Source organism: Saccopteryx bilineata, chromosome 6 (assembly GCF_036850765.1).
Source record: "Saccopteryx bilineata isolate mSacBil1 chromosome 6, mSacBil1_pri_phased_curated, whole genome shotgun sequence".
NCBI lineage: Eukaryota > Metazoa > Chordata > Mammalia > Chiroptera > Emballonuridae > Saccopteryx > Saccopteryx bilineata.
In genome coordinates, this window is record NC_089495.1 from 179475470 (window position 1) to 179912159 (window position 436690).

At 41.6% G+C, this 436690-nt stretch overlaps 2 protein-coding genes and 2 non-coding genes across 13 annotated transcripts; 1 reads left to right on the plus strand and 3 right to left on the minus strand.

Annotated features, from left to right (window-relative positions):
• Window positions 1-5698: 5698 nt before the first annotated feature.
• LAMP5 (lysosomal associated membrane protein family member 5) lies at window positions 5699-19400 on the minus strand. Its single transcript, XM_066235332.1, has 6 exons — window positions 18801-19400; window positions 18098-18270; window positions 17598-17729; window positions 17374-17479; window positions 15917-16105; window positions 5699-6566 (listed from the first exon to the last, which is right to left on the minus strand). Exons 1-6 carry the CDS (start codon window positions 18862-18864, stop codon window positions 6388-6390), a joined length of 843 nt encoding a protein of 280 aa, XP_066091429.1. The 5' UTR covers window positions 18865-19400; the 3' UTR covers window positions 5699-6387.
• A 28853-nt stretch (window positions 19401-48253) lies between these two features.
• Window positions 48254-436086, minus strand: PLCB4 (phospholipase C beta 4). Of its 10 annotated transcripts, none has more exons than XM_066234673.1 (40): window positions 435776-436086; window positions 404441-404494; window positions 284440-284511; window positions 180973-181071; window positions 155555-155635; window positions 154694-154753; window positions 153303-153446; window positions 131164-131243; window positions 130292-130345; window positions 123093-123174; window positions 121665-121765; window positions 120976-121033; window positions 113737-113845; window positions 109320-109530; window positions 108219-108312; window positions 105305-105384; window positions 104639-104723; window positions 101330-101420; window positions 99133-99228; window positions 94230-94330; window positions 92234-92269; window positions 89299-89440; window positions 88608-88692; window positions 88136-88260; window positions 84568-84619; window positions 83816-83918; window positions 81613-81777; window positions 77730-77934; window positions 76876-76964; window positions 75651-75801; window positions 72282-72331; window positions 72077-72142; window positions 64966-65081; window positions 63238-63313; window positions 61204-61379; window positions 56857-56958; window positions 56283-56340; window positions 55574-55660; window positions 51928-51964; window positions 48254-49784 (listed from the first exon to the last, which is right to left on the minus strand). In XM_066234673.1, the coding sequence occupies exons 4-40, from the start codon at window positions 181054-181056 to the stop codon at window positions 49696-49698; spliced, it is 3621 nt and encodes a 1206-aa protein (XP_066090770.1). In that variant the 5' UTR covers window positions 181057-181071; window positions 284440-284511; window positions 404441-404494; window positions 435776-436086; the 3' UTR covers window positions 48254-49695. The 10 variants fall into 10 exon arrangements, with proteins under 10 accessions (XP_066090770.1, XP_066090771.1, XP_066090772.1 ...); XM_066234674.1 differs by lacking the exon at window positions 435776-436086 and adding an exon at window positions 435500-435623; XM_066234675.1 differs by lacking the exon at window positions 404441-404494.
• On the minus strand, window positions 245277-245380 carry LOC136309770 (U6 spliceosomal RNA). Its single transcript, XR_010726416.1, has one exon. It is a non-coding gene; the product is annotated as a U6 spliceosomal RNA (small nuclear RNA).
• LOC136309774 (U6 spliceosomal RNA) lies at window positions 351128-351231 on the plus strand. The gene has a single exon (XR_010726418.1). It is a non-coding gene; the product is annotated as a U6 spliceosomal RNA (small nuclear RNA).
• Window positions 436087-436690: the final 604 nt, after the last annotated feature.

The window sequence follows — 436690 nt, forward strand, 5'->3', positions numbered from 1 at the left end:
GCGCGTTTACAATGAAGCACCACCACATAGGAATAACATTACTCAGTGGGATAAGCAGTTGAAGGAAACCGGCAGTTTGGTGGAGAAACCCCGTTCTGGTAGGCCATCAGTCAGTGACGAGTCTGTAGAGGCTACACAGGATAGCTACCTAAGAAGCCCTAAAACATCTGTGCGTGAGCCCACATCGAACTGCACTGAATAGGTATGAAACTGGGAGAGTTTTCCTTTTATTTGGTGCAGATTTCACATTTCTATTATCTTTTGTTGCTTTCCTGTGACCGCTCAAAAGTGCACCATGACTTTACAGATGCACTGTATTTCATCAAAGAAACAACAATGAGATTCCAGGCAGAGGAAAGAGATTTGGTCTGAAGTATGCACCGATCGTACCAGCAGGAGCAGTGCTGTGAAAGTGACATGACACCGTACAGATTCGAATTGTGCAGTAAGTTCAGTCACCTTGAGCCTTGAAATGTGTATATTCTGAGTTGTACTTCCAAGGCACATAATACCTTCATGCGAGTTCTGCAGAAAAAATAACCTAAGACTGAGACTTTAGCACAAATCATTTATTTGGGAGAGAATTCCAAGAGGCTTACTCAATACGGCAGAGTGGAGAAGGGAGACAAAGAGGAGAGAAAAAGATTGTTTTAAGGAATGGGTTACCACTATGGGCCACTGGGGCTTGATCCCCCAGGAGACCTTCTGGGAGAGACACTCCAGAATTGCCCCTTTGGTGGGGGGAGATGCTGGTATTTACCCCCTCTCCCATCCCTCATTGGCTGAGAGTTGCTCTGACAGCTGCAACGCCCACAACTTGCACCTGCCCCGTCCATGGCAGTCTGTCCCAACTAATAAAGAGGTGAGGCACAGGAAGCCTGGGGCACACACAGAAACTGTCACAAGTGGCTTTCAGGAAAGGTTGAGAGAATGTGGGTGGAACCCTGACCACATCTCCTACAAAAATAGAGCTAAAGAAGGACAAAACAAGGACTTGAGACAAGGACAGTTGCTGATTTCTGCATCAAAATACACAGCTTTCAAAGCAAAGGTGCGCCTTACTTACCTGGAAGGATTTGGTTGGGGAGCAAATGCTTTGATAATTATACCTGATCATTGTCAACATTTCAAAAAATATAAAGCTAGAAAGAACTTCAAGGTCTTATATGACCCACCTTACTGAACTAACGGAGGGTCCCAGCATTGATCGTAATACCTGAACAGATCCCATATGCACGCACGCACACACATTCACACACATGCACACACACACAGAGATTTCAGTTCCTTGGGGCAGGGATGATTACCTATTTTGTTCACTGATGTGCCCCCAGCACCCATAGGGTCTAGAAAATGTGTGATCAGTGCTAATAAATACTTATCATCTTATTGGTCATATGAGCCTTTGTCCTTCCCCCACAGACAGCCCGATAAGTTTGGTCACTTTAAATAACTACTGAAGTAGCCATTAGCCCCGAGTTCTTAGTCCAATTTCACATGCTGGACGCTCTTGCCTGACTATGGACTTCTTCTCAGAAAAAAAAAATAGTTTTAAACATGTAAAGTAAAACACATCGACTTACAAAGGAAGTCAATGAAAGTACAGTTATCATATTTTTAATTTTATGGTATTAAAACATTAAATAACAAAATCTTGTGAAAGTCTACCATAATATCAAAGTAGAATATAACTGACTTTTTGAGATAGCTTCAACAAGTGTAATGTGGGGATTTATCCTGATGACAAATACGCAGTCACTTCTGATACTACACGTCTTGGTGCCCGTGTTCATAATTGAGGGAGATGCTACTTTTCATATGAGGTTAGTGTAAGGTATTTTTCCCCGCTGAGGAAGAAGGAAGGGGCGTAGCCACGAAGTGTGGATAAGCAAAAGCTTTACTGAGTACAGTGCATCCCGCCCGGCGAGGTTCCCTGGCCCCGAGAACAGAGGCCAGGGAAGTCGCATAAGGTGACCCGCATGGGAGATATTTAAAGGGTCCCCTCTAGTGTGGTTGAGCTAATATGACGTGGTGAAATCTCACTGGCTGACGGACAGTCGCTCTTTTCCCAGGGATGCCTGGGAAGTTTCTTTTGGTATGCATGGATGTGGGCGGCTCCAGCCAAAGTTCCTGGGTCTGGGTTTCTCACGTGACCTTCCCCCATTGCTGACCACCCTACAGTTAGTAAAAACCTAAGGTGTAATTTTTTTTTCCCATCCGAGTTCACGGACTCCCCCACTTAGTGGGCTAGGGCTGTGGGGAAATCCCTGCACAGAAACACATTCTGAATTCAAAATTAGCTGACATGGCAAATGGATATCTGGTTTAACACCCCTGCATTGGTCCCTTTGGGTCTTCCTTGAACTTGTACGGCAGGTAAAATTGGAATAGTCATGTTAAGAATTATGCTAGGAAAATGTCACTCATAATAGCTTTTATGGAACATGTTCAGTGTGCCATGCAATGTGCTAGGGACTTAAATGCGTTGCCACAAATCTGCAAATAACTTTGCAAGGATGGGCGAGCAAGCTCTATTTTCAGATGAGAAAAAGAGCACTCAGACCCAATAATTTGGCTAATGTTGCAGGTAGGCTTATAACAAAGAACTTTTTAACTAGTTTTCATACTGCTACATAAAACGAACCTGGAGAATGTGGTAAAACTACAGACTCTAGGGTCTCACCACAGAGACTCGTCATTCAGTCTGGGTTGATGTTCTAGAACAAATGTTGTTGTTTTTTCAGTGGCCCCAGAGTGATTCAGATGCACTTTGACACACACTGCCACACAGCTGTGTCTGCCTGGTTCTGGAGTGTTTGCTCCAGGGAAGTGTTTATACGTCAAGCCAGCCTGGACCGCCCCGCAGTAAAACACTCCAGCGCATGCGCACAGCATGCTGACTCAATCAAAGGCTGCAGCCAATCCTACCATCTTTCTTCCCACTTCTCCACCTTTCTAGGCTGTCTCCCACACCCGCACAGCTTTGCCAGGTCTTTGTTCACAGGAAGATTAGGCAGTTGGTTACATGAGAGTGGTCAGAGTGTAGAGGGCTTTCTCAGACTGGAGAACAAAGTCTCCCCTGCCCCCTTAGAAAGCTTCACTGGGAGCTATTTCCCAAGAACTGGGAACCCTGCAAAGAACCGCATTCAGAATTTAAATCAAACTCACAATCCCTCCCCGCCCCCGCTCCCCCCCCCCCACTCCTCCAACCAGGCAGAAATCTGCATATAGTTCACCCAGCCAGTCTTTCCCCACCTGGCAGGCCAGCAACCAGACCCTACGTCCTTTTGGGCCGAGGCATTTGTGTTTAAATCTCCAGTAGAAACGAAAAAATAACGATTAAGAGGGTAATAGAGCGTTTGTGGTTGGTTTGTTTTCGCTCATCTCTGAGTTTGGGGAGCAATGCAGATAAATGAGCCACCACCACAGCTAGTCCCTGGTACAGGGGCAGCTGTGAAAGGCCAAACGATGGCCATGGCCATGGAAGGAGCCCAGGGCGGCGTCAGTCCCTCTGGCCTCTTGGCTTTCCTGCCCAGAGACCACTGCCGCTGCCCCCAACAGCCGGCTGTCCTTAATTGTGTTAAGTTGATCAGAAAGATAAAGGTATGGCTGAGACACAGCGTGTGAGGTTCCAGGAGATGAGGCTGAGCTGGAGACCTACTTTAAGGACAGCTAGCTAGAAAAGGGTGATGAAACCAATAACAATGGTAATAAGGCTTCTTACGTATACTGTGTATCGCAGGTGGAAAAATCAGTCTTGAGTTTAAGGATTAAGAAATTTAGATCCTAGAAAGATTTAATTCATCGGCTTAGACACAGGGATGTGGCCACATGACAACATTTTGAAAAGAGCCAGAGCTCGATGGTCTTTTCAGGATGACCTGTGTGTGTTTGTTTTCTGGTTAGTTCTGCCTCTACAGACTCTTTAAGTTCCCAATTCTGTGTAGACCCAACAGTTGGCCTGAACCTAGCAGGGCTCAGAAACTGAAATAACTGAATGAATGACAATACCAGAACTAACAGAGTCCTATATATTGTGAGAGAAATTTTTTTAAAAAACCCACAGATTTACTGTTGTGAAAGTATAATAAATTAAGCTGGTTTTTTTTTCCTGAAGGGGCCAAAGAAAGCAAGGTTAACTTATTGACCCATCAAAGTGTCCATTTCTCCCCAAACCCTTGGATGGCTCTAATAAATAATGAAGCTTGTAAAAAAAAATACATGAGATGCTAAAAAGGAAAGGGTTTGAGGGAAGGGGGGTTAGATGACCACAGGTGATAAAGGAATGGAGTAAACTGTAGGGAGATGTCCAAAGACACCAAAGGCATCCCCTTCTCCCTGTGGGCTATGCGGCTGTTAGGAGAAAATGAGGGTATTTCCTCACTGGTACCAGACAGACACTGAAGAAAGTTCATTCAGGGGGAAAGACTGATGTTGAAAGAACAACAAACAAATAGGTAACAGAACAGCAACTGGCTGATACATATCAGGATCTGCTGGGATATTGAACTTCTAGGATACAGTACTGTCACTGTCATCAGTTGAAGACTGGGGGAGACGTGGTCATGCTGCCTCTCACATGGAGGAGATTGTATGGAGGGGGGAGGATTCCACCTTAACACCAGAGAACTGGATTTCCTCTTCCCCCACTCAAATCTTCTAAGAAATGATTATTTAGAAAGGGAGGGGCTCTGGCCGGTTGGCTCAGTGGTAGAGCGTCGGCCTGGTGTGCAGGAGTCCCTGGTTCAATTCCCAGCCAGGGCACACAGGAGAAGCACCCATCTGCTTCTCATCGCCCCCTGGTGGGCATGCCGAGTGGATCCCAGTCGGGCGCATGTGGGAGTCTATCTGACTGCCTCCCCATTTCCAACTTCAGAAAAAAAATTTTTTAAATAAAAAAAAAAAGAAAGGGAGGGAAATTCAATGTACATTTCTCTAGGAAGTTTCAATAAATTATGTGTTACTTCGAAGAAAAATCATCTAGGCTATTATGTTCCATCCAGCTTTTTAATCCAAAGGGAAATACCAAGCTCAAGACCTAGAAGCATCAGACGCAAGGTAAGACCAATTGGTCCAATGGTGCCATCATCCAAACTACTTATATTTGCCAAAATAAATTTGTGGGGTGTTTTCACCTGGAAAAGCCAACTTCCCCATCCATGCCTCCCTGCCCTTTCTTCACTTTTTCTCCTGCAGAAATGAAAATTCTGTCTTCCTCATCCTCCTCTCTCCTCTGGATGTCAAAGGAACCATTTTAGGTTTGTTTCCTTGCTTCAAAAAAGCAACCAAGCCCTGGCCGGTTGGCTCAGTGGTAGAGCGTCGGCCTGGTGTGCAGAAGTCCCGGGTTTGATTCCCAGCCAGGGCACACAGGAGAGGCACCCATCTGCTTCTCCACCCCTCCCCCTCTCCTTCCTCTCTGTCTCTCTCTTCCCCTCCCGCAGCCAAGGCTCCATTGGAGCAAAAGATGGCCTGGGCGCTGGAGATGGCTCCTTGGCCTCTGCCCCAGGCGCTAGAGTGGCTCTGGTCGCGACAGAGTGACCCCCCAGAGGGGCAGAGCATCGCCCCTGGTGGGCATGCCGGGTGGATCCCGGTCAGGCGCATGCGGGAGTCTGTCTGACTGCCTCCCCGTTTCCAGCTTCAGAAAAATACAAAAAAAAAAAAAAAAAAAGCAGCCAAACTTGAGAGTATAGCACGTTTTAATTCATTTTGAAAAACAAACTCGCGTGGGTTGACTGATTCTTCAGGTCCCCTTGCTTGGACCTGACACAGTATGAAGTCCAAACAGCTCTGCATAGTTACATTAAACAGGTTCTTGTGCTGCGAAGTCACTGGGTGCAGGTAGCAGCAAAACATTCCCAAGACAATCACTAGACATGCAGAATGCCAGCCAGAAGCATGGATCACTTTCAGGGGTCTTGCCGCAGGGAGCATGAGGTTGTGTTTTGTGTGCATTGACAATTGTGTGGGGAAAGCCAGCTGTGTTCAAGGGAGCAAAACACCCCCTATTCCTCTGAACCCAAAGAAGTGTCTTCCCAAAAGTAGTGTCTCTCCAATCTGTAAAGTTTGGGGCCAGACACCTCTCTGAGTTATATGTGTTGCTCCTTTGAAGAGTCAAAGCCAAGCCCCCATAAGCATGAGAGCTGGCTGGACCCCTCTATTCCCATTCCCCAGCATACAGGGAAGAGCTGCCATTCGCCCCATGGATCCAAAAGAATCCCTCCATCCCTGGGTTTAAGCATGAACGCCGGCCAAGCAAGCCGTGGATACCCAGGACTGCTGGATTGTAGCTATGTTGGTGTATCCCAGGTATAAGGTGGTAAAGTGCTGTGTTGCTGTACCTGATCCAGCTGGGGGAGAGGGGCATGGGGGCCGCCTGCCTAATGGCCCCTAGCCCATGTGTTTATATTGGGACCGGTCCCTCGGGATCTGCACCTGGCTGGCTGTCATCTTGTGGTGGATGTGGTAAAGCGCCAGTGTTACCACAATGATGAGGCCCAAGATGAGCCCCAAAATCAGGGGCAAGGTTTCCTCCAACTGCTCCCGCTCATCCACTGGGCACTTATGCTCTGAAATGGGAAAGAAGAGGAGAGGCAGTGAGCTCCTGTCCAAAGGCACTAAATCATAAGTCCTCCTACCAAACCAAAAGGGAAATGAAGACGAAAATCTCCCTCAAGGAACTTTTGTGAAGACATGTTTTTGTTTTTTTGTTTTTCTACAGAAACAATATTTCCCCAACCAGCTCTAAGAATGAATCATGATGTTTTTGCATGATGTAAAATAAAAATACACCAAATAATAGGTCAACGTTCAGTTATCAGATTTCTGGCAGATGTAAACAAAATATCCAGATACATTTTTTTCAACTTTCAGAGCACCAGCATTAGACACAACCGCCACTCTCATTTTTATTGTTGGTTTAATTTTATAACTTTTTATTGAAGTCTAATGTACACACAGATAATTGCATATAAATATTCAACTTTAAAAAGTCTGAAAATATCAAGTGTTGACAATGATATGAAGCAATTGAAACTCTCATATATCATTGGTGGAAAATGGTATAAACACCATATAAAACCATTTTGTGGTTTCTAATTAAGGCAAAAAAAAAACACTCCTACCTGGTGTTCCATACAATGGAATATTAATCAGCAATAAAAAGGAATGAACTATGGGTATACATAACAAAATGGATAAATCTCAAAAATATGTTAAGTCAAAATTGTCAGGCACAAAAGAGTACATATTGTATGTTGCCATTTACATGGTATTCAAGAACAGGTAAAACTAAGTCTATGGTGATTAAAATAATAAAAGTGCTCATATCTGGGAAACAGGACATGAGGGAACTTTCAGGTGTGATGGAAATACCTAGATCTAGGTAAGGGTTACATGGTTGCAAGTATAGGTCAAAACACATTGGACTATATATTTTACAATTGTACATTTTAATATATGTAAATATACTAAAATTTTTAAATTGCAGAGCTTAATGAATTTTCACAAATGTACACCCATGTAACCAGCACCTAAATAAAATAAAATGTTACCAGTACATTGGGTTGATTCAATTCAATTTTTACTCTTCTAAAATTCAAAAAAGTTTAATAGCCCTATGTCTCCATTTTCACATAGAACCAAAAAAAATTTTTTAGTTGATTTTAGAGAGAGAGAGAGAGAGAGAAAGGGACAGAAAGAAAGAGAGAGAGAAACACGGGTTTGTTGCTCCATTAATCCATGCATTCATTGGTTGATTTCTGTATGTGTTCTGACCAGGGACTGAACCCACAACCTTGGTGCATGGGGACAATGCTCTAACCAACTGAGCTGCACAGCCAGGGCAGAAAACACATTTTGGGAAACCTGGTGGCCAGATACTTTGTAGAGCAGGGCAGAAGTGCATTCCTAGAAGCCAGTACTCATTTCCCCAGACCCCTTTCCTACTTGGGGGTAACCAGCAGCCTTTCCCCAAATAGGAGCCACGACTGGATAAAACAGGCGTTAATCATCCCCTCATAAAGACCAGTTGTTAAATCAAGATGACCCAGTGAACCTTTACAGAGCAGCTGCTGTGTGCCGGGTGCTCCAGAATCCCCACTGACTCCTCTTTCCTCTCAACGTAGCTGAGACCCACAGAAGGGAACGGAAGGCCTGTGCCACCGGAGACTTTTCTTTAATAAAAATAATCTGGAATATTGCAGGCAACTAGGAAGCTTTTGTAAAAGCTCATACTTAACATGGCTGTTTCCTAAATTAACTTTCAGTTCTAAGCACAGAGATGAGCTCATTTAATCTCCCATAACAATCTTATGCGGTAAACTCCATTATACCCATTTCAGACATAAGGTAACCAAGGCTGAGAGAACCAAGGAAATTGCCCAGGGATAAATGATGCCCCTATCTGAACCTAAACAGCCTAGCTCTACAGCACGGGTAGTCAACCTCTTTATACCTACCGCCCACTTCTGTATCTCTGTTAGTAGTAAAATTTTCTAACCGCCCACCGGTTCCACAGTAATGGTGATTTATAAAGTAGGGAAGTAACTTTACTTTATAAAATTTATAAAGTAGAGTTACAGCAAGTTAAAGCATATTATAATAATTACTTACCAAGTACTTTATGTTGGATTTTCACTAAGTTTGGCAGAATAAATCTTTATAAAATAATTTACTATAGTTAAATCTATCTTTTTATTTATACTTTGGTTGCTCCAATCTTTATAAAACAATTTACTATAGTTAAATCTATCTTTTTATTTATACTTTGGTTGCTCCGCTACTGCCCACCATGAAAGCTGGAACACCCACTAGAGGGCAGTAGGGACCAGGTTGACTACCACTGCTCTATAGCATAGTCTGGGCAGTACTTAGCAGACGTGAGCTAGGGTGAAAGTTAGGGTCAGGTCCATAGCAGACCTGGGCTGCCAGCGTTCAAAGCTCCTCAATCACCAGATGGGAAAGAAAGAGGGCTCCAGGCTTTGTGGATCTGCATACTGGCCATGGAGGGGCATTCAGTATTTCTGAAAATTCAGTGAGCTGGATACTTATTACAAAGAAGTGTGAGGATATTTTCGAGGGTGATGGATATGTTGATATTTCTGACTTGTAGTGATGGCTTCATGGATGTAGTTCTAAGTTAATATATATCAAATCATACATTAAAATACATACAGTTTATTGTATTTCAAGTATACCAGATAAAACTGTTTGAAATAAGTATGTAAACAGATACATATAAACATTTCCCAACTGGAAAACAAATTTAGTTTTTTTAAAAAGATATTTTGGTAAATGTTAAGGATCTATTAGCACTGAATTGGGCCTTTTTATTACAACCAGAAGACTTGAAAAGAATAAGTAGGGGACTTTTCATTTTTTACTCTTTGATTCAATTCTAATCAGTTCTACATTTTGAGTATCAGCCTATGGCCAAATACACCATTTTGCCAGGGAAAAGATTTGCTGGTGTTACAAGGTGCACCCGGGACAGCGGGCCTAGAACTCCACAGTCAGAAGCCTGGTAGTTCTCCCCCTGAGCCGGCATTGCCTCTTTGATGAGAACGATGAATAGAAATGGAGTCTACTTGGGTAAGGATTTTGTTAACAACAAAGGTTATTTAATTGTCTCAGCACAATAATAATGTTAACATAGATTGTGGGATTTTCTCAATTTCCAATGTGCTAGCTGCTAACTTATACCTTGATATTCACAGCAAACCTCCTTTAATGAACCTGAGTTTATATTAATGAGGTGATTTGGGAAAGCACCTAGGTCCCTTAAGGATGGGGGCTGGTTGCCAGGGGAACCAACCCTGTGGTTAAAGGGTTGGGACTTTCAGACCCTCCCTCTGGTTTTGGGGAGGGGAGTAGGCCTAGAGATTAAGTTCAGTCAACAATGGCCAATGATGTAATCAGTCATGCTTCTGTAATGAAGCCTCTGTAAAAAACCAGAGGACAGAGTTCAGAGAGCTTCTGCTTGGAGAACACATGGATACACAAAAAGAATTATGTAAAAGAACAGCATGCTAGCGCTAGCGAAGGGCATGAAAGCTCCTTCTTTTTTTCTTTTTTTTGTATTTTCTGAAATGAGAAGCCGGGGGGTAGAGAGACAGACTCCTGCATGCGCCCAACTGGGATCCAGACAGCATGCCCACTAGTGGGCGATGCTCTGCCCATCTGGGGCTTTGCTCTGTTGCAACCCTTCTAGCACCTGATGCAGAAGCCATGGTGCCATCCTCAGTGCCCAGGCCAACTTGACTCCAATGGAGCCTTGGCTGCGGGAGGGGAAGAGACAGATAGAAAGAAAGGAGAGGGGGAGGGGTGGAGAAGCAGACGGGCGCTTCTGTGTGCCCTGGTTGGGAGTCGAACCCGGGACTTCCACATGCTGGCTCTACCACTGAGCCAGCTGGCCAAGGCCATGGACGCTCCTTTTTATAATAAATGGGTGAGCTAATGCGTAAAATGTTTCTCTGAGTTCTTCTCTGAGTTCTATGGGCCACTCTAGCAAATTAATTGAACCTGAGGAGAGGGTTGTGGAAACCTCCAATATAGAGTAAGTTGGTCAGATTGTTGTCTGAAGGGGGGGGGTTAGCCTTGTAGAACTGAGTTCTTAACCTGCAGGGTCCGAAGGTATCTCCAGATAGATGATGTCAGAATTGAGTTGAATTGTAGGATGCCCAGCTAGTAGAAAATTGCTTGGTGGTTGGGGAAAAAACACTACACATCAGATTGGTGTCAGAATGTAGTACCAGAAGTATGATCCTTAAACGGATGGGGAACTCAAATTGTTCTACCCATAATTCTGGATCAAATACAGATCAGGTGGCATCTCCCAATCATGCTGTTAGCAGCAATGACAAAAGGCTCTTGAGTTCCAGGGACCCGACAACCATTCTAAAGTTGCCTCCTGCGTCCACATGCTGGTTATAGTTGCTCAGCAGAGTAGCTGAGGCTCTGAGAGGCTCAGAGCACAGGATCTGAAACCCAAAGATGGGTTCTGGTCCCGGCTCTGGCAGACAGCAGGAGTGCAGCTTCACCAATAATTTCACTTTTCTGAGCCTCCCTTTCTCCACTGTAAACAGGGATGTCAGCACCTTCTTCACAGGTTGGTTGGTTTTTCCTCCTTGAGGATTAAAAAGGGACCAGCCTATAGATATGACTTAAATGCCTGCTAAACCCGAATCTTTAATAAAGGAGAGCAGAGGCACCCTTCCTACTCTGTTCTGTTTCTTCTGTCATTATGCATAAGAGTTGCCTTTAGTTCAAGCCGTTACAATACTTTGGCTCATTTGTTCCCTCCCAGTGCCATATCCCCCAGCCCGTTACAGACAGAAATCTCCTGGGGCCCTCAAAGGAACACACAGGGAATTAACTGTGGGAGGACAAGTTAAATCCACCCCAGCTGAGCGGTAGATGCCACACAAAGTGTATTTGTTATGGAAACGAGCCAACCTGGTCTCTGTGTATTGGCCCCCGGGTGGTTTACTTCTTCACTGAGGACTGAGACCCATTAGTTGGAAAACCCGCTGGCGCCAAACTCAAATTTTTATACATCCAATTATTTTAAAAACAAGCAGATTTTTAGCCATTTAAAGCCTGCCTGCTTTGCATAATAAACCCCAACCAACAGCTGTCACCCATTGATAAGAGAGGGCCTTGTAGTTAGTTATAAGGCCTGGAGCCTCTTTGCTATCCCTCAAGGGCTCTGGGACCCAGAGACTCCTCACTGCACTGCCAGTGACAGACATCACCTAGGGACATAAACCACCTCATCAATCCTCCTCCACCTCTTCCTCCTCCAGGGGGTCGCTGTCCTTTTTCCCCTCTGGATGGTGGCCCATGCTGTGAGGGGCTTCCCTTCTCATGCAACTCTGTCCCAACACCACTGAGTAACGTGTGTATGTTTCTGCTTCTCCTGGTCATAACTTTTTCTTGATCAGCTCAACACCCCCCCCATACCCCATACACACACACACACACACACACACACACACATTATTCCACAGACCACGCGCTTCACCCGGGAGCTTGTAGAAATGGAGCGCCTTGAGCCCTGCCCCCAGACCTACCGAACCAGACCCTGCATGTGAACAAGATCAGCACAGCTGTGCACACTGCAGCAGGAGGTGTGTGCGCCACTGCAGTTGGAGATGTGCTGGGGATTCGTGTAGCAACCGAGCTCAATGCTCTTAAGGGATTTGTGTGATGAAGATGTTAACCCCCATCTGGGCTGAGAGGAGACCCTGTGAGTGTCCGCTAACCTACTTCATGGGCCCTTCCTTGTTTTTCTCAGTCTAAGGCAGGGGTCCCCAAACTACGGCCCGCAGGCGCATGCGGCCCCCTGAGGCCATTTATCCGGCCCCCACTGTACTTCCAGAAGGGGCACCTCTTTCATTGGTGGTCAGTGAGAGGAGCATAGTTCCCATTAAAATACTGGTCAGTTTGTTGATTTAAATTTACTCGTTCTTTATTTTAAATATTGTATTTGTTCCCGTTTTGTTCTTTTACTTTAAAATAAGATATGTGCAATGTGTACAGGGATTTGTTCATATTTTTTTTATAGTCTGGCCCTCCAACAGTCTGAGGGACAGTGAACTGGCCCCCTGTGTAAAAAGTTTGGGGACCCCTGGTCTAAGGAGTAGGCAGGTATGAAACTGCCGGTTGCCAGATATGACCCCTTACATTGGTCATAGATTCTTCATTAGAAACACTGATGCTGTGGATCCTGCACTCACATGACCAACTGCATGTACACGCCACTGCAGTGAGCATACAGACATATGACCAGATACACCCCCCCACCCACACACACACATACATGCAAGCTCGCTCCCAGCACACTCACACACTCATCTGCAACATATCCAGGGCCTCCTGGGCGTCTCTTCTGGAGAATGGGGGCCAAAAGAAATCTTTCAAATTCCACCAAATCAAATAAAATGATCTCTTATGAAACACAGTTGGGGTCAGGTGCTGAGTGGCTCAGACAGGAGGAGACAGGAACAAAGCAGTCCTAGCACACAAAGGCACATCGATCCAGTGAGTGACTCTGAATGGGGCTCGCCTCCTCCCCAGAGCTGCCAGGCTTAAACCCCGGGGCCCCAAACAGAAGGGAACATCCTAATTACTACCCAGAAGAGCCTGGGTGAGGCAGGTGCACTTTGCTTGGGCTCAATATATCTGCATTTAGGAGGTTACATATGCTTACAAGCTCTTTAAGTTTATCGTACCCGTCTATGACCCGGGAGTGGATTAAGAAGCTGCTTTTTAAACAAAAGATGTCATGAAGTCCGTTTCATTAATTTCAGCAGTTTTTAGGAAAGGGACTCTGGTCCTTATACAGAATCATTTACTCTTACAACGTACACAATTCTAAACATCTGTGAGATTTGACTTCTCAGTCCATCGACAACTAAGTGTAAGGAACAACTCAGCAATAATGCACAGTGGGTTAGGGCAAGGTGATGGTAAGAAATTAGTAAAAGCAGCATCCACAAGCCAGTAGTACCAAGAAATAAACAAGTGCTTGAGAGCAGCTGACCAGCAGGGGAAAATAAAAAAACAAAAACAGAAAAGCACTAGAGACTATTGAAAAGACCCATATAAACTAAAAGCATCTATTGTAGAGACCTTGGAAACTGATGCTACACCACCCACTATTTTCATAATAAAGTCCAGGTGCCGGACCTATGGTGGCACAGTGAATAAAGTGTGGACCTGGAATACTGAAGTCATTGATTTTGAAACCCTGGGCTTGCCCTGTCAGGGTTCCTATGAGTTGATGCTGCAAGGTTGATGCTTCCCTCTTCTCTCACCTCATTTATCTCTCTCTCTCTCTCTCTCTCTCTCTCTCCTTTCTCTAATAAATCAATAAATAAAGTCTTTTAAAAATTTCTGGTCATCAATAATCACAAATCCAATTACATTTGTTATACTTAATATTTTCCATTTAAGACACTATTGCATGTATAAATACTTCTGTAATTAAACAGATTTTTTTTAAATGTTAAGGTCTTGACACTTGGAGTATAGTTTTAATTAAAAAAAAACAACATATTAACATGAAATAGCTCATCCTTCCACCAGAAGAGTTAAGTGTGGTATTGCTTTACTAAATCAATTTAATTCTGATGTGCCTGGTATTGAAGCATTTAGAAGTCTCTATTAATTGAACCCACAGCTTCAGAATATTAATTCAGCCAGTGTTAACTGGGCCTCTGCAATGTGCCAAGCACTGCATTTGGGGTTAAGAATACCAAGATGAGGCCCTGGCCAGTTGGCTCAGTGGTAGAGCGTCAGCCTGGCGTGCTGAAGTCCCGGGTTTGATTCCCAGCCAGGGCACACAGGAGAAGCGCCCATCTGCTTCTCCACCCCTCCCCCTCTCCTTCCTCTCTGTCTCTCTCTTTCCCTTCCCGCAGCCAAGGCTCCACTGGAGCAAAGATGGCCCGGGCGCTGAGGATGGCCCTGTGGCCTCTGCCTCAGGCGCTAGAGTGGCTCTGGTCTCAACAGAGCGACGCCCCGGATGGGCAGAGCATCGCCCCCTGGTGGGCGTGCCGGGTGGATCCCAGTTGGGCGCATGCGGGAGTCTGTCTGACTGCCTCCCCGTTTCCAGCTTCAGAAAAAATACAGAAGAAGAAGAAGAAGAAGAAGAAGAAGAAGAAGAAGAAGAAGAAGAAGAAGAAGAAGAAGAAGAAGAAAGAATACCAAGATGATAAAGAAGCTGACCCTTATCTCTAGGACCTGGGAGTTCTCCAATGCCTTCTGAATGATCACTGGTGGGGGTATCTAGTCAGTACAGTTTCAGTGGGAGGGACATTTCACATAAGCTGGACCTCTTTGGAAATGTCAGTTATTGTGTGTGACACAGATGGGATCTCTCTAATATCTTGCACGTTGAAATAGTTGCGTTCACCTGGAGAGCCCGAGCCCAAAGGGGGGCATTCATAAAGCAATGAGAATCTTCCCCCTCCCATCTTATAACCACAATGAAGCAACAGAATATGCAACTATCTTTAACAACCCTCTCAGACAAGACTGAGGAAACAAATAAACTGAAGAATTCACTTACCCTACATTTGCACAGTGTAAATTGTTGCTAGCCTTTGGCAAATTGCAGGAAGGTGGACTCCCTTTATGCCCTACCTTTACTGGGAGGCAGAGAATGAAGAGAATGTGGATGCCCTGAACACACCTGAGCCCCATTCAGGGGCCAGCACAGACTGAGAAGAGGCATTCTCTTCACAACCCAGAGGGAGCAGATCCCACGCCTCCCTGGAGCCTTATGGGTATGCCTCCCACAGGGCGAGTGCTGGATAGAGGCAGGCCTTCTTAATTCTTTCTGTGATCTTCACTGACCCGCACACACACACCTATTGCATTCCAGCCACACAAAAACTTGGACTCACAGTGACAAACCCTATAGTTGGAGGTATCTGAGAGAACATGGGGAAATTGGGGCCCATGGAAGCAAAGGCCCTTCTCCACAGTCTGTGGCTTTCTAGGTACCTAACTGACATTTTAGCTGCTTTTTTATTGGAAGATTTGCACAAAAAATTATATACTCTTTTCCAACCTGACTTTTTTTTTTACCTCTCTCCCTATCAAGGTTCCTCTTTTGGCAAAGGAAGTGAGGAAGAGAAAGACGAAGAAGTGAAAGAAGGGAAGAAAGAATGAGGTGAAGGAAGAAAGGAGAGAGTGAAGAAAGAAGACAGAGCCATTGAAGAAAGTTGATAAGATTCAGTTTACTGCCTTTAGTCTCTGAAAGAGATTACGGAGGAAGGTAGTGTCATATCAGCCTAAAGGAACTTCCAGTGGCAGCAGCCTGGGACCCTGGCAGGTCCCCTCCCACATCCATCCTGGAACCAGCCTTCCCTTCCCTCCTCCCTTTTGCCTCCCACCCACACTCCCACCAGCCTACCTTCACTGAAGACAAAATCAGAGATGATATCAAAAGGCTGGATGTGGACCGCGGACAGGATCATGGTGACCGTCTTCTGCGGATCACTGGAGGGTAGTGAAATGGTTTGCTGTGCTTGACACTCATAGGACTTTCCAGCCGGGGTGACCAAGGCAGAGAGGCGATGGGAGTTGGCCGTGTGCTTCCCAGCTGCAGGGGAGACCCAAAGCAATAGTTGGGCCCCATCACTGGCAGAACACTCTTTGTTCTCAACCTTTCCAGCCAGAGCGGAAGCATTGGCTCTTTTGCCTCTCAGCTCCGGACCTCCCTCCAACCCTCTGGGTGGCAAGGCAGGGTCACTTTGCCAAGTCTGGGGCTCTGGCTATGGCATCAGGGGTTGTCCAAGGACAAATACACCCATTCCTTCATGAGCAAGAGTTCCTTAAACATTAATTTGGAATTTGGGGATATTTTGGAATAAGACATTTTCCTCAACAAAGCATGTCTGATTTCTGGTGCCCTGGGCAGATGCCCGGGCACATATATGTGGCTTGGAAGCCTGCCTCCTCTTCCTCTTTACTGGCTTATATTTTTGACACCCCCCTTCCTTTTATTTGGAGGGTCTAATTTCAGCAGGCAAATGCTTGAATGTGAATTTTGATGAAGAGAAGAAAATGTTTTTAGGGAGTTTTTTTATGATAAAAGGGGTGAAAAGGGAAAGATGACATATATTCTATCATGTGTTCAATAAAAATCTTTCCCCAACTCAGGTGCTCAGGAGATTGAAGGCCTCATTATAAGTACATGAGCCAATTTTCAAAATAAATAAATGTAAGTGTGCTCTTGGACAGGGCCTGCGAAGGCAAACACTGTTATTTGGGGAATGGACGTCCCTCTGGCCATGATATTTTGGGAGAATCTGTGTGAGTTGTTGGAATGCTGGGCAGAAAAGCAAATAAATTAGGCCTCGGTTCAGACTGGACTCTGGGGCGACCGCAGCCCATGACTGAAGATGGCGCCGGATTCCTGCTGCCATGGGCGGAAAGACATCAAATCCTGACCATAAAGGAAAGTCGCACCGCCCCCTTCAAGTTTGAGCGCCTTAGAAGAAAAACCAGGGTGTAAAAAATATATATGCAGCTGCGTCCTTCCCTGTGCCCCTAAAGGACACATCACAAGCGGTGATCCTGAAGTAGCCAGGGAAGTCGGGCCCTCACGAGAGACGTCTCCTCCGACATCAGGCGACGGGTGTCCAGCTGTTTCCCGGCCTGGATGCAGAAGCGTCTACACATCCTGAGGTCCAGAGGATGTCCTGGCGCCTCCTCCGCCTTGGAGAACAAGCCAAGGCGGACCTGGCCTGGGAGCGCAGGGCCGGGATTGGTTCCCGGGTTCCCTGGGGGGTCCGGCCTCCAGCCTGCGCTCCGGCAATGTCCGAGCTTTCCCAGGCTCCCTCCCCGCCCCTGCTGACCTCTACTCACCACTGACCGCGTCTTTAAAATGGGTCTTCTCGGAGGAGTCGTAAACGAACTGGACCTTGCTCAGCCTCCACGTCGCCTCGGGGCCCTTGGACGTGTTGTGACTTTCCTGCAGAGCGGGGGAAGGCCCGCCATCAACCGCCCCTGCGGCTTCTGGGTGGAGACACCGAGCAGCGGTCCCTGCGCACCACCTCCCGGGAGTCTGCGCCCCTTCGGCTCCGAGTTACCTTGACAAACAGCATTTTGAGCGAGTACGCGCGATCCACCCAGAACACCTGCAGCTCCGACTCGTTGTGGCCACAGTGGCCCTTCACCTCGGCTCCCCGGGTCAGTGAGATGTCAGCCTGTTCCGTGATCAGCTGGGAACACAGACGCCCCGCACCCCCTCAGCGCTCCCGGCCCCGGTGGGGGGCTGTCAAGGGCGGCGCCTCCATACTCCGCGGTACACGCCTAGGCGCTCCTTTGCGCGCGGGCTCCCAGGTCCGGGAACATGCGGTTAGATGCTCTACGTGCAGACCCCGCCGTTAGGGAAGCGGAGAGAGAGGGGGGTTACTTTCAAAGCAGGCAGGAAGAGCAGAAGGCATGACAAGCCGGAACCCCCATGCAGCATTCGGGAGCAGCCTGCGGGGGCTCAGGGGGGCGACCCAGGTCTTCACAGAGCCTCGAGGGTGGGTGCCCTTCGCCCCTGGAGCCCTGGGAGCAAGCCGGGAGGGAGCAGTTTCCTTACATCGACATAATTGCTGGCCCACACATCATAAGGGACAATAAATTTGGCTGCAAACTCTGCCATGAGACATGTCGTCCCATTTTCCCGCACCACAAATATATCTTTTTCAGGGTTAGTGGAAAGGCCTGAGAGATTTTCCACTTCTTGTTCTGCCATGATTCGAGCCATTGTATCTGCGGGCGGGGGAAAAAGTCCTATCGGTTCCGGGCTCAGTGAGCCCTTGCCTTTCGGGCAAATGGGTAGAGATCTGGTCTGCGGGCTCTGGGGTGACAAACTTCCCTGCCGACCGCTGTGCGCTCTGCGAGTCATTTCTCTAACCTAGCGCTAACAAATTCAACTCCGTTGCTGTTCGTTTATAATTTAAAAAAAAAATTAAACACTTAAGCCTTTTCTAATTTATAACCCGACTGGCTTTTTTCTTTATTTTTGGATTTTAAGCCAAATCTTTCTTGCCAATGCTCTGACCCCACGAAGCAGGTCCGCATAGGACTCTGTCTGAGATATGGCACACAGGTGTGTGGCTCTCTGGGGAATTCCTCGCCACCAGCAGGAAGGCCCTCGCCTCCCCCCCCCCACCCACCCCAAAAGAGAAGAAACCCTCAAAATGTTAAGGGCCACATCTTAAGCTACTGACTTTACTATGCCGGCTCTATTCTCTATTCTAAGTGCACTCTGCCCTCGCGGTCGCTGAAACGTTACTCACGGAGCAGCATTAGGAGAACTCGAAGTCTATTTAAGCTGAAAACGGCTCTTCCTCGGAGATCCATGCTTGCTTGCTGTGCAGCAAATGAGGCCAGATGTGTTGCTGCAGAAGCCGTCCGAGAGGGAATCCCTTAAAGTCGCCGCTGGAGTGAGCTGGGGTGAGCGAGGGGCGGGGGCGCGGAGAGGGAGGTGGGAGGGAGCGCGTGTTCTTTGAGCGCTGGCGAGGACTTGGTGCCGGGTGCCGCACCGACCAATGCAGGCTGAACACTAGTCTGCTCACTGCAGAGGAATGGACCGCGCGGCGAGGGAGCTGTCCACGGCTGCGAGTGCTGAAAGTAATAGGTTGTGTTGCAGGAGTGATTGTGGCTTGGATTGTGCAGAGGGCCAATGAGATTTTGGAGGGGCTAAAATTCTACCTGAGTCTGTTCCCTGTTCAGCATTTGCATCCGCTGAGATGATTCTGTCCTGAGAAACTTAATGGACTTAGTCGATATCCCTACCAAGAACAGTTATTAGGTGGTGCAGATACCACAATCACATCACTGGAGTCATGGCTTCTGAAAATGCATCTGTCTCTTGAGAGAAAATGGTACAGCACAAATTGTTGCTGCTTTGGGGGTGGAGGAGTAGGCAGGAACAGAGAAGGAAAATGCTATGGCAACAGTTTCCTGCATTGGAAGACATCCCCTTCTCTCCCCTGCTCACAATGAGCTCATGGATTTGAAGTTAAATTGACGCCTCCTCAAACGAGGCCATCAGTCAATGCAGTATACCCACTGGGGCTTACTTTCCATAAGTTCTACTCTCTGGCTGCATGAGGACTCTGACTCTAGTGTCACGTACCTCCCCTCACTCAACTCTGCCAAGAGAAATGTACATGAACCTGAAGTTTGTGGGGGTTATCTAGGGATTCTTAGAACAATAATGTTGCATATTTATGTAAAGACACACACACACACACATACAGTGAGAATACTCTTCAGCCTCTAGTGGGACAGAAAAACAAATACTATTGAGCTAATTCCTATATTTTTATTGTTGGTTTTATTTCCCCTCCATATATTAGAATCAGAATACAGCTATTTCAGCAATAGACATGCCATCCTCATCAATGGCAGTGATCTCCACACACTTTATTTCTTAAAGGATTTCATTATGTGAATGATCAGTAATAAAAGGTTATAAAGCAATGTCATATTAAGGGGCAAATTGCAAAGCATTTTAATGTGCATTGTCAAATTTGATGCTTCGACAACCTTAGAAGGCAAGCAAGGGAAGATATATTTTATGTGGTTGTACATACCCCAACACTAAGGCTCAGAGAAACAGAATGACCTACCTAAATGTCACATGGTCAGTTAGAATTAAAATAGAAAAATCACATGCTTTAACTTTGTAGGGATCTTTCTCATTTTTATATAATACTTTGACTCAAATATGTACTGTATTTTTATTTTCATAAAAATCTCTATTCAGTGACTAAATAACCAGCTAAAATCTAAAATCTTTATTATTACTTTACTTTCCTGAAATATATAGAATGATATTTTAAGTGCAATAATATTTTGACATAACATTTGTTCCCTAGTGTCTATATAATTATTCTTTCAAACCTATTCTTCTATTAATAATTAGATACATAGTTTTACATCTTTATTTTTATCTTTGTATTTTGATATTTTATCCAAACATTTTTCAAGAACTTTACATAAATAATTATATATCAAAAATTTAAGGAATAATTATGATTGATATAAAATCATTTATTATCAGTTTAGAGTGCAAATTATAAAATTTTTATGCCTTACAATTTGCCATGTTAATAATTATTTTCCTGTAGTGCTATATAAACTAGAAAAAAATGAGATGTATAATGAAGACTTTATATTCTTTCTACCTCTCTGCCTCTCGTCCTCCAGGACTTTAATGAGAAAAGAAACAACTAGATTTCAATTCAGGATTAATTTATTATTGTACAGATTGTAGTGTTCTTCATTTAAAAAATGGGATAATAGTTCAGGGGATGGCTGGATAAGCCAAGTGAGCCATTGAACATAAGTCATTGAAAACAGAAGATAAATCTGTTTAGTCCAATAACATTAACTGAATACCATCTACCTGCACTATGCTTTGTCCTTTGGAAACCCATAGATAAACAAAGACCATTATACAAATAGAAGAGATATCTGAAAACTATTATGACAGTTTCTTGTGCTGCATTATTGCAGAGATCCTCATTTTATAAATTGTTAAAAGATCAATTGAATTAATTAATGCTTATCTGCTTTAAAAGTAGAATATTAGATGGGAAGTTGAATCGGTCACTAATGTTAAATGACTGTAGTGGTTTTATAAATCAGATGGTGATTTCCTTGAAAATGGTTTCCTTCATACCTGGTATAAATGACCGTTTTGTTGGTACAGAGAGTACTTGAAAGAATTAAAAGAAAAAAAGAAAGCATCTTTAACACTTTCTTCCTGGGAGAATCATCATCAAAACATAATTAATTTAAAGACCTTTTAGGTGTCTAATTTAAACCATTGCCTACAAATACCCATTAATTAATTCATTTTATCCCCAGTAATTCTTATGTTGCAATAGGAGTTGAATCATTATACCTTCAATTTTCACCTATATCAGTCAATTAAATTTCTAATCGTTCTTAAAAAGAAAAGAAAAGAAAAGAAAAACTTCAGTTATTTAAAATTACCAAAGATGTGATAAAGGAGAAAACCTACCATTATGTTATATTTTAAAATAGTAACAAAGTTTTCCAGAATTCGCTCTACTCTTCATTTCTGGAGTAGGAAAGAAAGTAGAAGAAACTGATACAAACAGGCACACTAGGGTGGATGAAGGCTGTGCCAGTTTTCATCATTGCTGCTGATGGTCAATACAAAATGCCAGGGGTAAGTCTGACCAAGCATGTTGACTTTGGAATCTCATCTAGATCTTCTAAGACCTTTGATTCTCTTCAATTCATGTACTTAAACTTACTTTACTTATTGAATTAGCCTTGTTGAGTCGCATACCATTTGGTGATTGCAGCTTTATGTAAGTGGGGAAGTCCCTGTGTGTGCAGATCTTCAAATTTGGGGGTGAAGCTAAGAAAATACATAAAGATGTGGGGTTGACTGACTCAACGTGTGCATAGATGTTTAGGGAAAGAAAATGTAAGACAGCCATCGCTGGCCGGGGGTGTGGAATTGACCAAAGAAGGCCTCTTGGAGAAGGTGAGTTTTGAAAGAAGTGCACATACTGTCCCAGTGTGAAAGACAAAGAAGGACAATGCAGACTATCAGTGCAAAGATCTAACTCCTTATCCTTCTATATTTATCAATCTTCAATAAAAAAGAAAATGGGCCCCCAAACTCATAATGCTTTATAGAATACATAAACCCTATTTAAGTAATTTGTTTGATAACTTACTCACATATGGCACCTGCAAAATAATGGCATATGTAAAATTATCCTAAATAAAATGAAAACTTTAAACTGTTAGGTATATCTCTTGCTACTTGATTGCACAAGCAATAGACTCATATTTGTAGAATCAAGAAAGAAAATTACAAAAATTGGGAAACAGTGCTAATTAGAAAACATATTTATGAGCTCTAAGAGGACAAAGCTAGGCTTTGTTGCAGCTTTTGATATTTCAGTCCACAAAGAAATATAAAAACTGCACGCTGACTCTGGCTGTCCCATAACCAGCAGCAAGCCCACGCATGCACACGCACAGAGGGAGAGAGAGAGAATAAATATGGATGAATGTGAGCACACACGTGGATCACAGAAGCAGGAGTACTTTAACTATACTGGACAAGGTGCGCACAGCTATTGGGAAAAATTAGTTACTTAGGAAAATATTTTCTTTGTGTTCAGCTCATCACTGAACAATTATTTCATTTAATTTAATCAGTACCTTAGAATACCTTTGAAACCCTTTCTAGGATAGAAATCCTTTTGAGAATAGGAACTGAAAAGTAGTAAATGTACATAATAATATTTTGTGCATAAATTGCCAAATCCTAGAAAATTCTTAAAGAATCAAACAGCTGATGGCAAAGAGCTAAAATATTTAGAAGGAATGCAAAAACTGAATTTGGGCCTTCAATGCACTCAGCTCACATACCCCTGTTGAGATTTCTCTCATCTTTTTATATGCCTGGCCTCTCCTCCACCCACTTGTACAAAAAAGAGTTGTTCCTACAATGAGGGCAACAGCAGCATAGACAAGAATCCGGAAAAGAGCCCTTTCATTGGCAAAATGTTTTTATTCTGAATTCCTAGAAAATGTCCTTTCATGAGTTCATTTAGAATACATGCCTTCACATGCTGCAATGCGGCACACAGAGTTCACATAACAAACCCTGAATAAGCAGATGGTGACGCCAGGCCATCTATTCCTGAGAAGGTCAATACTAACTAAATAAGTTATTCTTCTCTTTAGAACTACGTATTAATTGACTGTTCTTCGAAGTTAGTCAGCTTCTGTGTGTAGATTCTTAGGCCAAGGAATACCACCTACTGTGTTTTCTTAGCAGTGAGGAAAAGCTTAACGCAGGGCGGAAGACCTTTCTGTAAAAGAAAAGAGCCAATTGAGAATTAAAAAAAAAAAATTCTTTAAGAAGTATTTTTTTCTAAGAAATAACTATCTCAATGGGCCTAACGTGAGAGAGGCTATATAGCTCATTTAACAATAGTTGGCTGCCTGAATTCTGAGATGATAAAATTCCTTACAATTTTCTTATGATGTGTTACAGGGGTCCCTCGTTCCCAGTGAACTACTTTCTAAATGGTCTAGTTGAAGTCATCCACATATTCACTTGAAGATACAGTATGTTGGAACTAAGGAAAATTGTATGAACTACCCTTAGTGGGAGGGTGAGAGGGACAGCCCTTTGTTTGGCTTTCAAAGGAAGCTTTGCTGCCTCACAGCTGGAGTCCTGAAATGCCCAGGGGTGTTCTGATGTTGTAGGTACCGCCGGTTTCTATGACTGTGTGAAAACATTGCCGGATGCCCCGGGAACCAAGAACAGGCCAGGGGAGAGAATGTTCGGTACTGGAGAGGCGGCTGGAACCGTCATCCAGGAAGCAGCATGTTGGTGACGCCTTTATTTTTCCACTAGCGACCATTTCTGGGAGGAGTGGCTTCAACATGCCTTTCCGAAAGGAGCCTTCCAGGACTAAATGTCATACCAGGAGTGACCTTCTTTGGGAAGTGATCTGAGCAATTTCTTTAGAAAAAAAAAAAAAAAATGCTACACTCTCCACGTGCAAGAAGTATGCGCTGGTCAGGACACACGGACCGTGGCCAGCGGCGTTACGTTGGGTGGCACCTTGGCAGGTGGGTCTGGCTGCACGTTGCACAGGGCCTGGAGCTCTGCTGGGCGCTCGGGCTGCGGACTCCAGATGTGCACGTTTCTACCTGCGCGAAGGGAGCTGCGCTCTACCGCCGGCGCCCAGCTGCCTGCACCTTGAGCTCGCGACGACCTCAGCCTGGGAAGCCGTCCCTGCCCAGCACCCAGGACGCTCTCTCTGCCATTCGCGCAGCTTCTTCGATTCGGAGAGAAAACCCTTGCCCAGCTGCAAAGAGTAGGTCCACGCCGACTCCAAAACCGGGAAAGGGGGATCAATCCCGAGGGTGCTGGGGTTGAGCAAGTTCCGGCCACGGCGACAGGGGGTTTCGAGGACTAGAAATAGGAGGATGAAAGCTCTTGGCAGAGACTTTCTTTGGAGCTTCTACCCCAGGAAGTCTCGGCAAACCCTGCTTTGGGGCGGGGAGGGTGGGCCGTGAGATGCCGGCCGTCTGCGGACCTCGGGCCTCTCCGGACCCTCCCCCATCCTAAGACAAGTCCGGAGACGAGGAAGGAGAGGTGCAGAGTGTTAAACAGAGGAGACCTGGTTACAGCGGCGTCGCTTCTCGCCTCTTTCCTTTTTCCTTCCTAAACCGCTGGTGCTACATCTGCACGGGGGGAAATACCCCCGAAATGTCCCAGCCGCTCAGTTTTCCGAACCAAAGACGGATGCTGCGCTCCGGGCCCTGGGCTAAGCCAGGTCCTCGCCGCAGGTGGGTCCTGGGACAACTCCGGGATCCGCGCGAGGTTTTCCAAACCAGGAGTGGATTCGACAGAGGCTGAGACGGCCGGAGGCTCAAAGGTGCGCCGACAGCTCCGCGCGCGCTGCCGGGAGGAAGCGGCCCCTGCGGGCGGGGTCGGCGAGGGGAGAAGGTGCCCGGCTCTCTCGGGGCCTCTGCTAAGGTCCCTGGGCACCAGGCGAAGCTCTGGCAGAGAAGCGAAGTGGGACTGAAGCCCACCTGGGGCTTTCTGGTCAGCAAGAGGCCCAGGGCTTGTGGAAGTTCAGGTGTTGTGTTTATTTTTAATCTGGAAGGGGGAGGGGGACGGGTGAGGAGAGCATCGTCTACCCTAAGTCTCAGCTGTAAGTAAACCCCAGTCTTCTACCTTAATGGGGGTCTCCAGCGACAAACCGTGGACCCACTTCTCAGCGGCAAGTCTGGGTCCGCAGAGGCTGAGCCCCGGCCTCGCTTACACCGCCGCCCCTTCCGCGGAGCCCGCCTGGGCTGCACCGCCGCCCCTTCCGCGGAGCCCGCTTGGGCTGCACCGCCGCCTCTTCCGCGGAGCCCGCCTGGGCTGCACCGCCGCCCTTTCCGCGGAGCCCGCCTGGGCTGCCTCCCTGGGCTGCACCGCCGCCCCTTCCGCGGAGCCCGCCTGGGCTGCTTCCCTGGGCTGCCAGCGGGGGCCTGTCCCCGCCCCATCTCTCCTCTACAGACAGGGCCGGATAAGAACTCCAGGAGGACTCCCACTTGAAAACGCCGTGGAGACCCTCCCAACACTGTCTTCAAAATAAAAATAAAAATAGCACAACATCTCAAAAGAAGGAAACGAAAGCACGGCGTTCACATCTGTTTTCCTCGGCGCCTCCTTGGCTATTTTTAACTCAAAGCAAATCTGCGGGTAGCCCAGCCTCGCCTCCGGGTCCCCGCCCCCGAGGGCTGTCCGCCAGGGGTGTCCGGACACCCAGCAGCCCGGTGGCCCGCGTGCGCAGCGCGAGGTCCAAACCTACTTCTTCCCCAGAGGTTCTTTCTGTTTTCAATTCTTTCCGGGCCCTTTCTTCTTTCTTTCCTTCCAGTGGTCAGCCCACAGTCGGGTCTATGGAGGTTGTAGCCACCGCCTCGCCCGCAGTTTCTGGACTCACAACCCAAGTGAAATAGGCCTTGAAGCCCGGATCAGCGAGGCCACTGCAGGCAACGCTGCAGACCCGTGTCACCCAGAGGTCGGGAGCCGCGGGGGCCGCCGCTGCGCCTTACTCCCGGGTGACTTTGTGGAGAAGCACAGCCTGCGGACGCCTCCGGCTGGCAGTTGGGGCCAGCTGACGGGCCAGCTGATGGATCGTCTCATTTCCCGACTTGATGGGCCGGAACCTGGGATGGCGGGGCGCCCGGGTGGGAGAGAGGGTGGGAGGCTCCGGGCGCTGAATTTCGGTTTGGGGGCGGGGTGGCGGCAGTGCGGTACACCTGTCTCACAGAAATACTAGGAATACCCCACCTTCCCGCGTTTTCTGTTCTGGCACCGCGCCGCGTCTCCACCCGCGTCCGGGACGACCGCGGGGCTATCCGTGCGGCGGCGGCCCCGAGGGGCTCCAGGTGCCACCTCTTCTCCTCGGGGCCTCGGCGTCCGTCCTCACGGCTCTGCAGACCGTCTTTCTCCGGGGAGGCTGCGGAGGACAGGATTCAGCCTCCATGCGCCTTCAAAGAGCCCTGGGTGGAGGTAGGGGGCGTGCAAGCCGCAGTGCGGGGACAAAAGTGCGTCTCCGTTATGGGTCCATCTAAGGTCCGGTTCTCGTGGCGAACAGGGAACATTAGAGGACGTCAGCGGCCCTGGAGTTGAGAGTCCGAATCACGCTGAAGGGTGTTGTAGACAGGTGGGTGGGAAACGCACCTTGAAACTCTTTGCATCCTGGCTGCCCAACCCTCTAACGTGGGCAAGAAGGACGCGCGGTGAAGCAGCTTGTCCCTGTCCTGGCAGTCACGCGGGAGTGGAAGGGGTAGAGGAGCCCAGGAAGAAACGGGGGTTGTGCTTAGGTGAGGGCGGACCACAGACTCGAGAAGGAAGGGGTCACTGTGGTTCTTCCTTCTGGACCGTAACTGGGAGTTTTATTCTTTCAGCTTCCTGAAGTTTTTCTGCAGGTCTCAGGAACTGTAACTCCAACTCTGTCCCCAGCGTTCATCCTTGGCTGGGCCTTGGAGGACGCTAAGGGAATCAGGGGTGTGATCTCACGAAATCCGCAATCTTTGCACCTGCGCAAAGTACCCTAACCCCTTCTCCCACCCACATCCTAGTTGCTGAATGCTCTCTTGGGAGCCAAAAAATGTCACATGAGTCAGAGTATCTAGACAAAGCACAGCTCAAAGATCAGTGTGGTCTTTGGATCAGTAGCATAATTTTCACCTGGAGTCTATTGAATCTCAGGCCACACCCAGCCCTACTGAATCAGAACCTGCATTTAAAAATGGTTATCCAGGGCCCTGGCCAGTTAACTCAGTGGTAGAGAATTGGCCTGGCGTGCAGGAGTCCTGGGTTCGATTCCCGGCCAGGGCACACAGGAAAAGCACCCATCTGCTTCTCCATCCCTCCCCCTCTCCTTCCTCTCTGTCTCTCTCTTCCTCTCCTGCAGCCAAGGCTCCATTGGAGCAAAGTTGGCCCGGGCGCTGAGGATGGCTCCATGGCCTCTGCCTCAGGCACTAGAATGGCTCTGGTTGCAACAGAGCATCGCCCCTGGCTGGGCATGCTGGGTGGATCCCGGTCGGGCGCATGCGGGGGTCTGTCTGACTGCCTCCCCGTTTCCAGCTTCAGAAAAATACAATAAATAAATAAATAAATAAATAAATAAATAAATAAATAAATAAATAAATAAATAAAATGGTTATCCAGGCCCTGGTCCATTAGCTCAGTAGTAGAGTGTTGGCCTGGCGTGTGGAAGTCCTGGGTTTGATTCCCAGATAGGGCACACAGTAGAAGCACCCATCTTCTTCTCCACCCTCCTTCCTCTCTATCTTCTCTCTCTTCCCCTCCTGCAGCCAAGGCTCCATGGGAGCAAAGTTGCCCAGGCACTGAGGGTGGCTCCATGGTATCCACCTCAGGTGCTAGAATGGCTCCAGTTGCAAAAGAGCCAGATGGGCAGAGCATCGCCCCCTAGTGAGCTTGCTCGGTGGATTTTGGTGGGGCACATGTGAGAGTCTGTCTCTCTGCCTCCCTGCTTCTCACTTTGGAAGGAAAAATTAATATTAACAACAAAAATGGGTTATCCAGGGGAGTTATGTACCTCTATGTTGGAGAAGCCCTGGCCCAATTTATAGAGCCTGAGTTTAGACCAGGGGTCGGGAATCTTTTTGGCTGAGAGAGCCATGAATGCCACATATTTAAAAATGTAATTCTGTGAGAGCCATACAATGACCTGTGTACATTATGCATTATCCAATAAAAATTTGGTGTTGTCCCGGAGGACAGCTGTGATTGGCTCCAGCCACCCGCAACCATGAACATGAGCAGTAGGGAATGAATGGATTATAATACATGAGAATGTTTTATATTTTTAAGTTATTATTATTATTTTTAAATTTGGATTTTATTTTCCTTTTATTTTATTTATTTTTTACAGGGACAGATAGAGGGATAGATAGGGACAGACAGACAGGAACAAAGAGAGATGAGAAGCATCAATCATCAGTTTTTCGTTGCCACACCTTAGTTGTTCATTAATTACTTTCTCATATGTGCCTTGACCGCGGGCCTTCAGCAGACCGAGTAACCCCTTGCTTGAGCCAGCGACCTTGGGTCCAAGCTGGTGAGCTTTGCTCAAGCCAGATGAGCCAGCGCTCAAGTTGGCAACCCCAGGGTCTCGAACATGGGTCCTTCCGCATCCCAGTCCGACGCTCTATCCACTGTGCCACCACCCGGTCAGGCACGTTATAATTATTATTATTTTTTATTAAAGATTTGTCTATGAGCCAGATGCAGCCATCAAAAGAGCCACATCTGGCTCGCGAGCCATAGGTTCCCGACCCCTGGTTTAGACACTGCCTACGAGTCCCCACTGTGCGTTTCCCAGTCTCATCATCATCTGTCAAATGGAAGTTGTTTCCGAGGTCCTAGAGGAATTCTTAACACCTCTGGACCCATTTCAGACCAATGATATTAGAATCTCTAGTTGGTGGAGCCCAGGCAGCAGTACATTTTTTAACTGTTCACAGGAGATTCTAACAGCAGCCAGGTTACCTAGTGGAAAAATACCCATTTTACAGATTAGCTCAGATACAACCTAAGCTTTATGCAAGAGAGTAAGTATAATGGTTAAGGCCTCCGGTCTCTGCAGTCAGATTCCTTCTGGCTTCAGCAAGTGTGGCCTTGACCAGCTAATTAACCTTGCTGGCTCAGTTTCCTTATCTGTAAAATAAAGTTGGTAATGATATCTATCACGGAGGGTGTGGTGCAGATTTAACATCAAATATTTAGAATAAAATTTAATAAATGTTAAATTATAAAGTCAAGTCCCTCAATCTTTCCTTTTAAAGCCCAACAGAGACCATTTCCTATCTCCCTACCTTCCAGCCTGGCCAGGTTCCAGGGCGTAGCAGCTCGATTTTACTTCAGTATTCACATTTTTTAAAAGATGTCATAGGTGAAAACCAAGATTTTAAATCACTTAGCAGTTTAGTAAACCAGTCCTCTGAGAAAGTTGATTTTGCTATTTCCGAAAGTTGTATTCCCAGTCCGTTAGTTTTAGAAGTGTGAGTGAAGTGGGCTTCCAGCTCTGAGTCCCACCAAGACAGTCGATGAATAAAACCCCTGGACGGCCCTGGCCGGTTGGCTCAGCGGTAGAGCGTCGGCCTGGCGTGTGGGGGACCCGGGTTCGATTCCTGGCTAGGGCACATAGGAGAAGCGCCCATTTGCTTCTCCACCTCCCCTTCCTCTCTGTCTCCCTCTTCCCCTCCAGCAGCCGAGGCTCCATTGGAGCAAAGATGGCCCGGGCGCTGGGGATGGCTCCTTGGCCTCTGCCCCAGGCGCTGGAGTGGCTCTGGTCGCGGCAGAGCATCGCCCCCTGGTGGGCAGAGCGTTGCACCTGGTGGACGTGCCGGGTGGATCCCGGTCGGGTGCATGCGGGAGTTTGTCTGTCTCTCCCCGTTTCCAGCTTCAGAAAAATAATAATAATAAAAAAAACCCAAAACCCTGGACGGCTTATTAAAAGGCAGATGGTAGGGCCCTACCCAGAGAACCTGATTCTGTAGGGCTTGGGAGTATGGTGGGGGGTTAACCGATTGCATATCTACAACTTCTCAGGTAGTCCTCTTGCTTCTGCTCAGAGGAGATCATATTTTGAGAACCCTAATGCCAAATGAGTGGCCTTCCTTCCTACAAATCTCAGCAGCAGCACTCTCCAATAGAAATACAGTGCAAACCACAATTATAACTTTAAATATTTTGGTAGCCACATTTTTTTCATATTTATTGATTTTCATGGAAATATATTTGATATGTAACATTATGTAAATGTAAGATGTACAAGATGTTGATTAGATACATTTATATATTGTGTTATGATCGCCATTGTAGTGATAATTTAGCACCTCTGTTATGTCACATAATTATTTCTTTCTGTGTGGTGGGAATAATTAAAATCTAGTCTCTTAGCAAGTTCAGTGGTTATAATGCAATATTGTTTGCTCTATATATTGTGCATTTGATTTCCAGGACTTAGTTACCTCCTCATTGCAAGCTCATACCCTTAAATAACATCTCTCCTATTCCCCCAGCTCCTGGTCCCTTATAACTATCATTTTACTCTCTGTTTTTATGAGTTCAGTAGCCACATTTTAAAAGGTAACATAAACGGGTAAAATGAACTTTAATAGCATATTTAACCTAATATAGCCAAAATATTCACGTTTCACCTTCTAATCAATAAAACATAGTGATAGACTCTTATACATTTTGTATTACATGTAATGTATTTTGTATTTTTGTAGCCGGTCTTTGAAATCTGATATTTCTAATCTGGAATGGTCACATTTCAAGTGCACAAGAACCACAAATGTCTGGTGACATCTGCAGCAAGCAATGCCGGTCTAGAGAATTCCTTCAACTGATAAGAAGTCGATGTTGATTTCATTGTTCCCTTGGAAACTGTCCAGTGATGCACACAAATGAGCCTTTTTTTAAGGGACTTCTTAGGGCATTCATTCTGTTAGGTCTTGAGAGCATTTTTATTTTCCAGAATCACCCATGAAAAGACAAGTTTCTCAAAAAAAGTAAAGCTTCAAGCTTTATTTATTATTATTATTATTATTATTATTATTATTTTCTTAAATGAGAAATGAGAAGGCAGAGAGACAGTCTCTTACATGCACCCTGTCTGGGATCCACCTGGCAAGCCCACTATGTGGGATGTTCTGCCCATCTCGGACTGTTGCTCGGTTGCTCGGCAACCGAGCTATTTTAGTGCCTGAGGCCATGGAGCCATCCTCAGTGCCCAGGGTCAACTTACTCCAACCAACCCATGGCTGCAGGAGGAGAAGAGAGAAACAGAGAGAGAAGGGGAGAGGGGAAGGGGAGGAGAATCAGATGGTCGCTTCTCCTTTGTGCCCTGACCGGTAATCGAACCCAGGACATCCACACACTGGGCGAATGCTCTACCACTGAACCAACCAGCCAGGGTTTCAAATAGCTTTGCTTTTTATATGGCCTTTGTTTGTGTGTACATGGGAGGCAGAGGGTGAAGAGTGAGGTAGGCACAAAGAGGTAGGAGGAGTATGTCAGTCATCTGGCAAGCTGTGAGGCATGTGGCCTTTCGGTTACTACGTGATAATCAGTCTGCTTCATATTTTTAAAGGCTGTTTAGTAGATATCTCTTGCTTTTCTTCTTCGCTCCTGGCCCACATATTTAGCTTCCCTGTTTCCTGGGAAGAAACACTGTGTCCACCTCTCTGAGTACATGGAATTCTGGCAATGTTATCTGCCATTGACTCCTGATTTAGGGATCTATATCTGACCTTCTGAGGGAGGATGAGGTGTTTCCCAGGGCTTGTAAAGAACATATTCTTCTTCTTCACTGGATTTGGCTAAGAAGATTTAAGGTCTGGAGTTGCTCGAAGGTTTGAAGATGATGACTTGAGCTTTTGCCACCAGGAAAAAGGCTTTCTCTGGAGGAAGGGAGGATCAGCTCATCTCTCCTAAATGGGGGTGGGGTGTCATTTTATGGGTTCGTAGCTATCACCAGTTGGAGCAGACTGGCAGTTTATGTTTGTTGGACAGCTGTCTTAGCATTCAAGCCCTTTGATACATTATTATTTTAATAATAACATGTGAACAAAGTTATGTTGGACATTGCAAACCCATTTGAGTTCCCAACCAAACACAGACATACAAGTGACATTAGCCAATACCAAATGGAACAGCAGAACTGGTCAGCTGTTCTCCCCTTGAACCTCCTGGGAAATAATACATTGTTGCTGCTATCAGCACTGAGTTATGGAATGGATTGTGATGTAACAATAGGTAACTGAAACAGCAGGGCCAGATCATGTGACCTTCCTGGCTCAGGAAAGGAGTCTTGCTTTTATTTTTAGATTAGAGGGAAGCATTAGAGGATTTTAAGCACAGGACTTACATGATACAATTTATGCTCTAAGAGAGTCTGTCTGCTACCATGGGGAAAAGGGTGATAGTGGCTCAGGAGTAGATAGAAATGAAACCAGGAGCTTATCACAGCTGTCACAGCGAGACATGACAGTGGCTACAGCCAGGGCGATTTCCCAGTCACATTTAGAAGTGGTTCTATGCCAGAAATATTTTGGAAGAAGAGCCTGTAATACTTACTTATAGGTTAGATCAAGAGACTGAAAGAAAAAGTAATGAAAGGTTATTTGTAGAATTTTAACTTGAGGCTGGAAAGATGGTAATCACATTGATAACTGAAATATGAAGGAACAGGTGAGAAAAAAAAAGCTCAACCTAACCCAAAAATTCTGTTTGGATGATTTAAGTTTGCAGTACCTCTTCTGTATCCAACAGCAGCCTTAAGTGAAGATCAGAGGGGAGGAATTGCTGGACATACAAATTTGTGAGTCTGATTCCTAAGGATGCTTCTCTCTAAGGTCGTGTTGCTTTGCCCTGTCTCTTAGTGCTGGGTCCACTTTCTCATAGAAATGCAAATTCTTAGTGAACCCAAATATTAGCATTTCACACCGAGAAATAAATTTAAAAAAGCATCTTGTCCTTGAGATAGCCTCATGGATGTCCTGGCACCGGGCACACACATGCACCGGGATGATTAATGGGCAAGATTGTTCATGACCTACTTATGGGCTGTCTCTTCCGTTACAAACTGTTGGAAATCTGGAAGCTTGGCTGGATTCCATTTTCACTGGAAACACTACCATAATTGTATTTTTTTTTAAGCCAACCAAATTAAAAAAAAAGGACACCACTCTCATATCTCTAGAGGTTCTGTTGTTACAAAAATATAGCATGGATTATGGCCTCTGTGTGCCCTATGTTTTCTGTCCTATTTATTCAGTTATTAGAGATGGCAAATAAAGATCCAGAAATGATTAGCTCTCGCTGGTTTTAGTGATCAGCTTTAATCACTCAAGAGCAACTGACTATAAGTTATTCGTGCCTTCGGTTGTTGGTGACTACCTTTCTCGTTCCATAGCTGTTGTACCAGAGGCTAGGCAGTCAAAGAGAAAAGAGGGAGCAAAACCTTCTTCATCTATTTTTTTCCTGATTGGTTAATTCACTAAGCAAATGTCAAGACTCATCTTTTGGCCTGACATTGTGGAGTTTGCTAACAGAGAAGACATTGCACATACACTCTGATGGCTGGGAGGACAATTTATTAATTTTTATCAAAATTAGCTGAATTGGAATCTCTTCCCCTGATCCTGCTAGTACCCAAGGTCGAGGCAAAGGAAGCCCGCTCTTCCCTCCTGGGTCCCTGCAGCCCTGGGGCGTGGTCTTATTCATGCTTCTTGCTTCAAGCACCTGTGGCTTCTTCCCAAGGGTTTGTTTGGTTTTTTTTCAGCCACAGGAGCTTGTGCAGCATTTGTGAGTTACTACAGCTGAGGAATTACTGCCCTTAATAGCAACCCTTGCCAAGGAGAGTAGGAAGTTGGGTGCTAAATACCCATTTGATTTCACCCTATGACAGTTTGGAGATGAGTGCTATATTGTCCCCCAGAAACCCTACAGGACTGAGCCCCAGTTGCCCATAGCAGTCACATCCCCCATAAGTATACCTTTATTGTCCTACCCCCCAAATCCTTTCTGATATTTCTCGGATTCACCTACTAGATAACATACTAATCTGAGGGTCTGCTCTTTTGGAGAACACACATTGGGATGTCCAACACAACTTACCTCTCTTCTTCCCCTTCTTCTGTATTATTCAATAACACTGTGAGTCCCTGGGGAGTGCGGGAGCCCCTCACCTCTCAGTCACAGAGATCACTGCTGCTATAGTCCTAGCCAGCATGGGCTGGGCTCTCCGTCTATGGCAGCCCTGTACTCCTCCTATACAGGCCTATACACACTCAGGCAGTCTTCCCATCTGAGCCTCTCCTGCTGCTCAGACTCACCCAAAGCCTGTTCTTTCTTTCTTTTCTTTTTTTTTAGGAGAGAGGAGGGGAGATAGTGAGGCAGACTCCCGCAAGTGCCCTGACTGGGATCCATCTGGCAACCCCACCTAGGGCCGATGCTTAAGTACCGAAATATTTTTAGCACCTGAGGTTGATGCCCTCAGGCCAACCAAGCTATCCTCAGTGCCCAGGGGCCATGCTTGAACCAATTGAGCCACTGGCTGTGGGAGGAAAAGGGGGAGGGGGAAGGGGAGAGAAGTTGATGGTCACTTCTCCTTTGTGCCCTGACCAGAAATTGAACCTGGGACATCCAGATGCTGCCTCGACACTCTATCCACTGAGCCACAGGCTCGGGCTCCAAGCCTATGTCTTTGAGGACCCTTTATTGTGTTTCCTCTCCCAAAGCTGGAGAGCTGGCTTCTTACTGCTTGGTTCCTCAGCTTGGGGTACAGCTTCTCCTTCCCTTTTGTTTACTCAGCTTTAGTGGTAGACATCAAAGGCCAGCAGACTTTCTCTGTAAAGGGCAAGATAGTAAATATTTTTGACTTCATGGGCCATTGAGTCTCTGTCACAACTATTTAACCCTGCTGTTGTAACATGAAAACAACCATAAGTCACACACAAATGGATGAGTGTTGCTGTGTTCCGGTACAACTTCATAGACACTGAAATTTAGATGTTATATGATTTTATAAGTCAATGAAGTTTTCTTTAATTTTTTTTCCCCTAATGGCTCAGCAATGTGAAACTATTCATAACTCATGCACTATACCAAAAAAGATGGCAGATCAGATTTGGCCCAGGAGCTATAATTTGCAGATTCCTAGACATTTCAAAGCAAAGACCTGTTTAGATTTTCTTATGCTGCTGAACTCCTTTTTGATTGGTATTATTTAAAGAAAGTCTAATTGGTGTTAGGAATGTGTTGGATTTACAAGTTCAGATGTATTGTCTACAGACAAACCCTTCCAGGGCAAGGATGCTATCCCTCTGCACTTCCCCACTACGCCTCACGTGGTAGCACACAGAAATGAATGCATAATAGCACCAAAAGCAAAAGCTTATCATTTGTTCTTTACTGTGGTATTAGCTGTGCTGTGAGACTCCCTCAATCACTTCCTCATTTGAAGAAATGATAAAACCCACACCAATAGGTTGCCGTGACAATTAAAGGCATTGTGATTGTGGCATTGCTTTGTTAAATGTAGTTATAAAATGTCAGTGGTATTGTGATTATGGTTTTCAGGTGTAAGATCTGATGATCTCTGTCACGGGATGCTGGTTTTGTAGAGAAGAGAAATTTGGAAACTAGTATATAATGGGTTCTATTCTTTAATCTTGTGCTGTATGGCTTTGTGACTTCGGCCTCAACAATTTCTTTATCTATATAATGGCGATAATGTTCTAATGTTCTCAAGTTGCTTGTCACATGGGGATAAAATAAGAGAGAATTGTAAATGCTATCAACATGTAAAATTGAACTATAACACTAAGGATCTGTACTAGGAGTGTGTGTGTGTGCGTGCACACATGCATGTGCAGTTTGGCAGAAATCTAGCTGCCCTCTAATATTCATGCCTCCTTGTGTACCTACCCTATCTAATCTCTTCCTCTTGAATGTGAGCAGGTCTGTGAGGATGATAAATTTCACTTCCTTGGTTAAGTTACATCACATTACAAAGTTGAAGGAATTTTGAAGATAAAGGTAAGAAACCAGCTGACTGTGAGTCAATCAAAATGGAGATTACCCAGGGTGAGTCTGACCTAATCAAGTGAACCCCTAACAAAACTGGTCCCTTTCTCAAAGCAGAGGGATAAAGCAAAGAAATTCTGCTATTGACCTTGAACCAGTAAGCTGCCATGTTGTGAAGGAGGCTCATAGGGCTGTGTGACAAAGAACTGTAGGCAGTGTGCAGGAGGTATGGAATACTGCTGACCAATAGGTGGCAAGGAAGTGGGGACCTGAGTCCTACAGTGGCAACTGAATTCGGCAAACAACCACTTGAATTTGCAAGAGATTCTGAGCCACAGTGGAAAATGCAGCCCAAATGAGTGTGTGTGTGTGTGTATATATATATAAAAATATATATGTATGTATATATATATACATATATATATATATATGACATTATTTATTCATTTCAGAGGGCAGGAAGAGCAGGAAGCATCAACTCCCATATGTGCCTTGACAAGGCAAGCCCAGGGTTTCAGACTGGTGACCTCAGCGTTCCAGGTCGACACTTGATTCACTGCGCCACCACAGGTCAGCCTAGACTTCTTATCTATAGAACTGTGAGGTAATAAATGGTTTTGCAATAAGTTTGTGGTAATTTTTAATAGGAGGCTAAAATAAAGTGAACTTAGGGTGTAAATAGGGTGATAAAAGAGAGCAGGTAAAAATCTGAGTAAAAGGTAAAAGATACTAGAATTAATTGCTAACTGATATGGTCCAGGTCATAAATTCTATATTCCATTCTGAAAAGGGCAGAATGAGAGAGGTTGTGGTAGGTTGAGAGCTCCATGGATGAGAGTCCTGAGGTCTGCCTTCCAGGCACAGAAGGAAGAAGAGGAGAAGTTCCCTTGGAGAAGGTGAGACTGGAGCATGGAAAGTTCATACTTCCACACACTGTGAAGTCATAAGGCAAAGAAAGGAGAGTGTTTCAAGAATTAGCCAATGGTTGACTGTGAACCCTGCTGCTGAGAGCTTCAAATGAGCATGTGGAAGTGACCACTGGGTTTGGTAGGGGAAAGTCATTCATATCTTGAGTAGTGTCATTGGGCATGATGGGAGTTTTAAAAGTAAGTTTACCTTCACGCTTATGGTCAACTGACATTCAACACGAGGGCCATGACAGTTCAATGGGGGAGAAGAATAGTCTTTTCAACAAATGATGCTGGGGCAGCTAGAGATCTATACACAAAAGAACGAAGATTGATCCTTATCACACATCATACAGAAAAATGAATTCAAGATGGATGGAGGACCTAAACAGAAGAACTAAAACTATAAAACTCTTAAAAGAAAAACAGGCATAAATTATAGTGACCTTGGATGAAGCAATGGTGTTTTTGCTATGACACCAAAAGTATAAGCAACAACAACAAAAAGATAAATTTGACTTCCTCAAAATTGAAAACTTTTATGCTTCAAAGGACACCAACCAGAAAGTGAAAAGACAACTCACAAACTAGGAAAATTTTTTTGCACATCATATAATTGATAAGAAACTAGTATTTAAAACGTATAAAGAATTTCTACTATTCAGTAGTAGAAAGACAAATAGCCCAATTTAGAAGAAGGCAAATGCTCCAAATAGATATTTCTCCAAGATAGACAAAGGACTAATAAGCATATGAAAAAGTGCTTAATATCATTAATATTACGAAAATACAAATCAAAACCATAACGAGATGCCATTGTATATATACTAGGGTTGCTATGATAAAAAAGACAGGTAATGACATGATGGCAAAGATTTAAAGAAATCAGGATCCTCATACACTGCTGGCAAAATAATCCAGCCATTTTGGGCACCAATCTGGAACTTCCTCAATGGTTACACATAGAATTACCATATGATGCAGCAATTCTACTACTGGGCATATACCCAAGAGAAATGCAAACATACGTCCATACAAGAACTTAAATACATACATGAATGTTCACAGCAACATCATTTATAACAGCTCCAAGTTAGAAACAGCCAAATGTCTTTCAACTGATAAATGGATATATAACATGTGCTATCTTCCTTTAAAGCTTGATATACTGACAAAAGTTACAGTTTGCTCCTCTGAAGATGTCTAATGACTATTACTAAACATATCATCGAAATGAACTTTGGTAATCAATCATTAATGACATATTGACCTAATACACTTCTTTTTTCAAAAATTTAAAATTATATATTTATATACCATGCAAAATAAATGAAATTATAGGATTTAAACGTTTTTAAAAGGGATTTAAAGTGGAATTCTAAGTCCAAATGGTAACAGACACAGCCACGAATGATCTTTAAGAATACCATTCACTCAACACTTAGGATATCCTCAGGACTGTATGCTCTCCGCATTCAAAATCTCACTTAGTTCCCACAGCAGCCCTCTGAGGTAGGCAGCATTGTGGCCATTCTACGGATGTAGGCTCAAATCCAGTGAGGTTCAGTAGCATGCCTGAAGTCCACAGCTAGTAAATACTGGAGTTAGGATTTAAATCCTGGTCAGTGTGATGCCTCAATGATCTCTAAAGTTCAAAGTTCTGTCTCTGTCAGCTGATTGCAGTTTTACTTATTTCCACTTGGCTTTACAATGTTAATTTTGCAGCGAAATCTCTTGAAACTACTTATGTTTAATTTATTTGAGTTTCTTTTCCATCTGACAGCTCCCTCTTTCCCTAAGTGGGTCTTTTTTACTCTTTTCCCTGGCTGTGTTGTTTCCCTTGTCAGGGTCTTGGTCCTGGTTGCTCTTGAACTTGTTTATTTTTTAATGGATATGAACTACAACTCATGAATTATGCTTTTTTTAAAATTTATTTATTCATTTTTAGAGAGGAGAGAGAGACAGAGAGGAGAGAGAGAGAGACAGAGAGAGAAAGGGGGGAGGAGCAGGAAGCATCAACTCCCATATGTGCCTTGACCAGGCAAGCCCAGGGTTTCGAACTGGCGACCTCAGCATTTCCAGGTCGACGCTTTATCCACTGTGCCACCACAGGTCAGGCTCTTGAACTTGTTTAAATCATTTGCCATTGCTAACTGGCAGAGTTGACATGGAGAAAGCTGGAAAGGGAGGAGTAAGAGGTGCTTTGGCTCAAACTCTGCCCCCCAGCCCCCTACTCAGCACAGGCTTTCTTGTTCTTTCTATGGGAGGTGTGGGGTAGCCGCCGCATGGAGGAGAAAACCCTTCTGATCTAATTTTATGTTGTAAATCCTTCTAGATAATTATGCCTCTTAAGTATTCCCACTTAGCAGCAGGCTTCAGAAGTAAGCATTGTTATTTTGGCATAATTTCTTTTGATTTTCTGAATGTAATATGGTCTTTCTTGCAAACTAAGTTATATTTTAATTTTTCTCAATTTATTTTATACCATAAGCATATATTTATTTTTCTATATACAGTGGTACCTTGAGATATGAACAGACCAACATACAATTTTTTTTTTAAAGATACGAGCTGCGACTTGGTCCATATTTTTGTTTGAGATCCGAGCGAAATTCTGAGATACAAGTTGTGATTCGGGAAGCTGCCACTAGTTGGCGTGTTGGTGCATGGGTCCAGTATTGGCAGTTTGATATATGAGTTGACTGACTTATGAGCTTGGTTACAGAACGAATTAAATTCATATCTCAAGTTACCACTGTATTTTTAAAACACAGTTTTGAGATGCACACATGTAACAAAGTACACAAATGTGAAGTGTAGAGAGATATCAATGTTCTTTTTTATTTTATTTATTCATTTTTTGAGGGAGGAGAGAGAGAGGGAGAGAGAGAGACGGGGGAAGGAGCAGGAAGCATCAACTTCCATATGTGCCTTGACCAGATAAACCCAATGTTTCGAACTGGCGACCTCAGCATTCCAGGTCGAAGCTTTATCCACTGCACCACCACAGGTCTGGCCAAGATATCCGTGTTTAAATATGTAAACACCCATGTAACCACCACCCACCTCAAGTCATACACTTGAGTGTCTTGAGACATAGAAGTTCTCAAAATCTTTGATTTTAGAAGTTTCAAAATATTTATGAATTCAATAAAAAATAAGAAGAAACCCAGATCGTGTTAACATTTAAATAATATATTATTAAAATTGCATATTTTCATTAAAAATAACTATATTTCAGCCCTGGCCAAGGTTGTGGGTTTGATTCCTGGTCAAGGTACATACAAGAAACAGCCAATGAATGCATAAATAAGTGGAACAACAAATGAATGTTTCTTTCTCTCTCTTTCTCTCTCCATCTTTAAAAAAATTAATTACAAAAATATTTTAAAACACATTTACTAGAAATTATTATTATTTTTTAAGTGAGAGGAGGGGAGATAGATAGACTCCCTCATGCACATCGACTGGAATCTACCCGGCAACCCCCATCTGGGACTGATGCTCAACTGAGCTATCCTCAGTGCCCAGGTCTGATGTTTGGACCAATTGAGCCACTGGCTGTGGGAAGGGAAGAGAGAGAGAAATGGGAGAGGGAGGGGAAGAAAAGCAGATGGTTACTTCTCATGTGTGCCCTGACTGGGGATTAAACCCAGGATGTCAGCATGCCAGGCCAATGCTCTATCCACTGACTCAACCAGCCAGGGCAAAATTATTTTATGTTGTTCCAAATCTCTTTAATGTCTGGCTTCATAGAAATCACCTGAATTCTGATATATTTTTCTTCATTCAGTCTGCTGTGATGTTATTTTTTTTTTAAGTATATGAAGAAACTCTGACTTCCCATAGAGACAAGAGGACCTCACAGAGCTCTGAAAGGCTCTTGGGTACACATTGGTTCACAAAGGGGTCCTTGGTATATATCAGGGGTAGTCAACCTGGTCCCTACAACCCACTAGTGGGTGTTCCAGCTTTCACGGTGGGCGATAGCGAAGCAACCGAAGTATAAATAAAAAGATAGATCTAACTATAGTAAGTTGTTTTATAAAGATTTATTCTGCCAAACTTAGCGAAAATCCGACATAAAGTACTTGGTAAATAATTATTATTATATGCTTTAACTTGCTGTAACTCTGCTTTATAAATTTTATAAAGTTACTTTCCTATTTTATAAATCACCATTACCGTGTAACCGGTGGGCGGTTAGAAGATTTTACTACTAACAGAGATACAAAAGTGGGCGGTAGGTATGAAAAGGTTGACTACCCCTTGGTGTACATTTTGAGAACTGGTTCTGTAGACCATTCCCATTACACCACACTTTCCCACAGAGAGCAATATTATTCCGTCCCCATCCTTCAAGGTTAGCACGGCCTTCCTTGAACTCCATATACTTACATGGATTCAGAAAGTAAATGCTTTTGTGCATTCCACTGTGTGGATGTACCATTTTTCTGAGCTGTTTTCTTACTGGTGTACATTGAATTGTTCCCAGTTTTCTATTGTTGTGAATGGAAAACATATTTTTATTTTTGGTGAAAACCTGTACTCCTTTCTCTTGGAGTGGAATTGTTGGTCAGATGAGCAAGCAGATGCTTAGCTTAATAGACTTTCAAGCCATAGAAAATATGTTTACTTGTTTAATTTTATTTCAGCATATATTGTTTAGAGTAAATCCAACATTTCTTCTAGCAATATTCAATATATGTCTATTTTCTCTTTTTCTTTTTTCTTTTTCTTTTTCCTTTTTCTTTCTGAAGTTGGAAACGGGGAGGCAGTCAGACAGACTCCAGCATGTGCCCGACCAGGATCCACCTGGCATGCCCACCAGGGGGCGATGCTCTGCCCATCTGGAGCGTTGCTCTGTTGCAACCAGAGCCATTCTAGCGCCTGAGGCAGAGGCCCCAGAGCCATCCTCAGTGCCCGGGCCAACTTTGCTCCAATGGAGCCTTAGCTGCGGGAGGGGAAGAGAGAGACAGAGAGGGAGGAGAGGGGGAGGGGTGGAGAAGCAGGTGGGTGCTTCTCCCGTGTGCCCTGGCCCTGAATCGAACCCGGGAGTCCTGCATGCCAGGCCGACGCTCTACCACTTATTTTCTCTTTTTAAAATGTAGCTTTAAAATCAATGTAACTTCTCAGTACTATATAGAAGAAGAAATCCTTTTTCCTTTAATTCATGTGATCGGATGAAGAGATGCAATATACAAATTCCTGACTGACCTGCCTTCCATTTTCCTGGCAACCTTAGTCCTAGACCCATAACTCAAACAGAGCAATCTCCAAGGCTGTGAGTACATTTTGAGAATATTAAATATAGAGAGTGCTTGAAAAGAGTACATAAGAATTTTGATGGAATACTATAACATTTCCTCATTCAAATGTTATGACATCAAAGTTTAGAAATGACAAAGCTTCAAATTATACCCCCCCCCCCGTATGTTTTAGGTTCATTTTGATTCTCCTAAAACTTTTGGTGTGAGTGATTGGATATACAATATTAAACTGGCCTCCTTTGAAACTATTTTCCAATTAGATCTTGGTGGAAACTCAAACATTTCCAGGATGAAGCATCTTGGAGACTGTCCCTTTTCCCAAATTTACTAGGAAGTAATGTGGATAATTATTAATAGCATCATTTATAGAGATAAGTGCAGCCACTTAATTTTCTTAGAACATAAAAGCCATAATGCTACTATTTTTAACCATTCCCCTGCTTCCTCCTTTAGTATTTTTCCATTATTCTAACCTATGAAGCAGAACGCTTTTCATGAAATATTAAAGACAATGCTTCATAAAAATTCATACCAGAGGCACTACCCAGGATTTATTGTGACATTAAAGATGAAATTATCAAAGTTTGTGCTTGGGATTCTGTTAAATGCCAAGCATAAAGGAAAAGAAAAAAAAACAACAACATGATCTTCCGATAGATTATGAAGGAGAAGCTATTGAGGGCCTGGGATGAAGTGTCCGTAGACAACCTCGACACGAAAATAGTATAGGACATTCACTCATCACTCTTCATAATTACACTTGGTGTTGTTGGGTCCATGCTGAGACCAGCTCGGCAATGGGTGTGCACGAAAGGAAGGCACTGCAGGACTTAAGAAAAACACACAAGACACAATATGAAGAAAAGATGGGTTACAGGCGACTTTCAGCCTCTAGGACTGAGAGCCCAGATCTCTGCAGCCTCACCATATTTATTTGTTTCTGTAATCATCAAGCAATTTAGCAGAGTCTGGATTAAATTAGCAGAGCATGGGTCCAGGTGCAGAGAAGGATGATTAATACCTTTCTTGTATGCAGGAAATGGCTATAGAGATCAGCTGTTTCCTTTAAACAATCTTATCAGTGCTTGCCGGGGCAGCATTCTGCCCCCACAGGACTTGGCGTTCCAAAGTCCACACCAAAGACTTGTCTCAGCGCGGCATCCTAATCTCCGGCCGTTTTCCTACAGGTCCACATTGTTAAATGCTTATAGTTACACTGTTTTTGAAGAGATGTTAACAATAAAAATAGAGAATTGTTTTGCTCAAAATCAAGAAATCATAAGCAAGATTATCTTTAGCCTTTCATTCAGGTTTTCAAAGACATTGCCTGCCTACTAGGCTGCTGTGACAAATTCTTCATTCTACCTCACAGGTAGTAATTAATATAGTTATTTGATAATAGTTTACTGTCTGTTCTTTGCAAAGCAAATGAATAAAACCTGAACGGAAATTAGTCTGGGCTGGGAAAGTCATATGCTTTAATAGTTTTTGTTGGAGGTTCTAGCAGGGGAGCGCAGCTAATTGTTTACCCGTGACTGAAGAACGGTCCTCTCCTCTGTCGGGGAAGGTCGTCTTTTTCCACTGAGCTCACAGCTTCGGGATGGATGCACATGGAGCGGTGAGGGAGGAAGGGGACTCCCGCCTAGCCAGCCAGATCAGCTGAATCAACCCTGGCGATCAGTGGGGTAACATATGTCGCAGCCAGATCGTCCTCACATCCTTAAAGAGTTTTTAAAGTATTAATAGATAAATTCAGAAGGGCAAATTATTTCTTGCTTGGGGGGGGGTGGGGGGAACTACTGGAGATGGCATTTTGGAGATTGATTTTTAAGGACTGATGGAATATCATGATGTTATATGGCTAGACAAGGCGGGTGTGTGAAAACAGAATATGAGGCATTCAGACTGGCTATGGAAGTGGGCAAACTGGGACCCAAACTGAATGCTGGTATCAGTCATTTCAATATTATAGAAATCAGAAGTCATCATTTATGAGCAGAGTGGCAATCTGATCAGAGCTTTCATTTGGGGGAGATTAGTCTATTGTGTAGAAGAGATTCTAAAGACAAAAAATTCAATACGAAGTTACTAAAAGTTTTGGGTGTTGAGTAATGAGAGCATTTGTATTGAAGGAGAGGGGAGCTTTTAAGGGAGGGAAGAATTTATAGGTTTATCAACAGATGGGGTGTGGGAGCCAATGAGGTGGAGCAGGTACAAACTGGCCCTGCAGGTTTTAGCACCATTACGGATTATTAAAATAAACAGGGAGGACAGACGGAGGGTCTCTACTTTTGATTAATCACATCCAATATGCATATGGGCCATCTGTGTAACTTTAAAAATCTACTAGTAAGAACAATGCTTTGGAGAAGTAAGGTCAAGTCTAAAGTAACGGATTTGAGAATTATATACAGGGAAGTAGAAATGGAAGTCATGTGATTGAATGAAACAACTAGGGGAAAATACACATAGAGAAGATTCTTTGAGTAGATGGATTCTTTGAGTAGAAAGATAAATTTCTTTCTCCTTTTGAATTGCTTTCCAAGAAGCTCATTGCTAAATATTAAACCCAATTGCAGAATTGTCTCTCAGATTAGATTCTCTGACTTAATGTTTCCCTTGTACTCTATCTTTAAAACTTGTCCCCTCTCCCTGCGCTTAAGGCTTGGGGTTTCAGTAGCTTGTATAATATTTCACATTTTAATAGCTCTGACATTGAGATGTGTCTTATAATCACTGGATGGTGTGTCCCCATTTTCATTGGCAGCATGTCTGCATTCTTTTTTTTTTTTTTTTTTTAATTTTTTTTTTTTATTTATTCACTTTTTTTTTTAGAGAGGAGAGAGAGACAGAGAGAGAGAAGGGGGAGGAGCTGGAAGCATCAACTCCCATACGTACCTTGACCAGGCAAGCCCAGGGCTTTGAACCGGCAACCTCAGTGTTTCCAGGTTGACGCTTTACCCACTGCACCACCACAGGTCAGGCAGCATTCTTTATGTTATATAAAATAATGGTGCATATTATAATCAGTGGTCTTAGATTTGATGAAATATGGTACTTCCAGTTTGGTTTCTCTATTTGGTAATCTGTTTTGTTTTGTTCTTCCCCATAAAGTCTTTTATTTTCCCAAAAGGGGAAAAACAATCTACTCAGGAATAGAGAATAATAGTCTTATATGGGCGTTTTAACTGGTCACAAATGGACAGTTGAATACATTTTCTGGACTTGATGGGAGGCAGAAAGGTAACAATGGAAACTCAAGTAACCTGACTCCCAAACTGGGAGGAAACATCCTGGGGGCTGGAGGAGCAAAATATAGGAGAAACCCAGATAGGGGTGGGGCCCAGCCAGCAGTGGGATTGAGCCAGTTCACACCGGTTCGGCAGAACGAATACCTCATTTTTTGTGGAGTTCAGCGGATCGGTTGTTAGTTCTCTCTAAGGTGGGCTCCTGGGGAGCCGCCCAGTGTGGAAATCACAAATTTACATTCCTTACTCTTTCTTAACCTTCATCTGCACAACAGTGTGTTCTAAGCACCCGTAGTACTGTTCATTCTGTCCATAGGTGAAAAAAATTTGACGGAACTATGCTTGTAATATTTATTTACCCATCTCATAAAACTCATAATACCTTTGATGAAATACTACATTTTAATTTTCTCACATTTGTTACTTCATTAAACAAACATATAACACAGGGGTCGAGAACCTATGGCTCACGAGCCAGATGTGGCTCTTTTGATGGCTGCATCTGGCTCGTAGACAAATCTTTAATAAAAAAATGTTAAAAATATAAAACATTCTCATGTATTACAATCCATTCATTTCCTACTGCTCATGTTCATGGTTGCAGGTGACTAGAGCCAATCACAGCTGTCCTCCGGGATAACACCAAATTTTTATTGGATAATGCGTCACGTACACGGGTTGTTGTATGGCTCTCACAGAATTACATTTTAAAATATGTGACATTCATGGCTCTCTCAGCCAAAAAGTTTCCGGACCCCTGATATAAAGAGAAAAAGTGCCAAACAAGCAGGGGGTGATGATTTGTATTGGTTTTTGTCAGGTATTATTTAATAGTTTTTCATTAATATTTTAACACTTTCTTATAACATAGTCTAGTTTTTGTGTACCTCTTTTATTGTTCTTATTTAAGTATTAAATGCATGAAATAATAAACTACCTTTTGGTATATCATTTTTTTATACTTAAAATGGTCATTAGGGCAGAGAACCGGTTGTTAAATTATTTGAATCCCACGACTGGTCCCAGCACAAAGCAGGCTGCTTCTTGCTTCTTGGGGTGTAGCTCTTGAAAGTTACAAGCCTCCTGTGGAAACCTTTGTAGCTTTGGAACAACATGGCACTAGTAGCTGACAAGTGGCCAATGGAAGTGTTTAAAATTGGACCTGAGTTACCATCTCTGTCTTCTCCATGGCCCACAAAGATCCAGAAGTTCCTGCATGTCCCGGAAGAATGCTGGAATACATTGAGCCCAGTGTGAACACTTGGCTAAGTGGATACCTTAAGGCTGGAAGGGCCCACTTTACAGGGCACTGAGGACCATCCAATAACGGTGATACCAGATGCTCCTCCTCACTGCTGGGGGACACACATGGGCTTCCCCTCACAGCCAGCCGCCCTCTGAAGAAGGAAGCAGAAAGACCTCCTGAATGGGAAGGGAACTCTGACAGGGGAATTGAATTTGAAGTAATTGAATATGCTTCTGAAGTAAAGTGGTTTTAAGCTGGAAGAGACTGTTACTTTTAATTGGCAAGATCTTTTTTCCTTCATAAGCAAGGATCCAGGGTTTGAATACAATATTAACTTATAAGAGAAAATAAAACACCTCTTTTTGTGGTATTTTAATCCTATTACAATGGCATCTTTCCGGGGGAGGTAAGGTGTCTGATTCTAAAAGTAACCTGGGGTAAAGAAAAAATAGCTCTGGCCTGACCAGGCTGTAGTGCAGTGGATACAGAGTCGGACTGGGACGCAGATGACCCAGGTTTGAAACCTCGAGGTCACCAGCTTGAGTACAGGCTCATCCAGCTTGAGCACAGGGTCACTGGCTTGAGTGTGGGATCATAGAAGTGACCCTATGGTTTTTAGCTTGAGCCCAAAGGTCGCTGGCTTGAGTCCTAAGGTCGCTGGCTTGAAGCCTAAGGTCAGTGGCTTGAGCCCAAGGTTGCTGGCTTGAGCAAGGGGCTACTTGTTCTGCTGTAGCCCCTTGGTCAATGCACATATGAGAAAGCAATCAATGATCAAGCAATCAACAAGCAACTAAGATGCTGCATCAAAGAATTCATGCTTTTCATCTCTTTCCCTTCCTGTCTGTCCCTATTTGTACCTCTCTCTGACTCTCTGTCTTTAAAAAAAGAAAAAGAAAAAAATGGTTCCGGATATAACACTGAAATATAAATATTTATGGTGGTGCAGGAGGATGAAAATCCAGAGAAGAAATAATGGGAAGACAAGGAGTAGCTATCAGAAGCAGAGAATAGAACGGTGAGCTCACCTGAGCTCTGGGGAGAAGCCATCGGGTTTGATGAGGAGGAACCATTCAGAATCTTTGAAGATTGGCAATTCAAATGTGGAGCTATTTTAAAAACCATATTTTCATGGGATGCTAGTGCTGGAAGATATGCCGTCTAACTCCACTGTCTTACAGACAAGGCCATTTGGAGCCAGAGAAATTTCATGGATGCCAATTTAAATTGTAAATACAAGAAAAAAAGAAACAAGTACTTTTATATCTGGGAATCAACCCAATCCACCTGTTTTGTGTTATTTGGTGAAAAAAAAAATATTTTGGAGGCAAGAATAACCCTCTTTTGAAAGCAATGAAGTAATGATCTCTCTAATAATGGATGAAAAAGGCAAAGAGTTCACTAGAAACATCCTTGGAGGAAAATAAGCTGACAGGTGCTGTGTTTTAACTTTTTATTAGAGAAGTTGGAAGTTTAATTTCATTACTGATGGTTAGCATAATTTTCTCTGCTTTGTTCAGAGGGACATACAGAATCAATTTGTACAAGCATATACAACAATTTAGTCGGTGTTCTGTGTCTGAAAATCAGTAACCTGATTAGTTCTAGACTACCGGCTTTCCACGCGCTCCTCTGAGCTTTGGCGGTCTGGCTCAATTCCCCGAGGAACACGTCTTCATGCGCTGTCGGCAACACCCCTACCACAGGCTTCAAGACCATGCAGATTAACACTGTAGCAAATCGTTTTGATATTTTAACAGACATAAAAAGGTTATTTCCTGATATGAAATTCTGAAAATCTGCACAAATATTTTTTGTGTAAAATTAAATTAGTTATGTATTTTTTTTTCCTGAAACTAGAAGTTGAAGTATCAAGAATGCCCACATAATTCATATACACATATATATATAGACTTTTTTCATTGTTAGGCTAAAAGTCTTGAAAGTCGAATTATATTCTGTGCCATACATTTGTCTAACCAGCATGGATTTGGCATTAGGTTAACTGTGTCTGAACGGATTAGTCTAAATTGGTGCTTGTGTATCATGCAAACTTAGTTCTAGTATTCCTGTTTACTAACCTTGTTGTGTGGCCATAGTTAGATGATTTTGCTCTATAACAGTGTGAATTAGGAGTATAAATACTTTATACATGGTCACATTTACAAACGTTTGCCAATACCACTTCACAACCTTGAAGGAGTAATAGCGAATTAGAAGATCCAGAATTGGCGGAAGCAATTCCTAGAAAGCAAACTTTCTTAAATGTGCCTCACAGAGTTCTCCTTTGAGCACTGATGAGCTTTGGCACAGGTACACTGTTCTATTTTTCTATTGTTCTAATAATTTCCACAATTTTTTTTTACAGGAAATTAGCTTCTTATGGCATGGTAGAGACATGGCACTTACTGATGAGGTAACTTAGATGTAGGAAAATTTTGCAACATTGTTTGTCTAGCCAATCACCACTTCTGCTGATGAATTTGTCCACAGAGTATTTTTTTCCCTAGTGCATGCACTTGCTGTTAAATTGCTAATGCACTATTTTTGCTGCAGCTCAAACATGTCCTAATGTATCACGAAGCAGAGTTGTGAACACCAAGCTCATTTACCTGTGATGGTTATTGTATAGCAAACATGTTTAAGTTGTATTATCTGTGGGTAAACTCTGCCTTACTGGAATGATCATTTCTGTGGGTTTGCAGCTACTTTGGGTTGGCCAAGGAAATTCAATATGTGACATGGAAGTATATAAGTCTCTGGTTTCGGGGAACATTGTGTCTATACGTAAAGGAGACAAACACAAAAGATGACTTTCTTCCATGGACTCTGTGTTCAGAAGTTTGGGAGGGAGCTTTCGATGCTGTGTGGTTCTGCTGCTTTAGTTCGCATTCTGGAGTTTCATACTACTGTTGCCGGTCTGCGGTCCATCTCGGCTTCCAATTTCACCATCTTCTGCATCTCCTTCGCCTGTAACATCAGAAACATGGCCTTACGTGTTGAAATCCTCTCCTAAAGGCATGTCACATCCCTAGCGCCCCTCTCCTGTTCTATCTGATGCTGTCACTATGTCCTTGCTACTCAAAGAGTGGTCCACATACCAGCATCATCAGCATTGCCTGAGATGTTGTGAGGAAGGCAGAATCATAGATTCTACCCCAGCTCTACTGAGTCAGCATCTGCATTTAATAAAAGCCCTAGGAAATTTTTTTATGTATGTTAAAGTTTGGGAAGAATTGGTCTACACAGTGCCAGGAGAACCATTTGAAAAGAGGCTGAGCCAGTCCCTTGATAGTTAGAACTATGTCACATCAAAATGTTTGTTTGACTTAGTTTCTACAGGTTGACATGTTGACTTGACCTTGTGCAATTTATTTGATCATGTTTAGAATAAGTATGGATTATGTACAATTTATTCACCAAATAGCTTGAAATGTAATTAAAAGTAATTACCCCAGAATCAAATCGATGGAGAAGTTTAGGTGGGAGAATATCACATTGGTTTGGTTGGAGTATCCTGCAAACAGGATGTTCCAGGAATATTTGGGTCCCTAGAATTCTATTGTCCAAAAACTATCCCTACAGCTCTCATTTCTCTGGGGTAAATTATTTTTTTACTGGCCACCCCAGGAAGTAGGCTCTGATGAGCTCATCTCATGAATTAAGACGGTCACTAAGACAACCAGCTGGTTTGGGAGGTAGAAAGAAGTCAAATGGAGGCCAAGTTGTGGTGACAAATAATTGCTTGGTAGTATGGTGAAAACACTTGGTTCATTTCAACTTTTACTTTCCTTCTAGATACTTTTGCCCAATTCAATGTATGTATCTTTGGAGGAATAAAGCACTCTTCTTTTAGTGACAATCCACTTCAAAATAAAAGGCTTTTAAGAATAGAATCATGGATATATAAAGATATAACTCAGAGAAGGATCTGAAGTTCTTGATGTTACTATTCATATCTACTTAGATAGTACAACTAAACAGAAGGTCAATAGCAAGGTTTGGTCAACTCAACAGATCATACTATGAGTATCTAAATGTCCTAAAGTCCTGTTACAAAATTAGTTTAACCCATGAACCACACAGTTATTCTCTTATTTTTATTTTTACATTGTAGATTTAAAGTTCATTTTGGTGAGGATGAATATAATAACACCAAAGAATTATATCTTTCTGCTTACATTTGGGATGGATGGTTTCCTCTACCCAGATAGTTTTTATGCCTGAAGTGTAAAAGCACTCTAATAGAGAAATGAAGAAATGGAGAAAAATATATAAACATGAAACTATGAAAACGGTATTCATAAAAAATGACAGTGAAACATTATCAGTACCAAAAATTAAATATATTTTATGTTCAGTAAGTGCTAATAAAGAATTCCCTATGCTTCTCCCTCTTTAGCATTTAAAGACAAAATTGAACACAGTCGATAAGGAAGAATCATAGGACATTAAAATATTATTCCAAGAGTCAAGTTCTTGTATGAGCAGGGTGACCATTTATTCTCATTTGCCAGGGATAGTTCCAATCTGGTTTTGCCTATAGTCCTGGCACTTATGAACAGCACCCCCTTTTATTCTCAAAACTGTCCCGATTCAAACAATAAGTTATATGGTCACTTTACTTATGAAGGGTGATTAAGGTCCTTGGCAGGCTGGATCTAGCAGAAAACATGACAAGCATCCTGCACACAGACCACAACCCTCTGTCATTAAAAAACACCAATGGACTTTTAGTGGGGTGTTTTAAAAATTAACTGCAGTGCTTGTGAAAGATCTGGCTCTGTGACCCAGCTTTAGCTGTGGTCAGTCCAAATGACCATGGTTCATCACTGCTTTTGATGCCTGGGCACATCTTCATTAACATGACTTTTACTCCAGGTCTGCGATTGGAAATGCTGCTAAGACTTGATTAGAAATAACTATTTGGGCATTTCAGTTTCAAAATTGCATCAGAAATCCAAGAATGAAAAAATCAAGCTTTCAGATCCAAACCCCCGAAAGAGTGATTTGCTTATGACCAGACGTGAATCACAGACGAAGAACTACCCCAAGAGTGCTGACGTAGTTGAGAAGGAAAACAATGTCTTGCTTATCAGAGCTTCCGTCCTACCTTGAGTTTGGGACACTGCATGACAGGATTTCAAAAGCTGTTTGTACAAAAATAGTAATGTCAAAATTGAGTCATACATACAAAACAAAGAAAATAAATGAATACTCAAATGAATCTGAGAAATGAATGCAAAAAACCATATAAAGCAAAGCAAAAAAGCTAAGAATAAAACATGTATATAACCGTCAGTGACAGAATTTCCCTGAGTTGATCAAACAGAGAAAAAGAACAACAAGAACGACAAAACAACCAATGCCTGTGAGCTCAGACTGCACCTCTCTCTGTGGCGGTGAGGGGGAACCCTCCCTTTGACAAGATCCCTCACCTCTCCTTATTCAATGACAGGATTGAGAGCAGACACCAACTCTTACAACTTGCGTGTGAGAGTACTGGAGCTGTTAACATTTGAAATGCTACAGGTCAAGATGGGAATGAGATCCTGAGTGGCTGGGAGGTCTTTGGGAATTGTCAATAGAAATGTGAAGTTTTAAATGACTCATGGAATGACCAAGTAGGCAAGGCCTTTAGGTGGGTTAAAAAAGACCCACCCATTAAGATGCAGAATCAGGACTGTAATATATTAAAACTTGAGTTGTTTCTGCCAGCGCCCTCAACACTGGTCCAGCTACTTAAGTAGACCCATTCCATGCTTTACTTTGGTGGGACTGGGAAGATTCATAGGAGCAGGTATACAGAAAAGCAGTGAGAAACCTAAAAGGGAGTCTCTGGCCTGTTGGCTCAGTGGTAGAGCATTGGCCCAGCACGTGGAAGTCCTGGGTTCTATTCCTGATCAGGGCACACAGGAGAAGCGACCATCTGCTTCTTGACCCCTCCCTACCCCTCTCTCTCTCTCTCTCTCTCTCCTCCTCCCATAGCCGTGGCTTGAATGGTTTTTAAAAAGTTGGCCCCAGGTGTTGAGAATGGCTCTATGGTCTTGCCTCAGGCACTAAAATAGCTCAGTTGGCGAGCAACAGAGCAGCAGCCCAGACAGGCAGAGCATTGCCTGGCAGGTGGCTTGCTGGTGGATCCTGGTTGGTCTGGGTACATGCGGGAGTCTGTCTCTGCCTCCTGGCCTCTCACTTAATAATAATTTAAAAAAGGAGATATTATGGGAGAATGTTACAATAAATTTGTCTTTGGCTTTGAAACAGAAAAGTCAGGGCTTAACAACAGTTTGGGAGATTATTATAAAAGTTTGGCATTGTCTGGAGACAGGACACTGTTTTCTGACAATGACATATTTAATTGATTATAAAAGGAGCTCTTCTACATAGTTCTAGACCTTGTCTTATGAGGGAAAAAACAGTCACTGTTTGTACCTTTTGCACTGTGCCTATGATAGCATAGTAACACACTGTAACTGAGCAACTAAATTGAGGGGAAAATATACCTGTGTATATACTAGAAAGATCTGATTGAGTTATAGAATAGGCCATATTTGCAAAGCAAAACTTAACACAGAAATTCAAGTCCAAATTCCACATCTGTCAGAAGCATCAATATATCTTCTTTGCATTAAATTTAATTAAATCTCCATTAAACCTCAAGCCTTCTCATGTTCTGTGATCTCCTAAGCTCCTGACTCAAAGTCTCAGTTGTGGGTGGTAGACATTATTTATGACGCATTAAAAGGCATTATACGGATTTTTGGGACAAAAAGCCACTATCTTCCCAATATGTCTAACCAATGCAGCTTCTACTAATACAATTTTTAATGCCAGAACTCTGCTGTGGTTTGAATTATTCATGTATTAGGATAAAAGCTCCAAGTTTTATTTTTTATTACGTGCTTTAACTCTGAAACTAAAAACACTAGGTAACTGTATTCCCTAGCTCTGAAAAACACCACTATTACAGTGATGAGTAATTTTTAGCACATTTACATTCTTTAGTCAAACTTGTTGCTAAGCAACCCAATAATTTCCAAGTAGTTTCTTAATTTAGTGAACTGAAACATAATTGTGCCTTACCTTCATTGTGCCTTCTTCTCAGGCACCCTTATCCCCACCTAGCCCTGACTAACTAAAGTGGATTCTAATGTTTTGGAGATGGTGGCTTAACCCTTCTTTATAGTCCCATTTACTCCCTACGAATACTTTGAGAAGTGCTCTCAGAGCAAAAACAAACTAGGTCAGGGGTTCTCAACCTGTGGGTCGCGACCCCAGCAGGGTCGCCTAAAGCCATCGGAAAATACATAATGCATATCAGGTATTTACATTCCGAATCATAACTGTAGCAAAATTACAGTTATGAAGTAGCCACCAAAATTATTTTTTGGTTTGGGGTCACCGCAACATGAGGAACTGTATTGCGGGGTCACGGCATTAGAAAGGTTGAGAACCACTGAACTAGGTGAATGGTACCAGAACGTGAGGTAACCAATGAGTTGCTAAAATGACTTGAACCCAGGGGAAGATAAACATAGAGTGTCCCCTTGGGGATCTGTGTGCTGTCCGCGGATATCAGCACTTAGCTGCAAAGGAAACATGGACCATAACTCAGAAGTGTGTTCATGAATAAATCACCTGTCCCCAAAAAGGAAAGACTTTGCAACCAGAAGATGGATTTACTTGCTACTCAACTTCAATTCCAGAAAGAAAAAAAAAGATTTTATAGTTTTGTTTTACTTTCTCAAAGGTACTTTTTAGCATAATTCCTATTTAAGATTTCTTCAATGGGAGCCATTCACTTTGAAAAAAAAAACACACACACACTGGAAATAGGATTGCTTTAAAGATGGGAGGAAACAGGAAAGCTCAAGGTAGTGAAAGTCCTTTCATCAAAACTCCCTTATTTTTTCTAAACGGGGGGGGGGGGGGGTAAATTATCTAGAAATGAGAACTTCCAAACCAGGTACCCTTTAAGAGTGAAGTTTGAGCTGAGCTAGACAGAAAAGTCCACTGCTACTGAGGGTCATTTTGCCATGTAAGCTAAAGGGGTCACCGTCCAGTCGAAATGAGACTGGACAGCTGATGGGCTGGAGCCCGTCGGGATGGAGCTCACCTCCACTGCGCTTAAAGTAAACGTACATTTATCCTGGTGGATGCCTGATAGCCTAACTGAACAGTTGGATTTCAGTTCACTTTTTATTTGTGTGTGCTTCTCCATTTAGTGTTCTGCCTTGCCGGAAAAAAGCTCCAAGAACGTGGCATCCACTCCTGTCCAGTGGTTTGTAGAATCACGGTGGCACACCCCTTCCAGTCCTACTTATAAGCGTAAGGAAGGCTTTAAAACTTCATTTTTAGGTTGATGTTAATAATGGGTGGTTTCTGTCATTGGCTCTTACACATAACATCACTCGCCTCTGTGTTTGCAAACTGTAAAGTTCTAAATGAAAAATAATTTGTAACCTCTCTTTTCCCCTCCTCTCAATAACGTCAGGCTTAGAATCTCCGTAATCTATTCAAATGATGACTTTTGATTCTTTTTCTTTCCTCACAGCCACATTCCTCTTCCACTTCAAAAGAGAATACTTTCTGCTCTTGCTGGGTGAGATGGGGAACATACAGTAAGAGGCACCAACTTTCTCTAGCCCCCTCTCCACGCGACTGTTTATTCAGCAGAGGGGTCACCACAGGATGTGTGGTATTTGCTTGCCAAAGCTGTCTGTCTGTCTATGTCCTCTTATACATTGCAGGTGACATACCTGTTCATTCTGTTTCTCTAGGAATTCTAGGTGTTCGAGCTGGACTTTTTTCAACTGATCCATTTCTTTGGACTGTTTCATTGCGAGCTGCAACAACAACAACAACAACAAAAAAACTCAAACTTTGCGTTGTCATCTTAAAAATTAAGAATGAGGAATGATTAGTAAATTTACAATTTAAGTACAAGCTATAATGATTTTTAAAAAGATAAAGTTTAGACTTATAATTCTTACTAGGAAAATCTCTCTTGATAAAATCTTAGAAAATAACATTTTACTAGCCCTGGCCGGGTAGCTCTGTTGGTTAGAGTGTCATCCCGATATGCCAAGGTTGCGGGTTTGATCCCTGGTCGGGGTACAAATAAGAATCAACCAATGAATGCATAAATAAGTGAAACAAGAAATTGATGTTTCCCTCTTTCTTTCTTATCCTCTCTCAAATCAATCAATAAATTAAAATAAAAACTTTTAAAAAGTCATATTTAGAAAATAATATTATACTTACGCATTTTCTACATAAAATGGTTCCACATAATTACCTTAAATATTTCAGGGAGCAATTATTTTAGCTTTCAAGGTAACAGAAAAGCTAGAATGTTTAATGTACAGAAAAATCATATTAAGCAAATTAGTTAGAAGTCTGATATTTAAGCATGAGGTGTTTATAGTTTTCTTAGGAAGCGTGCCAAGAAAATTATAAAATACTTACTCTCTTTCTTTCTTCCAGAAACTTTTTAGTGTTGCTGCTGTTCAACTCCCTGACTCGCCTAAAATGAATAAGTACAAATAATAGTTGATATCACATCGAATAGAATTAGCAACGTTAAATAAGAAAGAGTTATATTCCGCTTAACTATCTGGGGAGAATCATCACTTTCTTTTCCTAATTTTTATTGTGGAATTTTGAAATACGAAATGAACAGAGAAAAATATAAAAAGAACAACCATGTCCCTGTCATTCAGATTAGTCAATATTAATGTTTTATCCTCTTTCCATTTCTTAACTGAATTGTTTTTTGCTGTTGAATTGTACGAGTTCCTAATATATTTTGGATAATAACCCCTTATCTGATATATGGATTACAAATATTTTGTCCCATTCTCCTTTATTTTGGTGATCGTTTCTTTTGCTACCTTTAATAGCAGTTATAACAGAAGTCTTAGCCGAAACTCACAAGGGTTTTAATATCTCCGATGTGTGTCTGTGTGTAGAGACACACATACATGTTATGCTTATGTCCTCAAGCCAATGCTATATTCTCACACAGAGCATTCTCACTTACCTTTCCCGTTCTGCTTTGTTCTTGATAGATTTATCTTGGCTGATGGCTTTGCTATTTTCCATAGAAATCTTAGCCTGGTGTGCTCTCATTTCCTTGCTTTCCCTATGTATTAAAATAGACAGGGAGAGGAGGGGATGGGGGTTAGTGTTTAATGGGTACAGAGGTTCAGCTGGAGAAGACGAAAAAGTTCTGGAGGTGAATGGTGGTCAAGGCTGCACAACCATGTGAATGTACTTAATTTAATGCTACATACTTAAACATGGTTAACATGGTAAGTTTTATGTTATAGGCCTTTCACTATAATAGAAAAATTAAAAAACAAAAATAGTCCACATATGCCAAGAAATTATAAAATACTTACTCTCTTTCCTTCTTCCAGAAACTTTTTAGTGTTGCTGCTGTTCAACCTGTAAGACCAGGTTCACTTTTTTTTTTTAGTTACTGAGCTCTTAGAGTTGTTTTGCATCCTGAGAAAAGGGGGAAAGAGCCCCAACTCACGAGCATGCTTCTCTGTGAGGGCAGGGTGACCCAGTTCTCAAGCACCAGCGAGGGATGGGGAAGAAGAGACATTATGTTTGTTCATAACACAAGGACTTTCCAGCTTTGCCCCATGAACTTGGTGATCAAGAGGCTGGGAGGACAGAGAGAGAATGTTCCCATCCTCACAAGTGACCTTCCAGTTTTCTGACAGCCCGGGGGAATGAAGGGAACAACATGGTTTCAAGTAAGCACAGAAAGTAGGAAAAAAAGGATGTCTACAGGTCACTGTGTATGCAAATGCATGTGTGTGCAAGACAAAGACTCAGCTCCAGATTATTTATGTATATATTAAAGGCATATTATTTAGAATACAAAAGTGGACATTATAAACAAAGCATTTCAGTTCTGGAATCTATGAACAGCTCATTGAAACACTGCCTGGGAACTAGTCACCAGCATTGTTTGTTCATTAAAAGGAATGGAAAATAACCAAAGTGTCCAACAAAGGATGAATGAAGATGATGTGTTGTGTTTATATCACACACACACACACACACACATATATGTGTACATATACAGAATGGATAGATAAAATGAAATACTAGTCAGCCATGAAAAGTGAAATGTTGCCATTAGCAAAAACATGGATGAATCTTGAGTGTATTATGCTAAGTGAAATAAATGAGAAGGAAAAGGACAAACACCACATGATTTCACTCATATGTGGACTATAAAGAAACAAGTAACAAAGAAAATAACAAAACAAGCTCACAGATACAGACAATAGAATGGTGGTGACCAGAAGAAAGGGCGGTAGGTGGAGGGTGAATTGGACAAAGGAGGCAAGTGTATGGTAACCGAAGGAAACCAGACTTCGTGTGGAGCACCTAAAACGGTGTCCAGATGTTGAACTATAATCTACATAATGTTATTAACCAATGTTATCTCAATCAATGTAGTTTTTTAAAAAAAGGGAAAAATGGGATGGACAATGCTGTACCAGGTTCTTTTAGAGGGCCACAGGGACAGGAACATGTACATAAACTACTGGGCCCCAGGAAATGGCTCTCATAGTTTTCCATACTTGTTAGTAAACTGACCATTTCTTTATTTCTTCAGTCAGCACTTACCAATAACCAAATGCTGCTGGCAAGTGTTAAGAAGGCCAGATGGTAAGAAAGAAACACAAGCACGGGGTACTTGAGGACAAGCTTAACTGTGGCTGTTGCTTTGAGGAATGCCCCTGCCATTGATTTATCTGTTAAGGTAAATTAGGTAGAGATGGTCTCCTCAAATGACTTCCAAAGTAGTGTAAGAATTAGTTTATTTTATTTCTTTCTTTTGAACGATGCCTACTGTTTTGTAGGCTACAAAAATAATTTTTAGCTAAATACAGAGAAGATTAGAAAAGAGTGGCTTATTCTGTGAAGTGTCTTTGAATAAGGGTAGACGCCTAACATCAGGTAGTGCAGCAATGAATGGTTCAGGGCAAGCTGAACAACAGACCTTTCTGTACAATGACTGAAGAGTATTTCTCAGGGACAAAGAGAAAAGAAAACGTCTAATCCTATACAATGAAAGAGAAGAGGCCCTGGCTGGTTGGCTCAGCAGTAGAGCGTCGGCCTGGCGTGCGGGGGACCCGGGTTTGATTCCCGGCCAGGGCACATAGGAGAAGCGCCCATTTGCTTCTCCACCCCCTCCCCCTCCTTCCTCTCTGTCTCTCTCTTCCCCTCCCGCAGCCAAGGCTCCATTGGAGCAAAGATGGCCTGGGCGCTGGGGATGGCTCCTTGGCCTCTGCCCCAGGCGCTAGAGTGGCTCTGGTTGCGGCAGAGCGACGCCCCGGAGGGGCAGAGCATTGCCCCCTGGTGGGCAGAGCGTCGCCCCTGGTGGGCGTGCCGGGTGGATCCCGGACGGCGCATGCGGGAGTCTGTCTGACTGTCTCTCCCTGTTTCCAGCTTCAGAAAAATACAAAAAAAAAAAAAAAAGAGAAGAGAGTGGACCCTTGAACAACACAAGAAATAAGGGTGCCAACCTCCTGCAAAATCCACATATAATTTTTGACTCCCCCAAACTTAACTACTAATAGTCTACTGTTGAGCGAAAGCCTTACTCATGACATAAACAGTCCATTGACACATAGTCTGCATGTTATATGTATTATAGACTGTATTCTTGCAATCAAGTGAGCTTGAGAAAAGAAAATGTTATTAAGAAAATTATGACCCTGGCTGGTTGGCTCAGTGGTAGAGCATCGACTTGGGGTGCAGAAGTCCCCAATTTGATTCCCAGATAGGGTATACAGGAGAAGCAACCATCTGCTTCTCCACCTCTCCTCTTTTCCTTTCTCTCTCTCTCTCTCTTCCCCTCCCACAGCCATGGCTTGATTGGTGTGAGCACGTTGGTCAGGGCTCAGGCAGGAATCTGTCTTTGTATCTCCCCTCCTCCTCTCACTTAAAAAAACCCCAGAAAATCATAAGAAAGAAAAAAAAAAACCCACAAGCCCGTAGATAAGTGGATCCATGCAGTTCAAACCCATATTGTTTTAAGGGTCAACTGTATTGTAAAATTTGTAGCATATAGAACATTAACCCTCAGGTCCTTATTTAGTTGTCTCGAATGAGAATTGGAAACACTGGCAAAAACACTAATGTCCTTATGGCTGTATCTATCCATCCAAAACAAGGTGGGGAATTTGGGATTGTGACCAGATAATTTATACAGTTGGCATTTTAAAAGCATCTTGTTTTATTTGGTTGTACAATGCCTCTATTTTCTACTCTCGTGTGGGTATCACAAGGCCTTCCTGTGGCACAAAGTGGGCACTGAGGAAGAAGCCAGTGGAACTGCAACAAAACTGTGATCAAAAGAAGTCACTGACATAAGTGTTCTCCTTGGTGTGTGTGTAGGGGGGAGGAGTTCAGCTCATCATCTGCAGGTAGTTTCCATGTAATATTTAATTTGATGAAACAGGGAGAGACCAAAATAAATGGATACTTGTTTGAGGTTTCTTGATCAGACCTGTCTTTCTAAAACTCATAGACGTCCTAATAATGCCAAGACAAGGCCTCTCCATTTTTAGCCATGATGTGATCAAAACTGATCACTCTAGGAACTTCACTGCTTAATCTTTTTTTTTTTTTTTAAGTGATAGGAAGGGATATAGTGAGACAGACTCCCACATGCACCCTGACTGAGAACCACCTGGCAACCCTTGTCTGGGACCGATGTTCTAATCAACCAAGCTATTTTTAGTGCCTGAGGCTAACATGTGGGCACCACTCTAGCTATCCTCAGTGCTCAGGGGCCATGCTCAAACCAATCGAGCCACTGGCTGCAGGAGGGTAACAGGGAGAGAAGGGGGAGAGTGGGATGGGGGGAGAAGCAGAAAATCACTTCTTCTGTGTGCTCCATACTAGGCTGACACTCTATCCACTGAGCCACCCACCGGCCAGAGCCACACTGCTTGATCTTTACCATCTTTTGTTTCTTGGCTTCCTAAGGAGCTCTAGGTCATTTTTTCAAAGACCCCTCTGAAGGCAGCAGAGCTCTTGGGGGCTGGATGCTCTTTGTCCTGTGACACTTTTCAATACGGATTTCACACAACTTGCCATTTCACTCAGCATTACATGTTAGTGTTACTATATTGACAACACGTGTAAGCCTTTGGACGGCAGGGACCATTTCTTATAGTTCATCTTGTTCACATCAATCATACGATAGGGCCTATACCTATTACATGCCAAATTGATTTTACTTACTATCTCAGCTCATATGTGCACAATTCGTGTTGTTGTTGTTGTTTAAGTTAAATTTATTATCATTATTCTTTAATTAGGAGCTCAGTTTGGAGGCGGCAAACTGTCCTACCTGTCGTGGGACAGTTTCAGCTGCTGGGTCTGCTGCTCGTGGGCGCTGATCAGGAGCTTTGTCAGCAGCTCGCACTGCTGGCTGAGGTGCAGGTCCCGGACCTCCTGCTCCTCGGCGCTGTGCGTGTTGATCATCTCTGACCACTCCTTTGTGTGCTGAGCCACAATCTCCTTGACCTACGTAGGAAAGAGGGGACGGTGCCACCTGGAGTTCTCACATTTCAGGCATGAAGAGCAAGCACGATATTATTCATGCATTTTAGGACCCAGCCCCCCAATTGACTCAGTAAATCAGTGGACACCTATGATCTGCAAAGAAATACACTAATCAATGGGAATCAGGAAGTCATAGCTTATTTTTCTTAAATCAATAACATTGGCTCTAAATATTTAATGATGAGCCATTATTTCACTGCCTAACCTTGCTGATACTCCTTTACCAATGCTATCAGCATTTCCTTCATCAACTCTTGTTTTTCCAGTTTGACTCCCACAGGCCAAGCTCTGACATGAGGAGTGGGTTCTCTTATTCCTGGAACATGACTTACTGTGTCAACCCTGCCGATGTGCTATCAGTGCTCTTTGCAAAGTGTTTTTACATTTCCTCTCATCAGGAGTTAGTCTAGTTCTCCACTTCCTTGACTCTGGCCGAACTCATGGCTTGCATTGGTCATGAGCCGCTAACAAATGCCATCAAGCAGAGGCTTGGGAAGTGCTTGCCCTTTTGCTTGATCTGGAACCGCAGGGCTGTGACTAAGCCTGGGCCAGCCTGCTGGAAGATAGGAGGTCATGTAGGAAAAAGCAACCAGCAGTCAGCTGACCTGGAGGTATCTGAGTGAGGCCACCAATCCAGCTCACTGCAGTAGACACATGAGCGAGCCTCGCTGAAATCAGTGGAAAAAAAACAAACCAGTTGAGCACAGCCCAAATTCCGGACCCACTGAATTGTGAGCTAATAAAAGGCAAAGCCACTACATTTTGGCATGGCTTATGATGCAGCAAAAGCTCACTGATAGTGGCCAATGTGTCTGCTTTCTTATTTATGCAAAACATCTAAAAATCATGGGATGCTGCACAGGCATTAATTCTCAAACATTCCAGTTAAAAAAAGAGAAAGAGATAATGGGGAACAACTCTCAAAGATAGATGGTTCACTGCCTCTGTAGACTTCATAGCAGAACAGATACAAAATATACTGCTCACAAAAATTAGAGGATATTTCAAAATGAACATGAAGCTGTAAGATATCCCCTAATTCAGCGGTTCTCAACCTGTGGGTCGTGACCCACAGGTTGAGAACCGCTGCCCTAATTTTTGTGAGCAGTATACTAGCACCAAGGAGAACTTTAGCTCAACTAGTGTGGCTCCTTGTATATAACAGGTCACTGGCCTGGATGACAGAGATGCATGTGAGCGTATAGTGTTGGCTAGTTTGACCAAGAGCTATCAATGGGAACTTTCCTTATAAGTTTTATTTTTTTCCCCTTTTCTCATTATTATCACTGGGAGAATTACCTGTACTTATGTTCTTAACTGAAACTTACATTCACTTTGGCAAATGTCCACAAACTTAATTCAGGTCTCCCGAACACCTACTTTCTTGTGTCTTTGAGGAAATTATTAGGCATATCTTTTAGAATATCAACTTTAGATTTCTTTCTTATCACAAATTTCCATTGTGGAGTTAGGATGGAGTACCAGAGTTGCTCAATCTCCTAGTTGGGTGGTTTTCTGTTATATGTTTAATGTTACATCTATAGGGAAGCATATTCTGTATTTTACAGTGTATTCATTTATTGTTTCACTTGATGTCTCTGAGGCAGAAAACAAATACTGTTAGCATATTTCTACAGATAAAGGAAAAGATGTTACATGAACAGGCTTTTCTCTAAGCCAGTAAGTCTGATGCCTGAACCCTTTCCCCGTCTCAGACTAGCCCCAGGCTAATGTTGTTTCTGATTTATACTAGGTGTCTTTGAAAAAATTACAAAGTGTCTTCTGCAAGTTACTGCTGTAAAAAGAAGCGTTTTCTTACCTTAGATTTGTGATCTGATGTCAGTGTTTGAATTTTAATTTCTGTTTCTTTTTTCATTTCAAGACAATTACTTCCCCTGAAAATGGAAAATTGCAAATGCATGCCAGACGTTAGATATCATCCCATTCCCATGGGCCTTTGCTACAAAGCTTTCTGATGAAAACAGTTTGTTCATCAGACATGGGATGCCATGGCTTATTGGGCAACATCAATTTTTTTAGTAACAGATGCATACCTTACAAAATTCTGTATTCTGATTACTCAATTCAACCACTACACAAAGAGACACTTCAGACCTAACAATTATTTCATTGTTAAGGGTCTGTTGTCAGAGTTTCCATTTTGGTTCCTGCTTTTATTTATTCGATGAAATAGTATTTGGGATCAAAATTGGAAAATAGGTCGTCAGTCTTGAAGTGAATTGTTAATTCTTCCATTTTGGTTATAAAGCCAGATTTCTGTCTTTGACACATGCCAGTAAAGGAGAAAATAGCATTTCTTGGCATCATAGGGTGATCTGTACTTCTTATTCTATTGTGATTAGAAAATATATACCAGCAAATTGCCCAGCACCCATTACTGCTTATTTCAGTGATTCTGTTTCCTTTTTTGGGATCTCCATATCATTGCTAAAAGCAGAACAAGTTCTGAGTTTCTGTCTTCAGCATGTATGCTCTGGTTTCCTGTGGCCTAAGTCAGAATGCTCCATTGTACTGCTCATGCAGACCATCTCTGAGAGAAGCATTATTTTAAAAAATGGTAGGTATCTCATCAAATCCATTACTTTGCAATGCCTGGCACTGAGTACATTCCCTTCTTGCCTGTTATTCAGTGAGCTTGCAGCATTAGAGAAATGTTCCCCTGCCTCATTCTACAGACAAAATCTTTCCCAGTGATGTGATGTTTGGTTTTATTCAACAGTTTTCTCTATGGCACAAGCTAAGAACTTTTTAAATATTAAAAATGAAAAATTGCACTTTTTTTGAGTGCATCAACCTTATTATTTTCTGAATAGACAAAATGATTTCTGTCATTTCAAATGTTCCCGGCTTTAGCTTGTCCTACCTTCTCCCCCCACCACTCCCGTCCACCTCCAAGATGCTAAATAAAAATGACATGAAAGAGGCCCTGGCCGGTTGGCTCAGCGGTAGAGCATTGGCCTGGCGTGCGGGGGACCCGGGTTCGATTCCCGGCCAGGGCACATAGGAGAGGCGCCCATTTGCTTCTCCACCCCCCCTCCTTCCTCTCTGTCTCTTCCCCTCCCGCAGCCAAGGCTCCATTGGAACAAAGATGGCCCAGACGCTGGGGATGGCTCCTTGGCCTCTGCCCCAGGTGCTAGAGTGGCTCTGGTCACAGCAGAGTGACGCCCCGGAGGGGCAGAGCATCGCCCCCTGGTGGGCAGAGCATTGCCCCTGGTGGGCGTGCCGGGTGGATCCCGGTCGGGCGCATGCGGGAGTCTGTCTGACTGTCTCTCCCCGTTAACAGCTTCAGAAAAAAAAAAAGACATAAAAGATAGTTATTCTGCCATCAACCCAAAGCTGTAGAACATGAATAGAGCTCCTCCTGTCGACTTTAATAATTCCTTTCAGCTGAAGGAGTCTCTTATTTTCTAGGAATAATATTTAAGATGAAAACAAAGTTTAGGACTAAGTTCTTTCTTGGCCTAAACAGGCAGCTAAAGTATGAGAAAAGACAAAATCTAAAAAGGCAAAAGCCTTCCAGTATTACCCCTTCTTCTTCATTGCCTTCTCTAGGATTTTCTCATGCGTGGACTTCTCTTTGTCATACTGGGCCACGATTTTGTCAACTTGCGTGCAGTGTAGCTTCTGCATGGTACTGTGCTCCTGAATAAGAAGAATATGCAGTTACAAGCTGGACCCTCAGCGTTGCTGATCCACTGTACGCTATGTGTGCCAGGCAGTATTTTCACCAGCTTTCCCAGAGTATCGGTTTGGAACTTTAAGTAGTGACTGAATCTGGGAACTAGAACTTCCAATGTCCTTTCCGACATATGAGTTTTTGTACAGGCGTATCTCCAACAAGGAAGTCTCTAGCCTCAGCCTAATGAACATGTCCACCTCAAAAGACAGCCCTGCCCACCCCTGGGAGCATGGGTCACCCCAAAGTCCTTTCTTCTGCACATATACATCTGCATAGAATTTCCAACCATTCCTTTTTGTTCTGTGTCTGCGATAATCTATTGCCCCTTTCCCACACTGGTCCTCAAATACCCAAGTTTAGCTGGCATATTTCTTTTTTAAAAGAAATTATTATCTACTAAAGTATAGCTAACATACAATACCGTATTAGTTTCAGGTGTACAATATAGTGATTTGACATTTACCTACCTTGTGAAATGATCATCATGATAAATCTAGTAACCAGATGTCACCATACAAAGTTATTATGGTATTATTGACTGTTTTAGCTGCCATATTTCTTCTCTTTTATACGCTAAAATAACTATTCATCACGTGATATGGCTTCTAAACATCTGGCACGTTTTGGAAGGTCTTGAGTACCAACGAGAACTGCCAATGCAGTTGTAACTATCAACTGATTGGGAGTCTCTGTCACTTGCCATTTTCTAAATGCCATCAGCAGCATTCCTAAAGGTGACAGATTGTTCAAGAGCTGTGGTGTTCAGCCTGACAGATACTTAAAACTGTTTCCCATCTGCTTCATTTAATCACTGAAGTTGGGGTTGCAGTGATATAAAAATAAGTATTTCTCTATAAACATTCTCTCCTCCTGATAATTTGCCCACAGCCAGTGACTTATCTGAAATCAGATTTCCTTCGTTGCTTAGCCCCCAAACATAGAGGAAATCATTATAATCAGTCATATCCAACTCTAAATGATAGTTGATGTTATACACTGGTCTTACTCTTCAGATACTTAGAGAAATGGTACGGTATTTGAGACGGAAATGGATAGATGTTGTTCAGGTTTTACAGCCATGCTCATGGTCATATTTCCTTCTGTTTACTTTTTATTTATTTATTTTAAGTGAGTGACTTAATTTAAAAAATAATTTGCTTCCTAAGGTAGGCTCAACTAAGCAAATCGAATTCATGAACATCTTGAAAAGATTTCATAAACTATAAATGCAGAAAGGAATTCTTTTTTTAAGTGAGAGGAGGGGAGATAGTGAGACAGACTCCCACATGCACTCTGACTGGGATTCACCTGGCAATCCCCATCTGGGGCCGATGCTTGAATCAACTGAGTTATACTCAGCACCTGAGGCCAATGCTCAAACCAATCAAGCCAATGGCTTTGATAAGGGAAAAAAGAGAGAAGGAGGAGATGGAGGAGAAGAGAAGCAGATGGCTGGTTCTCATGGGAATCGAACCCGGTATATAGGCCAACACTCTATCCACTGAGCCAATCGGCCAGGGCCCTGAAAAAAAATTTAACTTTACCAAGATTTTCTTAATTTCCCAGCTTGCCTGACCTACGGTGGCACAATGGATAAAGTGTTGACCTGGAATGCTGAATCTCTGGTTCAAAACTCTGGGCTTGCCTGGTCAAGGCGCATACAAGAAGCAACTACTATGAGTTGATACTCCCTGCTCTTCTCTATCCCCCTTTCTCTCTCTCTCTGTCTCTCTCTGTCTCTCTCTCTCTCTTTCTCTCTCCTATCTCTAAAAATCAATAAATAAGACCTTAATTTGTAGTTGGAACAGCAAGTAAATCTAGCCATATTACCAATGTGTGTGTACGTCTGTGTTAAAACACATTTCAGCCAGGGTTCCTGCAACAATACACTGGATTAAGGACTTGAGTACTTCCGTCTTAAATCCTGGGACAAATCCCATGTCCTCTCAGTCTGCTCATTTTGTAATTGGGAGAGTGACACCTACTTCATACAGTTGTTAGGATTGAAAGTAAATATAATATAAATCATATTTTAAATGCCCGTTATACCTTATTCAAAATATTATTTATATTATTCAATATTCATGATGATATTCAGAGTGACTTGAGATAAGAGACAGCAACCAGAATAATTAAATCAATAAATCTTTCTTTAGGCTTAACTGCTCCCCTGGGAAATTTACACTTGACATAGCCTTATTTAAATGGATAACTACTCTTAGGTCGTCATGGAAAAACAAAACACTAAACCCTGCTAAAATGTCCTACACTTAGTCTCTTTTCAGTGATTTAGAAGTCATCCTGCCTGTTTAGCACAGGTGTTCATTTTCCTGGGCAAATAAATAAGAGACTCTATGTAAGGCTAGATGAAAATATTTGAGGTGCCACATTCCCATGTCTCCTGCAAATACTATCAAAAGGAGGGTGAAGGCTCTGGCTGGTTGGTTCAGTGGTAGAGCGTCAGCCTGGCATGTAGGAGTCCCGGGTTCGATTCCCAGCCAGGGCACACAGGAGAAGCGCCCATCTGTTTCTCTACCCCTCCCCCTCTCCTTCCTCTCTGTCTCTCTCTTCCCCTCCCACAGCCAAGGCTCCATTGGATCAAAGTTGGCCCGGGCACTGAGGATGGCTCCATGGTCTCTGCCTCAGGCACTAGAATAGCTCTGGTTGCAACAGAGCAACGCCCCAGATGGGCAGAGCATCACCCCCTGGTGGGAATGCTGGGTGGATCCCGGGCGGGCACATGCGGGGGTCTGTCTGACTGCCTCTCCATTTCCAACTTCAGAAAAATACAAAAAAAAAAAAAAAAAAAAAAAAGGAGGGTAAAGACTGTGTCTTTATTTTTTATTTATTTATTTTTTTTAATTTATTTTTTTCCATTTTTCTGAAGCTGGAAACAGGGAGAGACAGTCAGACAGACTCCCCCATGTGCCCGACCGGGATCCACCCGGCACGCCCACCAGGGGCGACGCTCTGCCCACCAGGGGGCGATGCTCTGCCCATCCTGGGCGTCGCCATGTTGCGACCAGAGCCACTCTAGCGCCTGAGGGAGAGGCCACAGAGCCATCCCCAGCACCCGGGCCATCTTTGCTCCAATGGAGCCTTGGCTGCGGGAGGGGAAGAAAGAGACAGAGAGGAAAGTGCGGCGGAGGGGTGGAGAAGCAAATGGGCGCTTCTCCTGTGTGCCCTGGCCGGGAATCGAACCCGGGTCCTCCACACGCTAGGCCGACGCTCTACTGCTGAGCCAACCGGCCAGGGCCTAAGACTGTGTCTTTAAATATTATAGTGCAGCAAAGAAAAAAGAGAAGCTATGAATCTTAAAAGTAAGCTGACACTGTCTTATTTATTTTTATTGATTTTAGTGAGAGGAAAAGAGAGAGAGAGAGAAGAACATCAATCTGCTCCTGTTTGTGCCCTAACCGGGATTGAACCGGCAACCTCTGTGCTTCGGTACAATGTTCTAACCCACTGAGCTATCCAGCCAGGACAAACACGTTCTGTTTCTTAAGCAAATATTCTGGGAAACCTATTAAACCAATTAGATATGAGGAACAGGACTGTTTGTACCATAACAGGTGTTGATGATGGACTGAAGCTTGTATGATTTGTTCTACAGGGCAGGACAAATTTTTTATGTTTGGGGCACAAAACACATTCTTGTGATGAATGTGACTGTTGGTGCGAATGATCACACTACAGGTGATGCTGAGAAATCGGAGTAAATCACGTTTGCTCAGCATGTCACTCTGAGATTACTGGTAAACTATTTTTTAAAAAAATGTTTATTACTTTTTAAAATTTATTTTAAAGAGAGGAAGGAAGAGAGTGAGAGAGAAAGACAAGAATATCAATTTGTTTCTGTGTGTGCCCGGACTGGGGCTCAAACCCACAACCTCTGTGCTATAGAACAAGCTCTAACCAAACGAGCTATCCAGCCAGGGTGGTAAACTGCCTCTAAGAGTGGCAGAGCTGTAGATCTCTTATTGAAGTCTTGCCGTGAATAAGAGATAAGTTTAACAACAGTATTGGTGTTATCAGCTAAACTGCTCGCAGAATAAAGAGCAAATTTTCCATTAGTAGTTTACTGACTTGCCAAATTTGACTCATGTGCCTACAACCAGCCAAACGTGCAGTAACAGCCATTGCATGAGTGAACCCAGCTGATGCCAGAAGAATCACCCAGCTGAGCCCAGCCCAAACCGCTGACCCACCAAAGTGTGAGCTCAATAAACGGCTGTTGTTTTAAGTCAACATTCACATATATCTTTCATCTTAGAAGTTGTTTCACAAGAAACAGTGGAAAATATTAGGAAAATATTATAGACTGCAAAATTATAGAACATTTATAGCCAGGAAATTCTAAATTATTTGAAAATAAAAGCCTTTGGACAGATAAAATAGAGAAAGGCACTTTAGTTATAACAGCATTAACTAGTTTTATATTACTCTGGGCAAAGAACTCAGCTCTCTGAAATTCATGTTATTCGTGTCTAAAATGTAGATAAATTATTTACATTTCAGGAATAATATGAGGATTTCAGAATACACACAACATGTGACACAAATAGCATTAACTAGATGTTAGCATTTTAGTAGTAGTAGTTTTCTACAAAAAAATTACAGAATTCAGAATTCATAAACTCCACAAGCTATATTATACAAAGCAATCTGAATAAGTGTGGTCTCCCTCTGTGTTTAATGTAGGAAAAGGAATCATTCATAAACTGGTAATCTCACACTTGCAGCCTAAACATCTGTAGTACATGCAGATATTTAAAATAAATCATGAAATGTATTCTCCTGCCCAGACATGCTTTCGAAAAGTATTCTAAAAAGCAACAGGCAAACAATGCATATTTTACTATGGCGATTTATCTCTGTTACCTGACCTAAGGAACTTTAAAGGCTTCCTAAAAAAAAAAAAAAAAAAAAAAAAGAAAAGAAAAAAGAAATCTGTTTAGGTAGGGTTTGAGACTTAGTCTTTTAGGTTTTGCTTTTATTATAACGTGGGGCTCCAAGAAGCTGAAAATTTTTTTCTGCAAAGGAAAGCAACTTGGATTCTTGTATTCATCTGGGATTTACTGGTTATTAAATAACATGAATATTTCCTGCCAAGAGCAGGAAGAAAATGGAAGAAATGAAGCACAGTGGCATCAGAAGTGGGGAGGAAGAGCTATTAAAGCCACCCCTGAATTATCTCACAGAAAAGGAATTTTTCTTTTCTATTTTTTGTGTGTGACAGAGACAGAGCGAGAGAGAGACAGGGATAGATAGGGACAGACAGACAGAAGGGAGAGAGATGAGAAGCATCAATTCTTCGTTGCGACACCTTAGTTGTTCATTGTTGCTTTCTCATATGTGCCTTGACCGTGGGGCTACAGCAGACTGAGTGACCCCTTGCTCAAGCCAGTGACCTTGGGTCCAAGCTGGTGAGCCTTGCTCAAACCAGATGAGCCCATGCTCGCCCATGCTCAAGTCGGCGACCTCGGGGTTTCGAACCTGGGTCCTCTGTGTCCCAGTCCGACACTCTATCTACTGCTCCACCATCTGGTCAGGTCAGAAAAGTAATTTTTCAACTGAACTGCTCACAGGAGCACACTGTTAAAGCAATGAGAGAGTTCCAGGCTATGCTCCTTACATCTGAATACTCGGAGTGATTCAGAGTTCCATCATGCAAATCCAGCTTTGCGGGAATAGCCTTGGTTTGAAGCTTGGGTCAGAATATTAAGAAGTGGGAATGCAGGATTAGTTTAAGAGAACTCAGAGATCCTTTTAAGAAATTAAGTTTCTCTTGCTCTCATTGCCTTTAACGGAACAGCACGCACTATCCTTCCAGTGACAGCAGCTGAGAAGCATCGTAGGAAGAAAGGAGGTATTCCGTGTCCTGTCTCTCTCCACGGGCAGAGACCGGACAGCAGGAAGATGCTGTGACGTTTTTCAGCCCAGGCCACCTCCTGCTGCTCTCTTCCGCTTGCAACTCACTCTTACAATTTCTCCCATCATTGTCAAAAGAACTCTTTTTAGGGGTAGAAATAAAAATTAACTATATTTCAAGAGTAAGCAACCAAGCATAATTTACCTAATAGGGGAAAAGCAAGAAGGGCTTTCTTTCTGGGGATCCCTGGGTGGGAAGGTCAGAGCCTGCCGGCATCTCCCTCCAGGCACTGTGTGTGGCAAACTATGTGCCAGTGACCCAGGAAATTCTGGTACTCAGAAACAGAGACTGTGAGCTGGTCTTCAATAGGTAGGCTGTAGCTTGCTAGTATAGATAGAGCCATTTTATTAAAGGATTTTTTTTTTGGACTTTTCTGAAGTGAGAAGCAGGGAAGTGGAGAGACAGACTCCCACATGTGCCCAACCAGGATCCACCCAGGGTGCCCACCAGGGGGCGATGCTCTGCCCATCTGGGGTATTGTTCCTTTGCAACCGGAGCCATTCTAGCACCTGAGGCGGAGGCCAGGGAGCCATCCTCAGCACCCGGGTCAACTTTGCTCCAATGGAGCCTTGGCTGTGGGAGAGGAAGACAGAGGTAGAGAGAAAAGAGAGGGGGAAGGGTGGAGAAGCAGATGGGCACTTCTTCTGTGTGCCCTGGCCGGGAATCAAACCTAGAACTTCCACACACTGGGCCAGCGCTCTACCACTGAGCCAACCGGCCAGGGCCTAAAGCATTTTTAAATGGGTAAAGCTTGTTATGCCTTTGAAATAACTGTCAGAAAGGCAGATTACAAATCAGTGACAACAGATTCCAAAGGGATTCTGTGTTTTAATTTTATTTCTAATCAGTTAAAATATAAGTACTGCTGTCCAGCGGGCTGGCAGTAGTTCCTACGTAGTTTTTGGCTGTGAAGAATTCGTTGTTTCATAACACAAAATAATAGCTTTAGCTTTTCATCAGAAAGATAAAACAAACAAACAGGCAGACAAAACTACTCAAAAAATTTGTACACACAAAACACGGTACCTTTGCATGTTTCTTTTTTAAAGAATTTAGCTCCTTCTGTTGTTTCTTTAAATGCTTCAAGTAAGCCTGTGGAAGAAACAAGCAAGACCCAAAATAAGGTTTTTGTAGCCACAATGATTACACTTTGGGGAAACAAAAATATATATATTGGTTTTGCCAATATGTATAATATAAGAGTACTTGGGAAATGACTAAGCAATTTTACCTTCATCTGCTTTAAATCTTCTATTCTCACTTGAGGGATAAGTTCAATACCTGAAAAGAAAAAGATTAGACATGGTGTATATTAAAAGTTAGGAGAGAAAGACTGATAATAGAAAATTCAGTTCTGAAATCTCATCTAAAGACTTTGGAAGAATAATTAACTAGATGTGTAACTGGAATGCTTATTGTCTTAGGTTGGGTTTCTTAAGGGTGGAGCCTGTGACTAGGATTTGAGTTCACATCATTGAGGGAAGGCTCTTAGGAGAAAGTCCTGAGGGGGTGCGAAGCAGGGGAGCAGAGGAGGAAGAGGGGGGTATAAACAGCTGAGATGCAGGCTCAGCCAGATTCTCCAGGGAGCCCATTGATATAACCAGCCCTCCAGACTTCTTCCACCTTCTGGTAAGGAGACTGGACTTTTGCAACTCCGTTTAGTCTGTTGAGGCCTTCAGAAGGTTTACAAAACCTTCTAGGCATTTCCAGGGAAGAGGATTCCCATGGTCTGAGGCCAGTTCTGAAGGAGGAAAGTATAGTTGTGATCAGCTACCAGCCAATACTCCCGGCAGCTGGGGGAATGGGATGTCGACCCCATAAAGGAAATCTGACCAAGCCCAACGGTATGTATTATAGTTACTTTGATCTTGGTATTTCAAGGCATATCATATGAGTCAACTAACTCCTAACTCTATCCCAACTTCATCATCAAAGACCCAAACATTTTTTCTAGCTTCTTTTACCAGATTTAATTGCAGCATGTAAGCAAAAATGCTCTTGAGCACGGTAAAACTTTTAACATACAGGAAATAATGAAATCAAACTGCTGTATATCAGGATGCTGTCTGGAGGACCTGGCGTAATATACAAATTCATCCAGCTGAGTGATGCTAGGCCAGGGTTGTCATGGCAACCACAGTTGTAGAAGAATCCCAAAGCATGTTTCATTTGGTTTCCGATTTTCATCTTAGGCAAACAAAATAAATGCCCACTCTGTGCCATAACTGATTTCCATTAGAACCCCAAAGGCTGGGTGTGAGATATTCAGGAAAGAGAGGCTTCACATCCCAAGCTCTTCTTCCCTGTTTTGTCCATTTTAACGAGATGTGCGCGTCATGCGTGAGGGTGGCAGGGCTGGAAAAGGAGACTCATGGCTGAGGGAACTCAGCCTTGAGATCTGTAACATTTTACGATGGGGGAGTCAAGAGAACATGAGATTGCTCTCTGTTCTCTTACATCTGGCGTCCTGAGCTAACTCCCTGGTATACTGTGGATAGGAGAGGCAGTGTAGTGCAGGGGAGAGAACCATGAAGGCTAAAGCTCCCTAACTTTGGGGTCTCCTTTTGCTCGTCTGTAGGACATGCAGGATTGAGGGCATACAAGGTCCTCCAGAAATCTAACAAATCTCCAGAGTTGGACCCAATTGGACGAGACATTGTTTTATTTTGATTCAACTATATCTTGATTAACAGGATCCTATGAAAACATAAACTTCTCTCACCTGCTTTTTATTTTCTTTCATTTTCTTGAGAAAGATATAGCAACTTGTAAAGATCTTAGTTCCTAGAAATGATTGTTAGAATAAACACGCACTCTATGGAACAGGAATTAGTACGTGCACAGTTCCATCTGGAGCAGCGTGTCTCACAGAACCTGACGATGCAGCCCCTGACCCCTTAGACCAGGGGTCCCCAAACTTTTTACACAGGGGGCCAGTTCACTGTCCCTCAGACTGTTGGAGGGCCAGACTATAAAAAAAATATGAACAAATCCCTGTGCACATTGCACATATCTTATTTTAAAGTAAAAAAAACAAAACGGGAACAAATACAATATTTAAAATAAAGAACGAGTAAATTTAAATCAACAAACTGACCAGTATTTCAATGGGAACTATGCTCCTCTCACTGACCACCAATGAAAGAGGTGCCCCTCTGGAAGTGCGGTGGGGGCCGGATAAATGGCCTCAGGGGGCCGCATGTAGCCTGCGGGCTGTAGTTTGGGGACCCCTGCCTTAGACCCTCCAGTCTGGTACCACAGCACACACATTGTAACAGTCTCAGGCTTGGGTCTCCTTAAGCTCTTCTTTACCCACCTCTATTGCTTATCTTCTTCTAATTTGTTTTACAAAGCTCAATGCACAGTTTCCTGGTAAATTACTATGCTGCTTTGGTTCAGGAAAGCCTATAGCTTCTCACCTTAAACTGCATGTTTGAAGTATTTAATGAACAGTATGGAATGGGCACCATCCAATATCAGAATGGAGGTTTGGTCACTAAAAATGGAAGTCAGCCAGTTAGGTTTTTCTTTTTTTTTTTCTTTCTTTTTTTTTTTTAGCGAGAGAAAGAGGGAGGGAGGTAGAGAGAGAGAGATAGGAAGGGAAAGAGATGCAAGCATCAACTCATAGTTGTGGCACCTTAGTTGTTCATTGACTGCTTTCTCATATATGCCTTGACTGGGGGGCTACAGCTGAGCTAGTGACCCCTTGCTCAAGCCAGCAACCTTGGGCTCAAGACATTGACCTTGGACTTCAAGCCAGCGATCTTTGGGCTCAAGCCAGGGACTATGGGGTCATGTCTATGATCCCATGCTCAAGCCAATGACTCCACACTCAAGCTAGTGAGCCTGCTCTCAAGCCAGATGAGCCCATTTTCAAGATGGAGATCTCAGGATTTTGAACCTGGGTCCTCAGTATCCCAGGCTGACATTCTATCCACTGCACCACCACCTGGTCAGGCAGCCATTTAGTTGGCTTTCCACATCCCAGCTGAATATTAGCACACAGGATACGTAATTCTTTTGTATGACACCTCTTATGATCTTTTGTTTCATCCGCAGGTAACCATAAAGAGTTGGCCTTCAAATGCCCATCTGATAATTTAAAAATTAGATAATCCTGGATGTTAAATATCTACAGGGGGAAGACACTGTCAATAAGGGAGTTCATTTTTATTTGTTTTGTAAGTTTTGGAATTTAGATATGTCTAAACAGTTATAATTTTGTTGGTTTATAAACCAGCTGGCTGTCCATATAAGTATCTATCGTGGGGTGTGAGAAGAGAGTGGAGGCGTTAGTGAAATTCACTGTGTGAAAGTGCTTCCCAGAAGGGACACTGAATTTAAACATTTCCTCTCTGGATATTGTACTCAGTATAACTAAGGTGCGGGAAACCCAGCAGATGAAACACAAATGTTGGCTCTCTACTAAACGATCAGGGAAATTAAGCAGTTTGCCTAAACTGCAAAACATGCCACTCTGGAGTTTTATGGGGCAATTAAAACGGGCAGAATGAACAATTCTAAATACCCTCATAAAAGACTATTTTAAAAGAGTCTAAAATTGCCAGAACACCCGAGCAGCCCAACAAGCTGCCTTTACCTTTCTTGGCTTCCACGCCGGACCCCAGGGTGGCCGTGGTGGTTGGTCTGAGCTCAGAGCTGCTCTGCGGAGTCACATTGGTCTTGGCAGTGTTGCCCTTTCCTTTCTTGTCGTTCTTAGAAGTGTCACTGGGCACATCAGCTATGTCACTCTGCAATGGAAATGTTTACATTAGCCCAAAGGAGTGCCACCTCAAATTCAACTGTCTTGTAAATTCTCCGACTGAATCCAATCTGCACTACACTACTCCTCTTCTCCCTGCAACTCTCCTCATGGATGGATCTTTGCCTGGAAGAACGGAAAAGTATCTGGTGACCTCGGGCTTGAGGCACGGGACGAAGCCAAGGAAAGAGGTCCAATTCTGTTACAGGCAGAGCTGACCTTCTCTTTTGGTAGTTACTGGAGAGATTGTTGCTTTTACTCCAAACTGAGGAGTGTGACTAAAGGGAGCTTTAAAAACAAAGAAACAAACAATACAATTGTGCACAGAAATGGGAGAAGGTTGGATGTAAGGCTGGCAAACAATAAAAAAAAATAATAAATGTCAATTTCATTAATTTACTGACTTGAGTTGGCTGGCATTTCAGGGTATCGCAAAAGCATCTCATATTTTAACAATAGATTTTTAAAATCTCATATTTAATGGAGAAAGGGTCCCCAGATGTGAGTTAAGCCACGTTAAATAACTGATTCTTTTAGATGGTGGTCATATTTTATTAAATATGCTACCTTCTCATTGATCCTTAAAACTATTTTGTTGAATTGATAAATTCAGTTTCAAAAACTTTCTTTGAACTTATTATATTAATTTACTACTTGGCCTTGCTCATATAATCACTGACAACTAAACTCTCCGCACTTGGTTGTCTTTTTTTTGTGTGTGTGACAAAGAGAAAGAGAGAGACAGAAAGAGGGACAGATAGGGACAGACAGGAAGGGAGAGAGATGAGAAGCATCAATTCTTCATTGTGGCACCTTAGTTGTTCATTGTTTTCTCATATGTGCCCTGACCAGGGGGCTACAGCAGACTGAGTGACCCCTTGCTCAAGCCAGCGACCTTGGGCTCAAGCCGGTGAGCCTTGCTCAAACCAGATGAGCCTGCACTCAAGCTGGAGACCCCAGCACTCAAGCTGGGTCCTCTGCATCCCAGTCCGAGGCTCTATCCACTGCACAACCGCCTGGTCAGGCACCACTTGGCTGTCTTTAATTGACTATTGCTACTTACGGTTTCAATGCCCATAGCTCTCATTTGGTCTGCTCTTTTTTCTGTAATTGAAAGAAACTTCTTTGGATCTGACAAAGCATCCACAATATCTGAGGAATAAAAAAGAACAATGAGCTGTTAATTCTGTTTTTCTAAAAATATCTAAGAAAGGCAGCTAACACGCCATTCAGAATCCTGGACCTAACATTTTTATAAACATTGCCATGCTTTCTTTATCTATCCTTCTAAAAGGATAGATTAGAACAGTGGTAGTCAACCTGGTTTCTACCACCCACAAGTGGGCATTCCAGCTTTCATGGTGGGCAGTAGCGAAGCAACCAAAGTATAAATAACAAGATAGATTTAACTATAGTAAGTTGTTTTATCTTTATAAAACAACTTGGTTTGGTTTATTCTGCCAAACTTAACGAAAATCCAACATAAAATACTTGGTAATTATTATTATATGCTTTAACTTGCTATAACTCTGCTTTATAAATTTTATAAAGTAAAGTTATTTCCCTACTTTATAAATCACCATTACTGTGGAACCGGTGGGCGGTTAGAAAATTTTACTACTAACAGATACAAAAGTGGGCAGTACGTATAAAAAGGTTGACTACCCCTGGATTAGAAGAAAGAATCTTTCTTTCTCTCTCTGCTTAAATATTTGAAGACAAATTCCAGACAACATAGCATTTCATTCCTAATTACTTCTCTATGCATCTCTATGCATTTCATTCCTAATTACTTCTCTATGAAAAAGATGTGTAACCATGCCAGTACTGTGTCCAATCAAATTGGCATCTCTCTTTTAAATGCTACCTTTTTTTTTCACATCAAAATATCATTCTGTTCCCAAATGTTTAACTTACCTCCAAATCCATCAGGCACGTATGTCTTAAGAACAATATTGCAGAAAATTGTGGGCAGTGATAACGGTTTATTCCCCTCGTTTCGAAGGGAAATGTGTCGATAGCCGGCTTGGAGGCCATCCAGTGGCAGAAGCCTTTGGCCAATGAGCTTGTTGTTGTCATCGTAAACTGCTATTCTCAAGACTGCCAGGTCAGGGAGGATCACCTGCAAACAGAGACCGGTACTCTTCACTGAGTTTTGGAAAGCAGCTCCCCAGGACCACGGCTGTAGCAATACGGCTCACAGCCACATTGCTCTTCAATGCTCCTTTAGGGTTGAAAATAGGCTCATGATCAATTATTCTTAAAGTATACTGTACTTTAAGCTACTGTGCTGAAGCCATTAAGAAAGGCAATTAAGCCTGACCAGGCGGTGACGCAGTGGATAGAGCGTCAGACTGGGATGTGGAAGACCCAGGTTCGAGATCCCGAGGTCGCCAGCTTGAGCGTGGGCTCATCTGGTTTGAGCAAAAATTCACCAGCGTGGACCCAATGTCGCTGGCTCTAGCAAGGGGTTACTCGGTCTGCTGAAGGCCCGCGGTCAAGGCACATATGAGAAAGCAATCAATGAACAACTAAGGTGTTGCAACAAAAAACTAATGATTGATGCTTCTCATCTCCCCATTCCTGTCTGTCTGTCCCTGTCTATTCCTCACTCTGACTCTCTCTCTGTCTCTGTAAAAAAAAAAAAAAAAAAAAAAAGGCAATTAATTGGACAGGTTTCCTGGAAATCATCTGATTGAAAATTTCAGATGGAATGGATGTGAAAAGTCACAAACCCTACCCCCCCACCCGTGAAATGAATAAGCAAAAAGAGACTGAGAAATAAAGTGATTTTCTTTACTCTCAGAGACAATCAGTGACAGTTGGGCACAGCAGTTTGGGCTCTTGACTTCTAATGTTGTGGTCTGTCTGTTACCTGGGCTCCTTCTGGTATCTAATTCCACCTGTTTTGAAATATGTAAAATGTATCTTTGTAGAAATCTTTATGTATGAAAGATAATTAATGTATAATTTTGGATTCTCCCTTTTTCTTGCACTCCTCAATTTTTAACATATTTTGAGATATTAAAATAGAGTAAATGGGACAGCTAGAAACATTAACATATAACCAAGACACTCTTGCCATTCCCAAACTGATTAAATGGACATATAACCTGAGCTCAGAGAGCAGAAACCCTATTCAGATATAAAATAGCAACATGACAAAGGAAAATCCAATGTTTGTAATGTTGTTAACCAGGAGTGCCTTTTCATTGGCTGAGAGCAATTCAGGGCATCCTGGCTGATTTGAGTACCGTGTCTAAAGCTAGGTGATATATTGATTGCCCATTTATGCCTAGAGGCTATAATTTAATTCCAACTTCAATAAGACGAAAAGGCAAAAAGCTGAAATTCAGCCAACTTCAGTCACGCATGCTATTGTGCCTCATGTGTTGAATAGAGGTTCATTACCTTGTGGGGTTACTGCAAAGAACAAACACAATAACAATAAAAAAGGAAACAACTAAAGTGCCTGATACCCATGAAACAATTTAATTTCTGAAGAACAGAGAAGGATCTGGAATTGGCATTTGTTTTGGGGGCCACTAATGTTACATATAAATATCAAGTTCAGTATTTCCTTACTCATAAAAACAAAGAACTTCTGCACTTAAAGGTTTGAATTTCTAGAAATGTGTGTCAGGATTAGCTATGATGACAAAGAAGACTGGCCAAATGCACAACAGATTTATCTATAACAAACTAAAAAAACCAGGGAAGAGAGAAAGAAAAATTACATGTGGGTATATATAACTTATATAACTGATGGCAGCAGTAGAGCAGGTGACCATGTAGGGGTTTGCATGATAATGGTACTGACGTCACAGTGTGAACTGAAGTTTCAAAAGAACCTGTTTCATTGTCCCTACATTGCTCTTCCTTACACGGCTTCCTTAGACCAGTTAGTCTGTTCTGAAGTGAATAACCCCTATTTGTTAAGATGAGAAGCCGATTATCTGTGTTGCATGAAACACAAAAGGAGCAGAATCACCTGCAAAATCTGTGCCTAAGGAAGAAACCAGAATCCATTTTGGTCAGGATAACAGAAAAAGAAAGAAAAACAGACATTCTCAGAGACAACAGGGCCAACAAATAATTTTTTTCAATACATTTTTTTTTTTTTTGTATTTTTCTAAAGCTAGAAATGGGGAGAGATAGTCAGACAGACTCCAGCATGTGCCCGACCAGGATCCACCCGGCACGCCCACCAGGGGGCGATGCTCTGCCCACCAGGGGGCGATGCTCTGCCCCTCCGGGGCGTTGTTCTGCCGCGACCAGAGCCACTCTAGCGCCTGGGGCAGAGGCCAAGGAGCCATCCCCAGCACCCGGGCCATCTTTGCTCCAATGGAGCCTCGGCTGCTGGAGGGGAAGAGAGAGACAGAGAGGAAGGAGAGGGGTAGGGGTGGAGAAGCAGATGGGTGCTTCGCCTGTGTGCCCTGGCCGGGAATCGAACCTGGGACTTCTACATGCCAGGCCGACGCTCTACCACTGAGCCAACCAGCCAGGGCCTCAATACATTTTCAATTGACAAAAGAGAAATTAAATAAAAAATAATTACAAGATTAAAAACTGAATCATATGAAAGAATGATTGTGATTGTTATTTTTTTTTTTTTTGTGGCAAAGACAGAGAGAGTCAGAGAGAGGGACAGATAAGGACAGACAGGAAGGGAGAGATGAGAAACATCAGTTCCTTGTTGCGGCTTCTTAGTTGTTCATTGATTGATTTCTCATATGTGCCTTGACCATGGGGCTACAACAGACCGAGTGATCCCTTGCTCAAGCCAGCGACCTTGGGTCCAAGCTGGTGAGCCTTGCTCAAACCAGATGAACCTGTGCTCAAGCTGACGACATTGGAGTCTCAAACCTGGGTTCTCTGCATCCCAGTCTGATGCTCTATCCACTGCGCCACCACCTGGTCAGGCCGATTGTGATTGTTCTTAGGATCAAATTATAGTATTGGAAGAAAAAAAATCCAAAATACCAAATATAGCACATGAAGCACAGAACCTGCAGGCAGCAACAGGTATCACATGTTCAGGGGCACAGGACAAGCCAACTGACTCATTTGAAGATGTTGATTGGACTTGATTATGGTGAAATATTCTCCCTACCCTCTTGGCTGAAAGGAACAGTGTCAGTTACCAGCTGCTGCTAGGGCAGATGTGTAATGGTGTCTATTAGCAAGGATACATTCTAAGTAGATTGCACACCTGGGGCTCTGGCATTGTCAATGAGGAAAGAGAACCAAAAGATGAACAAGGACAAACAGAAACAATAATCATATAACAGCTACAGCACGTACGCCATTAGAAGAGGGGGAAAAGAAGATATTTTGGGTTGAACAACTGTCCCTTATATCAGTGGTCACCAACTTTTTTTTGGGCCATGGACCGGTTTAATGTGAGAAAATATTTTCACGGACCTTTAGGGAGGGACGGATAAATGCACAAAATAAAATCATGCGACAGGCATAAAAACTGGGGTATTTTTAAATATTGATATATAAATAATTGTCGAACTTATGAGACAAGCATCAAGAGTGAGTCTTAGACGAATGTAACAGAGGGAATCTGGTCATTTTTAAAAAATAAAACATCGTTCAGACTTAAATATAAATAAAATGGAAATAATGTAAGTTATTTATTCTTTCTCTGCGGACCGGTACCAAATGGCCCACAGACTGGTACCGGTCCGCAACCCAGGGGTTGGGCACCACTGCCTTATATCATGCAGTGTCTATGCAAGAAAACATGGCTCCCAATAAGCAGAGCGAATCTGACACACTGAGAATGTCCTACCTTCCGAAATACGAAAGATTCTTCATTGTAAACTGGATTGAGTCCATTGTTCATCACCATGCGCGTTCGGAATTCCTTACGTATGGTGTCAGTGGGCAGCCCGTACATATCCACTTCGACGTATGTGCCGATTTTCTTATCTGATAAGAACTGACCTGATATGACCTGCAGCAATAGGACACGAGACAGGGTCGGTGTGATCATCAGTAGCAAAGAATAATCGGGAAGGAAGAATTTCTCTGTTCGTTCTTTGAAGTTTTAATTATCTATGGAAATAATGGCTTCACTTATTATACAAAAACATTATTGAGCAACTACTGTATTAAAAAAAAACTCTTTTAGGCAGAGGTTCTACCCTCAAGAACTGTCTAGAAAAAGAATAAGGGAAATATACACGAGTCATATAATAAAGTGCCGGGTTCAGATATGCCCCCAGATCACTTCACAGCCCCGAAATTCTGCCATCCCATACTTCTACTGAATTCTTCTTAAAGTCTTGAAAAGACACACACAGAAAGAATAGTAATGCTAAAATTTGCCTGTTATTTTTTACTGATACATTTAAATTTTATTTATTTATTGGTTTAGAGAGAGAAAAACAATGTGTTGTTCTGCTTATTCATGCATTCATTGGTTAATTCCTGTGTTGACTCCTGTATGTGCCCTGACCATGGATGGAACCTAAAGCCTTGGTGTATGGGGATGATGCTCTAACTCAGCCAGCTGGCCAGGGCTCCTTCAGTAAATTAACACGTCAACTATGTGTTATATATTTGTAAGGATCAGCATTAAATTCTACCTATATAAAGCTATGGAAAGACTATTTTTCATTTACTTTTCAAATGACTAATAGCCATTTGTCAGGTTTTTTTCATATATCTACTAACTAATAATTTTAAAACAGTTTTTTTTAGGTTTACTGGACATACAATAAACTTACCTATTCAAAGAACACAATGAAATTAGTGTTGACATATGAGCACATCTGTGAATCTTTGACCACAATTAAGACAATGAACATTTCCATCACCCCTAAAGTTTCTTTGAACCCTTTTGTCATCTCTCCCTCCCTCTCTCTGTCCACTGGAAACCACTGATTCACTTTTTGTCACTCTATCTTAGTTTGCATTTTCTAGGATTCTGTATAAATGAATACATATAGCGGGCATTTTTTCATTAATAAATTTTATTTTTTAGAGCAGTTTCACATTCAGTTTAGCAAAATTGAGCAGAAAAGGACAGACTGTTTCATATACCTCCTGTCTCGACACATACAATCTCCTGCATCATGGACATCTGTCACCAGAGTGGTACATTTGTTTCATCAATAAACCTATAATGACACATTATCACCTAAAGTCCACAGTTTACACATTAGACTTCATTCTTGGTGCTGTATGTTCTGCAGATTTGATCAAATGTAAAATGACATGCCCTAACATTCTAGTATCACATGGAACAGTTTCACTGCCCTATAATCTTCTGTGGTTTACCTATTCCTCTCTGCTCTGCCCTCAACACAGGACAGCCACTGATCTTTATACTGTCTCCATCATTTCCCTTGTTCCAGGATGTCATATAGTTGAAATCATACAGTATGTAGCCTTTACTGATTGGCTTCTCTCACTTTGGTAACATGCATTTGTTTCCTGCATGTTTCATGACTCAATAGCTCATTTCCTTTTAGCACTGATGAATATTCTATTGTCTGGATGGACCACAGCTTATTTATTCATTCACCTACTGAAGGTTATCTTGGTTGCTTCCACATTTTGGCAATGATGAGTCAAGTTGCGCAAACATTCCTGTGTAAGTTTTTGTGTAGACATAGTCTTCGATTCATTTGGGTAAATACCAAGGAGCGTGGCTGCTAAACCGTATGGTAAGAGTATATTTAGCTTTGTAAGAAACCACCAAACCGCCTTCCAAAGTTTTGGATTCCATTTTGCATTCTCACCAGCAATGAATGAGAGTTTCTCTCGCTCCATGTTCTCTAGTAGGTATTTTTTTTGACCTGGTGTTTTTGACTAAAAGTAGCTAGTAATTTACTAGTGAAAAAAGGGAGAAATATTAAGTCAAAGTTGAGAGCAACATGTGGATCTTGCCCCCTTGATATTAAACATTTTAATTGTGATTTCTTAAGACTTTTGCAGGATCATCTGCCTACACATTTATGCCATTCTGTGAAGAGCGGGGGACTGACCTGCACTGAGCAGGTGGCTGCAATCACGCCGTCAACAGGAGTCTCTGAGAAAGGATCAAATGTTCGATCGGGTCGTCTCATGAAATCTGGTTTGAGAAGGTACCTGGTTGGACAAAAGCACAGAAGAAATTTATTTTATTAGTCACTTTTACAAAGGCTATACCACAAACTCCCCAAGACACTAAATATGTTCTTTTCTTCATCTCTAACTTAGGAGATAGGCTTTTAGGCAGAGGACCCTAAAGATGGAAGAGAATAACCCTGCCCTATGGATAATCCCAAAGAGGAGAAGGGAAGAAGGAAAGAGGGGTGAGGGAGGCAGGAGAGCATAAAGGAGGGATAAAGAATTGGTGATGGAGGGAGACTTGAGGCGGTGAACGCATGCTGCAGTGTACAGATGATGTATATGGAATAGCACACCTGAAACCTATATTTCACTAACCAATGTCACCCAACTGAAAAAGAAAAAAAGCCCTCCATATTAAATTTAAAATGAGAATATTAAACTTTAGAATGTGTATAATAAACTACTTAACTTGTGCCTAAACATCTTTTTTAAATAATCTATAAAACTGGAGACGAAGAGTGTATATTTGTAAATATAATGTATCCAGAAATTTTATCTATTCTTATCTTCTCCCACAAATCCTACTTAAATTCATCAGCCCTTAATTAAAAATGACACGGTTTCATTATGGCTGTAGTACGGAGTGCTGGAACACAGTGACAACAGTTTAAATCATATTACTCACCCGCAGGATCCATTATACTCAAATTTTCCCTGATTCAATTGCATCGCTAAATCTGTCAAGAGACAAAAATAATTTAGCATCTCGTCTCCTCGGACAAAGAAGATCCTGACGGTGTGATTTAAACAATGGAAATCAGACACCGATCTTAGGTTGAAAGTTCTTTTTTATAACACAAGGTACTACTGTGTCTGTTTAAGCACACAACTCTCTTCAATGATGAAATGACCGTGTGTGTAATTTAAATGAAACATAAAATGTGTTTTCATAAAGCTCATGCTAGCATTGCTTTAAATTTGGATTCACTATATGAATTTAATTAGCGTTGAGAGTACAGATGTCCAACCTGATATATAGCTGGAGAGGATATGCCTTATGACCCCAGAGGAAGGTGTCCCTGAAGATAACAATGAGTTAAATGAGAATATAAAACTCCATTAAAAAATAAACTAGGGCCTGACCAGGCGGTGGCGTAGTGGATAGAGCATCGGACTGGGATGCAGGAGACCCAGGTTCGAGACCCTGAGGTTGCCAGCTTGAGCGCGGGCTCATCTGGTTTGAGCAAAAGCCCACCAGCTTGAACCCAAGGTTGCTGGCTCCAGCAAGGGGCTCCTCAGTCTGCTGAAGGCCCGCGGTCAAGGCACGTATGAGAGAGCAATCAATGAACAACTAAGGTGTTGCAATGAGCAATGAAAAACTAATAATTGATGCTTCACATCTCTCTCCGTTCCTGTCTGTCTGTCCCTGTCCATCCCTCTCTCTGACTCACTCTCTGTCTCTGTAAAAAAAAAAAAAAAAAAACAAAAAAAAAACAACAAAAAAAACCTAGGTAAGAATCATGTAAAAATTAGTTACTTAAGCCCTGACTGGATGGAGCTTCGTCTCGGCATGCCTAGGTCTCAGGTTCAATCCCCGTCAGCGCACATATAAGAAGCAACCAAGGCCCTGGCCCTGTGGTAGAGCGTCAGCCTGGCGTGCAGGAGTCCCGGGTTCGATTCCCGGCCAGGGCACACAGGAGAAGCACCCATCTGCTTCTCCACCCCTCCCCCTCTCCTTCCTCTCTGTCTCTCTCTTCCCCTCCTACAGCAAGGCTCCATTGGAGCAAAGATGGCCCGGGCGCTGGGGATGGCTCCTTGGCCTCTGCCCCAGGCGCTGGAGTGGCTCTGGTCGCAACAGAGCGACGCCCCGGAGGGGCAGAGCATCGCCCCCTGGTGGGCAGAGTGTCGCCCCCTGGTGGGCATGCTGGGTGGATCCCAGTCGTTTGCATGCGGGAGTCTGTCGGACTGTCTCTCCCCGTTTCCAGCTTCAGAAAAATACGAAAAAACAAAAAACAAAAAAGAAGCAACCAAATAGTACACAACTAAATGAAACAGCTAAGTGGAACAAAGAGTTGATGCTTCTCTCTCTCTCTCTCTCTCTCTCTCTCTCTCTCTCTCTCTCCCTTCCCTCCTCTCTTTCACTTTATCTTCCTTTGTCTCTCTGTCTTAAATCAATGGAAAGTTTTTTTTAAGAAATCAGTGATTTAAAGAGAATTCTTCTATGTGGTCTCTATGGGCAGGGCCTGGCTTAGGACTTTTCTCTTGCAAGCACACACAATCTTCATTCTTTTTTTTTCATCAGCAAAAGAAATGGGTCTGCTGGTGGATATTTTTCTTCTTAAAAGTGTGTTGGTTATACCTAACATTACAGAATAATACAGAAGCTGATCTACTGAATAAACTGCTTGAGGATCATTTAATCCAAGAAGTGGACTGACTGATAACTGAGACTACAACTTGACCTCGTTCAAAATTATTGCCTGACCAGGTGGTGATGCAGTGAACAGAGCATCGTCCTTGGACACTGAGGACCCAGGTTTGAAACCCCAAGGTCGCTGGCTTGAGCACAGGCTTACCAGCTTGAGTGCGGGGTCACTAGCTTGAGCGTGGGATCATAGACATGACCCCATGATCACTGACTTGAACCCAAAGATTGCTGGCTTGAGCCCAAGGTTGCTGGCTTGAGTACGGTGTCACTGGCTCAACTGGAAGCCCCCAGTCAAGGCACAAGTGAGAAAGCAATCAATGAACAACTAAGGTGCCACGGTGAAGAATTGATGCTTCTCATCTCTCTCCCTTCCTGTCTGTCTGTCTCTGTATCTCTCGTAAAAAAAAAAAATTATTTTGTCTCTGCTAGGAACACTCTGGTATCATACTGGCACCAGGTCATAGTTTCATATAGCAAGGACTAAGGGGCATGCTGTGTAGAAATTTGACTCCAAATTTTGGTCACTGAAGAGGCTCTACCAGCAGGTAAAAAATATAGTCAGGTCACATTCATGCCAAAAGGATGCAAGTCAAAGGACCTCTCAATCACTCCAGAGATTAAAGAACAAGGTAGAGAAAGATTCTCAAAGTATGGCAGATGGATTAGAGAATGAAAATGCCCCCAAATTCAGAATCATGGGAGGCACCCTGATATAACAAAGAACTTAACAAGAAAGCATTGATTTGTTTTGATTTTACCAATATGAAGGACCATGCTGTGGAATTAACCATAGAAACTGAACAGGTTCTGTGGCATGTTCCTCACCTGTTTTAGGTAAGCATCTAGAGCAGTGGTCCCCAACCTTTTTTGGGCCATGGACCGACCGGTTTAATGTCAGAAAATATTTTCACGGACCGGCCTTTAGGGTGGGACGGATAAATGTATCACGTGACCGAGACAAGCGTCAAGAGTGAGTCTTAGATGGATGTAACAGAGGGAATCTGGTCATTTTTTAAAAATAAAACATCGTTCAGACTTAAATATAAATAAAACAGAAATAATGTAAGTTATTTATTCTTTCTCTGCAGACCGGTACCAAATGGCCCATGGACCAGTACCGGTCCACAGCCCAGGGGTTGGGGACCACTGATCTAGAGCCCATTACTTTTCTACCTCTAATTTTAAAATTGTGATCCTAGGCTCTTATGCAAACCTCAAAAAAAAAAATTAACATTTGTTTATGTGTGTATAAAAGTTTACTCCTCTCCTTCCAGGGATGGTGGGTAAATCATATGTGAAAACTTGCCTTTGAATACACTTTGGAGGACCAAGTTATACGTTATACCTCTAAGAACATATAACTCCCTGCCCCATACTGTTCTGCACCTTTAAGGTGAGGTACAGTCGTGTCACTGACATCTGCTGAACATTAGCAGTAGGGAGGGACTTTCCAAAGGAAAAATGAATCTTCGTTACTCTACAAAGATACTCAATTTCTTGGTATTCAATTCAATTTTTAGAGATGATGATACGTTTGATCCAAAAGGAAGAAAAATTAGAAATATTTTGGAACAGGGGAAAATGCTTAGCAAGGTAATCATGGCTTTCCAAAAGGAAATCCGATTTAAACCAAACTCCTATCATTGTTTGGTTGCTCTACTTTTAGTTTTTTTTTTATTTTTCACCATTGCATTAACTCGACATACTGTTTTGCCATATGTCTGTTTTCTTTAAAAAGTGCCCACAGCCAAGTGATGGCAACTGTTGATACCATTCTGTGCAACCGTTCCCACGGAATTTGAGGTCACTGGACATCAGTTCCTACCTGGGGTTTGATAGTTGAGTGAAACCATCTGGCAGCCAGCGTTCCAGAAAATCTGAGGCATGTAATTACTGGAATCCACTCGGCCTCCCTTGGGGTAAATGCGACTCATTTGCCGTTTGTTATAACTGTGTAACTTATTAAGGAAAACGGGAAAAAAAAGAAAAAAAAAAAAGAAAAGCTGATTCTGGCAGCAATCGATAACCAACGAAGGGCTGAAAGAACAAGGTCCAGACCAGTAATGACAAACAGTGGACGACAAAGAGAAAACTTCACATTTATAAATGAGAAAAACCACACTTTGCTGCATGGACTATGAAAACAATTCACATTTGGGCAGAATGTCACAGCCGCTGTGGTCTTTCAGACATATTATTTTATTAGTTCTACAACCACAATTACGTTTTAGCCTTTATCTATTTTAGAGATGCCTGTCAAACCCAAAGCACACCAACCACTCATTCTGTAAGGATACTTCACAAATTCAATCGCGTGAGTCTTCAAGTAGCCGAGACCGACCGACTCATTAAAAGAAGACATGTTATAATGAATATTGCGTTCTGTAAAGAAAAGCAAAGATGCACTCAGAAACCTTGCCATCAAACCCTCACAGAAAGACAAGCAGTCAATATAATTAACCCTGAATTATGGGACTTTGCAAGCAGATGTTCCATTATCTTATTGGTAGCGCCTACTTACATTACTGTCCTGTGGGTGGGGACAGTTGACTTAAAAAGGAAAAAGTGTGATAAATTAAATTTGGAGTCATTAAGCAAATTATGTGCATACAGTTGCCACACAGCGCCACCTTTGAAATATGTATAGTTGATGGGGATGATGATGATAGCTTTTTCATCCAGGAAATAGTTAGAAAAAAATATTTTTTGGAGACTAGCTTTTGATGAAAAGAGGCCTTACATCTAATGTGAGGCTAGCCTCGGAGTGTTAATAAGCACGGTCTCTCAGAGCCACCTTGTGGATGATATAGGGAATGACATCACAAAGGCCGCCACATGCCAAGGACATGTGTGTGGTTTGGGAAACAAAAACAAGTTGAGGTGGAACACTTCCCATAACCAGAAAAGGAAGTGGCAACAAGGCAGCTCATCAGTATATCAACAGCAAAGCAAACGAAAAAAGCAATAGCATTTAACTTTGGGTGTTACCTTCAGCCACATTGAAACCTTGAAACTTGACAGGCTGTGCGTAGTTGATCATTGTGGACAGGTACGGATGGATGTTAGTGGTGGCACCTACATACTTATAAGATGCCATCCATGCTTGCTCATCTTCCACAGTAACCAGGCCCTACAAGCACAGCAAAGGGGATATCCATGTTGGTGACTTCAGCAAGGCTCACGATACATGCTACAGACTTCCTCACTAAAGATAACTGACACACACACATTGAAAATAAAGGCCATTTCTTTGCTCAGTCATGCTAAGGGATTTTTTTTTTTTTTGTATTTTTCTGAAGCTGGAAACGGGGAGGTAGTCACACAGACTCTCGCATGCGCCCTACCGGGATCCACCCGGAACGCCCACCAGGGGTGATGCTCTGCCCATTTGGGGCATCGCTTTGTTGTGACCAGAGCCAGTCTAGTGCCTGAGGCAGAGGCCACAGAGCCATCCCCAGTGCCCGGGCCATCCTTGCTCCAATGGAGCCTCGGCTACGGGAGGGGAAGAGAGAAACAGAGAGGAAGGAGAGGGGGAGGGAGGGAGAAGCAGATGGGCGCCTCTCCTGTGTGCCCTGGCCGGGAATCGAACCCGGGACTTCCGCACGCCAGGCCGACGTTCTACCGCTGCTAAAGGATCATTTTAAAAGTTAATGTCTATTTTAGCTCCAAATAACCCAAAACATATCATACATACATTTTTAGGACATTTTGTAGACTTTTGAAGAACTTTAAAATACTCAAGAAACTATATTGAGGTTCATAGCTATACTATGAAATACACATAGCAGGTATTGATCATTCTTATTTTCAGGATTGGAGGCACAAAGTCCAAACGCTGACTCTCTAACTTCAGTGGTCATCAGAATCACCTGGAGGGCTTATTAAAACACATACGCTCTTGGGCCCCACCCTCCGAGTCTCTGATGAAATGAATCTTGGTTGAGGCCCAAGAATTTGCATCTCTAACTAGCTTCCAAGTGATAATGATATAGCTCCTCTGTGGTCCACACTACACTTAACACTGGCCTAGGATTTAAGCCATATTCATAAATAGTTTATGGCATTTTTTTAAAAAGCTTATTTTAAAAATAATCTGATAACTGACTACATAGGACATTGTCCTATTGAAATACTGAAATTATATTATTTTTGCATAGAGAAAAAGAATTAGTTCATTTCTTGGTAAATCAGAAGAAAACCAGCAAAATCAACAGCAACAAAAACAATGCCTTCAAAAGTGACCAACATTTTGTTGAGAACTTAAAAAGCTAAGTTTCCTGCATAGATTGTTACAGGTAGATAAACTGCTTAGTTACGTGAATCAATTCATTAGTTGAAAAATGGTTAGACCGTTTGCCTTATCTGATAACTTGACATTCTAAATCATCAAACTGATTTCACAAAAGTCTGAGATAAGTATCAAATAGTATAACTTACTGGTGTTTTTTAAAAATCATATTTTCATATGTCCCAACCCCCCAAATAGGGCAGAGGCCATTTCCGATTCTTTTCTTGTATATTTAATGATAATAAGTAACACCACTGGGCTGAATTCCTGTGTACATGGTCATTACTGTCAGCAATCACGTGTCATAAGAATTAAGAGTGCTACCCATTGACCACGTGGGAAGACTGAGGCCTTAGGAATGAAATAACTCAATCACAGCTAATTAATAAAAATCAGTTACCAAAAGCCAACCTGTCCTTTGTTTACGCCAATACCTTATGAAACTCTGGTGGAAGAGAATTTCACAAACATCTTGGGAAAGGATTCAGATCAGGCTTACCCATAATTATTCCAAACTTAATATTTACACAGTAAGAAGATAGGGTCTTACTCCAAATAAAGTAGGAACCCACAAATAGCAAGACAGTATTTTCTGAAGCTCTGAAATGTGGGAATCAAATTATAACACAAATTTCTGTGTATGTCTTCCCTTAGTCTCACTACCGTATAAACCATATGCATTTGCTAAGTAAGACCAGTTTGAGATCATGAGGAACTTTGAAGAGGATAAAAAAAATCTAAAAATGAGACTTCACTTACAATAAAGTCAATATCTAATAACGTCAAACAAACTCCTAGAGCCTGACCAGGCAGTGGCGCAGTGGATAGAGCGTCGAACTGGAATGCTGAGGACCCAGGTTCAAGACCTCAAGGTCGCCAGTTTGAGCACGAGCTCATCTGGTTTGAGCAAAGCTCACCAGATTGGACCCACGGTCACTGGCTCGAGCAAGGGGTTACTCGGTTTGCTGAAGGCCCGCGGTCAAGGCACATATGAGAAAGCAATCAATGAACAACTAAGATGTTGCAACGAAAAACTGATGATTGATGCTTCTCATCTCTCTCTGTTCCTGTCTGTCTGTCCCTATCTATCCATCTTTCTGACTCTCTCTGTCTCTATTACAAAAATAAATAAATAAATAACAAAACCTCCTAGAATGTGTACAAAGCAAAATTAACAAGCTCTCAGAAAGCCAGAATAGTCAGAATCAAGATTGCCTTCCTATTTCACTACAATATGAATTTCCCGACCAATTATTAGGTCATTTGTGTTTTCAAATTCAGTCTGATGATCATGTACTCCTACTCTAGAAATGAAATCTCTAATCCCAGTTAAGAAGATGTCGAACTGCACTAAACACTTATTTTTAGAAAAATCATCTTATTCACCTGCTCTAATTTTGTGATTTTAATGGGATTTAATCATTCCACCACTGTGATTAACTCTTCCTTTTAAAGACTTTTAAGATTAGATGCATCAAGCATATAAATATTATACCCATAATCAGTAAGCCTGACATTCCATGGGGTAGGGGGAAGATGGAGTAACAATGCTTAGAATATAATGTTGAATATTAGAGGACCAAATGTGGTGTCTTATGTAATAAGACAAAAGGCACACCGAAATTATCTTCTTACCTTTTTGTTGTTTTCATGTTCAAGGTCATCAGAAACCTAAATGAAAGAAAGAAGATAATTTGTTTACTTTTCTAAAGAGCAAAATTCCAAATCTGGTAGCCATGCATATGTACCTAATTAAATAAATATAGCTAAATGGTTATTCTACTTATCTGTTAAGATAGGAATCTATTAATGACATAAAGCCATGGACAAAAGCAAGTACTAAAAAGATACTGTTTCACAGACCAGAAAAGCTCATTTTAATGATATCTCCTTCCTTTGTTGACAGTTTTCACCTATTTAGATCCTTCCTAATGGTAATTTAATTAGTGATTTAGTCACAGGGCTTAGGAAATAATCAGTGTGGTTACCTCCCCTGATAGTCAAGGGCAGCAGGCATGAATTGTCACTCTTTAGCAACTCAACACTGGTGTCCGGATATTGATAAAGACTTCAGTAGTAGCAGCAGCATAGAAGTAAGCACTGAATGTTAGTAGGTAACCAGTAGTTGTAATTTTCTATCAGAAAGGTAGGGTATAATAGCAGTATTCCTTTGGCTTTGCTCATCAGACAGATACTCTCCCATTTTCCTGTGACTAAATGTATCCATCAACTTCTTGCATTTCCATCCACTGCCTCCTGTAATTAAGTGTTCCTGCTCCAATCCAAGACCACACCTGCACATCACCATGATGCCATCCACTCCTACCTTCTCAAGGAAGGTGGCTGGCACAGGCAGCATCGCCTCTCTCTCCTGCAGAACTTCATCCCTTCCTCTCTACTTGCACCATTTCCAGGTTTGCAAATGCACTCCAGACTCATTCATCTTAAAAATAACACCCCCTTCACTCCTCAGGCAACCTTTAACCATCAGCCCATTTCTTACCCTGCTTTCTAGCAAAACTACTCAAAAGTATCTTCTCTCATTTACATCTGTCTGCTCCAGTGACCCCCATGACTCCATTGAAATTCTCGTGTCCAGGTTGCCAATGTTACCAATCCAGTGAACACTCTCAAGTCTTCTTACTCACTCAATAGAATCATCAAAAATCAACCACTTTGCCAGGTGCTAGAGGGTTGGGGAGCTGTTAGCTGTTAGTTTGTTGGTCAAAGGACACAAACTTCCAGTTAATAAAAGGAATGAGTTCCAAGGATTGTATATACAGCAATGACAATAGTTGACCGAACTGGATTATATACTGGAAAGGTGCTATGAGAGCAGATCTTAAATGTTCTCACCACACTCTGCCTTTCTCCTAACACTGTTTTCTTGGCTTCTTTGGTCTCATTGCCTTATTTCCCTCCTACGTTTCTAGCTATCCCTTGCTCTTCTTTTCTGGTGCCTCTCCCATGAGTCAGCCTTTAAACAGGGCTCCACCTGGGCCTTTTTTCTACCTCTTCCCATGGGTCATCTCATTGATGGCCATGATCGGGGCCATTTTCCTGGTGATTTTAACAGGCTAACCTTTGCCACTAGCAAGCTGCTGTTTTCTCCCCATTCACCTAGAACAGCGACTTTCAACCAATGCAATATTTAGTCAGGGGCATGACCTCTTTTCCCTTAGGTTGTCAAATAAAAAAGTGACAACAGCCAACACAACAATAGCTGTCTGGTGTGAATGAATCAAAACTATACCTACTTTTTTTTGTCAGATCAGCAAAAAAACATATTTTTTAAGTGTGCCACAGAATTTTAGTAATTAGTTTTGTGTGCTGCGAGACGAAAAAGGTTGAAAATTGCTGACCCAGAATAATGCAACAAATGATAATATTTAAAGAACACTGTCCAAATGAGTAGGGGTCAACACTGTGGATGACTAATGAGTAATTTAAACATCTTTCCTAACTTAATAATGTGAGTGTCTCGAGATCAGATATTAATGTGGTCACTTAATTTAGAAGAGGAATTATAGGCTACTTCAGTCTTTTGCGGTGGTTACATTTCTAAAATTTCATAGGTAGTAGCTGCTGCCTCTCGAGAGCCATGCAACAGAGGGGACACCAGGACTCGGACCTTCTTGACACTGTTTGCAACAACTTCCTTGTGACCCAAGTCATCAGCAGAAAGTTCATTTCCAAATTTGTATTCAGGGTGAGCTTCTTCCTCTTGTTCAGCTGCATGAAAGACAAAAGAAAAACCCATGAAAACAAATGACTGCCAGGCAGGCAGACCTTCTCCAGAACCTTGGGGGAACAGAAGCCCTTTTAGAGGAGAAGGAAGCCGAAAGGAAATGGGAACATTGAAATATGCAAACCTGAAGCCTATCTTGTTATTTATTTTTCCTCCTGCACCTAACATGGTGTTTGACATGTTATTGATGCTTACTAGATTTTTCGTAAGGGAATGATGATTTCCATTTCAGTATAATAACCCTAAAAATTAAAGCTTCAATACCTACGACATACCTGTAACTTAAAGGTATATATTTTGATCTTCCACGAGACCTAGAGAAAACAAGACAATACAAGCAAAGGAACATACATTTGATAATTTTGATAAAGGAGACTAAAATGTCCACAAGTCATTATGGGATGGAAAACAGAAGAGCTAGGAAGGATGGTGCTGGTTCTGTAATCCGTTTGTCAAACCTGGCTTAGGTAGGTTTACAGGGCTCTGAAGTCACTTCCTGGGCTCATGCTGGGGGAGGAGCTAGAAGTGGGTGCTAAATAAAGCAGGGGCACAGGAACACAGTCCCGCTGTACAAAGAGACCCAGAAACACTCGCTCCAGGAAAGTGACAAGAACGCTAGTATCCACCCAAGTCCACAGGTGGAAAAAGAGTCATTCATTAGAAAATGAGCCACTTGCTCTGTGAGATCTGGATTCCCAGGATCCCCAGTAAAGAATTTGCCTAAAAACTAGCCAGGATCCTTGAGAAATCCTTATTGTAAAAAAAAAAAAAAAAAAAAAAAAAAAAAAAAAAAAAAAAAGTGAAATAATGTCTGAGTTTGGACTCCCAAGGGAGGTGAGGAGACCCATAAAAATTAGAGCTATTTTTCAAAAGCACATTTATAATGTGCAAAGGGAAAGGCAAGGACAATAGTAAATGTAAGACTATTTCTCTGATTCTAAAATGCACCCCCCCCCATTTTAATATAACTGACATTGAAATGTATCTTTCCATTGATGGTATTTTTAAATTAATTGGAAACTTTTTTCTTTCTCAGTTAAAAATAAAACAGAGGTGTCTTTCAACTGATGTTACATTGGATTCGGAATTTGAGAGCCTGCTAATAGCCAGGTGCTATTTCAGGCACAGGATGAAAGTGAGTGAGAGACACAGACACCCTCCTCTTCTAGGCCTCATGCAATGATAAGGGGATATTCCAGAGGCAGATGACTAAAAAGAAAACAGACAAAACAAATCCAGTAGGTCATATAGGCTTGGGAAGGAAAAAGAATTGGCGGAGCTGGAACAGGTCTTACTCTAGGGCCGTATCTTCACTTTACGGGTGAGGGAATAGATTCAGAGATATGAGCTGACTTGTGAGGTCACAGAGTAAGTAAGATATGGACTAGATTTCTCCAGATTCTTAGTACAATGCTCTTAACGTGACACTGGGTTTCCATGACTCACAGTCTATATCAAAGATTTTGAAACTTCGTTTATGATCACTCTTAAATTGCCATTGTGTATCTCTTCTGTCTAACTACTTGAATGTGGAGGTATGTTCCATACAAGTGGTAGAGCCTTAATTACTATATAAGAGTTGTACAAGAAATGTTATCATCTCTTGGGTGTGTAAATATGCACAGACACACATACTGATTCTGATATTCTCCATTGCTCGTGTGTCTTTCTGAATCTAACTCCAACTAATGAACGGGCAGGTGGTTGGACAGACTGAGAGACTTTTCTATTTTCTATAGCCTCCAGGCACCCTGTCCTCTTGACCTGTGCTTGGTTTCTTCCTGCCTGCTGTGGCAAAGTGTTTAAATCAGAGATTGTAGTCATTTATGTATAGCAGGTTCATACTGTGATGCCAGGGTAATTACAGCCAATGGGTAGACTAGAATTTTAGCTAAGTATGAGCTAACTACAGCTAAAAATCAAACATATAACCGGTATAGCAGAAACTTCTATGCCCTTTAAGAGAAATTCAAGTGGATCATTCTGTCTTCTCAGCTACTTTCCTATATCTATACTGTCCCTCATTATTACTTATTAAAATTTAATAAAAATCTCAAGTATATTTTGAATAACATGGGAACCACTAAAAGCATATTATTTTGTCTATAAGAATAACAAACATATTCATAAAAGTGGGAAAGTACCCTTAAGGATAAGTGGAATCACATTGACCCCCATTTTAGATTAATGTGTGTGTTCAGAAAAATGTAACATTTTTGACTTTCATTAGTTATAGTCTTTCTCCTCTAAAATTTGTTAACAACTATTTTGCATATTTGTGTTTTCTTCATGTTCTTGAATATTAAAAGGGTAGTACTGTAAGGTACAAAAGGGGTTAAGGCAATTCTAGGATTGAATCTTAGTCCCACTGCTTACCAGCTGTGGGATCATGTGCAAAATATGTTACCATTCTCAGTTTCAGTTTCCTCATTTGAAAAATGAGGGTAATAATACCTATTTCATCAGGTTGAATAAAGATCAGATGAGGCAATGATGCAAACATTTGATCTAAAGTTAGTATAGGGATGATATTTATTTTTTTTCTTATTAATTTATTCCATTATTCTGCAGCTTGTTTTACTGGATTATAGTATCTAGCTAGTAATCTTTCCTATTTTTGATTACCACCTATGAAACATAAGTCACTATTTTTACTTACTATTCATCTTTGCAAGTTTTAGAAGTGTTTCACTGAACTTCTGAATATATTCCTTTTAATATTTTAGTTTTATTATTGGCAAAAACTGTGAAGGAAAACAGTAGGCATTGTGGCAGACTATTTTCCAAAGACAACTACAATCATATCTGCTTCCCCACCTGCTTTTGTACAGCATCATCTTGCCTGTCACCCACCTCTGGGAGCCTGGGGTCGAGGGCCACTAAGTCTGATCTGAAGCACAGTACAGAGAGGAAGTGATGATGTACCGGTTCCAGGCAGAGCTCTTCAATTAATTTAGCAGCTTCAGCTTTCCGTTTCTTGGAACAAAACCTGGCCACCATGCTGTGAGAAGCCCCAACCACATGGAGAGGCCACGTGGGGGTGCTCTGGTCAGTAGGCCCAGCTGAGCTCCCAGCAGAGACAACCGCCAACCACAGGAGTGAGCCATCTTAGACAAACGGCCCAACAGCGCCTTCAGAGGACTCAAGCCCCAGATGTCGTCCGCTGGCAACCGCATGAGAAACCTTAGGGAGTACCACCACCCTGAGCCCAGATGCCTCACAGACCTGGCCAAAAGAAGAGCGCTGTTTTAAGCATCTGAACTTCGGGGTGATGTGTTGCACAGTAATAGCTAAGCCTAACAGGCATTGATTAAATAATGTATCTTTGGCCTTCTAGACCTCTCCTGCCATATAAAATATATAAAAAGTGAGTCATAGGCCCTGGCCGGTTGGCTCAGTGGTAGAGCGTCGGCCTGGTGTGCAGAAGTCCCGGGTTCGATTCCCGGCCAGGACACACAGGAGAAGTGCCCATCTGCTTCTCCATCCCTCCCCCTCTCCTGCCTCTCTGTGTCTCTCTTCCCCTCCTGCAGCGAGGTTCCATTGGAGCAAAGATGGCCTGGGCGCTGGGGATGGCTCCTTGGCCTCTGCCCCAGGCACTGGAGTGGCTCTGGTCGCAACAGAGCGACACCCTGGAGGGGCAGAGCATCGTCGCCCCCTGGTGGGCAGAGCGTCGCCCCCTGGTGGGCGTGCTGGGTGGATCCCGGTCGGGCGCATGTGGGAGTCTGTCTGACTGTCTCTCCCCGCTTCCAGCTTCAGAAAAATACAAAAAAAAAAAAAAAGTGAGTCATTATGATGCTTCTCTGGGAGTGAAGTTGAACCCACTGTTTGCACATGTGAGATAAACCGTTGTTATGAAGTCTGTTCCATAATTAGAAGCCTTTTTAAAGTGTTTGCAAGTAAGAGTTGTTCATTCTCACAGTTTTCGAGTGTTTACCTATAATATCAAACTTTCCTAAAGCGGACTCTTGTATTTCAGAGGTTTCTGTAACAAATGAGGAGAGTTTCTACAAGTATTCCTAAATTATTTAGCCCAAAGCCACTGTCTAATGAAAAGGCATACAGTGCAAGTCAAACTATTTTGTTAATCAGTTCTCATGCTCCATAATGAGCAAATAACTTCCTAAAAACATTCCACACCTCTCAAAAGACCCATTTAAAACCAAACATCCTGGTTGTGGTGATATGCCAAAACAAAACAGAAGTTAACAGCAAATACTCAAACATTTTAAACAAGGCTGCCTTTGTTAAAATTATCTACCTAAGTAGATCTAGTGAGCTGGTTACCCGAATGAATTCGAACTTAACATTTCGATACAGTGCTGGCTTTGAGTGTCCAGCCCATTCTGTGAGTGCATATAAACCCATCTTGACCCTGAGGGTCTTCACTCACCTCCCTTCCTTTCAACTTGCCTTACTACTATTGTCACCAATAAACCGAAGTTCATGTTTTTGTTTATAGGAAGGATCTGCAAAGTATTCTTCTTACTCCAACCCCTGCCCTGTATATAAAGTGCTTTACGGATTCTCTGCTGTGGTTTGCTGCTGAATAGCTGAATGCATACTAAGAAGGGAGATGACTAAGTCATTAAAATCTAGTGCCCAGGAAAGCTGCCATACTATTTGGAAAAATACCAAAAGGTTAAGTCTGGTGCATGAATACACACCTGACTATTAAGAATGAAAACATCACATTATACAAATGGGTCTGCTGAAACGAATTCATTATTTTTAAAAATTTAAAAAAGTATTTTTGTGACATGTAAATTAAAGATAAAAGAAAACTTACCACTTTCTATTTCCTCCTCGTTGTAATCCTCTAAGATGTTAACTGGAGCAGCAGATTCTCCGGCCTCCATCATGCTTTTCAAAGCTTCGAGTTGTTCTAGAAGGAGGAGGGGGCAGATGTCAAACCACTTACAAAACCTGGGCTTTAAGATCTACACTGAGCCCTGGCTGGTTGGCTCAGTGGTAGAGCGTCGGCCCGGCGTGCAGTAGTCCTGGGTTCAATTCTCAGCCAGGGCACACAGGAGAGGTGCCCATCTGCTTCTCCGCCCCTCCCCCTCTCCTTCCTCTCTGTCTCTCTCTTCCCCTCCTGTAGCCAAGGCTCCATTGGAGCAAGGTTGGCCCGGGCGCTGAGGATGGCTCCATGGCCTCTGCCTCAAGTGCTAGAATGGCTCTGGTCACAACAGAGCAATGCCCCAGATGGGCAGAGCATCGCCCCCTGGTGGGCATGCCGGGTGGATCCCGGTTGGGCGCATGCGGGAGTCTGTCTGACTGCCTCCCCGTTTCCAACTTCAGAAAAAAAAAAAAAAAAAAAAAAAAAAAAGATCCACACTGAGAAGGAGGTAAAATGAGAAAGGAGATGTGCTGTCCAGGCTGCCAGGGGCTACATTCCCAACCATACTGTCTCACCTCATCCTGCTGGTTGACCTAAAGGAATAGGCAATAATCACATTATCTATGCGTGAGGAAGTATCCCTGAAACATATGAACTGCCCAAATTTCTAGTCAGAGGTTAGAACGCAGGACTCAGTTGTTGTAAAGGATTGATTTTAAGTCTTGATAACAAAAGCCCATGCTTGGAGGGTAATTCAGGTGAAGTGACAGAAAAGAAACAGGAACACTGAGGACTAACCAAACTTCATGAGAAAGTATTTGCAACTGCCGTACCCAGGGCTATTACTCCCATATACCTATAATAAAACCTGTATAAGTCAGTACGATAAAGACAATTCTAAAAATGGAAAAAGGGGAAATCATAAATACTGGTTAAAAAACTAGTTATCAAAGGCCTACAAATAAAAAATTAAAGTATTGTTTTCTTCTATTATTGGGCATGCATACTATAAAAATGGCAACAGCCAGTGTTAGGAATGTTGCTGGGAAACAGGCAGTCTCGTATATTACAGTGAGAGTGTAAGCTGGCACAACTCTTCTGAAAGACAGTATAACAAGGTATCACAGTATGAAAGGTGTGGGGGCTCTGACCAACCAACTCTAACTGTACCAATGGATTCCAAGGAGAAGGCCACGCAACATACAAAATGAATATTCAGGCATGTTTGTCATCGTTACTGTTTCCATAGTGATGAACATCTATCACCTTGGGACTGGTTAAGTTACCCCATATTCCACAATGCATTCTATACTGTGTTTCATACCTTAGAATTACAGTTAGTAAAGAATTAAACTTGTATACTTCATTGGTTGAATTCAAAATAATTTTAAACATTACTACATTTAGCATGATCCCAGTTTTGTTAAAATGTATGCCTGTGTCAAATATGCATGTATGTATGTGTCTACAGTACATGCGTCTTTGTGTAAAGTAGATAATTTGTTGTTTTTTATTAGTTTCCAATATGTTTTTGTTGTCTTCATTTTCCAATGGCATTATAACTTTTGTAATAAAAATAAACTATAGTTAATATAGTTAAAAACTTTAATTTAGAATACCTAGGAAAAAACACAATGCAGTCATAAAATAGTCGATGTTACTAATTTATTGAACTAAGAGAAAAATATTTTCAAAGAAAATGTGCTAGGAAAATACAGGGAAAAGCATGTTTGTAAAATAATTTCTCAGTTTCTCTCTGTACATACACTCACGCACACACACCGTTGCTCACACTTGCACATTTACCCAGGATCCCTAGATATGTAAGTCACATGAGCAAACTGCAAGAAAGACTTTTCAAGAGGCATTTTGAGTATATAAAATGATAAAATATCAGTTCCTTACACAGTATTTTGATAAATTCCAAAATGCCTCTTCTACTTTCTTCTCCAATTTATATGAACATGTTGCTCCCACTGCAGAAACTAAACTTAAATGAAATGTGGCAAGTTTGCTCTGAAAAGTATCTGTAATATCCTCTCCTCCCAAATCAGTGGTTTGAAAATATATTGCATTCTAGACAGCTGAATTGTTGAAGCACACAATGTATGCCTATATTCATCCCAGATGCATGTAATTAACTTACTTTGTTCAACTTCAGGTTTCAGTCGTTTATTTTTGATGAGTATTTTTCTTTTCAGGTCATTGGGAGATGGCAAGGGCCTTCCTGGTTCGAGCTAAAAAGAAACAGAAAATGCTGAATTAAGGGTGGGTTGTGCTGCTCCATTCTCATATCCATCATCCCCAAATGAGTGTGGAGGCCTGTGAGTTCTACCATCCACGTCCACTAGATGGCAGTCAGAACAGTTTTATGATTTCTTTCCCCAGTCCAAATTAGCCCACTATATCCAACTTTGCCTTAGACCACTGTGGCAAACTTGGCATTCACACAGCCTCCAGGGTATGCAGAGCTGTTCTACCTTCCCCACTGGTACAATCTGGGGTGTTGGGGGAGGAGCTCCTGCCCAACTTCAGGCTTTGTCCCTTTTGCACATTTGATAAAGTACAAAGAATCATTGTCAGCTCAGGTTAGAATCTGTTTTCCCAACTACAAGTCTCTCCTGGTCCCCCAAGTGCTGGGCTGCACAGCAAACCTGTCTGCTCAGTCTGATCCAACCTTAACACTGTGGACTGTGGACTGTGGTTCTGTCAGTTCAATAAGGGAAACAAGAAGGGAAGGGTTTTAATTGCTGAAATCTGACCTTCACTGTGGTTTCATTTGCTTGGATTTATGTCTGCAATGATCTCTAATCCATAGAACTGTGCTATGTCTAGTCAATCCATTCCCCATTCCCCCATCCATCCATCTACATACCCACCTACCCACCGACCCATCCACCCATCACCCCATCCAGCCTTCCAGACATCCGTTTATTTTCCAAACTAACTTTTATACTATTTATTACGTGCAAGGCACTATGCATTCCTATGTCTTGTGTTTTCTCAAATGAAACAGTTTGCTGAAGTTCTTTTTTTAATTTATTTTTATTTTATTTTATTTATTCATTTTAGAGAGGAGAGAGAGGGGGAGAGAGAGAGACAGAGAGAGAGGAGAGAGAGATAGGGGGGAGGAGCTGGAAGCATCAACTCCCATATGTGCCTTGACCAGGCAAGCCCAGGGTTTTGAACCGGCGACCTCAGCATTTCCAGGTCGACGCTTTATCCACTGCGCCACCACAGGTCAGGCCAGAAGTTCTGATTCCTTTGGGAAGCCTGTTGTAAACTGGGCCCTTCCCCAGTAATCTCCGTTGCATCTGGATATCTTCAAGAAAGAGTCCACATATTATAGGCGAGCTTCCTATTTTAGTTATGTTTTTACATCTGTGTGCTGTGTATTATGCCCCGCCCTCCGCCCCACCTCTGGCCCAGCCTACGATGGACAGCTCTTCAGTTCAGGGAGTGGGTCTTACTCCCACTTATGTCACCTATGCTTCTCATAACACCTCTCACGTATGTGCCCATTACTTCACAAAGAACACAGTGGTCATTTCAAAGAAGTGAGCACCTTAGCCCTTAGCCCAACCAAAAAATAAAATAAAGTAAATATAACATAAAATAAAATAGACAGAGGGCCTAAATAGAAAAGAAAAAAAAAATCAGGGACATTTCTTAGTTTGGGTTCTCTTTGAATTAGCTTGGGACAAGGATTAACGCACAGGTAGTTTATTTGGGAAGCGTGAAGGCAACAAGGAAGCGGTAAAAAGAAGACGGGCTGCCAATCAACGGTGCGTTATCAGGCAAGTTATCACTCTGGGCTACCGGGGGTCGGTCCTGCTGGGGAACCCTGGGCGACGATGGGGAACATGGGCTGAGAGTCATCCCTCCTGAAGGGTGAGGGGCATGGGGGGTGTTAATCCTCTGGCACTTCTGGCCCAGCTTCCACCCGAGGGCAGAGCAGGCTGCGGCGGCTGGGGGTGGGGCACAGGCGCTGGCAGTCAGCTGAGTCAGGACAGTACAGAGAAACAGGAAGCGATTAGGGGACGTGCACAGGGTGCCCGCAGCTGTGGCCTCAGTGAACTGGACAGCCCCAGGGGGTGGGTGCAAAGGATGTGACTATCCTTGTCCCCTATATTTTTTTCAGCTTCCATAAATCACTTCTGAAAAAACTCATTGTTCAACCACTCGATATGTTCAAAAGTCACATGACACACCTTCCTTCCTGTCAGTCACTGTAATGTTTCTACTGTCACCTTATGACACCATGTTGGGGCTCACTGGTTGCTTGTCAATAGTGGGGCAACATTTTACTACTGTACATTGTTTTATACTTTAATTCTGTTATCTGTCTTGCAACTCAAAAGATCTGTGACAGGTGGTCTTAACCACTTGGGGTTATGGAGCTTTGTAAAAATGTGATGAACTCTGGAATGTCTGTATAAAAAATTATATGCAACTACAACAAGTTCACAGATCCTAAAGAACCTACTGATGGTCACAGGTTAACAGTTCCTCATGAGATGAAGGAATTAATAGGTCTAAAAATGAAACAGCCTGACCAGGCGGTGGCACAGTGGAAAGAGCATCAGACTAGGATGCGGAGGACCCAGGTTCGAGACCCCGAGGTCACCAGCTTGAGTGCGGGCTCATCTGGTTTGAGCAAGAGCTCACCAGCTTGGACCCAAGGTTGCTGGCTTGAGCAAGGGGTTACTCGATCTGCTGAAAGCCCACGGTCAAGGCACATATGAGAAAGCAATCAATGAACAACTAAGGTGTTGCAACAAAAAACTGATAATTGATGCTTCTCATCTCTCTCTGTTCCTGTCTGTCTGTCCCTATCTATTCCTCTCTCTGACTCTGTAAAAAATTAATTAATTAAATAAAAATGAAACAAAAATGTACATATGACATTCCCCAAGTGTTTATTTTGGAGTTGAGAACTTAAACTTTAGGCTCCTATGACTTCAATCGGTGGACTTCCCACAGCAATAGGGTCCTGTGGCTGCTGAGCCCTGGGTGCACATTTGATTGATCTGAAGAGCTTCTAAAAAACATCATGTACAGGCTTGACCTTGGATTAATGAAATCAGAATCTCTGAGTGGGGCCCTGGCGAAGGTATTTTTAACAGTTCCCACAGGTGGTCCTAACATGTTACTAAAGTTGATAATGACCATGGAGTCTAGACTCTTGGTCAGTGGGTACTTTATGGAATTTAAGACAGAGATCTCAGAAACCAAAAGACCCCCAAATCTCCTGAATTAAATTGAACCACATGTTTATTTTAATGTCTCTCTCTACACATTCCTCTGAAGCACAATAGAAGTTTTTTGTACCAACAAATTTAAATAAACATGAAGATCTTTAGCATTAGTGCTCCAGGACTACTTGACCCCCTTAGAAATAAATTTCAAAACAAATCCATTCATGTGAGAAATATGGTTAGCTAAAAATACATACTGGATGTGATTCAAGTGCTTGTTTCAACAGGAGATCCCCAAATAAGTCTTCACAATATTTGGACATCTTGTACTGTTGATATTTGCTGGAAAGAAAGAACTGGCATTTGTAAATTCAAACATCCATTAACCATCCAAGAAGAACCACTGATTCCTAGGCAATTAAAAACTCCGACTCTATAAAACACACAGTTGCACCCTTGATGTCAATGTAAGCTATACTGTTACATACCACAAACTTTAACCAGTGTCTTTTAAAAAAGAAGTAGTTTCTGCCCCCACACTAAGAGCTGGAAAACAGAATAAATAATGTCTTTCAAGTTCATGAAGTCTGATTTAAAATACATTGCCAAATCTTCCAACTCAACGTAACTTAGGCAGTCTCCTCATCTGCTCTTTGGTTTAGAGAGAGCGTCTCTAGAGCACATCAAGATGACTTAGGGTTTTTGTTGTTGTAGTAGGAAGTGGGGAGAAGTAGTGGATTGCAGTTTTCTTCTTATCTTTATAAATATTAATTTTGCAGAAGACTATGTGTTGCATAAAGCCAACTATGCGTTGCATAAGACCAAACAAACTATTGGGTTATTTTAAAAGATACGGAGCAGGAGTGGGGAATGGGCAGTAGGAAATAACCAGAAGAGACTCGGAGTAGGATGAATCATTATACCTGCAGTGATTTTCAAAGGAGAGAATTACAGGATATTCAGATGTGACAAATGCAGTTTCCTTGATGGCTTGAATAACATCCTTTAAAGATAAAAGAGTGTTAATCAGAGAGAAGAGGAGAAAAATATTTAAAGCACCTGAAACCAATCAGACGCTATTAATTTGAGCTTTTCAGAAAGTCAAGTCTGACAATTCTGATCTGAAGAACCCGTTTACCGTGATACCAATACAGGCTGCACTCCCTGCAGACAGCTAATGGTTAATGATAACATTTTTCACTGCCATCTTTTATTTCTCTAAAATTATGGAGCTATTATTCATTGACAAGGTGGTTCACCTACACGGCAGGCTAGTTCCCTGCTCAACAATCTGCTTGGACAGGGTCGGAGTTCACCTTCTGGTGGAGCAGGGGAGCTTTCCACACCGTGGTTCCCATGACAGACCATGGCTCTGCCCCTCCCACCTGGAGGACAAACACGCGGGTAACAGCCTACAGATGGCTGGCAGCTTTATTGACCCTTCTCTGCATCTGGGAACCAGTCTTTGGCTACATTTCATTAATCTGATGAAGACTCCTATGAACTGAAGTGACATTGACAGTTTCCCTTGTTTCGCTTCAGCCTGGTGAAGGGGGACACCAGGGAAGAGGGTCTCCCTGGTGAAGCAGGTAAAACGGGGAGGTGCTCAGGGTGTCCCTCTCTGAACTGAAAGCGTGCTCACATGAAACTACTTTTCAGCGAGCTAAGCGTGTCCGCACCATGATCTCTCATAACAGACAGCCGACCTCGCTCTCTGCTTAGCTTTGGAAAGCATGGCTACAAACCCATGCTTCTAAAACCAGAAAATCGTATTTGATTCAAATTCCCAACTTTGTTAACCACAGCGCAGTTTCATCATTCAGTTAGCTGGGAAAATATTTTGTAATAGTTTTCTAGGGAAGTCTATTTGAAATAATAAATCCTAGCCCTGGCTGGTTGGCTCAGCGGTAGAGCGTCGGCCTGGCGTGCAGGAGTCCCGGGTTCCCGGCCAGGGCACACAGGAGAAGCACCCATCTGCTTCTCCACCCCTCCCCCTCTCCTTCCTCTCTGTCTCTCTCTTCCCCTCCTGTAGCCGAGGCTCCATTGGAGCAAAGATGGCCCGGGCGCTGGGGATGGCTCTGTGGCCTCTGCCTCAGGCGCTAGAATGGCTCTGGATGCAACAGAGCGACACCCCAGAGGGGCAGAACATCGCCCCCTGGTGGGCATGCCGGTGGATCCTGGTCGGGTGCATGCGGGAGTCTGTCTGACTGCCTCCCCGTTTCCAGCTTCAGAAAAATGAAAAAAAAAAAGAAAAAGAAATGATAAATCCCTAGATTAGGTAATCTTGGAGTATTTTATTGAGCACCCTTATGGCCAACATGGACCTTTAGTTATTTTTGCTTGAAGATTCTTCCCAGGTAAACTGTCCACTTGAGCTGACCAAAGATTCTTTCCTTGAGGACAATCTTGGCTCTGTCCATGGGTTCTTCTTTGCTCACCATCAAGCGGAGGGGGGAAGGTCTTCCTTTTCAGCTAAGCTTCCTCACTAGGCTCCTAACTTCTTAAACCAGGACATCAACCCTTCATGTCAGTTTGGCTGGTGGGGCAGACTCATTGCTTCCCACCTGAACATGCTCTTGGTACTTTTCAGGGAGCATCATGTTGAATCATTACTGCTCAAAACTCACCAACATCTTGGCTGAGAGAAATGATAGACATGGAGTGTTTTGGGTACAGAACCTGGGTGTGTTTTTAAAAACACCTCTGGTGACCTTCCACGTGGAGGCAGGGCTGCAAACTGCTACTCCAGTGTTGCAATCACTATTCCAAGTTACCGACAGAGACCCAGGTACCAGACATACTGGTCAATCACATAATTTCATTTTTGACTTGTCTTTTGACAGGATATCATTGGAATACACTGAGGAACTTTCTAAGAAACCCACCTTCAAATTGTATATAGAGATCACCAAAAGGCCATTAATGAGGTGCCTATTGGTTAAACTATAGACTTCCCATCTATGGGAACTGCTTTTCTGGATCAACCGCTCTCGTCTGCATTTTACGAATCCTGTGAATCATCCTGTTTTTCTCCTTGCACTGAATGCTAAAGAGTTTGAAGCCCAATGTGGAGTATGGTTTGGCAGTTTACAGAACTTCCTGACAAGCATTCATAAACTCTGATCTCTCTATCGTATTTCTAACCGTTATAGGCATTACTGATAATCTTTTACTTTCTGAATTTTATTTATCTTTTCATGACACTTTGAAGTCCTTCTGGAATAATGCAAAATCAGTAAGTAGAAAGAAAGAAAGAATGAAGAAAGAGAGGGAGGGAGGGAGGGAGAGAGGGAGGGAGGGAGGGAGGGAGGAAGGAAAGAAGGAAGGAAGGAAGGAAGGAAGGAAGGAAGGAAGGAAGGAAGGAAGGAAGGAAGGAAGGAAGGAAAGAAGGAAGGAAGGAAGGGAGAGAGAGGGAGGAAGGTAGGGGGAAGGAAAAAAAAGGAAGGAAAAGAAGGAGGGAGGGAGGGAGGGAGGGAGGGAGGAAGGAAGGAAGGAAGGAAGGAGGGAGGGAAGGAAGGAAGGAAGGAAGGAAGGAAGGAAGGAAGGAAGGAAGGAAGGAAGGAAGGAAGGGCAAATAAAATAAAAGACTTTAAAGTAGGCAAGACTGGTAGACTCTACCAGAGAAACCACATTATTGGCATCGTCAGCATTTGAAAGCAGGGAAAGAGGCATGAAGGAGAGACTAAGTGAAGAAACATTTTTATTGTTTCAACTCAGAAAGAAAAGAAAGGAATCGGAAGGTAAAATGCTTGAGAAAAATGAATAATTTGTTTTTTCCTCACCACCTTTATCTATAAGAAACAGGAAAGGCTATGACTCAGTAATTTTAAAACTTACCTTAAAAAGGATATCTGTACACATCGCTTTTCCATGAGTTATTATTGGTTCTTGATCTTCCCCTTTTCCATCCCAACAGTCAAGTTCGACACATCTAGGAACACAGTGAAATTTCAATGTTGGATTCTTCCAATAAAATAGTGTGTGTAGAAATGAAAAGAAAGGATACTAAAATAAGGGTTTTTTTCTTTCTAAAAGTATAAAATGGAATGAATAAGTGACACGATTACTCCATGGGATATGCAGGTTAAAATCACATTATTCCCTTTATCAGTTTGGTGTCATCCAAATGCCACTGTCAGATTAAAAGACACTTCAGAGATACAACAACTGGTGTGGTTCTGGATGAAATTCTAGTTGTGACAAAGATACAGTAAACAACAACTTGAGGACAACTGGAGAAATTTGAATATGGGCTGCATTTTATATGATGTTAAAGAATAATTTTTAAATTTTATTAGGCAGGATGATGTTACTTTGGCCATAAAAGAAAATGCTCTCCTTATTTCAGCAATTCACATCCAAGTATTCAGAGATAGAAATACTGATGTAGTTAATTTTCTTAAAATATTTTCATATTCAAAAAAATAGCAGGTGAAGAAAATAAGATATTAGTTATTGATAACCAAGGAAAAAAATCATAATGTAACTACACTTCTTATTTTTCACTTTTAGAATTTTTGTTATATTTTAAGCCTCAAATATTTGCCAATTTCTGTCAAAGGAAAAACAATTGTCAAGAATCTGTTCTCACAGAATGAAATTTTAGAACTTTTGACATTAAAGCTACATTAGCAAGTGCCTTCATGACCAATCAGAAACAGCACAACTTCTTAAAATAAACATTTTGGAAGGTAATTTTGAAAGAATGTTTTAAATTGACAGTGGGAAATATCTTTTGACCTGCAGGAGGACTCCAGACCTTTGTGGAACAGCTATCATCCTTCCTTTTTCAAGGTTAAATGAGTATCATTATCCATTTAAGAGAAAGACCAATGCCCACTTCACTTTGAGTACCACTTCCATTGTTTTAGAAAAAAGGAAAAAGGCGTCATACAAAAATAACAGTAACAACAACAACGGCTCTCTTGAGTTCCTGACCTGCACCCAGCCAGGAGAACCTGTCTGTACATTTCTACTGAAGACTTCCCACCAAATTGCCGGCCGGTGAGATAGGTATTGTGGGAAGAACTGATGAAGTAGTGAGCCAGAGGATGGTCCATTTCCTGGTAAAGTTCTAAACGATCGAGGAAGACAGGGGCATTTTCATCTGACATCAGATATCTGCAAAATCCGTCACTTGATATAAGGCCTAGGAAAAAGAATAATATCTGAGCAGACTCGTGGTTTTGTTAGATACACATCTCATGCCTTACTCATGGAAGTTGAAGCACCTTAAATAGGAGTAAAATGTCTTCACAGCCTCTTTCCCAAGAGCCTTCATTATTCAGAACTTGAACAAAATAGCAGAGTTGCACATTATACATAACCTAATGCATAAGACAGGGAGGTCACATCCTGCTGTCATGCCCATGATGGCAGAGCACACAGCTCCCTCAGTTTAGAAGCCCTGTACCAGGAGCTGTGTTGACCAAGGGTCAAGGAGACCTTGGTCTAATTCTGCCTCTGTCAATCACTCCTTCAGCTCCTGAGTCTCAGCTTCCTCTTCTGTCAAACAGGGGAAGTACTGGGTGAAACCTGCTTTTCAGGACTGTCAGGAATGGCAAATGACACCATTCATAAGATGCGCTCTTAAAAAACTGGAATGCATTCAACTATCAGGCATTACTGTTCTTGCCAGATCAGAAAAGGGGTCAGTGGCCTCTCTGGATTTAAATAATTCAATTTTCCCATCTTATGTAAAAGGCAGGATATGAAACTGGTACAAAGAGTTTGCAATTGTCATAGAAGTGTGACTGCAAGGGCCACTGTTCTTTTCTGTCACACCTTTCTGACATGGGGACAGGACCCACAGTAACTGCTGAAACGACAATTAATATTTCTGCATCTTCTCCTATCCAATCAATCACTGACAGCTTCAGGGTTTTTTTGCTTTGTTTTTACTTATGCATTTGCAAGTTATAAACTGATGTCAAGTTTATAAAAAAGTACAGATGATAGCACAATAAATAACCACGGACTTACACCACAGCTGTGTCAGATCTTAACATTCGACCATATTTATTATTTTCTTTAAAGAAATACAATTATGGGTGCCTTTGTAGTGCCCTGAGAGCCCACCCTCCATTCCATTCAATTCCACTTTCCTACTTCAATGTAGACAATCGCTATTCTTGTCTACGGCCATACCACCCTGAACGCGCCTGATCTCGTCTGATCTCGGAAGCTAAGCAGGGTTGGGCCTGGCTAGTACTTGGATGGGAGACAGTCGTTATTCTAGCTTTTGTGTTTACCATCCCTCAAATGGTTTTGTAACTTTACTACATCTGCATTTATCCAAGCATTATGTAGTTGTACATATTTAAACATTTATATAAAAGCTATCCCACTTTTGCATTTGTAACTTGCTAGTTTTACTCTACATTTTCTTGGGACTTGTCCAGTTAATATAAGTAGCTCTTGTTCATTTATGCTTCACTGAATAGTGTATAGTATGTACAGTAGAAGGTATAGTGGTCCATATATAAATATATCACAACTGTCCATTATTCAGTTGATGAATATTTAGGTCATTTCTAATTGTAATTAAAAACACTGCAATACATACTGTGCCTCTGCTTCCTGGGCATGTATATTTATTCTAAGAGTAAGTACTATTTTGAGGCATTGGGGTAGATGCAGTGATAGAAGAACCAGACAAGCCCCACCTTCATGAAACCCATATCATATGGGCAAGAGAAGAAATAAACTAACAAATAAATATAAGTATAATAAATTGTCAAGAAAGGGCTGGAAGAAAAAACTAAGCAGGGAATGAAAGTGATCAAGAATGACCAAGGCACTGTGTTATATTTAGATATGTGGCCAAAAAAAATCTGTTCTGAGGAGGTAACATTTATACATGGGAAGCAAGCCACGTGCTCACCCAGAGGAACCCCATGCCAGGTAGAAGAGTCAGTAAGTATAAAGACCTTTGCAGGAGGGTATTCTGATGGGAAGAGTCGATGGAAATGAAGTTGGAGGGGCAGCCAAAGGTTCCATCAGTTGGCCTTAGTCTTCCCTTAGTGCCTTGGATTTAATTTTAAATGTGCTTAATAGCCTTCGGAATAACACGATCAGATTTGGTTTTCAAAGGTTTACTCTGGCCATTACGTAGAGCATAAATTGTAGGCATTAAGTAGAATGGAGACAACTAGTAAAAGGTCAACTGGCATTGTCCAGGGAGAGAGGACATAGGCTCAGAAAGGCTGGTGAAGGTGGAGATGATGTGAAACGATTTATTTAGAATCTATTTTATGTACAGATCTTGCAGGTTTTGCTGATGAATATGAAAGAACAAATCACATTGAGAATAATTCCACGAGTGTTGGGTGGAAGAGCAGGGTAAATATGGCACCAATTTCTAGGCTGGGAAAGGAACAGGTTTGTGGGTGAGGAAAAACAAAACATGGTATATACGTACATTTGAAATGCCATTCAATATTCAAATGCAGAGTTCTACTACAGGTCTGTAGAGGTTAGGAGAAAAGAGTTTAACTAAAAAGTCATGTGTGCGCAGAAGAAACTTTAAACCATTAATCTGGATGAACTCTTTAACCGAGTAAGTGTAAATGGAGCAGAGATCCAAAGACTGAACTTGGGCCACTCAGAGTTGGGAAACAGAGAAATTCCATAGGGAACATAGATAGAAATAAAAAGGCTGAGCTGTTAGAGGTCTATTTTCTACTGTACTAACTATTGCCAAAATATTTATCAAGGTGGTTGTTTATACCAACATATGCCCCCACAAGAAATTTATAAGAATACTTTCTGTACTATATTCTCACCATAATTAATAATGACACAGGTTAAAATTTCCATCATCAGTGAAATGGTGAAACTTTGATTTTTAGATGTGTCAATGATAATCTCATAGACATTTAGGACCAAGCAGGACTTTAGAAATAATCAATGATATGCCTTTATCAGAACATCTATCACACTGCCAAGGAACTGCTGAGTCTTTCTTTTCAACAGATCACAACCACCTGATTCAGTTTTGAATCCCCAACATTCAATATGGTGCTTGGCACCTAGTCAACCCTTAACAAACTCTAAAAATGAAGGAAGGGAGAGAAAAACTAGTTGAATGACTACATGAACCCAACTATCCTATAAGCAGGGAAACTGAAGTTGGTCCAGGAATATAACTCCCTGCTCAAGGTCACACAGTGACAGAGTAGCAACAAGAGTCAAATCATAGTGAAAAATGCTTGGTTTTCTGCCAATACCAATCTCCCTTTCACTTTCGTCACATGCAGGGTAGAATAAATTATGATACTGAAGATGTTGATAGAAAGGTAAGGAAGGAAGCAGTCATGCTGAAAATAGATATTTGAGGCCATAGCAGAGAGTGAAAATGCAGGACTATACCCAAGAGAAAACTCTACTGGACTTAGAATAATATCAGGGGTGAAATCACATGTCCTGGTGGGCCAGGCATGCGTATAGACAGGTTCTATGAGGGTCCAGAGAATGTATAGACCTTTCAGACACATTCACTGAGGTACAAAATAAAAAGGACCCTATTTTAAAGAGAAAGGAACCACAGCCATGATACTCATGGGCTCAAGGGACAGACAGGACCCAAACCTAGATCTCTGTTCTCTCTCCACTGAGACAAAGCCAGAGGCACTAGCTCAGGTATCTCAAGGCACTCCCTGTCCAGTTATACAAGCATCCTCCTCTCATCATTTGTCGGTGCTTCCCTCCGCTATGGGACCAATTCTAAGTTTCCTCTCCAAGCCTTTCCTTGGTCAAATATCGAAATGGACAACACATTGTTTCCGAAGTTTTACTGAAAAGAGAAAAAGGTTCAAAACCCCCACAGAATTGCTAAATTGATTCCTAATTTCATTGCAATTGCATTTATCTTCCATACCAGAGGTCAAATGATGGGTGAGAGGGTTCATCAAACAATGTATAATGTGTACTAGTTTTAGAAAAATAGAAGGGAGAAGAAGAAGGTGTACATTTTTATAGAAAATGGAATTCTTTTCATAGGTTGTAAACAGAAATTGTATTTGGCATTTTTGCCTGTTAAGCATTATGCAATACAAGCATCAGACAATATATGAAAGTATGTGGGGGAAAACCGCTATAATGTGTTTAATAATACAACTTTGACCTTTTAATTCAGGCAGCATGGAGAAGTTTTGATGTAACATAAAATATATACCAATGTAGAGCCCCGCCTCCCCCCCCTCAAAAAAGAAAAAGTCAGTTACCAATCCTTGCTTCTAGGGAGTTCCAAGGCATTTAAAGATATTTTTAACTAAAAATCCTGAGAACTTTAAAAATTGTATATATTCTTGCTTTTTTTTTTGGTAAAGAAAAAAATTGCTTTCACTTTTATTACCTTTTTTCTTCAAGTCTTCATCAGGCTCATACATCTCAATGATCTGCATTGCCCTTTTAACATCATAAAATGGGAATAAAATTTCATTCAGTCGTGGATCTCGTTGATGCTATGATGAGAAAACAACTCCATTTAGGTTGCCATTGCTCGCCTTTCTGGTGTTACACACGACTCAAGCATGTAAACTCTAAAACAAGGCCTAGCTATAATAACATATATATAGTTACAAAGATAGGATTTCATGTCTTACTGTCTTCCTCCCTAAAACATACTTCAAAAAACTCCAAATTTGGAAGTATTTGGTTGGTTGCCCTCACTGAGCAAGAGAGGGAGAACACAGAATATATTTTGTTTTTCTTTCAAAAATGGAAGGATATGTAATATAGTGTGTGTGTCAAGTATATTGTCTTCTCATTTCCAGACCACAGGTAAGATATTTGGCATGAATGTCCAAAAAATGAGGTCAAAAATTTTTTAAAGAAAAAAACAAATGAAAGCAAAATAAAAATAACCCAAAATAGTTCAAATATACTACTTTAAGTGCCAAAACAAAGACACTACAAAAATCCTCTAAGACAGGCAAATATCATCTCATTTCAATTTCAATTTTCTTAAATGAGTAAAAGATTTCTTGGGCACTCTGCAAACTTTGTTTTCTTGAGTAAATATTTCTTAATATGGATAAATTTTAATAATGAAAATTAATCAGCACAAAAATATTTACAAGCCAGAAACAATATAAAAATCTGCACTTAAATTTTAGTAGCTCAGAAAGTCTATAAAATGTAACTCAGTGTGCCCTGAAAAAACTCCCTGTGCAGAGAGTATGTACATGACTAAGGTACTCAGAAGGGTGGTGATGACATGCTTGTCTAATCGACACTTAGATGCTCATGGTACTACATGAGGCATCAGGAGCAATGTTATTCCTACAGTCTGCCACTCCAATTTCAGAGCAGTGATAAACAACTTCAAATTACTAACCTACTCAGCTATAACCCTTTGTGTGTCTGTGTGTGTCTGTATAGACCTGGAGGCAGTGGGTCCATGAACTTTTCTTATTGTTCACTGTGGATTAGAGGACCAAACACTGTGACCAGGGTCATCCGTCAAATAAACAAAGCAAACATCAATGGAATAATGGCAGATAAGCAGATGCGAGCAATACCTGGTCAATAGGTAAGAACTTTGGCAACAACTCTTTACCCAAATATATACACAGACTTTGGAAAAACACTATTGAAAATGTATTGAAGAAACAATGGTTAAAAGTTCATATGGATTTCCCTTCCCCATTTATTTTGAAATGATCATTTGAAAAGTGGGTTCCACAGAATGAATGCCTTTGGTCAACAGAATGTTTGATGTAATTTCCTAAAGCACTTGCGGCCTCGCCCGTTCTGGTCCTCCCACCTCCCCACCGAATTGAGTGTTCATTCAAAAGGAATGTCTTTCCTGTCAGTTTCTCCCAATGAAGCATGCTTCTGCTGTCATCTAAGCATTTCCAGCTCACCACAGCCCACATCCATGCACATGCTAGAGTAGAAACCATTATATTCATAACAGGCCTGGAGACCATAAAGAACAAAAGTTATGGGGTATGCAGAGAGAGTGTGATGTGAACCATGGAATGCCAGGCGAGTGAAGGCATGCGACATCTGGTTTAAGAAATGGATGCCACCATGCAGCTTTAGAGCTCACTATTCCAGGAAATAACAAGCACCATCCCTTTGCTGAGGTTACGTTGTTTTAAAAACAAACTAACCGATGAACAATAGCCTCTTTCTAGGCTCATTCATTCTCTCATCTGTCTCTGTAAATAACCTCACAGAAGAAGATGGCTGTGGGATTCTTTTATAGACCCCACCACAGTTATGTGCATGGCTGGCCACTGTATTTCCCTTCCTTATTAAAATTAAGTCTTTTGACTTGAAGATCTGCTCACTGGTAAATAAATAATCTGGACTCATGGAGATGATGGGGGCAAATCCATATGAATTAAAAAGTGAGAGGAAGCAGAGATTCAGCTAAAAAGGAAAGAAGAGATAAAGTTAGGCAAAGGAGGAGAGGGAAGCCAGACACTTTTATGTGCTTTTTACATACCCGTGTGTGTGTATCTAACTTGGTTTCCAACAGTGTGCTCTGAGATTGGCAACAATGGCACCACCCTCAGCTGGGAGCTTGTCAGAAATGTTCATTCTCAGGCCCCACCCCAGTCCTACCAAATCTGATTCTCTTGTGTAGGACCCATGAATCCTGTTTTTAACAAGCCTCCCAGTAATTCTGATGGGCTCCAATTTGAGAAGCACTGTTCTAACATGTAAAGGTATGCCTTTTAAACTATTGAAATACCATTTTTTAAAAAAGTACCTAAGTCTTACAAGGATAGGGAAATGCTAAATGTTTCAGATGTCCTCCCAATTAAACCCTATTAAAATTTTGCCTCATGGTACGATATTCACTAGAACATCCTGCCTATCAGAAGCAACAGCCAAGAAAACCGAGCCCTTAGATGATGTATCATAATCCCTTCTGCTTCACTCGTAGTAATTGAGCATGAAGAACAGAACACGGGGAATTGCATCTGTTTTTGCATATGCTCCACCAGGTAACAAAATCTTTTGCTTTCCCTAAATTTGTTATGTTTCAAAAACGTGAGCTACGTGGTTAGATAGCTCAGCTGGTTAGGGTATCTCCCCACTACGCCAAAAGTTGTGGGTTTGATCCTCGGTCAGGGCACATACAAGTATCAACTGACAAATGCAAGAATAAGTGGAACAACAAAAACAACAAATTGATGTTTACCTCTCTCTTTCTCATTTCCTCGAACATCAGTAAAATTAACAACAACAACAAAAAAAAAACACAAAAAGGAAATACGGCACAATCTGGACAATCCAAAAGCAGGGGAACAAATGCTAAAATTTGTGTTCAAGTCATAAAATTATAAGTTTTAGGTGAAAAAACAAAGAGGAGGAAGATCATTTCCAGGCAATCTCAGAGTAAAAGAGTTGCAGAGAATTCTGCGCAGACATAAGCACGGTGAGGCGCGTGCTTCCCAGCTCGGAGGGACTGGCCGTTGGTTTTCAGCTGGGGCTCGGGAAGCAGGATATCCAGGATGTTCATCCCATGATGCCCGGAGCTTTTTAACACGAGATCCTAAACAGGTTCCCAAAAACAGGTCTCACAGTGGTGCCCAAGTGAATGAGCAGTCATGGACATTGCTCCATTACGAGTCCTTACTCTTCTTACGGAGAAAAGGCACTGACTGGCTTCAATCCAAACAGCAACTGGGAGAGATGGATGTGGACATAAGTAATATTCACAACGGATAGAAAGAAGTTAAAGGAATCACTGGCAAGGGGAGGTTTACTCATAAGACTTAATAAGCCTTTTTCTTTCTTTGCCTATGCATTAAAGGGTACAGGTGTAAATGAAATAAGAGATATCGGGTCCTTTCTTACAGTCTTTCAACTAAAAAATAAATAGAAAAGAAATTTTAAAAATCAGGTTTAGCCCTAATTCATTGATGTAATAGGTGTAATGCAGGGGGGAAGATGGCCAACAACAAGAAAACAAAGCTAGTTCCTTATTATGATGGAGCTAGAAGAGCATTCTCTTCTGTCTTATTTTGATATTTCTCTCTGGCTCTGTCTGCATTCCTCAGTTCTGCAGACCCCTAGTTGTTATCATCTTCCTACGATGTCACATAAAAGATGAAGGTAAAACTAAAATCAATTTAGCTTCTCATTAGGAACAGGAAAAGAGAGGTGAAACAAATGGAGATTGTAATTAGCGCTGCCACATCCAGAGAGCCAAGCGGACTGCAGTGTCCAACCATGACAGCAGGGCGGCCATGAGGCAGCTCATAATTAGTGCCTTCTCCAGCTCTCATAGATGCTTACTTGCTATTTTCATAATATAGACAAAGAAAGTCTCCCTCAGTCTACTGGAAGAGAATAAGTAAGAAACATGGTTGTGGCAAAATATTAGATCTCAATGGTGGATTTGCATGACTAAATTCATCATGGCAAGTAACAGAAGATGGAAGCTGCTCTCATATTCTTCCCATTCACTACTAGCATTCCGAGAAGGGACCCAGGTAATTCACTAGGACAGTGTTTCCCAAAATGTGCCTGCGGACAAATCACCTGGGGATCTTGTTAAACGCAGACTGCAACTCGGCAGAACTGAGTGGGCCCCGAGAGTCTGCATCTCTAACAAGCTCCCAGAGGATGCCTAGCTGCAGGTGCACGACCACACGGTGAGAAGCAATCAACAAGGAGGTCCCAAGAAGCAGATGAGGAGCAGGTCTGAAGCTATCGGGAAAAGCTAGTAAGTGCAGATGACATGGACAGGCAGGAGGTGGTACAAACCCTACACAGCAACCAAGGAAGTAAATGGACGGCTGTCTCTCCTCCTTTCCTTCTGGTTTCCTGGAGATACAGAGCAATACACTGAACAGAAAATTAAAACAAAACAAAAAGAGTAAGGAGATTTACAAGCTGAAAGGTGGTGAAAAGCAGGATAGATTTTTTTTAATAAAATGGAACCTTCTCCCCAATCTAATTGGTTAATTTTGATGTACTTGTGTCTATTGATTTTTGCTTTCTTGATCGTGTTTTCGGTTACCTTTCTAAATTCTCTTATTTATTCAAAGAGTTTTTTCATTTGATAGTTTTTAATATTCAGGGTGTGCAATCATCCTCTGCAAATAATGAGAGGAGGGCCTTGTCCTTCTGTTTTCACGGGACTCATTTATTTTTCCTTGTCTTATTGCGTAATCCGGAGCTCCCTAACACATTGTCAAATTCTGGCTCGGTGAGACTGTGGCTAAAGCATTTTGGAAGTGTTTAGGTCTAGGTTTTTGGACCCATAGATCTTTTCATTCCAAAGTCTGTTCCAAAAGAGACAGCCTTCTGGAGTGGACAGTGTCTCCTGTCATTAAGGGTTTTGAAGACGCTTTGCCAAAAGGATGAGGGGGCAACTCAAAATAGAGGGTGCAAGGAGCTGGCAGAATGTTCCTTAAGTTTGACAAAGCTTCTGAAGAAGAATTCAGATTTCTGTCTCGTTCTTCCAATCAAGTTCATGAGGATAGAAAAGGAAGAAGAGATTCTGGACGGGCACTTGGATGAAAAATAAAGGCTGTATAGTTTCTTAGACTGTCTTGGCATCCTTATGACCTAAAGAAACCAACAAGAAATCACACTGATTCTATCAGTCCCATCCCCAAATTAGAGGTACTTTCTTATTATTAATAAAAAGTCAATCAGAAGAAAACATAAATGACAAGTAAGAGCTACTGACTACTGGAATAGTGATAAGTAACAGCTTACCAAATAATAAGTATTTAAGAAAGAATTCAGATGGCAGAGCAAGACAGTATAGGCAGTCACATCTTTAAAAATGGAATGTTATGTACCTAGACTTACAAGAATGACAAAAATAACTCCTGAGTAGGTCTACAAAAACAACCCATACAGGGAAGGCATGAAAGAAGAGCCCATCAACACAGCACCTACCTTCAGACTTCAGAACTATTTCTTTATTTGCAGAATGAAATGAAAATTGTAATGGACGGCTGGGTGCTAGCTTCACCCTAGTGCCCACAAGAGGCCTTTTGCTAGGAAGTGCCAAACTGTTATTGTGGTAGCTTTTCCCCCTCTCCCCTACAGTGCCCATCTCACCAACACTTCTTTATTTTTATTTAGAAAATTAATTTTAACAGGGTGACATTGATCAACAAGTGTGCATGGATTTCAGGGAAACATCCCAACTTAAGATGATCAAAAAACCCAAAGTGTGTGAAGAAGGTGAGGGAAACAGAACAACTTTGTATTTTTTTAAAGCAGAGGAGGGGGAAGGGGTTAAGGAGACAAAGAAAGGCGATTGAACCAGTGAGCAATGGCGGCATAAGAATGTGGATAATATCTGGGTAAAGAATATGAAGACAGTCCTCAAATGACCAGAAACTAATGGTGTGCAAAAACTTAAACTGTTTTCGAGTAAATTAAATACTGTATTGTGCTGAAAGGCTTATTTAAAATGGGAGGCATCTGTGCGGGTCTATGGAGTGCCTTCTCTTTCCTGCCTCACTGCTTCCAGGTGCTGAAAACTGTGGCTTCTAACGTGCAGCCCTGCAAATGAAAAGTCACTGAGCCCTGGCAGAGCAAGAACAGCAAAGTCTCTTTGCAAAGAAGTGGCTTGCCTCTGCAAACTGGCAAATCACAGTCTGCCTGTGCTCTCTTTTTGAAACAACATATCTCAGATACTTCATGTCTGGCTGGAAACTTCCTTTTCTCACATTTTCTCTTTATATGATATAACGGTTAACATAAATGGCTTTGAAACAAACAAACAAAAAAAACACTGTCCACTTCTCACTTAGATTCTTCTTATTCATGTGTTGGGAAAAAAAATTTAATTTGTTTTTATGGATTTAGCAAGAGTTTCAGGGGGTTTCACTGAAGACAAAACACTTTTCTTTGTACATGTCAAGAAAAAAGAAGTTAATCCGAGTTGGAATAAAAGTTGCAACCTTTACTTGTTCTCAAATACAAATTTTTATTTTTTTATTTTCTTTAAGCAAATTCTGCCAACCAGTTTTGGTTGTTAAGTGAATCATGTTCTAAAATCGGCTCTGAGAATGTTATAAAAATAAAAAGTAAAAAATTTAACCTGCAATCCAGTTGACCTAATATGTACTCTATTTTCACCCAGGAAATGTAGTTGTGCTTGTTGTCAAAATATTCTATTTGAACCTCCAAATTTTTCTTACATGCAATCCATTCAAAGACAAAACTACAGCTTTCCAATCCATGCAAAGATATGAGAAAAAGTTAGCAATGGAGAATCCAACTATCTACTGTGGTAAACTCAATCCACTCTCTTTCTATTTAATGAGGTCAAGAGAAATAAAAAATAAGTACCTTAAATATCATCTTGCAAAAACATACACATTTAATGAAATAAAAAAAGTCACACATACACACACAGAACCAGAGCTACACATCACAGCAAGAAACCAACGCAAAAGCAGTGTGCAAAGCCGACGTGTAGGAAGTGCGTGAACACACAGGGGCAAGCAGCTGATTTTTGCACCTGGTAAAGCCATAATGGAAAGATCAGCAGGTCAAAAGCGAAGCGAAGGAGGGTGCGGGACGCGGGCATGCAATGAGGACCGGAGGGGGCAAGCCACTGCACACAGACGATATGGAGTTAATGTATGAAAAAGCTTACTTCATTTAGAAAGCTCACTAATTGGTCTACCGTTAAATAATCAGTTTTGTCTCCATTGCTGAAAAGAAATTTATTAGAAAAAGTAAGTTTTTGTAGTTGATGCTACAGTAGGCACGATTTACATGTTGACATTGGTGGATGATCATTCTAAACTTATTTCCTAGCCCTGAAGTAATGGTGCGTTCTTAACATGGCCAGACTGTAAGAAGAAAAGAAAAAAAAAAAAAGAATAAAACCCAATAACAAAAAAGACCCTCCCACTAGCTCAGAGAAAATATCTGCAATTCGTTTTCAGCATGACATTGTTTACACAACAACATGTAAGTCATCCATTTGAGGTAACTGGATGAATGAACTTTTCAACAACAAAATAACATTCCAAATCGAATCTAGTTAGTTCACATAATGGGTTAATACCTAAAGGAGCAGGTTAAAATTGTAGGGAGTTAGTAAAGCCAATGCAAAGGGGAAAATAAAAAGTTCCAGGTGCTGCCACTAACTTATGTAAAAGCTTCTCAAAAAAAATAGTGAACTTTTACCCGGATCAACTCAGGGGTGAAAATGTAACCCTGACTAGATAGTCCTAGATACTGTCAACTTACAATAAAATACTATGACAATAAAAGTCTATAAAATCTAAAAGGACAAGGATAACATTGACAGGAGACTTTCTCATCAACAGAACTTACATTTTTTTAAAAAGATCTTCTATATCTGTCCGAGGACAAATCTTTTGTGTCAGTTCATAGAACTTCTCGTAAGTAAATGCTGCAGGCTCGATCTCATCATTCTGCAAAGAATAAAAATGTGTCATAAATCATGGAACGTATTTTCTCCTTGAAGGCAAAGGATCCACAGGGTTATAAAGCAAAGGGATGGTCCCGTGGGACCCCAGGGCCTCCATGTCTGAGTCCTGCTCACAGGAACCCCAGGCCCACTTCCAGCCTCGTCAGGCCATCTGCTGGAATGCAGCACATGGAAATGAGCATCTCCCGGTACCAGGAGACCAGCCATCTTTGTATCTTCAAACCTCGGTACAGCTGGGCTGCTCTGGGATACACCCCATAGGCCCAACAGAAAACGACATTTCTTTCCTCTTTCTCTCCTTGTGGAAGAGCACGTACCTGCCTAAAGGGCACACGATCAATCAAGCCAAAGTTTACTTTCGCGGATGCTCTGAACTTGCACAAGGCTCGGGACAACCCTAAAGGATTTTACTTCTCATACTGAAATTGTTATTTCAAATAGGATGTGTGAAAGCTTTGTCACAGTCAGTAAATTAATTTCAGTTATTTTAAATCTGAAGGGCCATGAACACAAACGGTGTGTGCGGGAAGAGGAGCTTCATAAAACAAGCGCCCAGCCGTCCTGAAGACCTGAATTTATTAGGCAATTATTCATGCTGACATTGTGCCTGGGAGGCCAGGGTGACAGCCTTCGCTGGAATAAGCTTTCCATAAACTGTGTAAAAGAGTCGTTTCCTTTTCTTAATAAAGTTGACAAAAACATTTTGAAGTAGAGTATCTGAATTTGAAAATACTGAAGTTAAAATGCCCGGACCACAAAAGCAAGAATAGAAGGAAAATGAAGAGTAAAGTAACTGTATTCTCTGTGTCTGGATCTAATTCTCAGTCTCATTGAGATTGGTTTAATTAGATACATAATCTGGCTTATTCCATAGGAAAACATAAATAAAGAAAATGGTTTTAGGAACACATTATTAAATAAATAAATACGTTATGCTAAGTGAAAATAAGTCAGAGAAAGACACATACCGTGTTATTTCACTTTAGATGTGGCATCTAAAAACAAACAAACAAAAAACCCCACACAAAACAGAAACAGACTGGAGGTTCCCAGATGGAAGGAAGGATAGGAGGACAGGCGGAAAAGGAGAAGGGACCCAGAAGTACAAATTGGTAAATGCACAACAGACAAGTACAGCACAGGGGCCAGAGTCAGTAATATCGCAACACCTGTGTATGGTGTCAAATGCGTACATTTATGGGGGGCATCGCCTTGTAAGTTATATGACTGCCTAAACATTACGCTGCCCACCTGAAACAGAACAGTGAATGTCAACTGTAACTGAAAAATAAAATAAAATAAATGAATACCTTTCCACTGGGAAGACCTAACTCCTTGAGTGCTTGAAAGATCACCTTTTCTGTTTTCCCCGACGCGAAGGTTCTAGTAATACTAGAGCAGAAAAGAAAGGGGAAAACAATCAAGTTGTTGTTAATTCTGTTTTCTCTGATGCATAACTCCAAGTAACATCAGGGATGGTGGAATGAAGGCAGAAAGAACAGGAGAATAAAATGACTTCTCGCTTCTAGGTATGCTTTACTTCCCAAACTAGCTCTTGCAAGGTCCCTGTGGCCACCTGCTTATTGTGCTAGCGAGACTATTTGATTCTAAGACAGGCCACCCCCCTGAATGTCTGTGAACACCAGAGGCGCTGGGGGATATACACTTTTGGGTGAAAAGAGTGATACATTTTGACGCTACCAAATTACTCTGGAAGACGGAATGTGGCCCATGGAGGTTAGCTGTAGAAGTGAGCCTCATGTCGACCATATCTAGGTTTGGGGAAAACAAGTGGGTCCCTTTGAACTCAGCCCAGGCCTGTGAATGCCCTTTCCCTGGGTAATGCTCACCACAACTGACAGGCATTATCAGACATATTTTGTTTATTTGTTTTTTGAGCTAAGCACACTTGAGCTACTCTGAAATATCATCTGCCTCAAGGACTGAGGCGTTTATTATGAAAGTGACAGGTGCAGGGGAGAGGGAAGGCAGGGGAACAATTATTCAGTGTTTTGACAGAATCTTGGCACTACCCTTGGACTGGGAATTTTTGAATAATGGTGCGGCCTTTTAACTTGCTTGGTGTGCATTCAGACTAGTAAAATGGATACCAACTCAATGAGCATATTTCCTAATGATGATAAAAGTAGAAAAAAAAGAGACTCCTGATAATCAGTACATGAATTGAGGAGAGAACTTGGTACCTTGGAATCCACACCTGGCTCTGAGCCATGCCTTGGCTACCCAAAGAGCCCTCAGTCACTCCTTGATTGGTAATTTGTCACCATAATATCTTTAACTGTAAATCACTAGTCCAGCTCCACTTAAGTGAGAGCTTACTGTCATCAGTGAAGCTAGGCTTCAGAATGTCTTCCCAGTGAGCACAGAGAGTCTGCAACAGCGCCTCCCTAACCCCATCCTTGTCATGCACATGCACTCCACCATTCACATTAACTAGAAGGCAAGCCCCAAATGGAAGCAGGACTACTAGTTAATCTTGATGAGTGGGCGAAAGCACCACTTTAGCGCCAGACTATAAGTTCCCGAAATAGATGGGGAAGAACTGACTTGAAGTAAATGAACTGCTCTGTGTTCATTCAACGCTTTATTGTTTCATACTTGGTCCAAGAATACTTCAAGAGGTATATTTTCAAGAGTACTTGAGACAGTTGTATTCAAATGTCAGGAGGCCTATGAATTCTAGCAAATCTACAGTCATGGGAGGGCATCTGCTTGACATCAAGTAAAATGACTTCTAGTGTAGAGGGCGCTATTTCCACATTTTCCCACTTCTCTAGAGTTCAATTTAACTGACTTTTATAATACAGAGAGAGAGAGTAGCTATTCAGTGCATATTTTTCTTTAAAGTATGTGTTAATGGCAGAGCTACAGGCCTCCAGCAGGATTTGGGATATCTGGCACCTGTACTCGGGAGGAAACACCATATAACAATCTCAAGGTATCTCAGCTGCGTTGAGCTTCTAGGTTTGAATAGGTCTGGCAAAGGAGATGGAAACTTACTGGCATGATCATGAATGCAGCAGCAGGTGGAGGGCTGAGCCTTTCTGATAAAACAGAATCTGGGTGTCTGGTAGGGGGTAAAGCAGGGAGGAAGGGAAGAGGATATAGAAACAGAATTGTTTTGGCTAGAATTTGGTGAAGCACCAAAAAATAGGAAGTAGAAAAAGAACATCTCACAGGATTAGGAAGGCTCAAGCGTTTGTGTGAGAGAGAAAGTAGGGTGTCTAGTCCACACGGGAATCTGTTAGTGAGGGCAAAGTCAGAGCCCAATAACATGACTGCCCGGAAGATAATAAAGGCAAGTGGCATTCTGGCCCAAAGGGCTCAATTGTAGGCCCATCTTTTCATGAGAGGACTTGGGCAGGCCAATCTCGCTCACCTCATTCCATAAAAGTGCCTGAACCAGGATGGAAAGAGGGAGAAAGGAAGGGAATAGACCACTGCCCTGAAGCAGTGCCTTTATTCCTTTTGCTTCGGGAAGCTTTTCGAATCATTCTTGGGCCTTAAAATGGATTTGCTCAGGGTTGAGGGAGTTGTGGACTGAAGGTGAATTCTATGAGTTTCCAGTTGCATCAGAGGTGCAGCAGATGCCATTTAACCGGAGTCCTGAGAGGAACACACTGATGACAGACCAGGGACACTTTAGACACATCATTGTGGGTATTTCATAGAAATGTATTTATAAAGGACTGTGAATTATTATTATCTTTTTTATCAAGAGAGAGAGCGAGAGAGAGAGAGAGAGAGATACAGAGGAAAACAGGAAGGGAAAGAGTTAAGAAACATCAATTCTTTGTTGCGGCACCTTAGTTGTTCATTAATTGCTTTCTCATATGTGCCTTGAATGGGGTGCTCCAGCTGAGCCAGTGACCCCTTGCTCAAGTCAGCAATTTTGGACTCATGCTAGTGATCTTTGGGCTCAAGCCACTGACCATGGGGTCATGTCTATGATCCCACACTCAAGCCAGCGACCTCAGGGTTTCGAACCTTGGTCCTCCGCATCCCAGCCCAATACTCTATCCACTGTGCCACCACCTGACCAGGCTAAAGAACTGTGATTTAGTCAACTCTACATATAGCCTCCTGCCCAAAGAGTATAGCTTAGTGCGTCACAGCTAACAGATGCTCAATGAGATTTTATTGAATCAAAATAAACCACCTTCCCCAAAAGAAATGCTATAAAAGTAAATACCCTTAAGTTGAGCACAGACTTATTATTGTTCTGGTTAAGGTCCACATTCCATGGGACCTTTTAGGTGACAAGAACACCAATAATCTTAAACAGTATTGGAATCTTACTCCTTGCTTGCCCTCAAAGGATCTACAATCTATCCAACATTTTTTTGTGTGTGTATGTGAGAGAGAGAGATAGAGAGAGAGGGACAGATAGGAACAGAAAGACAGGAAGGGAGAGAGATAAGAAGTATCAATTCTTCATTGCAGCTCCATAGTTGTTCACTGATGGTTTTCTCATATGTGCCTTGACCGGAGGGCTACAGCAGAGCAAGTGACCCCTTGCCCAAGCCAGTGACCTTGGGCTCAAACCACTGACCATGGGGTCGTGTCTATGATCCCACACTCAAGCCACGACCTTGGAGTTTCAAACCTGTGTCCCAGTCCAACACTCTATCCACTGTGCCACTGCCTGGTCAGACTGTCCAACAGTTTTAACACCATGTTCTGAAATAGTCATAGTCAGGGAAGACTCATGAAGTGAAGCGCTAGCAGAACCAGACCATCCTAGTGGGCAGGCTGGTCCTTTGGGACATGGGTGGATTATGTAGAAGTTGGGTTGCCATGACCATACTGGAAGTTTTTGCCTTCTTTAAAACAACAACTGTCCCTTCCAGATTTCTTCTAGCCACAGTCCACAATTATTGTCTGGCTCAATTTCCCAACTCTAGACACTGGTTCCAACTGCAGGTTACAAAGAATGGGAGATGGCAAAGATTAAAGAGTGACCCATCCAAACCTTTGGTCTGAGTGAGAAGATAAATTGAGTATAAGTGTGTAAGTTTCAGAGAAAGGCAGACTGCATCAGGTCACGTGCATGGATGAAAGAAGAGAAGAGAGAGACAAGGGGAAAGACTGTCTTCACTCACCATTCCTGAAACTTCCTGGGTATTAAATTTTGATTAATGCTGAAGAGCAGGGGCCATTCCCAAGCTACGCAGTAACTATGAAGTCAGATCCCTTGTAACATTGTGCACATGCACTAATATACTAATAGTTTCCATTTTAAAAGCTTCAGTATGATAGTGATGAAATGACATTTTAAAAGTGTTTACTCTTAATATCCATGAAAACATTCAGAACAATTTCCACCTAGCCCTTGGCAGTGCATCCACCAGAAGATTTATCCGCTATTTTCTGGCATAGTATCAATTCTCCATCCTCTCTAACAAACTGCCCCCTGATTGCAGATGTCTTGTGTCAAACACCTGTTAATACTGGCAGGCACCAAAGATTTCATGTCCAAGAGAGCTACGGAAGATGACAAAATATCTAGGTCATTTCTCAGGAAAAAAAAAAAAAAGGTAATAATTTTGCATGTGAACATGCAAGGTAAAGATCCTCAGAAATAGAAATAGCTTCCGAGATTATATAATAGAGATGTGATTAGTCGGATAGATGCAAACGAAACCGGAACTGCTAGTTCATAGGGATCTAATCACAATTTATGTCTTTTATACTTTGTCCAGTTCCTGACCCTTATCTGGGAAGAGAAAGCAGGAGAGTGAGATATGTAAAACACGATCCAACTTAACGTCTCTTTTCTTTGCACGACTATCTGTGGTCTCTAAGTTTGGACTTATTACTTCAATATTAATTTTACATAAAATGGCTGTACATTTGCAAAGAGCTGTAGGATGCTGGGACACATTAACATAATTGTCCTGCGAATGATCAACAGAACAAAGGACCAGTGTAAAGCCATCAATCAAGGATGCTAAACTGTAAAGAAGGCATAAAATCGACTTGCTAGTAAATTATTAAATAAATAAAAAGCAGAGAATCCTACCTATAGATTTATAAAGACCACAATAAATGCTTAAGGTATACAGCCCTGTAAGCCATCAAGAAAAGGTTAAGTGAGCCCTGGCCGGTTGGCTCAGCGGTAGAGCGTCGGCCTAGCGTGCGGAGGACCCGGGTTCGATTCCCGGCCAGGGCACACAGGAGAAGCGCCCATTTGCTTCTCCACCCCTCCGCCGCGCTTTCCTCTCTGTCTCTCTCTTCCCCTCCCGCAGCCAAGGCTCCATTGGAGCAAAGATGGCCCGGGCGCTGGGGATGGCTCTGTGGCCTCTGCCTCACGCGCTAGAGTGGCTCTGGTCGCAATATGGCGACACCCAGGATGGGCAGAGCATCGCCCCCTGGTGGGCAGAGCATCGCCCCTGGTGGGCGTGCCGGGTGGATCCCGGTCGGGCGCATGCGGGAGTCTGTCTGACTGTCTCTCCCCGTTTCCAGCTTCAGAAAAATGAAAAAACAAAACAAAAAAAAAAAAAAGAAAAGGTTAAGTGCCTGACCAATGATGGCGCAGTGGATAAAGTGTCAACCTGGAAACACTGAGGTTGCCGGTTCAAAACCCTGAGCTTGCCTGGTCAAGGCACATATGGGAGTTGATACTTCAGGCTCTTCCCCCTTCTCTTTTTTTCTCTTTCTCTCTCTCTCTCTCCCATCTCTGAAATGAATAAATAAAATCAAAAAGAAAAAAAAAAAAGAAAAGGTTAAGTAAAAAGAAAACTGTCTATGGTCCATTATGATTTGTATGCTTTTCATTTTCTCATCGATATTTCAGTTGTGTTCATGGGTACTTTAGTTCATGACTGCTATAATACATGGAATGAAGAAAAGCGATGACCTTTTGCACAACTCTGTTAAATCAGAAAAAACAATGCCGAGGGAGCATGAAGATGCTCTTCTAGGGATGCAGAATGGAACTTTTGACACAGACGAAGTGGCTGGGCAGAGAGGGAGACCGAGTAGGGTCAGCTGCGGCCAAGCGGGACCAGCACGCCACTGCTGAGCTACGTCTAAATCGAATCCTGTGCAGGTGGCCACTACCCTGTATTCTGGGTGTTATCTGGGTTGATTTTATTTATTCAGTTATCTGTTGTGTGCTGGTGGGCTGCTTTGCTAAAGTGTTGTCCAGAGATGACGTGAACATGAACCCGAGTCTGGGAGATTCCTGGAAGAGTAGGTTGGTATCTGAGAAACTTGCTTTTGATTAAGAGTTCAGGGCTTAGGTTCATGAAACCAAACACAGTCCTGGCCTCATGTGGACAGCAGCAGCAGCAGACGTTCTGGGCAGCAGTCCAACCTCTGGAGTTTCCACAAAGTGCTTACACAAATGTCAAGCAAAATGATACTAGAGAGTTTGGTAGAGAATTCCCGTCGCTACTATCGTGAGAGCTTGCAACTGTACCCACAGACTATTAGCAAACGCTGAGACCAGGGAGGGAGTGGAGAGGCAGAAATGAAGGAAGCGCGAGGACTCGGAGGAAAAACACATGGAGGATGTATCTGGTTCATGCTCTTCTCACTCTTGATTCCACCCAGGCTTCACTGACATTTTTCTCCTTGTCACCATTATTACCTTGGGCAAGGTGAGGAATCGACAGCTCTGAAGAGTGGGACAGGCCACCTAGGGAGCACGTGGCAAGAAGGCCCGGAGCCACCTGCGCTGGGCTCCAGAGGATCAGCCATGCCTAGAATGAGATGCCTTGTCCCGGGGCACCACCCTTCCTGAGACAGGCCCTACCTTTCCATTGCAAGTGCACGATTAAGCCTTCTTTAATTTTAGCCAATGGTTGCTGAGGACACATAAGTAAAAGGCATTTAAATCTTAAAAACCCACCTATTGGAAGGTTTTAAAAACTAATGCTATATTCTCAGATATTCTTTTTTTTTTTTTCCTTTTTCCGAAGCCAGAAACGGGGAGGCAGTCAGACAGACTCCCGCATGCGCCCGACCGGGATCCACCCGGCGCGCCCACCAGGGGGGGATGCTCTGCCCATCTGGGGCGTCGCTCTGTTGCAATCAGAGCCATTCTAGTGCCTGAGACAGAGGCCACAGAGCCATCCCCAGTGCCCGGGCCAACTTTGCTCCAATGGAGCCTTGGCTGTGGGAGGGGAAGAGAGAGACAGAGAGGAAGAAGAGGGGGAGAGGTGTAGAAGCAGATGGGCGCTTCTCCTGTGTGCCCTGGCCGGGAATTGAACCCAGGACTCCCGCACGCCAGGCCGACGCTCTACCACTGAGCCAACCGGCCAGGGCCTTCTCAGATATTCTTTAACTTATCAAAGTAGAGTAGATGCTGCCATCTATGCTGAGAGAAAAAAATGCAACTTTATGTCCATAAATGATCTTTACATGTGATGAAGTGATTGAAGCTAGGCTTCCAGAATGCTTCTGTGGAGGGCTCTCTCTCTCTTCACTCTGGTGTCACGAGTGTGGACACAGGGAAAAGAACACACAGGAATGAGAGACGTACCTCCTAACCGGGATTTTACCAGTGGTGTTGGTCATAAATGCCAATTTCATCCAGCTGGAAAACAAGAGGAACAACATCGTTTTTCTGTCAGGGTAAAAAACACTTTACAAGATCATTCATTCAGCAAAGATTTACTTAGTCTGAAAACCAGAGACAATTATACGCTGTCAGATAAATTTACAGCTGTTGGCTTTATCAAATAAAAATACGGGACTTCCAGTTAAATTTGAATTTCAGATAAACAACAAATAATTTTTCACTCAGATATGCATAGGGTGTACTTATAAACATGATTTATTAAGATCTACCACTTTGTACCCCTCCGGATTTCGGATACAGGGGGTTGGGGTAAGGCCTGCTTTCTGAATTGCAAGAGTACATTTGGACCCCAGATTGTGTGCTGAATGGTCCGTGGGGCCGGTGGTCTGTCTTTTACCCTCGCAAAGGTGGCTTTTGCAAGTGCATCCCTTGGCCACACCCCCATTTCTCAGTCTCAAGCCACAGAGGCTCCGGCTACACCAGCACCCAATTATAGCCCCAGACATGGGGAGTTATTTATCAACAGATGTAGTCTGGGGACACAAAAAGCAGTGCTCGTTACCCAGAAGGCACTTGGGAGCTTGAGGTTCCAGCATCTTCCTGCCCTCAACCGTTCCTTTCACAGAGTTTTTGGGCTGTGGGTCTACCACAAATGCCCTGCCAGGTAACATGAACAGCATAGGTGCGTAGTGGTCAGCTTGCTCTCCTAGGTCAGGAGCATGGAGGGGAAGGCAAGCCAGACATCACCTGGCCGCTTACTAAGCCTCATTTTCTCCTCTGGAACCTTGGCTTGATAACAGGCAAGAACAAAGGGGAAAGCCAGTGAAACTCACTGTTTCTTGAGGCATGTCATCGGACTGACGTTGTTGGCTCTGAAATTGTGTATGATTGATCTCAGGCCATCTACCCATTGCTGAAAGAGAGAGGGGAAAAAAAGTGTTATTAGTGAGTAAATCTGCTGGAGCTACTCCAGGTTTGGATTAGATAGCCTTATCCACTGTGTATAATAACAACACAAACTCTTCTTTTATCCCCTTCCTGCCATACATTTTGTGTGCTCACTTTTAATTCTTTAATAAGCAGCTTTCACTCTTTCCAGGAAGATAAATGTGGCATCCATGGTGTCATTAAACACTGGGTTGTCACGAAGAAATGCTGCCCGCTGATTGATTTGCTAAGCCGTCCATCTGCAGCCTGTTTAAATTGAAGCCCCTCTTCAATCACTGGCAATCTTAATAATTCCTAACCAACATGATACAAGACGAGATGACACATTGAGTTATTCCCATCCTAAACCATGAATGCCTTAGGGGCTACATCACTGTTATTGTGTGATACTATTTCATTCTAAAAGTTTGGCACATACCTTACCTGTCTGTGTTTTTCAGCACAGCCTTAAAAAGTAAAACAAGCACTGATTGCCAGGGTACCCAGAGGAAGCAGCGATGTGCTGGCACAGATTCTGCATAAGGACTTGGACCTCAGCTCTAGTTCCTAACATCACCCCATGGACCTACAAGGAAAAGTGAGGGAAGATTGTGCAGGGCAGTATTTGGGTCCCTGCAGGGCATTTTAATAGAAAAGGCTGGCCTGTGAATTAAGGCCAACTCTGCCCTTGGGTCCAACAATTGTGCCAGTGAAGGCCAATCTGAGATGCTAAAATAAAGAATCACGCTCTTGGCAAAATGACTTCATCATTGCAAAGGCTAGAGGTGATGACTGAGTTATATACAGTAAGTGTGTGTGTGTGTGTGTGTGTGTGTGCGCGCGCGCGCGCGCGTGCATGTGTGCTTTTAATTTTAATTGTAGTAAAATATATGTAACATAAAATTGATCATTTCTACCATTTTTTTCTGAATCCTCCCTTTTTAAAATTAATTTTAATCAGGTGACATTAATAAGTGAAAAACTCAGTGGCATTAGTGATGTACACACTGTTGTACGACCATCACCACCTCCTCTCTCTAGAACTCTTCATCCTGCAAAACAACAACTCTCTGTTTTTTTTCTCCCCCGAGCCCTGGCAACCACCATTTGACATTCTGTGAATTTGCCTCATGACACATATGAATTCGCCTCATATAAGTGGAATCATATAGGATCTCTTTCTGTGACTAGATTCTTCCTTCCTTCCTTCCTTCCTTCCTTCCTTCCTTCCTTCCTTCCTTTTATTTATTTATTTATTTAAAAACTTTATTTATTCCTTTTAAGGAGGAGAGAGAGAGAGAGAGAAGGGGAGAGGAGCAAGAAGCATCAACTTTCATATGTGCCTTGATGAGGCAAGCCCAGGGTTTCGAACCAGCAACCTCAGCATTCTAGGTGGATGGTTTATCCACTGCGCCACCACAGGCCAAGTCTTTCTTTCTTTTAAATGACAGTAAGGGAGATACAGAGAGAGACTACCACATATGCCCCAACCAGGATCCACCTGGCAACGCCTGTCTGGGGCCAATGCTTTGCCCATCTGGGGCCATGCTCGCAACCAAGTAACTTTTAGCGCCTGAGGCAAAGGCTCCACAAGCCATCCTTAGCAACCAGGCGATGCACCCTGAATCAATTGAGCCATGGATGTGGGAGGGGAAAAGAGAGAAGAGAGGGAGGGGGTGTGTGAAAAAGCAGATGGTTGCTTTTCCTATGTGCCCTGACTGGGAATCAAACCCGGAACTTCTGCATGCCGGGTTAATGCTCTACCACTGGGCTAACCAACCAGGGCTGTGACTGGCTTATTTCACTTAGCATGATGTCCCCAAGATTCATCCATGCAGCATGTGCCAGAATTTCCTTCCTTTTAAAGGCTGAATATTGTTCCATGGTATGTCTATACATACCACACTTGTTTATTCATCCACCTGTCAACGGGCACATGGGTTGCATGCACATTGACCAACATGGGTTGTCTCTGCAAATGCTGTTGCTGTGGGTGTGAACATAGGTGTACAAAGCTCTCCTTAAGTTCTTGCTTTCAGTTATTTTGGCTACATACCCAGCCATGGGCTTTCTGGATCAGACGGCAACTTTATAAGTTTTTGAGGAATCACCCAGCTGTTTTCCGTGGTGGCCGCACCATTTTACAGCCCCACCCACAGTGCACAGAGGCTCTAGTTTCTCCGCATCCTCACTAACGCTTGTCACTTGGCTCTGTGTTTGTTTCTCTGATAGCAGCTATCTTGACAGACGTGCACCTAACAGAGTTTCTGCTTTCCTCTTTGTGTGCCAGTCATCCCTAACCGCTTTCTGATGGAGGACTGAGAGCAGGAAGGGGAAAATTTCCTTTTGTAACTCAAAAAGGCCATTTTCTGACGACTGCAAATAGCACTCAAAGCCTCAGCCAGCATGGGAAGCGAAGTCAGGATCGCGAGGGATGAGGAAGGAATGAAATAGTAACATAAAAGAAATGCCTCAATTATTTTCATCACCAGACTTCCCTTCCTCTGTCAGGCTAAATACGGGACCTTAACTCCCTGGGGTGATCAGATATCCTGTTACTGGCCAGACAAACCACAGGCTCACACAGAGTTTCCCAAGAGGAGACAGAAAAAGCACAAATAATTTGTTTGGCATTCACTGGGAAGCATTTTCTTAACCTGAAGGCTTTGCTACGTGTTCCAAAACACAAAACAAAGTCCGTGGTTTCCTAGGGCAGAAAAACGCAGTTTCTGGGCTATGTACACCGGCTTTTTCTGATTGTGCTAAGTTAGTTGTTCCTAGAAATAGATGACAGAGATGCTGGGCTTTGAGGGGGTTTCAACAACTTCCATCCATCTTTTGAAAACATGGTGCTGGTGAAGAATCTTGTGTATTGGGATGGGAAGGTCCTTGAGAAGTGAGCTCAGAGGTCATTACTGCAGTGACAGCACCCATGTGCTGGTTAATAGGAAACGCCCGCCGCGGGGACCCTCACAAGTCCTAACATGTGCTGGGAGGGAGGCTACTGCTCAGCTCCCTCTGTGATGCTGAAAGTGAGGTCACAGCGCGGCTGGCTCAGGGCGAGAGGCAGCAAGAACACTGTGGTCTGCCCTTCAATCGGGGGCATTTTCACTCAATAGCCGATCATATGTCTCCCTCCATGACGTGGGAGAGTCCGATCAGACCTTTCCTTCCCGCTATTATCTTTCAGGTAATGTACACTTAGCATAATAAGGCCAAGTGGCGGCAGAAAATGTGCCAAGCACTTTGCTTTCCTTTGTTTTGTTGTTAACATAAAGTAGATGAAATGCCAGCAGGTGTCAGCAGAGCCTGAGAGTTTAGTTGAAAAGTTGTGCCGGGGTAAAGGAGACGTGTTATCAACTTCTTTGAGTGCTTCCAGATTAATAGAAGAAAACCACATGACGCAGATACATTGGCTCCTTGGTGACACTCTTATAAGAGGATTCATACTACAGTGGGTGCCTGTCCTCTGGTGTGCCACCCCTAGTGGGCACGTGCAGCTGGATTCGGGGGACCAGCCCACAGCAACGAACCCGTTCAGATGTTTAATCGGCAGTTTCCACGCTTGTCATTGTTCCTGTTTTCTCGTTTTAATCTTTTCCAACTTTGTTTCAGTTAATTTAAAGCTTACTTCAGCCCTTCTAAGGAGAAGGGAGAAAGAAAGGTCTTTCAAAGGACTCTTGGGGGCTTGTGCTGGGTCACATGCATGTCAAGGAGGAAGGAACAGGACCTGTTTCCAATTCTCTCCCGGGAACCTTTGACCTCTCCTCTCAGACCCCTTAACCTCCTCTTCATCATGCAAGTAGTGTCCACTTTCCAGGCAAATGGCTGGACCTCAGACTGACCTATGCCCTCTGCCCTCAGAACATTAGGACTGTTGTAGATAGAAAGAATCCCTTTCCCACTTAAAAAAAAAATGTATGCAGAGAGATAACAACAAAACTAAGCTATTAAATATATGCATTTATATAAATCTCACGTTTTTCTTTTAAAACCATTTGTTAGGTTTTTTAAGGTTAGAAAAGCAATATATAAATACCTTTGTAAAATACGTAAAGCAAAAAAGCATAAAGCAAAAGTAAACATCACCCCAAATACCATTATAATAAATCCTCACTTTATATGGTGTGTAGATCCTGTGTTATAAAACATCGCATAATGGAAAGTTTTTTCATAGGCTAAATGATACAAACAACAGATAAGTTCCTACAGCATCTCATCAATTTTATAACGTGACAACATTGAACAAAAGGTCCTGTCACTCAAGATCCTGCTGTAGAGATACTAAGAGATAGCCACTGACAATATTTTACTATTCCTCCTTCCAGCCTTATTCTGCGCAGAGATTTGTCCTTTTAAAATAACTATTATTATTATTATCATTATACAGTCAGCACCACTTCAGGCAGGGGTGTTCCTTCAAACTCAATCTTATCTCTAGCTTTTATTCCAGAACCATTCTTTTCAGTCTCTAGTCAAAAAAGCATATTGTCAAAGCAAAAATAACACGGACCCTGTGGCATTCTCCAAGTTTGCTGCTATTTTCTCCAAAGGAAGAGTCGGTAGCGTCCTCCCTAACCTTTCAGTGTCTGGCTCTTTGTTTTCTTTTTCTTTGCAGGCGTAACTAAGTCTGCTCAAAAGTTAACTAGAGACTTGCTACTTGAGGGACCCAGCAGCATCAGAATCACCTGCAGATGATTAAAATGCAAATTCTCAGGTTCCACCTATTAACTCTGTCTCCAGGGTCTGTGTACAGAAATCTGTGTTTAATTGAGCTTTCAAAGCGATTCTTTTGCAAACTCCGTTTTTAAAGTAGCTCTGTTCTAAATCCCAGTCAGAGGGATGGCTCTTAGACCAACAGTATCAACATTAGGAAGTAGTTGGTTAGAAATGCAGAATCTCAGGTCTCATCCCAGACCCACTGAATGAGAACGTGCATTTAATACGATCGCTGGTGACTCGTGGGCACATTTTGTTCGAGAAGCACGGGTCTAGTTGAGGGAACGTCTTCTTCCATTGCCCACCTAGGAAGATTGGGATTTGGTTTCTAAGGGAGGTGAGGGTTTCCTACAGTGCCCTCATTTGGAATATGCAACTTCTATAAGGACCCCCAGTTCTTTTTTTTTTTTTTTTCCCAAAGCTGGAAACGGGGAGGCAGTCAGACAGACTCCCGCATGCGCCTGACCGGGATCCACCCGGCATGCCCACCAGGGGGCGATGCTCTGCCCCTCTGGGGCGTCGCTCTGTTGCATCCAGAGCCATTCTAGCGCCTGAGGCAGAGGCCACAGAGCCATCCTCAGCGCCAGGGCCATCTTTGCTCCAATGGAGCCTTGGCTGCGGGAGGGGTTAGAGAGAGACAGAGAGGAAGGAGAGGGGGAGGGATGGAGAAGCAGATGGGTGCTTCTCCTGTGTGCTCTGGCCGGGAATCAAACCTGGGACTCCTACACGCCAGGCCGACGCTCTACCACTGAGCCAACCAGCCAGGGCAAGGACCCCCAGTTCTTATTCACTCTTGTTTTTTGTCATATCTCTCCCCACCTGAGCTGAAAAGAATCTGCATTCACTAGAATGGGGAGTCTGACCTGCACATTTAGGGGACTGAAGTTCAATTGCTTGTATGCGGAAACAAGAGGAGGCAAGATACTGCAGATAGTAACTTTCACCTTCTTTGTTTGAGCTGTGAAAATAAGGAATGAATGGGGCCATCTGAAATATTTAGAATATGAGAACTTTTTGGTAGATGGAACTCATAAACCTTGATCCATTCAGGTTTTGTTGTTGTTTAAACGTGGATAGGAACAAGTCAGGACATATTTCAATTGGCTATCTTTAAGGTGCCTAATTTCTCTAAAAAATAACTAGTTTTCATCTGCTCAAACAACACAAGCCAGGAATTTATATACTGTAATTTGAAATACAGCTTTTGAGCCCTTTGTACTGAGCTCTGGTAAGATGGAAGGACATTCAAGAAGGGAAGTAAAAACCTATTTCCATGCACTTGAGACAAACTACAAAACTTTCAAGTAAGATTTCTAGTGTCTAACATTGCAATAAGACAAGATTCTTTATAAAGTGATTAGAATGTAAAATTGCAACATTTCACAAATCTCCAGGTGAATAATATTGAGTGGAGTAACTACATCTTTACAGTAAACTAGAAACTTTGTTTTAGGAAGGCATTGAGCTTTTACACTAAAACTGTGAGCATTTGCCACTAAATATAGGCAGTTGCCATTAAATGTGGCTCAGGTTTCAGAGTAAAGACACTGTAGGTAGAACCCAAGATATTTTCTCTTATGAGTCTATATAAGCAAGGTAAATGAAATCATTTCAGTTCAGTTAAGATAAGGTATTAGCTGACATTAAGTTGTCAATATTTAACTTTGCAGGCAGGCCAAGAGGAAGACATTTCCAGCTTGTGCACTGTTAGAAGGACACTGTGGCTAGTACTCAAAGACTAGATTAGTAGTTCCCAGAGCCTGTTGTATATCAGAATTGCCTACGGAGTTTTTATGAGATATTTCAGAAGCCTGGACGCTACCCTTGGCGATTCCCATTAAAAATCTGAGTGTGGTTGGACTATCAATCTATATTTTAGACACCAAAGGTAATTCCAATGTGGATCTACAACTAAGGACCTCTGAACTAGACTCCATACACTAAATTTAGTTTACCCCAGTATTTTTTGAACTTTAATGTACATTTGGCTCACTCGGAGATTTTGTTAAAGTAGAGATTCAGATACAGTAGGTTTGGTGTCTGCATTGAAGATTCTGCATTTTCTATAAGCTCCCAAGAGATGCCACGTAGGCCTTTGGGCTTGTTTTCTGTGCCCTGTTCATGCAACGACAGCAGGGTTTGTATGCTCTGACTAGACAAATGCACATGTTGAATACCACTATGAAGTCCACCAATGGAAAAGCAGTTTTCTTTATGCCAGCTCTTTTCAGGTGGTTCCCTGCATCAGCAGCATAAGCATCACACAGGAATATATGAGAAATGCCAGTGCTCAGGCCCCACCCCATACCTACACAATCAGACAGTAGGGGGTGGGGCTCAGCCATCTGCCGTGGAACAGGCCCTCCAGGTAAGTAACTGCACTCACTGAATTATGCTCGAATCAGAGCATCTGGCACTAATCAGAGATAAAGATAATTGAAGAGTGTATGGAGGTGGCCACTGGAGAAAAGATTTGTCTGGTTTTGTTTTTAATCAATTTTCTTGAGGTATAATTTATATATAATGAGCGGGCAATGGGCTTTTGAGTCAAGCTTTTCACATGCTAACTAACCACCCTTAGGGTGAGTACTACCCATTGATACACTTCAAATTTTAAATTTTCATTCCCTTGTTTTGGATTAAAAGTCACACACACACACACACACACACACACACCTTTGTACATGCTAACATTTTAAAAGAAAGTTACAAGCATTATAAAAGCAATACAGGCAGCCATTGGGAGGCTGATTAAAATGAAGTTCCATAGCCACTGAAAATCCAGGATCTCAGGCAGCAGGAGATGGCCTTGGGAGCCTTTAGAGGTAATAGTTCCCCTGCTTCCAAGAGAGGTAAGTGACAATCAGTACAGGCCCGGCCTTCTCAGAAGAATAATTACCAGATAATTTGGTATAGACACAGAACAGGTCCATTACCCAGAAATAAAGTACACGATCAGAACACTACTTGGCCCACCAAAGTGTCCAGTGATCAGACCTGCGCACGGTGGATGGAGCCCACACAACAGCAGGAGTAACTAGAGGCTGAAGGTCAGTGTTCCTGAGGTCCTGGTCCCCATGGCATTCAACCCAAGGTCTGAGGCAGGGTCCATGATAATAAAACCTCACAGGTAGAAGCAGGAGGGTGAGTAGACAGGCTGGTAATTTAGGCAGAACTTGACAAAAAAAACAGTAACAGTCTACTCTTTCACTGTGCTCATCTAGGATGCTAAGTCCATTCCAAAATTAAATGGGAGCAGATCTAGCAATGTTGGTTTGCACACCACAGACCAATTTTTTACATGATGTGAAAGAGAAAATATAAAACAACTGTTCTTATTCATTTCAACTACCTGCTGTTGACTCTACCTAGGAGAGAGAGAAGTGCAGGGTAGAATGTACTAAGTGTCAATCTCACAAGATATCGATGTCAGTGGTGGCAGACTCCCTCTTGGCATGGGACAGAAGGCAAACAGGCAGAGACAACAACAGCTTTGACAGTGAGGACGAATCAAGCAAAGAAACCTGGACCTTACCGGAACCACTACCCCAAAAGAGAAGAATGCAAGGTAAGATGGCGAAGAATTTCATACATAATAAAGGAGCTAAGCCTGCAATCTTAGACAAATCCAGCTGGGAAACACAAGATGAAAGCTTTAATTAAGGAGCTATGATAATGACCAAGAGCAAACTATGAAAACTGGTGGCCAAAAATGATGAGGATTTTGCCAAAAGAAAGAAAGAGAGAAAGAAAGAGAAAACAGTCCAGAGATAAGCCAGTAGTAATCTTAAAAGCTCTGGGGAAATCAATAACAATTCTCATAAACTTTTCAAATCCAAAAGAGAGAAACAAGGGCTTTTTTTTTTTTTTTCTCTTGACAGAGTCTGAGAGTCTTTCAGAAAATACCAAATTTTAATCTGCTGTTCTCTGTCCACAGAGTCAAGTTAAAGAAGGTTAGAGAAGGAATGTATTAAGCGTCATCTGATTCTTAAATTACCTTCAGAGCATGGCAAATGAGTATCTGGGCAGGGAATCAGCTGCCATATATGAGTATGTGGGGCTGTGTTTCAAAGATAGATTTGGATGGGCCTGGGTAATATTTATACTTTTCTAGTCAAAATTAGTTTAGTCACTCACAGATAGTCAAAACAAACTGTCTGCCTGGCTGGTTATCTTGACAGCAGTGGGTAGTTAGGTCAAAAAAGGACCTCTAAATCGTCACAAGAAAGGGGAGGACACTGTGCTGTTCTTGGTCATCACTCAGAAGTTGGAGTGTCACATTCCCGTTCCAGGTCAGTTTCTGTTCGCTACCATTCCTAAGAGACAGTTTTTGTGTTGCCTAAGCCAGATTCTGCAGCTCCTCTGTAACCTTGTCAGAAATAACCACATCTCAGTCCAGATATCCACTCCAATAAGTACACTGTTGAAGGAAATCAGGATAGGCTGCCCAAATAGATGCCACTTTGGCACAAGGATTATTTTGAACTGAAGGCATCTGAATTCTTGAAATCCCTTATCTGTATAAGAGCAAAATCTTCCCAAAGAAGTCAGTTATCTTCAATCCCCCGCCTCCAGGACCAACTTCAATCTTCTTCTGGAAGATGAAAGGTTGGCACTGCACCCAAATGGAAAATACCACAAAATTATTATATCTCTGATCGCTTTTCCTAAGGGCCCGTTAATCTTCCCTAAAACTTATTTGCTCTTCTATAATTGGCTTTTCTCACCTCTCTTTCCCCTGTGAAGAAGCTACACGAACTCTCAAACCTCACTGATTCTTTGGTGATATACTACTTTCTGTGATGCCCCTGCGCATGGAAAATTAAAAGTCAATAGATGAAATTAATAGAAAATAATAAAGTTCTATGCCTTTTCTCTTGTGAATTTGTCTGTTGACAGTTTATATCACAGGCCCAGCTGAAGAAACTATATACACATGTGTACATTCAGAATACACTTATGCTTCTGTTCACTCATGCCTACTGACTTCAAATAAATAGCATGTGATGTTTTCAGCGCCTCCAAGTTCACAAAGCAGATCTGTTTCCTTCAAACTCCAGAAATCACTCCAAAAGAAAATGAGGTATTTGGTTTATTTTATGTAACACTTATTTGGCACCCATTGGAGAACTCCAAAATAACTGAAGAACTTTGAGGTTTTTTTTTTGAGAAAACCAAGAGCATCAGACCATGCCCATCAGAAACACCAGATTTGTGAGTACAGTTTGGGCCTCATCTATCAAATCTGCAAAATCTTGGTGAGTACAAGATGAATGGACAGCTGATGAATTGAAAGGTGTTCATCAAGTTGTTTCCTAGGCTGGTGCCTGTGTTAATAATTCCTGAGGTCACAATCCTTCTGACAATGCAGGCAAATTAAGTCGTGACAAAATGGATAGCATTTCAACATGCAGACAAATGCTACCTGCTGAGGCTCTGTGACAGATATAATCAATCAAGGGGACAGCTCTCACCTAGGCAGCATCAAGCTGCTGTTTAGTCCGGACATCAAATAATATGTAATCCCATCCAGTGTTTATCAACTGTCAGTCTGCAGAAATTTCATGCTGGTCCGCGAAAGAGTTAACCACCCTGATGTTGTATGAAGATTATACACCCGATGAACTTAGTTGAATTTGTTTATGCTCATTTGATTTCTGTCTTAGCGGTGCCCGAAATAATTCTCCTACTTTCACTGGTAGCCTGAGTGTTAAAAGGTTGAAAACTACTTCCATAAACTAAATAGAATGTAATATAAGAGGTACTAAAAAAAATCGAAATCACTGGGTTTGTTTCACTATCTAACTTCCTATCCTTTATGGAATAGTCCCACCACGCTCCTGCGGCTCCCCAAGGAAGGGGAGGAAAAGGGAGAGAAGAAATACAGCAGCAGGAAAACAATAAAAAGAATATTTACAGAAATGATGAATAAATGAATGCCTAGAGTCCACTGTTTCAATACTTCTAGAAAAATACTGGGCCGAAGAACGCCTCTGTGGTGCCATTTGCTGACTTTTGCCTGTAAAACAGTCATTCTAAAAGATTTTCATTTGTTCCCCTTCAACAGGCCAAAATAAAAATGAAGAAAAGCTTGGGAAATAGCTGATTAGCCTTCCCCTAGTTGAGACTGACAAGAGAATAGTGACATTTCTCAGACTGCTACACCATAGTGACACCTCCCCGACAAGTCTTTCTCATGCTTACGTGACCAGGAAATCCCCTGTAAATGCGGACATTTTTGAGAAATCCATTTTGCCAACCAGCTATTTGGGAAGTTCTGCTCTGCCCAAGTACTAAACCTCCCACAGTTACCTTAAGGAGTATAGTCAAGTCATGCAATGTTAGAAGTGGAAGCGACTGTCCCCCAACCCAAGAGCTGACAGAATTCATGATCCAGGGTTCAAAACACCTGCTCTGCCACTTCCTGGCTGTGTGACCTTGGACAAGCTACTCAACCTCTCTGGGCCTACTTCTTCCTCTGTAAAATGAAGAGAATTATTTCTATCTCACAGAATTGTTGTGAGAATTAAATGAGACAATACATGTCAAGCATTTTGAACAGGGTCTGGTACTGAGTATAAACTAAAAAAACTTCACACAGCTGTTCTTGTTATCATAGTTATTAGGTGTCAGCAAACTTTTTCTGTAAAGGGCCATGTAATAAATATTTCGGGCTTTGGAGACCACATGTGGTCCTCCGTTGTACAGTGTTTGTATCTTGTTTTGTTTTTGCATCCCTTTAAAATGTAAAAGCCGTTCCCAGCTCAGTGGTCAGACAGAATCAGGCTGAGGGCTGGGTGCTCCACGGGCTGCAGTGTGCCAGCCCTGGTTATAAGATTATTACATTATCTGCTCCAGATCCTAGTGCTCAGAAGTAACAGCCTCATCTCAGGCCAGGTATCCTCCTGGCCTCCTCACGGATCCCCTTTTTATATTATAACCCAAAGATTAGAAGACACACAAATACGGGCAAGCCTACATCACGCCAACATTATGTTCACAATGGCAATTTTTGCTAGCAGTATAAACTGGAACTTGTAAATGGAGAAGCAATTTAAAGCTAGTGACATGTTTCTCTCCCAGGGGCCAAAAGGTGAAACCCAAACTTCATATTATGCTTCTGGTGCAATTAGAGTAACTCATTTTGCATTCCCTTGGTGGAGCCATTTGATAACACTTGCAATTAGGGCAAAATGAGCTGCTCACGGCTGAGCCTAGAGCCTAGAGTCTCTTCTTAGGAAACCTGTCAAGTTCATGAAAAATCATGATAAGAGAGGCCCCAGCAATGAAATATGCCCTGGGTGAAGATCCCAGCACTGAGAACAGAAGTGCCCAGGAGGCTGGAAGTTTTCTAAAGAAGCATGAGCTGGTAATACCAAGGAAATCAATCTCAAAGACTGTGGGGATTTATAATTACATTGAGCCCCAGAAAAAGAAAAAACAACTTACAGACCGTAAAAAACAAGGAAATGCGTATGATAAAAAATTTTAAATTACAAAACAGTATATTAAGCTCTATAAAGAGTGTAAGCCCAACTCCGTGTAAAAGACAACTGTGTGTTGCATTAAAAAGACACATTAAGGGTTTTGGGGTTGGTGGGAGATTAATGGGCAAAGGGCGTCCATTAGGGGGATTATAGGCACAGGTGGTGACTGTGTAACAATGTGATTTACCAAATGGCACTGAATTGTTCTCTTTACAATGGTTAATTTCATGTTATGTGAAATGCACTTCAATTTTGAAAGAACACACAGAAGTACCTCATAGAAAAAGCACAGCCATTACCAACAGTTTAGCAGCCTCAGGCCCACCTTCCGATAGTAGGAACATTGGCTGTAAGTAGTGGACGCTGCCCCTTCCCAACGTTCATGGCAACTTACGTGGGAGGGACAGTCAATGCACTGAAGGCTCCACATCCCCTAATGTCTTCGCTGGGAACTTTTTCATTATTCACATCATCTCCCTGGCTCTTGCCGGCACCTGAGTTTGTTACCTCTGGTCTAAAGGGAACTACAGCGTTTGCTGATACAGAGGTAAAGAGATCATTTTAGAATTCTGAGAGTGCCACCATGGAGGGGACACTGAAGTGCTGGATTCTGCGGCAGAGGGTGTGGCAAGAGCAGGCTGAGATTGCAGAAAGCGAGAGAGAGAGGAGAGGAGGTTGTGGGAGGCACGGAGACCAGTTAACCCACCCCACAGGCACACTGATGGACGCAGCCCGCACGAGGCAGACTTTGATGGTCTCTACAGTCAGCCCAGAAATCAGACGGACAAACCTCATTATCATTATCTCATTATCTGGCAGAAAAGCAGGTAGGTGGGCCGGGGCATCTAAAGCAGCTTACGGACACACTCCCCCTCGCATGCTCTGAGTCTCGGCCCTGTCCTTAAGAAATATAGTGTTTTACTGCCATTCACTGATTTCACTCGAATTCAGACTTTTCTAAAGAACAAAACAAAATGAAACAAGAACATACCCATTTTCAGACTTGGAAATATTAAAAAAAATAATAATAATAACACCCATACACCACCCCAGACATGAGCCTCCAAAAAATGGAGGCGATGTGGGGATGAACTTTAACCAATTAGTATAGAGTAAGGTGTGGGTGACAGGTAGGCAATTCAGATGCACAGTTAAGCTATTCAACTTCTGCCAGAGAAGCAGGATAGAAACACCTGTTATTGAGGGCTGTGGTTCTCAGACTCGGTGTGTGTCAGAATCACCTGCTGGCCCCGTTAAACCTGGGTTACTAATTCTGCTGGGCTGAGGCAGGCCTGAGAATCTGAATCTCTAATGCAGTTCCCAGGTACTGCTGGAGCTGCTGGGCTGGGGGCCACACTTTGAGAAGCATGAGCATATATAACACAATTAAAACTGGATTTCAAGCATTAGCATTTGAAAAGGGGGTGCTTGGAAACACACATATTTCTAGGGTCATGAGACCATGCTTTTAAAGTGTGCCTTTTGTGTTTTTACTTAGTGAATCCTAATCAATGGCCAGGCTGGTAAATAGATGTCTATCTGTATGCTGCAGTCAATCAATTTGCTACAAGTTTGTTTGGGTTCAAAATTGTTGTGATTTTGGGACTAAATCCATTTGTATACTATGCCAAAGAGATTCAAGTTTCACCCAGCATCAGAATGACCTGGGTGAATAACCTGCTAGTTAAAACAGATTATTGAGCTCTGCCTCTGTAAATTCATATTTATTAGGCTCCATCCCCAGAATGTCAGGTGCATTAGGCTTCACTCTCCTTTCAGATTCTTCAAAAGTTCCAGCAGAGAAAATTGGCATTTTCACAAAGTTCCTGGTGAGGCCTTTGGTGTGATTCCTTTCAGTAGCTCCATGCTTGACTATGGAATTAGTTGAGGGGAGGGAGGCTGTGCAGTGTGTTAGCAAAACCAATAGGAGGTACTGACTAAATAGCAAACTTGATTTTTCTTCAACAAAACAAAAACTACATTCTTTCTGCAAGAATCGTTACAGTAAAAAAAAAAAAAAAAAAAAAAAAGAATCGTTACAGTAAGCCTTCCACTTAACATAATTCAAGTTCAGCAAAGTGATTTTGACATTCAACCCAAGTTACTACAGTAAGATTTCATTACCGTAATAAACTACCTGACTTTATCTTTGTTGTATACAGAAAAAACACACAACATTTTGGTAATTTAATTTCTATAGTAGTTATGCATTTATGTGATGACTTACTTGGTTACAAAGGATAATTATGGAGTTTGCCAAATATTTGCAATGTGCATAAAGTATAATGTGGAGTCTGGAAATCATCTAAACCCAATTCAAATATTTGCATTTTGATCCTCATAATGGCAGCTTGTTTTTGTAATCAAAGGAAAATTCAACTTAGTATAAAATAACAGACTATTTGTAGATGCTTTAAATAAGCATTGCATCTCAATCTTATGTACAGTGGCTCTGTGATTCTAGTCTGCTGTGCAGTGCCAGCTGCAAGTTCCTGAAAGACATCTGAACTCCCTTCAGCACACAGGGATCAAAATTCTCAGTGGGAGTTGCATTCTAAGACAGAAAAAATACCCGAGAGAAACTGAGTTGCAAGGATGTGGAGAAAAGGAAACCCTCATGCACTGTTGGTGGGAATGCAGACTGGTGCAGGCACTCTGGAAAGTAGTATGGAGTTACCTCAAAAAATTAAATATGGAACTGACTTATGACCCAGCAATTCCACTCCTGGGAATTTATCCACAGAAAAATGAAACACTACTTCAGAAGAATGTATGCAGCCTTAATACAATATTTATTGTAGTGTTATTTACAATAGCCAAGATTTGGAGGCAGCCCAAGTGCCCATCAGTAGATGAGTGGATTAGAAAGCACACAATGGAATACTACTTGCCGCAAAAATTAAAAAAAAGGGGGGGGGGAACAAAATCTTACCTTTTGCGACAGCATGGATTGACCCGCAGAGTTATGTGCTAAGTGAAATAAGCCAGTCAGAAAAAGACAAGTGTCATATGATTTCACTCATGGACTGGAATCCAATGACCAAAATAAACTAACAAATAAAATACATAGAAACAGACTCATAGATACAGAGAACAGAATGGCCACTGTGAGAGGGGATAACGTTTCAGGGGGCTGAGTAAACAAGGTAGAGGGATTAAGACTGCATGAGGGAAAGGGGGTGGGGAAGTAGAAGAGGGTAGCGGGGGATAGACGGTGATGGAAGGAGACTTGACTTGGGGCGAAGAACACACAATGCAGGGTACAGATGAAGTACTATAGAACTGTGCACCTGAAACCTGTATAATTTTATTAACCAATTGTCAGATTGGTTGGCAATGGGGGAAAGTCACGCGAGGAACCAGGCCTGGGAACTTTGGCCGGAGCTGCCCACACCCATGTGCGCCCAAAGAAACTTCCCAGGAGTCCTTTGGAAAAGAGCGACCGACCGTCTGTCAGCCAATGAAATTTTGCCACGTCATATCAACTCTACCACCCTAACGACCCTTTAAATTTCCCCCACACGGATCCCCCCCATGCAACTTCTCTGGCCCCTGTCCCTCAGGTCAGAGAACATCAAACGGGAAGCGCTCTGAATAAAGCTTTTATTATTCCACAATTCGTGGCTATGCCCTTCCTTCTTCGTTGGTGGGGAGAAATACCTTACACCAATGTCACTCCAATAAAGTCATTTTTTTTTTAAAGAAACTGACTTGCTTTTTTAACTAAAGAAAGTTATGTTCAGTCTTATTTATCTAGCTTATGGTGACAGTAGGCAAAAAGATGAGCATGATTCGAGGATAAAAAAGCTTCATTACAATTTAGAAAAAAAGGTGGAAAAAGTCTTTTTCATGTGGCTGCTTTAGCCACATGACATACAAGATACAACTATACCCACAGGCACAATGTGTTTGAGGAAAAAAGTGCCAGCAATTTGTTAGCAGGCCCTTTTAACAGGATTTTTAAGGAGAGGAAATGAGAGCTAAATTTCCTAACTGAAGTGTCAGGAAGAATTCAGGTAAGCAGAAAATAATGATCTAAATTGGAAAGAGGCCACAGCACCTGCGTTAAAACCTTCAGTCTTGTCATAGCTTTTTAGCAACAGTCCCATTATATCCTGAAAAGTGACTCTAAAAATAACACCTTGAAATCCCAGACCTTTTTAACAATCACTAAATCACATTTTCTCATTCCTCTTGTCCAAAGATCACTTTCTTAGCTTTTCTTAGAGCTCAGCTGTAAAAACACTGGAGGTACACAGCAGGAGGGGCTATACATTTTCATCACGCAGGTTAGAATTTATAGATATAGTCAACACAAAGACCTCAATAAAACATATATTGGGCACTTAATACATGTTGGGCACTGACCATGCTTGATGATGTGGATGCAGCAGTTAAAAAAATATCGCCCTCATGTGGTGGAAAAAAGAAAACAAATGAGTATATGGTACCTAAACCACAATCAGAGCCACACAGAGAAATAAAGCAGGGTCAGGAGTTAGGAAGTAGTGGGGGTGTGGGCGTGAGGTATGGGGCTCCCACTAAGGGGATGTTCCAGCAAAGACCTGAGAAAAGGTGAGGGAAAAACACTGTCTGTAACTGGGGAAAGAGTATGTTCCAGGCAAAAGGAACAGCACATGCAAACTCCCTGAGGCTTGAAGGAAACACAAGGAGGTAAAGGGGAGACAAAAGACAGAAAGAGGAAAGGAAAAAAGGATCAATTCTTGCAGGGTTTTGAGCAGTGGAGTGCTAAGATCTGAATTACATTTTAATAACATCTCTCCAGCTGCTTATTTTGGGACTAGACTTAAAGGGTCAAGGCCAAAGCAGAGAAACCAGTTAGGAGAGGAATGATATTGGCCCCGATCATGCTGCAGTCATGGTGGTTTTGAAAAACAGCTAGATTCTAGATTCAGGAGTATTTGTTAAGGGACCCATGCAGAATGTGCAAGAAAGGTCTTTGCAACTTGAAAATATTGTGGGTGAAGGGTGAAATGTTTGGATTTGGACCTAAGTTTATGACACCATTAGAGATGTATTTCACAGGGGAGAAAGGCCCACAAAACACAGCTCAATCTTCTAAAGAAGTGAAGAAGTACAGTGACAAGGCAATCTTATTATTCTTTAAGCAGAGAGGGCAACTGGGAAAAATAGAAGCTTAGCTACCAAGATGTCATTTACACTGGTGTCATCTTTTACCAGAAAAAAAAAGCACAATTATATTTTCATAGCCATGGTTACTGGAAAAGATCTTGTATGTATGTATGTATGTATGTATATACGTATATATGTACTTATTTATTTTTAGTAGACAGAGAGAAAGAGAGAGAAAGCCAGAGACAGAGAGAGGAATAGATAAGGACACACAGACAGAAAGAGAGAGAGATGAGAAGCATCAATTCTTTGTTTGAGTCACTTTTAGTTGTTCGTTGCTTGTTTTCTCCTATGTGCCTTGACCGTGGGGCTACAGCTAAGCCAGTTGCCCCTTGTTCAAGCCAGCAACCTTGGGTTCAACCAGCATCCTTGGGCTCAAGCCAGCATCCATGAGTCATGTCTCTAATCCCACACTCAAGCTGGTGAGCCTGTGCTCAAACCAGCGACCTTGGGGTTTTGAGCCTGGGTTCTCTGTGTCCCAGGCCATTGCTCTCTCTATCCACTTCACCACTGCCTAGTCAGGCAATATCTTGTATTTGTTTGAAACCTCAACTCGAAGAGGCCAAGATTTTATGTTAAAAAATATTGACTTTTACAACACCCACTTGAAATAAGGAAAAAATATTAGAGAACCTCTTTGAAAAGTAGAAGCATAAAGAATGTAAATAGTTTGTGCAGAATCAGGAACAATTTCTCCCTATAAGCACTGGTACTTCACAGGGAGTCCACAAAGTTGAAAGTTGGTCCATTGGTTTGGATTACATGTTTGGCTAAGTGAGTTTTTTTCCAAATAGTCAGACTGTGTCATAAGAGCCTGGGAATTAAGAACAGACTCAAGAATCTCTTAGGATACTCTTAAGAGACTTCTGTACTAGATACTGTCTTAACTTATATCTCACTGGTCAGACCAAGACTCATCCAATGTTCATAAAACTAGCAAAACAACCTAAGCGCTGAACTCCCAGTTAGTAAGCTACCCGCTAATATGTTGTGAATGCCTTTGCTTTCACCTTGTACGCTCACCACGAATTACTCACATTTGTTTCCAAACTGCTTTATACTCATCGTAATACAAAATCATATGAACCAATGCAGTATGCTTGTGAAAAGAAAATGATTGTCGTTTCTCTAGATGAATATTTTTGGAAAGATTTCTTTAAAGCAAAGTTGCCAAAATATCTTTTCTTAAACTCTATGTGAACAAAACAACCAAACAATGAGGTAAATAAGTCTTACTCTTTCTCTACTTCCATTGCTTCTGAGTGTCTCAGTTCTACTTTCAAAAAACCAGACTGGACATTTGCCACAATGCATTATGGGTGAGGTACGGACAAGAAAACGCCTGGACTCCTATCAGCTGACCCACACTGAATGGAAACAAGTCAGCCCCAACATTAAAAGACTGACAATTAAACAAGAAAACAATTAAACCGCAATATATGTATGTTTCAAGTTAAAATGTATTTAAGGTATGTATGTGTTATTTTAAAAAAGGATGATTTGCTTTAACTGACCTTTATGACAAGCTGACCAGGGATACAGTCAGCTGAGAGGGTTGTCAGCCTATTCTATGGCATCATGATTTGAGGCTCCTAAGCTGGAATCACAAGAGAGTGGCACCAAAAGTGGTCTTTACTGTGTCACACACAGCATTCTGGGTTCTCTGAGAGATTGCTACATTTCTCACTCTACCTGTTTTATTTTTGTTTATTTATTTATTTGTCATGTGACCTGATTTAAAGTGTGAACCTCGCCATCTTTTTGACCTGAAGTAATAATATCCATATGTATTTTGTATAAATCCTGTCACTCAGATGGGTAATGTGCTTTGTCAGGGATGATAGCACATGTACAGGAACAGGGACAGACCGGCAGTGATGGCGAAGATGCTGTCTGTGTGGGAGCCTGGAAGTGTGAGGACCTGGATTAGTAGTTATGCTAAGTTATATATTCAGTAAGTGGGCAAGATTATCCACATACATGCGTACTTAATGAAAAAAATTATATTCTAATCAACTCCAAGTGTTGATCAACCAACAGCACATACTCTGGTCATATGGACTGTCTAGTTTAAATAGTGAGATTTATATTGCTATGTAATACTACTAATGAAATATAAAATTCGTAGTAACAGTTCCTAGAAACTGGAACAATAAGAGCAAGTTTAGAGAGTGTTGAGTTTGAATTGAAAATCCAATAGAGAATTATTTTGTAGCTTTACTTGTTTGGCTAGCTAGCTGATCTTAAATCTCAGGGGAAATGATACTAGAAAAAAATTCATATTTTTAAGTATACTGCTCACAAAAATTAGGGAATATGCTCAAAATGAATACAAAGTGATAAAACATCCCCTAATTTTTTTGTGAGCAGTATATATAACCCCCTATCTCAAACATACACATATGCGCTCCCCACTCACGAATACAGATTTCAGAGCATGGTTCTTAAACAAACTGGACCATGACTGACTGCTGAAGTCATAGAAGGGAAAATAGTTAAGAGATTTCCTGAATGGAGCCGTCTTCCCAGAACTGTACTTGTTCAGGGCCTGGAGAGTGTAGCAGCACAAGGAAATCAGACGGCTATTCTGTGACCCTGGGATCATAACAGCTAACACCCATCGAGGCTTTCAATGAGAATGGCTGTGCTGAAGCACTTCCATTGTGATAACTCATGTAATCCTCAGGACAGTTCTAAGAGCAGACATTTTGGTATTATTCCCACTTTACAGACCAAGAAAATGAGGCACAGAGGCAAACTGTGTGCCAAAGTCACACGGCTGAAGAGAGCAAGCAAGGATTTGAGCCAAGATAGCCTGGTCCCAAAGCCCAGAGTTCTAAGCTCATAGCTAAGTCATACTGTTTCTTGTGATATGATAAGTTGACAAAAGCAAGGAAACAGGTCAACAGAAGTGTCGTTTCACAAAATTTTAGGTGGCTAAATATCTGTCTCTGATTAACAAGCCTTTTTGTCATATAGATGGTCAGCATGGACTTGAGGACTAAATGTTGCTATGGCAAATAACTAATAAAAAAGCAGGAACAGTGTTTGTTTAGATCAGCAGGGTTCCAGAACCCATTCAAACCAGGCATTGATCTGAGCAAAATAATCACAGAACTTGAAGGCACTGCAAAGTCTATTCTCCCAAAGCGAAGTGACCTAGAACAACAGCACAAAGCCAACAAAACCCTCACAAGGACAGAAGCAGAGGCTCCCAGGTCACCTGGAATAGCCATTGTTGTCTCCAAAGCCAAGAGGCCAGGAGCTTTTCAGAATTCACTGCACTGATGAGTCACCTCAGGTTCTTGTTAAAAATGAAGATTCCGGATCAGTGGGTCTGGTGGGCCTGTGACTGTAACGTGGAAGGAGCTCCCAGGTGAAGCTTCTGCTGCTGGACTGTGGACTACACCTTGAGTGAGGGCAGAAGAGCCTGTATCGTCTCGGAATCTGCAGAACTCAACTCTGCCGCCAGTTAACTCTGGGTACAGGGTTAAGTCTTCTCATTTCCATTTCTAGCTCTCGATGATTTTCATATTTCTAATGATGGCCTTTGTCATTCAACCCTGAACTATGTTTCTACCTGTAATATTAATGGGAAAATGAAACACTTCCTGTATCCCCCCCCCCCATCTAGGTCTCTGTAATGGGATAGCAAAGGGTCAGGCCTCTTTACACATATCATAGAAAGACAGTGGGAACTTTGTTCAGAGGTCAAACTACCCTGAAAATGAAGTGACTTGCAGAAAAATAATTTAAATCTGAAGCTTTCTACTTCATTGGCCAAAATGTCTTCGAGAGACTTACTTACCCAAGCCATGCTATGCTGGCTATGATGTTGAAAGATGAATCATAACTTATAAGGGTGAGCTGGGGTATCTTAATTAACAATCTGCACTGTCCACCATGGTAGCCACTAGCCACATGTAGCTACTGAGCACTAGAAATGTAGCTAATCAATAACTTATAAGGGTGAGCTGGGGTATCTTAACTAACAATCTGTACTGTCCACCATGGTAGCCACTAGCCACATGTAGCTACTGAGCACTAGAAATGTAGCTAATCTAAACTGCAAACTCATATCAGATTTCAAAGACTCAGTATAAACAGAAGATATGTCATTAGTAAATTTTACATCGATTTCTTGTTAAAATGATAATAAGTTTGGATATACTGGGTTAAATAAATCATTTCATTGACATTAACTTCACTGCTCCTTTTTACTTTTCTGATGTAGCTGCTAGATAAATTTAAATGTCATCTGTTGCCTGCATTACAGTTCTACTAGGCAGTGCTGATCTGGCCCCTGGCAACATACACTATGGTTCTCAGACCACGGCATCCACATCAACTGGGAGCTCGTTACATAGGGAGACTTTTGTCTGCCTCAGACTTACTGAATCGAAATATGCATTAAAAAGAAATCCCCGGTGATTCCCATGTGTGTCCAAGCTTGGAAGGTGCTGGGCTAGTTGTACCCGCAGAAGGTATTTGATGTAAATGAACAGCGTGCTCAAGGAGTATTTGTGCTTTGCTGAATTTTCTACACAAAGATTCCAGCAAGGCAATGGAAATCTTTTTAAAAATTTAAATTATTATACAATTAAAATATATATCAAAATGATACATGGAAAATTACATGTACCACACGCGGATGTGTGGGGAGAGAGCTGCTTAAATGAGGCTACCTTGGTTACTTCAGGGTTTTCGGCCACCATGTAAGTGAAGCTGATGTTCACCAGATCGGTTCCACTGCAGACACACAACACCCGCCCTTCCAGGTCATTTTCTGATTTTCCGACAGCTTCAAGAGCTGCCAGGATCTTGGGATCCTGTAGAGAGGTATAAAATGGGGGAAAATATGTCAGATCGCAGAGCACGGGGGAAACATGGCAACAAGAAACCACACTTGACAAAATGTGTGTGTGTGTGTGTGTGTGTGTGTGTGTGTAAGGGCAAAAGTTTTCTTTCTATTTAAATTGTCAGCTGTCTAAGCATTCTTCTAAAACTTGTTGAGGTAGAAGCCACAACAGCACACAACTCATGTGGTAAGAATAGCACTATAATGGTTTTGATTTAGAAAACCGGGTGTGAGGGTCTTTCTTTATGAAGGCCCTGGAATACGGCAACAAGCGAAAAGACTCTGACTGGCACTTGATTGTGACTCTCGCCAGAGGACAGTCACTGAGGTTTCATACACATCTGCATGGCCTTGCGACACCAGCAACCACAGTGGTTAAAAAATGAGATTGTTTTTCAAGTAGCCTGGACACAAAGAGTGAGTGTGTTCATGTCCCGAAACCATGACATCCGTGTTTGCAAAGAAGACAGTGTAAGTTTACCCTAATTAGCAAATAAAATCGTGTCTTTGTCCTTGAGAAGAACTCAGGAGGCAAAGCCAACGTAGTTATGCAGAAAATTTAACTGACACAAAAGAGGACAGTTTTAAAAAAAAGAAATAAAAATATATTTGGAACATAATTTTGTTTTAAATATCTAAAAACCCACAGGGCTATTATGGAGAAGTGAATAAACACTGTGCTAGAATATTCTAGAAAAAAAATCTTTTTTTTTAATTCCTAGCAGCACTATGCAAACAACTTGTTATTCAAACAAATCAGCCACTGTGAAGAAGGCTGATTTATGTGCTCTGTCATTTTTTTTTCTTTCAGAGGCAAACCGAGCCTTCAAGGTGAGCCAATGTCTGCATGTACAGGTGCACAAATATGGAAGTGCTGAAGCCATTTAAATTCCCACATCAACCACAAACCAGCGGCGACTCCCTCACTGCTTGCTAAAAAAAAAGGGTGAGGGAACTTGCACGTAATCACTGAGTTCAGGGAACTGTTTTTTGGATGCTGGTATCTTTGCATTCAAGGATGAACAATATTTTTACTATAACTAAACATCATGGAATCCAAATCACTCAGCAGTTAAAGATGAGTAGATTCATGGACTGTGTCTGCTCTTCATTCCCAGCTGATGATTTGGGGACAGTGATAGAGTAAACAGTATTCAGGACACCGTTTCCGATCTCAGTAAATCTGTGTTTAGAACGGCGAACACCAATCACAAGTACCTTTGGTGCGGCTCCCAACCGAATACTGTTGATGAGGGAGCATTCTAGCACTTGTCCTTCCTGGAAAGAGAGAATATAATATTGCAGTGAGCCTAAATTCTGCCAGACTTGTGGCACAAACAATACACTTAAACACTTGTGACGATTAAGGCACTGATCATCAAAGAGGAAGTGCAAAGCACCACCAACAATAATAATTTGTACTGATCGGAAATAACCAAGACCTCATACATTCCATTCCATATACAGATGAATACATATGAATGCAACTCTGAATAGTTGTTTATAAAATGCTGTTACTTTTTTATATAGGATGTTAATGTATGCGTATCATTGAATAATGGGTGTACATGAAATATAAAGTGGGAATAATGCGAACTTATTTATAACTTCAATTCTACTTTTCTTAAATTCAGCTCAAAGTTTTATTGAATGTGTACACTGTGCCACGCATTGAGTTAAGCCCTGCGATACAACCAGATGAACATGCTCTCTCTACAGCTTTAAGGTTTTAGCTTGAACAGCTCTTTTTCTGGGAAACCTTCCTAATTCCCAAGATTAAATCAAACATTTCTTTCTTAAGCTTTGTAGCAACCTGATCTTTCCTTTCACAACACTCAATGACTTGTACCTTTTATTAAATGTCAGACTTTCTTTCTAGACTGCACTCTATGAGGGCTAGGATAATGTCCCCAATAACCACTGTACCCCCAATGCCTGGCACTGGGAGCCCATTTCTAAAGCTCTTGAATGAATGAGTAAGCATAAGTCCATGCCCTAAAACTTGTCTAACCATTGAGAAATAAAGTGATTTAACCCAAACAGCAGAAAAGCAAAACTTTTGCTATTCCTGGGCCATACCTTTCCTTCACTTTTCCAGGTCAGAAAGAACCCAAATTCATCCACTTTGAAGAGGCAGTTGGGTTCAAACACAAAGGATTCCTGTTAAAGAGAAATGTGTTAATCAGCATGACTCACACCATGTTCAATCTAATAAGAATGCAAGTATCTTTTACCCTCTAACCACGGGAAAATGAGAAATCACCCTTTTGTATCCTGAATCGGATGACCACATTTCTTATTATATATATTATGGGATGTTTCCATTTAGAAAACTTTTCTCATTCACATTTGCATGGAGATGAAATTTTATGCAGCATCCTCCTCTCGAGTAGCTTTAGGAACAAAACATACTCAGGATCTGAAGGTCACACAGAAGAAAGTTTCCCTAAGACCTTGGAAGAGGAGCTCTCAGAAGGAAGAACACACTGCCCGTACCTAACACAATGCCAACAATCAGGAGAAAATATTTTTGAAATTTATTATTATTTTGTTTATAATCCAGTATTCAGTTGTCTACTTAGACAACTGCCGAGATTTTTGCTTTTATTGCTTTTATCCCCAACCTCATCCAGGGTTCCGTAAACCAGGATGTGAGCACGTGAGCAGCACTGGGAGCTGCTCCACGTGGTCCGCACACCAGCAGCATCACCATCACCTGGGACCTTGACTGACCTGTAGAACCTAAGACTCCGGCTCAGAGGGAATGAATCAATCTCCGGAGTGGGGCTCAGAAGTCTGTTCTAATAAATCCTGCAGGGGATTCTGATCCACAATAAAGTTTGAGGACCACTGCTATAGACTTTGACACCAGAAACCTGGTGAATTCTACAAAATCAAAATTTAAATCAAGAACGAATGTGATATGAAAAGCAATCAATGAAGAAGTGAAGTGTTGCAACTACCAGTTGATGCTTCTCATCTTTCTCCCCCCCCCAACTCTGTCACACGCTAAAAGAGAGAGAGAGAGAGAGAGAGAGAGAAAGAAAGAAAAAAGGAAGCTAGCCTAAAGCAAGGGTGTCAGAGCAGCTATGTTGTACTTGCTAAAGGATCCCTGCAAGAAAATACCATTGTGCTTAAGAACACCAGGAAAATTCTATGTCAATGAGAGGAAAGGGGTGTCCAGGGAATGAACCTTGATGCCATCCACCTTCTGGCTGGATTACTCCAAGCCTAGGCACCCATGTGTCAACCAATCCACACAGTTTTCTCATGATCTAAAAAACATGTCCTGCATTATTACAACTCCAGGAATAAGAAACCTGTCTGGCAAACACAGATCAAGGCAGTCACTTAAATCTAAGATTTTTAGACGAGATCGGGTGTGTTCAGGGTGGTATGGCCGTAGACAATCTAAGATTTTTAAAGGCAGTTCAGACTCTTAGCTCCACCTCTTTAAACGGTATCTTTCTAAATTCCAGGGAAGCAGCAACATGCATCAAGGGAAACCCCATGTCAAGACTCTGGGCCACCACAGAGTGACAGAATTTACAGTCCTAGAAGCCATAAGCAAAACTATTCTTCCCACACATTTGGGATATTTTCTGACAGATGAAGAATTAGCATACATATGTCAACTCCGTTCCAGGCATGCACTGGGCACTGAGGTCATAACAATGAATACTGCAAAGGAAGGGGAATGGTATGCCCTTCATCTTTTGAATCCAAACCCAGTTCTGACGTTCATTATTATTTACCTTCTTCTAGGAAGATCCTTTCTAAATCTCAGAATCCTTGTCCTATAAATGGAAGTATTGATACCTGCCTTTCAGGCTTGTTGTGAGAATTGAATGAAACGGCAAATATACTTGGAAGAAAGACAGTTATATTTCAGCAAGGGGTAGCAAATAAATAACACTATGAAATTGCCAACATGTGATTTTTTGGACCCATACAATGGCTCTTTTGGATGGTTCAATGTCTTAGGAAAAGCTTGATCTAGAAGTTGACCATTTAGATGAGTCTTAGGGAATGAGTAGAAGTTATCCAGGTGAAGTAGGAGGCCAGGCAGAGGGACAGTATTTGTAAAGACATGCAGGTTTGTTCTGACGCTGAGGAATTCTAAGGAGTTGGTGTGGTTAGAACACCTCAGGGGAGCAACAGGGGACAAGACTGTGCATATATCTGCAGCTAAACCAGGAGGGTGTTGAATATGCTGGCAAAGGTATTAATCTTGACCCAGAGGGCCATAGGAAGTCTTATTGCTAATTGAGAAATGAGAACTACCATTTATTAAACTATGAGAATTAACACATTTTAGAATACTACCCAAGCAACATCCTGTCAGCGCACAGTGTTTGAAAGTCAGTGCACAATGCCCTAACGTGGTATTGATGGAGTAGGCCCATACTGAGTCAGCTGCCATCAGTATTAATCTACTTCCACCCTATCTAATGCCAAATGATGATTTGAGTGCTCCATGAAATACACACAATGAATAAGAATGGTTTTCCAATTTACTTCGAGGTGGAACTCTCAGTTCGTTGGCCACCTTCACCACAATAATGCTATTTTTCTTTCTTCTTCTTTCAGAGCTTATCATCACCACCTTGAAATTTTGATTCTTAATGTCCCATTCTTGGTTCATGTCATCTGATCCTTCTAGCCCCTAGCTTGGCAGTCCTCATTCTGTATCTTCCTTCTTTGCAACTTCCCGTTCATTAACCCTGCGGTCCCTGACTTATCCATCAGACTCTCTTTCACTTCTGTCCTTGTCTAGCTTATTTCCAAGATTCAATATTACAATTTCTTTCCCACAGACACCCTCAACTCCCCTGTCTCATTTCTGTTTCTTGACTAAAAGAACTAAGAGTCTATCTTATCCATATTTTATCACTGAACTTGATAAAGAAAATCACAAAACTGGATTGTCTGATTTTAAATTCAAGATTACAGCATAGGGAATAGAAATCAGTAATATTGTATTCAATAATAACTATGTATGGTGCCAAGGGAATCCTAGACTTATCAGGGGTATCACTTTATAAGTTATATGACTATCTCATCACTATGCCATACACCTGAAGTGAATATAATTTTGAATGTCAAGTGTAATAAAATATACAAAATTAATTAATTAAAAAATAAATTCAAGAATATAAGCTTCAAATGGATAGTCAACAGTGACTTTCCACCTTTTAACACTTTCTGAAAAGGCTCTCCACTCTTTAAAAGGACTATTTCATTGCTTCTTCTCAAACCCCTTTACTCCCAGCCAATTACTGAGTAAAGGAAACCTATCTGATGAGAACCTTTCTCCTTCTTCCCTCCAAATGAAAGAATGCTTTCTCCCATCAAAGGTTAATCCCCCCCCCACTTCTGCTCCCGATTCAGTCCTCTTCCAGATTCCAACCTCTTTCACCTACACAAGGACTTTGGTCATTTATCACCACCCAACACGCATCATTATTTTTTCTCTCTATGAGATCATTCCTGTCAGCACATAAATAGATTCAAGTAGTTCCCACTTCCTCCTTCATTTAAGTACCTCATTTAAGTGTCTCCACTACCTCTCTTCTATACTGTCTTTGACCCATTCTCCCTGCCTTCCATTCCTATCACCCTCTAAAACTTCTCTGCCCAAGTTCACCAGGACTGTCATGAGGCCAAAGGAAGTGCACACTTTCCTTTTCTTACCTGATTTGATCTCTAAGTGGTGACTCTTCGCTCCTTGGAACAGTTCAGTCTAGCTATCCTGTCTGTGTTCCATTCCTTTAATCCCTTTTCCTTCTCTAGCCAACACCTACATGGTCCTGGGAATCCTCTTTTCCACTGTGCCCCTAGATCTCATGTAACCCGTGGCTATTTGTTGATGACTCCCCAATTTATAATAGCAGCCAAGTCTTCTCCAGGTTCCAGATTCAGAAATTTAACTCTCTACTGGACATCTCTACTCAGATATTCAGAAGAAGTATGTTCATAACTGAATTCTTTATTCCCCACTCTCTCTCTCAAAGACTATTACAAGACTTGCTTAGCTCAATAAACATCACTAGTATCTACCCACTTAATAAAACTGAGTCATTCCTGACTTTCCTTCATCCCTCCCTCACACTTCCATTAACAAGTCTATGTCTGTAGTATTTTTCATATACATAAATATTTTATTCCATCTTCACCATCACCATCTTGGTGCAAACCATCATCATTTTTTTCTCCCACATACTGATCTTCTCACTTCTACTTTTTCTTTCCAAAGCAGCCAGACTGATTCTTTAAACTGTTAATCATTTCATTAAAATCATTCAATGAATGAATTCCCATCATGTTTAGGATAAAATCCCAACTCCTTGCCATGACCTAGAAGGTTCTTCACAACGTAGGTCCTAGAGAACTTAAGCCGCTTTTTCATCTTTGTTCACGACAACCATCAGAACCCTTCTCCTTGAACTTCTCAAGCTCTTTCTAGCCTCAGGGCCTTTGCCTTTGCAGTTCATTGGGTCCAGAAGCCTCTTCTCACTGCCGTTAGCATGAGCTGGCTCCTCTTCACTGTACAGCCCTCACTGCAATTATCCTCTCTTCCAAGCGGCTGTCCTGGACCTTCTTAATAGGTTTCTCATTTTATTCTCTATTACCCTGATTATTTCTTTTCTTGTACTGAACAGTCTAATTACTTACTTCCTTTGTTTATTGGTTAATCACCTGGCTCCTACACCAGAGCATACTTCTTGAGGGCACAGTCCTTCAAACTTTCTTGCACACGTCTGTGCTTCAAGCACCCAGCATATCAAAGGCACACTAAAACTAAATTCATGCACTAAGGAATGAAATGAACATATTTTTTTTGGAAAAACATTTTTATTGCAGGCCAGTATATAAAACATAAACAAGGAGTTACTCAAGTTGCGGGGGTGTATCAGGGCCAGAACCTATCAGGGTCAGTCCCTGGAGGCCCGCCAGAGACAGCCGTACGAATTCATGAGTAATCTGTTGAGGCTGTCTGCCCAGAGAAAGGAGCACCTGCTTCGGCTTCTCACGAGCTCATCTCAGAGGTTGGGCCTGGCTTTGAGGCACCTGCTGGGAATGCCTGTTAGGCTGGGAGCACTGTTTGAATGCCACCTCAAAGAAATCATTTTTGAAATGTGATAAGAACTTTGGGCAAGGAGAAGAAAAATACGGCGAAATAGGAAAATAAGGACAGAGTGAAATAAGCTTTCAGAAATGCTTGTCATAGGTCCTGTGCAAAGTGAAAATAGGATGCCAGTCTGGTTCTGGCCTTTCTAGTAAACAAAAAGCAAAACAGGAACGAATTTCATTTACCAGGTGCCCATATAATTCATCGATGGAACGTATCAGATGTTAGGAGAGGCAATGACCAGAACAGAAATCCTCCAGTGAGACCTCTCCCAAGATTTGCACAATTCTAAATACAAGGTTTCCAACAAAGACTACAGTGACCTTGTCAAGTGTGACTGGCAAAGTCTGGGACCAAATGTACTCCAACTACCCATGAAAACCAGAGAGCAAATTTGAGGGTGGGTAGCTATCAGCTAGAAGAAACTGAAACACAGCATAGTGAGGTTTCTCTCCATCCCCACGAACAAACAGAGGACCTGAGTCTTAGCTAAGTAAAGGCACACAATCTAGTGTCTTTTTTTTAATCTGACAGTAGTTCTTAATTTCACACGAACACTTGTTGCCCAGAACTTGGGCTGTGGCCCCAGGAACAGACGTGGCAGGGCAGGGGACAGTGCAGAAGGGACCTGGGCCCTTTCTCCTGTGCAAGTCTGTCTTTTCTCTGGTTAACAAAAGGTGACGGAATCTGCTCGCAAGGAAACACCCCTGAACAGAACTTCTTCCAGGGGGCTGGGAATTTCATGTCTCAGATGCTTTAGCTGAAATTCATCACAGTCACACTTTAGAGCTCAGGACAAGTAAACTCATCCAGCCCAACCCAGCTCTTTCCTCCGGCCAGTGGGACAAAGGAGCTGAAAGGGACAGAAACGCCTTTGGTGAAACTAGGGACTAGCTAGGGGGGCAGGGGGCATTTTGTTTGAGAGGCTAGAAAAGTCACTGTTGCTGGAATCACTGCCTCTAGAATCCCAGCTTGAAGGGACGTGGGCCACTAAGGCATCAGGAGACACAGGCTGTATCAACGTTATTCAGTGTCACAACCCACCTTTCAAAGAACTGAGTTACTTTCACAATAAAGATCATCAATCTTTTCCCTTTGTTTCATTTTTTAAAACTTTTTTGGTTCAGTAAAATTTAATCCCATTTCTCCTTAGTGGGAATGGCAGAGAACCTGGCAGCAGTCACACCTGAAGGAGGCCTTGCTGTTCTTGTCGCTGAATGGCAGTAACTGTCACCAGGCATCTTACCTCAGAAGTAAAGAATAGCATCAACATTCCGAGTGGCCTGGCTTGGAAGAGTCGATAAAAGATATGGAAAAGTAGTGAGAAAAAGGCACGGCTCTCCTGACTTTTCATGCTGTATTTAAACTAGAACCTGAACGTAGGCCTGACGGTGCATGTTATTAACATGTCCTCTGACATAGCCTTGGCTCTGTGAGGATGTGGGCTGCTCTGGGAGGACCTGGATTGTGGGGGAGGATCTGGGTTGGGGGAGGATCTGGGTTGGAGGAGGATCTGGATTTGGGGGGAGGATCTAGATGGGGGGAGGATCTAGATGGGGGAGGATCTAGATTGGGGGAGGATCTGGATTGGGGGGATCTGGACTGGGGGAGGATCTGGATTGGGGGAGGATCTGGGTTGGGGAGGATCTGGATTGGAGGAGGATCTGGGTTTGGGGGAGGATCTAGATTGGGGGAGAATCTGGATTGGGGGAGGATCTGGATTGGGGGGATCTGGATTGGGGGAGGATCTGGGTTTGGGGGGAGGATCTGGGTTGGGGGAGGATCTGGATTGGGGGGATCTGGACTGAGGGAGGATCTGGATTGGGGGAGGATATGGATTGGGGGAGGATCTGGATTGGGGGAGGATCTGGATTCGGGGGATCTGGACTGGGGGAAGATCTGGATTGGGGAGGATCTGGACTGGGGGAGGATCTGGATTGGGGGGATCTGGACTGGGGGAGGATCTGGATTGGGGGAGGATCTGGGTTGGGGGGAGGATCTGGATTGGGGAGGATCTGGATTCAGGGGATCTGGATTGGGGGGATCTGGACTGGGGGAGGATCTGGATTGGGGGAGGATCTGGGTTGGGGGGAGGATCTGGATTGGGGGAGGATCTGGATTGGGGAGGATCTGGATTGGGGGAGGATCTGGATTCAGGGGATCTGGACTGAGGGAGGAACTGGATTGGGGGAGGATCTGGATTGGGGAGGATCTGGATTGGGGGAGGATCTGGATTGGAGGAGGATCTGGATTGGGGGAGGATCTGGGTTGGGGGGAGGATCTGGATTGGGGAGGATCTGGATTGGGGGAGGATCTGGATTGGAGGAGGATCTGGATTGGGGGAGGATCTGGGTTGGGGGGAGGATCTGGATTGGGGAGGATCTGGATTCGGGGGATCTGGACTGGGGGAGGATCTGGACTGGGGGAGGGTCTGGATTGGGGGAGGATCTGGATTCGGAGGATCTGGACTGGGGGAGGATCTGGACTGGGGGAGGATCTGGACTGGGGGAGGATCTGGATTCGGGGGATCTGGACTGGGGGAGGATCTGGACTGGGGCTCAAATGAGCCGCCTAAGAGAGTCAAACTCTGTTTCCGATGGCTTGCTTTCTGGTCATCAATAGTTATGACTTCCCACCTTCTCTTTTAGTTCCAGACAAAAAACATAAATCATTGGAACTTAATTTTTAAAGTCTGCCAGTGTGAGATGCCACATTCTCGTCTCTGTTGCTCTCTGTCTCTCTCTCCCCCAGAAGCACCTGGATATTCTGAGGCTGAACCTGGATGCTCTGATTCTGAGAGGACCCTGTGTCTCAGCAGAACACTGGGACTCTTGCCATAGAACACTGACTCTTGCCATAGAACACTGACTCCTGTCATAGAACACTGACTCTTGCCATAGAACACTGACTCTTGCCATAGAACACTTGAAATTATTTTAAGACATCTGGCCCCTACCTCTCATCTTGCAGAAGGAAGAACACAGTCAACAAAATATGCCATTAGGAGGAGTTGGTGGCCACTCAAAGTAACTTTCTTGGGCAGGAAAACTCATGTTAGTGAAACCAGTTGCCTTAGCAACTAAAATAAGCAAAAATTAATGAAGACCAGCTTACTCAGAGCCCGGGAGGAAAATACATGTTTTTGTAATAAATATTTACAATAAATATTAAGAATATATGTCACCTTCTCACCCTTCCCTTTCCTACACCATCCCCTGAGCAAACTTGAGTCAGGCTCCTCTGAACATTCTTCGCAACGAGGCCTGCACTTTTGGACTTTGGTGCCTGTTTTTGCAATGACCAATGTTAGCAAGGATCCTGCTCAATGTATTTCACCAGAAACCCCCATCCTCAATGATCTGATCACCCTGATACCTGCTCGGGTTCCACCACCCCCCAGGTTGGGTTAGCCTAAATCGCCCCTTATTCCTGACATTTCCTTTTAGTAATTTTCCATCCACGGACACTCACCTATTCCTTGGCTATAAATCCCCTTTTCTTGTTGCATTCAGAGTTGAGCTTAAACTCTCGCCCTTTCTGTAAAACCCTACTGTAGCAGTCTCCTGGGTACAGACCTACCATTTTTTGAACAAGTGTTATAAACAACTTTTTCTTGAATGCCTCTTTTCCCCAAATTCTAAGAACAACAGGAGATGTGCTTTGCAGAGGTGCCTGAAACGTGGCAAGTCAGGTAAGTTCCTCTTCTCAGTAAAGCACTTCTAAGAAAAACCCAATTAGTACCAGAATAACAATTAGCACTGAGCCAGTGATTAGATATATGGTGACACAGAAGACACATATCTGAAGAGGCAGGTTAAGGAAAGACTCTTTTATTTATTTTTTAAAAATTATTTATTTATTTATTTATTTATTTATTTATTTATTTATTTATTCATTTGAGAGAGAGAGAGAGAGGAGCAGGAAACTTCAACTCCCATATGTGCCTTGACCGGGCCAGCCCAGGGTTTTGAACCGGCAACCTCAGCATTCCAGGTTGACGCTTTATCCACTACGCCATCACAGGTCAGGCCAGAAAGACTCTTTTAAATTAAACTCCTGCTATATGGAGATGACAGACCATGTTGAACAAAGTCACTAAAAAGAAAAGAGTCACCAATGACTTCCACGAACATTCCCTCTGATATATGCATTCTCCACTTAAATTCAGGTTTTAAAAATGTTTTTCTTTATACTAGCAACGTCATACGTCATTCCCTTCTCACTTTTGTTTTTTTTTTATTTTAAATAATTTATATTTAAGCCTGAAAGATTCACAGTTCCTACTGGCTCTGGGGGTGAATTCTGGCTTTATTCCTTTTTACTGTGTCTGAAAAAAGTGCCAAAATAACTAAAACATGCACACAAAGACCGCTGCTAGCTTCTAGAGAATTCTGCAGTGAGTGCAGAGTTGGCTTCAGAAACTTGCAGTCCCAAAGATGTAGCATTGAATGATCCTACAAGGGAGGGGATTGAGTGGTGAGGGGAGGCGGGTTGGAGAGGGTGGCTACGTCAGTTGGGTCATCGTGGAACAGACACCAAAGGGACTTGGAAGTGTAAGAGATTCGTTCTGTGAGAAAGGGGAGAGGAACCAGGAGCAGGAGAGACAGCCTTCAAATATGAGGCAGGACGGACACCCGTGGAAGGAGAACAGGTAAGAAGCAGGGCTGAGTAAGAAGGATCTCTGGCTACAGGCATCTCTGCCAGGTGGATATGTGTCACAGAGCAAGGCCCACTCACCAGAGGAGCCCTATGGGGGGCAGGAAAGGACCCGCTCCAGCATCTCTGCCGTGGTTCTCATTGGCTGGGGACCTCGGCACAAACATTACAGGGGTGCTGGAGACGCCACAGCTGGAGGCTGTCCACTGGCCACACTCCAGTGGCAGACTGCTCTAGGAAGATTTAAGTGGCACAACTCCATGGCTGCAACAGATGGGATCTCTCATTAACTCTTCTCCAGATCCCAAATAAGGACTTCCAGTTCCAGTTCTTTGGGGTCCTTAAAGTTTCTTGCAAATTAGGAACCACTTAAATAAAAAATTTGAGTCTGAGATCCATAACTAAGGACTTGCTGGCTCATTGTCTCTACTGAGTGATGCACTGAAGCATGAATTCCTTGCTAGGGATAGATAACACAGTACATAAAAACACAGTTTCCACTCTCCTGGCTTTTATTCTGGGGGTGGGGGATTGACAAGGAACAAAAAACAGGTAATATATCAGGAACTGATAAGTATGAAAATAAATTTTTAAAAGGGTAAAGGGAATGTGTGAATGGATATGTGCACACATAATTATTATTATTTTTTGTTACAAAGACAGAGAAAGGGACAGACAGGAACAGACAGGCAGGAAGGGAGAGAGAGATGAGAAGCATCAATTCTTTGTTGTGGCTCCTTAATCTCCTTAGTTGTTCATTGATTACTTTCTCATATGTGCCTTGACTGGGGAGCTACAGCACAGCAAATAACCTCTTGCTCAAGCCAGTGACCTTGGGCGCAAGGCAGTGGCCTTGGGCTTCAAGCCAAGACCTTGGGCTCAAGCCAGCGACCATGGTATCATGTCTATGATTCCATGTTCAAGCCAGTGACCCCATGCTCAAGCTAGTGAGCCTACGCTCAAGCGGGATGAGCCCACGCTCAAGCCTGCGACCTTAGGGCTTTGAACCTGGGTTCCTTGCATCCCAGTCCGATGCTGTATACACTGTGTCACTATGGTCATGAAGGCTTCTTAGATGATGTGACTTTGAGCAGAACTGGAATGAAATGAGGAAGTGAAACATGTGGGGAAAAGCAGTCCTGAGAGGAAACTGCATATGCAAAGGCCCTAAGGTTGGAGTGTGTCTGGTATTTTCAGGGAACACTGATGGGAAAGTGAAGTGAAAAGTCACATACGGAACTTGTAAGGGGGACAGATGAACTTGGAAATTAGTTGCAAAGAGGTAGAAAGCCTATGAAGGTTTAAACAAAGAGAGGGATATACTCAAACTTATATTCTAAAAAAAATCCACCTTACTGATCCCTCAAAATGCCCTGAAAATTATCACCCCAATTTTTCAGACTAGGACTCAGTGGCTTAATGTTTAATGAGTTTGAGACTTCATAATCCTGTCTTTTGAGTAGCAACGCCAAAACTGAACCTATTTTGACTTCACCCTAACACCATGCCCTTAACCAGCTATGTGTATTTCAAACTCTTCCAGAAAAAGCTCTCTGGAAAAGATTTTACTCAAAGTACCTCTTAGCACAGAAACCATTTCTTTATTTGCAAACAATATCCTGGCAACTTGGCTTTGGAGAGCAAAAACTAGGCTTCTCTTTGCATCTCCCAAAGTTAAGAGAGCACCTGCTCTTTTAGGTACTGGAAAGAAGAAAGTCCACAGTAGAAGAACAGCCCCAGGGGACATCTTTGGTAGGAACAGCATGTCATCCTCCATACCTGGGAAGCTATACAGGCTCAGCCCATACACTTTATTCCATGTCTTGAACAAGGCATCATTGCAGAGCAATTTCTTACCATTTATGGCTTTAAGAGCAAGTAGTTTAAAAACCATGTGTTTCCAATTAATTCTTCAGAATCAATATTAAGTATTTAAAAGAAAAGCTTCCCTGCTAAGGATATTTTATGTCTATTTCCACTGATTGAAAGAAAGTGTTATATTCCTTTTATATAGTTTTTATTGAATGATAGATTTTTTCTGAAGTGGGGGCAGACAGGGACAGACAGGCTGGAAGGGAAAGAGATGAGAAGCATCAATTCTTTGTTGTGGCATTTTAGTTGTTCATTGACTGCTTTCTCATATGTGCCTTGACTGGGGGGCTACAGCACACAGAGTGACCATGGACTTAGGCCAGCGACCTTGGGCTCAGACCAGTGACCTTGGGCTTCAAGCCAGCGACCTTTGAGCTCAAGCCAGCAACCATGGGGTCATGTCTACGACCTCACACTCAAGCTAAGGACCCTGTGCTCAAGCTGGTGAGATGGTGCTCAAGCCAGTGACCTTGGGGTTTCAAACCTGGGTCCTCAGCATCTCAGGCTGACACTCTATCCACTGTGCCCCTGCCTGTTCAGGATGACTAATTAATCTTTAAAGAGAGAAAGAGGAAGGGGAGGAGAGAGAGAGAGAAACATCGATTTGTTGTTCCTTTTATTTATGTGTTCAGTGGTTGATTCTTGTATGTGCCCTGAAAAGGGATTGAACCTACAATCTTGTTGTGTCAGGAAGATGCTCTAACCAATTGAGCTACTCAGCCGGGGCAGTCTTTTCTGTTTGTTTTTTGTTTGTTTTGTTTTGTTTTGTTTTTTTGAATAAAGGCTGAAAAGTCCCAGTTAATACCTTTCTATCCTTAAAGGCTGATTTGTATTGATCATAAAGGAGAGGTATTAGTGTTCTGGGGGACATTTATTTTCTCTTAGGGGAAAACAGGTGAAAAAAAATTCTTTCATTCCTTACATCCCTACCAGACTCAAATTAAGAACTCCTGGGTGTAATAGAATAATAATTATGGTTTAGAACACATAATGCAGATGGGTTACTAAAAAGAGCTAAGCAGATCTTTAAACAGTTCTAGCTTCCATTACTAAACTTTAGGGAAAAAAATTAAACTTAATATATATTGTACATCATACATATTTCTCTAAAAATGTTTCTTTGTGTAGGGGAAGAAAATTTTTTCCTTGACCCTTTTAGGGTCCCTGGTTGGGTCTAAAAATTAAACTGACAAACAGATTAGCAAAAGAATAGCAAATCAATTTATTTAAAGTAAGTTTTACTTGACACAGAAGCCTTCAAAAGAAAACAAAGACCCAAAGAAACATTTAGACCTGAGTATTTTTATGTGACGTTTGATGAAGAGTGGACAGGCATGGAGGAATATGACAGGTCTAGAAGTAGGAGGTAAGTGCAATAAACTTGAGGGTGTTTAGCAAGACCTGCTTGTTCAGATTCTTCTCAAGGTCCCTTTGTCTTTGGAGAGAAGGATGCTCTTTCCTCCAGGTGTGTGTGTGTGGGGGGGGGCATCTCTACCACAAGGCTTTTATGACCCATTTCAGGGAAGAAGGGCATGGGGGAGGAAGGTCAGAGGGACCTTCCTGCTTCTGCTGTTTTCTCATTCTCCTTCAATTTAAAATATTCAATCTGCCCAGGTGCCATATTTGGGGGTAGAGTGACCTGAACCCCGTCATTCCTACAGGGCAGCCGTTCTGACTCATAACACATGTGGCTGTGATCTGTGTATGTTCTCCTCCTCAGTACATCAGTTGTAGAGATGCCCCACCGATTACTACACGTTGGATAGTTGGCAATGCCTTAAGTGATCTCTTTTTTTTTTTTTTTTTGTATTTTTCTGAAGCTGGAAACGGGGAAACAGTCAGACAGACTCCTGCATGCGCCCGACCGGGATCCACCTGGCACGCCCACCAGGGGGCGATGCTCTGCCCATCTGGGGCGTCGCTCTGTCGCTACCAGAGCCACTCTAAAGCCTGGGGCAGAGGGCAAGGAGCCATCCCCAGCGCCCGGGCCATCTTTCTGCTCTAATGGAGCCTCGGCTGAGGGAGGGGAAGAGAGAGACAGAGAGGAAGGGGGGGTAGAGAAACAGATGGGCGCTTCTCCTGTGTGCCCTGGCCGGGAATCGAACCCGGGACTTCTGCACGCCAGTCCGACGCTCTACCACTGAGCCAACCGGCCAGGGCAAGTGATCTCATTTTAAGCACTTTAGGGTCTCAAGCGATGACTGATGCCAAATGTTTAGCACTATGCCTGGCACATTAAGATTAAGTAGCTTAAAGAGAGCAATAAAATCCAGTACGTTCAACTCCTCCTGAAAAAGAAGTCTCTTTTACCAACCAGCTCTTTCCTCCTGTTATCTGCATTGCCTGTTTGGGCAAGATTAGCTATGAAAACCTTTAAATGGATTTAATAATTTTTTTTTCTTTTCAGGAAGCCTAAAACTCCTCACCTTTCCCTATGCACAGTGCTTCTCAAACTTGAACTGTATTATCAGAATCACACAGAGAGTTCTTTTATTTTCTTATTTTTATTAATTTTTAATGCAGTGATATTGATAAATCAGGGTACATATGTTCCAAGAAAACATCTCCAGATTATTTTGACATTTGATTATGCTGCATACCCCTCACCCAAAGTCAAATTGTCCTCTGTCACCTTCTATCTGATTTTCTTTGTGCCCCTCCCCTCCCCCTACCCCCTCCCTCTCCTTCCTCGCCCCTTCCCCACCCCTCCACCCCACCCCTTGTTACCATCACATTCTTGTCCATGTCTCTGAGTCTCATTTTTATGTACCATCTATGTATGGATTCATGTAGTTCTTAGTTTTTTCTGATTTACTTATTTCACTCCATACACAGAGGGTTCTTAACACAAGCATTGCTGAGCTCACAGCTAGAGTTCTGGTTCAGCAGGTTTGGGGTGGGGCCTGATGACTGCATTTCTAGCAAGTTCTCAAGTGCTGCTAACAGTGTGGGGTCAGGGACCACATTCCGAGAACCACTGCAGGCCAGCTAGGATGAACTCTTTCTGCTCAGCTAGGCATTCTACCATTTCAAGTCCTGGTTTTGCAATCTGAAAAAATAAGACTAAAACGACCTACCTAACAAGAGTTGTTACAGGCTTTAAAGAAACAACATTTATATAGTATTTACTTGTCAGACCATTTGTACAGTACCCAGCCTTAGGGTGGCAGGTATTTCTGCTGTAAGCACTACAAAGCACCCTCTCTAAAAACAACCGGAACCGTTAACAATGAAAATATCTCCTCATCATTTTTAGGAACAGGGAATTCACTCTTATTAAGTTGAGTTTAAAGAAATGCAGTCTTATTACTCAAGAAGGGGCGGCAAAATGATTCACTTAAAAATGTGCTGTATTAATACTGCATTCAACTGTTCATTTGTTCACGCTTGAATAAACTCTGTTAATTCAACGGCTAGACCACATGCATCAGTGGAGTGCATTCCTGAAAGAATTGTGCAAACAGAATGAAGCCAGGATGTCCTCTGGGCCTCGTCACCATCAGCCTGAGACCCGCAACACTGCACTCAGCAACCCTAGTTAAAAGGACGCCCTGGCCAAGCACTCCTGGGCACCTGCAGCCACAGACACGGCGCGAAGGAGCTGATATTGGGCATTTCCCTGTTCACACGTCAGGTTGAAAGGAAACAGTAAGAAACTAGCACTGTCATTTTAGCCACTGAGTTGTAGCTCAGTTTTTTAGCATAGTACAGTAAGTAATATTACAGAGAGCTAGGCTGCTCCTTAGCTAGTTCCTTAGATTTTAAGTTTACTAACTCAATCTCTACACACTTTCTTTCTGTTGTGTGTAGTTTTGTTTGGCTCCCTCAAGCCAACTCAAATTTCCATTTCTAGGAGGCGTCTCACGTCTCGCCATGAATAAGCAGTCCTTCCTGTACCCTTGGATAGCATCCGTCTCGGTGTAAGAGTTTTCCACTAGACGGATTCAGACACTATTTCATGGGTGAAATGCTTCCATTCCTCTAAAAAATAGAGCTATCTCCTACCCTTGTGAAGAAATGAAGAAAGGCCAATTCAGAGAAACTTCAGAGTGGGAAAAATATATAAAAATGAGAAGATAAGCAAAAATAAACAGACAAAAAGTGGACCATCTTAGAAAAGAAAGACAAGAACAATCACTTATGCAGCAAAAGCTGATACAATTCTAAAGTAAATGGGGGGGGGGAGGATGACTAAACTAAAAATAAAATAATACATTCATAAGAGAAAACAATGAACTAAAAACAATTACCTAAAAATGAAAGTATTATCCTTATCACCATCAATACCAATTTGTTACCCATTTTTAAAAATAGCATTATTTGTCTTCTAAGCTAGTTGTGTGCAGACAAAATCAAACTGGCCCCTGGTTTTGAAAATAAAATTTTATTGGAACAGTCCATTCATTTATTTATGGATTACCTATGTTCTATGATTGACTTTGTGCTAAAATGATAAAGTTGAATAGTTGAGAAAGAGACTCTGTGGGTCACAGAGCCTAAAGTATTTAATATCTGGTCTTCTGCAGAAAAAGTATGATGACCCCTGCTCTAAGTCTTTCCAACATCAGATGATCAATGACATAAAAAATGCCTATGACAACCGTGGTTGATTGCAAAGAGGGCCACAATCTTCCATTCCTACTCTTATCTACACTCTCAATGTGACTTTCCATCTCCTCCCATTAAGAAATGAAGTGTATGTCCCTATTCCTGAGTCTGGGCTGGCCTTGTGACTAGCATGCTTTAACCTGGAGAAGGCAGCAGGAAGTTGGGTGTGCCTAACAGATTTGAGCCCCGCCTGCTCACAGGAAGATGACAGAGCAGCTGGGGTGGAGACGGGACCTTCCCGCGAAGGCCATCCTAAATCAGCCTCCAGTTGGCCCCGCAAACTTGAGTGTGCTCTAGGAATCTATGTAGTAGAGCCCAGGCTATCCTGAACCTCTGATAATCAACCTCTCACTCCGACTGAAGGCAGAGAATGAAAATTGGGAGAAATGAAAAGCCATTTAGTGGCAGAAACTTTAGGAGTCTATTATTAGTGCTAAGAGTTGAGTAATAACAGCTTTTTAAGGTTTCCAACAGTGTTTGTTGAGGGACTGGCTGAGCACTTTACAGAACAAATGAGGTCTCAGCCATGGTGGAACCCTTGCTGTGAAGACACATTCACACACACTGAGTGTCTCATACATTCTTACAAGGAGCCTCGGGCACAGGCATATTGTCCCCATTGGAGGTGAAAGGGACGCCATCTCAGACAAGAGAAAAGACTAGCTCAAGGTCGTAATTCATAAATCTCAGCTCAAGACTCAAACCATAGTCTTTTGTCTTCAGGTCAACTTACTTTCTGAAGCTTGCCAAATGATACAGAACTTTCCTTAAATCCCAAAAGCTCAGATGACAATGGGCTCTAAGCTTCAGCGGCTGGAGAGTATTGATACCATCACCAGCACCGTTGTTTTAAAGGCTGGTCGGAGAAAGGAACAGGCCTGAGTGTTTTTGCACAAACTTGCTTTGGTGCTAGCTCTTGCAACTTGGGGTTGTTTCTGTGTTCAGGGCACTAAGTGCCCAGGTACCTAGTCACAGCTTTCTTAATATGTGAGGAAGAGTCACATGGCTATGATGACAAGAAAGGTAATTGAAGGCAGACAGGTGAGAAATCATATGATCCTTAGGTGAAAAAATACTGTTCAGACCCACCCACTTTAAAATCTGCTTTTTTTTAGCACAGAGATGTTAAGAAATTGTCTACGAAGAAATAGCCATCAAGAGGAAGGAATATGACTCCAGCTCACCCTCCTTAAATCCTTAGTGTCTCCAGCCACACTCTTGTATTCTCTGCATGCACAGCCCACACCCCCAGAAACTGCTCTCCACACAGCTACGAATGTAACTACCTCCAAATGTAAATCAGATCTGTCAGCCCCTGCTGAAAAACAATCAGAAAGAAAAATCCAAACTCCTTGTTCTGGTTCAACACCACTGGCTCTCACACTTGAGTGTGCAGTTGGCGTTCTTTGAAGGGCTTATTGACAGAGATTGCTGGGTCCACCCCCAGAGTTTCCGATTCATCCATGAGAATTTGCATTTCTAAGAAGGTTTCAAGTGATGCTGAGAGGCTGGTTTGGGGAACACACTTGGAAACTGCTTGCTGCTCTACATGGCGAGGCGTCTGCCTACTTCTCAGATCCCTGTTCTTAACCTGCGCCCACACAGGATGCCCGCTGCAACCAGGCTGCCCTGGGAGTGGAAGACAGAGAAAGGAGGAAAAGGCATCTATTTGCTCATCCTTTTGGATAGTTTGATATAATTTGAAATTATATTATTTTTGGTAGTTTTACACTTTAAATAGCAGACACAAGCCTCTATTTCATGCACCACCCACGATATCAACATTACCTCCCACTAAGAATATTAACCCTCTGGTCTTTTCTTCAGGTCCTCTAGCCCCTCATATTTTCTAACATCTGTCTGTGCCCCCTTTTTTCCCCCAGAAAGTTAATAATTCTTCATTTGATTTTGTCAAGAATAATTAAATGTTTTTCCTACCTTGAGGATGATTCTAAAAGCTGAGAGGCAAATATTATCATTATGATGACTATGTAAGTATCCTTCACCGTAAATACAAGCAATATGCTACCATTTTACCTTCTACTTTCTGAGCCCGATACCCTGACCCTGTAGGAACAACTCAGTTTCAATTATCCAAAACTTGGGAACCAGATAAGAAGTTGGTTATAGATTCTTTCAACGTTATACAAGAGCACTATCTAGAAACCAGCCCCAGAATGTCTTCTTTGTGTTTTCTTTTCTTTTTCTATTTTTTTTTAATGTGGCATGAATTAATCCTGCAATATTGATAAATAGGAGTCCAGTGTTCTCCTCTGTAATTACTATGGATGATATCCTAGGTGGATCATTCCTAGAACATATTTGCTGATGTTCTGCTTTCACTTTCCACACCTCAGGTGAAGCATTCTACCAACAGTGTTGGCAGGGCTGCCACGTCTGCATTTGTAGGAAAGAGAAAATACACTTAGTTTTAAGATACATGTACACGAAGAAATCTAAGGAGCACTTTATCTTGGAGTGTGGAGTAGATGGTGATGAGGTCACTGGGCTTTGTAATGAGATTCAAGTCTTGGTAAGCACTCACCAGAGAAATGACTTTGGGCAAGCTATTGAACTACTGTATAATAGTAGCTACCGCTTGGTGAGTTCCTAAGCATATATGCATGTACACTCTGATTTTCTCTAATCGGTACAATAAGCTTTCAGAGTAGCTGTTACAACTTTTGTTTTGCAGTAAAAGAATGACTTACTTTTATAGAAGATTGTACCTTTGTTTAACTTACTATTGACTATTGTTTCGGGCATGGGTTCTTTGAAGTTAGGTAGATGAGTAGCAGCTGTTTTTTGTTCTATAGAGATGCATCTGATTGTGTCTGGTAGAAAGAACAGCCAGAGAGGTTATGGTATTTTTGCCCATAGAGCAGTACCAGTAACCGGTTCTGTAGCTACTCGGTACTTAATTCAGCTTTTCTCTCCTGACTGCATTAAAACCCTCTTCCTCTAACATGTTTAGAACTAACTTTATCATCATGCTGGTGTCCTCAGTGAGGAGTTAAATACATCTTTAAGTCAAAATACTTTTTCTCTGAGGGTTGTGTTGTCAGTTTTTTGGAAATAATATTTGAAACATTTCTTGCTTCACTGCTGAGCCGCCTGGGATATGTAGGCTGCCTGGGCCTTCTGGACTTTTACTTCATGGCCCAACCTTGGACTTCAGAGCCACCTGGGAAATTCAGCCTGGCCTCTGGGCCTGACTGTAGGTTTGTGCTCCTCCTGCACAGTGATGTTCCTCTAGATTTGAGAATTGCCATCCTTGTTTCTGGTTTCCTGGAGACATTTGCATACACCAACTGGCTCCATTTGTGTGCACACGGGGGAGGAAGTAGGCTGGGAGAGGGCGGTGGCAGGTGGGAGGGGCGAAAGCAAGGATTTACCAGAAAAAGGCAGACCATATGGGCAGCTTGCCTCAGATGCATTACAGTCCCATGGGTGAGAAAAAGCGGTGGCCCAAGTTGGGATCTGTGGTGTGGGGATGGCGGGGCCAGTGCTGGCAAAGATGAGTCACCCATAAAACATTTACTCCCCTGGTCTTGCTGATGACTTTGTTGGTTCCAACAAAGTGAACTGAAAGTTGTTACTTTTTGATGGAGAAGGAGGACGGTATTAAAAAATATGGTTGTATGCTACTTTGAGCTGATGGTCTAGAATTGTGCTGTCCAAGATGATGGCCACCAGCCACATGTAGCTATGTAAGTTTTAATTAAAATTAAACCAAAATAAGAACTCAGGGCCTCAGTCCTGCCAGCCACATTGAAGGGCTGAATAACCACACGGAGTAATGGTCAGCACAGAGGCAGACCATGTCCATCACTGCTCTCTGTTATGGGGATCACTTTTCTTTAGGAGAGCAGCATCCGTTTTGTTGTTGTTGTTTTTTAAGAGAGAGAGAGAGCACGTGAGTGCATGAGCAAAAGAGAAAAAGAGAAAGGGAAAGAGATGAGGAGCATCAACTCATAGTTGCATCACTTTAGTTGCTCATTGATTGCTTTTCATATGTGCCTTGACTGGGGGTGCTCTTGCTCAAGCCAGCGACCTTAGGCTTCAAGTCAGCAACTTTAAGCTTCAAGTCAGTGACCTTTGGGCTCAGGCCAGCAACCCTGAGCTCAAGCCAGTGACCACAGGGTTTTGAACCTGGGATCTCAGTGTCCTAGGTTGACACTCTTTTGAAATTGTTTGTTTTAACTACATACTTTCTCTTCAAGATTATGCAAAAGGGAAGGAGGTCTCAGGAGTCCGGATAGGAGAATTTGAGGTGAAAAGGAGCCAAACTGCTCAGGATAACAAGGGACTAAAATTTTCCATTTTTCCTTGTTGGCTTGAAAAGGAGAATTTTTAAAAAAAAATATTTGAGAAGAGGCATATGGACAAGAGGAAAAGGGTAAATTGGAAAAAGACTATAGGGGAGAGGTTAAAAATGAAAAGCAAGAAGAACATTCAGATTCATTTTGGTGGGAGGTGGGGCAAAAGACAACAGACAAGGAGACCTCCATGGCACGGCTGACATTTCCAGCGTGATCTCAGATATTTCATCTAAATGTGTCCTGGTGTGTGCAGCAGTTCTCTGCCACCACCCAATCCTTAGTAAAAGTCTATTTCACACGATGTCCCTGTCCTGGGACTTGATAACATAATGCGTTAGGAAGAGAAATAAACTAGAATTGGGAGCAGAGGGTAAGAAGGCACTGGAGATATGACTAATCACCAAGAGAGTGTAAGCACCTAGGAATTCCAGGAAAGACTGGGAGGGCCCTGAGCAGCCAGGGGACGGGGTCTTTAGCCCTACCCTGCCTTTTAAATATTTTATTTATTGATTTTAGAGAGAACAGAGAAAGAGAGACAGAAGGGAGGAGGAGTGAGAAGCATCAACTCATAGTTGTTTCTTGTCTGTGCCCTGACCAGGCAAGCTCAAGGTTTGAACCAGTGACCTCAGCATTCTAGCTTGACATTTTATCCATTCTGCCACCACAGGTCAGGCTTCAGCCCTTTTAATATGGACATGAAAGGAAAGTCTAGACCAGCTGAGTTAGAGACATTTGGGTAGCATGTGTTTTAAGAAGCACTGCTGTTTCTGTCTTCTGCAATAGAAAAATCTCTATTTAAATAATTTCATAACAAGCTTTGCTTAGGAACAAAATATATTTTGCATTTAAGTAACTTCCGAGTCTAGTAATGTCAGGTTAAAAATACAGATTTAGAAGAGGCAGGGGAATACGATCAAAGGCTACATGCAGATTATGTTCTGCAGTTTCTGAAATTTTGGGCTACTTCAAAAAAATCCCTCAGTAAATGCAGAAGTGATAAAATAATCCTTAAATGCAGGTGCATCGATTACACTTATTCGCAAGATGATACATAATTTTAAATCTGTGGTTACTAAACATTTAAATATTTTTTTTTCCTGACCTAGAGTGCTCATCCACGTCTCTGCCTTCTTTAAATCCATCAGTGGGACCTAATTTAATGTTTCACTGATTCTTTTTTTTTTTTTTCTTTTTTTTTAAATTTTCTGAAGCTGGAAACGGGGAGAGACAGTCAGACAGACTCCCGCATGCGCCCGACCGGGATCCACCTGGCACGCCCACCAGGGGCGACGCTCTGCCCCCCCGGGGCGTCGCTCTGTCGAGACCAGAGCCACTCTAGCGCCTGGGGCAGAGGCCAAGGAGCCATCCCCAGCGCCCGGGCCATCCCCTCTCCAATGGAGCCTTGGCTGTGGGAGGGGAAGAGAGAGACAGAGAGGAAGGAGGGGGTGGGGGTGGAGAAGCAAATGGGCGCCTCCCCTATGTGCCCTGGCCGGGAATCGAACCTTGGTCCCCGCACACCAGGCCGACGCTCCACCGCTGAACCAACTGGCCAGGGCCTGTTTCACTGATTCTTTAGGCCCTTACGATAGTTGTCATATGGTGTTAAGGGCCTTCATGACCCTTCACTGGTGGTCCCTTTGCTATGCCCCCTTAGGGAGGGTCGGGTTGTGTTCTGTCTAATTCGTGTTCTTCCCACTTGCTGTCAGCTGTTATTTCTCACTGTTGTTCACGTACAAATCATAGAAGCAACCCTTTTCTGCTTATCTATTGTTGCCTTGTATCTTAATGACCATGGAGTCAAAGAACTGAATGTTAGAGCACTGGGAAATAAAAATAAAAACTGGCTGCCATCCACTTGAAAGATGATTTGGCTTTCTGGTTTGATGTGTTGTTATAAAGAGATGTATTTACTTTATCATGTTCAATTTTATTTTTAAATCCTAGTAAATAGCACTTAAGAAAGTTGAAAGATTAGATAGAGATGTATTTAATACTTCTTCATAATTTCTCTCCTCCTGGTTTTACCTCATTTTCAGAGGATGTTATCAAAAAAGAAAAAAAGGCCCTGGCCGGTTGGCTCAGTGGTAGAGAGTCGGCCTGGCGTGCCGGAGTCCCGGGTTCGATTCCCACCCAGGGCACATAGGAGAAGCACCCAGCTGCTTCTCCACCCCTCCCCCTCTCCTTCCTCTCTGTCTCTCTCTTCCCCTCCAGCAGCCAAGGCTCCATTGGAGCAAAGTTTGCCCAGGTGCTGAGGATGGCTCTGTGGCCTCTGCCTCAGGCACTAGAATGGCTCTGATTGTGGCAGAGCGATGCCCCAGATGGGCAGAGCATCAACCCCTGGTGGGCATGCCGGGTGGATCCTGGTTGGGCGCATGAAGGAGTCTGTCTGACTGCCTCCCCATTTCCAACCTCAGAAAAAAAAAAAAAAGAAAAAGCAAATGCCTTCAGAAGCACAAGTAATCAGTATTCTCTAAATGTAAGCAGGTGTTGATGATTAATAACCAAAGAAAATCATCATGAGAAATAAAAAGTGATTCCATGATGATGAACTTTTGAGTTCATCAAATCACATTTTACTTTATCAGAAAAGCACTTTTATAGGATAGTAGTAGAGATACTCAAGCAGTGATTGCATTTAATCACTTCACTTCTCTGAGTAACTGGAAGCCACATAGTATTTTTTAATTATCTTAGTTTTCCAGAACCTGGGAAACTGCCTTAGAAACCACCAATCTTTTGGGAGACTCTAGCGGATTCAGGGAGAGATTTCTCGAAACAGCTCACAAAAATGAAGTGCAATGGCCATCCTCTTGGTAACACTGGTACTCAAACTAGACCTGGCTTACCAGGGACAAGATTTAGAAATGTGCCTAAGCTAATCCTTGGCCCTCTTTGCCAAGCTATGTAGAGATAAAAGCAGTCAACTGCAATAAACGGTTGTGTGTATTAGGGTTGAACTATAGCAGATTGTTGATACGCATAATTTTTAGTTTAAAAGATAAAAATGTCACATGGTTTACCCTAATATTTTGAATCTGTTGAAGTACAGATATTCACATGGGTCCCAAGGATTATCAAGTTCTCTCACCATTTCAATTATCAAGAAAATGAAGAAATAAACAATAATATAACTAGATTGAGTTAGAATCAATTGTGATCCCTTTTGATTCTAGACCTATACAGTGAGTTTAGCAGTGGTAGGCATTCTGTTTGTCCCCAGAGAAAGATAAAATATGGTCTCTGACAACAAGAAAATCAGAGTACAGTAGGAGAGACAAAAACATTAAATAAACAAGAATGCAGTATAATATGTGCAAAGGTAGGTTAGCAGTGGCACAAAGTAGCTATCAATTCTTATTGAATGTGTCCAGGAAGATACCAAAGAGGTGTCAAATTTCCATCTGGGTTCTGAAGGATGAGTAGGAGTTCACTGGTAAAACAAGGAGGACAAGCTTATTTCGAAAAGAGAGAGCAGCATATACAAAGCATGTAACAGAATAGTTTACTGGGAGAATTGTCACTGGATTTTTATCTCTAAAGCAGAGTGTGTATAGGAAATTGGTAGAAAGTGAGGTTGTAGAAATAAGTTGAGCCAAATTATATAAAGCCTTGTATTTCATTCTAACCAATTTCTTTTATCCTACAATAGGGACTTGGGAAAGCATTTTAAGTAGAGAAAGAACAGGCTTTGAGATACATTTTCAAAAGGGTACTCTATGATCACAATGATGAAAAAAGGGGAAAAAAAGAAAAACAAATAGAAAAAAGACTAAAGGAAAACTGCCAAAGAATGAACAGTGGTTGTATTCAGGTGGTGGAATATCATTTTCTGTTTCTTCTTATAGCAGAATGCAATCAACTATTCTTTCTAAGAAGCAGTAAAGTTTCAGTCACATAAACAGCTGTCCCTCCCCTTTAATTCGATAGAAGAAATAGAGGCCACATTGGGGCTCATGCTTGCCTCTCTCCATTTTGCTTATTTAACAAAGCAACTATGGTATAAATCTAAGAGTATGATACACATTTGTGAAAAACCAAGTTAACAAGGGCTGAGTCACATCAACCCACAGACCTTATGCAAAAGCCTGGCAATTTGACCTTCTGGGAGGGCGACCACATACTTCCAATTGAGTTTGAAAGGCATATACTTTCAATTGAGTTTGAAAGGAACCAACTCTGACTCGAAAGGCAGTCTTAACAAGTTTTACATTTCTCTTGGCCTTAGAGGCAACAGTTTCTGCACACACCCATTTCCAATCACCTCAGATTCAATCACGAGCTAAGAAACACAAGGCATTTACAATGCTAATAAGATTTCAACCCACCTACTTCAACTTTCTGAACAGATTGGTGGCCCTCTACACCCCTGCTCTATAAAAACCGTGGTGCCACTTGCCACCTTGCAGGAATAATAAGTGACAGAAGCAGAGGCATGCAAAGCTTAGGTCAAACTGTTCTGTATAAATGACTAGCACAAAGCCCAATCACTATTACATTTATAACAAATAGAAAGTTTTATGTAGAAAGCCTGCCAAAAGCACTTCATTAAGCAAAAACTGTTACTACATGAAACCCATCTTTAAAATGAAGATAATAATAGCAATGACCTAATAAGGTTGTTGTGAGGAATTAAAGAATACACATAAAATGCTTTAGAAGGTTGTCTGGCACACAGTGAGTTCTCAATAATTTATAGTATCATTAACATTACATCTGGCGCATGCTAAGTGCTCAATAAATATAGTATCATTATCATTATTTTATCTCATAACTTGCCTCTTTCCAACTATTCCAACTTATAAATCTCAAAGATATTCTTACTTCTGTCAGACTATTTACTTACTATTGTAATTAAAATAAAATAATTAAAAATGTTTTGAGAGAAAAGATTAATAGCACCTCTTTACCTCTTCATATCTGTCAAAAATTGCTCCTTCTTGCAAAAAGGAAGGGACTTCCTTCTGCCAGTTAAATTCATAAGGTTTGGCCATGATTATATTCAAGACCTGAAAATGAAAAAGATTATCTCATTAGTATATAAATTTAAAAACAAGTGAAGAACAAAGGTTAATAATCACTTTATATTTATGTGTTCACAAAAGCTTGTCTTCATACACAAGGAATAAGTCCATATATTGTCTTTTTTCTTTCTTTTTCCCTTTCTCTGACCCCTAACTTCTCTTTTCCTTGTTTCTAAACCTGGAGAAATAATATCATTAAAAATATCAGAGTTAATTATTTGTGTAGCTTTCCCTCCCTCTTCAAATCATATAAAATAATAAGACACATATCAGATGGTGTTAGATAAAAGAAAGAAACCACATACCTAAACCTATATATAGGACAGGGCTGCTGCGAAGCCAGCACTATGGGCTGGAAGGTGCTTACAGAATCAGGTGGGAGTAGCTGGGATATTTTAATCACCCTTAGTCCTCTCTTGAGTCCTCTGTCAACTCCTCCTCAGAAGAGTGACACAGAATGCTTGCTTTCTAGCAAAGACTGAGATTAGACTTAGAAAGAGAGCCCGGAAATTGTTCAGGGTGGCTGTATGTACCTAGGAAAAGCTGGGTGTTCTTTCTATCCACCTTCCCTAGCTTCATGCACTGTGGTGCACCTTCAACAGCTGTAAGCTGACCACTTTAATGACAAAGAATCGCCAAGCACTTAAGCAATGCCAAGAACACAGGGGTCACACACCAAACACAGTTAAGTAAAAGAACTTAAACCCAATGAAACAGATTTAACAAGACAAATAGCTTTGGCTTAAGGATGGCTGATATCCTCAGAGGGAGGAGAAAGGGCATTCTATTCCCAAAACATAATTAACTACAGATTCCAGAAATTTTCAAAAAAGATTGTTGAAATCAAACTGTTAATGTAAGCAGGTAGCTAGCTAGGAATGGGGTCAGAGAGCAAAGGGTGTTGGGTATTATATTTTATGAAACTTGGAAAGTTTGCTTCAACTTGGACAGCCTGCTTCAGTAAGAAACTTCAGCATTCCATTTAGCTTAATTTGCTAAAAGGTTATAACACTCATAGGCTAATTAGTCCATTGTGTCCTCAGAGTCTATTTTGCCTCAGTTCACCTAAGGTTTGGGAGAAATCTCTCCCAGGCATTGCTGGAGAAGGGGAGGTGCTTCTGGGCTTCCACTTCAAGGCATGCCCAATGGAAGCCAGAATGGAAACCAGAATGGCAGCCATAGAGGCTTGAAAGTCTAGCCCACAAGAAGGATCTGAGTGGTTAGTGGAAGGAACCAACACAAGCCTGCAAAATTTTAAAGAAACTGATTAAAGGAAAACTAGTCCTTTCCAGTCTAACAATACCAACAGAGGCCGAGCAGAGGTCTGACCCTTTTTTACTGTTTTGCTCTTTTTCAATCTTCTTTCTACCTTTCTGCTTGGGAACGCGCTACCTATTTGCAACCATGCTGCGTGGGCTGCCAGCCTCCCTGTCTCCCAAGTGCAGGCTTTAAGCAGCACCCGGACTGGACTGCGCTTTGATGCGGGCTATACCAGGGAGCAGCATCTATGGACTTTGTGGTGTTTTTTTTTTTGTTAATCTTATTTTTACTAATTTTAATGCAGTGACATTGATAAGTCAGGGTACATATGTTCCGAGAAAACATCTCCAGATTATTTTGACCTTTGATTATGCTGCATACCCCTCACCCAAAGTCAAATCATCCTCCGTCACCTTCTATCTGGTTTTCTTTGTGCCCCTACCCTCCCCCCACCCCTCCCTCTCCTTCCTCACCCCCTCCCCACCCCTCCACCCCACTCCCTGTTACCATCACATTCTTGTTCATGTCTCTGAGTCTCATTTTTATGTCCCATCTATGCATGGGTTCATATAGTTCTTAGTTTTTTCTGATTTACTTATTTCACTCCATATAAAGTTATCAAGGTCCATCCATGTTTTGGTTTTTATATTGGGTTTAATGGAGATAAGACTGGACTTTATTCTTGGCGGGACAGATGGAGAAGAGACATCTTTTATTTCATTCCTGAATAAATCTTGCTACAACAGCCTAGGTTTCACCAAATATGGGTTTTATAAAGTGCTTTTTATGTGACACTGTACAAGAACCCCACTACCACTTGCATCTAAACTGGAATCAAAACTTTTAATAAAACTGTAAAGATTTTTTTTTTTTATTTCTCTGAAGCTGGAAATGGGGAGGCAGTCAGACAGACTCCCACATGCACCCGACCGGGATCCACCCGGCACGCCCACCCGAGGGCGATGCTCTGCCCATCTGGGGCGTCACTCTATTGCGACCAGAACCACTCTAGGGCCTGAGGCAGAAGCCATGGAGCCGTCCCCAGCACCTGGGCCATCTTTGCTCCAGTGGAGCCTTGGCTGCGAGAGGGGAAGAGAGAGACAGAGAGGAAGGAGGGGGGGTGGAGAAGCAGATGGGCACTTCTCCTGTGTGCCCTGGCCTGGAATCGAACCCGGGACTTCCGCACACCAGACCGATGCTCTACCACTGAGCCAACCAGCCAGGGCCAAGATTTTTTAAATACAAAACATTTATTAAAATGTAGTGAATTTGAAAGAATTATAAAGTATATTAAAATATGAATAAAAATGACTGGATGTAGTCAAGCCAAGGAATTCTCAAAGAATGCAGAACAAACTGAAACAGAAAGTATGACTGAAAAATGGTGAAATGGAAAATGGACACAGAAGGTTTAATGACTATATATTTATACACCTAATTATGATTGGGCCATAAAAAAAATCTCAGCATTTTTCTAAAGGCAGAAATTACGATTACCGTCTTATTGACCAAAACCAGGCCAACTTATAAATTAAGGACAGAAAGTGCACAAATTCTGTACACACACAAAAAAACCCCATAAATTTGTAGTTCTAAGTAATTCTTGAGTTAACAAACCAGCCAAAGCAGCAATTATAAACTTTTTAGAAAGAAATAATGAAACATTAAACATCAAAACCTGGATATGTAACTTGCAGCAATATATAGTAAAAGAATAACAGCAAAAATTGTTTTCTGAATATTTATGTATAAAATTTGGCAAGTGTTGGGAAAAAGAAGATGGAGAGAGATGGGGAGGAGGAGGAGAAGGAAGCATAAATGCAACAGTTACAATGAAAACTGGGCTCTAATAACAAAGAGGGAAGGGTGAAAACTGTAAAGGAATACTAGGTATAACTTTAATTAAAATATTTGAAAACCTTAATAACTTGGAAGGTTTTCAAAGTTAAAGAAAAATTGGCTCAAAACAAAAAAAATGAGCAGAATCCTTAAGCAAACCAAAGACCTAAGAAGCAACTGAAAAAAAAAAATGGTAAAAGATTAGGCCATATGATTTTACAGGACAGTTTTACCAAATATTCAAGGAAAAGATAAATCCTATGTACCTACATTTCTTCAGGAGATATATATTATATATCTATATATAAAAGTAAAGCTATTACCCAAATCATTTCACAAGTCCCATTATCAGATCCTGACAACAACATCTTAAGGGGGTTAATAAGAAACCAATCAACCTTAGAACTCATTATCACTTAGAGAGAGAAAAATTCTAGCTAAAATATGAACAAATCTATTCCAGAAAGTTATTAAAACAATAATTCAAAATGCTTTAACACTGAAAACAAATCAATGTGATTCACTACCTAATGAGATTAAGGAGAAAAGTCTAGTATATACATACCCTGGTGCATGTTACAAGATAAGGTACACCTAAATGTGAAAGGTCTCTAGCACATAACATTAAGTGAAAACAGGAAGCCACAGGAATGATATGAATAATGAACAGTGTGATAATATTTACCTAAATACACAGCTATAGAATGATACGAACAGTGTAATACCATTTATGTAAATACACACACACAAGAGAAACCTATATATTTCACTAGGTACATACAGGTATATATAGATAAATCATTTAAAACGTTGGAAAGAATCTTTCAAATTTATGACCCTGCTTACTTCTAGGGAGGAAATAAGGATTGGAGCTGAAAATCAATGTATCTTTAGTATTATCTTTGTGCTGGACATTGTGATTATGGGAATATATTCTTGGATTATGTGTGTGCATGCAAATAAATTGCAAATATAAAAAAATGTTGAAATCATACAGATAGGTGGATAAATGATTCTTTAGTCCCCCAAGTTTTAAAGTGGATGAAGTATATATATCAGAATAGATCAGGCCACATTTCAAAGTGCTTTCTCACAATGGCCACCACTGCAGTTTGAGGAAGAACTTCTTCATCACTCATTACTGACCAGGCTACAAGCTGGTGAAAGCATGAAGGGCGCTCCAACCAGGCCAGCTAAGGTAGAAGCAGCTCTCCATTAATCAGCACCGAGGCCTCGTAGGTAAAGCCAAGAAGATGAGTCAGAGGCAGAGAGTGGGAGAAGGCAGAGGTGCCTTTTCCCAGTCCATCCATGTGTAGGTAGGTCCATGTCTCTCTGTCTCCCACTAGGACTGTAACTGGGTCTCTCTTCCTATTTTTCTGTATCTCTGGTCTTCTCAGTTTGTCTTTATTTGTGTCTTTCCATGTCATTTCTTAGTATCTGTCTGAGAAACACACACACACACACACACACACACACACACACACACATACACAGCCTCTTCATGCAATGATGTGCATTCGTGCCTTTCATGCCAGAAAAAGAGATCTGAAGATAAAAACAGACCTGCAGAGTCCCTCCTGTTGTCATGGGTGTGTTGTTCAGAATAACCAACTACCGGGACTCAATTGTAAACATGAAAGACAGATGAAAAAACAATATGGCAGCCTCCCTAGCTGACCGGACTATGGAGAAGAACGGGCACAGCATCTCTCCTGAAGACCTTTATTGGTTCTCAGCCTTGCCAACTGTGCCTTTCAATAATTCCCTTTGGTTTTACTTTAAAGGGAATGGCAGGCAACAAGAGACTGCTGATATAAAAAAAGGTTCATATCAAAAATGAAAATGAAGAGAAAGCTTCTATCAACTTGCATCAGCTTTCATTGGTTTAACTCCGGATTCTTTCAGCGAAAGAACACTCAGCATAAGTACTCAGTACATGGTGTTTCTCAGACTTCACTGCTGTCCTTACTACTAAAATATTCATCTCTACTTTGGGTACCAATCGCATCATCATGGTGTCATTATGTGAAGGACTTTGGTGGGGGCTAATGGAAAAAGGAGGATCATTTTGACTTTAATCTCTTAACCGTCAGCAGTGGAGGTGGGAGCTCTTTTTATTGCTTATCTTCTCAGAGCTTTTGGGGTTCTGAACAAGGTAAGAGGCATTTCTGCAAAGCATCATTGGGGTATCTTGTATTTTTCTAATTATAAACAGAGAGCTGTTTCTTGTAGTGTCCGGAAATACTTCCTAAGGCCTGTTGTAAGAGACAGTGGCTGGGTTATTTTATACAGATGGTAAAACTATGACCTGCAAGTTAAAGTGGGAACAAACTAAGGTACACACTGTAGTCCAACTGACTCCAGAGAAAGTTAAAGAAACGGTGACTTCTTTTACAAAGTATGAAGAGGGGCACTGTTCACTCTACAACTACACTCCTTTCTGCAATGATCTCAAAGCCCAACCTACAGGTAATAAAAAACCATTTTCCTGGGCCATGTCAAAGGTTCCTCTTCTCAAATTCTCTGGCTTGCCTTGTAAGGCCTCACATACAAGATACTTCAAGGTTCAACTGCCTCCTCCAGCTCCTGGAGAACATTACTTCACCCTACAGAGCCCACAAGAAAGGAGCCTTCTTCTTCGGGAACGTGGAAAGAAAAGGAGAATTTACACAAAGAAGGGGATATATACCTCAGCGCCCTTTCCAGAGTAAACCCTTTGAGCAGCTATTGGAAGGAGGCCAGTGAACTTTTCAATAGCTGTATTGTTTTTAAGTTCTTATGCAACTTGAATGGATTAGCTATTGCACTGGCTGCAGAGGGGGAAAATCCTTGGACTATGGAGCTCGGGAAGGAGGGGACAAAAAAAGAGGGGGGCTCTTAGAAGGCCTTGTTTCACAGCAATGGCCAAAGGCTGCTTCTAAAGAAGGTGACAGAAACCTGAAGGAGTTATTAAGCAGGATGATGACAAGGGAGCTCAGGTAGGCTTTTGGGGACCAAATATTCAAGTAGGACATGCACGTCATCCATAAAGAAGGCCTTCCATTTGTCACACATTTATCCACTCGGGTGGCACGAACCAAGGAAGAGCAGCCCTTTGTTCATTGGCCTGCTCTGTCATGCATCTTCCAATCTGTTGGGCAGTCCTTAAGATTTAGCAGACCACCTATCCTTGATATGCTGGTTCAAGTACTGAGTCAACTCTGCCTCATGGGCCTATCTTTGGCAAAAGTATTTTGTTTCTGGACATATGCTTCATGTTCTAGTAGAACTGATGGTGGCAAGTTAATGAAATCAAGTACATTTAAGGTCCTGAGTAAGATAGGCTGAATAATGCCCCCCCCCACCCACCCAGAGACAGGCATATCCATATCTCTTAAATCTCTGAGTGCTGCCTTACATGGCAAAGAAGAAATTTGGAGAAGTGATTAAGTAAAGGGTCTTGAAATGAGGATATTATCTTGAATTATCCTCATGGGCCCTAAATGTCATCACAAATGTCCTTTAAATGGGAGACAGAGGGAGATTTGACATAGACTGATGAGGAAGAGGTAATCTGCCACTGAAGCAAAGATTGAAGTGATGCGGCCACAAGTTCTGGGGTACTGGCAGCAATCCAAAAGCTGGAAGAGACAAACAGTGGATTCTTCCATGTGTCAACCACATGACAAAAACAGTTTCCATAAAGAACTTATCTCTTCCCCATCTAACCATACAAATGCCATTAAACCAAATAACCCAGGACCTGATATGACCCCATGATAAGAACAGCCAAAGTTGTTTTCCAAAACACACAGTGTTGAGATAAAATTTCCACTGAGGAAAAGACAATTAGTTGATTCTATAAAGCAGATTTCAATGTCTTGCTCTTCAATCTTTAAATAAAATGTCTTATATTTCTAAAACCAGATGGACAGCTAGATCAGATCATCCAGTGTTTTTAAATAAATGTCTTTACTTAAAGTAAAAATCTAATTTGACACCGATCTATTGCACCATTAATGGCAGTTTTCTCCACTGGCTAAAAAATACTTCCATTTTTATCAAGCCATTAAATAATCTTTTCAAAAATATATAAAAGTTGTAAGATTACGGAAGTGATAATAGGCAACGCAATTGAGGACTGGGGTAAGAGCATTCTTGTAGAGCTAGGTAGAAAATAACTGCATAACATTTCTATAGCCTTGAAATATTCATACCTTTTGATCTAGTTATTCTACTAGTAGAATTTATTCTAAGGAAATGCACAGAAAATCTATGTATAGTAGTTCAAAGATACTCATTGTTGTGCTATTTATGGTAGAAAAATATTGTCTTTATATGAGAATCACTAAGCAATTGGTTAAATACACTACAGCATTTAAATAGTCTGTGACCATTAAAAATGTTTTCAACAAAGTTATTTTCTTAACAATAGCAAATTTAGAAGAATTTCTAAAAATATTAACAACTCTTGTCAAGCAAACACAATGCTCTGAATATATTATTAAGCAAATAAAGCACTATATGCAAGAATGATCCAAACATTTACATGCTATATACATACTTCTTTTACTAAGGTGATCAATTGTCCTCCTTTAGGGAGGATAGTCCTTCTTTTGTAAGTTCTGTCCTTCCTCGAAAAGTGTCTTCCTACATGTCCTCCTTTTTGATACTGGAAGACTAATCTGTAAATGTCTGTATTTGATAGATGCAGAGTAGATCCATTGCGTGTGATGTGACTTATTTGTATCTAAATGAGTACTTTTTTCTTATAATTATTATTAAAAATTAATAGGCATGTAAGCATAATTACAATATAAAATATTACAAATGTTTTTATTATGCATTTATCATATTATAGTATATTATTGTTGCAATGAATAAAATGTTTCTTTTATTAACAATATTGTTTTCTTCCATTTATTTTTGTCCTCCTTTTCATTGTAAAAAAGTTGGTCACCTTATTCTTATACACATGCATGTGCACGCATACACACAGATTTTTTTTTTTTCCTGAAGCTGGAAACGGGGAGAGACAGCCAGACAGACTCCTGCATGCGCCCGACCGGGATCCACCCGGCACGCCCACCAGGGGCGACGCTCTGCCCACCAGGGGGCGATGCTCTGCCCCTCTGGGGCGTCGCTCTGCTGTGACCAGAGCCACTCTAGTGCCTGGGGCAGAGGCCAAGGAGCCATCCCCAGCGCCCGAGCCATCTTTGCTCCAATGGAGCCTTGGCTGCGGGAGGGGAAGAGAGAGACAGAGAGGAAGGAGGGGGGGTGGAGAAGCAAATGGGCGCTTCTCCTATGTGCCCTGGCCAGGAATCGAACCCGGGTCCCCCGCACGCCAGGCCAATGCTCTACCACCGAGCCAACCAGCCAGGGCCCACACACATTTTTTAACAGGGGAAAAAGACTAGCAAAACATATACCAAAATATAAGCAATAGTTAATCTTGGTGACAGAATTTTAGGTGATTTTTATTTTCTTTAACATGTTCTGAATTTTAAAATATTCAGTGATTTTACTTTTTATATTCAAGAAAAATGTTCTCTTAAGAGAAGATGACATGAGCCTGACCTGTGGTGGCGCAGTGGGTGGGGCATCGACCTGGAACGCTGAGGTCGCCGGTTCGAGGCCCTGGGCTTGCCTGGTCAAGGCACATGTGGGAGTTGATGCTTCCTGCTCCTCCCCCCTTCTCTCTCTCTCTCTCACTCTCTCTCCTCTCTAAAAATTAATAAATAAATTTAAAAAAAAAAAAAAGAGAAGATGACATGAAAAATCTTATTTCATTTTCCTTGACATAAATCAGTTTTTAAATAATGTCCATGTTTTCCATCACAACCCCTGGCAGGAACAAACAGCAGGAAGTAACAAATAAAACTGTAAAATGTTCTCCTTTCCCTTTCAGAATTTAAAATATTGACTGTATATAAGGAACCTTCACACACACACACTAGTTGTGACTGCTTCTTAGGAAAAAGTTACTTAATAATACAGACTAAAACTTTGTTATTAACTCTGAATCCTCTCTTGTACAGTTGGGAATAAAACAGATTTGGTAATGCTGGATTTAGTAATTTTTGGATTCTGAACTACAAAAAAAAAAGCCCTAAGGCCTTTGCCAGCAGAAATCAGCTAAATTGTCCCTAAATATACAATAGGTATATTTATTTACCAATAAAGCACTTCCTGTTTAAATCAATTTCCTGGAGTTTTTAAAATACAGAAACTGAAGAAGAATAAAATGGAAAGAGCAAACATCTATCTCATCTTTGTCTCTCTCCATTTCAATAGTCATCATAATTAGGAAGCCAATGTAACTTTCTTAAAACAGCAGAAGGTATTTTCCTACTACTGAGTATTTAAGATAAACTTGAGTTAACTTCAGCCCTGAGAAATACAAGTCCTGGGAAATAAGACAACTAGGCAACCATGGAATACTTACAGACAAAGGGGCAGATTTTTTTCTTTATGTCAAAAATTGTAGAGGCTCTGAATAGGAACACAGAACAGGGACAGAGTTCAGTGCCCTGAGGCAAAGGCCATAGTGGCTTTACTACCAAAAGCACTGAAAGCAGTACAATAGGGATAGAATTAGCAATTCTGATTAATCAATACTTGGGGACATTTGAGCTACTCCTTTGCCCTAATGTCTGCTCTAAAGAAGTTCCCATTCCTGACTTCCTCATTCTCATCTCTGCTTCTATTTGTGTGTATGTATAAATACCCATAAGGACTGGGGGTCGGCCTCTAATGAAACCTGTATAGGAGATTGTGAGGTGGTCTCCCCTAGGTCCTTTGGTGCACGCCCTGTGGTCTCCAGTCATTGTCTCCACAACAAATGGTGCCCCATGTGAGGAACGGGAACCAAATGACAAAAAAATAGAAAAATTTGTCACTCTTTTCAAGACCAGAACTAAAAGAAGTTATGGGGATTGTGTAGCGTTTACCACACACAAAAACAACTCCCTGAGATATAGGTATCAGCCCTACACAACAGCATCTGGGAGAGGTCGGTTCTCAGTCCTACAGGAAGGGTTCTGATAAGGTCTGGGAAAATAGTGTGATAAGGTGCCAAGGAACTGTAAAACTTAGTATTAGCAACGCCATTTTAAAGAGGAAAAGTCAGGCTTCTTACCCCCTCCTTTCTGTAGAGAATGGAAAGGGAAGAATGCAGGAGCTTCCTGGCTTACAAGAACAACTGGGTCATCTAGTCAGTTTAGCTAATTCCTAGAATTTTCTGAAAGGGTGCCTGGGGCCACTTGCCACACAGAGCAAAGAAGATAGAACTTATCTGAAAACCTTACAAAACAATGTTTATGTACCTTCATCAAGAATTCCTATACTCAGACTCACCCTAAAGTCATGAGAGTAATGTATACCTCTAGACAAAGGGATCATGAGCTCCTCCTTACTCACCCCAACCGGAATGTGATTTGATCTATAAAATCAGCCACAGAATTGTAAGGACTTTCTACATGATTTGGGACTGTGCCCCATGGAGCTAGCCAGCTAATTAATAAAATCCTCAAAATTTCTTCTGTATTCTGCCTTGGTGTCTCTATGTAACCTGCGGATTAAAGTATAATACAACATAGAAGCAAAATGGTAACATGGCAGATTAAGTACCGTTCTAGGTGGAGGTCATAAATAGATTTTACACATAATTGTCTCTCTTGGATCTTGTTTCATGGTGTTCTTTTTTTAAGATTTTATTTATTAATTTTAGAGAGAGGGCACACACACACAGAGAGAGAGAGAGAGAGAGAGAGAGAGAGAGAGGGCAGAGAGGAGCAGGAAGCATCAATTCACTGTAGTTGCTTCCCAAATGTGCCTTGACTGGGCAAGCCTGGAGTTTTCAACCAGTGACCTCAGCATTCCAGGTTGATGCTTTATCCACTGTGCCATCACAGGTAGGCTATTTCATGGTGTTTGTTATGCAGTTAGGATAGAAGTTGGGGGCTTTGTCCCTGGTGAGCCCCGAGGTTCCAGAGTGGAGGCTATGAAAATGAGGGTTTGTGTTGACCTTATTCTCAGCCTTACTTCTTAACTGGAAAACTCTTAGAGCTATTGATAAAATCTAGATAGCCATCTTGGGGACTCAAGCCAGGAGCACAGGGAAAAAATCAGAGAAGATTTAGGCCCTATGGGCTTGCCTTAAACAGTGGTTCTCAAAGTGTGGTATTCCCCAAATAAGGGGAAACTTATTAGAAATGCAAAATCTCAGGAGCCGCCTAGATGTCTGAATCAGAGAATCTCGGGTAGGGTCCAGAGATGTATGGTGTATCCAGATGGCCAGGTGACTGTGACGTTAGCTAAAGTTTGAAAAAAACTGGTTTGAATCAAGTCTTCATCAAAAGGCAAAAAAAAAAAAAAATAGCCCAGGCAGGCTCACCAGGGAGAGACTTGCTAAGAATTTGAGACTAACCCTCAGCTAAGTAATAAAGACAATTCATTTGCCTAGAATTAACACTTCTATCAGGGAGGCGTTGAAAAATTGAGGATACAAGATTCTGGGTCCTGGTACTTGCTTTCCAACCAAGACCAACAGTAGATACTGAAGACTTAAAATAAATGAATAATTTCCTCAAGGATTTCTTTCAAGCCCTGTTCATAAGGATTAAGTCTGAAGAAACCGGTTAAAGGTTACAGGTGACTTAAAGAAAGCAAACAAAGGTTGACATAACCACACAGTCAACACAACACACAAACACAACATCTATTTAATCTACAATGTAGACATTGCAGTGACCTAACAAGGACCTTTAAGCACTTCCTCTTTGAACTAAACCTTTATGGTCCCTGATAACTATAAGCTATGAATGCTAATATTTCTCCTAAGAACTCAGAAAGAAAAAATTGGGTAAGTAAAAGTTCAAGCAAGAAGCTTAGTCTTTATGGAGATGCCATTTACAAAAGAGCCAAGGAAACAGATCATATTAAACCATGAGGGTTCTAGAAGAAATATGCCTTTGGCCACATTGCAAAGCAGCTCATCTCAAAAAAACATCACTTTCATTTACATTATTTTCCCCTGATTTGTCAAACTTGACTCATTGCCCCAAAGAACATTGAGCATTATGCATATTTCTCTTTCCGCCTCATTCCTGAATCTCTCTTCTATACTTGGTTAGTTATGGTTAGCCTGTGGGTATCAACAAGAGAAACTGGGCAGGTAGCAATCCTGTATTTTCACTTGAGCACTCTGCACATCCTCATTGCAGAACCCACAATGCTGCTTATCTGTATCCTCACTATAGGAGAAACTCCGGGAAGGCCAGCCATTGGTTATTATGATGTCCACCATACAGTGGGTACTCACAGTAAACAATGAATGAGCAACAGAATGAATCAATAAATATCTTATTCTGTGGAGGAGCCCTCAGCCAAGCCTAAAAACAACCAAGGCAGAGAACAATAAACTTTTCTCCATTTAACCATGTGCACATGTGGGTACCACTGTACTGGCTCTTCCCCTCCAGGATCTTGAAGTGCTGTTCTCAGTCTCTTGTCCCCAACTTGTATCCTGCTCCCCCCTGGTGCGTGGCTGGAACCCAGCCTGTAAAACAAGTTTCCACTCTTCACGGGGTTCTGCAGCCTGGTGTGGTGAGACCTATGAGTAACTTCTTGGCTATACATCCCACCTCAACCCCTGCTATGCCAAGCCCCTTAGCCCAGATCTCTGACCACTGATTCTCTTTTGCAATTGCTCCGACTGGTACCTGGATCCTGAGGTGGGGTCACACCCTGGACATGTCCTCATGGGGTGCGCCATTTTTCTTGGTCATCGAGTTGGAGTCTTTAGAAGACACTCCCTAGACTGTTCATGAGTTCCTCCCCTTTCCTATGACCAGTCTTCCATATTATGCCCTTTCTTTACCCTTGGACTGGCTCTCCCACAGTTATTAGGCAAAATATCACCAACACAAATCATACATGTCAGGAAAGAATGCTCTCTTTGGAGGTCTGATTTTGCCTTAATTATCTGAATATTTCAAAGGAGTGATTTTTATTTTATCTTTGCCTGAATAATCTATCTGAATGTTGCTGCAGGCATGGATATGGAGTAAGTCTGAGGACTATAAGATGTGATCTTACAAAAACAGGAACAACTGTTTTGGACTAGGAGCAGGCACACATTCAAGGGCTTGAAAAATGCTTTATTTTAAAAACTACTTTCTTATTAAAATAAACATACGCAGACAATGGGCTCTTAAATTTAATCAAGATTCCTGATATTTAAACATTCTCCAAGCGATTTTATAAACAGGTCTTTGCTATTATTATACAGGAGTCACAAGATGAGGAGAATGTGTAAGACTATGGACACTGGACCATGGTCCAGACCTTAAAAGGAGAAAATAAAACAGTCTTCCTTAGGTTCTGAGCTAAGAGATATCCAGAATTAACAGTCTGAATGCTCATACACACAAGGGTACCTCACAACCGGAAAATAATTGGTGGGCCAAGGGATGTAGCTTAAATAAGAACCTCAAATCTCAAACAAATTCAATTACCTCCTCACTTACGTGTTCAAAACGTTTCACTGCCATTCTTCAAAAGCTTAAAGAAAGGACAGAAATGGAATAAAACAGAGATAGCAAGGGGAAAAAATTACATGAAATTTAAGGGCTTGTCTAACAAAGGGGCAGCGAATTCAGTCAAAGAAGTTCCATTTTGGAGCTTTTGGAGGAAGTTGATTTTATTTTTTATATTTATGCAAATTCTTTTCTTTGTTTGCGTTTTGTTTTTTTAATGTTTTTATTGATTGTATTAGGGTTAAATTGGCTAATAAAATTATATAGTTTTCAAGTGTCCAGTTCTATAATGCATGATTCGTATAATGTATTGTGTTCATGCAAAAAATTTTTAAGAACTGCCTATGCTTTTCTCTTTTTTATGCAAAAAAAAAATACAATTAGTCTGAAAGGAAAAAGAAGCAAAATCCTTCATCTCAGTTCATTTATATGAAAAGTGCTATCTTTCCAGGGTTTTTGCTTTATTTTTCCAGGTGTGGCATTATGCAATTAGCCATTATTTCCAATGAGGCAGAAAATTTCCTGTGCGCACTGGTTTATGTGAGTGTGAGTGCACATAAAAACTAGGTGCATGAATTAGAATACAAGCTGTCTTCAGCTCTGTCCAAGGGACCAGGAGACTGAACACTGCACTGTTCCCCCATCATTCCCCTAAGAAACACCAGCACCAATCCTCATACAATTTGAAATAGGTCTTCTAATGTGAAATTAGAAAAGTTAGAATGATCCAAATTTTATGCTTCTATAAGTAATTTGGCCATACTTTAAAAAAATGGGTCTGACTTTAATTATATATTACATCTGTTCCACAATTAATATTAAATTAATATGACCTGTACAGCCTGCTGGAATGGAACAGCAGGGCAATCAGAGATGGATGACCTGGATTCCAGTCCCAGCTCTATCCCGACTACTGGTTCGACCTTCAGGGAGCCCCCGAAGTCCCTGGAGGCTTAGTCTCCTTGTTTGTAACAACCGGAGGTTGAAACAATCCTTTTTCCTGATCCCTTTCAGCTCTGAACAGTTTGATTAAACATGATTTGGGCTCCAAGTAAACATAGATGTTGTTTAAGTACCATATATATCCTTCCTGAAATATATTTTACTCCTAAAATGAAAGCCACATTCAGATGACTCCAAGTAATATCAAAAACAATGCGGTTCCATTGTGCATTGAAGAGCAAGTGACAGGGTAATAACAGGGAGACAGCTCTTCAGTATCAAAGTGGACTTTCAAGACGCCAAATGCTTACCCAATTCTGGTAAGGTCAACAGCCTTCAAATAATTGTCCCTTTCATACTATGTGTGCTTTTGCTGGCTTATTTTTAAATGTTTGCTTCTATTGCTTTTACAGACACTGAAAAACATCCCTCTCTCGAACAAGGCCCAGAGGCAATGGGAAGGATATCAGAGGTCAGAGAAGTAGGATGTGAAGTGATTCCCAAGAGTTCCAGTCATATTTTATTTTAGCAAATGCCTCTAACTTAATTCAAGCCCAATCAGCAGGGTGGGAAAGCAAAGAGAGAGGAAAATGGAGCTTCTTTAACTGAATTGGCTGCCCCGTTGTTAGACGAGCCCTCGGTTCCCTCACATGTTGACACTAATAAGCAGAGTCACTGAAAACCGCTTCGGTCCTGGTGTCTGCAATCAATTATTTTGTTTCTTAACGGGTAAAGTTTGACTCATTCCAAAATGCTGCAAGATTGATTGCGGGCAAGTTTCAAAGACACCAGAGAAAAGTCAAGAGCCTGACCTGGAAACTGGAAGGATGATATTCTCATTAGGCGAGAGAAGCTGGAGACTTCCTGCAGGAAGGAAAAATAAAAGCGGTTCCTGTCACTGCTATTTAACAATAAATGCAGATGTCAGGGGATAATTACTGTTGACCCACCAAACTTCCCACAGCTCTCCCAATAACAGCATCCAACATCTATGCAATGCCTTCTAGTCTACCAAGTATTTTCACACACTCTCTTTTTAGGTTAGAAATCAAACTCCCAGTGCAAAATGTGAAAAGCAGGCTCTCTCAAATTATGGTAGAACTGAAAATATAAACCTCTTGACTTTAAATTCTCACTGTCTGACCTTGCTTCTTCTCATGATGAAATGTTCTTAAATTCAATAAAACACGTTGATGATATGACCTCCAATGAAGATGAGGGAAAGTTTTATTGTTCTGAGATTGTGTTTAAGTTGCTTTAGTAAGATAAGAGGTAGTTAAACCAAAAATAAGGATTTCCTACTTCAAACTTACCTGAGGACCGAGATCCTCATTACCTGAGATTCAAAATTGGGAAGTAGTTTATATTGCCCCAAAGAAAAATGAATTCAAGGTTTATTTATTTTTTAAATGTTATCATAAAAATTTTTTTCATGTTAAAAAGATTATTGTGTCTTTAATTCTTACCTTTGTGTTTTATAGTATTCTAAATGTGATACAGGAAACAATTTTATCAAAACCTGGGGATGTAGCCACTTGGCCCATGACATTAGTTGGCCTATCATGCTATTTTGAAGTATTTGTGGGGGGCATTACCACAAAATTAATGTGATTGCCTATATTTAACCCTGAGGAAATCACAAGTGTGAGAAAGCCTTTTTATGTATATTTATTTTTATTCTGCCCTAATTGAAACCAAACCCCAAGGTAAAATGGGAAAGAAAATAGGATTCAATTATGACCATTATATGAATGATAAGTTAAATTAGGTTTAATAACAAAACATGAAGTTTTAAAGAGACAAAGGCTTATAATTAAGATATATTTTGGCCACCCATGCCATACCCTCCCATGGCCAATTTTCTTTAAATAATAAAAACAAGCTTCGTTCACCATCACCATTTCCTATCTATGGACTCACTGTAAATGTCTGAAAGTATGGACTCTGCTTTAAATATTCTGTCAAAAATGACCTTTTGAGTAGCTGGACCTTCTAGTCTTCACACTCAGTGTCCTTTCCTTATTCCTGATTTTTCTTAACCTCTCTTGACTTTAACTCCTACCTTCACCTTATACCCCATTGAGCCCCGTTCCACATGCGTCTGTTTCTCCCCTTTGGTCCTCCTTCCTTTTTGTTCTCAGTACTCTCCCTAGTGTGGCAATCCTGTAGTAGCCCTGTGGCAATCCTCTGCTCTCCTCCCCAGAACTCCACTCTTCACCTCCACTGGTGTCCCTTCTAGCACTTCAGATGTCCAAATATGTCCTGAGCTGGGCTCACTGATACAAAGTGACTGTCTAGAAGAATGGGTCAAGTTATCAAGATTCATATAAAAGTGATCAACACAACAATTTTCACAGAGGAAAATAACTACCGGACCAATAAACAAACAAACAAACAAACAAACAAACAAGTTCTTCATATAAAACAAATCTGAACTTCTGGTGAACTCCAACCGTAACGAGCTAATGGTGAAGAGGCAGTTGCTGAAACCTTAACCAACTTGACCTCATGCAATCTTGGGGAGGACATCTCCCAAGGGATTTCACCCTCTCAGCAAACTAGTTTAGATCCTATCATTCATTGCTTTAGACTTAAATTCTGTGCACCTCTGTGGCACAATTTTAATAAGCACATTTAAAATTTTTTTTTTTTTTTTATTATTATTCATTTTTAGAGAGGAGAGGGAGAGACAGAGAGGAGAGACAGAGAGAGAGAAAGGGGGAGGAGCTGGAAGCATCAACTCCCATATGTGCCTTGACCAGGCAAGCCCAGGGTTTCGAACCGGCGACCTCAGCATTTCCAGGTCGACGCTTTATCCACTGTGCCACCACAGGTCAGGCAATAAGCACATTTATAAAATAGAAAGCTGGTGAAGTAAATAACCCCATTTAAGCAACAATTAATAAAAGAAGTTTCCAGGGATTTCAGAGTTAATCTGAGCTCTGCCTGTAATTGGGTGGGGACAGAGGCCAAGAACGGGTGAACTGGACAGAGGTCACAACCCTATCTGTGGAACTGTGGAACTGTGGCAAAATCATATGCTTGAACTGCCTGTCCAACACCCACCCCTCCCACTCTCTCTCGTGGCAGGACTGAATATCACGCGCAGGGGAGAAGTGACACAGACATCCAGTGTTCACTCGGACGATAAACAATGTACAAACAACCGTGACCTTAGGAGTATAGCTTTTAAATTGACACCAGGAAAACAATAACTTATATTACAATGAAAACTATAATTTTTAAATTTCAGAGGAGCTGCTTCCAGTCATTTAAGGATTTAGATGTTCCTCTGTTCTTAGAGGTTACAAAGGGATTGTTGCCCAGGGTGAGATGGTAGATTAAATGCTTCTCTAATTTCTTTTCAGAAAATAAAGCTGACTTACTCCATCTCTAGGGAGGACCTAATAATAGCCTCTTCCCAAAGCATTCCTCTGACCCAGAGAAGTCTCAAACACTCACAACTTTAAGTATGCAGTGACATGTGTTTGGATATTTATTCTATATAAGACTATGGATTAAAATTCAAGTGGTAAACAGAAAAAAAGTGATGGCTTGCTTAGGGAATGCCCACCTGATTCTGCATTAGCAAATAGTCTTGGAACTATTGTAATAAAAAGCATAGCTTTTTACTCCTGAAACAGACTTCATTTTGTCTCTGATTTGTGTACTTGCAAGAGCCTCTTAAAAGAGGTGAGCCCGTCAAGGGGACCACAAAAGGCAGTTTAGGACACATTGTTTCACACTGACTGCAGCGCTTAAGACTTTTTGCCACCCTAAACTAGATCTGACAAAATAAATAAATAAATAAATAAATAAATAAATAAATAAATGATGAAGTCAATGCTATGGGCTTCAGAGTTTGGTCATTTTGGGTCATCTATATGACACTCTCGAGGAGACACATAACTCTCAGTTTCAGGATGCCAGCCAACATTCTAATTTTGAGAAGTTACAGTTTGCCAAATATTCCTCACTTTATGAACTGAATATTGTATCCTTAGCCAACCCCTGTCCTAGACCCTTGTACACTACTAAACAGCTGCTACTTGCCAACCACAAATGGTATCTTTAGTCTTAAATACTTAAATCTTATGGGTGACACTGTCCAACTTAATTTCTGTTAATAGCATGGAGACCAGTGACGATGATCAGGACAACAGGCACCTCAGCAGTAGTTACACGACTCTGGCAAAGGGAAAACGAGCCTTTGAAAATTCTGTGTCTGTTCTTAGCTTAAGTTATGAAAATTAGTGTTTTTGGCTTAAAGGAAAGAAAACCACCAGAGATCTGAAAAAAAATGAAAGATAAGCTAAAACCATGAAATGCAGATAGTCGCACATTCTCTCGTTCAAGAAAGTTCCCATCACATCTGCAGTGTAAATCGCAGTCATTTTATTAAGGTTTTATGGAAAAGTCACCATTGCATTTCCGTAATATGAAAATCTAGCTTAGCATACAGAAATCCCCCATGAGCCTGAAATATTAGTGCTAGACTAAGTTTATTAAGGTTTTGGCAAGACTCAATATTAACTTTCTGCAAACATTTACAACCATTTTCAAACCAGATAAGCAGCGGGATGTAAAACTGTGGCTCATAAAAATACCGTCAGGAAAACGGCACCATTGCATATTCGTTCTTGGAGATTAACTTGAAAAAAGTACTTTGAAACTGTGAGGCAGCTTATCCAAACGGTTCATCCTATTGGCACTTTCCTGTTACAGCGGAATCCGACAGAAACATGCTGATGAATGATCTGTGCCTCATGAATGGAAGCAAATTGATATTTTTTAGCCAAATTCTAACTCAAGTGCCAATGATCACTTTAGGTATTTTCACAATCCCTTCTGTCTCTTAATTCCTTCCTCTATGTGTTGAGTGATGATGCACGTTGTGTCGGTGTGAAATGGCTGTCGTGGTTTTTTTTAAAATCTTCATCAGTAACAAACATGTTGGAAAAATGATGCTGCCTGGAGAGTGAAGAGAACCACCTGAAGTTTGCAGAGCACCCACAAGCTCACCAGACCCCCATCAACAGAGTCATTCTTTGACTTACAGACTAGAGACACGGCAAGGGTTTGGAGACATGGCTTGGCTCACAGCCCTGTGTCCAGAAAGATGCCATGGAAATCTTCTTAGTGTTGCGACCATACAGATCTCAGGAGATGGGTAGTCTACACCCGGATGCTGATGGCTCGTGAAAATTCCCTCCTACCGAACGTCAGACCCTCTTCTCCTTATTCAGTTCTCAGCAGACTTTAAGAACTGGTTAGGTTTCTCTCTCCAGGATTTTATGACTCATGGTGACCCCTTGGCATGGTCATAAACACTTGAACTCCCACTGAATTGTGTGGTTGTGTTTTAACCTAGATGTAGTACCTCAAGATATACCCCCAGTTCTCTCTGCAAAGTTGCACATTACCTCCCAAAGCTTAAGTGAATGTCTTCAGAACTGGCATTTCCTCTGGGCCTCCTGCAGTAACATGAAGTTTTCAACTATTTGTAGGCATTGAACCAAAAGGCTTTAAGCCTCAGAAATGGATGCTAAGGATATAAAACTAGAAACCAAGAAGTGTTCCTTAACTGTTACCTCCCAAACTTATATCCTTCTCTTCCTCCACAGCCGTAAGCATCTCTTCACGGGCTAAGTCAAGACCCACTTTTCAGTAAAACGTTTACAAAGGGTGAAGGTTTACGGCTGGGGAGATACCCCAAATGTGTTTCTAGGTTAATTATTTTAGCCTACTCGATTACTGATAAGCCCAACTATAGGCATCTACATTCCAAAAATATATAGTAAATGGGATGGGGGAAACAAACACTAAACTTGAAGCTAATTTCAAATATCCATCGATACACACATTTGCATAGGATACCGCACGATTTTGTAAGACGCACAGACATAGTCCAGTGGACAAAAGGAGACTCAGCGTAAGAAGAACTAATTTCGAGACCTGTTTCAACCAAGTACTATAAAACCAAAGACAATCCCATAAATTATATTTCAAGGAGTTTCCTCACTCCAAAACTGTACATGTCTATAACCTATTTGAAAGATGCTCTCAAGGTCAAAGAGGTTGCAGGCTCTTGGAACAAAGCAGCACCCTATACACTTAAGGAGTTGTTTCAGAATAGACACAGATGTTATTAGCAGCTGCAGAGCTCTCAGACCTCGGCTGACCTCTAGATGTCCCATGAATTCCGTACTAGGAGGGCGACATTATGTAAAAGAGGTCAAAGTTCAGAGTTTATTTACTGAGGGCCACAGCCAAGTAAAAATGGGCATTCCATTTTTCCTTTGACTGAACAATGCCCATACCAGCCCAAAATTAGTCACATGTAGCCAGTAACTCAGCTATGACCGAATAATCTTGGGAATAAATGAATGTGCTCATAAAAAGAATGATTTGGCTTGGTTAAAAATAATGACACTATGAATTGACTATCCTTATATTTCTAAAACTCTAAACACTTCTATATTGTTTAGACTTATTACAATAGGTTGCTTTTGTAATAAGTTTTTAATAAGTGTTCTTATTTTATTTTATTATTGATTTTAATTTGTTGTGTTTACAGTTACAAGTATACCCTCAAATATATCTCCCTCTCTCCCCCCGTTCTCCCTGATACCCCCTTTGCCCCCTCCCCTCACTGCCTTCCCCCTTTCCCTCCATGATTTACTATCCTGCCCTCTATCTCTCTGTGTTATGTTTAAATGTCTTTCCTTTCTTTGATCCCCTCCTCTCATCCCCTTTCCCTCTGCCTGCCTTCCCTCTGGACTCTTTGACCTCTTCCCATGATGCCAATGATGGGCCCTCCTTCTCCTGGGATGATGCCAGCGGGACCTGCTCCTGGAATGAGGCCACCTATGGGAGGGCACATGCCAATGATGCCCAGGCCCCCAGTTATGAGACCTCCCACCAGTCCCATGATGGTGCTCACTCGGCCGGGAATGACTCGACCAGACAGATAAGGAGAGAGGGCAGCCTCTTTCAGTTTAATGGTTCTTGTTCTGCTTCACCAGGAGATCGTGGTGCTGGGGCTCTGGGTGTTCTTTAGCAGCATGACACGGAAGACTTGCTCCCTCTTTCTGTCAGAGAGAATAGATTTGGAGGGGTGCAGCAGGACAGGGAAAGCAGTTTTCATTGGTATTGTGAAATGTGAAAATAAAATTGTCAGCTCGTTTAGTTAAAAAAAACCCAACAAACAAAAATACTGTAATAAGTTTTATATCTACCAAATGACTACAGAAAGTTCTTTGCTTTTGATGGTTTTCTTTATAGAATATGAGTTTGTGAAAAAAGAAAATCTCTTTGTCTTTCTACGCAGAAAGTCCGGCTCACGCCTCTGCATCATCCCATGGGTAGCCATGTGACATCGACCATTTTAAGTTAGGTAACTGTTTATTTATTTTTCTTTATTACATAGTTAGCTGGGTTTTCACCCAAATGACTTAAGCTGAGCTATCTAGATTTGGTGTAAAACTTAATATTTTTGAGAACATAAATTATAACAAAAGCAAGACATACATATCGCACTCATTTTCAAACCGTTTATATCTAGTAAACTACCAGCAAAAACTATTAAATCTATTTTTCTTTAATCTATTTCTCTATTTCTGATGGAAGAAGGCACTTCTACACCTAACCAAATATCACTGTATATATTTTTATAGATATTAATAATTTGTTAATACAGAGTCAAACTTGGAAGTAGTTATTTTTCTTTTTCTTCTTTTCCAAGTGAGAGGAGGAGATATAGAGAGATAGACTCCCGCATGTACCTCAACTGGGATCCACTGGGCAAGCCTGTCTGAGGCTGATGCTCTGCCCATCTGGGATCATGCTCGCAATTAAGCTATTTTCAGTGCCTGAGGAAGAGGTTCCACGGAGCCATTCTCAGCACCTGGGGCCGATGTGCTTGAACCAATTGAGTCATGGCTGTGGGAGGGGAAGAGATAGAGAATGGAGGCGAGGATGGAGGGAAGAGCAGATGGTTGCTTCTCCTGTGTGCCCTGACCAGGAATTGAAACGAGGACAACCACATGCTGGGCTCTGCTCTGCTACTGAACCATTGGCCACGGCCAGAAATAGATTTTTCAAAGGAGTGAAGAAGATGACAAACTTGTTTAATGTTGCAGGGGGAAAAGAAAGATCATAGGACAGAGAAACATTCCCCATTTCTTTCCCCAAATCCATATAATTCTCAATGTGTTTGATACATTTTTCCCTTTACTTACATGACTCTTCAGCTCTCTTGGCAAGTCTGTGCAATGCACTCTAAGGCCTTGCATGCTCTAGATATGCACCTCGCTCTTCCCAGTTCCTAGTCCTTTCCCATGCTCGCTAGATTCCAACCACATATACTTTTTTCTTGTTGCTCACAGAGGCCAGTCATAATTCTGTCACAGGGCCTTTGCATGTACCATTTCCCTATTTTGAACTGTTCTTCCCTAAACATCTGTATGCCATTCTACTAGCAGCTCACCATTTATAGGTTAGCACATCTGAGAGGCCTCTCCTGGCCACTCATTACAAAATAGATACCACCACCAACCACTACCATCACCACTACCATCACTAGCACTAAGATCTCTTTCCTCACCTGCTTTATTTTTCTACTTAAAACACATAAATATCTGCTATATAATATTTTACACAGCTGGTTAGACACAGCAAGGCTGCATGTTCAATCCTTGGTCAGGGCACATACAAGAATCAACCAATGGGCCCTGGCTGGTGGGCTTGGTGGATAGAGTAATGGCCTGGTGTGCTGACATCCTGAGTTTGATCCCCAGTCATGGCACACAGGAGAAGCAACCATCTGCTTCTCCCCCACTCCCTCTTCTCCTTCTCTCTCTCTTCCCTTCTCTCAGCCAGTGGCTCAGTTGGTTTGAGTGTTGGCCCCAGGCACTAAGAATAGCTTGGTTGATTTGAGCGTCAGCTTCAGATGGGGGTTTCTGGGTGGATCCCTGTTGGGGTGCATGTGGGAGTCTGTCTGTTTCCCCTCCTCTCACTTAAAACAAAACAAAAAAAGAATCAACCAATGAATGCATAAATAAGTAGAACAACAAATTGATGTTTCTCTCTCTCTCTCTCTCTCTGTCCCCCACCTTCCTTTCTCTCTAAAAATCAATAAATAAAAAATTTAAAAGAACCAGTCTCTGGTCACTGAAAGGCTGAAGATGGAAATTCATGGTGTCTTTGAGTAAGACTAACTCTCAAAGGACCAAATTGATTTTTTTAAAGAGTAGATAAGGGAGGTATAATTCTGTTATTTGAGACAAATGTAAATACTAATGTACTTTTTATCCTCCTTTGTGTCCTTCCTTAGAGGGGTCCACATGGCTACTTCTAGCCAATGAGCTCTGATTGAAAAGGAGGTGGGCCCTTCTGCTGCTCCTTCTCTGGGCACCTCAGACAACCCGCAGAGATGGCCACAAAGCCTTCCCCTCCTATGCCATGCCCCTTTACGATGTGACCATGCAGGTTCTCCATCAAGATGGAGAGACTATTTCTCCACATGGATCCTGGATCTGGGTTTGGGCATGTGACTTGTTTTGATGCAAATCAGACACAGGAAAAGCACTTGATCACTGAGGCTTTCTTTGCTTCTCTTTGGAACCCTGAGACTACCATGTTAAAAAGTCTGAGAAAGCCTGCTGGAAGGTGACAGGCCATATGGAGAGAAGTTTCCAACCCAGCTATCTTGGTCAAGGTCCAAAATATCAAATCTGTAAGGCCATCTTAGATCACCTAGTCCTTGCCAAGCCAGACTAGTAAAACCACCCAATCAGCACATAGGTTTGTGAGATCTAAAGCATATTTTTTTTCGATCCACAAAAATTTGGGGTGATTTGTTACACAACAAACACTGATTGGTACACCTGCTAAAATAAGGATGAATGGAATGAGCATTTTCTGTATGACTGATGTGTAAGTGGGCATTCTGATTATGTTATGCAAATGATGCTATTAAATAAGATTAAGGAGACCCAGGGAATGCAGAAAATAAAAAATAATAAGGGAGCAATTAGAAACTAGCAAAGCAATTCACAGTGTGAGTATGGGAATATGATAAAATTAAGTCAGCTACTTGTGATGACTTAAAGCAAGGCGTTAAAACCGTAATATCACATTCTGGGTGATGTTCATTATTATAACCACAAATCTGTTCATTTGACTATGAGCAACTTGACATAGTAACGTTTGTTTCTTACTTGTCTTTGAGTCTCCCACCTCTGCTTCTCCAAATCCTGTGCCTAGCAGACTGGTATTTTAGGAGGTGATTAAAGAAACTTGGATGAAGGTGTGAATAATAGTATGAGGAAAGAAATGGCTTGATAAGTATGCCATGTGACAACGGAGTTGTGTATCTGCACTTTATTCCATATCCCTTTTGACATTACGCTTTGCTTTCTCCCAAACTGTTCTTAGTATGGCTCCTATTCTGTCCGAGGAGTGAGTAAGGCAAAGATTATGTGAAAAATATGAACTACAAAGGGCATCGGCATTTTTTTAAGTGAGAAGAGGGGAGATAGTGAGACAGACTCCCAAATGTGCTCTGACCGGGATCCACCCGGCAATCCCCGTCTGAAGCAGACACTCTAACCAATGGAACCACTGGCTATGGGACAGAAAGAGAGAAAAAAAGGGGGAGAGAATCAGATGGTCACTTCTCTTGTGTGCCCTGACCGAGAATCAAACTTGGGACATCCATACACTGGGCTGAAACTCTATCTACTGAGCTAACTGGCCAGGGCTGCATCTGCATTTTTTTAATAGCATTTTATAGCAAGGCCGTGCATTAGCCACTTTACCACACATAGTTGTATTTTTCACTTCTGGATGTCTGACTTTCTGTTTAACTCAGATGGCTGATATTGTTTGTAAATTTATATGGAGATAAAGTTATCATGTAATATTTATCAGAATTTTAGAGTGTGTTTGATACTTTAATAGCTATTTTTTTTCAATTAAACTAAATGGAAAAGAACATCATCCATCTAACCATAGTTTTCCTAAGAGCTTAAAATTTAACTCACTCCCAATTTAATTTTGCAAAATCATTAACCTCCTCATTTCAAACCAAATAGAGACTATCAATTTAAATATGAGAACTCACAATATTGGAAGAAATTTGGTAATAAAATATTATGTGATGAATGTAAAACATTTTAGAGTTTAGTTGTGTTTACGTATCTATTCAGCTCACAGTTTGGCTGGATTACTTTGAAACTCTCCCAGTCTGGAGCATTTTTAATCCATCATTTTACCCTAATGAATTAGTTTGAATTTGTTGTTAATGTGCCTAGGCTACAGACCTAGCTCATAGCAAGAAAAATACTGCTCCAAAATTTTATTGTACATGCATAATATCACTTGCATAAATAATTCATGGATTTTATTTATATGTTTATTTATTTACTTATTTATTCATTCAGTGAGAGTAGGGGAGGCAGAGACAGACTCCTGCGTGCACCCCAACTGGGATCCACCCAGCAAGCCCACTAGGAGCAATGCTTTGTCCGTCTCGGGCATTGCTCCATTGCTCAGCAACTGAGCTCTTCTTAGCTCCTGAGGTGGAGGCCATAGAGCCATCTTCAGAGCCCGGGACCAACTCAGTCTGAAATGAGCTGTGGCTACAGGAGGGGAGGAGAGATAGTGGAGTGAGAAGGGGAAGGGTGGAGAAGCAGATGGGTACTTCTCCTGTGTGCCCCAACTGGGAATCAAACCTGGGACATCCACATGGCCAGGCTCACGCTCTACCACTGAGCCAACCAGTCAGGGCTCATGGATTGTTAATAGTCACATTTTTAAGTATTTACTTTATTTTCAATAATGTTTTCTGAAAAACTTTCTCACCTCTAACCTGTATAATTACTCTGTGACGTAGGTGCCCTTATTTTGTGTTTTGCAGATAAGAAAATGGAGGTCTTGAAAAATTAAATTGTTTGTTCAAAGTCACAAAGCTATCAACAATGGAATCAATAAATATGAATGAAGATAACTTCACCTCAGTCTATTTAACTTTTAAGGAATTCTTTTAAGGAATTCAATTCTTTTAAAAAATTGCAGCATGGTGCTCTTAAAAAGTATAGTTCCTGTCCTGGCTGGGTAGCTCAGTTAGTTAGAGTATTGTCTGGATACACCAAGGTTGCAGGTTCGAGTCCCAGTTATAATCAATGTTTGTGTGTGTCTTTCTCTCCCCACCACTTCCCCTCTCTCTAAAAATCAATAAATAAAAAAATAAAAATTAAAAAAGTGAAGTTTGTAAGAAAGTAGGAAGCATGATTTAATATGGGAAATTAACTCCAGAGAAACTTTCAAAACCGCATCTATTATGCAAAAATGCTATGCATCTTTTGTTGCCTTTTTTTTTTTTTTTGTCTCATGAAGCAGATGTATCTCTGCCCTGAGCTAACAGTCTCTTTCCTGCCTCTTTCCCTCTCTGAACCATAAAATAAGGAGGCCTCCAGGTGCTGTTACTATGAACACACATCAGCACACAGAAGCCCATTTCTGCTATATCACCGTCTGCTGGGGTTTCCAACAGATTTCATAGCTGAAATGACTGCAGCTTGCTCAGTGAGGACTTGTGTCTCTCTCCAATTCAATGATCTCCTCTTATAATGACATTTCATGGAAGAAAAACGGGGCTGAAGGTAAAGAGAGGCCATGATGAACAGACGGGGCTCTCAGTCTAAAGGAATAAGTCACCAACATAAGTATTTGGTAACATTAAAAATCCAGGCAAGGCATAAGTTTCCTTGTCGTATTTCTTCTGAAGGAGAATACTTTCCGTTGCCAATTTCAATTCTCAGGGGTTGAGAAAGCCACTCAAATTAGGACTGACTCCCACCTCCTCTGCCCTTCCCACCTTCCCTGCCCATTCCATTTCTTAGGTCACAAAGCAGAGCGGAACATACTTGCCCTTTGATAGGTTTTCCTGCCTCCTCTTCCCACCTTGGAAATCCAATGTGAAGCCAAGGATCTAGTCCTTCACTCACCATCCAAACTGCACTGAGAAATGGGAGAAGGAACCGAGCAGTTCTGAGCCTGCAAGTCAATGAGTCTCCTTCCTAGAGGCCGGAAGGTCAGCGGCACCCTCGGATGGAACTTCTCAGGGTACATGACCTAAACAGCAAATTCCTCTTTACACCCAGAAATTTCACAGCCCTCTCTTCTAGTCAGAGGGCCGATTTTTGTTTACACGAGTCTCTTGGTTCCTTCTGGCTTCTAAGCAACCAAACAAGTAAGTCCCCATCTCAGCTTATTCTAAGTGACTTAGCTTTACCTTCTGCCAAATACAAAGGGTTGAGTTGGCTAGCAGCCAATCTGTTTATAGTGGAAAACAGGGAACACCCTGCACTTCCAACAATAGGGTGTGGTAAAGTCAACTGCGACAAAGCCACTTGAAGGAACAGTGAAAGTCCATTAACATGTGACGGTTTCAAAGATTTTTGTCATAGCACAGGTAAATGCGAATGGTATTATTTTTAAACGAAAAGGTAGAAAATAATACATGATTTGAGCTACTCAAAAAGATGCACAGAAACAAAATGCAGGAAAATAGTCACAAGTTAGCCAGTAATTTCATTCGATGAAGGTTTCCTGCTGAACTTCTTCTTTTCATAAATTCATGTACTTTCTAAACTTTTCAAATAATCATTTCTTACTTGGATGTTTTTCAAAAAAGCACCTCCAATCTTCATTAAGAGATGATCAAAATGGTGATGAGCTCCTAGGATGTTGCTTAAGTCAATCATGGATACCTATCAAGTATCTTTCATATTTCAGAATTCAGCTGAATTTCTTCATTTCTTGCTAGTCACGCTTCTTTGTATTTTCTTCATTCAGCTTAAAATGAACCCCCTGCCCCACCTGTCTCTCCATCTTACAGACCCATCTATGCTTTGACGTCTGGCTCAAATGTCACTGGCCACTCCCAGTTTTCTCTACATCTCTCTTCTCTTGACTCCCACGGCATGGTACACACACCTCTCCAAAGCAATGGCCTCTTCCATCTCGCATTATATGTACTTCAGCTCATGTCCAAACCGGAAAGAAATTTCAGGAGCATGGGAACCTGAATTCATCTTTGAATTCCTTACAAAAAGGAAGCATTCAATAAATCCTTATAGATTAAGAATACAGAAAAAAAAACCCACAAGGTAAGGAATAAATTAGTGATTATTTAATTTTAGATTGATTTTGTAGCCTGTCCTTAGAGATTTTACCATTATCTAGCCACATGTGATCCCCCAGATCTAGGGGCCCACAGTTTCATAAAGGTATTCGTCATCTGGCTTAATAGAGACTGTCCAGCATATGACATAGCTTTGCCAATTATTCAACTGCCAGGAATGAAATACAAAAACTTTGTGTGTGCGTGTGTGTGACAGAGACAGAGAGAGACAGAGAGAGGGAGAGACAGGGACAGACAGACAGGAAGGGAGGGAGATGAGAAGCATCAGTTCTTCATTGCAGCACCTTAGTTGTTCATTGATTGCTTTCTCATATGTGCCTTGACTGGGGGGGGGGGGAGGCTACAGAAGACTGAGTGACCCCTTGCTCAAGCCAACAGCAACCTTGGGTCCAAGCTGGTGAGCCTTGCTTGAACCAGATGAGCCCGTGCTCAAGCTGGCGACCTCGGGGATTCGAACCTGGATCTTCCACATTCCAGTCCGATGCTCTATGCACTGTGCCACCACCTGGTCAGGCTACAATAAAACTTTTAATAAAGTACTAGATGGGGAACTCCATGAGGGCGGGACTTGTGACTCTTTCACATTTTGTATTCTCCTAGCATGTAAGTTCTCGATACACATTTATTAAACAACAAACAAATGAATGATCAAATGAACAGGCATTGCAAGGTTGAGATGACCTTTTGCAGTTGTGGTACGTATGGACGGTGTTCATTTTACGTGTCAGCTGTTACCGGAAACCCACAGAGATCATCACGTTAGATGATATTAGGACCCCAGCTCTTATATCTGCTAGTTGCGAGAAGCTCTGCAGCTCTGTCAAGCTGTATGCTGGAGGCAGTGATATCGACCTGACAAATTTTTGTTAGGGTGACCTTCGGTAAGCACAGGCACATGGCTGAGCACAGTGCCCAACCATGAGTAATGCATGTCATCATAGGAAACTATCGCTGTTATGAGAATGCCCGTTGGAATAATCAGGGATAAATTAGTAAGCAAACATCTTGGCTCAAAATGTTTCTAAAGTGCAATTTTGGAACTTTACAAATAAACATATTTTCTGCACTTCTCTTAAGTAAAACTACTAAAAAACTTATCAGCAATGGACACTCCAATGCATGATGTTATTCTTATGAATCCAGTTCTGCCTGGAAATCTTTGCCAATGAAACATCAATATCAATACCAACCCCTTTTCCAATTTGACGATAATGAAACACACTAGTACGAGAACAGCAAACAAGTTCCTTGATTTATAGAGCAATTGAAGTTCATGGGAGAAGGTCACTGACGTGTATTAAAGATTAAAGTCTTACGGTTCACAAGCCACCCCGCTCACCCACCTTACAAGTTGAGAACAGAACTGTGATTCGGAGATTCCGCACAACTGGAATCCTGCTTGGTCTGACCTTAAGCAAGTTTCTGCTCACAGTGTCAAAATCTCCATGAAAACAAGATGGAGACATCTGCTGAATGGCGTGTAGATTTAACCGAGTAGAAATAGCATAAAGTGACAGGCATGTGGCAGTGGCTGCACATGGTCATATGCCAGAACAATGTTCCTGTCCCCGATTTGTTTATTTTAAGGAAAATATATTCACAGAGAAAAACTATTAAGAGAGCAAAAAGCTTGGAAAAGTTTTTTTTTGTTTGTTTTTTGTTTTTTTATTGTTTCAAAACAGTAGTGCCTGGCCTCTGTGGCCCTTGAGCTGAGGACATTAGGCTCTGTTCTTCCTAGATAAGAAGTCTGTCCCAGGTCACTTGTCCTGGCATTGAGAGCCCTTGGGCAATGACTCCCTTTCACTCCCCTGCAGTGAATGCTGCTCTAAAGAAATGGTTGCCGTAAGCCTCACAAGGGAACTGGTCTTACCACAAGAAAGACTCCTTGACATCATCAACCGCGAAGCGGCTAGCCAGCAGTCACCCTTCAGAACGGGACTGCAAGGTTACCAAGCGATATGATGGTAACTGGACTACTGTGGCCAATTTGGACTAGGGTCGGATGGCTTAAGAGTGTGCATCTCTAATCGGTCTTTGCCCTGACCATGCGCTACAACAGGCAACAGCACTGGCTGAGACACCAGCACGTTCCTAGTCTCAGGAAAAGAAACAAAGCTGCTCTTTCTAGACAATCAACTTGTCCATAAACCAAAACAGCAGCCTTCCCTTGGCTCTTGTTTTGCTTGGGCCTGTTTGGCTTATCTATGGAAACAGCTCATGCTTTGCAAAAACTGAGCTCAGTGATCATTCAATATTATGTTGCTAAGGACTAGCCTTTTCTAGCTTAAATATGTTTACTCTGAAGAAAGGCTGAAGTTTTACTCAACTAGTTCTATCCGTGACTGACACAGAGTGAATGCATCAGTCGTCACGTGTGGAAGAAAGAAGATGGTCACACACAGGATCAGGTAGAGAGCCCGATCCCGGGCTTCTCAGGCTTTACCTTGCGTCCAGGTCACCAGGGGAGAGAGGCAAAAATGCCAGGTCCCAGTCAGCAGATCCAGCTGGTGACTGAAACTGAACATTCTAACAAGCACCCTGGTCATCTGGATGCTGCTGGTCCACGAACCGTACTTTGAGTAGCAGAGAACGAACTGGATTTAAATTTTACTTTCTGAATTGCTTCTTATCAAAGGACTACACTGTGGTGGTGAGCGAGAGGCAGGGTAGTGTGCGTGGTAGGACAGGAGGAAAGAGCAGGGTGGAAGAGGGAGATAGCCAGGCCGGAGTTTCGGCTCTGCCACGTAACAGCCACATGACCTTGGGCAGTGTCAGAGGACCAGGTATACACAGTTTTCAATTCTTTGCTTTGTAAAATGAGACAAATGAACCCCACCTCACGAAGCATGGGGAAATGAAATATATGAACATGTACATGAAGACTTGATTCTAATAGGGACTCGTGACCTACTGGTTCTTGACATATCAACAAAATCCATGCATTCTTCCTCTTCCGGGGTCCCTACCTGGTTACATTGATCTGTCTTCTTTGTATTAGGTAGAGCTGTGTAATTCACCTGTGAATGAGAGCGGTAGAGATGTGTGTCCTATCTAAACATGGTTCATTCTTTTATAAAACTTACCACTTCTAGGTAGACTTCATCCCCACAGGCAACTTGGAAGCTACACGTTAAATATGACATCCGCCTAGACCCCTGAATGACTCAAAATACGTAACAGCCCCACCCACCAATGTTTTTACCTGCTCAGTGTCATTAGGTGAGCAAAAAAATAAACTTGTGGCCCTGGCCAGTTGGCTCAGTGGTAGAGCATCGGCCTGGCGTGCAGGAGTCCCGGGTTCGATTCCCGGCCAGGGCACACAGGAGAAGCGCCCATCTGCTTCTCTACCCCTCTCCCTCTCCTTCCTCTTTGTCTCTCTCTTCCCCTCCCACAGCCAAGGCTCCACTGGAGCAAGGTTGGCCCAGGCGCTGAGGATGGCTCTGTGGCCTCTGCCTCAAGCACTGGAATGGCTCTGGTTGCAACAGAGTAGCACCCCGGATGGGCAGAGCATCACCCCCTGGTGGGCGTGCTGGGTGGATCCCGGTTGGGCGCATGCGGGAGTCTGTCTGACTGCCTCCCCGTTTCTGGCTTCAGAAAAATACAAAAAAGGAAAAATAAATAAATAAATAAACAAACAAACAAACTTGTGCCATATTTGAGCTATTGTATATTTATGGCTGTCTTTGTTAGAGCCGCTAGCCTACCTGTGCAATAACTTTCCCATCTGTTTCAGTTTCCCCTTCTTCTTCCCTACCTCCCTATGGTGCTCTCTCCTGAAAGAGCCCTACATGCGCCCTAAATTATAGTCTCTTGGTTAACAGCATAAATTTTGAAATGAGAACAGCAAGGTCCAAGTTCATCTCTATCTTATCCTTGTCCAGCACTGGACAAGAATGCCTAGATAAATTCCCCTACCTCACTTTCCTCAACATAGAAGAAATAATCATGTCATTGTACCCCTCTTGGGAAGCTCACATAAGGTAATGCCTACAAAGCAGTCAGCACCTCACCAGCATTCTAGTGGCCTCTTAGGAATAGGGTCCCATGTGATAAGATGCCACTGCTTCCCCATCAGATAATGCTCCTTCATAAGGAATATCATAAGTCATTGTTCACGTGGTTGTCAAAACCAGCATTACCCAGTGTACAGTAGACTTCCAAAAAGCTCCACTGCCTTCAGGGCATTCCTAACTGGAAAAATATTTTCAAGAATCTTAAGCATGGCTATATCTTTCTTACACTTGAATGAACAAAAATTACAAAGCTAAAAGGAGGAAGGAAGAAAAGGATCAAATAATTAGTTCAGATGTTCAAAATTTTACATAAGCCAGGTAGGTGTTTTTGCATTTGAACACCTGGATTGTATAGAAAAAGCAAGACCCTCAGATAATGAGGGATAGCTACATGTTCTGTTCATTCATTCTCTTGAACCTATCAGCCAGGAGAGAAATCTGAAAAGGGAACATAGCTTCCATTGCCAAGGAGTTCAGAAACAAAGGTTAGCAGGAAAGGACAAGGCGTGGTTTGCAAAGGACACGTGAAATTTTACTCCTGAATACTATGACATGTTTAAGATCGAATTCACATTTGTAAAAACATTGTCCACCGCTGACGGGAGATACTTTGTTGTGCCCAACCACACGCATGAAAGTATACACACGCACAGATTACAACCACGTGTTTATGTGCGTAAAAGTAGACAAGGCCAGAATCTGATTATTTGGGGGTAAAAGACATGTTCAGCCTCAACATCTATTGATAGGACACCCATTATGCTAGAAAATATCAGTCTGATTCCTGTTGTTCTACTTTTGCATGCCTTCCTCTTTCCAATGGCCAATGATAGGGATCGGTACTGCTCTTCCAGAGAGGCTCATTCTTCACGGTTCACTCAAAAACCGGCCACAGCTAGCACAGACTAAAGAAACCAGAGCATTCTAAATGAAAGCCAAATGGGCCAGAAGGCCACAGAGAGCTATGCACATCTGTTCTTCTAACACTGAACTTGGCCTTCCCTTTCCAGTGAAATGCTGGCCTGGAACAGAAACTGTGAAATTCGCATTTTATTCTTTAAGATATTCTAAATGCAACTCTCTCTGTCTTCTAATTCCCTTTTCTTGTTCATCCAATCAATTACAAAGTCCTGTTGATTCTGCCCCCCCCCGGGGTCTCCCTTGAATCTGCCGCCTTCTCAGCACCCCTCCTAAGTCTCCATCACCCTTTTTCTGGGCTGATGCAAAGCTTCCTACCTCATCTTTCCACCTGCAGTCCGTCCCCTACCCTTCCCTCTGTTCTCTACATAGGCTCAGCTAACTTCTAAAAGTGCAAGTTTTATCACGTCAGCTGATCAAACCCTTCAGTGGCTCACCACCATCCACAAGACAGAGTCATTTAATAACACAGGTAAACAAAAACTTATATTCATTCATTTTTATTTATTGATTTTAGCAAGAGAGGAAGAGAGAGAGAGAGAGAGAGAGATAGGAACATCAGTCTGTTCCTGTATGTGCCCTGACCTGGGATCAAACCGTCAAGTGCTGCACTTTGGAACGATGCTCTAACCAACAGAGTATCTGGCCAGGGTAGTTTAACAAAGATTTAAATCATCTGGCTCTTGCATCATACTTGTATCACTTACCACAAACACACACACACACACACACATCCCAACCATGAAGACCAATTCTATATCTGATGTACCATCTAAACACAACTTGCTTACACCAACCACCTCCTTCTTCACTTGTCTAATTCCTACCCATTATCCATGACTCAACACAGATGTTTTTGATGCCTAGAAGCCTTCTCTAACCCACAACTCAGCAGGGAGGCCCTCATGTGAGGGTCCCTACTTGCCCCTACTGACTGGTAGACTACAGTACATACAAGTATGGGCTCTTTAGTCAGACTACCTGGATTCGAATCCCAGCAACACCTTTCCAAGCTGTGTGATCTTCAGCAAGTTTAACTTCTCTGTGCTTCAGTCTCCTCACTTGTATAGTGGAGACAATCATGGCACCTACCTCAGCAGGACGGTGTTGAGGATTAAATGTGTTAATAAAATAGAAATGGCTTAGAAGAGACTGCCCTCTAATCACTGCTCAATAAATGTTAAGCAGGAGTAATAATGAGAAGGAGTAGAACTATTCTATGCCCCATCTGTAGGTCATGAAACCTTGGTTGTATGTTTTGCAAAAACAGGTGCATCGTTATCCCTCCTGCATGGTACTTGACCCATATCACACATTCAATACACTGTTCTTAAATAAATATGTACTGAGGGTTCAAACCAATCAAACATTTCCACCTCTGAAAGAGTTTGTTCCCATGTAACTTTTCAAGTCTATCTCACACACACACACACACACACACACACACATGACAGATGAATTGGATGGATTGATAGATAGATAGACAGACAGAGGTTGACACTGTGCTAGGTACCCAGAGAGGCAAAGCGGCTTGAGAAAAATAATTCCTGTAACCAGGAGCTGACAGGTAAGGCAAGTTAACTGATACCAGTGAACAATTTGTGAAGGCTTTTTTATTAGGCCAAAAAGCCAAGTGACCTTGCCCAGTAAAATATGTCTCACCTACTCACCATCAGAAGTGCAACACTCCCCAAAACTGACTAATTATGTACCCCGAGGGCAGAGCTCTTGTAGCTTGCTTTGCAGGAAGAACCTTGCAAGTATGTGACCTGCCACAAGGAAATGTTCCTAGAAAGTGCTAAGACAGTGTTATCCAGGCTTATATATATACAAGGTGGGATTTGGGGAGGCATGGGGTAGGGACGGAATGGAGTTGATAGTCTATATTGGAGACGCTGCAGCCTTTGTAAGCACTTTACGGTGATGAGCATGATAGCATGTAAGTCATCAGTAATGTTCCGTCTTTGATTTCTGATTGCCAACCAACATCCTCATTGGCAGAGAATTTTCTAAGTTAACACAGCACCCAACAATAATGTTTTCAGTGGAAGGCCCTGATCTGATTTCACTGCATCAAATTATTTTCAAATCATATAGCAGGATCTCATTACAACAAACTTCTATTATTAAGAAGGTTTTTATACAATAGGTCAAAACATGTCCCTTCTAAAATCCAATAAGCACACATTGTAAAGGTCACAGCTAATGAAGTAACCTGGACATTAAATGTGGCTTTTGACTCGGGGCATCAGTGCTGTAAAGAATTCCACTCTATCCCTGGCTGGTGGCACAGTGGATAGAGCATTGTCCCGGAGCACCAAGGTAGAGGTTTGATCCCAGGTCCCTGGCAGATCCCAGGGTTGCTGGCTAGATCCAGAGGGTGCTGGCTCGTTCCCGAGGGCATCAGCTCATTCCTAAGGTCAATGGTTCAAATTCCAGTCAAAGCACATATGAGAAGCAATCAATGGTTGCACAACTAACCGGAGAAGCAAGTTGATGCTTTTCTCACTCCCTCTCTCCCTCTCTCTCAAAACAAATAAACAAACAAACAAACAAACAGCAAACAAACAAAAGAAAAACACAAGAACAAACGATAGAATTTCACTCTATTTGCATTTAGGCAACCTTTCTTGGAAGAGACTGTGTTTCTAATTAGTCATCTCATTGGTTCAAAAACATTTTATGCAGAATACATTATTTCCTCATACATCACATTGTTCAGAAATGATTGAAGGCAGTAAGTAATCTGGATAAGCTGGTATCATCTTCATTACAGATGCACATATATGTATACAAAATAACACAGGCAGAATCAATATCTCCTAAATGACGTCAAGCTGCCGTGCAAAGGAAAAGCTAAAACTTTGTGGTTGAAAGCATAGAATTTGTTACCAGGCAGCTCTGGATGCAAGTTCTCGATGAGCTAAGTGCATCTTAGGCAACTACCTGGTTTCTTTCAACTTCGGCTTTCTTACTTGTTAAATGCTGATGATAAAATGTCTACTTTATAAGGTTGTGAGACAATGAATATCTGGGGAGAGTATGGAGCAGACACCTTGGTTTCTTTACCCCTGACTGCTCAGCTGAGCCTAAGAAAGTGCAGTGCTGGCTCTGCATTTCAAACAAGATATAAAATAGATAACCAAGAATCTTCAGAAAGGAGAGAGTGTGAGTCCTCCAAATGAATGAGTCCAAAGCTGATCTATGACCCGTTGCCCATGAAGGCCTTTAGGAACCTGAAACTGGACGACGGAACCTTTTCTCTTTTCCGTAGTTCCTCGCTAGCAGTGCTTCCTCCCACTGTATTTGGGAAACCAGTTTCTACAATGAATCATCAAAATATGCTGAAAGCTGTCCAGAGGAAAGGCTGGCCGTGTAAAGAGCCAGAAATGACTCTACTTCTTGAAATAAAAATCTAAGTGGCCTTCACGGGCTTTCTGTTTTAAGTTGGTACAGATCAACAATTCCTTTTAAAAGTGTTTCCTCTTTTGGAAAACTCACTGAGGTGAGATGAAAAAGCACTTTGCTATATTCTAGGCTCTTGGTCAGAATATTAGAACAGAATTAGTGCCATTTCTTAAGATATGTCTAATTATCTTGCTCCTTTTTAGGAATCATAATTAGTCTCTATAACTGGATTAATCATCAGTAAAGTACACCGAGTTTGAAGTCACCCAAGAAAGGGAAGTCATTTACCTTCTTCTTCTACTTTTTTTTAAATTTACAAATATATTGATTTAGTTACAGGTGGTACCGAATTCAGGATAGAACAAAGACTGAGGAACACAGTTTGGCAGGATTCTGGGCTGGGTTTACTCTGACCTCTCAGCTAAGGCTGAACTTGGCAGTGAGGAGAACTGGAGAGATGAGCAATTGCATGATGATGATGTTGATGATGATAAAGATTATCACTAGACCACCAACTTACACCATTCACACAAAAAAAACTCAAAATGGATAAAAGAGTTAAATGTAAGCCGTAAAACCATAAGCATATTAGAAGAAAACATAGGCAATAAGCTCTCCGACATCTCTCACTGCAATATATTTGCCGATTTATCTCCATGGGCAAGTGAAATAAAAGACAGGATAAACAAATGGGACTATATCAAACTAAAAGGCTTCTGCACAGCTAAAGACAATAAGAACAGAATAAAAAGACAAACTACACAATGGGAGAATATATTGTATTTGACAGTATGTCTGATAAGGGGTTAATAACCAAAATTTATAAATAACTTGTAAAACTCAATACCAGGAAGACAAACAATCCAATCAAAAAATGGGAAAAAGAAACGAATAGACACTTCTCCAAAGAGGACATACAGATGGCCAATAGGCATATGAAAAAATACTCAAAATCACTAATCATTAGAGAAATGCACATTAAAACCACAATGAGATATCACCTAACACCAGTCAGAATGGCGCTCATCAACAATACAACACAGAATAGGTGCTGGCGAGGATGTGGAGAAAAGGGAACCCTCCTGCACTGCTGGTGGGAATGCAGACTGGTGCAGCCACTGTGGAAAACAGTATGGAGATTCCTCAAGAAATTAAAAATTGAACTGCCTTTTGACCCAGCTATACCACTTTTAGGAATATACCCCAAGAACACCATAGCACTGTTTCAAAAGAAGAAATGCACCCCCATGTTTATGGCAGCATTGTTCATAATAGTGAAGATCTGGAAACAGCCCAAGTGTCCGTCAGTGGACGAGTGAATTAAAAAGCTTTGGTACATATATACTATGGAATACTACTTAGCCATAAGAAATGACATCGGATCATTTACAACAACATGGATGGACCTTGATAACATTATACTGAGTGAAATAAGTAAATCAGAAAAAACTAAGAACTTTATGATTCCATACATAGGTGGGACATAAAAATGAAACTCAAGAGACATGGACAAGAGTGTGGGGGTTATGGGGTGAGGGGAGGGAGGAGAAGGAGGAGGTTGGGGGAGGGGAGGGGCACAAAGAAAACCAGTTAGAAGGTGACAGAAGACAATTGGACTTTGGGTGATGGGAATGCAGCATAATCAAATGTCAAAATAACCTAGAGATGTTTTCTCTGAACATATGTACCCTGATTTATTAATGTCACCCCATTAAAATTAATTTTAAAAAAGATTATCATTATTACTACAAAGGTTTATTCTTAAAAGTACAACAGGCTCCAAGAGAACACTTAACTCTGGCTTTAGGTGACGAGAGATGTCATGACAGAGAATCCAGATTTAAAACAAGAATGAAGTTAAGAATCACCATTGCCCCAGGCACAGGAAACAGCTCGCTTCTGGCCAGATTTAATTCCACCTGTGGCCAGGGGAACCTTCCCCAAGGCCTTCGCTTTTCGCTCCTTGAGTTTCTTCTGTTCTTCCTTCTGCTTCTGCTCAAATGCCTTACCCATCCATCCCCCTGACCTGCTCCTTGGGCTGCTTCAGGGACTTCTTGACACCCTCACGGCCAGGCATGGCGCCTGCCACCCCTTCCCCAGACCTTGCCACCAGAAGCTGAGACATCCACCTTTTTCCCGTCCTTATCACTATTAAGAGGCCAAGTGGGGTTCATAAAATCCATGATATTTAAAAATATACAAATGGATATTTTAAATAAAGGGAAATATGTGATGCTCATAAAATGAAAGTCATGAATGGTTGATAGGCATAAAATGGGATACTCCCAGCAATAAGGAGAAATGGATGGTCTATACAACAGCAGCATAGATAGAACTCAAAAGCACTGTGCTCACCTCAGGTTTAGTACACACTGTGTGATTCCATGGCTGTGCCATTCTGGAAACGGCAGAGCTATTAATGATAGAAAACAGATCAGCAGTTGCCAGGGGTCAAGGATGGAGAAAGGGCTTGATTGTAAACAGGCAGCGGAAATAAATTTTTTAGAGTAATGGAACTGATCTGTATCCTAATGTCCGTGGTTACATGACAATGCATTTGTCAAAACTCATATAACTTAAACCAAAATAATGAATTTTACTGTCTGTATATTTGAACATAAATTTTAAAACAAAAAACATATTGGCTAGTGAGGCCTAATCTGAACTCTATTTTAAATTGTGGACTGGTGGTTTCTCTTGAATAAAAATGGACTTCATGAATAAAATCCAAAAACTGACTTTCCCCCCATCTTTACTGAGGTTTACTTGACAAATAAAAAATTGTATGTATTTAAGGTGTGCAATATGTTTTGATCTGTGTATACATTGTGAAATGATTGCCACAATAGAAATAATTAACATAGCCATCACTTTATAGAGTTACCTTTTTATTTTATGGCGAGGACACGTAAGATCTGTTCTAAGCAAATTTCAAATATATAATACAGTATAATCAGCTATAGTCACCAGGCTGTACATTAGAAATCCAGAGCTTATTCATCCTATTACATAACTGAACCTCTACACACTGTACCATCTTCCCTCTCTCCTTACTCCAGCCCTTGGCAATCACCGTTCTACTCTCTGTTTTTATGAGTTCAATTTTTTTTAGATTCCATATATAACTGAAATAATGGTGTATGTGTCTTTCTGTGTCTGACTTATTTCACTTAGCATAATATCCTGTAGTTTCATCTGTGTTTTGGCAGATGGCAGGATTTCCTTTTATTTTTTAAGGCCAGATAATACTTCATTCTGTATATGTGTGTGTATTTGTATATGTTATTCTACCATATATCACATTTTCTTTATCTACGCATTCATCAACAGACACTTAAGTTGTTTCCAGAGCTTGACCATCGTGAATATTGATGGAATGAGCAGAGATACTGCTTTGAGATACTGATTTCATTTCTTTTGCTTATAGAACCAGAAATGGAATTACTGAACCATATGGTAGTTTTATTGTTATTTATTGAGGAACAAAAGAACACATTTGTTAAATCTGCAGTATATGCTGCGTATCGTCTTTATACTCCACTCCACCCATCCTCTGTTGGGGAGGTCGAAAAGCTCAACATTCCATTTCCAAGACTTCTCTGTGGCTAGGTGTCAATTAGAGTGGGAACAGATGAGAAGCATGTAAATATCTGAAAGTTAGTGGCCACCTTCCTGTTACTACTGCTCCTGGCAAGTAAGGTTTGAAAGACAAAGATTTTAGAGGGGATTTGGGCAGCAATAGCAACAGCGGCATGCCCTTGAACTCAAAAGCCCAGTGGTGACCACACCATTCCTCATTCTCTCGCCTTTTAGTCCATCTTGTAAGCACTTAATCCCCTGTATCTTCTGGCTGAAACACCCACAGTGATTTCTTTTTTTTCCTGCCTTGATCTCTATTGATATGAAAGCCAGTTTATTTACAAAAGTGGTCCCATGTCATGGTGCCTCAAGCTAGGATGATTTGGAAGTTTCATGAAAGTTCCATTTAAATTTAGCAATCCATGGCCAAAGTAGGCTACTTTCCATTTTCCAGATTTTTCAGTGTTACTTAGTCCCAACTTGCTGTGTCAGATTGATGAGTTTTGTCAAAAAATTATCTCTAATAGGTGACAGCTCCAGGCTAATCTCCCATAGTATCACACAACACAGAAGAAAGACTTCATTTCCCACGTATCTCAAATAGAGTCTCAGAATTGAGCTTGATAATCCTAGTTGGTCAGATCCAGGGGTTCTATTTATTCTTTCCCAGCTATAGAAGGACACAGCCCAGCTCACACCCATCACTAACACATGAAGACAGGACATAAAGCCTTTTACCTACTGACAGCTATTAATGTGTTCTTCATAGGTTTTTTCTGTTCACTACTTGTAGATTTTAAATGCATTTTTCCTTCTTGGTTAGCATTAACCACATTAAATTAAGCTTCATATCAGTGCTGCAGCCTTGTTTAAAAAAGAAAAGCACTTTCTATGAAGCTTGGCAAACATAGCTTTAAGTACGATTTGAAATAAGTCTAATTTTAGATGCTTAGGGACCAAACTACCTGCATTGTTATACTTTTTGGAAACAAAATTAAGTTTAATATGTACACCCACCTTGCTCAAATTCTAAACCAAGCACAGCATTTTGGACAAGATTCAAAGGAAATGCATCAATGAGGATGATGGTCATAAATGCATGGTTGAAAATGCCTTGCAGCAAAGGTGAACAGCACATTCATATTAAGGGAATAAATGATGCATATGTATTTTGAGTTCTACAGGAGTAAGAAATGGTTGGCTCAAGCTAATGACATGGTTTCTTTATTTATAAGAAGGGGTTTCGCACGGCAGGGAATTGTGGTTGTCTTTCCCCTTCTACTGATAAGAGTGCCTTAATGTTTATCTTGAAATCCTCCCCTCTCCTGATCTCAGTTCTTGAAGTTTCTGTGATACTGACTGCAGAAGTGGAGTGTGTGACCTGGGCTATGATCTCCTGTTGTTAGGGATTGAATGCTCTGGGTTCAAGAATGGACAGAATTTTGGATCTGACCAATCTGAGACTTGAGATACCTGGGATGTAAGAATTTTTCTTTCTTCTGCTGGCTTTGATACCAAGGGATATCAGTCTAAAACTATCAATGACTAACACAAAAAGCCAGAGAACTAGCCAAACATAGTAGAAGCCATGTCAGAGAGATGGAAAGAAACCGAGTACAATCAGACTTATGGAGACCCTAGAACCAGCGCTACCTGAAGCACTTTACAGCTATGTGAACCAAAAAGTTCGCCTTTTCTTCTTAAAACAGAAGGCTATGAATAAAATATTAGTTTATTTTACTTATTGATTTTTTAATTTTTGTCATCAAAAGAGCCTTTACTGGAATATTAACCTTTTTATACCAAAGGTATATTTTTGTGCATATTTTTATGTTTCTAGGACAGATGTTCTTTAATTTGCATGAGTTGTCCCCAAAAGGTCAAGAATTGCTTTTCTAGAGAGAGATAACACCCTCAAAACTGATCTAAATTGGTCTTTTTGGCACATTCTTATTTTTGCAAATAAAAGTAAAACTTGATTGTTTTCTACCTGTAAATAGAATAAGTAGATATGGAGTAATCATAGAAGACATGAGAGAAGTAATTAACCATGGAAGGTAAGGGTTTTGAGATCTTTGTTCCTATGGGGATTTTTTTTTTTTTGGCTTAACATGTAAAGATTTAGTCTCTTAAGATTCTTCTGTGTTTCTACTCCATCATGGTTTCCAACTTTAAGTTTACCTATGACCTAAGAGGCTACAGAAACACCTCTGTTTTGTTGAGGTGAATTGATTGAATAGACTCCCTTCGAACAATGTTATTTCATACAGTGTATCTTTCTTTGCGTCTCACAGTGTAGAATTTTTTTTAATTTAGTTTTTAATTGACTGAGTTGACAGGTTCTAGGAATTTGTCATTGTTAGAGACACCACCTCAAATCATATAAAAGATACTGAATGGCATGCAAATCAAGCATAGTTTATATCTAAGTATATGAATATGATTTAAGGTATAAGTTGATATGTCATAGTTCATAAAAGAGTTGATGAAATGTCTTGTTTGGGAAATATTTAATGAAACACTTAGTCATTTTAATGTTGTAGTTTTTAACTCATGTTTTGGAGCCAGTAAAATTTTTTCAGAACTCACATATTTTTTGAAAATCAGGCTGAAAATGTCCTGGAACTTAGGAACGGTGATTAGAGTGCCTAAAAGATAGAATGATTAAAAGGGTTATTTTTAAAAGTTGCTACATAGGAATATGCATGCACACAGTGCACTGGGCTCCATTTTCATCTATTTTATACTAAATTTGCCTAGTTCTGACCCTGGCTGAATGGCTCAGTGGATACAGCATCATCCTGGCACACTGAGGCTGCCAGTTAAATCCTCAGCCAGGGCACATAGGAGAAGCAATCAACAAGTGCATAACTAAACAGAACCACTAAGTGGAACAAGTTGATGCCTCTCTCTCTCTCTCTCTCTCTCTCTCTCTCTCTCTCCCCCCTTCCTCTCTCTTTCTCAAATCAATAGAAAAGTAAATTAAAAAAATTGTCCAGTATTGATTGTGAAATCTAAAATTGTCTCTGCCTGATGTAAGGTGATCACACCACATGTTGGTTCTTCTTTATTCTTTTTTTTTTTTCATTTTTCTGAAGCTGGAAACAGGAAGAGACAGTCAGACAGACTCCCGCATGCGCCCAACCGGGATCCACCCGGCACGCCCACCAGGGGCGAAGCTCTGCCCACCAGGGGGCGATGCTCTGCCCATCCTTGGCGTCGCCATGTTGCGACCAGAGCCACTCTAGCGCCTGAAGCAGAGGCCACAGAGCCATCCCCAGCGCCCGGGCCATTTTTGCTCCAATGGAGCCTTGGCTGCGGGAGGGGAAGAGAGAGACAGAGAGGAAAGCGTGGCGGAGGGGTGGAGAAGCAAATGGGCGCTTCTCCTGTGTGCTCTGGCCGGGAATCGAACCCTCTTCTTTATTCTTAATGTAGAACATTCTACTGCTGCAATTAATGGATCCCTAATAAAATTTTCCCTTTTAAAAGAAAAGTCTGCAATTTAATGTTAATATTCTAATTTATAATTTGTTTTAGTTTAATGGCAACCTTTTAATGTATAATTTTATTGAGATTGATACTGACATACAAACATAACAGTGTAACAAATCAAAACAAAAGTTTTTAAAAAGTCTCCAGTGCTCTGACTATACTCCGTTTTAGAGACGTGGGTCAGTTACCAGAAAAATAGTTTAAAAATATTCTCAAATAATATAGGGATCCAGACTGAGATGGCAACATCAAAAGGGAAAAAAAAAGGAAGAAAAAAGTAAAAAAGTTAAGTAATTTTCTTCAAGGAAGAATGAGAAAAGAAGCTCAAAACTCTCAGATACATAAAATACAATGAAAACAACAACTACCAACTATTAAATTGAAATAAGTACACAGAGCAAGGGTCCTAACATTTTTATATAGGGAAGGATTTCTCAGATTTAAACCTGCAAATGAGTTACTGGGAATTTTTTAGAAAATGCATTCTGACTCAGTACATCCAGGGTGAGGCCAGAGATTTTGCAATGCTCACCAGTCCTCATGTGATGTTTATATTCACTTTGTGTGGCAAGGATCTAGGTTTCAGCATTTTTTAGTCTCCCCTTCAATTTGATTCAGCTTGTCAACATATATATTGTCATAGTTTTAATACTGTTAAACGTTCATATTATAAAGGTGGTGATTTCCCTTCACTGTAAGTAAAAAGAACACTTCTCAACTTTCTGTTTTCCAAGTATTATTTTTTTAGACAGTGGTCCTTACTCCCAAGGGTTCGGCTTTAGTAACTCTGAGGCGGGGCTCAAGACTGAGTTTCTAACAAGCACCCAGGGGATGGAGATGTTGCTGGCCCAGAGATTGATGTCAACAGAAGATTTTAGCATCAGAAAGAACCATCGAGTATTGGGCATCAGAAGATCAGAGATTCAGCTTTCCCAAGGCCATCATGTGACAGATGAAGAGCTTGGGTACCAGCATGAGTGGATCTTTTACGAGAACCACAGAGCTGATCAGAGAAGCAAAACAGGACCAGAGCTCTGCTTTCTTATAGCTACCCCAGGAGTCTCACCCCCACACCATATTACTGTTTTCATGCCTGAATCACTTACTTATGCATCCGTAATGACCCAACATTGAAACTCATTTTAGTCCTAACAGTGATTCTCTTTTTAGACGTAATCTCTTAGAAAGTGCTTCTCAGTGTGGCCCAAGGGCCTCCTCTATTGGAATTATAACAGAGCTTGTGCTTGCTTAAAGATTCAGATTCTCAGAGTTGTCCCAAAACTGCTAAATTTGACTCTCTTGGGCTAGTCACTGGGAATCTGCATTTTGACCAGCATCTCTATGGGACTGTTTGATAAAGAGGTCAACAAAATAATGATTCTCAACTATGGCAACACATTAGAATCCTGGGGCGAGGGGGGCGTTTCTATTTCCAAGGCCCAGGCTGTGTTCACACAATTACACTGGAAGCTCTGGAGACGCAGCTCGGGTATCAGAAGTTGTCAAAGCGCCCCAGCGATTCCCATGTGTAGCCAAGAGTGAGAAACAGTACAGAGAGTTCCACATACTTCCATATTTCTACCCAATAAAAGGATGATAAACCTCATGATAAAATGATACTTCATTTTAATGACTAGAGACATTTGGTCACCTAAAATAACAAAGGTATGAGAACAGTTGGCTTTGACAATGCCAAACTGATCCAGAAAAGCTATCCGTTTCTATTCCAGCAAAATACCCCTCAAGAAAGTTCTGAATTTGTGTCAGAGGGCTCCCTTTGAGGTGGGGTTTCCTGCTTGCCCAGAGACCTAGAAATTGTGGTTATTTCCATCTAGTCACTTTTGGCAGTTACAAAGTAAAGGTTTTTATAAGAAGATAATTTTTATGGATTGTCTGGTTCAGTTACTAAATAATAAATGCTTCCCTGCAAATGAGCAGGTTGGTTGAATAGTAACAGCAAGTTATAGTGACCCACATTAGTTTCCAGGGCTCTTTAAAGAGTCAACAAGAGAAACCACAGGAAGACAGAATTCCTGCAAAACACTGTCTGAAATTTATCTTTTTAGATGTCAAAGTCCAAAACACTGACAGTGTGGACTTCTGAATGACTGCCAAGGATATTCTACTTAGTGAGTTCCTTGAGGGTGTGTGTGTTCTAAATGAGTAATCTAGTCTTTTCTCCATAATCAAAAGTTGTCAGTGTAGCTCACAAAGAGCTTAAGCTTTACTTAAAAAATGCATTTCTGAAGACTTTACAAACTTGCAGAGTTGGACATATAAAAGTAGGATTTGATATATGTGACATTTATTAACTTTAAGATAATGACTATCCCATTAAAAGTGAGCTTGGTGATACTTCTGTTTTGGCAATGATTTTAGGATGTTTATTGCTTTTCTCTTTCCCTTTTCATTCCAGCAATCACCTCTTGGTGTCAACACTTTATAGTTCTTACACAGGGCTCAAGCATCTCTCTCCATCCTCATCCTGAACCCTGAATTTCAGCAGAAACACCTTCCAAAGGGAGTGCAGTGAGGGTAATGGAAGGCTCTCAGCAGAAGCTCGCCAGAACAATTTACTGACCAGAAGAAAATGGCCAGGTATCTGTGGAAGAAGCTGTCACAACAGCCTTAATCTGTGGCTGGTTCCCAACTTGCTCTTCCATCTAATCAGCATTTCCCAAATGTTAATGTCCTACAACTATTGGGGGTCTTGTGAACTGCTAGACGCTGAATCAACAGGTCTAGGGTGGGGTCCCGAGAGCTGCATTTCTAAGCTCCCATGTGATACTAATGCTACAGGTCCATGGACCATACTTTCAGAAGCAAGGAATGAGATATTTTCTTTGGATGGAAAAGACAGTGCTGGTGAAAGACTATATCCCCTGTCCCACATCTGCTAAGTATCAGTGGTAGTGGTCAGTTTGGCCCATCAAGCCCACAACTCCCTTCTTTTAGAATTATTATCAGACACTTATCCACAGGGTATCAATGGCACCTAAATTTGTGCCAGAACCTTGCCCCTGGCCAGAGCTGATTGGACCAAGGATGAACATGTGTTCAATGCTGACCCAATGAGCTTCTTCTCTTGAGAATTTGGGATTGGACTTCAGAGATGCTAATCATGAGCTACTTGAAGTTGGGGATGCAAACATTTAGGGAATTCATTGTAGCTCATGTGGAAAGAGAAAGAGGGACAGCGATAAGAGACTATTGGAAAATCAATTGATACCTGTATTTAAAAAAATTTTTAGGTTATAGTTTCAGATCCTTCCCTTCTTATCCTGAGATTTCTGGAAACAGCCTTGTATCCTTTCAATAAATTCTCCTTTTCTTGCTTAAACTAGCTTGAGAGGTAGCCTACAATTTCTAATGCAAAAATAAGGTAGTTTCACTTTTTTATCATAGAATACATTGACATGTCAGTCCAAAAGTTCTAGAAAAATATCCAGGCTCTGTCTCAGAGGTCAGGGTCTTAGAGGAATAAACAGATCACGTCTATATGCAGAAGTGGCGGACAGCTTCCTGAGGCTACCTATGAGCAATCCTGTGACCTTCTGCAAGTCATTAAAAGGGGGCCTTCATTTCCTCACGGAATGTCAGACAGGGTCAACTCTTCAAACTCCTCAAATAATTAAGACAGTTTACTTCAACCTACTTCCTTCCTTCCCATCTCCTTCAACTGTGTTACCCTTACATGTCAAGAAAAAAGAAACCCTGCCTAATCTTCCATCCCTCCTCCCTATGCAGGTGACTCCCATCTCACCCCCTTGGAGGCACAGGAGGCATCTAAAATGTGGGAGCTAGGATTTTTATAAATTCTTCTCTCCCACTCTCCTGAATACCTGTCTGATCCTCCCACCTTGCCTTATCACACTCTCACTTACTATGATCCTTGCAAGTATCTTTGATCTATGACATGTACCAGACTTGGCTCAGGCGGAATTCATCTAGATAAGGCTAGTTTATGCCAAACGAGTCACTAAAAGTAAATGACCTGGCAAAGATGAACCTACAACATTCCGCCTCCCTGAGACAAGGACCGAATCTAAATTTCATGTTTGCCCTAAGACTCAAGGTTATAGCTCCATGCCACTTTACGTGAATGAAGTTCCCACTTCTCCACCTATTGGTGGGTGCAGAACGGCACAACCAGTCTGTTTTCATTAAAGATGTGTCCCTGGACATGTCCTCCACACTCACAGGGAAGACTGCCATTCGCCTAATGTTAACAACTTAGAAAATCGCTATTGAGTATGACAAGGGAAACATTGCGTTATCTTTTTATGTACGGTGTCAATTATACATGCAAGCGCAAGTAGGAGAATACTTACATTCAATTCCAAACACGATAGAAGTGAAATATATTCATTCCCAATTTAAACTCTTAGATATTTTTCATTGATTTCTCTAAAATGATCTATTTCAAAGATAGATTTGAATCTATCTTATGAAGAATGAAACTATGCTTATGAAGAATGTTCAATGCCATGAAAACACACAATATAATGTTCTTCAAGAAAAAAATAGACTATATATGTATACACAGCACGCATCCAAAGTTTTAAAATACAGTTTATGTATATGACTGGAAATACTAGAAAGAGATACAACAAAATATTGTTAGTGGTTATGTCTGTGTGATAAGATTACAGTAAATATTGCATTTCTTCTTTGTAATTTAAAAAATCATTGCAGTGCACATGAACATTTATAATCAGAGAAAAAGTAAAAAAAAAAAAAAAGAGAGATGCATCTAGAGTCCACATCCAGCAATCATATTCTCAATTACTATGTACAAATGCGAAAACTGAACAGTGAATAAGGCTGATATCAAAAGTAATCGATTCATTGAAATGTAGTTTAGAAGATGAGCTAGTAAGATGAACAGAGGGCCCCAGGACAAATTAAACCTGAATCACTACTGTAGGCAAAAGTGACAGAACTTCAGCTGTCCTACTCTAGGTATGTCATGAGAAGGCAGGGTTCTTTGGAAATGACAGTGAGGCTGAGAAAATTAGAAGGCAGCAAGAAAAGAAGAAGACCCAATAGGAGATGGATTGACTCTGTAAAAGACGTCACAGTCAGGAGTCTCCAGGAACTGAGTAGGGCTGCTGAGGACAGGACACTGTGGACATCACTCATTCATGGAGGCATCAGGGTAGGAGCCGATTCCATGGCAAATACATTCAGCAAATTAAAGTGATTCATGCACCTCCTTTGTTTTGACTGTCCTGCCGGAAGCCCGGTTCATTACATTAATGTGATCTGCTCACATGCTTCTTGTTTTATGTGTTAGAAATGAAGCACACAGGAGGCAGACCGCTGCCTCTTTCCAAGTGCCTTAGATTGAAAGGACCAGGGAAGGAATTGTTTGCAGAGTTGGTTTGAAAGTGACAGCACTGGCCTCTTGGACTAATACAGCTGGAGTTGGGAGAAGAAGAATGAGCATTATAATACTTTTTATATAACTTACCTTTTTTTTTTTTTAATTTCTAAACAGATTGCTTCCTACCTTCTGAGACAATGCATTCTATCTTAAGAAAACCCTGTTAGAACATACTTAAATATTTATTTTATTTCTTTAAGTGTTTTCATTTGGAAAATACAGAAAATGATCAAAATAAAGTAAATAATAATTTCATGAGCATGTTTATCTGAAACTATATAAAACAAGAACAAGAGGATCCTTCCTTCTGCAAGTGGAACCAGACTTCTGAGAGACGATGTTACCAGTTATTGTATATACATATGATCACGTGTATATATACATATATCATGTATGTGCATAATTATAAAATAGATATACAAACATACATTTTTTTTTTTTATAAAGTGAGAAGAGGGGAGGCAGAACAACAGATTCCCGTGCCCCCGACCGGGATCCACATGACAAGCCCCCTACCTGGTGATGCTCTGAAAGATTAAAATGACAGCAAGTTCTACAGAGCTCTTTGCACTTGCCATTTTTCAGAACGCAAAAAGCACGCTTCTCAAAGGGAGCCATTGAATAGCATGGCATACAGCTTTGGAAATTGAATATTGTCAAATTACCCCAATCGAAAAATACCTCTACAAGATATCCACCATTTACGAACATTCTTTAAAAGAGTATGATTATTTTTATTATTATGAGAGTAATAAAAATTAAAATTAAAACCACCCAGGAGCCTGGCGTGGGAAGGAGAAACGCCTGGGGAGTAAGTGGGGGGTTGATTTTCCCTGTAACTGGGTGGTGATTAAGAATTGTTTGCCATCTTGTTATTCCTCGTGCCTTTCCTGTGTCTTACCAATTGCTGTTGGAACCTGCTTGATAGTTTAGCTAATAAAAATAATTTTTGAAAAGATATAAACATTAAAAAACAAAAAGCTTTCCTTTCCCTCTGTGCCACATTCACCTCCCTGCAGCAAGGACTGTTCAATCGAAACAGAATGTGAGCCACGTATGTAATTTAAATTTTCCTGTAGTCACATTAAAAACAGTGAAAACTGAATGGCACAATTAACTTTAGCAGTATATATTATTGAACCAATTATATCCAAAGTAGTATCAGTTCAAGATGTGTTCAATATAAAAATTGTTGAGATATTCTACATTCATTTTTTTTTAAACTAAGTCTTTGAAATCTGGTGTATACCTTCCACTCACAGCACATCTCAGTTTCAAAGGGCCACGTTTCAACTGCTCAGCACACGACCAGTGGCTGCTGAACTGAAATAAGCAGCTTCAAGATAATGTGCTCAAGCTCTACTTCTTCGTTTGTCAACTTGGAAGTAATTATTCACTCCAGAGTGTGCCATCTAAACTCAACACCAGCAAGGTAAACAATCCAATTAAAAACAAACAAAAGAACTGAATAGACACTTCTCCAAAGAGGACATACAGATGGCCAATAGGCATATGAAAAAATATTCCACAGCACTAATCATTAGAGAAATGCAAATTAAAACCTCAATGAGATACCACCTCACACCAGTCAGAATGGCGCTCATCAACAAATCAACACAGAATAAGTGCTGGCAAGGATGTGGAGAAAAGGGAACCCTCCTGCACTGCTGGTGAGAATGCAGACTGGTGCAACCACTGTGGAAAACAGTATGGAGATTCCTCAAGAAATTAAAAATGGAACTGCCTTTTGACCCAGCCACCCCATTTTTAGGAATATATCCTAATAATAGCAAATCACCAATTCAAAAGAAGATATGCACCCCCATGTTTATTGCAGCATTGTTTACAATAGCCGAGATCTGGAAATAACCCGTGTCCATCAGTAGATGAGTGGATTAAAAAGCTGTGGTACATATACACAATGGAATACTATGCAACTATGAAAAAGAAGGAAATCTTATGTTTTGTGACAGCATGGATGGACCTAGAGATTATTATGCTAAGTGAAATAAGCCAGACAGAGAAAGAAAAATATCATATGATCTCACATATATGTGGAATCTAATGAACAAAGTGAACTGAGAAACGGAATAGAGATATTTAGACTTTTTAAACCTCTATTTCTTAATTCACCAAATTGAGTCTTTCTTATCTCCCCTTTTTTGCATAATGAGGGTACGTTTTATTTCCCCTGATCTCTCTTCTTCCTCCTGTCTCCCAACTTTTCTCCAAAAACTATTATTTTTACATCGTCAAAGTTTTACCGTTTAGACCTTGTTCTGTACTAGAACGTTTTTACACACTGATTTTATAAATTGGACAACGAATAGGTTACAGTATGAAAATAATTATTCTCTGCAGAAAAAATGAGTGTGTATGAATGCAGACAGAAGGCCATGTCACACTCACTCACTGCGCTGCTCAAAGAGCAGTAACAGGAAAACCGAGGAGGGCCCTACGTAAAGATTTCTCACTGACAACATCACATTTTATCACACTTTCTGTTACAGAACTTTAATTTGCTTTTAGGATTTTAGAGTTCTCTAGAAACTCTACTCTGATTTTAACAGCTTTATTTTTAATTTGTCACAAAACGATTGCCTTGGAATTTTTTTAAAAATGTATTCCTTTGTTTAGTTTATCTACCTGTCCCGGGACCCATATTTCTCGCTTTTGCTTTGTTGCACTAATTCTGTTAGGAACGATCTGAGGGTAATCACATGTATTAGTTCTTACTTGTCTTAAAGTGTTTTAATTTTCTAGGTCATACTGAATTTGAAGCTTGGCTGGGAATAGTCTTGCAGGTTCAAGGTAATGTTCCCTGCAAATGATGAGGCATTGTTATCCTGTCTTCTAGAAATTATCTTTGTGGCCAACTTCTGATCCTACTCCCATTTCTGAAACCTTTCAGCATCCTCTCCTTGCACTTGGTGCTCTGAAATATCAAGAAAACGTGTTTAGTTACTGGTCTACTCATATGCTTATCCTTACCTATTCTACTTTGCACTGGTAGATCCCAAGTGATCTGAAGACTTGGAGATTTAAAGGGTGTGTGTGTGTGTGTGTGTGTGTGTGTGTGTGTGTGTGTGTGTGTGTGCGCGCGCGCGTGCCTGGTTATTTCTCCACTTCTTTTTCATTTTTTTTTCTTTCTAGATTATCTGTTAGAAGATGTCGGACTGTCCTCGGCTGGTTAGTTCAGTCATATACAATGCTGTCCCAAAATGATAAGGTTGCTGGTTCAGTTCCCAATCAGAGCACACACGAGAAGCAACCAATGGATACACCAAGTGGAATGGCAAATGAATGCTTCCCTTTTCTCTCTCACCCTCTCTCTCCTTTCTTCTCTCTGTCTCTTTAAACATAAATAAATAAAAGAAGAAGAAGATTAAAAACTACTGGATCTATCCTCTCAACTTTTCACTCATATTTTCCAATATTTGCTTTTTTTGCTCTGTTTCTCACAAAGGTTTCTTCATCTTTTCTTTCAGGAATCAATTATACTTTAATTTCCAAGAATTCCTTCTTTCTTTTGAACTATTCCTCTCCCACAGGTGTCTATTCCTAACTATTTCTGATGATAAATTTTAGAATTACTTTAACAATGTATTCCTTTGTTGATTTATTTGTTTCTTCTTGCTCAGATGGTAGATTTGTTCACATTGATCTTTCTCCTTTAGCTGTTTGTTTTCCCCCTAATACCTGCTGATTCTAGTTTGTTCAATTATGTTAATAAATGACCCAGAAGATGAAGAGGAATCCAGACCCAAATACTTACCTACATAGCTTTCCTATCTCTACTCACAAAAATGTGAACCATTCAATTTCTGGTCTCCTCAGAAATAGTTTTTGGTCATCCTTAATTCTGGTGCCCCTAAAAACCATGAACCATTTGGATTTAAAATTGTTTATGTTGTTATTGTTGTTGCTGTTGTGGTTTCGAGTGTGGCAGAAGCTAGCTGACCAGGCAGTGGCGTGGTGGATAGAAGGTCGCACTGGGATGCTGAGGACCCAGGTTCAAAATCACAAGGTTGCCCGCTTGAGTGTGGGATCATTGACATGATCCCATGGTTGTGGCTTGAGCCCAAAGGTCGCTCGTTGAGCAAGGGGTAATTGGCTCTGCTGAAGCCCCTAGGTCAAGGCACATATGAGAAGCAATCGATGAATAACTAAGGTGCCAAAACTATGAGTTGATGCTTCTCATTTCTCCCCCTTCCTGTCTATCTGTCCCTGTCTATCCCTCTTTCTCTATCTCCCACTCTCTCGCTCGCTAAGAAAAAAAAAAAAAGAGTGTGGCAGGTAAGGGTATAGAGGGGATTATTTGGCAGGTAAATAAGGGAGATTACTTCTGGGTCTGATTTTATGTGACACAGAAAGGGTCATGGTTATGACTTAATCAGAATGGCTATACTGAAAAACACTCTAGAGTGAATTCAGTGCTATAGAGCTTTGTAGAAGCAAAACTAATTTCACTTACATGTAAAACTAAACAAATCAATGAATGAATGAATGGATTTATTTTAATTTTCCTCCCATTTGTACCATTTTAAGATACCCTATTAAAGGAAAAAGACACATTTAAAATTGTGTAGGTATTTCCAGCCTTTCTGATTATGGTAGTTTATCAAAAAAAAAAAAGACTCAGGAGTGTCCTGTTTTCAGAAAGAGAATAAATGCTACCTCTGAGGGGAGGACAAGAAGCCCAAGATACATAAGTAAGAACTAAAATGGTCTCTGTGTGCCTATTTAATTGTGCAGTCATCCCCGATCAGAACAAAGACTTACTTACAAAGCTGAGTGTGAAGGTTGCCTTCCATTTACTACAATGTCATTCTTTCCTCCAACTTTGTTCACCCACATCCTAAGGGTCACATCTAAACAAAGTCTCTAGATCTAAAACCCTCAGGAAAATATAATTCTGATGTTCCCCTTATTTATGCATTCCATTGGTTCTTACATGACCTGGGATCAAACCCACAACCCTGCTATATCAGAATGATGCTCTAACCAACTGAACTATCCAGCCAGGGCAGGACTTCTTTCTGAAGAAGTCCATTCTCAAGTGATTATTCATGCATATTACACAACATTTACATAAAAATGTGAATAGCGTTATTTAATTTTTGAAGTCAGATGGAAAACACTGCTAACACCGGGGATACTTAAAAAGATATGTTGCCCAGGGGAGAAGACTGTGCATTGTTAAATATCTGTAATGAAATGTAACAGCCACCAAAACAAGACCAGATGCCTGGGCAGATGGTGCAACTTGCCCACCCAACATCTTTTCTCCTGATTTCACTGAATAATGAAAATGAACTACAGCTAACATATACTGGCTTCTTGAGGCTTCTTCATAATGAGAGGTAGACTTGTGACCCTCTTTAGTCTAATGAGAAATATGTTGAGATTTGGCGGGAGAGGGGGAGGAGTACACTTTCCTGATAGAGATAAAATTAATCCCTGCTCTTTCTTTTGACTTCTGCTGGGAGTATGTATGCGATAACTGGAGGTACTGTATCTATCTTGTAACCATGAGGCAATGAGCATCAGCATAAAGGCTTATCAACTAAAGATGGTGGAGAATAAATATGAAGAGGCTGGATCCCTGAGGGAATGACTTAATTCTTGAACCAGTCCTAGACTACCTATCACTAAACATCTTGTTATGTGGGACAAATATGAACCTAGGTATTTAAATACTTTTTGGATCACAGATGTCATTTCTGACCAATACACTGACAATACCTAAACCTTAGTTGGCCCCTCTTGTCATCTGTGTACAAATATTGTAATGTTTGATCAAAATGGAGATGACTTTCTCCTCTACAAAACTTCTTTCAAATCTTAGATACCGGCCCATGATCCTTTATCAAAACCTCTTGACATCTGATAAGTTCCATATTCAGAAAAGTTATATGGAGCATATATTATTCAGGGGTCTCCAAACTTTTTACACAGGGGGCCAGTTCAATGTCCCTCAGACCATTGGAGGGCTGCCAAATACAGTGGTCCTCTCACTGACCACCAGTGAAAGAGGTGCCCCTTCCAGAAGTGCAGTGGGGGCTGGATAAATGGCCTCAGGGGGCCGCATTGCGGCCCACGGGCCGTAGTTTGGGGACGCCTGTTATACATCATGCCAGAGCCCCAACAGATTTAGGCATCACCCTTTAGCTGAGGGGTTAACAAGCTATGGCCAGTGGGCTAAGTCCAGCCTGCCACCTACTTCTGTAAATGAAGTTCTCTTGGAACACAGTCATGCTTTCATTTACATCCTGTCTATGGCTGATTCCCTGCTAACTACAATGGCAGAGTTGGGTAGCTGCCACAGAGACAGTAAAATCCATAAAACCTAACATATTCACTATCTGATCTTGTATAGAAAAGTTTCACTAGCAAACACACCAGTCTTTATGCAGTGACTCCTATGGCTAGTCATTCTGAGTGGGGTAAAGACTTTATATGATCTCCTATTCGATCAGGCATAATTCATAATTTGGTCACGAAATTAATGCCAAACTTAAGGAAAAACAAAGTTTTAAAAGTGTTAATGCTATCAGGATTATAGAAAAAGGGGCTGAGGATCTGTAGTAGAGAGGGGAGAGGAGACGGTCCTCAGTCTGATGTAATCTATTGTACCATTGAGTGTTCAGCTCGCCGGCTGGTCTTTAATGTCTGAAAGCACAGAGGCTTAAAAAATCCTATTGACAGAGTGTCTTAAGAAATAAAGAGGCAGCCTACTGCAGTGAAAAGAACACTACCTGATGAGCAAGAATGACTTTTAAGCCTACTTTCTGCTGACCTTGATCTTCTCTGAGTCTACTTTCAGATCAGTCTGAAGGGACTAGAGTATCACCAACTCTTCCTGAGCCACAGAGGATGTTGAGATTATTTCTGAAGCGCCATGAACATGGCAGGGCACAACATGCCCTGCGTTATGTATATTACTGGGAAAATTAGGTACACTTCATCATACATGCAGGCACAAATAGTCACTGGATAGCATGTGTATTTAATTATTTGCTTTCCTTCTTTGACTGAGTAGTGTGTTTTATTGCAGTAATGTCAAAATTTCTCTGGCCCTCCAAACTGTTAAATGGTTCCTGATGATATTTTTTAATTCTAGTATTAGGAATTTAGCATTATGCTTTTAATATTTTGCTGTTCTATACATTGGCATCATATGAACCATATTTCTCAGGGGGCTTCTCTGAAAAGCCATTGGACCACTTCTACCAAATATCCAAAAATTTCATAGGAACTGTACCATATTCATTAGTTATTGCAACATAAGTATTAGAGAAACATTATGCAAATGTGACATTTTAAAATAACACTTGTATTAATATTTTTAAACCTATATGACAACTAAAGTTTTCAAATATTAGGTTTTTCTAATCAAGGCTTTTTGAAATCATAGAATCTATCCATTGAAAATACTGACTTTATTTTCAAATACAAGATGAAGAACCGGTATTGTTGGCTCACTCCTTTATTTCTCCAAGTGCTCAGTCTTCACACACTTGTTTATACAATTCAGAATAGAAATATTTATACTTTGATAATGATTTCCAGAAACTGACAGGATTCTCTTAAAACAATTCTCTTCCAATAAATACAGACTAACCTGTAGTTGGTTTATCACACAACTGAAATGCTACATGATCTAAGTTTTAGAGGCATCCTTTGATTAGATTAGCCAGCAATTACTGTCATCATGGAAATGCATGCTGTGTAGATGCTCCTCTACCAAGAAATGAGTTAGATGTCAAAAGGCTGTTGATCAGTCCCTTTGTTTTCTTTTTCCTATCAAGTGAGAGGCAGGGAGGCAGAGAGACAGACTCCCGCATGCGCTCCAACCGGGATCCACCCAGCAAGCCTACTAGAAGGCGATGCTCTGCCCATCTGGGCAGAGCCATGGAGCCATACTCAGTGCCTGGGGCCAACTTGCTCATTCGAGCCATGGTTGTGAGAGAAGAAGATAGAGAGAGAGACAGAGAGAGAGAGAGAGACAGAGAGAGAGAGAGGAAGAGAGAGAGAGGGAGAGAGAGAGAGAGACAGGAGAAGGGGTGGAGAAGCAGATGGTCTTCTGTGAGCCCTGACTAGGAATTAAATCTGTGACTTCCACACACCTAGCAGACGCTCTGCCACTAAGCCAACTGGCCAATGCAGTCCCTTTGTTTTCAAGTCCAAGAGACCACGAACAGTATCCCTTAGAGCCGGGCAAACTGAACATGCTTTTGTTTTAACATGGCTTTGTTTACACACATGAGAGCCACTCAGGTGAGGATTCCCAGTGGAGGTACACCTATTTTTTCAAGTACGTCCCGCGTAAGGTCTTCTGAGAAGAGAGACTCAGCAGGTCTAGTTTGCCATAGAGGCACATAAAGGCATAAGCCTACGTTTTGCGGAAGGCACAGTTTTTGAGTCTCCAGAGAAGTACACATGGACAGCTTACAAGGTGCCCAAATACAGTCATAAAACCACATCTCAGTTTGAGTTTTATTGACTTACAGCTCTTTAAACGAGCAGACTTTATGCCCACCTCATTTACGCTTATCATCAAAGAAGAGGCAAAACATAATAAGCAAAACAAAGGCGGAATTATGAGCACCTGAAGGAAATTAATTCCGGGAATGTGTAAGATGCCATCTGGGAAGGGTAAGAACAAAGAAAAGCCACTGTCTATGGAACACTGATGCTGAATTAATAAATAACAAGACAAAGAAGCGGGGTGCATTTTCATGGGGGCTAGAGCGTGGGTGAGGAAGGGGACAGAAGAGACAGCAGTCCCTGGTGGCCTCCAGGGAGGGTTCTGGCACATACATAATTCAGACTAAACATATCTACACCGCAATAATAATTTCTGCAAACATATAGGATTCTCTTAAAATGTAGTTCTCTTTGAATAAATCTGGTCTAATCTCTGGTTGTTTTATTTAACATGCTGCCTGCGTGTTTCACAGCCTAAATTTATCAGCACAGAGCAGGAACCTGATCCCGCTGGCTACCTGGGAGAATAAGGAAAGTACGCGGTGCTGAAGCTGTTGATGGGGAAACAGAGAAAAGAGGTTGACAGTGATCAAATGAAGAAAGGAGGTTAAGAAAGTGTGAGCAAACCAAATCGGACAGGTTGCAGCCAGACCCCTCTCCCTGCTGCAAATATCCACAGAACAGTGAAAATCAAGTATGGAAAACACTTACTCAAGAACATCTACTACGATATTGCTTAGGTTGTAATGTGTTTGATTTGAGGACATGAAACCAATGGTTCTCAAGCTTGGCCGCATACTGGAATAATCTGAAAAGAGTCAATTATATATTGATGCCTGAAAGTCTGAATCCAGGGTGCTGGGGTGAGAAGTAATCATCAGTATTTTCTAAATTCCCCACAGTCATTTTATTTATTTATTTTTTTTTTTTTTAATTTTTCTGAAGTTGGAAACGGGGAGGCAGTCTGATAGACTTCCGCATGCACCCGACCAGGATCCACCTGGCATGCCCACCAGGGGGCGATGCTCTGCACATCTGGGGCATCGCTCTGTGGCAAACCAGAGCCATTCTAGTGCCTGAGGCAGAGGCCACAGAGCCATCCTCAGCACCTGGGCCAACTTTGCTCCAATGGTGCCTTGGCTGCAGGAGGGGAAGAGAGAGACAGAGAGGAAAGAGAGGGGGAGGGGTGGAGAAGCAGATGGGCGCTTCTCTTGTGTGCCCTGGCTGGGAATCGAACCCAGGACTCCTGCATGCCAGGCCAACACTCTACCACTGAGCCAACCGGCCAGGGCGACTCCCTACAGTCATTTTAAATCATAGCTAAAGTTGAGGTCAGCTTAGACTGGTTCTGTCCTAACTTTAATGTATATTAAATTAAAATGGAGATTTTTGATTAACTAGGGTGCGATACAAGAATTTAGCAATTCTAACAAGCCCTCGCTGATTCTTTTTTCTTTTTTTTTTAAGTTTATTTATTGATTTAAGCAAGAGAGGAAGTGAGAGAGAGACAGGAATATTGAGCTGCTCCTGTATGTGCCCTGATCAGAGATCAAACCAGCAACCTCTGTGCTTCAGAATGATGCTCTAACCCAGTGGTCCCCAACCCCCGGGCCACAGACCAGTACTGGTCCGTGGGCCATTTGGTACTGGTCCTCAGAGAAAGAATAAATAACTTACATTATTTCCGTTTTATTTATATTTAAGTCTGAACGATGTTTTATTTTTTTAAAAATGACCAGATTCCCTCTGTTACATTCGTCTAAGACTCACTCTTGATGCTTGTCTCGGTCACGTGATACATTTACCCATCCCACCCTAAAGGCTGGTCCGTGAAAATATTTTCTGACATTAAACTGGTCCGTGGCCCAAAAAAGGTTGGGGACCACTGCTCTAACCAACTGAGCTATCTATCTGGCCAGGGCTCCCCAGCTAATTTTTTACTGCTGGTCCTGGACTGGACTTTAAGTAGCAAGGACCTATTCCTGCACTGACTGGTATGACAGCTACCAGCCTCATGTGGCTGCCGAGTACTTGAAATGTGACTGGTGCCGGGCCTGTGGTGGCGCAGTGGATAAAACACAGACCTGGAAGGCTGAGGTCGCCATTTTGAAATCCCGGGATTGCCTAGTCAGGGTACATATAGGAGTTGATGCTTCCTGCTCCTCCCTTCCTTCTCTTTCTCTGTCTCTCTCTCTCTTTCTCCTCACTAAAATAAATAAATTTTTTTAAAAAAATTAAAGAAAATAAAAAGAAATATGACTGGTGTGACTGAGGAACCAAATTTTTAATTTAATTTCATTGACATTTAAAATCAGATACCTGATTTGATTATTGGAAAACATTTCATTAGACATGGAGCAATTTTGGTATGTGAATACTTTTTCATTTGTGACTTACGAGATCTAAATACAATCTGTATTTATACTTGTATATCTGATGTATCTGTATATCTGATGAAGTGTATCTGATGGAAATTTAGCATCTGAATTGAAATGTGGTAAAAGCAGAAAGTACAGACTTGATTTCAAAGACTTCGTATGAAATAAAGGATATAAAATATCTCATTGGCAATTTTGGTGTACTGGTTGAATGTTGAAATGATAATAATCTAGATATATTGGATTAAATAAAATGTATTATTGAAATAAATTTCATCTGTTTTCTTTTTTTAATGTAGCTATTAGAAAATTTTAAATTACATATGTAGCTAGTTTTACATTTCTTTTGGACATCACTGGTCAAAACCAAAGGCAGTTGAGGTTTTCCTGTTACTGGTTGTCAGTAACGGGTCTGATGCTTGGGTCTGTGACCCAGATCCAGCCAATGAGAACTAAGGGGAAGCTCTTAGAAGCCTTCTGAGAAAGAAATTATCCCTTAATGAAAAGAAAAAACTACATAAGAAAAGGTCCTTTGTCCCTGCCTCCTTTATTCCTCTTTCCTTCCAGCTGCATTTAAATGAAACTAGAAGAGGACAAAAGGCATAGAGCAGGGGTCCCCAAACTTTTTACACAGGGGGCCAGTTCACTGTCCCTCAGACCATTGGAGGGCCGGACTATAAAAAAACTATGAATAAATCTCTATGCACACTGCACACATCTTATTTTAAAGTAAAAAAACGAAACGGGAACAAATACAATATTTAAAATAAAGAACAAGTAAATTTAAATCAACAAACTGACCAGTATTTCAATGGGAACTATGCTCCTCTCACTGACTGACCACTAATGAAAGAGGTGCCCCTTCCGGAAGTGTGGCGGGGGGCCAGATAAATGGCCTCAGGGGGCCGCATGCGGCCTGTGGACCGTAGTTTGGGGACCCCTGGCATAGAGTTTGGGCAGCTATTTTACCACCACGAGGAAACAAGGCCCTTGGTCTTCGCTGAGCCTTTGAGTTGCACATCAAAATAGGACCCCCTTCGATTCTCAATTTCCTTTTATATTAAAAATAAATAAACGTCCTTATGGTTTAAATCAGAGCTTAAATGTTACCGTGCATATGTTTCCTGGGATGTTGTTAAAAATCCAGATCCCTTGTCAGCAAATATAAGGTAGAATCTCAAATTCTAAATTCTAACAAGCACCCGGGTGGTATCTCTGTAGCTGATACAAGGACCATACTTTCATTAGCAAGGACTCAAACCCAAGGTAGATACAGTACTCCAGTATTTGCTGCTGAAAGCATGCTTAGTGAACACAGGAAGCAACACCAACCGCTGCCCATTAACAACAGTTCTGCTTACACACAGGCTGGAATTATAATCATTACTATCTGGGCATCCAGGACATCAGCATTTGTCCCTTTCCCAAAAGATAATAGCTATTAATGGGAGCAAGAAGGCAGAAAGCAAGGGTTTTATGGTTATAAGCGTTTGGAAGATGCTGGGGATAAAAGAAGGTAAGACATCTTTCTCTACTGTTGGGCTTTGCATGCACAGTCACTGCGATAGTAGCACATGCTTTCATTTGGAAAGTATTGTTAATTACACACTTGATTACAAAATACTTCTTTTTCCCCACAGAGAACATTATTGGACTAATAGGTCACGGAAAATATCTTGTGAAATGCTGCATTATTTAGATCATGAGTTAACAGAAAACATCAAAGCCTAGAAACCTTGATGCCCCCCCCCCCAAAATGTAGTTTAGGAGGTATTCAACATATAAGAAGCATAGAGCTTGGGGTGAAGTAATCTACATGCAAATTACTCAGTGTGTAGCACAAATCACATTCCAGCTGTGTGATGATGGATATCCCTCTATTCTTGTGAGTAGAGTTTCCCACCCGTAAGACAGGAAAAGAATGCCTGTCTACATCACAGAACTATGGTGAAGACAATATGTGCTCACATTTTCCAAAATGACACTTCTTGGATGAGGAACAAGTTTATATATATATATATATATATATATGAGTAGAATATATAACTCACATGTAGTTCAAAGATAATACCTGGGAGAAAATTGTGGCTTCCTGAAAACTGTGGGAAACCATTCCCTTTCCTCTGCTCTCAAGTGTGCTTCAGTGAAAAGCCATACATGTTTAGAAGTGCTTCAAAGCCCTAAAGCCCCAAAGCTCAAAGCGCCCAAAGAAGGCTTGTGGCCACCACTTGGCAAGTGCAGGCTAGCTACTCAGCAGCCCTCCCCACAGGTCTTCCATCCCAAAGATGGCCACCACTTTCTAGAGTTTGCAGTTTCAGACATGAGAGGTTTGGATGACCAGAGTTCATGAGGCTTGAAGAAACAGATTGATGGGTTTTTTGTTTTTTTTTAAATGCCAAGACAATAAAGAATTATATATATATTTTTTTTTTCTTTTAATTTTTCTGAAGCTGGAAACAGGGAGAGACAGTCAGACAGACTCCCGCAGGCGCCCGACCGGGATCCACCCGGCACGCCCACCAGGGGCGACGCTCTGCCCACCAGGGGGCATATGCTCTGCCCATCCTGGGCGTCGCCATGTTGCGACCAGAGCCACTCTAGCGCCTGAGGCAGAGGCCACAGAGCCATCCCCAGTGCCCAGGCCATCTTTGCTCCAATGGAGCCTTGGCTGCGGGAGGGGAAGAGAGAGACAGAGAGGAAAGCACGGCGGAGGGGTGGAGAAGCAAATGGGCGCTTCTCCTGTGTGCCCTGGCCGGGAATCGAACCCGGGTCCTCCGCACGCTAGGCCGACGCTCTACCGCTGAGCCAACCGGCCAGGGCAAGAATTATATTTTTAAAGTGAGATAAAGAGAGAGTGGGACAGATAGGAAAGGAGAGAGATGAGAAGCATCAATTCTTTGTTGTGGTTCCTTAGTTGTTCATTGATTGTTTTTTTTTTGTTTGTTTGTTTTTTGTTTTTTTTTTGTATTTTTCCGAAGCTGGAAATGGGGAGGCAGTCAGACAGACTCCCGCATGCACCCGACTGGGATCTACCTGGCATGCCCACAAGGGGGCGATGCTCTGCCCCTCTGGGGCGTTGCTCTGTTGCAACCAGAGCCATTCTAGTGCCTGAGGCAGAGGCCACAGAGCCATCCTCAGCACCCGGGCCAACTTTGCTCCAATGGAGCCTTGGCTGCAGGAGGGGAAGAGAAAGACAGAGAGGAAGGAGAGGGGGAGGAGTGAAGAAGCAGATGAGCACTTCTCCTGTGTGCCCTGGCTGGGAATCGAACCTGGGACTCCTGCACGCCAGGCCGACACTCTACCACTGTGATTGCTTTCTTATATGTGCCTTGACCAAGGGGTTCCAGCAGATCCAGTGACCCCTTGCTCAAGCCAGCAACCTTGGACTCAAGCCAGCGACCTTCGACTTCAATCCAGTGACCTTTGGCCTCAAGCCAGCAACCATGGGATCATGTCTATGATTCCATGCTCAAGTAAGTAACCCAATCCTCAAGCTGGTGAGCCTGTGTTCAAAACTGCAACCTTGGAGTTTCAAACCTGAGTCCTCAGCATCTGATACCAATGCTCTATCTATCCATGCATCACTGCTTGGTTAGGCAACAGTAAAGGATTTTTTAAAAATTTATTGAGGTGACATCAGTTAATAAGATTATATAAGTTTCAGGTGTGCAATTCTATACTGCATCCTCTGTATATTGCACTGTGTGCGTACCACCCAAAGTCTAATCTTATGTCACCATAAATTTGACCCTCTTCAAAAAAAATATGAAATATTTCATGAATCTGTATGTCACCTTTGAGCAAGGGCCATGCTAAGCCTTGTACCACTCCAAGTTTAGTATATGTCCTACTGAAGTGAGCACAAAATGATTCCTTAAATGAAAAAATATTAATTTACATTAAGGAAAAATTATAATAACTCTTAAGTGAACCATATTCTTTGACCAAATTACTGCTGCTTAGAGACAATGATACACATGAAGAAACTGTTTTCTTGTGGCCCCTACTGACGGCAATCTGTTCATTGCGTTTGCTTCTATTTTTGTTTTTTTTAATAATTATGTTGTTGACCTCCCTCCCTTCTTCAGATAAAGCTTTATATAGAATCATTCATTTGCCCAAAAACATACACCTGATTCTTTCAATGTAGCTATATACTGACAACACAAATATGAGGCACACGAATATGAGGTACACATGGTCTTGTTCCTGTCCATAGGCTAAAAGAAAGGTGTGAGAGAAGGCATGTATTTGAGTAATAGCAAGTTGAGATAATGTGTCATTAAAACCTTATGAAAAGTACATAAAACGATTTTTTAGGTTTAAAAAAATTATTGATTTCAGGGAGAAAGAAAAGGATAGAGAGAAAGAAAACACATTGATTTGTTGGTCCACTTATTTATGCATTCATTGGTTGTTTCTTGTATGTTCTCTGATCGGGCTCAAACCCGCAACCTTGGCATATCGGGCTGATGCTGTATCCAAATAAGCTACCCAGCCAGGGCAGTACATGAACCAGTGCTGGTTTAGGGTATGTAGCAGGCAGAATAATAGCTGTCTAAGGCTGCCCACTTCTTAATGCTCAGAATCTGTAAATGCACTGTAACATGGCCAAGAAGAATGAAGGCTGCAGATAACATTAAGATTGCTAATCAGGCCCTGGCCGGTTGGCTCAGCGGTAGAGCGTCGGTCTGGCGTGCGGGGGACCCGGGTTCGATTCCCGGCCAGGGCACATAGGAGAAGCACCCATTTGCTTCTCCACACCCCCTTCTTCCTCTCTGTCTCTCTCTTCCCCTCCCGCAGCCAAGGCTCCATTGGAGCAAGGATGGCCCAGGCGCTGGGGATGGCTCCTTGGCCTCTGCCCCAGGCACTAGAGTGGCTCTGGTCAAGGCAGAGCGACGCCCCGGAGGGGCAGAGCATTGCCCCCTGGTGGGCAGAGCGTCGCCCCTGGTGGGCGTGCCGGGTGGATCCCGGTCGGGCGCATGCGGGAGTCTGTCTGACTGTCTCTCCCCGTTTCCAGCTTCAGAAAAATAGAAAAAAAAAAAAAAAAAAGATTGCTAATCAGTTGATCTTAACATAAAGAGTCTACTCTGGATTATCCAGGGGCACCCAATGTAATCACAAAGTTCCTTCAGTGGTGAAGAAGGAGGTAAAAGAGTAATAAAGAGAAATGGCACTGTGTGCAAGACTCCACGGGACAAGACTGGTTTTGAAGATGGGAGGGAGTCTCAAGCCAAGGAACACAGATGATTCTAGAAGTTGGAAAAGGCAAGAAAACAGATTCTCCTCTGGAGCCTCCAGAAAGAAATGCAGCTCTGCCAATACCTTGATTTTAGCCCCCTGAGACCTGTTTCTGACTTCTGAACTCCAGAACTGTATGACAATACATTCGTGTTGTTATAAACCACTCACTTTGTTGTAATTTTCTCTGCCAGCCATAACAATTTAACATTCGGGGTCAGAGAACACTTTGTGAAGGAACAAGCCTGGAAGTGGGGCCTTGAGGAATTTGAAGACATAGTTGTAACTTCCAATAAATTAAAATATTTATATATATATATATATATATATATATATATATATGTAGTTCTCAGTGTTAAACAGTTCCCTGGGTGAGATTTATTTTTCTATCCAATGAAATGGAAAAACAAAAATAACACAAACTCTTTATATAAGTTTTAGTAAATTAGTCTAACATAAAAGGTCTTTTTATACTCAAATGACATATATGAGATGCCCAAATTAATCACTGAAAAAATATGCACTGCTCTGAAAACTTCAAGTGATTACCACATTTTATTCCTAATATTACATATTATTCTTATATCATGCCCATATCAAGAAACTATTCAAGTTAACATAGTGTACTAAAAGATTTTCAAATTTGTTATTAGTCTCAACCAACTCAGAAAGCTTCAAAGTGGAGAGGATTAAATGGCTTCAAAGACTAAAAAAAATTAAAATGTCAATCATATAAAAACCTGCCAATGTTCAAGTAAACATAACTCTACATAGGTTTTAATCACACACACTCACACATATATATTTACAGAAGCCAACAAAAGGAAGTCTACAGTTGGGAGTGAGCAAGTTTATTCTTGTATTATTATTTATTAATTATTGCATTATTTATTGTTAATCTACTTTTTGTATATAGAATAACACATGTTTTCTGTTTACATGTATATATATACTGCTCACAAAAATTAGGGGATATTTCAAAATAAATATGAAGCAATAGGGAATATTTCAAAATAAGTATGAAGTGATAAAATATCCCCTAATTTTTCTGAGCAGTGTATACATGTATACATATATACACATATACATATATACATACATATAGATAGAGTAATGAATAAAGAATATGTAATATATATATGTAATATAGACAGTTATTTTAGTTAAATACTAAGTACTAGAGCTAATGGCTCATTGATGCAATCAGAAACATTGTTATAATACTGTAGTTCTATGCTGTAAGAACTCTCGTACTGATTCTGCTTGACTATAAAAATAAGTATATTATGCTGCTATAAGCCAGTGCCTTGTACAATGAAGGGTTTTTAATGTCTTTTTAAAGGAATGAATAAAGAAATATTTCTGTATAATTTCTAATGAGAGGAAATACAAGCTGCATTAACAACATGCTTCCCAGTGTATCTCGGCCCCCAGAAATCAGACCCAGTACACCGTGTTTTTTTGTACCCACTCTATTGGGCAGTTTTTTTCAGAAGGCAAGCTGCCCTGAGCCCTTGAGAAGAAGACAGAGGGAACAAGCTCAACAAGTAAACATTGGCCCTGGCCAACTGGCTCAGTGGTAGAGCATCGGCCCACTGTATTGATGTCTCGAGTTCAATTCCCGGTCAGGAAACACAGGAGAAATGACCATCTGCTTCTTCACCCTTCCTCCTTTCTATCTCTCTCCCCCCCTCCTATAGCCATGGCTCGATTGGTTCGAGCAAGTTGACCCCAGAGCTCTGTGGACTCCATCTCAGGTGCTAAAAATAGCTTGGTTGCTGAGCAACAAGCAATGCCACAGATGGGTAGAGCATTGCCTGTAGGAGGCTTGCTGGGTGGATCTTGGCTGGAGCACATGCAAGAGTCTGTCTCTCTGCCTCCCCTCCTCTCACTTAATAGAAAAGAAAAAAACAAGTAAACATCAAAGTTGATTATTCAGAGTACACTATATGCACACAACTCATCAATCCAGTGACATTAAGAAACAATCAAATAAACAACCCAATTCAACTAAGTACCTGTCTGGCAGCATTGCAAACAGAAATGTGTCTGAGTGTGTGTATGTGTGTGTGGGGGGGGTCACAGGCCACAAGCCAGGGCAGCTCTAAAGCTGAGTGAGGCCTCAGTTTCCACAATATGGGAAGAGATAAAGAAGAGTTAATTTCCATTGGACTTTAAGACAGTTGTGTTACTATTCAAAAAAGTTTACGCAGTATCTGTAATATCTTAGGTGCTATAGTACGCATGCCAGAGTTCTAAGATTTCTTGCATACCTCTAACCTCGTAAGTTACTTTGAAATGCTTACTGTCAAGTCAAACTTACAGGATGACAACTGAGCTGCATGGAGACTTGTTTAGAGTTACTTCTAAGGCAAACTTTTCAGTCTCTCTTAACCTGAGGTCTAGAAAATTTGAGAAAAAGAGTTGATGAAATAAGATATGAACAAAGTTATATCTTTTTATACAACCTTATCATAAATATCTAAAGTTTTCTTTAATTATGGGCATAGGCAAAGAACTACAATGTATTAGTAGGATCTGTGATTCTGTCACCAAGAGACATGACAGATATTTTAATGTCATATCACGTTGTTGAAGTATATGGTAATGCTGTGGTCTCATCACTGCTTGGAAAGTATAGGAGTTAATAGCTCCACTACTAGATGCTATTATTTTATGTATTAAAGGTAAGTACATATTGCTGTATATATCACAAGTCATATTACTTTCATAGCTGTAACACTTGGTGAAGCTATGTATTTTATTTTATACATTAATAAGCATTACTCTGCAAAGGATCCTCACAGGCTTCACCACATGACAAAAGAGTCCATGACACAAAAATATTAGACCCCCCTGAGCCAGAACAACTAGTCAACTCACCCAGTTAATGTCACATTCAGTCAAACTGAATGACTGAGATCACACAGGAAACGAGAAGACAGTGAAAAGTATTTTCCCTTTTAATTCATTTATTTCTCATGTAGCAGACAGCAGAGTAAACCAGACCTTCAAATCAACGAGCAGGTGATGAAGGAGCTACAAGGATGAGGGAAGTAATGCTGTCCTCAAGGAGTTCAAAGCCTCACAGGAAAAAGAACTGTAGTTTTGGCTCAGTGTATGGACATCCCGGGTTCGATCTCTGGTCAGGGCAACACAGGAGACGAGAAAGGACCATCTGCTTCTCCCCCCCACCTTCTCTCCCTCTTCCCCGCCTTCCACCTGTGGCCGTGTTGGCTCAAGCATGGCCCCAGGTGCTGAGGATAGCTCCCTTGGAGCACGACAGCCTCCCGAGCTAAAATATAGCTCAATATTTTAGCATCAACCCCAGATGGAGTTGCCCATTGGATCTCGGTCGGGGCACATGCAGGAGTTTGCTTCACTATCTCCTCTCCTCTCACCTAAAAAAGAAAAAAAATACCGGTACACAGACAATGTTATAACAAGGTTATTGATTGTTTTGATTTGTTTTGTTTACAGAGACAGAAAGAGAGTCAGAGCGAAGGACAGACAGGGACAGACAGACAGGAATGGAGAGATGAGAAGCATCAATCATTAGTTTTTCATTGCGCGTTGCAATACCTTAATTGTTCATTGATTGCTTTCTCATACATTCCTTGACTGTGGGCCTTCAGCATACAGAGTAACTCCTTGCTCGAGCCAGCAACCTTGGGTCCAAGCTGATGAGTTTTTGGTCAAACCAGATGAGCCTGCGCTCAAGCTGGCGACCTTGGTGTCTCGAACCTGGGTCTTCTGCATCCCAGTCCGACGCTCTATCCACTGCGCCACCGCTCAGTCAGGCTGATTGAGTGTTTGATTAAAGAACTAACATTTGCAATTGACCATCATTGAATATTGTTAGTTTGGGGCTACTTAAGTTAAGATATGTTTTAGAAAACTAATCTGGTAGAGCAGTTTGTAAAGCAGGCTGGGGGGAGGTTAAGATTATCAAGGAGGTGATTCTAATCATTCCAACAAGAGATACCATGGCCTGGTGGAGTAAGGTGTGAGGGAGAAATGAAAACAGTGACTTACGGCAGAGAGCTATATTATTTTGTGCACATGGCTTCATCTAAAACACTCCCAGAATCTGTCAGCAAGGAAATATTTAGCTAGACTACTTAATATAAAGTATATATCATCATACAATTATTTAAAAGAGTGTTTTCAACAGCTTTGCAATAATATGGGAAGAGGTTTTGTCACGTTAGGTGAAAAAGCACTATACAAAATTATATAAATTATATAAATTTTGTATAGGGTGGGACAAAAGTAGATTTACAGTTGTTGGTATGGAAAAACAATAGAGTAATTAATAAATAAATACAAGAATGAACTGTTTCATGTACTGACAGCTGTAAACCTACTTTTGCCCTACCCTGGATGTGTGGATTATTGCAAAAATGGCTCCAATTCTTTCTCTCCCCCATATCCATATCTGTATTCATTCCCTATATCTCCCTAACAAACTGGGTATTTCAAAAACAATAGAAATGTATTCTTTCTCAGTTCTGAAGGTCAGAAGTCCTAAATCAAGGTGGTGGTATGGCCACATTTCCTGCAGTGGCTCCTAGGAAAATTCTAGTTCTTGTCAATTCCCACTGGCATCGGCTGAGAACACATCAGTCCAGTCCCTCCTCTGTCTTTGCATCACCTCCTCCTCTGCCGTGGGTCTGCAGCTCCTTCAGCCTCCATCTAAGGAAGCATGTGATCCTATCTAGAGCCCACGTGGATAATAACCCAGGATAAATTTCTCATCTCAAAATCCTTAACTTCATCACACCTTTTGTTATATCAGGTCAATATTCATTCATAGGTTCCAGGGATTTGGCATAGATTTCCGAGGCAATTTTTCAGCGGAGCGCAATGCCCTCTGTTATGTGATGCTGTGGCTCCTCCCATCAAGAGGTGGAGTCCACTGCCTTACTCCTTCAATCTGTCCTGACTTCGGGACTTGTTTTGGCCAACAGAAGTAATCTTGTGCCAATTCCTAGCCCAAGCCTCAAAAGACCTTGCCCGCTTCCAGTGACTATCTCTTTTCCTCTGTCTCTAATTATTAATAACAAGAAAATATTTAGCTAGACTAACAATATCATGCAAAAAAAAAAAAACAAACCCAAAAAACCACCTCTACCACTTGATCAGGCCTGGACCGGCTGTCTGGATGATGAGAGGATTATGAATCTATTGCCATCCTCAGCCTTCAGCTGGCAAACTCTCAGAGGGCTGAGGGAGGCTCTCCTTGACCAGACAGCTTCTGGCTAACACATCAACGGATGCGGACATAGGAGCAATTCCAGTTGAGATTAATCAACCCAGTCCAGTTGCTCAGAACTGCCCAGTGCCCCACAGACTCAAGATTAATAATAAATGCTTAATCTCTTAATCCACATAAGCACTGTGGTGCATTTTCTTTATTGAAAGAAAAATAACAAACATGGCCACTTAGTGTCAGAATTCAAGCTCTGCAAGACTGAGTGCATGTTATTTTGCAAATTCAAAAGGGAACTTCACTTAAGGAACAAAATTAAACTTTTCAGCAAAAAGAAAAAAAAAAACAACTCTCCCTAAACACTCCTTCCTTTATTGATCATAAAATGAATATAGTCCTCAGTAGACAGAAAAATCTATTTTTCTAATAGGGACATAAGATTTATCACTTGATGCTTCAATCAAGTGTAGATTGAAATGATGTCATATATATGCCCAATATTACCTGTTTTCATTTCTTGGGGAGTTAAAAAAGATCAGCTGATTTTTATCTCCAAAATTATGTTTTCAATGAAACAATCTCAACTGGATCCATCACTCTGATAAAAACTAGTCGTCATATTAAAATTTTTCCACGGCCAAATCTTTGTCTTTACTAGCAGAACTGAATTAATTTAGAGTTCAAGTTTCTCAAAAAAAATTTTGGAAATGTCATTATGTTCTCTGTGACATTATATGGCATTCTTTTACAGCATTTTAATTGAATTCAATTTGCAATGGGAAATGAAATCTAATTCTCTTTGGGGTTCCTGGAAGATGTGGGAAAGTTCATCTGCGTAAAGAACGAGAAATGATTCATGACTAAGATGCAGTAATATTGCAGAACACCGTCCCTGAGCACTTAACACCAACACCTTAAGATCAGCAGTCACAGACAGGGAAAAGATGTCATTGCTCACAAGGGACAACTCATCTCTTATACATGATAATAAACTGACGATTTAATGCCAGCTTTTGGCTGAAACAACCTCTGAATGCCCAGGATACATAGAGATATTCTGGTCCTTAATAATATAAAGTAATATTTAAAGAGGGCTGATTATGTTCCAGATATTATTCTCACGTTTCACATGAGTAAGCTCAATTAAGCCTCACAAAGACTCATGAGATGTTAATTAATTAATAACAATAATGCCCATTTTAGAGACGAGAGAGCTGAGTCACGAAGGAAGTAGCCTGAGGTTGTTCCTCTAACAAGAGGCACTGCTGGGATCCAAACCCATGCGTCCTGGTTGTAAGGCATCCCTTTAACAACTGCCTTTCCTTCATATCCAAGATTTAAAAACACAACCTTCCAATTAAGTTCAAAAGCAATCAAAGGACTACAATTTTTTTTTTTAAGTTAGGATGCAAAATTGCAAAGTTAAACCATTTTGGAGAAGTCATAAAAAGCCTTGAGAATTAATCTGTCCCAGCCCCCTGCTGGCTAATGCCTCTCTAAACTGCTCCTTCGCAAACACAGGTTGGAAGTCTGGCTGCATTACAAACATGTGGAATTTCCACATACATCTGAGGACTGTTGAGAACACAAAACCACTCAGAGCCCCCACTGAAGTCATTTATTGACAGGAACCTTGTCTCTTCCTACGAGAAGTTTCTTCTCCCTTAATCAGAGCAGCCATGAAGAACAGCTCAGCACCATTCCCTTTAAATAAAATCCTTCAAACTTTTAACCCTACCATTGTCCTCTCCGGGCTCAGCAGGTCAACCTCTTTAACCGTTCTTTTTAGAATTTCTGTCCTGCTAACAATCTTTTTTTTTTTTTTTGTATTTTTTTTTCTGAAGCTGGAAACGGGGAGAGACAGTTAGACAGACTCCCACATGCGACCGACCGGGATCTACCCGGCACGCCCACCAGGGGCAACACTCTGCTCACCAGGGGGCGATGCTCTGCCCACCAGGGGGCGATGCTCTGCCCCTCGGGGGCGTCGCTTTGTTGCGACCAGAGCCACTCTAGCGCCTGGGGCAGAGGCCAAGGAGCCATCCCCAGAGCCCGGGCCATCTTTGCTCCAATGGAGCCTCGGCTGCGGGAGGGGAAGAGAGAGACAGAGAGGAAGGAGAGGGGGAAGGGTGGAGAAGCAGATGGGCGCTTCTCCTGTGTGCCTTGGCCGGGAATCAAACCCGGGACTTCTGTACGCCAGGCCGACGCTCTACCACTGAGGCAACCGGCCAGGGCCTCCTGCTAACAATCTTGATTGTTCTTCTTTGAACCCTCTAACAATATTTCTATATCTACTTTTAGGGTTTGCAGATAAAACACAGGACACCTGGTTAAATTTGGTTTTCAGACCAACAACAAACAGTTTTACTATAAGTATGTCTTATGCAGCAGTACACTCCAAATACTACATAACACATACTTATACCGAGAAATACCTAGTTAATGATCCAAAATTCAAATATGACTGGAGACCTTATAGTTTTATTTGCTACATCTGGCTATTTCCTCTCTTTTAAATCTGTCAGAACCACAATCAGTCTTCTAATTCAGCTGTCTCAAACTGGCGCACTCAACAGAAGCATCTGGAAGGCTGTTAGAACATGGAATCCTAGGTCCCTTCCCCAGAGTTTCTGATTCAGTGGGTCTGCGTTGGTGTTAGCGAATCTGCGTTTCTGACAGGTTGCCAGGTGACGCTGATGCTGCCTGTCTGGGTATCATACTTGGAGAACCCGTACTCTCATCCGCAGATTTAAGTAGAAGGTGGGGAAGGAGCATCTCCACGTCTGTAAAAGCCCTCGCTCACCTGTATAAACCCAGAGGGCAGCAGGAGAATATAGTCTATGCCCACGAGACACTCAAGTCCCCTTTCCTCAACGTGACTAGGAAATCAGAAAATTAAGAAAGTCTAAATTTCCTCAAGAAGGTCCAACCGCTGTTCATATAGGATTAGTTTCCCCAAGATGGGAAAAAATCTCTTTCCGGTTCAAAGGAATTACTGCCCTGGGGCAAGCTTGTCAAGGCACTCATGAACCAGCCATTTGTTTCCATTTGCCCTTAAGAGAATTAATTTGTCCCTTGTCCCTGAGGAGGAACCTAAAAGGGGCTCCACCCAATTTCCCTTCTTCATAGCCGATCTCATCATAATGGCTGCTTCTGTTTTTCTCTCTGACCTCTCTCTAACCTATAGACCTTGGTGAATCTTCCAGACCCCTGAGTCTGAGAAATAACTACCTTGTCTCCCTGGTACAGAATTGGGTACAAGAGCCTGTAGCATATGCCTCTGATCAATAGCCTCTCCAAGTCCTTTTCATTTGTCCTGTCTTTTTGAAGTCTCCTCTCATTCTGACTCTGGGGTTGGCATCGGGACTTGTGGCCCACCGAATGAAGCAGAAGTGCCATGTGTCAGTTCTAAATCTAGACTTTGGAAACCCCGCACGTTTATGATTCTTCTCTTGGAACCTGGCTTGGCTGACATGAATAAACACAGCCTAACCTGATGGACCATGAGAGACCACATGGAATAGAGTTAAAGCACCCAATTGAGGCCAATCAAGATTGGCTAGTCCCCAACTGACCCATTAGCTGACCCAGACACATGATCAAGCCTAAATGACCCTGGCCCCCACCAGTAAAAATGCTTAGCTGGCCTATAAATTTATGACCAAGAATAAATGTTTACTATTATAAGCCGAGGTTCTATGGGACGACTACAGAGCATTATTATGGCCATGGATAGCTGATAAAGTGCATGACATTCTGTTTATGCCTCCACTCAACTCACTGATTTTAACTTTGTCAAGACTTCTCCTTTCCCGGCTCCTACCAAGATCTGCTCTCTAGGGAAGGAGCTATCCTAATATTGGCCTCTCCAGGGTATGCCCTTGGTGTAAAGCCTTCCCCATCCATTGGTGCTCTGGGCATAGTACTTGAATGCATCTGCTGATTCATTGCACAACTACCCAAAAATAGACAATCATATTCAGTGTTGGTCAACACTAATCATAGATCTTTTATTTCCTTCTCTTTTATAGTTGGCCAATTTTGTTTCCCATTCTACTTTTGGCTGGCTGGTTTCTCTTAAGGGGTTTTGAGTGAGTGTGTGTATGTGTGTGTGCATGCACCATTACTGTTTTGCTATTATATGAATAAAAGAATGACTGACAGACTGATTCACTAATCCCTGCTTCTCCAATAAGAAATGCAGCCTGACCAGGTGGTGGCACAGTGGACAGAGTGTCGGACTGGGATGCAGAGGACACAGGTTCGAGACCCCGAGGTCACCAGGTTGAGCATGGGCTTATCTGGTTTGAGCAAAGCTCACCAGCTTGGACCCAAGGTCGCTGGCTCGAGCAAGGGGTTACTCGGTCAGCTGTAGCCCCACGGTCAAGGCACATATGAGAAAGAAATCAATGAACAACTAAGGTGTCACAATGAAAAACTAATGATTGATGCTTCTCATCTCTCTCTGTTCCTGTCTGTCTGTCCCTATCTATCCCTCTCTCTGACTCTCTCTCTGTAAAAAAAAAAAAAGAAAAGAAAAAAGAAATGCAAAGGAAGGATATGAATGGGCAAGATAAACAGGGACCAGGGAAGAGAAGAAACAGTATTTACCTAACTCATAAAATCATTACTGATATCAAGTGAGCAGTTCCTTTGTAGCTAAACAATAAAAGTAATGCCGCCAGAATTTTTTTCCTTATTTTTATTTACTTCCTGTTTTGCTTATATCTCAATGAAACCTAAACCTAAATGTTTCTTCCATCAGCATTATCTTTCATTTGATAACCTTAAGAGAAAAGTAATAGGAAAGCAAGAATGTAATCGATTCAATGGGCTAGATAAGATTTTTGTCACTCGATTCAATTCTTTGTTACCATGGGGAAGCATGGTGACAAAGTTTCAACATAGATCACAGACCGTCCAAGCAGACAGGACAGGTATAATCTAAGTGGCTAGGGTTGTTGGACTGAACTCATGTGTTTGTCTCCCTTCCCTTCCTCTCTCTTTTCCTCCATCGATTTCCCAGATCCTCACAGTGAAGTGAAAGGGAAGGAATAAAGAAGAGAACTAACTGATGACTAAAGAGGCCAGAAAGAGGCAGGAGCAAAGAAGATGAGAAGGCAGTGACTATGCAGGAGGTAGCATTGTGTTGATGTCAGCGCAGGGCAAGTTACAACCCAGAGCATGAGAAGAGGGACTCACCGTGAGCATGGCTTGGAGCTGACTGGTGCAGGACAGGAGGAACAATCAAGCTAAGACATAGCACAAAGATTTGAAATGGTAACATGAAGAGCAAATGCTGAAAGACTGAAGCCATAAAAGTATTGCCAATGAACTAGTGTCACAGAGAGAATGGATGGAAAAACAGCAGAAGGGGGAAAGAGGAAATAGGTATGGTTATGGAAAAACACAAGAAATACTTAATCAGTACCATGCATCCATTAAAAATCCAGTGTGTAATGGGTGTATAACAGCATGGGACAACTATCTTGATATAAGATGTGAAAAAATAACAAAGGAAATGCTCTAATGTTTGACAATGTAAAAGTGAGAGGACTGTTTAGAGACAGGGAGTGGAAGAAAGTTCCAGGGAAGGACGGTAGATCAAACACCACCAATGACATGGGGGGAAGGGGGACGGAAGCAATAAAAAACAGAGGTTCAAGAATGCCATGTAAACTAACACAGGCCACTACCGGGAAAAATTTACACAGTAATGTAGTTACTGAAAAAAAATATTGGCCCTGGCTGGTTGGCTCAGTGGTAGAGTGCTGGCCCAGCGTGTGGATGTCCCAGGTTCAATTCTCGGGCAAGGCACACAGAAAAAGATCATCTGCTTCTCCAGCCCTCCCTTTCTGCTTCTCTCTCTCTCCCTCTCTGTTTCTCTCTCTCTCTCTCTCTCTCTCTCTCTCTCTCTTTTCTTCCTGCAGCCATGGCTCAGTTGGAGCAGATTGGCCCTGGGCACTGAGGATGGCTCCATGGCCTCCGCCTCAGGCGCTAAGAAGAGCTAGGTTGTGAGCACAGCCCAGGATGGGCAGAGCATCTCCCCCTAGTGGGCTTGCTGTGTGGACTCCAGTCGGGGTGCATGCGGGAGTCTGTCTCTCTGCCTCCCCTCCTTTCACTGAATACAAAAAAAAGAAAGAAAAGAAAAGAAATTAAAGTTGTTGTTTATATGAGTTAAACTCATATTCATTAAATAAGTCAATAACTAATATCCAAAATTAATCCAGTACTAGAGAGTGAAGATGTACTTTAGGTTATATTAATAACCAGGGTAAGATTTAAAAACAGAAATGGTTATGGTGACTGATTCCGAAGAACTGGATGTGGGAGTATACAGGAATTCACCCATTTCAGCATCTTTCTTCACTATTGTTTTTACATATTATATTACTCAATAAAAATATAACTAAAATGTAATACTGTTCCTACTGAATAATTTTTTTTTTTTTTATGGAGCCAGAGAGAGAGCCAGAGACAGGGATAGACAGGGACAGAGAGACAGGAATGGAAAGATGAGAAGCATCAATCATTAGTTTTTTGTTGCGCATTGTGACACCTTAGTTGTTCATTGATTGCTTCCTCATATGTGCCTTGACCGTGGGGCTACAGCAGACCGAGTAACTTCTTGCTCGAGCCAGTGACCTTGGGTCCAAGCTGGTGAGCTTTGCTCAAACCAGATGAGCCTGCGCTCAAGCTGGCGACCTCGGGGTCTCGAACCTGGGTCCTGGGCATCCCAGTCCGATGCTCTATCCACTGCGCCACTGCCTGGTCAGGCCCTATCAAATAACTATTAAACATAGATGACCCAGTTGGCAATCCACTGGCAGTGGAAGTCTTTTATTTTTTTATTTTTTATATAAATTAGAAAGTCTCTCAAATATGTATAATCTGATTGTCTTTGAGCGCCGTCATCAATAGCATGGAGACTTGCACAAACAGCCTCAGTAACAAGGAGAGGCTGCCAATTTCCACTTCCTTTTTATCCCTTGGAAAATCAAGGAGGCAGCAAGCACCCCGAAGTGTGGTGTTAGCTCATGACAGGCTCATCTGCAGAAAGGACTGGAACAGTAAGACCAAACTGGGACACAGGCTATGCTCTTTCCCAGTGCCTGCTCTGAGTCGAAAGGCAAGCGCACCTATACCGGAGGAGGTGTGTCCAGTCCACCGTCTGCTCCACAGCGCATGTGCAGCCGCCCACAGCCATCAACGTGGTAGTTCCTTGGGCTTTTAGCACGTGACCACTTCTGCTGTTGGAAACCATTTTGGGGGCCATGAGTGCATCACCCCCGAATCGAGCGGCTCTCATGCTCTCCTCTGGACCATTCCACAGACTCCTTACTGACGCACTAGCTCACTGCTCCCTTCTTCTCAAACCTCCAGCCCCTGCTCCCTGCCCCGCAACCAGCCCAGACAGCTGGCACTGCTCTTTTCACGCTAGTCTGTTCCTTTCCTGATGAAAAACATTCTTTGGCTCATCACTGTCTACAGTAGTGTGTCCCTAAGCGTGTCCCAAGCAATGCTAATGCATCCATGAGTGCTTGTAAAAATACTAAAAGGCAAGGAAGGATTCCATGGAAAAACAACTTGGAAAACACTGCAGAGTGTAATTCCCACTGGGAGAGTGACAATCTACATTAAAATGCCTCGGGTTCTGGGAATCCCTGGTAAAGAAGCTTTGTCTAGTTCAGCCGTTCACTTACGCTCCAAACATCTATTAACACCACTTAAGAGTTCTCTTTTGCTGAGCAAACTCTGGCCACTCTACTGGTTTGTATTCTCAGGAACCACGGTCTTATCTAGTAAGGTGCTTCTCAGTCGGGTGGGAGCATAAGGGCTTTGGAAATCCAGACTGCTGAGCCTTCTTCCAGAGAGTCTGAGGCTGGTGGACTGAGATTCCAGCACCTCTAACAAGCTCCAGGGATACTGCTGGTCCCTCAACAATACCACGAGTTAACAGGCTCCCGCAGGAAAAAACCCGAACTCCTCAGCACAATACTCAAGAGTTCTTCATTTTTTCATCAGGGCCTCTTCACCCTCCTTTTCTCCCAGAACTTCCCGTTGCTTATCTCCGGTTGCAGCCTAGAGCACTGGCCCCTTTTCTCTCTGTTCTCATTGTCCTTTCTGGCCTCCATCGCTCCCTCTGCCAAACCCTTCTGTCTTCAAGACCTAGAACTAATAGAGAGATGCCTGGCTGGTTTGTCTTTACCTTCTTTACACACTTTAGAAATTTCTTTCCTGGCTTGCAATTGCTTACTTGCATTGCCTAACTTTCACTGTAGTCTAGAAGCTGTTAGGAAGTCATCTGCTGTGTCTGATTTAGGTTTGTAAATGACATTATCTGGAAGAATGCTTCCTAAATACTAAGGGCTCAATAAACAACTGATGAGGAAATGTACGCATGGCTAGCAGTGCAGCTGATCTGAATTAGGGAAGATCCTTATTAACTCTAAATTGCAAGACAGATGTGCAAACTCGTTTTGGTGAGTAAGCTCTACTAAATTCAAATTCAGTTCAGTGACTATTAAGCACCTCCCAGGGCTTAGATAAAAGTGGGTGTGCAGACTGTTTACTGCACATGAGCAGTTGCATATGGTGGGCCAAGTTGGAAATGTGAGAAAAGGATCCTTGACAACAAACATTAAGCTAACAAAGTTTATGAGGTGTGTGTGTGTGTGTGTGTGTGTGTGTGTGTACAGCTCACGGGTCATTTAAACACACACATACATGTCTTGACCTGGAAAGTGGTTATATGGGTGTATATACAAATAAAAAAATCTTGAATGGTAATTTATGCATTTTATCAGCATGTACATTATACTCCAACAAATAAAACACCAGGGAGAAATGTGATGAAGAATAATGCATATAAAACAGAAAGACCATGTTTTAAAGTTCTTATTGATCTTTTTTCATTTATTCTCTCTTAAGACCTATGGGAAAATGACCCATTACTTGACAATCTGTATTTTTGTGACACAGCAAATGTATCATTAAGGAACTATTCAGGGAAGTTAGTTAAATAAAAACTATCATGTAGCCTGACCTGTGGTAGCACAGTGGATAAAGCGTCGACCTGGAAATGCTGAGGTCGCCGGTTCGAAACCCTGGGCTTGCCTGGTCAAGGCACATATGGGAGGGGAGTTGATGCTTCCAGTTCCTCCCCCACTTCTCTCTCTCTGTCTCTCTCCTCTCTCTCTCTCTCTCTCTCTCTCTCTCTCTCTCTGTCTCTCCCTCTCCTCTCTAAAAAATGAATAAATAAATAAATAAAATAAAAACTATCATGTAGGTATCATGTTGACATATGAGGAGTGACAGATACAAACAAGAGTCATCTGTAAGCCGCTGGGTAAATAACACACATTTCAGTTGTCCTTTCCCATGAAAGAAAGGATCTTGTTCTTTTGTTTCTTCCAGGCCAACTTTTATCCAAAAATCATATGCCACCTTTGGAGGAAAAAGCATTCAGACGTTGATCTCATCTGAATTGTTAGTTTCCATAGAAACTCTTGTAGAATGCTCCCGCTTGTCAGGACTAAGTGCCTCTCCCATTAATTCAAAACGAGTCCAGGAAAACCCTGCCTGGGCGTCTGACATCGCCCAGCCCTGCTCTGCTGCAAAAGGACAGAAGAGCACTTAAGTCAGCATCTGTTACCTTTATCAGAGGAGCTGTCTCCATTACGGACACACAAATGGAAGATTAAACACTGCCTTGTCCAATTAGCCTAAACCCCAGGCTGTTCCCTGCAGGACTCTCGTAAAAATAGGTTCCTGAGATTCGTATTTGAAAAAAAAAAAACTAAACAAAAATCCAAACCGAGACAAAAGGCCTGGATACTAGAAAGGATCCCTGTGTCCTATCAATTTGTATCATTACATAATTACGAGCAGCCTCCGAGGGCAATGTTGTTCTGTATGCTGGCAGGGTGCTCTCCCTGACTTTCACAGGGGAATAGCAGCAACGGCAGGACTTGGAAGGAAGCACAGACCTGTAAGTATTTCAACGTTCTTAGTTTTATCCAGCATACCTGCTCACCGTAACCAGATTCTCCTGTGCAAATGTCAGGACATCAAGAGATTAACCTATGGTGTAAGCAGCCGGGAGAGAGATTCCCCTAAAGCAGTGGTAGTCAACCTGGTCCCTACCACCCACTAGGGGGCGTTCCAGCTTTCATGGTAGGCGGTAGTGGAGCAACCAAAGTATAAATAAATAAAAAGATAGATTTAACTATAGTAAATTGTTTTATAAAGATTTATTCTGCCAAACTTAGCGACAATCCAACATAAAGTACTTGGTAAGTAATTATTATTATATGCTTTAACTTTCTGTAACTCTGCTTTATAAATTTTATAAAGTAAAGTTACTTCCCTACTTTATAAATGACCATTACTTTGGAACCGGTGGGCGGTTAGAAAATTTTACTACTAACAGAGATACAAAAGTGGGTGGTAGGTATGAAAAGGTTGTTGACTACTCCTGGTCTAAAGGAAGGAAGAGTGGCTGGAAGAGGTTATAAGGGGGCTCCAGAGGTGTTGGGGAAAACTGTTTCTTTTTCAGGTTGCATTCACTTCATTAAACTCCAGTGAGCTGTATGCATGTGATTTGTGCACTTTAACCGTATGTTAGTTTTACTCTAATAATTAGATTTTATAAGCAAATAAATAATAGACAAACCAAGGCATCTAGGCAACAGAGATCCAGATCTAGGCCCAGAATAGATAAAGGCAATCGCAGCCTGGGAAGTTTCCTGATGGACTGAACCGGAAAGGTCCATTAATAACAAGATCCAGACCACTGGTGAAAGAGGCCAAGAACAGTGACTGTGGAGTCTAAATTACATTCATTCTTCTTCAATAAAAGCGTGTCCACGAAGCATGTCTAGCCTGAGCCTTTCTTACCCACTGAATGACGTAAACCAACTGGTGTTTGGAGGAGACATTTATGGGATTATCTACCCAACAACCTGCCTCTCCATCTGGGAACTCTGCCAGCCACGGCTGACTGATCCTGCAGAAACCCCAGGCTCAATATTCTGCCATCCAAAAGTCTTCCCAGGGACTTTTGAAAACAGAATTGGGAAAGCGGTCTGTCTTTCTGGATGCCGGAGGCTACAATGGGTACAGTTTGTGGGCTGTTGGAAGTCACGTTTCCACTAAAGCTAAAAGTCTAGTATACAGAAAGAGTTGGTTTATATCAATTGCAATCAAAGGATTTTAGACACTATTATATATTTTCCTGTAAATATGGGTCAGTACAGTTTAACATTTATGGCCTAACAGAAGCAAAGGTGAGGTCAAAGCGCTTGACTCTTTAATCTCAAGTGATATCTTTGTCCACCCATCTTCAGTCACCCATGTCCATGGCCATTTGCTTGACCCTGGAATCAACAGCAACTGTACCTCCTTTAAAAATTATGTGCAAATATCCCTTCCCTGCCCTATCATCTGTTATCCTCACTACTATTATAACTGCGAGTCCATCAACTCCTAATCTCACGGAGACCTACCATCATCCATGATAATATCATCCTATGTGATCTCACATGGTTCCAACTCTTTAAATTACTCTGCCATGCTTTCATTATCCATCATGGCTCCAGGTTTCCTTTCCCTTCTTACTCATCCTCACTTCCACTCTTCTTCATACCTTGTAAGCACAGGTTACACCCTTGCCTCAGCTTCTCTCCATCATATTCACTTCATATGGTTACACCTAATTCTCTTTCTACTAAGCAACTGTGGTCATGACATTGAACTAGGCTGGAGAAGGACTCACAGCCAGCTGACCAGTCTTCACCTTAAACGCATGTCAAAAAATCTCAATGAGAACTCAACGACTGTCCAATAATCTTTCTTTTGTATGTTTACAATTCCACTCTCTAAAATGATTATTTCTTATGGTCTCTTCAAACCTCTAGTCTCCCTCCCCTGTGTACCTCTTCAGTGATAATACAACCTCCTGACCCACTTCTTAGAAGTGTCAACATAAATAGACTTCAGTTCCCCATCTCTGTCTTTTCATAACACTCCAGTTACAATTCTCCCTTCTTGACAAGGTCCTCAGTGACCTTCCCATTGTGAAACTTGATGGTCATCGTTCTGTTCCCATCAACCATCTCAACAGTTTTGACCTCTCCTGAAATAGTCTCTGCTCTTGGTAACAGCAATAACACACTCTCCTTATTTTACTTGATCTAAACAGCCACTTGTCCTCAATCACGGTTTCTTTTGCTGTGCTACACCTCTTCATGTTGGAGTGACCTGGGTGTCTTCTCTGCGCATTCTCTCTTCCTGGGTGAACTGCTTTGGTCTCGATTTTTAAAATGCCATCTCTATTCCTATTTTTCACTTTTCCGTCCTTAGCTCTCATACTTCCAACTGCTCCAGACTCATATTTCTAGCTTCTCACTTGATATTTACACTTGACTACTTTCAAAGCATATTAAACTTTAAAGTTTAAAGCAGAATATTTGATATGTTCCCTCTAGTAATTTCCATGTTTTCCCTTAGTTTTCCCCATATCAGTCTATTTCTCACGCATTGTTCAATGTGGCATCTTAGGAGTCTTCTTCAATGCCTCCTTTTTCCCTCACTGTCCATACCCAAATTCATCTGCTCCTCGCATGGCTTTCAAAATAGTTCCCAAGTCTGCCCACCTCTCTTCATCACCAACTCTGGCACTCAGGTTGAAACTACCGTAGTCTTTATTCTTGAGTTGATCTAATAATTTCCTAACTGGCTGATCTGCATGCAATCTTGTTTTTATCTCCATACCCTCAATTTATTCTCTCTTCCAAAAGTGGTTTTCTAAAACATAAATCATGTCTATCAAGGACTTCCCATTTCTTAAAAACCAGAAATATAAAAAAAAAATCTAAATCTCTTTACTGAGATTTGAACAGGATCACACTATCTGGCTGTCTGCCCACCTCTCTGATTTCATCTACCATTCACTCCCCATTGGCCACAGTTATGTGAACATACCAAGTTCATCTCTACCTTAGAAGCTTTGCACCTGCTATTCCTTCTGCTTTGAAAATGCTGCCCCTTATTCTTCACATAGCTGGCTCTTTATATCGTTTGGATCTCAGTTCAAATATCACTTTCATAGTACAACACTGCTGACTATAAATCCCAAAGAATCACCTCTCCCACAGCAATCAGCCTCCATCATGTAATCTCATTTTATTACTTACTGCTTACCATTATGTGAAATCATCTCGTTTCTTACATTTGTTTACTTCTTTATTATATATCTCCCTCTGCTAGCAAATATTCTTCTATAAGGCTAAGGATATGTCTTGTTTCTGCTTTCTTCCAAGTGCTTAGAATAATGCCTGCTGCATGGTAAATAATAAATGTTTGCTAAAAAAAATGAGTAAATCACAGACATGTAATAGAAAAAAAAATAGCCATTTAAAAACATTAACGTAGAAGGAACTAGAAAGGTTTCTTGAGTCAGTATCATTATCACTTATGATTTAAGCCTTGAAACTCTGAAATATGAAATTCCTTTCTGAGTTTTCAAAACAAAAATAAAGTAGGATACATTTTAGTGACTTCAAGCATACTACGATTTGGCAAAGAAATGAAACGAAACGAAACGTGGTTCCATTTTAGGACCACCAGTCTTCGACAACATAAATCACTGTCTCTCGCACTCAAAGCCAGAATGACATCTGGGAATTAAAAACCCCTTTGATGCTAAAAGCAAAGAAGTTGCTTTTACTAAGTAACATCCAGTATTAAATCCAAGTTAACACATGACAAACATATTTTTTTCTCTTAGCCTTATCTTTTAAACAATCAGAGAGTCAACAGGCCAAACAGTATTTTAGCAGCTGGTTCTGCAGGACCAGATTAGCCACTTCCAAAGCATTTGGAGGCTGTTTTTCTCTTGTTCTTACTTTTGTTCCCTCCAGAACTTGATTAGTATACGTAAAACATTTACCTACTTTTCAAACACTCTGGTTGGTGTGAATACACGATCTGTTCTTCACTCTTTTGCAGTGTGCATCCAACATTGAAAATGACCTATTCAAAACTGCAATGAGATATCACCTCACACCTGTTAAACTAGCTATTATTAACAAGACAGGTAATAGCAAATGTTGGAGAGGTTGTGGAGAAAAAGGAACCCTCATCCACTGTTGGTGGGAATGTAAAGTAGTACAACCATTATGGAAGAAAGTATGGTGGTTCCTCAAAAAACTGAAAATAGAACTACCTTATGACCCAGCAATCCCTCTACTGGGTATATACCCCAAAACCTCAGAAACATTGATACGTAAAGACACATGCAGCCCCATGTTCATTGCAGCATTGTTCACAGTGGCCAGGACATGGAAACAACCAAAAAGCCCATCAATAGATGACTGGATAAAGAAGATGTGGCACATATACACTATGGAATACTACTCAGCCATAAGAAATGATGACATCGGATCATTTATAGCAAAATGGTGGGATCTTGACAACATTATACGGGAGTGAAATAAGTAAATCAGAAAAAACCAGGAACTGCATTTTTCCATACGTAGATGGGACATAAAACTGAGACCAAGAGACATTGACAAGAGTGTGGTGGTTACGGGGGGAGGGGGGAGAGGGAGAGGGAAGGGGGAGGGGGAGGGGCACAAAGAGAACTAGATAGAGGGTGACAGGACAATCTGACTTTGGGTGATGGGTATGCAACATAATTGAACTTTAAGATAACCTGGACATATTACCTTTGAATATATGTATCTTGATTTACTGATGTCACCCCATTAAAAATAAAAAAAAGAAAAAAAAGAAAAAAAAGAAAATGACCTATTGACTTTACCCAGCTGTAGCTACCATCATTCACCTATAAAAGTGAAATATCCACAATTCTGTTAGGCCAAGCAGACCTTGTAAGTAAATGCACTAAAAAAAGAGGTTTATTTTTGCTTTTCAAATGTAAAATTTTAATATAGAAATTTTCAGACTCTACACACCAGCTTCCTTTCGCTGGCCCAAGCGATGCTACTCTATTCTTCTCCATAGAAATTCAGTGCAAAGGAGCCATCCCATAGTGAGGCTAAGGAACAGCTACTGTGCATAGTATTTTTTTAATATGAAATGCTGGGCCCTGGCCGGTTGGCTCAGCGGTAGAGCGTCAGCCTGGCGTGCGGGGGACCTGGGTTCGATTCCCGGCCAGGGCACATAGGAGAAGTGCCCATTTGCTTCTCCACCCCCCCTCCTTCCTCTCTGTCTCTCTCTTCCCCTCCCGCAGCCGAGGCTCCATTGGAGCAAGGATGGCCCGGGCGCTGGGGATGGCTCCTTGGCCTCTGCCCCAGGTGCTAGAGTGGCTCTGATCCCGGCAGAGCGTTGCCCCCTGGTGGGCGTGCCGGGTGGATCCCGGTCGGGTGCATGCTGGAGTCTGTCTGACTGTCTCTCCCCATTTCCAGCTTCAGAAAAATACAAAAAAAAAAATACTATGAAATGCTGAAATAATTAGAGGGTGGGGTTTCATAACAGAGCCCCACAGGGACACCAAGTATATCTGGTGAGAAGGAGGTACTGGTAACTGTCTTCTAAGAGGTTTTTCATATGAAGCAAATTCTTCTATACAGGAGGTTATGATTGAATTTTCTCAACATCCTCCCTACATAAGACTCTGGAGATCTTATTCTCTGTTACAATTTCATAAAGCTTTACTCCACGAGATAGGCTGGAAATTTCTGTCAGGATAACTTATTTCCAGAGGCTATAGGCAGAGGAGGATAAACGAAGAGACTGAGAATCACCCAGTGCTCTCCCAACTAAGATCTCTCCCAAGGATCATGCAGACAAGTAAGGCATTCATGGTTAAAATAAATGTTCTGATTAAACTATTCATCCCAATTTGGGGATAAAGAACCACTACTCATATATTAATGGACTTATAATTCTTTTTCCAAATTGTTCTTTTCTGATTCATGAATATATAGACAAAGTCCATTACAGCCACAGAACTTTTACAATCAAATAACCCTGGTCTCAAAGCCATTCACCTGAAGGCGTCTATTTCCTCACTTCTGGAATCTGAGCTGGCCTGGGTGAACTGATTGTGCCAGAAATGATGACGGGTGTTTCTGCTCTGTCACTCCATACTTTGTCACTGCCATGTGAACCAGCCCAAACAGCCTGCTGGAAGTCCAGAGCCACATGGAAGAGGAATGACCTACCCAAGCCAACGGCTGTTCTAAATGGGTCAGCCATAAACCTGCATAGCAGTCGGCCAGAGACACATAAGTGAGCCCAATGGAGACCAACAGAACTTCTCAAACAAGGCCAGCCCCAACTGCTAACCCACTAAACTGTGACCTAAATAAATGGTTTTGAGCTACTACAGTTTTAGGGTACTCATTATGCAGTACTACATTTTTGGGGTAGTCGTCATGCAGCAACAGCTAATTGATACAATCAAGGGGATAGTTTATTTCCCATTAGCAGCATATAGACTTCTCTCCTACAACTTTTCCTTAATCCTTGTGGCTCTGACCTTTGATCCACTCTTCTGGCTTATTTCTTACTTATCTATTCTCTTTTACCCCTGAACTCCTTGCTATCAGCTGAATTGTGTCTCCCCAAAGATGTATACGTTTAAGCATTAACCCCCCAGTACTTTAGGATGTGATTATATTTGGAAATAGGGCCTTTAAAGAGGTGATTAAATGAGAAATGAGAGGAAATCCTGCTAAAATTTACTATGTCACCTTGTATCATGTTCCGGACTTTCCCTGCAGCAAGGTAACCTTCCCAAAGGCAATAAGCACTTGCAGGGACAAGTGCCCTTTCCCTGGGTACACAGCCCTATAAGACTCTTCCTTTGAAGAATTTCTGAGTCTATTTAATGGCTGAAAATGGCCGAGAATCACCCTCATAATTGACTTGAAAGCACACACCCAAGTGTTATGCGTTCCTCGCTGTGCTTGTTCGCTGGGATTTTATTGTCACTAGTCCTGCTTACCTTGGGAAACAAAGTCCTACAGTGCATGCGCTAGAGACGAGGTTGTAGTTTGGAAACCCTGGCACAGAGGGCTGCTCTGTGGAACAACCATTCAGCGCCATCTCTTTGGTATATTTGGTAAAAATAACAGCGATCATTAATTGAGTACTCACTACGTGTCAGGCACTCTCTAAGAGCATGGGGTTTGTGTTGCTGGTACTGGTGGTTGGTTGGTTGGTTTTCATCAGATGAGAACTATATCCTCCCAGCAATGCTCTGAGCTCCTGCCAAAATCTAAAGACCAAGCTATGCTGCCCAGGGTCAGAGGCAAGTTCCAGATGATCCCCGAGTCAGGCCTGGAAACATCTGTTGCCCCTCAAAGATCTGCTTCTCAAGGATCTCTTGGGCAAGAGCTCTCACCAGGCCCTCTGCCCAGGGTAGCCTGGACTCTAGCCTTCTCAGTGCAGGTCTAAGGAGCCTAATCTATCCTCCCTCCCCACTTCTCCCAACCTAGTGAGGAAGGCAAGGGAGGCCCTTGTCTCACCTGCATACAAAGAAGCCTCTTTCAGGAGGCGCTGTAAAGACCCCAAAGTTACCTCCTGCACACTTGGGAATGGCCCTCCATCTTCCGATCTAACCAATTTCTTGCTACCTTGTTTAATCTAATCCAAGTATTTCTCCCCATACGATTATTTCAGCTTTTCACTCACTGCTCATGCTTAATACAAATGCACATAGAAACACACATGTGTAGCTGCTTCGAAGTCTATTCTAATGATGGTTAGAAGGAAAACTCATGTTTCCTTCTCATTGTCGAAGGGCCTGGGGGTTAAAGCAGCTTTCTCTGGCCCCTCCCTTCCCAAGGGCAATCTTTCAGCTTCTATTAGATGGGGACTATAAAGATCATCTAGAAATGCTCCAAGAGCAGTGGCTAAGGATTCACAGAGATGAGTTATTTCCAAGAGAAGAATCCCACATAGTCTCCACTACTCTCAAAGGAGTGGGCCAGAGGTTGAACACGCAGGAAACCAATGTGAGTCATCCCAGCAGCCGAGCCCGGCAAAACCACCTGCCTTCCTGCTTGCTCTGTCTCGCCACCTTCCGGCTTCTTCCTGATTGTGATGCCTGTGTCAGAACTTTCTTTTATGTAAGAGAGGGTTTTAAAAGTGGCTTATATAATTGAAGACAAGGAGTGAAAGTACAACTGAACGTATGTATAAACCAGATAACGATATATAGCTATTGCAGCAAATGGGAATGTCGTACAGTTGCTCTTTTCTGAAAGGTTCCCTTGGAATTCTAGCCAGCAGTTTTAACACAACAGCCTATCCACTGGCTTTGCTATGAATATCACCAATAAGATTCTAAGCAAGGTTCCTAGGGAGGGACCTTAAGCAAGAAAAACCTATAGATTAGAATTTTCCTATAAGAAATTCTCGTACAACTGCAGGACTACTCACTGGGTTGCTACTGTCTCCTGAGGTTCAACAGTGCAGTTCAAGAATCACTACAGGACAAAAGCAAAAGGAGAAGGAGCACTGAGTAGTCAAAATAATATGGGGGAAAAAAACTAACCTGGAAATCCCATATTTCATAATTTCAAAACTTACCACTAAGACCCCGGAATTCAACCAATGTGGCACTGGCATAAGGATAGGCATAAAGAGCATGAAGTAAAATTGAAAGTCAAGAAATAAACTGAGGCCCTGGTCGGTTGGCTCAGAGGTAGAGCATCAGCCTGGCGTCCAGGAGTCCTGGGTTCGATTCCTGGCCAGGGCACACAGGAGAAGCACCCATCTGCTTCTCCACCCCTCCCCCTCTCCTTACTCTCTGTCTCTCTCTTCCCCTCCCGCAGCCAAGGCTCCATTGGAGCAAAGTTTGCCCGGGCGCTGAGGATGGCTCTGTGGCCTCTGCCTCAGGCACTAGAGTGGCTCTGATTGCGGCAGAGCGACGCCTCAAGATGGCAGAGCATCGCCCCCTGGTGGGTATGCCGGGTGGATCCCGGTCCGGCGCACGCGGGAGTCTGTCTGACTGCCTCCCCGTTTCCAGCTTCAGAAAAATACAAAAAAAAAAAAAAAAGAGTAAGGGTTTTTTACATGAACTTGTGATTTCCACATTGGGCAGCTGCCCAGGTGCCCACCTGAGAAAGAACCCTGATTACAGGTGCCATTTTAACCACCAGTTTGCTGAACTCAACAAAAAATTAGGTACTGGTTCTACCGAACCAGTGTGAGCCAGCTGAGTCCCCCTACTGCTAGAATCCTCCAAAATGTCGCTTTGTCAGGTCCAGGGGGCAGAGCACCACTAGGTAGGAGCAGGTCCTTAAAGGGAAGACAGTGCCGTAGTACCTACAGCCCCTCCATGCCAGTCTCTGCAGATCCTTTACTGCTTACACTTTACAGGAGAAGCAGCACAGGCTACAGAGGTGAAGAAAGAGGCACATTAGCTAGAAATTACTTCTGAGCCTCATGAACATCTCCCGGGAAGGAAAGTGGGAGTGAACATACTGAGTACTGTATTTTCAACAAGACATCCTATGTATGCACCATCTCCCTGTAAATACCTCCCTAAACCAGTGACACAGGTGATCGTGTGTGCCTTGTCCAGATGGGAAAACATGGCCTCAGGCTTCAGAGCTCCATGCTTCCCACCCTGCCATTGAGCATCCAGCCAGGTGAGCAATGGTAACAGTCACTAGGAGCATCGTTGGTTTTTCAGTAAACTTCTAATTGCTTGAGGGAAGTGGGTTGGACTTCTATTTTTCTGTTAGCTCAATAAGGGCAGTTATAACATAGCTGCTATGAGAAACCACCCAAATTCTAGACCGTTGTATTATTATTTGAGGTGTATAAAAATACTACTGTTCTATCAGTTTCTTGCTGTTCATTTTCGCTGGGTATTGTCTTCTCCCAGCTACCTGAGAGCTTGTAGATCCACTTCTCCTCCCGCTGTCTGGGCAGGGTCAGTGGGTCACCTCAGCACTTTCACCCAGAGGCACTTGCGTCCTCAAACTGCTTTCTTCCTGCTTTTGTGACACTTGATTCTCCCCACAGGCCACAAAATATGGCAGGGAAGGAAGCAGCTGACCCGCGAGGTGGTTATGGCCAAGGTCACCGGCTGGTTTCTCTCCTGGGAGGGTTAATTTTAGTCCTCAGCCTCAGCAAGCTGCACAACCGCCCCCCCCATCCTGAACAAGCAAAGACAAGGTGCCTCCTCCTCTTTTCCTTTCTGAAAACACAGGTAAGAACTTTTCAAACGTGGCAGTGTACACCAGTTTTCCACATTTTATTGATCAGAAAGAATAAAATAAGCAGAGAGCTAAACTGAACTTACTTTTTCCTCCTTATGGAGCACAGACTAAACAAAACAAACATTTCCATTGCGGGATTAAAAAGATCCCCGTTTTAGATCTGGAAAAGATTCAGGATGCCCAATTCAAAGTGGGAGAACACGAGACATGTGAGGGGGACAGGAAATTCTGTCTTTGGAATAAGAAGTTCTTGCTGTCATGATCACAAGGGCTCTTGGGAAACAACACAACATAAGTGACTTTAATACCATAATGACCTCCACAGCAGCACACTCACCTGCTACATGTGAAAAGCCCAGTTGAAGAAACTAAGAAATATAAGGGCAACAGCTAAAATGTTCTATGTTGCCCTGTTCGTCCTTTGCTAGTTTTTTCAAATCTTTTGGGAAACAGGCAGGAACAAATCGCATCACTAAATCATATGTGTAAAAGTTTGTGTTGAAACATTTTTTTTGAACTAAAATATAGCACAAGCCTTAAGCATCGGCCTGAGTAGAAAACTGAAACCCCCTCCCCCAATAGATCTATAATTTTATGATTAATGCTTTCCTTCTCTAACCTTTAATTCTAAAAATAAAGTTGGTATTTTCTTATGACAACCATATTCCCACCACTTTTTTTTAATTCATTTTAGAGAGGAGAGAGAGAGAGAGAGAGAGAAGAGGGGAAGAGCAGGAAGCATCAACTTCCATATGTGCCTTGACCAGGCAAGCCCAGGGTTTCAAACCAGCGACCTCAGTATTTCAGGTCGATGCTTTATCCACTGCGCCACCACAGGTCAGGCGACCACTTAACTTTTTTGAATATCTAATCCTTTTTCCACTCCTTTATCTATCCATTGGCTCTTTTTAAAAATGCATTTTATAGCAAATAACGTGCAGAATTCAGTACCTTTCATCTCCAAACAGTTACACCACTAGCATTTTAATCTTTTTAGTTGAAGGTTATGACTTCACAAGAGGGAAAGTAAAGTAAATAAAATCTCACCATGCGCCTAGTTTCAGGGCCCGGGCTAAGGCGAAGAAGATAGGATTCCAGCAAAGGATGGAGATCTTCCTATCAACACCAGGAAGAAAATGATTTGGCAGAATGTTGCCTTAGCAACTGTTAGGAAAGTTGTCTTTCAACAGTCCTGGTGTTGGTCCCACACCTTTCCTCCTTCCTTCTAACCACCTTAATAAAAGAAGCTCAGTTGACCACAGAGACCAAGAAGTAGAGCAACAAAGAACCACTCTAGAAATGGAAAGACAGTGAGAAAAACCACGAAGTGGTCCAAGGTGGAGAATTCTCCCTTCTGAACAGGACACCGTAAAGTGCTAAGCTATGTCCCTTTTACTAAGAGGAGTAAAGGGTTAGAAAATTCCTCCTTTCCTTTGTTTTCACTTTTTTTTCTCTCTTGTCTCTCAATTCCTCCACAAATCAAGAATGGACATTTGAGGCTGGTGTGTGCCCACTGCTTGCAAATGCTCTAACAATCAAGACTAAGTGAATATAGTGGAAGATAGATTAAAGCCCCAGGGTGGCCATTCATTGCCTAAGATGAAGATTTATATTTAGATTTTCTTAGGGGCTGCCCATTCTAGCAAGAAGAAAGAGTCATTATGTAGAACAATGGAAGTCAACCTGGTCCCTACCGCCCACTAGTGGGTGTTCCAGCTTTCATGGTGGGCGGTAGCGAAGCAAACAAAGTATAAATAAAAAGACAGATTTAACTATAACAAGTTATTTTATAAAGATTTATTCTGCCAAACATAGCAAAAATCCGACATAAAGTACTTGGTAAGTAATTATTATTATATGCTTTAACTTGCTGTAACTCTGCTTTATAAATTTTATAAAGTAAAGTTACTTCCCTACTTTATAAATGACCATTACTGTGGAACCAGTGGGTGGTTAGAAAATTTTACTACTAACAGAGATACAGAAGTGGGTGGTAGATATAAAAAGGTTGACTACCCCTGGTATAGAAGAATGTCCAAGAAGGAATGGTGGGTCCTCACTAGAGCATTCCAAAATGGCCAAAAGGAATGAGACCCATAGAGTAGTACAGTAGATCCATACTCTAGTCCTAGTGGCAGATGGCATTTCCAACATTCTCTTCATACAATGTGACTTTAACACTCCTGCCACTGAGAGGTAGGTTTTTAAGTATCCTTCCCCTTGACATGGGTGGGCTTGTGACTAACCTGTAACTAAATATCATGATGGAAATGATGCAGCATGACATCCAAGGTCAAGTAATAAATGACGTTGCTTCTGCCTTGTTGGCTGGAATAACCACACTGGAGTCACAGAAGCAATCTGACTGCCCTGAAGCAGCCATGCTGTGAGGAAGAAAGCACGTGGAGAAACTCTGAGACTATGTTAAGAGAGAGTGAGAGTGGAGCCAGTTGTCAGCTGCTCCAGCCTCATGCCTTTTCAGCCTCAGATGCCATCTGAGTGCAGCTGCATGAGATGCCCCAACCAGAACTGCCGGACAGAAATCGTCCCAAACCCCTGACTCTGAGAATAAGTAGGCAGCAAAAAAGTGACTGTTGTTGTTTCAAGTCACCACATTTTGGACCGATTTCTTTAGACAATAATAACTAAAACAGACTCAACATATAACTGGATCATGATGACACTTCATATACTGCAAAATCAAAGACTTTGAGCCTGGGGTCAATCTAGCTACTAACTAACTAACTACCCTTCTTATTGTGTATTTCTCACTCCAGCCTCATCAAGTGTACATGCGAATACCCCAACTTTTTTAGAACCTTCTCCCACAACTCATATTATATATATAATTATACACACACACACACATATACATATATATTTCTATTGTTTAAGATGTCCTCCTTTCCAATTTAAGCCTGACCTCTGGTGGCACAGTGGATAAAGCGTCGATCTGGGAACACTGAGGCTGCCAGTTCAAAACCCTGCACTTGTCTGGTCAAGGCATATATGGGAGTTGATGCTTCCTGCTCCTCCCCCCTTTCTCTCTCTCTCTCTCTCTCTCTCCCTCCCTCCCTCTCTCCCTCCTTCCCTCCTCTCTAAAATGAATAAATAAAAAAAGAAATATAGTTTAAAAAAAGATGCCCTCCTTTCCAATTTAAAATCTTTCCACATTTTACCCTTCACTGAAGACACACTTTCTTCCAAAAAGTAACCCTAGAATTCTGCACTCCTGAGGGTTACCAGTGATATCTCAGCTGTAAAACTCAATCATCTAAACCATAATGCATGACCCTGACTGGCTTGCTCAGTGGTAAGAGCATCAACCCAGCGTGTGGAAGTCCCAGGTTCGATTCCTGGTCAGGGCACACAGAAGAAGTGACTATCTGCTTCTCCACCCCTCCTCCTCCCCTTCTCTCATTCCTTCTCTCTTTCTTCCACTCCCACAGCCATGGCTTGATTGATATGGGCATGTTGGTTCCGGGTACTGAGAATGGTTCCATGGAGCTTCTGCCTCAGGTGCTAAAAATAGCTCAGTTGCAGCATCTGCCTAGATGGGCAGAGCATCAGCCCCAAATCAGGGTTTCAGGGTAGATCCCGGTTGGAGCACATGCAGGAGTTTGTCTATCTCTCCTCCTTTCGCTTAAATTTTAAAAAGTAAAACAAAATAAAATAAATCATAATTCATGCCTACAGGGTATTAAGTTCAAAATACAAGCAGTAATGGCTCAACAAGGACAGATGAGCTCACTTTCTTTGGACATGTGCTGCCTCATTTCCTTACTGAGTAGAGTCACCGAGCTGGGAGATTCAGGAGTGTAGACAAAAAGTCTCATCTCAAAGGAAGCAAGCCCCTTACCAGAGTGTCTCTATAGTATTCTGAATGTGCACTGTCCAAACAATGTGACTAGTCAAGTGTAACTTCTGAGCATTTGAAATATGGTGAGTCTGAACTGAGATCTGTTATAAATATAAAACATACATCAGAAAAATGTAAAAAGAAAAGATGTAAAATTCATTAAGAATGGTGAAGTGATAATAATTAGGTAGGCTAGGCTAAATATACTACTGTATTAACATTAATTTCAACTGTGATCTTGGACTTCCTGGCTTCTAGCTCAGGGAGCTGTAACAAACCTATTTCTTTTACCTTTTTAATGAGGCTACAAGAACATTTTAAATTGGACATGCTGCTCACAGGATATTTCTACAGGTCCATACTTTCATTCTCTACTGAATTAGAGGTGCTTTGTCTCTTTTTTCAGGGCACTGAAATAATTATCATGATGACATTTATTTAAAAAAAGCTTTGAAATGTCAGAGGTTATTTTTTTATTTATTTTTTGGTAACTAACATATAGAGAAATCCTATGCGCTGAAAAATTACCTAGGTGTCTCTGCAACTGCAATCACTTTGGGACTTAGATATTTGAAACAGTAGCTCATCACCTTCTCAAAGGAAGAAAATTAATGAATACGGCGTCTGAGAGTGCGTAACGTACCCCAGGAAATGGTCGACGGGATGAAAATGTGCTTGTGGCGGTCACCAGCGGGTGGAATGGCATGTGGCTAGGTAGCGCACACACTTCAGTGTCCTCTCCAGATACCACAGGTTCCTTTTAACTGGGCCGGGTGCTCCTCTCCCAGCGTTTATGTGCTTTGTCTCTAAGAGAGGGCATGGGCTAGTTTCTTAAGAGAAACACCCTGGAATTATGGGGGCTGCTTCCCCTGCAGGTGCCAAGAGTCAAGGGCTCCCAGGTTTACTGCTCCTCTCACCAGGCCACAGCCAATGGCTGATACGGGAATGGGAAAGCCCACTCCCTCGCTTTGAGCCGAGTAAACTGACTCTCAGGCCAATTATGCTCCAGAGCTCCGCCAGGAGTCAGTGTGAGGCAGGGATTTTACTCAACTCATCCCTCAGCTTGGATTTTCCCCTTTCCTTCCCCAAGTCATTAGGTTCTCCTGGGAGGCCCGCTGCCTTAATCCTCGTCTCAGGTCTACTTCTTGGACCTCAACCCAAGACTCTTGTCATACAAGCATAAAAGCTTCTAGAATACATCACATTTTTCAATAACTGCACTATTCACAGTTCAATAAGAAACTTCTTTGTTCCTAGAGATCACTGCAGTAGCCCAAAGGGTAGGTCTCAGATCTAGAAAACCGGTGCTAATGCCCACACCACACATATATCTCTAGGTGTGAGAGTCGTCAGGATAGTGTGTAAGCCCAATGTGGAGGTCAGAAGAAAGAGAATCCAACATTAAAATTTGCTGAGCATCACCCTTACAGCAGGGGTCCCCAAACTACGGCCCGCGGGCCGCATGTGGCCCCCTGAGGCCATTTATCCGGCCCCTGCCGCACTTCCGGAAGGGGCACCTCTTTCATTGGTGGTCAGTGAGAGGAGCATAGTTCCCATTGAAATACTGGTCAGTTTGTTGATTTAAATTTACTTGTTCTTTATTTTAAATATTGTATTTGTTCCCGTTTTTTTTTTTTTTTTTTACTTTAAAATAAGATATGTGCAGTGTGCATAGGGATTTGTTCATAGTTTTTTTTATAGTCCGGCCCTCCAATGGTCTGAGGGACAGTGAACTGGCCCCCTGTGTAAAAAGTTTGGGGACCCCTGACTTACAGTGATATTATAAATTCTGTACATAATCCATTATTTAATAAAAACAATTCATAACCATTTTAAAAGGAAGCACTCCCAACATTAAACCTTTCTTTCAAAAGAGTAATACATCTTCTAAATTGAAATATTACAGGACAGAAGGTTTCAAAGATTTTTTTTGGCTTTTCATGAAACTTGAAGGTAGCCTTTGGTTTGATGAGATTTATAAACTCGTCTTTACCAAGAGTAATTTTGAAACTAGAAGTATAAGGGTGAGGATAATTCATCCAAATAAATCACTTTATTCTTTATATAAATACTTCCTATTCTAGGAATTTATGGCCTAACAATGATAAAAAGCTAAGATGAATGTGACAGAAATAAACAAGATCTAAAATACACTTTTTGCCATTACAGAAATTAAAATACATTCTGAATGTCTATTATGGATATAACAGTCCTAAAATAACCACTTGGAACTAATGTACAGTACACTGTTAGAATCATAGGGAAATATAGCAGGTGTTCAACACAACCAGAAAAGCTTGATTTCACTGCTCCAGATGTTTCCAATTTTGAGTACAAGAAGACATTAAAAAAGAATCAGATTTCGAGTGACGTCACGGAAATGGCGCCGTGAGCAGCGCGTCCGACAGCTCTCCCCTAAATCACAACAAATTTATCAACTAGAAACAGAAAAATTTATCCTCGGAGCATTCCGGAGTTCCACACAAACTGATAGCGAAAGGACTGTTATCACTTGAATCTGAGAGACGAGGGTGTGGAGAAATCTACCGCAGGGACGTTCATTCAAGCCACGAGGAAGTGCGCCTGTGGTGAGTCAGCCCACACTCGGGAGCCGCGAGCCGCCGCGAGCAGCCGCGCGTGCGCCCGGTCCGGTTGAGCACCGCTGACGTTCCCAGCGGCCCGCACACTGCGAGTGAGAGTCGCCAGCCACCGGTGCCCGGAGCGCCCCATTCACGCGCGTGCCTTGGGCATTCCATGCGCCCAGAGCGCCCTACTGGCCCGCACACCCAGGTGCTCCATTATCCTGCGCCTGGTGCGATCCAGCCGCCAGCGGCAGGGCGAGCGGGAGAGGCTTGGGAGATTCTCTCCGTGGGCGGGGCACCTCACCCAGCCATTCAAGCTAACAATCAAGCGTTGGGGGAGGGGCGCACGCAGGCAGCCTAAAATACCTTCGGAAGCACAGCTGCGACCCAATCACTGAAATTAGCTTAACCCATGAAATCTGCGCACCCTCGGTTCTAATTGATAAGATCTCTCTCAGTTCAGCGATCCAAGACAAGAGGCGTGATATTTTTTAGTGCCTCTCGCTAAAGGGGCGGGGGCAACTTCTGATTGATAGAGCCTCCATATTCAGGGATAAACGCTAACAAGAAGGACTTGGCAGATAATAAGATCTATACTACACTAGTCGTAAGCAGAGACTAGTACCTCTTCTTCCCTGCAAAAACAGGCTACAAAGTGTGGAAAGCCTGGGTTGAGAGGTCCAACTAAATGATAGGCGCTGATCAGACACCTTGACAACAATTGACTCCCACCCCCGCCTGATTAAACTGGAGGCCCTGACTGTCAGAGCCTTTCCCAAAGCCTTGCACTGAGTGGGGATAGAGTGGGGATTTCCCAGCTCTTTGAGCCTCTTACTCCCCAGGCAGAAGCAGTTGCAGCCTTATAGCTGGATCACCAGGCTGCTAATTCAGAAAGGGGGGACTAGGAGAGAGAATCCAGGAAAGCAAACTCTCTCATCGTTGGACCCTGCAAACGCCAACAAGCCTTGACTACCAGCAAGACTAAAGCCAATTATAGGACATTGCCATAGAATCCCATCAACTGCAATCCCTACCTAAGTGTGACACAGGGGCAGAGCCTGGGGTACAGAGTCACCGACCAGGAAGAGGGAGAGAAAAGAAAAAGGAAGAAGTTAACCTCTCAAAATCAAGAAAAATCCACAGACTTTACAACTTGATCCACTAATTTTTTTGTTGTTGTTGTTTGTTTCTTCTATCTTATTGCCTTTATTTCCTCCACCTCGGTCCTTCTATTCTCTGCCCATCTTATGCTTCCCCTTTCTTGAACTACACTACCCATGAGTGTTGCATTTTATTTCTCTTCTTCATCCTCACCCTCCTTTAAGGTTATACTCCAAAACACTTAACTCTCACTCTCTCCTCTTTTTTTTTTTTTTGTCTTGCTTTATTTTGTTTTTTTCTCTTCCTATTTTATTTCTTCCTTCGTTTTTCTCTTTTTCTTATTTTTTCCTTTCTATTCGTTTTTTCTTTTCTCATTTTACTTTCCTCCCATATAATCCTCAATCACGAACAAATTAGTTAATTTGGGACTCAAGGCTCTTTTTTTGGCTTTATTTCTCTTTTTTGCTTTTGTTTTTATTTTTTTTCTTGTTTGTTTATTTTTGTGGCATTTTGGGTCCTCCCAACCCAAGGTCTCCATTGTATTTAATCTTCGCTCCACTTAATACAACAGATTTTTACTTATTATTTTTATTTTTTTTCTTCTTTATTATTATTTTTTGTTCCTTTTTTCTGGTTCCCTCTTATCCCTCTCATTATTTCTCTTAGTTGACCATCACTTACAAGCAAATCATCTTATGCTTGTCTAAGATTTTCTTCCTTTTTTTTTTTTTTTTTTTGCATTTAGTAGGTCCCTACTCCCTTTTTTTGCCCCTTGAACTCTTCACCCCAAATCAGGCCCTCCATTATAGGCACGATATTTCCCTGAGGAGGGAAGAGGAGGGAAAGAGAAGAAAGAAAAAAGGGGGAAATAATAAATTATTACTGTTTTTTTTTGGTGGGGTGTTTTACCTTTTTTTTTTCTTTTTCTTTTTCTTTTTTTACTTTTTACTCATTATTAATTCTAATTAGTGCTATCAACAAGACCACCCTCAGATGCCGATAAGAAAGAGGAAATCGAATATTATGGATACAAAAGAAAGAGAGGTAACACAAATAGATGTGGAAAAATCTATGGAGAAAAGACTTAACATATTGGAAGCCTTGGAGCTAAATGACAGAGAATTTAAAATAGAAATCTTAAAAATACTCAGAGATATACAAGAAAACACAGAAAGGCAATATAGGGAGATCAGAAAACAACTCAATGAACACAAAGAATATATTACCAAGGAAATTGAAACTATAAAAACAAATCAAACAGAAATGAAAAACTCAATTCACGAGCTGAAAAACAAGGTAACAAGCTTAGCTAACAGAACAGCCCAGATTGAAGATAGGATTAGTGAAATAGAAGACAAACAACTTGAGGCACAACAGAGAGAAGAAGAAAGAGACTCAAAAATAATAAAAAACGACAAAGCCCTACAGGAATTGTCTGACTCCATCAGAAAGAATAACATAAGAATAATAGGTATATCAGAGGGAGAAGAGAAAGAAAATGGAATGGAGAATATACTCAAACAAATAATAGACGAGAACTTCCCAAGCCTGTGGAAAGAACTAAAGCCTCAAATTCAAGAAGCAAACAGAACACCGAGTTTTCTTAACCCCAACAAACCCACTCCAAGGCACATCATAATAAAGATGACACAAACCAATGACAAAGAAAAAATTCTCAAGGCAGCCAGGGAAAAGAAGAGTACAACATATAAAGGAAGGCCTATTAGATTATCATCAGATTTCTCAGCAGAAACTCTACAAGCTAGAAGAGAGTGGACCCCAATATTTAAAGCCCTGAAAGAGAGGAACTTTCAGCCAAGAATACTATACCCATCAAAGCTATCCTTCAAGTATGAAGGAGATATAAAAACATTCACAAATACAGAAAAGATGAGAGAATTTATCAACAGAAAGCCCCCACTCCAGGAAATACTAAAGGGGGTTTTCCAACCAGATTCAAAGAACAAAAGAAAACAACACCACAAGTAACAGCTCCACCAAGAACACAATAAAACCAAACTTAAACTGTGACAACAAAGGAAAAAAAGGGGGGAGAGGATGGAGATTAACAGTAGCAAAGGACGATGAAGTGCAGAAATACTTATAAGATAGGGTACTACAATGAATATGGTAGGTACCCTTTTCATTACTTAATGGGAACCACCCTTGAAAAAACCACCACAAAAACACTTGACTTAAAAAAGGTAGCAACAGAGGAAAGAAGTATGGAACACAAACAAACAAAAACAAATGATAGAAAAACAAAAGAGAAGAATCAAACTAGATACAAAACTAACAGAAAGCAATTTATAAAATGGCAGTAGGGAACCCACAAGTGTCAATAATTACACTAAATGTAAATGGATTAAACTTACCAATAAAAAGACACAGAGTAGCAGAATGGATTAAAAAAGAAAATCCAACTATATGCTGCCTACAAGAAACACATCTAAGCAACAAGGATAAAAACAAATTCAAAGTGAAAGGCTGGAAAACAATACTCCAAGCAAACAACACCCAAAAAAAAGCAGGTGTAGCAATACTCATATCTAGTAATGCTGACTACAAGACAGAAAAAGTACTCAGAGACAAAAATGGTCATTTCATAATGATTAAGGGGAAGTTGAATCAAGAAGACATAACAATCCTTAATATATATGCACCAAACCAAGGAGCACCAAAATATATAAGACAGCTACTTATTGACCTTAAAACAAAAACTAACAAAAATACAATCATACTTGGAGACCTCAATACACCGCTGACGGCTCTAGATCGGTCATCCAAACAGAGAATCAACAAAGATATAGTGGCCTTAAACAAAAAAGAATCAGATTTCAGTTCAATATAAAAAAAAACCCCTCAAAATACAAGATATCCAACAACATAAAGTTGCTAGAGAGGCTGTTTTGATTTTTAAGAGATGACAAAGAGAACTAGGTAGGCTAGAATTCTCTCTTTGGGAGGAGGCTAAGACTAACACAAAGACAGCAATCAACAACCTGGTGATTCGCGGGGCACTAGGTCCAATCAGGTCCCATTAGTTGTGAGGAGCGAAGAGAAACCCACATACTCTTAGCTGTCCCAGGACCTGATCCACCCAAGGTCCTTGTAAAATCAAAAGCATGGGCCTGACCTGTGGTGGCGCAGTGGGATAAAGCGTCGACCTGGAAATGCTGAGGTCGCCGGTTTAAAACCCTGGGCTTGCCTGGTCAAGGCACATATGGGAGTTGATGCTTCCAGCTCCTCCCCCCTTCTCTCTCTCTCTCTCTCTGTCTCTCCTTTCTCTCCCTCTCTCTCTCCTCTCTAAAAATGAATAAATAAATAAAAAGCATGGTATTTATACCACTTACTATGAGTTTTTCATGGAACTTAAAATGTTAAACAAACAACTTCTAAGCTCCGGTTTTGGAGTTGTTTTTTTTTTTTTGAACACTTGAATCAAGTGTTTATTTTTACTAAGCATGCAATTCTTAATAGGAATCATTTATAGCACAGCTGATGGAAAATGACATATTTGTATGGATAATACAACTACCATGAAGAGAACGTGGGAAGTCCTGGAAAATATAATAAAAAAGACCCCCCTCAAGAAAGAAAAAAAAAAGATGTCACATCTATACTAATTTAAAGACCCTAAAGAATTACTCAGCTATCATCTCCTCCTCCAACTTTGGCTGCCTGTTAAAACATGGTTTATGAATCATCCTTGGAGAACAGGAAAATATAATGCACTTGACTAAAAATAGGTAGGAACATTCGATAATAAATCTCCTTTCTTGATATTCTTGGGTCATCAAATACTGATTACTGAGAGAAGTGTGATTTTTTTTCATGCCTTACAGAAAGGCCAGAAGGAAATCAGCCCTGGGTCCTGTCAGAAGGTACAAGAGTGTCTGGCCTGACAGTCACTCAGGGAAGAAAATCACATTGATTTTAAATGCCTGGGGACCTGGAGCTCACCTGTCAGAATAAACAGTGAGGTTGCTGCTTCTCTTTTTCATGTGATCACTATGAAAAGAGTCCTTATCCCTTGAAGTAAGAAATGATACATAGTCTTTTTTTTTTTTTTTTTTTACTTACAACAGAAATTAGAGAATAGCAATTTGATGAAGCAGTCAGACAAGAACAATCTCTCAGATTCACTAGGATTCTGGCTCCAACATAAAGCATTGGTAAGTTCTAGTTCATAACTAAAAACTGTCCACATAAAGATATTTCTGTTTCCCATCTTAGGGTCCCTTCAAAGATTTGTTACATGGAACTGTGGAGGGGCAACTGAGAGAATTTATTTACATCATGTCGTGGATAGTTCACACAAAACGAACGGTGGCTTCTGCCTGGCAATCAATGTAGTGAATTTTCACATCTGTGGGAATCTTCCTAAACAGATTCTGCACAGAACTGAACACAAATCATACATTTCCCTGCAGAAAGAACAGCAGAGAACAGTAACATAGATAATACCTGACGCTTACTTACTAGATACAGGCGAGATTACCACAGAGGACAAGGAGAAAAATCTAGTAAAATGTGAAGTGCCCAAGGTTGGTGGAATGAATAACGTTGGGTCTAGAAAATGCCAGGGGACCAATGCTCCATCACATGAAATTTTGAGCGGCATTTCACATGGGACATCAGCATGAAGGGATTCATTCTACAGGCTGAAAGTTCTGGAACCCCACGATGAGCAGCTCTTTACCACAGCAGACAGAATACTCACCAGAAGGCTCGGGACCAGCCGCAGGTGCCGCCTGCTTAGTCAAGCTCACGGAGCCGTCCACTGCGTCGATCTCTGTGAAGCAAGCAGACACAGACCAGAGAAAAGTCCATTTAAAGAACTTTCAGAAATCTCATGGAAAGAAACAGCCCTTCACACTTCAAAATCAGAATCTATGATGTTTTATAAGAATACATCAGAAAGACACATTAAATTAGAGGCATTCGTGTCTAAATGGATAATGAAGACATACAGTCATTAAATCAGAAATATTACTGCTATGCACAGCCTATAAGGTTCACATAGCCTCTCTACCAAGCTGATCTGCAATTCAACTTCTTAACCTATCAAAAAAATTAAGCAGTAATTGAACAGCACGGCATTCTAAAATCTTCTAAAATTACATAGAATGATCTTTTCCTGATGAACGGTACAATGTTCTCAGATGAATCGTAACTGTAAGAGACAGTTTGCCTTTTCAAAGAAGAACGGTTCTGAACAGGAAAGAGTTAAAATGAAATGCCTTTATCTACAGAGTCATTTTTATGTGTATTTTTATACTGATGTTGTTTATGTAAATTCTGGATTTGCCATTGATTTCTATTTGTTTGAAATTTAGATTTCAAGATCTTTTCAAGATGGGGTGGGGATTTAGGAGTTCTAGGAGGTACATAGAAGCAAGAGGAAGCCCTTTTGCATTCGAGAAAGTAGAGGCAGAAAAAAATGGCAATTGAGACATAGGAAAGTGCTATCTATAAAATCTGAATTGACATGTTGTGAAGGTCATTATCTATGTAAGGATATATCTACAGGAAGATCCCAGGTAGAATGGTTCACCCCTACATTGCAAGACAACACTGTTGAACAGAAAAAAGTGAACCTGTATCTTTATAGATAGATATGAAAAAAAATTAAAAGTCTTAGTTTTAACTTTTTAAAACACAAGTAGTATACTAACATGTATACTATGACCCACTCTGCTAAAACAAACCTCACTAATCTATACACACAGTCACAACATTTTTGTTTGTTTGTTTGTTTTTTGTTTTTATTTAGTGAGAGGAGGGGAGGCAGAGACAGACTCCTGCGTGCACCCCAACCGGGATCCACTGAGCAAGCCCACTAGGGGGCAATGTTCTGCCCATCTGGGGATGCTGCTCTGTTGCAACTGGAACCATTTTTTTAGCACCTGAGACAGAGGCCATGGAGCCATCCTCAGTGCCCAGGACCAACTTTCCTAGGGCCATTTACTCAAATAGAACCATGGCTGTAGGAGGGGAAGAGAAGAGAGAAAGAGATAGAGAGAGGGAGAGAGAGAGAGAGAGAGAGAGAGAGAGAGAGAGAGAGAGGCGAGAGGGGGAAGGGAGGGGAGGCAGATGGTCACTTCTCTTGTGTGCCCTGACCGGGAATCAAACCCGGGACATCCACATATCAGGCCGGTGCTCTACCACTGAGCCAACTGGCCAGGGTGAACACTGTATTATGCAAAAACATATCTAAATAACAAGAAACTTGGATGCGGCTGTTTCTTAAGAACTTGTCTTGAGGGGACATAAAAAAGGCCTTTGCATTTTAACCTAACATTTAAATATTCTCTAATATGTTACCATGAAACCTATTTTATAACTGAAATTAAAAAAGAAAAAATCCAGTTCATCTCAAATTCTCCATAGAAAGGAACATTTCATTTTAAACACAATTAGAGAATATAAAAGCATCATGGACACTTACTTTACTGATTTGGTGATTATTTACTAAGGCCCAGGCTCTAAGCATGGATTGCATCATATTTATTTTAATCCACATAAAACTCTGAAGTGTATGTACTTTGATTGTTCCCACTTTAGAGAAGAGAGAAGTGAGAAGTCCACACAGAGCTGGCATTTACACCCAGGCATCTGGACCCCATGTGTAGCCTTCATGGCATTTACCATATTTGCAATATTACATTTCTATTTGTAATGATATATGAATATGAGTCTATAGATTCCATGAAGACAAGGGCTATTTGTGTATTAAAAACTATTATGTGTGTCCCCAGCTCTTAGCAAAATGCCTAGCATAATGGTAAGTGCTCAACAAATCTTTGTTGAAGGGGTGAATAATGAAGTGCTCCCCCTAGAGCTGGGAAGTTGAACTACACCACTGTTTTATACCTCTTAGGCTGTGAAACCAGCCGAGTTCCAAAAAGGCTCAGTGATTAATCACCCTGCCATACTGTACTCCTTATTTTGAGAAGTATTTGCTGCCCAAGTCTTTCTGCGACTACAAACTCAAATACTGGATACATATTTCCCCTTTCCTTCTCTAAGTCTCCAGTGACTGTCCCACATAAAACTAATGCATTTTTTCCATAAACCTTTCTAATTCTGTGCATGACCAAAATATTGCAACATTTTGGAAAGCCAATATTGAAGTACTCAACTACAGAGAAGTGAGGCCGTATAAACAGTTTGGCACAAGCTATTTAGCTCCTGGCATTTTAGTGGGCAAACTTCTGTAACTGACGTGGTGCTATAGTCACGTGGGGTGGGCAAAAAGTAGGTTTACAGTTGGTTGTATGGAGAACAATACAATAATCAATAAATAACAAGGCAAGACTAAACTGTGTTTTATGTACTCACAAATGTAAATTCACTTTTGCCCCACCCTGTATATACCAAACACAAAAGGATAAGCATTGAACACCCCACCAAAAATATTTAACACTGAGATTTTGTTTTCAATTGAAGAATAACTGGGCAAGACAGAACTATAACCGAGGTCATTTCACTCTGCTCTCCGACTGAACGTGAAGATGATTGTTCTGTAAACAAACAGAACATTAGAGAACAGCTATGTCTGTGAGGCTGTGCGTGTAATGAACCCCTCAAGACCTCGGTGGCCTAAATCAGTTACTATTTATTTTGGTTCACAAGGCGGTCTCAAGTTTGCAAGAATGGCAGGAGGGCAGGTCTCAACGGGCAAGACGTTTTGGTGGGATCTCTGCTGTGTCCCACATACTGTCAGTGCATAGTGTTTGGCAAAGCAAGTCTCGTGGCCAAGCCCAGATTCAAAGGATGGAGAAAGAGTCCCACTTCTTGATGGGACATTGCACACTGTAAGGGTGTGACGGCAGGGAGGCAGACTTCCCCACTCATGATTCATGGGAAGATACTTTATAGTTTATTATTTATGGAATAGTTTATATGTAAAATACAGCTATTTTGCATGGAGAGATAATATATACTGAGTGTACGTTAGCACTTAACTTCTACTTATAGGAAAGGGCATTCGTTTTCTATTGAACTTAAGTATATCATAATATATAGTTATTTGTAGTAATGTTACCATACTACCATAGTGATTTACCAGATACATTTCTTTTTTAAATATACATATTTAAGTGAAAAGGAAGAGTGATAAGTTCAGGTGGAAGACAGATTTAGCCAAATCCATAAACGTGACTCACAGATAACCCAAGTTTAGAGTGCACTGGACTAGTGCATTCATTGCAAAATGCTTGAATAAGCATGCAGATCACCCAGGTATCTGGTTGAAATGTGGGTTCTGGTCTGAGACAGGTCTGACGTGAGACTGAAGACTCCTGCACCTCTAACCAGCTCCTAGGTGATACCAACGCTGCAGGTTCCACAGCACACTCTGCGGAGCACGCACGTGGCAGAAAGTCAAACATCTGACAACTAGATAGTGCCCAGGCTAATCATTTACCAGCTGTGTGGTCTCAAGCAACTGCCTTCTCCTCTCTGAAACAGCCTCGTCTTTAAAATGCAGGTGATGGTGATATTAGGACCCGTCTCAGATGCCTGCATCGGGGTGAAATGAGGGGAGACGTGCCAGGCATGCAGGACAGTACCCACCATCAAAAAGGGCTCAGTTTCCACCTGGTTCTCCCCATAGTTAATGAGTTCCAAAACAGTCCTTCAAAAATGGCATTGTAGGTTCAAAAACATCAACGGGTGGGCCAAAGTACATTATGTGAGCACAGATGGCACCCAGTCACAACATTCAAAGTCATAGGCTCTTAGAATCAATCACATTTCTACCAGTGCAATCACATTTGGCATCCTCGCATATGGTATGAATCTGTTTATGTACCCCAATGTCACTCAACAAATAGTTACTGAGCATCCACTGTGTGCTACACACTGTTCTCGGCTCTGAAAATACAACAGTGAACAAGGCGGTGAAAGCCCTGGGTCCTCACCAAGCTCACCCCCTCCAGTTCTCTCAGTCTCCCAAACTGCTCACATAGCTCACTCCTCCAGCCTGCACCAAAGGAGTGAGAGGCTATTCACCTGGCCACGCACATGTTCACACATCCCCTTGGCCATCTTTTCAAGTTTGCGCTGCTATTAACAGTTCCTAATGGGAGATTTCATGTAATGCCCGGGAGCTTCAGTTCCCCACAGCTCCCACCCTTCTAGTCACTTCCACTCGGACAACTCCCTTTCCTTCATTCTCCTGTTTGGCCCTCTCTCCCCCTCCCTACCACTGAGTTCATGAGCCCTAAATAAAAGGCACCGTCACCAACAATTACAAGCATGGAAGGAAGTTGATGCCACTTTCCTATCCCGAGTAATTTTTTCCTTTACCACCATGCAATAAATAACCCACTGGTGAGCAATTTCACCGTTTGTTTGCACCTTCCCAAGTCTAAGACTGCCAGTTTGAGAAACTACTCTAAATCTGCCCAGAAAAGGCACAGCTCCTGTATCTGTCACTCCTGCGGCTTACCGGCGCTACAATGTTTAACTGGGAGCTCCTTATGGGAGCTTGTTATGAGTTATCTTATGGATTTTCCCCCTCTAAGTAATGGTGATGGCTTTGCAATTATTCACCCACATTCTTTGCCTGGTTTCCCACGTGTATTGGTTTTCTATGGCAGCATGAAAAACTGCCACCAACTTCCTGGCTCAGAAACAACACACACTTATTAGCTCAGAGTACAATAGGTCAGAAGTCTAGTGCCAATGCTGGGTTCTCTGTCCAGTATCTTAAAAGGCTAAAATCAAGGGGTCTGCTAGGCGTCCACCTTTCCGGAGACTGAGAAATTATCCGCTTTCAAGGTCAGGCAGGTTATTGGCAAGTGTTACTTCCTAGTGGTCAAAGGGTTAGAACCTGTTTCCTTAAGAGAGCCACTCTCGGGTCCTAGATGCCAACCACACTCCTTGTCACATGCCCCCACCTTCCTCAAAGCCAGTGATGGAGGATCTCTCTTCTATGGAATCCCTCTCTCTCTTTGAATCTCATTCTTTAGTCCCTTTTAGGAGCTTAGCTGATTAGGACAGGCCCACCAGAGATAAGTTCTCATTGTTAAAGTCAAGTGTGCCATGCAAGAGTGACATCCCATTATAGTCACAGTGCTGGATTATACAGGGTGTGCATACCAGGCGATGGGAGTCCTGGGGCCATCTTCAAATTCTAACCTTTCTCCACTGATTATACAGTGCAAGCTGGTAGCCATACATATATGCATTAGAGTCAAATTGATCTGGCCCATGTCCAAGGCCAAGAGGTGAGTGGGGCTGAGGCCAGGCCAAGGGGTGTGTTTCTATAATTTGAAAAAGGCACCCTATATTCCAGCAGCCTCCTTGTCCAAGGGAGCCTAACAAATCCTCTTAGAAATAATAACTCAGGGCCTGACCTGTGGTGGCACAGTGGGATAAAGCATCGACCTGGAACACTGAGATTGCCGGTTCGAAACCTTGGGCTTGCCTGGTCAAGGCACATATGGGAGTTGATGCTTCCTGCTCCTCCCCCTTCTCTCTCTCTCTCTCTCTCTCTCTCTCTCTCAAATCAATAAATAAAATTTTAAAAATCTTTATAAGAAAATAATAATAATAATAATAACCCAGGTACTCCTGTCCCTGCTATGTTTTGATTTAGAAGGTGAGAGGGGAAAGACATAATTGATTTCTTTTTTTCTCTCTTTTTTATACTTTTCAAACAAATTACCATTATCATACATTTTGGAATTGAGAGATTATGAAAAGATGGGAACAAAGCAAAAGCTAACACTAGAAAAGCAAAGAAGAAAAACCACAGGTTCCCTTTCCTATTGCAGAGAAAAAAAAGAGCCTTCCCCTAGGTAATGAGAAAGGACAGATGGGTAGTTCAGTAACCGACCCCCAGCCCAAGGGGAGCGGCATGGTGCTGGGGTGCCCCCAGGCACAGTCCCATAGACACCAAGAAGCCCAGGCTTAGCACTTACAGTAATAGATGATTGGAGGTGAGGGTGGGGTGGGTGGGGAACACAATATTATGCCCGGACATTTGCATTACAAACCTGCTTTTAATGACTCATAGCAACAACCAGGTTGGACAAGCCCACGTCTCAAGTAGCACTTACCTGGTGATCTTTCCTGGTCCTTCCAGGCCTAACAGAGGACTGTCACCGTGCCAGATCCCTCTGTGGGAGGAGGTGACAAGACAACTACTATACTTGAATCAGTCCTCTTTGTGCTCTTCTATTGGTTCTATTTCAGCTCCAGTGTCCTGATGGTCATATAGCGAAATGACAGAACTTGACCTTTATTTTATCAGAAAACCTCCCTTTTGTCTGACGCTTTGTGATGTTGCTTGTTTTGGGTCTCGGTTTTTATCAAATTTTATTTGTCTGAATTTCTCACGCTCCAGACTTTGTCTTAAACTTGCCATGCCTGGCAGTGAGGACACTCAGCCCTGTCTGAGATCAGACATACGCCTCCAGGTCCCGGCTGCCTCAGGTCCCAGCTATCCCGCAGAACGTTCAAGCAGGGTCTTAGTTTCAGACACTTGGATCTGTGCCAGCTCAGGTAATTATCCTCTGCTTACCTAATTTCCCCAGGCAATTGTAATTGAAAATGGTATTATCCTGTGTACTTCAGTTCTGATCTGCTCTGCACTGTCCCTGTGTCCTGCTTCTCTCTTCCACGATAAGCTAACTGAGCTGGATTCTTTTGTAGCTTATGTAGAAAAAAAAAATTTTTTTTTAATCTCCCAAGTGGGAAAAATATCAGATAAATAAGAGCCTTTTAATTAGCCTCAAACCAAGGGACTGATACCATTGGCAGTGGTTGTAAGACAGCAAACCTTTATGAAAAGTTTCTTTTATAGACTAAAATACAGAGGTTTTCTTACTGAAAAGCGGACCAGAACACAGAGGGAGGGGGCAACAAGGAGCGTAAGAAGAATACTGACAGGACTCTACTCTCCCAAAATGATTTTAAAAGGTACTGTTCTCTTGTTCATTTCCAAATAACCTGATTGAGACTCAGCAGGACAGAATGCACAAGGTAACACAGGCATGCCTACAAGCCAATGAAAATGCAACAGAAATGTGCTTGTTGAGTACTTCCAACAAGCTGTCCCAAAGAATTACAATGAAAGCCACACAGGTGAGTGACATATGAAAATTTTAAACTTTCTAGTAACACCGCTAAAAAAATAAAAGGAAAAGAAATATTACTAAGCAATAAAAAGGAAAGAACTATTGATAAACAGGACAAGTTGGATGGCTGTTGAGAGAATTTTTATGAGTGAAAAGAACAAATGTCACACAGCGAGGCACTATATGATTCCATTTATATGACAAAAATATACAACTAGAGAACAGATCAGTGATTCTCAGGAGTTAGGGAGGCAGGGAGGAAGGGTGGTGGCATAGCCCAGGGGCTTCCTATTTTGACTGCGGTGGTCTTCACAAGAATCGACATAGGTGATTACGTTGCACGCACACAGGAGTGCATAACAAGTTCGTAAGATCTGAATAAGGTCAGTGGATTGTATTAATGTCAATTTCGTGGTTGTGAATATTATATCATAGTTTTGTAAAATGGTTCTGATGAGAAAACTGGGTAAAATTTTTTACAACTGCATGCTACTTTACAATAATCTAAAAATTAAAAGTAAGAAAAGTTAAATTTGAATAATAGATTTAACCGAGTAGGTGCATAATTTTCTCGTATAAGTGATGTACATATAATTGATATAAAAATCACATTTTATACAATTTCACATGTTTTGTATTTGTTTCATTCTAAGTCTTTGGGATCCAGAGTGTAGTTTATACTTACAGCACATTTCCTTTTAAACTAGCCTCACTTCAAATATTTAATGACCACACGTGGCTGTGGCTCCTGGTCCTGGCAGCAAAAATACTTGAGCCAAGTCTAATACCCATTTCCCAATCCCCTCCAGGAGCGTCTTCACTCTAACATGAAACACTGTTGTAGCTTATGTAGAAAAAAAAATTTTCTTTTAATCTCCCAAGTGGGAAAAATATCAGATAAATAAGAGCCTTTTAATTAGCCTCAAACCAGGGGACTGATACCATTGGCAGTGGTTGTAAGACAGCAAACCTTTATGAAGTTTCTTTTATAGATTAGAACACAGAGGTTTTCTTACTGGAAAGCAGACCAGGACACAGAGGGAGGGGGCAACAGGGAGAGTAAGACGAATACTGACAGGACTCTAGTTGTATATTTTTGTCATATAAATGGAATCATATAGTGCGTCATCGTGTGAGATTTGTTCTTTTCACTCATAAAAATTCTCTCTTTCTGGAAGTCTCTAACAGCGCCGGTTCATAATGAAATCCTTAGAACTGAGTCCCTGGAAAACATGGTCTGGGTGCAAGAGAAAATGGTTCCAGTGGTACCAACAAGAATCTGTTCTGGACCCGTTTCAAGACAAAAATTAATCACTAATCCTTATTAAAGAAACTCTGGTAACTTCTAAGAAATAATACCTAAAAAGAGTTTCAGGGGTCCTTGCATTAAAATTTTTAACTCTTTTTGAACCTTTGTAACTTTTATGTCTCCGCCCCCCCCCACTCACTTTCTTATTTCTCTGCAGTGATCAGAAGCAGAATTATTAAAATAAAAAGGCTTATTTGGGGTTAAGGTTGCTCTTCAGAGCCATAGGACTGTCAGACTCAGTTTTCCTCTACAAGTGGTCACGGGGGGAGAAAGAAACAAGTGCCAAGTGTGTAATGGCAGCTTTGAAAAATACATAAAATGAGGCCAAATCTCTTGAGACTCTGAGAAGTATAAAGCAGGGAGCAGACCTGGTTCTCAGACCAGGTCTGACAAGGAGTCCCGAATTTGATCTCAAAAGACCAGTGCAATCTCCATGCCCCGTAGGAAGTGGGAACAGATGAGGAAATTCTATTCCCAAATGGAGCCTTAGGAAGTATTAAGAGAGCAGGTTTTGGAATGAGAGACCGAACTCTGAGAATACAGTCAATTAACCTCTCTTGGACCTAGTTTCCTTGTTTGTAAAGCAGCAAAATTATCTACCTCACTCATTGTGTGAAGTTAAATAGAATAATGCATGAAAAGTGCCTATCACATTCCTGTAATTCGGAGTGGGTGTTCAATTACAGTCCTCTCCCACTCCTTTAATTCTGCACTCAAACAATTCTGCATATAGAGAAAATGATCCATGCAAAATAAACTAAGAACAGTAACATCAGAAACTCAAGCTACTCGTTTAGAGTACTGTCAAAGAGACAGACATTTCATTTTAATCTGTTGTGATTCACTTCTAATCTGCGGGTAGGAAGCTGGTTTCATGATCAATCTAGGTACATGGATAACACTCTTGAGACAACTGTATAAAGGCAGGTACACCTAAGGCAAAGGGCCCAAAATAGTCTCGAAAACTGAAAACAGGGTGGTTTCACTAGAGAATCATGACTCCAAGAACCTTTACATATTAGCATTCTTATCAAACATAAAATAAATCTTCCAGTCAGCAAGTGAGACTAGAAAAAGGGGTATGGTACAGCTTAGCTGAACCAATCTCTGAAGTTCTTTTGCTATGAATTATATAGCTTTGATAGCAATATTTATGCTTGTCAGATTTTATTTTTTATTTTTTACTTTTTGGCCACAGACAACTGGTCAACCATGCCATATGATGAGAAATTACATCATAAATTGGCCAATTGGGGCCCAACAGAGTGGAATACAGCAAAAAATTGGTTTTAATGATGGAACTAAACTTTGCAAATTCTTTTCAGGCCCAGAATACAGCATCCGAAGCCAGGGGTGTCAAACAGGTACCACATTGACTAGAAGGGCTCCAGATGCACAACCTAGAGTAATCTGTATAGACAACCGCCTGCTCTGATTACATTTGCTATTCATCTCTACCAGGTTTTATGAAGAAACTAAAGCAGACAATTTATTTATGGCTCTAACATGGTGGACCCATTCTCAGTCTTTGTTAGCAATGCCACCACTGGGCTGGGCTCATTGGCTGACAGAGTCCTTCTGAGGAAATGAAACAGATTCTGAAAGAATATGGGAAGGTCTTCTGTCATTGCTACTTTGGACACCACAGTCAAAGTCCATTATGCTATAGGCACGACCTACAGCATGCCAAAGTCTCTCTAGGAAACTATAGCAACGTATGAAAAATGAAATGAGGAACTAAGACTCAGATGTGCTCACCCACCTAGGACATTGAGGCTTCATCAGTGCCTGGACTCAGAGACACAACTGATGCTAACAATCAATTAAATAATCATTCAAAAATACTAATTAATTAAAGAAAATTAATTCCCTGTTTTTACTATTTTTATTCACAGTTCAATTCACACTTTCATGGTATATAGGTGTATGAGTTTTGACAAATGCATACAGGCATGTAGTCACTAAATAACTAAGATATAAAACAGTTCCATTACAGTGGGGAATAAAGTATTTTTTCATTTTCTGTTGCATGAGGTTTTAGAATTGTTCCTATATATTTCTGCATTGCTGATTTCAAATCTGAAATCCATTTTTAATGCATGCTCTAGGTTTTTATGCAATTTTAATTTTTTGTTACAGTTAATGGCATGCATTGGTTTTTAAATTGGAGTTAAAAGGCAACAACTCTTGAACTGAACATAACCACAAAGCAATTAATGTTTTACAAATATCACTTTTACATAATTGTAATTGTTTTTAAATGTAAAAAATTATTATCTGATAAAAACACCCTCTTATTTTAAGATTGAATCATGGCTTCTTCAAGTAGGCATAAATGTAAGAATAGTCCTGACACCTTGTTACATATGTGGCTGTTACACATTTCAATGTCAAAGGCGCAATATTTCATCATTTGTGACACGTGCTTTATATTGCCTATTTTCAAGTTCCCCTTGGCAATCAAGACAAGAATTGGGCTCCTCATATGGTGTGTGATAATTGTGAGGAAATGCTTTGTGACTAGACAAAAGGAAAACGCAAAGGAATGCCTTTTGGTATTCCCATGGTTTGGCGTGAACCTAAGGACCACAGCAGTGACTGTTATTTCTGTCTGATCCATACAAATCGGCAAGAAAAAATGGCATATGATCGCAAATCCTAATATTCCTTCAGCAATACAACCTATCCCACACTCTGAGACACTCCTGGTTTCAGTTTTCAATAGTTTTATTACTTCTAAGGACGAAGAAAGTGAACATGGTGATCAAGTGTATTTTGATAAAATGCATGAGGAAATGGTTGTAAAATCTGAAGGGTCTTTTTCTGATGCCAAGCAGTCATTAACCCCTCAGCAGTTTAGCCAACCCTACCTGAATGACTTAGTAAGAGATATGGGCCTATCAAAGAAAGCAGCTGAGTTTTTATAGCCTCCAGGCTTCAAGAAAAGAATGTACTTCACCGGTCAGCTAAAGTATCCCATTTCAGGAAGCGTGAACAAATTTTTGTGGACTTTTTTTTCCAAAGACAAACACTTTGTTTACTGTCATGATATCTGTAGTCTTCTCAGCCAGCTAGGTGTTACCACTTACAGTCAACAGAATGGCGGCTATTTCTTGACAGCTCTAAATGGAGTCTGAAATGTGTTCTCCTATACAACGGTAATGTTTATGTAGCGGTTCAAATTGGTTATTCAACTCATCTGCAAGAAGATTATAATGACATAAAAATTGTCCTCGACTTACTGAAGTATGAGGAGCATAACTGGATCATTTGTGTGGATCTTAAAATGGTAAATTTCCTGCAAGGACAACAGAGAGTTTTCACGAAGTATCCTTGCTTTCTGTGTTTGTGGGACAGTGGAGCTCGGGAGAAACACTGGACACAGAAGGAGTGGCCGAAACGTGAAGCTCTGGAAGTAGGGATGCAAAATATTGTGAAATGAACCTGTAGTTAATCGAGACAGAATCATTTTCCCTCACTTCATATCAAACTTGGCTTAATGAAGCAGTTTGTTCAGGCTTTGAATAGAGAAAGTGAATGCTTTCAACATATTATTTCTGCTTTTCCTGCCTTGTCTTTTGAGAAGATAAAAGCAGGTTTATTCAATGGACCTCAAATTCAAACCCTCATATGTGATGAAGAATTTGCCAGGAGGATGAATAAGGAGGAGAAAGCAGCATGGCAATCTTTTGTGGCAGTTACAAAGAACTTCCTTGGCAACAAAAAAAGCAGAAAACTATGAACTTCTGGTTCAAAGGATGCTGTTGGCTTTCCGCGACATTGGATGTAACATGAGAGTTAAGATTCACTTCCTGAACAGTCACCTTGATCAGTTTCCCAAAAATCTTGGAGCTGTTAGTGATGAGCAGACTACTGCTAGAGCATCAAACGAGATTGTCCTCAACAAGTACACAAATGCAAGAGCTACAAATGCAAATTTTTGCCTGAATAGAATTTAAATAAGTTTTGTGCAAATTTTATTATTAAAATAAGTGTTTTAATATGTTCTATTTCAAAATTTTAGACAAATTCTGATGCAGTCATATCTTTAGTGTAATAGAGTGTAATAGTGTATTTACTGAATTATATAATTATATTTTCACAAAGATGATGCCCGAGAAGACATTATACTTCATTATGTTAAACGAAATTTTTAAAATTTTCAATAAGATGAAAACCTAAAATCTTGAATTGCAAAAAAACTGTAGCTTACAGAGAAAAACTAATGTCAGATTTGAGATCGGCACTCTCGAATTAGGTAAGAAAAAGTGTTTTTGTGGATGCAACAAAAATTTTGTTCCCCAGTGTTATCCTCAAAGCCTTCTTATCCTGTTCTTTTGTAGTGAGCCCCTCCTCCCAATCCCATACAACCACTGATCTGTTTTGGGTTTTTTTCTTTTCCTATAATGTTATGTTCCTATAATGTTATCCTAAGTGTATGGAATCTTAAATTATGTAACCTTTTGGGTCTGACTATGGTTCTTGCACTTAGCATAATGCATTTTGTGACCTATCTGCATTGATGCTGGTAACAGCTGACATGGTTTGGGAAAGTGGTAAGATTCCGTACATATTCTGACCATGGAAGCAACAGGATTGGCTGATGGGCTGCACGTGGAATGCAATAACAGAAATGGTATCAAATTTGAAAACTGGCATCATAAATGGTAAAGAAACATAATCACTCAAAAAAACAATGAAAAACAATGAAGACTTTTATTTCAACAAGGATGGTCAAGAAACTGAAACGTAGTAACTATAATTGTACCATCAGCAAGTCAGCATCCAATTTTTGAGAGTCAAGGGAAGATAGGAAACAGCCTGCCATTTCCAGTAACTAACTTTTAGAACATGTGCTGTCATCAGTCACTGAGGGCATGTCATTGAGAATTCTTCATAAACATTAAACCCAGAATGCCCTTCTTTCACTTCTGCCCTTAATGATTTTATGTAATATATGCCATATCAGCTATTGTAGCTGTTTGACAGGAATTAATCCAGATAAATGGATTGACAACAGATAACCAAGATGATTGAAATGTAAATAGATGAAGATTAACACAGTAGAAAGTATAACCAACATGCTAGGAGAGATATGACACAAAATAGTAAATTATAATTTCAGAGGTTTCATATATGGTGTCAGTTTTCTGAAGTAATAAAATCAGGACAATCTGGGGTTCAGAACACAATTTTTTTTCATTTATCTCAGAAAGTTAAGGATATTGTCAAGATGAAAACTATTTGTTGTAAAGTTGTAAAGGAGGGAGGGAAGAAGGGGGGAGAGGAGTTTGGGGAGGAGGAAGGTAGGGAGGGGGGAGTAAGGAAGGAAGAAGGAAGGAAGAAAGGGAGGGAGGGAGAAATTTTCCACCACTGTTACCCCAGAAAAACCTTAGCGTGGGGATTTATACATTAGGCAGAGTAGGAAGGTAAACACACCTCCATTTTTACAGTCCTTCTTTTCCTAAAGCAGCCACAACCTACTTCCTTGGTTATAGTTCTGGGACATTATAAAGAGGACTTGGTGTTATAATCCTAAAACCTACAGAATTACAAGAAACAAACAAATAATAAAAAAGAGAGTAGAGACTATTTTGGAATTTCCTAAGAAAGGTAACACACTTTAGCACTCAGTAATACTTATTAATCGAGTCCTACTGGCAATATATGTTCCAGTCCCCACACGACATGAGTAGAGACCAATCATACCTAAGCACCTTTAAAATCCTACATTGTCCTCTGAAATTACAGGCCACCTAATGTCCCTCTCCATTTAGAGGATTCATCAAAGGTTGAATGAGGGTTAATAAAGCCTTAGACTATTTCCATAGATGGCCTTCAAGAAAGAGAAGTACAATGTTAAATCAAAATTCAGGAACACAGGGATATGCTAATAAAAGAATTCATAGGCCGTCCTTCAATTCCAACTTATTGACACACCATCCCCTTCTATTCATCACAATTTGAGTACAATGTTAATCATTCCCATCTCTGGAGCTGAGATAATCTAAGAATAAATGAGTGACCAAAAATATCTCATTAATATGACTGCTCAGCCACATTACACTATTCATTCTAAGTTGAAAGCCATAACTCTACTTAATAGCACAAAGCCCTCCATTTATTTGCATCTTACGAGCAATCATTCAGGAGACTGGAGCAGCTGGCTTCATCATCTTGCCCTTATTGAATTTACCGTTCTCTCTCACATTAGTTCTGCTGCAGAAATAGGACCGTGGTTCCCTTTCAATAACCCCCTGACAACTTAGAACCAGAAAGAATAAATTTACTTTGCCGACTCCCTGTTTTCTACGAAGAAAGAGAACCAGTAAATGTGATATCATTTAATGGATGAAACCTTATCTTCTCTTTCTTCCACTTTTACAGCAAGATAAATGTTGACCAAAAGTACACCATGTGTTTTTCCTTTGTTTCAATATTCATTTACCGTGTTTGTTTCAAGAGGGGCAGAAAGACTTTTTAGAGACAGACGCCCTTAGAGGAAACACGGCCTCTTAGAGAATAGTTGCCAAATGCTGACTTAGAACATGAAGAAAAATCTAAACATAAGTGATGTAAAAATTTTGAGACTCTGCCTGGACAGACAGCATGTTTTCCATGAAAATACAATTCAGTTGCAAAATCACGGTTCTTTTTGCTGAGAAAGGCCAACAGACCTCGGGTCCAGAAGCTCCCCTAAGCTAGTACAAATTTTGTTTTCTTTCTGTTTTAAAACAGGGGAGTACAACGATTTCAGCCTCCCCAGGAAACACCTCTATGGGTCCCAGTGCAGTCTAGACCACCGCTGTCTAATGCAAAGGAAATTGGGAGGCACTGTGGAATTTACCATTTTTTAGTTGCCATGTTGGAAAGGTAAAAGCAAGTCTAATTAATTTTAATACTATGTATTCTTTAACCCAATGTATCTAAAATATTATTTTAACAAGTATGCCATACACAAAATGATGAATGAGGTATTTTACTTTTTTTAATTCTAGATCTTTGAATTCCAGTGTATGTTTTACATTTACAAGCACATCTCAGCTTGAACTGGCAACGTGTCAAGTGCACAACAGCCACAGGTGCTGAGTGGCTAACATAATAGACAACACAAATCCTAGGGCAGGTCCTAGGGAGAATCTGTGCAACACTAAACTTTCTTACAAGTGATGGGAAGAAACATAATTGAAGAGGCTCACATAGTCCTTGGCCTGAAAGCACCTAAGAATTCTGTAAGTTCTTATAATCATCAGAACTTAACTCTCCTCTAAGCATTATAGTCCCAGGTATTTCACCCATTACCTCAATGTGCCAAAAGCTCTTTAAGTAAATATTTTGTTACATTGGTGAAAAATACAAATTTACTGATGGTCCTACTCTGAGCATCTCGCTTTCTTCGCCACTTGTAGTCTCCACAACCTCTATTCTTTGTTGCTGGAGCCAAGTGATGAAATTCAAGTTTAAATTCAATTCAGAACTCCAGCTCTCACTTTGAAATCTAATCATGGCTATTTCTCCAAGATTAGCTTTCGAAAATAATGTACTAAAAAACCTACCAACTGGACACTCTGCTAGATACTTCATGAACATCATCTCCGGCCCTCCAAAGGCAGGCCTAATCATGACAGTAAACTGATGCTTGAAGAGATGAATTACCTGCCGAAGGTCACGGAGCAGTAGCTCTGTGTAGCCCTCACCTCCATGACTTTCTATCATCCTTCTTTGCCTTCATTTAATAACAACAGCCAATGTCCTTTTATTACTAGATCGCCCACTGAATGCAAGCATACACACACAGGCTGAATTCTGAACACCAACTCCTATTTTACTCCTGTGGGAACAGAAACCAGCAAGAAAATAAGAACCATCTGTCACTATTGAGCTTGCAAGAAGCAAAACAAAAACTTTTCTCCATCTCAAGTCTAAGATAAAGAAATTCACTGAGTACCAACCACCGCATTACATAATCCTCCCATCCGGGCGTCCACTTCTATGCCCAATAGTTGTTTTCATTGCAAATTAGAGGTCACCCCTAATAATAAGGCTTTCCTCTTCTATTCTCGGGGCACTCTGGTCCCCAAAGTCATTAGTGCAAACTTGTTTCAATTGCTTTTGATTCTGTCTGCACACAGATTTCTCTGTGGGGACCACTGCTATTCCAAGCTCCCGCTCCCCATCCATAGACTGTTGCTAAGGAGAAGAGAGTCCTGCTATTGTGATCACTATCTGAAATTCTTCTGTAATCTTCACCTGCCCTTTCCTTAACATCAAGGGTCCGTTCCTGCTCAAAACTGTATTGCTTTCTGCACCTCTGAGCAAGGCTGGCAACTTCCATGTGAAGTCATAAACAACTGGTGCCCTCTACCACAATGGCAGATTCAGTTACTTCAGGGGCCTCCACGCTTTGAAGAACTTTTCCCGATAACTACATTTGGGCAGAGAAGCAGCAGTACAGATATTCTCAAACCAGTCTGAAAAAGCAAAGGGCATCCTTCTTTGCCAAAACTCTCCATTTCATCTAATTCTGGGTAGAGAGCTGATCAGTAGTCCTTCCAGTATAAAACTGGTTTTCTAAATCACAAAAATGTTCAGGCTAACTTACTACTATAGAGTCCTTTTTTCATAGGCAATCAACCTCTCCTCCCAATGTAGCTTTTTGTCCCATAGTCCAGCCAAATAAATCCTAAAGTAATCTAAGATCTAGCTCCCCAAAGGGTGCCCATAGGCCAGCAGCCCCAGCACCATCTGGAAGCTTGTTAGAAATGCAGAATCTGCATTTTAACACAGTTCCAGGTGACTGGTATCCATCCCCATTATAGTGTGTGAAGCCTGAGCCACAGCTGGAGCACATCTGACTTACGATGTCATATATAACTAGTCAGTTGATACAATCTAAAATTGTTCACGTAATTCCCATTATGGTAGGAACTGGTGGGGTTTGTTTTTTAAGCCTGTTTTCCGATGCTAAAATGGGACTGAAAAGAAAATAGTTTCCAGAGAAAAACCAACTTTCTTAATGTGGTCCCAGAATCCTGCCATCTCTTCAGTTACTGAAGGGCAAGTTTATCTACTATGAGCCCTGGAGCGCACACAGAGAGATTCCACTAAAAACGACCTTGAGGACAATGAATAAAGCAACTGCCAAGCAAGCAAACAAATATGCTCTCATAATTAATAAGCCCTATGAACTTTTCTTTTATACTCACCGCAAACTTTATTAGAATGACTTATGGGGGATATAGTTTTATCATACAATTGCATCAGTTTGAAATGAAGTAAGGAAATGAGAAAATATGTAGATTTTAAAGCTATATGGAGCTGTGTTTTACAGAAAAACATAGCTAATATTTCCAAAGTTCACCCTTCAGCAGTTATGTGGTGGAGATAGATTTATAAAATATAAACATTTTAAATACAATGCCTATGCATTGATTAGACAAAGGAAGTCAATTTGGAGTCATTTTACCATAAATATTTTATCACGAACAACACTCTTCACCTTGTTATGTCAACAAACGAGTGAGACTCATTTGTTTTTACATAAAATTTTATGTTACTTCACAATTCTACTAAACGCAGTCATTTCCTTCACTTATCATCATTCAGTTGTTTAAAAACATGAAGCAATGTCAAGTTAGCAATGAACATACATAGAAGAGTCTATATAATTTCCACTTTTTTATGAAGTAATTTATGCTTCAGGACACTATTTTCCATACTTTAAAAGAAGACATGGTTTTGCTTCTGAAAACTTCACTATTCCGATTATGAAGGGTTCATGACTGAGAGAAAGCTGGAATATAGATGAAGAATGCCAGTATTCAAGAAGAGACTGTAAATTACAGCAATCAAATGACCAACGCTGCCTTGGAGTTATAAGATTTTCTCGAACAAAATTCCTGAAATCACAGTGTATTTCCATCGTTTGTCTATGAGGTATTTTATATGACTTTAACTATTCTCTTTTTCTTGATGGATGGTGCTCATTCTTGAAAGGAAAAAAAATGGGGGAAGGGAGAAGAAGAAGAAGACATATTCCCCATTCCTTTTTATTTAAAAGATTTGGACAAAGCCAAAATGCAAAACATATTACGGTTCCATTTCCTCTTTGGTTTTCCAGTGAGTTTCCTGCTGAAAACCGCCATTTTATCATCCTGGACAAACAATGGGATAGAAGTTGACACTGCCTCTGGGAGAGGAGAGAAAATAACAATCTCTAGTGTCCTTCAGGTCCACCAAGTTGGCTCCGTGAGCCACAGCCAGGCAGGTGGCCAGAATATAAAGTCCACAAGACAGGGACCAGCCACATTTGTAGAATCCTCATGGTCAGGCATGGCCACTCAAGCCATCTTGCTTCTGCACCCTCCACGCCCTCCCCTGGTGGCAGCTCGTGTAACTGCTCCACGTGGCCCACATGCTCCTTGGCAGCCTAAGCAGGAGAACGGCTCTGCCTCCTTCTCAGTCCCAGTGCTTAAGGGAGGGTGAGACTGGCGGGGCAGGAAAGCCGTGGGCAGTGCTTTTGTCTGGGCGGACGCTGCTCCAACATCAGACGCCCATAATTCATGGCCTCCACAGTCTGTCATGCAGCGAGTTAGCTGAGCAAACCCTCCCCAAGAAGACCATGAGAAATCTGCGTGCTTGAATGCTCTTGCAACAAATAAAAAAAGCAAACAAAAAAAACCCTCAGCTGCAATGCACTGAGAGATAACAGTGAGAAAAGCAGCTCCACTGTAAAAGTCCCGGTGACTCCGGCAGTGCCCATCTGAAGACGGTGCAGCGTGGCTCTTGGGCCTGGCGAGTTGGAAGAGCCAGGGGGCCAGAGAAATCACCCCAAATGCCTTGCTGCTGGAAAAGCGCACAGCAGGCCGTGTGCGGGACTGAGCGGATGGGAAGAACCAAGGCCAAATGGCACTGGGAAGAGAAACGGGGAGGCAGGGAGCCACTGTCATGAGCAGAGCCAAGAAAAACCCACAGCAGGACCCTGGAGCCAAGCTGGACGAGGCTGCTGGGCTGGGTGCACACACTGCTGGGCTAATAGAGCAATATTCAGCTTGTCTTCCTTTCAAGAAACTCTGGTTCCCTTGAACTCTGAATTCCAGTTGGTCAGCACGATTTCTCTGCTTCTATTCTCTGCCTCCAATAGACTGTTCTCCACCCAGAGGGCAGGACTATTCTTTTTAAAACCCATACTGATCCTGTGTCTCTGCCCAGAATCCTCCAATAGGTTCCTGATACACTCTGAATAAAACCCAAAGTCCTGAGCTCTGGTCCCCAGCAGAGGCCCTGGGACCCTGCTAATCTCACTTCCCAGGCTTCTTCCCTTCGATTTTCCCCACTGCATCCTGTCTAGCCACTGAGCTCTCCTGCAAACCCCTTCACAGGCGCCTGTCCAGGTTCCTGCCCCTGCTGGCTGGGAAAGCTAAGTAACTTTCTTCATTCAGGTGTCTGCTCAAACACTTCAGAAAGACCTCCTCTACCAACCTGTCCAAACTGGCAGCCTCAACTCCTGTCACTCACCATTCCCTCCTCTTCAGCACTCACTCCCCTCACGCTCACTCCCAACTTCCCCTGCAGGCACCCCTGCAAGGGCTCGCGAGTCTTCGCCTGAGAGCACCCCCGTGTTCCAGGAGCTGTGTTCATCCTTGCATAGAAAGATGGACCAGAAATGCCCTGAGGCGACCCTCACCAAAGCCAGATGGGAGCTGGTGAACAAAGAATCAAACTCTGGCCTGACCTGGCAGAGGGGCAGCGGACAGAGCATCAGCCTGGGATGCAGAGGACCCAGATTCAATACCCTGAGGTCGCTAGCTTGAGCACAAGCTCATCTGGCTTGAGTGCAGGCTCATTAGGATTGAACTCAAAGGTCACTGGCTTGAGCAAGGGGTCACTTGGTCTGCTGTAGCCCCCCCCGTCATGACACATACGAGAAAGCAATCAATGAACAACTAAGGTGCCTCAACAAAGAACTGATGCTTCTCATATCTCTCCCTTCCTATCTATCTGTCCCTCTGTCTTTCTGTTTCTCTCTCTTGCTCAAATAAATAAATGAAAAAACAACAACCAAACCTCTGTCCTTCTTTGGATCTATTTCACACTGTCTTCCAGAGGTCCACCATGGAATTGGGCATGGCTTCCCACAGTGGGAACCTCCTTGATAACACACCCTTCATTGGTCTCCATTTATCTGTCTCACTACCTTAACCTCTTGCAAGTATTTCCTGGGATGGTCTCCCTATTAAATCACTTGAATTTAGAGCTTTCTCATGGGATCTGCTTTGCAGGGACTTCAAATTAAGATATTACCTACCCCTACTCCTAACAGAGTATCCAGAACATAGTAGGTGCTTAATAAATATTTGTTGAATGAATGAATGAACCGTCATAGTTAACCTTCACCTTGGCAATGCTGCTGATCAAGAAGCATTTTGTGTCTCATCTGAAAACTTGTTTTACAGACTATTAGCTCTTGTTTCAGCTAGAACATGGGTTTTGAAAAGGGCCTGAAATTGATCTAAACAGTTCCCGCAGTTGAGCAACAGAGCTACTTTTGAGAGCTACTCCTCTCCCGAGACCCCAGAATGGGTTCTCTATCTAGAAATACGCTCCTTCTCTTAAGTCAGTGGGTTTGTGCTCCATTTCTCAAACTCTAACCTGCACCATGTAAAAAATGAGCATGAGGGTACCACATTAAAAGTCACTCCTAAGCTGTCCAGATGCAAAATCCTTGCACCCCGCAGTTTCCCCTAGAAGCTCTGAGGTTAAGAAGCAGGGCGAGTTTTCAGGATTAAGACCAGCCACAGAATTTGGGTCACAGTCAAAAACCAAAAACAAACAAAAATATGCGGTCCTTTGTTATTAAAATTTCAAGACAATGACAGCAGAACAGTAAACCAAACATTACGCCCTTCTGAGTCCAGGGCCCCAGGTAACTGCAGAGGGCACACACCCGTGAGGCTGGCCCTGCCCAGACCCCATCAAGGGTAAACTGTCCGAGCCCTCCTGAGACTTATCCCTCGGCAGCCATTATTCCCAGAGGAGAGAGAAACAGCAGTGTTCTGTTGTGGCTCAGGTTAAGACACCACAAGTCTATAGGACTTGTTCACAGCAGAGAGGCCCATGGGCAGCTCTTCAGAGAAGTCCACTCACATCACTTACAGACTCCCCAATGCCCACGGTATCAACCATGGTGCACAAGGCCTGCTGATTCTCCGTGGTTCAAAATGTTGACAACTCCAGGATTGCAATTGCCCTGCTGGGTCCCAGAGTTTAAACCCCCCCAACTGTATAACAGAAAGAGAAAGCGAGAGAGACAGGAAAAAACACCTGCTTTTAGATGCCAGAAGTTACAAAAGCGCTCAGATCTATAGAGATGTGCTGTAGAATCGGGCACCTGAAACCTGTATAATTATGTTAACCAGTGTCACCCCAATAAGATTAATTAAATAATAAAAGAAAATCCATTCGGGTTCATTGCTCAGGGGTCTGCTGGGGGCATTGCTAAAAGGTCAGAAGGTTGGGCAGAAAAATGGAAGGGGAATAAAATGGCCTGCGAGTGTCATACCTCGGTTTCAGGACATGTATGTATATTTGAGGGAGCATACGGATAAAGGTGATGCCAGGACACAGCCAACAGCCATGACCGCAGCAGACCTGTAGGACGGTATCTAAGATGGGGAAATGGTTTCTGCACTTGTTCCCCTGAGATGCTTACTGTGCTTTAGAACAGTGGTCCCCAACCTTTTTTGGGCCACGGACCGGTTTAATGTCAGAAAATATTTTCACGGACCGGCCTTTAGGGTGGGACGGATAAATGTATCACGTGACCGAGACAAGCGTCAAGAGTGAGTCTTAAACGGATGTAACAGGGAATCTGGTCATTTTTTAAAAATAAAACATCGTTCAGACTTAAATATAAATAAAACAAAAATAATGTAAGTTATTTATTCTTTCTCTGAGGACCAGTACCAAATGGCCCACGGACCGGTACCAGTCCGCGGCCCGGGGTTAGGGACCGCTGCTTTAGAAGGAGGAGGAAACACATTCTGCCAGTGTTTATGGTAGCTCCTCAGGACGGGGCCCCAAGCACCACAGACCACAGAACCTTTGATTGGCCATGCAGTTAATAGGGCTAGGGAGCCACAGGACAGACTTTGAGAAGAGGGGACTTAGAGTGTGTTTACAATCCACTTAACCACAAACCCTAATTCCTGATAAGCCAAGTTATTTGTTTTCTATACACACACCTAAGGTTTCTGGTTCTTTCGATCCTGTTATAAAATGCAAAAGAAATGACTGTCTGTTTGAAACGTTAGTAGAATTTCATTCCGTGAATATCACTTAGCAGAATTTGATTTCATGAAAAATTACTCTACTGGATTACCTCTGCATGGTGTATGACACTGTGCCATGGGGACTTCTGGAAACAGACATCACTTTACAGAGTATCGTGGGGCAGGAATCCACACTTCTGGCTTACAATCTCAGCTCTATTTTGTCCAGGTTGTGTGACCTTGGGCATTCACTAGCTTCCACGTGTCTCCGTGTCTTTTTATGGTAAAAGGAGAGAGTGCCCTCCTCTCAGAGATATTGGGAGGGAGAAATCAGATAGTGGTCGATGTTCTCCAATACATCGTGTTCAAACAAAACTCCAGCTGTCCTACCAAAAACCTGTCTCACCTACTACAAGCTGTAAACATCCTTATAAACCCAATTTTTAGTCTGTCACAAATCCTGATGGCTCATCACTCAGAATATCCCAAATCTGCCCACTCCTCAGCAACCCCAGCCTACCCCCGCCTGGTTCCAGGCACTCTCTCTCCTGCCTCCTGGACTTTTGCAGATTTCCTCCCTGGCTGCCTGCTCCCTCCCGTGTCCCCCTTCAATGTATTCTCAATCTGGGAGTAGGAGGAGTCTTATGAAAAGGAAAGAGCCACTTTGAATAACAAAGTCTTTCCTTGGGTCTTAAAAGCAGTGATTCTCAACTGAGTGTGACTCTGAACCTCAGAGGACATGGGCACTGTCTGGAGACATTTCTAGTTGTCACAAATGAGGTGAAAGGGGATGCCACTGGCATCTATTAGGTAGAATCCAGAAATGCTATTAAATATCCTACAAGGCATAGGACAGTGTCCCGCAAGGAGGAATTACCCAGCCTAAAATGTCAGTAGTGCCCAGGTAGAGAAACCCACGTTTAAAGGTCTGACGTGGTCTGGACCCTTCTACCTCTGAAGAGATCTAGTTTCCTCCCAGCATCCTCCATGTTGCAGAATGGTGTCCATGCACCTGAGGACCCACTCCCACTCAGAGTCACTGTTCTCTGGGCCTTGAAAGTTCTTCCTACAGATATCCCTAGGGCTCATTATTTCATCATTCTCAAGCCTCTGCCAAGCACCTTATTTTGAGTTGCAATTTCCCTCCCTCCTACCCAGCATTATTTTCTCTCCTTTTCTCTGCAGAACTTACCAGACAAGTCTGGCACACATGTCATGTTACTTGCTTTGTATCTTCTTCCTACCCTTGGCCTGTGAGCTCCATGAAGGTGGGGACTTTTGTCTGATTGATTCACATTATGTACCTGGCACATAGCAGGCACTCAGTAAACACTGACCAAAACAAACGAATGAATGCATGAATATTCCTTTGTAGATGTGCCTGAATTATGGCTAGGAGAAAGCTTCTGGTTCAAGTGAGTGAGAAAAAGTATGTATTTAGACATATTACCAAGATGATATTTATAACCCATTTTCAATCAAAATAGAGAAAGCTACAAGAATAATGCCCAGATGGACTCCACTCATGACAAACGCATACAGGGTAGCAAAGGGAACTCTGACCCCACCCTTGCCACTTCTTTCGGTTACAATTCACACACGCGACAGAGTAAACTACTAGATGATATTTGTCTATGACAACTGTAGTTTTCTAAACTAAAAATAAAAAAATAAAATAAAATCAGTGTGTGGCATCGGTAAAATACAACCATATTTATGTAAGATAAAGGGAAAGAATATCTAAAAATCAAGACAATTCTAGAAACTTCAGACTAAACTTTATGAATTGAATATATTTGGGTGACATTGGTTAATAAGATTAGATAGATTTCAAGTGTACGTTTCTGTGATATATGACCTGCACATCGCATTGTGTGCCCACTCAGAATCAAACCTCCTTCTTTCTCCATATATTTGACCCCTTTTACCCTTTACTCCCACCCTTCCCTCTGGTAACAATCATACTGTTGTCTGTGTCTGAGTTTTTGTTTATCTTTTTGTTCATGTGTTGCTTCCAGTTTTATGTCCCACATATGAGTGAAATCATACGGTTCCTAACATTTTCTGTCTGACCTATATCACACAGCATGATATTCTCAAGGTCCACCGATGTTGTCGCAAACGGCAGTATGCTCGACTTCACTAGCTATTGGGAAAACACAAATCAAAGCTACAGTGACACACCACCTCGCATCTGTTGGAATGGCTGTTATCAACAAGACAAGTCATAAGTGTTGGAGAGGTGGTGGAGAAAAAAGAACCTCATTCAGGAAGTTCCACAAAAAATTAAAAAGAGAGTTTCCATATGACCCAACAACCTCTCTTCTGCCTATCTACTCTCAAAATCTGAAAACATTTATTTGCAAAGGTATGTGCACCCCTATGTTCATTGCAGCATTATTCCTGGTGGCCAAGACATGAGGATGACCGAAGTCTCCTTCAGTGGAGGATTGGATAAAGAAGATGTGGTCCATATATACAATGAGAAACTACTCAGCCTGAAGAAAAGATAAACATTTTAATTTTTATTTCCACAGTCTCCAATCAGTAATATTCCATGGTTCTATCAAATACAGTAAGCTGACCCAGCAATGGTGTTACATATGGCCTCAGAGAGGACATGAGGGCCATGTCCTTAGCCTCAGAGGATTTACAGTCCGGGGTGGCTGGTATTTGTGCTGTTGAAGTAACCAAAGCATACTGTGACAGCAGAAGGCAGATGAGTTTCAGGGTTAAAAGAGGACTACAAAGTGTAACTAGGGACCTCAGCAGATAAGGGGAAGGAGAAGATTTGGAGCAGGAGGAGGCCCTGGTATTTGTTGGAGAGTCAGCAAGGGAAGGGCATGGCTGTGTTTTGCAAGGGGTCAGTTTTCCCACCTGGCTAAAATAAAGGTCACCTGCAAGGAAGTGGAAGGAAGCAAGTAAAAGAATCACTGAGGTCACAGCACAGAGTCCGTGCCTGGGGCCTCAGGCTGGGGATCAGTTCTGACAGCCGTGCGGATACACAGAGCTCAGAGGCACAGCCCTGGTTTCATTTCTCTGGGCTTTCCTGTTCCTCCCCAGGTTGACAGCAGGGCTGGACGGAAAGGAACCGATTCGGATAAACACATTGGGAAGAGGAGCATAAGATAACGAAACAATGCTAGGCATGTGTAGAAGGAAGCTGACTATGACAGAAGAGAGCAGGTCTGGGTAAAGGAGTCCCGAACCATCCCCTGGGAAGCAGGAGAGAGGTCGCGGTTAAACCGCCTGCGTTTTCCCACACCCAGAAAGCTCATCAATGATCAAACAGGAAGGCGAGAACAGTGAGTTTAATGGACGCCATGACCTCAGGGACTATTCAAGCCACTTCATAAAACAACAATGCCCATTTTCATGTGGTTTATCAGTTGGTTTCAGAGAAGTGGAATCAAAGGTACGAGATTATTTTCCACAGATGTTCAAGTTGGCCCTTTCCTGACAAAAGCCGCACCCCAATCAAAACCTTCAGGAAATCAGAGAGAAGTTTACAGGTTCTGTTGGCAGAGGCTAATCTGTCATTCACAGAACAAAACAATCAGAACAGGTTATGACAAGTACTCTTTTTTAAAAACTTTTCTTACGACTCATCTCATTATGGGACATGTAAAAGGTACAGTTGGAAACCAGTGTCATATGATACAGCTTTAAGACTCATTAAATTTGATTTTTAAAAGGAGGCACCTGTGGTCAAAGGACAATAAAGGTCCAACCTTCACCCTTTCATGAGTATGTATTTAATTTAGTTGACAGATATTTACTAAGTTGTTACTCTGTGTCAGGCACTATTCAGAGTGTCTGGGACACCTCAGTAAACCAAACAACACCCCAGCATGATACATACATTCTGTAGGGAAGAGAGAATAAACATCAAATCTAATCTGTACTTTATATAATAGGTTGAAAGGTGGTAAGTGCTATTTAAGAAGAAAAAAAACAAAGAGAGAACGGTGTAGGGGTTGGTAAGAAGGGAAGGTTTACAGTTAAACGAAGACTTGAAGAGGGTGAGGGAATTAGACACGTAGATTAGTGGCAGACGGAACACTGCTGAGAAAGGGGAGCCGAGCAGAGACCCTCAGAAGAGAGGGAAGCTGTGTGTTCAAGGGGCTGCCAGGAGCCATTGTGGCCGAGCAGTGGGAGGTAAGCATGAGGTAATGGAGGTCACCCGGGGTCAGATCACACAGGCCTGGGAGGCCATGGTCAAGGCTCTGGCTGGCTTATATCGGGGGTCAGATGAGAACCCCCTAGAGCAGGGGTCCCCAAACTTCTTACACAGGGGGCCAGTTCACTGTCTCTCAGACCATTGGAGGGCCGGACTATAAAAAAAACTATGAACAAATCCCTATGCACACTGCACATATCTTATTTTAAAGTAAAAAAACAAAACGGGAACAAATACAATATTTAAAATAAAGAACAAGTAAATTTAAATGAACAAACTGACCAGTATTTCAATGGGAACTATGGGCCTGCTTTTGGCTAATGAGATGTTCAATGTGCTCCTCTTACTGACCACCAATGAAAGAGGTGCCCCTTCTGGAAGTGCGGCGGGGGCCGGATAAATGGCCTCAGGGGGCCGCATGTGGCTCACAGGCCGTAGTTTGGGGACCCCTGCCCTAGAGGATGCTGGGCAGGGACAGATGGGGTCTGACTAACAAGTCACTCTGGTTGCAGAGTGAGAACAGACTCCAAAAAGGACAAGGCTGGAAGAGAAGAGATCAGGAGCCCTGGTGAAGGAGAGCTGGCTGTGCGGGAGGGGGGGGCAGCCTTGGATACTTACTGACTAGAGGAGACGGGAGTTACCTGGCTGAGCACGGGGGGGGGGGGGGGGGGGGGGCAGCCTTGGATACTTACTGACTTAGAGGAGACGGGAGTTAATACCACAGTGTGTGTGGCTGAAAGAACACTGGGAGCCAAGGATGATCTAAGAACAAGACTGAATAACATGCCCTTGCTAAATTTCAATATAAACACCCAAAAATCTTTAGAAAAGGTTAACAGTCAAACACCAAGGTTCCAATATAGCATCTGTTTAAGAGAGGATTCCATCCCAGCAAGTTTGTCCACAAAGTAGCTGAAGTATTCAGGGTCAGCAGTATGTGGTTCCATTCTGACAGAAAAACTAGAGCAGTGGGCGACAGGGCGAGCGTTCCATAAATTAACACATGCGACTGTCAAGATAGTTCTCCTAATAAAAGCAGGGCCCAGAGGAATATGTTACATGTACACAACAATAACGAAAATTGTTTCACAGGCCATAAATCAGTCCATAGTGGCGCTTTATTTCTTTAAAAGTGTATTAGTTGTATAAAAACATTGCTTCCTAATCATAAAAATCAGGGAGGTTTTCTGAAGCAGGATGCTGGACTGCGATCCTCATATGCTTTCCTTTAATTCTAATTTAAATTGCAAAACACAACAGAAAAATCCATGGTCATAGTAATGGTATCGACCCGAATTATGTTTAGAACTAAAGAAACTATGGCAGCTTCCCAAATACAGCACGTTCAATGACATCGATGACATGGTTTTCATCATGCTGGGGGTATGTCACCTAGAAGTGTAAAGAAAAGGAAGTGCTTTCTAAAGGGTAAAGAACATTCACAAAAAACGAAGGGAGGGAGGGAGGGAGGGAGGGAGGAAAGAAGGAAGGAAGGAAGGAAGGAAGGAAGGAAGGAAGGAAGGAAGGAAGGAAGGAAGGAAGGAAGGAAGAAAGGGAGAAATAAATCATGGGCTTATTCTAAGTCAAATAAAGCAACCTACTCTGATGAAACAGGAAACAGTTGAACTGAAATAAAGCCGAGAAAGAAGCTAAAGGGTGTTTTATTGAGCCCTTTTCCATTGCCACAATACTGGTCTGACCATCTCAGATTACCTTCACAATCAGAGCAGAAGGTGCCCAGAGTTTACGAGGCACCAGTGGAACAGGATGCCTTCTACCTTCAATTTCATTCCTTCTTTGGAAGTTCCCATATTCTAGTATATTCCGATTTTGTTTTAGATTTTAAAAATTAGTTCTGCCTTTTTTTTTTTTTTTAAGGAAAGACAGGGAAAAAAAATCTGCACTTGTAGCCCTGGCTGGTTGGCTCAGCGGTAGAGCGTCGGCCTGGCGTGTGGGGGACCCGGGTTCGATTCCCAGCCAGGGCACATAGGAGAAGCGCCCATTTGCTTCTCCACCCCCTCCCCTCCTTCCTCTCTGTCTCTCTCTTCCCCTCCTGCAGCCAAGGCTCCATTGGAGCAAAGATGGCCCGGGCGCTGGGGATGGTTCCTTGGCCTCTGCCCCAGGCGCTAGTGGCTCTGGTCGCGGCAGAGAGACGCCCCAGAGGGGCAGAGCATCGCCCCCTGGTGGGCAGAGCGTAGCCCCTGGTGGGCGTGCCGGGTGGATCCCGGTTGGACGCATGCGGGAGTCTGTCTGACTGTCTCTCCCCGTTTCCAGCTTCAGGAAAAAAAAAAAAAAAAATCTGCACTTGCAAAAATGGTAGAGCTAGGAAAGTGGTTCCTGTTGAAGCAGATTCCTCAGTTTAATATATTTCCAACCGAGCTTCACGGATTAATCAATGTGTATCTAGATAGAAAGACCAAGTGTACAAATACATTCGGATGGACCCTATGAAGTTATTCAATCATTTTGACTAATAAGAACATCTATTTCATGGGGTACAGCTTAAGCCTCACCAGTAATATACCAGGATGTTCAATTTGAAATTAAGATGATTTTCAATAACACACAAGAACGAGAAAGTCAGATTCTATTTTCTCTAATTCAATTCACACACATCTTTAAGCATCTGTATATGATATTTCCAGCAACCATGACAAGCACTTAAAACATTACACTCTTTAATTGCAATTGCAAACACGAGAACTTAAAAAATAATAAGTGAGATTAGACCAACATTCTTATCTAAATAAGTACTTCAGGCTTAATGGTCCCTTTACACACTGTTCTACTTAATTGTAAAATTCTAGCCGATCTCCCTTTTCTCTTACCTGGGGTCACGGGAAAGAATTGCTGCCTCCTCTGGGGTATCAGAGCCCTTTCCCCGTGTGCCCGGCCCAGCTTGCTTTAGAACTGCCTCTCCACTAGATTCGGGAGAAACGCTCCTAGTGCATCACTATTTTATCACTTTGTCCTCCACAGTGCTCACTGAACGGAGGAGAGAAATGTGGCCAGGGAGAATGCTTGTTCCCACTGCACTGTCACAGATGGGCTCAGGGGTCCAATCTGGGCTCGCCCGTTACTCTCAGGTCGCCTGGGCCAGGACACAAACAACAGCACAGCATGTTTTCACAGGATGAAGCACCCCCGGTTCCACTAGCCTGTGCCAGGCACTTGGGTTGGGAAGTAGAGAAAGCCTGTGAGAGCATCTCTGTTGGGACATCCTCCTCCAGGGGCAGGAGAAGCTTCGAACAGTGTTCTTGCTGCAATTTAATAGCCACACACAAAGATTCTTCTTGGTTTCACTAAAGGCAGAGCAGCTTGACTCCCTGGCCCCTAAAGAAAGGTGTGCTGAGTCCCGAAGTCCCCACTGAGTGAAAGCTTCAGGTCCCATGAAAACCATTCGTACTTGTTAACGGGATTTGAAATGAACAATGGATTATACATTGACTCAATCTGAGTGTTCCTTTTTCTTTCCCTGCTGTGTCTCTTTGGACTTGGTTTTGTTTTATTTTTCATTTATTGAAACAATCTTGACTAATAACACTAAATTTCAGGTATACAGCATTGTGATGCAATATCTATGCACTCTATTGCAGATTCATCATCAAAATTACTTTCCTTCCGCTCATTATCATACATTGGACACTCTGTCCTCACTCCACCCCTCCCTTCCCCTCCTGCCGCTCTGCTAACCACCGTTCTGGTGGTATCTCTGAGTTGGATTTTGTTTTGTTGTTTTGTTTGTTTGTTTGTTACTCTTTCATTTAATATTATTTACTTTTCCTTCACAGGTATCCCCTAAACACCTCCCCCTGATAATACCTCAGAGGAGAGATAGGACTCAGGTGCAACAGCTGAGCAAGAACAGCCACACAGGTCACAGCAGAGGAGTTGTGGTTTTAGCACTAGGTGACCAATGAGTCCGGTTTAAGGACCAAAACATCCTTTCACAGGCACATCTAACATCTACATCTTGGACAAAGTGCAGTGGTTGGTCCTGGGTTATAACAGGCCAACCCCATGCCTCACAAATCTCTTCCTCGGCCAGAAGCTTTCTGTCACTCTTTATTACAGCCAAACCAGTACATCCGCAAGTGTGCACTCAATAAATACCACAGAGGCATCTCCTGTGATAACCCACAGGTTACAGAGGTATGGTCGTGGGTCAGGCCTGCAAATGATTGGGCAAATTCCCCCTAGCCTTGACTTTTAGTCTAAAAAGGAAGCACAGCCCCCCTTAGGTACACTGACTTGGCTCAGCCAAGTAAAGAGTTCCCTTAATTGTGAGTCCAGGCAACTGACACCATGAAGATGAGAAGGAAGCCACAAGCTGTTCTCACATGATGTAGGACAAAGCCCAAGCCAGCTCACCCTAAGCTGAATGACTTCTAAAGACAAAGAAGAATCAACACTTCAACAAGGTAGTTTTTAGTGCTGTAAAACGACTTCAGCTAATGATCAATTCATTTATACAAAATGCAGTGTTTGGACATTCACCCTAGGCCAGGCTATGGGTGAGATGCTGTAGAAAAAGAACAAACATACCAAGACCAGCCCGCCACCCACCCCACCACGGCTCTCAGTCCTAGCCCTAAAATCCATTATTGACTCTATCCTTCCTTTCCTCAAATTCATTCAAGGATGTGAGCTTAAGATCTGAAAAATAATTCGCAGATCCTCTTCCCAATAATATTGATCTAAATCACTTTTCTTTAAAAATAAAGAAAGCCAGTGGATGGGTGCCTTTTTTAGATACTGTATTAGTATTAGTGTTATTCTAAGAAGCTCTATAGAACAACTATTATTTCTCTCATTTTGTTGTCCTAGTGAAAGTATTGTGAACTGAATGTTTGTGTGCCCCAAAATTCATATGTTGAAGCCTGAATTCCCAATGTGTTTGGAAGTGGGACTTCTGGGAGGTAATTAAGGGTTAGATTAGGTCATGAAGATGGGGCTGTCAAGATAGGAGTAATGTCTTTATAAAGAGGAAGAGACACAAGATCAGTCTATATTATTTAGAGTAGTCCAAAATAACTAAAACAGAGACCCAGAAGGTGCAGCAAAAAAAACCTCTAGCCAAATAGTCCTCCAGCAAACACCTGATCATTGGGCATCATCAAGATTTACTCAGAGATACACCTTGAAAGAGAAAAGCAGTGCTCATCGCCCTGGCTCTCCTACGACAGACGCCCATGACATTGGCTGTCTGTCTGCAGAAATAGAGTGGATCAGTGCCAGTGTTCCATGAAAAGACTAATAGGAACAGAATGTCAGTATAGGAGAGCTGCACAAAGTATATGAGCCAAAGATGATTGATGGCCCTGCACCAAAGGCAACCATTTCGACCTCTCTAGCGGCCACATCCTGATCAGCTATTCAGTTTGGTCAAGGTCATAATTTCTAAAGAACTTCCCCCCAGTAACACAATCAGGCACACCATATGGGCCCTGCAGCTTAACTGCCTCATTCACACTGGACTTACTGTCTCTACAAGTCTCACCCAAGCATTTGGCAAGCCCATGTTTGAATAGCAAGTCCAAGGACATTTGTTCAATTATTGCTCAAGTGCTTGAATGATTTTGTGAGAACAAAGTTGTCCAGGGTAGGCGAGAAAAGAGCTGATCCAGATGGAATCACAATACAAAATCCCTTTCAATGAGATAATGCTTAGGAAAACGATAGCCTTTTTTTCCTCGTAGAATTTACACTTGAATCCTTGAATGGGTAAAAATGGGTATGAATGTGACCTTCAGCCAAGGAACCAGTTAGCAACACTGATATGTACAGTCCTCATGGCACCAATGACTGCACTCTCTCCTTCAGGTTAGCAAGAGTTAAAGGCAGCAGTTACATTAGAAATGACACTTCTGTTCTGTGCAGAAGGCGATTTTCAGTTGGAGAACTACTCATGCTAAACTGGGCTTAGCTAAGAGGTAGCCCAAAGCCCTGACTTCATGGGCTTTCTTCCCAACAGCATTCCTACACAATCATACCTAGTAAAACCCCACACTTCTAGAATTCAAACAGTAACAACCAGCTTTGTAATGGAAAACTCCATCAAGAGGCTAATTTTGTCAATGAGCGCCATTCTGACTGGTGTGAGGTGGTATCTCATTGTGGTTTTAATTTGCATTTCTCTAATGATTAGTGATGTTGAACATTTTTTCATTTGTCTATTGGCCATCTGTATGTCCTCTTTGGAGACGTGTCTATTCATTTCTTGTGCTCATTTTTGATTGGATTGTTTGTCTTCCTGGTGTTGAATTTTATAAGTTCTTTATAAATTTTGGTTATTAATCCCTTATCAGATGTATTGTCTCATTTGAGGAATCCAAGGAGTAATGAGAACTGAGGAACAGAATTGAGACAGAGGAGGGATCAAAGGGACCAGAGGAAAAGAGGACAGAGGGAAAGAGGATGATAGGATGGGATAAACCTGAAGGGAAGGGGGAAGGTGTTGTAGGGAGGGGGGCAAGGAACATGTTGAGGGGAATAGGGGGGAGGAGGGATGCATTCGGAGTGACCCTAGAATCTATGTAAACACAATTAATTAAATAAAAAAGAGGCTAATTCTACTGCAAATTTACATCTCTGAACAATGAGCTCTATGATTATGAGAAGAATGCTTTCAACAATACCAGAGGTTATTTTATGTAATAATCCATAGTGATGCCAAGACATAGTGAGGTTTTTATGTTGATATGTAACCCACAAGATTGTTAGGACACACATGCTTCTGTCAGAACTCTCTGTTTCACTTACACTGATGATAAACAAGGCATTTCAGGACAGAAATTCCAAGGCACATATTGAGTTATGTCTACCGTTTAACAATGTTACTTCCACCTGACCAGGCGGTGGCACAGTGGATAAAGCATCAAACTAGGATGCGGAGGACCCACGTTCAAGACCCCGAGGTCGCCAGCTTGAGCGCAGGCTCATCTGGTTTGAGCAAAGCTCACCAGCTTGGACCCAAGGTTGTTGGTTTGAGCAAGGGGTTAGTTACTCAGTCTGCTGAAGGCTCACGGTCAAGGCACATATGAGAAAGCAATCAATGAACAACTAAGGTGTTGCAATGAAAAACTGATGATTGATGCTTCTCATCTCTCTCTGTTCCTGTCTGTTTGTCCCTATCTATCCCTCTCTCTGATTCTCTCTCTCTCTCTGTAAAAAAAAAAAAAATTAAAAATAAATAAATAAATAAAAAACCCAAAAAGAATGTTACTTCCTACACAAGGCACTGGAGCACAGTCCACATTCATGTTTTATAGTGAATGCCATTGTCCTATGTTCACCAATCTTTCTTGCATGTGCTTCTTCATCTTTTCCTCATCCTCACTACAGAAAAGACTGTATTGGTGGTGATGTGTTTTATCTTGTTTTACCTAAGGCAAATAAGGTTAGAATTTTCAAGTTGAAAGGAATCTGAGATCCTCTATTCCAACCCCTGACGCTAATGAAAATGACAATGAAATGTAGGAATTGAAAACTAGCAAGCCTCAAATAAAATGCTCCCTCACAACTATCGTTAGGGGAAAGCCGCAAAAATTCAGGATTGATTCCAAAGAATTGACATGTAACCTTATCCAAATTCATAAGAGCTTTAATAGGAGAAACTTACATACGCAGGCAAAGCAGCTGCTTCTGGTGGTGGCGGGCCAGAGTAAAATCCATACCCTTCCTGAACAGGGTCCCCTTTTTATAGGAGGTTAATAGCAAAACCATATGATGGGTAGTCACGTAGACAACCAGTAAGAACAATGTATTTCTAAGTTCAAGATAATGCCAGGCAGTTACTACACTCTATACATTCATTAACCTCCCTCCTGGGGTAGACGTTTGTCTTTGGGTGGCAGCATTCGACTTTGTGAGCAGTTAGCCCGGCGTAAGGGTACAGAGTCACAGAGAGTGCTCACTAAGGGCACAGCACTTCCCAGAAGCCTCTGCTGCTGGAGCCATACTGTATCTCCTTAGTGAGTTCTCCTACAACTACTTTATCTCATTTATTAAAGCACGCATGCACTCAAGAGACTAACATGCCTATGACTCTAGACTGCAAATATTTGACAATCTAATTCAATATCAACTGAAGAAAAACACAGCTCCTTCCTCAGTAGAAACCTGGGCAAACCTGCTGTAATAGGTTTCCACTGCTCTTATAACAAAGATCACAAACGTAGTGGCTGAAAACAAGACAAATCGGTATCTCAAAACGTTAGAGGTCAGACATCTGTGTGTCTCACCAGGCTAAAATCAAGGTGTCCACAGGGCTGTGCTTCTTTCTGGATGGTCTGTGTTCTGGTCATTCCCACTTTCCAGAGGCCACTCCCATTCCCTGGCTCACAGCTCCATTCCTCCATCTTTAGTAATGTTAAGTCAGTCCCAAGTTCCTTGATGCTTTGCATTTCCCTTGCAATTTCTTCTAACATCTAGCTCTCTCTGCCAAGTTCTCTTTTTTTTTTTTACAATAGTTACATTTCTCCACTTCTAAAATCTCATTGATTAGACTGAGCCCACCCAGATTGTACAGAATAATATACCCATCTCAAGAGCCATAATCTTCATCAATCACATCTGCAATGTTACCATGGAAGGTAACATTTACAAGCCCTAGAAAGTAGGACTTGGCATCGTCAGGGAGCTATTATCCTGTTTAGCATACCCACCCACCCTTGTGATCCACACCTCATTAATGGCCCCACAATCCATCTGGTGACCACTCAGAAGCGTGGGAGACCTGCCAGAATGAATCCCATCTACGGAAACTCCACCTCTGGTTAGAAGCTAAATCCCATCTACTCTTCCCATCTGTCCTGTACTGACTCTCATTTCTTCATTCTCTCTGCTACATCCAAGGTCGAGACCTTCCCAGACTTCTTTACCCCTTTTCCTTTCTTCTGCCACCATTGTCCTTCCAAGACCATATGATTCAAGCAAGGCATGATTCAGCCCGTTTCAGCAGATGAGTCTTGATTGTTCTAAGCTAGTCAGAGTGGCCCGTCTGTTCTCTGCCAGTCATTTTTCAGAAGGAGGGGAACACAGAATCCTTAAGGAATGTATTGAGTCACTGAATTAGCCAACACAGAAGTCAATTTACCTTGAGATTTCTTGTTAGGTCATCTAAATCAAATTCAGTGGAGGGTTTCTTTTATTTGTTGCTAAAAACATCCTAAATAGTAAATTGGTCATTAAAATGACTGCAAAATTCTACTCACTGTTCTACTTGGCTTCTGGTTTCCCATCACTTCCAACGTCCATGCCACAATCTATCCATCATTCACTGGAAAAAAAATACCTTTGCAAAGCCACTGATCTAAGTCAGGTATCCCTCTATTAAAAATGCTTTAGGGACATCCCATTACTCATAAGTGTAATTTTCTAACATCTGTGCTTACACCACTCTAGAAGGATCTAGGAAAACTATGCAACCAAAAGTCAATTTTTAAAAAAAGTGTAATTATTTTTATCAGACATTCAAAAGAGTTGTTAAAGATATAATTTCTGGCATGTGGGAAGGCTAATATTTTAAATGAAACAGCTGTTATATCACTTTTAAATTTATCTACAAGAATCTAAACACCACAGTGATCTGATACCCATAATTACCCATTTAAAAATAAATAAGCTCTTCTTTAACATTTACGTTTTATCAAGGCCTTCTCATATTTTACTTCCTCTGCAAAATTTTATTCAAATGAATATATTTCTATGACTCAAAGTATTTTATTGACTGACCTATCATACATCTCCACGAACTCAAATATAGGCATACAATTTAGAAGTTTAAGTCTTAATTAACTATGAATTTAGTGCCTAAGGGTGAAATAATTTCTTGTGAGTTATACAACATTTACTAGTAAACAATTGAGGAAAACCACATAAATATAATAAAAATCTTGCTTAATAATGACTAAATATAAAAAATAAAACTTTGAAATGTATCTCCTGATAAGATGAACAGGTCTGTTAAAACATTAGCCTATGCATCTAAGGATGAATATTCCTCAATGTTAAAATAATAAAGGTTTAGCATCAATTTTATATATTTTTACATGAGTAAATCCTTTCGGCTTACATAAGCACATTAGTGTACAAGAGTTTAGCTGTAGCCAAATGGCTCACACCTCTGAATTCCTTTCAGTTTTAGGCCATCAAAGACAGAACTCCGTCATCAAAATTATTTTTAATTACCTATCAACCAATGACCCAAATATGTCTCCAATTTTGTTACAAGCAAAGTGTCCTTCTGTTTAGCACTTGGAATGTTTTTTTTACATCACAAGACAATGTATCACATTAATATCTGAGAACAAGGAAGGAACGCTTTCCACCTGTAAACAGGGGTAGGGGAAGCAGATGCAGACTCAGGTTGATCGGTTTTAGGAAGGAGTACCTATACACATGCTGATGTTGACAACCTGGAAACTTACTCCCGGAAGGGTCTCTGAGCCCCTGCTCAGACCTCATTGGAATACCTTCATTTATGTCCAAAGTGTGCCTAAAGCTATATTGAAAATAGCTGGCCCTGGCAGGCTGGCTCAGTGCATAGAGTGTCAGCCAGCATACAGATGTCCCTGGTTCCATCCCCAGTCAGGGCACATCCGAGGAACGACCATGTGCTTCTTTTCCCCTCCCACTCCTCCCTTTTCTCCCTCTTCCCCTGCCACAGCCAGTGGCTCAGTTGGCCCCAGTGCTGAGGATGACTCAGTTGGTCTGAGCATCAGACCCAGACGGGGTTCCAGGTGGATCCCAGTCAGGGCATATGCCAGAATCTGTCTAACTTTCCTCTTCTCACTTCAAAAAAAGAAAGAAAGAAAGAAAGAAAATAGCTGACCTATAGGATAAAATAAAAATTTCTTTGTATAAAATACCCTGCTTTTCATGATTTGATGCAGGTTCGGGTTCCATTTCCCACCCTTATCCCTCTCTACCCTTCTCCACATCAGCTTGAGAAGGCTGAATTGCATACCCTGGTTCTAAGTTTGCTTTCAAGAAGAACGTGTCAAAAAGACTTCCTTCCTTGACTACACTTTGACCCCTTGCTTGCTGCTATTTTATATCTAGATAGATAGATAGATATAGATATAAGAGTTTATTGGAGCCCTACTGACGACTTATGCCAGGGAGCGAGATCTCAAACGCTTCCTAGCCTGATGCTATTTTAGACATGAGAGATGAGTCACTGAAATTTATACCAGCACCTTGCCCCCGGCTCAGTCCAGTCCCAGGGACTCTGCTGGCTCTATGACATAAATTAACAGCAGCAGTTTAAGTAGTCATTGTACCTTTTGGGTAAAATTCTGTGTAACAAACTACCCAACCATGTATTTCATTCTCTATAACAACCCACCCAACTATATATTTCATTCTCTATAACAACCCACCCAACCATATATTTCATTCTCTATAACAACCCTCCTAACCATATATTTTATTCCCACACGCTAGGGACACTTTTCAACACCTACAACATTTCACATATAAAGATGAGGTCCTTTCTACTACTCTGTTCCTTGTCCCTCTACTAACTGCTCTTTCTGAAGCTTTCCCTAATTTTCCCTCCCCATTCCAGGTCCAGAATTAGTCACACTCTTTTCTTAAAATAAGTGCTATGACTTTCACTGGATTTTTTTTACACATTCTGCTTGGTGTCATGATGACACATGTGTAAGACCTGTCTCCGTCTCCATGGTGGTCACATCCATTGGTTCCATCCTCATCTGATCCCCGGGTCCTGATCACCCCTTCTTGAAAATCTCTCTTCTTTCTCCAGTTCATCCCTCTCGCTCCCCGCATGGCCATTCTTCCTTAGTTTCTTTCTCTTGAACCCTCCTCTGCCCTTGTTCATCTCAGAGGTTCTTACACTTTCATGGTCCAATACCACAGTCCAACCTTTTGAGAAACCAACTGGGCACTCTGTCTATACCAAAGTGACCTAGTACCAAAATCAGAGGATAGTTACCTTTATCTCAACTTGGAGGGGAAAAAATTAAACAGGGTTTCTACTATTTTTCTTAGATATTTGCCACTTAACTATTAATAATGACTTTTACTATTTAGTAAAAGTAAACAAATATTAAAGAAAGACACAGAAATCAATCACATATGTAATTTAAGTGTTTTGCACATATGCTCATGGGTTAGAACTTTATAATGTGTATAAAATAAAAAATGGTATTTTACTAGCAAAATTGGCACTGTGCTTCATACGACATAATGAAACACATTCACATTTCTCTGTGGACATGCATACACTTAGATGTGTGTATATGCTAATACCTATATGTTAAATATCAACATAAAATTACACTGCTATTTGTCTTGACATCACAACATGCAGAAATGGCCCAGTGGAAACACTCAGCATTGCTAGTGTGAATGCAAAACAGTCCAACCTTTTTAGAAACCAACTGGGCACTTTCTGATACAGCTGAACATACTCATATATGACCCAGCCTTCCCATCCTTAGATATTTACTCGAGGTATGCCCGTGTATGTCCACATAAAGACTTATATGCAATGTTCATGGCAACCTGACCCTAATAGCCTGAAACTGGAAAAACATGCATGTCTATCAATAGGTAAATAAACTATGATGTATCCAAACCATTAATTAACACTCAGCGGTTTTTTAAAAACTATTTCTACACATAACAGTATGAAAGAATCTCTAAAACGTTATGTTGAAAGGGAAAAGCTAGGCAAAAAGAATATATGATTCTCTTTTGTAAAAAATCCTAGAAAAAGCAAAAAAGACTATAGAAACAGAAAGCAGACTAGTGTTGCGTGGGCCGAGGGTTTAGGAGGAATGGATTGTAAAGGCCCTAGAAGAAGCTTTTTGGGTTAACAGAAAGGTTCTTTATCACAATTGTGGTGATGGTGACACTGGTGTACACAGTTGTTCTGATAGTCATTGAGATGCAAAAAAAACAAACAAACCACCAATAATGAATGCATATTATTGCATGTAAATTATAGTTCAATGAAGTTAATATTCTTAAAGTAGCCCAATGGACTTTTTTACCAAATTTGGTGACAATGTGACAATGTTAAGGATCTGATTTGCCATAGATAAAGGCTTATGTAGATATGACATGTATTTTAATGACTTTGCAGGGGACAGAAAGGGGGAGGGAATAGAGTTTTTTCTTTCATATGGAGTAAGTTGGTGATTTATTTTGAAGATTTCAGTGAATTGAAACATTAGCACTTACTGAAACTGCCATAATTTTATAAATGAGAAGTCCGTCTGCCCGTGATGGGAAAAAGACTGGTGAGTTCCAGGAATGAGATTCCCGCTGAGTTTGGTACAACCTGAGCTGTAAGCCCTGTAGGCGGACACTTCAACTAAGAGCTATTTCTTCCTGATGCCAATCCACTGATGACTGTATCTGAGGTAAGATAAGGTGACTTTGGATAGTTTATTAGCATTGAAAATAGTAAGAGAACATAGTTTATTGGAAGTGACATTCCTGGAGACTGGAATTTACAACTTAACTGATCTATAAATGAGACCAAAATGAGTTAACCTTCTCCTGAGCCTCCGAGAGTAATGCCAGTGGTTCTTAAACTTGACTGTGCATCAGATGCTCTTGGGGCGCCTGTAAGACCATAGAATTCTGGGCTGTACCCCAAGATCTTCTGGTCCAGCAGGTCTGAAACAGGACATGGTAACCTACATTCCTGGAAAACTCCTGATGTTACCTGATTTGCTGGCCCGTGAGGCACACTTTGAGAACCACTGCTGTGCACCCTGGTCTTCTAGACCAATGCCCATATAAAGATCTGGCACAGCCTTTCCCATGAATTAAATAAAATGAAGGCTAATTATAAACTATTTCACTAGCTATACTATCAGCACTAGTCACAATAAGAAAGGTCAAAAGAAAAATTTCATGATTTTTATAAAAGATAGACAAGTATTTTCTGTTTCAGATACCTTTGTGTATGGATTAGGGTATCTCAATTCTTAGGTTACTAAATAGCTTCTGCATTTCTGACATTGATTTTGCCACTCTTATCAATAAAAGTGGATATTATCCCATGTTCTGCTAAAAAATGACAATGTTGCAAGTTCTAAATGTGCATAATTTTCTACTGTCAGAGAAAAAGACAAAGATAAGAAAATTGTGAAGGAAGGACAAGAGGGTGAAAAGAAGAAATTACATCAAAAGGAAGAGAAACAAAGAAGAAAAACACAAATCACAATAGCATCAGAAACTCCCCAGGGGTTGGGGGGAAGGACTTGGGTTTGAGAGGTTCACTGTCAGGGAACCAAAGAGGAAAGAAATGACTTAATGAAAAGGAAGTTTATTCTACAGATGGAAAAAAACACACAATGTAAAAAACATCTAAATATAAAATAATGTCAGGTAAAATGACAAAAAGAAAAAAGAAAAAAAAAAAAGAAAAATAGAAGACCAGCCAACCCAAAAGAGAAGGGCTGTTTCGTTTTTAAATTATTGACTGTAACATTCAGAAAACAACATACAGTGACTTGTGAAGAGAGAGGAGGGAAACAATTTTTAAAACAAGCCTGCCCTGGCCGGTTGGCTCAGCGGTAGAGCGTCGGCCTGGCGTGCAGGGGACCTGGGTTCGATTCCCGGCCAGGGCACATAGGAGAAGCGCCCATTTGCTTCTCTACCCCCACCCCCCTCCTTCCTCTCTGTCTCTCTCTTCCCCTCCCGCAGCCAAGGCTCCACTGGAGCAAAGATGGCCCGGGCGCTGGGGATGGCTCCTTGGCCTCTGCCCCAGGCACTAGAGTGGCTCTGGTCCCGGCAGAGCAATGCCCCGGAGGGGCAGAGCATCGCCCCCTGGTGGGCAGAGCGTCGCCCCTGGTGGGCATACCAGGTGGATCCTGGTCGGGCGCATGCGGGAGTCTGTCTGACTGTCTCTCCCCGTTTCCAGCTTCAGAAAAATACAAAATAAATAAATAAATAAATAATAAAATAAGCCTATTCTTATAGTACACCTGAAACTAATATAGTATGGTATGTGAACTATAATTTGCAAGTAAAATATTTTAAATTAAAAAACTATATTCCCCTCTTCTTTGTTGAATTAATATCCAACACCAGATGAGTAGAACTCAATTGCAATTATCCAACACTTCAGAGATTACAGCATGAAGGGGTCAGATGTCTCACTGGTGGAAGGGGGGAGATTTGGGGTGCGGTAGAAGAATAATGCTCCCCCCCAAAAGAGATCTACATCCCAATCCCTGGAGCCTGTGATATGTGACCTTACATGACAAAAAGGATTTTGGAGACAGGATTAAAATAAGGATGCGGAAATGGAGAGATGAGTGAGCTCACTGTATTCACAAGGGTTCTTATAAAATGAAAGAGAGAGGCGGTAGAATCGAAGCAAACAGGACACTGAGAATAGAGATCAGAGTGGTGCAGACTTGAACTACAGAATGTAGACAGCATCGGAAGGCGGACAAGACAAAGAGCCGATTCTGCCAACAGTCCCCAGAAGAAACATAGCCAGGCAGACCGATTTTACATTTCTGACCTCCAGAAGACTAAGCTGGCAAATGTGTGTGGTCTGAAGCCATGACGTTTATGCCATTATTTTTTATAGCAGAAATAGAAAACTTAGCTAGGGATTCAGGGGATGTTGGGTTGAACTGGGGAGCAAGTGCCTCCTCCAATGGTGAGAACAGAGTCTGGGTTTTGCTAGACCTCTGACTTGTTAGGAGATGGGGAAAACCTGTTTGCCTAAAATCAGCAGCTAGCAGCATCGTGCAGGGCAAGGTATGACCGCAACATTGTTGCTCTTTATTTTCTTTATTGGATAGCCGACCATGTGATGTGGCCAGGTAAGGACGGAGGATGGATAAACCAAGGAAAGGGACTTGGGCACAGGGCTCCTCTCCAGATCACAGACCACATCAGAACCTGCCGAGCCCAAGGCTCAGCTGCTGACAGCACTCCCCATTGTTTGGCTCCGATGTACGGAAAGCAACGCATGGTCCATTTTTTTTTTATCTCAAGTCTTTCAGAAGTTGAACTTGACAGTGCTAGATTTTTTTTTTTTACATTCTAGATAATTGAGGCCAGCATGCTTTCTAGTGATTCGGGAAAATAAAATTATTTTAGAAAAACCATTTGTTCTTTAGAGATGAAAGGTATTCTTCAAGTGCTAAATGTTAAGACTATTACTGAAATATGCCCAGATAGATGGTAATGACTTTAAAATGAAGGGGGAAAAGAAACATCAAATTCTAAATTAGAATTTAAAGTAATCCTTCTGTTAATTCTATTCTTTGGGCAAGTCGATTGTATCAATAGAAGGGAAAAATAAAGTTAATAACGTTTACAGAGACAAGTGGCCTCTCTTAATATTAAGGCAATTAGCAGATAATATTTATTGAGTGAAGACTCTCCAAAAGCACTAAACAAGAAAAGGTAAGAAAGGCCAAAGAAGTATAAGAGATCATCTCGCACAGAGCAATGTACAACATCTCTGGGAAGAGGAGGTTAATGTACAAAATAATTAGAGAGTAACTACCAGTTGTTATCTGCTCTGAATAACAATGCTGAAATATTTATCAGTCAATGCAACATGTACTGCATTGAGAGGGGCAGAGATATGACTGACAGTATTAGTCAGGATGGCTTCGGGATGGTTGGGTTTTACATTGAACCTTCAAGGATAGGTATGATGTATGCAGAGAAAAGGGTTAGGTATTCTACTCGACAGAAACTGGTGTGGTGACACCTGTCCTGTCCTAGCATCTTAAATTTTTCATTGAAGCTGAAAAATATTAAAAAAATATGATAAAGCCTCCATAAATGGTAGCCCTTCATTATAAGATGAACTTGTAACAAATGCAAGCACTGTGCAAATTAGGGGATGATAATTGATATTTCTCTCTCACTGGGGTTTAAAATTGTGAGAGGAAGAGATAGTTACAATTTCCCATCATTCTCTACTTTGTGTTATATAACTGGACACCAGAAGATAAAATAATTAAATAAGTGCAGGTCTCGTAGAATTGTAATCCAGAGGAAAGCTGTTTATTTATAACCTAAATTAATTTTTTCTTAAAATATGGTTCTCTGAGTCATTTAATCAGAACTGTCTTGACCAAATGTTTGAAGAAACTACTCTGGTCCTTTATCTCCAGGAAAAGAAACTATAAATTAAGTTGCTTGGTAAACAATAAGAGAGTAAAAGTCATGTAGAAATTATTTTTTCTAGCCTACGGGTAGTTAACTACATATCATGTTGGCCCTAACAAGATACAGACAGTCTCTGGAGTGAAATTTGTAATAGATAAACGTTGAGTATTGTTTGGTCTGGTTCTAAGGATCACACAATGTGCTTTTCAAAGCTGCTGGATAATTTCTGGCATTCCTTTATGACCAAGAAAACATAAACTTTCTACTAAATGATGTACCTTTGAAAATCACTATAAAATTTCCATGTAGTATCTGGAGAAAGACTGAAAAAGAAGCTTCTAACTCTCTAACTCTGAGTTCTACTATACAGATTTTTCTTACTGAACAGAACTGAATAAACCCGTTGTTTATAATTCAGTATTCACTGGCAAACGATGTCTATATGTAAGTAACTGCTGAAGGCGCTGTGAGGGTTTATTAATAATAGCCATGCTGAAATGTGCAAACTGATGACCATGATTCAGTTTAAATGCATCAAAAATTAGTTGGCAGGAGACAGGCAAAGGCACAGGTGGATGGACAGATGTGATAAAGTGAAATGTTAACAGTAGGATCAAGGTAGTGAATATATGGTTGTTCACTATAAAACTCTTTCATATTAGCACATATGTAAAATTTTCATTACAGCCTGACCAGGCGGTGGCGCAGTGGATAGAGCATCGAATTGGGATGCGGAAGGACCCAGGTTCGAGACCCCTGAGGTCGCCAGCTTGAGCACGGGCTCATCTGGTTTGAGCAAAGCTAACCAGCTTGGACCCAAGGTCGCTGGCTCCAGCAAGGGGTTACTCGGTCTACTGAAGGCCCGCGGTCAAGGCACATATGAGAAAGCAATCAATGAACAACTAAGGTGTCGCAACGAAATTTTCATTACAAAGATTGAGGGAGAGCCTGACCTGTGGTGGCGCAGTGGATAAAGCGTCAACCTGGAAACACTGAGGTTGCCAGTTCGAAACCCTGGGCTTGCCTGGTCAAGGCACATATGGGAGTTGATGCTTCCTGCTCCTCCCCCTTCTCTCTCTCTCTCTCTTTCTCTCTCTCCCCCCCTCTCTAAAATGAATAAATAAATAAAAATTATTAAAAAAAAAAAGATTGAGGGAGAAAACATAATGCAAACAGGATTACAGCACTGAAGAGTTCAGAATATCACCCCCCTGCCCACTTTCTTCTCTTTAAGAGTTCACAAGGTGTGCAGGACCCTGGCAGAATATTTAAGTTGAAAACTCAAAGCACAAATTGAACAAGCTGAGACAGAGAAGGCTTTTGTTGTTGTTTTTTCAAGTCAACTGCCTGAAACTGGTTGATTACGTGGAAAAAACCCTGTGTTGAGAGGGAAAAGGGTAGCTCCCCACAGATAGAGTTTCTATATTTAAATTCACAGTGAGCTTAAGTGGGGCACCTACAAGCCAGGCTGGGCAGAAGATGCTGTTCGAATGAACGCACGGGTGCAAGACACACATCAAAGCCAACGCACATAAAAGGCTTCTGCTGGGTAGGAGGGGCTGGCAGAGGGAAGCAGTGGATGAGGCCGTGGTATTTGTGTCAGCAAAAAGAGAGAGGTACTGCGAGGCAAGGGGCACGGCTGCCAACAATGATGAGTCCTCTGTGCCCCGGAAAAGGGCAGCAATGGAAACTCAGAGGTTACAATACCGCACATTCGTTTCAGAGAAATCAGCAGGTCACACCTCATCAGTGACATCATCTGTGAAGGGACCAGTGTCTACAGCTAGTGAGTGCACCTCAATCACATCCTCAGTCATCTGCTTTGCAAACTGATTGCTTGGTGTTGACTAGACGCTATCCATCAAGTTTAAAACAGTCATCGGAGCAGGTATCTGATAGTGCATTGCTTCTCGCTAGCTGAAGAGTGGTCCCTGAACGAGCAGCAGCATTGGCAGGACTTGGAAACGTGTGAAAAGTGCAGAATCTCAGGCCTCATGCCACACCTGCTGAGTTAGAAGTTGCCATTTAACCAAATCTCAGGTGCTTCCCATACTCACGAACGCGTGAGAAGCAGTGCAGTGATCTTACACGAAGTCTGCAGACCAATGCTCAATTACTTGTCTTCTCAACAGCAGCTTTGACTTCAGTCACAGAGGACAGGTCTAGAAAAACAGGTGAGCAAAATGAAGCCTTGGACACCTTGTCCCCTGTAAGCACCTCGCCTCCACCTGTGTGAGAAACTAGCCTCTCGCCCCAAAGCCCTGGAAAGCCTGTCAGAATAAAGCACGGTTGACCCTGTTTTTGAACATTTGGGGAAGTCTCATATTCTCCAAAACATTTATAAATATTTCATATACCTTTGGAGAGTAGATCACTTTGCATATAATTGCACTTTAATGTAAAAAGCATATAAAATATTTTCTCCAACAGGAAGCTCCTAAAAGAGTCCTGGGGCCACTGTCCTTGTTTCGGCCATAAGACAGACCTATGAAAGTTCTTCACTCCCCCTTAAAAACAGCTGCAGAATGTTGCCTTTATTCAAATGTACCCCTGTCTAAAATAAGTATATTTTCATGATTATGTTTGTTTACTTGTCATTATAATAAAGACTGTTCTGTGCTCAAATAGCTATGGATAGTTGTGCTTTGCCCAAAAATAAAGGTTTTACCTTACTTTTCATAACAACATATGCCTTTGAAGATACTAAAATATTCCCCAACTGACACAACAAAGTATAAAAATTTGAAATATTTTTTTAAAGCCACCAAAAGCCAATTATTCTGTACTGACTGAAGTTCCAAACTTCAGCATCACATATTTTCTACGAATTATGAGCAATTACACAACAAACGATTTTTAAAAATATCATTACCAAGTATACTTATTTTCTCAATTATTAATTTCCACTCCCTTATGTTCAAGAAACAATTCTACATAATGTCTGATTCACTTTCCAAGACAATGAACATGTAACATTTCCAAGATAACAATTACAAAGCATATTTTCATTCTTACTTATTTAGAAAAAGAAACTTTATAAAATAATTGTGCCTATCTTAATATAGCTGAATCTAAAAAGTGGAAATCAAAACATAAAATACTGAAATATGGCCCATACTTTTTTTTTACTAATTCTGAAAAACAAAAAACTGCATTGGTTATTATTATATAATAAGTCATGCATGATGGAAAAAAATTAACACTATGCTGAACTGCATCACATTTAGGTATTTATGAAAAGAGTAACTTTTTAAATAGATTTTTAAGAGTAGTTTCAGATTCACAGCAAAATCGGGCAGAAGATACAGAGATTTCTCACATACCTCCTGCTCCCACATATGTGGGAAATTTTTAAAATATGGAAATCCTAAATGACATACACACAAAAATCCTACCAATCAAATCATACTGATAAATACCACAGTTAGGTGTAGGAAAATTTTATAAATACACATATCAAATAAATCTGAATCACAGAATTACCACAAAATGATAGTGTTTAATATACTTTGTTGGCTTACTTCTGTCTTAGGTTTCTCATTTATTAAAATAAATCAAAAGAAACAATTCACAGATAAATAGGACACTCTTCCCCAAAGAGTTTGAATGATCTAAGAAATCTAAAGGGCACAGAAATATTTCCTTCTTTATCACCACCCCTTTAGGAACCACAAAAAAAGAATTGTGATCACCCTACTATAGGCCATAAACTTATCAAAGTGACTCCCCCTTACAAATCTTCACTTCCGTGCAGAAAGCCATTCTTCAGTATGCTCTCTTACCTGAAAAGAAGTGAGCAGGATGTAAACTTCTCCCAGTCAGAAGCAGACACTTGACAGCATGCCTGCTGCTGCTGCTGCGAAGTGCAGGGACAAGCCCAGTTCTTGGATAAACTCACCCTTTCCAGAAGGCTCAGGATGAACAAGCCCCCACCGTGTAAGGAGCCTGGTCCTCTCACGCCGTGTCCCCACCCTTCAGCTACAATGTAAGAAGCTGGGCAAGCAGTGCCCACAGCCACAGCTAAACGTCCAAAGTGGCAGGGACACAGTCTTTTCACCATTCTCAGCAGAACTCCAAAGATAAGCAAACGCTTTTCACAGGCATCTTGCCAGGGAATGAGTAAGAGGTCCCGCACATCACAGGAAATACTGGATCACAGGCTGGCGTTTATCAACAGGAAGCATACAATTTGAAGCCTACACCTGAACTTGTCTGTAAAACAAATCTTTGGTTTTTCTATAAATGAAGGCCACAAAAATGTCAAGATAAAAATCTAAAGGAAAGAAAACTGCCCATGATTCAGGAAATGTAACAGTAACTTGTAAACTGCTGAGAATCTTTGTCTCAACTTCCCCATCTGTTTGCCACCTTATGGCTATTTTCTTCCTTTATCATACCTTCAAGTTCAAGAGAGGAAATAGAATTTTTTTAACTTTTAAGTTACTAGCAGTGGTGGTATAAAGAAAAATAAATAAGAGCTAATAGCTAAAGTGATATCTGAAGATTGTCTCCCTTGCACAGATAGTAGCAAAAGGTGGAGACTTCTGTGCTATAAATATATCTTGAGGATTTTAATTCTATACCCAATTTAGATGTGCACACACATCCCCTGATTAATCTATCCATCCACGAGAAACAGCATGACAATAAATAAAGATCAGCATGTTCCAAAATGTGCCAGAGAATGTAAATGTAAAATGTATCACAAAACAAAGTTCCAGGGAAAAGTTTTAAGATGGATAACCTACACAAATGTCCACGGAATCCTTGTACTGTAAGATTTCTTGGTTTTGAAAACGCTCATATTCATCATCAATTTATTCAAAGACATATTTTATGCATTGTTTTCCCAAACTTATTTAACCACAAGATCCTTTATATGAACAGCATCCAAAGGAAACTGTATTTCATGGAACAGATTTGGGAAATGCTAATAACTCTAGATTGCCACTTGCCAATTTTTAATCAACAAATGTGATATTGTGACGAAATTTTCAAAGAAGTTAGAAAAGCCCTTAAATTGTTAGGCATCCCATCTATCCCAATTTCCACTGATATCTCTGAAATTACAGTGTGATCAGTATCTAGATTACTCAGTATTATAAAGCTCAACCTGTCTTCCAATGGAAACACATGGAATGGAAACGTATTATATAGGTATTACATCTACTATATTCCGCACATTATGCTACAAAGCATAAGCAATATTATGGTTTCTACCATCAAGATGCCAGCCATTTTTTATTTGAACTTTTGCAGTTGGTAATAGTGGGCATGTGGCTGTACTGTGTGGTCACCCAACTGTCCTCAAAAGTCAAGTGTTGCCTCACCAGGCAGTGGCACAATGGATAGAGCGTCGGACTGGGATGTGGAGGACCCAGATTTGAGACCCTGAGGTCGCCAGCTTCAGCGCAGGCTCATCTGGTTTGAGCAAGGCTCACCAGCTTGAGCCCAAGGTCACTGGCTCGAGCAAGGGGTCACTCAATCTGCTGTAGCCCCCTGGTCAAGGCACATATGAGAAACCAATCAATGAACAACTAAGGAGCCACAATGAAGAATTGATGTTTCTCATCTCTCCCTTCCTGTCTGTCTGTCCCTATCTGTCCCTCTCTCTAACTCTCTCTGTCTCTGCCACACACACACACACAAAAAGGTAAAGTGTTGAATCTCAAATCAACATCCTGGCAATATATTCTACAGAGCAAGCTCTTCAGACAAAAAACCAACACCAAGCCAGGAGTAACCATTAAAAACAACTCCCAAGGCCCTGGCCGGTTGGCTCAGCGGTAGAGCGTCGGCCTGGCGTGCGGGGGACCCGGGTTCGATTCCTGGCTAGGGCAAATAGGAGAAGCACCCATTTGCTTCTCCACACCCCCCTTCCTCTCTGTCTCTCTCTTCCCCTCCCGCAGCCAAGGCTCCATTGGAGCAAAGATGGCCCAGGCGCTGGGGATGGCTCCTTGGCCTCTGCCCCAGGCTCTGGAGTGGCTCTGGTCGCAGCAGAGCAACGCCCCCTGGTGGGCAGAGCGTGGCCCCTGGTGGGCGTGCCGGGTGGATCCCGGTCGGGCGCGTGCGGGAGTCTGTCTCACTGTCTCTCCCCGTTTCCAGCTTCAGAAAAATACAAAAAACAAACAAACAAAAAAAACACCTCCCAAATGGAACACCAAGTGCACCCATATGTGCACCTTTGAACCACTATCACACAAGGAGAAACTCAGTCATGTGCCTCCAACAAACCCTGTGTAAAACCAGACTGAATTCAGATGCTTCCATTTATATCAAGTCTTAGTGTCCTGCTATTCCCCACATGTCCTCAGTAATCTCTGGACAGTCTGTTGTTCTCATGTGTATGAGAAGTGGTTCTTAGGATAGAATCAAGCTATGCTGGCAATTCCCAACTGGTCCGCCAAGACCACTAAGTCAACATCAAATCCTCACCCACCCTGACTACTCCAGAACAAATCACTTCACACAAATGGCATTTTCCAAATTATGTCCCTTTAAAGATTGAAATGCTTCTAAAATAAGGCATATTCCTTTCATTCTTCTAATATGAGGACATTAGATTTAATTTAAAAATCATTCCTAGCCCTGGCCAGTTGGCTCAGCGGTAGAGCATCGGCCTGGTGTATAGAAGTCCCAGGTTCGATTCCCAATCAGGGCACACAGGAGAAGCACCCATCTGCTTCTCCACCTTTCCCCCCTCCTTTCTCTCTATCTCTCTCTTCCCCTCTCACAACCAAAGCTCTATTGGAGCAAAGTTGGCCCGGGCAATGAGGACGGCTCTGTGGCCTCTGCCTCAGGCACTAGAATGGCTCTGGCTGCAACACGGTGGCCCCCCAGATGAGCAGAGCATCGCCCCCTGGTGGGCATGCCAGGAGAATCCCAGTCAGGCACATGCGGGAGTCTGTCTGACTGCCTTCTTGCTTCTTACTTTGGAAAAATACAAAAAAAAAATAATTCCTTTAGTTCATAAATGTACTTATGCTTATATTTAGTCAGTAGAATCTATAGTACTCTATTGAAGAGACCACTATAATATATTGAGAAAAATACTTGACTTAAAAAATGATTCAGGAGACATGGGATGGTATGACGTTGAGCAAGCAACTTAATTTCCCTAAGCCTTATTTTTTTCATCTGTAAAAGAACAATAAAAATCTCTCATGAAATAACAGTAATGTCACAAGACTACGTGAGAATCAAATGAGGAAAATACAAACTTGAAAGCTCTGGGTGAATGAGAAATACATACCATAACACTGGAGTATCTTGAGAAGATGTTCTTTCAGCCACTATGAACTAAGGACCTGCCATGTGACAAAAGCCCAGCGCTCCGCAGGGTCACTGTTGACTGTGAGGAACACGCATCTGTGCCTAATTATCGTAAATGAATACAGTCTGGGATGTCTTAAAAATTAATTGTGAAAGTAACACAAGTTTATTTAAAAAGTGCAGACCACAGAAGGCATTCAAATTAAAAGTAAAAACACCATCTTTCATATTAATTCCAACCACTGCGGAGTTGTAGTTTACATTCGCCTGTAATGACTATTTTAGATGAGTCATATTCAAAAGACTGCTTCCTCCTAATGAATGAGTTTATTTATTATGGTGCCTCTACAGTTTCCAATCACCAGGTGGTTCATCTTAATTCTATTACTTCATTTTGTTACGCTTCCTGGTTTGATATTTTCTTTTGTTTTGGTTTTTGCAGTGTCACTTATTTAAATAAGAAGTGGAAGCCAAACAATTATAGAATACAGAATGTAATGAAAATGTAATAAGTCTCCTTGCCACACACACAAAAAATGGTAACTCTTTGAGGTGATGGACGTGTTAACTAACCTCATTGTGATAATCACTTTGTAATAGATACATATTCAAACCAGCACGTATACCTGAAACTTACACATCCTTATATGTTAGTTATATCTCAACAAAGCTGAAAATAAATACAGGTACGTAACTATGAAAAAGTAAACGTTATACATCTTGATAATATAAAAATAACAAGTAATACAACCAAGAGATTGTAGAGGATGGGAGAAAGTATGAATGTACTGTTTTAAAAAAATTTTCGTGTCTAAGAGTCAATAGATTCTATCTAAAGTTAATAGATCAATAAACAAAGAATTTTATATTATTATTCATATTTATAATAATGTATTAACATAAAAAATAAAAAAACAAATCTAAATTATAGGGAAAACAAAAAATAAGAGACCCTGAAGGGTTTTGCATAATCTAAGAAACAAAGAAAACATCAAACCAGGAAGGAGCACAGCATAGCCAGGCACCTGCGCCTCCAACCTCTCGGTTCCAAGTCAGACTTCCTGCCTCGGCCCCTCAGATCCTCCACCTGTGGGCCCCTGAGAGAAACAGCTTCGATTTTCCTTGGATCTGTTCCAAATATCACCGGCTTGGCACACATTCTTCAGAGTCAGGACTTCAGCCATTTCCTACTGTTAGCAAAGAATTTTTCCTCCCACTTTTAGTCATTTTTTCCCCCTCTCCACATTTTCAGGGAAGATAATGGACATGAACACCTTTACTCAAATTCCTTCAACAGAAAGTCCTGCCTCCCGACTTGCTTTTTCTTATTTTCCACATGCTTTAGTTTTTCTATGTCTCCACTGCCTCCCTCTCACTGTCTCTTCCTTTTCTCTTCCCGTGGTGCTAGTATCAGTGGTGCTGAGCCAACATGCACAGCCTGCCAAACAACTGTGTGCATCTCTCCCCATCTGCAGTCATGGCAGGAATGTTTTCACCACAGAAACTGGCAGACAGCCTGACCGGGCGGTGGCACAGTGGATAGAGTGTCTGACTGGGGCACAGAGGACCCAGGTTTGAAACCCTGAGGTCGCCAGCTTGAGCACGGGCTCATCTGGTTTTAGCAAGGCTCACCAGCTTGAGCTCAAGGTTCCTGGCTCGAGCAAGGGGTCGCCTGGTCTGCTGTAGCCAACCCACCTCGGTCAAGGCACATATCAGAAAGTAGTCAATGAACAACTAAGGTGCCACAACGAAGAATTGATGCTTCTCATCTCTCTCCCTTTCTGTCTGTCTGTCTCTATCTGTCTCTGTAAAAAAATAAATAAATTGGCAGACAGAGCAAACTAAGCCTCTTTCCCCTTCTCCTTCACAGAGCCAGTGGTTAAACATTCACCTGCACAGCATTGAAAGGTCTCTGAATTTACAAATCAATTCATTAGAACTGTGTGTAAAGGAAGGATACAGACATTTATACTGAGAATGAGAACAGGTTTCTACAGTTGGGAACCTCCATATCCATCAGCTTCTATATTCTATACCTGCGAATTCACCCACCCACTGATAGAAAATATTCAGAAAAAGAAAAATTCTCAGAAAATTCCGAAAAGCAAGAGTTGAATTTACCATGTGCAGAACACTATGCTAAACTCACTCAAATAAAATAATGGTAGACACTCAGGGATGTTGTCTACATGCAAATGCAGGTTATGTGGCAATACCGTACCATTTTATACAAGGGACTTGAGCATCTGTGGTTTCAGGTATCCACAACAATCCTGAAACCAATCCTTGGGGAATACCAAGAGACAACTGTATTTTAGCTGTTTAAAAATATTAACTGGTACAGACAGCTTCATATATTTGATACTGTTGATAAACAGCCTCAAAAAGACACACCAACTTTACATTAAACACAGTAGTTCCTCAGATAACGTTGTTTTATTCAACATCATTTGCTTAGAATGTTAATGAGATGCCACAGGAACTTAACTCTTGTTTATACCAGTTAGCCTTTGGTGGAATTGGTTCCTTATGCATCATTTGGCTTCAAGTCACTGAACCTGTCCCAATGTTAAGAAAGGACTTCACTACAGGAGCAGTGCACATGAATGAAGGTTGTGTTTCCAAAATAAATGACATCCTTCCTACTTATATAGCATCTTTCCCCATAGCAGCTCTAAATAGTATAGTATAGTAACTCTATTGTTTGATTCTCATCACCTACAAATTTAATAAAGTAGCAGTACATTCATTTACTCGGACATGATAAACAAGAACACTTTTAGGTTCAGGCAAATGTGCATTCTTCTCAGCTTCTTCCTCTTCCCCGCATCACAAAACACACACGCGCGCGCACACACACACACACACACATGCAAACAAAATCACAGTTATATTTCCTTTTTTCTCAAAAGCTAATAGATGAAAGAACAAAGTATTTAATAGTGCCCTTGATCTTTCTAACCTTGCTAAAGATAGATTTATTGAGAACAACCCAGTATACTCAGGGTAACGTCAACTCATTGTTCCAAGGAACAAAGGAAAAATTAGCAGCGAACATTATTTTAAAGCATAATGACATTCTAACGAACAATGCCAATTCAGTCCACCTGGACCATTCACCTAGTGAATCATGAAACGAAAAGGTTTGACAAAAACAAACAAACAAACAAACAAAAAAAAAACACCACTGTGAAGAAATACAGAACAAAAATTAAATATCATAGCATATGAACTTATATACTCACTAATGTTCCTTTAATTCTTCATGGTAGCTGCATTCAACATCTTTCATTGTATTCCTGATTATCAGTAGTAATGACTTCTATCAATATTATTCATAATATTAAATCATATTTTGTTATCATTATCAGTAAAACATGAAAAAGATAGTTAACTTTAAAGTTAGACGAGAATCCACAAAACAATAAAAATACTTTCTAAGTTCCTTTGTTTAAATATTTTATTCTACTCTAAGAAAAAATAAAATACCCCACATGACATAAGTAATGGTGACTATTATTCAAGAGAGATCATTTCATTTTTCTCTCACTATTTAAAGTCAATAAAATAAATTTTATTACAGAAACTATGTGGAATAATAGACTATGATCTGTGAACAGGCAATGCTCTGAGTTGTAAGTCAAAGTTTCCCATTTTTACCAGTGAGGCATTGGTAATCCATATCTGCTGATTGGTCAAATACGCTGCAAAGCATCAGAGTAAGAGTCTCACGCTGGAATTGGACACAGGAGTAGGCATTGGAGCTACTGGTTTTGGACAAGTTATCTCACCTCTCTATGATTCAGTTTTCTCATCTCTAAAATAGAAAAATATTACTTTCCTCACAAGGTTACTGAAAATGTTTAAATAAGAAAATCTACATAAAACACAACATAGCACCTGGTACACAGTAAGTACTCAATAAATGGAACAACTTATTGTCACTATCTGCCATTAGTGCTTTGTGTAGTATGTCAGTTATCCAGGCAGTGGCCTTGGAATCACAGTGTAGATCAGAGCTTCTCTAGCTTCCATATGCACACAAATCACCTAGAAATTGTGCTTAAAAGGCAGACAGATTCAGGAAGTTTGCTGTGGGGCCTGAGACTCTGTAGCTTTAACAAGCTCCCTGGTGATGCCACTTTGAGTATTAAGGGTTTTGATGACATGGATAACCCCACCACCACCACCACCTCGCCCCTCCAAACAAAACATACTCGCACACCCAGACATAGTTAACTAAAATTCACAATATTTACTCCCTAATCCAAAATTACCTTCCCTATAAAAATAGATCTCTTCCTTTAAAAATGATAAGAGCTATGAACTCCTCAGGATAATTGCTAAGTATAGAATACAATTCTAAGAAAGACAAGGAGCTGCTTAACCTGGGGCGAGAACTTGGGTTTTTGAATCAGAAAGACCTGAGTTCAAACCTTAGCCTCATTATATATACTAGTTGGTAATACAGTTTTGGATTAATTACAAATCACATAAACATCAGTTTCCTTATTTGTAAAACAGGAATAACAGTATCTATCTAAAATTATAAGATATCTCAAATTACGGCTGTCTCAAAAATAATATTTACATTATGTGGCCTGACACACAGTAGGTGCTAGGAACGTACTTGCAAACATAACTCAGGCTCGCTATCTGCGTCCTCTGAGCGCGGGCCCTTCTCCTCTCTAGCAAACTAGCTGAAAACCTGCTACTACTTTTTTTTCATGCTATTTCAAGCTGCGGGCATTTGTAATTTCCCAGGAGAAAGAACCTTATTTCCTGGTATGTTCTACTAATCCTCAAGACCTGATCTCTGCAAGAAAACTATCTGTTTTCCACATGGTTTCCTTCTATTCTAAATCCTCACAGGCTTGCTCTTTCTTCTTGCACAGGAAAGGAAAGGGACACACAAAAGGAAAGGGACAGAAGTCACTGCCATCCTTTTCTCTGTCTCTAAAAGGTCCTGAAACCACCACCTTTCCCAATCAGGGAAACTGCTATTGTGGGAAACCAGGCACTAACTCCAAGATAACTCTCTGTATTCTTTTTTAGTTCCAAAAACTGAAATTGATTCTATTTCTTATCGAAGCTATAAGACTCATGCACATGCGTGCATACATAAGCACACACACATTTTTGTGTGGCTTCCGGTCATCAGGCAAAAATAAAATCATGCCAAGAACATCAGTTGCCCAATTTAACTGTTGCTTTATTGATTCGACGTGCTATTTACTGAGTACCTGTCATGTGGCCAGGGCTGCGGCAGACACCCAGGTGTATACGTGTGAGTGAGCAGACCCGGTTCGCACCCTTGAAGATCTAACTATCTCAATGACCTTCGCTAATCTCATTCCCAAAGTCAAGACATGCTCCCAGAGTTAGTCTGGTTTCCAAAACCTAGCCCAGTGTAGGGACAACTACAGGCTGCATCTAAAAGCCACAGCCACACTGTTACTGACCAGCCCTGGGCACAATTTACCAATCAGGTGAAAGGCATCACAGCACCCCAGATGGAACGTGCAAATAAAGGTGGTCTCTACTATGACATCAAACAGTAGCCGCTCCGGTTCACTACACTGTCCTGACTGGAATGGCGTGGTGGTCCCTTGGAGACACAGATCCCACAGCAGCTTTAGTGTGGACAGTCACTTGTTCTCCTGCAAACCACCGACCTCTTCTCCCTGCCCATGCACAAACAGACCCAAAACCCATCGAAAGCTTTCTGAAGTTCTCTAGATCAATAAACTGGAAACAGTCGTAGTACTTCATCAGCCCCACAAGCCACACTTAATATCTTGCTGCCTATCCGTAGCTATTATACTTCACATTAATATTTAATATTTAGCTATAATATTTAAAAGGAGAAATAGATATGGTGAGCAAGATGAAGCCAGTGTCATTCACCATCTCTAAGCCTGTCAACACTTTTGTCAAGCTGACCTCTCCTCATTACAAGGCTCACTGTGCATAAAGGCAGCACTGTCACTAGAAACCTCTTGATTAAGAATTCTTACCATGGCCTGATCAGGCGGTGGCGCAGTGGAAAGAGCGTCGGACTGGGACACAAAGGATCCAGGTTTGAAACCCTGAAGTCACCAACTTGAGCGCAGGCTCACCTGGTTTGAGCAAGGCTCACCAGCTTGAGCCCAAGGTCACTGGCTTGAGCAAGGTGTTACTCGGTCAGCTGTAACCCCCATAGTCAAGGCACATATGAGAAAGCAATCAATGAACAACTAAGATGCCGCAACAGAGAATTGATGCTTCTCATCTCCCTCCCTTCCTGTCTGTCTGTCCTTATCTGTACCTTGCTCTGTCTCTCTCTGTTCCTGTCATTCATTCATAAATAAATAAATAAATAAATAAATAAAAACTAAAAGGATTCTTACTATGAAAAAAGCATTAGAAAAACATAATGAGAATACATAGAAATTATGTGGTCAGATAATCAGGAAACCTTCAGATGATGATTAATTTATTGTTCACATTGATGAGTGTTAATTATGTCCATGAATTGCTTTTACAGAGGCACAAGGTCTCATCATTTATGTGAAAGTGCAGATGAAACACTTGTTACTTTTCTGACCATATTCAAAATATAATAATCCTATATTAATCATAGAGAGTGCCTATAAAAAAAAGAATATCATCTTGGTCACCTGGACAAAGAAACACTGTTCCCGGTGATCTCCAACAGGTATTGGAAAGAGGCCTACAGGTTTCTGATCATTCAAACCAATAGGTACATGTCAAAATTGAAGCAAGGCTTCAGTAAGGTGATTTTCTAAGCAGTTTGGCTTAAAATTCAGGGGTAACCACATCTTTTTCTACAGATAATAGCCTGGGTAAAAATAACCACAGTCCTTTCCACAAAGCAATCAGAAAGGGTTGTTTAGCACCTAGACAAATAATTTAGGGATAATAATTCACACAAGAACTTTACTTGGATTGGCTGAACTAATACAGGGTTGGATTCTTCTCAACATTCCTGTGCTTCCCTTTCCCTGAGATAATTCTGAAGAGCGGACCTGTCTTATGTTAGACAAGTGATCCCAGGAGTGTAGGAGCCACGGGCAATGGGAAACTGCAGGATGATTTTAGGTGCAGTAACACAGAAGGAATCTCTCTCTCTCTCTCTCTCTCTCTCTCTCTCTCTCTCTTTCTCTTTCTCTTTCTCTTTCTCTTTCTCTTTCTCTTTCTCTTTCTCTTTCTCTTTCTCTCTCATACCTCTCCCTCCCTCCATTCTTTCTTCTCCCCCAACCTGATTATCTAAAAAAAAAGAGAGGGCACTGACTCAAGGTTTTTGGTAGGCACTATCATTCTACTCAGGATTGAGTGAACACTTTTTATTAACTTTTATTGGCTATCTCCACTCTTTGTGGCACATGACAGTTTTCCATTTAATATAGCCATTTAAGGTTTCCTTTTTAAATACATTTATTTATGGTTAAAAAAAAGGAAAAAAACATTAAATAATAATACAAGTGGAATATAATCATGGCAAAACTATGAAAGTGGTGTCTGAATGACCAATACTTAGAAACACGTAGTATAGCAATGAAAACAGCCTGGGTTCGAATACTGGCTTCACAATTAACCTTGCTGTGTGAGTTTAGGCAAGTGACTTAGGATCTCTGTGTGTTGATTTCCTCATTTGTAGAGATAATGACAGCATCTACTTCAAAGGGTTATTGTGAGGATAAAGGGGTTATTACAGGTAAAGCAGTAAAATGGTACTTGACATTTGGCAAGAATTTCACAAAAGTTAGTGATTACTAGTAAAACTGCTAATATTTTATATCTAAGTAAATAACAATATATTTAAACTTGATCCTCTGGCCTATGGATTATAAGGTAAGGTAAAGAAACTTCTTCATGGGCTATTGCATAGGCAAAAAAAAAAATAAAAGCTCTTTATTTTTCTTTAAATTAAAAATGCAGCCTCTTGAGCATGTTTAAAACCCATGTGGCCCTGACAGAAAATCAAGTGCCCTGTCTTGAATTTCAGTCTAGTCTCCTTTCCTCTCTACTTACAGGTCCCAATATTTCATCACAAAAGTTAAAAACAAGGCGGCCATTCCCTGTCCATAAGACACCAGCCAAAATGTGTCTCCTACCAAGTATGTGATTCTGTCAACATTCTGACGTTCTTCTGCTTGATTTATGCAGCATCCCAAGAATCGTTGTTTTATTGAGGGTTGCTCCAGTAAAATACGTTTTGCTTAAATTATAGACACTTTAGATGCAAGAAAAGTTTCAAAATCTGCTGGCATATCACTATGGTCTGAATGTTTGCATCCCCCCAATATTCATGAAATCTTAACCCTCAAAGATCTTTTTAGCCCTCAGGAAAGAGATGAGTGCCCTTATCAAAGAGCCCCTTCTCATGGGAGGACACAGGGATGTCTGGGACCTGGAAGAGGGCCCTCACCCACCATGCTGGCATCTCGCCCTCAAGACTTGCAGCCTCCAGAGTGAGACCTGAATGTCTGTTGTTTATGAACAACCCAATCTGTGGGTCTCATTATAGCAGCCCAACCAACTAAGACAGATATAAAAGCCAATGGGCATCACTTCGTTATCTTTTTCCTCATGTGATTTTCTCCACTTTGGCTTCTGGAGAAATTCCTCCTTTGGTTCATGTACAGTTGTACACTGTATATAGTGAATCATGAAATGTAGTGGGAAGGTCACTGTCGGTGAATGCCATGTCCTCTTTACTCCGTTGACACGGGTGTTCGGACTACGGTGGGGGAGGGCAGGGAACACTGCTCAATGCTGCTGGATTACAGATCCACACGGCTCAGCCAAGCTCCAGATTCACTCTCTGCGGCGAACATAGCCTCCTGAACAATGAACTCGAGTGATCCCATCTAATCCCACAAGTTATCATCCCATTAGAAACCAGATAGACAAAAAGAAAAAGAGGGAAAAAAAAGAACCCTGTAACTAATGTGAAGGAAAATGGTTGACAATGAGATCAATGCCGATTGCAAATGTAACAGTCATGATGCACAGAGCCAGTGACCCCTCAAAGAGGAGATGATACAATCTGGTCACTTCTGAGTATCAAATGTACCTTCAAGAAAGAGCTATGTACGATAAATTGCCAGGGCAAGCTCTGTATTAAGAGTCTAAAGTTAATTTTTTAAATCTAAGACAGTGTTCTGGTCCCTCTCAATTCTGTGAAAATTATACCTTTCCATCTTTTATTTTTTAAATGACCGTGAACTCATATCTACAAAGGCAGCTATTCAGCCTGACTTTGAGACAGGACCACAGCACCACGCGCCTGGCTACAAACCTCAGGTCTGCACCACATTGGTATGTCACTTGATCACCTCGGTCAAAACATTTAAGAGGCCCTGGCTGGTTGGCTCAGTGGTGGAGCGTCGGCCTGGCGTGCAGGAGTCCTGGGTTTGAATCCCGGCCAGGGCACACGGGGGGGGGGCACCCATTTGCTTCTCCACCCTCCCCCTCTCCTTCCTCTCTGTCTCTCTCTTCCCCTCCCGCGGCGGGGCTCCATTGGAGCGAGGATGGCCCGGGCACTGGGGATGGCTCTGTGGCCTCTGCCTCAGGCGCTAGAGTAGCTCTGGACGCAGCAGAGCGATGCCCCAGATGGGCAGAGCATCGCCCCCTGGTGGGCATGCTGGGTGGATCCCGGTCAGGCGCATGCGGGAGTCTGTCTGACTGCCTCCCCGTTTCCAGCTTCGGAAAAATGAAAAAAAAAAAAATTTAAGAATGTGATTATAACAGCACTTACCTCACAGGGGTTGTTGAGAACTCTACCTAACACATGGTTAGTGCCATGTCCTGTTAATGCTAGGTATTATCAGTAATGGTCATAATGTGACCTCAACATGACTTCTCATATACACTGAGATAGGTATTGCCATATGCCCATCTTCTGGATGAGGAGATGACATGTTTCAGAAGGCTGTAGCATGCTCAATCTTATGAAGTGGATCACCCAAGATATAGCATCAGTCCTGCCCCAGAACGAAAGTACCATGGCAGATGACTAAAGAGATATGGGGAATGTATAAAGAAAGGTCTTCTTAATGACGATCATAACTTTGTAAAGTTGATAATTTATTCTGATATTCTATGGTACATTAGACTAGAATAATTTAATAGTTTAAAATAAGGGGATTAGATAGATAAACAGTCTCTGTTTATGAAGTTTGCTATTGGCTGGCTCAAATCATTCTCTCCTTATTTGAGACATCTTATCCGTATTGTTTTTACTGAATATTATTACTTTCTCCAATAAAGGGGCCAGACCGAAGCACATTCAGGAGTCTGTATATTCTGATGCACAGGAGCCCACTGAAGACTCTGAGGATTATTAAGATAACTTATATAGCAAAAGCTACTTTTTATTTTTCTTAAGTAAGAAGCGAGGAGGCAGAGAGACAGACCCGAGGCATGTGCCCCGACCCAGATACGCTTGGCAAGCCCCCTATGGGGCAATGCTTTGCCCAACTGGGGCCATTGCTCTATTGCTCAGCAACCAAGCTATTTTAGTGCCTGAGGAGAGGCCATGGAGTCACCCTCAGTGCCTGAGGCCAACTTGCTCCAACTGAGCCATGGCTGCAGAAGGTTAAGAAAGAGAGAAAAAAAGGGGAGAGGGATCTGTAGAGAAGCAGATGGTCACATCTCCAACCAGGGCAAAAGCCACCTTTTATTGTTAACTCTAACATGTCTAAATTTTAAGCCAAGGCATTAGTTTACAATCCCAAATGTAGCACAACAGCTAGTTATCACTCAGTCTCCATTCTTGTCTTCACCAGTAAGACAGCCTCAAGTGTGCTCAACTAAAGAGCTCACTGCCACGTTCTCTTACAGTTAGGTATGACCATGGGACTCTGTACTGGCCAATGAAATACACACAGGCATGTTATAGAGAACTCCCAGAAAGCCTGCAGAAACTGAGGGGGCTGCCTCCACAAAGAGAGTGTGTTCCTTCTCTCTATTCATGGACTGTAACATGATGGCCCTAAACTAAACTGGCCCCTGAGAAACCCTGAAAACCTAAGTTGCATGATTACGACGGTGAGAGAGAAGAAACCTGGGCTCCCACCTTACCATAAAATCACAGTGTACCTAACTGAATATCTTTCCCATGCCCTTCCATCTTGTCTAAGTCCCTGTTACCTTTTCACATTTTTCTGTTATAAATAGTCAACACTCATCCTAAGTGACACATCAAACAAATAAGGCTCCTCAGAACACACTCTTAAAAATCCCTGACCTGACAGCTTCCTGGACTTCTCATTAGTACCATAAACCCAGTTTGGAAGAAGTATTCTTTTCTCCAGAAAAGCAGGCATTATCTTTATTTAGATATAAAAAAACTGTGACCCAATTTGCTGTTCTCCAGTAACAATGATGAACACACACTTATCTGGACTATCTAGACACCTACCTTGCTTATGGGGCTTTGGCTGATTATATTAATCATGTCCTGATGAACAGCAGAGAAGCAACGATTAGAAAGTGGAACTACTGAGTGAATTCCATCTATGCGCCTGGGCCCCTTACTGCATCATTCAGTGGGTGAAAATGTACCTTGTTTCCCATTTTGACTCTTCCTTACGGCTCCTCTTTAAACAGCCAATTATAAAGATATTTATTTGTTTAGGCTTTTCCACAGGAACTCCTGAAATTAAACTGCTTTGCCAACAAGGCCAGGAAAACAAATCATTTGTGTTGCGGCTGAGCCATAAGGCTCACATCGTAAACACAGGCAGCGCCTGCTCAGCTTTGCTCTCACAGAACCATTTGGGGGAAGATTTTCATGGCAGCAGCTGAAATGTTTCTACCAAAACAACACCTACACTTTGCTAGAGTTATTTTCGGAGGAGGTTTCCCCTACTGCTGTTTAAATTGTTAAAATGTGTCGTTCAACGCGTAGGCTCACATGAGTCTGGGGCTGCAGCCCAAACGGGAGAACACAGTGGCTCTTTCTCAACTGGCAGACCTCGGGCAGATCACTTAACCTCGCTGACCTTGAGTCCTCACCATAAACACAAACAGCAGCACCTTAAAGAGACATCCTTAGAGAACTGGTGAGATAATGCATGTTTAGCACTCCGAAAATGTTTAGTGCTCCAAAAATGAAAGCCGTACCAACTCATCAAATTTGACGTGAAATATCATGAATACTGCAGAAAATAATGATATAAGAATCTATGGTAAGCTGCTTTGATGATACCACATATAGAATAATGTAAAAGTACAAATGCTCAACAGTCTATCTGTAGAAGCAATAGAACTTTATTCATCTACAGGCCACTTAATGCTACTTTTCTCCACTCTCTAGGGCCGGGTCATGGACAGGAAGTCAGTACAAGCTCTCTGAATAGCTAAACTAAACATGATAAAGTCCATTTACTGGAACATCTATACCATTAATAGTGATTTAATATTGTTGAGCATCCACAAGAACAAGGCACAAGGACACACTTCATGGGTTAAGCATTTACCTTTCACAACTACTCTGCACATGGAGATGTGTCATGTGAGAAGCCACTGCGCCACCTCACCTGCAGGTGTTGTAAAGTACCAAAAGCTACAGAATCAATATTAATATTTTATTTTATTATTTTTTTTTTTGTATTTTTCTGAAGCTGGAAACGGGGAGAGACAGTCAGACAGACTCCCACATGCGCCCAACCGGGATCCACCCGGCACGCCCACCAGGGGCGATGCTTTGCCCACCAGGGGGCGATGCTCTGCCCCTCCAGGGTGTTGCTCTGCCGCAACCAGAGCCACTCTAGCGCCTGGGGCAGAGGCCAAGGAGCCATCCCCAGCGCCCGGGCCATCTTTACTCCAATGGAGCCTTGGCTGCGGAAGGGGAAGAGAGAGACAGAGAGGAAGGAGGGGGTGGGGGTGAAGAAGCAAATGGGTGCTTCTCCTATGTGCCCTGGCCAGGAATCGAACCCGGGTCCCCCGCATGCCAGGCCAACGCTCTACCGCTGAGCCAACCAGCCAGGGCCAATTTTAATATTTTAAAAGGCTTGAAGAACATTTTATTAATTTGGGTTAAGGTGTGTAGAGAAATTTCATGAATAATCTCTGTACTGTGTGATTGGCATAAAACCAGGATGGCCCTTGGCATTGTATTGTAAATGCAAAGGGAAGGAAAACATGGATTCCCTGACGTTCCACCACACCTGTGGGGAGAGGGGTGAATGGCTAGCCAGGTGCAGGAAGAGACATCTTTCTACCATTGTGTTGACTTGTAAATTTTGTTTTCTCCAAAATGATGTATGGCTTGCAAATTGAACATGGTCCTATCATGTTAAAGGACATATGACTATAACCAATGGTAGTAAAGGGCACCTAATTGCAATTTTTGCTTCTGTACTTCCCACTTGCAAAACTATAAAAACTAAGTAGAACAAAGGGCCAGCTTGCTCTCTCTCAGATTTCTATTGGAGTTGCCGCTGCTTGGCCAAGCTAGACAATAAAGCTTTGATGTGTAATCGACGGATTTTGTTCGTGTCTTCAATGTTTCGAGTCCCTCCGGGTTAGGCTTAACATCATGGACACTTCAATGTGATAATGACCAGACCCACTTCAGGGCTGAAGAGCTTATTCCCCTGATTTTGCAAGTGCTGCAGGCAAAATCAAGAAAACTGCCCTTCCTCTGCTGGAGGAAGCTGCTTCCTCCAAGGCTACGCCCTCTTTCCAGGGCAGCTACCTCAATGGTCAAAGTCAGTGAATAAAGGCCCAACCTGCTTAGAGCTCCCCATGGGGTTGACTAAGGCCTCTGTTACAACCCTCTGCTCAACCCCGAATCCTTTCTGTCCCCTCTTAAGAGACAGCATATGTACTATAATTAGGTTCACTCTTTAAATGAAAAAAAGTGGATCTCAGAAAGGTTAAGAAACTTTTCCAGAGCCACGCATCTCTGGATGGAAGGACTAGGATTGGGACCCAGGCATTCAGAGGCCCTAATGCTCAGTCAAGTTTGCATTTTCATGACCAATAAAGCAAACTGGGTAACCTGGCTATTGTCCTCACAGTGGACTGCAAGAAGCAAATCAGGAGATGAAGAGTTGCAAGACAAGGCACCTCAATCAACTGTTATCAGTCAAAGACACCAGCAAATAGAAGCTACTCTAGACCTTTCAGACCAAGGGGCTGATTACAGAGTGATAGAATGGCTGAGAGGCCACAGAGAGAATAGGGTGGCGGCCCAGAGACTAGAAACTGTGCAAAACTGGCTTGCCAGGCAGAAGGGGTAATGGAAACAAGTGATGTTATCAGAGCCCAGAGACTGGGGCCAACTGGACAAGACTAGGACAACAGCACAGGTTGCTACAGAGACACGAGAAGTCAGGTGGGGCCAGAAGCTAAGGAAGAGACACGGCTCCTTCTAGAGATACCAAAGAAAGCAGAAAGAGGTAAGGAGAAATAATACCCTTATGTCGCCCCTCGGACACCAAAGTGCAAGGGAGCCTGGGAAATATAGTTTCCTATATCACAGAAGAGCTCTAAGAACAAGTCTGTGTTAAAGCAGCCCCCAAATACAGCTGCTCAACTGACAATGAGGAAGTATAGAGAAACACTCCGAAAGTACAAAAACAAGAATTAAAAAGGCCAATTTGTCAAAACTTACTGTCATGGCAAGGAGTCCTACATACTCCAGCAGTCCCTATGCAAACAATAACAGGAGTAATAATGCCTTTCACTTATAAGGCGTGTTGCTATATTACTACTCAAGTTAATAATTGGTGTCTAAAAGGAGGGTGCTAAGAAGTTTCAATTATTCTCTGCATAGTGAATCTGGGAAATCTATGCTATGTTCTAGAAGGATTCCCATCAAAAAAATAGTGAGTGTACTTCATTGAGTATAGGACAGTGCCATAAGCAAAATCTCACTTGCATAGAACACTCTGCTCCCCCTCCCCCCACTGTCGGCTAAATAAGGTATTAATGCAGCTTTGCATCCGGATGGCCAGGTTTGCCTTCATGATTTTATCTGCTGTTTGACAGAGTAGGAGCGAGAACACAAATTCTTGCCCTCTTCTCAGAAGCCCGCTGCCAACTTCTCTGATGCGACAGAAATTCTTGGGGGCAGGGAAGGAGAAAACGGAGGAGAGAAAAAACTCAAAAAGAAAACCTATATCACTAAGAATCTCCAGTCAGTGCTGGCTTCGTCAGCACAGATGCTAAAATTGGAACAATGCAAGGCTTAGCCCGGACCCTGTACAAGGATGACGGACAAATTTGTAAAGCCTTTCATATTTTGCTTTCCTTCTTTAACGTTCACAGGTACATCACAAAAGCTCCAAAAGGCGAAATGGCTAATCCAACTAAGGGCACTTTCTGCTTCAAACCCTATTCCCAAATTACCTTAAAAAAAAAAAAGAATCTCTAATCACAATATTCTGCAACCATTCAATGTTTTGCTCTTCCAAAGACATCTAATATATATTTTTAAAAATTATTTAGATTATAGACCCTCCAGAAGGACTGCAATTTGTTTACAAATAAAGATCATAAATATACTTCAGTTTTTTCCACTTCCCCACCTCAACAAAACTTCTTCAAAGTACAGTGGTACCTTGAGATACGAAGAGACCAACACACGAATTCTTTTTAAGATAAGAACAGCAACTCGGTCCGTATTTTTTGTTCGAGATCTGAGCGAAATTCCGAGATACGAGTCGTGATTTGGGAAGCTGCAGCTAGTTGGCGCGTTGGCGCAGGGGTCCAGTATCGGCAGTTTGATATACGAGTTGACTGACTTACGAGCTCGGTTACAGAACGAATTAAATTCGTGTCTCAAAATACCACTTAATTAAAACCCAAATGGCTTGAGATAGGTTCTAAATTAGAGGCTTAGCTTTGCTTCTAGCTACCTGTGTGGATTTGGGCTAAATTAACTACTCTGGGCCTCTATTTCCTCATTTCCAACATGACACTACTGAACTAGCTAACGTTCACAATCCTTTCAGCCCTGACATGATTCTATGGAAAGATAATAAAAGTAATGTACGAAACCAAGTAACTTCCACTTACTCAACATCGCTCAAGCATCTAATTGAGAGACTGTTGATCAGAATTAAAAGTACCATCTGGCCCTGGCCGGTTGGCTCAGTGGTAGAGCATCGGCCTGGCGTGCAGAAGTCCTGGGTTCGATTCCCGGCCAGGGCACACAGGAGAAGTGCCCATCTGCTTCTCCACCCCTCCCCTTCTCCTTCTCTCTGTCTCTCTCTTCCCCTCCCGCAGCCGAGGCTCCATTGGAGCAAAGATGGCCCGGGCGCTGGGGATGGCTCCTTGGCCTCTACCCCAGGCGCTAGAGAGGCTCTGGTCGTGGCAGAGCGACACCTCGGAGGGGCAGGGCATCGCCCCCTGGTGGGCAGAGCATCGCCCCCTGGTGGGCGTGCCGGGTGGATCCCGGTCGGGCGCATGCGGGAGTCTGTCTGTCTCTCCCCGTTTCCAGCTTCAGAAAAATACAAAAAAAAAAAAAAAGTACCATCTGTGTCCATTATATAGAGAAATTTTGACCTCATTTTTGCTCAGTTGACTGTGATCTCACCCAGAAATCCTCAAGTTGGGTTCTAGGGTAGTCTGACTGCAAAAAGAGCCTTACCCTTCTCCCTCCCTGTATTATACTCCCTGCCATGTAGTGCCATCTGTGACCTGCCATGTGACTCCCTGTGGCCGTGATATTAGCCAACATGACACAAACAAATGCTTTTAAAATACATGCAGTATTGGGCTTACCCTCATCCTTGCTCCTTTGTCATGCCAGCAAAAATACTAGTCCAGCATGCTTGAGAATGAGGGACATCTATAGCAGGGACCAGTCTTCCCAGCTAAAGCCAACAACCAACTGAGCCCCAGACACATAAGTGAACCCAGCTAAGATCAGAAGAGCTATGTGCCCAACTCACAGCTGACCACAGACACGTCAGTGAGATCAGCTGAAATCAGCCAAGCCCAGATCAAGACCTGCTGAACCCCCCAAACCGGTAAGCTAAATAAGTCATTATTAATATATTCCACTGAGGTTTAGTAGTTGCTTGTTATGCAGCATTACTGTGGCAAGAGATCATGAATACACATTCCTTGGAACACTAGTCTGCAGCCAGACTAAAATGACTATTTCCAGAACAAATATTCCTTAGCAGTGAAACAAGTTTACAACATACTGCATGCCTTCAATTTATCTTAGAGGTTCCCAACACACATTACTGCTTTCAAGGCTTGAAGAAGCCCCACAGTAAAGAAATCTATTTAACTTGATCTAACGCATGTTTTCCTTGACCTCTTTTACCAAAGGCCCCCATGTATGATTCACTAATCAGATTCTCCCCCCAGCCTTAGATCCCAAATCTGGGTTGAGACTCTGCCAACCTTCTTGCTAGTCAGGCCATGCATTTTGTTGGTCTCCTCCTAGACAGTTAATGGGCCCTTCAGCAACAAATGAAATAAACAAAACACGAACCTTAAAAGTACTCTGAAATCGCAAAAGCTTATATTGTTTATAACCAAAGTTTAATTAGAAATGAAGGGGGATGTTCCACAAATAGATGAAACCCATACACTGCCTTCATCTATTTTCATTTTTCTTTGCTATTAAAACTTGAAAGAAAAAAAAAAAGAAGAAGAAAACCTAATGCTAACTTTGCCACTGCCTCCTTAACATTCTTCAGAAGCCCCCAGAATGCCATCTTCTTACCAAGGTTCACAAGCCTTTGAGGGCTCTGAATCCTTATCCATTTCTGCTCCCATCACCCTTTCTCCCCTCAGTCTCAGGTATACATGTTATCCATGCTGACGTACTTCCAATTCCATCACATGGGCCATGAGCTAGTGCTCTAAAACTCTCCAGCGTTCGATCCTATTTCATGTGAACTTGAATTATGCAGCTTTGAAGTAATATGACATAAAAGCATTAATATAATCTCACACTAATTTTAATCGATGTTAAAAGTCTTCAAGAATTATAGTTTCACCCTGGCTGGTTGGCTCAGCGATAGAGCATCCACCTGGCATATGTATGTTTTGGGTTTGATTTCCTGTCAGGGCACACAGGAGAAGCAACCATCTGCTTTTCCACCACTCCCCCTCTTCCTTCTCTCTCTCTGTCTCTACACTTATCTCTCTCTTCCTCTCTTACAAACATGGCTCCATTGGAGCAAGTTAACCCCAGGTGTTGAGGATGGCTTCATGGCCTTGTCTCAGGCACTAAAAATGGCTCGGTTGCTGAGCAATGGAGCAGTGGCCCCAATGGGCAGAGCATCTCCCCCTAGTGGACTTGCCAGATGGATCCCAGTTGGGGCTCATGCAGAAGTCTGTCTCTGCCTCCCCATTTCTCACTTAAGAAAAATAAAAAATAAAAATAAATAAAAAGAATTAGTTTTGAAGCTGCTTGAGTGGAGGGAACTCTAAACTCTCTTTATAGAGTAGCCACAGGGTGGCGCCATATTAGCTACTAAAGGGAAATACCCACCATCTCCTGTCCAAATTATTTTTGAATTATGGAAATTCTGAATTTGCAAGGACTTCAGAAACAAAACTCACATAAAAGGTGACCTCTAGGACATGAAATTTATTGTGCTAGAAATTCCAACTTACCTCCACACGGAAGCCCAAACACAGAGAGTTCATCCAGCTAACTTCAATTTATCTGTCATGTGTCAGTTGATATATTACTTCTTTAGGGAAACTTTTACCCGAAACCGCCAAAACAGGTTGCAAGGTCCTCTCATGATAGAAATAACATATTTTAACACTTTCCCACTTTAAATGCCTATTATTTCATCTGCTTTATGGGGAGGAATCCTAACATTCCATTCTAGACACAGAGCCCAGTATAATGCCCGGCTCATAGGAGATAGTAAATGTCAGATGGGTTCAGGCATAGGTGTGTGGGAGGATGGATGGATTGATGGACAAACAGATAGGAAATAGTCAAGTAGGATAGGCCACTGAATACAACATGGCTGATTTTCACATCTAGTCTCTCCTTATCCTTTCCCTGACCAACCTCAAGAAAAGATAGCTACAAACAGTAGGCAACAGTAGAAGAAACACAAGAAAAAAGAACCATAATAATCACATCAGCTGGATAAGAGTGATCATTATGAGTTTGGAATTAATGTAGACCAGTTTTTGAAGTGAGAACATTATCAAAACTATAAAAGACAATGAGAAAATAAAAGTAGGACACAATAGTGTCTTTCTTTTGCTAATCACAGAAAATCTGCTGAAGATACATCTGTTATTTTTGGAGACAAACACATTTTCACTAATTTCTGAAAGTGAAGGATTCCCTCCAAGAATTGTGCTATGTCATGACTGTGACCTTGTTGATGTAGCAAAAATATAGGGAGGCTTTTCTTCAGAGCTCCATGGGATCAGATCTCCTGCTTCCCATCACAAACCTCACTGGAGAAATAGTTTTGTTTCTCCTCTGCTTTCAGCCCGGACACCAAGTTTACTATCTTGGTTACCCCATGAGTTGTCTTCTCAATGGAGACAGAAATAAGTGAAAACACAGATAAGACATTTTAAAACCAAAAAGGTCTTGTCTCCGATGTTTCCTCTCACATGCCTTTTGACCCCAAACCAAACACTCAATGGCACTTTTCGGCAGAGCTAGGAAAATGTGCCACTGATAGAAACATCCTGCCAACTGACACCAGGCCGTAGCCTCAGGGAATGTCACAGGGATGACCTTTTGGCTATGTATGTGTACAGCCTTGTTCTCGAGGCTTTAATTTTACTTGAACTTTCTTTTGACCTCTTAGACATGGTTTTTAAAAACAAGGGCTACACAGTATTTTCCTAAGCTAGAAAAATCCAAAACAACTTTCTATAGATTATTTCAACCCTGAAGCTAAGCAAAGGCCTAATCTGCTGCTGATGTTTTTCAGGTGCCACATTTCCCTACTGCCTGAACTCCCTAAAAAAGCCCCACCTAAAAACAGAAATGAGAATATGGCCACTTAGTTCTGTCATCACAAGCCACGTCAACGGTGGCCACAGAGAACACTGTAGTGGGTCCCCCGGGATCTCAGCCTCAAACACATGATAACAGCCCTGATTCTTGGATCAGCTCTGTCCTTCAGAAGCTCGTTAAACTTTCAGGAATTCATTTCTGCCTCCTACAGCCTCTTTTTCTGCATGCATTCTTTCATGACATTTGCATTCCCCGGGAAGAGATAAAAATGACACCGAATAAAACAGAAAGCAAACTTCAAACTTCAGGGAGACCTCTCAAGTAAATGCTCCCAAATAAAGGGTGATTTCTTCGCTTTGTTCTTCCCTTTCTCTCATAAAGCCCCCTACAAAGTGAGTGAAATACCTCAAAGTAGCTAATTTACATAAAGTATCCACCAGGGAAGTAAATCCAGATCCCTTTTGTGGAAGGGAGCCCTGGTAGCTACATATTCCCTGAGACCATCGCCACCAGGACTCCCAGAAGGCACAACTCAGTTCACCCTGTGTTTCTTGCCAATGCTATTCCCTAATTGGCCACGAATAGTTACAGTCAGCCCCAGTAATTTCTGCACCCTGGATAGTATAATCTCCTAAAACATCAGCTGAGAGTTTAGGGGCCAAATTTTTAAATAGCATCCAATTAATAATCTCAGTAATAATGAAAGAACTGCCCAACTGCTATGTGAATTGTGAAGCCCAAAGTGGGAGCTCCGCTAAGTGAAGCAAAACTATGCTTCCACCACCTGTCCCCCCATCACCTTCTCCATGTTCCTTCAGCAATGGAAATTCTGCAACTGGATAATGTAAAATGTGCGCTAGTAGCATTTCAGATTTTGATCACTTAGTCACCATTTACTGAGCACTGACTATCCTGGGATATAAAGTTAAAAATGATTGACAGCTAATCTCAAAAGAAAAAAAGAAGCTTCCCATGGAATCAACTCATTCACTCAAGAAATGATTGCTGCGCCTGACCAGATGGTGGCACAGTAGATAGAGCATCGGACTGGGATGCAGAGGACCCAGGTTCAAAACTCCAAGTTCATTGGCTTTAGGACGGGCTCATCCAGCTTGAGCGTTGCCTCACCAGCTTAAGCATGGGGTCGCTGGTTTGAGCCCAAGGTCACTGGCTTGAAGCCCAAGGTTGCTGGCTTGAGTCCAAGGTCACTGGCTTGAGCAAGGGGTCACTCACTCTGCTGCAGCCTCTTGGTCAAGGCACATAAGACAAAGCAATCAATGAACAACTAAGGAGACTAAGAAGCTGCAACAAATTGATGCTTCTCATCTCTCTCCCTTCCTATCTGTCTGTCCCTCTCTCTGTCTCTGACACACACACACACACACACACACACACACACAAGAAATGATTACTGAGTACTTGGCATTGTTCTAGGCACTGAGGCACTGAGGGTGTCACAGGGAACAGTGTGGACAGAAATCCCTGCTCTCATGGAACTTTCATTCAGGATGGGTAAAAAGTTAGTAAGTGGTCTAGGTACTAGAAGATACTAAAGGCTATAAGCAAAAAGGCTAGTGGAGGAAAGGGCTGGGACTACAAGTCAGATGGGGCCAGTGCTAGAAGAGGGAAAGACCCGGATATAAATTGGGGGGGGGGGCAATGTTAAACGGGAGGTAAAGGAAGGCCCCCACTGGCAAAGATTTGAAGGAGGTGAGCAAACATCCTACAGACCCCGGGAAGAAGAACATTCCAGGCAAAGGGAGACCATGCAGAGGCCTGGGGGGAGGCACGCCCGGTGTGTGTATAAGGGACAGCAGCTGGGTAAGGTGGCCTCGGAGTGAACAAGGGAGAGTAGAACAGATGAAGTCAGAGAGAGAGAGCAAGGGATGGTGCCCGGCCCTGCAGGCCTGTGTGAGAATTTCAGCTTTTGCTCTGAACGCGAGGGGAAGCCATTAGACTGGGGGTAGAGAGACATAATCTGACTTAGATGAAAAGGAGAGACATAATCTGACATGATTAAAAGGAACACTCGAGGTGCTGTGTTGAGGACAGATTACAGGTGGACCAGCTAGAAGGCTAAAGCGAAACGCACATGAAGGAGGAGAGTGACTGGCAGTGAAGAAGGTTCGACTGGGGATCTGCGTGTAGAACAAACAGAATTTACTGACAACCTGGATGTCAGTATTTCAGAGTAGTTCTTTTTAAATTTTTCCTACTTAAAATGTCTGTAAAGCTCCAAATTCGTGTTTTCTGGGTTTATTTAATGTTCTGATAATATGCTAATTTACATCTCCAACTTTTATCTTCCAACTGACCCCAGTAATCTGCTTCTAAGATATTTCGCTAACTTATCTTCATTCAAGCTTAGCATGCCGATCCACTCCCAGTCTCAGCACTGGTGAGCACGGAACGAATGCTCCATTCGCGCAGGCCCAACATTCCTCTGTTCCTGGCTTCTCCATCTTCCTTTCTGTAAACCCCGACATGAAACTCCACAAGTTCTTCCTGGAAACCCTCTTTTGTACACTTCTCTCCCTCACAGTTTCACAACTGTGCCTCCCCTCTGGTGCCAATCACAACAATCTCCCAGGGGGTCTCCCTGGCTCCAACTTCTTCATCGAGACCACCTCTCCAACCGCCATCAAAATGACCACCTTGCCAAACACCATCAAAATGACCACCTCGCCAACCGCCATCAAAATGACCACCTCACCTAACACCATCAAAATGACCACCTTGCCAAACACTATCAAAATGACCACCTCACCTAACACCATCAAAATGACCACCTCGCCAAACACCATCAAAATGACCACCTCGCCAACCGCCATCAAAATGACCACCTCGCCAAACGCCATCAAAATGACCACCTCGCCAACTGCCATCAAAATGACCACCTCGCCAAACACCATCAAAATGACCACCTCGCCAACCGCCATCAAAATGACCACCTCGCCAAACGCCATCAAAATGACCACCTCGCCAACCGCCATCAAAATGACCACCTCGCCAACCGCCATCAAAATGACCACCTCGCCAACCGCCATCAAAATGACCACCTCGCCAACCGCCATCAAAACGACCACCTCGCCAAACACCATCAAAATGACCACCTCGCCAACCGCCATCAAAATGACCACCTCGCCAAACGCCATCAAAATGACCACCTCGCCAAACACCATCAAAATGACCACCTCGCCAACCGCCATCAAAATGACCACCTCGCCAACTGCCATCAAAATGATGTTCTGAAAGCACAAATTCTGTGATGTGAACTCGCAGCTTTCAGGCATCCACTCTGTCATTATGCCCTGGCTTCAAGGGTCTCACCTGATGGCTTGTCATAGCTCTCCACTCCTCAACCTCTCCTCCCTCCCTGAAAGCTGTCACTGTCTCTGTCTGGGCTGAGAAAGGGCATTCTTGCTCAGTTCCTCACTTTAACTTTCACACATGGGCCTTTCCCAGCTCCCTTCTGTTCAGCCTTTCCTAAATCTACTCAGCCACAAAGACTCAGCTCAAATTCTGTCCCTTCTGTACAAACACACCTGACTCCAGCCCCTATTCAGATATGAATGAAGCCCTTTTTGTCTGACCTTTCATTAGGCCCTCATGTCACAGGTGTATGCCACATTTCCTATGAACTTCAAGGTCATATACATTCCAGCTTTAATTCATCTCTATGCTCTTTAATGAGATATAGAATATTCAAAACATGTTTACTGAGTTAAATTATTTCAGTGAAATACATGAACTGAAACATACTGCTCTCCATTTAATTTTAATCTCTAAAAGTGGGGATCTGAAAAATCCTAGAATTCTTGGAATAAAAGTCTCACTCCTTTCTTTTTCTTTCTGTTTCTCTTCTGCCATTTTGTTTCTTCCAGTAACTTTGATTTTAGACAGGGTGCCACAGAAAAACTGGACCAAAAGTTACAACTAGGATTACTTCAGATGATTATGCTGATAAGCACATCACACCCCAAACTGTAATCCAACTGATCTTTGATTTACAGTAAAAAAAAAAACAGGGACTTCGTGGGAGAGTAAACAGGAATGGAGTGGGCAGTTCTAGTACAAAGTCACTAGGTTTGGCCACACTGAGATCTCTGGGTATAGAGAGATCTGGGGCCACATGGTAGTAGAAGCAAAAGAAGAAGAAGAAGGAGGAGGAGGAGGAGGAGGAGGACGACGACGACGATGACAATGAGGGGAATAATAATAATAATAATAATAATTTGGTTTTTACTTAAACATTCGTGGTCTATCACCAGACAGGAGTCCTGTTACATCCCAGAAATTACCGCGCAGCCTCCACCAGTATGTCCTTAAATGGTAAGACTTCACCGACTCACAAATCACCATTGCAGAAAGTTAGGTCCAGACAGTCCCTAAGACAGGCTATTCTTAACTTACCAAGACAAAGATTCTCTCCCCTTGATTCTTACTTCTTCAAGGCAACCACCTCTGACTTTTCATTCATGCAAAAAACTAGTGTTTGCCAGTACCTAACCAGAGCCATGCATGGCCAGTGCCACCTGAGGAATACTGACATGTTTCTCTGCGTTCCAGAGATGACGGTGGGAGGCAGACAGCCATCAGGGAGCCATGCAGGTATCAAATGACACACTATGATTGGTGGGAGAAGGAAACAAAGATGGAACAGGGGATGAGATTGAATCCAATGTCTTCTGTACATACTCCCTTGTAGAGGTGATACCTGAGCTAAGATGTGAAGAGGAAGTCATAAGTTTAATGACAGACGGTGAGAGAGAAGAGAGCCTTCTTGGCACATGGAAGGACAGGACACAGGCTGAAGGGAGCCAGTGCTACACTGTGGTAACTTAAAAAAAAAAACAACAATAAAAAACAAAGCTGGAGGATGAGGGAGAAATGGCTAAGAAGTTAGAAAAGATAACATAGGTCAAACAGAGCTTTGTGGAAAGTGGAAAGGAAAAATAAAATCTCATGCCTCAGAGGAAAGGGCAGAGTCTGAGATCATCTTCAGCGTGCTAACGTTCTCTACTCATCAGCCATTACCTCCTTTAGTCACACTTCTTTTGAGACAAGCAATCCCACCCCAAACCCTCAAAGGAAATCCTTAGTAGCACAAGACACGATCCTCTCAACCACAGAAGAGTAGACAGCAAGTAACTAATAAGAATATCTCTTAGGGGCATTTGACCTTGGAAGCCCTAAGACACACAATGGCTAGAGCTAATTAGTGATGAACACTGAACTAAAAAATTTCCATGGATAGTGGGGCTGAGGGACATGTTGGTCATGTGGAGACATGTGCAAAAACCAAAACAAAACAAAGAAATACTGGTACTAGCCCGGTGACAGCTTTGATTACAGAATGCAGCTGGGTGGCCATCTGGGATTTTTGAGCCCTGGCCTTGAGGGGACTGGCACCTTTGCTGTTGCACATTTGTAACGCACCCTGTTCTGAATATAGTCCCCATGCTGTGAGAAACCCAACCCACGTGGAGAGGGGCTACAAGGAAGAGAACTGAGGTGCTTCAGATGACATCCTAGCTGAATGCCCACCCTACAGCCAGCATCACCTGCACACCAGGTGAGTCATCTTGAGCATTCCAGCTCCTCTGAATCTCCAGTTAACTGCAGCCCCAGCCAACACCATGCAAAGCAGAACTGCCCAGCTGAGCCCAGCCAGCCCACCGCCTCTTGAAAGATGATAATGATAAATGGTGGTGGTGGTTTTAAGCCAATAGGTTTTAAGAGTATTTTGTTACAGAGCAAGAAGGAACTAAAACAGAAACAGAGCATGGTAGTGAATAAGATAAGGAACAAATAAAGCAGACACACAAAGAGAAGCAGAAGGGAAGGTCTAAGCTTAATTCTAGACTTTCCCACTCTAGTTTCAAGACACTTGATTGAAGTTTGTTCTTTTCCCTGTAATTCAAGAGATCTCATTTTCTTGACAATTAAATGGCCTTTACTACAACCAGTTCAATCAAGGGCTTTATTGACTATACCACCCCATATTACCCTATAATAGATCACATCGAAATTGTACTACCATATATTGCAGTCACCATTTTACTCATGCTTCTGCCAAAGAATTCCTGTTTCTTTAGTAAGCAGCACTCAGAAACTCACCGTCTCTACAACGGTGGTATGGACAAGACAGTCTACACCTGTGACCTGCCTTAGGGTATCAAAAAGATGGATTGCAAAGGTTTCAGGGAACAGAATAATTAGAAGGTATAAGGCCCAGCCAAGCATCTCTTATGGTAAGGGTATCAGATATGTCCAAACAAACAGGTGACTGGGAAATGTGGTGCTAACATGATCACTAGTAACTGAAAAGGCAGTCAACCTTCTCTCCAAGCACTCCATTATATTTCCATATTTTAGGTAACTCTAAAGTGATGCAAGTTGATTTTGCAGTGATAAATTTGGTGCATATTCATACAAATCTAAGCCAAGGCACATACGGATAGAAGATACAAATGTTTCTATCTCCCTACTCTGAGACACTCATGAACTAAAAACATACATTGCTCACTATTTAGAACACATGCTCCATGAGGAATAACATGTTTTTATACGTTCTAATATCTATAGAGAGTATGTACTATTTGTATATTGCAAGTGATGAGTATTAAAAATTAGATTACTATTCTATTCGTTGGCACTCCTCCAAAGACAACTAGCCTTTGGCCAAATAATCCTATGCCTCACTGGTTTTCCAACCCACCAGGAAATTCCACACTTTCTTTCATACTGTTCCTCCATTCTCTCCCTGCTAAGCTCACTATTATCCTCCAAGACCGAACCTAATGTCATTTGCTCTGTGAAGCATTTTCTGACACTTGCCAACCTCTCTGCCTTTTCTTAACAGATTTAATTATGCCTTCATCTAGATGCATGTAATACTGTTTATGTCTATAATTCTTAAAATATTTACTGTATGTATTATTTTGAACTGCTTTCTCAGTGACATTGTGATTTCCTTGAAAGCAATGATCAAATACTATGCATTATCGACTCCGTGGTGCTTAGCAAAGTGCCTCAATTACAATGTGTACAGAATGAATGCTTTATTCTAAGCAGCCTGAGTGCCTTTCCCAGCAGTATTTTAAAAAACTTTTCCCCAAAATGGATTATAACCCATTGGGGGATGAGAAACATGAATTATTAAGAGGAAAATACTTATCTAAAATTAGAACACATGGGAAGCTCTGGCCAGTTGGCTCACTAGTAGAGCATCGGCCCGGTGTGTGGAAGTCCTAGGTATGATTCCCGGTCAGGGCACACAGGAGAAGGACCCATGTGCTTTTCCACCCCTCCCCCTCCCCCTCTCACTTCTCTCTCTCTCTCTCTCTCTCTCTCTCATTTCCCCTCCCGCAGCCTTGGCTCAAATGGTTCGAGCAAGTTGGCCCTGGGCACCGAGGATGGCTCCATGGCTTTGCTGAGCAATGGAGCAATGCCACAGATGGGCAGAGCATTGCCAGGTAGGGGGCTTGCCGGGTGAATCACGGTTGGGGTGCGTGCAGAAGTCTGTCTCTCTGCCTCCCTGTTTCTCACATAATAAATTTAAAAAAAGAAAAAAGAACACATGGGAGAAATTTCTGAAATTTCCAGACGGATAGATTTATTTCACCCTTGTGTTTCTCTGAATTCCATATTATCCATCTTATAGGATCAAATACATTATAATTGATTGCATACATGGTCATAATATGGCAGAGCTTCTAATTTTTAATTCACTACTCAAACAGAGCTACCCACAGAGTAGACCAAAAAAAAATTACCAATTATAGCCGAAGGCACCTGTCCAAAAATGTCTTCTGTTAAAAGTACCCCTTGGTTTGCTAATGCTTCCTACATGCTGAGTGTCCTTAGGGCTCAAGTACAATTTATACCTCATTATCTTATATCTACATAGGCTCTCTAGCTATTTCATCTCATCCCAGTCTGGTCTGCGTAGAAAGCAAACTCCTTCAGGATGGTATCTCAGTCAGGGTCCCAGCAGGAAACAGATGGAGCGCTCACACGCGGCCACTAGGAGAGTTTAATGAGGGATTATTTACCAAGTGTGGGCAGGGCTTAGGAAAGACAGCCGGGAATATGAAGTGCACTCAGTCTGAAGGCGCAAGAGGACTGAGCTAAGAACCCAGGAAAAGCAGCTGCAGCTCTAGGAGAGGGTCTCCCAACAGACTGTTGCGTCCAGGAGGGTGACAGAGACAAGCGTCAGCCTGCGGGAGAGAAGAGTCCTGGGGGAATAAACAGGCTGCCCTTTTTTTTTTTTTTACTAGTTTTTTTTTTTAAGACTGCATTTTTCTTATCTTTTTATTTATTTATTTATTCATTTTAGAGAGGAAAGGGAGAGACAGAGAGAGAGAGAGAGGAGAGACAGAGAGAGAAGGGGAGAGGAGCTGGAAGCATCAACTCCCATATGTGCCTTGACCAGGCAAGCCCAGGGTTTCAAACCGGCGACCTCAGCATTTCCAGGTCGACGTTTTATCCACTGCGCCACCACAGGTCAGGCAACAGGCTGCCCTTGTAGTCACCCTCCCTCTTGTCTCCTGCCAGAGCTCCCCTTCCATCCAGAAGCCAGGGAGGGAGCAGGGCAGCCCAGCGATGCATCCCTGACTATCCAGCCCGTGGGGCAAGAGCAGGCTGGAGAAAGCGGAGCGAGTTCCTGGAGGGGCAGACGGAATGGCTAATCCGACGGTATCGAACTCGACACTTGTTTCTCCATCCCTCCACTGGCATCCTGCAGCACTAGACATGCAGAAGGAAAGAAGAAAGAGCCAAGACACAGGGCTGGCCGGAAACACACTGCTTAGGAGCCTTGACTCACACCCACTTCCATTTCCTCCTGAGCATGCAGGCCTTGTGCCTCTGCATTCCCTGCGCACCGGTTCCCAGGCACACAAAGGGGTCTGACTCCGGGAACCCAGACTCTGACTGGGAGCTTTGCAGCAACAGGTGCCTAGGACTAAGGGCTCCAGGAGGGGCTCGCAGACAGTGACAAAGTTGGCAAATAAACAGCCAGCTCCTTTAGGGGGCCATCCTGGAGCATTTTCTGCATGGTCTCCAAATGACAGTGGTCCAGCAGAGAGGAGCTTCAGGGGCTCATGGTGAAAGCTGTTTGTCTGCACAGCCTACATACACTGCCTTTCCTTCTTTATCTCACTTCCCCATGCCCCTACTGGGGCTACTTGCACTCCAATCCTTGTCTTCAGCCAGCTTTGGGAGAAGCCAACCTAACACAGTGCATGAATAACAACCCACACCTCTGAAAACAGACTCATTGCAAAGAGCGTGTATAAGCCCATGTGTGTGTAAGACAAACCTTGTCTACGGTTTTTACTCTGCACCAAAGTACATGTGTGCTGAACTTGAAGTGACAAAATTTGACTTCTTGTCTCTAACTTGGCTTCAGACTAGCTCTATAAACTTCAGCATATAACTAACCTCCACAGGCCTCCACCTCCTTATCTGTCAAATGAACTTAGATAAAAGAACCATGAGGTTTCTTATCCAGCTGTAAAGTTTGCTAAAAACTGTCAGTAGTAAAAAGAGATATAAATCATGCCCAATAGTTAGATTAGACACAAAACACCATTCTTTGGAGTATTTTTTAAAACTTAAGTAGTTCAGAAAAAGCAAAAAGCTCTCTTCAATCATTAGAAGGAGAATAACCTTTAGAAACTAAGAATCTAACCTATCATCCAAAAGACTATTAGATATTATTTTAAATCAGATTTCCCAGATTTGATAGATTACATATAATCAATTATTTTAAAACTCATTAATCATGTATAAATATTTATAGACTACATCTTCATCTATGACAGAGGACAGCAATAAAAAAAACAAGCTGGGTATTTATTACAAATTAATACTTCAAGAGATAAATAGAGACCAGGTTTGTAGTTCCGGTTCTGCCATAATTTCATACCTCTAAGAAAATAATTTCACTTCCTTATTCCACACACCCAGCACCATCTCCAAGAGAGGCGAAACTACGGCATTCCATAAACAATGATCCACAGATGAATCAAAGAATGGTCCTGAGCCTTAGTTTTATTAAACAGAAAATAAAAAGTGGGAGAACTGCATTATCTATATCACCTTGACAGTCTCTTCCTACTCTAACTTCCCTCTTGAAATGGAACAGACTATAGTCATCCAAAATTCCACAGCTCAAAATGATGACGTTCCTCTTTTGAAAGCTATGGCGTCCATCAAGAACAGCCAGCCTACCACAGTGCAGTAGCAGTGGCAGAAACCAATGGATCCCGAACTTTCATAAACTGATTTATTATTTTACAGAAAATCAGTGCTGGACATGCAGTGCCATGGGATACATGAGGCCCGTGTTTCCAGCTTTCACATTAAAATTAGTAACAAAAATCCTAACAACCACCAGTCATAAACAAGCCCATCCTGACAGGTGATCAAGACCGTATCTCATGAATATTTGGAAACCTACGACAAGCAAACAAAAAAGCTTCAGGAAGGAGGGTGGGGGAAGCCGCTGAGAACATGGAAGGGGAAAGATGATTCAATGGGAGCACATGCATAACAAATGCACCCTGGGAAATGAAACAGGAAACCTGAGAGTAATAATGAGCCTCTTGGAAGGGCTCACTGGGAACATGAAGCTCTTCCTACTTTGTCTCTCAGGCACAAAGAATTCAAGAGTATGTGAGTATGGGAAGCAGGAGAGGCAAGATTACAACCAAGAGGGAAGTTTTAATTTTGTATTTTTGTGGGCATACTACCTAAAAAATGGTTTCCTTCCGATTTCCTCCTCCATGAAGCATGGTCAGCTGCTTCTCTCTGATATTTAGTCTGACTTTCAGGGCCAAGGGAGAGGAGAAAAGAAACAAGTGAGGTTACACAAGGTCATTTACTAAAGAGTGAGATGTTAAATGGTAACAACGATAAATTTGAACAAAGTTATAAATGATAATTTATTATTTAAACTCAAATGATAACATTGTTTAAAAAATACGAAATTACCAGGAAGGAAAATATTAAATACTTTTGGATATGTTAATATGAATAGCTTTAATCTACCTAACTGTCTGTAGCAGTGGGTCTCAAGATTGGATGCACAACAGAATTAGCAGGGAAACTTTTAGACATTCTGAAACCCAGGACATAGCAAAAACCAATGACATCAACATGACTAGGGGTTGGACAGCCAACAACGGTATTTTTTGCAGTTGCCAAGGTGACAATGATGTGCAGACACGTTTGAGAACTGGTCTACATCATGCTGGCTTAATGTTATTATGGTTTGAGACCAAAAACAGTGCTTGAGGCAGTCAGACACTTCTCTATAACCCTCCCTGTCCTGGTCTTCACAGGTGGACATTGGGCCACAAAGCTTCATCTCTCCACTACTGGTCAGCCTAAAGCTGCCACTCTTTGCCCTAACACCCACCTGGAATTAGATAGTGATGCCTGCTAAGGGGCTTCAGCAGCAAAGAAGCCTGTGGAAGAACCACCAACAAGGGCAGTGACAAAAAAATAATCGTGTACAGCAGTGAGAATGGTGTCCTCAGTACCTTTGCAAGAATGGGTCACCTACTGGCAAAAAACAAACAAACAAACAAACAAAAAACAACTCACTGAAGGGGGCCACACATTGCTCTCAACACATAGAGCTTCAGCCCCTTTTTCCATTGATCCTACTCAAATATTAATTCCTTCACTCAGATATTCACTAGCCATGTGGCTTGGTCCTAGCTCACCCAGGTTGTCGGGAAAATAGATTTTGAAATATGACACTGCAACTCAGTGTAATTAGAATAACGGGACTAGGCACAGGCATGGTGATAAAATACACAAGAGAACTGCCTTTGGGGAAAAGGGACTCCGGTCTGCAGCAACAGCATAAGCAAAGAGCCACAAGGTGAGAAGATAAGAAATAGAAAGCTTTTTGATATGGCCTATGGAAAATGCATGAGATTTAAGGTCAGAGGTCAGAGTTCAAAGGTATGAGGTTGGAAGAGCAGCAACAGCCAGGAGTTTGGGGCTTACCCTAGAGCCAGCTTCTCAACAGTGGCACTAATGATATCTGGGGCAAGATAATTCCTTATTGCGGGGGTCTGACTGTGCATTGAAAGATGTTTTGCAACATCCTTGGTTTCAATTCCTTAATAGCAACACCCACATCCCCAATACAGTCAATAATGTCTCTAGACAATGCCAGATGTGCAGATGTGTCCCTGGAACAAAATCACCCCCAGCTGAGAACCACTGTCCTGGAGGCCGTGTGAGCTCCTGCAGAAATTTCGCCAGAAATCTACCCTTGAGGAAAAGCAATCTGAGAGAGTGTAGAGAATGAAGTGGCCTGGAAAGACACCACAAACCCTAAATCCAACGCAAGAACCTGGGTATCTGTTTTCATGCTTATGCCCACTTTTATAAGGATATTGGTATCTACACTCTCAACTGGGTCTAATTAACTCACTTGGCTTTCAAAGAAGAATCAAGAAAAGTGGTTAATTTTGTTAATGGTCTTTACAATATAAACACGTTCCAAAGTCGGCCTGTGGGTGGTGGGATTCTGTGTGACTGCTCTTTTCTCTATACTTTCTAGTGTCTTCCACCACCTGAAATGAATCAAAGAGCAGTCACTTTTCAAGGTACCTTCTTTAGGCATACCCCTCTGTAAAAAATAAAAGTACTGAATCTGTAATTCTCGGTTGCAAAGTGGAAGCAACGATCCCACAATTTGTCACACACAAACATACATACCCTCACACCTGCCATCGCTCAGTATGTTTCGAATGGCATCACAACATGACAAAATGCAGCCTTCTATGAAGCAAACACGCATAAGGTATCTTTGCAGAACATACCCTTTGGCAGAAACCTTTTAAAGTAAGACATGGTTTCCGTTACGGTATAACTAACTAACCGCTATAAAACTGAGGGACTTAAGCAACAATCATTTATTATTTCTCATAGTTCACTGGGTGGACTGGGCTCAGCTGGGCCATGCTTTGATGCCACATGGTGCAGGCTGAGGCCACTCAACAGGCTGCGCTCAGGCGGGTGCTTGCTGCAACCAGAACACTCGAAGTAGTTCCTTATCTTTCAGGATCTCTCTCCACATGGCTGAACATCATAATAGTCTAGTCTAATTTTCTATATAGCACCAAGGCGGGTTTCCAAGAAGGAGCCTTCTACGAGAACAAGCCATGAGAAAGCTTATCAAGATTCTGCTTGATATTATGCTTGTTAATGTCTCATAGACCAAAGCAGATTTTATAGCCAAGCCAGAGTCAATGACTTACAAGGAAAGAATATACAAGAAATATACAAGGGCAGGGGTGATGGGAGCCAGAGAACACTGCGACCGGCAGGTAACAACTAGCTTAAGCATCAACAGGTTTATTCAAAGCGAGTGATTGTAGATAGGAAACAATCCACAGCAAATGAAAACTGAAGCGACTGCACACCCGCCTACATTCCTTCGCCCAGTTCTTCATACACACACAGAAGCAATTCAATCTCCTCATTTTTTTCTAAGGAAGAATGCATTTCAGACGAAAATCCTATTTTTCCACTAAAGAATAGAAATAACATTAGGGAAGGCTTGCTCACTAAAGATTTGGCATTCTCTTTTAGATAAATTTGAAGATTTCATGATTCAAAGACATTCAGTGGATGAAAACAAACTGATCCAAACTTACTGTCAATTCCATCCTCCCCCAAGAGATTGCATCTCTTTTGAAAAAACTAAGTAGAATCTTAACAAATTACATTTTTAGTTTTCAGACATTGAGCACTAAGAAAACTCATACATCTATTGTCTTTCGTAAAAATTATAATTTGCTTTTGTTTAAACTCGTAGCAGTTCACTTCAAGATTGTTTTAATATATAATGTTTATTATTATTTATTTATTTTTTGAACAAATGGATTACAAAATGGATTTATTTTTCCAGAGCGGAAAGGCACCTCCATTATGAAACCTCTAGCTTGAGTTGCCTCTGAGACATACACACCTCGACCTTATAAGAGCAGCAGAAACAGCCCCAGAGGCACAGCACAGGGATGACCTGGAAATCCTGGGTGTCCATTTGAAGGGGTGTATCTTGTGAGTGGCTGTGTGACTTTTCAATGGGCCTCTCTTCCAATCTGACCAACAAGGAATTCCATCCGGGTTTCAATCTCATAGATTAAAGATGCTCAGACCAGGGTGAACCAAGCCTGGATTGAGCTCCTAAATAAAACTGACTTCTCTTTTAAAACAACAGTGAGTTTAAAAGATTCATTTGGGCTGATCCAAGTTCAGAGACAGGTCAGAAAGCACAAAACTAACAAAAAGCCTATTGAATTAGAATTACAAGTAAAAAGTATGTGTAGGTCTTTTTAAAACAGTTATAATCTTTTTTTTCCCTTTTTTTGTGGATCTCATGCAAGAACAGCATCTAGAATTGTGTCAGGCCCAATACATTTTTGTCAGATGGATAAAATATAACCTAATGAAACAGGAAAATCAGCCTTGGAGATTCGGTTCAGTGGTTTTCTGTATGTTCTTAGTAAAACTGATGGGCGACCCAGGGGAGACAAAGAAGCTCACTATTACTGTATATGTTGGGCTTTCGCATGAATAAAGGTTACTCTGCTACTTAAAAGAAAATCTGCTACTACTGATCTATTCCAACATCCCCGTTACTTAAATAAAAACCAGAGACCCAGAGTAATGAGACAAAGAAACAAAGGTCAGGCACAAAGAGTGGCAGTGTCAAAATGAGACCTCAGATCCAGAGAGACATAGTAGCATATATTGCTAATCCTCATATATTTTTTTTCTTTTTTTGAAAACTCATCTACTCACCAAAATGTATTTGTAACTGCAAAATCCATTAAAGTGGCACTTGGCACTCTTGGGTGAACATGCCAGTAAGGCTAAAAATCTGAGCCACTGATGCGCATGGTACCAGGTGAGGCTGAACAGATTTTGCTCAGCATTCTTATTTCAGCTCCTTTTCTGTAAACAGGTGTCTTTTTCAGTCTTTTCAGTTCCACATTTTTCACAATTTTGGGCTTCTTTTTGGTGACTTCAGCATTTAAAATGCCCTACCCCCACCCCCAGGCACAGTTAACTAGTGGTCCTAACCCCAGGAAAGCACTGATGTGCCCTACAGAGAAAACACATCTCCGACAAGCTTTGTTCAGGCGTGAGTTGTAGTGGTGTTAGTGTGAGTTCAATGTTAACAATACATATTAAACAAGATGCTTCTTTAAAACAGGAACACACAGAAAGCAAAGTTATATATTGATCAGTGGATGAAAATGGTGTGCTCAGAGGCTCACAGGAACCTAACCTTGTATTTCCACAAGGAGCAGCAGCTCAGCATTCACTGACTCAGTGTTCACACAGACTTTCAAGAACACAACTGCTGTAAATAATGAGACCACCTTTACACAATTTACACTCTTTAGTTTGTTTTATTGAGGGCCTTGAAAAATTCCAGATAGTTTCAAATCAATTAGAATTTTTGCAGATATTGTAAAATATCATTCGTGAGCATCAATAATGCAACATTACAGTCATGCCATTGAATGTCTTAAAAAAGCTGTCCATATAGTATCATGTCGCAAATTTATTATTTTGTATATCTATTTTTCAATATAATGGTTTCCATTGTAGTCGCATGTATTTCATTTTATGCATTAAAATGTTATTTAGAGAAGGGGTTCAGAGAGCCTTCATCAGATTGTCAAAGCATCCACAAGAACTCCCAAAGTACTTCCCTCATCCCTCTTATAAAAAAAAACAACCTGGAAAAGTAAAGCAATTTTTGAGGTCTCACCACTCATTAGAAGCAAACCCAGGCCATAATATCCAAAGTGGGTCTCTCGTGTGCTACTCAGAGTGCTTCACTATTAAATCATACATGTAAAAACAGGTGCTCCTCGATTCCTCAAAAAAATTAAAAATCGAACTGCCTTTTGACCCAGCTATTCCACTTTTAGGAATATACCCTAAGAACACCATAGAACTGTTCCAAAAGGAGGAATGCACCCCCATGTTTATGGCAGCATTGTTCACAATAGCGAAGATCTGGAAACAGCCCAAGTGACCGTCAGTGGACGAGTGGATTTAAAAGCTATGGTACATATATACTATGGAATGCTACTCAGCCATAAGAAATGATGACATCGGATCATTTACAATAACATGGATGGACCTTGATAACATTATACGGAGTGAAATAAGTAAATCAGAAAAAACTAAGAACTATATGAATGCATACATAGATGGGACATAAAAATGAGACTCAGAGACATGGACAAGAATGTGATGGTAACGGGGGGTGGGTGGGGTGGGGGGTAGGGAGGGGGCGAGGAAGGAGAGGGGGAGTGGGGGGAGGGGAGGGGCACAAAGAAAACCAGATAGAAGGTGACAGAAGACAATTTGACTTTGGGTGAGGGGTATGCAGCATAATCAAATGTCAAAATAATCTGGAAATGTTTTCTCTGAACATATGTACCCTGATTTATCAATGTCACTGCAGTAAAATTAATAAATATAAGATTTAAAACAAAAAAACAGGTGCTCCTCATCCTCCAAAGTTTGGTCAATGGATAAGTGAGCCCTGAGATGACATAATATCAATATGAAGAAATAGAAACACAGCTCCCTGGTGGGTAGGCATGGGGGGGGGCTATAACGTTCTCTTAGCTTTGGGCTTTATGTTTACTTACTGACATGATTTCACTTCGACTCACCCTACTAAGAAAAAGATTATTTCTTTCCAAATAATTGCTGTTGTGCAAAGTAAACAAGAAAAATTCCAACCTCCTGCATGCGAGATCAGATAAGTTAGCTCCTAACCTAGGGAAATAATCTGTCACATGCAAACATCATTGATGGGTTTCACAGGAAAACAAGCCAAACACAGAAAACATCTGCTGTGATAGTCTTTCAACAACTTTAAGGGGGAAACACTTACAGTGACATTATCCTCTACTTTCTGTGGCTAAAACTGCTTTCTCCTTTCAAGATTATTCATTTGCTATAGATTGGTTAGATGACACATCAATTAAAGTACTTTATCTTTTAAATTTGAGAACAGAAGATGTAAGCAGACATTCTGAAGTAGGCATGCATCTTCCTCCCACCAAATGTACAGCGTTGTCACATAGATCAGGGTAGAGACTTATCGTTGGTTTGAGGAGGGTGCCAGTTAGCTGCAGTCTTCACACATGTGCACGTCCTCCCTTTGTAACTGCAAGTCTAAAACCCATTCGACAGTAGCTGCCTTAAGCAGGGTTGCCAGGTAAAACTAGGTACTACATTAACAACTCCCCAAGATCAATGGAGGTTCACACCTTGTTAGAAGACAGACTCCAAAGACACTGCAGGACAGCTCTCTAACTCACACCCCTGGTTGCATTTTCATTCTGAGCAGCGACTCTGGTACAAGAAAACTGGCTGCCAAGCTTGTTGTTATATACATGTTTTATATGAGAAATACAATCACCAGAGAATGTCCAAATGAGCCAAAAACAACAAACTAGATATAACAAAGAACAACCCCAGAGGCTAAACACTGCAGCAGAAGCAAAATAAAAACAAGCATCTGTATATCTAGAAAATGATGATCAACGCAAAATCTACTTGCTCATAGAACTGTTTTTCTTTCTCTCTTTGGGATCTGGCTTCACAAATGGTAAATAAATTGGGATAATATGCCATTAATATAGTATGGAAGCTAAAAGAGAGCTTGAACATATATTTCATATTTAAAATTTTTGAACAGCCCCGGCCATGTGGCTTAGTTGGTTTAGAGCATCCTCCAAGGTTGTGGGTTCAATTTGCAGTCAGGGCACATACAAGAATCAACCAATGAATGCATAAATAAGTGGAATAACAAATTGATTTCTCTCTCTTGCTCTCTCTCTCTTTCAAGTCAATAAATAATAATTAAAAAAATAGAAAAATAAAATGTTACAATAATGAAATTCAACTAATGATGTGAACAGGTTCAATTTTCTTGAACATCTGGCTGGATGGGGTAGAAGGCAGCTGCACACACTAAAAACCCACCTCCAATATAGAAACCTCGGTGCTGCTCTCCAACAACGAATATCTCCAAGTGTAAGTAGGTATCCACACAGAGCCTTCTCACACTCTTCAGTTTGGGTTACCTCTGAGGCATACATAAGGCAAGGAAGCCGATGCCGAGGGTGATTTCAAGCAAGTTACCATCCTGGGTGACTGAGGGTTTATCCCATTGAGAAACTCTGGGAGACGGTAGAGACACACCTTTCCAGTTATCACACTAAGAGGCAAGGGAGCTGGGGCACCTCTACACCGATTCCTGCCTCCATGAGGATGCGAGGAGGACATGGACTTCACAGCCTGTACATGTGCAAAGCAGGTAGTCAGAAGAGCCCTCACTCAGGTAAGAGGATACAGATGCAGGCAGCTGGAATTTGGGCAAAAGAAAAATGTTAAGGACCAAAACAGGGACTTGAAGGGATACTTGCACACCTATGTTCATAGCATCATTATTCACAATAACCAAAAGTTAAAAGCCCATCAAATGTCCATCAATGGATAAATTAATAAACAAAATGTAATATATATATATATATATATATATGGATACTTTTTTTTTTTTTTTTTTGGACAGAGACAGAGAGAGAGGGACAGATATGGGCAGACAGACAGAAAGGGAAAGAGATGTGAAGAGTCAATTCTTCATTGTGGCACCTTAGTTGTTCATTGACTGCTTTCTCATATGTGCTTTGACCGGGGGCTACAGCAGACCAAGTGACCCCTTGCTCGAGCTAGTGACCTTGGGCTCAAGTTGATGAGCTGTGCTCAAACCATTGAGCCTGTGGTCAAGCTGGCAACCTTGGTGTTTTGAACCTGGGTCTTCTGTGTCCCAGTCCGGCACTCTATCAACCACGTCACTGCCCGGTCAGGCTAGAATGGAATACTATTAAGCCTTAAAAATGAAGGAAATTGTGATGCATTCTACAATATGAATGGACCGTGGGCATATTAAGCGAAATAAGCCAGTCACAAGAAGACAAATATCCTATGATTCCATTTACATGAGGAGCCCAGAGTAGTCAATTTCATAGAGATAAAAAATCAAATGGTGGTTGTCAGAGGACTAAAGGGAAGAAGGGCCTGACCTGTGGTGGCGCAGTGGGATAAAGCGTCGACCTGGAACGCTGAGGTTGCCGGTTCAAAACCTTGGGCTTGTCCGGTCAAGGCACATATGGGAGTTGATGCTTCCTGCTCCTCCCCTCTCTCTCTCTCCCCACCCTCTAAAAATGAATAAATAAAAATAAATAAATAAATAAAAGCTAGTCCCAGCTGCTGGTGTCAGTTTGGGAAGCCATTTTCGAAAAAATAAAATAAAATAAAGGGAAGAAGGAATGAAAAGTTACTATTAAATGGATTTAGGCTTTCAGTTTTGCAAATGAAAAAATTCTGGGCATGAATGATGGAGGCGGCTGTTCAAAAACATGAATATACTTAATGCCACTGAACCATACTTTAAAATGGACTAGTGGTTGCCAGAGGAGAGGGGCGGGGGGATGGTAGAGAGGTGAAGGCATTAAAAAGTACGAATTGTTAGTTACAGAATAGCCATGGGAATGTAAAGTACAGCATAGAAATACAGTCAATAATATTGTAATAACTGTGTATGGTGCCAGGTGGGTTCTTGAGATATTGAAGAAATTGCTTTGCGAAGTATATAATTGTTTAATGACTATGCTGTATATCTGAAGCCAATAGAAAATAATATTGAAGCTACACTGTAATTGAAAAATAAAAATAAAAGACAAAAATGGATAAACGGTTAATTTCAGGGTATGGGTATCTTACAACACGTTTTTAAAAGGGATGATATAGGCAGAGCATCTAAAGGATCTTCTCTAATAACCCCCTCAAAGACCTACTTTGAAGATCTTCAAAGATATCAGATGAAGTAAAAAACACCCAAGGCCAACCATCAGAAGGAATTTAAGGAAGGGAGCTAGTTAAAAAATTAATTTATTCACTTTATTCTCATTATAAGGCAAATATATGATGACAGATGAAAACTTAGAAGGCACATAAAAGTAAAAAGAGGAAAATCTAAGGCATCTATTAACTCACGGCAGGGGTGGCTCTCTCAGGATGGGCAGCATGGAGAGTGAAGTGCAGAAAGGACACACCTGAATATGGGGCAGCTCCCACCTCAGCTGCCCACAGGCTACACAGCTGGCCAGCCTGGGCCTCAGGTCCCTCCAGATCACACTCTGCCCCCAGGTAAACAGCAGGCTTGTGCTATTGTCTCTGGACACCTTGTTACGCAAAGTCTGGTCAACGGACCAGCACCATCGGCATTTCCTGGGAGCTTTTTAGAAATGCAGGGTCTTAGGCCGCTCCCTGGACTTGCTGAGTCAGAATCTGCTCTCCTACTGAAAAGAGTTAGAGCTGCTAAACCTCTAGTGCCATGGTGTTAAAATGTCAACACCTTTTCTTACAGAAATCAATCTTCATCTAGCTTTAAAATGAGGTAATCCAGGGTCGGGCACAAAGCAGATGCTATGTATGTGTGTGCCAATATTGTCAGTAGTGCACAGATTGAAGGTGAGACAGCAACTTAGAAAATTTTCTTCTAAGATAACAAATTTTATTGTATTTTTTTGGAATATAAACATCTATCCCAAGGCAAACTAAAAATATTAAAACGGTTTTCTCCCAAGACTGAATGCTTCCTTTGTAACAGAGTTCAATAGTCTTAGATTTTTTTCTTGAGACCTTAAAAAACAAGCAAATGAAATTTCATGTTGAAACTTGCACTGATCCTCTTGCATTTCCAAGACTGCTTATTGATTTGTTGTGCTTAATATCTTTTTCTTTTTTCCCTACCAACTTTGTAAGCAACAAACAGGACTTGGTTAGCTGTGCAATGATACAATTTTAAGTGCATTCGCCCTCTCACCCACAATAAGAATCTGATTTCAGAAACAAACAAAAAAATTCACATGAAAGTAACATGCTATCACAGTACCGAGTTAAATTTGGGGACTACGTCTTACTGGAAACTTTGAAAATATAAAGAAAAAAGGGACAGGGTATAGGGAAAGAATAAAATATTGAGCTATGAATTAGCCATTTAACATTTATACATAATTATTCTTTTTTGTTTGTTTTTGAGAGAGAGAGAGAGAGAGAATCAGGAAGGGAGAGAGATGAGAAGCATCAACTCATAGTTATGGCACCTTAGCTGTTCATTACTTGGCTTTCATATGTGCCTTGAACAGGGGGCTCCAGCCAAGCCAGTGACCTCTTGCTCAAGCCAGCAACCTTGGGATCAAGCCGTGACCATGAGATCATTTCAATGATCCCATGATTAAGCTGGCGACCCAGCACTCAAGCTGGTGAACCCGTGCTCATCAAGCCAGCGACCTTGGAGTTTCGAACTTAGGACCTCAGCATCCCAGATCGACACTACCCACTGCACCACCACCAGTCAAGCTGCTTATTCTCTGATCCAGTCATCCTGCTTCTAGGAATTTATCTTAAGGATGTGCAAAAATGCTCATTTTTAGTTAATAATATTCCTTACAGCCTTGTATTTACCAGCAATTTTTTTAAAAGAACAAATTAACTTATGATATTAAAGTAGTTAAATGAAATTCATTCACTCATGTAAAGGTAGAGTAGGCCAAACACAAAATAAAGGTTTTTAGAAATATGTTTAATGATACAAAAAATGTTTATCCTACATTTTTCTAAATTTAAAAATGCAAGTTACAAGAGTGCGCATAATACAACCTCTCACTATCTTTATTTTTGTACACACGCAAACTCAATATTCTTTGCCATCTCTCTTGCTCTTGATTTTCTTATTTTTATTTTTTAAGATTTTATTTATTTATTTAGAGGAGAGAGAAGAGGGGAGGAGCAGGAAGCATACTCCTATAAGTGCCTTGACCAGGCAAGCCCAGGATTTCAAACCAGTGGCCTCAGCATTCCAGGTTGACGCTTTATTCACTGCACCACCACAGGTCAGGCACTTAATTTTCTTCAAAGCATTCACCACCCTTCGATATACAGCAACATGGCTACTGCCTCTCTCTCCCGTGTCAAATAAGATAAGCTTCAGGAAATGGGAGAATTACTCTGTTCAGTGCTATGTCCCAGTGCCTCACACTGCACCTGGCACACATTAAGCAACAAATAGGACCTGGGAAATAAATGGAGGACTGAATATAAGCCTAAAAGCTTATGTGTGCAGAGTAGACACATGGCACTAGAAAGTATTCTTCAAATCCCTAATAGTAGTGATGGCTGGGCAGTAAAAATACACATACTTTTATTTTCTTCTTCTTTTTTTTCATATTTTTCTGAAGTTGGAAACAGGGAGGCATTCAGACAGACTCCCGCATGCACCCGACAGGGATCAACCAAGCATGCCCACCAGGGGACGATGCTCTGTCCATCTGGGCGTTGCTCTGTTGCAACCAGAGCCATTCTAGCACCTGAGGTGGAGGCCATGCAGCCATCCTCAGTGCCCGGGCCAACTTTGCTCCAATGGAGCCCTGGCTGCGGGAGGGGAAGAGAGAGACAGAGAGGAAGGAGAGGGGGAGGGGTGGAGAAGCAGATGGGAGCTTCTCCTGTGTGCCCTGACCGGGAATTAAACCTGGGACTCCTGCACGCCAGGCCGACACTCTACCACTGAGCCAACCGGCCACGGCCTTTATTTTCTTCTTGATGCTGCTCCACAGTTTCCAGATTTTATGCCATAAACTTCTTCTAAAAAGAGTAAAAGATAAACCTCTTTTCATATATATGCATGTGTGCATGTGTGTGTATGTGTGTATTTCACACGTATACTTGGTTATCTACTAAGAATATCCTTTAATCCCCAAACCGCTAAGTTTTAAAATGGAAAAATAATTAAATGCTATTTGACTCTCCAGTTCAGGTGAATAAAATAAAATATGGGGCAAGTGGTTTTAAAAAAACACACAATCAATTCATTTTGCTTCTTCCCACACAGTCATACACATCCAGATAGAAAAGTCCTTAATAAACTGTTCCTTATTTCATTAAAAATAAGGTTTTCGTATTATGCATTATATGTTGTATTTTGCAATGCTGGTGGAAAACAAGAGTTTCATAGGTAGCCCGTTGTTTTATTTTTATTGCCATTAAACTAGCACCTGCTCCAGAAGACAGCAAAACTGGATCACCGTGTCCTCATCGGTCTGAAAGCAAAATCAGCATCTAAAGATGATGACACCTGGTGACTGGGTCACATCAGGGCCATTCCGACGGCATCCCTTGAAATAAGTGAATGGGGTGACCTTAACATTAGAAAGCATCTATTCAGGGATGTAACGTATTTCCTGGGCAATCTTCAATGTTTCTATTCTATATTTTATCGAGAATATAAAACCTCATCTTTAACAAACTTAAAAATCCAATTCAGGATATAGAAGATACTGCCAGTCACAAAGATGATTTTTTTTTCAACAAACAGCAAAATGAAGTCCCCATGAACAAGATGATCCATGCAAACAAAGGTTCGTATGTGAAGAACAATGTTATATTAACTCTGTGCTTCAAAAACTGGATCAGCAATACTTCTTCCTGGGGAAGAGCTAAGGAAGTTTGAGGAGCGGTTGTAATACCAACGCCCTCTTTTTACCATCAGTACTCAAGACCCCACATAAGCCTGCCTGCCCTCACCCTTTTTCCTCTTATCTTTGTTGGTTTCTAAATATTCCCTTTCATTCATTGTCCATAAAATGTTAAAGGACTCTTCTACAAAAGAAGCGTTTTTGTTGTTAGTTTGGCTTAATCTCACTGTGACATTTAACTCTTTTCAAACAGTGTGATTTAATTGGGTGAGTGATTTTTTTTTCTTTACTCTAGACAAGAGGTTGGCAAATGATACAGCCCATTGGGCAAATCCAGCCTGCCACTATCTGCTTTCATAGAGCCTGAGAGCTAAAACGGGCTGCTATATATTTATATTTAAATGGGTGGAAATAGTCAAAAGAAGAATAATATGTCATGACACGTGATAATTACATGAAATTCAAGTTTTGGTGTTTAGGACACAGCCATGCCCGTTCATTTAGGTCTTGTCTATGGCTATTTGTGCCACAACACCATATAGTTGCTATAGAGAGTGTAGAGCCCACGAAATAAATAATACTTTCTGGCCTTTTTTCAGAAAAAGGATGTCAACTCCTACTCTGGTCTATGTGATAGCAATATATAACAGAGTTAGATCCCTATATTATACTGCTTTATGTATACTACCTGAAAGAAAAGGAGTAATTTATATAGAAAACTCTATATATCATTTGTGCATCACCACCTAACTACTTATCTACTTACTTACCTACCTACCACTATATAAATTTGTGTGACAGTCCTGGAAAAATTCAGTAGTCCCCCTTATCCACTGGACATACATTCTAAGACCCTCAGTGGCTGCCTAAAACCATGGGCAGTAGCAGACCCTATATACACTATGTTTTTTTTTCCCTACACACACCTACCTATGATAAATATTAACTTATAAATTAGGCACAGTAAGAAATTAACAATGATAACTAATAATAAAATAGAATAATTATAACAATATATTGTAATAAAGGTTATGTGAATGTTGTCTCTCTCACTCTCTCTCTCAAAATATCTTATTATACCATAATCGTCTTTTCACTTAAAGGAAGCACTTTCCAACTTCCCTTTAGCATATTGGAATGGCCAACCTCACTGCTCTAGCCCTCTGGGACCAGTATTAAGTAAAATCCGGGTTACAGACACAAGCACTGCCATCCTGAAACAGCCAATCTGATAACCAAGAGGAGTTCCCAAGTGATCAACGGGCAGGGAGTATGACAGCAGGGAGACGCCGGACACAGGGGTGATGGTTCACATCCCAGGTGGGATGGAGCAGACCACGCAAGGTTCTGTCATGCCACTCAGCAGGTGTGTAATTTAAAACTCATGAATTGTTTATTTCTGGAAATTTCCACTTCATATTTTTAGACCACAGTTGGCCATAGGTAACTGAAACATCAGAAAGTGAAACTGTGGGGGCAGGGAGGGGGGTAATTAGTGTCCTCACCAAACTGCTAAGGACAGTTACCTCTTGGGCAGAATGTGAGACGTGAGAGAGAGGGTGAAACCGCCTAGAACTTTTCCTTTTTTTACTCAGCTATATTGCTTTATTCCAGCCAGAAGGTACTATTTTTGTGTTAAAATAACAAAAGAAACAAAAATTCCAGAAGAGCTTTCACATTCCAAATACAGGGGGTCCTCGGGTTACGACACAGTTCCGTCCCTATGACAGTGACATATCCCGAATTTTGGTGTAAGTCGAAACACACCCTAGCCGAAGTCACTTACCTATCCTAACACAGTTATTAAATCATAATCTAGAACACAAAAACACAACTAAGCCACAGAAAAAGAAAAAGGACGTAAATATACTGTACCGTACACTGAACCGCGTATTCTTCCGCCACGCGGCAACCAAAGTAGTTCGCCCACGTAGTCCACAAGTACAACGCTAATGGCATAAGCTGAAACACTCACGTCTCAATTGTTTTAAGTTTTTATGGAAGTGAGCATCGTAAACTCAAAACATCATATGTCGAGACTGTCTTAACCTGAGGACCTCCTGTATTGACCTTTTGGGGAAAAGTAAACATTTGAAATGTCAAAAAAAAAAATGGGGGGGGTATTTCCAAGAATTACTTAACAGTGTGATCATTGAGCATCGGCACGTTCAAAGCAAAGGGCATCACTAACCAAGGAAAACCATGACATGTTGCCCAGTTAGGTCATAAGAACAACAACAACAACGACAAAGATGTATAGTAAAGTATATTTTAAGTGCACAGCATTTGAAAAGGCAAACATTGTTCAGAAACGAATGATAAGAAAGTAATGAAGGCTATCCAGCCTGTGGGACTGTACTCCACTGAATCTCCTATAAAGACAAATAACATTTCAGTCTCTTCAATTTCCTTCCTTCTTCTCACTCCAAAGTATCAACTGAAACCAACTCACTGCACGCCTTCATCAGAAATACTGCTCCATAACTTGTGGTTTAAAAAAAAAATTTCCCCCAAAATATACTGTAAAAATCATGAGACTTGTGTAGCCAAACAAGACTTGTCTTGTTTCTTTTTTTGAAACGGAAACTAATGTCTTCAGAGATCAGACATGCATCCAGACAGGGAGATGTGATACAGCAGAGTCTCATCAAACCAGCTATAATTCAATTCCTTTACATTTTTTTTAAGTGCTGGCTTTTAAACTCCAAGCCCGGTGGTCCCCTTAGCTAAACTTAGATGCACAATAATGCACAGCTGATTACGACAAGTGGTCTCAAGAGTGCAGTATTACGGCTTATAGTGCGTAAAAGCTTTCCTCTCCAAACTTGGGCCGTTAAGGAAAGGAAAATTAGGCAACAAATGCATTTGATTTTTTAATGCATGCATAATAAAGCATTACTAAAACTTAATCTCCTTATTTCTAATGTCTGAAATATTACATATTTCAATCAAGAGTAAACATCTAACTCCTCTATGTTTTATTATGAAATGCACTAAAATATGATAATTTCTAAGTGTTCACATCTTAAAGAGGAGCAGAAATGATCTGAAAGCAATGGAGTGAAAACACCCAACTATCCAATGATAGAATGTTACTGAAATGTCCTAGTCCTTCATCATTTAAAAATATATAACTTTTAAAAGCCATATTCAAAACAAAATTATGCAGGAAGCAATAAGAATGCATTGTTAAGAGGGGGAAAAAGCAGAATGAAAATTGTAGGCCCAAGATAATCTTAATTTTATTTAAAAATACAATATACATTATATGTGATATACATAACATTAAGACAGTGATTATTTTCTGTGGGATTATTATTTGTATGTTTTGCTAAATTTTTAGGTACAATATACAATAAACATCATTTTTACAATTAGGATAAATAATTGTAATAAAAAACAATGTTCTTTTTTCTCTTTTCCTGTTGGTATATATTAAAAACTACCACCACTAAAAATTCAACTAATTAGTGTATCTATAACTATAGAAACTGAAGAACATCCTTCGTGTATAATTTAATCTTTAAGTGCAAGCACCAGTCAAAAAAAAAAAAAAGAAATATTCAAATAAATAACATTTCTAAACAAAATTCCTGGAAAAAACAAAGTGGATAGAAACACTAGGGGTAAAAATTAAAATGGAAAACGGGAATATTTTGTAACTATTACTCTCAAGTTTTAGAGCTAACAGACATACACCCTATGTCAGGAATAAACTTTAATTATGATCAAATTAACATAAATAACTGGAGGCCCTGGCCAGGTGGCCCCAACACACCAGAGGTTGCGGGTTCAACCCCCAATCAGGGCACGTACAAGAAGCAATCAAGGAATATATAATTAAATGGAAACAACTAAATGGAAGAGTGAGTTGATGCCTCTCTCTCACTCTCCTCTCTCTCTTTTTCAAATCAATGGAAAAAATTTAAATATATACAGTGTGCCTGTAAAGTCATGGTGCACTTTTGACCAGTCACAGGAAAGCAACAAAAGACGATAGAAATCTCACCAAATAGAAAACCCTCCCAGTTTCTGTAGGATGATGTGGCAGCATGTGCGCATGCACAGATGATGACGTAACACTGTGTATACACCGGAGCAGCCCACGGCCATGTCAATCGAGATGTGGATGGTACAGAAGAAAGTTCAGTGTGTTCTGTGGCTCGCTAAATTCGAATCCGTGACCAAAGTGCAACATGAATATCGGCGCGTTTATAACAAAGCGCCACCACATAGGAATAACATTACTTGATGGGATAAGCAGTTGAAGGAAACCAGTAGTTTGGTGGAGGAACCCCGTTCTGGTAGGCCATCAGTCAGTGACAAGTCTGTAGAGGCTATACGGGATAGCTACCTAAGGAGCCCTAAAAAATCTGTGCATGAGCCCACATCGAACTGCACTGAATAGGTATGAAACTGGGAGAGTTTTCCTTTTATCTGGTGCAGATTTCACACTTCTATCGTCTTTTGTTGCTTTCCTGTTACTGGTCAAAAGTGCACCATGACTTTACGGACACATTGTGTATATATATAACTGGAACATTTGAAATAATTAACATAAATACAAAAATCACTTTTCTAAGGCCTTCACCCACATTTGTCAGAGCTGCCTGTGCTGGACCCATTTTAACAAAATCTTTGTATTAAACTGAAGTTTCCACTGAAGACTCACCTTTGCCTTTCACAGGAAAACCAAACAACTCTCCCTAAAGAATCTCCAAATATTCTAGCAGCACACTTTATAACAGCATGGTCAACGGCTGGCCCAGCTGTATAAGAAATAACACACGAGCCACTTGCTACACTCCCAGCAGCCAGAGCTGGTCCAGCCCGGCCTGAGGAACAAGCATCCTGAGCGACACTGCTGAAGACAAAGGGAAGAGACACAGCAGCTCAGAAACCCTTCCTGGAAATGATGGGAAACTAGAGCGAAAACCAGGGAGCAGGCGGGGCGACGTGTAAGAGGCGCTCGGAGCCCTGTGGAGAAGCCAGGGGCCAGGAGACAGGACTCTGAGCCTTGTGGCCGGTGGTTCCTGAGCAAAAAAAAAAAAAGCCCCCAAACAGCAGATGGCGATTAAGCGATTAAGCAGTCAAGGAAAGAAGAAATGGGGTCGGAGGATAAAGAGCTGCAAAGTGCCAAACCAGAGCCTACTGAAGTCAGAGAAGTGTGTGCTCACTCACTGGGAGAGTGTCAAGTGCTCGCTGGCCACTGGGGGAACCAAAAATGCAGCTGGTGCCACAGTGGCACCTGGAAATGGCAGGCAGGATTTCTGATGATGTGTGGATGATGACAACAAAGAGAAATGTTCTGAGGGCTTCCAGAGAAGCCTAAACAGCCAGGGGATGGGCAAAAAAAGGCGAAATCATCAGCAGGTAAGGGCGGGGCTGGGGGTCTGGCAGGAACAAGGCTTCCGGGGAGCAGGGTTGGAGCTGAGAATAGTGAGGAGTTCACGCAGGTGAGGAAGGGGGCGACTCAGATGGGGCACACAGGTGCGAAGGGACACACACGGTGAAGGAGCAGCCCTTTCTTTTTAGGGACCACGCAGCTCCAGGCAGGTGGCTGGGGCGAGGGAAGGGGATGCAGGCGTGACCTGCAGGAGCCTGACTACCCAGGTACAAAATTTCAACTTCATACCCCAGGCATTGGGAGACAATCAGACCCGTGCCCAGAGAACCCAGGACAGCGCAGGTCAGCTGGGGACAAGGAGGAGCAGGGGGATGTGGTGAAACCAGTTAGCAGGCCAACAAAATGCTGCAGGTAAGAAGAAAAACCAAACCTGAAAGTGGAGCCAACAGGATGGAGGTGAAACGGATTTTGAACAATGGGGAGCAACGTGCAATTACTGGCTATGTGAAGGGAGAGAAAGAGATGGCAAGAGGTTGCTGAGAGTGAGAAAGAGAGCGAGCGAGAAACAGAGAGTTTAAAAAAAAGTGCATGCCAAGGGAGTTTAGATGAAAGGGCTTTCTATAAGATATTTGCCGAGGGCCCTGACTCCCTTCTAAACCCTCCTTTTTTCATCTGTGGTGACTGCAATTATCAATCAGTAACAGAAGCTGCACATAGTAGGCACTCAAGAAAGCACTGCACTTAGCTCACTCACTTCCCTAAGTCACATCAGCCTTTCACAGTAGGACAGCATGGTGGGCATCCTAAGGGCAGCGCCCACAGCTCTGCTGCAGGGGCAGAATAATTAGCACAGATGCCAGGGGCAGACAGCCTTCCCAAGCAGATTGCTAAGGGAGAGGGAGCCGCCAGGTCACGTGTCCGACCGGCTGGCAGCACCCCACTCTCCACAGTGTCTGCAAACACACCCTGGGCTTCTTAGAGGTATGTCATCTGATCTCCCTAATAGACTGCCATGTGCTGAAAGATTAAGAAAAAGAATGTTCCCATTGCCCAAGGCAGCAGCGTGCTTTGCGTCTAAAAAATTGGTTCAGTGGCTAAGAAATCTCAGGAAACATTACAGTAAGAGCTATAAAATTTACGACACTGAGTAAACACGAGCAGGTGGATGCCAACAAATCTTTAATTATCTTCCACTCATTATGCACACATTAACCTTGACAAATTAATCAAGGTGAACTAATAAACTTGTGAGCTTACATAATTTAAATAGTTCCAAGTCACAGAGAATATATATATAGAAAGAAGTTTTAAAAACGTTTAAATGGGCTCTTTTTCATCCTTCTTAAAACTACAGGGTAAAATAGTTACAAGTGACTAGGTTTGGCTTTTTTCCCCTTTCTCTTTTTATTCTGCGAAGCACAGTAGGATAGGTTCCAAGCTATTAAACTATTTGTGATGTACAAGTCATCATGATAATTGGGGGCACACTTTCTGCTGACCTTTCAAAACTTTCATTTCCCAAATGTGACAGCTAAAGAGGGCTTTTATAGCACCAATAATGATTTTTTCCTATGGGAACTTACCAATTATAAGTTGAAAACGAAGGAAAGACCATACTGGATATACATTTAGAACCTCAATGCACCCAAAATATAGCTGAAATACTTAAGATTCATGCTTAGAGGATAGTTCAAGAGAGTTAAGAATCTAAACTAGAAAAATACAAATTAAAATAGTTCTAGGGCAAATATTTGGTCCCCTTAACACCTTACCATAATCCTAAATGCCCATAAAATGTGTTCAGTGAGAAGTGACTGAGTGGTCCACATGAGATCTGTAACTATTAGTATGAATCTAAGCTTTTAAATATTAATAAAAGTTAGAAATTTAATCTGTGGTACACATAGCCGTTTCAATAAAATGCACAAAATGTATAGTAAAGTTAGGGATCAAGTTCTTACCAACTCACCAGACATCAGACTGTCTTATTTTTCACATGTTCTCAGTACCCAGTCTGATGCTCACAGCACACCAAGACCTTAATAAAAGCGACACTTTTCAGAAACCATTCAGATACTACAGTAGTGTTTCAGTAAAGAATAGGTGTTACACCCTGGCCGGTTGGCTCAGCAGTAGAGCGTCGGCCTGGCGTGCAGGGGACCCGGGTTCGATTCCCGGCCAGGGCACACAGGAGAAGCGCCCATTTGCTTCTCCAACCCCTCCCCTCCTTCCTCTCTGTTTCTCTCTTCCCCTCTCGCAGCCAAGGCTCCATTGGAGCAAAGATGGCCCGGGCGCTGGGGATGGCTCCTTGGCCTCTGCCCCAGGCGCTAGAGTGGCTCTGGTCGCGGCAGAGCTACACCCCGGAGAGGCAGAGCATCGCCCCCTGGTGGGCAGAGCGTTGCCCCTGGTGGGCATGCCAGGTGGATCCCGGTCGGGCGCATGTGGGAGTCTGTCTGACTGTCTCTCCCCGTTTCCAGCTTCAGAAAAATACCAAAAAAAAAAAAAATACCAAAAAAAAAAAAAAAAAAAAGAATAGTTGTTACTTCCTCACTCTTCCCTAATAAATAATCACCCATTATTGGAACTCGATGTTACTCTTCATTTGACTTATACACACGAAAGTTAAGTTCACTCAGTGAATGTTTACTGATTTTTTTCTTCTTACGTGTCCGGCATTGTTCTAACTCTCCACTATCCTACATGGTAGCCACCAGACACATGTGGCCAGTGAGCATGTGAAATGTGGCTAAGTCCAAACTGAGATGTGCTCACGTGTAAATTACCCACCAGATTCTCCACATTTAATCTGAAAAAAATGATGGAAAATATCTCATTAAAATTTTTGAACAGATTACTCATAGAAGTAATATTTTAGATATACTGGAATGCATTAGTAATACTCATTTGACTTTTATCTTTCTTTTTTTTTAAACTTAGGATGGGTCTCTTTATTTTTATTTTTTTATTTTTATTTTATTCATTCATTTTTAGAGAGGACAGAGAGAGGGAGAGAGAGAGACAGAGAGGGAGAGAGAGGAGAGAGAGAGAGAGAGAGAGAGAGAGAAGGGGGAGGAGCTGGAAGCATCAACTCCCATATGTGCCTTGACCAGGCAAGCCCAGGGTTTCGAACCTGCAACCTCAGCATTTCCAGGTCGATGCTTTATCCACTGCGCCACCACAGGTCAGGCATTATCTTTCTGCTTTTTGAATACGCTACAAGTAAACATGGTATACAGTGATTATCAAGACTTGAAACAAAGTCCTATTTTTGAAGACCTGACGACATTCTGCTGGAAGAAACCCACGGTAAACAAAGAAACAAATAATAAGCAATATTATATGACTTCAGATAATGAAAATTATGTGAAGAAAATAAAGCAGGGGAAGAAGAAAGAGAATGACTGAAAAGGAATATTTTAGGTACGGTGCCCATGGAAGTCTTCTCCGGGGAGATGACATTGGAACGGGAAACAAAATGATAAGAGTCAGTCATTCAAAGATCTGGGGGGTGTTACGGGTAGTTAGAGCTGTAAGTGCAAAGGCCCTGAGGTGGGAATGAGGTATACAACTTGGAACAACAGCAAGAACGCCAGAGTGGCCACAGCACAGCATGAACAATGGGAGAGGAAGTTAGAAGGCAGAAAAATGCCAGCGTAGGGAAGTCCTGGTGAGAAGTTTAGGTTCTTTGGACCTATAAATTCCATGTAAGCCAATGTCAAAAAATTGGGGGCATTAATTTGGGATCAACTTTATCAATGCTGAACAGCAACATTGTTTGTTGCCCACAAGGATTCACCAGAATTAAAGACAATCAAACCTGCTAATAATTCAAATAACTAAATAAGTTCATGTTAATTATATTAACTTTGTATTTTAGTTTTACTCTAAGTCATTTTTAAGCATTCTATTACTCATAGAGCAGTATAGTTAAAGGCGTCTTTATTATTACATAAGTCACAATTTGGGGAAGGGTTGTATATGTATTACACTTGGATATGCCTTATTTCCCCAAATGAACAAATTCCTTCAAACCCCATTTTCTTTAAGAACCATCAGCACTGTTTTGGTTTCAATTTATTACTTAAGGATTTAAAAAAATGAATAAAATAAGACTTACGGAAATTTTAAAATATATAGTTTGTAGGCTCAATGTCTCAGCATGGGAACCTACCCTTAGAATGAAGTTCACTACTTAAAATAAGGAATTAAATACAAAATAAAGCCCTTCACCTTTGATCAAAGAAAATAAAGACTGCGAAGGATACTGTCTGCAGAACTAATGCCTCTCCAAGTATGAGAGTAAGGGGGGTGGATAGTGTGGCCAGCTATTGTGTGAAGTTCACAGTCATCAGGGTGGATTCTTGGCCGAACATTAGCAACCAAAGGCCGACGTCCCCACTCACCTTCTCCAGGCAACGGAACTAACCATGCACAGGCCTTTAGATGTGAGATTGGTCAAGGCCACCTGAGGGGACCGTGTCCTTTTACAGCAGCGTGCTTGGCCAGAAAGAAATGTGATTACTCGGGTATCTAGGAAGCTGTGTTAATTCTCCCCCGATCTGCACAACCTCTCTCAAAAACTGGAGAAGCAGGCAGTTAACCAAGCTGGGGGGATTCCTGGTGACCAAGCTGGGGATTCCTGGTGACCAAGCTGGGGGGATTCCTGGTGACCAAGCTGGGGGGATTCCTGGTGACCAAGCTGGGGATTCCTGGTGACATCAGCCAAAGACTCTGCATGAGGTGAGACCTAGAGGAGGCCACCCAGGCTGTGACAATGGCAGCTGCTTCTCTCCCTGATGCAAAAACAGAACAGGACAGACCGCCCACCCCATTTAGTCTCACGACAGAGTCATCCCTCGCTTCCCTGCTGAATGGTAGAAGGGAAAAGGAAAGGCTGAAAGTTTGGGACAAGGTTCATCTTTGTTTAACACTTGCTCTTAACGCAGTGAGCTCACACTGTCATTACCATCCCTGCTGTCCTCAGTGTTCAGACTCACCCTCAGGTTACATGGCACATCTTGACCAAAAGTCACACCGTGGGCTTGATGCAGGTCCTCCCCGGTCTCCCCTGTTGCATGCCACAAAGTGCTGCAGGTGCATGCGCCTGACTCCCTGTGTTGCCAGTCCATGAACAGGGACACCCAACGACTAGAATTCCACATTAATGCAATATGATCATGATCCAGGAACACTGAATCAAACATTCTGAATCAAACGGAAGTTTAATTATATTTGGTATTATTTTAGCAATTTGGCTTATTAAGATTATTCAGCCATTTATAACTTGAATCATTAGAAAACAAAATTTTAACAATGTTGGTAATCAGGAAGCTAATAATCCACTAAGTAATTAAAGCGTCTCTAATAATATGCGATTCCCCCCCTCCCCACTATACCAATTTCTATTTCCTAACCAAAATAAAGCTGTTCATTTGGATGTCCCGCAGATAACAAATCTGAAAACATCACCAAATTATACTCTTACCACGGAAGGCAGTAAGCCATCTTAATCTGAAGACTACACACCCTGCCTGCACTCTGCACAATCAGCAAGCGAAATTCCCTTTCCCAGTTGTCAGTGAGGTCCTCGAACGATAAACAACATTCTCTTGGGGGGCTGCCAATGTTTGGTGTCGCTAGCTGAGGAGGCATTCTGGAAGTGGGGAGGTGCCTATGAGCTAAAGCAGCAGAGGATTCCAACCCTGAAACATTTCAGGCATTTTAATTTTTATCACAATTTAAACTATGTAAGCACAGGCTTCGTGGGGGGGGGGGATGTGGAAGAAGAAACTTGATTACCAACCATTTCTTCCCCTTGTATGAATCCATTTGTTTTTCTTCTAAGTATAAGCCTAAGGGTGGTACCTTGCATGCTCACATAAATGATGTTCAGGGCACACAGGACCCCCACTTGCCATCACTCTCCTCTACACCCTCCCCCCCCCCCACATTGCAAACCTTATAATTCTCATTTAGCTGGCATGAGGTTTTTTCAGCAGTCATTTCCTTCAGTAAGGCCTGTCTTGGTAGAAAGGGAAAAAATTGATACTTAGCACATTGAGAAGCTGAATATTTTTAAAAAGGGAGGGAAGGAAGAAAATTGTTATAATTAGAGTGAGAGCTTTTGCATGTAAATTGTTTTCCTTGGGGAAAATTTGCATACTTCTGTACAAGGAATCCCTGAGCCAAAAGCACACAGCAAGCTCTTCTGCTCCAGGGTTTAGAAGAGATGCGCTTGCTGAGAAATTGCACAGGGAAACAGTCTATGGAATTGTCCCAGGCTCTGTCCAGATACATTGCTAATTTAAGAAAAGGACTTTACAACGTAGAGTATAATATCCAAAGGGTACACCATCCATGCTGGAGGAGCGAAGGGGCTCAATCAGGCTGAGACAGCCAATGAAGAGTCGGGACTTTGTTTCATCAGGTCTTCAAATATATCTAAACCCTGATCCCTAACAATAAATACTTTTTAAAAAATAAATACTTTGCTCCTCAGATTCTTAACATCCAACTAGAGAATAAAAAATTGACCATAGTGGTTGTTAAATGGTATGATTCAACAATATTTTTGTGATCAAAGAATTAAAGTCCTGGCTGGTTGGCTCAGTGGTAGAATGACAACCCAGCTCAGTGGTACAGTGAAGGTCCAGGTTTGATTCCCAGTCAGGGCACACAGGAGAAGCGACCATCTGCTTCTCTTCCCCTCCCCCTCCCCATTATCTTTCTCTCTCTCTCTCTCTCTCTCTCTCTCTCTCTCTCTTTCTCAGCCTCCCACTGCCATGACTTGATTGGTTTGAACATGTTGGCCTTGGGTGGTGAGGATGGCTCCATGGGACCTCTGCCTTAGGCACTAAAAATAGCTTGGTTGCAAGCATCAGCCCCAAATGGGCAGAGCATAGGCCCCAGATGGGGGTCACCAGGTAGATCCCCATAGGAGTGCATGTGAGAGTCTATCTCTCTATCTCACCTCCTCTCTTTTATATAAATGAAAGAAAGAGAAAGAAGAAAGAAAGAAAGAAAGAAAGAAAGAAAGAAAGAAAGAAAGAAAGAAAGAAAGAGAAAGAAAGAGAGAAAGAGAGATGGAACATCCAAAATAAAGATCTATTTTTAATTTGGTTTAAATTTGAGGCAAATCCATGTCTTCTTCCCTTATTTGTTGAAAAACATCTGAGCTACAGTAGCCATTCGTGGGATTCAAGAAACATTAGCTACACATGCGTACTTCACAGAGGAAAAACTCCTTTGGGAAGGCAATAAACTATTCCAGATCAAAAAATCATTTTTGTGTGGAAGAAAATTCAATATATGAGAGTTACTTGAAGCAGGCCATTCTTCTCAACGAGGTTATTTTACAATACAATAAATAAAACTGTTCTTAAATGACCTGCCCACCAACTGGAGAAAATTCACCATTTGCATTAAAAGCAGCCTATTTTCGTGAGACCTTTCCAAAGCAAACAAGTTAGCGGTGGCTCTGGGAACTCTGAATCCACAAGCTTTAGGAGCAGTTGTCCAAATTAAATGTGTGTGGGCAGAAGGCGGAAGCAGACGAGAATAAACATTTTATAACCCATCACCTTTTGCAACGATCACCAAGGGCTAGAATGATCTGCCACCTGGGTTAGACCCCAGTTTTGCATCCAAAACCTTTACAAATAGGACACTTTGAAAAAGAACAGGGCAGACAAGCAAGCTTTGGAAAAGCAAAAACTGTTCACAATATGTTAAGCGGAAAACAGCATGATACGGCGATTTTACAAAACAAGCAAAAGCTAAATGCACCTGCATTGATTTCTGCACGACACCATTGTGCCATGTTCATAGGTGGCTGCCAAAGAGAGTCTGTGACCGGCAGGACTTCCGGCGCAGTGCCACCATTCCTCCTAGGTGGGAGGACCGTCCCTAGGAGGTCCAGTACTGAGGAGGGCATCTATGACAAAGCTGAATCTAACTTTATTCAACCTAGCATTTACCAAACACATTTTCTCTTGGAACACCTATTAACGTTCTTACAACTTCTCCTTGGAAACAATCTATAAAACACAAATGACCAATTACTTAATAAAGACAGGTAGATGTAGAGGCAGTGACACTAAAATACCCACAGTGGTGACCGTCACATTGTGGAATTTCAGAGTAGAACTGTTTTCCAAATTTTCTCCAGTACACCTGTATTACTTTCATCATTTGGGGGAAAAAGGCAAGTTTTGCGGATAAGGAACAGGCCACACTGTCCCACTTTCTTTTAAACCATTCATCGATGAAAAGTACATTTGGTGCTTCAAATGCCAATATAGCCATTGGGAGAAAAGTAGAACGATTTGGCAATCTGTACGCTGCCACATGCAGACCAACTAGAAGAGAGATGTGGTCGGCTTAGATACCGTTCTCAGATTTCTGGCGTCCTCAGAAAATAAACAAAGCCAGGATTCCAGCCCTGGCAGAAGATGAGGAAGAACCTCTCTAATTTCCTGTTTATTCTCTCAGATGCCAACCATTACTCGCAGCCTTTGCAAGAAATTTTAGACGTGTAACAACAGTCTGAACAATGTTCAGTCTCTTTACCCCCACCTCCCAAAAGACTGTGCAAATAGAGGAGAAATCATAGCCTGAGACACATGTCTATGTGTCTGGAACAATAATGCCTGTGTCAATGGAAAGATGTTTAAATCCCAAGTTTTACTGAAGTAAATGCTAATCAATGTAAATATTCTTTTCAATCAAAAAAATATTTATATATATTTTATATATCCTCAACTAATTTTTACTGTAAGATTTCAAAAAATACTACAAATAGCCAACAAAATAGCTGAAAAGACTGTACGTTAGCTCTGATGCTGCATTCATTTTCAGTTTCATTTTTTTTTAATGGAATCTATCGGGGTGACACTGGTTAACAAAATGATGCAGGTTGCAGTGCACAATCCCACAACACATCATCTGGACACTGTAGTGTGTGTTTAGTATTGCATCCATTTGCTATGCTGGCTTTCAAAATCTTGTACAAATTAACACACTGCAAAAACAGTTGAGTACTGTTGAGAAAAAGATTCATTTATTAATAATAGAAGAGCTGCTAAGTTTCTCTTGTCCAAACTTGTCCCTAAACTTGAATACTGGATACACACAACATAAAATCTGGAAAAGGTGACTCTGATCCTCCACACCTATCATTCTCAGTAATGACACCAATGTGGCCCCCTGGTCACACTGCTGGTTAGGGTCACAGAAAGCCAAGGGGCAGTTTCCAGGAGAGTGACATTTTGGAGCAATAACTGGAAACTCCCTGAGCTCCTTAAGACAACGACTGCATCTCAACCCTGGCGAGAAGAAAGAAAGCATATTAATGTGAGAAGGAGCTGACTCCATCTGGGCCTGGCACGGTCTTCCCTTCACTGTATTAGGCCCGCACTTCAACTTGTTCTGCCTGTTTTCCAAATAACTCTTGGCTGATGCCAGAAAAAAAATAAAAACCCTTCTGTTATTTTATCCGAACTCAGCTTTTGTAAGTTGATAAGCATTCGAATATGTGTATTGTGTCAAAATACTTATTAAATCACGAAGCAATCATTTTAACCCATTTAAAAAAAAAGTGAGTTACAAGTAACATCGTATCACTCTTGGGTTCCAATATCTTCAATGGCTCCCCCTTTCACTTAGAATAGGAGACAAAGTCCTCACAATGGCCTAGAAGACCTTCCTTGGTCTGCCCAGAGTTTCTGATCTAAAGTCACAGTGCGCAATCCAGTCACACAAGCCCCCTAGGCTCACTTCTGACTTAAAGTGTTGGAATCAATGCCCTAAGCCTGGGAGGTCTCCCTGAGGCAGACACAGGTTCCGACCTTAGCAACTCCACAGTTTGACTCCAGGACTGCCATCTGGGGAGGCATTCCCTGTCCATGCTTTCTAAGCTACCACACCCCGTGTTCTCTCCACCCCCTCAAGGCTTGCCTTTGCTCTGTACTAACCATCAGTAGCTACACAGTATAAGTTTGATATGTTTACTGTTCTATCCTCCCTACTCGAATGTAAGCATCAAGCTGAGTTTTTTTATTTTTTTTAGTCACCTGTGAAGCCCCAGTTTCTAAAACAGTACCATGCTTGAGACAGGTATGCAATCAATTGTTAAATTATTGTTGAATTGTTAAATTGTTCTTTTTTATTTGCAAAAGGTCACGATCATTGTCACATAAATAAATACAAATAGCATGCAAAGGGACAGAGACAAGTTTGGCCATGAGTGGGAAACAGTGGAAGCTGGGTAATGGTCGGATGGGAATTCTTAATACTATTCTTCCTACTTCTGTGCATATTTGAATTTTCTATAATAAAAAAATTAATATACATGTTCTTAATTATTTGAAATGACTACTAGTCTGGCCCTACTATAACTAGTTAACCATTAGCATGCCAAAGGCTATCTGGGTTCCATGTTTTCTATATCACAGGACGTGCTAGAATATCTTACAACTGTCTGATCATAGGCTTAAAATAAATGATAAGAAATCATTAGAAGAGGTTCCACATCTTTAATTTTATACATACTGTCAATCTTCCCTTCAGAAATTCTGATCCAAAGTGTGTTCCCATTGGTGCATTAAAGCAGCACTAGTCAGAAACTGGTCCACAGAATGGTGTCAAATGATCAACTGTTCATTCTTTTTTATATATAAGTGAGAGACAGGCACGCAGAGAGATGGACTCCCACATGTGCCCCCAACCAGGATCCACCTGGCAAGTGCCTTACCTGGTGATACTCTGCCCATCTGGGGCTTCTGCTCTGTTGCTCAGCAACTGAGCTATTTTTAGTGCCTGAGGAAAGGCCATGAAGCCATCCTCAGTGCCCAAGGCCAATCTGCTTGACCAATTGAGCTATTGCTGCAAGAGGGAAAGAGAGAGAGAAGCAAGAGTGGGAGGAATAGAGAAGCAGATGGTCGCTTCTCCTGTGTGCCCTGACTGGAAACCCAACCTGGGACTTCCACACACCGGGCCAGTACTCTACCATTGAGCCAACCAGCCAGGACCTACTGTTAACTTTTGAGTGAAAACAAGACAGGTTTATTGAGAGTAAATAGTAAATAAACATTTTATAAAAATATAGTTGAGGCCCTGCCCGGTTGGCTCAGTGGTAGAGCATTGGCCTGGCATGCGGAAGTCCCGGGTTTGATTCCCGGCCAGGGCACACAGGAGAGGCACCCATCTGCCTCTCTACCCCTCCCCCTCTCCGTCCTCTCTGTCTCTCTCTTCCCCTCCCGCAGGGAGGCTCCATTGGAGCAAAGATGGCCCGGATGCTGGGGATGGCTCCTTGGCCTCTGCCCCAGGTGCTGGAGTGGCTCTGGTCTCAACAGAGCGACCCCCCGGAGGGGCAGAGCATCGCCCCCTGGTGGGCGTGCCGGGTGGATCCCGGTCGGGCGCATGCGGGAATCTGACTGTCTCTCTCCGTTTCCAGCTTCAGAAAGAAAAAAAAAAAAAAAATATATATATATATATAGTTGAGATTTTATTTTGTATATTTTTCATTTTCTTTCCCTGGCCAGTTATTTTCTTGTATTTTACAATATGCATCAGTCAAAAAACAAACTGGAACAACATCATCCTTCCCAAGTTTGAGAAGAAATACTCACCTCCTCACACTATTTCCAATTATAGAGGGCTTTGGTCACTGAGGAAAACCACTGTTGGTTTAATTTGCACTTTTAATTATTAGTAGCTTTGCACATGCTTTTAATGTTTGCTGACCCCATACTCACTATTTTATGAGTTATGTGTTTATATATTGCCCCATAACTCTATTAAGATGTTTATCTTATTGATAAAATGGTAAGAGGTAATTGTAAACGTTCTTTGTACATTAGCAGGACCAGCCCTTTGTTGATCATATGTTATTCAAATATTTCCCAAGAGTATCATCTTTTAAACACGTTTCAATGGCATCCCACTGCACTAAAATAAAATAATAAAGATTAAACTGTTTATGAGTTTTAGTTTTTAATTCTTGCTTTCATGGTTTCTACTTAAAGATGTCTCCTCCCACCACAAGATTATACTTAAATATCCATCCATATATTTTGATTATGTATTTATAGCTTGCTTACCTTGTTACATTTACAATTTTTATCCCTTAGAATTACTTTTGGATAAGCTGTTTAGTAGGGATCCTGCTTTATTTTTTCCAGATGACTAGGCAGGTGTCCCAACACCTTTTCCTGAATAATTCATCCTTTTCCTTCCAATTTGAAATTCCAACCTTATCACATACTAAATTACCCTATATACTTATCTAAAATTAGACTCTCTATATTTTATTCATTGATGTATTCCTGTACCAACAAAACTGTTCAATCATTACTGACATATAATATAATATTCCTTAATATCTGAGATGGCAAGTACCTGAGATAAATATTTCTAATAATTCTGGAAACAATTTATAGGTTCATTCTCCCAGATGAACTTCAGAAACATTTTGGCAAGTTCTCCAGGTTTGATAAGGATTGTATTGTGTTTGTAGTTTAACTAACTAAGCAAAACTGATGTTTTTGTATTACTTTCCAAAAGCAGAGTATCTCTCTCCATTTCACTGCAAGTTGTTTTATGTCCTATGATCGAATTTTATAGCTTTGCTCAGCTCCTACATATGTCTAGGTAAGTCACTCCCAGCTTTTGTACTGTTGTCTATTCTCATGGTAAGTGGAATCTCAGTAATATTTTCCAACACTCTTGTCTGTAATTAAGTTGTCAGAGTAGTTACACTTACTTATTTGATAACCAATCAGCAACATCAGCCAACAATCATAGTGTTTCTGAAAGGTTTTCAGTTGAGTGTAAACATACTCTGTTAATTCCATGCATATTCTCCTTTCATGCATTAAAAGAGAAAATGAAGCAAGCACTTGTTAGCTATATTTCAAAATATTAGTGCAATTGAATATCAATTATTATATATAAAGATGGACCTCCCTCTGAGGGACACAAAATCTAAGATAGTACAGAAAACACATACACATGGTATATATTATTATATTAGATAGACTCTGAGAGGTCTTGAAAAGGGATGGAGTTTAAACTTCGTATAAGAGAAAACGGAGGGCATACTACAAAAGGGTGGAGAGCTTAAAGAAGTCTTCATGAGAATGGAGCATTTACTTTGAGCACAGAATGCCAGACAAAGAAAAGATCACAGGCACCAAATTCTAGGAAGAGGAGGAAAAAACTAACACATGATCAAAGGCAAAAGGAAAAAAAGGCCCAAAGTTTGGTTTGAGCAGGAGGATGCTAAAGAGGGATTAGAATAAACTGATAAACAGGTCATTATGAAGCAAGATGAACTTGTGTCGTGTTTGGTAGAATATGGGGAGCCTCTGAGGGGACAATGGAAACATGGGGCAATAGGAAGGCAGGAAGAACTGAGGCCCAGAGAGAACGGTGGTTTTAACACACACAGGCCCACATTTCTTGGACGCCCCTCCCACTGATAGGTGGGAACTCTCTGTCCTCTCCCTTGAACCTGGACTTTGTAACTACCTGACTGGATATAACGTGAAATGACAATGAGCCAGTTACCGGACCCAAACCTTTAGAAACTGGCGACTTTCACATCCTATCTCTTGGGACCGTTACTCTTGTAACCCGGCCACCATGCTTTGAGGGAGTCCAGCAGTTCGTGAACAGCCCATCTGGAGGTAAACTCAGGTTCTTGGCCCTCAGATCCCAGCTGCCAGCTAGCACCAAGTCGGCAGGCATGTGAGTGAATCATCTTAGGAGCGAACCCTGTAGCATGTGGTCAGAATACTCTAGCTCAGTGGTCCCCAACCCCCAGGCCGCGGACCGGTACCGGTCAGCAGAGAAAGAATAAATAACTTACATTATTTCCATTTTATTTATATTTAAGTCTGAACGATGTTTTATTTTTAAAAAAATCACCAGATTTTCTCTGTTACATCCGTCTAAGACTCACTCTTGATGCTCGTCTCGGTCACGTGATACATTTATCCGTCCCACCCTAAAGGCCGGTCTATGAAAATATTTTCTGACATTAAACCGGTCTGTGGCCCAAAAGAGGTTGGGGACCACTGTGGCTGATGCCACAAGGGCAAAGACTTCAAGCCTTCTCTGCTGAGCCCTGCCCGAACCGCAGACTCAAGATGGCTGTGGTTTGAAGCACTTCACTTTGGAGTGGTTTGTTGCATAGCAATAGTAACCAGGACAGAGACCAATTTAGAGATTCTCACAATAGTTTAGATCAATAGGATCAAGAGATAACTTGAAGAGTAGCAGTGAGAACGGGGAAAATGGGTTAGACGCCAGTGATGTTTTTAAGATACAAATAACAGGAAGATGGTAGCTTAAAATTTAAATTAAAATTTAGCCCCTTAGCTATTTCTATAAGAATTAACCAGGTAAAAATAGTCATTTACTAATTAACATTTGGAATTGCACACTGTGGTAAACAGAAGTTTTCAAAGCCAACAGTTCACTCTGCCTACCCACCCTTTCACCCTCCACTGGAAGAGTACACTTTCCTGACACATTGACAATGATCTCAGACATTTGACTTGCTTTATCAATGGTATATGGGTTGACATGAAGGAGGGTCAGCTCCAAATAAAGGCCTTAAGAGACTCTGAAGGTCTCTGGTTGGTCTTTACACTCCTGCCACCTCAGAAGAATACGCCCCGTGCAAATCTCATGAGAGGAACGCTAAACTCAACCCACAGCCCAGTGGAGCACAGCAAAGGTAAATCAAATCCCAGTTCACCTACAGACACACAAGCAAGAAACACCTACGGTAATAAATAAGCAATGTAAGTAATAAGTCATTGTAATAAATAAATGATTACTTGTTTACGACACTGGTTTGTTATACAGAAACCACTGTGTCTGATAAATAGAGTAACTAATACTTGGAAACTACCCACCATCACATCACAAATGCAAACGATCCCAATCCTAACTATCAATACTTTGAAATGCCTCACATTTAGAGAAACAAAATAGAGACAGATGCATGCACTGATATTTCATATGCTTCCATTTGATCGATTCAGCAATGTAGCTTTCTGCGGATGGAACCAATGAAGAACGTTTTAATACATTATGAGTTGTTATTGTTTTCCTCATCTTTGACTTCTTACTACAATCACAGGCACCGCATGGGACTTTCTGGGACCAAGGTATAAATGTGGCAAAACTAGAGACATTCTAAGGACACTGTGTAAAGATTTAGTATATAACAGTGGTTCTCAAAGTGTGGTGCCCAAGACTATTTCGGGGGACCAGGCAGTAAAAACTATTTTCCTAATGATTCTAAGACAAATGCTTCTTTGCCTTTTTCACTCTCATTCTTTCACAAGTCAGAGTTCTTCAGAGGCCTCATCGTGTTTGATCTATGAACAGACTACAGAGGCAAATAAGAGAATCCAGACACCTTCCATTATGTCAAAAATTAGAGAATTGCAAAAATGTAAAACAGCACCACTTTTTTTACCAAAAAGCTCTTATTTTGAAAAATATAGTTTTGTCATTTAACAAATAACATTTATATCATATTAACATGGAATGGGTGTATTATTGGAATTTAAAATTCAAAAACATATTTAAATGTCTCCATTTTGCTTTCTAAGATGGCAAATATTTATGATATAGGCCCCATAAATGAAAGCTGTTCAGGACCCTGAACATTTTTAAGAGTATGAAACTAGCCGATGGCTCAGTGGTAGAGCATTGGCCTAGCACAGGGACATTCTAGGTCTGATTCCCAGCAGGGCACACAGGAGAAGCAACCATCTGCTTCTCTTCCTCTTCCCCTCCCACAGCCAGTGACTCAACTGGTTTGAGCATGGCCCCAGGAACTAAGGAGAGCTCGATTAGTCCTAGCATGTCAGCCTCAGGTGCTAAAAATAGCTCAGTTCTCAAGCATCAGCCCCAGATGGGGTTGCCAGGTGGAACCCAGTCAGGATGCATGCAGGAGTCTGCCTCACTATCTCCTCTCCTCTCACAAAAAAAAAAAAAAGAGCATAAAGGAGCCTGAGACCAAAGAGTTTGAAATATACTCTATTTGATGGCACAGCATACACATCAGTATGTTAAAATAAAGTACAATGAGAGGAAAAACTTTAAGAAAAGTTGAGGCAATGGGGGTGAGTTTGTGGGATCCTCAACTTAGATATTATCATCTTCATAATTTAGATGAAAGTAACAGTCATGTGGCTCCTTTGTGCAAACTTTTTATTTTGTTCCCAGTAACCTTGCTAAACAGGGCCTGGCCACAGTAGAGAATATGGCAACACAGACTAATCACCTATCATAAGCTATACAGTGCTGACATGAAGAATGTTTTCTATATTGCTCAAGCAGCATTATAAAAGACAAAAAATAGAGGTGGAGTAAGTCAGCAGAAATGCTCTAATAACATAAATATTTGTGTTTAGTAAGTATTTTCCCTCCAAAGGACTCAGAATGTTTCAACTATATTGGCATCCATGTAACCACCGTTAGTAAGCTCACAAGTGTACAGATGCTATTTCCACATTTTAGAAGAGGAAAATGTTATTGGTTAAAAAAAATAAACTATAAAACATAAACATTAAACCCCTAATACCTCCTCTCTGCCAAGCAATCATTGACATGCCATGCCAAATGCCAAGGGATGATCTCTGGGGTCACATTTGAGACTTTTGAATGAGCATCACATACCTCCTCCCTACGTTTTAATCAAAGATGATTTCATAGCATCTTTTCCACCTTCATTGTCTGCTTATACAGCCTACATGAAGAGCTTAAGCCTGGAAAATGTTTTCTAATAAAACTATCAAAGATGTTCTATGCATCGATGAACTGAAAATTAGTCACTGAATTTGGATTATCAGAAACCACAATCTTCATGGTTATAAAGTCAATCAAAATGCTGAGTCTACATTTTACAGAACTGGTAAACTATTTTTCTAATAAGACAAAATGATAATATCTATGAGCTGAATGAGGGTGTACAAAGGTAATGGCAATTTCTACAACAAATAGATCCAAAAATTGCATAATGCCTCAACACAATAGAAGTTTATTTCTCCTTCTCTCTCATGTTCATATAATTCATGTTACTTCTGTTGTATAGTTATTAGTGAGAAAGATTGCAATATGACCATCAAAGATTTTCTATGCAGAAACACATGGGTGTTCCTAGTAGTGAAGAGCTCATCTTTTACTGATTGTTTGATTGATTGATTTAGAGAGAGAGGAAGGAGAGAGAGAAAGAGAGAAACATCAATATGTCATTCCGCTTATTTATGCATTCATTGATTGATTCTTGTATGTGCCCTGACTGGGGATCAAACCCACGACATTGACAAATCGGGATGATGCTCTAACCAACTGAGCTACCCGGTCAGAGCTGAAGAGCTTTTCTTCATGAACAATCTAGACCCGGGTCTCTTCAATCTTGTCTCCCAATCATCCACATCTAACAAAAAGAACACAAAAAATAGAGCATGGGGTTTACAAGAAGATGTGTCCCAGATTTGACACAGATTGTCACACAACTGCTGTGTGCACCAAAGTAGGGAAGCGGCACACAGGACGAAGAGACAATGTGCTTAAACATAACATGGAATGATATGCTACGGTCTCCTTGTTCTGGAAAACAAATGAAACAGGCTGATCACCTTAGCCAGTAAGAATAAAAAATGTGATTGTTCACAGTCTATCCTGCTGATTAGAATCTGAGCAGAAGAAACAGAACTATAAACACCAATCTCTATCAAACAAAACAAAACAAAAAAACCCCACAGCTGTTTCATTACTCAACCAAAGTGGGATGGCTGTAATTCTGAAATGCGTATACTTTTATTAAAGGTTAATGAGAAGATTTCTTTCCATAAAAGAATATCAGGATGTCTTATTTGAGTTATGACTAATTTCATGAATCACTGATGTCTGGTTCTCTTGATGGACTTTAATTATCCTCTTATTATTACTCTCTGTAGAAGAAGATGTCAGTTAGAACAGGTGAAGCGAGTTTGGGCTCCTGACATATGCAGAAAAGCTGTTTTCCTTAGTAGTTCTCTTTTCTTCTCAATGATCGACTCTGTTATACCTGCCTCAGAAGTCGATGGCCCTGGTCACCACCACTGACTCTGTACATGGCCACCAATGCTAACTTGTCAGCTGTGTCAAAGAGGAGAACTGAGCTGTTTCCAGGCTGGAGATGGCCGTGAGCTGGACAAGGTCACTGGATGCTGGAGGTGAACAGTCACTTTTGTGAAGATAGTCCCCCATCACCATCACATTATAAAACGGGGAAGAAATGTTTCTCCACCATATATTCTCTGCCCAGAAATAGTGTTAGAGCTAAAATCTTACAATCTGAGAGGAGACCAAACGGAAACACTGGAGGCTAGGAGAACAAGGTCATGTTTGATCGCTGTGATCTTGGAATATCACAGAATCTCTTCGGAGATCCTGTGGTCTGACAGCCCCATCTGACCCACCATGGCACCTGTGTTCAGAGCTTTCCCGTCTCTGCACGCCCTTCTCCAGACACACTGCTGTCTTCGGAATCAAATCCCCAAGCACACCTCTCAGAGTGCAAACTATCAGATGAAGACAGAAGCGACTGCTAGGCTAGAAGCTCAGTCCATGAAATTTATTTATTTTTCTTTCTTTCTTTTTTTTTTGTATTTTTTCTGAAGCTGGAAACGGGGAGAGACAGTCAGACAGACTTCCGCATGCGCCCGACCGGGATCCACCCGGCACGCCCACCAGGGGCAACGCTCTGCCCACCAGGGGGCGATGCTCTGCCCCTCTGGGGCATCACTCGGTCGCGACCAGAGCCACTCAAGCGCCTGGGGCAGAGGCCAAGGAGCCATCCCCAGTGCCTGGGCCATCTTTGCTCCAATGGAGCCTCGGCTGCGGGAGGGGAAGAGAGAGACAGAGAGGAAGGGGAGGGGGTGGAGAAGCAAATGGGCGCTTCTCCTATGTGCCCTGGCCGGGAATCGAAGCCGGGTCCCCCGCACTCCGGGCCGATGCTCTACTGCTGAGCCAACCGGCCAGGGCCAATCCATGAAATTTAGAACTGTCCTGGAGAGTCTATCTAGTTTACAAAAAGCGCCATAAACCTCAGAATGCTCAAAACTTTGTTTGGCTGAGAAAGTATCCAGCAAATCACAATTCACACTCTGAAAAGAAAATCTCACAAAAAGAAAAGGAGGAAATGACAACTTTTACTGGCCACAGACCCTGTTATACTTCCAAACTCTCCAGGCTTCCTAGAATGATGTCACCCACTGAACAAAGAGGACCATATTTCATCAAAATAAGCCGAAATTAATTTATTTCAATAAAAAAAGGAGCTACAGAGAGACATAGGCTTATTACACATCAACTTGCTCACTCAAAATAGTCATTATTTTAAAAGCCTGGAAAATTCAGTATTGAGTTTAGAAAGCTGAATCTGAGATTTTAATTCAATCACAATGGCAGGCATTAGCAGCATAAAAATTGCTTCCAGATTAAATGGTCTGAGTTATAATTTATTCAAGATAACAAAATATTTAAAAGCCACAAATTAATTTTCTAAAGCACATATGCCTACCTTCTAAGGAAGATCACATGTCAGGAATCTGTATCATAGAGAGCCCGTCTTTTCCTGTGGGGGAAAGAAAAAGAGTGTCCACTAATAACAGAAACAGCAAAGGAGAGCTTGAAAGACCCACTACAATTTCCTGATGTTATGGTTTCATTTACAAAAAAAAAAAAAAAAAGTGGAAAACGCTCAAATCAAACAAAATATTTCTTTATTTCCATCTAAATAAAATATTTAATGATTTTAATTCTAATTATTTGATTTCTAAGGAAGCGAACATATTTTTAAAAAACAAGTGGAAATGGGCTTTTTCAAAATTAGAATTGAAACATTTATGCACGTCTATCCCAATGACTATACTCAGATATTTTGTTTAATTTCATGAAGTAAATGTACAAATGAAGAAGTAAATGTATAAAACTCCATTCCAATGTCTCTTTTCTCGGTGAAAAAATGAGGTGAAAAGGTGATAATAGCCTGTGTAAGTAACACAATTATAAGGTGATGTCTTTATTAAATTTTATTTTATTGTCCAAGCTAATAAGCCATATAGATGGACTCCATTTTTTTAGCTAAGACTTTCAGATCAAATAAATATATATATTTTTAAAAAGTAAATCAAAACAAGATCCATCTTATTATATTTTATATCTATTATTTTCAATAAATCATTGGAACGGTAACAGATTGAACAAAGTGATCATGACTTTGTTATAGTTTAATGATGGATATGTGAAGATTTAATAATAGATGCATCAAGGTTTAATGATGGATACATAAAGGTTTATTGTAATATTTGTTATACTTTTCTGTTATATTTAATATTTTCCAAAAAGTTAGAAGATCAAAAATAAATACTAAATGTAATATTTCTATTCAGAATTATGTGCTGGTATAGATTAAAATATTTAGTTTATACAAGTGAATGATCTACTATTATAAATTGTTTCCATCAAATCTAATTAAAATGACCAATGGAATAATGTCCAAAAGAATGTAATCCTGAATCTGACCCTGGGCTTTATGTGTAAATTAATGTAACTTTAAATGGAGATAATGATGTGTAAATTCAAAAACACTGACAGCACTTCTGATCCAAATGAGCTCCAAGGACTTGAAATAACTGCCAATGCATACAGTCAAGGAGCGCGCGGCACACACACACACACACACACACACACACACACACACACGGGCACACTTCAAAGGGGACTCCTAGGTCACCTGGTGCTTGTTTCAGTTACCACGTTCTTTTCAGACAATAAAAATCCTTTTTAAACTTTAAGTACAAAATCCTCCCAATGCCTTACTGAAAGGCGTGTGAATCTTGCAACCACATTCATACCTGATCGTAGCTAAGGCTGCTAGAACCCTTCTCGGCCACATTTACCTCCAGAATCTCTTTCTTTCAAAGCACACAAATTCCCTGCATGAACTCCCCAAAGTGAGCCAGTCTCTGACTTTTTCTATCTGTTTTCCTTCACTTCAGCTACCAGCCAGCATTGCTTTGGCTCTCACTGCCAACAGAGTACAGTTAGGTTCGTTCTATTTTCCAAAATTACAGTTCCAGGTAAACTCTGCTAACAAAAGAAAGGTGAGAGAGACCAAAGATTGATATAGAAACATGGGTCAAGATTCATACACTGAGCTAAATCATATTCTATGGCACAGTAACAACTGGGGTAGAGCTCATGGATTTTCAGTCCATAACTGGGCCATCCAAAAGTAATATTTCTAAAATTTGCTTCAAAACAATTCAGTTGGGGTTGTTGAAGGGGAAGGGTAACAGATAAAACGATTGGCCATGACTTTGTTACAGTTTAATGATGGATATGTGAAAGCTCAGTAATAGATACATGAAGGTTTAGTGATGCATATATAAAAATATTCACTATACAGTTATATTTAAAAATTTCCAAAAAGTTAGAAGGTCATTAAGTACCACACTGAATAAATGAACAGACTGCATTTATGTTTTTATAAATGAACTAATAATGGCCTTGAAGGTTTCTTTCAGTATCTCACAAGCTCAATAAGATATATTTACTGCAATAAAGCTCTTTTTTTTAATTTCAAGTATCTCTGCTTTGAATTAAGTGATATCAACATAGACACATTGGTTATCTCATGCTTGTCAAAACTGCTGATAGTTAAATGTGCCTTTGATTAATATAAGTGTGGAAGTGGACGATTATAATTAATGTCAATGTGATCTAAGTCATGAAGAAAAACTTTCCGAACAAGATGTCTGAGAAGGGATCATAAAAAATTCTTTATTAGCACAATCTTTGAAACCACAGATAAAAACTAGTATTAATGGCCCTGGCCTGTTGGCTCAGTGGTAGAGCATCAGCCTGGCGTATGGTAGTCCTGGGTTCAATTCCCAGTCAGGGAACACAGGAGAAGCAGCCATCTGCTTCTCTGCCTCTCCCCCTACCTCTATCTTTCTCTTTCTCTTTCCCTCTCACAGCTGTAGCTCAAATGGTTTGAGCTAAGCTGGCCCCAGGCCAAGAATGGCTCTGTGGCCTCCTCACAGTGCTAAAATAGCTCAGTTGCTGAGCAATGGAGCAGCAGCCAGATGGGCAGAGCATCGCCTGGTTAGGGATCCCAGTGGATCCCAGTTGGGGCACATGCGGGAGTCTGTCTTCGTCTCCCTGCCTCTCACTTAATAATAATAAAACAAACAAAACAACAACAACAACAACAAAAACTAGGAGGTCAACAACAAGATTGGATTACCTGAGTGACCTGCAGCTGTGTAACAACCAACAGATGGGAACTTTATAGACATACCACTAATTTGGCTCAAATTTGAAAGAGACTAGAAGCAATCACATGAAGCTAGAACTCAGCTTTCACAACAAGCAAAGAAAGTCACACACCAAGTAAAATCACCCTCACAGCCTTGGAATTTGACTGACCAACTCTGCCACACACCACTATTGGAAATCTGACCTTGGACAGAAATGAAAAACCAGGATTTATGTCACGGTTTAGGAAAAGACCCTGTGTGAATCTGTGGCAAGCTTGTGTCAAAATGAACCAGGGGCAAGAACACACTTCAGTTTCCTCTGAATAGAGCATGTATAAGACCCAACAGTGAATCCTAATATGAGATTTGATGAGTAAAAAAACATAGTTGATGGTTTGCTATTTTCTTTTCTCTCATTTTCCTGGCCTGAATATCTGTTTCCTTTCCAATAAAAAAAATAAACCAGATATGGTGGCATGCAAAATACTCCTAGACTCTTCCCATAAAATTTCAACAAATTGAACAACTATAATGCAGCAAAGGAAACCCAGCTGGGCTCGCAGCAGCACCTGAAAGATCCACACACCAAAGAGACTTAAGGTGAGAAAGGTTGAAAAGGGGGCAGAAGATAAAACACTTTCATGGTGGGCTCTGGAAAGGAAAGAAGCCAGAGGATCAAATTTTTCTTTTTCCTTCTTGGACCAAGGGGAGGGAGGCTTGTTGGCTTGCATTTTATTTTGAGCCAGGGGAGGTAGAAAGACTGAGGAGCAGAGGGGAAGGAGATGAATTAAGGTGGGCATAACTGAGGTTCAACCTGGGTTCACGAGGTGGTAGTGACCCTAGCGGTCACAACCTGGGTTCTTGTGATCTGCCCACATCACTTAGATTTGCTTGTGATCAACTGGCGCTCAGCATACACACAGCCTGCAGCAACCGCTTGCTGGGCACATGCTTAGCCCATAAAGTTGGGCTCGTGCAGCACTCAAGCGTGCTCAAACCACAGCCGCAGCCCATACACTACCTGCAGCCCATGCTCCATGCAGTGTCAGAGAAGACCAAAGTGTGACCCCCCCAGCCTCCCATATCCCACTGCCCTCCCCTGGTGGTAGGAAGAGTAGCAGTGGTGAACCTCTACAGCTGACTCTGTGGGGCCACTCTCTTCCCTTAGAGGAGGAGGTGCTTTGCATCTGATTCCCTGACCTGTTGAGACATGGGGAGGAGTATCAGGAGACCTGAAACCGCCACTGCTAAAACCAGAAAACTGCAAAGTCATAAAGCTGCAAAGCCATAAAGCTGAAACTGTAAAGCCCTCACAACACGCCCCACCCACCAATTGCAACAACAAAAAATAATAAAATAGCTAGAAATAAACTTAACAAAGAATGTAAAGAATCTATATACTGAAAAACTACAAAGCATTGTTAAAGGAAATTGAAGAAGACACAATGAAATGAAAAAATATTCCATGTTCATGGATAGGAAGGATCAACATAGTTAAAATGGCCATATTACCCAAAGCAATATACAAATTTATTGCAATTCCCTTCAAAATTCCAATGTTATATTTTATTTTATTTTATTTTTAATTTATTTATTCATTTTTAGAGAGGAGAGAGAGAGGGAGAGAGAGAGACAGAGAGAGAGAAGGGGGGAGGAGCTGGAAGCATCAACTCCCATATGTGCCTTGACCAGGCAAGCCCAGGGTTTTGAACCGGCGACCTCAGCATTTCCAGGTCGACGCTTTATCCATTGCGCCATGACAGGTCAGGCCAATGTTATATTTTAAAGATGTGTAACAAAATATTACCACGTTTGTATGGAACCATAAAATAATCCGAATAGTAAAAGCAATCCTGAGGAAAAAGAACAAAGATGAAGGTATTATAATACCTCCATTTCAATTATACTACAGAACCATGATAATCATGGTATTTTCAGAAAGATAAACACACAGACCAGTGGAAGAGAATTGAGAGCCCAGAAATAAAACCACATATATTTGGGTAAATTGTCTTTGATAAAAGAGCCAAAAGCAAACAATGGAGAAAAGAAAGTCTCTTCAGTAAATGTTGCTGGGGAAAATTGGAAAGTCACATGCAAAAGAATGACATTTGACTACAGTTTGTCTGCCTGCACAAAAATTAATTCAAAATGGCCCTGGATGGTTGGCTCAGTGGTAGAGCGTTGGCCTGGCATGCAGGAGCCCGGGGTTCAATTCCCAGCCAGGGCACACAGGAGAAGCACCCATCTGCTTCTCCACCCCTCCCCCTCTCCTTCCTCTCTGTCTCTCTCTTCCCCTCCCGCAGCCAAGGCTCCATTGGAGCAAAGATGGCCCGGGCGCTGAGGATGGCTCTGTGGCCTTTGCCTCAGGTGCTAGAATGGCTCTGGATGCAACAGAGCGATGCCCCAGAGGGGCAGAGCATCACTCCCTGGTGGGCATGCCCGGTGGATCCCGGTCGGGCGCATGCGGGAGTCTGTCTGACTGCCTCCCTGTTTCCAGCTTTGGAAAAATGAAAAAAAAAATTAATTCAAAACGGATCAAAAACCTAAATATAAGAGCAGAAACAATAAATTACATAGGAAAAAACATAAGTAGTAAACTCATAGACTTTGGATGTAGAGAACTGCTTATGAATTGGACCCCAAAGGCAAGGGAAGTAAAGGCAAAAATAAATGAATGGGACTATATCAAACTAAAAGGCTTCTACACAGCAAAATAAACTGACAACAAAACAAACAGATGGCCAACAAAATGTGAGATATTTGCAAACAAGAGCTTCAATAAGGGGTTAATATCCAAAATATATAAAGAACTCACAAAGGTCAGCCACAAACAAGTATGCAAAACCAATTAAAAAATGGGAAGAGGACACAAACAGACATTTCTCACAAGAATTAAAACAAATGACCAACAGATATATAAAAAGATGCTCATCTTCACTAGCTATTCAGGAAATGCAAATCAAAACTACAATGAGATACCACCTCACCCCTGTTAGATTAGCTATTATCAACAAGACGGGTAATAGCAAATGTTGGAGAGGCTGTGGAGAAAAAGGAACCCTCATACACTGTTGGTGGGAATGTAAAATAGTACAACCATTATGGAGGAAAGTATGGTGGTTCCTCAAAAAACTGCAAATAGAACTACCTTATGACCCAGCAATCCCTCTACTGGGTATATACCCCAAAACCTCAGAATCATTGATACGTAAAGACACATGTAGCCCCATGTTCATTGCAGCACTGTTCACAGTGGCCAAGACATGGAAACAACCAAAAAGCCCTTCAATAGAAGACTGGATAAAGAAGATGTGGCACATATACACTATGGAATACTACTCAGCCATAAGAAATGATGACATCAGATCATTTACAGCAAAATGGTGGGATCTTGATAACATTATACGGAGTGAAATAAGTAAATCAGAAAAAAACAAGAACTACATGATTCCATACATTGGTGGAACATAAAAACGAGACTAAGAGACATGGACAAGAGAGTGGTGGTTACCAGGGGAGGGGGGAGGGAGGACACAGGAGGGAGGGGGGGAGAGAGTTAGGGGGAGGGGGAGGGGCACAGAGAAAACTAGACAGAGGGTGACGGAGGACAATCTGACTCTGGGTGAGGGGTATGCAACATAATTTAATGACAAGATAACCTAGACATGTTTTCTTTGAATATATGTACCCTGAATTATTAATGTCATCCCATCAACATTAATAAAAATTTATAAAAAAAAAACAAAAAAAAAAAACAAGACAAGTATTGGAGAGGCTGTGGAGAAAGAGGAACCCTCGTTCACTGCTAGTGGGAATGTAAACTGGTATAGCCATTATGGAAGACAGTATGGTGATTCCTCAAAAAATTAAGAATAGAACTACCATGTGACCCAGCAATCCTTCTACTGGGTATCTACCCCAGTAACTCAAAAACACTGGTATGTAAAGACAGACGCACCCCCAAGTATATAGCAGCATTATTAACAGTGGCAAAGACATGGACACAACCAAAGTGTCCCTCAATAGAGGACTGGATAAAGATGTGGTACATATATACTATGGAGCACTACTCAGCCATAACAAATGATGACACAGTATCATTTACAAACTGGATGGACCTTGAGAATATTATACTGAGTGAATTAAGTCAGAAAAAGCTAAAAAACTGTACGATTTCCCACACAGGTGGGACACAAAGCTGATAGAAATGGACATAGATAAGAATGCAGTGGGAGGGGGATGTAGGGGAGGAGGGAAGGGGAGGGAGTGGGGGAAGGGTGTAAAGAAGGACAAATATAAAGTGATGGAAAATAATTTGACTTTGGGTGATTGGTATACAACATTATTGACTGTTCAAATTATGTGGAGATGTTTACCTGAAATCTATGTACTCTTATTCATCAATGTCACTCAGTTAAATTTAATTTTATGAAAATAAAAAAAAAAAAGAAACAATGCCCAATTCTGAGAAGGATATTTGTTTGACTTAATGGATAAACACATAAAAGCTGGGAAAGAAATTATGGCAATACCAGAACAACTCGGCCTTATGAGGCAGGCTTCCAAATTTATCATTGAAAATATTAAGGGGCAAAGAAAGAAGTGTGCAGATGATAATTATGAGTTAGATCCATGATGGAGGTTGGCTAAACAAAATTCACTTGTTTTCAATTTGAAAAAAATCACAGTTTCAGCAATTTACTAACAAGCAAAAAAAAAAAAACAAAACTACCATTAGCTTACAACCATACTCATCCATGAATTTTTATTCATGCAGCCATATTCTGAGGTCATTTTATTAAATCTGGAATGGTACATTATAAGGTGTTATGCGTTTTAATAAACAAATACATGAATGAAATATTAACTACTATTCACCAAATTATGAAATCTAAACCAAAGGCCACTAGAAATGACAAAAATAAAATCTCCAGATATGGCAGTTATGACTCTTTGTTGAACTAATATTCATAAGCTTGGATTTCTTCTAGGTGGCAATATGCCAGGTTAATATGGTTGGCTCCCCAGACTCCCTTGCAGCTATTATGGTCATGTGACAGAATTTTAACCAATAAGATGCAAGAAAGAGATTTCTGAGATACTTTATTCTCATGCTATGAACAGGTTCCCTTTCCCCTTCCTTGGGAATAGATGCTGAAAGTGCAGAGACAGCTCATAATTATGAGGCTCAAAGCCAGACAATAAAGAGGGAAAGGCAGAAAGAGCCTGGTTCTCCAGTGGCATCCCTGAGATGCTGGACCGCCCACAATGCTTAGATTCCTAAACTTGCATTTCATGTTAGTTGTGACAAACTTCTGCGAGTTTAGGATGCTATTTTCTATAATCTGCAGCCAAAAATATTTTAACAAAGAGAAGATATAGTTTATCTTTCCTCCTGTGTTCTCAGAAGCCGTTCCTATTTCCATTGTGATGCTCCACATAAGTGTCCACTAGCACAGTTATGCAATCATCACTGACCTCATCAACAGTTTCCACTCGTTAAGAGAAGGCCTCACACTAAAAGGCCGATGCACTGAAGGGAAAACAGTTACCGGGAAAACCAGAAGAAACAACAGGCCGCACATCATTCTCTCACGTGCCCTCCTGTGGACCCCTACACTCTCCTGTTTGAGTCACAAGAGAACATGATGACAAAAAAGAGAGCAAAGAGATTCCACTGTGATTAGGAAATAGAGACTCTTCTAACTTAAGTCTTCAAAATCTATTTGTCTCAATAAAGAAAAGAAAACATTTTGAGGTATGGCTAAATTAAACATCAGCAATGAAACACCTCTGAGAAAATAGGAGCTGGATGATACCTCGAAGGGGCTGTCATGGTTCAGATGCCTCTACAGGGCCTCAGCAAGGCACTTCTGTGGAACTTACAATTTTACAGTCTTCTCTCTCTTTTATCATCTCTCTTGATAGAATGTACACTTCAAGAGCTGAAGAAAGCTAGAATGCAACAAGTACAGACAAATTCTAAATGAATGAATGAATGAGCAAAACAAAATACAAATGGCTTTTCTGAGAGACTTTACTAAAAGTATTCCACCCTTAAAAAATCTATGAACATTTTTTCTAGAAATATCATGATGTGTGAACTGTTCGACTAGCCCAGCATGACATAGTTAATTGTCAAATATCTATAGAAAGAAAAGACCACCTGCCAGGCGGTGGCACAGTGGATAGAGCATCGGACTGGGATGTGGAGGACCCAGGTTTGAGACCCCGAGATCGTCAGCTTGAGCGTGGGTTCATCTGGTTTGAGAAAGATCACCAGCTTAGACCCAAGGTCGCTGCCTCGAGCAAGGGGTTACTTGGTCTGCTGAAGGCCCACGGTCAAGGCACATATGAGAAAGCAATCAATGAACAACTAAGGTGTCGCAACGAAAAAGTGATAATTGATGCTTCTCATCTCTTTCCGTTCCTGTCTGTCTGTCCCTATCTGTCCCTCTCTCTGATTCTCTCTGTCTCTGTAAAAAAAAAAAAAAAAGAAGAAGGAAGGAAGGAAGGAAGGAAGGAAGGAAGGAAGGAAGGAAGGAAGGAAGGAAGGAAGGAAGGAAGGAAGACCTACACTTACGCAGTGGCCATTATAAGCCAGCTGATGTGTTTGGCACTTTGTACCCAGTATTTAATCTTCACAAGCCCCACTTAGTCACTAGGGTCTCCCCTTTCAAATGAAGACAAGGTCAGAGGGAGCTAAGGTCCTCATTTAAAGTCACATATCTAATAAAAGGTAGTCTCAATATTCAAACCCAGGATTGTCAGCTCTCACTTTTCTGCTAAACCATGCTGCTTCCCTACTTCGGTCTTGACTCACATATTATTTATAAATTGCCCATGCACATTCACTACAACCTTCAGTTTCTGGCTGCAAAGGTTTCTGCAGAATGAGGGTCCATGGTATCATCAAGCACAATTACTGTTTGTCCATGTAGAAACCAGATATCTTACAGGATACAGGCAATGACCTTGCCTAGCTCATCTTTCATCTATAAGATATCACAAAGATACAGCACACTTACAGCGTGTAAAAAAAAATTCACCATGTATTTATATGAATTAGAAATGAAACAAAATAAACCTGTAAGCCTATGGCTTCAGTTTCTCTCAGAAATCAACAGCCCCTTCCCTGAATAAAATACACACATCCCTATGGCTTTCCTGTCATGCTTACAGATCGTGGGGCACTAAGACCTTGGAAGCCTGGTCAGTGAGTGGGCTTACAAATAACACTCACTGCTTCTATCGATACAAGATAGCAGATTTATTGAAGCAATTTAAAATAATAGACTCCTTTGAACCAAAATGGGGGGTGGTGGATCTACTATAGAATCCTCACGCCTGACCAGGCGGTGGCACAGTGGATAGAACGTCATACTGGGATGCGGAAGGACCCAGGTTCGAGACCCCGAGGTCGCCAGCTTGAGAGCGGGCTCATCTAGTTTGAGCAAAGCTCACCAGCTTGGACCCAAGGTCACTGGCTCGAGCAAGGGGTTACTTGGTCTGCTGAAGGCCCATGGTCAAGGCACATATGAGAAAGCAATCAATGAACAACTAAGGTGTCGCAAGGCGCAACAAAAAACTGATGACTGATGCTTCTCATCTCTCTCCGTTCCTTGTCTGTCTGTCCCTATCTATCCCTCTCTCTGACTCTCTGTCTCTGTAAAAAAACAAAACAAAACAAAACAAGAATCCTCACACTTTCTATTGAATAAATAATACCTCTTTGAAGTTAATGAAAACAGTAGTGAAAATATTTATCCAGTAAACATCTTAATGAAATAAGCTGTTAGGATGCCAAAGAAACCTAATTGAACAACTTCATAAATTCTCATAGGGAAGAAACAGACTCACCACCCCCAAAACATTTGGCTATTACTTGTACACAATATGTGCAGTCTCTCGTGTACGTGAATAGAGGGAGGTGTTCCCCTCAGTGTTTCAGCCTAGCCATGTGCTTCTCTGCTCTGCCATGTCAGGTGAACCTTCCAGCAGTGTTTCAGCCTAGCCATGTGCTTCTCTGCTCTGCCATGTCAGGTGAACCTTCCAGCGATTTTAAAACAATGCTGAGTGTTTTGCAAGACACCATTTCTCTCCGGACAGCTATCTAATACACATTTTTTAAAACACCTGAAAATGTGTTAGAAGCCAAACATTTTGGGATAGTTATGTGATAAAGCATGTTGCCATTTTTTTCTCTATTAGTTATCTATTATTTTTAAATTTTCTCTGGAGGAAAAATGATGGTTTAGTATAAGGAAGTTAAATCTCTTCCCATAAAATGTTTGAATTATCTCTAAGAAAATAAATGTTTTGTTTTGTTTTACTTTGTTTTTTTTTAGCTAACCCATTTCAATACTTTCCCATGATAGAGGAAAGAAAAAATAAGTATTCTCAGTTAGATAACACCATAGCCCTCACAGTTATTCTTGTATAAAGTCATTTTTCAAAGCATTCATTCTTCAACTAAGGCTAATGATTTTAAAAGATGTGCTTCTTAATGAAAGAGACAGAATGAAGATACTTTTACAAACACAGTATCTGAAGTAGAGCTCTATTACAAAACTTTTCCTTTTAAAATCTATGGTTCAAAGCTCCAGGCTTTTTAACCAATTAAGAGTCCTTCATGACTGCTTACCTTGCTTAAAAGTATACTCCCCAAAATAGGCCAAAAGGATTTATATTCGCCCTTGCATTTGACCCCACAATCAGACACTATCCCATTGAGAAAATGAAATATTGAGGTCCACATGAAACCAGTCTCCCTAGGCAGCGTCAGGGCTAGACCTAAAATCATCAGGCCTCAGCATTAAATCATCTCCTTTGTTATGCAATGGTGCGCTTTCCTTACTTCTCTTTCTGCATCTTAAAGGAATTCTTAACAACTGACTAAGGCTCCAAAACATGACCAAAAAAATCTACTCTACAAATAAAGTTTGAGAAGTTATATTTAGCAGATTTCTGATGACACTGGACACAATCTTGGTACAGCTTCCTCCATAGAAAGTCTAGCCATGAAAGGGAATTCTTAGTCTTTACCAGAAAAATAAGTGAGCTGATTAAATATAGATCAAAGGAAGTTCTGCTTGAAAAAAACAATTTTTTAGAGCTTATAAAAAAAAACTGTAACAACAAACAAAAAGCAATCTGGTGTTTTTCATTCTGGCTTGCAATGGTTGTCTACACAGAATTAGATTAAGGGTCCTTCTGGCTGCTTGCTTTGTGCTTTTCAGTTATTTTTCCAATATTTTTAGCATGATTGTGCATGACTTTTAAAAACTCCAAAGTTATTTAATAAATCTTAGAAAAAAGGAGACTTAATCTTCTTCTTTTCACATAAATCACTATCACTTAGTAAATGATACGTTAATATATTTAGAAAATTATTGATAATTAACTTTAGTCAAAATTAAACGTAACTTTAAAATGACTTTCTCTACTATCACCTACAGATTACAGGACAGAATCACATTACATGTTTAAAGGTTATTTTTCTACTTTCAAATAAACTAACCAGTGAACTAATAAACATTTTATATTCATCTATATATTATGAAAAGTTCCTGTTTCTTGTTCCAAACCATTCATCTTTCTTCTTTGCCAACTCTAAAAACATATCTGAGATAACGTCATCATATGTCATCATTTTCTCTGACAACTAGATCAGGACTATCAACATATACATTTATGTGCATATATGTATATCATATAAACATTCCCATACACATATATACTTATATATACATATACACATATTACATACATATATATCTGTATAACATATACATATAATATATATAATTTATAAATGTATATACGATCTTCACTGTTTAGAGATTTCTACCAGAGATAACTGTCAACCTAGTTTCAGATTTTATCCACCTTGGCCAACCACACCAAATAGTTTGAGCTAACTATAGTTTTGAATTTTATTTTATCCATTTGAGTGGCCAATTGCTTAACCAAATTAAGGAAAACATGTTACCCATTAGAAACCTTACTTTTCTTATTATATTAATCACCCTTACTTTCCCCAGAAACCAATATCCTGTAAAATCACCATGAGTTGATTTTTTTGTATTTAGTGTTTCTCATTATTGTGATGAAAGGTTATAGAGTGCAGTAGTTCACAAGTTATAAATGTAGCTGAAAGTATCACACTTATCTGTGCATCTTCTTATTGAGTCAATAATTGCTACATTTTCTTAAGTAGAAGGGGGAGTCTCTTAAGTGTTTTAAATTTTCAGCTAAAGTCTCATTGATAAAGACAGTGGATGATGAATTCATTTCCCACGACCTCAGGGCTTGCTACCCATGGCCAACCAGTTCAGAGGCTCCCCCCACAGTCTATATATGAGAAGACCTGCATTACAGAAGACCCTTCTTCAAAGAGAATTCTCAGGAGAAAAGAGTAGTTCCATTTCCTTCCCTCTCTTTCAGCTCAGAGTAACTGCTTAAAACAACCTTTCCTACCTTGAGGCTCTCTGTAATCAGAGAGGCTGTCATTCTCTTTCCTGGCTGGCTGCCTGTCTCCTGCAGAACTTCACACCCTGCTCTGTGGGGCACGTGTGAGGTTGTAGCCCTCACGCCTGCAGATGCTGCCTGCAATAGTACAGCAAGGCAACTGAGCCTCAGTAAAAGTGGAAATGGGTTAGTCTTAAGTTTAAAGGTGCTAATGTGAGTTTTCCTGGGAACCAAAAATACCATGGAGGATAGAGAGGTTGGAGTGATCCTGAAAGGTCTCCACACAAGTAGGCTGCCTGGACAAAGGCTTAGGGACACTCCTGTGATTTACCACCAGAGGACAGGAGCTGCGGTCATGAGTGATTACCTGAGACTTGCACTGCACACATTCAATAATGGCATGGTGTCAATACACCCGACATGGGGTCGCCAAAGAACTCATTAGTGTGTGTATGAGAAAGAGCTGGTCATGAAAACACACCCACTAGCCAAGTATAACAACTTTGGCCCCTTTTCTGCCACCCCTGCTCACTCTGGAAGAGCCAGAGACACTGGGTAGACAGAGTAGCAGAGAGAACTGTTAAACTAGAAATGAACTTCCCTCCTTCCTAATGACCTGCAAGCCAGGGGTCATGTTGGGGGATGGCAGAAAGGAGAACCTATACACTGGCTGGGAAAATAAAAGGCTTCATTTATACTGTACCAGCTTTCCTAATGTTTGAAAATTAAATTGTTCCAATACTTTAAAATGACTCAAAAGCCATGAGATCGGCCAAAAATATCATCTTAAGTAAAAGTGGAGGAGGAATAAAGCTATTTTCTGTTTGTGGCTAAGAGTGACTCATTCAACAAACTAGTTACACTGAAAAGTATCCAACCTATACAAGATTATTTTTGTACAGTTAAATCAAAACATAAAACTGAGAAGATATGGAAAATCAGAACAAGGATTTAATATACCTGCTAAAACTTTAACTCCAGAAAATTGTCAGAATAGATAACTAATAATAATAATTTTAAAAAAGAACACACTATTCACATTCTATAAAGAGAAACACATTAAATAGAAATATACAAATATGTTGGAAGAAAGGAAAAAGTTCTACCATGCATGCAAACGATAAGCAAAAGACAGCTGAACTAGCTATATTAATACAAGACAAATGCACTTCCCAGAAGGTATAACTAGAGACAAAAAGGAATAATTCATGATAATGAATCAATTTGAAAGAATTATAACTCTTCCACTTAAGAGATAATCAGCAAAACAAGTTAGATGACTTGCTCAAGGACACCTGTCAACCAGGAGAATCTCCACCTACAAACCTATTCTCCCAATTCCCTCTTTATAGCCTTTTTCATATAACTAGAACTCCTAAATCTGAGTTCATTCAACGTGAAAGCAACCGGCCTACGTGGTCAAAACCATCAACTTTCGAAATAAAAGTACCTGACATCTACCAGGCATTTGAAAAAGTTTGGCTTCTTTTCCAACACACTTGAGAGAATGTTAGAAAGGTGTCCGCCCTGTGTGAGATCCTCAGATATAAAATCTATCCCTTCCAATCTAGATAAATGAGTCTGGTTGATCTCTTTTCTTCTATCGTGTCAGCTTTTCCTAACACTTTGCAAGGTCATATGGTCTCGGAGTGAGTAAAGCAGTCAGTAAAAATTTCAATGATAATTGAATTCATAGCACCTCTTACATTCCGAAATGAGTCATGCAATGGACACATTTTATAACATTCCTCCAGAAAAAAAGTTTAAACATATCATTTTGTTCAAAGAAAGAAACAGACACTCCTCCAGATGTTGTGGTTGTAATAACCAGAGTCACAGCCTCAGTTACTGAAAGCCCCACCTTCAGTTTGGTTACAGATTCTTCGAAAAATAAACTCTTTCTCCTGGATAATTTTGTGCTGCGTAAAGCCAAACCCTATATAAAATATTCTCATGTCTTAACAATTTTCTGGATTATTTTTATTATGTTATTGAGGATGTTATAGGAATAGACACTGGGCTTTATGTTTTCAGAGCCTAGTCGCCTCTCCTAAAATCAATATATTTTCAACCCAGGAAAGTGGGTGTCAGAAATATATATAGATGTCCCCTGTCCACCTCAAATAACCACACAAAATTTAAGAGTACTAAGACAAAACTTGATAATTAATGTTTAAAAATGCATTGCTTAACTACCAATTTTAGAAACAACAGAATGCATACAAATCCAAAATAAGATGTACAAAACTATGAAATAAAGAAGTAGAATAAAATCATGTATTCATTTTAGGACACATTTAAGAGCCTGCTCTGTGATAGCTACTGTACAAATCTAATTTAAACTTGAGAATGAGTTAGGACTGCTTGAAAGAGCCAAACAACTTGAAATTAGTTTTTTCAAATGAATTCAAATGTACTCAGGAGGTCACTGAAATTTCACACACATACATAAAGTCATTTCACTTCTTGACCCCATTCTATATTGTAGCTATATCAGGTTCTGGGTACACTATTTTAAACAAAATACATCATATCTAAACTAGCAAATTTCTGTGTGGTTTAAGAAGATAGCACTACCTTGTTTAGATTTTATTTATTCATTTTATTACAGAGAGAGAGAGAGAGAGAGAGAGCGAGAAGGAGAACGGGGAGGAGCTGGAAGCATCAACTCCCATATGTGCCTTGACCAGGCAAGCCTGGGGTTTCGAACTGGCAACCTCAGCATTCCAGGTCGACGCTTTATCCTCTGCGCCACCACTGGTCAGGCACACTACCTTGTTTAAAAAGCACCAAATTAAACAAAATAGTTTATTCCACTTAATGAAAGTCCACATATCTATTCTCCACACAAAAGAATATTAGGAAAAAAATTACAACTACCTAAAAAGACATTAATATATTTCCTGGACTACTTAAAAGTTAAGTTAGATGTTAAAAGTTTTTTTTTAAAAAAGTTTTTCTACTTTTGTTTAAAAAAAACTTACCCCAGGACTTAGATTGATAGCAGAAAAATTCCATATGTACACATTATTTATCAAAGTATAAATTAGGCAATGATTCAAGTTTATAATTATGGGAAATTATTTAAGCTCATTAAGGAGATGAAATGCTTTAACTCCTAAAAAAAAATGTAAAACTCACACAAAGTAAGTAGGTAACTATGTAGAGATAGACAGATAGATAAATAGATGATAGAGTAAAAGATATATGATTTACCTAATTCTTGCCTATAAACAATTTGACTTATTAACCTTCAGTGAAGGCAAATATCTTATAAATTAAGCCAATTCATGTCAACTATATAGGAATATACAGTCAAATACATAGAAACATTTGTTCAAATACCAAAATTATTTTGAAATGATCAAAGAGCATACGTGATTTTTATCATTACTCTGGGTTTCTGTATAGGTGGGACTGCTTTCAGCTACAGGTAAAAGAAACTCCACTGTATTAGTCAGCTCAGGCTGCCACACAAAATCCTACACACTGGTGGTTCCATGTATTTGATTACCGTTCTAGAGGCTGGAAGTCCAAGACCAGGTGCTGATAGGGATGTTGTCTAGTCATGTTCCTCCCCGGCATGAGGACAGCCACCTGGCATTCCTCCGTAGGCACTGGACTTCCCTGGTTTCTCTCCTGTGTCTGAATATCCACTTCTTAAAAGGTCACTGGTGATTAGGTCTCACCCTAACAGCTTCATTTTAAATGTATTTATCACTTTAAAGACGTTATCCCCAAATACAGTCACCTTTTGAGGACCTGGGGGGTTAGGGCTTTAACATATGAATTTTGGAGGGGCACGATTCAGTCCATAACACGCATCAAAGTAACTTAATCAAATAGTCACTATTTTTCTCAGTTAACAAGAACTTCACAGGGTAAGCTGATCAAGGTTGATGAAGCCATTCAAGTAAGCAAGTCATCAAGAAACTACATACACTCTCCTTCTTGTTCTGCCCTCCTCAGAGTGCAGCTCCTGCTGCTATAACCATGAGACGGTGGCTGCAAGTCTAAAAAGCATCATGTCCAGGTTCCAGACAGGAAAGGGAGAAATCAGGAAGAAAAAGCGAAGAAGTCTGTTTACATCTAACTGGCCAGCACTGTGTCTAATGAGCTCTCCTGGCCACAGGGCGGGTCAAAGGAGGAGAGTATTTCGAAGTGGCTCCATTGGTACCCTGAACCAAAATCACAGCATCCATCAGAAAAGGGGGAGGGGGTATTCCATGCATCCGACTGACAACAAATGTAGCTATAGAGATTCAGAACCCGAATCCATAGTTTGAAGCCTGTCCATACCCCAGATCAACTGTGTGACCTCCAGTAAACATTTTCACCTCTCAGTTTTCTGAGCATTAAGTGCTGGTGATTATACCTAACTTGCCGAATCATTGGAAGAATAGGGCTGCATTCATGTCTAAGGCCCAGGACACACCACCGACGCCTAAAGGATACTGGGTCTGGGACCCAGTCTCCCAGGACTATGGAAAATCACAACATTCTAAGACATGCAAAGACAGCCTGAAAGACTCAAAAATATCAAAGCTCCGACTACATTTCTTTACTGAGTAATTTTTTTCATTCCCTGACCCACAGGGTGTCCTGAGAGCCTATAGACTATCGTGTGTGTGTGTGTGTGTGTGTGTGTGTGTGTGTGTGTGTGTGTGTGAAAGAGAGAGAGAGAGAGACAGAGACAGAGAGAGAAAAAGAGAGAGAGAGAGGGACTTCCTTCTGACAATCTTACATTTTACATGCGTGTAGGAAGTCCTGTGTTCCTTGTATCACCCTTCTTCTCTTCCTGGTGGCACATGCTTGCCCTCTCCAACAACGCTGAAAGAGCCTCGGTTTGGTAAAACTGTGGAGCCCATCTCAAAAAGCCTTTGACCACCTTTCATGGAGAACCAGGTTCCTCCTGGTTGTCAGTCTTGATGTAAACCTGTTGGTCTGCCACAGCTACGAATTTCAGCTGAGAAAATGTAAACGGATGTGTAACAGAATGGTTTAGTGGCGCCCAATCAAGCAGAGACACTTTCAGGATAGGTATTAATACCTAAATCTTCTTCACTCTTAAAAATTTCCCTCTTTCCCTCTGGTAGCCACACAAAAAAATCTCTGCCTGTTACTCATGACAGATGGAAGAGGGACTTTAACCAGGGACTTTGAAATTCTTTCAAAGGGAATGAGAAATGGACAGAATGAGGCCAGATTGAAGATTCTCAGTGGACCTCAAGGTCCAAAAAGACTAAATAAAAGGAAATAGTCTCCGACTATATTTCCAAAATGCTATTTTGAAATATTTTCCCAGCCGCTGCAATAACTAAACTATAATCCTTCTAAATGTGAATAAAGATATATGTAATAATTAATATACTTACCGAGCACCTTTTCAACATAAAGGTAAAAGGAAATTTGGGGGTGAGGGGACTGGATGAAAGAAGGTGAAGGGATTGGCCCAAAACCATACGTACACATACACCCAGACACGGACAACGGGTGACAACAGCCAGAGGGAAGGAGGGTACGGGGGTAGTGGGGTGGGCAAAGGAGGGGATGGGGACAAAAACGTGTGTGTGATGCGGTGTGCAGGTGGCATTATACTGAGTCGTACACTTGAAACCTGTATGGTTTTGTGAAACAATGTCATCGTATTAAATTCAGTTTTATGTAGTTTTTTTCCTTTTTTATTTAGTGAGAAGAGCAGAGGCAGAGGCAGACTCCCACATGCACCCCGACTGGGATAAATCCAGCAAGCCCACTAGGGGGCGATGTTCTACCCATCTGGGGTCCTTGCTTCATTGTAACTGGAGTCATTTTTTAGCACCTGAGGTGGAGGCCATGGAGCCATCCTCAGCACCTGGGGCCAACTCACTCCAATGGAGCCATGATTGCAGGAGGGGGATAAAAAAGAAAGAGAGGCGAGACAGAAAGGGGGTGGAGAAGCAGAGGGAGGCTTCTTCTGTGTGCCCTGACGGGGAATCAATCTGAGGACATCCACACGCCTGGCTGACACTCTACCACTAAGCCAACTAGCCAAGGCCCCAATAAATACAATTTTTTTTTTTAAAAAAAAGATGTCAATTGTGAAAAAAAAATCCTCTTAAACATGAGTGACGCTCCAAGCTTAGGGAAAGGGGCACAACTAATACTGTCAAATCCACTGTTTTCATAGGATTCAACTGACATCATGAATAAAATGTTCCCTCCCACCTTGGGAACTGAAACATGCTCTTAGAAACAATATTCAGCAGAATATATTCCTTCAATTAATAAATAACTCTCTTGCTCCCTCTCTTTGGCAAGGATATATTCACAGGTCCTTCTGAAAAGGAAGTGCTATAAAAAAGATAAACACAAAGCATTTCTATATTACCCAGAGTCCCAGTTAATAAAATAATCTGATTAAATAAATGCTTTTTAAATCTTATTCTATTTATCCATCCAAGTTTGAAATAAGGAAACATCCCTAGTTCTGCGTTCTAACACACTGTAAGAAAAATAGTCACAACGATTAAAATCAAACTCATAAATAGGGAACACAGTGTGAGTGTGTGCCCACTAGGAATAAATGGTAAACTAATCTTTAGGGATATGTCTCTTCTCATTCTAGTCCACTAATAAATTACAATATCAGAATTTCTGTTAGAAGGAATAATGAATGTAGCATTTTCAAATTTCTGATCATCTTTCCAAGGCGATCATTACGCGACTTCCCAGTGACCAGTGTAAGTAATCACAGAACACTTTGTCCCTCTGGAAAAAGTCTGCAGATGGCTTCAATTTATTAAGATGGTATCTCTTCTCCTTATTCATTGACTGTTTTCCTCATTTGCCCTGTTGGCAGAATTGCAATAAGGGCATTTAGTTATTCATTCATTTAAGACGCGTTGATTTAGTCTCTACTATGCACCAGATTCTTCCTTTCCCCCAAGAAAGTCATACTTACTGTGGCTAAAATCTGCAAACCATTCAACTGAGGGACTAAGGTGGGACACCCAACCTGGACTTGAGGCCAAGGAAGGCTTTGTGGAGAAGACGGCAACTGTGCAAGGTCTGCAAAGGCCTGCGGGACTCAGCCAGCTGAAGAAGGTTGAGTGCAGAGTCAGCAGAGGCAGTGTGGCCACAGACTTTATGTTCTTGGCATTTTAATACAGCTTAGTATCAGTGACACAAATAATTTTAGGTATTGAAATTTCGTTGTAGAGGTCCGGTCATGGATGGCTTGTACTTGGCAAATTAGGGAAATTGAATTGAGTCTTAAAAGTAATAGGGAGTTATTGAAGCATTTTAGAAGTAATGCTCTAATAAGATTTATTTTGTGCAAATTACTTTAGCTGAGTATGAAGAATGAATTAAAGGGGCAAAGATGTAAACTTATAAAGTAGCTGTTTATTTGTCTGTCTCTTCTGGGTCACTGTTATAGTACCTTATACTCATAACAACCAACAGAATATATGAATGATAGAATGAATGAGAAAGAGAGTATATAAAGCAGGTGACTGAGAGGTACTGGAACAATCAAGGCATGAAACACTAAGGACATAAGCTTGGGCAGCAGCAGACAATAGGAATAAAGAGGACTGGATGGAAATACAAGATATTAATGGACAGATGCAATAAACTGGTGACCTGTTCTATGAAAATTTAGAACCCAGGGTGAGACATGGGTTTGGAGTTAGCTGAGAACTCCTGTTTTGGACACACTGCTTTGAACGTACCCATAGGACTTATACATTAAGATTTTAGCCGACAACTGGATATAACCAGAGCTTGGACAAGGGGTCAGGGATACAGGAGCATCAGTGAGTAGGTGGTTGCACAAATGGTAGAATTGGATGAGTTATGCAGAAAGAGACTGTAGAGTGAGAAACACAAGAACAATATAAAGACCTCCAAAAATTACCATCATTTTATTTTATCTTTTATTGACTTTATTAGGATGACATTGGTTCACAAAATCATACAGGTTTCAAGCATACAACTCAACAAAACATCATCTGCACACTGTTTCGTGCAGCTGTCATCCCAAGCAGTCCCTCTCTGTCCCCATTTCACCCTTCCCCTTTGTCCACCTCAAAAAATACTATTTTTAATGACTGGATGGTGGACAAGAAGTTCATGAAGCTCTGAGCCTCTAACATATGAAAACAGTATAGAACGGACAAGCCAGCTCTCACAATCAGGCACTTCAGAAGTGTACAGAATAAGAGCCAAAATGAATGAATCTAGTGCAATTCCGTCAGGTAGGAGAAGTGATGAGACTTCCCCAGAGCCACCAACTCAAGGAATCTGCACAGCAGCGGTTTGCTAATAGCTCGTGTCTTGGTTTCTTATGCCATAAAATTTGAAGGTAAGAAGAGATGAGTTCTGATATTCCTTTCAGCACTGTGAGTTTATGATGCTAATCGAGTTTCATTGCTTGTTCATTCAGGACAAGTACACAAACCAAACAGAATGGTCTTCACCTTTTCAAACAACGGGGCCAAGAAAATGAGAGAATAAATGAGCCTGAAATCTCGGAGTCTTACTGCCATGCTGAACAAATGGGGGGATGCTGCTTCTTCGTTCTTACTCAACGACGCTAATGAGTCAGTGAAATTGGCTTCTCTGAAGGAAAATTACTGTCAACAACCTTAATTTCCTCCTAGTCTCACCCCCTAGGTACCTGACATTTTAGATAAAATATTTTCATAAAATATTAAAAGCAAAGGAATTACATCTTAGCTCTCTAACTCCATGTTGACAGACTTTATGAATCCCTTCTGTCTCTCTTGTCTAACTATAACCTACACTTCCAGTTCTTTGATAAATATAATACATAAAGTTTCCCATTCTATGCATTTCACAAGAGATGCAATCTATTCCAAATACACTTTAAAAAAAAAATTTAAGTCACTCTAAGACCCACCACAAATATTACTGAGACCAGCCATGTGGCATCCTAGAATACTCCCAACTTTAATTTAAGTTTATTTTCTTTTCTTTGTCCACAAAACCAGACCATATTCCTCTCACCCATGTACACCTTTGCTTTCAAATGGCAGGTGCTAGAATCTGCCATTTGCCTCCTCAGACCTCGTCACCATCCTTCTCCACCCCCGCTTCTCTTCCTTGCCCTCTGGGTTCGGCAATGGATGGTACCAGCCAGAGTTCGGGGGGGGCAAGAGGATAGGGAAGTAGACCTACTTCTCCTGATGTCCCTCTACAAGGCCATTCCTGCCTTCCCATCGTTGCTATGTCCCTCCACAACACTTGCGCTCATTCTGTCCCATACACAGGCCCACACCTTCTAAAGAACCCCTTTATTAAGCCCCTCTCAAAGGACTTGGTATACACATGCCATCTGCTCTTTAGCAGGACCCTGAATGTCACAGTGTAAGAGTGACAGTCCGGGACCCTCCACTGTGATTTCAGACGTTTTCAAAGGAAATCCATTGTAAACTATAGAACACTATAACATTTCCGTGAGCAAAACCTAGTACAGGCTTTCTTGAATATGCAAAATTTCAATGCCAAGGAAGTATGACTGAATCCTACCATATTTCTACAATTCACAGTGTGCTATAAAAATAAATAGGCAGAAGGCATACAATCAAGAATCTGGATTTCATTGCCAACCGAACCAGAATTTTTCTTAAAAAAAGGGATGTCTGGAGAAACAGATGAAAGCAGCAAATCCATCTTTGAAAACAGAAACAATTTTCGTTTCCTGCTATTTACCCACGTCAAGATTTACGAGAGGGTGATTTCGAGTCTTTCAAGGGATGTTACAAAATTCTAAAAATCAGTCATTCCTTTCATATTATTGACAGCAACTGTAGTTACCAAAGCTGTAACTTCTGAAAATAGTTGGAAATCAGTGACCTAGATTGTCTGTATTTTTCCCTGCATCTCTATAAATGAAAATGAAAATATAGTTTCTAATTTATATAGCCCTTTGTACATCATTTCTAAATATCATGAAAATTATCTCAGGGATCTTACTAAACAGTAAATTTCAATAAGACAGCATTATCTCTGATCCTCCTAATTTTCCAAGTAGAAGGTAAAAGAGATTCTTAAATAATTAAGTATTTGAAAGTCTAAAGCTATAAATATACCTGGATGGAATTTTTAGCAATGAAATTAACTTGATTTTCCCAGGTCATTATCAACCTCTCTTGGTTGTACAGCCAAAGTCTAATTCAAGGGGGCTTATGCTATGCCCCTGGTGTAAGGAGACTACATTGTCACAGCTAACCAAATTGATCTGAATATAGATTTTCAACTTTGATTATACAAGATCTCTCTTTGTAAAACAGTTTTTAGATCAGCCTCATGACCGGTAAATTCTTTTTGATTAAGTACTATATTTTCAAAGAATTTTAAGGACGTACGACTATCTCTAAAGTCATTTCCTGATGTTCTGTATATACGGAAATCTGACGGAATTAGTAAAGCGTGCAACAATGTGGGACATGCTTCAGTTAAAGGCTATGTTCATAATTTCAGGTTCCACAAGATAGGAATTTCGTGGGGAACTTTTCAAAAGGTGATCTGGCAGTCCTCTCTCAAAATGTAAAAGGTGCCCGTATTTCTGCTTCTATGAGTTAGGCTACAAGAAATTCTCACACACATGCGCAAAAATCTATGTTCAAAGGTCTTCAGTCTTTCAGTTTGCAACACTTGAAAATAGGAAAATGGTTGAACAAAACAGGGCGCTTCGATACTACTAAGTTCTATGTAATGTTAGGAAGAAAAAAGATAACTAGAATGCTGATCTCCATAACATACACTTAAAGGAACAAAAGCAAGTTCCAGAAAAATGTATCCAGCCTTCTCTGGTTTATGTAATAAGGAAAGGACGGTATATATACTTCTATATGTAAATGTGTAGGAAAAGGAGAGAAAAGAGGCACTCTCAGCTGTTGCCAATGGTTATATCTGGATATGGGTGTAGGTGGGAAAGAGTATTTTACATTTTGCTTCTGTATTTTTGCATTATCATTTCAACTGGAACATATTAATGCAGCACATACATCATTTTCAAACCCAATGAAAATTTTAGATTAATAGCAATTTTAGGGGCCTTTGGCGATGTGACCAGTGATAGCGCAACAGCAGATGTGAGTGAAACCCACCCAAGCCCCATCTGAAAAGGAATTTCACTTTCGCTTGATCCAAGGGGACCTCTCGTTTAAGAACCAAAAAAAATTAAAAATGTAGCTGTTGAGTAATTGCCACACTGAAACACTCACCTGCAGAAACAGATCTACATTCTCTATGTCCAAGACAAATACAGCCACTACCAAATAGCAATGGGGGCATTCTCTGACTGGTCAGACTTCAAATCCATAACAAAAGCAAGAGAACCTCCACATGCCCATACATGAAGTCGCCCCTCACGCCATCCCTCGGTGTCCTTATTTTAAAGGGGCCCCCCACAATAGAAGCGAAAACCAAGTTCTGCCTCCCTCAACTGTGTATATCTGACAACATCTTAGAAAAATGAAAGGGGAGGGGGAACAGGCAAAATGCAGAATCTAAAATGTATGTGCACTGGAAATATACGGCTCTAACAAACTTTGTAAGAAATTTAACAGGGCGGGGGAGGGGGATGCACAAATAAAGATGACACCATGCTTACTTAAAAGGAAATGACTGACGTTGTCTAGTACACAGTGTTTCCAAGCACTTACAGTCGACAAAAGGCTCAAAATGGGAGCTCACGGACCAAATTCATTCCATAACCGTGTTTTGTTTGGCCAGACACCCCAGGGGTGACACATTCGTTTTTATTTTAATTATGTCTAAACATTTTACAGTATGATCTCACACCGAAATCTGAACTGCATGCTTCCCTTGAGAATGCAAAGGTGTTGGCCACCCTGAGCCCCTGGCCCACCTGGCAGGAACCTGTCAGACCTGCAGGCTAGCTACTCCCTAAGAAGGGGCATGGTGACACTCTGGATGGCCACCGCAGTCCCCACCACTCCCTCAGTGCTCTGACACCGGGGCAGCTGCATGCTGCTTACCTGGCCTTCAAGAAATCAGAGTGTGCCTCGCCATGACAGAAACCAGGAGGAATGTCACCAGGTCAAAGCTGGCCGCCAGAAAACAAATTCTGTCCTGGGTTCCCCCAGAGTAGCATTCAGGAACCTTGCTCCCTCAGATTTCTGGCCCAGCCAACTGCAGACACCAAAGCACCCAGGGTTATATGAGGACACAGGGCTTTATCCCCAGCTTCCTTTTTCATTTCCATTTCACAGCAGGGTTTCCAGAAACTTCTTAGTCATATCTCAGCCCAGTGACTTCAAACAAGGGTCACACAACTTTTTATTGTAACAAAGATGTCAGCAGCACAGATTTTGGTGGCAGGTAACGCAGGATGGTGGTTCCAAGTTGTAATTTTCATCTCCCTCGGTGTGAACCTCATGTCTAACTTCAACTCCCTGAAATGAGTAACTTGGCTGTTCCAAGCCTCAGTTTCCTCGAATGTAAAAATGAAGATATTATTATATTAACCACACAGAAAAGCTGTTGGGAAAGATTAAATGATGAGGGCACATTTTAAGTGTTCAACAGACGTCTGGTTTGTTACTGCTGTTGCTATTACTGCATAGAGCACAGAAACTGAGTGCTCCCGCCAAAGCCCCGCAGGAAAACAGAGTCACGAAGCCTCCTCCTGAACACCAGCGACCCCCCAGTTGTTCGAGTGGACGCCTCTCTCCTTCCAGGCCTGCATTGTCTGAAGACGGCCTTTTTTAAAGAAGATCTGGGGATAGCATCTGGCTCACTGAGTTATATTTCAGACCCCCACAGTCCCAGAATGTTGAGGCAGATCAGGATGAGTTCATGCTAGGACCTCTGTCCGACTGCAGTCACAGGGCGAGGCAAGTCCAGAAGATCTTGCGCTGCACAGTGGCTCTAAAAGGCGACCAACATTTCTGTGCGTGCGGGGGGGGGGGGGGGGCTAAAGCAAGTGACCCTTATTAGAAGTGTCATAGGGGTTGACTCAGCCTGTTTTGTACGGCTAGGTCAATGGCATTTGTCCCCGTGGAGGAGGAGAAAAGGAGGGTGAGCACTGAAACCAGGAGGACTAATAGAGGATAAAGCAACAGCAGATGTTAACACAATGCCCAGCATTCTTCATAGTGCAGGGCCAGGCACGTTTGTCCTAGTGGGTTATTCTCATTTTAGAGATGGGAAACCAAAGCTCAGAGGGAGTGTCTGGGGTCACACTGGGAATACACAACAGTGTCAGGATTCGAACTAAGGTCTGGCCCAACTGCACATCTGCAGTTCCCAGCAGCTAAGCACTGCTGGCAGCAAGCCCACAGTGCCACCCCCGATCCCCCCATCCAGCCTCCTCCAAGAGAGAGTGTTTCTAGAGCAGCTGTCCTTTACCTGGAGTGGCTTACAAACCCCCTATAAATCTGGTGAATCTTACAGATCATGCTTAGCCTAATTTTTTAAATGCATATAATGAGGTACAAAGGAAGCCAATTATACTGAAATATCAAAATAACATTTTAAAACTGGGCACAGAGCACATATGTGCTTCTTTTTTCAACCCATCAAATGCCAAGATGAGTAGAAACTCTTAATACCTGTCCTAAGTCATCATTTGAAAGCCAGTGAGAATAAAGATGTCATTCATTTGCCAGCTATGTTCACGGGCCCGCCAAGCTCCTGAGGTGAAGAACTCCTGTTCCGTGGGGGAGAATGAGATGCCAATCTGCTGGTCTGGGATATCTTCTTCTGGATGAGCTGTTTCCAATTAATTACTTTGAGTTCCCTTCTTCCTCCTGTTCAAAGGAGATGGCTACTTCTCTGTTCATGTCAGGGAGCCAAAAAGCATCCTTTAATTGTCCAAGAGAAAAGAATGCTTGAAGAAGGGCCATGTACCTGAAAGTGATGACTTGCTCAGCCCAAGGGTAGCTCAGTAGCTAGAGGTGGAATTTCCCGGCTGGCTCTCGGCACACCAAAGGATCATGGGAAAAGAGCTGTGAAGGAGACTCCCAATCAAGGGCATCAGATAACACTATCTTGTGGTCACATGTTGTGCGACCTTCTCTTTGAAAGTTTTACAGGTAGTGGGAAAGATAGATATTCAGAGAAAAACCTTCTACAGATTGATGTCCCTTTCAACTATTTTGATTCCACAAAGACAAGGAAAGAAAAAGTAGATGGGGACCATGCAGAGAAAAGAAAACTCTGCCGGTCACTTGTCCCCCTGGACATAGGATTCCCTGCTGAGATGTGGGAGGTAGGGCCTCGCCGCTTTCATCTCCTCTATGAACTTGGGTTCCAACTTTAGCAAGCAAAAGGCATCCAAAAGCATGAGCTACCAGCCACCCTTTTACAAAGTAAGAGTTGGGGGTGATCATCACCAACAAGTGAAATGGGTTTTGGGAAGAAAAGCGACCCCGAAGTGATTTTCTGAAAGTAAGCTTAATTCCAATAAGGATACTGCAAATGCCTTGCTCATAACCAATAATGCATAATCACCTGGCTTGAAATCCACTGAGGGTGAAATAAACCCATTTTTAATATAGGCTCCCTGAAGAACCACAACCTAAGACTGGGCAAAACCTTGATGTCATTCTCAGGCAGAGCTAGATAAATAGCATTACACCTTGAGGAAGCCCCACTCCTTTAATGGGGGAGGCTTTATCCAAGGAAAACAATTACACAGAAAAACAAATACTCAGGAATATAAGAAAGACCTACACAAGGTCATTACAGTTCCTGAATATTACAGGGAGAGAGAAGAACGCCGGATGGAGAGCGCTGAGAACTAAGCAGTGTCCTCCAAGCAAATGCAGCTAACATTTGCACACCAACAACAAAACACACAGAGGGCCTCCACTGCGACTCAGCCGGGGAAAAGCTAGCTTTACTTCTCCATAGGTGGCTGGCTTTTTGTCAGGCACTAATAAGGCCTTCAAGTGCACATTACAAGGTGAAAAGCAACTATTTTAGAAACTTCAGTTTGGATATGATATAGCAACTGTGATCATTAAAGCGGCTACATTAGTCCTTGACCTCATTCTGCATATCAAACTCAGAAGTTCTTGGTTTCACAGGACTCCCAGTGATAGGCAGTTTATTAAAAACCTGGGCCTTCAGTGCTAATAAACATGCTATTTCATCCTTTAGAAGGGGTCACAAACAAGGATAATTCAGTCACTGTTTTAAGCTTCAAAGAATAGTTTTGCTTTCCAAAAAGATTTGTGTTCACTATTAAGGGCATTTGTGGAGAATGTGAAAAATACTTAATGACTACATTACCTAAGTGCTGTGATCTGAAATGATAAAATTTATTTTCAATGTGAGATCTTAAAATTTAAAAATCAAACGAACTCAACAGCCAGTTATTAATGTATTTTTAAATAGTCCAGAACAATGATTCACTAATTCTAATATTTGAGTTTGCAGGCAACATCTGGAAGTTTGAGGATGAAAATGCAGACACAAAAATCCAGAAACTAAGTTCACATAATCATGTCCTTTCGCAAGTTAGCATAGCAACGTGACCAGTTCAAGAAAATCAACACAGTAATACTGAATTTCAACTTCACCTCAATTTTAACTTGGAGGGAGGGTGGGTTAGAAATGGATATTAGGTAAGCACTTAGTCATCATTTCAATCTTAATAAATCACATCCCCAAATGGATTTAGTGGTATCCTAGGAAAACACCGTGATCATTTGGATTGCCAAATATAACCGTTCCATGTTGCCAAAATCAGCGGTATACATTAACCTAAAGACAGTTGGTTGGATATGTTCTTGGAAAAGGCAACATATTGGCATTATGGGCACTAGTTAGGTCTCTGCTGGGGATGAAAATAGTCCAAAGTGATGACACAGATGTTTAAAAACTCATTTCTGCAGAAGTTTTTCAGTAACCCTTTAACACTTTTCTTCAAACTTCCTGACTTCACTGTCTCATACTGAAAAAGAAAAAAGAAAAAAAAAAAAAACCACCACCTCCAGATTCCAGGGCATAAAAGTAGTTTATGTTCACTCACATTTTCAGGCACACAAATATAAAACTTAGAAAAGAGTGTTTCAGAAGAAAGCTCTTCTGTGTGGGTGTGATTTGTAAAATAAAGGTAGCATTATCCCGACAGATATAAATGTGTACCCAGTGATCAAACAGAGTCCTGGAAATTCTGTTTTGACAGTTACTTGTAGACGAGCATTTTCAATAGTGATTAATTCAAAGCTAGATAATAATATCATCAAAGTTAAATCAAAACTACTTTTGGATGACTGAGCAATAATATAATTGGAAGGAAGTGTAATTGCTAATCTAATACAGGGTACCTTTAGACATGTCATAATATATTCCATGCAAAGGGTTACTCATTCTGGCAGCAAAAGTCTCACGTACATAAAAATGACAGTTAAAAAATGCTATTCCATTTAAAAAGTGGATTTTTTAAAAACCAGGTGTTCTCCAGAGATGTCAGTCATTTATTAAACTTCGACAGTTCTAACGGAAGATGACATAATAGATTAAAACACCAGCTGAAAAATATGTAAGACTGTCCTATGAAAAACACAGCGCTCTAGATTACATAAGCAGGATAAGGGAGATGAAAGTCCAAGCCCCTTTCCAGTTAGGTTTTTATTCTTTTGCACGGCTCTATAACTTAGTCCACTGAAGTTTGAAGAGTACATAATATTAGGTTCTCAGTTAAACTACATAGGTTTTTGAAACCAAGTGTCTTGAGAAAACTAAAAGGATAATGTTAAAATTTTACACACACACACACTTTTTCTTTCTGAAGAACGCAATTCCTTACTTTCTTGACCTCCTTGAAGACTGCCCAGGTAAAGTCACCAGTTGCTCTTCTTGGTCCTATTTACTTGATGAATCCGATTTCTCTTTAAAGGGGTAACTCAATTCTAATTTAGATATTACACAGCTGCCTATGTTTGAAGGACATTATTATTGCCAACCAAACAGAATTTCCAAATGGCCATCTCCACATACTGGTAATTTATAGACGACATTATGGACATTTCACATTTATGGTGAAAAACAGGAATCTCCCATAAATGTTTCAGCCAAAACTAAATTTCAAACACCTGCTTTAGAACAATAGCTGGAATCACTAAAAGAGTCTTATTTTTTTAATTGAGGATTATTTCTCAAACATATATATTTATGAAAATATAATGGGCATTTACATTTTCCTTAAAATTTTTAGTTTTATGGTTCTCGATTAAGTTGTACTTAGACACACTTGGAAATTGGTGAGTTCCATATTTCCATTCTTCTGCACAGCAATGCCTACGAAGTCTACAATCAGAAGTGCTGTACTATACAGACAGGGTCTAATTAGTTAAGGAAAAGGCAACTTTTAAATTCTGAAAATAAGACCACTTTTAGTCTCCATCACTGGTTTGCTTTTAAAAGGCCAGAACACTGCCCCCAACGTGGGTTGACCTGTCAGTGTTGTTTTAAGTGGAAATAGTCAGCTATTATTTTCCCAGAAGCGGTAAGAAGATCCACACGCATACACAATTACATGCGTTGCACGGTGCCAACTATTTCCAACCAAAATAATCATATACACGTCGGGCAGAGCTATTTCTAGTCCGAAGCGGTGAACGTCTGGACAGAGTCCGAGGAAATCCAGCAGGCGATGATTACGGGAGCAAAGCGTGGCAGCGGGGACCCGGGCCCCCTGCACGCACTGGACGCCGGGTACCCCTCACCTGCACAGGCTCCCTGGCAGGGCATCCGGGTGCGCGCGCGCGCGTCCGGAACGCATCGGTCCGGACCTAACGAGCCCGGCGGGCCCCGCGGGCTAGCGCATCCTCCGCGGGACCCGAAATGCCTTCTCCTACCTGTCACTTTGCGTGGAGCTGCTGCTGGTGATTTAGGCACTGCCGTCTCCTGGAGCCCCCGAGTGTGCGCGCGCGTGTGTGCGCGCGTGTGTGTGTATGAGATCTTGTTGGCGGTGCCACTCACTTACTGCTCCCGGCGCCACCGCCCCCTCCCCTCCCCCCATAGGAACTGGCCGCCAAGCCCCCTCCTAGCTCTCCCGGCTCCGCCCTCCCGCCGGCCCCCGCCTGCCCTCCCTGCCTCCCCGCCTCCCCGCCTCCGGGGCGCGCGGTCCTTACCTCTGCGTAGGGCGGGGGTCTCCACGGGCTCCTCCGCGAAGCGGCCGGCTGCGCTCGCTCTCTTCGTCTGCTTGCCTGCCCGCCAGGCTTGGCGTGTCCCTGGCTCTGGGCTCCTCCGCCCCTCGATGGCCCGCCGCTCCCCCCGCCCCAGCCCGGGAGTCTCCCTCCTTGTTCTCGCCTCCCGGCTCCAGAGCCCGATCTGTCGCCTCGCAGCCCCAACCTGCCCAGGCTACGGAGCATGCCCAGTGCGGCGCGCCCGGGCTGGGGGTGGGCAGGGGCCGGGCCGGCCGCCGGGCAGCGGCGAGCCGGCGGGGCGGGGAGGGGGCGCCGGGGAGCCCGGAGGAGCAGCCCAGAGGCCCCGGCCAGCCGCTGGGAATGGACTGAGGGCCGAGTTGGGAGAAGGTGGGTGGGGCGTCTGGAGAAGCAGCCCAGCTGCGGGATCCCCGGGGGTCTCCCGGCCGCCCCCGAAGACCCAGCGCCTCGGCACGTGCCCCAGGCCTGAAGTCGAGTGCACACAGTGTGTCGCCGGGCGCAGAGCCGCTTGGAGTGTGGTACCCTCTCCTTGTGAGAACCTCAGCCCCCAGTGGACCATGGGGCAGGGGTGGGAGTAAAGAGTGGAGGGGTGCCAGGACTGGCGAAAGCGGTGCCCCGAAGCCTCTGGTGGGGTTGGGAAAGAACGTTAATTTATTCTTTAAAAAACACATAAAGCACTTTACGTCGGCACTGATCTAAATGCTTTTTATTCTTGTAATCCTTAAAACAGTCTTCCAAAACTAGTGCTACTGTGTGTTTTCTCTTTTCTCTTCTCTCTCTCTCTCTCTCTCTCTCGCTCGCTCGCTCTCGGCTTTAACTGAGCTACAGAGAGATGAAGTGGTTCCAAAAACTCTTCCCTCAAGTGCAACCTTAGAACGCAAA

Bases quoted from the DNA above. Each gene is read 5' to 3' on its own strand.
- LAMP5 (XM_066235332.1), bottom strand. From the start codon at position 18,864: ATGGATCTCCGAGGAAGAGCCGTTTTCAGCTTAAATAGACTTCGAGTT. The intron at 18,271-18,800 runs GTGAGTAACGTT...CCCCGCCCGCAG, and splicing joins AGTTCTCCTAATGCTGCTCC to ATACAATGGCTCGAATCATG. The intron at 17,730-18,097 runs GTAAGGAAACTG...CTGTGTTCCCAG, and splicing joins GGGCCAGCAATTATGTCGAT to CTGATCACGGAACAGGCTGA.
- PLCB4 (XM_066234670.1), bottom strand. From the start codon at position 208,657: ATGGTGAGTGAAGGACTAGATCCTTGGCTTCACATTGGATTTCCAAGG. The intron at 109,531-113,736 runs GTAATAAAAGTG...TCTTTTTCCTAG, and splicing joins TGAAGACTTGAAGAAAAAAG to GCCTTATATCAAGTGACGGA. The intron at 56,959-61,203 runs GTAGGACAGTTT...TTTAATACATAG, and splicing joins CTGAAACTGTCCCACGACAG to GGAAAGCAAGGAAATGAGAG.